At 45.1% G+C, this 455,448-nt stretch overlaps 2 protein-coding genes, 1 long non-coding RNA gene and 1 pseudogene across 11 annotated transcripts; 2 read left to right on the top strand and 2 right to left on the bottom strand.

Moving 5' to 3' along the window:
- Nucleotides 1-12,545: 12,545 nt before the first annotated feature.
- On the bottom strand, nt 12,546-14,155 carry LOC118542807 (eukaryotic initiation factor 4A-I pseudogene; annotated as a pseudogene).
- A 6,288-nt stretch (nt 14,156-20,443) lies between these two features.
- Nucleotides 20,444-145,799, top strand: SLC41A2 (solute carrier family 41 member 2). 6 transcript variants are annotated; one of them, XM_036103343.2, is made up of 11 exons: nt 20,444-20,667; nt 47,773-48,494; nt 66,613-66,720; nt 78,182-78,253; nt 81,508-81,652; nt 85,339-85,485; nt 92,043-92,190; nt 97,482-97,561; nt 100,699-100,830; nt 102,316-102,464; nt 145,443-145,799. In XM_036103343.2, the coding sequence occupies exons 2-11, from the start codon at nt 47,940-47,942 to the stop codon at nt 145,479-145,481; spliced, it is 1,575 nt and encodes a 524-aa protein (XP_035959236.1). In that variant the 5' UTR covers nt 20,444-20,667; nt 47,773-47,939; the 3' UTR covers nt 145,482-145,799. The 6 variants fall into 6 exon arrangements, with proteins under 6 accessions (XP_035959236.1, XP_035959207.1, XP_035959178.1 ...); XM_036103314.2 differs by lacking the exon at nt 145,443-145,799 and adding an exon at nt 130,424-133,691 and having other exon boundaries at nt 20,444-20,565; XM_036103285.2 differs by lacking the exon at nt 145,443-145,799 and adding an exon at nt 130,424-133,691.
- Nucleotides 145,800-169,055: 23,256 nt separating this feature from the next.
- CHST11 (carbohydrate sulfotransferase 11) lies at nt 169,056-430,117 on the bottom strand. Of its 4 annotated transcripts, none has more exons than XM_036103384.2 (3): nt 429,474-430,117; nt 302,769-302,854; nt 169,056-170,227 (listed from the first exon to the last, which is right to left on the bottom strand). In XM_036103384.2, the coding sequence occupies exons 1-3, from the start codon at nt 429,589-429,591 to the stop codon at nt 169,373-169,375; spliced, it is 1,059 nt and encodes a 352-aa protein (XP_035959277.1). In that variant the 5' UTR covers nt 429,592-430,117; the 3' UTR covers nt 169,056-169,372. The 4 variants fall into 4 exon arrangements, with proteins under 4 accessions (XP_035959277.1, XP_035959288.1, XP_077932628.1 ...); XM_036103395.2 differs by having other exon boundaries at nt 429,489-430,116; XM_078076502.1 differs by lacking the exon at nt 429,474-430,117 and adding an exon at nt 384,582-384,715.
- Nucleotides 391,113-397,992, top strand: LOC118542857 (uncharacterized). Its single transcript, XR_004920811.2, has 3 exons — nt 391,113-391,316; nt 396,207-396,303; nt 397,864-397,992. It is a non-coding gene; the product is annotated as an uncharacterized LOC118542857 (long non-coding RNA).
- Nucleotides 430,118-455,448: the final 25,331 nt, after the last annotated feature.

Here is a 455,448-nt window from a genome sequence, read left to right as displayed (position 1 = left end):
AATCTTAAAAAAAATAATAATAGCACAGAAGTTGGAAGTAGTAAATCTGTTGTAAGGATCTTATATTTTATGTGAAGTATTTTAATAGGATTTAAAAAATAGTGATAAGTTAAAGATGTATATTATAAATACTAGAGCAACTCCCCCCCCCCAAAAAAAAAAAAACCTAAAAAAGAGGAATAGGTGATCAGCCAATAGTGGAGATAAAACCTGACCTGTAAAGTATAATCAATTAATCCAAAAGAAAACAGGATAAAAGATAAAGAGGAGCAAAGAACAGATGGGATAAATAGAAAACCAATAACAAGATGGTAGACTTAAGCTAAACCCATACCAGTAATTGGACTAGATGTACATTTGTCTAAGATTTAAAAGGCAAAAAGTGTTAGACTGTATAAAACAAGACCCACTGCCTGCTGTCAGCAATAAGTTCACTTTAATTGTAAAGACATACATAGGTTAAAGGTCAAGTGATAAAAGAGATAAACCATGCAAGTATGAAACAAAAATCAAGCTAGAGTAGCTACATGACTATCAGACAAAGTAGATTTCAAAACAGAGAACATTGCCAAGTGTTACGGATTGAATGTTTGTATCCTCCCAAAATCTATATGTTGAAAGCCCTAACCCCTGAATGTGGCTATATTTGGAAATGGGGACTCTAAGGAAGTAATCGTGATTAAATGAGGTTGTATGTGTGGGGTCCTGATCCAATAGGATTAGTGCCCTTATATAAAGAAATACCAGAGTACTACTCTTCCTCTCTCCATACGCACACACACCAAGGAAAGGCCATGTGAATACATGGTAAGAAGACAACCTTGTGCAACCCAAGGGGAGACCTCTCAGCAGACATCAACCCTGCTAGAAACTTGATCTTGGATTTTCCAGCCCCCAGAACCATGAGAAAATTAATTTTTCTTGTTTAAGCCACCTACTTTGTGGTACTTTGCCATAGCAACCTGAGCAGACTAAGTTACCAAGGATAAATCATAATGATAAGGAGATAAATTCATCATGATGATATAACAATAATAATTGTGAATGAGTCTCATAACCAAGCTTTAAAGTAAAAGAAGGAAAATCTAATAGAACTAAAAGTAGAAATAGACAATCCTAATATTATTGTAGGAGATTTGGACATTCCTTTCTCAGTAATTGATAGAATAAGTATACATTAAGAAGTCTTGAGCAAAACTATCAACCAACTTAACTGACTCGCAAAACACCTGACCTTGCAACAGCAGAATATATATTGTTTCAATGGCAACAGAATAGTCAATAAGATTGATCATATATATGCAAGGCCATAAAACAAGTCACAAAAAATTTAAAAGATTGAAGTCATCCGAAGTTTTTTCTCTGATGTCAACAAAACTAACAACCTTATCTAGGTTATCAAAAACAAACTAAAAATCAGTAATAGAAAGGTATCTGGAAAACCTCCAAATATTTGGAAATTAAACCATTCAGTTCTAAATAACCCATGAGTCAAATAAAAAATATAAAAGAAATTATAAAATATTCTGAGCTGAATTAAAATAAACACAGAAAATATCAAAATGTATGCAATGTAGCTGGTGCAGTACAAGGAGGGAAATTTATAGCATTAAGTGCCTATATCTGAAAAGATATAAGGTCTCATTTATCTAAGCTTCCACATTAACTAGAAAAAAAGGAGTAAATTAAACTCAAAGCAAGCAGAAGAAAGAAAATAATAAAGAGTAGAAATCAATAAAATAAAAAATAAACACAATATAAAAAGTAAAAAAAACCAAGCTGATTATTTGCAAAAATCAATAAAATTGATAAGCCTCTATCCAAACTAATCAGAAAATAACTGGAGAAGACACAGATTATTAATATCAGAAATGGAAGAGGAGCATTACCACAGATTCTATAGACATCAAATGGATAAAGGAAATATTCTAAGCAATTATGCCAATACATTTTCTAATTTAGATGAAATGGACAGATTCCATGAAAAACACAAACTACTACCATGTCAGTTCTTGTTTTTGACAAATGTACCATGGTATGTACAATAGTAACAAAGGATGGAAACTGGATAAAAGATATATGAGAACTCTGTGTTATCTTTGAGAATTTTTCATAAAATTAAAATTATTGCAAAATAAAGAATTTATTTTAAAAGTAATTCAAGAAAATTATTCTAAAATGTGTGGAAATTTGAATATACATATCAAAAGACTGTATCATTTACCTAGAAAAATCAGCCCAGACTAGTCACTACCAAAACACACTCTGGTAAAACTCTTGGACTCTAAATATAAGAAAAAGACCATCCAGAGTATTTTGGCAAAAAGACCCAATAAGTCATGAGGAAAGAAAATAAGATTGGCATTTGACATTCTGACAGAAAGATTTTTGCCAAAATGCAATTAAATAGCATATTTAAGATACTCAAAGAAAGAAAATTTAAGCTAAGGACTTAGCTTAACTGCTTTTCTTTCTTTTTTTTTAAACTCATTTTATTTAAATTAAGTTAGTTAACATACAGTGTATCATTAGTTTCAGATGTAGAGTTCAGGGATTCATCAGTTGCTTATAACACCCAATGCTCATTTCTTTTTTTTTTTCTTTTTTTAAATTTTTTTATTGTTATGTTAATCCCCATACATTACATCATTAGTTTTAGATATAGTGTTCCATGATTCATTGTTTGTGCATAACACCCAGTGCTCCATGCAGAACGTGCCCTCCTCAATACCCATCACCAGGCTAACCCATCCTCCCACCCCCCTCCCCTCTAGAACCCTCCCCAATGCTCATTTCTTCAGGTGCCCTCCTCAATGCCCATCACTCAGTTACCCCATCCCCCTACCCACTTCCCCTCCAGCAACCCTCAGTTTGTTTCCTATAGTTAGGAGTCTCTTACGGTTTGTCTCCCTCTCTGATTTCGTCTTATTTTTCCTTCCTTTCCCCTATGATCCTCTGTTTTGTTTCTCAAATTCCACATATGAGTGAAACTATATAATTGTCTTTCTCTGATTGACTTATTTTGCCCAGCATAATACCCTCCAGTTCCAACCATGTCAATGTTACTGGTAAGATTTCATCCTTTTTGATGGCTGAGTAATATTCCACTGTGTATATGTAAATATATCCATATATATATATCCATATCTTTATCCATTTATCTGTTGTTGGACATCTGGGCTCTTTCCATAGTTTGGCTATTGTGGACATTGCTGCTATAGACATTGGGATGCAGGTGCCCCTTTGGATCACAACGTTTGTGCCCTTTGGGTAAATACCTGGTAGTGCAATTGCTGGATCATAGGGTAGCTCTATTTTAAACTTCTTGAGGAACTTCCATACTGTTTTTTTTTAAAGATTTTATTTATTTATTTGACAGAGAGAGACAGCGAGAGAGGGAACACAAGCAGGGGGAGTGGGAGAGGGAGAAGCAGGCTTCCCGCCGAGCAGAGAGCCCGATGTGGGGCTTGATCCCAGGACCCTGGGACCATGACCTGAGCTGAAGGCAGACGCTTAACAACTGAGCCACCCAGGCGCCCCAAGGAACTTCCATACTGTTTTCCAGAATGGAAGCTATACCAGCTTGCATTCCCACTAACACTGTAAGAAGATTCCCTTTTCTCTGCATCCTTGCCAACATTTGTTGTTTCCTGACTTGTTAATTTTAGCCATTCTGATTGGTGTGAGGTGGTACCTCATTGTGGTTTTGATTTGTATTTCCCTGATGCCGATTGATGTTGAGCATTTTTTCATGAGTCTGTTGGCCATTTGTATGTCTTCTTTGGATAAGATGACATGATACTTTATGTGGAAAACCCAAAAGACTCCACCCAAAAATTGCTAGATCTCATACAAGAATTCAGCAACTTGGCAGAATATAAAATCAATACACAGAAATCAGTTGTATTTCTATACACTGAGACAGAAGAAAGAGAAATTAAGGAATCGATCCCATTTACAATTGGACCAAAAACCATAAGATACCTAGGATAAATCTAACCAAAGAGGTAAAGGATCTGTACTCAGAAAACTATAGAACACTCATGAAAGAAATTGAGGAAGACACAAATAAATGGAAAAACATTCCATGTTCATGGATTGGAAGAACAAATATTGTTAAAATGCTATGCTATCCACAGCAATCTACACATTCAATGCAATCCCTATCAAAATACCATCTATTTTTCATAGAGCTGGAACAAATAATCCTAAAATTTGTATGGAACCAGAAAAGACCTCGAATAGCTAGAGGAATGTTGAAAAAGAAAACCAGAGCTGGTGGCATCACAATTCTGGATTTAAGCTCTATTACAAATCTGTAATCATCAAGACAGTATGGTACTGGCACAAAAACAGACATATAGATCAATGGAATGGAATAGAGAACCCAGAAATGGACCTTCAATTTTATGGTCAACTAATCTTCAACAAAGCAGGAAAGAATATCCAATGGAAAAAAGACTGTCTCTTCAACAAATGGTGTTGGGAAAAATGGACAGCCACATGCAGAAGAATGAAACTGGACCATTTTCTTACACCACACACAAAGATAAACTCAAAATGGATGAAAGACCTAAATGTGAGATAGGAATCCATCAAAATCCCCGAGGAGAACACAGGCAGAAACATCTGTGACCTCAGCCACAGCAACTTCTTGCTAGACACGTCTCCAAAGGCAAGGGAAACAAAAGCAAAAATGAATTGGGACTTCACCAAGATAAAAACCTTTTGCACAGCAAAGGAAACAGTCAACAAAATCAAAAGACAACCGGAGATATTTGCAAATGTCTTATCAAATAAAGGGCTAGTATCTGAGATCTATAAAGAATTTATTAAACCCCCAAAACAAATAATCCAGTAAAGAAATGGACAGAAGACATTAACTGCTTTTCAAATATAAAAGTTTTAAAGATGTAGACAGTTAATGAACATGTTAAAGACATAGGAAATATTGCTCCCAGCCTTCTTGAGGTATCTACTAGAGAACAAGGTTCAGAAAATGATTGGACAAATTCAATTTCAGTTTTGGTAGTGAGCATTTTACAGTAGAATTCAGGATAGAATGGTGAGAATAAGGTTAACAGAATAGTATCTATTTTTTATAGATATGATAATATGGATATAATATAAATATAAAAAATGGGGAGAAAGCAGAGATGATAAATGAAGAGAAAAATCTTGCTTTTTGAAAGTTGGGAATAAAAAATAATACTTTTTATTTATTTATTTTAGATTTTTAATTTTTTTTATTTTTAAGTACTCTCCAACCCAACTTGGGGCTCGAAACCACAACCCTGAGATTAAGAGTCACATGCTCTACTGACTGAGCCAGCCAAAAGATAATACTTTAGATATTAGGGATAAAGGAGGAAAGAGAAAGAGGAGGTGACCAGCTAATTACAATACTATTCATAGTAGAAACACAATATCAAAATAAGAGGGGACTGAATCCTGATAATACAAATTAAACCTTCTTCTAAATCACATGAAAATTTCACAAAATTGACATATCAGAGTCTGCAAAGAAAATTTTAATGCATTCTAAAAATGTAAATGATATAAATGGCCTTCTGTGATCACACTCAATTCAATATAAGTAGAAAATAATGAATTTTTAAGTCTCTTCCACCTAAAACTGTAAAAACATACTACCAAGCAATCCTTGCATCAAGAGGAAGCCCTCAAAGCTAAGCATTTAAAAAGTCAGGAAAATAGACAAACTCTAGCTAACTTAAACCAGAAGAGTGGAGGGGAGAAAGGTTTGGAGGTATAAATATATGAAATAAATGATAATGGAATAATGACTATAAAAGCAGAGAAAATATGGAAAAATTTATTAAGACTACTTTGTACAACTCTATGCAAATTTGAAAACCCATAGGAAACCACTTGAAATGGATAATGTTCCAGAAATATGTAAAAACATATACCAGTAGGAGAAAAGATCCATGAATTTGACTGTATCAGAATTCAAAAAGAACTTTTACCTGAGAAAAATCAGCATAAGTAATGTAAAAAGGCAAATAAACTTAAAAACAAGGTTTCCAACTTATATTACTGGAAAGTTTTAACACCCATAACGTAAAGAGCTTCTAAAACCTGAGAAGAAAACGACCAAATAACTCCATGAAAAAACAGGTTAGAGAAATGAACAGATAATTCACAGAAGTAGAAATAAAAATGGTGTTTAAACATATAACGAAGATGTTCTAGCTTGTTCATATTAAAAAAATGCATGCAAAAGAAAATGACACTGAGGAACTATTTCTCATCTACCAAATTGGTACTAATAAAAAATTACAACATACCTGTTGGCAAAGTTGTGGGGAACCAGACATTGTCATACATTTATGTTGGGAATGCAAAATGGTAGTGTTGCTATGGAAAAGAACTGTCATTATCAAATAAAATCACCTATACATTTACTCTCTTATAAAAAAGATTTATTATTTATATTAGAGAGAGTGCATGAGCGGGCAAGGGGGGATGTAGGGGCAGAGGGAAAGAGAGAGGGGAAGCAGATTCCCCACTGAGTGGGGAGCCTGACTAGGGGCTTGATCTCAGGACCCTCAGATCATGACCTGAGCCAAAACCAAGAGTCGGATGCTTAACCAACTGAGCCACTCAGGAACCCCTGTACATTTACCCTTTTACTGAGAAATTTCTAACAATATTCAGAAGCGGGAAGGGGGAGTGGATACACTATTTTTTTAAAGAGCATGTTTTATTTTATTTTTTATAGACTTTATTTATTTGAGAGAGAGAGAGAGTGCAAGAGAGAGCGCACAAGCAGAGGGAGCAGCAGAGGGAGAGGGAGAAGCAGACTTCCCACTGAGCAGGAGCCCAATGTAGGACTCAATCTCAGGACCCTGAGATCATGACCTGAGCCAAAGGCGGCCGCTTAACCAACTGAGTACCCAGGCGCCCCTGTGGATACACTATTTGTAATAGTGAAAAACTAAAATAACCCAGACGTCCATCAATAGGGATCTGGTTGAATAAACACACAATGGAGTACCATGCAGTTTGAAAAGGAATGAGGAAAATCTGTATACCCTGGTATGGAGTGACCTTCTGGATATATTGGTAAGTGAATAAAGCAGTTTGCAAAACAGCTTTTATGGTATGCTACCTTTCGTGTGATAAAGAGAGGAAAATACCTATGTATGTGTATACATGCACACGCATGTTCGTGCACATATGCTTCTATTTTCAAAAAGAGACAATGGAGGATAAGCCAAAACTGAATAAAATAGTTAGAAGGGAAAGCAAGGAACAGTAAAGGACATTAGACTTCACGGAATATACTGGGTTTTATAGTTTCACTTTGGAATCATGTAAATACTTTGCCTACTTAAAAACAAAAAGACAAAAGGAAAGAAAATCCCCCCCCAATACAAACTGCAATAACTGAATTTAATTATATGTCAAGTTTATAGCATAACAACACAGAAAAGAACGATTTTAGGTGACTTTAAAACACAATATTTGGACGGTACATCCTTAGTAAGATATAGCTTAAGGGCAATGACAATCACTACACACCGACATAGAAATTTTAAAATGTATCCAATCCTCTTAATTTTTAGTAGCACTATTAGTACGGTTATTTTTGAAACTGCTATAAGCATATTCTTGGATAAAGCAAATAAGTAATTATATTAATATCATTTGCAGCTCAGGTTTTTTGTTCCAAGAAAAGAAATAAAAGTAAAATCCTCCTGTAATTTTAAATTTGAATTGGTAATATCTATATTAATTCATGATTTCTTTTTCTCTTTCTGAAAAACCACTTATTCCTGAACTTGATCCACTGGAAGGTCTAGGAATAATAACAAGCCACCATAACAAGCTTCCCTGAGCTGGATCATGCCTGCTAAATACCTTTCCTCACTAAGAGGAATAGAGCGTCTTATACAAATGGCTGATGTCAAGTCTGGGTCAGGAGGTATAAACTTGGGACATCTGTGGTGCCAGGAAGCAAGGAGGCTCCCAAAGACAAGTGGGGTCGTAGCAAAAGGAATCTGGAGCTAACTCTGAGATTCCCACTATGCAAAGTTGGCAAAATCTGGCTCTTCTGCTAGTCATTCTGACATCTCTGAAAGTATGACCAATACACAGATTTTGTGTGCCCCTAATTTAATGCATTAGGAAGTGCACAGTGCCACCTAATAAGTTTTCTTGTAAACAAAACAAGATAAAAAGAAAAAAAAAAAAAAAAAAAAGGAAAGGAAAAAAGAAAGAAACCTTTTCCTAAATCAAGCCCCCAGTTCTAACTACTGTTTTACAGGAAATACGAGGAAGAGAAGGATAAGTGAAACCACTCAAGGAAGCAATCAGGCAAATCTAGAATGTGGGAAATCCTGCAAGATAAATATCTATTTTATTCAACAGGAAAATGATATGAAAAGAAGGTGAACTGTTTTCAATTTTAAGATACTTAGAAGGCATATAAATATAAGAAACTCTGGTTGACTTCCGTATATGTGATGGTTGTTATAATGAGCAAGCTCCAATCATGATGGAACCTAAGCAGCACCCTATTGCTGATTGGGTGTTACAATGTAACTTCCCCCAAGAAATTGGAAATAAGATTGGCAACTAAAAGTTAAAATGTAAATAAAGCTAACTAACTTGGGTCATGGGCCCACTTTTGACTAGCTGAAACAAGGGGAATGGGATTATCCTGATTGGTTTAGGCCAGTCAGGGCCACTCCTCTAGCTGGGGGTGGGGAGTGGGGCATGGGGTGGGGCGGGTGAATATCATCCAGATGACAGAGCTTCTGTGGTAGGGAGAGGCGGCCAAGAAAATTAGGGGGACACCCACACTGTCTACTACAGTCAATAATACTTGGGATATATTATTTTGAGGTTTTTCTAAAAGGTAATTTTTATTCTTCCAGGCTTACTTTTCATCTTCAGCAGACTAACCAAACTGATCATTTCTGCTGGTAACTTTTTAAATTGCTATTACCTGGTTCCCAGGCCCTTAGGAACAATTATCTACTTAATTTAATTACCCAGTTTGGTAAATCAAAACTATTTTATCTCTAGAGGCATACAGATTTAATGTTGAAAATTATGGTGTAATTATATTGCAAATAATTCATTTTGGTTAGGCTCTTAGTTAATATACTTTAATCCTATGGATACAATTAAATGTGTCAAAGAAATGCTTTATTTTCTAGCAGCGTAAAATGTTTACTCGGGGGTTGGGGGTAAGGGGAGAGCAGAATTTTATTTCTAGTAGACTAGTATTCTGAAGAGTAGTCACCTTAAACTGGAGTTAACTTGTTTCTCTGCCTCATCTGCTGGAATTTTTAAATTATTTTTTTAGGGGTTGAATTTTGTATATAGTGCAAGGCATCATTTCTCCTTCAAAATTCCATCCATAAATGGCATGGCATAAATAAGACCTGTGCTAAATTCTGCTAAATATCAATAAATCAGGAGTAACATCATAGTATTTTAATAAACGGTGAAAATGTGCATACAGGTGGGGGCGGGGAGCCATTTCATTTTATATAATTCATTAGTTTTTGGTGAAAAGTATTTTTACATTTTATTTTATTTTATTTTGTTTTTAAAGATTTTATTTATTTATTTGAGAGAGAGAATGAGAGAGAGAGAGCACATGAGAGGGGGGAGGGTCAGAGGGAGAAGCAGACTCCCTGCTGAGCGGGGAGCCCGATGCGGGACTCAATCCTGGGACTCCAGGATCATGACCTGAGCCGAAGGCAGTCACTTAACCAACTGAGCCACCCAGGCGCCCCTATTTTTACATTTTAACCAGTTTTATTTTCATAACTAAATTCTTTTAATTCTTTAATTCTTTTAATTCTCCTTGGTCATGTTTCTAGGATCTTGGAAACATGGATCTTGCTCTAACAAGAGCAGGATCTTGTTCTAGCAAAACAGAGTGTCTAGGACTAGGTTGCTGGCATCTCCCCAAAAGTATTTAAAAGGTCTACACAGGGAGCCTGAGTGGTTCAGTCAGTTAAGTGTCTGCCTTCAGCTCAGGTCACGATCCCAGGGTCCTGGGATAGAGCCCCGCATCGGGCTCCCTGCTCAGTGGGGGTCTGCTTCTCCCTCTACCCCACCCCCCTGCAAGTAGTCTGTCTCTCACTCTCTCTCTGTCAAGTAAATAAATAAAATATTTTTTTTTAAAAAGATCTAAACATAATGAGGTCAATAACTAAGCATTCTAATGATACTATTTCACAGGATAATAGGCATACAATCTGGTAGATACAATCAGAAGGACTACGTACAAACAAGAGTTAAATCATGGGAGAGGCCTTGAAGGAAAACTTTTTTTTTTTTTTTAACATTGCTAAATTGTGTACAGTTTGCACTGTTCCCCTTTTCTCATCCTACACTACCTACCTCTCTTATCTATCTCATGTTAGGAACATTTTGCAAGTTTATACATTCTGATTACAAACTGTTACAGGGCTCCGAACTGTTATTCGGAACAGAGAAGTCTCTATTAGTTTAAAACGAATACTTTCAAGTTCACAAAAGCTGTCTTCCTTTGAAGCTGCCAAACTGACCACCTACACACTGGCTGTAAGTCCTTTATTTCCTTCGCAAGGAATACAGGAGAGAGGTGACTACAGAGACTCAAAGCAGAACCAGCATATTTTTGTATGGCTTTTCCCTCTGCACTGGTGGGATGCTGCCAAAGTAGCTTCCTATGTCCCTGTTCCCCCATCTCCATCTTTTGTCACTTTTTATTTTGATAGCATTTCGGATTTATGGACAAGTGGCAACAGTAGTATAACTCCTATATACCTTTTACCCAGATTCAAAAATGGATACATTTTGCTCCATTTTCTTTTTGCTTTATCTTAGTCTTTTCTCTCTCCCCACACCACACACCCACACGATTCTTTTTTAATAATCTGAGAGCCAAATTGCAGCCTTTGTGTCTGTTTATCCATCAATACTTGAGTGTATACATCCTCAGTACAAGAATATTTTTTGACATAACCAGAGGACAATGAACAAAATCAGAAAATTTGACATGAATATAGTACTATTATGTAATCTACTGTTTGTATTCAAATTTTAACTGTCTCAATAATGTCCTTTATAATTTTTCCTTCCGGTCCAGGACCTCAAACAGGATCATGCCCTGCATTCAGTCCTCCCAAATCAATCTGTGAGTTTCTCTGTCATCTTTTGTCTTTCATGACTTTGACAGCTTTGAAGAAGATAGGCCAGAGATTTTGTAGAATGGCCCTCAATTTGGGTCTCCCTTCTGTTTCCCCGTGATTAGATTCAGATTGTGTATTTTTGGCAAATATACCACAGAAGTGATATTAGGTCCTGCTCAGTGATATCTGGAGGCACATGATGTGAATTTGTCCCATTACTGGTAACGTTAACTTTGATCACTTGGTGAAGGCGGTGTCTGTCAAACTTCCTCACTGCAAAATTACTAGTTATGTCTTTTCAGTTAACTAGTATTTGTGGGGAGATATATAAACATACTGTCTCGTTAAACTTTCACTCCTTGATTTTCTAATTATTTCATTCGTATCCTATGTGTTAGTTGGTATTGTACTTTGAGAAAGAGCTTTCTCTTCTCCTGTTTACTTATTTATGTCAGTTTTGACTCATGGGTTTTTATGCTGTTTAATGGGTTTTAATCCATTACTGTATCATTTATTTTGATACTAAAATGGTCCCCAGTGGGAGCCCTTTCAATCTGCAAACCTCTCCTTTTTATATGTTACCATCTTTCTTTGAGTATTTCTTTAATTTCTGGTCCAGCTGTTTCAGGCTCCTTTTGTACTTTTCCTGCCCGAGTCATGGAATTAGCCTTTTCTCCAAGGAGCACAGGTTCCTGTTAATGTTGAGAATGGTATTTAGAGAGTAAGATCCAGATGTTAGGTGTGCTAATTGCTACGGATGTGCTCTAACTTTTAGGCTCTGTCATTGTAGAGGGCAAGGAAACACACATGTATACACTCATATCCTCATGTGAATATTTATTTCTATATTTGTATTTTAAAACATCAAGAATGAGAAACTTGCAGCAGTATGCTGGAACCAGGTTGAACCAGTTCACAAGGGCTGATTACTAAATAATTGTAATTTTGTGAGCTGATATTAGCTTGAAATCAGCCATCAGAGTATTTATACCATAGCAATTGGCAAATGCTACAGATCAAGTTTGTGCACCACCGGAAATCTGCCTTCCATTATCCTCAATTTTTTGTTCAGAATACTTAGGTTACATGGCAAAGGGAATTAAGGTTGTTAATTGGCTGGACACCTTGATCTTAGTTCAACTCATATTGGACTTTAATCTACAGAACTGTAAGATAACCAATGTTTTCTTTAACCCACTACGTTTGTGGTAATTTGTTACAGCAGCAACGGAAAATGAATATTCATAGCATGTATGTTTCTTCTGTCAGGGAGTTTTCTCTCAGCGTAATGTCAGTGAGATTCATCCCCTTTGTTGAGTCCATAATCTGTTTCATATTATGGCAGAGTAGTGTTGTATTATGAAATCCCAAAATTAGTTTTGCCATTCTCATATTGACGAACGTCTGCTTATTTCCAGTTATTAGAATACTGTGATAAAGCTGCTATGAACAGGTTTGTTTTTGTTGTTGTTGTTTGCCTCGAAATGTGACATTTATTCAAAGAAAAAGAAAAGGAAAAAAAAGACAAGATGTCCATCCCTTGGCTCCCTTCCCTCCCCCCTACTGCTCCTCTTCTGTCCCCCGAGGACTGGTCCTTGGCTAGGGCTAGGTAGCAGGACAGCTCCTCTCAGGTGAGGTCAGCAACACTGAGGGGCACCTCCTCAGTGGAGGTGTTGAGGAAGGTCTCGATGTTTCAAAGAGTCCTCTTGGCTTCTCTGTCACCCTGTTAAAAGCCACACCCTTACAGCCAAACCATCCACCAGGACCAATTCTGTGGCTATAGTTTTCCCCGTCGGTGGGAAGGTCCTAGTTGCTGACTACAGAAACCTGCTGCACATTAGCACCTCTGGCCACCAGGTCAGTGGTAATCAGTACTCTGCTAGACCAGAGCAAAACTCTCTCATGATTACATTTCATGCCTTGTGGTCCACATCTCTATGCATGGCAGACACAGTGAAGTCTCCGGCACGCATCTTCTCAGCGAGCCAACCAACCTTCCCGTGTTGACTATGACTACCTGCGTGATGCTCAGGGTATCATACAAGTCACACGGTGTGTCCAGCTTCCACTCCTCTCACACTGATGTAGAACTAGTGGATACCCTCCAGGGTCAACTCCTCCTTCTGGACCAGAATCCCAGTGGGGTCCCTCATGAACTTCTTGGTCACCTCCAGGACATCAGAAGGCACTGCAGCTGACAGCAAACCCCCCTGGGTGTTGTTGTTGAGCTTTTGAAATATGTCCTTGAGTCCATGGCTTAACATTTCATCAGCTTCATCCAGTACAAACATTTTGATGTATTTGAGAGATAGGTATTTCTAGTTAATCAAACACACGACCTGGGGTACCCACGATGATATGGGGAGCTTCCATTTGCAGCTTCTGCACCTCAGCATGCACGTTGGTTCCACCAATGCAGGTGTGGCAGGGGGCACCCTTGTAATGTCCTAATGGCACGATTACCTTCTGCATCTGCTGAGCCAACTCTAGTGGGTGTCAGGACCAAGTCTTGCATAGCATTTAGATCCAGTTCAGTCTGCTGCATAATCCACATGGCGAAAGTGACTGTTTTCCCAGTCCTAGACTGGGCTTGAGCAATCACAAAATAACCCTCGATACAAGGAAGAATGGCTTACTGCTGGATGGCAGAAGGCTTCTTAAAACCATTTGTGTGATGTCACAAAGAAGGGACGCAGAGAGGTTCGTGTCACCAAAGCTGTAAAAAATCTCATTTTAGTTACTCTCGATGACACCTTTGGGCTCCATCTCACCAGGGCCATTGTCTCTGGATTAGAAATCCTGACTCACAGATATGATCCTTAGAAACTAGACTATGAGCAGTTTTCTATACTCTTTTTTTGAGGGGGAGGATATCGAGCATCCATTCAAGAGAATGGTTACAAATACTGAGTTTTGCTTGGTTCTTAAACCAGACAATATTAGCAAGGCCACATCTTCATCCCTAGAAGAATGGTCAATGCGCAGATGTCCCTGAAAAAGAGCTCAGCCACCAGCATCCCAGTATTGCACAAAGCCTATCTGCTAGCAAAAATCCAACAAGGTCAGGTTAAAGAAGCTAGAACAATGCAATATATAATAAAAATTTTAAAATAAATTAATAATTCTGTTGAGAGTGGAACCAGAACAGAAAGTCAAAAAGCTGGTAGCAGCACCACCAAAAGTAAAGGGGGGTAAATCAAAATGTATCCATTCATTCATTTTAGGAAGAAAATAATTGAGCATCCATTCAGGGCTGACAACATTGTGCCAGCCTGGGTTATAAAGACTCTGCTGACAACCTAGTAGGGACACGGACAGATAAGTCAACAGTATCTGTCCATAACTTATCTTTTAAGTTCTATGATCATGCTCTTCACTGGGTGTCATGGAAGCAGAGACATGCTTAAGTCCTGGGTATGGACCCAGGAAGGTGTACAGGAGACTGGAGTGTCCTCGTTAATGAGAACAGGAAGTTCAAAGCCCACAGGCAGGAACTTATGGGCACAGTTGAGGAACAACAAGAACCTGATAGTAGTCAAGGACAGCAGACCTCTGCTTCCTCAGGGGTACGTTCTAAAGACACCAGAGAGGGGCACCTGGGTGGCTCAGTCATTAAGCGTCTGCCTTCGGCTCAGGTCATGGTCCCAGGGTCCTGGGATCGAGCCCCGCATCGGGCTCCCTGCTCAGCAGGAAGCCTGCTTCTCCCTCTCCCACTCCCCCTACTTGTGTTCCCTCTCTCCCTGTCTCTCTCTCTGTCAAATAAGTAAATAAAATCTTAAAAAAAAAAAAAAAGATACCAGAGATAGGGAACCCTTGAAACATTACCATGTTTGTGGAGAGAAACTCCCAACAGGGACCAATGAACAAGGTGCTTTAAAAGAAATATAAACATCATACTGAACTTCTTTCAATTCCTCAAAATCCCCTGCCCACCTTTTTTGTTAAAGTAGCTAGGACTAACCTCTACCTGGAATACTCTCTCCTTTTCCTATCCCCCCTCCTAAAATTTCTATTAGCATGGCTAGTGATCCTTTAGATTGCAGCTAAAATCACTTCCTCTTTGGGGCACCTGGGTGTCTCAGTCGTTAAGTGTCTGCCTTCGGCTCAGGTCATGATCCTAGAGTCCTGGGATTGAGCCCCACATCAGGCTCCCAGCTTAGCAGGAAGCCTGCTTCTCCCTCTCCCACTCCCCCTGCTTGTGTTCCCTCTCTCGCTGTCTCTCTGTCAAATAAATAAATTAAAATTAAAATTAAAAATTAAACATTAAAAAATAAATAAAATAAAATCACTTCCTCTTATAAGTCTTCCCTGACCCCCACTGTCTCCCTGGCCCCCAAACTTTGGAAGATGCTTCTGCTTTGTACAGCTACAGCGTCCTCAGACTTTCCCTATCATAGCTCTAGATTTTGTGGTCACTGTTTATATAGTCGTCTGCCTTCCCTGATAGACAATGCAGTGGTAGCCACTGGAGTATTATCACCATTCACAGCAGTACATCGTAGAGCAGTATCTCAATTCCTCGTCTATAAAACAGGCATAACCAGGATGCCTTAGAGAGTTGTTGTGAGCACTGAATGAGTTCATACAGACCAGGCGCTTAGAACAGTAGACCCTCACAGAGGTTCTCATACCAGCTCCTGACTCTTGTCATCATCCGCCATTTCGGCAAATGGCAACTCCAGTCTTCTGACTGCTTGAGCCAAAAACCTTCGGAGGCATTCTTAACCACCTTTCTCTTTCTCTTTTTCTCTTACCCCTCATTCAATCCATCAGCAAATTCTGCCTGTCAACTCTCCTCTCAAATGATCCAGAGTGCAGCACCTTCTTACCACTTCCTCTATGACCCCCTCTGGTCTGGGCCGCCATCTCTCTCACCTGGATTTTTTTTTTTTTTTAAGATTTTATTTATTTATTTGTCAGAGAGAGAGACAAGCACACAAGCAGGGGGAGTAGCAGTCAGAGGGAGAAGCAGGCTCCCTGCTGAGCAAGGAGCCCAATGGCAGGACTCCATCTCAGGACCCTTGGATCAAGACCTGAGCCAAATGCAGACGCTTAACTGACTGAGCCACCCAGGCAACCCCCTCTCACTTGCATTATTGAAATAGCATCCTTACTGGTCTTCCTGCTTCCACCCTTGCCCCTTCACTCAGCTCTCCATAGTCATCCCTTTGAAACCTAGGTCAGAGTGGGACACTTCTCTGCCGAGACCCTTTCAGTGGTTCCTGTCTCACTCAGAGTGAAAGCCAAAGGTCTTACGATGGCCTACAAGCCTCATGACTTGCCTCTAGCTACTTCTCATTCCAGCCACATAGGACTCCTTGCTGTTTTTTTTTTAAGATTTTATTTATTTATTTGACAGAGAGATAGAGAGAGAGCACAAGTAGGCAGAGTGGCCGGCAGAGGGAGAGGGAGAAGCAGGCTCTCCGCTGAGCAGGGAGCCAGACGTGGGGCTCAATCCCAGGACCCCAGGATCATGACCTGAGCCAAAGGCAGCCACTTAACCGACTGAGCCACCCAAGCGCCCCTCCTTGCTGTTTCTTGAACACTTCATACACACTTCTGCCTCAGGACCCTTGTGCTTGCTGTACCTCTTCCAGACAGCATAGTTGTTCCCTCACTCCTTTCTGCTCAAACCAGCAAGACCTCTGTGGATTACCCTGTATAAAACCATCTCCCCTTCTCTCTATACCCCGAACTCTCCAACTCTTTTTCCTGTTTTATTTATATTCATAGTAGTTATTGCCATGTGGAATATATACATCTATCTACATATATACCTGTATATAGATATCTGTATTCATATACATGTACATGTCTGACTGTTTGCCTTTCCCCACCTGAATGTAAACTCTGTAAGGCAGGCATCTGTTTATTTTGTTCACGGCTATATTCCCAGAGCATGAAACAGCATGGCGTTTAGCAAGTGCTCAATAAATATTTGTAAATAAATTAATGACTACTGTTATTTCGTACACAGTAGTAGGTCCACCATAACTACTTACTGCATGAATGAACAAATGAACATTCCAGAGTTTCCCAGGAAAGGCATTGATAATGGGGGGGGGGGGCTCAGGTGAAAGAAACAGGGACATGTATCCACAAACATCTGCTGCATGGGCTGCATGTTTTTGGAATCATGGTTTCTTTTTAATCATTGTTTAAAATGAGTGTTTTATATGATTTGTGTGACCACTTAAGTTTCTAAACCTCAGTGATCATCAGAATTATCCACAGAAATTGTGCAAGACTGTTGAATCTCAGATCTGTACCTCTGAAACAAATAATGCAATATATGTTAAGAAAGAAAAAAAAGAAGAAGAATGTAGCAGGAGGGGAAGAATGAAGGGGGGGAAATCGGAGGGGTAGACGAACCATGAGAGACGATGGACTCTGAAAAACAAACTGAGGGTTCTAGAGGGGAGGGGGGTGGGAGGATGGGTTAGCCTGGTGATGGATATTGAGGAGGGCACGTTCTGCATGGAGCACTGGGTGTTATGCACAAACAATGAATCATGGAACACTATATCTAAAACTAATGATGTAATGTATGGGGATTAACATAACAATAAAAAAATTAAAAAAAAAAGAATTATCCACAGAGATTCGCATTCAATCAGTCTTATTTAATTGGGAATTTAAGTAAGTTTGACCAAGAATTTAACCCTGTGTTTCCTTATATGAAAAATGGGATTATAATACCATCCACATAGGGTGTAAAGGATAAAATAAAAATATTGTCTGTGGGGTATCTCACACATAGTATTAGGTACCCTTTGCTTCTGCTCATTTTTTCCTAAAGTTTAGAGGTTAAGTTCTTAAAAGCAAGTCATATTCCTTGCTCTCTAAAAATTTAGGTTTGATTTCATCTTCAGTCCAGATCTCTACTTTGAGTTCCAGATTTATTTTGCAAATATATGCTCGGCATCTTCACTTGGATGTCTCATAGATAGAGACATCGAACTCAACATACTTAAAGGAACTCAGACTTGTCTCTTTGAGACCTCTCCCTCCAGGTTCCCCATCTCAAGGAATGGGATGAGCTCATGCTAGAAACCTGAGAGTCATTTTTGGACACTTTTCTTTCCCTCACCTTTCACATGCAGCCAATGATCAGGTGCTTACAGATCTAATTCTGATCGATTTCCTTGATCCACCATCTTCTACTCTCCATTGCCTGCAGACTGGTCTTCACACACCCTCTGCTGCTCCTTTCTTGCTCAGTCTCCGCACTGCAGCCAGAAATGTCGTTTACAAATACGAATTGGATCGTGTGCAGATGGATCCTCTCCAAATCTTCAGTGGCTTCCTTTTGTCCTTAGGATTAAATCCAAAGTTTTCAATATGGCCCTCAAGTCCTGTATCCATGTCTCCTTCAGCACTAGCTGCCTCATTCTAGCCACAGGTGGAGCCCCGTCCTACCCAAGAGCCTTCAAACCTGCAGTTTCCACAGCAACAAGTGTACTCCCCACCCCACCCCCTTCCCTTTGTTGTCAGACCTACTCTTCCTTATTCTTCAAGGCTCAGATTAAATGTCACTTCCTCAAAGAGATCTTTTTTACCCCTAGAGCCAACAGACCGGTCCCTTTGTTAAACACTCTCATAACTCCCGGGCTTTCTTCTAGCAATCATCACAGCAGTGATTAATACAGATCTTCAATTCTAAGCCACTTGCTTCACATTTTAAGTTGCCAGCTATCAGGCAGAAGAGGAAGTAATGTGATCACTGTTGCCCATACACATTAGGATCTAATTTTTCAGAAAGGGTTGTCTCTTGACTCAATTCTACCCTGAGCTATTTTCAGAGTTGAAATTTAATTTGAATTTGGATTCCAACTTAAAGTTTAAAATATCTAAAAAAACACAAAACACACACACTATCTTGTGGCATACAGAATGAGAGCACCCCATAAATAGAAGGTTGCCCACCACACACCAACTAATGAAATTTAGGGCAGCTGAAACTACAGGCTCCATATCAATCAGAAAAAAATGGTGGTAGATTTTCAAAGCTGGGAGAGGGTGGTTTCTCCGATTCAAACTTCATGCAGAGGTCTTGAAAGACTGCAACGACCCCAGGGAGGAAGACTTATCTGGTTGGAATTTTACTTCTGGCAAACTTCTAAGAACAGCTATTTACCTTCAAGTGATACGTGATTCAGAACACTAAGAACAAAACCCACTTGGAAATACAGTCAGAACCGTTTTTCCATATTCTTTGCAATTATCCTTTCATTCTTAAATGTTTAGGTTGTGAAGAACACCTGCATTCACCATTATAAAAAGCATTCTGCAGATGGTCAAGACTGATACATAAACACGCTTCACCCAGAAGGTTAAGGTCAAAACTCAATCTGATTGCAAAGCACAAAAACAAACAAGAAAAAACTGGATAAATGTATGCTGTCGTGTCCCTTAGCACCTGAAAAGCTGCTACTAAATCACCGCTGCGACGGAGTTGGTGGAAGCTCTGCTCTGAGGAATGGAGTGCCACTAACTGTGTAATTTTTAAAATGACTATCTTTTGGAATAAGTGCCTGAGGACTGACACCTTTGTTTTGGTCACTGGACTATCCCGCAGGCATAGGTCATTATCTGAGTCATACCAAAGGTGCTCAATAGTTAAGAGTTGGAGGTTTTACGCTGCAAACTTGGGTCACTTTTACCTAGATCGTGGCGAACTTGAAAAGTATTGGCATCCCAGCCATCTCTCCACTGCGCGCACGCACTTTGCTTCTACACCTCTCTCCCCGCCTGGGAAGGTGCTGGGAGCGGCCCTCAATCCCATCCCCTTACTGGTCCACCCGCTTCTCTCTCCGACCAGCTAGGCACGGCTCCTTCAGCGCTGCTCTGCGCAAGGGCAGGCACAGAGTTACACACGCCTTGGTTTTCATTCCAGTCTGCGAGAAGGAAACACGAATCCAGCCACCAGGAGGCCCCTGGTCTGAGCACAGAAATCATGAGTCATAGATTTGGGGGTTCGGACCTAGGAGCAGCTGGCGATGTGGATGGGCGTGGGTCTGCGGGGATGGAGGGGGCTGCCGAAAGGCCACAGCCCCTCCTCCCGGGTACGGTTCCCTGAAGACTCCCGCCGTGCTCTCTTCCATCCCGCCGCTTCCCCCCCACCCCCCAGCCCGCGGCTTTCAGGGTGCGGCCGGGGGTCGGGGAGGGGCGGCGCTCGCGCTCCAGGTCGCCGCCCCCGCGGCCACATCACCAGGCGCTCGCTTCCCCTCGGGCGGCGGCGCGGCTGCGCGTGCGCGGGACAGCCGCGCGGGGGCGGGGAGCGGCGGGCCGCGGGCGCCGGCTCCCGGGCTGTCAGCGCGCGGCCGCGAGGGCGCGAGGAGGCGCGCGAGCAGGAAGGAGCCGCGGCCGGGGGGCAGCCGCCGCCGCCGCCGCCGCGGGGGACTAGGTGAATGCTCCTTCCATCCCCCGCCCCGGGTGCCTAGGTCGCGTGTGAAGAGGCGGGGTCCCCTCTCCTCACACCGGCCGGCGCGCCCGCGCGCCGGAGCAGGTGATAATGGAGGGGAAGTCTGGGCTTTGGCCGTGACGCGGGGTTCGGGCGCATCCCAGGTACTGGAGGGAGGTGGGGCGGGCCCGGACTGGGACCCTGCGGCCGGGGCGCGGGAGGGCCGGGGCTGTGGGGAGTGGCCGCGCTCCCCTCCCGAGCCGCCGTGCCCCCCTCCCCGCCGGGCCCCCGCGCCTGCCCCACCTCGCGCGGGACGGCAGTCTGGCCCTGGACGCCCGCCGCGGAGCCGGGCAGCTGCGGGTGGTCGGCCCCGGGCCCGGGACGCTGGGCCCCGCAGCCGGGGGGAGGTGGGGGGGTGGCTGAGTGACGGGTGGAAGGTGAGCTCGGATGGAGACGCCGCCAGCTCCATCGCTTCGGGGCTCGGCAGTTGCTCCGTGTCGCCGCCTCTTTCATTCTTTTCTTTATGTAAGTGAAATGTATCTCAATTAAAAAAAAAAAAAAAACCCAAACGTCCATCTACATTAAGAGATTACGTTTTCGTATGTAATTACGTATATTACCTTTACAAGTCTATTACACATATATGTCATCTTTCTGTAAATGAACACTTGTTTGTTTTTTAATTGAGATATACTGCACCTACCATAAAATTCATCCTTTTAAAGTGTGGCTTTTACTATAGTCACAAAGTTTTGCAACTGTGACCACTATCCTGAACATTTTCATCACCTCAAAATGAAACCCTGTACCCATTAGCAGTTATTTCTCATTTCTCCCTTACCCCACCCTCTGGCAAACGCTAATCTTCTTTCTCTATGGATTTGCCTAGTCTGGAAATTTCATATAAAAGGAATCCTACAATATGTGGCTTTTTGTGTCTGGCTTCTTTCACATAGCAAAATGTTTTCAAGGTTCATCCATGTTGTAGGGTGTATCAGTACTTTGTGTTGGTGTTCCATAATATCACATATTGTTTATCCATTCATCACTTGATGGACATTCAGAATGTTTCCACTTTTTGGCCCTTGTGAATAATGCTGCCATGAACATTTGTTGCAAGTTTTTATGTGGGCATATGCTTTCATTTCTCTTGGGCGTCTGCGTGTTTAACTTTTTGTGAAACTGCCAAACTTTTGCATAGTAGCAGCATCCTTTTACATTCCGGCCAAACACTGTATGAGGGTTCCGGTTTCTCCACATATTCACCAACACTTGTGATTATCTATTGGCTAGTTTTTTTATAGCCATTCTAGTGGGTGTGAAGTGGTATTGATTTGCATTTACCTAAGGAGTAATCATGTTGAGCATCTTCTCATGTGCTTATTGACTATTTGTATAGCTTCTTTGGAGAAATGTCTATTCAAATAATTTGCACATTTTTTAATTGGATTATTTGTCTTTTTTTCCCCTTACATGTTGGGTATTTTTTTTATTGTTGTATTATGTTGTTCATTTATGGGAAAAAAAATTAGGTTTGGGGGCTATTACTGACTAAAAAAGCCAACCAACCTGATAGCAAGCAACATAATGCTTCTACTTGGGGAAAATTGAGTAAGGGCCATTAATGTTTTTCAGAATACCCTACCTGTCAATTCTTGGGCATCTTACCTCCTGTTTCCCTTTCTTATATCTTGAGAAAAGCCACAAAAGGTATGCTATGACCAGATTCAAGAGAGACCACACACAGTTGGTGTTTCCGTATATTCATTGCTTGGTTTGAAAAAAGTCCCAGTTACCACTTTAATTACAAATAATTTATTTTGATGGCTGGCTAAACAAACTACTAAAAAATGGCAAACACCAATTATTCAATTAAAATTTCATTTCCTTAACTTCTCAGGCAAAGTGGAAGATCTTGTTTTCCTAAGTTTTTGTAGTCTTTTATTACAGTTAGACTCATCTGTGGGTGGCAAGTAAATATTTTTGATGGTGCTGAAGTTAAGAGCCACGTACAGCTGAATGAATGCAGCTATGCTTATTTAGTGGTTAATTTATGAGTACACACAAATACAGCATTAGCCTTAGCTCTTTTATAGCAAAAACCACCGAAAAAGACATGACACCTGCCTCTCAGGAGTTCAAGCTCATTTTCCTATTACTCTAATGTTACTGTTCAAAAATACACTTCCAAACTTCAGAAATGTTATAGAAAATAAAATTAAAGATTTCCAAGTGGAATTAATGGATAAGCTACTGATTAAAAGTGTGAAGATCAGTCCAATCCTGCTTTTCAACTACTAAATTATAAAACAATGGAAATGTTATTTAACCCATTTATGCCTCAATGACTTTCTTAGTAGAATGAATAATTTCAGTATATAACCTGAGTGTATGTTTTTCTTTTAGCTAATGGAGTGATTATCAAATATATTGAAAAAAATAACCTATCCAACCTAATAGTGATTGTTACTGACTCATCCAATAGATATAAAAGTGTCCCATAGCTATAAATGTTTTCCATGTTGGCTTTCTTCACATCCTGGAGTTTTTAGGACTTATTGAGGACTGAAAGTCGAGGGCAATGTAAAATGGGAACAATATGGGGGACATGACCCCTAGGAAATGGTGGTCAGAGCAGATCTGCCTCCTTTATGGTGAACTTCTAGGCACCTCTCATCTTTTCTCTGAGATTACTGTAGTTACATTTCTGTAGCTTAAGAATAATGTGTGTGTGTTTTAAAATATATATAAAAAATAATAAAACATAGGTATCTCCAGTAGGGTTCAAAGGTTAGGACTGTCAGTCAGTTATTCTATCGTAATGTGAATGGATTTAATCAGATTGCTTTCCACCTGATCAGCTACACTGAGGAAATGGGAATTTTGACTTGAGGAAGGATAGGAGAGGTAGGTAGTATGGGATCATGTAACATTTTGGAGGTTTGACAAAACTTGTAGTATTTCCAAAAGTGTGGGTGTTGAAAATGGAGATCTTTGGAGAGCATAAAGGGTCTGGAAGAAGAGAAAAGAAAAGCAAGATTGAGAATTTGGAAAGGATTGTAAGATATTAAGATAGATTCAATTTATTTAGACATTTTTGCCCAATAGAAATTCTAAATAGGAAAAGGTGGAAGAACCTTCTTCTTCATTCCCTTCCTCTTCTCCTTTTCCCCACCTTGCTTCTCCATGCTACTCTTCTCCTAGGACCCAGAAGTCAGATTGCAATGACTATTGTTCATGGGTAATAAGCTTTTCAGTGTGCTAATTAACACCTCCTCTATCTCCAGATTCTGGTCAAATTGAGATCAGAGTCAAGAAACCAGATGAAGATTAGAATACTGTTAAAATACAGTTTCATTGCTATTTCTGGTAAAGCTGGATTGGAGAATTTAGTTTAGATCTGTGCTTACTCTGTTCCTTCTTAATTTACCTACCCAGAGGAAACTGTAGCGCCTAAAAAGCTGCGGGTCAGGTCTCCCCTGCCAGGAGGGAAAAGTTCTGAATCAGGCAGTTGTCCTCCCAGGAGTTGGAATGGAGGGGAAAACTTTCCTTGAAGGCGTCCAAGTGGGAGAGAGCCAGTGAGAGTTCGGGGGTGGGGCCTGTCTGGAATATTGACCTTTATCCCTTTCTTAACCCTTAGGTCAGTCACTTTTTCCAGGAATTGCTGATGGGGTAAAGAGAAAGAAAAGTGTCCCTTTAATACCGTTTTCTCCTACTTAGGGGAGTGAAAGTCCTGTTGTCTTTGTAGAGAGGGAAATTAGCAGGTCCTCTTATCAGTTTGAGTGTGTTGTGGTGATTTTGTAGGCTAACCCAGGAATTTAATAATTTACAGAATAGGAACTGAGAATTTGTTTTCCTTGGAAGTAGCTAAACCTCTGAACAGTTTTTAAGTGGATGATCGTTTCATTGTGTGGATAAATATATAGATTATTAAGTCTATATCCTAACTTTTTTACTCCTCAAATATTTACTGAGTGTCTAATACGTAATAGGCACTAGTCTAGGCCCTTGGGATTCAGCAGTGAACGAGAATGGGTCCTTGCCTTTATGGAGTTTACAGCCTAAAAGACAACTAGTGCAAGAACAATCACAATAAAGTATAATAAATGTTAGAAAGTTCAGGGTACTTTGGGACCACAGAGGAGGGGGAACTCATCTGGGAGGGTCAGGGGAAGTGATGGTTAAGAGCTAAGGTCACAGGGACGCCTGTGGCTCAGGTCATGATCCCAGAGTCCTGGGATCAAATCCCGCATGGGCTCCTTGCTCAGTGGGGAGTCTGTTTCTCTCTCTGCCTGCTGTTCCCCCTGCTTGTTCTCTCTCTGACAAATAAATAAAATATTAAAAAAAAAAAAAAAAAGCTAAGGTCACAAAGTAGAATAGGAAGTAGCCAGGTAAAAGGGAAGAGTGAGGATGAGCAAGAGTTTCAGGAAAAAAAGAACATATGGAAAGGCCAAGAAGTGAGAGAGGGTGGTATACTAAAGTAGTATTTTTCTTTTTTATTTTATTTTATTTTGTTTTATTTTTTTATTTTATTTTATTTTATTATGTTATGTTAATCACCATACATTACATCATTAGTTTTTGATGTAGTGTTCCATGATTCATTGTTTGCGTATAACACCCAGTGCTCCATGCAGTACATGCCCTCTTTAATATCCATCACCAGGCTAACCCATCCCCCCACCCCCCTCCCCTCTAGAACCCTCAGTTTGTTTCTCAGAGTCCATAGTCTCTCATGGTTCATCTCCCGCTCCGATCTCCCCCCCTTCATTTTTCCCTTCCTGCTATCTTTTTTTTTTTTTAAACATATAATGTATTATTTGTTTCAGAGATACAGGTCTGCGATTCAACGGTCTCACACAATTCACAGCGCTCACCATAGCACATACCCTCCGCAGCGTCTCTCACCCAGCCACCCCATCCCTCCCACCCCCCACCACTCCAGCAACCCTCAGTTTGTTTCCTGAGATTAAGAATTCCTCATATCAGTGAGATCATATGATACATGTCTTTCTCTGATTGACTTATTTCACTCAGCATAATACCCTCCAGCTCCATTCACGGCGTTGCAAATGGCAAGATTTCATTCCTTTTGATGGCTGCATAATATTCCATTTGTGTGTGTGTGTGTGTGTGTGTGTGTGTGTGTGTGTGTGTACACACACACACCACATCTTCTTTATCCATTCATCTGTTGATGGACATCTTGGCTCTTCCCATAGTTTGGCTATTGTGGACATTGCTGCTATAAACATTGGGGTGCACGTACCCTTTCGGATCCCTACATTTGTATCTTTGGAGTAAATGCCCAGTAGTGCAATTGCTGGGTTGTAGGGTAGCTCTATTTTCAACTTTTTGAGGAACCTCCCTACTGTTTTCCAGAGTGGCTGCACCAGCTTGCATTCCCACCAACAGTGTAGGAGGGTTCCCCTTTCTCCACATCCCCGCCAACATCTGTCATTTCCTGGCTTGTTAATTTTAGCCATTCTGACTGGTGTGAGGTGGTATCTCATTGCGGTTTTGATTTGGATTTCCCTGATGCTGAGTGATGTTGAGCACTTTTTCACGTGTCTGTTGGCCATTTGGATGTCTTCTTGGAAAAAAAATGTCTGTTCATGTCTGCGCATTTCTTGATTGGATTATTTGTTCTTTGGGTGTTGACTTTGAGAAGTTCTTTATAGATTTTGGATACTAGCCCTTTATCTGATATGTCATTTGCAAATACCTTCTCCCATCCTGTCGGTTGTCTTTTGGTTTTGTTGACTAGTTTTTTTGCTGTGCAAAAGCTTTTTATCTTGATGAAGTCCCAATAGTTCATTTTTGCCCTTGCTTCCCTTGCCTTTGGCGATGTTTCTAGGAAGAAGTTGCTGTGGCTGAGGTCGAAGAGGTTGCTGCCTGTGTTCTCCTTTAGGATTTTGATGGACTCCTGTCTCACATTTGGGTCTTTCATCCATTTTGAGTCTATTTTTGTGTGTGGTGTAAGGAAATGGTCCAGTTTCATTCTTCTGCATGTCACTGTCCAATGTTCCCAACACCATTTGTTGAAGATTGTCTTTTTTCCATTGGACATTCTTTCCTGCTTTGTTGGAAGATTAGTTGACCATAGAGTTGAGGGTCCATTTCTGGGCTCTTTATTCTGTTCCATTGATCTATCTGGCTGTTTTTGTGCCAGTACCATACTGTCTTGATGATGACAGCTTTATAATAGAGCTTGAAGTCCGGAATTGTGATGCCACCAGCTTTGCTTTTCTTTTTCAACATTCCTCTGACTATTCGGGGTCTTTTCTTGTTCCATACAAATTTTAGGATTGTTTGTTCCATTTCTTTGAAAAAAGTTGATGGTATTTTGATAGGTATTGCATTGAATGTGTAGATTGCTCTAGGTAGCATTGACATCTTCACGATATTTGTTCTTCCAATCCATGACCATGGAACGTTTTTCCATTTCTTTGTGTCTTCCTCAATTTCTTTCATGAGTATTTTATAGTTTTCTGAGTACAGATCCTTTGCCTCTTTGGTTAGATTTATTCCTAGGTATCTTATGGTTTTGGGTGCAGTCATAAATGGGATCGACTCCTTAATTTCTCTTTCTTCTGTCTTGTTGTTGGTGTATAGGAATGCCACTGATTTCTGTGCATTGATTTTATATCCTGCCACTTTACTGAATTCCTGTATGAGTTCTAGCAGTTTTGGGGTGGAGTCTTTGGGGTTTTCCACATAAAGTATCATATCATCTGCAAAGAGTGAGAGTTTGACTTCTTCTTTGCCGATTCAGATACCTCTTATTTCCTTTTGTTGTCTGATTGCTGTGGCTAGGACTTCTAGTACTGTTGAATAGCAGTGGTGATAGTGGACATCCCTGCCCTGTTCCTGACCTTAGAGGGAAAGCTCTCAGTTTTTCCCCATTGAGAATGATATTCGCTGTGGGTTTTTCATAGATGGCTTTTATGATATTGAGGTATGTACCTTCTATCCCTATACTCTGAAGAGTTCTTATCAAGAAAGGATGATGTACTTTGTCAAATGCTTTTTCTGCATCTATTGAGAGGATCATATGGTTCTTGTTCTTTCCTTTATTAATATATTGTATCACATTGATTGATTTGCGGATGTTGAACCAACCTTGCAGCCCAGGGATAAATCCCACTTGGTCATGGTGAATAATCCTTTTAATGTACTGTTGGATCCTATTGGCTAGTATTTTGGTGAGAATTTTTGCATCGATGTTCATCAGGGATATTGGTCTGTAATTCTCCTTTTTGATGGGGTCTTTGTCTGGTTTTGGGATCAAGGTAATGGTGGCCTCATAAAACAAGTTTGGAAGTTTTCCTTCCATTTCTATTTTTTGGAACAGTTTCAGAAGAATAGGTATTAATTCTTCTTGAAATGTTTGTTAGAATTCCCCTGGGAAGCCATCTGGCCCTGGGCTTTTGTTTTTTGGGAGATTTTGATTACTGCTTCAATTTCCTTAGTGGTTATAGGTCTGTTCAGGCTTTCTATTTCTTCCTGGTTCAGTTTGGGTAGTTGATACATCTCTAGGAATGCATCCATTTCTTCCAGATTATCTAATTTGCTGGCATAGAGTTGCTTGTAATATGTTCTTATAATTGTTTGTATTTCTTTGGTGTTGGTTGTGATCTCTCCTCTTTCATTCATGATTTTATTTATTTGGGTCATTTCTCTTTTCTTTTTGATTAGTCTGGCCAGGGGTTTATCAATCTTGTTAATTCTTTCAAAGAACCAGCTCCTAGTTTTGTTGATCTGTTCTACTGTTCTATTTCATTGATTTCTGCTCTGATCTTTATTATTTCTCTTCTCTTGCTGGGTTTAGGCTTTATTTGGTATTCTTTCTCCAGCACCTTTAGGTGTAGGGTTAGGTTGTGTATTTGAGACCTTCCTTTTTTCTTGAGAAAGGCTTGTATTGCTATCTACTTTCCTCTTAGGACTGCCTTTGCTGCATCCCAAAGATTTTGAACAGTTGTGTTTTCATTCTCATTTGTTTCCATGAATTTTTTAAATTCTTCTTTAATTTCCTGGTTGACCCATTCATTCTTTAGTAGGATGCTCTTTAGCCTCCATGTATTTGAGTTCTTTCCGACTTTCCTCTTGTGATTGAGTTCTAATTTCAAAGCATTGTGGTCCGAAAATATGCAGGGCATGATCCCAATCTTTTGGTACCAGTTGAGACCTGATTTGTGACCTAGGATGTGATCTATTCTGGAGAATGTTCCATGGGCACTAGAGAAGAATGTATATTCTGTTGCTTTGGGATGGAATGTTCTGAATATATCTGTGAAGTCCATTTGGTCCAGTGTCTCATTTAAAGTCTTTATTTCCTTATTGATCTTTTGCTTAGATGATCTGTCCATTTCAGTGAGGGGGGTGCTAAAGTCCCCACTATTATTGTATTGTTGTTGATGTGTTTCTTTGATTTTGTTATTAATTGGCTTATATAATTGGCTGCTCCCATGTTAGGGGCATAGATATTTACAATTATTAGATCTTCTTGTTGGATAGACCCTTTAAGTATGATGTAGTGTCCTTCCTCATCTCTTATTATAGTCTTTGGTTTAAAATATAATTTGTCTGATATAAGGATTGCCACCCCAGCTTTCTTTTGATGTCCATTAGCGTGGTAAATGGTTTTCCACCCCCTCACTTTCAATCTGGGGGTGTCTTTGGGTCTAAAATGAGTCTCTTGCAGACAGCATATTGATGGGTCTTGTTTTTTTTTATCCAGTCTGATACCCTGTGTCTTTTGATTGGAGCGTTTAGCCCATTTACATTCAGGGTAACTATTGAAAGATATGAATTTAGTGCCATTGTATTGCCTGTAAGATGACTGTTACTGTATATTGTCTGTGTTCCTTTCTGGTCTATGTTACTTTTAGGCTCTCTCTTTGCTTAGAGGACCCCTTTCAATATTTCTGGTAGGGCTGACTAGTTTCGTGTTTGCAAATTCCTTTAGTTTTTGTTTGTCCTGGAAGCTTTTTATCTCTCCTTCTATTTTCAGTGACAGCCTAGCTGGATATAGTATTGTTGGCTGCATATTTTTCTCATTTAGTGCTCTGAATATATCCTGCCAGTCCTTTCTGGCCTGCCGGGTCTCTGTGGATAGGTCTGTTGCCAATCTAATGTTTCTACCATTGTAGGTTACAGATCTCTTATCCCGAGCTGCTTTCACAATTTTCTCTTTGTCTCTGAGACTTGTAAGTTTTACTATTAGATGTCAGGGTGTGGACCTATTTTTATTGATTTCGAGGGAGGTTCTCTGTGCCTTCTGGATTTTGATGCCTGTTTCCTTCCCCAGATTAGGGAAGTTCTCTGCTATAATTTGCTCCAATATACCTTCTGCCCCTCTCTCTCTTTCTTCTTCTTTTGGGATTCCAATTATTCTAATATTGTTTTGTCTTATGGTATCGCTTATCTCTCGAATTCTGCCCTCGTGATCCAGTAGTTGTTTATCTCTCTTTTTCACAGCTTCTTTATTTTCCATCATTTGGTCTTCTATATCACTAATTCTCTCTTCTGCCTCATTTATCCTAGCAGTTAGGGCCTCCATTTTTGATTGCATCTCATTAATAGCCTTTTTGATTTCGACTTGGTTAGATTTTAGTTCTTTTATTTCTCCAGAAAGGGTTTCTCTAATATCTTCTGTACTTTTTTCAAGCCCAGCTAGTATCTTTAAAATTGTCATTCTGAACTCTAGTTTCGACATCTTACGAATGTCCGTATTGATTAGGTCCCTGGCAGTCGGTACTGCTTCTTGTTCTTTTTTTTGAGGTGAGTTTTTCCGTGTTGTCATTTTGTCCAGAGGAGAATAGATGAATGAGAGAACAAAATGCTAACAGGGTAACAATGACCCTAGAAAAATAGATACTAAACAAATCAGAAGAGACCTTCCAGAAGGTGGTCGCTTTTCTGTTCAGAGAGTTGCTGCTATTCTTTTCTTTGATCTTCTGTTGAGTTCGTAGGTGTTCAGAATGGTTTTGATCCCTATCTAGCTGAATTCCTGGGACCAGACGAAATTTAGGTCTCCTACTCCTCAGCCATCTTGCTCCTCCTCCTGTATTAACCCTAAAGTAGTATTTTTCAAACTGCAGGTACTTAGGCACTCACAAGTAGATTATAAATTTAGTTTAGTGGGTTGTGACCTGCATGTTTTAAAAAAGAAATCAAATAGAAAGAAGAACGTGTCACACATATTTACTAGATTGTGATATGTAAAGTTTGAAAATCTGCAATAGAGGAAGCAGAGAAAAAGCCTAGTGTGAAAACAGCCAGAGGTCTTAGGTGGGTGGCAATGATGATGATGCAGGATTTAGTTAGCCTTATTAAAGAATTTGCATTTATCTTAGAGGAAATGAGAAGCCACTGAAAGTTTCAATAGGAGCTGATTAGATTAATATTTTCTAAAGATCCTTTTGAGTGTCCACTGTTTCTCTATTTGAATATAAACTACAAATTCTTTGGCCCAATGTTACAGGTATTCCAAAGTTTGTTCTAATCTATTTTTTCTAAAAAATCTTTCCACCGTTTTTGGTACTGGAACCTCCCATTTCATAAAGATGTATAGTCTGCCTAAATGCCTTTGCACTGACAGAAAGGTCTGTTTAAGAGTAGATCTTGCTTCTGTCTTACTCATGTTGAACCTCTGGTATTTAGCTTAGTGCTTGGTACCTAGTAGGGATTAAGCAAATCTTTGTTGATAGAGTCTAAACATTCTTAATTTTAGCACTGTTACATAGTAGTAGAAATGACCTTGGCATTTCTAATAATACTTGCTTTTGGAAAAAGGAAAAAGTTTTATTAGAAATTCTTCTTTTGGGCGACTGGGTGGCTCAGTCATTAAGCATCTGCCTTTGGCTCAGGTCATGATTCCAGAGTCCTGGGATCGAGTCCCACATCGGGCTCCCCGCTCAGCGGGAAGCCTGCTTCTCCCTCTCCCACTCCCCCTGCTTGTGGTTCCTCTCTCGCTGTGTCTCTCTCTGTCAAATAAATAAATAAGATCTTTAAAAAAAAAAAAAAAAAGAAATTCTCCTTTTCTCAGTTGGAATCATGTTAGTGACAGAATCATACTGATTTATTTAAAAGATAATTTAACAAAAAGCACTCTTATGATATATTAAAACAGAGAGAAGAAAAAGAACAACAGATTTTCTGATTAGGGAGTTTTTCTTCCCAAGGAGTACAGAGCAATGACAGATCATTCATGAGAGGAGGCAATCCAGCAGTCATTTATATTTTGTTTGGATAGGCATTTTTCTGAGCACTCACCAAAAGACAGTTTTATAAAGATGGCTAGGAAGAAAGAGAATAAATTAGATTAAAATGTATCAATCATATGAGCTTAATGGAGAGGCAACAGAAAATAATTTTGGTCTTAGAAGAAGTAAAAATAGAATATCCATATACCCCAAAGAACTTACCAGTAAGAATCTAATGATGTCAGTTTGTTGCCAGAGAATGATTGTACTCTCACAGTACTGTGACTTCACAGAATTAGATTGTGAAACCCAACTGTGAAGGAAAAATTCTTTATGTGTATGGTTTCGATAAGTGGCAAGGGAAGTTATGAAAAATTCATGAAAGGTAGAGAGATTTCAAGTTCTGATTCAAATTTCTCTTTAATATACTTTTGAGATGTGGAAACTTGGCTAATTAGTTTTGTAAATTAGATTTTATGCAGCTTAAACATGTGTGTTAGAATCTAATTTTGCTAATATGGGATGGCTTTTTAAAAATACGTACTGAATTTTATATTTTTATGTTGTACAGAGTCCTATTTTAAGCAATGCATCGTAGAACCTAAACTGAAACTGCTAACTTGTATAAATTTATCCCAAGGAAATAATTCTAAGTATGGGAAATTATTATGCACAAAGATGTTCATTTTCATTACAGTGTAGTTTAGTAAAGAAAATGTCCTGCTATAGGGAAATGATTCATTAAAATGTGGCAGTGAGCTTGAAATTTAACCATTAAAAGTGCTATTTTAGAGCAATGGTTTCTTATTTATTACTTTTAAATTGAAAAATAAAAAGTGCTCAATATAAACAAAAATCCAAATATAAAAATATGCAAGATTTAAAAAGTGAAAATGGTATTTCAAGTCCTTCCTTACCCTACACCGCCCCACCCCCCCACCCCCCAACCTAGGCCAACCTAGTTCTTTAGAAGTAAGTACTCTGAGCACTTTAGTATCTGTCCTTCCAGACCTTTTTCTAGCCCAGTGGTTTTTTAACTGTGCTCCCATGAGGGGGCTTCTGGTTCTTCTCAAGTTGGGTAGGTGAAGACTGAGTGGGTGGGAACCAGGGTGCTAAACCCTGTACTGCTTTGTTTGTTCCTATTTTATATACAGGGATTTCACATAGGGTTTAATTTAAACAAATAATTGCTCTGCATTAAAAAAAAAAATGTTTAAAAACTATGGACCTAATTTAGAAAATGAAGTCCTAAGCCCCCTAGGGGATTCCAGATCAGGATTCCAGATCTTACCCAGTTTACCATTTTGCTACATGATGACAGGAATGTTCTACAGACCTGTCTATTGATTTCCCCAGTAGTCTTCTGGCTGCTAACCAGTGACCTTGTTAGAATGCACTCCCCCTTCACCCCCCACCCCACCACCCCTGCCTTTTTTTCCCATCTCTCTAAATCTTACCTGTTAAAAGGTTCTGCTCACCATTGTTTTGTTCATTCCTTCTTTCAACATATTTTTAGTGAACACCCACATTTTGACTAATACTGAATGGGAAATATGTAGAATTTTGTATCAAAAGCTCATAAATTAGTAAAGGATGACCTTCATGTAAATAAGGGCAATAATGTTTTTTGCAAAGTAAGCGCATTGTGGGGGTGGGCAGGTATTAAAAATAGAAGTGGTCTCTTCCTTCTACAGATTTATGTGGCACTTATAAAAAAAAGGGCAATTTATGATACAGCTAAATTTCTGGGTCTTCAGTAAATACTTGCTCATTTATTAGTTGAGTGATAGAAGAAAATGCCCAGAATTCACCTGTGAATTAGGGTTGAGACTTAAGAAGGAGCGATCTTCATTCTTGAGCCATCAACTGTGTTAAAAAATAACTTGAATCCAATTTACTGGATTCCATTGTTGGGCATGAGCAGAGCTGAGAACGAGCCTTGGAAGGACCTTGGTTGTGTCATTCTCATCCCCCAGGGCCACTTACCTGGTGTGGAAGGATCATACCATAAAATGCCAATAGTGTCTTCCTTATCACTAGCCGGTTAGTCAGGAAGTCGTGAATTCAAGATCCTGCATCTTCATCTTACTGACTACAACTTGGGCAGATTCCTTAACGTCTTCGAGACTCAGTTTCCTAAACTGCAATGTGTGAACATGTGTGTCTCCCAGGTTTTCAAAAAAGATTATGTGAGAGTCCAGAGCATGGGCTGCTCTTTTTTTCATGATATCTGCCACTTTCCTCTATGTTTTTAGATAAACAATTAGTAAAGAATTTTTATAGTAACATTTGAATTTGCTTTTTTAATAAAAGTCAGAAAACTCTTGTCCTCTGGCCTTTCCTGATTATAAGGCTTCAGAATAACCCCAGCCAAACTCATGATGGATTCCATCTTTCCAAGTGCTTCATGTTCTGGTTGAGTAGACTTAGTTCTTCGGTCCAGAATAGACCTTACAGTAGTGGTTTAAGGCAGTCTGTTTTATTTGTAGATTGTAAAAATGTTATTTAGATCTCTTTTTAAAATGAAAAAAATACATTAGATATGATATGTAAACAGTGGTATTAGAGCTACTTCCTATTCCAGCTTTCATTTTCTTTTTTTCTTTTAAAACACTGTGGTTTCCTGAAGACCTCTATTCAGTATATGTAAGTACTATGTAGTGTATGTACATACTGGTCAGTATATATATGCAACAGTTTATAGCTTGCTGGTAGTTTAATTAATTAAAAGTAGGATGGGATAGAGGCACCTGGGTGCTGTAGTCAGTTAAGTGTCCAACTCTAGGTTTCAGCTCAGGTCATCATCTCAGGGTCATGAGAGCAAACCCTACTTTGGGCTCTGTGCTGAACACAGAGTCTGCTAAAGTTTCTCTCTCCCTCTCCCCCTCCCCGCCTCGGTCGCTGTCTCTCTCTCAAATAAATAATCTTAAAAAAAAAAAGTAGGATGGGATAAATTATATAAAAGGTAAATATTAAACCTCAGTTGATTTTTTAAAGAAAATTGTAACAAAACAGTGGATCTGAAAATTATAAGCCGGGGTTCAATACAGCAATGTACAATATTTTTGTGATCATACGGTATTGTATATTCCTTAGTAAGGGGCAAAAGAGATGGGAAATTAGGTTTTGAACCTTTTATAAAAATGTATAAAAAGAATGATGACTAATGATAATAATTAACATTTTTTGAGGGCTCAATACACTGATCTATGCACTTTACATGTATTAAGTAATTTAATATTCACAAAACCCAATGAGGGAGGTATTTTTTCATGAGGAAACTGAGGTATAGAGGCATAGGTCCCACAGCTAGTGAAAGTCAGTATTTAAGCCAAAGCAGTTTGACTTTGGAGCCCAAGCCCTGAACTACTCTCAATATCATTAGTATATTGATACTTCTTGACATTGAATTTTTTGAAAGAAAATCATGTCTCTTAATTGAAGTGTGGAGATTTGCTGAATAAGTCACTTGGAATTTCCCCATAAAATCACCCAATGCAAGTCCTGTTACTGATTAATTCATTTAATAAAAGGATAGCAAATAGCTCAGTAAGCTTTGTACAGTTTCAAACATAGCGTAAAGCATTTGCCAGTGGTTCCACATCAGTAATACAACTTGGAACAGGCAGGTAATATTCTCTCCTTTTCAAAATGTACTTGCCTGAACAATGGATCGTGGATCACCACATCAAAAACTAATGATGTATTGTATGGTGACTAACATAACATAATAAAATTAAAAACAAAAAAATGTGCCTGGGTCACAACTCCAACAGCACAGAAAAAAAAAAAATGTACTTGCCTGAAATCTATATACTCAGGTATGGGATTTTGTGCATAGATTTTATAATCTGATTTTAAAATCATGTTACTCTTGAATCACTAAGTTCTACACCTGAAACTAATATTACACTGTATTAGTGTAATTACACTAACTGAAATTTAAATACAAACTTGAGGAAAAAATTAAATCCTATTACTCTTTAGGACAAAATCTAGCCCTTTCTTAGTCCCTAGGGGCAGTGCTACGTAGGCAATCTACGCATGCATTTCAAACACCAAAAGAGAGAGAAAATCATTAATGTTTTGTAATTTTTAAAGAAACAATGAGGTAGTCTTTCTGGGAAGAATCATACCTTTTTGTGACTCTTAATTTGTTTGGAGTTATTATCATTTTGAAATAATATGTGATGGATTGTGGGGGGAGACACACCATAGACTCGGTGGTAATCTGGCCCTGCTTTGGAGCGTGGTAGGGCAGATGCAGTAACTTGTTCGCAATTATCTAACAAATATAAATGAAATCATGGCTATGAAAATGGAAAAATGAATACAGAATGCCAGCTATCTGGCAGTGTTTAGGATGTGTCCATTAAATGAAGGCCTTTTAGTTGTGCTGTTCTTACTGGGGAATGAGTGGAGAGGGAGAAGTAGGAAAGAAAGTGGCCATTTGGGAGCTCCTAGGAGTTTTAGAAAGAGGAAATTGTAAGTAACCATTAAAAGTAACTTTGTAGAATATTATTGATAAGGAAATTTGGGGGATGTTTTACGAAATGCAAAAAGCAGGATACAAAATAATATGTACAATATGAGCCTATTTTTGTTTTAAACATATACAGAGAAAAAGTATAGTAAAAAAAGAGTTCTATATACCAATATGTCATCAGTGATTATCTCTGAATAATGGGTTTCCAGAATAAATAATTTCTATGTATCCTTGCTTTTTTTTTTTTTCCGCTGAAGACCTATTGCTTCTGTGAGAAAAAGAAAAATAATTAAAAAAAAACCCCTATGTTAGTGGACATCAGAAGCACAATTTCAAATGAGCTGGGAAAGAAGGAAGGGTAGTCGGGACATTTTTTGAGCAAAAACCATCATGACAACTAAGTTGGTTTTTAGGTGGCTTTGGTAGAGCTTCCCCCCTCCCTTTTTTTAAACTGATATTTGAATAAAAACGTGCACAGCCCTGACCAAAGGGTAGAGGAGAGACTTGATTGCAGGGAGTAAAGATACTGAGTTAGGCCATTGTTTCACTTCGCTGCCAAGGTAATTGAGTAACATAACACTGTGTACTTGTCGCTTACCTAATCTGCATGGGGTCTCTTGTACTGAGTCCGTGCACTTGAACTGACTTCACAGCACTGTGTACCAGGGAGCACTCTTAAGGGAAAGTGCAGTTTGGGCAGGTAGAAGATCAGTTTCATCTCCCTCGGTGATGCTGGTGCCCTTGTGAGGGTGGCCCAGCCAGAGAAGGTGATGTTAGGCTCCCACCTGAGGAACACCTCAGGGAAGGAGCTGTCCTGTTTGATCACTCTGGAAGGTAATGTGATTTAGCGTGGCCTGTGCATCAGGGTGCTGCTTCACCTCTGAGATAGGGAAGAGGGTGGGCCGGTGGATGGATAGACGTGGTTTGAGTAAATAGTTGAAGTGAGATACCATGAAAATTATGGGACACTCCAGGTCTTAAAATATAGAAGAAAAATGCTAACTTTACATGGGACAAATCATGTTTTCCTTTTCCTTTTCTTAAAAACAAACTTTTATTTTTCTTTTAAACTTTGACATGTTAGCTTCCTTTCTTCCTTTCTCTGTTCTTAAAAATAGGATTTTCTTTTTCTTTTAAACTTTGGCACCTTGGCATCCTTTCTGCACCTTAAAATTCTGGAAGTTTTCATTTTCAGTTTTCAGTTTAATTATACAGAGAGCTAAGTGTATATTTTATGTTGGTCCAGAAGTGGGTTTGCATTTTTAGAGTTGAATTCTCTCTAAAAATATAAGGATGTGTTATGGGGGAAAGTATGAAAGTATACTTTTGTATGAATTCTGAATAATAATTTTTACTCATTTGAAATGCTGATGAACTCATAACTTACTTTCTAAATTTAGGTAGTTCAGATTCACAAGTGCCAGAGAAAACTGGTAAGGAAATGTATTTATGTTTTATTCTTATGTACACTATGTTTTACACGGAAGTGTTGAGTCAGTTTATAAAAAACAACAGCTATAAGAAATGTTGGTTTTAAAAAAAAAATTACAAAACTAGTACCAGAGAAAATAAAACTATAAATTGATCATAGGCTTGAATTTCTGATATACCTGTAAGTTTCCTCACTGCTGAAGTAAAAAAAAAAAAAAGGTGGCTCAATATTTATTAAAGAAATGTAAAAATACTAGTTTTCAGTAGCAAGGCTATCTGCAGCTATTATTTCTGAATAAAGTTTCATATGACTTTATACATGAATGATTGATGAGAAGGGGATGTTCTCAGCAGTAGTTCTCAGTAAATTAATGAGCATCAATTGCTTATCAATTAAAGGAGAGTCATTAAGTGGTAGTTTTTAATAAGATACATGTAAAAACTGTTTAAGATAGAGTAAGAGAAATATACTTTGTTTTATTATTGAAAAGCAGTTTCTCAACTTCAAAACGGGGTTCTCTGATTGAACTCCTTGACTATCCAACTATTCCTCAAGTTTTTTCAAACAGTAGCACTAACTGATATTTCTGGTAATAGTTGGCTTCCTGTGTTATAAAAAGAATTTGTGTATTGCTGTGAATTTAATCAGAATATCTAGTTAAATGATTGAATTTTTTCCCCCATTTTTTAGTTGGTTGGTTTGATAGGGACTAGATATAATTTAACTGATGGCACTTGGTAGGATAAATTGTACTTTGTTTATGCAATACACTTAGTTCTTTGGACACACATATTTATTCTGTCAACATTTTCTCAATAAATAGAAACGGCTTAACTGCGAATTGTGTTTTAGTTGATTCATTAGCTTGTTTTGGCGTATCCTTCTAAATCATTCTTCCAAAAATTAATTAATTAATTAGTGGAATTGAGGGTTGTGATTCTGAAAACAAAGTCAGTTGCTGTGAATCTGGTTTTCTTTGAAAAATTATTTGAGATGTGTTGAGGATTTATTATACAGAAGATTTATTATACCCACTGATTTTTTCTCTGGGCTTAAATTCTTTACAAATGTTTGGTTGTCTTTTAGGCATATAGAAAGAATTGATAAATTTTATGACATTACTCTTTTCTGTCAGTGGGCAATCTTGGAAATGAGTGATTGTTTTATGCAGTCAGCTAGTTTTTGGATATCAGTAGCTGAATTATGTCCATTAAGTAGACTTCTCAAGCTTTTGTGTTTGTTAGGGAATTATCAGGACCACCAGTTTTACAGCAATTCAGTGTTACTAAAATGGCAGTTAATTGTCCTTTTACTTCTCCCAGTTTTTCCTAACTTGCCAAGAAAGATTGATATCACTACCTCCTACCTAAATAAAACTTATGTGAGTGCTTAGATTCGATTTAAGTCAAAGAAGTCAAGATTTTTAAAAGAAGCTAATTATGTATTTTAGCCAAAAAAGAAAAAAAAAAGGCAGGGCGATACTTTCATTGTACTTTGGAGGTGAGCCTTTTAACCAGGGAGGACAGTATTTGTGAGGTAGTCTGTCTTATATTCCACTTTGTAAGTACTTTTTAAAAAAAGATTTTATTTATTTATTAGAGAGTGAAAGAGTGCATGTGCATCGGTGCAGGGGGAAGGGCAGAGGGAGAGGGAGAGAGAATCCCAATCCTACTTGGCTCCCAGTACAGAGCTGAACATGGGGCTTGATCCCAGGACCCTGAGATCATGACCTGAGCCGAAAGCAAGAGTCGGATGCTTAACTGACTGAGCCACCCAGACGCCCCTCAGTTTCTAAGCACTTTTAAAGGAGCTGAAGAATGATAAAAATTTATAAGATATGTAAATTACTATAACTAAGCTGTTGTTTGGACCAATTTGAGACTTATACTTTATAAAGTCTGTGGGACAGTTATTGAGTGGGCTCACTTTCATTCCTTAGAATTGTTACCGTGGGTAGTTCCTATTCCTTGTTTAGATACAGGACATGAGCAGAAGACATTCATACACTTTTTCTAGTTATACATTCTTAACTGGATACCATGAATTATATACCTCTGCCAAGCAGCGATAGTGCATTCGGAATTCTTGAGATTTCTTTTACATCACCATTTTAGATTTCTCTTGAGGGCCAAGTGATACATTAAAATATCACAGGAAATGCAACATGTCATTTCTTTCATGTGGGAATTGGCACTGGACAACCAAATGGATACCTTTCATTTTAAAAAAAAATTCTCTTTTTTAAACTGTAAGTGATAGGAAGATTGCTAACTGTATTTTTGGCATTTAATTTTGACTGTTCTTTCCTCTCTGTACCCTTAGTTTTACATTAATTTGGGTAGATTTCTTTGAGGTTGGATACTTTTATCATTGCCTTTAGTTTTACATTAATTTGGGTAGATTTCTTTGAGGTTGGATATTTTTATCATTGAATGAGGTGAAAGTTCCTAGGTGTTAGGAACAATTGGGTAGAGAGTATAGAAGTGGAAAAGGTGAATAAAAGAAATTGGATTGAATAAAGGAAATTTAGAATAATTTACCTGGTTTAGGTAATCTAGTAGAAGGCACTGAGTCAGTGTGAAACATTAGGAACCCCAAATAAGCGATGTAGGGAGCCCAGTGGATGAGAATGATGAAATCAAAGGGCTAAAAATGAGAAATGATTTTAGTAATAGCTGTAGGGCTAGCTTGAGTGGAGAAGAGAGTTTTTGAGTATGACTCAGTAGTCAAGCAGTCAAGGTCTCTGATCTCCATAAATGGGACTAGGGTGTCCTCCTGGGTTCTGATGAGCACCGAAGGGAGGCGGGTTTGGCATGAGGTCATGGCAGAATGGCAGAGAGTGGTGTTGGGGTGAACATGAGAAAACCAGAAGGGTGTGTTTAGGAGCTGTTTGGGGTATGTGCTGATTTGATGGTAAATTCTTCAGGAAAAGATAATTGTGGATAAGAAATGGAGAAGCTGAGGTTCAGGTAATGAAACTGATACCTAAAAGGCTTTTAAACATCATTTTCGCTTAAATGGAAGGAGTTAATCATTGAGAGAAATTGGTGAAGATTTAAGTTTACACAGGTTTAGAGCTTAAAATGAAAATAGTTAAAGAAAACTGAACAGCCATAAAGTCGGCCTGCTGTTTGGGTGCTGCAAAAAGCAAATTAAATAGACATAATCCTTCTTTATGAACCAATTATATGATTAAACAGTTAAGTACTTAACTGAGTATTATTCAAAAGAATGAACCAATATTTTTTATGAAACGAGGAAATAATTTGCATATCAGCTGACTCTGGGTTTGTTTGCCATAACCTTTCTGAAAGCTAATTTAACTGACCACGTAATACATCCTGTTTGGTTACTACCTACTTTTGAATAACAGAAACACAGAAGAGATATACTCAAAGAGGAAATGAAAGGAGCAGAGTGTACACAATTTATACAAATATATACAATTTATGCAAATATATTTATACAAATATAAAATAACCAGCTGATGGACAGGTTTTGAGATTTTTGACTAAATGTGATAATACTGGTAACAGAGTAACTCAAAACATTTTTGTTATGGGACTATAACAAAGTATTAAGCTCTCATTTAATGCCTTTCTTAGTAATTAGGCATGATAGGCCTGCTAACTCATAGCTCTGCCGGATTTTTCAAGTGTATTATTTAACCTTTGCAATGAAATGGCATGCTTCCTCCAGCACAGGAGGGGATTTTCTCCGAGATGATGGTTTAGTAAATCAACACACATACAATACACTGCTTTTTTCTAACTTTTAAAAACAAACAATTTGAACATTAATGTTTTTCATTTTTGTAACTGAAGTTGAATTCATAAGGGGTGTAAGGTATTAGTTTATATTCCTTTAAGTCAATCGGTCCCTGATATGACTCTGTAGACCAGGGCTCTCATATGATAAAACTGTCATAGGGAACATGGAGTGAGTTCTTCATAAATCTAAATGTGTTCAGTGGGAAGGCTGTCTTTTAGTCTGAGATTTTGCCCCTTCTACATTCTTTTTTTTTAATTTTATTTTTTTAAGTTTTAATTCATTCATTTTAAGTAATCTCTTCCTCCAATGTGGGGCTCGAACTCACGACCCTGAGATCAAGTGTCGCATGCTGTTCCTCCCTAGTCATCCAGGCGCCCCTCCTCTTCTACATTCTTGGTGTTAAAATGTACACTTATTTTTTAGAAAAAGATCATTTTAAAAAATTTTAGATTTTGTGTGTATATATATATATATATATATTTTTTTTTTTTCCAGTTTTATTGAGGTATAATTGACATACATCACTGTGTGAGTTTCAGGTTTACAGCATAAAGGTTTGACTTATGTATATTGTGAAATAATTACAACAATAAGTTTAGTTAACATCCATCATGCCATATAGATAGAATAAAAAACAAACAAACCTTTTTTCTCCTTGTGGGGAGAACTGCAACTTTTATATATCCTACAGCAGTGGTAACAATAGTCATCATGTTGCACATTACATCCCTAATACTTGTGTATCTTATAACAGGAAGTTTGTACTCTTTGAGGTCTTTCCTCAAATTCCCCCATCTGTTCCACCCCCCCCCCCGCCCCCATCTCTGGTAACCGCAAGTCTGATCTTTTTTCTTTGAGTTTGGGGTTTTTTTCTTTCTTGTGTTTTCTCTTTCCTTTTTTTTTTTTTTTTTTTTTTTAAGATTGTACATATAAATTAGATCATATGGTATGCCCATTTCTCTTTTTGACTTACTTCATTTCACTTCATAATGCCCTCAGGGTCCATCCATGTTGTCGCAAATGGCAGGATTTCCTTGTTTTTTTTTTTTTTTTTTTTTAATGGCTGAATAATATTCCATTATGTGTTTATGTATATATATACACCACAACTTCTTTGTCCACTTACCTGTCAGTGGACACTTAGGTTGTTTCCTTGTTTTGGTTATTGTAAATAATGGTGCTCTGAACACAGGAGTGCAGATATCTTTTCAAGTCAGTGTCTTTGTTTCCTTTGGATATGTTCCCAGAAGTGAAATTGCTAGGTCATATGGTAGTTCTATTTTTAATTTTTTGAGGATCCTCCATATTGCTTTCCATAATGGCTGTACCAATTTAGAATCCCGCGAGCAGTGTGTAAAGTTCCCTTTTCTTCACATTAATCCTCTCATAGTCCCTTCAACTAAGGTGGCAACAGGTGGAGATAATTCTCTTACAGGAGGGCAGCAATAATGGGAGGAAAATAAAATCTACAATATCATGCATACTGAAACACTCATGTAGTGTATATAAATAAAGGACAATAATAAACAGGTGTCCACTATCAAGCTGAAAAAATATAACCAATACCTCTGAAGCCCCCTATCTGCTTTTATACCACTTAGCCAAATATAACCATTCTCTTGAAATTTGTGTTTATCATACCTTTCATATATTCCAGTGTGTGAATCATCCCACAATTTAGGTTTTCTCTTGAGTTAATTCCAGTTTTTTGCTAGTATGAAAATGCTGCTGAGGACATGCCTTTATGTGTCTTCTGGTGTACAGTGCAGGAGTCTCTTCAGGGTATGAACTTAGGGTGGAATTGCTGGAATGTGGGGCAGATACATCTTTAATTTTAGTAGATAATGCCCATTGGTTTCCAAGGCGCTATAACGTTTACTGTTGCACTAGTAGTGTTTTATGTATTACCAGTGTTCATGTCCTTGTTCATATTTGAAAGTCTGACAACATCTCATTTTTAGTGTGTTGAATATAAATCAGATTCTTTTTTGAATGTACAGAGAGGTGCTCCTCCAACTTTCATGTGCGCACAAATCACTTGGAGATGCTATTAAAAGTGCAGGTTTTGATTCATAGATTGGAGTAGCAATGGGAGCTGAGATCCTGCATTTCTAACAAGCTCCCAGGTGATGCCAGTGCTGTTGGACCATAAACTGTAGTTTGAGTAACAAGAGTCTAAGGCACTAAAGTAAAGTTGCCCCCGTGTTGGCTGTCCGTAGCACCTAAAGAGTCTTTGGAACAGAACTGCTAAATAATAGTATTTGATACAGCCACTCAATCTAGGGTTTTTGAATCAGGCCATATATTTTACTGACACTAGATGAGTAGTATAGATAAATAATTTTTTTTCATTTAGGAATTTTGGAAAACAAAAAGTCCCAAGACACAGTTTTAACCAATTCTACTTGCACTCTACTGCTGCAGGCTTGTTTTTTTTTGTTTTTTGTTTTTTGTTTTTTAATTTGCAACTTCTGTTTTGTGCAAATATTGGCCATTAGCGAGCAGAGTAGCAGATTCTTTGTTCTTAGAGATTTGTTTCTTTGTAACCGACACACGGAATTCGGATTTTAAACCAAGTCCACTCTATTAAAGTTCTAAAGACACTGTTTCTTCTGTTAGGTTGGTACTAGATTAATATAACATACTAAGTAGCTGAGGAGTGACCCATAAATATCTCCATTAGCATTCTTTAACTTAAGTACCTTAAATCTAGGGGAAACTTTGCCAAATTCTGTTTAGTTATTTTTAAAATTATTACTGGTTTTTACTCATGCATGGGTAAATAATATAGAGCAACCAATTGTTGGTTGCTCATGTACATTACTCATTTTAAATCCATCACAAAGTATTTTGATTGTAATCCATTACTCAGTGAGTTCCTAGGTGGTTTCTTTAAAAGAAGAAAGTTTAAGGAGTCTTTAAGGGAGCTAATGGAACTTGTCAGTAAGCAAGCATTAGGCTAACTGATCATCACACACTAACTGGATGAAATGAAGGATAGAATAAAAATAAACACATATTTCTCAGCGCAAAATGGTGATATGTGGTCTATGGCATGCACATGTTAACAAGGTAATAATCCCTACTAATTCCAAATTGCATTATTAAAAAACTGTTAGGACAGAAACACCACTCAGACTAGCTTATACAGTGAAGAGTTATTGGCCCATATAATTGGGAACAACAGGGCTGGAATGAGCTTTACATAAATGAAATAGAGGTTCTAATTATTATGAGACCCTCTCATCTCCTGGCTTTGATTCTTTTTCTGTGGATCCTCTTCTAATGTAGATGGGCTTCCCTTCAAGTGGTAGTGATGTTGTTGGTGGTGATAGAGGGGACTTTTTGAGGTGGAAGATAAAGTGGCAGCTTCAGGATGATGTCACATCAAAGAGAAGTGAGAAAACTCTTCCAGAGGCCTTCCACTCTAAAGTAGCCCTGTAACTTATTCATTCTTCATTAAATCAGCTGTTTCCTTTATAGCCTTTATCACAAATTATCTCATTTGTTTGCTCACCTGGTTGTTTATCAACCAGGTTGTTTATCCTCCCCACTACAAGTTAAAATCCATTAGAAGCAGGAATGGTGCCTATTTTGTTAATTTGGTGTACCCCCAGCATCTAGTAGGCGCTCGGGCAATAGTAAGAAAACAAATATATAAAAAGGGGAGAACTCAGGTCCTGCTTGAGCCACTTGTCATTATGGGTCTGGAGGGTACGATACCGTTGATTGATAGACCTATCAGAATTGCATGGAATGGAGAAAGAACGGTTTCATCTGGAAATGGAAATTTGTATAAATTTTAAAAGAGAGTGCCTTCCAGAGAAAGGCAGTCCCATGAATGGAGCCTTGGGCTGGATTTCAGCCCTACCTAATGGTCTGTGTGCACAGAGGCCCTGGTTGAGTATCCATCTTCCATCTTACCTTCTGAATTGCTTATGCTGAAGTGAGGATATTAGGAGCAAAAGTATGAGCTGGATGTGTCTTTGCATTTGGATCCTGCTTGGCCAACTCTGTGTTGGCTATGGGCTTAGCCATGTCCTGTAAATATTCTAACAGAGATGACTTGTCTTGGGAAATTCCTCTTTTTTTCCCCCCTTCCCTCCCCTTCATTTTTCTGTCTAGTGTTAGTTGGTCATATTTCCCCAGTTCTCTGCATTCCCATTTTAATCAACTGGATAATTCTGCTTCAAAAGAAGAAGAAACTGCCTGTATCCATCACAGGCCCTTCAGTAGTATAGACTTGTCTTAAAGCTCAATCCCTTTGAGGTTTGTTTTATATTTTATTTAATTGAAGATCTCCTTGAGGCAGTGAAATGCTCACTCCTTAAAAAGACACAAATGGGTTGAAGAAACAGAAACCCTCTCAATCTACTCACATAAGGCTGCTGGGAATCTCGTAAGTTCCAGAAGTACAGCGGAGCCTCTCAATACCTGGAAGGTTCTCAGGCAGCTATTCTGGCTGTCTCTCTCTTTCTGGGACTACTTGGTTTCTCCTTGGCTTTACTCTGGACACTGGTTCCATTCATCTTATTTTCTTTAAACGCTGCCTTTCTCTGGTATACTGATCAACCTGCAGGTGGCAAAAAAATGGCAACTAGTACTTAATCTACTCATTGGATTCTCAGGGCAAGTCCATAAGAAGTCTGCACCATAATCCCTTGGGGAGTTTAAAAAGAAAGATGTACAGGCCTCAAACATAGATATTCCAAGTCAGTAGGTCTGGGGTCCTAGAATCTATTTTAAAATGTTTCCCAGTAGGAATTCCAAGACTCCTCCACAATCACAAGAAGAAGGGAAGGAAAGTGAGTGAATGATGAGGTAGATGAGACAGGCCCTAGCACCTGCTACATACCTCTGTTTGCCATTCCTTTCTATTGATCTTCCTATCCAAGGAGTGGAGATGGACATTCTAAGGAATTGGCAGCAAACATTGAAGGATATAATAATTTTTATTAAAAGCAGCAGTACTGACAGCAATAATTCTTAGTCTCACTTGGTGGGTGAGCAGTGCAGTTGGGCAGTGGGGTCATCTGCCCATTATCAAATAAGTGCCAATTTCTTGATCTCGGATGCCCTTGGATGTACAAGGCAGGCCTGGGTGTTCCTGACCTGAGACCTTTAGACCCATTGCAGTAGATTGCTTTGAAAACCTCTGTAGCTTAGCTTCCGAGACCAGACGAGATGCGCTGCCATCAGGCTGCTAGGGCCATAGGCCTTTGAAAACCTCTGTAGCTATGGTAGCAGCTGTCCAAATAGTCAGGCAGCCTCAGTGTCCATCACTGTCGAACTAGCTACAGTGTGTGTCTGTGTCTCTTAGTTCAGTCTTTAGAGAGAATTTGGTCACTGGCCAGCCACTCAGGGGCCTACTCTGGGGTTGGGGGTCAGAGCAGCCTTTGAGAAGAGCATAAGTAGTAAGTGCATTATAAGCTTTCTTTTGGTTGGCTTGCAAAGTAGAGCATTTAGTGAGTATCTGTAATCCCTTTTCATTTTGGTTATTTGGTAGATAATAGAGATTGTTTTCCTAAGTCAATTATAATGAATTGTATGAATATGACTCCAACCTATTTTTATATGTGAAATAAATGCCCTGACCAGTATTCAGAATATTTACCAAGTATTTTTATGGCAAGCATTATCATTGTCTCCTCATATTTTAATAAAAATAATACTTTGATAAAATATATATTACATTAAGTTGTAAATAAAGTAACCATTTAATATTTAAAATATAATGCCATATACTTTACCTCTTATTATGTACTGACATGTGTGAAGAGTTGTAACAATTTGATTCTGAGACCTCCCTATAGTAATAGAAGCCATCACTTTAAATATTTATTTATTTGAGGTGGGGGGGGCAGAGGGAGAGAATCTTCAAGCAGACTCCCTGCTGCGTGCAGAGCCCACACCAGGGCTTGATCTCCCAGCCCATGAAATCATGACCTGAGCCTAAACCAAGAAGTCAGTCACTTAACCGGCTGAGCCACCCAGGCCCCCCAGAAGCCATCACTTTATTTAATGAATTTGTCTACTGTAGAACTTCAGGGACTTGATGGCTTTACATAGGTATCAATTAAGTAAAGTATGCAAAGATAAGAAACACTTTTCACAAAGATTGAGCACAATAGCTCTGTAGTAGATTTCTGTTTACAGAGTAGCTGTGTGGCTCAAAACAGTTATGTGTTTAAGCCCACAAAGTATAGTGTCATTACCTTTGGGTTGGTTTAAGAACATGTGTGTTTTATTGAGAATCTTAAGTATCAAGATTGTTAATCTGATTTTTAAAAATTATTCTATTTTCTTCTTTTCAGATCCAATCCCTCTGTGGAACTTCTAAACACCTTTTATTAGAAACATTATTTCCTACAAAATGAAGTCAACATCTTAATTTAAACCAGCATTTGTGTGGTTCTGATTTACCTACAATGGTCCATGAATCTTGAGATCTAAGGAGTACAGGGTCTTTTGCGATGACAATATGACTAATAGCAAGGGAAGATCTATTACTAATAACACAAGTAGTGGTCCAAGTAGTGGAGGAGGTTTAGTAGACTGGACTTTAAGCTTAAATACAATTCAATCTGATAAGTTTTTAAACTTGTTGTTGAGTATGGTTCCAGTAATTTATCAGAAAAACCAGGAAGAAAGGCACAAGAAAGCAAACGGTATTTGGCAAGATGGATTATCAACAGCAGCACAGACTTTTAGCAGCCGATCTGAGCAGCACATGGAGTTTCACAATTTCTCAGAGCAGTCTTTTCATGGCAATAATGGGCACGCACCAGCAAGCTGTAGCCCCAAGTATGATGACTATGCCAACTACAATTACTGTGATGGAAAGGGCACTGCAGAAGCTGCCGCCATGTTACAGAATGAAGATGCATCTAGTGATGGGGATGAAGACGCCATTGTGGAAGCAAACCAGAAATCACCAAAGGAATCCAGTGGTGTCATGGCATTGCAAATACTGGTGCCATTTTTGCTAGCTGGTTTTGGAACAGTTTCAGCCGGCATGGTTTTGGATATAGTCCAGGTGGGTTTGTCTCTTTATCTTCACTGTCTTTGTTGTTGAAAGTGCTTTGTGTAGGTTACTAATCTCAAACATTTACTTTAGATTTAATTTATCCCTTAGTGAAATGAAGGGATGCTGACTCAAGCAGAGAATCTGCTGTTTCTAGGTGTTTTTTGTTCATTTGTTTTCCTTTAGAGGTTCTAAGAGAATAGTCTCATTCTGTCAAGTGACTCTTCATAAAGGATTACAATGGTGAAATAACCCCAAAATGGGTACAGTGCAAAACCCAATAAATGTTATATTTAAATACTTCTTCATTTTGTAAAATAAAAACATATACTTGTTAAAATGAATTCAAACAATGCAGAGTATTAAATAAGAAGATAAAAAATCTTCCCTCTTCCTCCTCTTCAAACCAAACTCTCTTCCCCTGCAGAGATTATCATCATTAAGGGTTTGTGTTTACATGCAGACATTTTTCTATGCTTTCATATATGCCTATGTGCAGAGTTTCTTTTTCAGAAAAAAATGAAGTGCTATATATATTTTTCTACAACTTATTTTCATTGCTTAATAATATATCTTAGACATTTTTCCAAACTAATAACAAAGAAGTTCTGCGTTTTAAAATGAGAGCTTCATATTCCATTGTATGTACATACTAAAATTTACTTATTCACTCTCCCATGCTAATGCTATAATGAATACCCTTATAAATATATCATTATATACTTACACTAATATTTTCATAGGATAGATTTTAAAAATGGGATTGCTGGGGATTAGGGTAAGTGTATGTGTTTAAAATTTTATAGAGACCATCAGATTGACTTTCAGAAAGATTACACCAAATATTTATACTCTTACCATCAATGTAGATATACTTTTATTTTTCCATGTCCTTATGAGGGTTGAATATTCTTGATCATTTTCATTTTTGGTAATTGATAGGGAAATATTTTCATATTTTAATTAACATTCTTTAATTATTATTAATGTTCAGCATGTTTTTATATGCCTATTGGCCATTCTTAGTTCTTCTATGAATATTTCTTATATGAATTACTTTTTTGTATCTATTACCCATTTTAAAAATATGTATGTGCTACTTATTGATTTGTAGGAATTCTTAATGTAGTATGGTTATAGAATTACCTATTATATAATTATCTTTCTAAAGTAGTAAGTGTTAAAATGTGGCATTCTGTTATTATGAGTTTTCATTCATCAATCAGAGAAAGATTGGCTTTGGGAAAGTGTTAAATAGAATAACATTTGTTGCCCTTGTCTTTCATTGCTTGCTCCCTAAAAGAAATCTCAGGTCATTTGTGACACCAAAAATTTTTTTAACAGATAGCATTTTTATCTAAATGGAAAACATACATAAATAGAAACAATTTTTCCACCATCAGTTGGAGAAAGGATATGAAAAGAACTGTCTTAAGATGTATATTGGATTTTTACAGCAATCAGACAAGAAAAGAGAAATAAAGGGCATCCAAATTGGTAAGGAAGAAGTAAAACATTCACTATTTGCAGATGACATGAGACTATATATAGAAAACCCTTAGGACTCCACCAAAACTACTACTGTTGATAAATGAATTCAGTACAGTCACAGGATACAAAATTAATAAAAGAAATCTATTGCATTTCTATACACTAATAATGAAATTGCAGAAAGAGAAATGAAGAAAACAATCCCATTTACAATTGTGCCAAAAATACTAAATACCTATTATTAAACAACCAAGGAGGTGAAAGACTTGTACTCTGAAAACTATAAAACACTGATGAAAGAAACTGAAGATGATCCTTTTAATGTATTGTTGGATCCTATTAGCTAGGATTTTGTTGAGAATTTTGGGAATCCATATTCATCAGGGATATTGGTCTGAAATTCTCCTTTTTGATGGGGTCTTTGCCTGGTTTGGGGATTAAGGTAATGCTGGCCTCATAGAATGAGTCTGAAAGCTTTCCTTCTGTTTCTATTTTTTGAAGCAGAGAAAGTCAATTATCATACGGTTTCACTTATTTGTGGAACATAAGGAATAGCATGGAGGACATTAGGAGAAGGAAGGGAAAAATGAAGGGGGGGAAATTGGAGGCGGAGACAAACCATGAGAGACTATGGACTCCGAGAAACAAATTGAGGGTTTTAGAGGGGAGGTGGGTGGGGGGATGGGTATTAGGGAAGGCACGTATTGCATGGAGCACTGGGTGTTATACGAAAACAATGAATCATGGAACACTACATCAAAAACTAATGATGTACTGTATGGTGACTAACATAACATAATAAAATTAAATTAAAAAAAAAAAGAAATTGAGGATGACACAAACAAATGGAAAGCTATCCCATGCTCAGGGATTGGAAGAACCAATATTATTAAAGTGTCCATACTACCCCAAAGCAATCTACAGATATAATGCAATCCCTATCAAAATACCAACAGCATTTTTCAGAGAACTAGAACAAATAGTACTAAAGTTTGTATGGAAACACAAAGACACTGAATAGCCACAGCAGCCTTGAAAAAGAACAAAGCTGGTAGGTGTCACAATCCCCAGATTTTAAGATATACTACAAAGCTCTAGTAATAAAAACGGGGTGCCTGGCTGGCTCAGTCAGTAGAGCATGTGACTCTTGATCTCAGGGTCATGAGTTCAAGCCCCACATTGGGTATAGGGTTTACTTAAGAAAAAAAAAAAAAGAATGGTATTGGCATAAAAATAGACACATAGATCAATGGAACAGTATAGAGAGCCCAGAAACAAACCCATGCTTATACAGTCAATTAATCTATGACAAAGGAGGCAAGAACATACAATGGGGAAAATATGGTTTCTTCAACAAAAGGTGATGTGAAAACTGAACAGCTACATGCAGAAGAGTGAGACTGGACCACTTTCTCACACCATACAGAAAAATAAGCTCAAAATGGATTAACCTAAATGCGAGACCTGAAACCATAAAACTCCTAGAAGAGAGCACAAGCAGTAATTTCTCTGACATTGGCCAGAGAAACATTTTTCTAGATATGTCTCCTCAGACAAGGGAAACAAAAGCAAACTTAAACTATTGGGACTACACCAAAATAAAGAGGTTTTGCACAGTGAGGGAAATCATCAACAAAACAAAAAGACAACTGAATGGGAGGAGATATTTGCAAATGATATGTCCAGTACGAGGTTAATATCCAAACTATATGAAGAACTTACACAACTCAACACCAAAACTCACAAATAATCTGATTAAAAATGAGCACATTTTTTTCTGAAGAAGACATACAGATGGCCAACAGACACATGAAAACATGTTCAACATCAGTAATCATCAAGGAAATGCAAATCAAAACCACAGTGAGATATCACCTTAGACCTGGCAGAATGGCTAAAATCAAATACACAAGAAATAACAAGTATTGGTGAGGTTTTGGGGAAAAAGGAACTCTGGTGCACTACTGGTGGGAATGCAAACTGGTGCAGCCATTGTGGAAAGAGTGTGGTGATTCCTTAAAAAATTAAAAAATAGAAATACCATATGATCCAGTAATTCCATTATGATATTTACCTAAAGAAAATGAAAACAGTAATTTGAAAAGCTATATGCGCCCCTATGTTTATTGTACCATTATTTACAATAGCCGAGATGTGGAAGCAACCCAAGTGTCCATTGGTGGGTGAATGGTTAAATAAAAAGTGGTATATATACAATGGAATCTTATTCAGCCATGAAAAAGAATGAGATCTTGCCATTTACAACAACATGGATGGACCTAGAGGGTATAATGCTAAGTGAAATAAGTCAGAGAATGACAAATACTATATGATTTCACTCATATGTGGAATTTAAGAAACAAAATGTAAAAAAAAAGGAGACAAAAACAGACTCTTAAATATAGAGAACAAACTGATGTTACCAGATGGAAGGTGGGTGGGGAGATTAGGTAAAATAGGTAAAGGGGATTAAGAGTACACTTATCCTTTTTTTTTTTTCAAAGATTTTATTTATTTATTTGAGAGAGAGAGAGTGCACAAGAGGGGGGAGCGGGAGAGGGAGAAGCAGACTCCCTGCTGAGCAGGGAGCCCGATGCGGGACTCGATCCCGGGACTCCAGGATCATGACCTGAGCCGAAGGCAGTCGCTTAACCAACTGAGCCACCCAGGCGCCCCAAGGGTACACTTATCTTGATGAACACTGAGTGATGTATAGAATTGTGGAATCATATTATTGTACACTTGAAACTAATATAACATTGTGTGTTAATTATCCATCAGTAAAAAGTGTTGGGGAAAATAGAAACTTTGCAGATGTAATTAATTTAAAGATATTGAGATGGGGAGAGTTTGTGGATTTTCCAGGTGGGATTTAATAAGAGGGAGACAGGAGGTTAGAGTGAGGGAGGTGGAAAGTATATTGAATTTTTGAATGGACTGTAAAACTAACAGAGGACCAAATCTACCTGTCCCCTTGAAATATTTCAAGTTATTACAATAGTATCACAACAGCTAAAATGAATAAGCTGTTTCAGGTTGACATTTTTTTCTTGATATACCAATAACTCTGAAGAAACACTCAACATTTAATCTAGAATGATAGTAACATCTATAAGATTAATATGTTAGAGTATAGATTATTAGAATATTTATATAGCTTATGTACCTTCCTCTGGTGTAATGTTTACTTATTTCTTGATACTATTTGAGATAATAACATGTGTATAATTGATTTATAATATTAAACTTTAGTGTTAAAAATTATAAAAACAAATGTTTTGAAAAATTTCATTTAAATATGCTTTTAAAAACTTTTAATTGTGAAAATTAACACATATAGAGTATAAAAACCAAAAATGTACAGCTCAGTGAATTTTCATGACACAAGCAACCATATAACAATCGGGTCAAGAAACAGAATCTTAGCAGTACTTCATTAGTCTTCTTTGTGTCCCTTGTGATTGCTACCCTTTATTCCCCATCACCAAAGATAATCAATAATCAGATTTTATGAACCGTACTTATTTGTCTTTATAAATGTGCATCATTAAACACCATTGTTTGGTTTTACTTAATTTTTCTAAAACTTTATACAATGAAGTGTAGAATACATATTCCTCTGTGTCTGACTTTTTTTGTTCAACATTATGTAAGTTTTATGAAACTGTAGTTCATTTATTTTTATTGCTATATATTAATCCAGTTATCAATAGATCACAGTATATTCTCTTTGCTATCGATGGGCATTGAGTTCATTGGTGTTTTTCCAGATTCTGGGTGCACATGTGCATGCATTTCTGTTGTATATACATGTAGAAATGGAATTTCTGGGTCTTAGGATATACAGGTATTTAAATTTAGTATATGTCAAATGGTTGTACCAATTTACAGATTAACTAGCTGTGTATGGGAGGTCTCATCACTCTGTGTTCTTATTTATACAAGGTATCAGCAGTCTTTAAGTTGAGAAATTCTGGCATATGTGTGGTGGTTTTAATGGGGATTTCCCTCATGACTAATGATGTTTACTGACCATTTATTTGGACATGACTGGTAAAGTTTTTTTTTTTATTCATTTTCTTATTTGTTAGATTTTTTCTTACTGATTTGTAAGAGTTATCTGTGTATTCTGGATACAAGTCCTTTAGTTATATGTATTAAAATATCTTTCTCTCTTCTATGGCTTTTTCACTCTCTCAATGAGTTTTAATGAGCAGAAATTCTTAATTTTGATATAGTGCCTTTTTTCCTACTTTTCCATGGTTTGTACTTTTTGATTCCTGCTTAAGAAATCTTTCCATACTTTCTTACCTTCTTAAAGTTTTGTTGTTTTGCCTTTACATTTTGCCTTCTACATTTAGATCATTCTCTCCCTGGAATAATTTTTTATAGAGAGTTTGAAGTAGGGATTGTGTTTTGTTTTGTTTTGTTTTTCTTTCCACATGGATTTCCAGTTGTGTCTGCACTGTTATATAACCAAAATCTTTGTTATAAATCAAGTACACATTTATGTGCAGATGTGTTTCTGGGCTCTCTGTTCTACTCCTTTGGTGTATTTATGTTGCTTGGCATGAATACTACGCTATCTTAGTATCTAGTAGAGAATGTTCTGTCCATGTTCTTCCTCAAAGTGCTTTGGTTATTCTTTTTCCTTTGCACTTTCATGTACTTTTAGTTTAAAAGCTTGTCAGTTTCCACAAAAAAAGTTAAAATTGTGATTCTGATTGCATTGAATCTACAGATAATTAGGAGGAGAATTTACTCTTTACAATGCTGACTCTTCTGATACATGTACATGGAATAGCCCTCTCCATTTATTTAGGTCATCTTTAATTTCCCTCTCTGATGTTTTCTAGTTTCTAAACACACGTCTTTTACATTTTTGTTAGGCTCTTTCCTAGTTATTTCATACTTTTTATGCTATTGTAAATGGTATAGTTCTTTAAAAAATTCACTTTCTGTTTGTGTGTATGTATTGACCCTGTATCTAGCAACTTTGCTAAAATCACTAATATTAATAACTCATGTGTAAATTATTTTAGAATTACTTCATCATAACCATATTATCTGTGAATAATGGCAGTATTTCTTTCTTTCTAAACCATTTATTTGTTTGTTTATATGTTTATTTATTTTGGTGCCATTCTGTACTGGCTAGGACCTCCAAAGCATTATAAAATAGAAGTGATGAAAGCAGGCTTGTCTTGTTCCACATTTCAAAGAGAAAGCTTTCAACAGTTCCTCATGAAGTATGGGGTTTGCTACTGATTTTTGTAATATTCTTTATCATATTAAGGACGTTTCTTTTTTTAACTTACTGAGGTTTGTATTAAAAATCATGAATGGATGTTGAATTTTATCAAATATTTCTATTTATTGTTAACACTCTATGATTTTTCCCCTTTATTTGTTGCTGTGTTGAATTATATTGATTAAACCAATCTTATATTTCTGGGATAAGATAACCTGGTCATGATTTATTGTTCTTTTTATACAATTCTGATTAATTTTGCTAGTATTTTGGTGAGAATTTTTGCATCTATATTCATATGTAAGATTAGCCCATAATTGTCCTTCTCATAATGTCATTAACAGTTTTCATTAAGGTAGTACTAGTCTCACGAGTGAATTTGAAAATGTTCTCTTTTTCCTTCCTATTCTTTGTTAAGGTTTATGTCACTTTGTCATTATTTCGTCCCTAAGTATTTGGTATAATTCCCTGATGAAGGCATCTGGGTCTGCCGTTTTCTGTGGGGGAATGTTTTTATTTACAGCTTGAGTTTCTTTAGAAGTCACAGGGCTAATCAAAATTTTCTATTTCTTCTTGTGTTTATTTTCGTAAGTTTTTAAAAAAATTTTCACCATTACATCCCTAGCAGATTGAGTAGATTCTCAGTAAATGTTTGTTGAATAAATGTTGAACAGTCACCGTTTATTGAAGTTTGCTGTAGGCACTGCCCGAAGCTCGTTACATACATGATCTATTTTAATCCCTACAAGAAAACTGTAGGGAAGGTGCTATTGTCTTTGTTTTATAAAAAAACAAACAAACAAAAAACAACTTTGTTATTAGGTGTTAGAGCTGAGGATTGGATCTTGATCCAAATTCAATATCTATGCTCTTAACCACTACACATTATACAAACTTAATGCATGTGAAAGCTTTTGTAATCCTTTAAGGGCTACATACCTCTTTTTTTTTTTTTTAAGGTTTTATTTATTTATTTGACAGAGAGATCACACACAAGCAGGGGGAGTGGGAGAGGGAGAAGCAGGCTCCCCACTGAGCAGGGAGCCCCATGCGGGGCTCGATCCCATGACCCTGGGATCATGACCTGAGTCAAAGGCAGACTTAACCGACTGAGCCACCCAGGCCCCCAAGGGCTACATACCTTTAATGTGATAGAGTTCAGGGCCAGTTTTAAACAACTAAAAAACTAAAGTTTGTCTTCGGTACTATCTTAGTCTGCTTGGACTGCTATAATGAAATACTACAGACTGGGTGGCTTAAACATTAGACACTTATTTCTCACAGTTCTGGAGGCTGGGAAGTCTAAGATCAAGGTCCCAGTCTATCCTGTTCCTGGTGAGAGCTCCTTTTCTGGTTTGCAGAGAGCTGCCTTCTCTCTGCGTCCTCACATGCTGGAGAGAGCAATGGCTGGTGCTTCCTACTCTTAAAAAGGCACCAGCCCTATCAGATTCGGGCCTTACTCTTATGACTTCATGTAACCTTTATCACCACCTCATGGGCCCTATCTCCAAATACAGTCACATTGGGGATTAGGGCTTCAACATAGAAATTGTGAAGGTGACACAATTCAGTCCCTAGCAGGTGTTGTTACATGTGCTGCCTCAGCGGGATTATCAAATTCAGGATAAGGGGTTAAACGGCCATTAGTGTCTTAAGGCAGTACTTTAATATGTGGCCGTCGGCAAATTAGGGTAGATTGCTTGGCCATTATCTGCTTTCTATTTATTAGGACATCTATTCCCTGTTTTATGTAAGACCTGCTCTGGCCCTGCCTCTCTGCTTTTACTTTTATTATTTAATTGTCAATCAGCTTGGAGTGGTTAATTGATGTTTGCTGAGAAAATTTGCCAAGATCACCTGTTTTGGGTGAGAGTAATAATTCAAAGTTTGAGTTTTATAGATATTTCCTCACTTTACAAATGAGGGATATGAGTGAGGCTCAGAGAGCTCCCTCAGCTAGCAAATACAGGGTATGAATTCAAATTTAGAATTTTTACCCCAAAGTTGATGCCTTTTTATAGTAGTGGGAAATACGAATACTTAGATTATAAATACTAAAGTGTATGACTGAACACTTAAGTACCTTTAGAAATAAGAAGGTTGCTGTAGGACTTCTACTGAAGTACCAGAAAGACCTATAGAGATACGGAATGTTCTTTTTACATGTTCAGGCTTACCCCAGGGAGTAAGCGTTTGTCCCAGTCTAAACTACCTTTGTGTGCTTGTGCCTTACAACATCACTTTACTCATCCTGGGCCCTAAATTAAAGAACTTAGTACAGGAGCCTGTGAAGCACAATTATAGTACCTGGGAGATCAATGTTCAGTAAGTGGTGTGATATTAACAGGTATCATTCATTGAATGTTCTTTGTCAGTACATTGTGTGAGTTATCTCACCTGATGTTTACGAAGACTCTGAGGTAGGTAGTGTTATTTCCATTTTATGTAGAAGGCTTAGATATTAAGTTATTTGCCTAAGGTCACTTAACTGGTAAGTGGCTGAATTAAACCCAAGTAGGCTCTTTAACTACTTACTGTACTATCTCCTTGCTTATAGGGGACATATCTTATCTTTGGATCACCTTCTATGGTCAGAACTTTTCTGTTGTAAGAAATTAAAACCCAACTAACCAGTTAATTTAAGCAATAATAATAATGAAGAATGCATTGTCTTTTGTAACTGGGAAGAATAGGTGTACAGCCTACCTCAGATATAACTAGATCAGGGACTTAATTTTATGATTATCTTCTCTCTGTCTCTCATTTCAATTTCCATTTTGTTTGTTGCCCACATTCTCTCCTATTGCACATAGCTCCTGACAGTTGTGGGGTCATATCCTTTTAGTTTCTTCTACAAAGGGAAAGAATGAGCTATCCTCTGTCTTTAGTTTGGAAGATTCTAAGGAAGAACTCTTCAGTTGGCTTGTCTTTGGTCACATGCTTACCCCTGGGGGACCAGTCAATGTGATTAGGGAGATAAAATAATATGATTAGCCCTGTTTGAGTTACACTTCTATCTCAGGGGACAGATGACCACTCAGATCAGCAATTTCACTAGAAGCACAAAGAATAGGAATTTAACTGCTTCTCAAGTGGAAGGGAGTGGATATTGTTTCAAGGAAAATGGAGATGGAAAAGTATGCACAGGAGGTAAGAACAGCACCTTTAGTGTAGTGACCCCTCACATACAAGACTTGGCTCCTCCATGGTCTTTTTGTTTATCTGAGACCGTGGTTCTCAAAGTGTGCTCCCTGAACCAGTAGCGTCAGCATCATCTGGGAACTTAGATGCACAAATTCTCAGACTCTATCCCAGCTCTACTGAATCAGATACCTGGGGTGAGGTCCAGCAAACTATTTTTACAAGCTTTATTATTTCTGGTGATTTTGATGTGGGCTCCAGTTTGAGAACTATGAATCTCAAGTAATGTAAGTTCCCTTACTACTGGTAAATGGAGTTGGGTGGGATAGTTAGTCCACATAGTCTTTGGTCCCACTTAAGTAGGGCCCAGTCCAAAAAACCAGCCTAATGCCTTACACAGAGCAGACATTCAATAATTCCTTGTTCAATGAATGAATGAAATGAAATAAACTCTACTTTGTTACAAATATTCCTGAATTTTGATAATCAAACTTAGAGTTTTAAATGATAGGGTTCAGAATTGGAAATATCCTGGTCCAAGCTCTTTGTCTTTTCTTCCCTCACTAAAAATAAGCAAATTGTTTTAAATGATTAGCCCAAGAACGTACAGCTTGGCAGTGGCAGAGCCCTGTCTTGTGGATAAATCCTGTGCTCTGTATAACGTGTTGTATGCATATCTTGGATTGTCCATAGACCTAATCTATTATAAGATTCTGTAAAATGAGATTACTGTTAGCTACCCATCCATCTAAAAGAAATGTACGTAAATTGAGCTAATACCTTTGGAACTTCCAGTAATTCCTAGGTAAATTTATACTGATCATTAGAATATTATTGAAAACTGATGTCTGCCAAACCCTGAGATCCTATTATGTTTTATGAAGACAGTATCGTTGCAGTGCTGAAAATATTCCTTTGAAATAGAGGATAGTATAGCTCTCAAATATTCCTTTGTTTATTACTATACTGCTGTGTGTGTTTTGGAATTCAGATGGAATGATGCAATACCTAAGCCGTATTTCTAACCATGGAACTCTGAGTGAGGGCTATTTTTCTGATACGGAAAGTAGAGCGGTCAGAGAGAAAACGGATACTTTATTGAAGTTTTGTGGACAAAATGCCAGTGTTTTAAAAGTGCAAAGAGAAGGGAAGAGGGCAGTATCAATGTTAGACTAATTTTTGTCATCAGTTTCTCAATTCACAAAATTAGGAAGTCATTAGCATGTTTGTCTCTCCTTATAAAGCATAGCTATCGTTTTAGAGTTTGTATTAAAGAGAAAATATCTCTTTTAACATAGCTGTGATCTCAGGAAGGCACTAGCATTCCCTCTGATGTAATGGATCTGGATTTTATTTAAAAAATAATACATGCACTTTGACTTCTGGGAAGCTGTAGTAAATGTACGTTTACCTATCCTGCCCATTAAGTACAACAACAAAACAAAACAAAACCCTGGAAATTTTATATAAATCAAACATACGAAGACTCTGTGAAAGGTGGAAAGAAGATAGTCTGGCTAGGCTCTTTTTGCTTCATATATCCCGATTTGGAGTTAAAGAAGCCAGCAACCTGGGAATACCAACAGATGCAAACAACAACAACAAAAAACCTGCTCTCTCTAGCTAAAGGACTAGGAAAGGGGCAATCTAGTGAGACAGAAACCTTGTAGACAAGAATTGTTCTACTCTAGCCAACCATGACAGAAAAGACTGTGGTCTCATCCACACACCCAGAGCCGCAAAGCCTCAGTTTGGGGCTGTAATGAACAACATGGATATATGTGGAGGGCATTATGCTAAGTAAAATATGCCAGATGGAGAAGGACAGCTACTGCATGGTATCACTTACATGTGGAATCTTAAAAAAAAAAAGTCAAACTCAAAGAAACAGAGTAAAATGGTACTTGCTGGGGGATGGGGGAAATAGGGAGAGGTTGGTTAAAAGGTACAAACTTTCAGTTATAAGATGAATAAATTCTGAGGATTTAGTGTATAGCATGGTGACTATAGTTGATAATACTGAACTGTATAATTCTTACTTGCTAAATAAGACAGTAGGTCTTAAGCATTTTCACCAAAGAAAAAGGTAACAATGTGAGTTAACGGATATGTGAATTAACTCAGTGGTGGGACTCCTTTCACAATGTGTGTGTATATCAAATCATCATGTTATACACTTTACATACATTACACTTTTTTCAGTTATACCTCAATAAATCTGGGGAGGAAGAGGCTGTAGTGAGGTACCCCAATACTTCAGGGTGATATCAGAGAAGGGCATGTAGGGTGCTAGGATTTTCATTTTTGTTGGCTAATAATGAGAGCCCCCAATAGAACTGAAAGGAGAAATAGAAAAATCCACAATTATAGTTAGAGTCTTCAACACCCTTCTCTCAACAATTGATAGAACAAATAGAAAATCAGCAAGGATATAGAAGGACTCAACAGCACCACCAGCCAAACAAGATCTAATTGACATTTACAGAACACCCCTCCCCCCAAACAGCAGCATACACATGCTGTTCAAACTGTCATAGATCATACACCAAGGTGGGCCATATCCTGGGCCATAAACCAAACCTCAAGTTTAAAATATTGAAATCATTCAGAGTATGTTCTCCAATTACAATGTAATCAAACTAGAAATCGGTAACAGAAAGAAAACAGAAAAATTTCCAAATACCTGGAAATAACATACCTTTAGATAATCCATGTTCAAAGGGGAAGTCTCAAAAAAGTAAAAAACAAAACATTGAATGAAAATGAAAATGTAACATCAAAATTTGTGAGTCACAGGTAAAGCAATACATAGATGGACATTTATAGAATTAAATGCGTACGTTAGAATGAGGGAAAAAAATCTTGGGACACCTGGGTGGCTCAGTCGTTAAGCATCTGCCTTCGGCTCAGTTCGTGATCCCAGGGTTCTGGGATCGAGCCCCGCATCGGGCTCCCTGCTCGGTGGGAAGCCTGTTCTCCCTCTCCCACTCTCCCTGCTTGTATTCCCTCTCTTACTGTCTCTCTCTCTGTCAAATAAATAACTAAAATCTTTTAAAAAAAAAATCAACAGTTGAAGCTCTCATCTCAAACTCAGAAAAAGATGAACAAAATAAACCCAAAGCAAGCAGAATTAAAGCAAAAATTTCAATTGAAAGCAAGACAACAATAGAGAAAACTGATGAAACATATAGTTGGTTCTTTGAAAAGATCAGTAAAACTGACAATCTGGAGCAATACCGCCAAAAAAAAAAAAAAAAAAAGACCTAAATTACCGTATCAGGATGAAATGGGGGATATCACTATAGATCCTATAGACATCGAAAGAATAATAAAGGAATACTATAGACAACTCTGAACACATATATTTTCCAACTTACACAAAGTTGGACTGCTTCCTTGAAGAACATAACTACCACAAGGAACCCAACATGAAATAGATCATTTGAATAGCTCTGTACCCACTAAGGAAATTGAATGTGTAATTTAAAAAAATCTCCTAAAAAAGAAACCTTCAGACCCAGGTAGTTTCACCTGAAAATTCTATCAAATGTTTTAAGCAGAATTAACACTAATTCTATATAAGCTCATTTGGAAAATTGAAGAGGAGGGAACAATTTTCAATTCATTTTAAGAAGCTAGTATTACCCAGATACCAAAACCAGAGACAATGCAATTTTCTTTAAAGCTACAGATTAATCTCCTGTATATAAACAAACAAAAATCCTTAACAAAACACTGGCTAATAGAGTTCAGCAATATATAAAATGAATTATACACAATGAACAAGTGAGGGAAGCAAGTCTGGCTCAACATTTGAAAATTAATCAATGTAATTTACCATATTAACAGGCTAAAGAAGAAAATCACATGATAATACAACTGATGCAGAAAAAGCATTTGACAAAATTCACTCGTTCATGATAAAAACTCAGATAATTAGGAATAGAGTGGAATTTCCTCAGCATTATACTTAATGGTGAAATATGAATGTCTTTTCCTTAAGACCAGGGACAAGGCAAGGATGTCTGCACTCATTACCTTTATTGAACACAGTGCAGTAAGGCAAGGGGGAAAAAAAGGCATACAGATTTATAAGGAAAACTAAAACTTGATATTTGCAGATGATGTGATTGCCTACTTTGAAAATCCCAAGAAATCTACAAAGAAAGCTCCTAGAACTGACACATGAGTTCAGCAAAGTCACAGGATACACAATACATAGGAAAAATAAATTCTATTTCTATGCACTACAATGAATAAGTGGACATTGAAATTAAAGGTACAATAACATTTTTCAAAGAATAAATACCTATATATAAATCTAACAAAATATGTACAGGACTTGTATGCTGAAAGCTATAAAACCCTTATGAAAGTAATCAAAGATCTAAATAAATGGAGAGTCATGCCATATTCATGGCTTGGAAGACTCAACATAATAAAGATGTCAGTTTTCCCCAAACTGATATATGGTTTAACAGAACTTTTTAAACTCCAGATTTTTTGTAGATAATATTCTAAAATTTATATGCAAAGGAAAAGAGAATAGCTTTAACAGGTTTGAAAAATAAAGGGGGAAGGATGAATTTACCTGATGTCAAGCTGATTAACATGGCTACAGTAGTCAAGACTCTGTGGTATTGGTGGAGGGACAGATATGTAGATCAGTGCAACTGAATAGACAGCCCAGAGATGGACCCACACAAATATGTTCAGCTAATTTTTGAGACAGGTGCAATGGAGGAAAAAAATAGCCCTTTTAGCAAATGGTGCTAAAGCAATTAGACATCCATAGGCAAAGAAATAAACCTCAACCTAAGTCTTTACTGAAAAATAAACTAAAAAAAAAAAAAAGAACTCAACATGGATCACACATTTAAATATGAAATGTAAAACTAGAAAACTTTTAGAAAAATATAGTAGAAAATTCTCAGTATCTAGGGCTAGGCAAAGATTTCTTAGACTTGACACCAAAAGCAGGATCCATAAAAGGAAAAATGGATAAATTGGACTTCATCAAATAAAATTTTGTTCTGTGAATGACCTTATTAAAAGGATAAAAAGCCAAGCTGCCGAGTGGAAGAAAATATTTGCAAAGCACATACCTGACAAAAGACTAGAATATATAAAGGACTCTCAAAACTCAGCAGTTAAAAAAATGAGAAAATTGGCAAAGAGACATAGAGACATTTCACCAAAGAGTGTGTACAGATGGCAAATAAACATGAGATGTTCAATATCTTTAGCCATTAGAGAAATGCAAATGAAAATCACTATGAGATATCACTACACACCTATCAGAATAGCTATAATAAAAATAGTAAAACTTTGAAATGCTGTTAAGCATGTGGAGAAATGGTATCACTCATACATTGCTGATGGGAATTTAAAACAGAACAGCTACTCTGGAAAACACCTTGACAGTTTCCTTTTTTTTTTTTTTTTAAGATTTTAAAAAAATTATTATTTAGAGAGTGCGCACGCATGCATGCATGAGTTGGAGGAGCAGAGGGGGAGGGACAGGCAGACTCCATGTGGAGTGCGGAGCCTTGGGGGGTGGGGAGTCCATCTCATGACCCTGGGATCATGACCTGAGCTGAAACCAAGAGTCTGATGCGCTTAACCGACTGAGCCACCCAGGCACCCCTTGACAGTTTCTTAAAAACAAACACACACACAAACAAAAACTAAAACTAGGTACTATCATGTAACCTAGCAATTGCATTCCTGGGCATTTATGCCAGAGAATGAAGACTTATGTTCACACAAATCCTGTACATGAATGTTTATAGCTGCTTTATTCATAATAGCCAAGAACTGGATACAACCCAGGTAACCTTCAACAGTTGAATGGTTAAATAAACTTTGGTAAATCACACAAGTCACACAGTAAAAGTAGTAAGAGTCAGAATTCCAACCTAGGTAATCTGACCCTGAAGCCCTTCTCTTTGAGTTAAGTACTGTATTGCTTCTCACTACTCTCAAATATCCCAAATGCTGTCTCTGGACACTCCAGGATTGCTGTGGGATTTTTAAAAAATTTTGAAGGAAGCACAGTGATATTTCTTGGACACTCTACAGACTCAAGGTGGTTCAATACTTCCACATTGCATCACACATTTCTCTTGATGACTAGATTTTCAGTGGTGCTGTGAAAAAAAGCAAGTGTCACACAAAAACCAATATAGAACAAAAAATGAAGGTGGCAGTGTCCAGTTCCAAGGTTTGAGAAGTTGTGCAGTGACCAACAGGTACACACACCCCATTAATAAGTAATTATGGTGATATGACATAAAATATTTTTTTCAGTGTATTTGTATTATTTCTACAAATGGCTACTAAATTGTTAGGAAATAAATAACTTGTTAGTTGTTTGGACCAACTCCTTAATAAATAGGACCTTTAGGTGTTTCTTTTAGCCTAGAGGTGTCATGAAAACTGAGAAAGTTTGGGAACTTCTAGAAGCACACCTCTGCAGGTGTAGGGAAAAGAATATAGAATTTATTTGGTATGAGATAGGAAAACAATAATGGAGAGTTCTTATTAAAGCAATGCTAAGGTAATAGTGACTTCACAGTAATTCTTATGGGAGTATTTGATTTGAATTGAACTTGGAAAGGATGGGAGTAACCAAAAGGAGTTCATCCAAACAGATCCAAAGTGTGATGACATGTAGGAGCTAGACTGATAGAGATATTTGCATATTATTCTCGTGTTTCTAAAATTAAGTCAAATAGCTAGGTATCTTAAAATGATGACCTAGGTAAAATGTATTCTTGAATTCCTGAATTGTTAAAAATAATACCTATCTCATAGGTTTGTTGTGAAGCTTAGATGAGTAAAACGAAAGAAAACAGTGCCTGGCATATACCAAGCAATCAGTGGATGTTGAATATTGTTAATATTTGTTAGTAGTATTATCTTTTTCATCATCATCATTATCACCACCACCACTCACATCTCTGAAGGAGGCATATCCCACTAGCATAGCAGAATTCTTAACCCATCGTAAAACATGGAAAGATTATTTCTTAGTTTTTTAGGAGATTAAGAAATCTGGGATCAGCTAGGCCCCCAGTGCTTTTTTTAGGCTCATCCTTAATTGGCTTGAACCCTGGAGGGATTCCTTTGCATATCCTTTGAATCAGGATTTTACCACCAAAGACTGATCTGATAAACATTTCCTAATCTCTTTAGGTCCTAGTTCTATATCTATTTGAAACAACCTCTAAGGCAACTTTGGGGACGAATTGAATTTTTCTTTCATTTATCTGATGGATTTAAGTTTTACTTCTCTCATCTGTTTTGGTAGTAATGACAAAGCTGCATTCTTGATATTTTTTGGCGTAAATCAATATGTTGGTCCATAAAGTCTGTTACTGGGACAATCACTTCTTAATAGCATTAGTAAAGTAGCAGATTGTGTTATTAAGTGATTTGTGTGGGTTATTTTCACTTTATTAAGTACTTTAACATGTTATTTTCATTATCATGGTAGTTTCCCAAGGGCTAGACAGGGCAGACAGTATCTTCATTTCATGGATGAAGAAATGGAGATCCGAAAGTCAGATGACTCATCCAGGATTACGCAGCTAGGTTATGACAGATCCATGCCTAGAATCACAAATTTTCTAATTTCCCATTTAGTGCTTTTTTATTGATCCTGTGCACTGCAGCCTCTTGCCTCACACCCTAAAATGGGAACCAGAGCATGGGATGGCTCAGAACTCCCGAGGTCCATTCTCTGTCCATCTTCTGGCCTTGGGAAAATCATTTAACTTCTCTGAATCTTTATTTCTTCATCTGTGAAATTAAATAATAATATTACTATACTTTTCCTGTGGGGTTGTTATAATTAGTGTTGGAACCAAGATTCAAATCCAGATGGTCTTGTTCTTGAGTCTGTGCTCTTAACTACTAGTTATACTGACTCCTGTCCTCATTAAGGGATAAAGTAAAATTTAAGGGTATCAAAGTTGTGGAGCAAGCTAGAGGTATTTGGGGATGTAGTGAGTGTATCAGCTATCACTCCCAATTTAACTCCATCTTCTAAAGCAACTCAAGGCTTCAGAGCTCTGGAGAATAGAGTTAAGCTGAATGTTCACTGATTAAATGACCTGTGTTGTTATTGCAAAATGTAGATGCAACATTGGGAAAAAAGGCTGAGATTTTTAGAAATGTCTTTTTTCTAAAGTATTTTTTAAAGAGTATCAGAAAATTCTGTTTGTTTTTTTTTTTTCCTTACAGCACTGGGAGGTGTTCAAAAAGGTAACAGAAGTTTTCATTTTAGTTCCTGCACTTCTTGGTCTCAAAGGGAACTTGGAAATGACATTGGCATCCAGATTATCCACTGCAGTAAGTTTTTTCCTACCTCTAAGTATGTATATTACCTTTACTCTTTCTTTCTGGGAAGAAGAACTTGTATCAGTCAAGTTTTTTTCCTCTATCTGACAAATTTCTGGACCTCAGGGATATGCTAAGTAGTAATGCCTGGTAACATACCCTGAAAGTTCTCTAGGTTGGCTAATTTGTGAATTATAGGCCCTCCTTCATCCTGAGAAGTGGTATACTTGCCTATTTTGCATCCGGGGCATTCTGGAAATTATCATCAGTGCTTAAGACATGGGCCAAGTTAGATATTGAGAGTCTGTATGGTTCAATGGTTGGTTGATTGGTATTTAAGCCTTTTGTGGTTATAAGAGTAATACATCCTTATTGCAAAAACTGAAGACAAGGGAAAAAATTACAAAGAAGAAAATTTAAAACCACTCCAAATTCTTCACCTAGACATAATCATATATTAATATTTTGGTATAGATTCTTCTATACTTGGATATCTGTCTGTACTTGGATAACTATACTTATACATAGTTAGGCATAATATAGATATATACTGTATATTTTTAGAAAGAACAGGAATCATATATTCTCTCTTAAAATCTGTGATATCCATTTGAAGATATACCATGATCATCTTTCTATATCAATATAAACCTATGTCATTATTTTTATTGGCTATGTACTTTTCCCTTATATAGCTCTCCTACAGTTTAGTCCATCATCTATTATTGGATATATAGGCTCTTTCTAATGTTTTGCTATTATAAACAATGTTATAATGAATACTTTTATACATGCAGTTTTGCATTCTTTTATTTCTTTTGGGCATATTCTAGGATTGTAACTAAAACTGTTTAGGAAAAAAATGCATTCTTTTTAAGGCTTTAGCTACATATGCTAAATGTTTTAAATGTTGCCGGTTATAGGGTTCTGAGTTATTTTTAGAAGCCCAAAGGACATTATTCTCTCACTGTAACGTTTGTTGGGGGTTCACCATTGTGCAACCAAATTATGTTGGTTAAAATCACGTTGCTAGTGGAGTTCACTTCAGTGAACCATCTACCCATTTAATGTTAGTCAAAAATTAGGCTGTCAGAGGTTATTACTAATTGCAGTACCTTTAGTATATGAAGTTAGGGGTTTTTTTGTTTGCGTAAAGAGGCTACAGCAGATAAGCCCATCTATGAACCTGGGGCAAAAAATTTGCATATCTAAAGGTAATCAAGAAGCTAAACAACTGTGTTGGTGATAGGATACAGATGGAAATTAATTACTTTTTGGCATCGTGGAAGCCAGTTACATTGCTCCATTGTTAAACTTTTAGATCCAAGGTTTAAAGACAAAGTTTTCTCAAGCGATCATGTGAAGCCATTAAGTACATGTAAAAATATTTTTAAAAATATGTTAGGACAGCAATCTTAGACTTATCTGAAAATATTTAGAAAGCATCATCAAGCAATGTACAAAACTTCAGTTTATGGAATTACTTAATGAAATTACATTATCATCATCAACCAAATCTTCAAACCTAAGAATTAAAGAGGAAATATCTTTCATCAATTATTATGAGAGGAAAGAAAGTCCAGTAATTTGGTAACACCATCATTCTTAGAGTATCTAAATTGGCAAAACTAGCCCAAGCCAATCTTGATTCTCTAATGACTTCGTTTTAAAGTGGGCGTCTATATAGTATTACATATAGGAAGTATAGTGACCATATAGGATCGATCTAGTAGCTCTCAGTGCTTAGAAATGATTTCTAAAAAACGTAATACTAAGATGGTAATATAATTTTTAAAAATCTGATTAAATTTCACATTCTAGTATCTCAGAAGTTCATTATATAATGTTGACATTTGGTGTCAACTGAATATTGATTTCACACTTGGTGTTTTGCCAGAATATATGTCCATTTTACCTCTAGCTTTTGTCTTAAAAAACAAAACAAAACCTTTTATGTAGTTTTACCAATGTTTTCGGAGTTAGTGAAATTATATACATGTGTTCCATTTACCATCTTTTTCCCCCAGTGATCTACATTTGCATTATGCTTTAAGAACTGGTGGGGCAGCAAAAAAAAAAAAAAAAAAAAAAAGAACTGGTGGGTCAGCAAGGTAAAACTTGATCCAAGAGTTTATGGCCAGGGAGGGGAATAAAGAAGAGGTGTTGAAAAACAAAACTGACAACATTTAAAGGAAAAGGAAGTTATTGGAATGAGAGTTAAAAGGTAGCTTTAGTTTCATTTTGTTGGAAAATGAACTTTGTTCTGATAAATATAGTTAAGCATACAAGCTTTTAAGCAACTTGATAACTCTGCCCGGAAAACTGAAATTTTGGCCAGCTTATCTCAAAGAAAATATTTCTAAAAGCAACATTCTTGAGCATTTTCCAATATTTGTTTAGATTCAAGTAAGAGATGAAACATGCCACTCCATTTTGAAATAGGCTCTGCTGTAGGGAAGCTGGTTGAAAAGGGAATATGCTACAAATTAATTTGTTTATATTACCATTAACACTGAATAAAGGTGAATTTAATCTTAATCTTTTAATTTGAACTTTCGTTTATTTGTTGTGGCATTTATATTTTATGTTAGATATTTCCATCAAATGTCTGGTTACTTTATTTGTTCATATTTAAGAGAGGGGAACTCCAAAGCTGATTAGAAGCAAAGCCCATGGGAGGAGTTGATCAGCCAATGTCCTCACTGCAAAGTGAACTAGCTGGGCCTTTCTTTGGGAAGGTAGAGGTGGAGTTCATGTCTTCCATAGATCAAGAATTTTGTCACTGATTATAAGATATTTGAGTCATAAACTGAAGAAATTACTTAGTTCTCTAAGCAATGAAGACACCATAAACTAGATGAATATACTATGTTATCATAGCTTGATGCCATGAGTTACTACTTTTCTGTCTACTAATTTGTTTACTTTTATTTTTTGAGGCTATTGAAGATAGGCACAGCTCAGTCAATGTCAAAGGCCAGAGGCAGGACTGCTGTTGATATGTTAGATCAATGATTCTCAAAGTGTGGTCTCTGATAAGCATGGTTAGCAACTTGTTAGAAATGCGAATTCTCAGCACCACCCCAAAGCTACTGAGTCAGAAACTCTGGGGGTGTGGCTCAGCAATCTGTATTGTAACCACAGCAAAGCTTGAGAACCACTGTGTTAAATGAACAACATAGAGGCCAATGGGGTTGGGACCAAGTGAGAGAAAGGGAATGTAACAGGGCATGAGATCACCTTGTGGGCCATTGTAAGGACTTTGCCTGTTGTGGGAAATGGAAAGCCATTGAAAGGTTTTGAACAGAAGAGTGCTGTGATCTGATAGATATTTTTAACAGATTATTTTGACTGTTGTGCTGACACAGAGATAATAGAGGGCCAAAGACTAAAGCAGAGAGACAAGTTAAAAGTCTGTTGCAATAATACAGGCTAGAGGTGATGCTGGCTTGGGTCAAGGTGGTAGCAGTGGATATAGTGAGACATAGTTGGAATCCAGAACTAATTTTCAGAGAGAGATGACAAGACTGGCTGATGGATTAGCTGAAATTAAATACTGGGAGTAGTCACTTGAAAAATCTCAGGATTTGAGAGGGGTAAAAGTAAACAAATTAGGGTGTACCTGGGTGGCTCAGTCGGTTGGGCGACTGCCTTCGGCTCAGGTCATGATCCTGGAGTCCCAGGATCGAGTCCCATATCAGGCTCCCTGCTCTGCAGGGAGTCTGCTTCTCCCTCTGACCCTCCCCCCTCTCGTGCTCTCTCTCTCTCTCGTTCTCTCTAATAAATAAAATAAAATATTTTAAAAAAAAAGTAAAGAAATTAGTAGATGGAAAAGTAGTAACTCATGGCACCAAGCTATGATAACATTCTATATTCATCTAGTTTATAATATTTTCATTGCTTAGAAAACTTGATCTCAAGTTTCCCAGGTGGAGTACTACCATTCTTACAGAGTGCTAGGGAATTGTTGCCAGCTATATTCTAATTCTGATACTCTATCAACTATTAAAGCAACTCTAGGTTAAAGACTTCTCTTTTTTTTTTTTTAGAGGAGGGGAGAGAAAGAGAGGAAGAGAGAGATGGGGAAGGCCAGAGGGAAAGGGAGAGAGAGAATCTCAAGCAGATTCTCCACTGAGTGCAGAGCCCGACTTAGGGCTCGATCCCACAATCCTGAGATCCTAAGATCATGACCTGAGCGGAAATCAAAAAGTCTGATGCTTAACTACCGACTGAGCCACCCAGGCACCCCCTAGGTTAAAGACTTAAAGCAAAATCCCCAGAGCCTCACCTTCAATGGACTCTTCACTGACTGTTCTCTACTTGAAATTTTTTATTACCCTTGACATTGAGACCCCATGCTAAATTCCTTCCACCTCATTCATGACTTCCTCTTAGTCTACTCTTTTGGTTTCTTTTTCTTTGCTTATCTTGATCTGAGGTTCTCCTGAAGTATTAGTACCTTGTTTTCATGTTCTCTGTTAATAATTTCACGTAGTCCAACATTCCTTGCACATTGCTGATTGCTAACTCTTGGATCTGTATTTCCAGCCTCCTTCCTGACCTCCAGAGCTGAATTTTCTTTTTTTTTTTTTTAAAGATTTTATTTATTTATTTGAGAGAGAGAATGAGACAGAGAGAGAGCATGCGATGCGGGAGGATCAGAGGGAGAAGCAGACTCCCTGTCGAGCAGGGAGCCTGATGCGGGACTCGATCCCGGGACTCCAGGATCATGACCTGAGCCGAAGGCAGTCGCTTAACCAACTGAGCCACCCAGGCGCCCTCCAGAGCTGAATTTTCAATTGTCTGTACCACTCACTACATTCAAAACTAAATTCATTACTTTCTCTTACTCTACCTGTGCTTTCTATATTTCTTACCACTCATCCCCTCCCTTCTATCCAGTTAATGTCTAGGCCGTCAGTTCAACCTGTGAAATCCCTCTCCCCTTCCTCTTATGCCCCACCTGCCACTACCTTAATTTAGTTGTCTATTGTCTTTAATTGGGACTGCTGTGGCGGATTCGTACCTGTACTCCCTGGTTCCAGGGAAAAGGGTCAATGAGTATAATTTTTTTTTTTTTTAACTTAAAACAAGTACTATTTGAAAGTTAGCCTTTTCATTTATGGTCAAAAAATAATTCTTTTAAAAATTTTACAACTTTCCTATGTAGTATTTATTTTCACTTGTAAAAGTAGGAGTAAAAATTATTATACCTATAGAAGGCCAGGCTATGATTACTTTAATCTTTTTGCCCCATTAAAGAGTCTTTTCTCATTTGTATGATTGTCTGCAGGAGAATCAGGGTAAATGAGCTTATAGGATTATAAGGAAGGCTTTGGGTAAGTATATAGATAGAGAACTTAAAACATAAGATATCAGATATAGCCTACTCAATCATGGAAGGACAGTTGTCTTTGAAACTTGTTATTCTATAAAGGTAAAGGTTAAATGTTCCAAGATAAAAAGATATTTCAATAAAAAGATTTCCTATTTTAACAAGGAAGATTTAATAATGATGAATTCAAATCAACTTTATCTTGCCCTCTTACTTGAGTCAAAATTTATCTCTAAATTATAATGATTAACTTGAACATTTTTTTCTTGATTTTAATCTTTTCAACAGTAGATATATATTATGGTAGATAATTGTTGTGGATATATAACAGTAGTATATAATTAGAAAATAATCCAAGTAGAGTGAGTCTATAAATTGTTGGGTTTAAGTTCTATTATCTGAGGTCTAAAATTTTCTGTTTCTGGATGCTAGATATAAAAGAGTCAAAAATGGCATCCACTGTCCTAAAGACAACATATTTTTAAAGCCTATAAATCTATTTTCCAGGAGCAAATTGCCTAGCACAGTTTGATTAGCACTTTTCCACTTTAGGCAAAACTGATTTCTGTTGCCTCAGATGTCTTCTCAGAGAACTCTTGATTCTCTGAAATTATTTTGTAACATTCTACCTTTTTAATTCATTAATTCAAAAAATACTTTCAAACCCTTTACAATATACCAAGTGCTATTGTGTGCTAGGGAATCAGCAATAAATAAAACAGAAAATGTTCCTGCCTTCATTGAGCTTACATTCCAGTAGAGGGATGTGAAAAAGTGGGCAAAACCTTTCCCTAATAATTTTAAGTTAGACTTCCAGTTCAAATTGTAAAACTTCTAAAATAAAGAAAAATTAAACCACAAATAATGATATTAATAACTATGGCATAATTTTGATATAGTTACAATCTCAGTATTGTTTCCTAAATTTGGCATATTATCAATTTTGCCAGTTCTTGTCGTAAAACCTGTGTTAGATACAAATGAAACTGCATATTCCCCTTAGTTCATAGAGTATGTTCTTAAGTTATAAATACCAATCTACAGCCATAGCTTTGGGGGAATGGAACTACTTAGGTTTAATCTAAAACTGTTTCAGTCATCTAGATTCCTAACCCCCCCCCCTTCCTTTGAAGGTTTACTGAGGTATAATTGACACAAATCGACTACACAAATTCAAAGTCCACAATTTGATGAGTTTCAATACATAGCATGTACATGTGAAACCTCTACTGCAATCAGGATTATGAGCATAGGCATCACCCCCGCACATTCAGAAAGACATTAGAGTGTGTGTATGCATGTATGTATGTGTGTATTTTGCCATATTACGTTTTATAAAAATATTTCAAGCATGTAAAAAATATATAATAAGGTTTCTAATTCCAGTTAATGGCAAAATGAAGTAACGAGTGAACCTTTCCAGAGATTAACGATTAGAGAACCTAGACAAACTGAAGGCAATAGAAAGTGATCAAAAACAGGTAGAAACTGAGTTCACCCTTAAAAGACCATGTCTACAATGGGTAAGAATTGCAGTTTGTAGCTTTTTTGCCTGAGGGAGTTTCCCCAGTCCTTGGATCTCATGTGGCAGAAAACCCAGTCTTGCCAGTTTGAGGTGACAGAGGTCAGGGAGTCTGACAAAAAATAAAGCCAAAAAACAAAAAAACAAAACAAAAAAACAACTAGACAGAAACATGAGAGGGGCCTATACTTGAAAGACAAATACACTGGCTAAGATTTGTGAGTTTTTTGCTCTTTTTTTTGACCAAATGCCTTTTGTGACTTGTACATAGTTATAGTGGCAGAAAGTGGAAGTTTTATTGTCTTGAATTATTAGATAACAGAGCTTGGAGCTGACAGAACAGGTAGAAATTTATGGAGAAATTCCAACAGTAAGAGAACAGTAGAAAGCATGAGCCCCAAAATCTGGGTATAAGTTCTGCTCAGATCTTTGGCTGACCATTAAACTACATAGGTGCAGGGATGATCCCTAACGGCTAAGCTAAAAAGCAATAGTTGGTAGCTGAAAGAACCAGCTTTGCTAAAAGCAAAGATATGAGCTGCTCTACACTGTCAGAGAGACAAGAGTCTGTAGTTTGAGTCTAGGCAAACTAGACTCAGGGACTAGAAGGGAAATCCAGTAATGCTTAGAAGAACATAACATATCAGAATCATTGTTTTTTTAAAAAATATTTTATTATTTATTTGACAGAGAGAGAGAGATAGCGAGAGCAGGAACACAAGCAGGGGGAGTGGGAGAGGGAGAAACAGGCTTCCCGCAGAGCAGGGACCCCAATGTGGGGCTCCATCCCAGGACCCTGGGATCATGACCTGAACCGAAGACAGACGCTTAATGACTGAGCCACCCAGGTGTCCCCATTATCGGAATCATTGTAACACATTATTACACTGTCTAGTTTTTAACCAAAAATTATTAGACGTAGGAAGAAACACAAAAGTGTGATTCATATTTGGGAAAGTGAGATTCATATTCAGTCAATGGAAAGTGACTCAAAGTAGGCCCAGATGTTGGATTTAGCAGAATCTTTCAAAGCATCTAGTGTAAATATGTTCAAAGAACTAAAGGAAAAAATGTTAAAAGAATTAAACAAATGTATGTATTAATGAGTGACCAGATAGGGAATCTTAAGAAAGAAATCATAGACAAAAAGCTGAGATTATTTCCTTTCCTAGTTGCCAGACTTTTAAATTTACCAATTATGTGTTTTTAAATAAAATTTTTGATTATAGCAGTACATGTTCAGCGATGAATATTTGAAAAATTCACTAATGAACAAAGAAGAAAATAAAAATTATCCACAAGCCCGTCATTTAGAAATAACAATGGTTAACATTCAGGTTTATTTTTTATATACCTTTTTTGGGGGAGCACATATTTAATATATATATATTTTTAAATATTTTATTTATTAGAGAGAGAGCACAAGCAGAGGGGGAGGGGCAGAGGGAGAGGGAGAAGCAGACTGCCTGCTGAGCAGGGAGCCCAATGCAGGCTTATCCCAGGACCCTGGGATCATGACCCGAGCCAAAGGCAGACGCTTAAGCAACTGAGCCACCCAGGTGCCTATATATATATATTTTAAGACTAATACTTCAATGGAGACTTTCAGTAGCCTTGTTTCAACTATTTACATATTAAATGTATTTTTCCAAAATCAATTATAGTATTTATAAATCTGTAATTTCAGGGTCATTCCAACCCACTTCTATCTTTAGTCCCAATATATCTTAAAGCCTATCCATAACTCAGGTACTTCAGGGTCAGATAAGTAACATATACATCTATGAAGAAGAGGGGTGTAGAGATTATAAAAAGTAGAGACTACAGACTCAACCTAAGACATTTAGATTTAAAAAATTAAAACCACTGCATTGGCCAAAACAACACATCTTCAGGCTCTGACCACCTCAGCTCTACTCTTTCCTTTAAAACTAGCTAGTGTGTGGGGCACCTGGGTGGCTCAGATGGTTAAGTGTCTGCCTTCGGCTCAGGTCATGATCCCAGGGTCCTGGAATCAAGCCCCACATCGGGCTCCTGGCTCAGCGGGGAGCCTGCTTCTCCCTCTCTGTCTGCCTCTCCCCCTGCTCATGCTCTCTCTTTCTGTCTGTATCTCTGTGTCTCAAATGAATAAATAAAATCTTTAAAAAAAAAAATTGCTAGTGTCTTTGCAAAAATATTGGTCTATTTTTCTAGTACTTTAAAATAAATTAATTAATCTGGGTTATGTAGAAGTCTTTATCAGGTCATATCCCACTATACTTTGTCACCTTCCAAGTTCTTAGTTTTTCCTAACTGAGTACCATCAGGTCAGTTAATCTAATAAAAGTAGGTTTAGCAAAGGTCTTTAGGCAGAACACTCATTCTTCTTCTTCTCTACTCTGGAAAAATTTAGATGGTTCATCATAATCCTAGGCCACTGGACAATATAGTAGGTCAGCCCAATTTTTGGTTCAGTTTTTACAATATGAAGGCAACTAAGGTCAGTTTTCTGTATCCTGCAAAATTCCCACTTCCACCCCCAATGCCCCGCCTATACCATAAGTATTTTCCCTAAGTAGTTAAATTTGGATCAACACTTCTCTTCTTTTTAAAATCCTTGCTCTTAAAATCTTTGCTTTATTTTAAAAAAGTGATTATTATTTGTGAATATACTCCACTTTGTGTTTATTTCACATAATACATTGTGATTTCACACCATAAATTATATTTCATAAATATGAAATATGTTTTATTTCACATCATACATTAACTTGCTCTTTATTATTCATGCTAGACTAAAAGGACTCTAGATTCAGAGACTTAGAGATCTGGAAGGGACTTAGAAATTGTGATCATCATCAATTATTAAACAGATTCATTGAATAGTGTGACATTGTTCTATCAGTATGGGTTTGGTCACTAGAACTGCCATGGTATATATTGTGGCAATAAGGAATTTAATAGAACAATTTGGGCTTACACAAATGTGGGAAAAGTAACGATCTGTGATGGGGGGGTCGGAGAAATAGCCTGAAGCACTGGAGCAGGGGAAGAGAGCCATGGGTGCATTGCAGTGTAGACCTCTGGATGCCTACTATGTCTGACTACCAAGACCTTACAGAAATAATGGCCTCTCCTTCGCTTCTGCCTTCCAAATCTTAGGCAAGTTCCTGTCACTGGCAGACTGTAACCTGCAGCTCTAAGGAGGAGAATTTTGAAGAAGGTAGTTCCAGGATTTAGAAGGGACTGGTGGCGATGGTACCAAGTGAATCTGGCACCATAGCATACCTAACACATAGCATCCATTCATTCTGTGACTCACCTTTCTTGACCTTCTTCTAGACCTTAGTATATGTGTGATCCACCTCTACTGATCATCAAGCAAGTCTGGAGTCTTGACATCTTTTACTTTTTCATGGAATCATGTCAGATTGCTTCCTATAGCTATAGACCTCTTTCTAAAAGTTATTAAAGATAACACTAATTTCTGTCATGCCTATTTCTTGAACACTAAACCTGAAGTAGATGCACTCTTTAAACATTGCTTGTACCTTATTACTCACTGAAGCAAAGACCGAGGTTGTTAGAGCTACAAACACAAATTTCATGAAAAATGTAGATTTCTAGGCTTAGGGAAGAAATCTGCAAATAAAACCAGCATGAATAATTATACTGAGAAACTGAGAAATCTTAATATTTGCATTGCTGGGTACTTTGAGACTAGAGCCCAGAGGGAGGTTTGAGAATTCTGTTTTCCAAACTGATAGTAGAAATGTTGAAGTAGCACTTAATCTGCTGGCCTGAAGCCAGTGAGCTAAACTCTAGTCTGTCCATAAACTACCCACAAATAACAACCCTTATGTATCTCCCACTTTACCCATTCACCTATCTTCCATGACCAAGCAGATGATGAATAATTGAAACCCAGCTCAGTATGTTTTTTATTAATAAAGATCGTTCACTGCTTTCCAAATGATTGCATTAGAAAAATGACAGATTTGGATATACATGTTTTGAATCCTAAATGGTGGAAAAGTAAGGATTTTCCTTATAGAGCAATTGAATAATAATTTTTCAGAGAGTATTCTTCCATTTAGCAGAAAGATATATAAATTTTAATAGTGAGATACATGATCAAACTTTATGTGAACTGAATGAATTTTTTATTGCTAACAGTTTTAGTCTTGACTCAAATATAAATTATGTACATATAAATGATTTGTTTAATCCTGGGTTTTCTGGTCACTAATTCTTCAAATTACATTAGTTTCATAATATGGAATAGAATGCTAGCTGCTCAAAATTATGTAATTTTTTATATTGGGCCTCAGTACACAAAATTTGGCATGTTAGGATAACATTTGATGATGTTAATTGGAAACAGTGTACTAATTTGTCCACTAGTTCTTGTGAGCTAGTAATTAAATTAAAATATATATTTTTCTAAACATCTTGGGCAAGATAAATGTGAGATACAAGACTGGTAGTGAATTCAGGATTATATTTAAAGTACAATGTGAGTTCATCAGATTTACTAAAGAATTATCTTTGGCTTTAAGACTTCATCTGCTTGTTTAAACAGAGTTAAAGCATATAGATTAGTCAGTAATAGATGATGAAAGTATCTATTTTAACAGGTAAATATTGGGAAGATGGATTCACCCATTGAAAAGTGGAACCTCATAATTGGCAACTTGGCTTTAAAGCAGGTGAGTGCACATGAACAGACACTTCTCAAAAGAAGACACACAAATGGCTAACAGACACATGAAAAAATGTTCATCATCATTAGCTATCAGGGAAATTCAAATCAAAAACACACTGAGATATCACCTTACGCCAGTTAGAATGGCAAAAATTGACAAGGCAAGAAACAACAAATATTGGAGAGGTTGTGGAGAAAGGGGAACCCTCTTACACTGTTGGTGGGAATGCAAGTTGGTACAGCCATTTTGGAAAACAGTGTGGAGGTTCCTCAAAAAATTAAAAATAGAGCTACCCTATGACCCAGCAATTGTACTCCTGGGTATTTACCCCAAAGACACAGATGTAGTGAAAAGAAGGGCCATATGCACCCCAATGTTCATAGCAGCAATGTCCACAATGGCCAGACTGTGGAAAGAGCCAAGATGCCCTTCAGCAGATGAATGGATAAAGAAGATGTGGTCCATATATACAATGGAATATTACTCAGCCATCAGAAAGGATGAATACCCAACTTTTACATCAACATGGATGGGACTGGAGGAGATAATGCTAAGTGAACTAAGTCAAGCAGAGAAATTCAGTTATCATATGGTTTCACTTATTTGTGGAACATAAGGAATAGCATGGAGGACATTAGGAGAAGGAAGGGAAAAATGAAGGGGGGAGATTGGAGGGGGAGACGAACCATGAGAGACTATGGACTCCAAGAAACAAACTGAGAGTTTTAGAGGGGAGGAGGGTGCGGGCATGGGTTAGCTCGGTGATGGGGGCATGTACTGCATGGAGCACTGGGTGTTATACGAAAACAATGAATCATGGATCACTACATCAAAAACTAATGATGTATGGTGACTAACATAACATAATAAAATAAAATTAAATAAAAGTAAAGCAGGTGAGTGATGCACATATTTGTTTACAGATCTTGGGTTTATACATCTTGGGTTTTACCTGTAAGAGTGGAATAAATTTTAGTGCTATTAAGTTTACCAGTTTATTATTTCAGGGGACCCAAAACAATAATTTAGTACCATGAAGGAGTGATAGAATAAATGGATACTCATGACCTCTAAAAAGTTTTCTTTCTCTAGAAATTGATCAGTTTCTTCCAAATATGAAAAATATATAATAAAATATAGAAAAATATATAAATTTTTTATCGTGTGTTATAGAGCTAGAATTTGAGTATTTGAGTTAATATCTATGCAAATAAATAGTAGCACTTCATTGCTTAGGTTCTATTTCTCTACTTTAATTTTTTAAAGTAAATCTTCTTTGAACTTTTATATATTATAGTCATACGTTTATTTAAACTGAGTTTTTCTTAATATGTTAATGTTACTAGTGTTCATATAAATGAGCACGTTAGATTGTCAGTTACATATATACTAAATCATGGATCATATATAGATTATCTACAGCTCCTTCTGAGCTCAGGTGAATGTCTCTTCGTCCCTAACTACTTCCTACTAGGCGCAAGACACAGGACTGTAGCCCCCTAGGAACTCTGTAGCAAGTGGGCTTAAGGAACACTCACTAATTTTAATGTTAGCTCAATTAGGACATCATATTGAGAAACATGGTTGCAGAAAAGTAATTTCATATATTGCATTTCAAAGACATAGAAATAAAAGAATTTTTGGAATATGGGCTTTAAAAAAATATCTGTGCAGCTGCTTCTAAGATCACGGGGTTAGAAATAAGAAAGTCTGGGATTTTATGTCAGCTCTGACATTAACCAGCTGTATAAACTTTGTTAATTTACTTAACTTTTCTGGGCTTCTTCGCCCCCTTCTATTAAATCACAGTATTGCATTAGAGATGTCAATGTTCCTTTCCAGCTTGAAATTGTAGGAACCTACTCAGGGGTAATAAAATATTTAACAACAAGTAGGTTACTATAAATTCATATATAAATTAAAATTTGAAAATATATTCCATTTTCTTCTTTAAATATTCTAAACTCTTAACCAAATAATACAAGTGGTGGTGTAAATTATTCATCACATCATTCTAAGACCTTCCAGCCCAGCTTTTAATTTTTCCTTCCACTCTTCGTCTGCACCCTTCCCTTGTCATCCTCCCTCCCTGCAGATGTTGGTCAGGATGGGAGCCAGAGATGCCTCTGGATTCTACCACATGGATTGGCTCCAGAGAGTCTGTGAGCACCTAGAAATTCTTCTCAAATCTTGAGTGCATCTGTGTTTTCATAAAGAAAAGAATCTTTACATATTTTTTGCCAGACTGTCAAAGGAGTCCAGGACACAAGCACAATTAGGAATCTGTGAATTAGATTCCCATAGGGCTTCTTTAGTTCTCACATTCTACTTAATAGAATTCTAAGAGTTCCCAGTGTTACTTTCTTTAGTTGCTGGGTTGCTTTGTGCCAGCACTGTGGGAAGCATTTTTATATTTATGTAACTCATTTAAATCTCAATTTTCAAATTCGGTATTACTGTTGTCACTTTACAAATCATGATTGTGGTTATTCGTGAGGTTACTTTTTAATGTCTGTCCCACCCACCCACCAAGAGCTGGGGGAGAACAGGGGATAAATCTATTTTGACCACTGTGGGGACCGAGACCAAGTGCCTTGTATAGATTCTAAAGATTTTATTTTTATTTATTTGATAGAGAGGGAGCACAAACAGGGGGAGCGGCAGGCAGAGGGAGAAGCAGGCTCCCCGCCGAGCAAGGAGCCTGATGCGGGACTTGATCCCAGGACCTTGGGATCACGACCTGAGCCAAAGGCAGACGCTTAACTGACTGAGCCACCCAGGCGCCCCTAGATTCTCAATAAATACTTGTTGAATGAACGAATTTAAATAACTTGCCACAAGATTGGGTGATGTAGCCAGGAGGTAAACTCATCATTAGACCATAAAATCAGTCTCTTACCAGCACTCCCTCTGGAGTCAAACTTCAGTTATAAGGGTTGGGTACCTTTCAGTCTTAAGGTTGGTATCCTCTTAGATGATCTGCGGATTACACCGTCAAAGTCACTCGGGGTGCTTGATAAAAACAGATTCCTGGACCCCATTCCATAACCACTGGCACCAGATTATGGCAGTTTGAGAACTCACCGCCTTAGGGAATATTAAAACTAGATTAGAGTGGTTTCTTCAAAAGGTAATGATGTAGCTCAATGACCATATGCAATACTTTCTTCTGACTTTTGGTATGCATATTTACATAATCAAGTAAAAACTGTTTTTGAAATGAATAATTCAGTTGGATTTTCTGAAACAACTTTTAGGTTCAGGCGACAGTGGTTGGTTTTCTAGCGGCTGTGGCAGCAGTTATACTGGGCTGGATTCCAGAGGGGAAGTACTATCTTGACCATTCCGTACTTCTGTGCTCTAGCAGTGTGGCAACGGCTTTCATTGCATCTCTTCTGCAAGGTAAGTAAACCTATAAATGTCTCCCCTACAGTCTTTCACTTTCAAATGATTAATTTTCCATGTTGACTCTTTTTATAAAAATGCTACTTGTTCATTATAAGATCAACAGGGACAATTTTTAAGTTTTTATTTAAATTCCAGTTAGTTGACATCAGTGTAATATTAGTTTCAGGTGTACAATACAGTGATCCAACACGTCCACATATGACTCAGTGCTCATCAAGATAAGTGTCCTCTTAATCCCCTTCGCCTGTTTCACCCATTTCCCTCCATGTACCTCCATTCTGGTAACTACTAGTTTGTTCTCTACGCTTAAGAGTCTGTTTCTTGGTTTGCCTCTCTCTCTTTTTTCCCTATGCTCATTTGTTTGTCTCTTAAATTCCCCATATGAGTGAAGTCATATGGTATTTGTCTTTCTCTGACTTAGTTCTCTTAGTATAATACTCTCCATCCATGTCGTTGGAAATGGCAAGATTTCATTCTTTTTATGGCTTAGTAATATTCCATTGTATATATATATATACCACATCTTCTTTGTCTGTTCATCAGTTGATGAACACTTGGTCTATTTCCATAGTTTGGCTATTGTAGATAATGCTGCTATAAACATTGGGGTGCAGGTGCCCCTTCAGATCACTACATTTGCATTCTTTGGGTCAATAACCTAGCAGTGCAATTGCTGGATTGTAGGGTATTTCTATTTTTAACTTTTTGAGGAAACTCCATACTGTTTTCCAGAGTGGCCACACACCAGCCTGCATTCCCACCAAGAGTGCAAGAGAAAGAGAAAATTTATTTACACTCTTTTAAAATGTCTTATTTCAGATACACCTACATATGTTATATATAAGCCTTAGTATAGAACAGGCTTTCTGAGGTTGTCTCCTGGCCTTAGGGACTCTGGTAGAGTTCCCAGTGAGATCAGGAAAATAATCTAGGTATTCATTAGTTTCTATAAATTAAATTAATTGAGAAACTCCTTTCTGGAAATCATGCAGAGGATTTACTGGCTTGTCATTTGAGTAACAAGGATTCTAGGAATTCTGAATTTCAAAAGCAGTCCCTCTGTTAAAATTTTTTAAAGTTTCAGATTTCAAAAAAATTTCTTCACTATTTCTGTGGCAATACAAATATAACCATATGCTCGACACAGTATATTGCTGGCTATAGACTTTTAAAGAGCCAGGAGATTTTAAAAATTAACTACATTAGAATTTTTCAGTCGGGATATCATTCTTTGTACTTATTTATTAAGAACTTAACACTGGAGAACTAGCTTATTATGAAATCATAATCATAAAGACTTGGTTCTTTTTATTCTATAATTGCCATCTTTTTACCCTTATATCATCAGCCAGGTAAAAAATAGAAAATTCTCATGTCAGGTAATTATACAGGTGTTAAACTAACTTTTTTGGTTAGGTTCTGGGAATTTAGAGAATCTTATTAAAATTAAGACTTAACTTCCAAAATATTTTCAACCATTTTGTTTTAGTACTTAAATTATATTAGGGGGTAGTTTCTTGTCCATATATAGAATTACCAGAACTCAGCGCTGGCCAAAGCAAGGTGAAGTTAAGCTACTGGGAAGTTAATTTCTGGTAAGAAACAAAAACAAACAAACAAACAAAAAAACCCCGAAAGCATTAGCTTCTTTTTCTTTAAGTTCATTTACTTCTGTTTTCTTTCTAATCTTGTTTCATTTAGAAAGAATTGTTTAAAAGTTTTCAGTAAAACCTATTTTATTGCCTAGGTTTTTCAAAATCATAAGAATTCAGACTTTTAAAATACATATCCTTAAGGTTTCTTACTTTGAAAAATGTGTATTCTAATTTTATGATAGCTTGACCTTTATGTAGAACAGATACTATTAACCACCTTTTGTCGGTGAGAAAACTGACCCAGGTAAGGTGACTTGTCCAATTTCATCAGCTTGTTTGCAGAATTACAGCCTGTTTCCTGACTCCCAGCTCTTTCCACTGGTCCATGCTGGCAAAATATTTGTTTTCAGGGCGCCTGGGTGGCTCAGTTGGTTAAGCGACTGCCTTCGGCTCGGGTCATGATCCTGGAGTCCCGGGATCGAGTCCCGCATCGGGGTCCCTGCTCGGCGGGGAGTCTGCTTCGTCCTCTGACCCTAACCCCTCTCATGTGTTCTCTCTCTCTCAAATAAATAAATAAAATCTTTGAAAAAAAAAAAAAAAAATTTGTTTTCAGCTGAAAAGATACGGATGGCATTCTGTCCTAGGAGAACTTTCCATATCAATCTTTAAATGTGCTGACTTTGAAAAAAGAATTCTATATGATTACATCTTGATTATTACTTAATGCATTTTAAAAACTTTTCTGCTATTGCTTTTTTTTTTTTTTTATAACAATATTATGGGAAAGGTGAGTCTATACATTGAAAATGTCTCCAGAATATAAGAAGTGAGACATTATTCAAAGCAAGACAAAAATTCTACTTTTAATAATTTTGGCTTTATGGGGTGGTAGAAAACACTGGACTAGAGTTACAAGTTCTGTGACCTTAAGCAGGAACTTAAAACCTAGTCCCAGGGCCTCAATTTTATTATCTATAAAATGAGTATGCTAGAATAAAATCATTTTGAGTCATTGTCAGTCTAAAAATGCAGTAAGATTCTGTTGATTTTTTTCCTATAGCCACATTTAGGCTTCCATACTGGTTTATGGTTAGCACATAAGTGCACTAATCTTAAATATTCTCTGCACTGCATCCTCTAAATTTTGGCATGAGAAAATGTGTACCAGTGGGTATGGATATAAATGTTATCATCCTCCCTCACCATTTCTGTGATTCAAGAAAATAAATATTTAGGAGTACAAGTACACAGTCATATTTTCATCTTTTATTCTCTAGTTGGAAGTTCGTAGATAGAAACTTTGGCTTTAAAGGATATCCTTAGGGGTACCTTGGTGACACAGTTGGTTAAGTGTCCAACTCTAGGTTTCAGCTCAGGTCATGATCTCGGGGTTGTATGACTGAGCCCCGCGTCAGCCTCCGCGCTCAGCAGGAAGTCTGCTTGAGATTCTTTCTCCTTTCTCCCTCTGCCCCTCCCTCTTGTGCTCTCTCTCTCTCAAAATAAATAAATAAATCTTAAAAAAAAAAAAAAAGAATATCCTTTAGAGACTGCTTTTTGTGTTTTGACCTTCAGTGTTCAAATTTTAATTATTTCCCTCCTCTTAATGCTTCATCACTTTTAAATAAAATGAAGCAAGCATTCTGGCTACCACCATGTAGACAAATCTGTTTTTTTGGTCTTCTTCCCAATTGCTGTGCATATAAATATGACTCACCTTTCTTTGACATTTTCATACTTTGAAAGTTAAAATAAAATCTTCAGGTTTGATACACACAAATATATTACATCTGAGACGTACATGTTATTAAATTTGAAACTTTAGCTTTAATTTTATCTTACAGTAGCTTTTCAGGTCTCTAAATGCAACACTGAACTTCTCAAATCTTCTATGATCCCTACTTGGAATTTGTTGAAAGGCGTTTTGCCAAAGCATTAGAGTAAAATGTTTTGTTTGCTTTAGTCAGCTTATCTAAGCAGTCTAACTGGAACTGACGTGCTGTTTGTCTAGCCTTTATATTTAAGTATTTAGGGGATTGATTTTCTCTAAATCATAGCATAAAAAGTAATGAGTTTTCTTTCTTCCAGGAATAATAATGGTTGGGGTTATTGTTGGTTCAAAGAAGACTGGCATAAACCCTGATAACGTTGCTACCCCCATTGCCGCTAGTTTCGGCGACCTCATAACTCTTGCCATATTAGCCTGGATAAGTCAGGGTTTGTACTCCTGTCTTGGTAAGTTAACTTGAAATGAAATATAATGTGCTATTCAGAGTCTCTTTAAATAAATATTGTTGCAACAATGCCATGAATTCCTGGTGGCCTTCCTCTATAGTACAACTGTGGTTGAGACTGATTAGAACAGTAACTGCCATTTGTTGTTTACCTACTATATGTTGTGGTTCTCCTATATTTTTTTCTCACATTTTTTTTTCTTCTTATGGAGTTTAAAACGGTATAAGATAAGGATTATCAGCTCTAATTTCAGATGAGAAAACTGAGTCTCATAGAGGTTATGTATGTTACCCACTGCTGCTGGGAAGGTTGAACACAGGTCTAATATCCTATGAATTCTGCCCTTTTGCTAAGTGTGTAGGCAGTGAGGAGTCAACCCACAGTGTTCTGATATATGCATTGTACTACTGTCCCAGAACATAAGGTTATAGCAGTGCTTGAAATTTAGTGATTGTCCGCCTGTCAGAAACCAACATGGCAATTAACAGCAACAAAAAAGTTACCATGAAAATTAGCCTGAATGTTGTGTAAAGTTGGAGACATCATATATTCATGTATACATACATATATTATATATATAATTATAATATTATATATTAATTATATAATTCCTGATAATAGTGACAGATTGTAATTATGATGTCAATAATATTATATAATAATTATATAGATATAATTCCTGATAATTGTGATAGATTATATATAGAATCTAATGAATTGTTTTAATACAAGTTATTATCAATGTAAATGAATATGATTTATGAGCATTGGTTTAGTGCTAGAAGTTGGCTATGGTTTTATTTTTTTAGATGCCAAATGAAAAAAGAAAGAAAGAAAGAAAACAGAAACCCACAGAATACTACAAGGAAAAAAAGATAGTTTATAAGCCAAGCCAGAAGCAAACATTTATTCATATATCCTCATATATTCTGTGGGTTCTATACAGATTTATGGTATACTTTAAAATAAGCCTAAAGTACATTTGGTTTGAAGAAGTAAGTCTCAGATATATGTTTTTGAACTAAAGAAAGGGCTTTAACCTAACAAAGGCAATCAGTCATTTATTAAGGGAAGCTTCATATAGTATATAAAATTACCTTAAAATATGGCTAGTATTAGAGAATGTGACTTAATATTCTTCTCCTACTGTATTATTTTACTCATTTACCCACTCATAGGCAGGCAGCTCCCCACAGAAATGGGCTGCCTACTGTGTTGGGAAAGGGAGACTGTCATCAATAGGCTGGATCCCAAAAGACAAGTTAGTGCCCCTTTCCTTAGTCTTACCAGTTAGACAAGTCTCTCCCCTGTGAGGAGGAGTGGGGAGGAGAAAGGATGGGGAAAGCAGAAGTGGGTGAAGGGTTTCTACCTATTATTATTCTATGGGTCTTGCCAGGAACATTGAGGGTGGGTGGGGATGGGACTGGAAGGTTGGCAGTGTTTCTGGGATGGGTTGCCTTATATACATAAACAAAAAAGGTATATTATTTGTAGACTTGGGTGCTCAAATTACCATGAAGTCATTTGTAACACATTTCTCAGCTGCTGGTTGAATACCAGGGTGTCTCCTCAGTTGAAGTCTGAGTAGGAAGAAAGAAAGAGAATGCCATTGAAGAATGTTATCCTAATAAGTATGACAATTGTTATAATGATACAGACTCAGTATTATGAGATTTCAGAAGATAAATAAACTTTTGGGGAAAATAATGTGTGCTGATTTTTTAAATTTTTATTTTATTTTTTTTTAATTATAGTTGATTTAACCATGAAGGGTTTTTCTGGGGTCAGTGTTGGATTATAATGTGTCTACATTATGAGCACTAGGGGGCCTCATAAGATCAGCACAGTGTTAGTGGTATTCTGAATATAAAGGTTAGGAATAGTCACGTTTAAATTCTGAGACCCTATTCATCCTGCTGTGCTGCCTAGTTCTTGGAAACAAAGTTTAATTCCTGAACTATGTTGGAAACACTTAGCAGTCTTTAGAGATAAGAGGATTTCATGGCAGCTATAGGCTTTTGTTACAAATAGAGGCTGTGTATTACATGGCTCCCAAAGAACTGGACATTGAGAAAAGTCTTAAGTCCCCACATAGAATTTTGGATACTTAGAATGACTTGGAACAGCTCCCCTCTTGTCTTGTTAGTTTCGATGCATGTACTGAAGCTCATTCTACATCTATTCAATGTGTTACTTTTCTTTCCGCCCTGATAAAATTTGCTGATTTCTGATATCTGAAGTAAATACAGGATTTTTCCTCTTTTCACCTGGCCAGTTCTCCACAAAAAGGACAAAATAAGCCCAGAGCTTTGTTTATTCCTATTGACTTTATTTTGTATAGTCATTTAAGTCTTTGTTGCTCAGTTAACAAAGTTAAAGTTTTAGCCTTGTGTTAAACCTCTGGGAGTTGGCAGAAATGTATCTTCCAATGCCCTCCCTGCTCCAGCCAGATTCACCCAGTTACTGATTCTCATACATCAGCCATGATTTTTCTCTTTTCTTTCTTCTCTCATTCCCTTCCCCTTCATTAAGGCCAGTCAGAGGCCTCATTTTCAATGCTAAATTCACAGGTTTCTCTAATGTTAATTGATCTTTTCCTCCTCTGAATTCCTGTAGTCCTTCACTGATACATCTCTTGTAACGTTCTTTACATTTTACTGGTCATTATAGCTTTTTGTGTAAATGTAGTACCTTCCTTTATGAGGGTATAAGCTTCTGAGGACAAAATTGTATGTTTTTTTTTTTAAATCTATCAGCATCCCATAGGGCCATATACATAAATGGATATTAAGTAAATAACACTTGGTGAAATGCTTTATTTCTTTTGAAAGCTATCCAGTTAATGTGAGTAGAAGCTATTCAGGAAGTGGTACACACATGGAAATAGAAGATAGATATCTTTCTGAATGATGTTGCTATATTCTTTGTCCAATAACAGAATAGATTGTAACCAAAAAAATGACCCTTTCAGTGAGGACATAGTATTAGGGAAATATTGGAAGAGTATCTTGCCTTAGCAGAAAGTATCAGGGGATTAGTATCCCTACAGAAAAGTTAAAATGGCAGCATATGGCTAGGAAATATCTTGAAATAGAACCAAAAATTGAAAGTTAGTTTAGAAGGTAATCTAACCTCTGGACTATGATATGCTTTGGTATGACTTGCCAAGAAGATATAAAGGCATTCATTCATATGGTAATGTTTAAACAATAGTAATTTTTAAAAAGCTATTAAAAGGAAGAAGTTAGGCCAGGAACCAAAATACCTGTACACAATGATTGCTGCCCTTTCTTTCTTCTTGTTTGCATACTTTTAAGAGGATTTTAAAAACTCTTTTTCAATTATTTATAACTACATGGCTATCTAATTCTGGGATGTACATGATGTTATTGATTTGAAAAACTGTCAGCTTTTCTCTTTTTAGGCAAGATCTGAGAAGCAGAACGTTGATTGATTTCTCATTCTTCGAGGTTAAAAAGATGGCTTAGTTGAAGCCATAAGAGCAGAGTCAGGGTCAGCCTCAGGTTGCTTCAGTCTGTGGAAACTAACAGGGATGCCAGCTGGTTATTTACCGGGCCTTCTAGAATATCACTGCCTGGATGTGAGTGGTGATATGAGTAGAATCTAAATCTATCTTGCATGTCAGTCTTCTTCAGAGATTTTCAGCACTCACCATCTTAGTTTAGAGTGATTCCTGGAAGGTCAATTTAGTGAGAACATTCTGATAGTTACAAGGGAGGGCACTTAAAAAAAATTGATAACTTACCACGGCCCTTGCTTTGTTGCTCACACACAAACAGCTGACATATAAGAGTCACTCATAGCAGCTACATATTTCAAAAGAATTTAGGGTAAGAATAATGAATATTGTTAATGAAATTATGTAAAGTTGTTGCAAAACGCCACCCACAATCTAATAAAAGGTACAAGCCATGAATTAGAAAGGTGGCTATTATGTTTGGCAGTTAAGTGGAATCACAGCAATTTGAACCACTTTAGCTCTTCCATCCTTACTTTTCTGAGTTTCTAGCTGGTTCAAACATTTTTAGTCATAGTTTCCACTATGACTTATCCTATCTCCCGGGAAACTTGTACTTTTAATATCTACATTTGCTACATGATTAGAAGCTCCTTTAAATATCTTAAGATGAGGAAATACAAAGTTCAATCAAAGATAAGATTCTGGATAAAGATTGAAGAATTTTGTGAGGTGCCAGAAAAATTTGGTAACACCTTGATCAGCTAAAATGATATTACCAAAAATGTTTTGGAATGGTGTTACTCTTTCAAGAAGGGGTAGGCAGATTTTATTCCTGGGGATATTTAGAATTAAGTATAAAAATATTTGAGGATCATATTCATGGTATTAATGGTTTTATGCTAAAGAGGCAAAACATATATTTTTAAATATACTTGTAACTTAGCCCATCAGAGAAACATGTCAGTCTTCTATCTTAAATTTGTAATTAAGTAATTGACTTATTCTCATGACTTTTAAATATAAATATTCCAAAATTGTATGCATTATATGAATATTTATGAAAACTTAAAGACTTGCCATATTTGTACATTTAATTTATTAGCTTTATAAAGATTATCTTAAGTACTTGGAAACTTTTGAGAGACATGAGAAATGTCTATGGTCAATAGAATGTCTTAGGGTATTTAACTAAGTTTGTAAATGTGACTAAATATTATTCCAAACACTTCAAAATAATTTTTGGTTGGATGCTAGACATTGTGAATGTAATAACAGTAAGTGCTCAATTGTTTTATTTTTCTTTACAACGTGTTTGACTTTGTTCTTGTAGGCAGTTAATTGTAGATTAGCTTGAGCCTTACAAGTCTTGGTTTCAAGCTTTATGGAGCCAATCTTGAGTAGACTTTACACTAGGGCTGGTCCTACTACTAAGATGTGACTCTTCTCAGGTCTTTAATGAATGTTCTCAATGTTTGAAGAGGCCTCTCCTCTCTACAGGATTGGCTCTTGAATGACTTCCAGTCCTCTGTAAACTCTGGGAATTTTTCAGCTTACAACTACACAATTATTCTTGACCTAGCCTTGTGGAGTTCACCCTATGCATGCATGGCTTAGTATTCAGTTCACAAGCTCTGTCTCTGAGAGCTTCCTCTTCTGCAGTATTTTATCCTATAAATTCCTGCTGCGCTAGCCTTACTCTGCTGGAGTTTTCCCTTCCTGCACTGTGGTCTGGGACATGCCTTTAGTCAAAAAGATGAGGCTGTCGTAGGGCTTATCTCATTTCTTTCCCTTCTCTCAAGGATCACAGTCTTGCAGTGCTTGTTGTCTAGTGTCTGAAGACTGCTAATATCTACCCATATATCTCTATCTATTCTAGTCATTTCTGAAAGCACTTAAAATTTTGTTCAGAGGTGACATACAGCATGTCTACAAAGCAAGACAAATAGCTAAGCCCAAAGTCAATGAGGCAGAGAAATATATTCACGCTATAGGGAAACATAACAAGAATGGAGAGAGAATGAATAATTGTGATCAAGTAAGACAGTTTACCACAAAGGGGTTATAACAAAGTCCTGGCAATCTGCTATCTCAGTGTGTTCCAAATAGCAAGATGTTAATGATAATGGCAATGGCAATTATGATGATAGTAAGTGTTTGATGAATGTTAGCTAGCTGCCTGGATACTCTTCTACTTACATGTACTCATTATTTTAAGACTCACAATAACTCCATGAAATAGGTACTGTTATTATTGCCATTTTATACATAAGGAAATTGAAGTTTATAGAAGTGAAATTTCTTGTCCAAGGTAGGTTATAACACCGTGATGTGGAAACTAGGTGGTCTGGCCAAACTATGGTTAACACATTGTACTGTGTTCTATCTTAGCTTATGAAGGGTTCTGAGAAGTTCAGCAGTGAAGAGAGGTGTTTACCTTTATTAAACTTAGTTTTTCTATTTTATTTTAGAGCTTGGAACACTCTTTAGTATTGGGGGGATATCTATTATCAATTGATTGGCCAATATTCCTTGGAATGCTTGTACTATAAAGATCCTTGTGGGTAAAAATAATATCCCATTTGACTCTGGAGTTAAGAGTTACTAACTTTGGTGTCAGATGCTGTCTTCTCCTGACTCTTGCTATTCTTAGCCATATTCTTAAGCTCCTAAGCTTCAGTTTCTCCATAAAATAGAAATGGCTGTATCTACCTCATACTTGTGAGGACGGTCACATGAGATGATGCCTAAAAAGCATTTAGCACAGTACTTGGTAAATAATAGCCAAATAAATGTTGGCTTTTTTACTGTTGTTGCCCTTACTGTTATTAGTGCAATTCTCATCCAGCTCAGATAGCTATTTCAATAAACGTTTATTGAATTAATGTACTCGTTTTCAGTTACAGTATTTAATATTTTTACCTTATCTATAGTTTTAAATTTGTGTGAAGTTAAGAGAAAATATATAGCCTGTGAATATGTTGGATAATATCCTATCTCCCGGGAAACTTGTACTTTTAATATCTACATTTGCTACATGATTAGAAGAGAGATTGAAATGTCTCTTTTTTAATTTTAGACAACTATTACTACATTTCTCCGTTAGTTGGTGTCTTTTTCTTGGCTCTAACTCCTATCTGGATTATAATAGCTGCCAAACATCCAGCCACAAGGACAGTTCTCCACTCAGGCTGGGAGCCTGTCATAACAGCTATGATTATAAGTAGGTTAGTATTAAAATGTGTGTGTGTGCGTGTGTTCTATATGCCCGTATCTGTGTATATACTAAAACATCAGCAGCCTGTTTTTATTTCTTGGTTCAATCATCTTATATAGCCAGGCCTTTATTATCACAGATAATAGGGATATTAGTCCCAGGAGTTATTGAAATCAGTAGACCAGTTTCAAACTTTTTTCCAATCAAATCCTTACCAGATTGATGAGTAAGGTTTAGTGGTGTCTCTCTCTGTGTGTGTGTTTATGTGTTAACCTGACTTTACTTATTTTTAATAGTAAGTTATTCACATAAGTATCAGAAAGCCTTAGAAATGGACATACCATTTGACTACTTCCACTCCAACAGGACACAGGATATAATTAAGGATATTTGCAAAAGATCAAGTTTTAAGGATCCTCATCACAGTGGGATTTTTAACAACAAAAAAGAAAGAGAACACCTTAGAGGTCTAGCAACCAGGTATCGATCAAATAAATTGTAGTGTAGTCACAAAATGGAATATTAGCCACTAAAAATAACATTGCAACATTTTTATTGACATGGAAAGATGTTCACTGTACATTTGGTGAGAAGAGCAAGCTAGAAGAGAGTATGAATTTCCTGTTAAACATGGTATATTGACACACATTTATCTTCTTCCTTCCTGAAACTACTAAAATGACAGTAATAGAACAGAAAAGCTATAAACCACAAAGACAGAAGGGGAGCAGAGAGGCCAGCAGGTGCGAGATTCGACAGAATTAGTAAAATAGGAATTGGATGATTTTTTTTTTTTTAAGATTTTATTTATTTGACAGAGAGAGAGAGAGAGACAGCACGAGAGGGAACAGAAGCAGGGGGAGTGGGAGAGGGAGAAGCAGGCTTCCTGCTAAGCTGGGAGCCCGATGCGGGGCTCGATCCCAGGACCCTGGGATCATGACCTGAGCCGAAGGCAGACGCTTAATGACTGAGCCACCCAGGTGCCCCAGGAATCGGATGATTTTTAACTGAACTAGCAAAATGGAAAAAGCTAAAACCTAACCTCCTGCAGGGCCAGAAGACACGCATAAGGAGCAGGCGGATCTGAGATCTGAGCCTCAGAAACCCAAAAAGGAGGAGGAAATAGAGGCACTAAGTACTTCTCAGAGCCAAAATGAAGAAGGTGTTGAAAGCTTATGTAAGAAGCAATTAGATCCTAAAAGCCCTTCTGCAGCTTGACCACCCAGGTGACCGCCCCCTCCCACCTTGGCAGAAGACAAGAATTAACTCGGAAACTGAATCAGAGAGGCTGTGGACTTGGAAACACCTGCACACGTGAGGCGTGGGTTACACACTGTAGGAGAAATAAGATTAAGTGAAAATCTAGATGCTGAACAGTGAAAACCCCTATCCCACTTCCTTTTCTTTGCTCCTGGAATGCTGGCAGTCAGGCCTCTACCCCCAGGCAAAAAAATTAGAATAATTCTTTTCTGGGGAAACTCATCAGCACAAAAGAAAAACTTGTGGATATTGACCCTTGTGGGTCCTTTAGTGAGTGAGCTGCTTGGCCACCTGATGCTTCTTCAGAAGGCCTACCTGCTGACGAGCTCTGCCTCTGTACACAGAGAGCTCCAAGTGTGCTCTGCAGTGCCCCTTCCAGGAGAGTGGACAGCAAAAGGATCCCCAGACATTTGATTAAGGCTTCTAACATGAAAGACAGAAAGCAGAAAAATGGTATTCAAAGAAAGTGCAGGGGTAGTTGAAAGACCTCAAAAAACTCATCAGTGTCCTCAGAGCAGTAGGAGAATCTATGGCATCCATAATGCAAGAACAGAATGCTCTAATAAGGAGGATTTGAAAAATAGGAAGAGCTCTTGGGAATGAAGACTATATAGGGGCACCTGAGTGGCTCAGTCAGTTAAGCAACGGACTTGATTTTGGCTAAGGTCGTGATCTCAGGGTCCTGGGATCGAGCCCCACGTTGGACTCTGTGCTCAGCAAGAAGTCTGCTTGTCACTCTCCCTCTGCTCCTCCTGCTCACTCTCTCTCAAATAAATAAATAAAATCTTCTAAGAGATTGTTATCTATTTGAGAGGGAGAGAGAGAGCGAGCAAGCATGAGCCCAAGGGCAAGGACAGAGGGAGAGGGAGAAACAGGGAGCCCAATGTGGGGCTCGATCCCAGGACCCCGGGATCATGACCTGAGTGGAAGGCAGATGCTTAACTGACTGAGCCACCCAGGCGCCCCTAAATAAATAGAATCTTAAAAAAAAAAAAAGAATATATATAAATAGCAGAAACAAAAGATTCAGAAAAGTTAGAAGATAGAGCTGAGGAACTGTTCTGGAAAATAGAACAGAAAACAGAGGTGGGCACCTGGAGGCAAACAATAAGGAGAAGAAATTATTGAAGAAATAATATAAGAAAATTCCCCAGGACTGAAGACCATGGGCTTCCAGATTGAAAGGGCCCACTGAGTACCTAGCACAGTGAATAGCAGGAGAGACCCAAATCAAAGGACATTACTACAAATCCCAAAATATTCTAGAGAAAAAAGATGAGTTATATATAAAGCATTGGGAATCTGAATGATGTCCAATAGCAACATCTAAAGTTATTCCTTCAAAATTTTCAAGGGAGAGTATTTTGAACATAAGGTGTGGTTGTAGTGTCAACCAAATGTAAGGGTGGAATCAAGAAATTTTCAGACATGCAGGATCTCAGAAAGTTTGCTTCCCATATGCCCTTTCCTATAAATGCTGGTAGAAGATATGGTCTATCAAAAGGAAGAAATAAATCAAGAAAGAATGTGACAAAGGAATGAGGAAACCCATTCCATGAGAGCATGTGATTCATTTTTCTATGATGTAGATTGCTTTTTCCTACAAGATTCAGGCAATAGGGTCCTATGAAATGTTGGGACTTGGTCATGGCACACAGACCAAAACCCAGTGTGGGAGACTGAAAGGGAAGGTGTAGGGTGACAGCCATGTAGTAGGCCTAGAGGCCACCATCCAGGTTGGCAGGAGGACAGAGGACTTAAGGAGGAATGTCTCTAAGAAACAAAAGTGGAATTGATCAGTTACCTGATGAGTTTGACTGTATTCAGAGGCATTTCACTAACTTTGTTAGAAAGTTGAAACCAAATTAGTAATAAGTACCCCCAAAATTAGGAAAAATATGGGCCAAAGCAACAAGTAAAAGTGAAGAAATCTAATAATACACTTGGTGGCTCAGTTGTGAATAACGATTCCATTGTTATAATAAAGTAAATCCTAAATCTTTTTCACCCAAAATTATATAACCCAAGTTGGCAGGATAAGGGGAGGAAGAGAATTATGAAGGATCCAAAGTGGCGAGGGGAAGGGCAAGTGAGATTAAATCCTCATCTGTCACAGTGGAGGTCATTAGGTTAATGTCTAAAATTAAAATCAAGAAATCACAGTATAAACATGTTACTTAGAAATACAGCATTAAACACCAGAATAAACAGCTAAAGAAGTTGAAAAGAATTGATAGTGGAGAACAGGTGCTGGGGGTGGGGGCTGGGGACTATTAAACTTTGTGGTACTTTCACTTTTTAAATAATGTACATATGTTTATTCGATAAAAATAAAATTTAATAAAAGTGAAGAGAGAACTACTTTTACAATGTGAGTTTTTATTTTTAAAAATCTACGTGTTTAAAATGTCTGGGAGGCTATATACCAAGATGCTAACGGTATAACGCTGAGTGATAGCACTGAGGTTGATTCTTATTTTCTTCTTTTTGTTTGTCTTTTCTAATTTTTCTATAATATTTTATTACCTGGGTCATAAAAACATTTTAAGATGTGTTTTAGCAAGTGTCATGTTATGGTCACGGCATGAACCTATGTGTTCTGGCATAGAAATTTATTCTTTGACACATAACTAGTTTTGTTCTATGAAATATATATATTTTTAAAATTAGAGCTTAAATATTAAATATTAAAATACTGCTAAGGATGACTACTTTGGGACTTTACAATGTAACTTTTAATGGGACATCCTAGTAATTTAGGCATAGTAAGCCACAATTCATTTATTTTACTAAAAAATTAAAATAATATTTAATAAGTTCCTAATGTTAACTATCAGGTAGTGGTAGAACATTTGATCTGATATTTCAACCCCATTCTCTGATAACATGGGGTTTATTTTTCTGTAATGTAGATTGCATTTTCCTAGAAGATTTAGGCAACAGGATCCCATGGAGTATAGGGACTGACAGTGTTTTATAGGACTTAGACCAAGAAGCTGAAGTTTACCAATTGGTATTGGTCTTGGACACTTAAAAAATCTCCAAGCTCCATCAAGACATTCAGAGTATATGGCTTGCTACTATGTAACTCTATATTATTTTTCCAGACCTCCGTCCTCAAAATCAGCTCTTTCTATGGCTACAACTCATTATTTTAATTTTCCAGTGATAAGATGCTACACCTATCTAGTTTTCACACAATAAAAATGATCCCTCTGATGCCTTGCTGATTTCAAATATGAAGAAATACTCTTTTAAAAACTATTTTTTAGGGGCGCCTGGGTGGCTCAGTTGGTTAAGCGACTGCCTTCGGCTCAGGTCATGATCCTGGAGTCCCTGGATCGAGTCCCGCATCAGGCTCCCTGCTTGGCAGGGAGCCTGCTTCTCCCTCTGACCCTCCCCCCTCTCATGTGCTCTCTCTCTCTCTCTCATTCTGTCTCAAATAAATAAATAAAATCTTTAAAAAAAAAAAAAAAACAAAAAACTATTTTTTAGGGGCACCTGGCTGGCTCAAGTCGGTAGAGAATGAGATTCTTGATCTTGGGCTCAGAGTTGTGAGTTCAAGCCCCATGTTGGGTGTAGAGCTTGCTTAAAAAAAAAAATAACAAACTATTTTTTAAATTGTAAGAGCAATAAATGCACATGGTTTTAAAAAATTAGTAAATACAGAAGGATATAAAATAATCGTCAGTCTTCTGTCAGTCCCTCCACCCAGAGATAGACATTGTTAATAATTTCTTATATATCCTTCCAGACATTTTAATGCACCTAAAGCATATTCTTTTCCTTTTTATAAGGAACATATCTTGGAGATCAGAAAGAGAGCCCTAACATGTAGGGCTATAGCTTATTCCATGTTTTATTTTCAACATTTCACTGTTGACATTGATTTTTACTTGAAGTATTTTTCCTTTTTATTCTATTTTTTAAATGTCTAAAAAAAATTTTTTTTTAGAGTAGAAGTGTTTGTATGTAAAGAGCAGCTTAAAATTAGTACATTTCTTTCCTCTTCCCTAAATTATATGATTTTCTATCTTTCAGCATTGGAGGCCTTATTCTGGACACAACTGTATCTGATCCAAACTTGGTTGGGATTGTAGTTTACACACCAGTTATTAATGGTAAGAATTAGATATACTTTTCACAATGGTATCAAATCATTATATGTACTCTTAGTTGGGAACAGGAATTTTAGGGTTCAGATTTTAAGAGGTGTATCTCCCCCTCCCTTCCATTCTCCCGCCACCCCCAGGTTGGTGTTCATGGTAGAAATGACATTCCCTGTTCTCAGTATGTACAACCTAGTTTTGAAAAGAACTATTTCTTACTCTTACTACTTCATATTGGTTTGAGAGTCAAGCACACTTGATTTTTAAGATTAGTGTGGCAAAATATGGTATTTCAGTTCTGGATTATCATTTACTTTGGGTTTATCTGCTATCTCATGGTTTGCTGCTGCCCCTGTCAATTTTTGTGGATCAATTAGAGTTAGCTAGGTTTAAGCATTGCTTAAGTCAATTCAGTTCATTAAAATCTATCACTCCTCTGTGGATCCCTTTAAGATCTGCCTTCTATTTTTTTCTTACCTATAAAATGGGAATTATAATATTTAGGTTCACAGGGTTTTTTGGTATGAATTCCATTTAGTAAGATCATTTTAATCTAGTCATACTGACTTTTGGGCTGGCTGTCATTATATTGGATTTTAGTACAGCTTACACCAATATAATTTAAAAAGTAATTCTACCTGAGGGAAAACATGTCACAGGATGTGCTACACATTTATATAAGTTGCTTTTGTATATTTATATGTAATAAAATATATGAAGGCAAGTTCCCCAAAATCTAACTTCATACCTAAAATTTCAATTGAACATTTACATTTTTGTGTAGCTATAAAATGTCCATGAAGAAATTTCCCCTCTAGATCCCCTTTCCAATTTTCCTGGTGCCACTGTCCCCCCATCATCCACCCTTAAAATCATGGAACTATCAACCCAGCGCTTCATCCTCTCTGAATAGACAATGACCAAACCTCATCGATTTGTCCATTAACATAATTCACTTGTTCACTTATTTGTATAAGAATGTCTCAGCATTATAGTCTGCTAATGTCTTACTTAAGCCATCATTGAAGTAATAAAGTAGCTTTCCTGACCCACTCCCTGTTCAATGTCAATTAACTGTCACCAGCAGGCTAGTCTTCCCTTAAACATTGTTTTTATTACTTCAGTCTTAAGATGATGAACTTATCAGTGATTTCCTCCTGCCTGTCATATCAAGTTTGAATTCTTCTGATTTGCTTTCAAAGCCCTCTATATGCTCTTGGATGTGTACAACTTTTTCCTTTATCTTTCTAACCAGATTCCTATTTCGTGGCCCGACAAAGTCCTAATTTTCATTGCCTGGAATGATTACTGCTTTTCTTCCACCTGTTCAAATCCTCTTCAGTGAATATTAGTTGATGAAGTCACCAGCATAAATACCACCACCAATACTGTTAGAGCTATATTGTCCAACATTTCAGTGAAAAATTTAAATTGTAACAACCCCATCATTAGTAAGGTTTGAATCAGTGTTTCTGTTATTTCACGTTACGTAAGAAACAATTCTAGAGCTTCCCTGGAGTGCTCTTCTTGGAAGCCATGGTATTCATGGTAGTAAAATCTTCTTTGTATCTCAGTAAGTGAGTCTCCTAGTTGAGTATCACAGTGAGCTCACTTTATGTTAAATTCCACTCATTAAAAACATTGATAGAGAAGATTCATTCCATGGTTCTCAAAAAAGGTGGAACTTTTGAGAATTGAATTTCATTTTAAATGTGCTAGAGGATGTACGATTTAAAGGGTCCCTAATTAACACACCATCATCACCACCATCATTTGATAATTAGTGAGTACCTACTGTGTGCTAGATAACGTGCAGGTCTTTTATGCATGTTATATCATTTCATCCTCACAATAAGAAAGTAATGTGTCCAACATCTCACATCTAGTAAGTGGTAACTCAGCATTTAAATCCAGATCTGCTTGATTCCAAAGCCTGTGCTTCCCCCCCCATAACTGCTAATTTATCTGTTTTATTAGTTACAAAAATACACATTTTATTTAAAGTAAGGCATATCAGTGTTGATACTGTGACAAGGATATCTTTTAACACTTATTAACATCTCAGAACTAGTAGCATTTTCTGAAATAGATTTCACAAGAATACTAGTTCTGTGAGATTAATAGTATACCTTGAGAAGTGAATTTTGTGGTCAATTAAGTTTGGGAAACATTAGGTCAAATAGATTTCTTTACTACAGGATTTCTTAAAGCCTTTATCATGCTAATATGCACTGTGAAGCTCTCCTTCTGGGACTTCTGGTTAGGATTTCTAGAACTAACCTTCCTTCAGACCCCAGACCATACTTTGGGAACTACTGATCTAGGGCTTTTAATATATCTTTATCACAGTATACTTTCAAATAATAATCTAGTCTGTTTACATAAAGGGTAAGGACCTTACATCAGTATACTTGGATTTTCACTTCTCTTTCTTATGTGCTCTTTTTGTCATACATTTTACTTTGTTATAAGCCCTATATACATTGTTATTATTTTTGCTTTAAATGGCCAGTTTTTGTTTTAAAGAGATTAAAAATGAGAAAATTATATCTTTTTTATTTTCTGATTTATTTTACATTTCTAGCACCCTTCTTTCCTTTGAGTAGTTCCAGATTTCCATCTGGTTTTATGTTCTTTTTGCCAAGAGAAATTCCTTTCCTGTCTCTCGTAGGGCAGGTCTGTAAAGTATTTTAGAGGATAGTCGAGGTTGAAAGATGACTTTCTTGAGTATTTTTCAGTCCCTGATACCAATTTCTTTAGTAACCTGAGAAGAGAAATATCAAGCCTTCTCTATTTGAAAAAAATCAAGCTTATTTTTCATCTCATTAAGGTGGTAAGCATTAAACATCTTGCTACCTAGCTTTATATCTTGGCTGTGGTAGTAATTAAAAAAAAAATTATTTAGTCTGGTCTGCTTTCAGTCAGTGAGTCAGATTTGAAAAAATAATGCATGAGTCTTTCATAACAATGACTTTATGTCTTTGGAATACCTACCTCAACATCAAATAAGTCAACATTTCAGAAGAATTCTTTTTTGTTTGTTTGTTTTATTGGCCCAGGCTATAACATGAAGAGCTTTGCCTTTGGTTGAATTTATGCAAGTTGTTTAAAATATAAGGATAACTGCTTTGTTTTTCCTTATGTTTCAGGTATTGGTGGTAATTTGGTGGCCATTCAGGCTAGCAGGATTTCTACCTACCTCCATTTACATAGCATTCCAGGAGAATTGCCTGATGAACCCAAAGGTTGTTACTACCCATTTAGAACTTTTTTTGGTCCAGGTATGTGCTTGTGGATTTTTACATATTGTATATCAGGAATAATTCTCTGAGAATAGAGATGGGCAACATTTGCTGAACACATATTTTGTCAGTTTGACATGACTTTTTTATTCCTGAGACCTGAGTAGATTTTAAATAGAATAGACTATGTTCATTAAATCTCAGTGAAAGAAAGTCATGTGTATCAATTGTGCAGTTGCTGAGGAACTTTGTATACTTTTTCTGTTTCATCCTTTTCTCTGGGATGTCTTGTTCATGAGTCCAGGAAGGAGGAACCTTATATACATAGGAAAGCATTGCTAGGTGATTTAGAGAGACAGATATACTGTCTTTCCTATATTAATCCTTTTGGCTTTTCTGAATGTAGGCATTTGATCCCAAACAAACAGGAGGAGAGGGAAAACCTCTGTAACAAGGAATAGTGTCCTGTCTGTGTCACCCAGGCAGTGACTACCAAAAAACTGTGACCGCAGTATTAAACCTCACAATTCTTGTCACTTCTTTTCTGATGAAAATAAAGGTTATTATTGACTTTTTAAAAAATTTTAATTCAGTTAATTAGCATAAAGTGTAGTATTAGTTTCAGAGGTAGAGGTCAGTGATTCGTCAGTCTTATATAACACCCAGTGCTCATTACATCAAGTGCCCTCCTTAATACCCGTCATCCAGTTACTCCATCCCCCCACCCCCCTCCCCTCCAGCAACCCTCAGTTTGTTTCCTATGATTAAGAGTCTCTCTTGGTTTGTCTCCTTCTCTGATGCTGTCTTGTTTTATTTTTCCCTCCCTTCCCCTATGCTCCTCTGTTTTGTTTCATAATTCCACATACGAGTGAAATCATGATAATTGTCTTTCTCTGATTGACTTATTTCACTTAGCATAATACCCTCTAGTTCCACCCACCTTGTTGAAAATGGCAAGATTTCATTTTTTTCTGATGGCTGAGTAGTATTCCATTGTATATACATACCACATCTTGTTTATCCATTCATCTGTCACTGGATATCTGGGCTCTTTCCATAGTTTGGCTATTACGGACATTGCTGCTATAAACATTGGGGTGCAGGTGCTCCTTCGGATCACTACATTTGTTACTATTGACTTCTGAATAAGGATCAGAAATGCCCAGTGAAATATCAGTGAAAGAACTCTGAAAGAAAAGTAAAATTAGAACATTCCTGTGCTTTAAGAACTTTATGTTTTTTCTTTTGTCTTCCTTCTATTATTATGATAGATATTAAAGTCTGACCAGTGTTCTTCATAGCAAGTTTTTATCAACTTCCTGCCATTCAATTAGCATATGACATATAATGAGAATTTCAAAGAATTAAGTAAACTATGAGTGGTTGAAATGTATTGTTAGCAACAGAATTTTATGTGATGCTATACAGTATAGTAATGAGAAAGTAATCCTTAAATTTTAACAACTGTGACCTATTAGTAACCCAAACAGGATTTTGTTTTAACTTTTACGTTTTCTACTACAGGAGTGAATAATAAGTCTGCTCAGGTTCTACTGCTTCTTGTGATTCCTGGACATTTAATTTTCCTCTACACTATTCATTTGATGAAAAGTGGTCACACTTCTTTAACTGTGATCTTCATAGTGGTGTACTTACTTGCCGCTGTGCTGCAGGTAAGAGTTAAAACCTCTTGTAATCTCTTTTATCCTCAGACTGCTGTAAAAGCAAAACTCTGTAAATCTAAGAGCACGTGAACTATTTTAACATTTTCAAAAAGCAAATGTATGCCTGTGTGGATTTCATCTTCCTAAAACCAAGAAACTCATAATCACTCTTAATATCATCTGATAAATAGAAACCTTTGGATTTCCTGTTTCCTGAATTCCATGTCCCCCCCCCCCCTTTTTTTTTTTGGTTGGTTCTCTTGTTTCATGTGAACACATTTTCTCATAGATTCCTGAGAGTGCATGAAAGCCTTTGCATGTTGTAAAGTGCTTTTACATGAATAGGTTGACTGGATATGAAATCGTTTCTTTTAGAATTTTCAAGGCTTTGCTTCATTTGCCTTTTAACTCCTTTAACCATCGAGAAGACTGCTGATCTCATTGTACTTAACTTCTTTTTATCTCCCTAGAAGCTTGCAAGATCTCTTTTTTTCCTCTTGTTATTAAATTTCACGTTGATATGCCCTGGTTTGGATATACTTTGTCTGTTTTGTTGGACATTGTTTGACCCTTTCGGTCTAAAAATTCATGTTCTTCAGTTCTAGGAAAAGTTTTTGAATTATTTCTTTGATTTTTTTTTTTCCTCCATTTTCTCCCTTCTTTCTCCCTGGAGTCTTATTATTTGATTCCCAAAACTCTTGCATTAAATTTCTGATCTTATTGTCTTCTTTCTGGGAGATTTCTGTGCCTTTCTACATCTTTTCTCTGGTATGTCACTGAGAGTTCTGGAGAGAGTAGAGTAGAACATATACACTCAACTTGCCATCTTTATGTGGGAGGCTATTAATTTTAAAATTTAAGAAAATTGACTTTATTTTAAAAATCTGATTGGTATAATACATATACAAAATTTTAAAATTAAATAGTAAACTGTGAATGGTTGTGGGAGGCTATTAATTTAAAATTTTTTTAATTTAAGAAAGTGTTCTACCTTTCCAGTCACATTCCTCAGAGATCATCACTGAAATATTTTAGCTGTTTCTTCTGATATGTATCTGCAAGTTTTAAATTAAGTAACATGCCTAAACTTTAGCCTTTTGCTAATAAAAACTGAAGATTTGAGGGGCTGTGTTAACACCCCATCTTTTCCATATACTTATATCACAATTTTTGGTTAAATTTGCAGCCAGTGTTTGTGTGATTGGGCCTATGTAAACATCATGTACTATAGAGCCAGATAATATAGTATGATTATATTTCCTTTTTGTACACTTTATTTTTCTTGGGGTTAATAATTACATCTTTTTTCCTTTGCGTCATTTTCCATAAACCCAGTCTTTCCAAGTTTCCACTTTATTTTGGCTTCTTAGGCTTGGCTTCTTGCTAAACTCTATAGGATTAGCGCCTCCTACAGTGAGAAATCCCAACCTCATAAGAGATGTATTCAAATAATTCTTTGAAGAGTTAACATTTAAATTTGGCCTTCATGACCAGCACTGTTCTAAGTGCATTAAATGTATTGATTCACTTAATTCTCACAAAAACTCTATGAGGTTTGTTCCTTTCATGTAAATCAATGATTTTCAAAGTGAAGTATATCCAAAGCAATCCACTGTGTACAGGAAGAAAAAATTAAAACATCTGTTTATGTATTTTTTCCTCATTTGCTTGAAATGTCTTTTTTCTTCTATTTTTATGATTGTTTTATAATAAACATATTAGCACAGTGTTAAATAAGTAGGCTCAGGTATTTTATACTAGGGCTAAATAATCTAAAACTTTTGGAGATTACTGACTTAAAGCATAGAGATGAAGTACAGAGCTTGTGTCAGAAGGAGAAAGTAATTCATACCCAGGATATAACTAGGAGGAGGGAGTAGATGAGAGAAGGCTAAGAAGGTAGATTAGGGCCATGTAGAAAGGCCTTAAATGCCAGGCAAAGGAGACTGGAATCTACTCTTAAAATAGCAAACACCCTATGACTTCATTGATATTTTAAACTTTCCTATAATACTTTGTAGTGCCTGAGATTTTATTAAAAGTCACCTATCAAATCATTCATTTATTCATCCAATAAACCTTCATTCTACTAGATGCAGAGATGGTTTTAAATCCCAGGATGAATACATTCAGACCCTATCTTCCAGGACTCATGGTTTGGAGGGAAGACTACTACATAAACAGATAATTACATTATATTGCAATATATAGATGCTGGGGATAGCTACATATAAGGTGCTTTCAGAGCTTGGAAGAAAAAGCAACTAACTCTACCTAGGGACTAATATTTTTCTACTACTCAGTAGGGACAAAAGTTATTTCAAATGCTTTTCACCACTGGCTTCCTTTATTGCTTGTATATGATACGGTCATTTATCTCTGTGTAAGTATTATGAAAAAGATGCATTCTTCAGTCCCATGGGAAATATTCAGAAATTGTTCTTTGGTCTGTTGATAAACATGCCATTTTTAGAGCATGTTTCTATTTGCAACTCTACCTCTTAGCCTCCTGGACTGATTTTACATTTATGTTAATGGCTCTGAGCCAACACACTATCACACATCATTTCACTTGAGTCAGTGAAGGATATAAGTAATTTTTCTGAACTTACAAAAATATTAGATTTCAGCCTCTACTCCGAGAAATCCTACATGTCTTTTTTTAACCTCTGACTTAAATTCTGACAAGTAAAGATTTAAAAACTGGAGGTGAAGAAAGAATAATATTAATCTCTCTGTATCTCAGTTACCTCCTGTATAAGATGGGAGGAATAAGAGTATCTACCTCATAACTCATTTTGAAGATTAAATGAGTTAATTATATAAAGCTTGCCACATAGTAGATGCTATTTAAGTGTTAGCTGATGCTGTCGTTGCTATTAAAATTAGAATTATAAGTGGTGAGGCACTGATCTCTGATGACAATTGGAAAATATTTTTTTAATTTTGTAATGTTGATTGAATTTTCTTACGTATCTTTTACAACTTTCATTTTTATGAATTTTAGTTTTTACTTTCTCCCCGAGAATCAAATACCTGCCAGAGTAGATCTTTGCATGCACTTGACATTGTGTATTATTCCAATGGAATAGCTTAGAGTCCAAATGCAAATGCTCGAATCAAACCATCATGTTCTGACACTAACATACATGACACACGTAAACACATGTACAGACAACTCTTTGGAAACTGAGGTTTAGATAAAAGACCTTCCCCTGCCTGCTTCAATCAATTCAGAGATGGACAGAATGAAGAAATACTTTTTAAAGACAAAGCCTCCTTGACCACTTAAGACTCATTTTATTATTACTTACTCAATTAGCTTCCCTTTCTGATCTGGGGTAAATTTATATCCGAAATGTTGGTTTAAGTCCCAGCTCTTACCCAAATATTTTAGTCCACTCTTCCCATCCCTAAACTCTATTTTGATTGAATATTCTATGATAAAGGTTTTCTGATGCATGTTTAATTTCTTCCCACTTAGGTTCCTACCTTCTTGAGGCTAGAGACCAAGCCCTTTTCCCTGTGGTATTCCTCACAAGATATTATATAGTGGTTATTTTTAAATTCTTGGTGTTTTGCTTTCTTCCTAATATTCTTTGATGAATTCCCCCTCCCAACCCCCACCACCCAGTTCCCTAACCAACTAAATGAAGGAAATCTGTTTAAAAGAAACTTCATATTGGACTTATTATAATAACATAGTAATAATCATTTGCAGTATTTTTGCATTCAGATCTCTCTTCCTGGAAGCCTTGTTTGAATACCTAATTTGGTCTGAGTGCCCTTATTCTGTTCCCATAGTACCCTGTGGATATCATTATTCTAGCTTTCCCACATTTTATCGACATTATCTGTTTATGTGTGTCTCACTCATTCTAGAGAAGGGATCTTTGACTTATTCATTTTTATTCATTTTACCTCATCCTATCCCTAGTGCTCAGTTAATGTTTGTTAAACTGAACGACTATCTCTCTCTCTCTCTCTCTCTTTTTTTTTTTTTTTGGCTTGAGGGCCATTTCTTGCTGGAGCTTGGGATCACAGTTGTGTTTGGGGGTTGGCCCAGGCTCGCTGGAGGTCTTAGCATCCTTGTAAAGGAGCAGGCTGAGCGGGCCAGAGCCTAGGAGGTTGGAGCAGCTGGGGATAGGGGCCAGGGGGCTGCCCCCGAATAACTGTATCTTGCCAGCCACGTCTCTTCCTTCACTGGAGGGAGGAGAAAAGTTTACAACTGTATTTAGGCCCTAGATATGCCAGAAAAACTGAAAAATCTAAATTTTCTTCTCCTTGCTTTCAATAAACACCAGCTTTCTCTCTTTCAGTGACATAGGTATTGAAAATAAGAGGCAATGAGAAATAAAACACACCCCCCCCAAATTCTATGACCATTCAGCCAGAATTATAAGGTTTTTCTGAAACGTTCAGAGATGAAATGACTTGGTATCTAGAGAAAACAAAAGGTAGGGGTATATAGATAAAGCAGTATTCGTCATGATTGATCGTTGGTGAAGCTGAGTGATGGTGCATGAGAATGGTATGGGTTAATTTGTACTGTTCTTTTCTGTTTATGTTTGAACTCTTTCATAATGGGTTTTTAAAATTAAGGTTTTATTTCAGATGTTAACACAAGAGTTTTTTTGTTTGTTTTAGAGAGAGGGAAAGGGAGAGAGTCTTAAGCAGGCTCCACGCCCAGTGTGGAGCTCCATGCAGGACTCGATCCTACAACCCTGAGATCATGACGTGAGCCAAAATCAAGAGTCCCACGCTTAACTGACTGAGCTGCTTAGGCGCCTCTAACACAAGAGTTTTTTCAGAGCATGTTAGCTTCCTAATTTTGTCCTATAGCTATGTCTTACATCAAGTGAAAAGTAAAAAGTCAACTTGGAATTTGAAATTGTTTGGGACTTGGAATGGTCAAGTATCTTGTATCTTATTTTGCCCTTGGCACACACTAGCTACATTTTTTGAAACTAAGTTTAAAAATCCACTTACATGTCACAAATTACATTGTTTAAGAATTTATTATGTGTCTTGCAATGAGAAGGAACCTAACAAATGTGTTTTTGTTATGTGCAGGAAGGCCACCAAACCACAGTCAGCAGCTGTGATGGATTGTACGGTTACAAATGTTCTTGCCCAGGGCCCAAGAGCAAGCAGGATTAGTTGGAATATGTCAAGGCCAGAGTAATGTGTGAAAGCCATTTGTATTTGGTACACCAGTGGTCACACTACATTTTGAGGGTTTTTTTCCAGCAGTAAGGATGGGTTGGCGCCGAGCTAACCATCCTGGACTACTCATTATACCTCTGTGTCATCAGCCAGCATTTATAAGACTGCTGGCTGTGGCTAATGGTATAGTTGTTGGCTTTATTATTTTTTTTTTTAAAGATTTTATTTATTTATTTGACAGCAAGAGAGGGAACACAAGCAGGGGGGGAGTGGGAGAGGGAGAAGCAGGCTTCCCGCAGAGCAGGGAGCCCGATGCGGGGCTCGATCCCAGGACCCTGGGACCATGACCTGAGCCGAAGGCAGACGCCCAACAACTGAGCCACCCAGGCGCCCCAGTTGCTGGCTTTAGAACATAATTTTTTTCATCTGTGTCACATTAGCCCATTGAAACCACAACCTTGATTTTATAGAATCAGAGTGTACTTTCTTCCAAAAACTTAGAGATGATTGGGGTCTTTCTCTCTAAGCGATGATTTCCTCTGCTTCACATCTTACTGATTCAGATGCTTCATTAACTGCGCAAAGACTGTTAATTTGTGAAATCAAAAGCATAATATGGAATTCCAGGCTGTGATGAATCTAGTTGGCCTTTCTTCTAAGATCTACCGAAGGGAATCCTGATATCTTCTTCAGGGTTTTTTGTCTCTAATTCATTTGGTTGCCTTATTCTCTATAGTCTTTTTCAAGGATGTAGTATTTGACAGCATAATAAACTCAAGAAGGAACAAAAGTAACTATCAATCAAATAAGCAGACTGGCAATTTCTTGAGCAAAGAAGGAATAGAGTACATTGTGGCTCATTTCTGTATTTAATTTAAAGTCTCTACTAGTTTCCCTTTGTGTTTTGAAATCCTAACTGTGCTTCCTTTGTCTGTGAAAAGGCAAAAGCATAAAGCTTGGATGACAAACCCTACATGAGGCAAAAAGATAAGCACATATAGAGCATATTAATACTTTTTTGCTATAAAATATTTTAATGGAAAAAAAAGCGACTTTTCTAGTTCTAGATACCTATTGAATCCCAACAAAGTGCTTGCTAATATAATTGGTAAACTATGAATCAGAACCATTGCTAAATGAAATTTTTAATTCCCTATTTTAGGCACTGATTGTTTCATGCAGAAAATTAGGTTATTAAGAACGCTACTAAAATTCCAGCAGCACCGCATTCCATGAGAAATTCATTGTGAAAGTTGGTTGTAGAAAATCTTTGCTTCTGGCTATATCTGTGGTTTCATGTGGGAGAGACAAAATATTTCCTTTAAATGGTATAATGACAACAAGTTCTCAATATGTAAAATTGAGAATTGTACATGCCAGGATTTTATCAAATCCATAATAGTCTTCCAAGCACTGTGCTAGTCGCTGTACAAAAGAAATAGAAGAAATTGTCCCTGGCCTTTACGATCTTTTCTCAGTTGTGGGAGATTGGACTTCTATGCATGAAACAGAGAAGAGCCTAAGACTTCCCTCCCTATGACAATAGAGTCTTCCTCTATAACTTCGGAATCAAACTTTTTTTTGCCAGTGTCTGGCTTTCATTCTTTAAAAGTGCTTCAGTAGATTTTTTTTTTTTAAGGGGATGATCAGAGTATATATTATAGCTGATGATAACTTCAGTTAATATCCATAAAGATGAAATTGTTCTCAGCAAGATAGTTAATTCTTATACTTTTTAAAATATGATTTTAAAAACAGGGCGCTCCTTAGTTTTTGTTACTACCTTTCAGTAGACAATATTTGGTTTTGAATTTTATACTCATGTGCAAATTGCACAGGTTCATATTCTCAGAAGAATTGTTCTTAGCAAATCTCAAGCCCACCTTAAATGCGCAAATGTATGCCCCTCATAATAAAATGTATAATTAGGATATCAATTAATGAATTTCCTGATAATGGTTTCTGTCTTATAAATAACAGTTCATGGTCATTTTGAAACCTGTGTTTGTTATATGACCCCGGCCACAGCACAAAGAGTGTAAAGAGCAAACATCCTCCATTTCTTATCTAGTAGAACATGCGTGGGGCAGAAATACGGTTTGTATACTTACTAAAAGAAACACTGACCACATCTTAGTTCTGAAGTCATGTTCACATGATTTAGTACCATTTTAACTGTGAATAGAGACATAAAATTAATCTTCCCACAGAAGAAAAATAGTTATAAGCCAGGCTACCTGTAATCACAAATGTCACATATGAAGGACAAAGGAAAGAAGAGAGAAGATGAGATCCCAATATGCAGAATATTATAGAAAGATCAGAGCTCCTTTGAGTCAGACATGAGTTGGAATCTCTGCTCTGCTACTTATTTTGTGACTTGAATCAAGTTTTGTAACCTTATTTTTTTCCCCAACTCAGAGGATAGTAATGAGGGCTAAGCTAATGTGTGTAAATTACTTGATGGAATTCCCGGGGCATAGTAAGTTTCCAATAATGGTAGTGGCTGCAGTTTATCATCATTATTGTGAGAGCCATCATTCCTTCCTTCCCCTCATTATTGGAGCTGGTTATTCAATGCCCTGAGGCCTTTTTTTTTTTTTTTTTTTAACCTCCTCACCATTCACCTTCCTTTTGACCCCTGTTCTTTACTGCAGATCTCTCTTCTTGCTCTTTTGATGAGTGCCCTAAGCTTTAGATAGCACCCTTTCATTGCTTACCCTCAAATTGATATCTCCAGTCTGGACTCCTTTTCTACGTCTCCAGTTATATGTTGGAAGACATCTCAAATGTGACATGTCCAAACTAAATTCCTCGTTCTCCCCATAATCTTACCCATAGCTGGACAAGAAGCCACAAGGGGGTACAGTGAAAAGGGCAGTAGGCCAGGCTTAGGGCATACAAACAAAGATCCCCTAAACTTCTCCGGCCTTAGCTCCTGACACTGTCGAGTCCCTCTGGGATGGAGAGAGCCTTACTCGCATAGACTTTATGCCAGGTGCACTGCTGGTGCCCCAGATCCTAGCCATCACTGTCATCACCATTATCCTGCTACCTGTGGGACAGGAAGACTCCCAGACTAAGGAATAAGTATTTCTGGTCCCTTCCTAACTCACTGACTTTGGCTAAGTCACAGCACTGTTAGGTGGCTTAGATTCCTCACTTGTAACGTAAGAGTGAAGATACTAACGCTAAGGTGACCATATCAGTTTAGTCCAAACCAGGACACTTTTGAGAGTAAAAGGGAGCTGTTGATAATTAGAATGACGAGCATAAACCATTACTACCCTGGGCAAATGAGGAAGCCCAGTGACCCTAGCTATTACTCAGATCCCCTCCTGCATTCATGATGTTTGATTTTGTGAATTCCTACTTCTACAGTAAAGATGATTTGTAACAAATCATTGTTGTACACACTGAGTAATATATATGCTAATATTAAAATGAGCTGGTAACTGCAACAGTCTATTAATATGAAAATCAATAATTACTGCTAAAGTAATACTAAGTTAAATTGGCTTTTATGTGTTGGCCAGAAACCCAGGCAATACATAACATGTTGTTTTCCTGAAAAATTGTATTCCATGTCCAAACAGCTGATTTTTTTCAAACAGCTAATTTTTCATGGGTCTGTTTTTACCCAAAAGTCTGTGTTCACCTCTCTATGCCATATTTTGACTTATATTGTAATGTTCAGTCATATCTCCTTTTGACCTTGTGAGAGGAAAAGAGTACTGGTCTCCTTATCATCTAAACTGTTCATTCTGAACATTTCCCATCTCTAACAGTTCTCTTCCCCTTCTTGAGGTTTGGTAATATCAGCCACTTTTTCAATATATGTAAAAGTTTCAAAAACAATAAAAGCAAATATTTGTATTACATTTATTATTATTATTATTATTATTATGAGCCATTCACTGTTACGCACTTTACATATAGGAATTCACTGAGTACTCACCACAATTCCGTGAGCTAAGTTATGGTATTCCTATTCTCAGGTGAGGCAGTTGATACAGAAAGAAATTGAGTGACTTGTCCGAGTCCACACAGCAAGATGGAGTCTACAGTCTACCTTCCTAACCACTGTGTTTTACAAGAATAAGTTTGACACTTTGTTGTGCTCTTAGAGGTCATAGTCCTTAGGATGGCAATTTCTGAAGACGTAAAGCTGTCTTTTTTTTCTGGTTTCATTAGCTCTTCATATTTCTTCCAGCCAGGCATTTTGCCTCAGAAGGGCATTCATTCCACAGAGTTTACACAGAATCTATGTCTTTTGAAGTCAAGTAGGAATCCAGTCAAGAACACAAATATGTCCTGAGTGTCCCGAGAGAAGGACAAAGTGCTATGGAATTTCAGTAGTGGGAACGTTTTTCCCTATGTGGGGAGGAAGATTTATAATGGATAAAATTTTGTTTTTTGGAATCCATAGAAAATGCCATTTCAGCAAAAGGAAGTAAACTTGGGGGTATTTACAGAATATAGTAAGAAAACTTCTGGAAAATAAGGTTGAAAATTACCGATTGTGGCAAGATCATGAAGGATCTTGAGGACCAGACTGAAGAGTTTATTGTGTTTTATAAAATGATGATTTTCAAAATTAGTTCCACTTGCAACAAACTTGAGAGATCTGATCCTTTCATCTGATGGAGTGGAGTCTGTAGTGTGTAAGGTCTTGGGCTCTGGTTTCCACCACTCACGCTTGTGTCAGCTTCGGCAACGTAACCTCTCAGGGGCTGTGTTTTCTCATCTGTAAAAAGTGGCTAGAATAGATGCACTGTGTGGGTTGTTTTAAGGATGAAATGAGGTAATCCATGTAAGATGCTATTACTGTCTCACTGTTTTCATATCATCATCTTCATCTTCAGCAGCTGTGGATTATTGGAGTAATGAGTCTCTTAGGGGATCAGTGAGGGGATCAGAACCTATGGAATCTAGCATCAAGAGTCTCTACTGTGATTCCAATGCCCCACTAATTCCTTGGAGTCATTCTTCTCAATAAGAATGGTGGCAGCACGACCTAACTGGAATCCCAGGATAACCAGCCACTAACTGAGAGTTCACTGGCTTAACCTTAGGCAAGTTACTTAATTCCTTGGGGGTCTTATTGTTCTTGCCTGTAAAATGAGGATAATGGTTCCTTTTGCACAGTAGCAATAATGTTTAAATGTGTGGCACGTAGTAGGCCTTATTAAATGGTGCGCTCATATATTTTTTTATTACCACACTAACTCAACTCCTATTCACAGATGGCATCTCAGAGGAAAGAGCTAAGCAACCAGGGGATTTTATTTCATTTTACTTTACTTTATTTTATTTATTTAAGATTTTATTTATTTGTCCGAGAGAGAGAAAGAGAGAAGAGGGCATAAGCAGGGGGAGGGAGAAGCAGGCTCCCTGCTGAGCAAGGTGCCCAGTGTGGGGCTCGATCCCAGGACCCTGGGATCATGACCTGAGCTGAAGGCAGACACTTAACCGACTGAGCCACCCAGGTGTTCCTTATTTATTTCTTTTTAAGTAGGCTCCATGCCCAGTGTGGAGCCCAGTGTGGGATTTGAACTCATGACTCTGAGAATAAGACCTGAGCTGAGACCAAGAGTCGGACTCTTAACCGACTGAGCCACCCAGGCGCCCCAACCAGGGGATTTTAACAGGTTGGCTGACCTCATTCACATTCTTTTCTCTCTCCTAAAGATTTAAATTCACCAGATTTCAAATGGAAAGTAAGGATCTCTTTACTTCTGTGTTACTATTCTGCCTCTGTCTCTTAATTGGTTTCTGTCCATTTGGGCTGAAGGAAAAGTCGGAAGAGAATGACAAAGGGAATGTGAGGGGAAGATCAACAGTTCCAAGAATTTTTTTTTCCTCTCATTTTAAAAATATCTATTTTAGCTTTGGGAGTTGATGAATATGGTTACCTTAAGGCGGGCAGTTGAAACAGGTGAATTTTTGAGATTCCTTTTTCGCCTTGTGATTGCATTTTTGTGGTACGATAGTGTGATGATGTTATTGTAGCTTAGGTTGTAAGGTCTGAAAATGGAGACACTTCCCTACATCCATATTTATGATTAATTCTCTAAACAAGTATGCTTGGGCTGCAGGCCGGTCAGGCACGGAAGATGAAATGACTGTCTGCCTCATTGGAGGCAGAGCGTGCTGCATCCTGGGTAGCAAGGCATTGAGAAAGGGAACTCTTTTCAGGCTTGTCGACCCTGATGAAGATGAAGGTAGGGCCAAAGAAGCTGAGCCATCTTTTTCTAGTGTTCTGGTTAGGATGTAACCAGCCGTGCTCTGAATCCTGCTGAGATTGCAGACATGACTTAGAGGACTTTTCACATCACCGACAAAAAATCTTATAACACAGTTCTGTGAAAGCACTTAATTGAAAAACACAAAAACCATTACTCAAGAAATTTGCCAGAATACAATCTTGGTTGGTTGTGATCCCAGAATATTCACCGTAGAAATACTGACCTGATTGATTTTATCATTAAACATTTTTAGCTTATTTTAAAAAATAAATATTTAGTATCATACCAGTTTTTTTATTTTAAAGCTAAATGTCCGTGTTAGTTCTATTAAAAGGAATGTTGGGGTGCCTGGGTGGCTCAGTCGGTTAAGTGTCTGCATTTGGCTCAAGTCATGATCCCAGGGTCCTGGGATCGAGCCCTGCATCTGGCTCCCTGCGCAGGAGAGCCTGCTTCTCCCTCTGCCTGCAGCTCCCCCTGCTTGTGCATTCTCTCTCTCTCTCTGACAAATAAATAAGATATTTAAAAATAAACAAAAGGAATGTTTAAAGGATGTCAGAGGAGGATGAGACCTTCATTCGGTATCTAAAAAAGAGAGACAAAGTGGAATTCATTGCTCACTGTTGTAAGGGAGCTATGCTGGGATCAGGCAGAATCTCTCCAGCCCAGCAAACTACCGATCTTACATGGGATTTTAGGGAAGTGTGGAGCTGAGGGATTGGCAGATGTTCAAAGGCACGAGTGGGTTGATGCCATCTGTAGAAGTATGGTTACTTGGGTGTGACTAGTTAGTGTTGTTTGGTTGGCCCCAAGCCGTATATGTATTGGACTGAATTTGTTCCTCATTGGCTACTTCAGAAGTAAGGACTGTCATTGATTGGCTGGCTTTTAAAGTGTGTTCAATAATGTAATTTGTTTGTTGACTGAATGAATTCAAAACCATTTCTGATGACTTTTGGTTACACGGCTAAAGAATCATCAGTGTTTTCCTGAGAGTGTGTGAACTTTCTAAATTCTCAGTCTCTGTTTTTGTTTTTCACTCAGTCAAAGCTGCAGGAGATCATTAGGGATCGTCCAGACCTTCACCTATGTTGCTGATTCTTCTTGAAGATGGGGTTTCATTTGTGAAGATATGATTTTCAGTTTATATCAATCAGCAGAATGTCATTTTTTTTCTTTGAGTCATTTGCTGAAACATCTGCTGGCACAGTGGCTGTCGAAGAATTTGAGGCACTAGACAATAAACATCAAAGGACTGTGAGACAAACAAGAATAATGAGAAGTATTAGAAGAAGGGACTAGAATATATGTCACTAGCATAACCTAAGATTTTTCAGGCGTGACCCAGAAAACAAGTCTGAAGCATTCCCTAGGTAGCCAGATTGCCTTTTCGTTTAGCTTAGATATAGATTGCTTTATTTCTTTTCTTTTTCTTTTCCTTTTTTAAAAAGATTTTATTTATGGGGCGCTTGGGTGGTTCAGTCATTAAAATGTCTGCCTTTGGCTCAGGTCATGATCCCAGGGTTCTGGGATTGAACCCCGCCCGAATTGGGCTCCCTGCTCAGCGGAAAGCCTGCCTCACCCTCTCCCACTCCCCCTGCTTGTGTTCCCTCTCTCACTGTGTCTCTCTCTGTCAAATAAATAAATAAGGTTTTATTTATTTATTTGACAGAGAGATAGAGAGAGAGCACAAGTAGGCAAAGTGGCAGGCAGAGGGAGGGGGAGAAGCAGGCTGTCTGCTGAGCAGGGAGCCCAATGCAGGGCTCCATCCCAGGACCTGAGATCATGACCTGAGCCGAAGGCAGCCGCTTAACCGACTGAGCCACCCAGGCGCCCCCAGGTTGCTTTATTTCATCTGTAATGTTGGTCAGGTATAAATAACATGAATGTTAGTGGTGGTTTTGGTTGGCCAAAAGAAAGTCCAAAACCATTCTATTAGCTATAGCTGGAACTATTATTTTGATAGTCTTATGTGGAAGCTGTCTACTTGTATGGTCATCTCTGTTCCGAGAATCTTGTGTTAATAGTCAGTTTTCCACGAATCATCTGTTTCTGGAAGTGCTCTGGAGAACCTGTTTTAGGTTCTTGACTGGTATTACCTTCCAGCTCTGCTAAAGTCCCTTCCACTTTTTTTTCCAGAGGATGTTGTTAGTTTAGTCTTATCCAGGGATTATGTTTTGTTTTGTTTTGTTTTTAGTTGAATAATGAGCATTCCTTTCAGACAGGGTTGTACCTGAATGTAGACAGAAAGACCAGGGATGATTTTATTCATCATCATAGACTCAGCACCAGCCCCTGTCTGTTACAGTAAATAATTATCAAATAAGTATCCAGCTTTATAGTATTTTTAGATTATTTTAGGCATTTCAGTCATGTTTCTTCATGCAGATTCTGATCTCACTGAAAGCAGTAACTATGTTGTATTCTTTTCTGAATGAAGCTTATCACAGTGTTTTCTGTGTTAGGTATAAATAAATATTTGTTAAATTGGATTCAAGATATATCGAGTGTACTTTGAGTATTTGGGCAAATACTGACACAGTTCCTTATTGTTTGAGTAGAAGAAGCCAGACCCCAAAAGAATACATAACATATTGTTACATTTATTTTCAGCACAGATAAAGGCATAAACAAAAACAACAAAAGTAAGTGAAGTTTAATAACTAACTTGTATCAGATAAGAACTGTCTGGTGAGTGATCTGGATCGTTCTTCTTTTCTCGCCCATATTTGATGAGCCACTGTTCTTGGATACCTTACTTACAAGAAGAGTAAGAACTAATATTTATTAAGTACCTATTAACTGTCAGACATTTTTTTTTAAAGATTTTATTTATTTATTTGACAGAGAGATAGAGAGCACAAGTAGGCAGAGTGGCAGGCAGAGGGAGAGGGAGAAGCAGGCTCTCCGTCGAGCAGGGAGCCGGACTTGGGGCTCAATCCCAGGACCCCAGGATCATGACCTGAGCCGAAGGCAACCGCTTAACCGACTGAGCCACCCAGGCGCCCGTCAGACATTTTTTATTGACCTCGTTTCACGTAATCTTTTTAGCAGTCCTCAGAGATGTGCATAGTCTTCCCTACTTTCCAAGTGACAAATCTTAGAGACTGAAAGCTTAAAAAATTTACCCGGAGTCACAGAGGTCTTTAAGTAATAGATAAAGCTTGAACTTAGATCTGGGTTACTCCAAAGTCTTATTTGTTCTCTCTACTCCATCACAAGATAAGTAAAAGGACTGAGAATTTAACCAGGTAATCTCATTATTTATTAGTGGAGGATGACAGAAAGAGGTCCTCTACTCTAGGGCAGGGATCAGCAAACTTTTTCTGTAAAAGGCCAGATAGTCAACATTTTAGGCCTTGCAGGCCACATGGTCTCTGTCGCAAATACTCAGCTCTGCTCTAACAACACAGCAGCCTTAGACACTGTGTAAATAAATGAGCATGGCTGTGTCCCAGCAAAGCTCTACTATGGACATTGGAAATTAAATTTCCTATCATGTTGATGTGTCACAAAATACTGTTCTTCCTTTGATTATTTTCACCCATTTAAAAATATCAAAACCAGGGGCGCCTGGGTGGCTCAGTCGGTTGGGCAGCTGCCTTCAGCTCGGGTCATGATCCCAGGGTCCTGGGATCGAGCCCCGCATCGGGCTCCCTGCTCAGCAGAGAGCCTGCTTCTCCCCCTCCCCCTCCCTCTGCCTGCCTGCCACTCTCCCTGCCTGTGCTCTCTCTCTCTCTCTCTCTCTCTCTCTCTGTGTCAGATAAATAAATAAAATCTTAAAAATAAAAATAAAAATATCAAAACCATTCTTAGCCTGGGCCATACAGGTGGTGGGCCAGATTTGACCTGTAGGCTGTAGTTTGCTGACCCCTGCTGTAGGCTGTTGCTGCAAAGAAAACTCAGAGTCCTTCTATATTTTTTTTAATTTATTAGTTTTTTAATTAGTTTCAGAGGCAGAATTTAGTGATTCATCTGTTCATATAATATGCAGTGCTCAGTACATCAAGTGCCCTCCTGAATGCCCATCACCCAGTTGTCCCATCCCCCCACCCACCTCCCCTCCAGCAACCCTCAGTTTGTTTCCTAGAGTTCAGCATCTGTTATGGTTTGCCTCCCTCTCAATTTTCATCTTATTTTATTTTTCCTCCCCTTCCCCTGTATTCATATGTTGTGTTTCTTAAATTCCACATATGAGTGAAATCATATGGTATTTGTCTTTATCTGACTGACTTATTTTGCTTAGCATAATACCCTCTAGTTCCATCCACATTGTTGCAAATGGCAAGATTTCATTCTTTTTGATGGCTGAGTAGTGGTCTATTTTGTGTGTGTATATATATATATATATATATATATATATATATATATATACACACATACATACATATACACACACATACACACACATACACACACAACACACCACATCTTCTTTATCCATTCATCTGTCAGTGGACATCTGGGCTCTTTCCATAGTTTGGCTATTGTGGGCATTGCTGCTATAAACATTGGGGTGTAGGTGTCCCTTCAAATCACTATGTTTGTATCCTTTGGATAAATACCTAGTAGTGCAATTTCTGGGTCATAGGGTAGCTCTGTTTTTAACTTTTTGAAGAAATTCCATGCTGTTTTCCAGAGTGGCTGCACCAATTTGCATTTCCCCCAACAGTGTAAGAGGGTTCCCCTTTCTCCGCATCCTCACCAACACCTGTCATTTCCTGACTTGTTAATTTTAGCCATTTTGACAGGTGTGAGGTGGTATCTCATTGTGGTTTTGGTTCGTATTTCCCTACTGCTGAGTGATGCTGAACATTTTTTCATGTGTCTGTTGGCCATTTGTATGTCTTCTTTGGAAAAATGTCTGTTTATGTCTTCTGCCCATTTCTTGACTGGATTTTTTGTTTTTTGGTTGTTGAGTTTGATAAGTTCTTTATAGATTTTGGATACAGCCCTTTATCTGATAAGACATTTGCAAATATCTTCTCCCATTCCATAGGTTGCCTTTTAGTTTTCTTGACTGTTTCTTTGCTGTGCAAAAGCTTTTTGTCTTGATGAAGTCCCAATAGTTCATTTTTGCTTTTGTTTCTCTTGCCTCTGGAGACCTGTCTAGCAAGACGTTGCTATAGCCAAGGTCAAAGAGGTTGCTGCCTGTGTTCTCCTCTAGGATTTTGATGGATTCCTATCTCATATTTAGGTCTTTCATCCATTTTGAGTTTATTTTTCTATATGGTGTAAGAAAATGGTCCAGTTCAAATCTTACGTCCATTTTTAAAGTGGGTTGACTAATGGGGTTGTAAGAGTTCTTTATATATTCTGGGTACAAATCCTTTGTTATATACATGTATTGAAAATATTATCTACCAATCTATACATTGTTTCTTCATTTTCTTAACCATGTATTTTAACAGCAGAAGTTTCAATTTTAATAAAGTCAGTTTATCAATTTTTTTATTATGGCTAGTGCTTTTCTTTGTCCTAAGAAACCATTGCCTATGACTGGCTTGTGAAGGGTTTTTCCTGTTTTCTTTTAGGAATTTTCTGGTTTTAGCCTTTTTTTGGTGTCTTTGATCCATTTTGAGTTACTTTTTGTGAATTACAGATTAAAGTTCATATTTTTCCTTATGAATACCCAGTTGTTCCAGCAACATTTATTGGGAAAACTACCCTTACCCGCCTTGAATGACCCTAGTGTCTTTGTCAGAAATCATTTTATGTATATGTGGGTCTATTTTTAAATTTTATTCCGTTCCACTGATGTATATGTCTATTCTTATGCAACTGTTTTCTTTTGAGCCTTCACATGTTTTTTGTACATTTTAGTGTCAAAAGAAATCATTTGTCATTCTTCTTAATTGCAAGCTATCTTCTTTATGTGGGTCTCAGTTCATTTATAGGAGTATTTGTATTTTTACAGCTACGGAGGTGCCAAATAACCAAAACTAATGTAGATGTTTTTCTATGTGATCCCTGCCAAATCAATATCCTTTTATTCTCTGCTCTTAACATAGAGTTCTCAGTGTGCTAGCATTTCAACAGCAGCAGTAATTATATTTATGAGTCCTTATGTGATACTCTATCTCAAACCTTATGGAAGTCCAAGTGGATTATGTCTTGGTTTTCATGCTTGTCACTTCTCATGGCTGCTTTTTTCTAAGATGTAGATTATTTCTTTGTCCCTTCCTTTTATTTCCTCCCGTTAAAATGAGTTGTCTTCTTTTCAGGGTTTACCTTTCTTATGTCAAAGAAGTTCAGAACTGTACTTCTGATACTTTTCATTTTACCTGCACCTTTTTTTCCCCCTTACCTGCCTTTAAAATGTTTTCCGGGTAGTTCCATATTCTAGCAATATTTGTTACTCAGTTCCTATAGATTTCAAAATTATCCTTTTAAATCTGTTTTCTGAGACCATATGTCACCTAGTAAAGTGAAAAAACAGATTTCTGTACTGAGCTTAGGCAAGGAAGGGGGTTTTGGTCATCGTTTCATGGGCTTTTTTGTTTGTTTAAGTTTGAGCTTTGTTTCATATCATAAAGCAACATATACTCATCATGGTAAAATTGCTGATAATCTCCACACTCAAAGACCACCACCACAAATATTTTGGTATGCTATTAAAAAAATATTTTTAAAAAGATTATTTCTCAAATTTACAATACATATATTGGAAAGGCATACAATAAATGGTTTTAAATGAATGAATATTCTTTTTCTTTTCTTTAGTGAAATGTTTTGCTAGGCAACCTGCAGAAAGGCCTCCTACCTGAAAGGGAGATGGTATAGAAGCAGGGCGATCTCTGGGCTCTGGGCAGAGGGAGAAGGGGGGGCACCTAAGTTGCTCAGGGCCTGGTCTCCACCACCTGCATCTTTCCCTAATATTCTATAGATACTAGCAGCGTTAAAGTAATTTAACTCAGTAGGAGAAAATCAATAAATGTTCATTTCCTATAGCTATTTACATATGTTTTATTTCTATCTTTATTCCCCTTCTTATTAGAAACTAAGAAACATCTTATTTTGCTTGACTTTTTTTATTTAAATTTCAGGTTGTCATTTCCTAATGTTAAGTGACATTAATTATCACTGGCTCTTTGCATGATTGGAACAGAATGACATGGTCAGACGAGGGAGCGATCAATGGCGGGATTAACTGGGCCAGGGTTAATGAACACCCAGCCAAAAATTATGTTTTTTAAAAATTTTAATTATATATTAAATATTGAATAGATTGAACAATGACACACACAAGGTATGAAGAATAATAATTCAGTGAACACCAGACACTCATTAGTCAGCTTAAGAAATAGAACACTACCAGTATCTTAGTATCTGTACCTTTTAAAGCTACACATTCTAAAAGTTTCTTTTGGACAGAAGGTCTTTTTTTTTTTTTTTTAAAGATTTTATTTATTTATTTGACACAGAGAGAGAGAGAACGTGCACAAGCAGGGGGAGCGGGAGAGGGAGGAGCAGGCTTCCCGCTGAGCAGGGAGCCCGATGCGGGGCTCGATCCCAGGACCCTGGGCTCATGACCTGAGCCAAAGGCAGACGCTTAACTGACTGAGCCACTCAGACGCCCCCGGACAGAAGGTCTTCACCATTTTTGTGCCATGGACTCCTTAGGAATGTTATGGGCTCCTTCTCAAAATAAGGTTTATTCATTTCCCACCTTCCTCCACCTGCCACCTTACAAAAATAGTTCAGACCAAAGAAAAGTTGCTTTTATTTAAATATCAGGAGTAGATTGAATTCCTGTTGACTGATAATCCTAAACTCTTCTGAGCAAACATTTATATATTCGATTTTAATGAGGAGGGTTTCTAGTCTGGAAACTGGATTAGGGAAGCATATTTTTATAGGGGAAATAAATTCAGCCTTTGTAAGTTAGGAGTTTGGAAGAACTGTACTAATTTGCTACTCCTGGTGTTTATTTGCATCATATTTCTAAGCCTTCCTTCCCTGAAGAATCGTCTTTTTTACACAATACACAAGGCCATGACTGGCATTCAGGGCACTGAGGGAATGCTAGTACACAGGAATGTTGATTCTAGCTCTAAGAAGGAGCTGACCAAGAGAACCAGTATCGCCCAAAGCAAATATATATTTTTGTACTTTGGATATTTATTTAAATTCCAAGCATTACATCTAGAACATGCAGAACAGGCTACCAAAGTTGCCTTTTCAGAAGGTGTATTTACCTAAAGAATTTATGCATATTTCATTAAAACCAAACCGACGATGTAAAAACACGATCTACCCTTGGTTTGATTTCAATGTGTTTTTGCAGTGAAAAGCATGCATTCCTTAAATAATCATTTAGTTTTTTTAAAAATAAAACATGTTGCATTAAGAAGTATCTGATATTTATTGTGATTTTACTAATTCATTACTCTATGTTCCAAAGAAACACTGAAATCCTTTGTTAACTTGCAAAAAAAATAATAAATTGAAACCTGAGTGAACTTTAAGTCATCCTAATACCTTTAAAAAGAAATTGCATGGGAAGGGAGCTTAAATCCAATTAATGGAGTAAGAATGTGGGAGGGGGTGGGAGAAGACATGCAAGAGTGAGGCAAGTAATCGCTACGTAGTTCATGGCAACAAATTTCTTACCTTTGTACTCCAGAGCTAGAAAAGACTATGAAGACATAAATTCATCTATTTTAAAGAAGCCTCAACTAAGGATCAGAGAGAAAAGTCACGTTGGTTAGTGAGTGTTAGAAACCAGTGTTCACACTTCCATTCCAACCTTTTTTTCTTTTTTTTTTAAGATTTTATTTGAGAGAAAGGGGAAGAAAGAGGGAGCGAGCATGAGTGGGGGGAGAAGCAGAGGGAGAAGGAGACTCCCAAACAGACTCCCCTCTGAGCAAAGAGCCCCACATGGGGCTCCATCCCAGGACCCTGAGATCATGACCTGCGCTGAAGCCAAGAGCCAGCCGCTCAACCAACTGAGCCACCCAGGTGCCCCCAATAACCTTTTTTTTTTTTTTTTTTTTTAGATTTTATTTATTTATTTGACAGAGAGAGAGAGAGACAGCGAGAGAGGGAACACAAGCAGCGGGAGTGGGAGAGGGAGAAGCAGGCTTCCTGCTGAGCAGGGAGCCCGATGCGGGGCTCGATCCCAGCACCCCGGGATCATGACCTGAGCTGAAGGCAGACGCTTAACGACTGAGCCACCCAGGCGCCCCCCCCAATAACCTTTTAAATAAAGATCATAGATTCAGCATAATAACGGATGAACAATGAGGGTGGCATTAATATTTATTGAGTCCCGACTGTGTACAGATACCTGCTTAACCGTTTACATATATAATTTAATTTCTGCAACCCGCAGGTAAGTAATGGATATCTCATTGTGAAGATAAGGAAGACTTGAGGGTTTATTCACTTGTTGACAGTAACACAGTCATTCAGTGGTAGAGCCCATTCAGCAACACACATTTGTTTCAGGCTTATCATGGATAAGTGTTTTGCTAGAAACGAAGAGATAAGTAGAAAGATGACATCGCTTTCTCCTTCCAGAGATTTCTACGTGAGATCCCTGGAACCTAACATGTCAGATGTACATGTTAGATCAGTAGCTTTCAAATGTTCTTTTTTTTTTTTTTTTTTAAAGATTTTATTTATTTATTTGAGAGAGAGAGAATGAGAGACAGAGAGCATGAGAGGGAGGAGGGTCAGAGGGAGAAGCAGACTCCCTGCCGAGCAGGGAGCCCGATGCGGGACTCGATTCCGGGACTCCAGGATCATGACCTGAGCCGAAGGCAGTTGCTTAACCAACTGAGCCACCCAGGCGCCCTAGCTTTCAAATGTTCTTGACCACAGCACTCAGTAAGAAATATGTTTAGGGGTGCCTGGGTGGCTCAGTCAATTAATCCGACTCTTGATTTCAGCTCAGGTCATGATCTCAGAGATGTGAGAGGGAGTGAGCCCCGTGTTGGGCTCCACACTGGGCATGGAGCCTGCTTAATTTTCTCTCTCCCCCCTCCCCTCCCTTCTCTAAAAAAAAAAGAAGAAGAAGAAGAAAAGAAATATGTTTATACTGAAACTAATGCACACATATATAAATAAAATATATAAATATGTGTAATTTCATAGCTGAAACAAAAGTTGTATGAAATATCCTTATTAGCATGCTAATACTTTCTATTCTAACCCTGTTGTATTCTGTTTCATTTTTTAAAAGACTAGTTATGTTAAATTGATTTGATAGCTCATTCATGGGTCACATATTGAAAAAAGATACGTTATATATATGTTTTAAAAAGTTCTTTTATGTGTGTGTATAAAAAACTAGATACTACTGTTCCTCCAGGGCAACTCTAGCTGCTTCTATTATTTTATCTCTATGTTGTACTTGGATTGCTAATTTTGCTTTCTTAATTTAAGAAATTATCTATGGACTGTTAGTTATGGTAGATGAGGATCTAGCCATCTTACCCCATGCCTCATTTCCCCAACTTTCTTCCTCCTAATATAGGAAGTCTCAATTTTTATTTAATGAATCAGTATTGTTTATATTCTATGACTATAAATATCATTTATCACAGAGCCAAGTCATGCATTATAATTATATTTTCTTTCTTTTTTTAATTTATTTTCTTTCTTTTTCTCTCTCTCTGGTTTTTGTTTTTTTTTTCCTGGAGATAATTGCCCTGTTTTTTCACTGGCATAGTTTCCTATATAACAATCCTTAATTTTTTCCCAAGCGCTCCATCACAGCTGTCATACATCTATACTTAGTTTTTTGCCCCTAAACTCTGTTATATCAGATAATTTGCCATTTGCCTTGATCGTGGAGATCAAGTTTCATTTCCAGTGTTCTCCATCCACCTGCTGTGTCTAGACTCTGGCTCCCCAGCCCACTGCACGGCTCTCATCCCAGAGCCTTCTTCCCTCACTGCTCTCTTTGGTTGACTCCTCTATTTCTCCATCCCCATTCCTTCTCTCTCTCGGTTCTCCCCTCATTTTGCATCAACACATTTTCAAGAAAGTTCCAAAGAAAGAGAACGTGGGAGAAAACTTCCTGAGTGCATGTGTGTCTTAAAATGCTATAGTTTTACCCTCAACACTTGGGTGATAAATTGACTGGGCACAGGATTAGGGATTAGAAATACCTTTCTCTCAGGATTTTGAAGGCGTTGCTTCTTTGGCTCCCAGTGCTGCTATTGGGAAAGTCAAGTACTTGTTCCTTAATGTAGGACCTGTTATTTATTTATTAATTTTTTTTATTTGAGAGAGAGAGAAAGAGAAAGAGAGGGAGCACAAGTGTGGGGAGGGGCAGAGGGAAAAGCTGACTCCCTGCTGGTCAGGAAGCCTGATGTGGGCTCCATCCCAGGACTGTGGGATCACGACCTGAGCCATCCAAGCGCCCCTATTTTTTTTAATCATAGCAAATATTTATTATGTTCATTCTATGTGGCGGGTACTGTTGTAAGTATTCTGCACTATTTCATCTATGAGATAGGGATTATTTCCTCTATTTTACAAGGAGGAGATTGAGGCGTGGAGAGTGTGGGTAGCTTGGAGTAGAGAAGGCTGTTGACAGTACTCTCCTATCGGAGGATCGGGGGATAGGCTACTTAACTGGGAACCCTCCAAATTTGAATCTGATGTCCTCTCTAGGGGGTTATACTCCTGCCTTCCACTGTTCTTGGAACAAAGCAATGGTCTAAAGGAATCCCATTGTTAACTACGCAGACTTCCAATTAATCCTCATTCTTCAAACTTCATAGTTTCTAGTATTTTTGAGTCCTGTGACTTTCCCCTTCAGTTTCTCCAGAAAACATCTCTTGATTTTCCGAGCTGGGGAGGACAGTTGCAAGAATAATGAAAGAATTAGACCTTTGCTCACTCCACACACAGACACTTAAATACCCCTTTGGCGTTAGCCCCAGCACCACTTGGTGCTAACAAGTCCAAACCTTTCATGGACTCGGCAGGGCACACTGACTTCCTCTCTGGGGTGTCCCCCTGGGTAGGTATTCTAAGAGGTAGCTCGGGCAGCCCTGGTCAGTGACTTACCACTGCCCTGGCTGCTCACATTTTTTTAATTATAAAATACTAATGTACAGCAAGTTATAGGAAATAAAATAGCCTTGTATTTACTACGCGGCTTTATCAACCCTTAACAAATTATTTAAGCAACTACTTCAAAATGATCAATAGAAACATATCATGTATATGGCTGGTCCCTCCTGTGTATCACTTCCTGGTCTCCTTTGATTCCCTCCTGAGCAGTTATCTAAATTGGTATGTATCACTGCCAAGCATGTTTCTATACGACTGCTATGGAATGAATCTATAAACAACACATTGTATTGTTTTTCACATTTATGAGCCTTATCATAAGGAGTCATACTTTATGTAGTCTCCTGTTGATTCATGGAGCTCTTTTTCATTCGTTTTAGCTTCTCTATAGTGTTCAGTTGTGTGACCTAAGAGTTAATTTACTCATTCCTTTGTCAGTAGTCTTTTGAGGTTATCTCCAACTTTGGACTTTGATGACAGCGGTGCAGTGAATGTTCTTACACATTTCCGTGAGCGTGCCTGTCAGAGTTTCCCGCAGAGCTTCTGCAAGTACCCCAAGATATTGGTCCTCTCAGTCCTTGGGGTAACCACTTGGGACTGGGATCAGTAAAGCCCCCAGGCCAGTCTCCTTCAGCCACCAACAGTTTTATCCTTTTACCCACATTGCAGAAGAAAAAGGGGGAAAAAAATCATGTTTCTACGTGGAATTGCTGAATTGAGGAGATGCCCATCTTCTAATCTAACAGAGATTGCCGAGTTGGTCTGCAGAGGAGTTGTGCCAGTTTATGCTCCTGTTGCCAATGCAGAGTTCTTTTTACCGAAACAGTGCTGTACTGCCGTTTGATAACGTGGCCTTTAGTGTTAGACTCTAAAGTGGGGTGGAGCCCGTCTCCACCCACGAGCTGTGTGATCTCTGTGTGATCTCTGGCAGGCTTCCTACACTTCGCATATGCCTTCATGCCCTTTTATGTCAAAAAGGGGTAATCATAGTCCGTAGTATATTCTAGAGGTACTTCGAGGATTAAATCAGTTGATGTGAACCTCTTTGAATACCACATGTCGCTGTAAAAGGCCACTTTAAAAAACAATGTTTGCTATTACTGTTGCTTAAAAATTGATTTTTACCACTCAGATGGGTATGAAATGGAGTTTAATGTGGTTTAATTTGCATTCCCGTATTATTAGTGAGGTTGAGCATCTTTTCTTTTTTTTTTTTTTTAAAGATTTTATTTATTTATTTGACAAAGAGACACAGCGAGGGAACACAAGCAGGGGGAGTGGGAGAGGGAGAAACAGGCTTCCCGCCGAGCAGGGAGCCCAATGCGGGGCTCGATCCCAGGACCCTGGGATCATGACCTGAGCCGAAGGCAGATGCTTAACGACTGAGCCACCCAGGCACCCTGGTTGAGCATCTTTTCAAATGTTTACTAACACTTGGATTTCCTTTTCTGTTCTGTTGGGTTGTTTCTTTTTCTTGTGAACTGTAGGAGTTCTCTGTATATTCTCTTTAAATATTCTGAATGCTAATTCTTTGTCAGTTATATACAATGCAGACCCTTTTATTTCCAAACTTGGGGCATGATTTCTAACTTTATTTATGGTGTTTATTGAACCATGGAAATCTTTAATATAAACTAATATGTTATGCATTTTACTTACGAAATCATTCTCCACATCAAGGTCGTAAGACACTGTCTTATAAAATTTCTCAAGTATTGCTTTTTGTACTTGAGTCTTACCTAGAATTTATTTTGGGATATGAGGTACGGATGCTGTTTTATTTCTTTCTGTATGAATAAGCGTTTGTCTCCTGAGTAGGGGTCAGCACACCTTCTTCTGTAAAGGGCCGGAGAGTAAGTATCTTGGGTTTTGTGGACCATATGGTCTTTGTCACAACTACATGGTTCTGTCATTGTAGTGCCAAGCACGTCACTTAACCTCTCTGACTTGACTGCTCCAAATGAACATTGGGGATAATAAGAGTGCCTATTTCATGAGAATGTTGTGAGGATTAAATTATAGACTAAATAGACAGGAAGTAAATGAATGGGTAGAGTGGAGTTCCAATAAAATTTTAGTTATAAAAAAAGGCAGCAGGTTGAATTTGGCCCATGGCCTGTAGTTTACCAACTCCTGTTCTAGATGAATCTAACCCATTCAATGCAGATGTTAAACAAGGAATTCATAAATTGTATACATATCATATATGTATGATAGATACTATATATTACGTGAATTTATGTATGTAAATATATATGAACTGTACCCTGTATAAATATATAATAATACATATATAATATAGATTTATTTCTATTTCTTGCCAATCCCATAGAAATTAGCTACCTTATTCTCTTCAAAACTATTGTTTCCTCCTGTACACATTACTCACTCATCAGCATGTTTTTTTATTGAACCTCCATATGTTCCAGGAATATAGAGTTTACTGCAGAACTTGTTCTATTTATAGGCAACCCCAATTTTTTTTTTGAAAACAGTTCTGTCTCTTGGTAACTTTTCTCCCACAGCCTAAAACTACCCTCTGAAACTGCGTGTTATAAACTAATGTCTCCTTCTTAATGCCATAACCTTCTTAAGTTTACATCCCCCGCCCTCCCTGCACAGGACAAACAGTTCTTGTTCTCATGGGATACTCTTTGAGTCCCACTGATTCTCATGGATTCAGTCAAATAGCGAGTGCCTGCTTTGTGAGCCAGTCACTTTGCTAGACACTGAAGATGCAGGGGGGAACGAGTTCCTATGGAAATAAGGCATCTGGAACAGAACACACTACCCGGATGTGGACTGGCCCACCCAGGGCCCAGTGGATGACTCTCTTTCGTAGTCTGTACATTATGCTTTTATTGATGTAACCTGAGTCCATGCTGCTTTATTACCTTTCTCTTTCTGCCTCCAGACCGAGGCTCTTATGAATTATCTCAAAGTCAGTATGGCAGACATGAGGCCCTCTTGGGTTTTCTTCAAATGAGAGAATTTAGGCTCAGAGTTGGAAGAAGCTTGCCCAAAGTCATATAGCTGATAAATGGAAATCAAATCCACATCTTACCATTATTATTACAATTATTTCTAATATTGCATGCTTCTTCACATAACACAGGTTGTCCCGATGGAACTTTCTTTGATCCCAAAACAGTCTTTGCCAGGGAAACACTAAAAAGAAACAGACTCACGCAAAGGAAAATGGGGCTTAAGACACAGCTTCTCTCTCTGACAGATGTCCAAAGACATCTAAAGTTCACTCCTTTGGCATGGATACATGTCTGTCTCTCTGTTTAGACAAGTCAGTCTCCTCTCTGGTGAAGGTGTCAGAGCTAAACCATAGCACACAGAAGTTTAGAACTCGAGGCAGACACCTCACCTCCATGGCCAACGTGTCAGAACAACAAAAGATAACAGCCCGTTGGCGTAGACCCTGGACCGGGGGTGGGCTTCCTCCTGCACACGCCAAGTGCTCTCACTGCCTGGGGGGCCACAAACTGTCACGACAATGATGCTCTTAAGATCTACTAGTAGCAGACGTCCGGTGAAAGCTTATGGTGTGGTAGTGACTGATGATTTAGTCTATTATTTTATCCTCGCGACATTCTCATGAAGTAGGTGCCATTATTATCTTTAATGTTCACTCAGAGAAACAGAATCTGAGAGGTTAAGTGACTTGCCTGCAGTCGGCGAGTAGGTGATGGAGAAGTGCTCACAGCCACGCCGCTCTTCCTACCACCTTGTCCAAAACCAGGGAACGTTGACCTCTCTAATCCCAAATCCCTTTTTAATACTAAAGGAGTTTGGAAATTAAGATGATCAAAGAAAAAATATTAGAGGATTCAAAGAAAAATATTTATCTGATCCCCAAATTCAAAAGCATTACGACGGTCTTCATATTCCTGATAGCCTAGAAAATACTTACATCTATCACCTTAGTATTTGAATCGCCCTTTAAAATATTTTGACTCTATATCTGTGCATCTGTGGAGATAGGTCATTCCTCATTGCACCTCCCTTCTGGTTATTGTTCTTACCATTGACTGACATGTCCCTTGACAGGCCACCCATGGCCTTATAATTAGTAAGTGAATGGTCGGTTCCCCATCTTTATTTCATTTGATACAACTGCAATAGGTGAATGTTACTCCTTATTTTAATTTTTATTTCCTTCTTTATATGTCTTCCTTCTTCACAGGTTTATCATATAGAAAGAAGTTGAAACAAACTGGTTTGGCAACTGTACAATATAAGGCTTATTGGGATTTGGGGGAAGCTTGAAGAAAATGAGACAGTATATGTAAAAAGTTGAAGAAAAACATTATTAATTGCGGAGATACATGGCATTTTTTCTTGTGAGAAGAAAAGGTTCCTGCCAGTTAAATATTTCTTCTTTTCAAGCATGGTTCTTGACTTTGACACGTGCTCTTCCTTTCAGAAAGCTGTGGCATAGACTTATGGCCCAGTGGGCCTTATGTTTACTGGGCTAGGAGTGTCCAAGCCCCAGAAGTAATCTCTGGTGTTTTCTAGGTGTTTACCTTGCTGTGGATTGCTGACTGGATGGTCCATCACTTCTGGAGGAAAGGGAAGGACCCGGATAGCTTCTCCATCCCCTATCTGACGGCATTGGGTGACCTGCTTGGGACAGCTCTGTTAGCCTTAAGTTTTCATTTTCTTTGGCTTATTGGAGATCGAGATGGGGACGTTGGAGACTAATAAATCCTACAAACTGTTCTCAAGTCCCAAGGAGGAAAACACAAGACAACCACTTATGACTCTTTTTCAAAAATCTTAAATCAGTAGTTTGACTTCTACCAGGGTAATCTTCAGTTGGCCCTGATTCAATTAAATGGCCTTAACATTTTTGTAAGGAATTTGTGTTAAAACCAGAATGAACAGTATTTGTGCTGCTTTTCGTAGAATAAATGGTAATTTGACATAGATGTAGACACAGGCTCAAGCTCTGAAATTGATTAAATAGGGAAGAATATAGGATGTTTACAGTGAATAATTTAAAAACCACTGATGTAGCAGAAATGTACTTTATTATTGTTTAACTTATAATGCCAGGTTCGAGAAAACCAAGTTCTACTTTAGCCTGTCTTATCTCAGAGATGTATTGTCCTGCAAATCCTACTATAAAATGAAAGGGACCAAAACCAAGCCTTTAATAGTTTTAACTATGCCCACCTCTCTGCTAGCTGAGGATAAATGATCAGCGACTAGCTCCCAACCTGACTTAAATATGTTCTGCTGAGCATAAGATAAACTTACCTTTCCCTGTGCCAGTGCGAATTTAATTTCAGCTCTGGAAGGTCTTGGCAGGCTACCCTTTAAACACAGAACGACCTCGAGAGATCTTTAAAGAAAGCAGTGGGTCATTTTTGATCATTGATTTGTTGAAAGAATTTTGATCTTTTTAAGAAGACTGAGTAGTCAAAACCAGAAGATAAGCTGGGCTGCATTTGTAGGGACAAGATGGTGTGAGAAATTGTGTGTGTTTGTGTGTGTGTGTGAGAGAGAGAAGAACAGAGAGAAGGCAGAGAGAGAAGTGTTGGATGGAGAGGTAAATCTTGGATTGTTGATAGCAAAGATCATAGTGCTATTGAAATATTAGCATTATATAGTTATTCTTAAACACATTTTACTGATATGTTTTTGTCATTTGGTCCACATTTTGCTACTCTCCAGGATTTACTATTTATTACCTGTATTATAATGAATGTTTTTTTCTTATGAAAAAAACTACCATTTAATATCACCATGATTATATTATGAGATTTCGAATGAACAAGTGATTCATTTGCTCTTTTGAAGAAGTCTATTGGAACTTTTAGGCTTACCATTTTAAAAGAGAAGTTGGTGGGTTACTTCAATGATTGGTCATGTCTGTGCATATCACCTATTTGCACAGGCTTATTTCTACATGGGACTCTATCATATACACTGCTATGTTTCCTATATATTTTTCTAAAACTCTGACCTATATTCCAAAACTTGACCAATGCTTTAGTTATTCAATAGTTAAGCATTTTTATATCACGTATAGTTCATTAAAAAATGGAGTAGAATCTCTCAAGATCATCACATATCTAATAATCGAACTGTAAGGGGAAAAATGTACATTAAGGTTGATCATTATGGTGTAAGTTGTGAGTTAGTGTTAACATTCTATAAATAGTACATTGTTTATAAACATATTGGGGAAGTATTCCTCTTACACTCTTTAAAATAAGGGGACTGTGGTGTAGAGTTATATATTTTTGCTTATTTTAAAACTTTAATTATTCCACTCTTCTGCCTTATAATGAATCTTCCAAGGCAGAGAACTGAACTAATTATAGACTTTCTCCTTTGGAGAGTTATAATGTCAAATAGTGAACATTCTTTTAAAAGAAAGAATGATTAAGTCAATGAATATTTAGCTGCAAAGATTTTTTTATTTAAAAAAATCCATAAATAATTTCTTTAATTTTATTATAAAGCATTTGTAAATTACTTATTTAAATTTGGGCTGTATGATTCATAAGCATTTCTATTTGCCGATAGATTTCTATCTTGATTTATAACATAAAAAAGTGCCCAGCAAACTACATTTTTAAAGCATTTACCGTCATCTTTAGTGCATTACATATTCTGAAACACACTCAAATACACTCTATTATATAGTACTCACAACAGTACCTGTGAAATAGATCAGGGAGATATTCTTATCTGTATTTTGCAGCAGAAGAAACTGAATCACAGAGAAGTTACACTTCTAACATTGCCTGGGTGTGAAGTGCCCAAATCGTGACTAAAATCTGGGTCTCTGGTCTCCTGAGCCAGTTACTCTTTCTAGGACCCCCCGGTGTATCAAGAGTACCTAACTAATTAACTGACAGGAAATAGGCTGGAGCATCAGGGTTTTCTAAAGTAGAATAGAATATTGCTACATCTTTTAGGGTTCAGACAGGGAAACCTCCATCTAACCTATCTTAACGGTAAGTATAGCCAACTCTGAATTATTCATGTTCTAAGACCAAGGAAAACACAGATAAATGAAGACTTCAGAATAAAGAATAATGCCTGATTTCATTGAACATTTAGTGGCCACCACCTTCCCCGATTTAATATTTTCCATAGATGCTAATAAGTAACTAGCATGGCCGATTTGAGTTCTGTCTCCTTTCTCTTTTGCTACCCAACCTTGGTTACAGCAACAAAATGTCTAAAAGGCATGTCATAGGGAAAAATAAAAACATGGAAAAATCAGTTACCAATTAGCTCAATTAATTTATAAAAGGGATATATATTCCTTTAAAAAATTTTTTTTACTGGTTTTCTGAAAGCCTTTACATAAGTATGCAACTAATAAGATGACTTATTTACCCACAACATAATTTATTATCCGTCTTATATAATGTAAATTGACAGTATTTATTTTTATACAACATAAAAACTCCTCTCCAAACTTCTTCCTTTCACTAATTTATCAGACACTTTATTTATATAGAGATCATCTTTTTAAAAACGTATTTTTATTCTTGCTCACTAACCATTTTTTTTCCTTTAAAAAATACAGTTTAGAAGCTGATAAAATGGAGACTATGGTAATGTCTCTTCTGGGAGACATCAAAAGTTCCTCATCATGCACTATCAGTGATGTAGCCAAATGAAATACATTTTAAGAAGTCTTTCAGTAATTGGGCTTCCTTGCCTTATAATGTATCTATGGTATTGTATACCCATTTATAATGGGCATCTGCTATCTTCAAATTGTTGTAAGCTCAAATAAGAATAAAATGTAAGAAATACAGCCTTGTTGTACTTCTTGATAAACTAGGTGGGCATCAAGCCTGTGTGGAACTCACGTAGAAGAGAATGGAATGATCTATGGATATTTGTTGTATTGATGAGTATAATAAACCAGGCTCTGACCATACCTCCACCTCTAAACCATTGCTTTAGCACTTCTTCACTGTTGAGCACTCCTCTCATTTTCAGCTTCGATTCCTAGGTCCATCAGTCCACGCATCCTCAGCTGCCTCCTTCAGACTCACCGGAGAGCTCTGGTTAAACACAGCCCCTGCCTTGCTGGTGCTTGAGCAGCTAAATATGGCTCACGAAAGACACAGGACTGCTCAGACAGATCTTTGAATTTATCACCTCAGGCATCAGGTTAACCCCCACTGCCCAGCAGCCTACTGTATTTCTCTTAATCACTTCACTCTCTGGAGATCAGGCCTTTGTCTCTAACACTGTACTGAAAGTATATTTGTCAAGGTCACCAAGAGTCTCTGTGTTGCCAAATCCAGTGATCAGTTGTCAGAATTCTTACCTTATTCAGTCTCTACAAGTATTTGAAGGTCTCCTTTCTCCTTGAAATGCTTTCTTCATTTAGCTTCCCAAAAAACCCCCTTTGCCTTTTGCTTTCTTTTCTGCATCACCGAAAGCCCCGTGTCTGTCTTACTGGTTTGTCTGTCTTGCTGGTGGTTCCTCCTCAATCTCTACATTTCGGAATGGCCTATAGCTCAGTTTTGATGACCTCTTTCTCTATCTACTCTTTCTAGGTGACCACACCCACCCATTGTTTCAAATGCCATCTGTAGCGATTATTCCCAAATGTATTTCTCCAGCCCAGGCCCCTCACCTGCGTTCCAGACCTCTATGTCCACATGCCTGCTGAACAACCCCACTTGAACCACTCTGAGGTATCTCAGATAATCTGAACAACACTACCAACCACTTAACCTGACTGACGCATATAGACCACCGTATCAAACAACCACAGAATAAACGTTAAGGGCTAATCTCCTTAATATATGTAAAGAGCTTCTATAAACCAGAAGAAAGAGACCAACAATCCAATAGTAAAATAGCCAAAGACATAATTCATTAAGAAACCAAATAGATGCTCAATATCAAACTAAAAGAAATGCTAATTAAAATCATACTGAGAGGTGCGTGGGTGGCTCAGTTGGTTGAGCTACCAACTCTTGAATTCGTGATCCCAGGGCCCTGGGATGGAGCCCGGCATCAGGCTCCACGCTCAGCAGGGAGTCTGCTTGAGGATTCTCTCCCTTTGCCCTGCCTCTTGCTCTCTTTCTTTCTCTCTCTCTCTCAAATAATAAATCTTAAAACCACACACTGAGATAGCATTTCTCACCTATCAAATTGACAAAAATTCAAAATCTAATAAAACATTCTCTTGGCTAGGTTGTAGTAAATCCTGGTGGTAAATGATAAATTTACCATGACAAATTGATAACAGCTCTGTAGAGTGGAATCTGGCCCATATCTACCAAAATTACAGACACACTTATCATTTGATCCTGTAGTCCCACTATTACCATCATTAGACCCAGGCAAGTGAGGCCCCTGCCCTGGGCCCTCCGCCACATACAGTGGTTGGGAAACTGGCCAGCAGGCCACATCCAAGTCACTGCCTGTTTTTATAAATAAAGTTTTATTAGAACGTAGCCATGCCCATTTGTTTACATACTGTGTCTGGCTGCTTTCCCTCTACAGCAGCAGAATTGAGTAGCTATGAATGAGACCATATAGCCTGCAAAGCCTAAAGTATTTACTCTCTGACCTTTTATACACAAAAAAAAGTTGACCCACCCTGCGTTAGAGTGCATTCCTCAAATTTTATTTCTAAGTCTCCCTCAGGTACCTGGGACGAGCCAGGATCAGCTATGTCATCCAGGCAGAGCAGCCCAACCTGAAACTAGTCCTATATGGGCTCTAGTTGCCAGAAGCACCTCACAGCTTTGTAAATCACTGCCCAATGCCTGGGATCAACAAGGGATGAGAATGCGCCCCAGTTCCCATTTCTTCTGTTCAGGGAGAGCCCCTTATATGGGGTCAACTAGATGCCCCCAGGAAGTCAGACAATCTACTTATGGGGTAGTCCCAAGGCTCTAGGGCTAGCCCCAGTTCCAAGAAGGCAATGTGGTGGGCCAATCACTCTCACTGGCCAGAATGACAGTGGGCTGCAGGAATGGTGCTGACATATTGATTTGGAGCGACTGACACATCAGACAGAGGACAAGTTCAGAGCCCTGGGCCACTGACAATTGGCTGACAGCTAACCCTTAGACTTGAACCTCAGATCTCTTGTCAGCATTCTGACCATGGCATCACCTCTGGCCTAGAACATTGAAGGGTGACAGGGTGGTGGCAGGTGTCATTTACCCTGTGTGCCCTCACTGCTTGCACCCAGGAAAGTCTCCCCAACTTCTTGCAGGCTCTGTGCCACTTGTCACGCAGCCCTCTAGGGGTGGCTGCTCCTTTCTCCGCTGATGGCTTTCAAGACCACTGCCCCACAACTGACCCTTCCAATTGATGTCCTGTCTTGCCTCCAGTTGATGATGCCATGCTCTCCCAGGTCAGTCTTAAATTGTGCTGGACAAGGAACAGCCATTCATCATGTGGATGGTACCATTCTTCTCAACCTGCTTCTGGACCCTCACCTAGCCTTCCCACTGGTCACAGTGTGGGGAAGGCAGGCACTGTTAAAGAAATATTCAATGACACTTGTTAATGATGGTAAGGCTAACCTTATTCAGGGACCTGCCATGGGATATTATAGTGGGGGAGAGAGATGGGGCTCAACTCTGAAAACAACATGGGCAAGTGGGGGTCAGTGGATGGAAAATTACTGAGAGGAAACATCAGGGGTGAGGGGCATTCTGTCTTAGTGAACCTAACAGGATTTTTGTGGAAGGGAGACGGAGATGATCAGACATCATCACCTGGGGTGTGGTGGAGGACCAGGGGCCCAATCAGATATCAAGGTTTGATCAGATATCAAAGGTGGAGGGTTCTGGTTAAACTGACTTAGCAGGGTTCTTGCTAAAACCGGATTTGATAAGGAAGTGCACAGATTGACCTCGGAGAAGTTTCAGGAGCCTGACCAGAGTTTGAATCTTTGGGTGTGGTCAACACGGAGAGAAATCACATCTCAAATGCAATAACTACAGTCTAAAAGCTCAAGAGAAGACATGGTTGAAAGATGTGTTCTACATTTATGCTCTAAAATTCCAAATGGTAAATTTAACGTGAGAACACATTATTGCTCATATTTTCCCATGCACCTGCGATGAGACTAGTGTCCGGGGCTACCATCAAAGCCCAGTAACAACCTTTGAGAAAGTCGTTGGAAGCCAGTACCTCCGGGGGACAAGATGATGTGGCAAAAGGGGAAGAGCTGTCCACAGCATTAAGTCACGGGTATGAGGGGACAGAGGCCACAACACCTGTACCGTGCACCTCAGAGGCCCTGCAGGTTGGGTTCAGGACCACAGCAATAAAGCAAATATTGCAATAAAGCGAGTCAAATGAGGTTTTTTGTTTCTAGTGTCTATAGAAGTTATGTTTACACTATACTATACCCTATTAAGTCTGCAATAGCATTATGTCTTAAAAAAAATGTATAGGGGCGCCTGGGTGGCTCAGTTGGTTAAGCGTACAACTCTTGGTTTCGGCTCAGGTCATGATCTCAGGGTAGTGAGATCCAATACCTTGTCGGGCTCCACACTGGCCATGGGGTCCGCTTGTCCCTCTCCCTCTGCTCCTCCCCCCCCTGCTGTCTCTCTCTCTCTCAAATAATTTTTTTAAAAAAGCAATGTATATACCTTAATTGAAAAATATTTTATTGCCAAAAAGCGATAACCAACATCTGAGCTTTCAGCAATTCTTAATCTTTTTGCTGGTGGAGGATCTTGCCTCCACATTGATGACTGCTGACTGGGCAGAGTGCTGGCTGCTGAAGGTGGGGGTGGCTGTGGCAATCTCTTAAAAATAAGACAACAATGACATTTGTCACATCGACTGACTCTTCCATTTACAAATGATTTCTCTGTAGCGGTACTGTTTGATAGCATTTTACCCACAGTAGGACTTCTTTCAAAATTGGAGTCAAGCCTCTCAAACCTGCCAATGCTTCGTCAACTACATTTAGGTAATATTCTCCATCCTGTGTTGTCATTTCAATGGTCTACAGCATCTTCACCGGGAATAGACTCCATCTCAAGCAGCCACTTTCTTTGCTCATCCATAAGATGCAACTCCTCATCTGTTAAAAGTTTATCATGAGATTGCAGGCATTGAAATATAATAATAATTTAAAAGTTTGAAATATGACAAGAATTACCAAAATGTGACAGAGGGGCAGGAAGTGAGTGAATGCCGTGGGAAAAATGGTGCCGGTAGTCTCACTCGACCCCGGGCGCCACAGACCTTCAATTTGTAAAAACACACAATATCTGTGAAGCTCAAAAAAAACGAAGCGCACTAAAGGTATGCCTATAAATGGGTTCAATCTACATTTTGGTTAAGTTAATCTGTATCCCATGAACGACTCTGAGCCCAGGGTTGGGCAGAAAGTTAAGTCGCACCTGGGTTGAACCTGCCTCATTGTGATGGTAAAACTAAAGGCTTTAAAGGTGATTTCCAGAAGTTTTTCTCTCCCAAAGGCAGTAGTCGGGTAGCTGTGGTGTGGACATGGGTCTCCTTCGTCTTGGTTCTACTTTTCTTGGTAATCAACAGTTGATTCTCATATTAGCTGAGAGCATTACCCTCGTCATGCACGCAGTGTGAGTGTGTGCGCGTGCACGTGTGAGTGCACCTGTGTGCGCGTGCACGTGTGTGCAGTTCAGACCCGATCGTCAAATCTGGACCTGACACTATGATTTGCATTCGGTGGTGGACGTGATCCAGGAGCACCAGGAAGGTAGCTTACGCCTACCACTGCCTAGGATTTGTTAAACAGTTTCTCTTGAAAGGACATCATTTGAATAGAGGACTTCCTTGCTGTCGCTATGAATATTCATGATACATTCATTGCAAAGCGGTTTTAAAAAATTACTTGTGTTTGATTCTCTAGTGCCTTAATGGTTTCTGCTAATAGCATGTCAGAAGTTGAATATAACAAAACGTGAGATGCCTGTTTATAGAGTGAATAGCTCATGATAGCTGCTAATTGGGTTTCGCATAATCTTGTGATTTCATATAGCTTAATATTAAAGAGAGAGGTTTTCTAGGCCCCAGTGAAAGCTGATCTAGACGGCGAGTGAAGTTAACGAGTTTTTATTAAGTGCCAGATGCGAAGGCCCTTCTGCTCTCAGTGCCGAGGAGAATCCAACAGATGAAATGAGGCTCTTGTGGTGTATGGCAGATGATCCGTGAGAGCGCCGAGAGTTTACATATGAGGAAACTCAGCAGGTTTTGATAACAATGAAAACTGCAAACTAAATGTCCACCAACAGAGGAATAGTTAAAAAAAATTATGGTACACAGTTTGCAAAATATATGTAAAATACATATATTTTATGTATAAATACGATCATATTTTCCAAAAACATTTAATGACACGGGGAAAATTCTCACAACGTAAGTGAAAAAGATCAGGACATATGCAGGTTGATCTCATTTATCGTGGACTGCCTTCCACCACCCCTCACCCAGGGACTGGGGAGAAACAAACAAAAAGCCACTTGGGTTTATCAATTTTCCTGCTCACTTAATGCAAGGAAATGAATACAACGCGGGCAAAGAGAAGTCCGTACCTCGGGAAGGAAACGAATCCTCACAAAGATCAGTTTTATAATTTCAGGCCTTATTTTAGGAAAACAAATCAGAACTCCACTGTAACCCCCAGGGTCTCCATCTCAGCCCCCACCAGCTGGCACCAGCCACCCCTGAGCCCCGTGCTCACTGCTGCCCCTGATGGAGCCAACACAAACTGCAAGGAGAACAGCACCGGGAAGGGAGCGCGCAAGCTGTGAAATTTGCAAGAGGGGCAGGACTTAGCGGGTTATTTCTCCGGGGATGAGAGGCAGTGGGCTCCAGGGAAAAGGAGGAGGCTGGAGAAACCAAGGGGAGAAGGGAGAAGTGGGAAGAATTCGGTGAGTGAAGTCCACGTGGCACAGCCCGGAAGACCTTGCCAGGACTTCTCACTGCGGCACGTTCCAGTCACCCCAGTGCCTCTACCCCCACCCTATTTAGCGAGTCAGCTGTGGGGCCTGGGCACCTCACGGCCCTAGTGCAGAAGTCGAGAGTGATAAAGCACAAGTATAGGAAGCCAGGCATGCTGCTAATCAGCTTCCCCCTCTCTGCCCAATTAAGTATGACTTTGTAGCAACTGTTGAATCCTTTATTAAAGGACTTCCAATCTTCTCTGGGGGAGGGTATACCTGCTTCAGGGAAAGGGTCACTGGAGAGGCTAGCCTCCTGTCCTCCCTGGAGTGAACCATGGCAGCCCCCTCACTGTGGACTGCTGAACATCAGGAAGCATCAGGGGAAGGCCCCAACTTGATGGGACATGGGGAGGCACAGGCTTTGGGGACAGAAATGCAAAAGGGCTACCACAAGGACTCACAGTGCCTTTGAGCGGGAGAACTATGGGGGTGGGGAAGAAAGGTAAGAAATATATGTGTGATGTGTAACTGTACATTTTTAAGAAATCGGAAGGAGGGGCGCCTGGGTGGCTCAGTCGTTAAGCGTCTGCCTTCGGCTCAGGTCATGATCCCAGGGTCCTGGGATCGAGCCCCACATCGGGCTCCCTGCTCAGCGGGAAGCCTGCTTCTCCCTCTCCGTCTCCCCCTGCTTGTGTTCCCTCTCTTGCTGTGTCTCTCTCTGTCAAATAAATAAATAAAATCTTTAAAAAAAAAAAAAAGAAATCGGAAGGAAACACCAAAATAATAACATTGGTTATCTTATGGTGAGCTTTTAGATGATTTTCTTTTCTATTCGTGCTTCTCTATATTTCTAAAATTTTCTGCAGCTAACATGTATTGTTGTTGTTGTTGTTTAAAGCTATATGTCCTATCAGAAAAGCAATCTTGACCTTCCAAAAGTATATTCTAAATGGGTTTTTAAAAAGATTTTATTAATTTATTTGAGAGAGAGAGAGAGCATGAGCAGGGGGAGGGGTGCAGAGGGAGAAGCAGGCTCCCCACTGAGCAGGGAACCCGATGTGGGGCTCGATCCTAGGACCCTGAGATCATGACCTGAGCCAAAGACAGATGCTTAATCGACTGAGCCACCCAGGCACCTGTAAATGGGGTTTTCAAGTGAAATTTGCTGGTGCAGTATTCACTTGGCTGTGACGGGGGTGTCCTTACGCTGATTCTCAACACGCAGGCTACCAGCTGTTACTATCATTAGTGCTAACATTATGTTGACTGTCATTGTCGCAGGGTAGTGACTTAAGGATTTTCTGCACCCTTTTAAGGTGAGCAAGTGATATGGCCAGGAACACAAAGGACAAGAGCTCTTCACTTTCTAGACTTCCAAAACCTCTATCAGACATATATTGGGCAAAATCTATTCTAACTTGTTCTATGAGTGTTACATATCCTGGTATCTCCTGAAGCCCTGGTGTGCAACAAAATATATTAAATACAACTTCAGTTGCTTTGTTGCCTCCTACTCCCCATCGGATTACTGGAGTATGCTGCCTTTGATCCAACCCTATCAATCACCTCCATTGGAATGCACCATCAGAGGTAACATGGGGCCTCAAGTCTATTAACAATAGGTGGCCACAAAAGTAAAGGGTTAAAAATATGGACATGTGGGGCCCATTTAGTCTGGTAAATGGAGATGACTTGATTAGCTGGAGGAGATCTTGGCTTCTGAAGCTACTAGCTCAAATAACAAATGTCCTCCTTCAGTCACCTTTGGAATGGAGACACACGGGTAGAGTTGATTTTGAGTTTTAATTCAAAGATATTATGAAGCATTTCACATGAGGAAGAAATTTGGACTTCTTGGTCATTTATCCAGAAGGCTGAATAATTTCAGGGCAGAGGAAAATGTGGTCAGTGGCCTCAGAGTAATCAGCACATTAACCATCCTGCAGAAATGTAAAACTCTTCTGTGTGGGTTAATGGGTACAATTAACACCAAAATTAGATACCATATGTAAGTAATTGAGGTTATTTAACATAGCGATTGACTATATACATCTCTGGACTGTGCAGCAGGCAGTCTCGGAATTCATTAGAGAGTGTAATTAGCAAGACTTTATTGGATTTCATTACTGGCTCCAGAGCAGATTTGTATGTGAAACACCTCGGTAGGTAGTTGTCTGAGAAAGCCTGAGTGGCCCTCATTTCCACGTTCCGATCGAAGTGGGTAAAGATGTATTTTCAGATGCAGACTCAGTTCATCAAACTAAATTTAATCTCATCATATCCTCTCTCTCTCCAATCCCCTCCACCTCTCTCCAGCTCCTCTATCCTCTACCCTCAAATGAACTTGTCTGCCCAGCCATCAGGGACCTTCCTAATTCTCCCTATCACTCATTTCACTTGGACACAAGTGTTTGCTGGGGTCAGGGCTGGCCTCTTCCTTCTCCACTTTATCAGCTGAGCTCACTTCTAATCTTCCTCCATGGCTGACTCCCATCCATCCCTGGGCAAAAAAACTCTCATTTATTGAGATAAAGGGAGCCAGAAGGAGGTAAGCCCATGGTAGACAGAAGAAAAGGGGATGAATATTTGACTCTGGGAGGAGGGCAGTCGTGGTAAAAGGCTTTCCTGAAATCTAACCAGATTGAACTTTTGAGCAAAGGTTTCCAATGCTAGTTGACCATTTAGAATCACCTGGGAAGCCTTTATAAACCACTGCCACCTGGTCCCACACCCGGAGATTCTGATTGAATTGCGTTGGGGGAGGGGAGCAGGGATCCAAACGTTTTCAGAGCATCCGGGGATTCTAAAAGGACAGGCAGGTTTAGAACTCCTCAAGAGCAGGGCTTCTCATACTTCCATGTGCAGGTCAGCCACGGCGGTGGGGAGCCGGGGCAGGGGTTTTGTTGCAGTGAAGATTCTGATTCAGTAGGTTTGGGGTGAGGCCTGACATCTCGCCTTCCTAAAAAGTTCCCAGGGGCTGCTGATGCTGCTGGTCGCTGGATGACACGGCAGGAAAACAGCTTGTACCCCCAAAGAAACTGAGATAAAGCCCAGGTGCTGTTAGACTGAGTCTGTGCAGGAGAGGAGGAGGAGGATGATGATAATGATCGTTTGGATGCGGGGTAAATATACTTCACCAGCCTGTGAGCACAAGTAAGGTCTCAGGCTGACAGTGTGTTTACAGCACCTACTCAAAAGGCTCCTGCTCATCCCTCCATTTGCATATCGGCACCTCCAGCTCCCTCCTTAAGTCTCATCCAGTGATTTCCAGGGGTCCCTGGGGGGGTCTCTCACTCCACTTCAACCACAGCCTCTCGGCATCGCCTGGTTCATGCTCCAAGCTCGGGACACCTCTTGGGGAGGGCTGTTACAGCTGCTGGTGCCAGGCCCTGCTCGGGCCACCCGGGCCGCTCGGAAGGCCCTGCAGAACCTCCGTCCAGGGCGGCGCGGGTTCGGGTAGTGTCTACACAGCAGCGGGAGATTGCGGCACAGGTGCCTCGGCCTGTAGCTCGCTTCCGCGTCTCTTTGGAAACGGCAGATTTTCCCTGCAGCTCCTCTCCAGGCCTGATCCACGGGCTGGCAAAGACGCAGGTATCATCTCCGGCTTGGCAAAGAGGAAGAACGTAAACTGGCTCCAAACGGAAAAACCTGCCTCCGGGAACTGAATTCCTTGCCCAAAGAAATTTTGGAAGTGGGAGCAGGATGGCCAGCGCTGCTGAACGCGGTGGGCCGGGGGTGCCGAACTGCCCCGGTTTCTTGAGTGGGACCATCACCCCTTTTGGACTGTTTCGGGATGCACGTGGAAAGTCAGACAGTTCAGCAATGCGACATTGAAACAATGTTGAGTGAAACCATTAAAATTCAAACAATGTGGAGATAGTCTCGCTGCCCATCCCCAGCGCCCCTGCTCATAGGTAAGCCCCTGGGACTCCCACCTGGGACTCCAAGTACGTGCATATACACCATTCGGTTCTAAACTACGGCTTGGGCTCTAAACTACGCTTCTACCTCGCCTTCACGATTTCTTGGTTTTAAGCAATTATTTACTAATAACCAACGTGAAAAATGTACAGTTTGAGTCACTTCCGTCACCTCCCTCTCCAACCCCCTCCTCCTGATTTTGTTGGGTTTTTTACTAACTGGTTCTTATTTGTTACTTTTAAAACTTAAGTATTATGCTTAAACTGCTGTTTCTTGATCCGTAATCTTTAGATACTGGTTTTTCACTTACCAATGTGTATGCACCCCTGCATATTTCTGCACATCTCCCTCTTTCTTCAAGTACTGTTAACTGGGTTATTTTGTCAAATTTGTCTAAATGGGGGTGCCTGGGTGGCTCAGTCGTTAAGCCTGTGCCTTCTGCTCAGGTCATGATCCCAGGGTCCTGGGATCAAGCCCCGCATCGGGCTCCCTGCTCGGCGGGAAGCCTGCTTCTCCCTCTCCCACTCCCCCTGCTTGTGTTCCCTCTCTCGCTGTGTCTCTCTCTGTCAAATAAATGAATAAAATCTTTAAACAAAAAAAAAAAAAGTTTGTCTAAACAGCATCAAAGGTTTAGAAATAGCCAAAGTAAAACTGGTGAATCACTGATGTAGTAATTAGTAAAAATGTATTGTGTACAGAGCTAAAAAGACAGTTTGCAAACCGGGAGCACACACACCAAAACACAGAATGAGGCTCGGGGGGTAATACGGTTATAAAGCAGCTCATCTAATGAGAAAGCAGTGACTGTTCATTCTTCACAGTGATTGTTTGCAATATTAGAATTCTCCCAAATGATAGGGAATTGGCCAGTGGTTAGCTCATACCAACCTAGGAGAGCAGTTAAAGTTTTGCTTATGATTTCCAGAGGCATAGGCAATAAATAACCCAGGTCAAGTTAGCCTTGCAAAATAAGCCAAATTAAGCTTTGCCTGTATGACTAAACTGGTTTCATCTGCTCAGGGAATTTTCAAGGCTGGTCTCTGTTTGTTTTTTATTTTAACAAGGGAAAACAGAGTTTAGAAAGTTATGTTTAAATAAACAGTGTTTAGTGAAGAACCAGGGCAGGCTGACTGGATGCACAGAATAGGAAATCTGTCATATGGCAGGCATGCCTCTCCGAGGGGAGATTCCAAGAGTCAAGGGCAAATCAATTCTCTTCCCTTAAATGCCATCAAATACTGAACCGTTTATGTCGCTGAAACATTGAGTGTCACTGAAAAGGAACTCTGAATATGTTTAGTTTGTTTTACTTTGGGAATGAATACTCTTGTGCAGTTTTCCCTCCCTGGTGTTTCAAAATTATCTTCTTCCTTGATGATAGAGAAAAAAAAAATTACTCCATCGTCCATATCTTCCAGCAGTTTAATACATTTTGAGTACGTGCATATACACCGACTTCTTTCTAGGACGATTTGCATAAAAGTTATCCTGGGATTAACTTTTCCTTACTTTTAGTTTCCCAGTGCTTGGGGGCTTATGCATTGTCTTTCTTCAATTTATTTTTCCTTTTGCTGCAGTGGATCCCTAAATTACTTTTTCAAAAAAAAAAAGTCTAGAGGTGTTTGCATGTCTGAAAATGAGTTTTTGCATGTCTGAAAATGTATTTTGCTCCCCTAATATCTGATTAATGTTTTAATTCTACATTTAAAATCCTTTCCCTCCAGAACTTTGAAGACCTTTCTCTACTGCCATCTAGAATTTAAGCATCACTGAACAGAAAACAGCAGTTCACAGTACGGAGCCAGACTGCTGGCTTGAAGTCTTGGTCTGCCACCTGCTCGCTGTGCGGCCAGGGTAAGTTTCTCAGTATTTTCATCCAAAAAATGATGGTGATGATGATATATTAGTTAGCTAATATGTATAAAGTGAAGCAGCTGCTCACACATAGTATGGAAGTGTTAGCGCCTTTTAAAAAATCAATTTCATCATCGTCATTGTCTTGCATGTATCCTGGGTGTTCTGAAGTATCATGATACCATAGCTGTGTGAGTCTTTTTTGCTTCATAAACTTGGTACTTAGAAGACCCTTTCAAGTATCTTCCTTTAGTTCTGGGAAATAAAAAAAACTTTTTAAAAATAATTTTATGCCTTCCACTTTCTCTCTTTTCTCTTTCTCAGATGTCTTGGTTAAATGTAGGCTCTTTTGGATCAAGATGATGTGTTTCTTGTCTTTTTTTTTTTTTTTCTTCTTCTCAGATTTTCCATTTTTCTGTCTTTTCTATATTCCGGAAGATTTTCTCATCTATTTCTTCCACCTGATTTATTACATTCTAAATTTCTGCATTCATGTCTTTAATTATCACAAATGGTTTCTTGTTCTGTGCTTCTTTTGGTTCACTTTGGAGTTTTTAATGGATGTAATAACTATCCATATCTCTTTGTGGCACTTAGATTTTTTTTTGATCTACAATTTCTGCTAAATTATCTCCATTCCTCCCAGAATGTGATGGACCATAGTCCTTTATAGATGCCTCACTTTTTTTTTTTTTTAACATTTTAAAAATTTATTTGAGAGAGAGAGCATGAGCAGGGGGCAGGGGCAGAGGGAGAAGGAGAGGGACAAGCAGACTCTGCTCTGAGTGGGGAGCCCACAGTGGGGCTCAATCCCAGGACCCCGAGATCATGACCTGAGCCGAAGTCAGAAGCTTAACCAACTGAGCCACCCAGGCGCCCCGATGCCTCACTTCTTTTGAACAATCTTCTTATATTTTAATCCTTTTCCATGATATTAATTGCACCCTCCCATAATTGACATTTTAAGAGAATCACATTTTGCTACTCCCTGTAACTAGGACATAGACTTTGCTTCTGCCAATCAGAACATGCTCCTTTGAGAAGTTTGATTCTAAAGTGAGTTACAGGAGGAAACGGCCAGGACACCTGGCATCTATTTTGTACTGCAGGAAACAGAGGCAACATTTCTCTGGGATCTGCAGCAGGGGCCACAGTGGCTCCCTTACCAGACTAGGTCTACATTCTGGAAGATGTTCCTGGGGACTCAGCCCAGAGTTGATTCCGCCAGTCCTTTTAAAGTTTGTCTAAGATGCGTAACACCCAAAATAAGTACTTCCCTGATAATGGCTTTCTAGCTGGATTTACCCCCATATTCCAGATTTTTTCTTTTTCAAACTGCTCATATGGCCTTGCCACATGGACATTCAATGAACCCCACCTCTTGGTATTCATGTCCTTGTGTTATCCTCTTTCACTGAGTGTGGGCAGGCTGGCCATATTGGCTCACTTCTAATCATTACAATATGGCAGACGTAAGGGGATGTCACCTCTCAGATTACATAATAAAAAGAGCATAGCTTCCATTTTGGGTGCCCACTCTCTCTGGCTCATTCATGGATCATTCACCCTGGGAAAAACCAACTGCCATGTACTAAAACAGCCGTGTGGAGAGGCCTAGGTGGCAAGATCCTAAGGCCTACCAAATCCATGTGAGTGAGCTTGGAAACTAGGTCCCCTCACTCTCAGTTGAGCTTTTGAATGAGACCACAGCCCCAGCCAGTAGCCTGACAGCAGCGTCGTGAGAAAGCTTAGCTACAGGCACCCAGCTAAACAGCACCCGGTATCTGACTCACAGAAACTGTGAGATAATAAATGTCTGGTGTTTGACAGCGTTTTGCACAGAACTAGAACAAATAACCCTAAAATTTGTATGGAACCACAAGAGACCCTGAGTAGCCAAAGCAATCTTGAAAAAGAACAAAACTGGAGGCATCACAATCCCATGTTTCAAAATATACTATAAAACTATAGTAATCAAAACAGTATGGTACTGCACAAACAGAGACCCATAGAACAGAATAGGGAGCCCAGGAACACACCCACAATTACATGTTTAATTAATCTATGACAAACGAGGCCAGAATATGCAATGCGAAAAAGACCGTCTCTTCAACAAATGGTGTTGGGAAAACTGGACAGCTACATGCAAAAGAATGAAACTGGACCACTTTCTCCCACCATACACAAAAATAAACTCAACATGGATGAAAGACCTAAATGTGAGACCTGAAACCATAAAAATCCTAGAAGAGAGCACAGGCAGTAACTTCTCTGACATCAGCCATAACAACTTTTTTCTAGATATGTCTCCTGAGGCAAGGGAAACCAAAGCAAAAATAAACTATTGGGACTACAGCAAAATAAAAAGCTCTGAACAGCAAAGGAAACAGACAACAAAACAAAAACACAACTTACTGAATGGGAGAAGATATTTGCAAATTATATATCCGATAAGGGGTTAATATCCAAAATATATGAAGAACTTATACAATGCAACACCAAAAAAACCCCAAATAATCCAAAAGACATAACCAGACATTTCTCCAAAGAAGACCTACAGATGGCCAACAGACACATGAAAAGATGCTCAGCATCACTCATCATCAGGGAAATGCAAATCAAAACAACAGTGACCTATCACCTCATACCTGTCAGTGGCTAAAATCAACAACACAAGAAACAACAGGTGTTGGTGAGGATGCAGACAAAAGAAATCCTCAGGCACTGTTGGGAATGCAAACTGGTGCAGCCACTATGGAAAACAGTATGGAAGTTATTAAGAAAATTAAAAACAATTAGCATATGATCCAGTGATTTCTCTACTGGGTATTTACCCAAAGAATATGAAAACACTAATTTAAAAAGATATGTGCACCTCTGTGTTTATTGCAGCATTGTTTACAATAGCCAAGATACGGAAGCAACCTAAATGTCCATCAATAGATGAACGGATAAAGAAAATGTGTTGTGTGTGTATATATGTATTCCACACAATGGAATATTTCAAGGATGAAATCTTGCCATTTGCAACAACACGGTTGGATCTAGTGGGTAGAATGCTAAGCAAAATAAGTCAGTCAGAGAAAGACAAATACCATATGATTTCACCCATGTGGAATTTAAGAAACAAGCGAACACAAAGAGAAAATTATTTTAGGAGACAAACCAAGAAACAGACTCGTCTACCAAAATCTATGTGAGTGAGCTTGGAAACTAGGTCCCCTCACTCTCATTTGAGCTTTTCAATGAGACCACAGCCCCACCTGTCTGATTGAATATGGTTCAATGGTTACTGGAGGGCAGGTGGGTGGGGAGATGGGGGAAATAGGTGAAGGGGATTAAGAGTACACTTGTTGTGATGAGCTGAGTAATGTATAGAATTGTTGATCACTATATTATACACCTGAAATATAACACTGTTGATTTTTAAAAATTATTTAATGAATTAAAAAAGTGTGTGGTGTTTTTCAGCCACTAAGTTTGGGGGTAATTTGTTAGGTAGCAATAGCTAAATAGTACATTCATCGCAAATTTAACTTGTCTAAAACCAGACTTCTGATCTTTACTCCTGCCCCCAACGTGCTCCTCCTCTCAGACTCCCTCATCTCTGTGAATGACTGCCCTATCCTTCCAGTGGCTGAGACCAAAAGCTTGGAATCACCCTTGGCTTCTCCTTCTCTCTCTTGACTGATAACCAAGCCATCAGCAATCCCTGTCAGATCTACCTTCACGGTATTTCTAAAATCTGCCCCTTTCTGCTCATCTCTGCTGTACTCGCCCTGGATGAAACCACTGTCCTCTGATATGGATGATTGTGCTAGTGTCTTCACGGGTCTCCCTCCCTCCATTTTTATCCCTCTACAGTCTCTTTCCAACACAAAGCCAAAGTGACCCATTTAAAGGTAAAATCATTTTTCTCCTTGGCTCAAAGCTCTCTAATGGTTCTGCATCTGGCTAGTGAAGATGGTCTTTAGAATGACTTGAAAGGCCTGTGTGGTCTGACCTTCTCTCCAAGCTCTCTTCCCTTTCCCAAGCCATCCTGGAGCCCATCTCAGGGCCTTTGCACTTGCTGTTCTTCGGCCAGAAGGCCTGGACACACCTGACGGTAAGGAAGGGATTGTCTCCTTTGTCCGTTGCCATACTCCCCATACCAAGCGCTCTGCCCAGTTTAGAGTAGGTCTTTAAATATCCATTGATCACATGTATACACTCAGAGTGGATGCGGTGCTCCGCAGCTAAAAGCCCTGAGCGATACACAGCATCCATTGTTTGATCTGTTTGTCCTTTGTGCAGGAGCTTTGCTCTGCATGCCTAAGACTGTTACCTCTTTGTATTTAATTGTGAAACACTGGTTCATTCATGTAGGTAGTTAACATGATTTTCTCTGTCTTTAGTGGCCTCTTTCCTGAATGAGAGGGCTGACTATACGGTGTGCGTGCGGCACGTGCGTGCACGCGTATTTTGGGTGGGGGTTACTGGGCATATCCAATGGCAGCCTTCACTAAAATCTTTCACTAAAGCATATTCATGTTAGGAACAGGCAGATACATTGGGTTTCTTCCCCAAAAATGTCCAAATGAGGCTGGCTTTCTCTACTTTGAGGGCTCAACCACCCTGTATTGTCCTGGTCCAATTTTTGGAGCATTTTCCTCCGGTTTCAGTCCAGGGGCAAATCCCACCATCACTGGTAGGGGTGAGGGATGCCGCTACTTGAGGTTTTTCTATCATTTCCATCAATGTCTGCTCTTCATCCCATGTTTGTCCCCAGAGGCACCCAGATGCAAGAACTCTGCTGTGTGTCTTGGTAGGGGGGCTCCTTCCCTGTTTTTTTGGTGTGTTCCCCCTTCTACCTCCCATATTCCTGGTATTCACCATTTAAGACTGCAGATGCCCGCTCCCCTGCTCCCTTTTCAATTCTAAGCAATTCTATGAGTTTATTCTCGTTACTTCTTTTTTTTGCTCCTCTCATGTCAGTGAGTTTTCAGGAAAATGAGGTGGTAAACTCAAATGCACACTATGTCATATTCAATCAGATATGCACGATATTGTAATTTTTGCTTCTTGCCACCCTCCTTAGATGCTAGTTTTATTTTTCCACTCACCTTCATTTTCTTTTACCAGAAGCTTTTGTTCCTGGTGTTATGAAATTTTACAATGATATGCCTCTTGGTGGAGGCGTTTTTTTATTCATTGTACTGAACAGAGTCCCTCCCTTGCTTCTGGAAAAATTTCCCCTATTTTTGATAGTTTTCTACTCACTACTTTATCTTCCTAGAATTCCTATTTGTTAGAAGTTTTACCTCCTGGATAGATTAGCCATCTCTCTCATCTTTTTTTTTTGTCTTCTTCTTGTGAGCTTTCCTCATCTCCTCCTCCTTCAGCTGAATTTATTTTGGCTATCCTGCTTTTAATTTCCAAGAGCTCTTTTTATTCTCTATTTGTTCCTTGTTTTTGGCCTTTCTTGTTTTATGAATACAATATCCTCTCTTACCTCCTGGAAGATCAGAGCCCTGTTTTTGTTTGTTTTAATCTATTTCCTCTGGATTTACTTCTTCTCTTTGCTTTGGATGGCTTTCCCGAATATTTGGAGATTCCTAACTGTATGCTCTGTTACATAGATAAACTGAGGCATATAAAGAATTTTAAGAGTTTCAGCAACAATCTTTTGAATTGGGTAAGACCAGACTGAACACGGTGAAGATTAGCTTGGCTGGCAGGAGACCCGGGAAGGCTTAGAGCAAGTGTGGAAGCAAACAGACGAAATGATCTGATGGGCTGTGGCTTAGTTGGCTGTTTGTGATTGGTTGTCCGTAGCCTTTTGATTTCATAACCCGGAGGCATTTATAGGCTTAGATTTTGGTTTGCTTATGTAGGCCACCATGACATTAGAGACACTTCAGGCCGATGGGGTGTGTAATTAATTAAACAGCTATATTCAAGAGTAAGACCAGGCGTGAGTTTCATTTGTTCATTTTAGAATAATTTGGACCATTGGGCATTTGTATGGAGGTCATTTCTCTGGGATCCTGAGTGGTGTGTATATCGCAGGACGCTTATTCCCACATTGGGTGGCAGGAATAATAGTCACAGACTGGCAAACATCAGCAATTAAGTGTCATTGTCTAAACATGATTACCCCACCCCCCACCCCCGGGAGGATACTAAGCTATGCCGTTACCATATTTTACTGTTATTATCCTGTCATCTGTGACCAACTTGAGGACCTGTACTGTTATTTACTTTTACCTTGATGTTCCTTGAGGTCTCAATAAATGCATGTGGAATGATGAATGGATAAGCTCAGCCCGGCAGGGATTTGCTCCTGGCCTTGCCCCGCACCTCAAATAACACGAGCCTAACAATGCTGTGACCAGCTGATGACTGTGTCCAGGTCCCTGCCCGGGGCCCTGAGTGATCCATTCCCGGTGAGGCCGCTCAGCCCTCGTGTGACCAATACAGGGTGCGCATGCGCCCAGGGCCCGGAGGGTGGACACTCACCTCTGCTGTGTCCTGTCGCTGCAATTAACAGCGACGCTGAGTGTACGGCTGCATCCTTTTTGCCAAAACTGAACATAGAGCTAATGGCTTCCAGCAATACGGTAATCTCAAGCTACCCTCATGTCTGTTCACTCTGGGTATTTTCCCCTTTCATATTTTCCATATTAAAGAGCGATCAGCGTCATATCAGCCCTGCCATTTTGCCATTTCACTAACTTGGAGAGCCACTTGTCATCTGAAAATGTGCCCTCTTTGAGACCAGTGGAGAACACGGTATTCTTTTCCATCTAGAAAAAGGAGCACGATCCCTATTCTCATTTCCCTCTTTAAGTCCCTTTGTGTCAGATTTGTCCCGATGCCAAGATTGTTAATATTTTAAACAGGCTTTCTTAAGATTTTTAAAAAGTACAAATGGATGATGCTTTCCTATTTAAGCACATGTTACTCACTTGCCTCACACTAGGTCCGATGAGGGATGAAGAAAAAAAAAATTCAGAGTTTCACAATCTAGTGGAGGAAAAACACACAAACATAACTAAGTTTGGCAAATGTTGTATTATCATTAACAACTCAGAAACAGTATTTCGTGGATAGAGAATAAACTCATGGTCTCTCTGTGACCCCAGCTGGGTATCCACGAATGACTCTCAAATATGTAAGTAAAATTTAAAATCAGGAAAATTACCTTGTGCTTTGCTTTTATCATTTCCACTTAAGATTTGTAAATTAACAAATGGAAATCCAAAGTGACAGGCAGGTGTGAAAGAGAACTCAAAGAAACAGCTGCTTTAAGGAATAATATTGAAAATGTATAAAAGCTGTTAATAAATAAAAAGAAGCCCATATGTGTATTTTTAAAATCCCAAACATTTCTTTCCTGGCTCCTTCACAATCCCAAAGTATAAATAGCTTTTTTTTTTTTTTTTTTAAATCAAATCTGCCCAGATTTCTGCAGACCCTCAAGGAAGCATAAAGAATAAGACATGAGTCGATGTGAAAGATTACGTTAGAAATGGTGGTTGTTAAAAAGGAAAGTGGAGCAAAGCATGAAACACCGAGCTCAGGCTCAGGAATGTGTCTGGGGAACTAGTCGGGGGGGAGGCACGTTTGACACAAGAGCAGCTTGATTAAAACCCTCAGTGGAGCCCTTGGACTGTCAGAGATCTCGTGGGGGTGCAGAGGTTGGGAAGGCTCCAGACCTCCTCAGTCCCCTTCCACCAACCACCAACAAAGACCAAAGCAGCTCTGCGCGTGTCTCTCTCTCTCTCTCTCTTTTTTTTAAGATTTTATTTATTTATTTGATAGAGAGAGCACAAGCAGGGGGAGTGGGAGAAGGAGAAGCAGGCTCCCCTCTCAGCAGGGAGCCTGATGCGGGGCTCGATCCCAGCACCCTGAGATCATGACCTGAGCCGAAGGCAGACGCTTAACTGACTGAGCCACCCAGGCGCCCCCGGGCATGCCTCTTTTTTAGACTGGACTTCTGCGTGGGGTTCTATTTGGACCCAGGGTTGGGCAGTTCCACAAAGTTTAATGAGGGTTATTGCATCAGCACAGAGAACCGCTCCGGAGAGCGGAAGGTGCCACCTGCACAGCGGCCCTAAATCAAAACTGAATCATGAAGGCGAGCAAGACAGACAGACCTCGGGAATCCTGGCACGTGCTTGATAAAGTAAGTAGAACCAGTCAATCCCAACAGTGTCTAGGGCTCCGGAGGAAAGGCCAGGGCAATCAGAAATCATTAAAGCTCGATATCATGAGCTGAATGGCCATCTCAGGTCATTGCGAGGGAACGACCTAGAAATCCACCTAGGGGCAATGCTCCAAGATGGTGGGTGAAGATTTTAAACATCAGAATTACAGACAGGCTTTTCCAAGGATTTAGGAAGAACGAAAACATTGAGGGATGGAAGAACAAGATAAATTTGGAGTTTACCCCTTCACACATGGCGACTAGCAAAGGAAGCCTTGGAGAAAATGTGCAGGAAGCTGGGAGCTAGGGGGTGGTCCGTGTTCCTGCGGGATGACCAGCTTGAACTTTCAAGGTCGCTTGACCTTTCACCTGACCTTTAACATAGACCACATTGACCGTTCTTTTAGAAACCCAACAGGGGTTTGTAAGAGGTACAGAAACGCTCTGTCAACCCCAAATCCCACAGCTGTGAGGACTCTCCTGAGGAGCACTATTGATCTGAATTACGTGGGGGTTTTTCTGAAAGAGCAGTTGCCTCGGACCTTCCCAGAGGGCGTGGTTCGTGACAGAACATCAAGGTCTGTACGTCAGACCACAAAAATAGGGGAAGCACAAGATATAAACTCGACTCTTACAAAGATTTCAGATTTCTGGGTTCATCCACACACCTGGCCTCCATTGCACTCAACGTAGGATCCCAATAATTCCGTTTTAAATGAATAAATCAGCGTGTCAGGCACTGAGGCCGACACTAGGAATACAGGGGTAAGAATTTACCACTGTAAATTGCGGAATTTTTTAAAGACTTTATTTGTTTATTTGAGAGAGCGAGAGATTGAGCATGAGAGAGCGAGCACAAGCGGGTGGGGGGCAGAGGCAGAGGGAGAAGCAGGCTCCCCGCTGAGCAGGGCTCGATCCCAGGACCCCAGGATCATGACCTGAGCTGAAGGCATATGCTTCACCGACTGAGCCACCCAGGCGCCCCAAGACTTGTGGAATTTAAAGCCCTGTAGCTTGAAAGCAGAATGAAGAGAAATCAAGACATTACAATTTACTGCAGCAGCATGCAAGTAAAATGAGAAAGCAAGTCACTGTAATAATTAAAAACATATTTAGAATCTAGTGGTGAAAAAAATCTAAATGTATCACTTATGTTTAAGTTGAACAGATGAAATCCTCTGGGTAAAGAGCCACTGACAGAATTACGAGCAAAATGTAATTATCTGCTACTTACAGAGACACACAACGGAAAGTCCTATGTAAACTGAAAGCTATGTGAAAGCACAGCTGCAAATAGCCTGCTCTCCTACAAGATGTAATGAGGTCCTACGAGGTACAACATACCCTAATTCCTCCTGCTGCCTCGTCAAGGCTGATGAACACATAGCGAATACATGAGAAAATTCGGATATTGGATTATGTGATGGAAAAATGCACAATTTTCCTAGCAGTATAAGAAAAAAATAATAGGGGCGCCTGGGTGGCTCAGTCAGTTAAGCATCTGCCTTCGGCTCAGGTCATGATCCCAGGGTCCTGGGATCGAGCCCCGCATCGGGCTCCCTGCTCCGCGGGAAGCCTGCTTCTCCCTCTCCCATTCCCCCTGCTTGTGTTCCCTCTCTTGCTGTCTGTCAAATAAATAAATAAAATCTTAAAAAAAAAATAAATTGAGCCACCTTCTAGGCACCATTAATCATGGTTCCAACTCACAAAAATAAAGTGATAAATTCCATTGCTGGCGATCAGGAGAAATATGTATTCGTACTACATTGCCTAGTGACACTGTAAATGGGATTCATCTGTCTGGGGACAGTAAGGAAATATTGCAACAAAAACTATGAAATTGCTCAAGTCCTTTGTTCTGGTATCACTGCTGAATCTCAAGGAAATATCCTGGGGGAAAAAAAAGAGTTGTTTTTATTTTTTAAAACAATGTTCATATTGGCACTGTTTATAATTTCTTTAAAAATTAGAGAAATGCTCCAAATTCTCAGCATGAAGGGATTAGCTAAATAAGCCATGGGACCTTGTCTTAGCTGCAGCTATTGGAACAACAAGCAGACATCTGCATTGGCCCACGAGGGATGAACACCATCCAGAATTACCTCCCCCCTTCAAACTAGAAAAATGGACAAAATCTAGGAATCAATCTATTTTCAGACATTGGACAGCGGGCAGAACGTGACCGGGATCCCTGAGAAAAGGGAACAGTTGAGCTGAGGCCTACCTTGGCCAAAGCTTTCTGTCTGGAGGGAATTCCCAAAGCGCGGCTCCTGGAGGAGAATCCCAGACTCTGTCCACCAGTCCCTCTGAGTTGAGGAGATGGACTGACGCTCTGACAGGCCAACGTTTCTAGAACTGGCAGAGTAGGGTGCCCCAGGGAGGAGAAACATGTTGAGGAAGAGGCTCAGACATTTAGATAGGGGTCCTCTTGAGTCTTTGACTAAATGCCAGTGAGTGCACGTGTGGAGAAGAATCCCACAAGGCCAGCCAAGAACAACTCCCAAAGACAGAACAATAATCCCAGAGGTTACACCGTGCCAGGCAGGAGTTGCGTCTCCTCTAACCAGAGAGACAGGTCTCACTGAGTATTCAGGGCACTAACGAGGATCCTTAGAAAGGCCACAGCTTACAAATGGGGTTTCATTAGTTCTAGGAAAAAAACTAGCCTAAAAAGCACCTTCCATGACTTTTTACTACTAAAACCCAGTCAGGAAAAGTTACATAGCTTAATGAGCCATACATCTATTAAGTAAAATGAATTTATAATTAAAGGTCTTCCCACAGTGAAAATTCCAGGTTCAGTTGGCTTCACAGGTGAATTCCACTTAACAGGAAGAAATATGACCATTTCTGCACAGATTCTTCCAGAAAATAGGAGAAGGAGCCCTTCTTAAGTCATGTTATGAGATCAGCATTCTCCCGACATCAAAACCAGATGAACACATTACAAGAAAAGGAAACTACAGGCTAGTGTTTCCCATGAACATAGATGCATAATAGCAAAGTGGCTGCCTCAGTTTGCTGATAATGGGCATCTGCAGAAGATCTCTAGCTGGCATCAATCTTTATATTCAAAAACAAATGCTTTCCTCCCAACCACTTCTATTAAACCTTATGTTGGAGTTTGGAGCCAGTGCAATTAAAAAAAAAAAAAAAGCATGCTGAAGGAAATGACACTACATGATTTCAAGACTTACTATGAAACTCTAGTAATTACAACAGTATGATGTCAGTGGAACAGAGTAGAATCCAGACAGATACCCACATATGTGTGGGTGGTCACTTGCTTTTTGACACAATACCAAGGTGAGAAAAGCACACTTTTTTCAACAAATGGCATTCAAAAAACCAAATATCTATATGGTCTTAACTCTGACCCTTCATACCATATACAAAATTAACTCTAAATGGATACAGTCTTAAATGTGGGGGCTAAGACTTTAACACCTCTGTAAGAAAGTCCCGGAGAAAATCTTGGCGACTTTATTGAGGGCAAAGATTTCTTACGTAGGGCACAACCTGCCACAAAATAAAAATTGAGAAATTGGACTTCATCAAAATTGAAACGTTTTCATCTTTGAAAGATGCTATTAAGAAATTGAAGAGGCAAGCCACAGACTGGAAGAAAAGATTTGCCAAACACGTTTCTGATAATGGACTTCAATGCAAAATTTATAAAGAAAGCTTACAACTTGATACCAGGAAGAAAAAGCCAATTTTTAAAATCGGCAAAAGATTTGAATGAATACTTCTCCGGAGAAGATATGTAAATGTGTATATAAAATAATACAAAGTGGTACATAAAGACACAAAAATGTCTAATTCATGTGTAGACAATGGAAAGAATCAGAAATGAATCCGAAAATGATTTTCTGTAATCACTGAAATCCTTTTAAATAAGGTTTTTTTAAAAAAAATTTTATTTATTTTTTTTAGAGATTTTATTCATTTATTTGACAGAGAGCACAAGCAGGGGAAGCGGCAGACAGAGGGAGAAACAGACTCCCTGCCGAGCAGGGAGCCTGATGCGGGGCTCGATCCCAGGACCTTGGGATCATGACCTGAGCCGAAGGCAGATGCTTAACCGACTGAGCTACCCAGGTGCCCCAATAAGAGGTTTTTTTTTTTAAAACAAACATTTTTATTAAAAAGCTTAAGTTCAAAATAGAGAATGGATAATCATTGATTAGGATGACAAGATGCCAAATTTCCAACATTTACCTTGTGGCAACAGCCCAACATGTAAGCTCAAAGGTGAGGAATACAGATCCCAGAATGCCACAGAAATGTAATTTTAGAGTTTGCAGAATTTCAGAGAGGATGCTACACCGACTCTTATCTGGCTAATAATTTATAGCTCCAGCTTCATTTCTGGGAGGAGAATAAAGTCAGCTCTTTGTTGAAGGAGCAGAGGAATCAGGAGCGGCCCCTGGTTCGGAAGAGATGACAGGCGCTGTGTTCTCCAAAGCAAGCAAATGCCTTTTCAAGAAGGAATTGGCATTGGGATCCTGCGGCTGCTGCTGAGACCTCCATGTGCAGAATAAGAATAGCGCAGCAGAATGTGGTCCCTGCTGTTCCGCTCGTGTTTGTATCGTATCAATCACACATCCAACGAGAATTCACTTGCTTTCATTCTTTTTGCAAAATTGCGGGCATTCTCTGTGCCTGCCCGTTAAGGTTGAAGTTGACGGACGGACATGTCCAGCATGGGGTGCTTGGCTTTGGGCTAAGTGCTGTCGGAACACCTGGGGGCTTGTGTGGAAATGTGCCGCTCAAGGGCAGGGACTGGCGATCTGTCAGGAGAGCCCCGAACGAAACAGATCCTCGCGTCTCTTACCCACGCTTCTGTCGGAAAATACACATTACCGGTGAGAGAAGGGCCTGGGCTGTGTACCGATCAGTGTCCTACTCAGTAAGCTTCTCGGAATTAGCGTGATGCAGAAAGAGCAGGAGGTTCGGACCTTGGCTCCCTGGTGTTGTACTTAACCTCTCTGAGCCTTAGTTTCCCCATCCGTAAAATTAGGGTCCAAGTCGACAGTTCTTGGCAACCCTTGGACCAGATGTGTTTTAGAATTCAGAAATTTTCAAATTGTAGAAAAATAATGCTGTGCCAATAGCCTGCATTACCCGATATTCTGGGAGGGTGCAGGGCTGGATACTGTAATAACACACATTAATACTTCTGTAGGGAAATGTATGAATATTCACAGTAAGTGGGATAAATAAAGACTATAATTAGTCTCATGTTAGTTAAGGTGAGGTTTTGCTGCCAAGTGAGCTGTAAATCTATAAAAAGATTTTTGGTTTTCAAGGTTTATAGATTTCAAAACTGCCGATGAGGGGATGTGGAAGTGTTATATTCAGGGCCGCTGCTAGGCCACAGGGCTTTTCTGTGAGGAGAACAAGATGACCATTATACCACGGAAACCACCAGCTTTTGTGTAAATTAGAACAGTACCCCTTCTGGACGATCACAGCCCCTATGCCCATAACTTGGCAAGTACAGTAAGAGGAATGCATCGTTTCCTTTCACAGTACGTGTCAGTTGTCAGCCTCATCCTTAACTAGGCACCTTTGTGTAGTGCACAACCCGTACAACCAGACCCTGTACAACCAGTGGCCCTGATCATACCCACATCTCCGTGTTGCTGGAGGAATAAGCAGTAATGTAGGATATTCCCTCTCCCCCACAGCTACAGCTCTACCTCAGACTGTCTCTTGTGCTCTAGATAAATGCTTTTCAAATGTGAATGTGCACATGAATCACCTGGCTTCTCAAAATGCAGGAGGGCTACGTGAAACACTGTTTCTAGCAAGCTCGCAAGTCACATGCTGCTCGTCCACAAACCACACTGAGTAGTAAGGTTCTAGACCCACTTATCCATCTTCCTCTGGATGTCCCTCATGAACTTAATTAAGCATGTCCCGTACTAAAGTCATGGCCTTTTCAGAAACCTGTTTCTGCTCCTGATTATCTGACCCACATTCATGGACCCAGTCTCCAGGTATTGTGTCTCCCAAGCAGGGAAAGTGCCAGTTCTCCCTGCTTCCTCAGTTCCTCTTCCTCACCCACATATCAATTAGTTGCTAAAAGCCACAGATTCTACCTTCTTTGTATTTCTCCCATTCAGGCATTTTTGAGCTGGACAATTCTTTATTGTAGAGATCTGTCCACTGGGGGCAGAATCACCCCTGGTGGAGAGACGCCGCTCCAGTCCCTTGCCTTCTCTCCATTTCTCCCGCTACTGACTTGGATCGCTTCTTTCCTGGGGATAGTGTGGTGTTTCATCTTTGTGTATATTTTAATTATCCTATAACAATCTGTTGACATTTCTGTGTTCTCCACTTGAGTATGAGTCCTAAGAATTCCCACGCTCTTGGCATCTTGCACAGAGTCTGACATAGGCAATGCTTAACACATTTGAATGAATGAATGAACGAATGAACAAATGAATGAATGATTCAATCCCCTCATAGCTGCAGGTTCCTAGAAGGAGTGAGGAAGCTCAGGGCTCCGCTCACAGGAGATCCACCCCAGGGTTAGAGTACCACCCGTGCGTGTCTGGAGAGAGCCTGATGGGTGCAGAAGGAGCTGTGAGAAGCGGACGACATCCAAAGTGGTTTCTGCCCCAAGATACTCCCGCCTGCCCTTCGGCCTCTCTCTCTCTTAACCTGTTTGCGCCTGGCCTCTCTACACTGCTCAGAAAGGTCGTTCATTCCACTGCTGCTCAACCCAGGGTGCACTGGGCGGTGTTGCTCTGGGAGCAGCTGCTTGAACACGCTCTCTTCGTCCTGAATGGCTGCCCTTGAAACCTGGTTCAGGGCTTACGTTTGAAACCCAGGTTGGCTTGTTCTGTGCAGACCATGAGAATACGTGTGGCTCAGGCACTGCATTTCGGTAGACGCACAGCCTCCTCTGAGGCCCCCGGTTTGAATTTCACTTTTGCCATTGGCTTTTAGTTGACGTCCAACCTTTAGGAATCGTTTGTCCAAATTTGCTGATAACCGGTCCAGCTGTTTTCATAAGATAACTGTAATAGACAAGTGTAAGATAATAGAAGAAAACCTATCTTGGTCCCTGCCCTGGTTCCTGGCCAGAGCTCCTAAAACCCTTGTATTTCCCTGAGGGATCAGAGCACACAGAGCATCTGTTGTACTATTTGGTCTTGACCCGGTTCTAGACACAGAGCTCCCACATCCCTTGGACTTTTCTGGGTGATAGCAATGTTCTTTGCTCTACTGAGGTGATGCTTGGTGGGCTCCTGGCCAGGGCTAGTCACCAGAAAGACCATGCCATGATTAGAAGGTTGGAATTTTCAGCCCCGCCCCCCATCCTCCAGAGTGGGGAGAGGAGCTAGAAATGGAGTTATTGGTCCATCATGCCTACATGAGGAAGCCTCCATAGAGATCCCAAAAGTCTGGGGCTCAGAGGGCTTCCGGGCTGGTGAACACTTGGGGGTGCTGGGAGAGAGAGAGCCTGGAAGCTCCGTGCCCCCTCACTGTACCTTGTCCTGTGCGTCTCTTCCATCCCCATGCTCATCTGTATCCTTCAACCTATTCTTTTATAATAAACTGATAAGCAGTTAGGAAAGTGTTTCCCTGAGTTCTGTGAGCCCCTCTAGCAAATGAATCACACCTGAGGAGGGGGTGGTGGGAACCTCTGACCTATAGCTGGTTGGTCAAGAGCCCAGGTGACATCTGGGCTTGTGACTGGCATCTGAGGTGTGTGTGTGTGGGGGGGGGGTTGGTGTAGTCTTGTAGGACTGAGCCCTTCACCTGTGGGACCTGTTTCCAGGTAGAGAGTGTCAGAATTGCATTGAATTTTAGGACACCCAGCTGGTGTGGCAGAGAACTGCTTGTTGTGGGGAAAACACCCCCTCCAATCTGGTGTCAGGAGGGTGGGGTGTGGCTGCGGTGTGGGGGTAAAGGGGACACAGAGGAGGGGAGCTAGTTTTTCCTATCTCAACAACACAGGCCGAAACTTAATAGATTGTCTAGTTGTCTGCGACTATTTTAGTCTGAACTTGACCCTTTTTGTCTTCCAGCCCCTTCTTTGTCTCCTTAGTGTCTTTCAGTTGTATTTAATCAGCTTTTGCCACTTGGGCTAAAGTTTTAATCTCTTCCCATGTCTGTCTGCAGGACCCTCATCCCCCCCGGTCTGTACTTCTATCTGCCTCCTGTCTTGGCCCACCAGTGAGGCCAATTCCAATGGGCCAGGAATCAACCCGACCTGGGCTTGAATTCTGGCTCTGCCACTTATTAGATGAGTGATTTAGTGGAAGCTGTTTATTCCAATCTTCTGCTTCCTTACCTGCAAAAAAGGGTACAGGCCTCTCCCTTGTTGGTTGGTGTGAGGATGAAGAGTTAATAAAAGTTAGCCACTTTTACGGTCAACTTTCTTTATGAAACTATGTATTTTTGGAAAAGACCATATTAAGAGCAAACATTTCCGAGCCTCCTAGAGTTGGGTCTGTGCTCATTGTGCAAGGAAGCTCAGCATACAGCTGTCACTCCTTTAGACAGAGCTCCTTCTTTCTTCCTTCATTTCTTCTTCAGGCGTTTCTCCTTCATCCTGTTGCCAGTTTGGTTCTAGGCACGAAGTTGTTCCTGGCTTGATCTATCAGATAATGATCCCAGACTGGATGCAGCCATAAAACAAAAAAAAATCTTGTCTAGCTGGTGGCTGGTCCAAACCGACGTGAACGCCAAGCCTTTGCTGTTCTTCCACAATGGCACTTTCTATTATTTTTAAAAACAAACACTGAAAATTAAAAAGCAGATTAATACAGAGACTGGTTTTCATTGCAGTCTCTCGTATTTCAAATTAATGGGGTTTTGTAGGAATTTGGAGGCTGCATTTCCTTGGCATGGGAGCCTAACTTTGGTTCCCACCTCGAATCTGAGCTCTTTCCTGCATCTCTGCCTTTTCCTTTGTACTTTCCTTTTTCCTTATTTCTTTTCTCCCGTCTTCATCTTGTTCTAATGCTGTTCTCTGAGCATCCCTTCTTGAAGCCATTGATACTTCTGTGGAATCCTCTAACTGCTAATCAACCTCTTTGGCATAAAGAGCCACAGAAAAGGATTTGGGTAGATCATTAGAGAAATGTCAAAGCTGGAAAGGCTCAGAGGTCACCTAACTTAAGGTTTTCAAACTGTGTTCCCTACAACCCGAGGGGTCCATGGAGGTTCACGGGAACTTTCTGGGGAAAAGAGGCTCAGGTGGTCCTCAGACTATTCAATCACAGCATCTCTGCTTCATCTATTGTACGTTCAACATACAAAAAAAATTTAAGAGGCTCATTTTTCTTCTTAATTGAAAACCACAGACCTAGCTCAATTCTTACATTTTAAAGGTGAGGGAACTGAGGCCCCAACAGGAAGTAATTACCTCCAGGTGACACACCGCTCCTTGGTGGATGAAGTAGGACTAGCAACCTCAACTGAGATAAACAATTCAGATATTATTATTTTCCCCATTTTTGAAGAAGCAGTATGTTTGTGAACAGTTCTCAGCCAGCTCTGGGTTTGGAATCAGGCTGTTTCCATTCTGACTGTTCTGTCTAGAGGTTGTTATGATGTGGGGAGTCTGTTGGTGCTGGGAGAGGATTGTAAAATGGGGGACAGGTTGTTCGTTTCTCGTGTCAGTCTTGCTAGAATCTCCCTTATCGTATCATATTGGAAACACTAGACCCGAGATATGAGATAGACTCTGCGGTGAATGTAGACCGGACTCGTCTTCCCACTTCCTGTAAGTCATCCGGGACCCCAGGGGGCCACAGCCATTGGCCACAATGTGCCAGCAGGAATGTGGGTACCAGCAATGCAAAGCTCAGAATCGCACTTCGAGAGGGATTCCCCCAGAGATTTGTGCTCCACTAAGCCCTCAGGGTCCGGCCCCCCTCAAATGTCTTCTTGGCCAATGGTTCCTAGTCTTTTTGGATATTGTGACTTTTTGAGAAAATGTTTGAAAAGGCTTTGGGGGCTGCCATGGAATTGCCAATATCTTTCTTATTTTCTTAATCAGTGTCTACTATCATAAAAGTTATGTGATTACCAGTTATGTCTCAAGGAAAGACACAACTTGAGAAAGGAGAGCTCTTCCCAAGAAAGGACACTTTGGCACTGGATACTAAGGATTCTGCCTGGTGCTACTGTTGTTCACTTGGAGGTGGATCAAAAATGAGCGCACCCTGGCCCTCCAGGGGCCAGAAGTTTCTGTAGCTTCTTCAGTGTCAGCCAGAGGGCACCAGTGGTGCCATCAGAAATAGTGACCCTTTAGCTGGCCACTGACAAGAGGGCATTTCCGTCTTACTCCGAGAATAAACGAACACTGGGGATGTCCTCATTCATGCTTGCTTCCCAATGACATTTTCCACTGTCCTGGATGAGACAGGGACAGGCCCTGACCAAGTGATGTGACTTACTACATTAAAAAGAAGTACATTTTCCATTAATTGAAGACAACTGAGCTCCACAGTCTGGACATTACCCAAGCAGAAGGGACCTCAGCAAGGACAGTAGTGACACCAGGAATGGGTGGGAGCCAGCCACTGGTGGGCAGACAGCTACTAACCCTACCTGGCATGGTTGAAAATGGGATACGTTTTTAAATCTAATCCTCTCATGTGAAATGTTTAGATAACACATTTAAAGAAATTAGAATAGAATAAACAACTTTGAGTATGTTTCCTTTGGCACAATAGAAATAAGTAAATCATTTCTAGCACTAAAGCTAAAAAATGTCCATCAAGGGAGCAGCAATGGGGCATCTGAAAAGGAATGGGTCCGGATTTGGAAAATTGGGGCTCACAGGGCAGGTCTGCAACTTCTGGATGGTGGACAGCTGCTTAAAGGCATGTCGTTTAGTGGGAGAGTGTGGGGTTCTGAAGGCACATCAACCCACGCTGGAATACCGGCTCTGTCCCCAAAACCATTTAACCCTCCAGAGACTGTCTCCTTATTTTTCCCATGGATGGTGGGACTACATGATCATGGTGGGCCTCCTAAAGTATCACCCAACAGAATTTGTAGGTAAGACAGGAATGCGGAAAGCTCCCATTCATCCACTAAACAGGAAGGGTTCAGATCAGTGGTGGCCTTTACCGTGGCCAAGACTGGCAGTGGGGTTCGCATCTGTTTCTCCCTCTCCATCCTTTGGTGCACACGAGCAGGGCCCCCCACACACTAAGGCACACAGCCCACCCAACCCGTACAGCCTTTTGTCAATGAGCCATGAATAAACCATACACAGAGAGAAGCTTCTTTTTTTTTCTTCAATTTAATTGAAGTTACTTAGAAAAATAATCAGGCTTGAATGGCTTTTCCTGGAGGAAGGTTCATGAACATTTCACGCTTTTGTTGGCAATGTGGAATTCAGCTTTCTCGAACAGTACAGTAGGAGACGGAGAGTTTTTTAAAACAAGCCCTCTACTGCATACAAATAGGTAAGGAAAAAAAATCACACTCCACAAAGATGTTAAGTTATATGTGCATATACCATACTGAGCATGCTCATAGGAAAACAGTACGGGCAGCCCCTTCTGTACCCGACAGAGTAGCAAATCGAAATTCGCCTGTGAATAGCCAAGGGGCAAGCTGGTTATCGTAGGTCCTGTTGCCTGTTCATAGGGTCCGGTCAGCTGATGAGAAAAGGCTGGAAGAAATAAATGCTGGTTTTCAGAAATTGGGGGAGCCATGAGGTCAGTCCCGCTGACATAGGAGGGGGCTGGGAAGGGATTCTGGTCACCAGGATTGCACAGAAGGGGGCAGCTCATTTTGTGTGTGTTGGTGTGGGGGGGGGGGGGAGAGGCAGTCTGCAGAGGACATGGTCTGACACCACCCACCGGGGACAGAGTCCCTTGGCTTCTTGCCAGGTTCGAACAGGGACTTCTACTTGTTCTACCTGAGTAATCACTACCTCAGCAGTGGGCCAGACCCCACCAGCTAAGTGCACCAGGGACTTGCTTTTTTTTTTTTTTTTTCTTCCCCTGGGAACTTTCTACCAGCAGGAATTAGCCCCTTGTGCCTCCACACCTTTGCTCTCAGGAGGGTGGACCTCACCTGGTGGACAGGGAGGAAGGAAGGTCCCCTCTGAGACACCAGAGGTCAACAGACTGCTTTTCTTCCCAGACCAGCTGGGGAGGCAGAGAGGGGGACGGGGAGGGTGGTCCAGAGAAGCTGCAGGAATTCAAACCCTGTGGCTGATATTCTAGAATTTTCCAACCACAGAGATAGGTTAAGCAGGAATGTCCTTGTAAATACTACCCTAACTGTACCTGGTTTTGAAAACACAGCAGCACCTTTGAAAAGTGGCTTGGAGGTGGGACACCTGCCTGTACTTTTCTCCAGCGAAGCATGCAATGAAAAGCGTTTTCAAACAGTTTTCTTAAAAAAAAAAAAAAACAAAAACAAAAACACAAGGTTTTGCTTCCCAGGCACATTTTTACCCATAGATTCTCTTATACCAAGGACACAGAATACTTTCTACATTCTGCAGAACAGTTGATTCAGTTTTTTTTTTTTTTAATTTTTATGCCACTAGAAAACAAAATGTGAACACAAAACAAACACAAGGAGAAAGTCCCTCGTTGCAGACTACACTGATGTCTTGTCCCCTGAAGGACAGTCTTTCTCGCTTGAGAGAAGATGGATGAAAGGCGGTACTCTGCACACGGCCCGAGTGAGCTCACCCAATCCAACAAAGACAATGGCGGGAACACAGAGTTGGGGAAATCTATGGGAATTTCCATTGAAAAACAAAAGCACATGGTGAACAATCCCAAACTCTGGAACTAAAGAAGCACTCCTGAAGGGTTGAGCTCCCTCTGCGTGCTTTGAGCAACCTAAGGCTTGAGGAGTAGGGGAGACTATTCTGTGGCCTCATGTCCCCTCCCCTTCCTCTGTCCACACCACTCAACACCATCCCCTGCTCCCTTTGGGAGGGATGGAATCATTGCCCAGGGTAGTATCCAGGATTAAAACCATTGCACTTAAGTAAAAGTTTAATTGATTTGATAAAGTACCTCTGTTACTATAAACCAGATAGAGATGGATTGGTCCTGTTTTATTGTTTTGTTTTGTTTTGTTTTGGAGAAGGGTCAGGGAAGTCGTTTTATCCTTGACGACCTCAGATATGCGAAATTGACCTAACCGAAGTATATTCTGTGGAACATTTCTGTGAGATCTGCAAAATAGAGTATCCTGGTCACATAAGTTCAGGAAATGCTACCAACTCAATGATGCTTTTGGGGGTTCATAATGCACAGCGTACATCCAAGGCTCTGAAAAGTCCTGTAGAAAGGAAATTGACTTAACTTTGTTTCCCAAAGATATTTGACCTCAAAATGCTTTTTTTTCTTTCTCTTTCTCCTTTTCTTTTCTTTCTTTCTTTCTTTCTTTTTTTTTTTTTTTTTGCATCACACTAACTTCACATCTCCTAGAACCTTTTTGTTCTGTGGAGCACATATCAGGAAATGCTGGACAATGTTTCATTAGCAGAAGCCCTATTTTGGAGGACAGTGTCCCCTGCCTGGAAACAGGGCCCAGACTCCCAATTCCAGGGACAGCTGAGGTCTGTCGCTCTATTCAGTAAAACACATGGCATACATCTCTGTCCATGGAGGGCACAGTCGCTGTGCCCTTCACAAAGGGGAGAGAGCTTGGACGAAGGGACACAACATTTTATAAAAAGCTTTGGCCGCCCCCTCCCCAGTGCACACCTCACTCACATTCAATAAGATCATGTCCTCAGTGAGATTCAGCAGCTGCTGCTGAGCTGGCTATGAGCTTTCCAATACAATTCTAATAGTTTCTGTGAATAAATTATTCATTTCTGTTTGTTTAGAATATTCTCACCCCTTTGCTATATAATGCATCAAAAACAAAACAAAAAGCAAAACTTACCCACACCCCATCCCACCCCACCCCCTGTTATTACAACTATAATTATTATTATATACAGGATTTGCTACCAACTCATTCACTAGTTGTAAGAGGGATGTGGCCAAATTTCAACCGAGGCATCGAAATGGCTGGAAAATGAGAAGCATGTGTAGATGGTAATTAGCAAGGAACAGGAAGTAGAATGTTTCCGACCTTCCGGAGGAAAAGGGGCATGGATTACAGTCATGGAAGGCTGTCCTTGCTGCTCATGCATGGTGCTCGCCAAGGTGTGGATGGTCTCGGCCTCTGGAGGACTTGGGAGGGGTATGTGCGTGCGTATGTGTACAGGGGGTCCACCTCTGACCTTCACCAGGGGAGAAATGCCAGACCACTCCAGATCCCAAATGTACGAGGTCTGCCACAGCTTCTCACTCTTGCACATGGCAAAGAGGAGAGAACACTTCCACGCGGAGGCGTGGGTGCCGGGGCTGACGGGACAGGAAGAGGCATTAGCGAATGATCCCCGTCCCTCCCCGCCAAGGCAGACATCACTAATCAGTGACAGCCCCCCTCCATGCTGTGCCTGGCGAATCTGTTCTGGGGCTTAAAGGCGGACACTACCAATCCATTGGAGTGGACACATGATGGGAAACACTTTTGTCTTCTCTTGTGTTGGGTGATGAGCCTGGATTACTCACTAAGTGGCCTGTTCTAAGTGTGTGGTTTTCAAATTTGGGCCAGAGAAAAACGCAAATCTGTAGGGGTCATGGGCCTTCTGGGGTTGTTCAAAATGGTCCAAACCTCATGTAACGTCCATGAATATGAGGGGTTTGCTAATTGTCGAGCTGGAAACTGTGTCCACATAAAGCTTCTTGAGGGCCGAGACCATTGGTTTTGTTCCATGCTCTATCCACAGGGCCTACAATTGGGCCCAGCACATAGTAGTTGCTCAATAAATACTTGTTGACTATAAAGTAACAGCCACTTCACTATTACAACTGGCACTGCCAGTTAAAAATTTCTGTAGAAAAGCCTATTTTATCAGACTGCTAATTCTGGTGGAAAAGAAAAAAAAAAAAAGCTACACTCAGCTCTTCTCCTTGGGTTAAAAAAAAAAAAAAATCACATTTTTTTTTTTTCTTAGTGCAAGGGACTCTTGGGTTGCTTGGAATCTGTTTGGAATCAGTCCCTTGCAAAGGTGCCTTTTTCTGTTTATTTCTCACCGATTTCCAAGAAGGGTGGTATCAAAAGACATCACAAGGGTTATCACACAGTTAACTCTGTGAGCGGTTAGTGAGGAGAACATTCATGCCCCAGAATGAGCTTGTAGCAAGCACAGAACAAAAACACACATTTCTTCTGCAAAGACATTAGGATCTTGCTGCCACAGAAAGAAATCTACACAGAGACCATGTTTAAATAACGATAAATAATATTAATTAGAATTTCTGGGATGCACAATCCGTGGAATTCACCAGGGCACAAGGAAACCTCTGGGGCAGTGTTGCAGGTATTCACGTCTAAGCACAAGGACACCCATCCTATTCCCCTGCAAAGACAGCCGTCCTTCCCTACTAAGGATTTTAAATAATTCTCAACCATGCTGCTCGCAGCATCATTCCCCAAAGAAATATTACTTTACAAAATAACCCAATATCCATATAATTTCTTTTGACAAATAAAAATCTTAAATTAAAAAGCACGATTCTCTCCCCTCTCCCCACGCCCCCTTTATTCCAACTTCAGGTAGCTTGGCACTGAGTAATTGAACATTAAAAAATCGAGTTTGTAGACTTCGTACAGCTGCGTTTGGTGCTCCGAGCTGATGTTCTGGAAGAACTCTGTGGTCATCTCGTCAGTAGTTCTCGTAGACTTGGCGTAGGTGGGGAACTTCAGGTAGCTGCCCACGCCCGCCAGCCGCAGGACGTAGTTGGAGTCCTCCTCCAGCGTCTCGTACTTGCCCACGAGGTCGTAGTGGATGTGGCACGGGTGGCAGAGCGAGTGCACGGTCTGCCAGTGCTCGTTGAAGGGCTCCTCGCGCTGCGTGTGCGGGTCGACGAGATAGGCCACGAACTCCTCGAAGCGCACGTCGTCACCCCTGCGCAGCGCCTCCTGCGTGGCGTTCTTGCGCTGCCGCCGGATGATCTTGGTGCCGTAGCGCTTGTGGAAGGACGTGTTGTACTTCTGCGTGAACTTGTTGCGGTAGGCCGACACCAGGCGCTCGAAGGGCTCGCGCACGAACAGGAACTTCATGTAGCTTTTCAAGCGGTGGTTGATTTCTGGGATGCTGTACTGGTTCAGGGTCTTGAGGTTGGCCGCCACGTGCGCCTCGCTGGCTGGGATCTCCATGGGGTCGCTGTACTTGCCCCGCCCGGTGAGCACCATCATGAGCCGCTTCCAGTTGGTGCACGCCACCTTGGGCACGTAGCAGTAGATGAGCTCGTGGTCCTCGTCCACCACCAGGTGCTTCAGGTCGCTGGGGGTGAGCACCCGCCGCTTGCGGCTCAGGGCGCTGTTGGCGCGACAGGTGTCCGTGACCTGGTCGCGCCTCATCTGGTGCAGGACAGCGGTGTTCGAGAGCTCCAGCTGCAGAGGGGACACAAGAGGAACACGAATTCAGTGCGGGCGCGGGAGATGGGCCCTTGGGCCGCGTCCACAACCACGACGGCCAGCGCGGTGCCCCCCACCCCCACCCTGGGCACAGCCAGCCCACGACCGAAATGGCCGGTCCTCCCTCCTAGTTCTCCACTCCAGCTGCCTCGACTCTTTGGGTTCTTTGTTCCACCACGTTTCCGTTGTGGAGCAATAGTAATGATCAAGTCTGTAGCTTACGCATCACCCTCTACCTGCCTGGCATTTTACTAGTGGGCTTCGCGTTGGCTGTTTTTCTTCTCCCTGTACAACCACCTAGAAACGGGGTTGATTTAACAGTATCAAGGACCCGCCCCCGTTGCCAGGAAGCCTGCTGCCAGGCACTGGGGATGCGGCCATAAAAAATACAAGGAGGTAACTGCCCTTATGGAGCTGACCGGCTAGCTGTTAAGAAAGAGGGAACTGAGGCTCAGAGAGGTTAAGTCACCAGCTTGAGATCACACAGTGAGCAACCGACTCCGTATTCAAACTCGGGTCCTCCTGGTAACCAAGGCCGCCCACTTTGCACTCTACCCTGAGGTCCAGCACTCCCATCTTCTTGATTGAAGGATGGGGACTCTGGCATTTGATCGATCTACTTTAAAGCAAGGGGATCCAATTTCTCTACAAGCCTATCACTGTGAACATCTGTTGCCTTGTGCGTCTTCTGGGGCCAGCGCCTTGATGTTCCCCTGGGAACTCACTTTCTTCCATTCCCAGTTAGTTCCTTTTCCCTCTCAAGCAGCTGTGCTGTGAGAATGGCAGCCTGGAGCTTGGGGACAGGGAGGAAGGCCACCATGCAGGGAGAGCTAGACTGGGAAGGGAGGGTACAAAGAGATGAGAAGACAGAGGGATGTACTCCCCATGACGTCACCTCAATACCTGGGTCCACACATTGCTGAGACCAGACCCCTCAACTCCTGGACTTTTGTGACCTCAGTCGGTACATTTGCTTTGGTGCATAAAGCAGTGTGAGTCTGGATTCTATCGTTTCAAACCCAAATATATGGGTATTGGCATTTACTATCCTTTTATTACCCTCAAGCTTTTCTTCTCTGCCATATTCATCCACTGATGCATCCATTCAAACATCTGTCCAGACCTCACAGTGTACAGCACTCAGCTCAGCACCCTTGGGAGACAGAACATTCTCCTAAAGGGCTTACAGTCAAGGAGGCATCAGACCAGAGAGAGCTGGCGGCCTCAAAAGGGCCCAAAGGGAAGATGTGTGTGTGCTCCTCTAAATTCTAGAAACAAAAGTTTCTTCTCACAGGCCATATACTGGGAGCCAGTCCTTAGAGTCCACCTAGAGTAGGAAACAGAACACCTCACCGCCCTGGTGTGCTGACAACCCTATTGTTGTTGCTTAAGGCCGTGCCTCCATCTACCCTCCTGAATGCGCAAAGTGGCTCTTCCTTTAAATATCAAGGACATTGATATTAATTATGGTTAAAGCTATAGAGAAACTGGCGCACCACAGCTATGGAATAGCCGGTCTGGGGCTGCAGAGGACATGGTGTCCTGGTTGCCTTCCTGCCCCAAGAACACGGAGCCCATCCATGCTCTTGTCTTTGACGTCCTCCATAGTCCCGCACCAACCTACCTTTCCAGTCCCGTTCCTACTCTTCCCCGTTCAGAACTAAAGGGAGCTCCAGAGAAATCAATGATTCACTCTTTTCCCTTAGTTTTTTAATTAAAAAAAATTTAAATCCCAATATATAACATACCGTGGTATATTACAATATATATATATATACCGTGGTGTATACAATATACCTCGTGCCTCATCTGGTGCAGGATATACAATATATTGATTTGTTTCAGACACACAATATATTGATTCAGTAATTCTATACATTACTCAGTGGTCATCATAAGTGTACCCTTGATCCCCTTCACCTATTTCGCTCCCCACACCTCCTCCCCTCTGGTAACCACCAGTTCTCTATATTTAGGAGTGTGTTCGCCTCTTTCTTGTTTTGTTTCTTAAATCCCACATATGGGTGAAATCATATGGTATTTGTCTTTCTCTGACTTCTTTCACTTAGCATAATACCCGGTAGATCCAGCCGTGTTGTTGCAAATGGCAAGATTTTATCCTTGAAAAATTCCATTGTGCGTGCATGTGTGTGTGTGTATCAAACACATCTTTATCCATTCATCTATCTTTAGACACTTAGGCTGTTTCCATATCTTGGCTATTGTAAATAATGCTGCAATAAACATAGGGGTGCATGTATCTTTTTGAACTAGTGTTTTCATATTCTTTGGGTAAATACCCAGTAGTGCAATTACCAGATCATATGGTAACTCTGTTTTTAATATTTTGAGTGACTTCCATACTGTTTTCCACGGTGGCTGCACCACTTTGCATTCCCACCAACAGTGCACGAGGGTTCCTTTTTCTCCACATCCTCGCCAACACTTGTTTCTTGTGATTTTAGCAACTGACAGGTGTGAGGTGATACGTCACTGTGGTTTTGATTTGCATTTCCCAGATGGTGAATGATGTTGAGCGTCTTTTCAAATGTCTGTTGGCCATCTGTTTGTCTTCTTTGGAGAAATGTCTGTTCATGTCTCCTGTCCATTTTTAAGTGGATTATTTGGTTTTTGTGGTGGTGTTTTATAGAAATTCTTCATGTATTTTGGATATTAACCCCTTATCGGATGTATCATTTGCAAATATCTTCTCCCATTCAGTAGGTTGTCTTTTAGTTTTGTTCTTTCCTTTGCTTACATAGCTTTTTTTTTTTTAATTTTATTTTATTTTGTTAGTTGCCGTACAATACATCACCAGTTTTCGATGCTGTGATCCACGATTCATTGTTTTCGTATAATACCCAGTGCTCCATGCAGTATGTGTCCTCCTTAATCCCCATCACCGGGCTAACCCATCCCCCCACCCCCCTCCCCTCTAAAACCCTCAGTTTTTTTCTGAGTCCGTAGTCTCTCATGGTTCATCTCTTCTTCCGATTTCCGCCCCCTTCATTTTTCCCTTCCTTCTCCTAATGTCCTCCATGCTATTCCTTATGTTCCACAAATAAATGAAACCATATGATAATTGACTTTCTCTGCTTGACTTATTTCACTTAGCATAATCTCCTCCAGTCCCATCCATGTTGATGTAAAGTTGGGTATTTATTTCTGATGGCTGAGTAATATTCCATTGTATATATGGACCACATCTTGTTTATCCATTCATCTGTTGGAGAGCATCTCGGCTCTTTCCACAGTTTGGCTATTGTGGACATTACTGCTATGAACATTGGGGTGCATGTGGCCCTTCTTTTCACTACATCTGTGTCAGAGCTTTTTCTTTCTTCCTTTTTTTTTTTTTCTTTTTTGCTGTAGTCCCAAAAGTATATTTTTGCTTTGTTTTCCTTTGCCTGAGGAGACATATCTAGAAAAAAAGTTGGCACAGCTGATGTCAGAGAAATTACTGCCTGTGCTCTCTTCTAGGATTGTTATGGTTTCAGGTCTCACATTTAGGTCTTTCATCCATGTTGAGTTTATTTTTGTGTATGGTGGGAGAAAGTGGTCCGGTTTCATTCTTTTGCATGTAGCTGTCCAGTTTTCCCAACACCATTTGTTGAAGAGACTATCCTTCCCATTGCATATTCTGGCCTCCTTTGTCATAGACTAATTGAGCATATAATCATGGGCTCTCTATGTGTCTATTTTTGTGCCAGCTTTGATTATTACAGCTTTGTAGTATATCTTGAAATCTGGGATTCTGAAGCCTCCAGTTTTGTTCTTTTTCAAGATTGCTTTGGCTACTCAGGGTCTTTTGCGGTTCCATACACGCTTTAGGATTGTTTGTTCTAGTTCTGTGAAAAAGTCTGTTGGTATTTTGATAGGGATTGTATGGAATCTGTAGATTGCTTTGGGTAGTATGGACATTAACAATATCTGTTCTCCTAATCCCCAAGCATGAAATATCTTTCCAGTTGTTTGTCATCTTTAATTTCTTTCATCAGTGTTTTATAGTTTTCAGAGTACAAGTCTTTCACTTCTTTGGTTAGGTTTATTCCTAGGTATTTTACTCTTTTTGGTGCAGTAGTAATTAGGATTGTTGTCTTAATTTCTCTTTCTGCTGCTTCATTATTAGCGTATAGAAATGCAACAGATTTCTGTATATTGATTTTATATCCTAAAACTTTACTGAATTTGTCTATCAGTTCCAGTAGTTTTTTGGTGGAGTCTTAAGGGTTTTCTATATATAGTATAATGTCATCTGCAAATAGTGAAAGGTTTACTACTTCTTTACTAATGTGGATGCCTTTTATTTCCTTCTCTTGTCTGATTGCTGTGGCTGACACTTCCAGTAGTATGTTGAATCAAAGTGGTGAGAGTGGGCATCCTTGTCTTGTTCCTGATCTTAGGGGAAAAGCTCTGAGTTTTTCACCATTGAGTATGTTAGCTGTGGGTTTGTCATATACGGCCTTTAGTATGTTGAGATATGTTCCTTCTAAACCTACTTTGTTGGGGTTTTTATCATGAATCGATGTTGTACTTTGTCAAATGCTTTTTCTGCATCTATGGAAATGATCATATATGGTTCTTATCCTTTCTATTAAATTGATGTGATGTATTATGTTGATTGATTTGCAAATATTGAATCACCCTTGCATCCTGGGAATAAATCCCATTTGATTGTGGTGAATTATTTTTTTAATGTATTGTTGGATTTGGTTTGTTAGTATTTTGTTGAGGATTTTTGCATCTACGTTCATCAGAGATATTGGCCTATAGTTCTCTTTTTGTGCGTGTGTCTTTTTCTGGTTTTGATTCAAAGAATCCCCTTTAACATTTCTTGTAAGGCTGGTTTAGTGGTGATGAATTTCTTTAACTTTTGTTTGGGAAACTCTTTACCTCTCCCTCTATTCTCATGATAACCTTGCTGGGTAGAGTGTTCTTGGATGCAGTTTTTTCTTTCAGCATGTTGAATATATCATGTGACTCCCTTCTGGCCTGCAAAGTTTCTGCTGAAAAAAAAAAAAATCAGCCTTATGGGGTTTTCCTTCTCTGTAACTGCTTTCTTTTCTCTTGCTGCTTTGAACATTCTCTCTTTATCACTACTTTTTGCCATTTTAATTACTATGTGTCTTGGTGTGGACCTCCTTGGGTTGATTTTGTTGAGATGGATCTCTGTGCCTCTTGAATCTGGATATCTGTTTCCTTCCCCAGATTAGGGAAGTTTTCAGCTATTATTTCTTCAGATAAATTTTCTGACCCCCCTTTTCCCTCTTCTGGGATTCCTATAATGCAAATATTATGCTGGATTGTATCACTGAGTTCCCTTAACCCATTCTCACTTTCTATTCTTTTCTCTTTCTCCTGTTCAGCTTGACTGCTTTCCCTTACTCTGTCCTCCAGCTTGCTGATCCGTTCTTCTGCATCCTCTAGTCTACATTTATTCCCTCTAGTGTATTTTTAATCTTAGTCATTGTATTCTTCATTTTCTCTTTGTTGAGAGTCTGAGATCCTCCACTCTTTTCTCAAGTCCAGTGAGTTTCTTTATGACCATTACTTTAAATTCTCTACCAGCCATATGGCTGATCTCCATTTTGTTTAGCTCTCTTCCTGTGATTTTTGTCCTGTTCTTTCATGTGGGACACATTCCTCTGTCTCCTCATTTTGTCTAACTCTCTGTGGCTGTTTCTATGGATTAGGAAAATCTCTTGCTCTCGAGAGTAGTGACCTAATGAAGAAGAGGTCCTGTAGTGCCCTGCAGTGCAATGCTCCCTGTTCACCAGAACCTGGCACTTCAGGCGGGGGTGAGGGGGTCTCCTGTGTGTACTGCACATGCCTTACTATTGTGGCTGAGCCACTTTTGCCTCCAGTGCATTCATCTGCAATGGCTCTCTTGATCTGCTGTGGGCAGGGTTTGGTCCCTGTGGTGTTAGTGGGCCAGTCTGGGGCTGCCTTGGGCTTGAGCTGGGTCAGACCAGGCATTTGCCAGAGTTCCAGTAGCACCAAACTGCAGGGACTCTCCTTATGTTGTCCCTTGAGAAGCGTTCGTTGGTGGGCAAAGCCTGCGGACCAATGTTGCCCCCCCCAGCCCATTGCTGGGGCTGCAGTCAGACTGGCACGTGTGGTTATCATCTCCTCGCCACAGGGAAGGAGGCACTTTGGAGCGATGCTTGTTCCTGTCGGGGCTGCTTGCACACTGCCAGGCTTGTGGCATCACTGTGGATGGACTCCTGCTGATGCTTGGTTGGACAGGACAGGCCAGCAGGAGAACGTGGGGCTGGGGCACTGTTAGCAAGCTACGTCGAGAGTGTTCATGCTACGCTGGTTCCTGCAGATGTCCATGCATCTAAGCCAGGGGGCAGGGAGGGAAATAGTGCCCGCCAGCTCTTTTGTGTTTGGAGAAGTCTCCTAAAGATCCCTGCCTCTCCAACACACACCCTGAGATTACTAAACATATTTGTATATTTACTGCCTTCCTGTATACCCCAGGCATTTTTTTAAGCTGCTGGTTCTATGCTATATCTCAGCAAGGTTGTTTGTTATATGTCTCTTTAAGGGGGCTGGGGAGGCCTCAGTTTCTTATCACCCTCTGGCTCTCCTAGAGCTGAGCCTGCTAATTTTTAAAGTTCTAAGTGTTAAGCCCCAATGATTGTAAGAACTCATGGAGCTAAGTCCCTCTGGTTTTCAAAGTCAAATGTTATTGGGGTTTGTCTTCCCAATGCAGGTCCCCTGTGCCTGGGGAGCCCGTGTGGGGGTCTGCTCCTCTCCCTTTTCTGTGTTGGCAGTGTCCTTCCCTCCCATGGACAGTGTCCCAGATCAGTTTGGTTCCTGACCATATCTCCGCCCTTCCCACCATTTTTGATGTGGCCTCTTTTCTACCTTTAGCTGTGGGGAGTCTGTTCTGCCAGTCTTTGGGTCATTTTCTGGGTTATTTACACTGACTGTGGGTGTCATCTAGGTATATCCGTGGGACAAGGTGAGCCTAAGATCCTCCTACTCCGCCATCTTCCCCAGAAGTCCTATTTTTTTTTCCCTTTGTGCCCATTCTCATTTGGGATTCTCCCCTTTCCATTTTTGCTGGTATAAACCTGACAATCCTTCAAGTTCCAGTGTATTCCCTTGCCACACAAGTGGAAGAATCATTCTCTCCTCTGGACACCCACTGCATTAAGCATCCTTTACCCCTTGCCCCCCACCATCTAGTTCATGCTTGGTTTTCTCAAGACTGGTGGCCACTTGCTTCACAGAGACTCCAAGCCCCAGAACCACTGCCCCACTCCAGGCCAGGCTATGGGTGGCCTGAGTCCTGAGAATGCAGAGGGATTAGTGAACACCCCACCCTACCCCCCAACCACCTGGACAGCCAAGTCAGTAAAACCATGAACCTGGGTATGACCCAAGAGGCTGGCCCTGAGTTTCCAATGAAGCACAATCTCTACAGTTAATCCTAAAACATTCACAGGGAAACTGGGATGGGACTAAATTAGGAAATTTGCTGAGTTTACTGGAGACCTGAGGGATGACCTGGTGGCCACCAGAGGAAATCATTACATCCCGCATTAAGAGCTCTGTATCTGCCTCCTCTCATGGTCTCCAGGACAGTGGTGATCATCAGACAGCATGAGTCAACAACAGATAGTAGGGGGAGCTACTCTAAGGCTCCTTCACAGGTTATTTTAATATATCATCTCTAATCTTCCTAGTAATTCTCTGAATTAGATGCTATCACCACTGGAAATTTCCACACTCAAGGGAACGAAGCAAACCAAGACCATGCTAATTCTAATGAGAATTCCATGTGTGAAGAGTAAGGAGATTCTCTCACTACTTTTAGCCTCACAAACTACCAGAAAGAGCAGAGGGATCATTAGTGCTCTCCTGATAGACATTCCCCTTTGCGATGCTACACTGTCACTCTTCCCATTAAGAAGCAGAGTCTCCTTCTCCAGCTCCATGACTCCACCCCACTGGGAGTTGCTGACTAGTCGAATGTGGTGGAAGCAATGATGAGCAAGGTCTGGGGCCAGGTATGAAACTTTGTAGTTCCTACACTTTGTTCTCCTGAAGGGCTGCCTTTCATACCACAATGGCATAAGGTTCTCCCTGTCCAACAGAAGTGCCATTTAGTGTGGACTTTGTCTTCCCATGGCTGTGTCTTCAGTGCTTAAAAAAGTGCCAGTCACATAGCAGATGCTCAATAAATATTGGATGTGATGACTGAATCAGTTAATAATCTCTTTAGGGAAATGTGATATGAAAGCAGGAAGGTCCCTGTGTAGCAAATGAAACTTCCCAAATGTTCATGGATGCCAGAACATTCCTTAATAAAGGTTGTACTAGGATGAATACTGTCCCCCCCCCCAAATTCATGTCCATCTGGAACCTCAGAATGGGACCTTACTTGGAAATAGGTATTTTACAGATGCAATTAGTTGAGGTCATATATTAGGGTGGGCTCTAATCCAAAGATTGGTGTCCTAATTAGAAGAGAAAACAGAGACTCCGAGACAATCAGAGAGAAGGCCATGTGATGACAGAGGTAGAGGTTGGAGTGATGCATCTACCAACTACACGATGCCAAAGACTGTCAGCACCATCCAAAAGCCAGCAAGAGGCAAGAAGGGTCTACCCGGTAGCCCTAGGAAATGAATACAAGAGCCAAGGCTTCAGTCAATAACTTTGAGCAAATTGATATAGAGTATTAATGTATAAGAGAAGATTAGCATTATGTAAGAGGGTAGTTTTACATAGCAAAATAAGGAAAGGGCCTTAGAGCACTAGTAAGAGAGAGGATGAGATTTGAAAACAGACGATCTGGGCTTGATCTCCTTTGGGCAAGACCATTAACCTTCTGAGCCTCTGTTCTCTAGGCTGCAAAATGGGGATACTACCACCTCCTCTGCAGGGATGTCAATTAAATCAAATCAGGTATGGGTTCAGCATTTGGAAAATAAGATCAAGTCTAGTGCAGAATTTGGACAAGGTATGGTACGAGGCAGGCAGTTAATATGTAGGCGTTTTTTTTTTTTTTCATGAAAGAAAAAAAAGAAACCCAAAAGAGAGGGCCAGGAATCCCAAAGACAATTTTCACCAGCCCTATAATTTTGTTGCAGGCAGTTCTAAGTCATGGAAGTCAATTAATATTTTGAAAAGTTCTGACTTGCATTTCCTGACTTTTAAAAAAAATTTTTATTTAAGTTCAATTTAGTTAACATATAGTGTATTATTAGTTTCAGAGGTAGAATTTAGTGATTCGTCAGTTGCATGTAACACCCAGTGCTCATCACATCATGTGCCCTCCTTAATGCCCATCATCCGGTTACCCCAACCACCTCCCCTCCAGCAACCCTCGGTTTGTTTCCCATTTCCTAACTTCTTAGCAGATAGTATTCATCACCTTAAGAGGAGCATTCATACCATTCAAATAACAACAACAACAACAAACTATCCAAAAGGAAATGGAAGGACTAGGAAGGAGAAAAGACCCATCAGTTTTGCCTGTTCAAATCTCTTTAGACTATTTTGAAGGCAATAAATCACTAAATGAGCAGAGAAACCAAGGGATCTCCCCCAGTTTTTTTTTTCCCCTAGCTCTTTTCAGTTGTAGACAATTCTCTGGCCCCCTGAATCTCCAGGGAGGTAGCATGTCAGTTAATATCGCATTCAGGACCACAAAGCCATGAGAAATGGAAACGATACCAAGGTGTCATTTTACGTCCAGTTGCAGAGACAAAATTAACTCAATGGGGCTTTGAAATGTGGTATTTGAGGTTTCTTTCTCTTTCCATTTCCTTCTCCTCCATGACAGTTTAGGTGACAAATGGTGCACTTGCTGCAACGAGGTATGGCCAGTTCCCCTCGGGAGGGTTTTGGGGCACAGGTCAAGAGACTAAGCACATTCTCAAATGTGAGTCATATCCAGTTTCCCTTGCAGGGGAAGAAATTCACCTGGCCCTCTAGTGTTCAATTTTTTCACAAAATTGTTTGTTTTTTTACCTTACAATAATTTTAGGGGCCCCTGGGTGGCTCAGTCGGTTAAGCATCTGACTCTTGATTTCAGCTCAGGTCATGACCTCAGGGTGGTGAGATCCAGCCTTGCGTCCCTGGGCTCTGTGCTCAGTGGGGAGTCTGCTTCTCTCCTTCTCCCTCTCCCTCTGCCCCATCGTGGCCAAGATGATGCAGGAGAGATTCCTGATGGCAGCCCGGCCAGTTCCAGATCTCTCCATGCTTGTTATTAGGACCAACAGCATGTGAGAAATTGTGATCAGGTAGATGGTGACTTCTAACCTTAAAAAATGCAAATCTGGTCATGTCACTTCCACACTTGCCTCCAAGCAGGGGGCAGCTAACAGGTTCCCTGAGTATCAGTTAAGGAACTCTCCAAGGGGAAGACAAGGGACTGACGAGGACTCACTGATGAACAGTTTGGTCCTTTGTCACTGAAAGAGAACATCTGTCTTTATCGGGGGATCTGATAATTGTCTGAGCTGGGAGACCAGTCTCTTTCCTCTTTCACTCCCTTTCTCTCTCCACTTCTTTTTTTCTTTCTCAAAGGTATTTGAAGAGAACACAACAAAGGACAACATTGAAAGAGGAAAAAGCAAATATGCTAACTATGAGGGCCATGATTAAGAACCTCATTTAGTTGTGGGCTTCCTAGTAGCAGGGACAAAACGGAAATGTGATTAAATCTCCTTGCTTTTGTTCTGAGTCATTCCAATTACTTGGAGTGGAAAATGTACCAGATTTTAAAGGACTCGAATTTCAGTGGAGGAGGGAGATTCTTGGATTCAGTTGGCTCATGCTGGAGTATTCGGAGGGCCACTTTCTTCTACTGACAGAATGCTAGTATTACCACTCTACACCTTAGAATAAGCCCTCCTCTGACCTCATTTATACTTTTGGGAGATCAAAGGAAGAGGAAGGGAGTCTGGGCTGAGAGCGGAGGTGGGTCTAGGAGCACCTCATGCCTATCAACAGCTTCAGAATTTACAGGACACTTTAACGTACACCATCCCATTTAAAGAACACACTGGAACTTCTCTAGAGCCTAGTAAAAGGTTTATATTTTGGCAGACTAGCTGTACTTCCAATCACGTGACATCTTTTTGGGGGCTACCACCGCGTATTGAGAATACTTATGTTAGTGGTTCCCAACCTTTAGCATGCATGGGAGTCACCTGGAGGGCCTGTTAAAACACAGTTTGCTGGGTTGCACCTCCAGTTTCTGATTCAGTAGATCAGGGACAGGGCCTGGGACTGCATTTCTAGCAAGTTCCCAGGCATGTTAGTTTGCTCGGGCTGCCACAACAAAATACCCCAGACTGGGTGGCTTAATTAAGAAATTAATTAAGAAAATTTCTCACAGTTTTGGGAGGCAGGGTTGATTTCCTCTGAGGTCTCCCTTCTTGGCTTGCAGATATCTGCCTTCTCGCTGCCTCCTCACGTGGATGCCCTCTGTGCGCGTTTGCCTCTGGTGTCCCTTCCTCGTCTTGTGAGGACACCAGTTCTATTGGATTAGAACCCACCCTAATGGCCTCATTTTAATATAATCACCTCTTTAAAGGCCCTCGCTTCAAACATGGTTACATTCTGATTTCAACATGTGAATTTGGGGTCGGGTGGGGGACACCAGCCCATAACACAGGTGCTGCTGATGCTGCTGGTCCAGGGACCACACTTTGAGAACCATAGGGTTCTATTATGAGGAACTCACCAACTCACAGCTACCCTCAAACTCAGGACACAGAACCCAGTTTCCTCGTCTGCTGCCAAGAGGCTCCTGGACCCACCTCCGCTCTCAGCCCAAACTGCCTTCATCTTCCTTTGATCTCCCAAAAGTATAAATTAGGTCAGAGGAGGGCTGATTCTAAGAAGTCGTGAACATGGCTAGCGGCTCTGGGCTGTGTCCTGCGTTCTCATTTAGATGTCTATTTTTAATGTGGACGGTTAAAAAAGGCATCTATAATTAGTTTAAGTACCAAATTGAGGGACTGTTTGAAAAAGTCTTTAAAACTTCACGATGTTTCATCTTAAAAGGAAGGAAAACTGGTTTCTTTTAAATTAAAACATCTTCCGTGGTGTTTACAATTTCTTTCAGACATAAGAACCCAACGGGAAGGAGCAGCTGTTCCGTTTTGCTGCCCTGGTAGGGAAGACGCAGAGAAATGGAAACCCAGAGGAAAAGGTAAATTTGGAGGCCTCAAGTGAGTGGGGTCTGGTGCAATCCGCCATTAACAACTGTTAGCTTGGGCCCGGGCTCAGTTTCTCCACTTGAAAATCCTAATACCAGACCCCTCCCAACAACTCAGCTGCACCTGCCATCATCCTGCTGAGTTGAGAACCGGAGGAGAGAGAAACCCGATGATCTGGTTCCCTGTGATTCTACCACATTTCTTTCTGGCAGAGAAATTCCTGAACGTTTGCTCACAAAAAGGGCTCGTCTGCAGGGATCACTGAAGGATCCACATCCACAGTGAACGAGGGGTGCACACAGATCCTAGTGACCATTTGTGGAGCATTTACTATGTGCCATGCACCGTTAATCCTCACGTTCTAGCAGATAGGTGTCCTCCTAGTCCCAACTTATGGATGGAGGAAACTGAGGCACAGGGGGAATAAGTCACTTGCTCAAGATCAGGGAGCTAGGAACTGGGGCTGTGCTCTGAGACTTTGCACTGTGTGGCCTCCCAGGGTCCACACATCCCCCATTGGAGTTACCATCTCAAGGGTAGAGATGCTGGAGCTAAGGGCCTCTCCCCTGACAGCTCACTGGGATCACAGCAGGGGTTCTAAACACCTCTGAGTCCTGCCCCCCCCCACCCCGAGATCTGATGTAATTGCTCTGAGTGCGGCCAGCTCCCAGGGCATTCTAAAGCTGCCCGGGGCTGGGGGGTGGGGGGGACCATTGCCCTGTAGGCTCCAATGCCACCAGCTATAAATTAATGCACGTACGGGACCCAAGCAATGCCTGAGCGTGATCCTGGGCAAAATACATTTTCCTAGTCCTCGGTTTTAAGGTTAAGGGGCTTACTGTTCATTCAGCAGGGCCAGAGGTCAAAGGTCTAGAAGGCCACAGTTCTCAGACATGTTTGGATGCATCCTTAGGGATCCACTAGGAATTATACAATGCTTAAACGCTTTTATGTTTAGAAAAGAAAGGAGAGAAATACTCAACCTCTAAAGAAACAATCTGGTCTGAATCGCAAAACCTAAAGCGTTTAACGGTGCCAGGAAATCGGTTGCTTAGGATTTGTCCTTGTCACTGAGGAAGCAAGGGCTTTTTGATTACAAAGACTCAAGGTCTGTAGGAGATTTTCCTACCTTTCCGATGCAGAAGGAAGACGCGCACAGATGGGAAGCCTTCTGAGCTCTGGCAGATAAGGTAGAGGTGCAGGAGACCCTGGGTGCCCGAGGGCCCAGTCCTCACCTCCAGAAGCAGAAGCCCAGCCAGGCTCAGTTGACAAGGCCACAGGGAGCTAAGGGCTCTGAGGGGATTTTAACCTCCAGGGCTTGGTGGGCAGAAACAAGCAGAGGTTTCAGGCTAATGGTTAAATTACTTGTTTTGTAGGCAGGGTTTAAATTTGTGACCCGGATTAGGGTCACAAACTCAAAATGCCCTCCAGAGCCAGCCAGAAGTCCCTGGGCCGCTGAAAGTAAGTGATGCCTCTTAAATCTGGCTCCTGTTGCCAGGAGGGAATGGGAACCTGGTCTTTCAAGATGTTTCCATTTCTCAAGAGGAGCCAGAAAACCAGATTTTATGTGAAATCTTGGCATTCTTAAATGTTAGCTACAATTAAAAAAATTCTCTTAATACGTGGGCCAAACCATGCTTGTTTGGGCTGGGTTTGTTATGGGCCACCAGCTGGCGCCCTCAACCAGGCATCTGGGGACACTAGGGCTCGTAAGGAGGTGAGGTGCCCTGCAGGCTGTTCGAGGCAGCAGCCCCCTTGCCCCAGCGGCTCCAGCTCAGTTAACGGAACCTGGAAGCAGGTGAGGTGGGGGAGAAAGCCCAGGTGGAAGCGGCCGGACTGCAGGCGTCCCAGAGAGCAATTAGGAAAGTTCCCAATCAGCAAGAGTTGTTAAGAGAAACCACTGGAACCCTCAGCTCTCCCGTCCCCTTTCCCGGTTAGTGCTCACCCACCTCCTTCTGATGCTCTTATCCCAGGGTACTTACTCGGTGTGGCTCTCCCTTCCAGAAGGCAAGCTCTGGGAGGCCAGGTAGCTTTCACTTTTTTTGTTTACTCCTGTATCCCCAGGCGCCTGGCCCGTACCGGACACTCAAAGCTGTGTCGAATGAATGACGTGGGGATGGCAGGGACGTTAAAGGCCACAGAATGGCTGCTGCAGCTGCAGGGGCTTCCTGGTGCCTAAACCTGCAGCCCCTCCTCATCTTCCCACAGAGGTTTCTGGCACAGACCCTGCAGCTACAGCACCGGGACTCTGGGCGCCGGCTGGGAACACTCTGGAGAGCTGCGACAGCCTTTGCGAGTGGCACCTTCCACCCATCTGGTGAGGCCAGGAAGCAGGACGAGGGAAATCGTGCCAGAGGGTGCTGGAGCCAAGGGCTGCCCTGGGAAGGCCTGGCCTGGGGCGCGTGCTGCTAGGGCCCCCTTTCAGCCAGGCCAGGTGCGGCTGCAGGGGCTGCATTTCCGGTTTAGATCAGCTGTTTGGGCTTCCGGAGGCCCGGGCAGGGTGCGGGAGGGGCGCAGGAATAGGGATGGGGCTGCTGCCAAGCTGGACCGGCTTCCCATAAATCATAGCCAGGAACAGGGACAATGGTGAAGGGACATGGCCCCCACCCTGCTTGGGAGGCTGGGTTTCCTGGGAAATCAGAAGTCAGCGGGCACGTGTAATGTGCACCTGCCAACGGACGCTTTGGGGCCCTCGGAAGTCACTGCTGGCCGGGGGGAGCAGGGAGGAAGTTTCCAAGGCACAGCTTCGAATGGCTCAAACGGTCTCCCAGCCAAGCTGCTGACAGCACCCCTCCCGGAGGGGCCTCCCAGAGGGCGACGTTCTTCCAGGGCAGGGGCCTGTGAAGCCCCTGCTTCTCTTTCTGGTCTCTCCCTCCTTGGACCAACTGGCTTCATTGGTTCCCTTCCTAGACTCACCAGAATGTTCAACTACTCCTGTTTTGCCCAAATCACTCGATTCCTTCAGGTCCTGGTTTTCCCATCTATAAAACGGGGACAATCGTGGCTACGTCTCAGAGTTGTTCTAAGGATTCAGTGAGTGCCCACACAGAAAGCACATGGCATGGGGCCACGCACAGAGCAGGCCCTCGGTCAACAGCCCTGTGCTTTATCATTAGAACATACCCTATCACAGAGGGTTGCTTCCTAAGTGGCCGGCAGGACGGCGAGCCTATCACTCTAACAGCAGCTCTCAATCCTTAGTGTACGTAAGGGCCATGGGGGGGGGGGGGTCCGCGGTGGTCCTGAGAGATTCTGACTCAGAGGGTAGGGCTGTCCTGGTGTGCCTGCCCTTGACCGTCGTCCTGTGGGAATTCGATAAGCCGAATCCAAGGACGGCGGTCCTGCGTTCCGTTTTGAGCACGGCCGACCGAGCGTTGCTTTTATGCGAGCGGGTTCCACAGTCAATGTCCCACACATTTGTCATCTGAGCAAAAGAGTGGGCTCACGGCCGTTCAGTGTCGCGGACACAGGACCCGGACAGCCGCCGATGGAGGCAACTTGGGTTGGCAGCTGGTAAGCAAACTGCAGGTCTGAAGAGGAATTTCCTCGCTAGACAGAGATCCCCCGTCAGTACGTACTAACAGACTCTACAGTATGCTGGGGATTGCAGAGGAACGGAACTCTGGACTGACAGACACCCAACAAGGTTGATGCATTTCCTAATCAAGTAGCATGGTTCAACAATATCCCAATTCCTCGTTGTGGAAAAGGTATGCACGAGCCACTCAGTGGGCCTTCATGTCTGCATGTTGTCTGTCTCCCAGAGACGGGAAGGCTGGCCTTTCCCAAAGTGGGGAGGTTGGGCCAGCGCTGCAGAGGGGCCCCCAGAGCCCTCCTCCCCTCCACAGGCACCAACAGACCTGGGGCCCCCGAGGAGCTGCTTCCATCACCCTCACCTGGTCCCCTTAGCTTCAAGCTGCTCTGTCCTCATCACAGTCACAGTGCCCCGAACGACGGGAGTTCAACTTCGCCCCCTCCCAGGGCGCTGGCACAGCCCCTGGCTAACTGGGTATCCCAAGTGCCACTCAGTGCCCACCACGTGCAGGACTTAGAGATGGTGAGTTTTGTGCCAACACCTTAAAGCCTTTCCAGTACTAAGATTTTCTGTCACTTCACTGCCTCTCCCTCTTTTAAGGATGGCCCATTTGGGGTCATGGAAGTGTAACAGGGAGGCCGTCACACAGCGCCACAGGGACAGACATGTCTACGTTCACTAGCTGTGTGCCAAGAAGCCTACACACCTGGGCTGCTTTTTAGGTCGTGTCTGGGAACACACACATAACAGAGCCACACAGGACAGCAGGGATCTTGACCCGGGCCCGCAGGTGAATAAGACATCCTCAAGTTAATGACCTCAGAGGTACGAACAGCCTTCTGTTTGGAGAGCTTTGGAGTGATTTCACACCCCCAGAGTCCCGGGGACACAGAGCTTCAGAGCTGGAAAATACCTTGGTGAACAACTGATACCACGTTCTGATTTTCAGACAGCAACACTGAGGCCCAGAGATGGGAACTCATCAACCCCCTCCCAGGGGGTGGCGGAGCTAAGACGCCAGAGAAAAGAGGCTTCTTCTCATTCCATCCACCCACAGCCCTTGCTGGTGGCACAGGGACGGATTCGGAGACACAGAGAGGGGTGGGCCAGCCCAAGGGCCATCTCCGAGGTGCTAAAACATCTCCGTGAGGCGTGAAAAGTATCCCTGCTACCTTCCCCCAACCTAAGAGGAGGATATTATTCCACGTGGGGTCATGATCAGTGGCAATCCAGAAACCAAATAGGAGTCAGTGACCTCTTATTACCCGAGATAGGAAACATGGCAAAGGCTTCCCCCCCTGGGCCGGCTTGATTTGGGAAATCGTTAAAGAAAAGCAAAAGCAACAGGCGGGCGAAGTCTTGACCATCACAACACAAAAAGCAATGACTCTGCGCCAGTGGAAGGAAATGAATGGATCAATTTCAGGACAGGATTTTTATAGAAAAATCAGTGCCTCCCTGATCCCATTACATGAGCACCAAGCAAATATCGAGAGCATTTGGTTTCTCACCCTGCACAGAAAGTCTGGGATTCTGCGAAGCTGACCTGACACAGGGGTTGAGTCAGGCAGACACATCTGGACACGAATCCTGGCAAGGCCCCTGTCTAGCCACATGACCTGGGGGCAGGCCTTTCTACCCCTCCCAGCCTTGGTTTCCTTATCTGTAAAGTGGGGGTTGATAGATGCATCTACCCAACAGTCTGTTGTGAACTTTAAAGGGATAAAGTTTGCAAAGAACTATCAGCAGCCTCTCAGCTGCTCTAAATGTGCATGCAGTTAATATTCAAAGTTAAAAGGTCTTCTCCATGAAAAAACCCCCACAGAGGTCTTCTTGACGTTGTAGCTGTTTCTGTGGAGTGGCAGCATGGTTCAGAACACAGATTCTACCTCCAGACAGCCTAGAGTGAAAATCTGGCCCCACCACCCACTGGCTGTGGAACTTGGGCCTCCGTATTCTCATCTGTAAAATGGGGCTTATGACAGCACCGACCTTCTAAGATTGTAAGTGATGGTGGTAATAGCTTCCTGAACGCAGAACGTCCTGGAGGTACACAGGTGACTGTCCCTGAGGCCTCACTTGTCTTGTGACCTCGTACATGAAACGAGGAGGAAATAGCCCATACTCACCTTCCCTGACTAGAGCTCTGCCTGGATGTGCCAACAAGGAGGGAGAATGGCTGATGTCCCTTGTCATTCCCTTTCCCTATCTCCCACAGGTGAAGGCCCAATAGTGGTGAGGTCAGGGCAGAGGAGGACAGAAGGCTCAGGCCTGCATGTGCCCACACTGCTGGCCCGGACTCCTGAGCGGTGTGGGAAAGGGCCCTGATGCCCTGACCGCCGGCAGGCACGTGGTGGCTTCCCTAGCCCGCAGCAGACCCAGCCGACACCCTGCAGGTCCCGCCTGGCCCATCACTGGGCTCTGGATCGGCCAGCTCACCCCCTGCCACTGCCCAGCAGGTCGCTGACCTCCTGGCCCTACTCTCCATCCCCTGGAGGGACACCTCAACCTGGCAGCCACCCCATACTTGCCTCAGCCCATCAGCTGGCCCCGGGTAAACCACCAGGCCCCGGGCTGCAGCTCTGGAGGGGGCCCGCTGGGAAGCAAGATAAGGTTTGTCTTCAGGGACGAATCTCATATTCTAACAGGGCACACAGACGAGGAAAGGAAAAAATCCTAATGCCGCGTGGCAGCTGACAAGAACTACCCCAGGGATGAGGAGTATGCTGGTGTCAGACGCCCGGATCTAGCACCTACTACCTGGAGGCCTGAGGCTTCCCAAGCCTCTGTTTCCCCAGCTGTGAAATGGGCTCAACAGCAGCCCCTGCCTCAAAGGTCAGAGAAAAGACCAGACGCGGAGTTACGTCTGCCTCGGCCCATAAATGCTCAGGAACGAGACGTCTCACAAGGCGGGTGTGGGGATGAAGGGGCATAGACAGCGCAGGCAGTGCCCTTTCCTTGGCAGAGAATGGTGTCCCTGAGGAAGGAATGTTCCCGAGAGGCTGGAGAGATAAGAAGCTGAGAGCTGGGCCAAAGGAAGGCCTTGTAGGCGGGGGGCGGGGTGGGGACCGAGGCCGGGCCCCTCTGCTCTGGGTCCTGGAAGCCGGAGGCTCCGTCCCGCTCCACTGCTGTCCCTGCATGGGCTGGGGGCCTGCAAGGATGGGGACCGGTCAACCCACTGAAGCTGGACGAGCCTGTGGGGCCCACGGGAGGCTGCGGTGCACCCCTCCCCCCACCCCAGGCCTTCCAGAAAGGAAGCTCCACAGACATAACGGCCCTGCCGGAGTGAGGGGGCCACTGGGAATCTTTTTATACACTAAGTGTTATTCTCTGAGCCAAGGCAACGAACAGATGCAGAAGAGCAAGTGGGGTCAGGGTCTGAGGGGGGCTGACTTCCATGAATGAATCTACTTCCTGTGGCGGGGAACCCTTCAGCTCCAGGAACAAAGTAACCTGGTGACAGCTGGGGACACCCAGGAGGACCACAGGGCCTTCACTGGAGAGAGCCCATGCACTCCCCTCCCGCGGGGCCCCTTTCACTTCCCCTGCTCAGCGCATCCTCCTGGCCTGGCCCTGGGGGCACAAGCACTTGGCCAGGAGACCACCCTCCTCTATTTCTGTTTTCTTTAGAAAGACATAAAAACTATAGTCGCTCAAAAGAGGCAGGAATACCTCCGCCCTTGTGTTTTTCTGGACTGGCCTGAGGAAAGTGCTGGGCAAAGGGTCAGTGTGGGGTCTGGAGTGACCCAGAATGACCCAGAAAACTACAAATTCACCTGCAGGCTCAGGTGGGAGGAGGAAGCAAAGCAGATGTTGCGTTTATGGAGGGCAACACAGAGGGAGTGCAGGTCACGTGGCAGCCGAGGTGCTGGGCCCAGTGAGGGGGTCAGACATGGCGGCAGGAGAGGGGCAGACCGGGAAGGCCCAGGCCGGGAGAAGAGGGCCCTCTGTGGCGGTGGACTCCCTCTTCTTCCCTGGGGACACGGGGACCTCTCCATCTTTCAATGAGGTCACGGATACTCAGCCACCCCGGGTCTGGGAATTGCTCAAAGTATAGCCTGTGTGGGCTTCCTCTGAGCGCCCTCCACCGGAAGCCGGGTGCTCCATGACTGGAGCGTGGCTGCTGCCTGGGGGCCACACGGGGAGCGCCGGTGGGAGCTCAGCAATGGGACGGGGGTGCCTCTGAGTGCCAGGCATCCTGCTGAGCAGCTGGTAGCCACCATCTGTTAAACCCCACGATAACCTGAGAAGCGTCACCCACTTTACAGATGAGTAAACTGAGGTTCAGACTTCTTAAACACCTCTCAACCTTGTAAGTGGCAGGGCACAGAGTTGACCCTGGCAGTCCAAGTCTGGAGCATGGGTCTGCAGCCCAAGCCAGTGACCCCCACGCAGACTGCCTCTGTGACCTCAGCCACTCCCACTGGGAACGGCCAGGAGCACCCAGGCCGACCCACAGCCCAGATCTACCTCGAAGGGGCAGGCACGGCTTCCGGGTGCAGCAAAGATGCTCAGGCGATGAGTATTGAACTAAACAAACCCTCAGGAAGGAAGCTCTGATTGAACGGTGTCCCCAGGCTGCGAAGAAAGTAGATCTTAAAAGTTCTCACCACCAGGGGAAGAAAATGTCTAACTGTGTGCTGAGGGGTGTTAAGTCGACTTAGGATGGTGATCACTTCTCAATCTATGCAAGTGTCGAATCAGGCTGTCTATCCGAAACGAATGTTCTATGTCCATTATAGCTCAACTAAAACAATAAATTCCCTTCCTGAAGTTCCGATGGAGGTTTAACTGGTTCGTCAGCATAGCCCATAAAGATCATCTGTAAGTGCTGTTAGGGGAAATGAAATTTTCTTCTCAACGATACCACTCGTTTCGATTCTCGGAGCCCAGGGCATGGTTTTGCCTTCTTGTCCCTGAAGCCATGTTCTGTTTCCATCAAGATCTGTGAGGATACCTCACGGCGGAGGGACGCATTTCTCCTTGGCTTTCATGAATTGGATTTTCCGGGTGGTTTACACTGCCTTCTAGCACATCTACAGGTCTGTTTGGGGGCCTTGAAGGGGCCCAAAGGACCCGTGTCTTCCACGGGTACCTGGGAGGAGCTCAGAACTGAACCAGCATCTCAAAGGGCTGCTCGCTGAAGCCCCCACTCAGCCAGCTGAGGGCAAAGCGAAGCCTTCGCTGGGCGCACGGCAGTCCACACGGGCTTCCCGAGACGCCCTCGCCGCGGGGCCTGGCCGCCTGCCCACCCTTCTTCTCTAGGCTCTGCCACAGCTCAGTCAGCCTGAGTGCTCCTCAATCAGGCCAGGATCCAGAAGGGCGGGGCATTTTCTCAGAGTTTTATAGAAACTTCTAACCAGAAACATCTGGAAATACATGGGACAGAGTTGGATGCCTCAGGGCTGAGCTCCAGCTCGGCCAGGCTGGGCATTCGCCCTAGAAGCTTGAGTCACTGGCCTCTTTCCCAGCAGCCTCCTCTGTAAAACGGCCCTCCCTCCTCCTCTCCCACTGAACACGGCACACTCATTTCATTCTCGAGGTGGTTGAATTTCCTGTCCCTTCCTTGGTCATCAGCCTGTAAGGTCCCAGAGGAATCTCAAACTTAAAATATCTGAAAATGAGCTGTCAGCCATCTCTTTCCATGTCCTCACTTCTGGGAATGGCACCGCTGTGTGCCCAGGTCACCCCTCCCCACAAGCCACATAGGCTCTAGTCTGGCCTGCTCCTGGGGTTTCCAGGCCCGGGTCCCCTCCAGAGCAGACAGTCCCTCTACACACAACTTTGACTCCATTGTTCCTATGCTTTTAGCCCCCAGTGAGTCTCCGCTGCCTTCTGCGGGGTTTCAGACTCCTGAGCCTGAACTCAAGACCTGCATGCCCGGCCCCATCTTAGCAGCCCTGGCCCCAGAGGAGGCATGCCGGGCCACAGCGGTTTCTCCAGGAGTGCTGGTTTTCTGGCTTCGGCGGCAGGGGGGCGGGGGGGTTCAGTCCTGCTAGGTGGGCAGGCTCAGGTGTGCAGGACTGGGCACCACGGAGCTCACCGGGTTTGAAGATGCCCCCACCATCAGGTAAGGCCCCTTCTTGACATCCATAGTCCCGGTGTTACTTCCTCCCACAAAGGCTTTATAAACTTTCCCTTCCTTTCATTCCATGGGGAAATCTCAGGTTTGGAGATCTTTTCCCTGGGGGATCTGGACATCTTCCATCAAGCAAAAATCAACGTCTGGCCTCCTGCCCTCTACACGATGTGTAGGATGCTTCTCACCAACACTGTCTTCCAGTTAAAGAGCCCAATGGCAGCACAGCATTGTGGAAAGGGCATACTTTCTGGAGCCGAGGGGCACGGGTTGGGTGGGCATCTCAGCTCTGTGACTTTGGACAAGTCCCTTAACTGGCCTGGGCCTCGGTTCACTCATCTCTAATGGGGCTGGTAACACCTACCACACAAAAGTGCACAGTGAGGATTCAACTAGATGATCCACGTCAAGTTCAAAGCACAAGGCTGATGCCTTCTTTGTGGATTGTGTCCAGAAACAAGTGCTTAAAAAATACTTGAGATGCTTAGCTCCAGAGCGAAAGAAAGATTCTAATTCCTTTTGTCGCTGCTAAATAAATCACCATGTGTCTTGCCATCTGGTCTCATAAGTGATCAGCAAGCTGGGAAGGAGGGTCCCAACGAGACCCCGGAGGCTGAGGGTATTGATAGATGACATCACCTGCCCCGATTCAGCAAATGACCCAGCGACACCTGTATGAGTGGGCTTGAAATGGCTGAGCTCAGGTTTTGATCCAGCCACTGTGACCTGAGGGACACTGGGACCAGGCAATTTCAGCTGCTAAATACCAACAGGTACTTTATCATCTAGTCCTGTGAGTGACGGCACTCTTGCATCACCCACCCTGGAGTCTTTCCCATCCCTGACCCCTGGGAGGGGGGCTGGAGAAGGGAAAAGAGACCAGGGAAGACTCAGAGATCAGGCAAGAAGCTTGATTTCACATGTGAGAGCTGGGTTTTTGAAAAGTAAGTGAAAGTCCAATGATTTGGTTTCCAGGCCACACACAAGTGCCCCTGGGGTTGAAACAGCCATTAAAACATGCCAGGACCTGGTTACGTGCTGGGGAGGTACTTAAGAGTTACCATAGCTTTCCACCTTTCCACAGTGGTCATGTGTATAGAAAAGCCCAGCCGGCTTCTGGCACAGGGGCCAGATCAGGACATGCTTCTGGAGCAGCCTGGTCCACACTGCTGGGACTCACGGACACCGGGGACACAGCCCAGTCCACACCACTAGGGCTCAAGGACGCCGGGGACACAGCCCGGTCCACACCGCTGGGACTCACGGACGCCAGGGACACAGCCCAGTCCACACCGCTGGGACTCACGGACGCCGGGGACACAGCCCAGTCCACACCACTAGGGCTCACGGACGCCGGGGACACAGCCCGGTCCACACTGCTGGGACTCACAGATGCCAGGGAGGCCACACAGGACATGGATGTAACCCACCACCCCTCCTGCCCCTGAGCCCAGTTCTACCTTCTCCTGCCCTAGGCCAGGGTGGGGAATGGCGAGGCAGACCCACCATCCCTCAAACCCCCAACAAAAGCTGGAGTAATCGTCAGGCTGTAAGACCACCGGGGAGGCTCCACATCTGTCTCCACAGCTGTATCCTTGAGGATTTCGCCTAGCGCCAGGCACTCACAACGACGTGGTGAATGAACGCTCCTTGGGGAAGGCTACGGTTTCATTCAAAACCACATTCTGGCATCATCACGCTCAGGGACATCATCCCGGGAAAGCGTGGGGAAGAGAACTAACATTCTGGAAACCTTCACGTGGTGCAAGAAACCTGACATGTTAGTTCCCGAATCGTCTTAACCCTGAGAGGTGGGTAAGCTCATCTCTGACTTACAGATGGCGACGCTGAGACTCCGAGAGGTCCGGGTCCTGGTCCTGAGGCTGTGGGCCGCCAGGGAGGCGGGCCGGGCTGACACGCACTTTGCTTGTGCTTCTGTTATAAAATGGTCTCAGAGCCACCGTTGGGAAGCTCGTTTACAGGACAGGAGGTACCAGATTCTCCCCTTCCATAGGCCCCCAAAATAAAGAAAACCAGGAGAAGCCCCCTTTCAGGTCTGTTTTCTTTATACTTTTAACCCAGGCAGGACTTACTCTCCAAAGTCTGTCATTGAGAGCTACCTCCCTGAACACGCTGGAAAATAGTTAAATCTCTGGCGCACTCCTTTGGGCTTTGGTTTGCCTATGGCTTCAACTTCCTGTTTTTCCTGGGGGAATGGGGTGGTCAGCCAAGTCTGGGTTGCGGATACGCCCACCCTCCACTCCCCCAAAGCCTGCGTGAGCAGTGAACCAGCCGTCCAAGGAAGGTTCCAGCCAGTTTGTGTTCTTTGGCTTGGAAGGCCAGAGGAGACCGCTCATGTCAAGGCACACGTATAAACAGGATGAAAAGGGGTGCACGGCAAAAACTGGCCTCAGGGAGACAGCTCGAGCAGAGAGCAGAGGGCCACGTTCAGAAGGATGTAGAAGAGCTGCTGCAAGTCGGTGAAGGAGAGAAGATGCTCGTCCCCACACCGGCATTGACACTGGGGAGCTGCAAGGTGCTTCTTGTGAGAGTCCCCTCCCCCACAGCTGGGACAGCGGGCCATCTCCTGAGCTGGGACTCTTACGGCAGCTGCAGCCCAGGAGCCAGGAGAGCCCTTCTGGGGAACTGGTGCACCTTCCCTCTGCTCCAGGGCAGTTCTGGATTCATCTTTTAGCCTCCCATAGAGAGAGAGGGTGGGAAACCCAGAGGACGCCTGTCCCCATTTCTTTCCAAAGCAGAGCCTGAGTGAGGCCGTCACACCGTAGATGGACTTCTCACAGCTCCACAGTCCACCTGCAAGCCCCACCCCCCTCGCCCCTCTGCCTCCTCTTATTTCAAGGCCCAACCAAATGTCGCCTCCTCTGAGCCAATCAGTGAGGCAGCCATTCGGTGTTCTGGGCCCCCTGGGTCCTGGACACACCGCTCTCATCACACTATGTCGCAGGAAGCTGTTTCACACCTGCTTGGGCCCCAGATCCCGAGCTCCTTGTTTCTAGCGCCTTCTCTGTACTTAGCAGGGTCGGTGTTCAGTAAATGGCCGCTGGGTGAAGGATGGATCGTTGTTATCCGTAGCTAATAATGATCGCGCCCTGGCTCTGGGCCCCGCCCCGCCGCAAGGTTTTGTGTGGCTTACCTCCGTGACTGTCCCTCTGACAACCCTCTGTGGCAGGCACCATCCTTCTCCCCGTTTGATACAAGAGGCCAAGTGAGCAGAGAGGTTAAGTAACTGGTCTCAGGCCACACAGTGAGTGAGTGGCAGAGACAGGATTCTGACCCAGGCAGGGGGCTCCTGGGCGTGCAGGCCGCTGGCCAAGCTGCCCCTTCAGTCACGAGTGGAGCGTCTGTACCCGCTGCTATGTGTCTGGGGGGGCTTTGCCGTCATCTGACACCAGCCAGCCACCAACAGTTTAGGGGACCGGGTTCCGGTCTGCTCAACCATCTAGTGCTACTTAGAGCCCCCGGTCATGAAAGCAGGTGGAGATCAGGGAACAGAGTGCAAAATCACCGACCCAGGCTGCCCGACACACAGCCCGGGAGGGAGGCCAGGAGAGGGGCTGGTCTAAGCCCCTGCCTCCCAGGCACTGCCCAGCCAGACACCTCAGGCCTCCCCTCCTCTTAGTCATTCTGAGTCCAGCCTGCCCTTCATAGACCCCCTTCCCCGGCTTCACCCAGCTCCTGGTGAACTCACCAGCACACATAGCAGCTGACATTGAACCACCACTCACACTGTATGGTTCTGCACCTCCCTTTCTCACGTTCGAGATGCCTGGATCTCAAACTTTAATGAACACAGGAATCCACAAGGCAGGTAAAGGGCATGTGCCTGCTCGTTAAAATGCAGATTCTGGGGCCCAGCTCCCAGAGATCCAATCTGTGCCACAGGCCCAGAAATCTGCATTCTTAACCACTCACCCAGGTGACTCACAGTTTCAAACCTCCAGTGGCTAATTACTGGATGACAGCAAACCTTCACGGGTATACGGTTTCTCCTAATTTGCTAGGTCCCCTTACTTCTCACTGGAGCCTCACAACAACTGATAAAATGCTCTGGACAGGAGACACAGGCAGACTGCACCGACGAGGAAGGTGAAGTTCAAAGAGCGGCAGGCTCAAGGTGCCGGAGCAAGTCAGACAGGAGGCCAGATCACACGGCCCGCTCTGTCATTCCAGCCGGGTGTCTGCCTCTCTGCCAACTTATCTAGGCCTCTTTGTCTCTGCCTCTGCCTGTCTTTTCTTCTTTCTTGCCGTAAGTCTCAAAACAATTCTAGAAACTCAAGGTACTAATCAGGGATAAACCGTAAGAGGAAAACAAAAATCGCCCAAACTCCCATTGACCAGAGATAATTATTAATGTTTCAGTGTATTCTTCCAGCTTTGTCCTTATGCTCTAATTACCACGGCACTGTTTTGTACGCCACGTTTTCCTTCCGACAATTAACCGGGATCAAGGCCAGTACTGCTTCACCAGGCACTTGCAAGGAGGGAAAGACGCTGGCTATCTACCTCGTCCCTTTCAGGCCATGGCCCTCCCCCGTGGCCACTGCCCCTTCGTGCTCCCCCCCCCCCCCCAGCCATTATAAGAGCAGATGGGATCCGGAAGGCGCCTTCCTGGGCAGGGGTGGGGCCTCTGGATGTTCCAGGGGTCGAGGACAGGACTTTAGGAAACTTCAGGGGTCTCCACTGGTTTCCTGAGCTGAACCGGGGGGGCAAAAGCACACTGAAGCTAGTACTTTCCACGGGGACACAGCAAACTGCTGTGAGGAACTGGGGCCTCAAACTCCATCATTACCTCAGACGGAGGGAGGGGGAGGCTGGCGTCTGAGGGGCCCGGTTCAGCCCCACCTCCCGACTCCTTGCTTCTGAAAGACAACAAACTCCCTGGTGATGCAAAGTGACCTGTACTTTTCTTTCTTTCTTTTTTCTTTTCTCTCTCCTTCCTTCCTTCCTTCCTTTTCTCTTTCTCTCTCTTCCTCCCTCCCTCCCTCCCTCTTTCCTTCCCTTTCTTTTTTTTTTTTTAAGAGGAGCTGAGAGTTGAAGACAGTTTAATTATTCCGCCATGGTAATTATTCCAGATGCTTCTGAAATGGCAAGACACTTATGGATGTCTGACTTCCTCTTTTCTTTTACTCTGAAATCCAGCATAGATCCCCAGGGCTTTGACGTAGGAGTAGTCACAGCTTTGGGGAGATTTTAAGGCCAACCCTGAAGAGACTTGCAAATTAGTTCCTGCAAGACTTCTGAATAGTGACTGATTACAATCTCTAATTATTTCTAAAGGAACTACTTACTCAATTAGAGTGACAGCCCATGAATGGGATGTGAAAATTCTTTTGATGGAGAGCAGCGAGAAATCATAGCCATTATTATTTCTATTATTATTATTGTTTTCTAAAATCATGTGATGTCTAGGGGCCATCCACTTGTTCAATACTGGATTTTGCAGCAACACATTCCAGAAGGAATGTGCTCTGTGCCTGGATCCGCTTCTCCCCTTCTTCTACTTGCTGACTCCTGCAATGTCAGGCCTCTATAAATTCTTCCTGGGGGAATTTCCTGGGCCCTGTACTCCTCCTTCCCAGCGCTTCTATGATTCTGTGACCATCTGCTTGTTCTCTCAACCACTCCAGAAGCTCTGTGTACATTGTGTTCGCTGCTGTGTCCTCAGCATCTAGAATGTCACCTGGCACACAGGAGATGCTCACCAAACACCTACTGAAGAAGACTGAATAAAGGGACTGGAGAATGTAGTATTTCCTCCTTGGGTTCTGAGTGTGGATTTCTGTCTAAACTTGGTTATAAAAGGGCACAGACTGACTAATGGACGGATTGATTCATTCATTCATTCAATAAACATTTAGGCATCTATAGCACGTTGGGTGGCAGTCTGGTTGGTCCAGTCTCATCATCTCCAATCCATTACCATCCAAGATACCACTCCAAGGTTTGTGGAGAAGCTGCTCCCCAGGGCTCTGCACTCCCAGGGCCCGCCCACTCCCACTGGCCATTCTGATGGCTCCATGGCTCTCCAACGTTGGGCTCTGAGGAGTGGATTTCTGTTTGGGTTGGTATAACTTCAGTCACCTGGGCACTTGCACCACTTTCCTGGCTCTGATGTCCGCTCTTGGCTAGGTTCATACCTCTACTGCTCCTTAAAGGGTTGAATGGGATGAGCCAGGAGCAAGGTTATGACCTTAAAGGATCCTGAATGTAAGACCCTGAAGGGTATAACACAGAATTTGAAGTTGAGATCTTAGGAACCCCCAAAGCTTGGCGGGGGGCCAGGAGGAGGCACCATTCCTTCTAGAAGGTTCTAAACAATGTAATATTTCATTGCTATGTCTATGTCATCACTTGTGGGGGGAGAGGTGTGGCCAAATAAATGCCTGTTTCCTTCTAAATCCCTAGAGACCTAACTGTTCATAATTACACTGGTCACCTAAGGTAACTTGGTGGATCTAACAAAACTGCAAAGTGGGTAAAACTGTCCTTCTTAATTGCAGTAACCATCTGACATGTCCTAGATTTGTTCCTATTATCTTCCCCATTCCACCCACCAAAATTTATCTGCCCCACACCCTACTCTTTCAGGGCCCTGAGTTCTGCTAGGCAGATAAAAGAGATTGTTGAGCAACAGAGAACCTTGCTAGCAGTATGCACTTCGCCAGGCGGCTTCTTCTACTCCTACATAGCTAAGCCCAGTTCAAACACACATGATGAGAACATTCTTGAGAAATTACACTCTGATATTCCAGCGGGTTTACAGCAGCCTTTAATGCCCCCCAATCCTAGGCCTATCCACCGATACACTGGGAGCGCTCTTCCTAGAAAGTCCCATCTGGAGCGGGGCTGCTGAGCTCCTTTGTCTGGGGGGCAGCGCGGAGTGTGAGGAGACGGGAAGGTGGATGCATGCTGCCCCTCTCCCGTCCCACTCCCAGTGGCCTGCCATCGCTGGGATTCTCCGGCTTGCTTTGCGGAAATGGCCCACTTTCAGTTTGCTATAGCAAGTCCTTATCCCAGGCCTCTGGTTTATACCACTGCGTTCTAATTACAAGCCCCGTAGGCTTCCATTTTAGCCCAGCTGCCTTGCTTTTTCTCTTAGAACACACTGAGGGGCAGGTCCCGCGTCTACCTCGAGCTTGGACTCTACATCCGGGGGACATACAATATGGTCTCCGCTGGTCACAGAGACCACCCAGAACCCAACTTCTAAATGGTCTGTCAGATAATGAAAAGGACAAAAACTCCTTTGAACTCTGAAGCTGGACCTAAAACAAAGGACGAAACAGTTGCTGGTTATGTAGTTTGCTAAGGATTTCAGATGAGACACTAAGCACTCCTCATGAAATAGGCAGTTATTTCTCTCTGCTGTGAGGGGAGGGGGCCGATCTGTTTTCTGTCCCGTCCTCCGGGTGATGGAGGCCTAGCTAAGAATGCCTTTACCGCAGGCACTGTTCTTGCCAACCTTACTTCATTACGGGATGGACAACGAGGGATTGATGGCTTAAAGAAGGAAGAGGCCTCTGTTGCCCAGTCACATCTTGATTACTGAAGATGGCAGGGGCAATGTGGTGAGGAAGATATTCCATGCACCGTTCCCATCGGCCTGTGGGAACCATGCCGACGGCCCCACCTAGATTTGCTTGGGTCTGGTGAGCAGTGAACCTGCCCTGGGGATAATCCAGCCGGGGAGACTTGACCCGGGACCACGGCTGTGGAACCCCCACTCGCCCCCTACCACACCTTCAGAGAAATCAATCCCTGGTGTGGACAGCACGGTAAGAACGGGCTTACAGGAAGACCAGGGTAGCAAGTCAGGTTCTGCCACAAAATGGCTGGGTGACCCTGCGTGAGGGACTTAGCTCTTCTGAGTCCTGCGAGTCACTAGCCAAGTGGGGGAAAAGAACACCTACTGCTCACGGTTTTGAGCATTAGGTGAGAAAACCCACCGGAGAGTCTCGTGCGGTGCTGGGAGACTCAGGGGAGGCACACTTTGGAATGAAAAAACATTATTAGTAACAGCATTATCGGGGTATAATTTACACCTCGGAACTGTCGGATCCCTTCTAGAGCTGAGGAAACGGAGACCCAGGGAGATGCACTGATTCGCCCAGCGTCACAAACAGCGTGTGATGGCAAGCCTGGGATGAAGAGCCAGGTCTTCACACCGTTTTCCTGTTTGAGCCTCGCAACCTGAAGCTCATTAAGTACATGGTTATCTTTAATTCATAAAGGAAAGAAAATACCAAGAATAACTGGAAAAGAGTTGCCTCTGATTGAACCCACACTGTGCTAAGGGTTTCACAGGTGTTACCGTTTCAATCCTTTCCCACTTCATGAGGAAGACGCTACTATCATCCATATTTTTAAGAGGCAGACCTGAAGCTCAGAGCGCTGAGGAACTTGCCCAAGGTCACCCTGGTATCCAAGGAGTCTGACACCAGAACCTCTGTCCCTCATGCCAACACCCTGCCACCACCTCAGCTTCTGAAGTGCTAAGACATTGGGAACAAGACCCCGGGTCACCTCAAACGGAGGCTTGCCAGATTTAGCAATGAAAATACAAAACACTATTGAAACCGGAATTTCAGATAATTTTAGTATGAGTATGTCCCAACTATTGCATGAGACATACTTACACCAACACATTATTCACTGTTGATCTGAAATTCAACTTTGGGCGTCTTGTATTTATCTGTCAGCCCTACAGTGACATGACGTGTTCCTTGAGGCAAGGCGCGTGGCCTCTTCCGGTCTCCATTTCTCCCCAGTAGAAGGACAGGATGGACCACAGCCCAGCCCAAAGGCTCTGTGACCGAATCGCCAGGGGGAGGGAGGAACGGAAGCAGTTCTCTAGGGACTGTTCTGAAACATGAACGGAGGCCTCGGAGGTGCAGGACGAGGCCTGAGGGCGCGTGCCTGGCTCCTAAAACCCTTCTAGATCCTCCCTGACCCTTCGGGACAAATGCTTCCAGAAGGCGCGAGCTCCCTGGGCAGTGATGTGAGCAGAGAACCACCCAGAGTTCTTCCTTGGTTTTGTTTTCAAACTGCGGTACGGTACACACCCCACAAAGCCAGCCGTCTGCAGTTTTTAAGCGTATGGTTCACACAGTGGCGTGACCACTGCCGCCACCCAGCTCCAGAAATGTTTCATCTTCCCAAACTGGAACTCTGTCTCCAGGGAACACTAAGCCCCCGTTCCCTCTCCCCCAGCCCCTGGCAACCTTGCCCCTCTATTCTCTGTCTTTATGAACAGGACCCCTCCAGGGCCTTCACATGGTGGAATCACACAGTATCTGTCCGTTCGTGTCTGCCTTATGCACTGAGCAGAATGTCCTCAAGGCTCAGCCATGTTGTATTATGTGCCAGAATTGCCTTCCTTCTTAAGGCTGAACAGTTTATTTTATGTAACTTCTCCTCTCCGGGAAGAGGTGCAGAAAACACCCTGATATACTCCGTCCTCTGGGCTCTGAGGATGAAGCCCCTTTGCCAGGGAGGGCTGCTGAGGTCGCATCCATCAGGGGCTCTCAGGGGCGGGGTGGCCGAGACAGCCCCCTCCCCAGAATCTAGCCTGGACCCCCACGGGCTTATAGGACTCACCACCTCCCGGGGGCGCTTCTCTCCATGCCAAAGGCCATCTGACAATAAGCCAGAGGCAGATATATGAGGCGCTCCAAGGAGGTTTTATTTCTGCTCTAACAATACAACCGAAATAGGGAGTGATTTATTGAGGGCGCGCATCGGGGAGGGAGCAGAGCAAATCCCACTTGGCACCAGGCCACAGGCCCAGTGAGCCCGCGCAGTCAAGGGCAGTGTGGGCACTCGGGACAGCCTGTCCGGCCTCGGTGGTACCAGCAGTAATGGGACCCACAGGGAGCACCCAGAGGGCGGGGGTGAGTCGCCCGCATACAGTAGGTACCCAGGAGGGACGGCTGTTTTCCGGAAGGTGGGGTACGGTGGTGGTGCTCAGAAGACAAAAGCCCCAATTGGATGGGTGTGTCGGGAAGTCTGTTAATGGGATTCAGGGGACAGGATTATTCACGTAGATTAAAAAGAGGACTGATTTTGCAAAAATCAATTGACTAAAAAGCCCCTGCCTCGGGTTGTTTGGGCTGGTGAGATGCCTACAGGCTACTCTCTGAGCCAGCGGGCTGTCTGCGCTCCTCCCCGGAGATGTGCGAGTGCTCTCCGGGGGAAACCGCTCCCCAGGTTCCAAGGGTCTGAGCCCCCAGTGTTTGGCTGGGGATGGGCAGTGCATTTTTGGGTTTTTTAAACAAAGCACAGGTGTCTCCAAGCGCGAAGTGGCTGCCTCAGAAGGAAGAGAGGCAAGCCGCGTGAGCCCCAGCTCAGGTGGAGACGCTCACAGCTCCCTCCAGCCGCAAGCCATCCCTCATGCAGTCAGCGCTTTCGCAGAACAAAGTGAAGAGCGGGGGAGTGGGAGGGGGTCCGAGAGAGAGGGACAAGGGGAGGCGTTACTCCACACTGAAGACAGGCTGCTGGTCGCCCAGTCCCTGGGGCAGGGAAGGGCAACGACGCGCCCTGAGCACCCACGGCATGCCCCGGGCCTGTGCCTTCCATTCAGCTTGGGGTCCTGCCTCCGCTGCAGACTTGCTGTGTGACCCTGGGCAAGTTGTTAACCTCTCTGTTTTCTCACTGGCTATTGTCAGCTGCCTTATCCTTGTTACTCATACTGCTGGCTGCTACCGCAGCTCCTGAGGGAGGTGATACTACCCTCACATTACACAGAAGGAAACTGAGGCTCGTGGAGTTCGTGCAGGGCTGGAGTGGGGACTCAGGATCACGTGGTGGGATGTGTGCCCCAGCAAGGGTCTGACCAGGCACCTCAGCATCGCAGCCCTGAGAACTGAGGGCCAAGGGCCAAGAAAGTCATCAGCCTCCGCCCAGGCACACACGGGCCCTTCCCATAACACACTTTGGTTTGTAGGTGGCAGCTTTAAAACCCTTGGGGGCTGATGTGATTAGAGTTCTGGAAAGACGTTCTTTCCACCTCAGCCTCAAAAAGGTCTTGGCTAACTTTTGACAATGTGTCCCTGCCAGGGTGTCTGAGGAAACCCCCAGATACCAGAGGGGGGCAGACAGAGGGACCCTCTTTCCTTCCGAAAGTGGTGGGCGAAGAGCCCGCACAGCCAGGCTGAGGAAGAGACCCAGAAGGCCGGAAGGCAGAGGGGCCGGCCTGTAGCCACGAGAGCACATCCTCCCCTGTGAGCAGACACAGGGATGCTCTAGAGGCCAAACGCATCTCCACCATTTTTAAAGGCACTGGGAAGTCATGATTCATCCATTCGATGCAGGTGCTCTTACGCTGTGCTTTATAAAAGCCAATCCACCTTACCCAAGTCCTGCGGCTGACTGCAATATGAGAAATAGACGAACAGCCATGCTTAGGAGAGGGCTTAGCTTGAGCTTCCCAGCAGCCACGGCATAAAGGGAAATATGGGTCACGAGACCTTCCACCTCTGACGGAGTTGAAAACACACAGATTAGAGTTGACACTGGACTGAGTGTAGGCTCTGCAACTTGCAGACCTTGTGACCTCAGGCAATACTCAAATCTCTCAATCCCTCCGATCCCTCATTAGTGGGCAGTCTTAATAACACCTCAGTATATTCGGGGAAATATCCTGTCATTCCTGTCAAATAAGACACGTATGTGGGAGTGCTTTGAAAATTATCAAGTATCTTACACAACTCTTACTTATCGTGAAGTATTTATATCAGTTCTTCAGAACCAACACCCTTTTGTTCAATGCCCGTTGCTTCTGAGGTAGTTTGGAAAACATTCCATCACCCGGCTCCTCATACAAGAGCCACCGAATACAGAAAGGAGAGCAGCAATAAGCCCCACTTTTGAGCACTGATGATGTACCAGGCAGTTACAGCCGTGTGAGTTTAAAGGAGTTAAGCAACGCAACTTAACCTCATTTCGCCTTCACAGAAATTCTAGATAGGGGTACTATTAGCATTTCTATTTTTATAGAAATGGAGACACTGAGACATGGACCAGTCATGTTCTCTCCCCATGAATGTGGCACCGAAGATCAGAGGGACAGGGTGAGCCGGCAGTGGGACTGGACCCACATGGAAATGAAGGCTCTGGAAAGGCTCTGGACTAAAGGCACCACTTCGAGGTGGCCTGTGTGTGTGTGAGAGAGACAGAGAGAGAGAGAGGTGGGGGAGAAGACGAGAGGAGGGGGGAGGGAGGGAGACAGATGCAGACACAGAAATAAGCAGCAGTAGAGACTCAAGGGCCCAGAGAGAGCCCTGTGGAGTCACAGCCGTCCTGAAGGGGTGGGGACAGGGATGGGGTGGGGGCAAGGGGCAGGCACAAACCCAAACACCTTTTCTGCCTCAGGGTCTGCCCTTCCAAGACATTCCCTTTCTGCTTTAGCGGGACAAGATGGATTCCTGTCCTTTACAAGCAAGCATTTCCCATGGATGGATGGAAACCAAGGAAGTAAGAGTAGCCGGAGAGCCCGCAGGGGAGGGGCAGAGCAAGGGTGCACAAGATGGCACTTCTCCCCGTCCCTTATGCACGGCCACTGAGCCCTGCCCCTCGACCCCCAGAATGCTGCGCCCAAGAAGCCAGGCTCACTAAGGGAGGCAGGAAGAGACACACACCCAGTCTAGAGGATGCAGGGTCATTTTAAAAAGCCCCAAAGCGAAGCGGCATCTGACCAGCTAACAGCACACCACACTTCCTGTTTGTGTGAACTTGTTCTGTTTTTTCCCAATTAGATTTCTACTCACTAAGCCTCTCCAATTTTTTTTTCTTTTTTAATTGAATAGCAAATCAAAAGAAAAGGCAAGGAAAGCTCACAGTGTTCTCCTCCCTCAAAGGCCAAGCGTCTGCTGGCCCTGTTCAGTGCTGGCTGCCGACTACGGCATCGCATACCGTTTGAGATTAATACCCGCGACAGTGCATCTTCATGGGAGATGCGTGTGAGCTGTGAGGTGGCCGTGGTCCCAGGGAGCCCCTGGGGTGAGTGTGGCTGCAGCCCAGGCCCCGGCCCCCGCGTCCTGCTGGATGGGGCAAGTGCCACGCAGAACAAGGGTCTGGAAAGGGAGGCTACACTGCAGCCCACAAGGTGTTCCTTCCTTGGTGGTTCCCTCCTGAACCTTCCTCGGTGCCATCTTTCTCATCGGTGACAGGAGAAAGTCATGGCACCCACCGCATGGGGCTGTGGGGAGAATAAAATCAGAACGTGTGGCTAAAATGCCCAGCACACAGTAGGCCCACAGGGATCAGGAGCTGGTGTTCGACCTTCTGAGCACCACCCTGCCTGCTCTGGGGAGGAAGCATGCTTCCTGGGGCCCTGCGCGCCTCCAGCAATGTTTACCGAGCCAGAAGAGTCTAGCTACCCGATTTACAGAAAGCAGCGTGTTTACCAGCCACTGTAGCTGCAGACCCAAATGTGCAGAAAAGCCGGGAAGGCGGCAAAGCTCTGCGGAGATGGGTTTATTCTCAGACGCCATGAAGCAGGGACCAATTCCTACACCGTTTTTACTTTTACTCCAGGAAATGGGTGCAAGGCAAAGAAAGCTGTGACCCGGGACAGCCATGCAGGAAGTGGCTCTGGTCCCAGGGCTCGTGGGGCTCCTAGATGAAGGGCAGCCTATCAGCAACACCCCCCTGCCCCCTGCCCCCCGCCCGCTGCTCTGGCCAGCTCATCGATGCTCTGTGCCACCTCCCCGGGCCTGCTGGCCACTCGGCAACTCTTCATTCTGAACAACACTTGAGACGAGGAGTCCCAGCTAAAAGGGGGTGTTTATAAGTCGAAAAGTGCTGATATGCCAACTAGTCATTTGCCCTGAAGTAGGCATTAGCTGGAGCAGCATTTCTTGGAATTAAAAAGAACTATGAATAGACTTTTATGCTGTGTCTGCAGTCAGGGGCCTCCAATTAATGGCAGGAAGCCTGTATTCCGGTCGGACCGCAGCCAGCATTGCGTGCGCGTGTGCGTGTGTGTGAGAGACAGACAGACAGAGAGAGGAGGGGGCGGAAGAGTGAATAATGGTGGGCAAGGGGACAGTGGATGGATGTATTCGAATGTACAGTAAAAATAAGGGCTGGCCTTTTGACTTCCAGAACCAATGCAGCGGGCCACTCTGCCTCGGGGTCATCCCCCCGAGATGCAGCGGAAGGCCTGGAAGACCATGCATCAGGGCGGTGGTCTGGCATCAGCGGTCTGGTTCCCTCATTTGGAAGCCACTCTAGCCAAGTCCCAGTCCTGGGGCCAGGCCTGCAGCCCAGCCCCCACTGAGGCCGGCAGAGACGGCCACGGTCACAGCCACACCCATTCTGCACCTGCGACCTCAGTGGATGAGGATTCTGTGACCATATTTAGCATTTGCTTTCACACACACGCTCTCAAAATCAGCCCCCAGAGCCAGCGTCGGACACCTGCTTTAAAGGGGGACTTGCCATCCTCTGGGCCAGAGGGACACCTTGGGGGCCACAGTCACACCTACCTCTTCTCTGGGACGTTCCCCATTCCCTGTCATTGTGGATGCAGCATAGAACAGTGTCGAAAAGCCTGCCTGCATTCCAAATCTGGTCCACTCCCGCTCAGCTGTGAGACTTTGGGCAGGTCACCCAAACACTCTGCCTTAGTTCCCTCATCTGTAAAATGGGAATGACAACGGGTGCCCCACCACCTCCTTCATGAGTACTTGTGAGGGTCAATGAGTTGATAGATGTTAAGGGGCTGGCATAGGGCCTTATTTCTATTCTAAGTTTCTATTATCATTCTCCATAAGTATCTGGTAAGGATCAGCATCCACTCTTGTCTCCGAGCTCCCCGAGGGCAGAGGCCCCACCTGTCCCACTCACTGCTGTGTCCCCAACACCCACTGCTGGCTCTGACATGCGACAAGTTCTCAGAAAGCGTTTGCTGGAAGGGTGAGCAAAGGTAAACATTACTGCTCCAAACGTGATGGAGGTGGGAGACCGTGGTCTCTGGATGCCACTGAGCCCTTTAGGGGTTCAAGACCCAGAAGTTACCTTGGAAGGAAACATCGGGGACTGGACCAGTTTCCTATGGCCACCGTCACAAATTACTACACATTTTGTGGCTTAAAGCAACACAAATTTATATTTTACAATTCTGGAGATCAGAAGTCTGACTGGGGTCCCACTTGGCTAAAATCAAGGGGGTTTTTAGCTTCTAGGAGCCACCTGCATTTCCTGGCTCATCGTCTCTTGCCATCTTCAGAAACTCTTCCTTCTTCCCCACTTAAAGAACCTTTGTGATTATACAACACCCCCTGTCCCCTAGTCCCTTTCAGGACTGTGGGCTGTTTTTAATAACCTCCCCCCACCCCCAAAGGTAAGCAATCACTGCTACTTAGGAGGACAAATGGAAGGTGTCTCCTGCCTCCCACCCAGGGCCTCGGTTCAGCAGGCTGCCTGCAGACTGCAACCAACAGGCCGAGGAGACGCCTGGAGAGTAAATGTAGCTGGTCTCCCAGGATCTCCTTAATGAAAAATTTCAATCCTGTGGATGAACGTGGAATCACAGCCCTCATCACCACCCCCGTCTAAATTAAACAAGACAAGGGAGGCTCTTGAGAAAAAAAGGCACAAGTTACTGAAAGCTTGGAGAAGAAAGCTGTAGGACGTATGCTCATGTCAGGGAAGCCCTCGGACTTTCTGGGGGTGCAGAGAACCCCAAGCACCACCAGAGCCGCTGGAGCCAGGGCCTGGGGGCCGCACCTTTCTCTCAGCTTGGCAGGGACCCCAGGCCTGAGCCCAAGTGGGGCTGAGCCAGCCGACAGTCAACAGGCCTTTATTGACAGTTCATTCTCAGTGAGCACAAGGCTGTCCATTTACGCGCTGATCCAATATCGCTGTACGTTGGGTAAGCTCATCGAGAATTCATAGGGTGATGTTCACTCAGCAAGAGACAGGCACGCCACACACGAACTCATTTATTCCAGCAGCACCGCCATCCCAGACCCATTCATCCCCAGGCGATATTCCCTGGGATTCGGGGCGGGGGGCTGGCCAGGCTTCCTGTTGGCGGGGGGAGTGCAGGAGCGCGAGTGAGAGTCGGGAGGGGCAGCCGAGGGGCCAAGGTTTCCACACCTAAAAGTCAGGAACCCTAATAGTACCCGCCTGCTGGAGTCAGGGAGGACGGAGTGCGTGAGACAGTATGAAGTGTTTTGCTTGGTGCCTGGCATCTAATGACTGCGAACTTCGCGTGAGTGTGATGATGTCGTGCAGTCTTATATAATCTCTGGCAATGACTGACAATGCGGCCGCTCCTGGCTCTATCTTACAGATGAGGACTCCAAGGTCCCCAGAGGAGCCAGAACTTGTCCACGGATTTCTGGCAAGTCAAGGGCCTGGGCAGGACTCGCACCCAGGGCTCAAGACCGGGCTCTTCCCACAGCTCTGCCTCTATGTCAGAGACTCCGAGTGTGCACCGGCTCTGGATTTGAACAGGAGGTCTCAAGTTCCAGCCTGTGGCCTTAGAAACCAAGAAGACTACGAGGGAGGTACGGTTCTCATCCCCATTTCACAGATGAGGAAACTGAGGCACAGAGCTGGGTGGTAGGGGACCCAGATTTGCAACCACGGCAGTCTTTCATTCATCATGCTCTGCTGTATCTAAAATACATGCTCTGCTACGCTCTGACCCATACCGGGGTAGTGCTCCCCTCCACCGCCAAAGGGAGTCCCTGGACACGGGGCCGGGGTCGGGTGTGAAACCACACGGGTGTCTGGTGGAGCTCATCATCACGTGTCACCACTGTCACCACAGCAAGCCCAATTCCTGACCATCATCCAGCATCTTTTCTATTTTAAAGCCCTTTACCATCCGTCCGCTGGCTCCCCTGCCCTCACTCAGCCCTGACAGGTACGAAGGCAGGGCAAACAAGCCCAGTGCGCAGAGGGGGACCCGCCCGAGGCCCCACTGCTCCCGAGGGGCCTCTCCCCCCGGGCCTCAATCTGCTCGTCCTCTGGCATTTGTGGGAGAGGTGACAGGAGGCCTCCAAAATGGGGGCCCTCAGAGATGGGGACTTGGGTCAGTTTGCTCACAGAACGGGACTCCCCTCAGCCGGTCTCTCCCTGCGCCCCTTCTTCATGTGCTTTGGCCTTTCAGAATATATATACACATCCGTGTATACAACCCTACAATGTCGGACTTGAAATGATCAAAATCGTAATGTTCCAAGCCATGCCGGGGTGGGGGCGGGGTGGGGGGCAGGGGGTCACTTTGCTGCCCACGAAGTATGTTGATAGATGTTGCGGTGGGGGCTCCCCAGGGAGCAGCAGAGAGTCTGTGGAGCGAGAGAAGCTCTGGCTAACCAGGATTCCTCTTGGCCGCTAGTCCTGAGGGTTAATAGCCCTCAGTGTAGACTCACCCAGGTCTCCTCTTCACAACATGGTTTTTCCCACAGGCCTCTGCAATTCAGTGGCTCCAAGAGAGGGCGGCTGCTTGGGCTCTGGAACCAGACAGACCTGGACTTTTATCTCAGCTCCATTACCTTCTAGCTGTGTGACCTTGGACATATTACCTAACCCCTCTGGGTCCTAATTTCCGCATCTGTAAAGAGGGAGCAGGGCTAAGAGGTGAGGTTGCTGTGAGGAACTTTATATCAGGCACATGGTAAATGCACAATCAAAGTGAATTCTCTCTTCCTTTGGCCTCTTGCCACGAAGACGAGGAGTCAAAGAGAGGCTCCGAAGTCCGACTCCAGCACTTGATTTACCCCTCAGCTGGTCGTGGACCTTGGGGGAGGTCATGCTGCTCCGTGCCTCCTTTTCCTCAGGTGTACAATGAGAATAATATGGTTCCCACCTCAGAGAAACCAAATGGCAAAATCTGATAAAATGGGGGCACAATGCCTTAACCACGGTGAATGCTGGGTACGTGGTAGCTCCCAGTGGGACCGTCCCAGCCTCACAACTCAGTCTGACCCTGCCCCGCCCAACTCTGACCTTGGCCCAACCAACACCCAGCGTCAGCTGTTTGAGAAGGTTCCTTTCCCACCTGTATCCTGCGCCCACCGGCCCGCCTCTCCCATACAGGGAATTCTCTGGGGTCAGGGAAAGCACGTGGTGCTTCCAGGAAGATTTTTGTCTGCGCCAGCTTCTTATTCTTCCTTGCTGGGAGCGAGACAGGGCAACCTTTTGAGACACGGAGCCTGAAGTGGACTTAGAACCAAGCCATGTAAGACGCATCCAGGTCCTGTGTTTTTGTTATTTCCTTTCAGAGTTGTTTTATTTATTTATTTATTTATTTATTTATTTATTTATTTATTTATTTATTTAAGTTTCCCAAAGCATCCTTCATCTTCAAAGAGTCTGGCTGCCAACTCGACTTTGCCCTCTGAAGGTCTCTTTCCACTCACCCTTGCAGACAGTGTTTAAAAAAAACGCCACTGCACATGGCCGAGGAGAGAATGAGCCCTCACTTCCCACTCTCCTCCCCCCCGCCCCAGTTTGGATTTAATTATAAATTGGCTGACATTGTCCTTGGGTCCTTCCCAAGATTAATCAGAAAACCAACATTAAGGACATTTGTAAAAAGTAAGCCTAGCTATTTATTCAGAGGAAGGAAAGGGGGGATAATTTCTAGTGTTATTTTCTTCCATCTTCTTGTGACATCCCCACCAGAGGCTCCAGGATGAATGTGCCAGCAAACAGATCAAAACTCCAGTGAACTCTGTGGTGTCAACTTTTTTCCCCCTATTTTTAAAAAAGCACTTCTTATTTATTTGGATTTATAACCTAGTCAAATGATGTCTCGGCGGGGCAGGAAAACACGGGGACCTCCTACAAAAGGAAGCTCATCTATAAACCAGAGCAAAAATCAAATCCATCTGGGTACTGCAGGCACTGTTTTAAAAGAGAGATTTTTAAAAAGCATTCTCGGGTTATCAGGCAATATATTCAATGGACAAGCCCATCTTGGCATGAATCCTGTTTTCCTGAACACAACACAGCTGCCCTAGGGAAGATGGGGGAATATGAAGCCCCCCGCAACACTTGGTCATTGTGTCAGACGTTAACATAGAAGTTTTCGCTGAGGCACCAAGCTACCTGATATGGGAGATGTCTCCATGCAAAGCGGCTGTTAGACTATGGGCAGAGGAGGTACGAAGAAGGGAGTCACCCGATTCTGGACCCTGCCCCAGAGTCTCCGTCAACCCTGCCCACATCAACACCAAGGGTGGGGTCTGAGGAAACGGAGAAGAGGTTTTAGGAAGGTTTCCGGGAGAGAGCTGTTGAAGGACCACAAATCCCACCTGCACCCAAGGGAGAAGGCTGGGAGGTTTCTCCTTTCGTCTTAAATTGAGAAAGAGGCTTTGAAACCACTGACAAGTTTAATATACGCGCCTCCACCGTCTGAGGCAACACATTTACCCACCGTGTGAAGCTCGAACCTACAATTTAGCAGCCACTTTGGTCACAAGTAAGGACTCTCTGAGCTGGGAGAGCAGCACCCCACCCCCCCGCCCCGTCTCAGACCCTGTCAAGGAAGGCATGGATGTGGCTTCTCCAGGACCAGGCAGGGCTGCCTACAGGGGTAACAGGGATTCATTCCCCAGTCTCTGGGTTGCAGAAGGAGCTGAGATGCAGGGCACAAGCCACAAGTGGATATAGAACCTCCTGAAGGACAGCAAAGGCGAGAATCCCCAGGGACTGAGAAGTCTCCCAAGAACCTGAAAAGTACTGCGAAAGAAAAGAGCCTGCTGGAAGCATCTGCCTGGTCTAGGGGGAGCCCACACCAACTCAAGACTGTGTCAGCCATGCCAGAATTTTCCTGCATCTTTTCCGCCCCCTCCTGCCCTCCTCCCAGCAGAGCCGGAGGCAGAGAGACAGAGAGTGAGAGAGCGAGAGCAAGCACAGATGCTGATCCAGCTGCTCCCCAGCTGCAGGGAAAGGCCAGCCGAGAGAGGGGGAGCGGGCCCGGCTGCAAATGAAAAACTGGGGGACAGCTTTCTCGGGATATAATTCACATGCCACTCAATTCACCCATTTGAAGCATACTATTTACTGGTTTCCAGTATATTCACCGAGTTGGACACCACTCATCACAATTAATTTTAGACCATTTCCATGACCTCAAAAAGAAACCCTGTACCTATGACCCCCCCTTAGCTCTCACCTCCCCCCCCCCATGCTGGTCCCCCCAGTCCTAAGAAATCATTAATCTGCTTTCTGTCTCTATGGATCTGCCTGTCTGGACCTTTCACAGAAATGCAATCCTACAATGTGTGGCTGCCTGTGACCGGCTTCTAAATGAAAGAACCGCCAGTGTTGACCGGACATCCTGGCTCTGCCACTTTCTAGGCTTAGGTTCTCGGGCAGGCCGGAGCAAGCAGTCCCTTCCTCAAAGGGAAACGATGGGGATTAAATATGTCCCCAGTTCACCGCTTCATTTGAGTGAATTCACCCAACTCCCCAGCTGGGCTCCAGCTGGCAGTGAAACGCATCTCCTCGCTCACCCGCCTCACAGCACGCTTGGCAGTGGGGGTGTCGTGATTTGGGTAATGTCTGTCCTTGCACCAGAGGAAAACTTCTGCCTACTTCACTTTCCTGTCCCCAAAGGCGCCTCGCGCGCGCCTGGCACATCTCCGAGCCTCAGTAAACATTTATTTGCTGGCTGACGATGGAGGGCAGCCGAGAAGGGAGAGGGAAGGCGCGCTGGAGTGCAGGGGGGTGTGGGGGTGAGTCCCCGGGCAGAGCAGCTCAGGGGGCTCCCGCATGTCCACGCCCGCTCGGGAGCGCCAGGAGGCAGCACCAGATGGCAGGCAAACTCTACTGCTTTGCATTGTTCTAGAGGCGAAGCGTAAAGTAGACAATGTGTCTGGGAAGCTTTGTTCCTTCCCATCCCCAGGGGGTCCTGTTTGGACTTGCCCTTGGACCCAGGACCACCGGCCCCCACTCCCCCACACCTCAGTGAGCTTTCTCTTTCCTGCATTCTCGTTCCTCCTCACCTCCTCCCTTAAAGCCAAGATGCCGTGAAACTAAGAAGATGAAGATGACACAGTCTTCTCAGCTCATGTGCATTCGTGCTCCCCAGAGGTCTCCGCCTCACTGCAGGGATCACGGGATCATTACACCCGAGCCTCCTAGAGATGGGGAAGCCCATCCTCATAACATAGGAGGAAGAGCGTATCCATCCAAGAAATCACAGATGTCATTTCCACGTGGCTGAGAGTGGTTTTTCAGGGAGAGCCCAGCCTGGCTTCCACGGAGCCCCAGAATTGGTGAGGACAGCATGGGGCGGGGTGGGCTAGGAGGGGGTGCACGGGGCAAGATGCAGCCTTGGGGGCAGAGCGCGTGCCAGGCACTCCCACAGATCTCGGTGTTTCCTCACAGCCCTTCTGTCTGCTAGAGACGTGCTCTCCCCATCTCACAAAAGAGGCCCAGGGAGCGGGCGCCGTCACAGAGCTAGGGAGAGACACGAGTGGGTCCCCTGGTGCTCCAGCTCGCCCTGACCCCCGCCCGCCCCCTGTGAAGGAGGCGGGACCTTCATCGACCCCAGTTCCAGGCCAGGAATCCGGCTCCACGAGACAGAGGTCACTCAGCCAGTCCATGGAAATTCAAACCCCAGTCTGGCTAGCTGCAAAGCCTGTGGACTTTCGGGGCCCAACCGCCCCACTGATGGCTCCCTGGGGGGCTGCAGATCTGAGAATGGCCTGGGGTCTCTCGGGGGAGGCAAGAAGATGGAAGAAATGAGGATGTTCTTGTGTGGACGTGTGTGTGTGTGTGTGCACGCATGTGTGGATCCATAACTGTGTCTGTGTTATGTGTCTGTGTATATATAAGTGTGTATGTCCATGTGTATTTGCGTCTGTGTCCATGTGTATTTGAATGTGTAGATGCATATTATTACCGCGTGTTTGCATCCGTGTGTGTGTGTGTATAGAATGTGGGTGCGTCTGTGTGCATGTGAGCATGTGTCCATGTAAGCTTGTATGTTGGTAGGTGTATGAGCATATCAGTGTATCTGTGTGTGTTTGTGTATGTTTGTACACGAGTGTGTAAATAACCCCATACATGTTGGGGGAGACTCAGGAGATCGGGCCCCCTCTACGGTGGAAAGTTATTCATTTTTTTCAGTTAATAGGAAACAAAGGAATCTTTTCTTCAAGTTCTGCTTCGGGGCCCCAGAATGTAAACTTTATGCGACTAGGTTTACAGTCTCTGAGGGAAGAATGTCCTTTGAAGATCAAGCCTGAGAAAACTTAGAACTCACTGCTGCATTTCAAACTTTTTTGACGACTCCACAGTGAGAAATAAAGTATGTCATTACACATACATTGAATATGTCTATATATGTATATATATTTCTTAAAACAATACTTGCCCTTACCATGTGTAATATGCTATGATATTTTAAATTTTTTTCTATTTCTTTTTTTTTTAAAGATTATTTATTTATTTGAAAGACAGGGAATGAGCAGGGAGAGCAGCAGAGGGAGAGGGAGCAGACTCCCCACCGAGCAAGGAGCCCGATGCGGGACTCGATCCTAGGACCCTGGGATCATGACCTGAGCGGAAGGCAGATGCTTAACCGACTGAGACACCCAGGTGCCCCAATTTTTTTCTATTTCTTTTTAAAAAATACCAGCTGTGAGCCACTAAACTGATGTCACAACTAATGGGGCAGAGTCTACAGTTTGAAGAACACTGGCCTAGGGTGACACTTCCCTGGCTCTATATGAAAAGATTTCATCCATCCATTTAACAGATAAACACTGGGCAGTTGCTATGGGCCAACTACTTTTCCAGGTTCTTTGGAAACAAGTTTCCTGCCCTTCTGGCATTTTGGTTCTAAAGGAGAAAATGAACCATGAACCCAGAAACACTTAAATAATAAGATCATTTCAGGTGGCAGCGAGCTCTACGAAGGTATTTCAGTGGGCTGGTCAGGGAGGACTTCTCTGAGGAGGTGACATTTCTGCTGAGACCCCCATGATAAGAAGGAGTTGGCCAAGGCAAGAGGTGGGGGAGAAAGGCTGCTCTGTATTTCGTGTCCTGTCTCTACCATCAAAGGTTAGAAACTGACCCTGATTGGGACCCACTGGCAGGGATCCTGTCCCGCCCTCCCCAGCTCTCTCGTCCTCTCCCCTTTCAGCTACATTTTTCTCTGAAACTCCACGTTAGAATTTGGCGGCCCTGCAATGGCACATATTCATTCTTTCCCTGGAACATACAAAATAACATTTGGTCCAATTAATTCCATTATTAAGGCAAACTCCTGAAGACACAGCTGAGTTTGTGGAGGGTGGTTCCATCGGTCAACAAAGCTCAGCGATGAGGAGGCAGAGGACAGGCAGTGGGGCTCAGACAGCCATGTGTTGGAAAGCCCATCTGGGCGATGGGCAAGCCTCCCCTTCTAGGCTGTTCCATGGCCAGGCACAGCTTCTCCAGAGGTGTGTGTAGGGCCGGCAACCTTGCTGCCTTCAGTTCTCGCTCAAATGCCATCTTCTCTGCAAGCCTCCCTTGCCCACACTATTTAGGCCCCAGCCGTCCCTCCTGACTTGTTATCTGGCTATTGTCTGGCTCCTCATCAAGAATGTTAACCCCACAAGGGCGCGGATTTTTGCCTGTGTTATGCCGAACCTTGTACACAGCTGATGCTCAATAAATAGCTATTGCACGGGCCAGTGAATAAAAGCTTCCATTTATAGAGCACCTACTATGTGCTGGGCTCTTTACATCCATGGTCTCTAGTCCTCATAGAAATCCTGCGGGTGGTTGTTTTTATCCCCATTTTACAGATGAGAACATGAATGCCCCGAGAGCCAGAGAGGGCAAGTGAATGCAATGAGTAAGTGATGGATACAGATATGAACCGGGGTCTCTCTGACTGCAAACCCACCAGGCCACAATGCATCCACCCACATAACAATAATGTTGTATAAACCAGATGACCCAAACCAAGATCCTTCCAGAAGCAAGCACCGTAGGCACAGAGTGCTCCTTTTTTGTTTTGCCTGAAGAAGGGCAAAGGGTGTGTGTTGTTAATCGGGAGAGATGCCTCTCTGCCAAATGGCTGGGTCATCCCCACCGAGTGGAAGGAAAGTTTCATGTTGTATTGTTCTTCATAAGAAATTTCCATGCTTTTTGTTTTTCAGCACACTGAACATTTAGGCAGAAACTCAGGCCACTAAATACCTCCCCTGGAGCGCCCTGAAGTTGAAGCCGGTTGTGCTCCTGTGAGCGCCACTGGGGGCATTCCTAGGGACCCAGGTGGCCCAGCGAGGCGGGACCACCAACCTCCCATTCCCTGTTGAATTAACCAGGGAAGACCCTGGAGGCTGGGGTTCTGGGACAGCAACAGAGGGATCTTGCTTGGGGACAGCAGCTGCTTCAAATTATGAACTACTCCAAACAGAGCGCACATTAACAAGTTTTTCAGCCCTGGAAGGAGACCAAGGGACTCGGGGCACAGCCTCCTTCAGACTCCTCTGGGGGAAAGCCTACAGCTGAGAGGCCCAGGAAGGAAAGGCCAGGCGCAGTGACAGCGGAGACAGAAGGTCCTGACCCGCTTCCCTGACCAGCGGCCACCCGGGATGCTTGCGCAGAGCCTGAGCACCGAGGGGAGGGGAGGCCGCGCCGTCCCACGTCACCCTCTCCCTCTCCCCACCCCCAGCCGCCCCATAAGCCTGGTCAGGAGCTCCTTTCCCGCCAGCAGACTTCATCCCTAACTGTCCCGAAATCCCCGAGCTTGGAGCCAGGAAGTAAGGGTCCCGGGCAGGGGTACTTCCCAGGGCTGGTGGGGCAGTGGAGGCAGGCGGGAGAGTCCTGCGCAGGGCTCGGCCCATCTCTCCATCTTCAGCTCGACAAGGTTCTAAGTTCCTGCGTGGTGCCAGGCATCAGGCCAGGCCCCGGACACATAACCCATTCACCAACCTTACTGTCTGCCCTGGCCCCAAGGACCCCTCGTAAGCCTACAGTAAGAACGAACAGCTCTGGAGCCAGGCACTGTCCTAAATGCTTTTCACATGTTAACTCATGAATCCTCAAAACATCAGAAGTGATTTCTAGGCGGAGACCTGAAGTGAGGAAGCCAGTCGGGAGCCTATCTGGGGAAGGAAGCCAGCGGCGGAGTGAGGCGCGTGCGTGGCGCGTGGCCTGGCAGGTGCGAGGACCCACGGCGAGCCTGGGATGCGGCGGGAGGCCCCGGGCCCTCACTGTGCGGGGGAGGGTGCTGCAGGACCGCCAGGCCCCGACTTGGGTTCCACGACAGCTCTGAGGCAGCGTTAGAATGTTCTTTGGCGGGAAGAGGGGTAGAGGCTGGGATAAGGCAGGGCAGGCTGGAGGAGAGCTGCAGTGGGGGCGCAGGGAGAAGCCCTTGAATCCCGGATCCATTCTGAAGGTAGAACTGAGAGGATTTGCGTGCGGGCTGAGCACATGCATGGAAAAACGGGGTGTCCAGGAAGGACCCTGAGGGTTTTTTGCCCCAAGCAGCTAGAAAGAGGGGGCTGCCGTCTGCCAGGGTGGGAGACGGGAGATGAGCAGCTTTCCCCAACTCCAGGCGGGTTCATGAAGATGTCCAGGAAGCTGATGGGGAGAGGTGTCTGGGGTCCGGGGGCCCGGTGTGTTAGTGGAGCAATACCAGGCCTATGACTGCTTCATTCAGTAAAACCTCTCGTACGCCTCCCCCGGGCCGGCACTGTTGCAGCGGGTGCGGCAGGGAACGCTCGTCCTCGGGAGTTGATCCGATCCAGCAGGCCCAGGAGGACGAGATGGCCAGGGAAGAGGCCGGGAGAGCCGGAGGGGCCAGCGTTGGTGGTTATTAGTCCCAGAGGGGTGTGGGTGTGGGGCTGCGGGGCCGGGAGGTCAGCCGTGACCCCCCGCACCGCGGAGCCTCCAGGCCGCGACGGAGCCCAGGCCCTTCCCGGGAGGCCACACCCAGCAGCTGCCGATGCACAAGGGGGACTCGAAGGCCAGGCTTGCATTAGATCTGAGCAGTGTCCAATTTGCTGGAACCCATTATGGACTCTCGCTGACCCGCTGTCTGGCCTCGGAGAAATGTCTAAAGTGTAGTGTCGGAGCCAACACTAGCTAAGACGAATAGCAGGGGACGCATTACTGTTTCCAGTGTGTGTAAGACACTGCTGGGGGCAGGGTGGAATCTGGGAAGGAGCCCGGGGAGCAGGGAGGGAGAGATGACCTGCTGCAGCGGGCTGGGGGCCGTTCCACCACCGGAGACAAAGGGCTGTCTGTTCCCTCCCTGAAGTTTCTTCCTAAGGCACCCTGAGGATCCCCCGAAGCCCCACAGGCCTCGTCTTCATGGCTACGTCCAGAGCATAGGTTTGGGACTGCCCCCAGTTTGCCAGCCCTGCTAGCTGGGCCACTCTGGGCAAGGGACTCACCTGCTCTATGCCTCAGTTTCCACATCCGTACATCTCACAGGATTACTAAAGGATTCAATGAAATAGCAGAGCATGAACTAGAATAGCATCTGTCATGCAGTAAGAACTCACTAATTGTTCCTGACGATTATTATTTACTGAGCATCTAGAATGTGCTGGCATGAGGGACGCCTTGCCATCTTACAACTTGTCCATTGCCCATTTCAAAGAAATCCCTAATGCCAGCACATTCTAAATGAGTTACCCAAGATGGAGAAACTCTCTCCAAGGATCTCTGAAAATGGAAGGGAGCAAAATTTCTCAGCCTGCTTGTTGAATGAATAAACGATGGGCTTTTAGAATCCACAGTGATTCTGTGGCCATGTGACCACATGCTTGGAGCAGGAGGTGAACCTGTGGGTCCTGCCCACCCCAGCCCAACCTGGCTACCAGGAGTGTGTGCCTACTGAGTCCACCGTGCCCCCCAACCCAGATGATCTTGGACTAGAAAAATATTGGGAACCCATGACTGGGGAAGAGGGATGGAGGACCGTCTGTGGCCAGGATCACACTATGCTTCTGCCACGTTCCAGCACCCAAGAGGGCATCAGGCTCCATCCTTCCTGCCCAGTCCCACTGACCAGCCTCGGAGTGGCCCAGGTCTCGGCTTCCCAGGTAATTCCCTGACTCCGTTCCCGACTTCCCTTCCTGAAGTCTCACCTGGAGGACCACACTGGTCTGCTCGAGGCTGAACATCCCTGACTGCTGTGTCTTTAATGTCTGCTTGGCTCCCACAGGGAGACGGAGCTCCGCACAGCCCAGGCAGCCCGGCCCACCACCCCTCCTATAATCATCTCCAGGCCCCTCTTATAGACTTTGAGAACAGCCCACCCACAGTGTGCCTGAGGGGTACACTTCACAGAAAGCAGGGATCTTCTGGTTTTAACCTCAGTGATTCCATAATGTTGGGGATGAAAATGTCTCATTATAAGATTTTCAGACACATCAAAAGGATTGATTGACCCTATCACTTTCATAGAGAGAATTACAAGCTGGTAGAAAGAGTAGAGGCCTGATGGGTACAAAGACTTGAGTCTGAATACAGTGAGGTCTCTCAGGAGCTGGCTCCCCTTGGACTCACCCCCTCTGAGACTCAGCTTCTCCATCTGGGGCAGATGGGGTGGTTACAAAGAAGAAGTGAGACCATGGATGTAATGAATGGGTAGTGGGACTGGACTGTGGCAGGGGATTGGCATTATTTTTTTTTTAATTAATTTTTTTTCTTGAGAGACAGAGCAAGTGGGTGGGGAGGGGGGGAGAGAGAGAGAGAGAGAGAGGGAGAGAGAGAGAGAATCTTAAGTAGACTCCACCATGGGGCTTGATCTCACGACTCTGAGATCATGACCTGAGCCGAGATCAAGAGTTGGATGCTTAACCGACTGAGCCACCCAGGCGCCCCCAGCATTATTATAATTGTTATCGCTACTGTTATTTTTTGCCTGTCCAGTTCCTGTGACTTTTCCTTTCTGAATCTTATGGCTGCTTACACCCTTAAACTTCTCACTAGGCCATTTTCCCTAAAAGCTGCTGCAATGGGGGGGGGGGGAGACCTCACTTCTTTGGGATATTGGATGATATCCCAATAATGCTGGCATTGCATGGGTACACAGTAAAGGCTTTGGAAACTGCCATCAATAACACAGTTCATAGTAATACTACTATATTGCCAGGTACCAGGTGACGTGCTAATTGCTTTATAAACATTATTGTCATGTAACCGTCTCCACCTTACATAGGAGTTTACTGCTAATGTTACCCCCATTTTACAGACCAGGAAACTGAGGTACTGTGTTAATTCGCCCAAAGTCACATAACTAGTAAGATGTGGGGATGAGACTTAAACCCAGATGATTTAACTTTGGAATCTGCCCTTCTGACCCACCATACCGCCTCACGAATGCGTAATTTTCAGAGCAAATGCAGGAGGGGAAAAAAAGCCCACTGATGTTTCATCTGGGATTTCTAGAGTTGAGTCACGAATTATGGGTGACAGGATAAAATGAACAATAAATTCCAGAAGTTTGTGTGGGGACAGCTGTAAGATGGGCACCACAGCTTACGAGGGTGGTCAGGAGTGATCCTGGGTCTAAGTGAAACCGAGAGGAGATCAGGGGAAGGATGAAACAGAAGATGAAATTATCCAGGCTTCCCAGGGAGGCTTCTGACCTCACCACTCAGCAGGCTGGGGACAGCATCATTTCCTGTCCCCGCTGAGCGATGCTCTGCGGCCGCTGCAAGAGACACAGCAGAGCCTTTCCCAGAGTCACTGCAGAGATCCAACCGCAAGCGGACAACTGCACTCCCGTTACCCCGCTCATTTTGCTGATGAGACTATCGAGGCCCGGGGCAGTGAAACCACTTGTTTAAGGTCCCACGGTAGGTAAGCGGAAGCCACGTGTTACTGATCATCCTCATTCATTCGTCCAACAGACACACAACGAATACCAACCCTCTGAGATTCCCCAGGAGACAAGCACCATGTTCTCAGGGACTCGACTGTGAAGACCAGCCCTGTCCCACAGAGACAGAGTGTGAGCCACACTTACCACTTAAAGTGTTCTCACAGCCACATTTACAAAGTAAATGGGTGAAATTTATCTTAAATCAGCATCTCCAAAGTTTCGTTTTAACAGGTCATCAATAGTTGGCAATATTACTGAGATATTTTTTGGGGGGGGTATAAGGCTTTGAAATCCAGTGGGTATTTTACAGAGAAGTGCATCTCAATTTGGACTGAATACATTTCAAGTGCTCCATGGCCACATGTGGCCAGTGGCCACTTTACTGGACAGCGCAGATCTAGATCCGTGGTTCTCAACCTCAGGATGTGTTAGAGTCACATGGAGAGCTTGTTAAAACTACAGATTTCCAGGTCCCACCTGGAGATTCTGGAGATGGAAGGCAAGACCTGGGAATCTGTATTTTAACCAGCATTCCAGGCGATTCTGATACAACTGGTTATTCTGGAACCACTGAGCTGATAAAATGAAATGCAGCCCCATCATTTGTCGTACCTAATAGAGAATGGCCATTTAGCGAGTGAACACTCTTCCTTAATTCATATTGATTAGGGAAAGCTTGATCTTAATGAGCAAAATCTGAATTAAAGACAACATTGGGTTACATTCAGCTGAATTACTTTTAAGACTCAAAAGAGTCTTCAAGTAGAGGGTGTTTGTTTAGGTGAGACTTCCTGATTAAAAATAAAGAATATTCATCCGCACACTTTGTTAAACTCTTGAAAAGCTAATTAAGTCTCTTAAGATGAAACAAACCTTCTGTCTGGTCTCCAGCACTAATTTGCAGAACAGAAAGTGTCCTTAGCAGACAATGGACGGTTAGTTGGATGGTCGGTTGGATGGTCGGGGTGCCTATGCTCAACTGGGAAAGGCAGGATTGAGGGAGTGAGGAGCTACTCATCACAAACTTTAATTATGCACTTTCTGTATGCCAGACGCAGTCTTCAGCCCTGAAGCTCCAGGGGTGGATGAGGACGGGTCATGCTCGGGAAGGGGTCTGCATAGTAGCTAGTGGGACAGAGGAGGATGTGCAAAGTTGTGGGGCAGCACAGAAAGGAACACGTCAGTTCTACCCTGGAGCATGGGAAGGCTCCTCAGGTAAGAATGGAGCTGAGTGTTGGGCGCCCACAAAGTGTTTCATAGGTAGAGACTGCGGACACTGGCAGAGAAAGTGAGCACCTTGTCCCTGAGTGTTTGGAGAAGTGCAGGCAAGGAGATGAGATGCCAGGGGGGAGAAGACTGAGGGGATTCTGGGGAGGTGAGCTGGAGTGGGGAGGGTCAAATGGCTTGACGGCCAGGCCGAGACCGTACGATTTAGTCCAGCAGGTGATGAGGGGCCGTAACTGTGGTTATAGGGATGCACACAGCAGGCTTCCATCGACAACGGATGAATGAACGGACTGATAAATGACAGACTGAATGGGAACACTGAAGCCAGGAGGCCCGCGAGGCGGAGGGGCAGCTGTCCAGGTGAGAGGGTGTAATGAGACCTGGACCAAGCACTGACAGCGGATGGCAGAGGTTTTCAAATGACCCAGGCTAAGAAAGTCTGTGCTAGGGAGTCACCCTCCACGTGGCGAAGCCCGAAATGCGATGCTGTGCAGGAGGCTAAAAGCCCCAGGAAAGCAAGGAAGAGGCTCATGAAGCCAGAATCTCCAAGAGCCCCGAGGAAGGAAGAGGCCGAAGCCTGGGTTTTCCACAGCATTCCTTTTCACAGGCATGCTTAGGTACTTCAGTGCAAGATCCTCATCTAAGAAAAAAAAAGATTTTTTTTTTTTATAGGAAGATCATCGATTTGGTCAGAAATGCAAAACAGCTGCCAAAACCCAGTGGCTGGGAGGATCCAGGGGAGCAGGAGCCCTCAACCACCGCTGGTGGGTGTCCTGACATACACACCGTAGGGAAACTCCTGCGCGGAGGTAGGCGCGCACCAGAACGTTCGAATCCAGGTTGTCTGCCCAAACAAAACCCTGGAAGCAGCCTACGTGGCTACCTACAGGGAGACGGATAAATAAAACGAGGTATAGTTATATGCTGGGAAACGATATTACAATTAAAACCAACTGAGGGCTGGACCTCAAAATACAAAGTTGAGGGGAACAAGCATGTTGAAGAATAATATTCCCAGGATGACAGCACCTACGCTGGCCCGGACCGCATGCTGTATGTGGTTACTCAGAGGGGACGTAAAAGCATAAACATGTAGGCTGGTATTTATGGGAAATCCACAACAGGAGATTGACAGGAGGGTGGTGAAGAGGAGACTCCAAAGAGATCTCTCCCTTCCTGATGAATTATTTCTACCATATATGCAGACCTACTCGAGAGCTGAAACAAATATGCCAAAATGGTTTGTTAATTCGGGATGGTGAGGAAAAGAGGGTTTATTATATTATTTGCTACACTTTCAAAAATTTCCCAAACTGGGGTGGGGGGGGGTGGAAATGGTAGAGTAGGAGGTAGCCAAACAGAAGGCTTGGAAATTACCCAGCCCTACCAACTGGCCTCGCCCCCAGCAAAGGAGTGGGCAGATGGTTACTGAATGTACCTGGAAGGTGCCCGCTGGGGTCTAATGTCGCATTGTATACACTCAGATGACTCCTGGGGCAAAGGCGAAATAAACACACTTTCTGTGCTTCCCTTTCTCAGCCCTGCACCCAGGCCAAAGTAAGGTTGCGGCTGTCACATCATTTATTGACACAAGGACGTCTTCATCTGCATGCCTTTAGTAACAGTATGCATCTGGTTGGCTCCTCTTGGGGGCCACCTCCCCCCATTCCCAGCAGACCAGGAACAGGACCTCACTGTGCAAGTGCCACACCCCTAAGTCACCTCTGAGTGCGGCGACGCCAAACGTGCATGAGAAAGAACTCTGATGGGGGGCAAACTAGGGCCCCTGCATCGTGGGGCTCCTCCCCTATTTCTGGCAAAGAGCTCTGTGGGCACAGAATTTAAAAAAAAAAATTAATAGTAAGTTGAAGCACATAACGTGTGGAATTGAGAGCAAGGAAGCATTCTTATCACTATTTTTGAAGCCAGATAAAAATATCTGTCTGGAGCGCCTTCCTTGCAGCCAGGAACCGTGCCTTAGTCATCTTCATGTCTCCAGGGCTTTGCACAGAGTAGGTGTTCAGGAAATGCTTGCTCAATAAGCGGAACCACAAGGACACACACACACACACACACATTTTTGAGAACTATGTTTTTGCTTTTGCGAGTTTCATTTGTCTTCATGGGGCAGGACCACCCAAATGCTTAAGGATGTAGATTCTGGAATCAAATTGCTTAAGTTCTTGGAAGAGACACGGGCTCTCTCTTTGCCCTGTACCTTCCCCTCACGGCATCTTGAGGAGGGCAAGACGAGGCCCTTCGCATCACAGCTGGTACAAAAGATGCACCCACTACACGTCAGTAATTTTCACCAGTTAGTCCTCATGGCAAGCCGGGTAGACGGGCAATACCACGTCCATTTTACAGATGGGAAAGCTGAGGTTCATAGAAGTCCTGTGACTTGTTGGAGGCCACACAATTTACTGGTGACAATGCCAGGATCTGAAGGCAGCTCCTCTAGCTCCCAAGAACTCCCCCAAGGCTGTTGCCTTTTCCCATTAGCTGACTCAAGGACCAACTTCCAGAGTCTTCTCCAGCTGCTTTGTTTTCCACCTAGCAAAGGGTCTGGTGGGAACTCCCTCAGCCAACTGGAAGCTCCCGATTTCTGCAGCACCAGGCCAGGAATCTGACTCAGGCCCAGAGGACTCTAATTCCCACATCGAAGCTGAGAGCTCCACGTGGCTCTGGCTAAGTACAGAGAAGGCAGAAAGTTCTAAAGCAAGAAGACAATGGAGACTCCCGATGGGCTTTAATCACTCCCCACTCTCCCCAGGACTGACGCCCAGAGATGAACAGTTCCAGCGAAGCCTGGCCTTTCTATTCCATGAGTTAGAGAATTTGGATCCTCCAGGCTCAGAAAAGCTCCCACCCGCTTCTGCCACGTTCATGCTTCATGAACTGAGGTAAACATGATCCCGGGGAGAATGCCTGGCAGGGGACTCAGGTGAAGGCACACTCTACCTCAAGTGCTACCAAAGCAGTGTTGGGACAGGGGCTCATGCTCCTGACTGCGGGGCCGCGTTTTTCATGGAAATGACCACCACAAGCACATTCAAAAATGAACTGTGAATGGTGTCCTGGCCACCAGACAGAACTTTGAACTCCTAGGGCCTGGCGCAGTGCCCGGCATAGCATCAGTGAGGAGGACAGATTAACAGGTAGACTAACAAGGGGGCTCTCACTAGGTCTTTCCAGCATCCCTGAGAAGGAAGCAGCATTATCCATACTTTACAGATCGCAGAAAGTGAGATTTGAGGAGGTTAAGTGGCTTGTCGGGGCCCCCCTGCTGCGGAGGGGCAGAAGTGGGTTTGAACACAAATCTGCTGGGCTTTTGGACTTTTGAGCTGTGTATGTCCCCGATACTGTCTCCCTGCTGTCATCCAACACACGGCAAAGCTTTCTGATCAACAGATATGTCACCGAAGCCAGGGCAAGACTGAAACCTCTAGTATAAACCCAAGGGCCAGATCTAATCAGCTGCCTGGGTTTTTTTTTTTTTTTTTTTTTTTGGTCCTTGAGCTAAGAATGATTTTCATAGTTTTACATGGTTACATAGTCCTGTATATTCCCACATAATATCCTCAATTTTGCCTCTTGGCCCACAAAGCCTAAAATATTTACTACCGGGCCCTTTAAGAAAAAGTCTGCAGACCCCTAATATAAGTAAGCTATATCTTATTTTATTTGAGGTCCCAGAGAGTAGGGGTGTGCCTGAAGCCAGAAACCTCCTCTTTAGACTCAGCCCTTGGTCCCCCTCTAACGTCAGCTCTCACCACCACCCACCTGCTCTGTCAGACTAATGCCTACCTACCTACCCATCAGTCTCAGCTTGGTCGTCCGTTCCTCCAGGAAGCCCTCTCTGATTCCCAGAGACCAAACCAAACAGGGGCCCTTTCCTGTGTTCTCATTTTCTCACAGACCCCTGAAACCCCCACTTCCTGCTACTTTCTCGTCTCCCACCTGATGGACTGCAGATACTATGAGGGCAGGCACCGTTCTGTCAGGGGCGAGAAGCAGTATAACGTGGGTGACCACATGTCCTGGTTTGCCAGACAGCCCCTACTTGTGCCTGTGGACCCGTGTGAGTATTAACAACATTCCCATCATTCTCAAAAGAGTCCCGTTGTAGAGTCTAAATCATATTGCCATCCTATGAACTGAACAGTAGCTTAAGAATATGGGCTCTGTGTTCGAATCTCACTTCTTCCATTTTCCAGTGGTGTGACAGTGGGTAAAGTAGCTAACTTCTCTGTGCCTCAATTTCCTCCTCTACAAAATGGAACTAGTAATAGTGTTTACATCATAGGTTTGCTGTAAGGATTCAATGAGTTCCTATACATCAAACACCTAGGACAGTACCTGGCAAATGGCAAAGGCTATGGAAGGGTCAGCCCTTATTGCTAACAGGTCACATGGAATCCGCGATGCCTAATGAGGGGTCTTGTCCATGGCCGACAGTCATACACACTTCCTGGACCAACAGAGGAGAGGCAAGGCCAGCCCCAAAGCTCTGCCTGTCAGAGCTGGTCAGAGAGCAGCTGAGTTCATGGGCTTCCTGCCCCAGGACCCGAGGCCTGAGGATCGCTCCATGGGTTTAAGTGCTCAGCGCTTAATTCCTGGTCTCGTCTCTACCTTTCTAGATGGAGCACTGATTTCAGTTTGATACAAGTCCTCCCAGACTATTTTCTATATGTTCATAGGCCTCTATCATAAGTGCATCCCTAGAAAATGTGCTGTATAGTTTCTTAAGATATATGGTATTGTACTGAGAGTATCTTTTAGCTACTTGCTTTTTTCTTCAACAGTAGAATATGAATTTATTAGGCTGAGAGCTACCTTATTCTTGCTAATTGTTGCATAGTATTTCATAGTTTGGATATAATACAATTTATTTGGCTATCCAAACCACTTGCTATTATAAACATCAGTGCCATAATGAGTATCTTGATTGGGCCTCTTTAAGCTCTGGAGAAATCTTCCAAGATGTTCACATCTCTTTTTTTAAAGTAGACTGTTGGGACGCCTGGGTGGCTCAGTTGGTTAAGCATCTGCCTTCGGCTCAGGTCATGATCCCAGGGTCCTGGGATCGAGTCCCGCATTGGGCTCCCTGCTCGGCTGGTTACCTGCTTCTCCCTCTGCCTGCCGCTCCCCCTGCTTGTGCTCGCTTTTTCTCTCTCTGACAAATAGATAAATAAAACCTTTAAAAAAAAAATAAAAAAGGGGTGCCTGGGTGGCTCAGATGGTTAAGTGTCTGCCTTCGGCTCAGGTCATGATCTCCAGGTCCTAGGATTGAGCCCCACGTCGAGTATGCTTCTCTCTCTTCCTCTGCCTCTCCCCACTGCTCTCTCTCTCTCTCTGTCTCAAATGAATAAATAAAAAAAATTCTTTAAAAAAAATAAATAAATAAAGTAGACTGCTGCTCACTGTTTCCTCTCGGATTAGCCAAAGGAAGGCCTCAGACGCTGGTCATATTTCTTCTATGAGCCAGAATCACAAATCAACTTCTATTCCTATCCATGAAGGAAACAACGAAGTGAACAACAACAACAAAAATTAACAATTGTTTTAGCTAATAGAAAAAAGAAATACAAATGAAGTGACCCAACCCTCCAAACGCACAGAAGATGCTGGGATAGGAAGGAACGTCGACATTGTCAAGGTACCCCACACAGAGTCTCCGGAATGCAATGCTCCCTGTCAATTCCCCTTGAATACAAAGCTATTAACCGGATTCTCACCTTATTTATAGGTACCCTGTCATTTTAATGAAAACTAAATCTTGCTTGCTCTGTCTTTTCAATCCTGTCTCCGCTCAATTGCTTCCCTGTGGCTACATGGAAATAATTTATATTTAAATCTTCACCTTAGTCACAAGAGTTTTAGCTCACCTGAATGGAGAGGCAATTGCCACTAGACAAATTAAAAATACTCTCGAGAACTTCATGCAAACTCATCCAGCTCTCCAGGCTGAATCGACCCAGCTTTGACCTAAATGGGGATTTCTGCACAGTGATTTTTAAATAAAAAAATATACACTTGCATTATCTGAAAGAGGAGTGTGTGGGTTGGGGGGTGGGGGGGACAGTAAAGAGAAGAAGGGGAGAGACGTCCTCAGGAGAGGGGGTTAGGGGAGCTGCTGCAGGGAGCAGAGCTGGGAGAAGAGACAGAAAGATGGATTTTTCTCCCATGTTAAGCCGATGGTGCCTTCACTGGCCTCGATTTTCCCGAAGATGGTCTTCCTGGGGCTTCGCCTCTCCCAGGGTCAGCCCAACCTCTCCCCTGGATGAACGGTGCCTCCCCGACCCAGTCTCTAGCCCTGGGCAGGTACCCAGTACGACAGCACCTAACACAGTGCCTGGCACGGAAAGCGTCAAATAAATGTAGCTACTACTATGAATCCTATTATTATAGTAAGTGCTCAATAAATGGTTGCTGAATCACTACATGAAAGAAATGCCTGAATGGACTATCCCCACCTTTCCTCAGCTTCACGTGCTAGAGGTGAGTCTCGCCACTGCCTCCTTCACGTCATAGCACAGATATGAGGGTCTCCCGTGTCTGCGTGATGTGGGACAGGACAGTCATTGGACCCCACCCTCGGCAACGGAAAGAGATTCCAATGCAGTTTGATCAGAACAAAGCACATTCCCTGCTGGCAATTTGTGGCCCTGAGGTGGCAGGTTGGGTAGGAAGGGATTTGGGCTGGGACCAAATCGGGCCAGGACAAGAGCTCCAGGGATTTTTTGGAACCTGCCTGCCTCACAGCAAACTTTTCAGGCACATTAAAACCCGGCAGAATTACGGTTGCCCGAATGCTGCATCTCATCTGCAAAATGGAAGGACGGGACCAGCGGGTCTCTAAGCTTCTCCTCTACTGTACAGCCTTAAAGTATACACTCAGCCCCCAACTTACAGACACAGAAGTAACCACATCGTTGTGTTTTCTGAGAATTACAGGGCCACCTGATGCCATGCGGGGAAGTGACACACAGAAAGCATGACCACAGTATTGCTAAATTCAAGTGTGAACTCTTACCCCTCCACACACTGAGAGCAGGAAATATAGAGTGACAAGCACCACCCCCCACCCAATGGCATGGGACAGTGTGAAACGGAGGTGTGGTAGGAGAACAGGGCCTAGTGTAGCAGAGGATGGCATCTGGACCATTTCTCCATAGGAAGAGTTACTCAAATCTAAAGTTGTGGAAAAAATGTTTCTGTGGAGCTCTCTGGAATATGGGTAAGGCTGGACAAAAAGGCCATTTCTTTAAAAGGAACTGTGAGCTCAATTGACCTTGGCATCTGTCCTCCCATCTCAACTGGTAGCACCTGTTCACCTCCCAGAAGTTGCCTAAAGAGCACCCTGGGACTGAGTCCTTGCCCTGCTTCCTAGCTGTGATGGTCGGCAAGTTCTTAAGCTCTTGGGCCTCAGTTTCCTCATCTGTGAAATGGGGATTATCATGGCATCTATTTAATGGGGTAGTTGGAAGGTGAAGTGAGATAAACCAAGTAAACCACTCAGCATGGTGCATGGCACACAGTAAGTGCTCAATAAATGCAAGCCATTATTATTAATCGTTATTACTGCTGTGCTAAGATTTATATACATTTGCTTAGTATCTCTAATGTGCAAGGTGCTTTTGAGAATTCAGCTGACAACCATAGGCTTGAACACCCAAATGAGAAGACAAGGTATAAAAGCACCTGGATGCTAAATTGATGGACCCAGAAATGCTGGTCCCTGGCATGGGCCCTTGCTGACTTCCCAGAGCAACTCCTGAACCCTATGCCCTACCACAGCCCCTCTTAACACCTGGCAACATCGGAGGGGTTGCTGTGGTAACCATAGGTCTGCAGCGTCTACATGGGAGAAGAACCATGTGCCCTGCAAAACCACCTCCTACAGAGAGCCAAAGGATTGACAATATAAAGACTTAAAACAAAGCCAAGGTCGGGGCGCCCGGGTGGCTCAGTCGTTAAGCGTCTGCCTTCGGCTCAGGTCGCGGTCCCAGGGTCCTGAGATCGAGCCCCGCATCAGGCTCCCTGCTCGGCGGGAAGCCTGCTTCTCCCTCTCCCACTCCCCCTGCTTGTGTGCCCTCTCTCGCTGTGCCTCTCTCTCTGTCAAATAAATAAATAAAATCTTTAAAAAAAAAAGGAAAAAACAAAGCAAAGGTCAACAATAACAAAAAACCCAAAAGGTTCTACTTAGCAGCAGGCTCCTTTCGATAGAGTAGTATCCATACTTCCAAGCCTTGTCCAGGAGACCTAAAAGTCTAGAAAGTGACACATAGGAGCTCAATTTGGGTGGGCCTAGTAGAAGAATCAAGTTTCCTGCATTTTGACAGCGATCGTCAGCCAGCCACCTGGTCTTCTGTGTCTCTGGCAGCTGGGTGACAAGGGAAACACAGAGGACAGTCTCTTAGGAGCATGCTGGTCCCACGGTCTGGCAACCAGGAACAGTCAGCCAAACCCTGGAGCATGCTTCCATCTGACTTTTAGGAAAAGTCAGGTCAACCCTGTGAATCACTGTGTAGCAATGTTTTGAATGACTTTCTGGAACCATCAGAAAAGACCAGAGTGTCTGCCCAAGAAATCCCCAAAATAGCACAAGAGTAATGGTGCAGATCGGTTCACGTCTCAGGGGTGCACAGGCAGAGAGGGGGCGCTCAGCACCAGCAGTGCCCGGAGCTGAGATTTTGATCTAACTTGCTCTAAATGAAAGCCCAGCCCAATCCTTCACACCAGCCCCTTCATCAGCTCAACCACAGCAACAGCGCTACCTACCAGCACTGACTAAGCGCTAGGATATGCTAGACGCTCCAAATACATTATCACATTTACTTCTTGAAGCAATTCTGCAAACAGGTGTTCGCTAACGCTAACGTGGTGAAATGGAGCTCAGCGAGGGCCCACAGACTTGCCTGAGGTCACACAGCTAATTAGTATTGGAATCCCTGCTCGCTGACTCACAACGTTATGCCTTAATGATTAATGTTTAAAAATGAAAAAAAAGGCATTCAAAATTTATCACTGGATGATAAATCACGGCTCAATTTTTCTCAGCACAAAGCAACTCTAAGTAACTTGCGACAAGCATATGTATTAAGTCATAAAATAAGTTTAGGTTTTTTATACCAAACAAACTCATTTGCTTATATATAAATATCAAGGACTAGAAAAGCAGAATTTCAAGCCAAATTGAATAAAAAGTGTGCAGTAACATCACCCCTCAGCCCTTTCAGGAGGCTATATATTAAGATTTTCTTTTTTTAAAGGCCTTCTACCTAATGCTTCTAGAGAAATAAGACAGATGAGGTTTTACAGATTTATTTCAACATAAATTAATGCTAACCATCTGGATGGATAAGATAACCAAATAGCCATAAAATCTTGGCAACCTCCGGCATAAGAAAAATTGCTTGGGAACAGGGAGGAGAAAAAAAAAATCCGCACAGAGTTTGTTGGAGGAATTCCAAAGTGATCACAGAGTTTACTAAGATTTTGACTTACTTGTGCACTTTAATCATAATATATTTGCAGCATGGGGGACTACGGGCAGTCTTCAAAGGGACAAGGTTACACAGATAATAATTCCTTATGGTGGTGAAGCACCTTGACTCAACAAAGGTGTCTGGCTTTAATTTTGAGATTTCTGATGGCCCTTGGAGCTAGGGAGGAGAAGGGTCTATCGTTCTCTGCAGATGCTAGAACTGCACTCAGAGAGGGAACAGACGGTTGGCTCTGCCACTCAAGACCGATGCCCTTTTCGCTATCCAGTGCTGAAGCCCATGCACCCAACCCTCCATCCATCCAGCCACCCACACATCCACCCAGCCATCTGTTCATCTGTATTTCCTACCAAGTCCTATGTATTCTGTAATCCTTTAAGAAAGAAAAGAAAAGAAAAGGGCGCCTTTGGGGTGGGGCCACCCCCATGTGTCTGGGCACAGTTTTGCTTGGGGATTTGGAGCCCCGCCCTCCTTCCTGGTTCTGCTGTGTCTCCCTGCCCCTCCCTCATTTCAGTTCACCTCTCTGCCCTTGTGCGAACCTACCGGACTGGTAGGACTCCTGCCTCAACCAGGCTGCCTCTCCTCCAGCTTGGGACACACGGCAGACAAACAGGAGCATGATGGAACGGAATCCAGGGACGACCATCCAGTAGTGGTGAATTTCCCCACAGATGTAAGTGCATACCCGTGTCTACCCACACATTCATTCATTCGCTCACTATTCCTTCCTTCACTCAACAAAGAGCTCCGAAGCCCAAGGGACAGAGCAATGAATAAGATTCAAATGTCAACTAAAACTGGTCAAGGAGTTTTAAACCATTCTCCCTTGGGGGTGATAGTCTGGTGTTGGAAAATCAAGGACAGATCCCTGCTGAAGTCTGGGAGTGGGTGGTCAGGGGGATCTCACCATATCTTACTGTGTCCTGAGGAAAACTGGTCTACACCACCTGCGCTGAACCGTTTATTCTGACCACGGAGTTGCTACGGGCAGTTGAACATGCTCAGTGTAGTCACAGCTGGATGTAGCTCTTGAGAGGCCCTCGGCCCTGACCTAACCACGGGGCGCCTCCAGGGTGGGATTCCAAGTAAAAACAAGGTCAAACCAAGAAGTAACTGTAAGTCTAACCCATTTCTGATTTTTCCCACCCTGATTATGTTGATGATTTTTATAAACATCAGAAATTTCTCTTTTTCTTTTCTTGGGGGTGGGGGGGTGGGGAGCATGTTCCCAGCTTTGCTGAAGCCTGAGTCCTGGTCCTGCCTGTCTGCCGAGTCATCCCTCACCGGGCAGGCTCTGGTCTTCAGCCAGCAGGCAGCAAGCCCTGCTCCCGAGGACATTCTCCTACTCCCCAGGCAACCTCCACTCCTTTTCTGCTTGGGACCCCTCTTCTCCCTCTCCCACTCTCTTCTTTCCTGCCAAAGGCCACTCGCCCCTTTTGAGATACCCAGTCCATCTTCTGAAGCGGATCCACACCTGTCCCGCGAAGACAGGTACGGTTTACGCCCACCCGACAATCTGGAGAAAGAGGGCACAGAGGGCACCGCGCATCTGCCCGGTGGTGCTGGGACAGGGTTGGTACTCAGTGTGGCCCCCGCTGTGGCCACAGTGTCTGGCTGGTTAGGGCCAGGAGCAGCACTCGGGTCCAGAACCCGGTTCTCCGCACTTTCAGCTACTGTATGTCTACGGCTGCCACTGGGATGAAGCGTCTATTGCCACAGGGGCAGCTCTCGTTCCCTGATGAGGTGGCTTCACGTAAGAATCAGCGGAAAGGTGACATCTTCAGACCCCACAGAGGGCACCGTTACTAACGCGAGACTCTCCCTCTGTTAGTCTGTGAAAAACAAGACCGCCAACTCCAGAGAGATGGAAACCGAGACATTACAGGTGTTACCAAAGCTGGGGTCAGCGGGGGTCAACTGAAATCAAGGGCCCACTTGTGTCTGGTGGTCAGCGAGCGTTTCTTGTCACCAAGGATGGAACTAAAATACAACCGTAACAAATGCTGCGGCGGAGATTTTTAAGATTTTATTTATTTATTTGAGAGAGAGAGAGCGTGTGTGCAAGCAAGCACAAGTAGGGGGAGGGCAGAGGGGGAGGGAGAGAGAGAATCTCTCAGGCAGACTCTGAGCTGAGTGCAGAACCTGACTCGGGGCTTGATCCGATGACCTGAGATCATGACTTGAGCCGAAACCAAGAGTCGGATGCCTAACTGACCGAGCCACCCAGGCGCCCCCTAAGCAGAGATCTTTTGCATGCTGCTCCATCTACCTGCATCAGCGGTCAGCCAGAGGAATGTCTGTTGATGCCTCAACTCCATGCTCAGGTGAAACCTCCCTCAGGAAGCCTGCCTGATACTCTTGCTCCCTCACCTGTTCCCACCCAGGTGGAGCCTGCCATTCCCAATGCTGTACAATATCTATACTTCTAGTATGGCCCAATCCCACATCATATTACTTCAACATATGTCAAAATAGTCAGTGATACATCAGTGTCTTTTTTAAAAAAACAAAACAAAAAAATTTAAAATGAAAAAAAAAGGTAGATGAGTGTTTCTAGACTGCTCAGACTGAGAAACAGGCTTATGAAAGTAAACAGGTTTCCTTTCACTGCAGGACTTACCAGAGCCTTTGGTGTGCAAGAGTACTCTTTGAATTTCCAAGGACTATAGGAGGTGGTACTTCTCTTCCAGGAACTCTGGAGGGTGGCAGAATGTCTCACTGGGCTGGTGTGATGACTGATTTTATGTGTCGACTTGACTGGGCCACAGGGTGCCCAGATACTCAGTCAAAGGTTATTCTGGGTGTTTCTGGATGAGTTTAGCACTGGAATGATAGACTGAGTAAAGCAGATTGCCCTCCCCAATGTGAGTGGGTCTCATTGAGCTAGCTGAAGGCCTGAATAGACCAAAAAGTCCGACTCTCCCCATGAGTAAGAGGGAGCTAACTCCTTATGCCCAACTACCCTCAAGCTGGAACATCAACATTTTCCTGCCCTTTGGGCTCAAACTGAAACACGGGCTCTCCTGGGTCTCCAGCTTGTTGGCTGCATATCTTGGGATTTGTCAATTCCCATAACCACATGAGCCAATTCCTTATAATAGATCTCCTACTAAGTATATACACACACATCTTCTAGTGGTTCTGTTTCTCGGCAGAACCCTAATACAGCTAGTATCCTGAGCAACACCCTTTGGTAAGCGTGCCTGTATTTACGGGGCTGCCCTGGAAACTCTTAAGCACAGCCACTGTGCCGACTTCTGGTTCAGCATTTAGGATGGGCAGACACACCGTGGGTTCTCAGCATGTACATCTGAACTGAGGCTACAGAAAGTCAATGTGGAATTAGGGATCATTTCTGTTTTCTGGGATCGTTCGGGGCTTTACTCTGAAAAGGACCAGAAACCCAACCTTCACAAACTGAAGGATTCCTTCGCTGACTTCAGTTTTCCATCTTCTATTCTAATGCCCTAGGAGGGGGGAACTGAGTCAACCCTTACATGGCAATCTTCTCAGATAACAGATGCATTTTTGCATTAACACCTAGGTCTTATTTTTGTATGTTTTATTTTGAAACTGCATTATTCCTGAAAGTAATGAAATGACATCTTTTTAAAGACAGTGAGATACATTTTTTATACCGTAAAATTCACCCACTCTAAATGCACAGTTCAATGGCCATTAGTTTATTTACAGAGTTTTGCCACCATCACCATAATCTAATTCTAGTGTGGATCTGTTGCTCCACAAAGAAACCTTGTACTAACAGTTAGCCTCATCCTCCATTCTGACCCCCCCAGCCCCAGACAGCCACGGATCCACTTTCTCTCTGTGGATTTACCTATTGTGGACGTTTCACGGAAATGAAATGAAATCGTACGCTACGTGGTCTTTTGTGACTTGCGTCTTTCACCTGGCACACTGTTTTTGAGGTTCACCTGTGTTGTAGCACAAATCGGCACCTCATCCCGTTTTATTAATGATCCCTTTTCCTGGGCACGACCATTCAGATGGTAATGCAAACAGGCACATGGCCTGAGCCTGCTCCTTCTCACTCAGGGGCGCGTAGCGAGAGAAGTTCTGGCCCTCTGCTTCCACGTTCTACACGACAGACTGGAAAAAGACACGGACACTGATGAAGCACTTACCTTTGTGCTACAGGATTTCATTTATCATCTCAGTGAACCCTCACAACCACCTTTTCCAGGAGATAAGATCATCTGTCCCCATTGTTACTGAGGTTCAGAGACTGTGAGGGACTTGTCCAAGGTCACACAGCCTTTAAGTGACAAGTTGAGATTCAGTCGTGGACCTGTCCGACCCTAATATCTATTCTCCTCCCCCCTGAATCCGCATCCTCAGCATGAACGTGGAGCTTAGCACTCAGCACGGCAGGCCCGGGGGGTCCAGGTCTCCTCCACTGGAGGAACAGAAGCGTGTGCGGTGTATGTTAAAGGTCAGGGTGACCTGGAAGTTAGTTACGCTGAGCACGAACCAGAGAAGGGAGAGAGCCTCCCTTTCCATCCGCCCTGGGGCAGGTGTGAGAGCCGAACCATGGTCTCGATAAGCAGAAGTAAGTTGTCTACTGAGAGGACATCCCGGGAGGCCCTGCACTTCTGCCCAATAGTCCAAATGATAGTGTTTCCTAGTAAAACATCCTTATTTCTGCAGCCTCACCAGGCTCGATGGACTGGCCCCGGCCCTGCCCACCTGCCCACACCTCCCTCCCTTCTCTCGCATTCCTAAAGTCTAGCCCCACCGTTTGTTTTGGGTTCTTCGAACCACCAGCTTGCTTCTGCTTCTTCCTCTGCCTGATCGTTTCCTCCAAATGCCCCCATGGCTGGCCCCTTCCTCTCCTTCCCATCTCACGCCACTTAGATGTCCCTGCCTTAGTGAGGCCTTCCTTCACCGGCCCCCACACTGTCCAGCCACCTTACCGTCAGGCTTCGTGGTATTCTATTACTGTCTGGTGAGTGAACGGATGCTGAATGAGATTCAGGTCCCTGGGATGAAAGCAGATGGGTCATGGCGCTTTACCAACCGAAGGGCAGTCCGGCAGGTAACCTGGACTCCCGGGGATGCAGGTGGGGCACAAACAACAAAAACCTGCCAGAGGGGTGTGGGCGAGGCCTCTCCCGCTCAGCGAAGCACACTCAGAACTGCCTCGTGCAGGAGCCGGGAATCTGTGATGAGCTCAGTAACCCCAGTGCCACCTTTAATGGGCTGGGGACCTGTTTCATCTGCTTTCATGCTCTGTTGTGAAGGATGCGAAAGAGAAGGTGCCTGTGCTTCCTCCGAGGGCAGGTATCAGGGCGGCCAGGACTCAACGGTCACACTGGTCAAGCCCCAAATCCCATGCAGCGTCCACACAGGCCTGGCCTCACCGTCCACCCAGGGCCCAGTGGCAAATGGCTTTGGTTGGAGGGCTCTCTCCATCCCTGAGCCATGCGTGGCGCAGAGGCCAAAGCAGAACCCCCACTCCCGAGCTCTGCCCAGGGGAGACGGTGGCCCAGCAAGAGACGTGGGCAGCCTCCCGAGGGGTTTACAAACAAACATATATATCCTTGTTCTCCCCTTGCTTGTCTCCTGCTGGGGGATCTTCACTGCAGGGAAGACATTTCGGACCCTGAATCCCACCCCGGGCAGACAGTATTGGCTTGAGGAGTTGCAACTCTCTGGGTTGGAATTTTGCACTCATCTACCCGCCAGGTGACCTTGAACTGAATCTCTTAAGATTCCCATTTCCTCATCTGTAAAGTGAAGACGGTGCTGTTCACCCTCGTAGTTTGAGTGGAATGAAATGAGGCCACTGTCACATTTTTCAGGGCTGTTTGGGTATTTACAAATAAAATGTGCCCAACAGTAGAGATTAAAGCCCACCCCAAAAATTAATTAATTAAAATAAAATAAAATGTCACAGCTGCTCAATGAACATTCACTGCCACTCCCTGAAAATGTAAATCCTCTACTTCCCACCCAACAGAAAAAATGAAAAACCTTGTTCTTTTCATTCCTGGGCACCAAAGACAGCTAACGTGAAGAAAAGGGGTGTCTTGTTACACAGAATTATTGTAGCACTAGATAACAGATATAGTGGCTGAATTAATTCAGCGATACCTCAAATATGGCTGAATAATCTATTCGTTTGATTTCTTTTCCATTTATCAAACTCTGCCTCCATTTCCTCATCTGTAGAAGAGCTGAGCTGGGAGAAATTAAATGAATTAGTGCCCGTACAACATTTAGAACAAGACGCGGCACAAAACGAGCACCAGGTGTTGGCCATTATTACCACGAATGCCTTCTATGTGCTCAGGCCAATGTCCTAGCTCTGGGGTGATGGCCCTAAACAAGAGCCAGGGTCCCTGTTCCCTTAGAGATCGTGTTCCAGAGGTGGTGACAGGGATACCAGGCAGACAAGCAGAAGAGCGAAGTCACTGCTGACGGTGGTAAGCACTGTGAGGACAGCAAAGCTAGGTGACGTCACGCGTAATGGGGAGATTTGGGAAGACGTCTCGGGGGAGCTGAGATTTCATCTGAGATTTGGAGCCAACCACATAGAGATCTATGGGGACGTTGTTCCAAATGCCAAAATCCTACGGTGGGGACAAGTCTGGTGTGTTTGAGGAACACAGGCCAGCCAGTGGGGTGCTATGGATGAGGGTGGCAGGAAGCAAGGGCCCCTCGGCAAACAAAGAATCACCGTTCCCTTTGCCCGTGAATCTCCAACGGCCCCTCTCGGCAGCATGGCACCTAAGGAGACAATGCCCCGTACCCGAAATTCTGTGACTACTCACAGGGACCGGACTTCCCTCCCCCTCTCTGCTCCGCTCCCTTTGAATCTCTACTGGTGTCTCCCACTTCCAAATGGACACCTGGAGAGACTTATACCAAATTCCTCCCGCAAACATCATGTAACCTGTGAAAGGCCGATCAAACAGGGTGGCTATTTAGGCTCTGGGCCCCTATAGGGGCCATAAAATATCTTGTGCCTCCTTTAATATAAACGCTGTTACAAAAGCCTGCCTTGATCTGCAGCTTTCACAATAATATACTGTTTGACAAGCTAATCTCTGCCCCCTTCCTCTTCTCATTCACACCTATCATCTGGTCAGCTGAATAACGCTTTTGTTTCCAACTGAGTCCAGTTCTGGGGCTTGGAACCAAGTTTGGTTGTTTCCTGTATTCCGTAGGCCATTATTAGAGACCCCCCTGACCCATATGCTAAGACCTTTGTTCATTTTTATCAAGACACTGGGCTCTGTTTGTTGTTACAGGAGCATTAAAAATAATTTAGAAGTCATCATTATGAGAATAATGGTTCTCATTTATTTTATTTTATTTTTTAAAGATTTTATTTATTTATTTGACAGAGAGAGAGAGAGTGAGAGAGGGAACACAAGCAGGGGCAGCGGGAGAGGGAGAAGCAGGCTTCCTGCCAAGCAGGTAGCCCGATGCAGAGCTTGATCACAGGACCCTGGGATCATGACCTGAGCCGAAGGCAGACGCCCAACAACTGAGCCACCCAGGTGCCCCAGTGGTTCTCATTTTTGAGGGCCAATTAGGACCAGGCACGTTACCCATATTCCCTCACATTGGGCGCTCAACAGCCCTGCCACCCTGGTAGTGAAGTCTCTCATCTTCAGGTGAGGAAAGCAGAGAGCAAGAGATAATGGAGGCTCACGGGTCAGTGAGGGGAGGGGCTGGGCCTATAGCTGCCACGCCCGAAGCCACCACCACCCAGCACCAGAAGAAACGAGAACAGTCAGCATCAGAGCAAGATGAGAAGGACCACCTGCGGGAGGCAGAATGATGGCCCCCAGAGAGGGCCAGGTCCTAAGCCCCAGAATCTGTGGCTACATGACCTTACACGGCAACTGGAGACTCTGGGATGTGATCAAGTTAAGGGGCTTGGGAGGGGAACATTATTCTCGATTATTTGGGTGATCATCCCAAGGTGCTTACGAGAGGGAAGCAGGAAGGTCAGAGTCAGAGATGGGACAATGGAAACAGAGGCCGAAGCAGTGTAGCCACAAGCCAAGGAATGCAGGCGGCCTCTAGCAGCCGGGAAAGGCAAGAAACAGATCCTCCCCAAGAACCTCCAAAAGGAGCTCAGACCTGCTGACACCTTGAGTTCCGCCCCAGAAGACCCAGATCAGACTTCTGACCTTCAGAATACAATACATTTGCATTGTTTCAATCCCCTGACCTGTGGTAATTTGTTCCAGAAGCAATAGGAAACTAATATGCCATTTACAAACTGAAGGCTGGTCTCTTGCCCCAATGAGATAATGACTGAAAAACGAAACTTCTATAGAAAGGTCATCACTCAGCTGTTTCCATCATGTGCAGCTGGTGCAGGGGAACTGGCTGAGGCATGTCCCGGTGCAGACGGGGAGCCCCACCTCTGCAGTCAGTGCTGGGCTCGAGCTCATGCCTCCCAACCAACGCACGCGTGACCTCGAGCAAACCCCCAGCCTCCCGGAGCCCGAGTTCCTCATGCAAAACACTGGCGGGTACCAGAGAAGTTCTTTAAGGGATTACCAATAATTAACCTGACCAAGTGTTTGCAGCCTGCCAGATAGCTGCTACGTGCTTAATACACATTATATCGTTTAAACCTCAAACAACCCTATAAGAGGATGATGGGATTAATTCCATTCTACAGGTAAGGAAACCAAGGCACAGAAAAGCACACGGCTTAGGGCCGAGAGTCTGACTTCGGAGCTCATGGTTCTTCAACCACTACTGTGAGTAAAGTCCCAACACAGTATCTGGCACTGAGTTAAGCACTCCGCTAGTAACAACTGTTATTGTATTTGTATTATTATTTGCTATTACTATTTCTACTATTACTCTTGGTCCCAGTTACCTACTTGGATCCTGAAGATAGTCATGTATCCTACTGACATTACATAGCTAAGAAAAAAAAAACACAAAAAACCAGAGAAGGAAAACAAAGATTGGAAGGACGGGACTCTATCACTTAGGTAGAAAAGGATGAGGCTACGTCTGAGGTCATTTGCTACCATTTTTCATTGTTGGGGGGGGGGGGGGCGGCGCACACGAGAGTTCACAGCTCCAACCAAAAAGTAAGCACAGGAAAAGCCAAAGTCATTGATGTCTATGATAGTTTCTTAATTAGATCCATTTCAATGATAAATTATTCTGTTTCATCAAAAATGATGCCCATCATCACCCATTTTTGGTTCAACTTTAAAAAGTATTTCTTTATAAACTTTTATTTGGCCAGAATATTTTAATATAAAAACTGATCAGCATGACCTCCACTAAAAACACATGGTGTAACAGAGATACCTACACCAAATTTATCTGAGCAAGCAAAATATAGTAAAAAATAAATAAAAATGTATCTTCAGAGTTATGCAGCAATATTCTTCAGGAAAACACCAAGTATTTTATATTTTACCTTTCAAGTTTCCATGTATTGAGACCTGCTATTGTGCCTGGCACTTTATATACATCAGTATTTAATGTGTTCAACATTATTAACCCCAGAAAACTAAGGCTCAGAGAGGTTATGTGGCTTGTCCTGGTCACACAGCATCTGTGTTTGAGAGAACATCTTTTGATACCTCACACAAGTTAAGAAAACCAGAGCATTATATCCCTGATTGAAAAACCAATAAGAGAAAAATCTGCACTAGTTTCAAGCTGGGGGGTGGGTTGGGGGGGAGTGCAAAGAAAATGTTCTAATCTGCCAGCAAAGACTGAGATTTCTTTTTTTTTTTTAAGATTTTATTTATTTATTTGACAGAGAGAGACACAGCAAGAGAGGGAACACAAGCAGGGGGAGTGGGAGAGGGAGAAGCAGGCTTCCCGCCGAGCAGGGAGCCCGACGTGGGGCTCGATCCCAGGACCCTGGGATCATGACCTGAGCCGAAGGCAGATGCTTAATGACTGAGTCACCCAGGCGCCCCAAGACTGAGATTTCTCAGTTAACAAGAAAAGCCATTCAACATTCAATTATATTGATAATACATTTTTGGAGCTCTGTGTGTCCTAGACATCACTGCAGATATTCAATGAGGGGCAGGCCCCGGGCTCAAACCCCAGCTCTACCACCGATAAACTCGGTGATACCAGGCAAGAAGTTACTGAAACTCTGTGGGCCTTGCTCGTTTTCTCATTCGTAAAACGGGGATTATAACAGGATCTTCCTCATGAGGATTGGGGTGAGGGAGATGAATGTGAAGAGCTTGGAACAGCTGGTGGCCCACAGGAAGCCCCAAGTGAGAGTGGCTACTGTTACAGGAATGGTAGCCACTATAGGATTTATGAGCTGGTTACTGCCCACTATGACAGACGATGCCGCGTCTTCAGGAAAGGTTAGGAGATTTAAGCACTTAAGCAAGCACTTAGAATTGACCTGGAAACCTTTTAACTCCTAGAACTGCGGCTTGATTAGCCAGTACCAAACTTCCTCCCCAAACACGTCAGCAAAAAACTGTTCTGGGAAACAGCAATCTGGAAAGCACGGCCTTATCTGTGCTGGGAACATAAGAGAAATTGGGCTCAGGGGAGGACACGGACTACAGCTAACTGCGAGCCATTCTCTACCTTCTGGGAAGAAACCGAACAGCCGTAAAGACATCGGGAAGAAAGATGCCCCCGGTGCTTCTGGAGAAGCAGCAGACTGCACGCATGCCACTTCCTCACTGTTCAACCAGGTGCCACACGACTGACCGCTTTCGATCTTCTAGCAGCCCTTCCGGGGGACAGTCTACCAGACTCAGAGAGGTTAAGGAACTTGCCCCAAGTCACACAGCAACAAATCCCAAGCTATTTTCACTAAGCCAAGAAGTGGAGGCATAAAAGGCCAGCACTCTAGGAGACTAGACTGAATGTTAAATGAAAGTCTAGTGGAAAATCCCACTGTCTGGTGGTGGGTTCCAGGGGTGATTATGACGCCCTGATGATATCACCGTAAGGATGGCTAATATTTAGACAGTGCTTGTGACGTGACAGCACTCTGCACATTATACTTTGGTCTGTGGGGAGCTCCTATTATTGTTCTCACTTTATAGGTGAAGAAACTGAGGCCCAAAGGGGTTAAGGAACTTGTCCAAGTCAAACACCTGGAATAGATATCCCCAGATGTTTATTCTTGAGAAAATGCTTTAGGCTCACCATAGAAAACCTCCTCCAGTCAGTGTTAACCCATATAACTAACCTTCCCATTAAAATATAGCCCTGGTTAAATATAGCCCCCCAAAGATAGATCCAGTCTAAGTTCGTGGAACCTGTGAGTGATCTTTTGGAAAAAGGGTCCTTGCAAACATGATTAAGGATCTTGAGATGAGGACATCACCCTGGATCCCCAGGGTGGGTCCTAAATCCCATGACAAGTGTCTTTATAAGAAGCAGGAGAGGAAGAGGCCATGTGAAGGTGGAGCAGAGAGATGCAGCCCCAAGTCGAGGAAGCCAGCAGCCACCAGAATCTAGAAGAGGCAAAGAACAAATTCCCCCCCTAAAGCTTCCAGAGGGAGAACAGGCTGCCAACAGCTTGATTTCACACTTCTGCTTCTCGAACTGTGAGAGAATACAGTTCTGTTGTTTTAAGCCACCCGGTTTATGGTCATTTTTCATGGCAGCCTTGGGAAAGTAATGGGGAAGGTATGGCCCAGGATCAGGAGTCGAGGCTAATCTTCAGGCCCAGATGTGTGGGTGGGAGCAGTGGGAAGAAGAGGCGCCTTGCTAGTGGCATGTGAAACCCGGGGGGAGGCTCACTGGCTGGAGGCTGGAGGCTGGAGGAGGAAGACTTGGGAGTCAATATAATGAGCCAGTTTGCCAGCCAGGAGAGCTGCCCAGCATTGTGTAGACTTCTTGTGAAGTACTGAGTTGCCCAGCACGCCGAGTAATCTAGCCCTGTTAGGAGGTTATTCCTCCCTAGGTCTCTTTGGAGGTGGGACTGGCATCGGGAGCCGACCACACTCCCATGTCCTGCTACGACAGGAGCCCAGGGCCAGTCAGGTGGCCAGCGCTCAGAGACACTCACTCCCTGAATCAACGGACACCAGTCACGAGAGAGCTCACACAGTGGTCTTCCTTTACGGTTTTTCTGTAGTATTTTGGCAGGATAGGCTAGGAAGCAGAAAACAACAACGTCTTCAGTCTCCGTTTCTGGAGCTATCTGCTCCTTCCCGCCCCTCTCCGCATGGACACCTGCAGTATGACAGATGGGACATCTGGGACCCCGAGTGCAGTCATACCTGTCACTCATCCCAGCTGTTACTCTGTGTGCCAGAGACGACCTTGGCCATTGTTCCATGATCCCCTTGCCCCTGCAGTTTGCACCCCACTGTGTGGACCAGACAGGCCTCAGGAAGCCTGTAGGCACCATGTGCACGTCCTCTGTTCACTGTGCTTCTAGAAACAACCGTCCTTGTGCTGTGCTGAAATTCTCAGGCATTCTCGGTCAAGGATCAAAAGCCTGGGCTACCCAACTCGTCTCAAACATATAAAGCCTGGGCAGAAATCACAGCATTCTTTCCTCCGGGGCTGATGATTAAAATATTTTCTAACCAGTATGGCGGGTCAGAAGAAGTGCACCCCCATTACAGACAGGAAAGCCCAGAGTCCCTGCCCAGTTTGCTTACTCCAGTGTCCCCACTGCCACACATCTGTAAGGAACGCAGGGGCTTCTGTGGGGCTGGGGAAAGGCTCTCCTCGCTTTACGGAATACGGAGGGAGAAAAAAAACGGAGAGGAAAAAAAAATTAAGCGTGGGCAAGATGGCTGAAAACGTAAGTAAAAGAAAGCCTTTCTGTAAGTAAGCTTTTGCAAACAAAGTATCACCTCACTTGTAACAGTGGCTTTTTCTACATGCCAATTGTTCTCGGGAGTTGAATAAGATACTGTTCTGGCTCTTAATTTACTGCCAGATCCTCCGGGAGAGCAGACAAGTAAAGCACTGATTACAGTCCAGTCCAACAAGTGCGTCAGTGAAGAAACTGGTAAGAGCAGTACTAGTACTGATATGTGGCCAGACGTTCTAAGCACTTTATATGGACCATCTCCCTGAATATTCACGACAACCCTATGAGATGGGGTTTCATACTGGCCCGATGCTGCAAATGAGGAAAGTAAGGCCCAGCACAGGCAAATCACGGTGGGGTCGAGATTTCATTCCAGCAGGCCGGCTCCTATCTGCCCCTCCTATCTGCCCTCTTGGTGAGACTCCCAGGAGCACAAAACTGCTACATGCAGTCAGACTAGAGATCATCCCAAGAGGTTTCCCGGAGGAGGGAACACAGGCCAACAGACGAGATGGAAGCTAAGGGGGAAAGATAATCGGTGTCCCCATCCCATGTTAAGGAGTAAAGATAAACCCGGCCATTGGCCACTATTTTAACTCAAGCCTTCCAATCCGGTGACTAGCTTTTCATCTCCATTCGTATCTTAGGGCTTTCTCATGTGCCCATCGCCTGCAGAAGGCATGTCAGGAAAACCAGGTTTGTTTTTGTTTCATATGGGAAATCAGTCACTGAAAAGGCAGAAGCAGAAACATGAGCTGAGAGTATGTGTGCATGTGAGAGAGAGAAATGGGTGGGGGAGTCCATGAAGGAGGTAGCGTGGGGACATGGGGGGAGGGAAGCAGCTCACAGAGGGCCCTGAATGGAAAAGGAAAGAAGGACCACTCTACCCCAGGGGTGGTGTTGGGCTGACCCTACTTGGAGATTCTGAGCGTGGGGAAGCCCCTGGGTTTTGAGGACGGTCTCTGCTGCTGGCCTCCTAGGGAGGGTCTCCCCGTCCATGACAAGGACAGAGTCAGCAGGCCAGGGACCTTCTGAGGGCCATTCCTGCCAGAGTGCAGTTGGCCAGGGGACACCCTTCTTTCTCCTTCCTCACCCAATTAGGTCAGTAAGATCTTCAGCAAGCTGAGCGGAGAGTACAGCTTCTTCTTGGCAAGCTTCCACCACTGTCCAGCTGTTGGCTTGTTTAGGGTTTACGAAAAGAGGGAGGAGGAGAGTAACTCAGATTTATCAAGTGCCCCTTGCCACAGGAAGAAGTAGGTGTGTGTGTGTGTGTGTGTGTGTGTGTGTGTGTGTGTGTGTGTATTCTCTCTCTCTCTCCACTAACATTGGCTGCATTGAGCACTTTCCATGTGCCAGGCACTAGCACTTTATACATTAACTCAGTTTTCTCAGTACCTTTTAAGGACTTATTGTTACCCCTAACTTAGAAGTTAACTGAGAAAACAGGGAAGCTAAGATCACAGAATGAGAAAGTGGCAAGGCTGGGATTTGAGCCCACATTGCCTAACTTCTAATTTTTTTCTTTTAAAGATTTATTTTTTTATTTTAGAGAGAGAGAGAGAGAGACAATGGAGGGAGGGGCAGAGGGAGAGAGAATCTCAAGCAGACTCCCTGCTGAGTGCAGAATCTGATGCAGGGCTCAATCTCACCAGCCTGAAATCATGACCTGAGCCCAAATCAAGAATCGGATGCTTAACTGACTAAGTCACCCAGGTGCCCCATTTCTTTAAAATTTTTTTAATTTTAGGGGCGCCTGGGTGGCTCAGCTGTTTAGCGTCTGCCTTCGGCTCAGATCATGATCCCAGGGTCCTGGGATCGAGCCCCACATCGGGTTCCTTGCTCAGCAGGGGAGCCTGCTTCTCCCTCTCCCACTCCCCCTGCTTGTGTTCCCTCTCTCGCTGTCTCCCTCTGTCAAAAAATAAAAATCTTTAAAAAAATTTTTTTAATTTTAGAGAGTTTTAAAATTGTTTTAAAGATTTATTTATGCCTAACTTCTAAAGCAAGAAGGAAGGAGCTGTTATCATACCCATTTTACAGATGAAAAACAAAATTCTGGAGAAGCTGAGAAACTGTGCCCAGGGTCCCACAGCTAACTGACAGAGCATGACTTGACCTCGGGGTCAGCCTAGACCCAAAGCCCATGCTCTCTAACCTCCAGTTGGCTGCTCTGTGTGTTGGAAACACTCCCAGTCTGGCGCAGGAAAGACACGAGTCTGACTTGGAACAGGGAGACGCCCAATTCATGTTTGTGGACAGCCTGAATAAAGAATGAACAAAACCTCAGCTAACACACCCGGGTCTGGAGACTAACTTCAGAATCCAGCCTCGGGGGCAGCGGAAGGACCCAGAAGCATCCTTTTCAGAGAAAAAAATAATCATTTGCACCATTTCTGAAAGCTGGAGGAGGAATGGATTGAAAACAAGCAAAGCTCTCCAAATAGCGATAAATACCTTAAATTACCCAGCAAGTTTAAAAGCCTTCATGCTGCTCTTTTTTCCCCAGCACAGAAACAGGCTCCTGATTGTGGCTGGTTTAGAATGGAACATTCAGGAGGGTGTGGAGCCAGCAGGGCAGGAGAAGGGGGGAGGGGTGGGGAGGAAAAGTCTCCGGGCGCCCAGGAACATCCAGCCCAGCTGGCTGGCAGGGGACAGAGCTGGCAATTGTACGGGCTTGGGCCTGCAGAGGAGTGCGTACGTCTGCGGATCGCTGGGGCTGGGGACTTCCTTAGTTCCTGGGGGCAGTTTCCCTTGTCCATAGAAATGGGGAGAGAGAGATGTCAGGGTTGCAATGGCTGCCTGAGGACGCCTTCCTTTCTGGAACTCAGTGTTGCCTGGGGCTTCTCTGGGTTCTTACAGGAAAACAACTGTATCGATTCCAAAGAAGAGAACAGCTGATGGAGGGCTGTAAATTCCCAGCATCCAATTCCCTCCGAAAAGCATGGGTTTAGGGTGAGCTTCTCCCTCTTCCTCCGTGATCTGGGGGCTGCTGCCGTCAGATGAGTATAAATTAGTGCTGTTCACCGGGGCGGCGGGGGGGGTGGTGGTGGCAATAAATGGTCACTGGCAAGAGGGAGGGACCTGGAATGCTGCTTCCCTTCTGCACCACACAGCTGATCTCTAGCCCCAGATAAAATAAACATCATTTCCGGAGAATGTATTCCGTGCCCACTTGTGTGGTCAGCTGCAGCTCATGGACCAGCAATCGTAGCCCAGAGAGCTGGGCAGATTCCACTGACTGCTGATAGCTCATGCTGGCGTGTGTCTCCAGGGAGCAGGTTCAAACACCTGTGACCTTAGAGAAGTTACATAAGTGCCCTCTGTCTTTGTCTCCATATATGTAAAATGTGGATAATGATAGTAACCTACTGTCTAGGGTTGTTATAAAGATTAAATCAGTTAATATGTATTAAGGGCTTACCACTGATTTGCGGGCTTACTCTGTGCCAGGCACTTTATAAAACTTGACACATATTATCTCATTTAATCCCTATATGACCCTATGGAGGTGCTAATGTTGTCCTCATTTTCTTGTTGAGTAAACTGACCTCCAGGGAAGTTAAGGCATTGGCTCAAGGTCAAGGGTAAATTGTTGTAAGGGGGTGGTGGGAGCTGGGATGGGAACTCAGGTATTCTGACTCCAGCTTCTATGGGTTGGCTGTTCTGGCTACACTGTTCTGGCTAAACACACCCCCCTCCCCCACACACCCCCCGAACCGCCCCCCACCCCTCCCCATGAATCCAGTTCCTTTATAATCAGCAGTTTCAACCCTGGCTGAACATACAAATCATCTCTGGGGATTTTAAAAGATATGAATCCCTGGTCCCCCAAGATTCTGATTCAGTAGGTCTGGGCATCTCAGGAATTTGAAAGGCCCTCCCAGTGATTTGGATGTGTGACCACAGTGACCAATATCACCTGGGCCCTCGGGAAGTGCCTCACTCATCCCTCACCGCCTTCTAGCATAGAACCATTGCTGTCCCTGTGTCACAGATGAGCAGGCGGAGTCCCAGGGGAGCTCATAGATGCCCGAGATCAGAAATGAGCAGGAAGCAGAGCCTGGATGAACCCTGGAGTCTCCTGCACCTGCGACACCCTGCTCTGCATGGAAGCACGAAGAAAGGGCCACTCGTCCAAGACTGTCCTCTGTCTCCACTGGGCCCCTTCCCAACAAAGGGCAAAATTCTTCCTCTGGGGCGCCTGGGTGGCTCAGTCAGTTAAGCAACCAACTCTTGATTTCGGCTCAGGTCACAATCTCAGGGTCATGAGCTCGAGCCCCTCATCGGGCTCTGCACCAAATAAGATTCTCTTTCTCCCTCTCCCTCTGCCCCCCACCCCTGCTTGTACCCTCTTAAAAAAAAAAAAAAATTCTGCCTCTGACTGAGATGCAAGATAAGGGCTGATATAAAACTCCCAGAGTCTTCAAGAACATGCGTGTCATTACTACATGGCATTTATCTAGCGCTGGACCCGTGTTCTAGCAAACCCATGGAAGACGCGGCCTCGGCAGGCAGCCTGTGAGCTGGAGGACCCACGTGACAATGAGCACCGAGTCATGCGGGCGGAGGCTGCCTGACCTCCACATCTTATTACACAAATAGTGGTCAGCAAGGGGAACACCTGCGGGCCTTCACGGCGCCGAGATGCTGCTGACCTCTTACGAGAGAGGCTGCCGACAGTCACCAGTTCGGGACAAATGACTGTGAAGAACCAGCGACTCTGCTGGACCAAATTCACTGAACAGAATGATTCTTGGGGACGAGTCAGGCGGGGCCCACTTAACTCTCAAAACAGAGTCACATCATTTAACACGAGTTCTGTAAGGGAACCCCACTATCTTTATTAAGAAACGACCAGAAATTTTATTCGACAAGCATTTTTAAGGCACCTCTTATTGGCCAGGTGCCATGCCAGCCACCGGCAGAAGGGATATGACCAAGAGAGAGTCCTCGCCAGCTACCCAGCAACCGTTGGCACAGTTTTGGAGAAGAGGATGGGGCAACAACTTGCCCATTCTGGCTCTCTGGGTCCCAGCACACACAGTATTATAGAACCATGGCGGAGGGTGGGGGGGCAGTTCTCAGACCTCTCCTTGCCTCTCTGTCCCCCAATCTACTGCTACCCCTTCCCCTTCCTCCTCCCTTCCCAGTCTTTCCTTCTTTGTTTAATCAAGCAACATTTGTTGGCCATCCATTGTATTTCAGAGCAAAATCTGTATTTCAGGCATGTTGAGCCTCGAATACTGAATTTGAATACCAACAGAGCCGGACGCTCATATTATTTCATCCCATTTTATTTGTCCATAATCACACCCTCTAGAATTCAACATACAGACAGATGCAAATGACTTACAGAAATGCAGAGTCCCAAGAACAATAGAAGGAAATTGGATAGTCTTATCTTAATAAAATCTTGCTTTGGCAGGGCAGAATTCAAGGTCAAGGGGGCTGCAAAGGTCCTCATGTTTCACAATCACCCCTGATCTTTCTGTATTTCAGGAAAAAAAAAAAAAAACTACTCCACAAAACCCAAAACTTCCTTTATTAAATTTCTCTATTCTTGCCTCCATCCAAAGTTAAATTGTTTTTGGAAAGATTGAGAAAAACAGTACAGGTGTTTTTCAGGGAGAAAGAACCTATTCTTGGCACAATTTTAAAATGTTAAATATATTTTTAACCCCTACCCAAACAGAACTTGCAATTGGTAGCTATTTAAATAAAGTATCCCTATGCCAATTCTATATATGTTGGTCTAAATATGCTAAGAAAGAAAGAAGGAAGGAGGGAGGGAAAGACACAAGGAAGGGAAGAAGGGAGACATAAAGTGGGTATTTGCTCTGCATCTAGAGAAAATCACTAATTTTTGTTTCCAATTTACATGCAGAGTTTTCAATGGGCGTAAAAAAGTTTAAAATTAGGAAAACTACTATGTATCCTTATTGAATGTATGTAACAGACACTCTGCAAGGCACTTTAGATTGATCATCTAAAGTCATCATCAGAATGACCCCATTGGGTTATTATTATTATTATCCCAAGTTTACAGAGAGGAAATGGAGTCACAGATAAGTCACACAACTTACCCAAAGTGACACATTAGTACCACCAAGATTCACACCCAGGCAGTGTGACCCCAGGACCCGCTCTTGTAACTAACTTCCACACTCAAACGGCACAGTTTGAAGAGAGACTTTCCAGACTCTGATAGACTTTCCAATGTTGCTCAGGTGGTATTACCTTCCTTTGCTTCCCACGCTGTCCCTTGCTCCCCGCCAAAGCTCTATCTTCCCCCACATCCTCAAAGGAGTGTTCTTATCGTGCCTGTCTTTTGCAGATGTAGAAATCAGCCTAAAGTCAGACAGTAACCTAAGCAAGGCCACAGAGCTCACAATAAATGGGGTAGAGAAAGCCGGGCCCCAGATTCAGGCCCTTCGACTCCAAATCTCAAGGCTAATTCCATACATCTGCTATCAACCCCAAAGTGGCCAGACCGCCAGAGAAAAGATGGCAGGGAGGGGCAATGAAGAGGAGCAGGCGCGCGGAGGTCGCACCTGTCATACACCTGACGCCCTCGGGCGTGTCAAGGAACCACTGTCTGTTTCCTTCTGAATAGCACGGGCGTTGGCCACATTCGTCATTTTAATTAAACCTCTGACGTCTGCCTCGGGCTTGGGGTTATTAAAAACAGTTTGGTATCTTTAAAAAGCCACATACAGCGAAGTTCCCTAAATGCAATCAATAAACGGGCCCGAGCTGGTGACATGGAAATGTGTGCATGGAACGGTTCTAGTCATTTCATAAGTGGCACGTGCAAAACTTTAGGATATCACTAAGGCCCCCTGGAAGAATTATTTCCTTATAAATCTATGGCGGTCTTAGGAAGTTGAAATGGCACCATAAAAAGAAACAACCCCACTTCCCTGGAAAAAGCGCAGCCTACTTACTCTGTCTGAGGGGCTGTGGGGGCTGCTCACACTTGTAACGTTTTACAGTAACACCTGCCGGCGTCCATGAGCTACTTCCTCCCACCGCATGCTGCTGCTGGGCTGTGCTCTGCATTACATTTTACTGGCAAAAATAAATCTTACCTTCTTTATACAAAGCCGGGCTTCTCCAGAACCAACCCCGAGGGAGGGGAATGCTGTTCAACCCTCAACAGAATGGCCTTGCTGTCTCTCACAGACCTGAGGAGACTGCACTTAAAATAAAACCTAAAAGATTCAGAGAAGTTTTTTGTCACCATCCTCACTCTTCTTCGATATATGAGCTACGTAATAGTCGTGCTGAGAAACAGCTTTTTAAAAATGTTGCTGCCGCGTCTGGCTCTTAGTTTTGGCTCGGGTTGTGACCTCACGGGGTGTGGGGTCGAGCCCCATGCTCAGCAGCAGTGGGGGGGGGTCTGCTTGAAGGTTCTCTCCCTCTGCCCTTCCCCCCACCTCTCTCTTTCAAATAAAGTAAATAAATCTTTAAAAAATAAAATAAAGTAAAGTAAAATAAAAGTGTTGCTGCCACTTCACCCTCTCGTCTAATATTCACTTCATTTGGTAGTCTTGCCGAGCATTGGGCTATCGGGTTAGTTGGCACTTAGGGATCTAGAGAAGTAATGGAGAGATGCCTCGACTATAAAGGGGGAATCACCTGCCATACCCCCAGTTATCTGCCAGGCAGCTGTCTGGAAGTGCTCAAGTTCATGGTGGAGAACTAAATGGAGGTTACCATCTCATGTCCAGGGCAGATGGAAGTTTTGGATGGAGATGGGTAACTCCAAGGGGCAGGGGCCTACATCATGTATCTGCATCCTTACCACCAAACACAGCCTAGTTGCTGTGACATAAGATATGATGATGATCCCTATGTTAGATGGATGGATGAATGATGGGTGTAAGGGAGGACAGACAGACAATACGTTGGATGGATGGGTTAAATGGATGGATGAATGAATGGACAGAAGGAAGAAATAAGGGAACAAGAATAACACAGTCATCCTTAGGAACTTGTTAAGAATGGTACCTTAAATGGGCTAAGGAAAGGGAGAGGGCCGTCTATGTTACATCAGTGTCCTTGAAATGATATTGGAGCAACCCAAACAGAAATGCACAGCTACAGCTAATCTCATTTCTCTGCAAGGGCATGATGCAGTTAGGGAAACCCTTCCTAGTGAGATATTTTGTTTTTAGGGTCAGCCTGCCCAAGCCCCTCTGAACACCAGCCTAAGCAAGGCTGTTGACGATTAAAGAGAAAAACTGCTTGAAAATGGTAAGTGAATAGAACAGGTTACCAAAAAAATATAGGCTCTGTGTGTCCATTTAAAAAAAAAAAATACAAAGATGTATATCAGAGAAAAAAGTCTGGAAGGATATTTATCAAAACTGTTAACGATGATTATTTCTGGATGATGGATTTACTGGTGATTTCTAGTTCATTCATTCGACTTGTTTTCTGTATTTTCTGTAATAAACAAATATCTCTTTCATATCAGGAAAAAAAATTTAGAAATTCCAAGAAATCTGATTGCGCCAGAGAAGAACAAGTAATAGCAAACAAACCCAGTGCAATAAGCCTTAGCTAAATCTCAGATTCAGTAGACAATCACGAGGTCGAAAGAATTGTTGAGGGTTTCAATCCCAGCTGACTTACGAGGGTAAATCTGCAAAAGTCCCATAGCTGCTCTGAAATGATATGAGGATAAGGGCTCAGTCTTCCCCTCCATTCATGCAGATAAACCTCAGAGAATCACACAGAGGTGAGGGCAGAGTGGATCAGGGCTTGCTTGAACCTCCAGAAGGAAGTCTGCCCTGTTGACCTAACCCAGACCAGCCCCCAGCCCCTACCTGACGTTCTCGAGAGGCCTGGCCCCGATCCCCTGGGCACCTCCCGCTTTGCTGGGGGAACAGTTGGTATCTGTTTTTCTTGGGACTATGGTGAGGAATAGCTGCAGGACGCAAATCACATTAAACAAATTAGTGGCTCCAGAGCGGGTCTATGGCACAATTTCTAATTCATACAATGCCTCCAGTTTTGCTATTTCAACTAAATCATTTATCAATCCCTTCATGGATGTCAGTAAATCTCAGCATCTGGGGACCTGTAAACATTAAAATAAGAAGCTATAAAAAATATTAGTAAACCAATTAAAAGCTTAAGGAGCAATAAACTCTACTTGCATTACACCTAAAAAACAAAAACAGACCCTCCTCTTCTGATATTAAATAAACACTTCTCTATCAGCAGTTTTTCAAAGAGCTTTTTCTTTTTTCTCAAAAGAGCCCCCCGGTCTCCCATCTGGTGCCTTGGTGAGCTGGGGATCGTTTATGGATCAGGCAAAAAGGAAAAAAGGATGAAAGAGAACCTGGGTGTTTGTGCTTCCAAAAAGCAAATGTGATCAATATTTGGTTGCAGGAGTTGAGAAATGGCCGAGAAACTGTATTATTTGAAAAACATCCAGTCTGAATCACAACTGGGAATTGACTAATATTTACCCAAACCAAATAAAAAAGAGGCACAATTATTATCATTAATCACAATAATTAAGAGTGGGGAACCCAGCATGCTGTGGAGTTCTGCCATTCACAGGGCACTTTCTCCAGTTATTCCATCCTCATCATCACCACACGAAGTGGGGAGAGTTGTGATTCCTACTTTTTAAGATGAGAAGCCTGGGACTCAGAGATGGAAAGTGGCTGGCTTGAGGACACACCGCTAATGAGTGTACAAGCTAATGCTTGTACCCAGATTTAGGACTCCTAAGTTCTTTTCCCTTCCTCAATGGCGGGCTTTGGCCACCATACCAAAGATAAGGGATCCGCCCACGGAAATCCTACTACGTGCCAGGTGCCATGTTTGCGATGGGTTCCCTGACTTCAGTTAGTAATCCCTGTGACCACTTGAGCTTCTCTTAAAAAGGACTTCCTGCTTTCCTTCTCCTCCACCCATCTGGAGCTCACTGAGTCATCCCCAAATGGGAAATGAGGCTCAGGATGTTTAATTAAAAGTAATATCTCCTCTTTGCCAAGATTCTTTGTTCTAATCCTGACACAAATAGAAAGGACAGGTGGCTTCCGAAAAGCAAGGAGGTGGAAATACTAGTAATCTCCAACTTCCAGCATACTTCATCCAAATTCTGTATCTGCCATGGAAGAGAACTCTTCACCAGATATCACTAGATTGGCCTGAAAATCCTGTGTGAGACCAAGGCAGAGCCCGGCATCCCGGCTCTCACCGGTCAGGGTCAGAGGAAGGAAGCACCTTACCCAGGAGGCAGAGCGGGGCCGGATGGAAAAGCAAACACTTAGGGGCAAGTAGAGAAGGGCTGCTCATGCTTCCCCCATGTCTGCCACATCCTGGGCACTGCCTGTGGCTCTTTACATATTATCTCATTTGACCCCAAGGGCAAGTGAGGCAGGTGCCACTATTTCCATTTTTATTGATGAAGAACCGAGGGCCTGAGAAGTTGTCGCTTGCTCAAAGACACATGACTCGAGTCAAGCTACATCAGGTTTGGGGCGCAGGTGAATCAAAGTTCATAGCAATTCAATGACATCACTTCGACCTTCATCAGAGTGAGTGGGCAAGGCCAAGTCCAGGTGATGGAAACCAGATGGACAGTGAGAAAAAAGAGGGGCAGGTTAGTGAAGCTGTGGACACGGTCATTCGGATCATGCCTCCTGCATGCTGGGCCCTTACCGGTAGAAGAGATGTCACAGGAAGGGTAAGGACAACAGAAATCCAAGACCTCAGAGGCTGGACCAGGGACCTCTCTAAGACCTATCCAGCCCCAGCGTTCCTTGACTGAAATTCCTCCTCAGGTGCTCTACTCGGTGGCCTCAAATCATGGGATTTGTCAGGACTGCGGGGGGAGCTAGTCCATGTCCAAAGACCTAAGGTCAAAAAAAAGGTCAGCTCTACACCCCCTTACGAGGGCTAGGTTTGGGGTTTGCTTTGGGGACGAAGGGGATGTGGAAGGGGGATGGAGGTAGAAGGATTAAGTTTTTTATCTTCACAAAGCTCAATCTGAGAAGCAAGTGCAGAAGAGGACCTCGAACTTGGTGGAAATTTCCTTCAGGCCTTTCTCTCCCACTCAACGTGCACAGTGATCTCTTTCATGGGTCTCCTTTGGCCTACAAAGCGAGCTTTCACGTCCTCTGTGCAAAACTGGTTTCCCTAACATGCTGAAAATAGAAGAGATGTCCACAGCCATGTTTTCCCTCTGGCTGCATAGCGAGACTACCTCAGGAGAAGCAGAGGCCCGGCCATCAAACCCAGCTACGGGTGGGAGGCTGGCCTGGGCCAAGCCCAAGGGTAACAACGCCAGAGACCCGGGGGGCTGGAAACTCCAGTCTGTGGGCTTTCCCTGAGCTTTCGGAACCAAGGGCTTTCCCCGGATCCTGGCTTGGTACCCAACAGAACTTTCTGGGTTTAAGAACAATCAAACCCACATCAACAATGATTTTTTTTTTTAGTGCCTCCAATGGGGCCAGGATCTGAGTGAGGTGCTGGGGTACAAAACAAAACAGATATGGTCCCTGGAGCTTATAGTCTACAGTCTCGACTGGTACCATCCAGCAGAAGTATATTGTGAGCAATACAAGCCATCTTTTTGAACCCAAGAAACACGTTTGGGAAAATCCTCCAGATTTTCTAGAGGCTGCATTAAAAAAAAAGTAAAAAAGAAACAAATGAAATTAACTTTAATAATATATTTTGTTTAATCCAATATATCTAAACCTTTATCACTTCAATATATAATCAACATAAAAATTATTGAGACAATTTATTTTGGGGGCACTAAACCTTCAAAATATGGTATGTATGTAATTAATCCTGACAGCACATCTCAGCTCACACAAGTCGTATTTCAAGTGCTCAGTAGCCATGTGGGCTTGGAGCACCCCACTGAGCAATACAGCTCTGGACCATGAAGATAGAGGATTAAGCGGGGACAGTGATGGCTGACAGCTCTTGGAGGCAAGTGGCGAAATAAAATTACCACCAATAATATTTATCAAGCACTTACCGTGTGCCAGTCACTCATGTGATCTTCCCTAAACAACCCTAAAAGACTGTCATCCCCACTTTACAGTTGAGGTAAGTGAGGCACAGAGAGGTTACACCTCTTGCCCAAAGTCACAAAGGGGGTAATCAAGGGCACATAGATGCGGAATCCAGAGCTTGTGCTCGTACCCAGAGCATCCTCCCAAGACTTGAGCATGGAGCCAGAGGACTCCATGTTAGAACCCATCCTCCTCAGCCTCTCCAGTGTTGCCCTTTGTGATGAAGATCAAGCAGGAGAACATATCTGGAGCCCTTGGTAAGCTGTGAAGGGCTTCATGTCAAATACTGAGTCCTAGTAAGTGATGTGGAAGTGGTTTATAATGTACCCTCTGCAGCCAGATGGCCTGGGTTCAAATCTCAGCCACACCACGTACGAGCTGTGTACCTCGGACAAGTGACTTAACCTCCCTATGCCTCAGTCTCCTTGTTTAAACAATGGGACTAATAAGGGTCACCGTGAGGATTACATGAGTTAATATAAATAAAGTGCCTACTAAGCACCTTGCTTGGTATTGAAGGAGCCAACAGTAAGGAACAGCTCTAAATATTTTGATATAAGCAGGGCTTAGACGCTGTGGGGTCCGAAAGGTATGTCTTTCAGGAAGAGGACGAAAGCAGAAGGCAGAGAGAAGGGCCAATCATCAATCCACTGTAAAGTCCCAGTGTTAGGGACCCCAACTCCCCTCCAGGGCCACTTCCTCATCTCCGGATGAACAAGATGGAACACAAGGTACACACTATTGTGGGTTGAATTGCGTCCCTCCAAAATTCCTACGTTGGAGTCCTAAGCCCCAGCCCCTCAGAACGTGATCATATTCGGAGATGGGGCCTTTACAGAGGTAAGCACATGAAAATGAGGTCATTAGGGTGGGCCCTCATCCAGTGCAACTGGTGCCATATAGACAGAAGAACTTTGGATGCCGCGGTACAGGGAGAACGCGTGTGAGTGTGAAGAAGGCCATGGTCAAGCCAAGGAGAGAGCCTGGAGCAGCTCCTTCCAAGCCCACACCTGGATTTTGGCCTTCTGGCCTCCGAACTGGGAGACCACAAACTTCTGCTGTTGAAGCCCCGAGTGTGCGGGACTCTGTTCCAGGAGCCCTACCACACTAACACACACGGGGACACACGCCTCCCTGACCCCTGACCCCATGGCGCTGCAGAAGGGCCTGGGGGGCAGCCCCCAGCCCCGTCCCCGCGGCGTGCTCAGAAAACTCTCCGTCTCCCTGGCCAGCTTGCTTGGGCGGACCTGCTGCAGTGGAAAACTATCCAGGAAGGTGGGCTGTGTCCTCGAACACTGCTCACTCTGTTTCCCCCCTGTTACCTTCAAAATCCCCCTCTGTCAACCGGAGGGGAAATAAAGCGTGTCTTTATTCGGGCCCAGGCTGCCTTGGACACCACGCTCTGGCCGGAGCCAAGACCGACACAGTGGCTCATTGAGCACGGTCCTCCCTCCGTGTGTTCCGGACACATTACACCGGAGCCCCTGGACCCTCCCAAATGCACACGCGTCCATCGAGTCTCCCAAGCCGCAAAGGAGGGTGAAGGCGCAGAAGACCCTCCGGTCGCCCGCCGTCATGACTCCCTGTTCATTCAAACACGTGGGGCGCGGGGACCTTTATTTCTCCTCTTCCTTCCAAGATCCCCACCGTTGGGGACAGTTGTTGCTCATTCTCGGCGCGGTGAGATTGGACGTGCAGGAATTGTCACCCGCCGCGCGCAGGCGGAACCCGGGGGAGGGGGGCGGCCGGCCAGTGATTTCCGAGGGGTTTTTCTCATCTGCCTCCGGAGAAAGAAGGCACTGTGGCTCCCAGATCAATTCTGCACTCTTACATGCTGCGGCGGGAGAGACGGCTTCCTGGAAGACCTCACTCCCTTCTCCACAAACAGCCTCTTAGGTTCTAATCAATCATGCCTCTCACCCAGGAGAATTAGCGAAACATAGCAAGTCTTGTATTCTAGAACTCGGAGCACGGGCAGGACAAATGGCCCTTTAAGGGGAGAGGGCGTGGAACCTTTAAAGTGTATCCTTTTTGTTTCCCCTCCCAGAGATAAGACCTGCAACGGTGACCTCAAGACGCTGCCTGGAACAGAGACGAGGACTCAGCTTGATTGTTCTGTAACCTGAAAAACAAACTGGTGCGCTGGGGGGAAGCCGAGAAAGGGCTCCACTGCTTATGAGCTTTGTGGCCTTACGTAACTCAGCTTCCCCGAGTCACACTTCCTTTCTTGATCAATTTTTTTAAAAAAAGCAAAGATGAAGTTCCAGTTGGGCAATGTCTAATGATTTTTGCCAGCACGTTGTCCTTTCGCAGAGAATAGACCACATATCAGAAACACTGAACTTTCTGGGTACGGCCAGAGGCAGGGATGTGGGCCGGGTCAGCCCCGGAGCCTCAGTGACTAGAAGGGGTCAATAAATGCTTGCTGAGTGGAAATAAAGACTGACTAGGCCCTTCTTTGTTCCTCCAAGGTCTCCCCCTCCTGCCCAAGAGAGCCCCACTGGTTGCGAAGACGGTTTGTGGATGTGCTTTACTCTGCAACCCGTGGGCTGAGGGTGACATTCCAAAGTCCCATGAGCGAAGCGGGCAGGGGCCACCTGTGCATCAGTTAGGCCAATCACAGTTAGGCTGCGGCTGAGGATGTCATGGGGTTCAGATGCCACAGAGGCCAATCGGGGGGTCGCCGCATGCACCCTGACCTCCGCTAGCACACCACAGTTGGCCCCGTAGGGACGCAAGATGGCAGAGTTGGTTTAACATGGCTACAGGACACCCCCACTACACTCTGGAACTTCCTAACCCAAACGTGCTTCTTGGGTTCAAAATGATTACATTTCCGCTCTCCTTTTTACCCAAATCTCTTACCCATTTCCTGGAACGCTGTCTCTCTGTTAGGCTGGCTCTCCAGCGTATTCTGTCTGACCAACAAGGAGTAAGACAACGCAGCCTGACGTCTGCTAGGGACCTCTGGCTGTGAAACACCAAGGAGGCCCCTGCCTCCCACATACCTTCCCCAGCCTCCTGAGGGTTCCTGCTCCCCAAATGCACATCGTCTGAGGTGTCACAAACCAGAAGGCAGTTCTCCCTCCTCTCCCACCACCTGCTCGGCCCCTCCAGCCTGGGGCTTCTGGACAGAAGCCTGACAGATCTTCAGGGAATGAGGACAGAGAAGGAATCCATCCTTCGCCATCCTGCTGAGGCTAGAGGGGCAGAGCTGCCTCCACATGGGAATCTCTTAAATCAATCAGGAATGAATTAAAAGAAATGGCATGAAGTGGAACATTCCTGCCCACAACTCCAGCTCCAAGGTCAGGGGGATTTGTACTGAGCAGCTAGAAGCGTCTCTGAGCTCTGCAAAGCCGCTCACCCCACCACTACCCAAAGCAGGGCATGCAGAAGAAAGCTTCCCCGTCAAATCCACAGAGCCCCCCCCCCCATTTCCATCAGCTGTTGTTACTGGGCATGAATGCAATGCTCCCCTTCCCCCAAAATTCTCAGCATTCCCCAGATTTTGATGAAGGGATAAGACAGAGAGGGACAGAGACCCAAAACACACAAGCCAGCAGCCAAAGGACGAGAGAAATGAGAGCTAACGACATGTTCCTTATTTGCTAAACACTGTGCCAGATGCTTTGCATATGTTTCCTTCAGTCCTTACGGTGCAGATGCCGTGATCATCTCAGTTCTGAAGATGGAGGGGCTGGGGGTCTGATAAGCTCCACGTTCTAGGGGAAGGTGGCAGTGGAGATTAATAGGAAATAGGGATGAGGGGCTGCAGGGTGATCCTGGCTCATTTTGCAGAAGACCAGACACTCACATCGGTCTGGAAGTGACCTTGCACCCACCCCCTTGAGCAAAGGGATGGGGCTGTCTAGCCCCAATTCCTTGCTCCTGGTGACTGGACAGGCCAAAGTCTCCAGAGCCTTGGGCTGGGGACAGGGGGTGCACAGGAGGTACAAACCCCCAAAGGAAAGGAGAAGGAAGCTTCCCCACAAGGTACACCCCTCCTCTGTGCTCGCCCTTGGTGCAGGGCGTCCTTCCCACGGGGGGACCAGGGAAGCTGCACCCTCCACCAGGAGCACCCGGGGTTAACTGCCACGTTCAGCCCTCTCCACACACATCCATGTCCTTGGCCATTTCCCGCAGTCCGTGGGTGTCTCTCTGTTGATCTCATCACCAGCAGCTTCTCCCACATCCCTAGGCCTTTTTAGAAAACTCTAGGTGAGGAGCTGATGCAAAAGTCTTTGGGTTCCACCAAGTGCTAGGATAAGCCCAGAGGATTCTGAATTCCGAATACCTGCTGACTGTGGGCAGCCAGGAAGGCCCCCCACGCCCCACCTTATATCCATGGCTGTGGTCTTCAAAAAGCTCCCTCCATGGAGTCAGGGTCTTGCTAGATCACCTTCGCAACCCCAGCACCTGGCACGTTAGATGCTCAATAAACTCTTGAAACGAATGTCTTACACTGGGCAACCCCTTCCTTCTCATATGAGGACGGTGAAAGGCCACGTAGGTGCGCAGCACGCTAGGCCCCCCCTGGCCTCACACAGCACCCCATTACGTTCTGCCAACTGGGGAACTAGCTACACATCCATGATTTGCTCCAGAGGCATTCAACCGCCTTGGGAACAGCATTGGGCCCCCTGCAGGTGCAAAGGACCCTGACGTGCAAACACAGCACCCTCCTGAGGTTTTTTAGCTGGTCCCTCCAGCTCTTTTTGGGGAACAGGGGTGGGGATAAGGGTCTGGAGTTATCATTCATCAAGGCTGGACAGGAGAATTGTCAGGGAAGCTTTTTCAGGCTGCTCCTCAGTGCCTGGGTCTGACTCCACAGTCTCACTGGGCAACTACTGCTTAGGAGCTGCAGGCCCAGCGCCCGACAGCCCGGGTTCTAATCCTGCTCCACCATTACCTGCTATATGCACACGGACCGTCCCTTCACCTCTCGGACTCGGTTTCCTCGCTGAGAGAACGGTAGCAGCCCCTACTTTATGGGGTGACGGATACGGTTCCAGGAGATCATGTACAATGACGATGTGAATACAGACCTCAGACCAGTGCCCGGCCCATGGTAGGGACTCGGTATTATGGGGCTGCAGCTGTGTGGTCTAGACCGCCCTCCCACTCAAGGGGAGGTGGCGTCTTCTTTCTTCTCGGGTACTCGGACACACTGCCCGTCCCACTCGGACGCCTCTGGGCCCCACTGGGAGTGGCAAGTTACCTCCCATGTAGTAGGCGCTCAGAAATATCAGCTGACGGATGAATGAAGAAAATGAAGTATTTCCATACAATGGAATATTCTTCAGCCTTGGGAAGAAAGGAATCCTGACACACACCACAGCGTGAATGAACCTTGAGGACAGGAGGCTACGTCACGTAAGCCAGTCACCAAAAGATAAATGCCATACGATTCCACTTATATACAGGAGGCATGTGAAGTAATCGAACTCAGAGAAACAGAAGAAGAGTGGTTGCCGGGGGCAGGGCGGAGGGGGAAATGCGGAGTTGATCAGGGGGTACAGAGTTTCTGTTGGGCAAGATGAAAAAGTTCTAGAGAACTATTGCACAACAATGTGAATATTCTTGACACCACCGAACTGCAGACTTAGAAATGGTTAGGATGGCACATTTTTTGTTATGTGTTGTCTACCACAATTTTATAAAAAAGGTAAATGCTTCTATAGACAAAATGGGAAAGTCTCTAGGCCCAGGGAAGAGAGCAGGCCGGCCCAGAGTGTGGGCGGGGAGCACCGTCAGAGAGCAGGGCTGCAGCCCCAGGCCCTTTGGACCTGCTTCCAGGGGGGACATAGCTCAAGATCAAAACCGACAAGACTCAACAATTCACAGCCTCATTTCAGCCTGCGAGCTGCATCAGGGCTTCCAAGACGGAGTGGGTGGCTCTTCCAGACCGGGTTTAGAAATGACACGTTCCATCTCGGGCCTTAGGAATTTAGGACATGGCAAGTTAACGGTAAACATAGCAGTCGTAGAATATTTTCTAAATTACCCACCCTGCCATGCACCCTCTGCTCTCCAGAGGCGACCGGCCGGACACACACCAGGGATCACTTGCTGGCTGGTTGTAGCTACATTGTGTGGTGGCCGCGGCGCCCCTCCCCTGCCCCCACCTGGTCTGGTACCTTCCTCTCTTCTTGCAGCTACCCAGGACGTGGGACCCCATCAGCTGCCGCCTGCAGGGCTGACAGGCGCGGCTCCCGGGCGAGCAGCTTTCCTTTGTGTAATTAGATCAATTATCCTGCTGCCGACAATTACTCTCATTGCCTGGTGCCACTTTTAGTTTATTTGGCGGTTATTCTTCTCCTCTCAATAAAACTGCAAGTAGGATTACCCCGAACATGTAAATGACTGTTAAAAAAACACTCAGAACTCTCTGCACTTTTCACGAAAGCTCTAAGAAGTGAGGGGAAGAATGGGACGGAACGTGGGTTGGGGACCTCGGGACATGGGTTGGGCTCAGTTGCACCTGCTTTATGCTTTACAGCCCCGCTATATGGGTCTACTTATCCCTTCCCTACCCTACCCTGTCACCCTCCTTGTCTAGTGTCACCAGGGGTCTTGCTCCTGCAGAGACAGAGAACTCTGTATGAGGTGAGGACTAGGGCCAGGGGTGATACCCCCCAGAAAACACCTACTGAGAGTTTCTGGAAGCAAGATCCGTGATAAGAAAATAGGTCAGGTTAGCAAGAGTTGGGATTGGAAGGAGCTGAGGGCAGTAGAAAGAACAAATTAAAAAAAAAAAATTTCTTTAATTAGGAATAAAGTGCTATAAAGACTTAGGGTGAAAAGTGAGGGGAGGGGACTGGACGGCCATGCGGTCTGGCTTCGTTTCATCAAAACCTCCCAGAATGTCCTTGGGTTGGTCACTTCTGCTCAGTGCTCCCACCAGCACAAGAAGCAGTGACCAGGGAGGGGCCCAGCCAGGGAATCCCAGGTAGGACCGGCCTGCAGGTGAAGGCTGAGCAGAGGGGTGAGGGGCTTCTCCCACTCCCACTCCAAAATGGAAACACTCTCTTCCATCTGGGGTTCCAAGTTAATATTTTGTTTACAGTGTTTTTCTTCTCAAAAACATTGGCGGGGTGTGGGGGGGCGCTGTTGAGATGTGTAGTGATGAACAGAACAGTGCCTTGAACAGAGCAGGCATTCGATAAATGTTAATTAAATTATATGCACTCAAACATCTCTCATTTCAAAACGAACAATCCAGGTGTCATATTCTTGGCTCACGTTAAACCTTTTCGGTGCAAACCCACAGATCATTTTCACATGAACAGACGCCAAATTGTAAATCAGGGCTCTTACATCCGGTATTAATTTTTTAATGCAAATAAGAATTGAACATAAAGCTTTAGATTAATTTAGAAATTAATCCAATGGTATTATGCTGGATGGCTTTGAACCAGGAGAGGAACTGGCACCTGGGTGCTGATAAAATCCAGGTATTAGAGACTATTTGAGCTATCTTGAAATGGGGCTAAAAATTAGGAATAATAATGATAATAATTAATAAATAGTTATGTGTTAAACTCGCCCCAAGAATCAAATCATTTAATCCTTGTAACAACCCCATGAGGTAGGGCCATTATTATCTGTGACTTGCCCACGATCACAGAGAATGGATGTAACCCCAGGCCATCCGGCTCCTGAGGTTCTGTTCTTCACCGCCCCATCACCGCCCCACACTTGCCAGGCCCTCAGCAATGCTGCCTGAGGGACCGCCTACTGTGTGCAGGACCCCGGGGCAAAGTTCACCAAGCACTACTGTGCCTCCTACATTTGAGGCAGAAATCCAGTCTGATTTCAAATTCCAGCCCATATGGAATTGTCCCGCTGGGTGGGAATCTGGTTCCCGCTTTTCTGCCCTGGAGACTCTGTGAACACATGCGCTGCCCCCCCTCCTCCCCCAATATCATCTCCTCCGGCAGCGCCCTCCTACCTCTAGCCCTGGGCCTGCATCTCCAAAGTGCATAAGCAGATGTGTGGGGGACCCTTTCACAGACTTGGCTTCCAATTAGTGAGATTACCTGGGCAAATGTCCACATACCCCAGGGTGGATGAGGTATTTTGATCGTGGCACCTAGAGTTTAAAGCATAAACAGAAGATTCTCTACCTGGGAGAGAAATGCAAAACACACCCCCCCCCCCCAACTCACTAGGTTCTGGCTACAGCTGCAGGAGACCCTGAGGAAGAGTCAGACCACGGTCCTCCGAAGGGCTCTGCTCTGGCCCCTCCTCCTTCTGGGTGACCTTCCCAGCAGTGTCATCAAGCCCACTTCTCCCTCGCCGGAAGAATCTGAAGGATGTCGATGAAAACAAACCAGGGAAGTTCCTCAATTTTTTTGACCACATGCCCGGCACTGAAGCCAGAGTGGGTAGTTTTCATTATTGCAAAATGCTGAGCACAGAGTAATGCCATTCCCTTGCATCTCTCCTCCCTCCCCGCCTCTACTTCTCTCCCATCCTCCTCACACCCATCCGTTGGCCCTGGGGGGGGCGGGGGAGGGCAGGCTGTGCAGGGAAGGCGTTCTTCTAGAACCAAGTGATTGACAGAGTGCCTCCTGAGTGCCCAGGGCTGCCGGGACACTGTTTTCGGGGGCTGCCAGCATGCCTCGTCCACCAGCAGCAGCCTCTGCATGGTCATTTACGAAGGTCTCAAGGGCGACCTCCATTACGGCAGGTCACCACGCCGAGCACCGCGTTCCCCATTCCATTATTCCAAGGGGTGTCTTTTTTTTTTTTTTCCTCCTCGCCTACTTTGTATGCACTGGCACAAAACTCACCAGCTGTCAAACACACAATACTCGAACTCCTGGGCAAATCTGTGTCCAGAGAGTTGGTATGTGAAAGATTTTTTTTTTAATTGCTCCATTGTGGAAGCAGCCCTTGAAGGCTTCGTACAGAAACCACATCCCCCCCCGCCCCCCCGCCTGCCTAGGCTGCACTTGGAGGGGAGAGGAAAACAGACTTGCATCCAATCCTAGCTCTGCTGCTAATTGCGTAACCTCAGGCAGGATCTTGAGACTCTCCGAACCCACTTCTCCTTGCCTGAGAGGGGCTCATTATTGCATGTGTCTAACGGATTGGCTATAAAGAGGAGCAACAGTATGTGTAGAATGCCCTGTCACGGAACACCTTGCCCTGTACGTGGAAAATGCTTAACACAAGCTAGGGAATGCTGCTGTTAATGATTATGGGTAATAGCAAAATCAGCCCACATCTGTTACATGGCAAGGGTTAGTGACCTCGGTTCTGGTCCATTGTTCTGTGCTTCCCAGCAGCGTCATCATCAAGGCACATCTCCCTTGCCGGAAGAACCTGAAGGACGTCAGTGAAACTACTAACTGACAGTGTGCTGGCTAGTCTCCATTTGCCCTCCTTTCTGTCCTCGCATTCGTTCTCTACCCTTCTCTCTTCCCCAGGACGCTGACCGCATGGACCACATCCACGGGGCTCCTGGCTGGCTGTTGGCTGACCTGTTTCAGTTTGGCCAATAGGAGGAACCAGGAGAAGGGAAGAGAGGGAGGGAGGGAAGGAGAGAGAGAGAAAGGGGGACAGGGAGAGGAGAGTGGGGTGTATCTCCCCTGCTTCCACTGTAGTTCCGTGGCCCCAACCCTTCAGGCATCAAGGTGGCAATGGCTCATCCCTGTTGCCAGTCTCAGGGCACCCCAAATCTTGCTGGTTTCCTCGTTCTGGCTCAGGTCTCTGCACGTGGTTCCTTCATTAGAGAGTCTCAGAGTTGAATTCCGCTTCCTGCTGGACCCAGCTAACCCACTGAAGTACTATGGCCGTCCCCTCATGGGGCATGGTGATGATTAAAGGGAGTGGTCCAGAGGGAGCCCAGCTTTGGGTATGGCCCCAGATGACCTTGCTCCTAGGATGTAACTCTGAAACCCTGGCTGGACTAAAGTGAAACCAAAAGCAGACCAGGCACCTGTACCATTCCAGATGCCTAAGGCTTTCAGGAATGTACGTTCCAGGGGCGCCTGGGTGGCTCAGTGGGTGAAGCATCTGCCTTCAGCTCAGGTCATGATCCCAGCATCCTGAGATTGAGCCCCGTGTCAGGCTCCCTGCTCATCAGGGAGTCTGCTTCTCCCTCTGCCCCCCCCCCCCACTGGTGCTCTCTCTCTAATAAATAAAATCTTTAAAAAATTTTTTAAAAAGAGGAATGTACATTCCATATAATAGCAAAAACATGGAAACAATATAAATGCTCAACAACGAGGGACTGGTTAAGTGGGGGGGGGGGGGTAACAGAAACAGGATGGTGTGGGAGTCAGCCTCCATGGTGGCTCCAAAGGACCCTCCCTCCTGGTATTCATGTCCTCCAACACTAAACAGGGGTGACCTGCGTGACAAATAGAATACTACCCAAGTGGTCGTGTGTGACCCTCAAGGCCAGGTCATAGAAAAGACACAGCTTCCGCCTGGCTGCCTCCCCCTGGGATCCTTCACTCTAGGGGAAGCCAGCTGCCATGTTGTGAGGACACTGAGGTAGGCCGCCATTTGCCAGCCGTGGGAGTGAACCACCTCGGAGGTAGGTCCTCAGGTCCAGCCAATAGCTGAGTGCAGCCCAAACCAGAAGGGCCCAACCAAGCCACTCTCAAATTCCTGACCCACAGAAATTGTGAGAGATAATGATTGTTTCAGCCACTAAATGTTGGGGTGATTTATTATTTTAACAGAGAACATGTAAATGGAAACATCATACAGTAGGTAGAAATCTTAATTTGGAACAATATTTCATGAAGTGGAAAATGTTCACAATCTCTTAAGTCAAAAGAACAAGGTACAAGATGTGATCTCATTTGTTTTAAATTTATATTTTTATATATTCCTCAAAAAAAGACTGGGAGAAAATAAATTTAAATGTTTACAATGATTACCTTTGGGTAGAAGAATTAAAGTCCCTCTAATTTTCTTTATGTCTTCCTGTGTTTTCCAAAGTGATCACTTTTTATACTCTGAAAAACATGTACTTCAAAAAAAAAAAAAAAAATAGCTTTCCTGGTATATTTTTTTTAAAAAAATGGTAATTTACTTTACATAAAGTGAAAATATTTTTTCAAGAGAAGCCTGTTGACTTCCACCAGGAAAACACAAAGACAATGTCTACCTTGCACGCTGCCCCCGGCTCCTTCCTGATCTCATCTTGCTTCCTTCCCGTAGGCCTAGCCTGGCAGCTAAACGACATATTCCAGCCCACAGTGTCCTTTCAGGGAAGCTTGGATGCGACTGGGACCTTCAGAAGGCTCCACTTCAGCCTTGTGACAATGAGTTGCCCAGGCTCTTCTTGAATACTTCCTGTGATGGGGAGCTCACCTCCATGAGGCGGCCCCATCATGTGACAAGCAACCCTCATTGTTAGAAACGTCTCATTGAGATGAATGGCTTGTTCCTCTTAAGGTTGGTCGCTTATTTAGCAAACAGGAAAGAGTGGCTGGTCTGGAAGCACCACGACAGCGAGCACTTTGCTCTGTTCATTGCTGTGCCCTCTTTACCCAGCACAGTACCCAATACAAAGCAGGTACTCAAGAAATATTTCTTTTTTTTTTTTTAAGATTTTATTTATTTGACAGAGAGAGACAGCGAGAGAGGGAACACAAGCAGGGGGAGTGGGAGAGGGAGAAGCAGGCTTCCCGCGGAGCAGGGAGACCAATGCGGGGCTCAATCACAGGACCCTGGGACCATGACCTGAGCTGAAGGCAGACACTTAACGATTGAGCCACCCAGGCACCCGTCAAGAAATATTTCTTGCATGAATGATTGGGTAGGTGAATGGATGAATGGATCATATTTCCCAGGCACTTAAGGCTCTGGGTGCTCAGTATTGAGGCGAACACATCCCATCCTGGCCTTCTTGGAGTTTAGAGTCTGGCAAGGGAGATGGGCATCAAAGAATAACTAGTAACTAAATAACTAATTGACGAGTGCAGTGGGCGAGCACTTCAAGAGCCCAAGCAACCCGGTTTAAGGAGGTCCCAGGGAAGCTTCCCTGAGAAAGCGACATTTAAGACAAGGTCTGAAGAAGAGGCAGGAGTTGGCCAAGCAAAGAGGGGGTGGGGAGGAAGAGGAGTGTTGCAAGCAGGAGAGAACACAAGTGGGGGCCATCAGAAGCTCAAGGCAATCGAGAAACAGAAGAGCGACAGTGGGAGGGGTGCCCAGGAGGGGTGGTGAGGATAAAGGGATGAGGCCTTGGGACGCAGGACAGAGGGGTGTGAAATGTTGTTTTCCCCCAGGAGGGTGGAGACATGTGCAAACCATTCCCTGCGTCCACCCCCCCCAGGGAGCAGCATTCTGCACATGAGACGCAGGAAGGGGCTGAGGAGGGACTGACACGGCAACATGATGGCGAGTACGGCCCCCCAGTGACGAGAGAACCACGTCTGCTGCGACCACCATGAAGACCAGCTCGGCCCTTGACGGTGAGGACAACAGGTTGATGGCCGCCTGCTGGAAGGTGTTCACCCCCGTAGGATCTGTGCTCTGTAAACTCATCTGCTTTGCTGCTGTTGTGTTTTCTCATTTCGGATTTGTTTATCCTTTCATTTCCTAGTTTAATTTCCTTTTAATAAAGCCCTAATCTTGTCTTGGCTCACCTAATGGGAAAAGGGATTAGTCTACAGCCAACCCAGGAGGAGGGTGGAGGGGACGGCTGTGGGTCCCTTGGAAGCCAGGCCCAGTGAGGGGGAAAAGCAGGGGTCGGAGATGTCCCTCCACAGCCCAGGCAGACAGACAGCAAACTCAGGAGAGGCCAACATAAAAACCACCACGGTGTCCACCCTGCCGGTGGGTCACTCCTCCCCGGACTCGGGCCAAACTTCCAACACAAAATGTCTCTTCCGAAGCCGGAGCATGGAGGCCTGAGCTGCAGTCCTGGCCCACCTCCTGGCCCTGTGCTGGGCAAGTTCTTAAACCCCTGAACCTCCATTTCCACACTTGTGTGACAGACTGATAATCAGAGTTCCTGCCGCAGAGGCTTCTTGCAAGTACCCCGCACAGAGTGAGTGCACTCAAACCACAGTAACTAGTCCTATTCACTTGAAAGGTGGATGAGCCCTGCCGTGGGGATCGGTCCTGAGCGACTGATGCAGCTAAGCCAGGGGCCTACTCCAGGACCCCTCCCAGCTCTGACCAGACCCTCCCAGCCTCAGGCACCAAAGAGGTCTAAGTTCAACCTCACTTTCGAGGGACAGACCTGTGTTGCGGATGCCAATATTCGTCTCCTACCTGTACTGGCCAGCCCGGCCGCCTTACTCCCTTACCCTGAGACCAAACCGCCGGGTCAGGAGTTTGCAAGCCAAGGCCCCACAGCTCGCTGTAAACGGGAGGTCCGTGACTCAAACCCAGACTCCGAGCCCCGGGCTCTTTCCTCTGCCCCCGATGCTGCTCCCGAGGCCCTAAAACACAGAGCAGGAAGACAGCTCAGGAAGGAAGGCAGACTGGCTTGCCGGGACGCCTGGGAAGCGCCGGCCAGCGCGCACAGGTGTGCCTTTTCGGCAGGTGCATCAAGTCGCTCTGCCTTTGAAGGGAGGAGACTGGCCACATGTTGGACACTGGAGGCAGGAAACAGAATGTGGCCTTGATGAAGGATGGAACCGAGAAGCCACTTAAAAGGTGACTGAGGAAAGACACTGGCAGGAGGGTGATCTCTGAGGAGGCTGTTCCTTGTCATTTTAAGCAGGGAGAGTCAAAAGGCAACCTGAGATGAAATGCATCGGGAGGATGTGGGAGCCCGCCCCAGTGCCTGAAAGGTGGGGAGCAAACCATTGTAGGGATGTCTGGAAACTTCTCTGAGCGGAGAGATATTCAGGAGTGTGTGTTCTGGGTGTGTTGGGAGGAGGCTGCGGGGCACGTCCAGCCTCCACGCAGCAGTAAGGACCGTGATTAGCACGGGGAAGCCTCTCTCAATTTGAAACAGTTCTCCTGCTCATGAGTCATTTCAAATTATACCAGACAGCTCCCTGGGAGAAACCCTTCAAGAAAACCAGCCTCCAGCAGCAGATGGCCACGTTGAGAACACCGAAGAGATCCCCTTCCTGGCTAACTGCACCCCTGAACTCTTGGTACCAAAGGAATAAAGTATAACTGTCTGGTTACGAGAGGACCATGGGGGGACATTCTGATGTGCCCTGTTATCACCCTGGGTCGAAACAGTGAAGGCTGTGCTCTATGGGAGCCAATGAACACCCTCCTGAGATTCAGACCAGACTCTCCGACACAACTGACATTTCCACCCCTGATCTAGGACGAGCTGTTCCAGACAAAGCAATTTTCCAGAGAAATCGCTCTAAATGCAAACAGACAAAAATAATGAAACTTTTCTCGTGTATGTGAATAAAAGTCATCAGAGTGTTCTCTAAATTCTCAAAATGGGACTCCCCTAAACATGTCAGGGTCATGTAAGAGACAAAATGAGGAAAATCAGACCCCTCACTGATAATCTCACATGGGCAGATTCCCGCGCCCTCTGGCAGACAGGCCCTCCCGTGTTTTGCAGGAAAGCTACAGGGCTTAGATTTGGAAACCATGGGACATCATCTGAATGACTGCTGTTGACTCAAGCACTCTCAGAGCTTCGGCTTCCGTGTCTATACAATGGGTGTCGAGTAACTCAATAGGATTGTTTTTTTGTTTTTGATAAGTTAAATGAGACCAGCTGGCTTAAAACCGGGCACACCATTAGTATGGTAGTGGATTCCTTAAAATACTTCCGAACGTAACTAAGAGTTGCAAATGAACCCTAAAACCTCAGCAACCTTCACTTGACTACATATCCAGGGGCATAATTATTTAATTTCAAAAAACATATTTTTGTTTTTATTGTTTTAGTGATAAAAGTAATACATGTTGATTGTAAAAAAAATACTCTAAATATAAAGAAATAATTTGAAAGGGTAGATTTTACGAGGTAAAAAGTAATTTTAAAAGTCTCTTGAACATGCTTCCCAGCTCTTGTAAAGAAAACACCCGGACACAGGCTTGAGATTTTGTCAGGTATCTTCCCAGGCGTTTTAAGAAATGCACAGACGCTCTCTGTCTTCCCAATGATAGAATTATTCTATGCATGTTGCTTTGTAATCTTTTCTCATTTACAGTGTCTCATAAACATTCTTTCATATTAAAAATCACAGCTCTGTACTGTCATCCTAAAGGCTGCTCGGGATTCTGCAGTAGGGTTGTACCATCCTTTATTTAACTAATCTCCGCTGAATGATTTTTGGTGATTTCTAATTTTTCACTGCTATGAACAACACTGAGATGAATATCTATGTCCCTGCACACTTTCCCAATTGGGTTTCTCAGCAGCGGTGCTTGTGATAGGCAGGACTAGAGAACTCTCTATGGTGGGGACTGGCCTGGGCCCTGGAGGATGTCTAGAGCACCCCTGGCCTCTCCCCACGAGACACCAGGAGCAGCTCACCAGTTGCGACAACCAAAATGGCCAGACATTGCCAAATATTCCCCTACCAGGGTGGGGGCGGGGAGTGGGGGGCAGGGCACAAAACGCTCCCTGGCTGAGAACCACTGCTTTAGGATAAACTCCCCAGACCAGAATTCCATTACTTTTCATTTTGTTACTCATTGCGAAAATGCCCTCCAGAGGTTAAGTGTCCATCCTCCCTTCTATTTTTTGCTAGTGTAACGGTAAGTAGGGTCAGTCCACTGTTTTGTTTTGTTTTTTAATTAAGTTAATAGACTTTTTTCTATTTTGAGCATTTTAAGTTCACAGAAAAACTGAATGGAAAATACAGAGTTTTCATTTAGCTACTCATCTCCAGTTTCCATTATCCACATCTTCCATTGGTGTGAAGCCTTTGCTAGTTGATGAGCCCTTATTGATACATTACTTTTAACTAATGTCTGTAGTTTATATTAGGGTTCACTCCTTGTGCAGTGACATGTATTTACCATTATGATATCATACAGAACCGTTTCAGCACCCTAAAAATCCCTGTGCTCGTCCTATTTATCCGTCCCTCATCCCTAACCCCTGGAAAACACTGATCATTTTACTGCCCCCATGGTTTTATCTTTTCCAGAATGTCATATAGCTGGAATCAAACAGTATGTAGCGTTGGTAATATGCATTTAAGTTTCCTCCGTATCTTTTAAGAGCTCATTTCTTCATAGTGCTAAACAACATTCCATTGAATGGACGTACCATAGTTTATTTATCCATGCACCTCCTGAAGGACATCTTGGTTGCTTCTAAGTTTTGGCAATTATGAATAAAGCAGTTATAAACATCCCTGTGCAAGTACTGTATGGATGTAAATTTTCAACTCATTTGGGTAAATACCTAGGAGTACAATCACTGGGTTGTATGGTAAGACTATGTTTAGCTTTGTAAGAAACTGCCAAACTGTCTTTCAAAGTGGCTGCATCATTTTGCATTCCCATCAGCAATGAATGAGAATTCCAGTTGCTCCACATCCTCACCAACATTTGGTGGCATCAGTGTTTTGGATTTCAGCCATTCTAATAAGTACACTTATCTGTCATTATTGTTTTAATTTGCAATTCCCTAGTGACATGATGCTGAGCATCTTTTCATGTGCTTATTTGCCATCTGTGTATATTTTTTGGTCAAGTATTCAGGTCTTTGGCCTATTTTTAATTCAGTTCCATTCTTATTGTTGAAGTCTAAGAGCTCTTTGTATATGTTGGACACCAGTTTTTTTTTATCAGATATGTTTAGCAAATATTTTCTCCCAGTCTGTGGCTTATCTTTCCAATCTCTTTTTTTTTTAATAATTTTTTAAAAGATTTTATTTATTTATTTGTCAGAGAGATAGAGATAGAGAGAGAGAGAGAGCACAAGCAGGGGAAGTGGCAGGCAAAGGGAAAGGGAGAAGCAGGCTCCTCACTGAGCAGGGAGCCTGATTCGGGACTCGATCCCAGGACACTGAGATCATGACCTGAACCGAAGGCAGACGCTTAACCATCTAAGCCACCCAGGCATCCCTTATCTTTCCAATCTCTTAAGTGTCTTTTGAAGAGCAGAAATTTTTAATGAGATCCAACTTACAAATTTTTTCTTTCATGGATTGTGCTTTTGCTGTTTTATCTCAAAAGTCATCACCAAACCCACGGCCACCTAGATTTCCCCCAATGTTATCTCCTAGGAGTTATTTTCTACAGTTCTGCATCTAACATTTAGGTCTACGATCCAGTTTGAGTTAATTTTTGTGAAAGAGGTAAGGTCTGTGTCTGAATTCACTGTTTAACTTCCCCCTTAGTGAGGCTGGGCATTTGTATTCTCTCCTGAACTGCCTGGGTGTGTTCTTTGCCCAAATTTTCGGTTGTGTTCGTCCAGCTCTATTTATATTTGCCATTTAAATATCGCTTTTACATACAGTGAGTTTTACCCATCTTAAGCGTACCGCTTGATGAGTTTCTATAGATGTAAAGTCCACTAACAACTGTAACTACCACCGCCTCCAAATCTTACGATCCTTCCATCACCCCAAAAGGTTCCCCCATGCCCCCTGTAACACTCTCTCACCCCAGCCCCAGGCAACAGCTGATCTGCTCTCACCCTAACTTGGCTTTTTCTAGAATTTCATATAAACGGGATTAGACAAGTTTGTAGTTTTCGGAGCCTGGCTCCCTTCACTTAGCACCCTTTGCTGAGATTCACCCTCACTGCTGCACGTCCTGGGGCTTGTTCCCCCTTGTTCCTGAGCAGTAAGTACTCTATGCATGGGCTCTACCACATGGCACGTACCCATTTGCAAGTCTGTAGACATTTGGGTTGTGTCCAGTTTAGGGCCTTTAGGAAAACTCCTATGAGCATTCATGTACAGTCTTTGTGCTGTGACCAGTTGCTTTAAAATATTTTGTCCTGTTCATCCTCCACCCATAATATACAAGCATGTCCTTCTTCCAGACCAAACCGTGTCACGGATACCAATAAAGGGCAGTGCAGCCTAGGGGACTCCAGACCTAGATTTCAAAGCTCAGAACTGGAAGTTACTGCCAACGCCCCCGCGACTGGAGGATGGCATAAAATTCTAACGAAAGGTCAATGCAGAGCCAGATTTAACTCTGAGAACGCCAATCCCTGAAAGCCGCCCAACAAACCAAGGTGCGTCGAGAGTATCAGGACCAGGAAATGCACTTTACACTGACATTTGCAAGCTTAGCACTCCCCATCTGACATTTCTAGAAAAGACATTCTCCGCTGGAACGCCAGGAGAAAAGGCATGAGCGCAGCACTCCGGCTCTGTGCCCGCTGCTGGTATTTGGGGTCTGTGAAACTCAAAGCCGCTGCTCTTTAAAGATTGCCGGTGCCTTTCTGGTTTTAGGAAGAAGGAGGGGAAAAGCTAGAAACTCAAATTACAGCCAACAAAAGGAGTTGTAAGACCTGGACCCGTTCAGATAGAGAAACTTCCTTCCCCTATTCCAGGGAGATTTCCACCAAAGTGACACAGGAAGGGGAACAGGAGACAAATGCCCCACAGCTCCTTCTCTTCAAAGTGCCCAGGCCAAAAGAAGGGGGATCCCTGGTGGACACATAAGCTGGTTTTCTGTGTTACCCCAACATTAACTTTGCACCACGTGTACCCACCCTATCCCCCCTCCCCAAGCCCCAAGCGTTCCCTTTATCATGAGAGTGGTGGGTATTAAACGCCCTTTCCCATCCCATCTTGGTTAGGGAGGGCAGGAGTTCAGGTCAGGACACACGGTTGACCCTTACTCCATACCCCCACTGCTAATAGCATCATTTTACACATGAAGAAACTGAGGCACAGAGAGCTTAATGGCTTGCCCAAGGTCACACAGCTGCTAAGTGGCAGAGCCAAGATTCAAGTCCACACTCTTAAATACCACACAATGCCACTAAATAAGTAAGTGGCACAAAACTCAAGTGTTAGAAAAGTAAAGAGGGCGCTCCTTCTTGCTTCTTTACCTGAGCTGGCCATGAAAGGTACCGCAGGGATGGAGGGTCCCGGAGCACGCCTAGAAAGCCAAAGACTTTTTAGGGGAGCATCGCAGGCTTGCAGAGAGAACACAGAGAACAAAGGGCGGAGACCCAGGATGTGGCTCTGGCTCAGCCTCCCCTCTTCAGGCCTCCTCTGTCCTTCTCTGTGAAGCAAGGAGTGGCTCATGATGTTTCTTCAAGTCAGACAGTAACTCGGTCTGGCCAGAGTACAAGGTGGTATGATTGGGTGGAGAAGTGGGGTGGGATCCCTGAAAACCATGAACAGCGCAGAAATGAGGATATGGGATGGCCAACCACCTGGATCTGGATCTGGATCTGGACGGCACTGCTCTACCATACCACCCTGGATCAGTCCCTGGAACTCAGTGACTCCATCTGTAAAATGGGATGATCGTGGCTACAACCCAAAGTGGAACCTCATACAAAGAAGTATCGCTCTTAGCACATAATACATACTCAGTAAGTGCTCGCTCTCTTGTCATCATCATTACAAAACTGTGCTTTAGTAGGGGTAGTATTATAAAACTGTATTTGAGCCAGCCCACCCTGCCTAGAATGAAAAACCACACGGGGGCCCAGCAAGAACGATGTTCCCTGGTAGCTGCCGAACACAAAGACGGCCTGATGAGCGCAGCTCGGCTGCTTCTGGGCTGTGTGATCGCCAAGCCACACCTGCGGCCCCTGGGCCCCGACCCACTGCCTCAGATGCAGCTCATACTCCTCCCCCCACAGCGAGGCGCGTCCCGTGGCTCTGTCAACCCACCACATGTCCGTAAACTGGAGCTGCCAACGCAATCATTTCTCGTCTTGTTCAACGACATCATCCGGCTGAAGTGGCTCTGCCAGGCGTTCATGCTGCCGGATGCCTCCTGCACGCGCCCCCCGATCCCCGGGGACCGGACGGTGGTTCGTAAGGTAACTGGCAGTTTTGGCCCTTTTAAGACTCTGGGCATATTTAAAGGATTAGAAGCCATGGACACGTGCCACCAACTGACCCGGTAGCATTCGTGATGGGAGGGGCCTGGAAATGCTCATGCAAGTGTCAAAATGTACTTTCCTTCCCGAAAACGTGGATTCTGCCCCCCTCCCCCACCACCATGGTGTCTTTCGCAGAATTTTGCTACCTACAGAGCACAGACCTGGGGGCAGGGGTGTTGAGCACCCTCGGTGTGTTACCCTGGACTCCCAGCTGGAGGTCAGATATCACCTAATGAAAGGCTTTTGTGATCCATCAAATTTAAAAGAGGAGTGGAGTTGGCTACAGAGGCAGGGCAGGTCTTCAGTGCATTTTTGCTCCCAAGGGAAAGGCCTTCGGGCCATCATTCACGCCACATACTTTTCCTTGTCTCTCCTGACCTCCTTGCTGCACTTGATTATGAATGAATGAATGAATGAATGAATGAGCCGTCAAATGAACGACCTCAGGAGATAAATGGAGAGAACACATCTTGTTGAGGGGGTGATGATTTGTTTTTTTTCAACAGAGGGTTTCTAGGGGGTTAACGCCCGTTCTGAAGACAGACGAGCAGGAAGCAGCCAGGTCTGGGTTAAAAACACACGTGGTGAAACAGTCACCCAACCAGTCTCCAAACACAGGGGAGACCTGTCTTGACACCTGAATGAGGTGGCCTCGGGGCTGGTAAAGGGCCCCGTTACAATCGCCCAGCAAGTATGTATTTGACACATAAATAAAATGACCCCAAGAAGTTGCAGGAGTGAAAACACAGTGAAGCAGAATGGAGGAGAGATCCTTAGGGAGAGATCTGGAAATGGGACAAGATGTACAAGGGGCATCGCAGGGGATGGACGAGGAGTATCTCCAGTCCCCAGGGGAGACCCCGGCGGTTCTGGGAGACCGGGGGCTGGACCAGCGCCTCTTCCCTCACCTTCCCTCGCTCGGGCTGTAATCCAGTCCTGAGAACCTAATTCCACATGATGAAATCTGGGTGAATCTCAATGAATTTGGAACCCAAGCTCCAGGAAGACAAGGATTTGTGTCTGTTTTGTTCGAGGATATGTCGCAAGTGCCTAGAACAGCGCCTGCCACAGAGCAGGTGCTCGGTAAAGCTACGCTGAATGAATGAAGTGCTAGAAAAGAAAAGCGAAGGGTGTGGTAAGAGCACATGATGAGGGGACCTAAGCTAGTTGGGGCAAAAGGGAAGGCTTTCCCGAGGAAGCCACCTGAAGGGAATAAGAGACTGCGGAGGCACTACGGGGTGAAGGAAAGTGAGCTGGGGGAGGGGACGGGAGTGTCGGAGGGACTGAGAAGCCTCCCCTCGGGTGTGGACAGGGGCAGGCAGGGGCCAGATGGTGCAGAGCCACAGTCTGGGATGATTGGGAAGCCTGCCCACCCCCACCCAAAAAGAAATCCAAATTAAGACAGTAGAGGGAGAGAGGAAATGTGACACACCCCCCTCACTGTGCTCTTCCCCTCCCAAGGCCACTAAGTAATTAAAAATCATTTGATGATATATATCCGTAGAATAATGTGTGCTTTAATTGTTTAATAGAAGGCAGTGAAGAAAGCATGAATTACTGCCCCAAATGGGATATTTGTCAAGAAGAAGGACGAGCCATGACCGGTCGGGGCTCACATCGAACTCAGGGAGCAGCAAAATATTTCAAGCTTTGGAAAGAGAAAGCGACACAAAACAGAAGACGGCCCCCTCCTCCCGCTTCCTGGCAGAGCCCAGAGGCTTTCGTGGCATCTATGCGCTTATTCCCGGACGGAAGAGGGAAGAGCGCTCATCCTCCCCGCCAGTGGCCACGCCATGGAAAATGAGGGATGGCCTCTGCCTGACAAAGCCGATGATAGAGAAGGGTTTCCCCGGGTCCCAGAGAACAGGGTTTCAACACCCCTGGGCTCACTGGAGGCCCACAGCCGGCGGCGCCTACACTTCCCGGCTTGATGTCACCTACTGCTTCAGCGTGCTGGGAAACGGGTGGGGTGTTCGTGGGCTCCCCGGAGAGGGGCGAGGAAGAGTGCGTGCTGTCTGCACAGCACCGTCACTGCCCAGCTCAAGAGGCGGCCGCAGGGTGACCGAGGGACCCGGGGTCCTTTCAGAGCAGAGCCCCCACAAACTTGGAAGAGGACTGAACAATTTCATCTGAGCAAACTGGCAGGCTAGGGGACCAAACGGAGCAGACCACGGGGTGGTTTCCAGACGTCCTCCCTCTCCCCCCAAACAGTCAACTCCAACCCCTGGTCAATTTCTGACATTCCCCCATCAGGGACTCCTTTCTCTGCGGTGCGGTTTTGGGGCCCCTCACACCAAACAGTACATTCTTGGAAGACCAGACTCCCTCTTATATTCAGCACTTCCTCTCACCTCCTTCAGCGCAGTGCTCCCCTTGCACAGAATTCCACCTGAGCTGGGTGGAAGCCTCTCTGGAGAGCAACTTGGGGGCAAGGACTTGGTTGTTTGCCACACGGTGGGCACCTGCTAAAGCAGCAGAAGCCTCACCCCGGTAACTCTGCTCACACTGTGTCCCCCCTTCCATCTCCCATCATCACCCCCAAGGTTCTCTGTCCTGCACTTGGGGCACACACCACGTTCCCAGGGCGGAAGAAAGAAAGAAGCTGGAACCGGGAGCCCTTGCAAGCTCCCGGACACACCTCCCCCCCGCCACACCTCTCACTGTGGGCACCTCCGGGAGTGGGTTTCAATGCACGGTCTGCTGTGTGACATAATGACCTGGGCCTGCATCTGTCCTCTCTTAGCTCCATCTTAGAACCCATCCAGACAAGACAAGAATTCTGTGCAAGGGACTTGCATAAGGGATGCTCCCGGGTAGGCAGGGGTGCGACGTGAGAAGTCACCCTTGGTGCAATGCTCTGCTGTCACCACCTTGAGACTCTTGATTCCTAATAATATTTTAACCAGAGGCCCCGCAAATAATGTAGCCGGTCCTGGGAAGAAGACAGGAGAAACGAAGAAGCCCAGAAAGGATATAATTTCAGGCTTAATGCCGGTCTTGTTGCACCCGATCCCGTGGGGAGCTCAGGAGCATGACTTTACTCCTCTGAGCTTGTGTGACTTGAGGTTAAGGGCTGCCCAGGAAGAGGTAAGTTCCTCAATTCTTCTCCATCTCCGTGCAGGGGAGAAGCAACTCCAGTAGCCCAAATGCAGCCTCTGAAGCAAGTGACAGGTGTGGCCATAAAACCCAAGCACATAGAAGCTGGAGGATGGGCGCCCAGACAACGGAAGGGGACCGGAGGGGGACTGGGCAGAGTGCCAAAAGTGTCCACTAACGCTGTCAATAAGATTACTTGAGTTGAATTATCAGATGCAAATTGTGAGGTCTAAAGAAGAGCGGATGACTTGCCCTAGGTGACCAGACCGAAAGGGATTTCAGTGAAGCCACTCCCTTCCAAAGACAGAAGCTGTCATCTTTCTCTCCCCGCCAGCCAGGGCTCATAAATACACCACCGTGAACTCGCTTCCCCACCTCACCTCGCTGCATCTTCCCACATTCGGTTAACAGCATCCCAGATTAAGCAACAAATTGGTTCTTAACACTCTCCAGCAATCTGCACACATCACGTAGCAAATTTCCACGAATGCCTCCTGCTAGCCATGCTGCACAACTACGGGTTCACACAACTGTGGGTCTCCCTGGGGTCACGAGGGACCCTTCTTTCTAAACTGAACCCAACCAGGATCCCATTTCAGGAGACAGCGTTCTTTAGGGCAGACCTAAATTGTGGGGTGCAACTGCTTACGTAAGTTGCCTAACTATCCAGTTGGGTCCATTCCTCCATATTTGCGATGTCAGTCTTGATTAAAATTCCTGATCTAAGGGATGTCTAAGCTTTTCAGGGAGACAAGAACATCACTCTTTGCCTTGAGATGTTTTAGGGAAAGAAACTAAAATGGGGGGCACATGCACCCACTTTATCCAATTTGCTTTAGTAACTTGATACAGCTTTCCATCTGCTTTGCCCATTTTTGCCCCAAGGAGAAGAAGCTGTCAGCTTCCCTTTTAGAGAGGTAATTTACCAAGCTCGTTGATATTCTCCTGTCTCTTCTTTCCCCTTTAGCCTGGCTTCTCAGATTTCATTTCCAGCCAGTTGGTGGATTGTATTTCTAAGCTGAGATGCCGCTCTAAGCTGAGAGCGCTCGGGTGGGGATTATCATCATTTTTATGGTTGTAACAGCTAACATTTACTGAATACTCACCCCCTGCCAGGAATTTTTTTATGCATTTAACATAAATTAATTCATTTAATCTTCACAGCAAACCCTATGAAGTGGGTACTGCCATTATTCCTACTTTATAGATGAGGTAACAGTTGCACAAAGAGGCCACACAGCTAGAGGAGTGGTCAGAAATCCAAGATGGTCCCTGTTGATCCTTGTCCACCCTGGTATGCATGTCCTGTGTAATCCTCTCCCTTTGATGTGCACAGGACCTGGGCATATGATGGACTATCACTCCCGTGGTTACATTACATTAGAAGGCAAGGGCAAAGGGATTCTGCAGATGTACTTAAGATCCCTAATCAGTTGACTGTGTGTTAATCAAAAGAGATGCTATCCTGGGTGGGCCTGACCTAATCTGGTATGCTTTTTTTTTTTTAAGATTTTATTTATTTATTTGACAGAGAGAGACACAGCGAGAGAGGGAACACAAGCAGGGGAGTGGGAGAGGGAGAAGCAGACTCCCAGCTGAACAGGGAGCCCGATGCGGGGCTCAATACCAGGACCCCAGGATCATGACCTGAGCCAAAGGCAGATGCCTAACGACTGAGCTACCCAAGCGCCCCAGGTATGCATTTTAAAGAGGGCTTATACTTTCTCTGAACTCAGACAGACTCTCCTGCTGGCCTGGAAAAACCAAGTTGCTACGATTTCTACAGCTACAAGGAAATGAATTCTACCAAGAACCACGAGAGCTTGGGAGGAGACCTGAGCCGAGCCTCACAGGGGACCCCAGTCCTAGAGGACACCTGGATTGCTGCCTGAGCCGAGGACCCAGCTAGGCCTGCCCAGACTCCTGAACCATGAAAACTGTGGGATATGCAACGTGAATTGTCATAAACTGCTAAGTTGGTGGTGACGTGCTACGCAGAACAAATATACCTAGTAAGGGGCAAGGCTGGGCTACAAACCCACATAGCCTGGCTCTAGAGTTCTCACTTGTAACTACTTTTCTGTTTGCCACTCTAGATCTGGGACCTGGGGTGGGTGGGAAAGGAGTTACTGAGTAGATTGGTCAGAACACTCTGCTCTTGTGAAGCTGGGGGTGTCTCATTCTCACTCCATCTATCCAGCACCCATCACATTTCAGGAACTACAGGAGGCATAAAGCAGCCACAGGGGCGGCCAGCATGGGCCCTGGCACCCAGTGGGGAAGAGGCACTCAACAAATAACAACAACAATTACAATAAGCAAAGGGCTACAGAGAAGTAAAGGTGCTAAGGGAATGTGTAACAGGTCCTAGGGAACACCCTGGCCTGTGTCTGAGCAGGAATCAATCAAGCAGAGGTGAGGAGAGGGGGAAGAGCTTTCTAGGCAGAGGGAAGAGCATGTACAAAGGCCCAGTGGTAGGAAAATGCAAGTACGGGGGAGGAACTAAACCAGGTCCCAAGTGGCTGGTAGGGAAAGAGGGTCCTGAGATGGCTAAAGAGGGAGGCAGGGGCCAGCTCTGTTGGAATGATACTGCTCATTACAGCCGACACTGACCGTCTTCCACAAGAGCAATTCAATGCCACATTACCCCGGACAACGGGAGCACTGGTGGCCCAAAGTCAAAAGCACTGCTTTCTGAGAAGGGAACTAGAAATGCTTTCAGACTCAACAAGCCCTGATAGGCTCATGTTGAGATCCTGGGAGCTGAAAATAGAAATCCTTTGCCCTCTGTCTTTTCTTGCGTGTGAAAACACAGAGCTGGTCTCAACATGTGCGGTCAGTGGGCTGTGAGAGGTGGGGAGCTACCTGTCAGCACGTGTCAAGCTGGAGATAAGGCCCCTCGAGGAAACGCAGGAAGAAGGGGACCTTGGGGATTAAGCAAAAGAACTGCAGTCTCCTGTCTCCTGACCTCGGGCTTACTGGCAAATGTTGGGGGGCCTGACCTGCACTGCTTCCAGCCCTGAGTCACTGTAAGGGAAGCAGCCATGTCCCAGGAGTCTTAAGGGCCTCGGCAGACGGAGACTGAGAGCACTGTGCCAGGCGGCAGTGAAGGGAGTAAGGGCATGAGATTGGGGGGGCCGGGGGGTCATCTCCTGTTGCTGTCACTTGCCAGGTGTGACCTAAGGCAAGTTATTAACCTCTCGGAGCCTTGGCATCATCATCTGTCACGTGGAGTTTCTACGTTACAGGGTTGTGATGATTCAAATAAAGTATAGAAAGCCCCAGAATTGTATCTGGAACAGAGAAAGCGTGCAAGGAGAGGTTAACAACTAGAAACACTGCTGTTAGGACCACCACTGTGGTGTCATCACCACCATCACCAGCATCGTCATGGTCATGACCACCAGCAGCAGCAGCATATTCTACCAAGTACAGAACTGGCTTTATGAATAAGTTTATAAGCTTTAATCTTCCACAATCCGAGAAATTGGAGTTAAGGATGCATTAAATACTCGGGAAGGAGACAGAAGCCCCCCTTCCCCCCGGGCCCCAAATACTGGGAGTATTCCATTCTTGGTGGCCACGGCTGTGGCAGAGAATTCAAGTCCCAAGGTCAAGGAAACACACTGCAATTTTGTCCACCTCACCAGTGCACTGAACCTGGGTTCACTAAATAATCTGTTGATTGCAGTCTGGTGCCCTAATTGGCCTGACTCCAGAGAGAGGACGTGCTGATGTGCTAATGAGAATATTCCAGTCCTTGTGGCAGTTACAGTTTGATTTAAATTAATAAATTGGCTTCTCGTTTATTTTTTAAAATCGCAGGGGAAAAAAGCCTATTCCCTGGGGCGTCTCCACGGAAATGTTGCATTTGCATCCACAAATATATTTTGACCACTCTTTGGGGGCTCCCCAGGCCAGAGACGGTAATTAAGAAAAACACAAAGCATTCATGTATGCTTCCCCAATGCACAGAACGCTTTCACACCCATTTTTTTCATTTGCTCTGCCTCGATCTTATAAAGTATTACACTTCTCCTTATTTCTCAGGGGTTCGGGGTGAATGCTGCTTTTAAGGTTAACATGAATAGACAAAAGTTCTGGTCTTTTAAAAAGAAGTTGTTAGTGACATAATTGTAAGAGGGGGTGTTGGTTAGAATGAATTGTACAGAAGGCTTTATGAGGTTTTAAAAAAAGCTTTTCTTATTAAATAACTATAAAACCTCACCAAAATAGCTCAAACTAACTTGGGAGAAGGCCAGTCATAATTAGTGAAAACTTAAAATGCAGAATATTTTTTTAAATGCACTTTTAATACGTGAAGTCCACATAGTAAAAAGAACCCACAGCTAATAAAGCGCCTGTGTCTTTCACAAACAAACAGGACTCCATGAGCTGGGCTGGTGTCCTTAACGAGGGTAAATAGTCCCACTCTGTGAGCTTGGAGGAGCCTCGAACACTCACTGGGCCTCGACTTCATTTGAAAAGAAATCAGCCACCAAGGGAAAGGACTGGATCATCTCCAGGTACCTTCCAGCTCTACAAGACTCGTCTTTTCTAATTATGTCACACTATTAATTTGCTCCTCAAATTCCTTCTTCACGGTGAAGGTGGAGGAAAGGCTACATATTCTAAATTAGCAGGGTTCAAATTAATGAGCTTTTACCATCTTCCAGGTAGATTTGGAGATGAACAAAAATAGAAAAAGAAATGAGATCTAGTAGTACTTACTCGGACACAGAATCGTGGGTTCACCTGGTTGATTTCTGCTCGCAGGGCGTCTGTTTAATGGAAGCCTGAGATGGGCAGTTCAGGTGTTTTGCTTTTATTTCAGAAAAAAAGGCATTAGTCAGCTGCCCATTTGTCCAACAGTGGAGAGTAAAAGGATGACCACTGGGGTCTTTGAAGAGCATGGAGACAGGCACCCCCGGGTGGAAGGACAGATGTTGTTGGAAGTTCAACCAATTTTCCAGAACGTTTGGGCATCTCTGGTTTCTCATCCCGGGAAAAGGTTATTGCCGCGGTTTCAAAGATTTTGTGTCACTGCTTAGAGCAAGGTTGGGCCTGGTAACTATAAAAGCAAAGGCTGATTCTTTACTGGGTGTTACGGACAGAACTGCATCCTCCCCAAATCTGTATGCTGAAGCCCTAAGCCCCAGTGGGACTGTATCTGCAGACGGGCTTTACGGAGGTAATCGAGTTTAAAAGAAGCCATAAGAACGGGGCCCTCATCCGATAGGAACTGGTGTCCTTAGAAGAAGAGACACCAGATCTCTTTCTCCCCTCTCTCCACTCGCACGGAGAAAAGGCCACAAGAGGCGGGCGGCTGTCTGGACGCCACGAAGAGGCCTCACCAGACCTGGACCCTGCTAGCGCCGCAATCTTGGACTTCGAGCCTCCAGCAGACACGTCTCTCACATGAGGCCGCTCCGTGCAGTGTGTTGTGACGGCAGCCCTCGCTGACTAATCCCCTGGGGAACACGGAGTAACAGGACTCGCTGAAATCGAGCACCTGCTAGTACCAGGCCCCGGGGGGAGGATTCTAGGTGCGTCATCCCATTTAATTCTCACGCCAGCCATATGAAGGAGGTGCTATCGTGATCCTCGCTTTACGTGAATTAGTTGGCTTTATCAGTTTGCTCATTTGTTTCCTCGGCCCCTTCACTCACTTACTCGACAGACATATGGCAAGCACCACACCTGCAACTTCCTACAGAATAAACGGCTTTGATTCCAAAGAAGGCCTACAAAGGACACCAAACGCACGGTCCACGTGGCCTGGATGTGACTCGGAGACCACACACACTCGGTCTCGAGTGATCGGGGTGTGTGCCTCTTACCGTCCCATCTTCCTTGCTGCAACAGCCTTTTCATACCTATTGTTTTAAACCACCTCCCTCCTTTTTCTTCTCCTGCCAATTATGTGCTGACCCCCTTTCAGACCTCAAAATTGAGGTTTGCACATAATTGCTCTGACAATTCCCTTCGTATAGAGGCCGAGACTGAAGTGCATCTTAATGACATGCATAACTGCTTAGCACAATGCTTTTTCTTCACTAACCATTCTGTGATTCAGCTCGGCAATTCATTTACCACCCATCTTCCCTCAATAAAGGCTTCAGGTTCCCCTTCTCCAGCCTGAGACTTTGAGAGCGAGCATTGTGCTTCTCTGGAGCCCCCATTCATCACAGTCATTTTGCTCATTTGCAATTTCCAGAATGGAGATCCGTTCACGCTACACCGAAAGCATCGTTGCTCAAGACACATCTTAGGTCAGCGAAGGGGAGCTTTGACAGGCTGGTGCTTTTCTCCTATCCCAAAACAAGATGAACGTAACTGAAATTAAATACGCCTTTCCCGACTTCATCATGCATCTGCAGACAGGAGAGCTGGTGGCCTGCACACAGCATCTGACGCCAGGTGCACGGTAATCTACGAGCAGCGGCCTGGGCCATGACCGCGCACCAGCAGCAAAGTGTTAATAACCACATTGGGCTCGGTGCTGTAGTTTACACACTGCCCCCATCGGCCGCACCATCGCCTGAGACAGATTATTCCCATCTTTCAAGGGGACAGACCTGAGCCCTGGGAGCCTGCATGACTTGCTCAAGAACACCCTTGTGGCGTGGTGAAGCTGGGACTCGAACGCGGGGCTTCTGGCTCTCTGCCTTGTCCAAAGGCCACCTGTGGACCAAATCCAGGCGTCCACTCGGTCTCGAGGCCTTCGCGCTGCAACGTCATAGCTGATCTGTCACTGCAGAGACCTACGACGCTCACCATCTAGGAAACAGGTGTGGACCTGGTCTAGAACTTGAGGAACCAACTTGGTTTAGCTCTTTAGAATGCTCCAGCAGAACGAGGAGGTTCTGGGGCGCCTTAGCTCTTAGTACGTGGGCAAGCAGGGAGTGAGCGCTGAACTAGGAGTCAGCGGACCCTGCCTATGGTTGGGGCGGCTACTGGTGATCGTATACACTAACACCCCCCCCACTAGGTGCCTGGCCTTGTTCCAGGCATTTTACTGCTGTATCTTCATTTAGTCCTTGCAACAAACCCCTGAGGCACAGACTAGGATTATCCCTATGTTGACAGATGAGGAAACTGAGGCACAGAGAGGTTGAGTCCCCCAGTGAGTCCTGGCAGGGCTGTCTGCTCTACACCAGCACGCTTTACCCCCTCCTCTAGCCTCGGCTTCAAGGTGGGGCCTCATCTCAGTTTGTTAAGAGCTTGCTCGAGGGGACTGAGTATCCAGAGCTTCCTTCTCTTTGCATCTACAGGGCGTGATCTTCCGTGAGGCCAGGCTTTAGGACCATACTAGAACACTGGAAGCAGTATGTTACCATGAAGGAAAATCTTGACAAATGGAACACCATTAAGTCCAAATATGCATTCAGTCCTTTTCTTTAATGTACTAACTAAACATAGCGGGAGGCCCTCCCATCCACAGGACCCCGTCAACGAAACGGTGCTCTGCTGGAAATTTCAGGTGGTGCGGATGGCTGTCGAAGAGACGCTTACAAATGTAAGCATTTGGGCTCCATCCCGGCCTAGTCCCTGGAGGGGAGGAGGGAGCCACAAGGAGCCCGCGCCTCGGCCAGCAGGGTGGCGGGCTCACAACTTAGATTTGTTACCTATTTCCACAGTACTTTATGCTCGGAGCAATCTCTGGACGGGGCAACATTGCCTCCAGCAGCACTATTCCCACTTCTCTCCCCCAGCAGCCCGCTGCTAGATTCCGCTTTCCTGATGTCACCACCCCAGCATCTTGCAGTCCTCGCTCAAACCCTGGACGGGGGAGTTCGGGGATTAGTCTCCTACTGGCTGCTGCAACAACCCATTGCCGCAAAATCGGCAGCTGAAGCCAACACAAGTGTCTTCTCCCACAGTTCTGGGGGCCCCAGGCCCCGGGGTCAAGGTGTGGGCAGTTCCTTCTGGAGGCCACTTCCTTTCCTTGGCTCAGGGCTTGGGCCTCACATTACGCTGACCCCTGCTTCCATCCGTCACCCCATCTCCGTCTCTTACCTCCCTTGTCATTACCCGGAACCCAACTACAATAACCTTCCCTACTTAAAATCCCTGACTTAACCACACCTGCCAAGTCCCTTTTGCCATGTGAGGTAACATATCCACAGGCTCCAGAAATTAGGATGTGGACACCTTTTGTGGGGCCGTTCTGCCTACCACAGTTTAGGGGGCAAGTAACTCCAGCCCTTGGGCTGTGAATGCCCCTGGATCAAGGGCAAAGTCAAGGACAGCACCAGAGTGGAAGAGCGGATGTCTGCTCTGGTTCCCTTAACTGGGTTCAGCAGCCGCTGAGGTACACGTTCACCTTTGAGGCTGGCTTGACTTTTATCCCCCAAACAGATCCTTTCCCCAGGCCACGATTAAGGTGGCCCCCAAACTGGTGGCTGTAATCTGTGGACTTTCCCAGGATCCCACTGTATAAAGCCTGAGATCAGAAGCACAGCTACCTTCCAAGATTTGCACTGGATTTGGACACCGCTATTTAGCAAGTTAAATTTGAACATCCAAACTGATAAAGACAAGCAGGGTTTCTTAGGCTCAAGAAAGCCTGCACCCGGTTCACTAATTGGATAAAGAATGGCAACAATTTGCCAGGGGCTGTTTTTGGCAAGGACTTATCTTCACAAGATGCTTATCACTTCTTCCCCTCCGACTGAGTTACACCGCGTACCCTGGGGAAGGAGACTCTGTTATCAATTGCAATTGCCTCTCATTCTCCTAGCTCCTGGTTCTTATTTCAAGATTACCCAGGCTTGAATCCCATATTTTTTTCTTTTAAACAAAAAGAAAATTGCAATGTTATATGTTCTTCTCTGATAAGACAATGAACAAACCCAACCAACACAATAAGCTCATTTTGCCACTTGCTCAAGAAAAATGGCAATTTGCTCTAAGGCGGGGTCGGGGGGGGGGCAGAAATCAGTTCCTCTAGATCCTTCTCATTAAGAAAGAAGTTGGCAAATTATTTCTCCTGTACTGATCTCTTAAGATCTCAGTTTTGAAGAGAGCGATGAATCAGCCCATTTTTTGGCACTGGTTAGAAGCATGTTGGAAGAGAAGGCTATTGATTAACAAGAGGTTTGGAGATTATCTGTGGATTTCTATTTCTTACTCAATCCCTTTCCCCCAGGACCATGAATAATTGGATGTCAGCTGCTTCTGAACTCCCCTAGTATCTGCCAATTCCTTTAAAAAGTCACATTTCTTTTCAGACACCAGCTCATTTATCCTGTAAACTGGAGGAAAACCTACCGAGAGACGAGGCTGAGGTTCTCAACAGAGATTAACCACTCTATGAACAAGAGAGCCCCAGTGCAGAGAGCAGAAAGTGGAGGTGCTGTTTGTGAGCCAGTCTAAGTGGTGACAAAAGACTTTTGAGGGACATGTCCCATGACAGCCTCCTTATTGCCAAATGTCACTCTAACATGCCATTTCCCTATAAAATGAGATAAGACTTTCAAGCTGCTCTGTGAGTCCTGGAATGAAGGTGCTCTGAGAATGATAATTACAGAATTACAAGGCTGTGGATGGCTGGGCTCACTTATTAGCTGAGGGACGGGCTTTCTTGGATTCAGATTTGTCCCTCCGTAAAGATTACAAGTTGTCCCTCGTTAATGGACTTCCAGGTTGCTCTTGAAAAGTGGAACCCAGACTGTTCCACCTGCAAAACCCAAGAGCTCACTCAGTGTGAGTTTAATTCCTTAGCCTTGGTGATAAATGAGTTTGGGGGGCGAGTTAACCCTTTCGTACAATTCCCTCTATTAGCGACTCCTGGTTAAACAGGTCCCTCCCGAAAAGAAGAATGAACTGGGGAGAAAATTGCAGATGGTCACTGTGCCTCAGCAGGGAAGTGCTCAGAAAAGGAACATCCCAAAGCAGCCTCCCAACTCTCAAACCCACGGAAGTACTCCCCTGCAGTTTCCCTATCTCGGGCACCATCTCTGGCCTGAGCAATCTTGTTCCTGGTTCAAGGATACTCTGTTGACTCATAAGGGGCCTGTGTGAGTTTCTGCGAGAGGTCTCGAAGCTTGGAAGCAGAGAAAAGTCGCAGGCTCTGGCTGCAGGTGCACAGAGCCCCCATCATCCTTCCTCCGAGCGCTGCCTCCTGTCCTGGACCCAGCTTCCCCCAGCTGTGCCTAGAGCACCTGCAGACTTCACCACATTGAGTCCCCGCTGACCAGCGACCGAGGGCAGGCACACAGCCAGCTCATTTACGGACTCTCACTCAGGGAGTGGGTTTCACCTCTACTTCAGGACCAGTGAACTGAGAAGCAAAGGAGTTCGGGTGACCTGTGTAGGCAAAAAACCTCTCTCTCCACCAATTGAGCTGGTAGAGGGGGCCTGCTTTCCGGAGCCAGGGGCTTCAGAGCTGGTTTGAATCGTGGCTCTGCAACTCCTCAACTCGTCCGGAGGGCCCTGCACAGGTGACTTTAAAGGACAACACCACCTTTCTGCGCCTCAATCCCCTCGGTTGCAAACTGAGGAACGATGCGTTTGAAGAGCAGTAACAGGTGGTTCGGATGTGAGGGACTGTAAAAGTCACAGGGCAAGAGAAGCTTCTCATCAGTCAGTGACTGGGACCCAGGCTACGATGATCGTTGGTTTTGAAGGAAGAATAGTAGGGAATTTTAAAGATGAAAACATAAAGGCAAAAAAACATAATGCTTGCTGGCACGTCTGACCGCGTCAGTGCTGGCTACTGTCCTAGCCCTTGACACAAGTCAACTCATTAAATTCTCGTAACAGTTCAAAGAGGCAGGTACTGCTGTTCTCCCCATTATGCAGATAAAGACACTGAGGCATTCAGCATTTAGGAATCGACCCAAGATGCCTCTGCCAGTAAGTATGGCTTTAAACCGAGGCAGCCTGATTGGGAGAATGCCCGGTTTTCACTGCTGTACTATGTGGCCTCTTTAGCTAAAGGTAAATAAATTATTCCCACATTCCTGGTGAGGTGATTGAAGCCCCAGGACGTTGAAATATTTGCCCAAGATCCCACTGCTGATAAGTGAAAAAAGGCAGAATTTCAACTCAGGACTTAGGGCTCTAAATTCCCTTCTCTTCCCATTAAACCACATTGTTTGAGATCTGTTGCATGTGGGGGTGAGGGCGATAGGGGAGGAAGATACCTTAAAAAGGTCATTTGCAAATAAATGCCGGAATGAGGGGGTCAGGGTTTGTAGGACGCATCTTTGGCTCCTCCTGCCTGTTTTTTAACAAAGTGAGGTCAGGAACAGCCCAACCCAAGAAGAGAATAAACTTGGACTCTGGCCACCCAAGGGAGCCCGGCTCCGCTCCAAGCCCTACAAATCCCCTTCACCCCAGGGACACAGCATCCAGGAAGGATGGGGCTGCCTTTTAAAGGCACCGCAGTGGCCCTCCCTTCCAGGGCGCTTGATCAAAGCCCCGTTTCACTTCTCCCTGAGTTGAGCGCGTTAGGAATATTTAATGCCCCCAGAGGAACCTCAAGGCTGGCCATCTAGCTAGCCCACCATGGGACTCCAGGTCCCTGCCACGACAAGCACCCCATGCTGCACAAACACAGCTTCTATTTCCTAAGTTTTCAGAAAGCAAAAGTGTGCCAGGCTCTGGGAGAGGTAAAGACCTCTTCCGGTTTCCCTATCTCCAAAACCCATGCATTTGTCCCTTGTTATCCAATGCGCGGGACCCATGCTGCTTCTAGGAGCCCCAGGGAGTGGGCTATTTGCTCAGGAGCCTTCCCCGGTTCCATTCAGCAGGCTAAGGTGGGGTCAAAGGCTCTGCATTTCTAACAAGCTTCCAGGGGATGCCAAGACTGCTGGTCCTTGGACCCGGCTTTGAGTAGTAAAAGCCCAGAGCCTGAGCTTTGGGATTAGTTCAATTTCCTTTTGTGATGCTCAAGTGCAGCCAAAGCGGAGAACCCAAGCTTTAAAGATGGAGTTCCCTTTTCACAGGCAGAAGATGATCCAGCTAAACGGAGCTCTGTCTTCCAAGTGATCTGAACTTGGGACTTGCTCATGTGTCCCCAGGGATCATGTGCGCCTTTCTGGCTTTTGTGTCTGAATAATAATAACAGTAACAAACAGCAAACACTTGTGTTGGCCTCACTGAGTGCCAGTCACCTTAGCAAACACTTCATGTGTCTGGATCCATTTAATCCTCACAAGAAGCCTAGGAGGCAGGGGCCAATATTATCCTCATTTTGCACGTGAGGAGACGGGCATGGAGAAGGTCAGAAGCTTTCCCAAGTCCCAGAGCTGGCAAGTGGTGGCCCCAGGATTCCAGCCCAGGTGGGCCAGTTCCAAGGCCCGAGCTCCTAACCACTTCTAGGCTGTGTGGCCTCAGACACTCCCCTTTTTCTCAGAGCTTTTCCCCAAACACTGGGGCAGGACGCGAGGCTAGGATCCAAGCAAGCACTGAACTTGCCCAGCTCTCAAAAACGGAACTCTGCCCTGGCAGGACGTCATTATATCCATGGCTAGATCTGTGGATATTCCTGTAGGGAACATGCTGGAGATGGAACAGATGGTCAGAGCCGTTTCTCCAATACTCGGAATGACTGCCAGACAGCATATTGGCTGTTTTGCGGCTTTAAAGCCCTGATTTAAGAAGAAGAAAAAGAAATGTTGCAAAAGGCCATTTTAGGCAGCACCAGAGTCTGCCCGAGCGTCACCCCCCTGTGGTATATTCCAGAATGGCCAGCTTCTTTCCAGGGCTGCTCAACACCTGCCAAGGCTGGGACGAGGCCAACCTGGGAGCGCCTCCCAGCGTGGTAATGTAGATATCGAACAGCAGATCACCTGGAGGCACTGGAGCTGCCGACCTTTCTAGAAATCAGGAGCCACGAAGGACCCTGGTTTTTACAAACCCTTGGCCTCTCTGTCCTCACCAGAGGGGCATGGGAGGATCGGCTGCCTGCCCAGGAGGGACAATGCTTTTAGTCCCTTGAAAGTTAGCACATCCTTTCCCCTTTGTGGGCTTGTTAAGTGTGCAGGGAGGGGGGAGCCAGTGGTCTCTCTGTGGGCCACCTCTCCTGCGCCCTGGATCAGGCTGTGCACACACACAAGCACACGTGTGTACTCACACCTAGTCGAGGTTAATGATCTGATCCATCATCTACGCTACTCCAGCATCGGGCACTGAACTGAAATAGGATCTCATTCTGTAACGGTCAGTTTACTGGCGACGCACCTGCCAGAGTATATACTAACAGAGGGCAAGGGTCTTTGTCCTGAGTCCCAGGTTCTAGCAAAGTGCTATGCACAGAGCAGGTGTTACAGACTGCATTCTGTCCCCCACCACACACACACACATTCGTATGCTGGAACCTAACCCTGGTACCTGTAAATGTGACTTTATTTGGAAATAGGGTCATTGCAGATGTAATTAATTAAGATGAAGTCCTACTGGAGTAGGTGGCCCCTGATCCAATAGGATTCAAGTCCTTTTAAGAAAAGGAAATTTGGGCGCACACACACAGAACACCACATGAGGGGGAAAGACGGAGACCGAGGGGACACTTCCATAAGCCACAGACAGAGGCTGCCAACAAACACCAGAAGCCAGGCAAGGGGCATGGCACAGGTTCTTCCTCGCGCTCTCAGAAAGAACCAACCCTGCCAACACCTTGATCTTGGACTTCTGGCCTCCAGCGCCGTGGGACAAGAAGTTTTGGTTCTGTCAGCCGCCCAGTCTGGTGCCCTGTGTCACAGCAACCTGAGCAAACTACCGGAGTAGGTTCGCAGAGGGAGGACATCAAGGAATTTCAGCTCCATTTCAATCAATGCATATTTACCAGGTTCCTGCTTGTGCCATAGGCCATGGAAGAAGGAGGGAAGGAGGGAGGACAAGAGGGAAGAAAGAAACAGGGCTGGATGTGGGCTCAGTATTGAGGGAAGGTGAGGTCTGGCTTGAGCAATCCCCCCACCCCACCCTGCATTCCTTTCAGGCTGTGGCCCGCTTTCCCCGGTTCCTTCAAGCACCGGACCCCTGAGCCTATTCTCTCCAACCTCCCACACTGACACATGCTGGTCTCCAGAAAGATTCTTACCAGATGTAAGTTGAGATGGAAATGATCGATACCTTTTCTAAGCATCAGCCCTTCCATGGTACTTGTATACAAAAATGGTTTCAGGGGAGACACCAGGCATCAGCTTGGCTTGGAGACGTATTCTCTGGACCAGGGACATCACTTGGCCCCAGGAGACCTCCTGCCTTGATGGTTGAAGCGCCCGTCACCTTCTCAGCATCAATGCCCACCCACCAGGCTTGCTCAAAGCACAGGCAAACCACTCCCTTCGCTGCCCAAACACCTGCTGAGCCCCTCTTCTGTAGCTGGCCCGAAATAGCTACCAGGTGAACAAGACACGGCCCCTGCCCTCAAGGGGCTCAAGGTGTAGTAACATCATTTCAGATGCACAGGCACGAACGAGGGAAATGTGGGCATGGAGGTGCAGTGAGGGGGCATATTAGAAGCCCGCACGGTCCAGTATGGCAGTCACCAGCCACATGTGGCTACTGAGCAGGTGACACTCAGCCAGTCCGAGCTGAGATGTGCTGTGTCAAATATACAACAGACTTCAAAGACTTAGTACAAAAACAGAAACGTAAAATATCTTTTTTTTTTTAATCTTTAAGTAGGCTCCACGTCCCACGTGGGGCTTGAACTCATGACCCTGAGATCAAGAGTCACGTGCTCTACTGACTGAGCCAGCCAGGTGCCCCAAGAACATAAAATATCCTAATAATTTTATATTGACTACATGTAGAAATGATCACATTTTGGATGTACTGGGTTAAATAAAATATGTTATTAAAATGAACCTCGCCTGTCGTAACTTTTCAAAATGCGGCCACTAGAAAATTTCAAATTATATATGTGAGTCACGTTTATTGCTGGTAGGCAACACTATTCTGGGAGGACATTTAACCTGAGGTTGGGGAGGAAAAAAAAAAAAAAATCAGGGAGAGCTTCCCAAAAGAGGTTTCATCTGAGCTAATTAAAAAAAAACAAAAAACAAAAAAACCCAGCATTGATTAAATAGCTTCCCATGTGCCCAGAACTTTTCATATACTCTTTTTTAAAGATTTTATTTATTTGAGAGAGAGCGACAGAGAGAACATGAGCAGGGGGAGGGGCAAAGGGAGAGGGAGAAGCAGACTCCCCGCTCAGCAGGGAGATCAAAGCAGAACTTGATCCTAGGACCCTGAGATCATGACCTGAGCTGAAGTCAAAGGCTTAACTGACTGAGCCACCCAGGTGCCCCTTTTCACAATCTTTCTAATTTAATCTTTGATAACTGAACTGTTGTTATTTTGTTCCTTTTTTTTTTTTAATTTATTTATGGGGGGGCAGAAGGAGAGGGAGAGAGAAACTTAAGCAGACCCCACACTGAGCGCAGAGCTTTGCATGGGGCTGGACCCGGGGCTCAATCTCATGCCCCTGAGATCATGACCTGAGCCGAAACCAAGAGTCGGACACTTGACCGACTGCACCACCCAGACGCCCCTTTGTTCCTTCTTTATAAACGAGGTCTCCAGTGCTAGAAAACTTCAACTGTTTGCTGTGATTTCACAGTAATTAGTGGTGAAGATGGGGTGGAAAGCCTGCTCCCCACCAGATCCGCAGGCCAACTTCACCATCGGGAAGTGGGGGGCTAGAGAGGGCAGGAGACAATGCCCACCCCCACCCAGGTCTCTCCTACAGAGAATCTGAGAACAAGCCAAGGCTTAGTTTCAGCCCTATGCATCCAACAAGGTTCAAATCCAATTGGCTGAGAAGCTACTTGAGTTGTGTAATTTACAGAAAAATCAAATTATGTATAAGCCTCTTATAATTGAGGGTAATTTAGGAAATAACTTTCCAAAAATGGCAGATTTTACAGCTGTGTTACCATTTGGAAATTGCCGAGGTCATTTTGTCACTCGGATGCCCTTCTCTGGCTGAAAGAGGCCAGGTTATAGTCACACAGACTGACACAGAAAAATCCCATTAAGGCACTGAGCTCATTACATAGATTTGAATTTACTGGGTCAAACCAAGCTTCCTGAAACAGAGCAACTGCCTATAAAGATGGGCTGAATGAAATGTGGATGAAGCCACGTGCTTGATGGCATCATCACATTTCCATCACACAGAGAGGGGGTCTTACTCAACAATTATTACTGAAGCACTTCGCTAGGGACTGGGGTTATGACAAACATTAAAGGAGAGTTTTAAACTCAATGGCTCTGTCTGCCATGTTCCAGGCTATGGGTTGAGTGTACAGGTGCTCACACTCACACATCACACACACACACACATCACACTCACACACACATCACACACACACATCACACACACTCACACATCACACTCACACATCACACACACACACACACGTCACACTCACATCACACTCACACACACATCACACACACACATCACACACACTCACACATCACACTCACACATCACACACACACGTCACACTCACACACACCACACTCACACACACATCACACTCACACACATAACACACACACATCACTCACACATCACACACATATCACACACACACATCACACACACATCACACACTCACACATCACACTCACACATCACACTCACACAGGCACCCATGGTCTTATCGATCAGCATGTCCAGCTTAATAACAGAGTCAACCAGACACATAACATAAATCAAAATTTTTAGGAAGTGCTCACGATGAACAGCTAGTAGCTTCCAAGCAAGAGGAAATCATTCTATCTTCTTATTCAACAAAACTCCAAGTGTGCACCTGCAAAGTGTCTGAGCCTGTAGTGCAGGGGCCCAACGTGGCCCAGACCCTCTAAGAGAAGTCCCACGTCACCTAACTCAACTCAGACCCTTGTTGGCTACTGATTAACACGATTAATACCAATTCTTCCTCGGTACAATCTCAGGTGCTTTTTATACATGATTTCAAAACTCACAAAACTCCAAGACTGTATTGTGTTCCTATTTTACAGTTAAAGGAACCAATGCTTGGGAGGTCAAGTCATCGACCCAAGTCATACACCTAGGCTGGGATCCCCCAGTTCCTTCAAGCATCCAATTCTCTCCTCTGACCCAAATCGTGTCTGACTCTAGAGTCCCCATCTGTCCTGGCTCGATTGGAAATCTGACCAGGGTGCCTTCCCTGGTTCAAAAATAACAGAGCCACTGGCCATGGTGAAAGAGGCGGCCCACTGTCCCTGGGTTTTGCAATGGGCTCACTCATCTATTGTAATTTGCAGTTAATAATGAAGCATTCTCCCAAGCGCTGTGTGTAAGATCAAGTTCATGTACTATTTATCTTTGCCAGCCAGCTGCCTTTCTGCTAGGCTGACAGTAAGTAATATCTTTGCATAAGGAGCCAGTCCACAACTAAATCAATTAATCCCTCTTCGGCTGGTAGACAGCTGTTGGGTCAAAACAAGATAATTAGACGGACGCATCATTTACCAGGTGGTTGGTAATGAAGGGATTAATTGCCCAGAGTTGGAGGCTCTACAATATCTGTTCTTCCTTGCCTTCTCCGGGGTGTCAACCATTAGCAGCAGTCTTCCCAAACGAAAATTCGGAAGGCCGAGAGCCTCTTCTCCTTTCGCACTTATCCAAAAGACTGGAGCTGCTCCTTCTGAAGCGCCCATCTGATGCGTGGCATGGGGCAAGTCTGGGTTCTCCTGCTTACGGGGTCCAGAGCCGCGTGGCTCAAGTGTCCCCGATGCAGGGCCCCTCCCAAAGCCCTGCCTGGGGGCTCGGCCTCTCGGGTCCGACCACACGGCCCCAGTGGAGTCTCCCACGCTGGGGGCCTCGACTCATGAACCCGCCAGTGGAACACGAGAGAGGCTGAGAGCTCAAAACTGCCCCAGGGCCTTCGTAAGAAACGACAGGGAGCGGCCTCGGTGCATACGCTTTGAGGGGCTTTTGAGAATCAAAGAGTTTTGAACTGGAGGGACCCCTACGGACCCGCCAATCCAGTGCTTCTGAGCTCGGCCGCCGCTCAGAATCACCGGGCAGTTCTGAAGAACACCGATGCCCCCGCCCCTAACCCAGACCCACCAACAAAAGCAGAATCTCTGGGTGAGGCCTGGGCACTGCCACTGTGTCAAAGCTTCCTGAGTGGTCCTCATGGGCAGCCAGGGATGAGAACGCCAGGTCTCGGTCATTTTGTGGAAGAGGCCGCCGCGGCAAGGAGGGGGCAGGCTCTGCCTTAGAGAAGCCCCACAGTTAATAAGCGGCTTGACTCAGAAGCAGCCCTGACTCATGAGCTGTACGCTCTCTCCTCTGGGCTCCTTGTGACCACCGATCCCGCCTGCGAGTAAAGACTACACCCTCCGCAAGGGTGGACGAGCCTGGTCCAGCGGGCACCACCCTGCCCTTGCTGCCTTCTCTCCAATCAGCTCCCTGCAGGCTCCTCACTCCGGCCACAAAGCCCTCACCATTCTCTGAACGTGCCATGGCCTATCCCACCTGGGGCCCACGCTCCTGCTATTCCTCCCCTCCCTGATGCTGTTCCCTCTTCTCTGTCAGGGGAAGCCTGATGGGTCTTCAAAGGCCTAACTCAAATGCCACCCCCTCTACAAAGCCTCCCACTCGCCCTGTACCTTAAAGGGCTGATTACTTACTCCTGATTCTCCCATAACTGAAAGGCTTCTATTGTGCACCATTTATCATGTCCTACGACCTACGTGCCTCTCCTCCCCGCGTCTTTTCCCTCTGCTTAGCCTATAAATGCGTGCAGAAGAAACAAAGTTCGGCAAGCATTGCTAAGAAAGCTATTTAGGTTGTGCTAGAAGAGCCCCCACCCCAACCCCTTTGGACAATTCCAGGTTTTATCAATCTAAATAAAAAACCCCGACTTCCCAATTTCACCAAGGTAAGCTATCCCACAGCAGAGTTCTTCAGGGTGGTTCCTGCTCAGCCTGGCCACAACCAAGAGACAAAGGCCTCTCCAAATATCAGGTTCAGGAAGCAGAAAACAAAACTTCAGTTGTTTAATCCACTGTGCATTCCACATCACTCCACAAGCCTTGGCCCCTGACTTCGGGAATTTTACAACAGTCCTCAGCACATCCGTCTCAGCTTAAGTCACTAGGGAAGAGAACCTCAAGGAAGCATTTATTTTCCACCTGGAAAAGACGAAGTGATAGGCTCTCATCCTCCTACAATCCTACCAGGTCAGATGGGCCTGGCGCTACCATTTCAGAGAGCTACGTGATCTTGGCAAATTGCTCAGTTAACTGAACCTCCTTTAACTTATCTGAAGAATGGGGTTCAACCTTCCTTTTGGGGTTGTTGTGAAGATTCAATGAGATATGTGTAGAAACGCCTCGAACAGCGTGGTCTAGTAGAGTGAAAGTAGATTACACTTTCAGTGAAGAGTAACTTTCCTTCCTTTCTCCCTCTTTTGATCCTTCCTCCTGGAGCCTACCTTACGGAGAGGTAAATCTACTGTGGCATAGTGAAGACTGGACCATTAAGGGGCCACCAAATAATAGATACTTGTTTTTTTCCTCAAAAAAAAAATTTTTTTTTGTTTTTGTTTTTGGCCTCAGTTCACCCAGAATACCACTAGATCCCTCAAACACAGACTGGCCCTCCCAGACCCTTAGGAATGCCCGTCAACAGTTGGACCTAGTACACTCCTGCAAGCCTTCTAGATAGACTCTGTGTTTATGAATTCCTGGTCAGCCCCTGGGCTGTGCAGCTGTCTTCTCGGAACGTGGTAATCACAGAGCAAGGAGAAATGCTAAAGAAAGCACCAGGGAGGGCAGGGCTGAACCGCATGAGTGATGCTGTGAAGATTTCAGGGAACCCACGCGAGGACCAGGAGGTGGGCGAGGCTGAAGGACAAGCTGTCTCACTCCTGCTGGCAACTCTGGGGGCAATTATGCCCTCTTAATGGCTGACGACGGAGCTCTGCCCCGCGAGTCTGAGCTGCAACAGGGCGGCCCACAGATGCGCTGGGGCCGCAAATACGCAGTTGGCAACTCCTGAACTTTCGGTGACTTGACACCAGCTGATCTGATCAGCAATTACATTTTATTTTGGGGCCAGGGAGACAGCAGAGAACCAGGAAAATTATAAGACATCAGAGTACAGTTTTTCTAAGAATATCAACCATAAACTTTTTTTAACCAATTGTTGTTTTAGTGGCTAGGGGATTTGTGAGGCCCTGAAATAAGAAAACCTTGGATACAAAAATCAGATTATAGCCAATTTTCCCCCAAAGGAGCTTTTAAGCCTTTGCCCAATAAAAATCTGGGTGTGATTCTGTTGTTGTTTTGGAGGGGAGACAGGGTAATTTGTGCCAAGAGAACTTTGCTGGTGACAGTGAGCATAGCATAGAGATAAATGGATTTGTAGTCTGTCCTGGGTTTGAATCCTTACTCTGCTTCTTACTAGCTGTGTGGCCCTAGGCAAGCTGTATAACTTTCTTGGCCTCAGCTCTCCCCTTCGTGAAATGGGAGTGGCAGACCTGGTTGGGGGCTTATTCTAAGCATTCCATGATGGGGTGTTTAGAAGCATCTAGATAACAGCTGGTCTAGAGCACCAGTACATGGTAACTAAGATGGTGCCTTCTCGCTCTAACATTGGTTTCTTATCTACAATAAACAGTTCGTGTTTTCACCATCATATATCAAACCCAAATAACCAGTCAGCATAAGACGGGGAAATGGCATCTCTAGGAGCAGTTTGGTTTCTAGTAATTTACAGGGTTTGTCATCTGCCTCTGTGATAACATCCGTCCAGGCTTAGCGGCTTCAACGGCCTTGGCTGGTAGGGAAACACGACAAACCACAACCATGCCCAATCAGGTGCAAAGTTTGTAAATGTCTTGTGGACACAAAATTTAACTCAACAGGGGTGCGTGCTCCCTTCTCTCCTCTAAACGCCCAGCCCACGGCAGCCGAAATGATCACCACGACAGTGTCTCTGAGAAGCACCACTGGCCATATTTGCGTGGGAATGGAACGTAATTGCAGCTTGTAAAGGAAACCAGCCTAAGAAAAAAACATCCCGAGGAAACAGGGAGATCTTCCTGCGGGGACATTTTCCTGGTTGCCAGAGAAGGGGGCCGGACAGCTTGCCCACGACATTCTTGATGGAGGTGACTCACCCACCTACGCCCTCACAAATGGCTCCCAGAGCTGCCTCTCCAGCCCCATTTTCCCTCCCAGGTCCTAGGCTGCTGCTAAATGAGCTTCTCACCCAGAAAACAAAACACCACCAGAAGGAAGAGATGACCTCTACCTACATAGGTTGGACCAAGCTGGGTCTCCCTTTCCAGTCAACTCCCTCACGTCAGCCCTGGGATACCAAGAGGAACCAGACATGGAAGGCTAACCCACATGCCCAGCTCACTCTCTGGTGCCCAGTGCCTGGCATGTGTAATACTGAAGAAATGGATGAGTGAACGAGTGAATGAATCCAGGAATGAACAAACTCCATAGGAGGCACCGAGCAAAGTACTGTTACAAATGAGGGAAGGCAGTCTCAGAGGGATGAAGTATCTTGCCCACACTCACGTAGCTTGGAAATGAAGAAACCAGGCTTTGAACCCACGTCTGACTCGAAGTCAAGGCTTCCAGTATGGAAACCCCCCACATGACCATGATAATGACAAATGTTTACATAGTCCCTGACACATCAGAATGATTTTATCCTCCCAACATTCCAGAGACACGGACTCATCACGTATTCAAGTTGCACAACCAATCGGAGGCGAGGTAGGGGTGTGAACCTAGACTTTCATTCTTTCCATCACAGATATTTGGGGGCACCGTCTATAGACGTGTTAGGGGTTGGGGATACAACAGTAAACAGCACAGACACAGTCCGTGGACTTCCTGTCCAGAGGGGTGTCTACTTCAGAAATAAGCTCCTCCCATGACACTGTATGCTGCCCACAGAATTTCCCCAGGAAAAAGTAGTGTTTCAGCAGCTGTATTTTGAAAGGGAAAATGATCTGAGAACAGAGCATGTCAACAAAAAAATAGGAATAGCTTGCATCTCAGTAGCCTGTGCTGTTCTCAACATGGCTTACCAGAAACCCTATCCTTTGTCGAGGCTAGTTCTACCTCTTCCTAAGGACGGGTATGCGAACATGCTAGGAGACTTGCCTATAATAATCAGATTAATTGGGCGCCAAAAAAACCCCCAAATATCACATTCCCTGCTGAGTCACCAGGGAACCCAATAGGAAGCCTCAGGCAATGTGAGTTTGCAATTACCTGGCTAATCAGGCCTCGCCACACTAGAACTCCAAAGCAGTGGGGCTGACAAGGGAGTGAATTCACCTGGTTAGGCCACCCATGATGCACAAACTCAGGAGTCCATTTTTCCAGAAGGGAGTGCAGGTGAGAGACAGGGAAGACCTGTGGGATCAGAAAGTTCCCTTTGCGAGACTTCAGGGAATGCAGCATTACCATGCATCATCTTCCTCTACCAAGCACCTTAGTCCACAGATATACTAAATTAGGAATTTGATACAAAGTAAAGCTCAGAGACTAAGGCCAAAGAAAAAGATTTTTTTTTCTCAACAGCACTCAAAGGTCAGACAATGGGCCACTAGTTTTCACTTGCCAGTTCCTGGCATCAAGTGCTAATTAATGTTTCCGCAGGAGAACCAGCCTTAGAGTCTCCACATCAAGACCCACACACACCACTGAGGTCATCGCCATGGTGACCAGGCCTCTTCCCTTGGCTCCTAGCTTTCCACAAGGACACATTTCCTTGGTTGGAGCTTATTTCGCTCCAAGAGAAACTCTCCATAATTGAGCTCAATTTACCATGATAGTCACTTAACAAAAAGCACCCCCCAACCCCAGCCCAAGAATTGAGTCTTGGTAACCAGGTACAGTGAGGTGGAATCCTTGGGGCATCTTGGACTTGAATGAACCAACGTGGGACCAGGGTGGCCAGTTCACCCACATGTGAATCTTCTTTCGGGGTGCTAAGGGGGACACTGCCCGGCAGGCTCTATAATTTCAGAGCCCCATTGCTGGCACCTGTGACTATGTGGATCTCAAACCTGAGCAGGTCGGAAAGCTTAGTCCAGCACTACACCAAAGCATTTCTTGAATTCTAAATCCCGCTCGCTAGAATTTCGGAGCCATTATACAGAGAAAGGGTGACCAAGAAAGCCACCACTGAAGGTAAAATGCCAGGCAGTGCAAGGAAGTTTCAAATCCCCCAAGAACCAGATTTTGGAGTCTTTCATTCTCCCCTCCCCTCCAAAATTGATGCATGGAGACCAAGCCGTGAAAGCAAGCAAGTTTCCAGGGCTTACCTGGGTTGGGTTGTAGAGTTCTTGCAGGGGGCTTCGAGACCCCTTCCGGCAGCAGATGTCCACACCAAAGGGGTTCCTCCGCATGACTGAGGAGAGAAAGTGAAGGCTCATCAGAAATGAGCAACAAAGGCTTGTTGTCTGACAAAGAAAAAGGCACAGAGGTAGGTGGGGGAAGAAGAAACAGGTAGGAAAGGAAAGGAGATAAAACCACTTCTAGCAGGGGCGCCTGGGTGGCTCAGTTGGTTAAGCAACTGCCTTCAGCTCAGGTCGTGATCCTGGAGTCCCGGGATCGAGTCCCGCATCGGGCTCCCTGCTCGGCAGGGAGTCTGCTTCTCCCTCTGACCCTCCTCCCTCTCATGCTCTCTGTCTCTCATTCTCTCTCTCTCAAATAAATAAATAAAAAATCTTTAAAAAAAAAAAAAAAAAAAAAAAACCACTTCTAGCAAAGCTGCTGTTCCTTTATCCAATGGCACGTCTTCTCCAGCATTCAGGTATCTCCACGCTCAGAAGGACATAAATAATCTTAAACATTCTTCCCAGCAAATTTTTAAGAAAACAAGACAGGCATCTAAAACTCACTGAAAGGAAGCTACTTACAAAAGACAGTGTAAAGGTTCTTCGGAGAGAGTGAGTTCTACCAGCACCAGGCTTGGTGATGTATTTCAAATCCCACAGCCTCCTTGAGGCCTCAATGATCAATTACAACCTCTTATTCCTGCCTTCCCCGCCCCCCCCCCCACCTGGTTCTGGTCTCCTGAGCACCATGCAGGGCCTCCCCCTGGAGGGCTCTTCCACTGGCTAAGTCAGGCGCCCGGTCACCCCAAAGCCTCTTGTAAATTAGGTTACTTTTAATGAAAATGTCAGGTCAAAGCAGAAAGGACAAGGGCTATGGCTCTAAACAGATAGAGGTAGCACTTACAAGTAATAAAAGAGGGGAAAAGGGCACCTGGGTGGCTCAGTCGGTTAAGCGTCTGACTTTTGATCTCAGCTCAGGTCTTGATCTCGGGGTCGTGAGTTCAAGCCCCACACTGGGCTCCATGCTGGGCACGGAGCCCACATAAAAAAAATTTAAAAATAAAAGAGGGAGAGTTAAGGGAACTCCTCAAAAGCCAAAGGCGTTGGGGACACTCAGCACTACTTTTTTAAAGGTTTTATTTTTAAGTACTCTCTACACCCAACGTGAGGTTCGAACTCACAACCCCAAGATCAAGAGTCACACGCTCCACAAACTGAGCCAGGCAGGCGCTCCCCTCCCCCTCCCCAACGCCCCGAACTATTTTTAAGTGGAAAAGAGTTTTTTTTTTCCCATTCTTCTTGTTCACAAAACACCCTCATTCCGGGCAGTCTCTCCCAGAGCCTGACACGCAGTCACCTGTTGATAATTATTTGTTGAAGGGCGGGCGGCGTGGAGGAGGGAGGAGCAAATGAATGAGCGAACAAGCGTTTTCTTCTCCCACAGGAGGCGATTTTCTTGTGGAATGACTTGGTAGGGGCATGGGCGGGACAAGGAAAGCAGATCCATCCACAAGCCTGAAGAATTCGCCCTTATGTAGCAGCCGCAGAGAGGACCCATGATGTTCCCTGGGTTTGCATTCCGGCTCTACCACATTCCCACTGTGTGATCTTTGGCAAGGCACCTAACCTTGCTGTGCCTGTGCTTCTTCAGCTGTAAGATGGAGTTGGCTGTGAGGATTCAACGAGTTACTCCTATCTGCAGAATGCTTAAACCGGGGTGCTGGCCAAAAAGCGTTTCTTACAAATTTCTGAAGGGCATCAAACTGTACGCTGGATTTGCACAGAACGATTCCTGACCAAAACCCGCCTACCCCCGGGGGGGGGGGGTGGGAAGGTGAGAACTTCTCTACTCGTGAGCCATCCAGCAAGCTGATGGGCAGTCAGCAGACCTCAAAGGCTTCTCTGAACCGAGAGCCACAGAAGGCTGGGGCGGGGGGAGCCCGAGGGGGACACTTAGAAGCCAGCCGTAGGTCCGAAACGTGAGGAAAGCCATCTCCGCAAGGAGCCAATTCCTTCTGGAAGTTCTCCAGGTGAACTGACCCTTTCTCAGGCAGTTCTCCTTTGACCTGTCCCTTGGAGCCACATGGAAACCCTCAGAGTAAATCATCGCTTCCAGGAACCTGGAAGCTGCGTTTTCTGTCCCCTTCTCCGTTGCCTCGGAGAGCGGGGTCATTGCGCTTTTGCTGCGAAGGGCAGGCAGCGCTTTGGCCGTGCCCTCGGGGTCTGGGGCACCGTGTCGGCAGCCACGGATGATCCAGAACCCAACGGGTGTGGCCGCGTGCCATCGCCGCTCCACGCATGGACGCAGAAAGCGAATTCCGTGTCATTTTCACGTGTCGGGAAATAGTCTTCTTCTTTTGATGGGTTTTTTCCAACCGTGTCACAGAAACACGCGCGGGGCCGGATCGGGCCCACGGCTGTCGTTTGCTGACCCCCGCCCTGGAGAACGGTCCCCGGGATTCCTGGGGTCAGCGGAACAAGCCCCAAAAGCACGCTGCGTGCCCCACGGCCCTCTCTGGGGAGGCGACCTGCGGGCAAACGTCCACCCATAAAAGCCGTTCGAATTTGATTAGGCTGTGCGGGGAGGGGGGGAACACTGCCTCTTTGTTCCTCCACAACTGCCTCGAGAAGAAGGGGGAAAAATCCACGTTGTGTTTTTCTTTAATTTATTGCTTCATTTTTCATTTCCACCAAAAACGAGGTAAACTGTTAAATGCACGCCACTTGCCCTCGGTGCACAATGACATAGCAACACTTCGGAGGAGAAAAAACAGCCATAAAACTTGTAAAATTATGCTCACGCCGTGCAAGATTAAACTCTCCCCGTGGCGGCAGACAGGCTCCCGGGGCCGGTGGCTGCAGGACCCGCCACGGTGAAAACCCTACCGTGGAGTCCATTAAAAGTCAGCTTTTATGGGGGGCAGTATTATTTAATTGGTTTATTTTTCAAATACAAGGCCTTTAAAATGCTTTGACCGTGTGGGGCCTGCAACGCGGGCCCTTTCCCAAGGCCGCCCGCCCTCCGTGCCTCCTCCCGCCCTGGCCATGCGCGCTCCGTTGGGCGCCACGTGAACCAGCCTTGGCACCCCAGGCCACAAAAGCCAAAGGGGCCTTGTGCGCTGTTTATGAGAATGACAACAATCTTACTATTTATCGAGCGCTCACTGTGTGCCAGGCACTTGGTTAAGTGTAATCCTTCCCACGGTGAAGGAAGGACCTGCATTTTAGAGGTCTGAGCCTCCCTTAACTTCAGAAACTGGACCAAGGTCAAGACCACGGGAGTGGAAAGTAACCACATGAAGACTCAGACCTGACTGCTATAGGTGCTTCACATCCAAACAAGGACAGTGAGGACCTACTGCGTGCCTGGAAGCCAAAGGACGGGCTGGCAATTATGCACGTAAGTACTAAGTACGTTGGTCCCGTGTGCGTCTTCGGAAAAGTGGCATCAGAGAAGGTTGAGTGACTGACACACACAGATGGTGGCGGGTACAGTTTAGAGAGCGCTCACGGTGCGCCCAGCAGCTCACGCATTTCATCTGCACAGCAGCCGTATGGGGTGGGTACCACCACTGTCCCCACTTTATGGATAGGAATACTGAGGCACAGCAGGGGAAGGTAACTTGCCCGGGTCTCATGACTAAGAGATGAGGCATGGACTCCAACACAGGCAGCCCGTGCTCTCAGCTGCCATGCTGGGCCAAGGGTCAGGTGCCAAGTCCACCACGCATCTTTCTAGTTGGGCCCCAGACTGGGTTGGCTGGCCACTTCTAGGACAGAAGATCTAAAATGAACTCCAGTGTCCTAGGAGTCACTAAAGTGATGTGATGTGACAGCCAGACTAATAACTAAGTTATCGCACTCCATTCAATGAACTTTTCTCAAGCACCCACGGTATGCCGGGCATGGGCATGGGGGTATAGACCCTCCCCATCTTATTCACATTTTCCCCTGGTGCTTGGCACAAGTCAGTCCTCAAGAAAGGCTGTGAATGAGCTAGGATTTCAGGGTTCCTTCACAAGCGTTGGACAGGCTGTTTTCTACTATATAAGGAAGAAACCGCCTGTAGCATCCAACAGCTGGTTTTTTTTTTCCTTTGAAAAATAAAAGGTCTGGTGATCAAAAGCCCTAAGAAATGAATCCCTGAGGACATTTAACAGTGGCCTTCTACCGTCCACCCGCCACCACGAGTTTTATTTAGCTGCAACACTTGCTTTTTTTTTTCCTTTCTAAACCCCAGTCAACGAAACTCAAGACCGTTTGGTAAGAATCGAATTGGCTCAACTTACAGCACAATTTCTTGGACCCAGGCACATTTCTGCATATTCCAAGGTACATGAATGAAGCCAGCCCCTGTGTTTGTTTTATGATGACAAAGAGCACATTGTCCTTAAGTGGGTCCTCTGCTCACAGTCAACGGACAGCAGGGGACACAAAGTGGGCTCCCAGCAAAGGAGCGGAGCCCACCTCACCCTCTGAGTGACTCCCCGTGACCTCGCCTTGTGCTTCTGGACTGGACGGGAGCTGCTGGATGGCTAATTCGGGTCTGAGGACGTAAAACGGAAAGGCCTTGGGGCCCTGGGTGGGAACTCACCTTTGATGCGTTTTAGAAAACTACAGGCATATGGGATGCTCGGGGATTATAGTCCAGCTCCACAGCCTCTGTGCTCTCACTTCCCTGGACATCCAAAGGGAGGCACTGCTTACTCAATCACCCGGGTCCAAATGCGTCTCCACCTCCCACCCACCCCCACCCTGCCGGCAAAACCACTCTAATACTGCACTGACTTCAGACACTTTCCGAATCTGATTTTGCTAACAGCCTGGGCATGATTCCTCATCAACACCACACTCTGCGGGTGCAGAGCAAAAATGCAATCAAGGAGATGTCTTCTCCAAAGGCACCAATTCACGCTGTGCCCTGGTGCAGTACCGTCCAGACCATGTGTCTAAAGGATGTTGGAATGGGACCGTGTCTAGGTCAACATCATCAAGTGAGGAGAAGTGAGAGGGCTAACCAGCTCCCTCAGAGGGGGCCGTTCCTGGAAAGACGGGCCATCTGCTTTGCAACAGCAGGGTGCAGAGCCTCCCTTAAAAGGCCACTATGTCACAGCTGTCCCCTCTCCTGTGGAGGTCACCCCGTAGTTCCGACCATCCTGGCTTGCCTGGGACAGAAGAGATTCCTGGAACTCCGGACTGTTTCCATGCTAAAACCAGCAAAGTCCCAAGCACCGAGCCACACCCTTCGGATTCAAATCCTGGCTTCACTATTAACCAGCCTTGGGATCTTCGCTCAACGTCTTCATCTCTGAAATGCAACTATAAAGCACAATAATAATGCCTACATCCTAGGATGGTTTTGGGAATTAAATGAAAATGTAAAATAGCCTGGTACATAGCATCCAGGACTGTCCGTGTGAAAAGTCACAGGCCTGGATCCTACACCTCGCTTTGTCACCAAAGAGCCTCGCTTTGAACCAGGTACCCCCGGGGCCTCAGATTTCTCCTTGGTCAGCTGCAGAGATAAAACCAGGTGATCTCTAAGTTCCCGATGTCTAAGCACAGGGCAGCGGGAAGTTTCCCTGGAGAACCACGGGTTCAGTAAGTCCTGGAGAGGGCCTGGGGGTGGGGCAGTCAGGGGGAAGGGGCAGGAGGTGTAGACAGAGGACCCGGTGGCAGTTAGTAACAGAAAAGCAGGAGAGAAGAGTGTGGGCCCAGAAGACGTTGGGAAAGAAAAAGCGGTATTTGGCTGTGAGACAGACTTCTCCTCAATTTCTAACCAGTTTACAAATTCACGACCAAAGGCTGGCATCCTGGTTGAAATGAAGAGGTTTTTCAAATGAAAAAATGCCATCAACAAAGAAAAATTAATAATAATACAAAAATAGGACCCCCCCCAAATCTTATACAGAAGCAGAACTAGTGGTCTCTAGCTCGGGTGGGGCAGTTGTTGGAACAAAACCCTCTTGTCTTAGTAACCCAGGACCTGAAATTCCACACCGGGAGGGACTCAGAGTGGAAAGAACCCAACCCTCAACCAGAAGCGCCCGTGAGCCTGGCCTTCCGGGAGCCCTCTTGTTCTTTAGAGTTCAGCATCTCCTTTGGACCACCACTCTCCTTTTAAAACACAAAGGAAGAAATCCCCTTTGAGTCGCTCACTAACATCAGAACGTATTAGTTGTTCTGCCCAGGTTTCTGGAAGAAATATTCAGGACTAGAGGAAAGAGGAGGGAGAGAGAAGAAAACAAAGATGGCGGGGGGGGGCGGCGCCGGGCGGATAAGGTGCTGAAGCTCCCAGGGTTCTCGGACATCACCAGTTGGCTTAGAATTGGCTCAATCCCAAGCAGTTCCCGTAAAGCAGAGAGGGAAACAGAGGTACGTAAGTCTTCACAAATACCACATCTGTAGCTAATATATTAAAATTTTCTCCTGGTGCCGCCACTCTGGAAAGCAGCATGGAGTTTCCTCAAAAAGTTAAAAATACAGCTACCCTACGACCCAGCAATTGCACTACTAGGTATTTATCCAAAGGATACATAGTGATTTGAAGGGGCACCTGCACCCCAACGTTTATAGCAGCAATGTCCACAATAGCCAAACTATGGAAAGAGCCCAGATGTCCATTGCCAGATGAATGGATAAAGAAGATATGGTATATATATAATCGAATATTACTCAGCCATCAAAAAGAATGAGCTCTTGCCATTTGCAACAATGTGGATGGAACTAGAGTATATTATGCTAAGCGAAATAAGTCTGTCAGAGAAAGACAAATACCATATAGTTTCACTCATGTGGAATTTAAGAAAGAAAACTGATGAACTTAGGGGAAGGGAGGGAAAAATAAAATAAGATAAAAACAGAGAGGGAGACAAACCGTAAGAGACTCGTAACTCTAGGGAACAAACTGAGGGTTGCAGGAGGGGAGGTGGGTGGGGAGATGGGCTTTAAGGAGGGCACTTGATGTAATGAGCACTGGGTGTTACATGCAACTGATGAATCACTAAATTTTACCCCTGAAACTAATACTACACTAGGGTTAATTTTAAAAAAATTAAAATAAAAAAAAAAAGATGTTCTGTATCTCTGTGAGATTTAGTTTTATCTCAAGGAATCTGAGGCTCTTTGAATCCATGTGTGCTCAGCACATCTGCATGCCCAGATGGGTTCAGGTTTTTGCATTCCGTTTTCTCCTGTCAAAGAGTTAAGAATCAAAACTCATGTTCGGAGCCTGAAGGGTTCTTAGCTCCCATCTGACCACTCCCGCTTATTTTCAGAGAAGAAAACGTGACCCAGTGCGGGCACAGGATAGCCAAAGTTCCCACAGCAGGGCTGGGAAAGAAGGGCCAAGCCTGCCCTGTCCTAGGCCAGCTCAACCCTCCACCTCTGAGTCCCTGGCAGCCCAGTCCCATGGCTCTCTTGTTGGCTCCCCTCCACATGCCCTCTGCCCAACTAAGTGCTTAGTGCATGATAGGTACTCAGCATGTTTGTGTCAAGTGAATGAGATAAAACAGCAAGTCAAGCGATGGGAGGGTTTAACCAAAGACGTTTTTTCTGTTAAAGGGTTATCAGGCCAAACCACTTAGCAAAAGAACAAAGAAGAGAAGTTCAAAGTTGGTTAGCTAACAAAACATCCTCAAAATTACTTAGTTGGCTTTCTTAGTCAAAGAAATGAAAACAAACAAAAACATAAGGCAAAATTAATATGATCCATTCTTGTGGAACTGTGATGTGCCCTAAATGAATTCTACAAACACTCAATAAACGTTCGCTTTTATTATGTCTCTCCTCTACTCCTCACCACCACCCTGGAGGTAGGTGGCATTACGCCCCTTTTAAAGACAAGAAAACTGAGGTTCAGAGAAGGTGAAGAATTTACCCGCTGACACAGCTAGTGAGCAGCAGAGCTGGGATTCCAACCCAGATTTCTGTGGATGCAAACCCTGCACGCTCTCCCCCACTCGTCTGAAATGAGACTTGTTATAGCTTATAGAGGTTGGAACTGGGAGAGGCCAGGCAAAAAGACAGTCCTGAGTATTGACCCAGTGTCCTCCAACTACCCAGACTTTGGGAGCTTTATAAAACATTCAGCACACTTGTATTTGCAGGTGACTTTTCAAGAGCCCAAAAACACTGAGGGTGGGAGGCCCAGGGTGCTGGGGTTCAACCTAAACTATCATTAATACGATTATCAAACTTAAGTTTTTCAACTTTCTAGTCTTTCCTTCTCAGTCCCTACAACAACCCAGAGCTAATCAATACCATTTCCAGATCTGTTTTTCCTTATTGGAGATCCTACTAGCAACCACTAAAGACCACTGAGGAATTTGGGTTTTATTCGATTTGGAAATGATCAGAGCCCTTCTGATAGCTAATTCCCAGGTCCGTGTCCTTTCCCTACCATAGGCTCCACAAAGCTCCTGCCGCCCGGCCTGTGAAGGTGGTGGCAGAACTAAAGGGAATTAAACTTTTGGCAGACCAAGGTCAAGGGTATAAATCCCAGAATTAGGTGAAAGCACTTGACGTAACTCTGGAAAAGAAAAGTCACAGCTTCATCTGAGGGCCAGGAGATTTACGGTCATAGAAACCTTCCATGGAGAGACTGTGATACTCAGTTTTGAAGAATATACCACATACACTACAACACTGACCTGCCAGGAGAAGCAGAAATATGCTGTCAAACGTAATTTACCCAAACCAATGGCCTCTGCCATCATGCACCCCCTCTTTTAGATGATTCTGGCCCATCTGCAAAAATGTCCCCAGAGCAGAGGCTTGTGCCCACTTCCACAAAGCACAAGGTCCCTGCCCAAGTGCAAACCAGCTGTCAACCTGACAGGTTAATGGAGAATCAGGCACATCTAGGACAAGAAGGGCCTTTAGAGGCCATCTGGCCTAATGGCTTTCTCACAAGCAAAGGGAATGGGTATTTATGATCAGAGAAATGTACCCTCAGAATTGGTTCTGAGTGAGCAGGACCAATGGCAGGATGCAAAGCTCAAAAATGACCTTCCTGGACAGTCGTGTTTGCAGTCCACCCCAAGAAAGCATGGAAGAGGTGAACGGCACTGAAAGGTTAAGAAACCCCAATCCAGTGGAACCTACCGCATCCCGAGCCCCATTTTACAGGTGGAGAAATGGACATCCAGGAGCGTAAGTGAGTCATCTAAGGTCACAAAGCTAGAGATCTCCTGTCTCCTGTCCTTTCACACCCAGTTTAGGTGTGATGAACTGATACTTTCTATTCTCTTCTTTTTTTTTTTAGTACTTGTCCCAATTCATGAGGCTCCGGGCGCTCACTGTTCCATCCCCTGTGATACTCTTCCCTCTGCGTTTGCTCACATTACCGCCCCCACCACCACACTAGCTCACACAACCTGCCCCCTCTTTCTCACTGTCTCCCCTCTGCTTTGTTTTTTATCCTTCTTCAAGGCACCTGTTGTCTTTTGACTTTTTATTGTAAATGCTTTATTGTCCACTGCCCATTGCTGCCATAAGATTATAAGCTCCATGAGAGAGGGACTTGGATCGTCTTCTCCACCCTGATCTCCTCAGTCCCTAAAAGAGTGCTTAAATTCAGCGCCTGGGTGAATGAATGAACAAATGAATGAATGAATTTGAGTTCTTTTCCCAAAAGATAAGAAAGTAGACCATTTCTAAAACACAGTTACCCTCATCCAGTGTCTTCAAAACCTGTCTGATAAGAGTCTTCTGAGGTCCTCGTAAAAAAGACATATCCGCAGCCCCTCTGAATCAGGCTCCCCCAGAAAGGGGTCCTGGGAAGCAAGGAGGTGAATGAGCACCCCATAGGATTCATGTCTCAGAAGGGTTTGGGGATGCCGGACCAGCCAGATAGGAGACACGGCCCAAAGGGCACGCAGACGCTGCACCTGCAGGACAATCTGGAGAAGAGGAGGGGGAAGCTCATTCCAGCTGCGGCCAGTGAGTTCAGGGGCCGGGGCAGAAGGTGTCACAGCGAATGTCCTTCCCAGGACAGGGGGGAGCCTCGCTGTGAAGGGTGTGTTGGCTAGGCTGAGGCATCTTCCTTGATTTGTACCTAACTCATTCCGAAAATATCAGGCCAGACTGGGAAAACATTCCTTTGATTCTGTAGTCAAGATGGAGCCCTCGAATACGATTTTCGAGGTGGAGAATCACACCAAAGGGGTTTTGCCGATTTTTAAAAAATTGTGGTCAAATATACATAACAGAAAATGTTATGTATGCCAACACCTTGATTTCAGGCTTCCAGAAAATGTACCAGTTTAACCATTTTTAGGTGTACGGTTCAGTAGCATTAAGTACATTCACCCTGCTACGTAACCATCACCACCAACCGTCTCCAGAACTTTATCATCCCAAACTGAAACTCTGTACCTATTAAACACTAACTCCCCATCCCCCTCTGCTTCCAACCCCTGGCAACCCCTTTTCTATGTTCTGTCCCTGAATTTAACTATTCTAGGTACTTCACATTAGTGGACTCATACAGTATTTGATGGTTGGCTTGTTTCACTTAGGAGAAGGTCTTCAAGGCTCATCCATATTATAGAATAAGTTAGAATCTCCTTTTTAAGGCTGGATAATATTTCCTTGTGTGCATATACCATATTTTACATATCTAGTCATCCGTTGATAGACACCTGGTTTGTTTCCACCTTTTGGCTACTGGGAATAATGCTGCCATGAACACGGGTGTACCTAAGCAGTCCCGCTCGCATGCGGAATGTGAACCTGAGGGGGCCCGGAGGCTTCTGGGTGAGCGTGCTGGCTGGTGGCCTCTGAGCAGGCGCTGTGAGGAACGGCAGGTGGGCACAGGAGCCTGGCTGATGAGCGCAAGGTCAGAACCATGGCCTCGGAGCCAGCCGCCGCCATGAGAGTCTGCCCGCAGCTCACACTTTAACCCACTCTCAGAGCAGTGAGCCGGGGGACAGGTGAGGAATCGGAGTGGCATGAAGCCACCTGCTGGGGTTTGGTCTTCTGCAGGGACTTGAGTCTGGGTCTTGGGTTACAAGAGCCCCCCCCACACACACACACACACACAGACTGGGTCGCTCAGCTCTCCCTCATGAAGAAATTCCAGGCCACTGAGGCAGTAACACAAAAAACTGCTGGAGAAAATGACCCCAAAATTGAGAGAGCAAAACTGTTCCCTTAAAAACCCAGCATGATTTCAAATTAAATACAGAAAATGTCCCAAACAGGCCAATATGTAGACATAGAAAGTTGATTTTCTACTATTTGTTGCCTAAGGGCAGGATGGTGAAGCACAGTAAACAGACATAAAGGTTCTTTTTAGGGTGATGGAAATGTTCTAAACTTAGATTGTGGGGATGGTTGTGTAACTCTGTAAACATACCAAAATTCACTAAGTTCTACCCTCAAAATAGGTGAATTTTATATGTAAATTATATCAGCAATAAGGCTTTTTAAAAAATAAGTACAGAAACGTTTAAGAAGGAAACCCGTAAAATTAATATTTTCAAGATTTTGACCTATGTGAGTAGGAGATCTACCTCACAATCCCAACACGGAAGATTTAATTGAACAATTTATTTGGCTTGAGATTTTAAGTTGAAATCTTGTTCACATATACTATTGGATCTTTTTAAAAACTTACTAGTCACCATATTTCTAAGCTTGAGGTATGAGATTTGTATTATATCCAAGTGCTCGTTTGTTAATCAGGCAATTGAAGTACTCAAAAGGGACATTAAATATATTAAATTTTAAATGCAACTGAAAATGTTAAAAGCAGGTTAAGTTTGTTAAAGGATCAAATATTAATCAAAGGCTACTGAATGTAGCCATGAACATTTACTAGACTTCTGGGAAGAGTCAGATTCTTATAGGCTAGCATCCCAGACTTGTAGCTTTAGTTTTGTAGCTTTAGTTTTTCTAGAAGCTTCTTTTGGACAGAGCCATCACCTTGAATGACACACAGTAACAGAATTAACAAGAACTGGCACTTTCAGGCTGGTTGAAGGTGGGGAATCAGAGTGTCTGGGGTAAGGGAGAACCAGCCCCCAGCCCAAATTCTGTTCCCGAAAACCTGACAGCAGTGGACGAATTTTATTGTTGAGAAACATAAGACCCTGTGGAAAAACCGAGTTCAAGGAATTGAAATTGGCAGTTAACCTAGGAAAGCCCTTATAAATGACATTTTATGTTCCTTTAAATAAAACAAGAGAGACAGCCCTGGCAGAATAGATCATATTAATTACATTCTATACCTTGAATAAGTAATTATGGGTATCGTACAGTTAATTTTCATTTACCCTTCCTTGCGTGCTGGAGAATTTCTATACTCTCCCCTGCAGTTTCCGTGGAATGCTTATAGATTTATTTTGCAGTGATGCAGATAATATGCCAAAATACTTTCTTCCCTGTGGCTGGTGCTCCAAGTCTGATTTTACGACTTGGAGACACTGATGTCTGCCTCTGGGGTCCTCCCCCACGCCCCCCCCAGCTTCAGAGACAGGGAATAACGCAGCTGCTTGAGAAGGGACATATTCCAGGTAACCTTTATGCAAGCTACTCAAGCATGGCGTGGTGTTAACCCCAAACCTCGTCTCTCCCTTCAGGTGCAGAAAGCTGTTGGGCTCCGTGCAGGACAATTTCACTCTAATGTAGCTGGCCTGTGCTGGGCACCCCACCTCTCACATAAGCCTCTGCTCCCCTTGGCCACACAGGGATTGCCACCCATCCTTTGTCTCTCTCAAGGCCACCTGGGCAAAACTTGAGCATGCCCTGGCTTTCGCTTTCTTTCCCTTTTCTCCACCCTGTCCTAGAAGGCGGAATGGGGTTCTGGCTAAGATCATGGTGTAGTGGATTGAATAGTAGCCCCCCCACCGAAATCATGCCCACTTAGAACCCCTCGGAACAGGACCTTATTTGGAAATACGGTCTTTGCAGGTGTAATTAGTTAAATGAAGATGAGGTCATACTGGACTGGGATGGGCCCTAAATCCAATGACCACTGTTCTTATAAGAGAGGAAGGGACACGGAGATGCACACACACAGGAAGAAGGCCCTGCACACAGGGAGACAGAGAGCAGAGGGGCGCAGCTACCAGCCAAGGAGTACCAAGGATCCCTGGGAGCCACCGGAAACTAGGATGAGGCAAAGGATTCTACCCTAGAGCCTTCAGCCCTGCCAGCACCTAGATTTCAGGTTTCCAGCCCCCAGAGCTGGGAGGGAACAGAGAAAGTTTGCGGCACGTTGTTTTGGCGGCCCTAAGAAACTAATACACATGGGCTCATGTCCTATACGACCTTGACGATACACTCAATCTCTTGGCCTCAGTTACCTCTCTGTAAAATGGGGATAACAATATGACCTACCTAGTAGGAATGTTGTGAGGCCTCCATAAACTAATCCACGTCAGGCATTTGCAAGGGCTCAGGAAGCTATAATTGGCTACCGTTCCTGGTGTCCAGTATCTTCTAACTATTCCCCAAGAGAGCACCTCAAAACCCTCTTCTATTCCAACCAGAAATCTCACTGTTATGGACATGATATATACACATTCATCTGTGGACACTAGATCCTTCCACAGAGGGAGAGGGGAGTTGGTGATGTACGGTGGAGGTCCAACCATCTTGGCTTTGCTCCAGACTAGTGTGAGGCAGCTGTGGGGTGCCAAAAGGGGGCTGTTGAACAGACACTGTGTGTACCTTTGCAGCAGAAGCAAGAGACAGCTAGAAAGAAACTATCCCCCACAACGAACCACATGCCCACAGTAGTGAAGGGCAGCCAGCCACCCATCCACCCAAACCCGTATTTTCATTCCCGTATGTCTAGATGAGTTAAGGATGGGAATTTATCGTTTTAATTGTTCATCTGTGTTATCTTCTTCTGATGTTCTTCTGGCATAAGATGCTAATACTAATTTTTAAAATATCCCCACATGTACTACCTCCCTGGAGCCTCGAAGATGTTTGCAGCCTTCAACTCCAGAAATTTCCCTCTTGGGAAATGACACCAAGGGAATAATCCAACAGAAGCTAACGAATTTATGCATGAAGATGTTTACTATATTTCCCTTCCAATGGTCAAAAACTGTAACCACTGTAAAATGTCCATGATTAGAGGAATCATTTCATAAATCATAGTTCACTTAGGTACAGCATTAATAAATCACAGTATATTAACTACTCAAAAATGATACTAAAAGTAATAATGTGAAGAGCTGGGGAAAGGGCTTAAGTTAAAGCAGTGGATTTCAAAATATTATGAGGATCAGGATCTCAGCTATGTAAATATATACACACACAAATGACAACGTATAAACATGAAAACGCGTTCTTCCGCGTTATCATTTTTCCCCACTTAAAAATGATGACGTCAATAGCATGCCAGATCCAAAGCAACTCTGAGTGTTACAGACGCCCCTGAAAGGCAGGGAAGTGCTAAACAAAGTGTTGGATTTCTCCCAAAGAGGAAGAAAAACTTACCCGTAGCCGCTGATGGGGCTATTTTCCCCCCAACAGATCTTTGACAAATGAGGGCTCAATGAGTGTGCTTCACGTCCACATGTCTCAGGACTACAAGCTGCCTGAGTATAACTTGAGGTGCTGTTACCAAGCAGTGGTATAGGGGTGGACAGATAATAGCAGGCACTGAAGAAGATCCAAAAGTGGGTGGAAGGACGTGGGGAGCGGGGTAGAGAAGGCATATCCATGTTTTGAGGACAGCTATGCCCTACTTCAAATGTTACTCTTCTTGAAATGCGGTCAGAAGGGAAAGACCACTGCAGCTGTAGCCTATTAAACATGCCCATGCTCCCCATCTCCCTCCCTCTCTCCCTCCATCCCTTCTACTGAGTCCAAGATGCAAGGCTGAACCTCACTTGAAGACATGCAGTGGGAAGGGAATGAACCCAAGGGGGGAGGGGATGGATGGAGCAAGAGGACCAAAGCTTCTACAGTGATTTTCCCTAGGGAAATATTTAGCATTTTGAGACTTCTTTTTTCCTTAAATACATAGGTAGATAGATAGATGATAGATAGGTAGGTAGATAGATAGATAGATAGATAGATAGATAGATAGATAAATAGATAGATAGATAGATAGATGATAGATAAAAGATAATAGATACATAGAAAATAGATAGATAAAAAGCTTTGTGACCACATGGAGGGACAGAGTCCCATCTCTGTCCAAAAGTATGAACGTTGTGCCCAGTATCCTTGTTGCCACGATGAGCAGGAAGGCATGGCCTCTCGGGGTGCAGCATGAGTTTAGATATTAAAGTTATTTTCAAGGTCAGCCAGGCAGGATCTATGGGTGCAAACAAATTAAAAAGCTGTAAACCAATAAGAGGGTGTTTGCAAATGGTTGTAGCTACAAGAGGGTCCGATGAGAAGTGGCCAGGTGGGTTAGAAAGGGCTCTGGTTCTGAGCTTGCTGCCACCAACTGTGTGGGTGGCCCAGAGAAGAGGGGACAAAAATAAGCAGAACATATCTGGCGTTCCTACGATATGCCATGCTGAATGCTAAGCACTTTAGGAAACATGGTTTAACCTCTCCGTCCTTGGGACCATCCTGAAACGTGTCATCATTTCCATTTTACAGATGAGAAAACAAATTCAGGTAGGTATTTGCCAAAGTCACACAGCTAGTGTCTGATGGATTCTGTAGATTGACAGAGCAGGGAAATGTTTATTATCTGAGTGTTATCAATAGAGATCTACCTGATTTAGGAGAGGAGGGAAGCAGAGCAGACACAAAACACACAGAAAACAGCATTTCACAAAGCTGGGCCCATCCCTTAGTAAGAGTAATAACGTGAAAACATGGAAACAGGGTTGAAGTCACTTAGTAATAGGAATGGAGCAGAATCACCACATTACAGCTTTTTGTTTGCACCCATAGATCCTGCCTGGCTGACCTTGAAAATAACTTTAATATCTATCTGACTCAGCTGGGTCATAATGTTGACAAGAACGTGTTCAAACACACACATGCAACAACGCAAACTTTGTAGAGCAAAGTGGCTACGGCTAAGCCCCAAGGGGACTGGAGGTCCTGCGAGTGTCTTCACCCCTCTGTGCCCCAGTCTTCTCACCGATAAGATGAAAACAACAAGAGAACGTGCCTTGTGGGTTAGTAAGGGGGTAAAGGGGGTGAGAGCACCAAGTACACCAGCAGCCATGACTCCAAGCGCACATATTCTCATGGTTTGTAACTTCTCTGAGATCACGATGCAGCCTTCTTCCACTTGATAAAGCAGGAGACGATGAGGGTGACGGTGAGGAGCATCCCTGACTCCCTTCCCAGATCCGTGCCCCCCCATCCTCAACCCTCGACTTCCAGCTCAACCCCCCGCAAGGAGCGTGTTCCCTCTACTTTTCTTTCCTTCTTTCTCCCTCTTTTCCTCCCTCCCCCTCCTGTCTCAATCTCCCGCAAGTTTGATGCTTTGTGATAGACAGATAAAAAGCTTTGTGACCACATGGAGGGACAGAGTCCCATCTCTGTCCAAAAGTATGAACGTTGTGCCCAGTATCCTTGTTGCCACGATGAGCAGGAAGGCATGGCCTCTCGGGGTGCAGCATGAGTTTAGATATTAAAGTTATTTTCAAGGTCAGCCAGGCAGGATCTATGGGTGCAAACAAATTAAAAAGCTGTAAACCAATAAGAGGGTGTTTGCAAATGGTTGTAGCTACAAGAGGGTCCGATGAGAAGTGGCCAGGTGGGTTAGAAAGGGCTCTGGTTCTGAGCTTGCTGCCACCAACTGTGTGGGTGGCCCAGAGAAGAGGGGACAAAAATAAGCAGAACATATCTGGCGTTCCTACGATATGCCATGCTGAATGCTAAGCACTTTAGGAAACATGGTTTAACCTCTCCGTCCTTGGGACCATCCTGAAACGTGTCATCATTTCCATTTTACAGATGAGAAAACAAATTCAGGTAGGTATTTGCCAAAGTCACACAGCTAGTGTCTGATGGATTCTGTAGATTGACAGAGCAGGGAAATGTTTATTATCTGAGTGTTATCAATAGAGATCTACCTGATTTAGGAGAGGAGGGAAGCAGAGCAGACACAAAACACACAGAAAACAGCATTTCACAAAGCTGGGCCCATCCCTTAGTAAGAGTAATAACGTGAAAACATGGAAACAGGGTTGAAGTCACTTAGTAATAGGAATGGAGCAGAATCACCACATTACAGCTTTTTGTTTGCACCCATAGATCCTGCCTGGCTGACCTTGAAAATAACTTTAATATCTATCTGACTCAGCTGGGTCATAATGTTGACAAGAACGTGTTCAAACACACACATGCAACAACGCAAACTTTGTAGAGCAAAGTGGCTACGGCTAAGCCCCAAGGGGACTGGAGGTCCTGCGAGTGTCTTCACCCCTCTGTGCCCCAGTCTTCTCACCGATAAGATGAAAACAACAAGAGAACGTGCCTTGTGGGTTAGTAAGGGGGTAAAGGGGGTGAGAGCACCAAGTACACCAGCAGCCATGACTCCAAGCGCACATATTCTCATGGTTTGTAACTTCTCTGAGATCACGATGCAGCCTTCTTCCACTTGATAAAGCAGGAGACGATGAGGGTGACGGTGAGGAGCATCCCTGACTCCCTTCCCAGATCCGTGCCCCCCCATCCTCAACCCTCGACTTCCAGCTCAACCCCCCGCAAGGAGCGTGTTCCCTCTACTTTTCTTTCCTTCTTTCTCCCTCTTTTCCTCCCTCCCCCTCCTGTCTCAATCTCCCGCAAGTTTGATGCTTTGTGATAGACAGATAAAAAGCTTTGTGACCACATGGAGGGACAGAGTCCCATCTCTGTCCAAAAGTATGAACGTTGTGCCCAGTATCCTTGTTGCCACGATGAGCAGGAAGGCATGGCCTCTCGGGGTGCAGCATGAGTTTAGATATTAAAGTTATTTTCAAGGTCAGCCAGGCAGGATCTATGGGTGCAAACAAATTAAAAAGCTGTAAACCAATAAGAGGGTGTTTGCAAATGGTTGTAGCTACAAGAGGGTCCGATGAGAAGTGGCCAGGTGGGTTAGAAAGGGCTCTGGTTCTGAGCTTGCTGCCACCAACTGTGTGGGTGGCCCAGAGAAGAGGGGACAAAAATAAGCAGAACATATCTGGCGTTCCTACGATATGCCATGCTGAATGCTAAGCACTTTAGGAAACATGGTTTAACCTCTCCGTCCTTGGGACCATCCTGAAACGTGTCATCATTTCCATTTTACAGATGAGAAAACAAATTCAGGTAGGTATTTGCCAAAGTCACACAGCTAGTGTCTGATGGATTCTGTAGATTGACAGAGCAGGGAAATGTTTATTATCTGAGTGTTATCAATAGAGATCTACCTGATTTAGGAGAGGAGGGAAGCAGGGCAGACACAAAACACACAGAAAACAGCATTTCACAAAGCTGGGCCCATCCCTTAGTAAGAGTAATAACGTGAAAACATGGAAACAGGGTTGAAGTCACTTAGTAATAGGAATGGAGCAGAATCACCACATTACAGCTTTTTGTTTGCACCCATAGATCCTGCCTGGCTGACCTTGAAAATAACTTTAATATCTATCTGACTCAGCTGGGTCATAATGTTGACAAGAACGTGTTCAAACACACACATGCAACAACGCAAACTTTGTAGAGCAAAGTGGCTACGGCTAAGCCCCAAGGGGACTGGAGGTCCTGCGAGTGTCTTCACCCCTCTGTGCCCCAGTCTTCTCACCGATAAGATGAAAACAACAAGAGAACGTGCCTTGTGGGTTAGTAAGGGGGTAAAGGGGGTGAGAGCACCAAGTACACCAGCAGCCATGACTCCAAGCGCACATATTCTCATGGTTTGTAACTTCTCTGAGATCACGATGCAGCCTTCTTCCACTTGATAAAGCAGGAGACGATGAGGGTGACGGTGAGGAGCATCCCTGACTCCCTTCCCAGATCCGTGCCCCCCCATCCTCAACCCTCGACTTCCAGCTCAACCCCCCGCAAGGAGCGTGTTCCCTCTACTTTTCTTTCCTTCTTTCTCCCTCTTTTCCTCCCTCCCTCTCCTGTCTCAATCTCCCGCAAGTTTGATGCTTTGTGATAGACAGATAAAAAGCTTTGTGACCACATGGAGGGACAGAGTCCCATCTCTGTCCAAAAGTATGAACGTTGTGCCCAGTATCCTTGTTGCCACGATGAGCAGGAAGGCATGGCCTCTCGGGGTGCAGCATGAGTTTAGATATTAAAGTTATTTTCAAGGTCAGCCAGGCAGGATCTATGGGTGCAAACAAATTAAAAAGCTGTAAACCAATAAGAGGGTGTTTGCAAATGGTTGTAGCTACAAGAGGGTCCGATGAGAAGTGGCCAGGTGGGTTAGAAAGGGCTCTGGTTCTGAGCTTGCTGCCACCAACTGTGTGGGTGGCCCAGAGAAGAGGGGACAAAAATAAGCAGAACATATCTGGCGTTCCTACGATATGCCATGCTGAATGCTAAGCACTTTAGGAAACATGGTTTAACCTCTCCGTCCTTGGGACCATCCTGAAACGTGTCATCATTTCCATTTTACAGATGAGAAAACAAATTCAGGTAGGTATTTGCCAAAGTCACACAGCTAGTGTCTGATGGATTCTGTAGATTGACAGAGCAGGGAAATGTTTATTATCTGAGTGTTATCAATAGAGATCTACCTGATTTAGGAGAGGAGGGAAGCAGGGCAGACACAAAACACACAGAAAACAGCATTTCACAAAGCTGGGCCCATCCCTTAGTAAGAGTAATAACGTGAAAACATGGAAACAGGGTTGAAGTCACTTAGTAATAGGAATGGAGCAGAATCACCACATTACAGCTTTTTGTTTGCACCCATAGATCCTGCCTGGCTGACCTTGAAAATAACTTTAATATCTATCTGACTCAGCTGGGTCATAATGTTGACAAGAACGTGTTCAAACACACACATGCAACAACGCAAACTTTGTAGAGCAAAGTGGCTACGGCTAAGCCCCAAGGGGACTGGAGGTCCTGCGAGTGTCTTCACCCCTCTGTGCCCCAGTCTTCTCACTGATAAGATGAAAACAACAAGAGAACGTGCCTTGTGGGTTAGTAAGGGGGTAAAGGGGGTGAGAGCACCAAGTACACCAGCAGCCATGACTCCAAGCGCACATATTCTCATGGTTTGTAACTTCTCTGAGATCACGATGCAGCCTTCTTCCACTTGATAAAGCAGGAGACGATGAGGGTGACGGTGAGGAGCATCCCTGACTCCCTTCCCAGATCCGTGCCCCCCCATCCTCAACCCTCGACTTCCAGCTCAACCCCCCGCAAGGAGCGTGTTCCCTCTACTTTTCTTTCCTTCTTTCTCCCTCTTTTCCTCCCTCCCTCTCCTGTCTCAATCTCCCGCAAGTTTGATGCTTTGTGATAGACAGATAAAAAGCTTTGTGACCACATGGAGGGACAGAGTCCCATCTCTGTCCAAAAGTATGAACGTTGTGCCCAGTATCCTTGTTGCCACGATGAGCAGGAAGGCATGGCCTCTCGGGGTGCAGCATGAGTTTAGATATTAAAGTTATTTTCAAGGTCAGCCAGGCAGGATCTATGGGTGCAAACAAATTAAAAAGCTGTAAACCAATAAGAGGGTGTTTGCAAATGGTTGTAGCTACAAGAGGGTCCGATGAGAAGTGGCCAGGTGGGTTAGAAAGGGCTCTGGTTCTGAGCTTGCTGCCACCAACTGTGTGGGTGGCCCAGAGAAGAGGGGACAAAAATAAGCAGAACATATCTGGCGTTCCTACGATATGCCATGCTGAATGCTAAGCACTTTAGGAAACATGGTTTAACCTCTCCGTCCTTGGGACCATCCTGAAACGTGTCATCATTTCCATTTTACAGATGAGAAAACAAATTCAGGTAGGTATTTGCCAAAGTCACACAGCTAGTGTCTGATGGATTCTGTAGATTGACAGAGCAGGGAAATGTTTATTATCTGAGTGTTATCAATAGAGATCTACCTGATTTAGGAGAGGAGGGAAGCAGGGCAGACACAAAACACACAGAAAACAGCATTTCACAAAGCTGGGCCCATCCCTTAGTAAGAGTAATAACGTGAAAACATGGAAACAGGGTTGAAGTCACTTAGTAATAGGAATGGAGCAGAATCACCACATTACAGCTTTTTGTTTGCACCCATAGATCCTGCCTGGCTGACCTTGAAAATAACTTTAATATCTATCTGACTCAGCTGGGTCATAATGTTGACAAGAACGTGTTCAAACACACACATGCAACAACGCAAACTTTGTAGAGCAAAGTGGCTACGGCTAAGCCCCAAGGGGACTGGAGGTCCTGCGAGTGTCTTCACCCCTCTGTGCCCCAGTCTTCTCACCGATAAGATGAAAACAACAAGAGAACGTGCCTTGTGGGTTAGTAAGGGGGTAAAGGGGGTGAGAGCACCAAGTACACCAGCAGCCATGACTCCAAGCGCACATATTCTCATGGTTTGTAACTTCTCTGAGATCACGATGCAGCCTTCTTCCACTTGATAAAGCAGGAGACGATGAGGGTGACGGTGAGGAGCATCCCTGACTCCCTTCCCAGATCCGTGCCCCCCCATCCTCAACCCTCGACTTCCAGCTCAACCCCCCGCAAGGAGCGTGTTCCCTCTACTTTTCTTTCCTTCTTTCTCCCTCTTTTCCTCCCTCCCCCTCCTGTCTCAATCTCCCGCAAGTTTGATGCTTTGTGATAGACAGATAAAAAGCTTTGTGACCACATGGAGGGACAGAGTCCCATCTCTGTCCAAAAGTATGAACGTTGTGCCCAGTATCCTTGTTGCCACGATGAGCAGGAAGGCATGGCCTCTCGGGGTGCAGCATGAGTTTAGATATTAAAGTTATTTTCAAGGTCAGCCAGGCAGGATCTATGGGTGCAAACAAATTAAAAAGCTGTAAACCAATAAGAGGGTGTTTGCAAATGGTTGTAGCTACAAGAGGGTCCGATGAGAAGTGGCCAGGTGGGTTAGAAAGGGCTCTGGTTCTGAGCTTGCTGCCACCAACTGTGTGGGTGGCCCAGAGAAGAGGGGACAAAAATAAGCAGAACATATCTGGCGTTCCTACGACATGCCATGCTGAATGCTAAGCACTTTAGGAAACATGGTTTAACCTCTCCGTCCTTGGGACCATCCTGAAACGTGTCATCATTTCCATTTTACAGATGAGAAAACAAATTCAGGTAGGTATTTGCCAAAGTCACACAGCTAGTGTCTGATGGATTCTGTAGATTGACAGAGCAGGGAAATGTTTATTATCTGAGTGTTATCAATAGAGATCTACCTGATTTAGGAGAGGAGGGAAGCAGGGCAGACACAAAACACACAGAAAACAGCATTTCACAAAGCTGGGCCCATCCCTTAGTAAGAGTAATAACGTGAAAACATGGAAACAGGGTTGAAGTCACTTAGTAATAGGAATGGAGCAGAATCACCACATTACAGCTTTTTGTTTGCACCCATAGATCCTGCCTGGCTGACCTTGAAAATAACTTTAATATCTATCTGACTCAGCTGGGTCATAATGTTGACAAGAACGTGTTCAAACACACACATGCAACAACGCAAACTTTGTAGAGCAAAGTGGCTACGGCTAAGCCCCAAGGGGACTGGAGGTCCTGCGAGTGTCTTCACCCCTCTGTGCCCCAGTCTTCTCACCGATAAGATGAAAACAACAAGAGAACGTGCCTTGTGGGTTAGTAAGGGGGTAAAGGGGGTGAGAGCACCAAGTACACCAGCAGCCATGACTCCAAGCGCACATATTCTCATGGTTTGTAACTTCTCTGAGATCACGATGCAGCCTTCTTCCACTTGATAAAGCAGGAGACGATGAGGGTGACGGTGAGGAGCATCCCTGACTCCCTTCCCAGATCCGTGCCCCCCCATCCTCAACCCTCGACTTCCAGCTCAACCCCCCGCAAGGAGCGTGTTCCCTCTACTTTTCTTTCCTTCTTTCTCCCTCTTTTCCTCCCTCCCCCTCCTGTCTCAATCTCCCGCAAGTTTGATGCTTTGTTTTCCAAGCCAAGACAAATGTCCCCAAGTCCAAATGGCAAAGTGCTGCAGCATGCAATGTCCTGGCCCCTCGGAGGGTGAAGCCAGAGCGAGGGCTCACTCAGGTGCAGGCAGGCAACTCCAGGATAACAAGCCCCCCCGAGACAGCACCGTTGCAGGGCAGAGGACACTTGCCTCAGCGCCCCGAATGGCAGGCAGACCGGGGTAATGGGTCTTCAGCAATATCAAGAAAAACCCTCTTGTCATAAGAAGCAACCCTCCTCCACATAACTGCCCCAGCTCTTGCTGAGGCCAGAAATCCAGGGTTCTTTAGAGCAATGGTTTCGAGTAACTTTCCAATGTTTTGCCACTTAAATAATAGCCAGCTTCCTCAAAGTTTGAAAAGCCACAACATCTAAAACAAACAGGGTAGAATTTTCCCAATCATCAAGCTTTTTTCCCACAAAACTTTGTTAAACCGTTAACCCAGTTATGCTTAAATCATACATAGATTGATACACATAGGTATCAAAAGTATTAATATCTGAAAAATATTAATATATCTCCATGACCTCCAGATGATCCGCCAACTGACCAAGTTTGAGGTTATTCCACCAATAGAAGGTAAAGGAGGTCAGCATCCCAGGGATCAGGGCCCAATGTCCAGAAGGGTGAGGATGCAGGAAGCATGAGTTCATAAGAGGTTCTATACAGAAAAGCCTGATGGAGAAATCCTTCCTGGATGTCCAAAGTCAAGGGTGAGGATTTGGCAGAGAGAAGAGTCAGAACAGAACGGGGACAACCAGAAATAGCAGGGGAGGCACCTTTGCCTTTCACTTCCTTCTGACCTCAGTCAATGTCAGCACTCAAGACTTCCCCTGCTTTTTCACAATGAGTGCGCTGGAACCCTAAAATTCTAAGTTGTTTGCTCAAGCAAGTCCCCCTAAGAAATACGAAAATTTCACTTCCTTCCAAGTGAAGTAGGGAGCTTCAGAGGACTGAGCACCTATGTCTTGACAAAAATCTTCCTGGCTCCCAGGCCAGCTATATCATAGAAGCAGAACAGAACACGTGCAGGGAAAAAAAGAATTGGGTTCTCTGCGCTGCCAGGAAGCTCTTTGTGGGGCCCAATTTTAGCCCTGGCGTAGAGATGGAAGGCTCAGTTACATACTTACCTACCATTCTCTGATCGAATCTGACACACTGAATATTCATCCAGCCTTCTCTTACTTTATCCAAATCTGTATGTCTGCGGGGCACTGAGGGTTTAAAACTCCAACTGAAGGGGAGGTGGGGGGGGGGGGGAGGGTGAAATACATGAAGGGGATTAAGAGTACACTTATCTTGATGAGTACTAAGTAATGTTTGGAAGTGTTTGAATCACTACATTGTACACTTGAAACGAATATAACACTGTATGTTAACTACACTGGAATTTAAAATTTTTTTTTAAAATAGTAAAATAAAATAACACTGAAAATAAGAAATCAAGTCTCATGGTATTTGGAAACAGGCAGGATAACGTCCCACCTAACTAACCTAATTAACCCTTTTTTTTTTTTTAACGTACTGAACTTTATTATACCAGCCTGTGCATATAGTCAAAGCTTTTGGCTTTCCTGTGACTCAACGATACTAGAAACGTTAGTCAAATCCAAAAACCAATCTTTAGTTTCAATTTTCTTTTATGTTCTGGCTTAAGCCTGGAATCTTCCCGCTTGTTAACAGAAACCACAAGGGATATTTTATCCACCAAACTTATAATGCATGGGGGAGAAGTCACAAATAACTTCTGGCTTCGATCCCCTAATGAAGTAACTGAAAGGCCTCAAAAGCAAAAAGCAAATGGTTTTATTCAAAGTTCAGGCCTTATTCTTCAAATGTCCATCAGAAATAAAACGGACTCGTTACTCAGGGCTGAGCTTATGTGACCATTGTCTGTGGACTTCAATTGCAAATAATGGTTCTGTGTACCTCGAGTACCCCCTGGACTATCAATGCTGGTGAGAATGTGATGAGCCAGAACATTCAGAACCAGCAGGTGATCCAAAGCCTCGCTTCTGGTCAGCTGGGTCCTGCAACGGGATCCTTCAACATTTAGCTTTTCTCTCCAGGGATGTTGGGCCTGCAGAGTTATTCAAGCATGGCTGGCCGGAGAGTCAGGAGCAGAGTTGGGGCTGGGGGTCCGAAGGGCGCAGCCCAGGGGACGCATCCACATACTGGCCATCAGAAGTTACCCATGCTGGAACATATTTATGCTCCTTAAAACTGCATTTAAGATAAAGGGATAAAATCGCCCATTCCTGACACAGGAGTGATAATAACGTTTAGCTGTCTGCCTGTTCCAACGGGCCCTCCACACGCATCCCCATGCCTCTCATCGTAAAGATGAGACATCCGAGGTCAGGAAGATTACGTGATGCACCCATGGCCACAAGATGAATCACCGCATCTCCATTCCATCGATGAGGAAATGGTGGCTCAGGGACATGAGTGACTTGTCCAAGGGCACAGAGCCAAGCGGTGGAGCAGAGACTCCAACTCAGGTAAGTAAGACCCGAGTTCAGTCTCCCTCCCTCTACACAATAGCTGCCTCCCGTATGAAAGTTTTTTTTAGAACAGGTGAGGGGGTGGTGTGCACTGAAGAAACTGTCCTCTGAGCGTCCACACTGTCCAGGCAGCACGGAGGTGACCAGGACAGACGTAGCCCTCACTGAGCTTCAAGGGCCGGCAACGCCCTCATTCTTCTCTAGCTTCTTTCTTGGATTCTTTAAGGACAACAGGGAAACAGAGGCACGTAACTAAGCCCCTTCCTAGGTGCCTGGGCACCACCTCAGAGGCCGAGTTAAATTCCTTCTTGTACCTCCTGTGGCGGGGGGGGGGGGGCGGCACAAACTAAGTCCTCAACAAACATTCAGTGTTCAGCCAATTAACTAATCTGCCTTTGTAGCGGGGACAATGGTGAATCCTAAGAGCCCAGAACATTCCTAGTTTTCACTCAGGAATGTGAGGGGTCTGGTCTATCTCCAGGTAATAGAGCCAGCTCCCCACTGCCTCCTCTAGAATGCCCATCACAGAGAGCTCTACGGACTTCTTTCCAGAGCTTACATCTGAATTCCTTCCCAGACTGAAAGGACAAGGACTATCAGACGGGACTTCAGAATTCTGGGAAAGGAGAGGCCACATCAGGAGGCTGAGAGCCAGAAAGCTTTCTTTCTTTCTTTTTTTAAGATTTTATTTATTTATTTGAGAGAGAGAGAATGAGAGAGAGAGAGCACACGAGACGGGGGAGGGTCAGAGGGAGAAGCAGACTCCCTGCCGAGCAGGGAGCCTGACGCGGGACTCGATCCCGGGACTCCAGGATCGTGAGCTGAGCCAAAGGCAGTCACTTAACCAACTGAGCCACCCAGGCGCCCCCAGAAAGCTTTCAATCAGCTGTGCTGCCATCCTGGCCAGAGGGCCCACGTACCCAGGGCTCTCCTCAGAACAGAGGCAGGGGGTTCCAAAACACCATCAGCAAGATCAAGACCTTAGGAAAGAAACTCAAATAGAAAGGTCTGCTCAGAAGCAAAGCTTGATTCTACCTCAACCCACAAAAAGAAACACAGAGAAGGCACAAAATATATATTTGAATTTGGAAAGACCTCTCGATTCAGGAAAACTTATCTTTAGGTTTATTATACTGCAAGCCATCTAGCTGACGGAAGCCAGAGTTCGAGGACAAGGAATGTGTGCTGTAGTGGGAAGTCGGTGGGCTGGAGACCAGGAAGCCAGGGTTGGGCTGAGTTCCTAACTAAGGGTGTGTGACCTTGGTAACACCCCCCCTCTTTCTGGGTCTCAATATCCCCATCTTTATTTATTTATTTTTTTAAGATTTTATTTATTTATTTGACAGAGAGAGACACAGTGAGAGAGGGAACACAAGCAGGGGGAGTGGGAGAGGGAGAAGCAGGCTCTCCGCCGAGCAGGGAGCCCGATGCGGGGCTTGATCCCAGGACCCTGGGATCATGACCTGAGCCGAAGGCAGATGCTTAATGACTGAGCCACCCAGGCACCCCATTATCCCCATTTAATTAGGGGTTTACTTTATATAAGATCCCTTCCAGCTGCAAAATTCAGTACTTCTGCGACTCTCGGCCCACTGTGCCTCCCCTCCACCACCGTGAGGCTCACCAAAATCCCACCGGCAATGCGTTCCACCACTGAAGAGGCCAGTTCTTGAGGCCTCCTCTGAGCATGGTAACCACAGAAATAAACACAAATGCACCAAAAAATGTAAATGGGTCGTAAGCACTCTCACATTTATGAAGTCAGCAGTGTGAAATGTATAACAAGATTGTCCACAGATCTTTTGTTGACACACAGTTAAAAAAAAAAAAAGTCTCTTAAATATAAAAAGGCCCATTTGTTTGGTTCTCGACCAGATGGGTCTTGAGCCGGCCGCATCTGAAAACTTTAGTCCCAGTCATGGCCACGGGTTGCCTCTTACCAACGCACACACATAGGAGGGAAACTGGGATTTTTCACAGAGGTATCCTCTATTCAGCTGGGGTAGCTGGGGGAGGCAGGGGAAGTTGCCCTTGGCATTGACCAGACAATGAACTCATCATCCTGCCTGGCTCAGAAATAGAAATTGAGCGTTAAACATAGCTCACCAGCGTCTCCTTGACCAGCATCTCAGACCGAAGTTAGTTGGTTCATAAGAAAGTCAGGAGCGGGGATGCCTACCCAATGTGTAATGATTTACCTATCACCCCAATAATCCCCGCCACTCCACAGTCCCCGGAAAGCAGGTATTGAGCACCTCACATGGGCCGAGCCCTGTCTCCCTACAAGTCCTCCAGATGGGGCTGCATGCCCAACAATGTGAATGTACTTAATGCCACTGAACTGGGCACCTAAAAATGGTTTCAAAAGGTAAATTTTATCTTATGTGCATTTTACCACAATGTTTTTTAAAAGATACCAAAAAAAAGTCTAGGCTGCAGCCCCAGACACACCTAATCACACTGATGCAAAATAGAAACGCTCAGCCAGTGAGCTATTTCTAGCATGTCCCCAAAATGTCTGGGTCTGATGGTAATAGCCTCTGCCCTGGCCAAAGTAACCACGGTCCTTTGTTCAAGCATCAGGCCTGGAACCTTAGAGTGAATCCACGGCCACTTCCATCACTCTCCGGGTCTCCGGACTGAGGCCTGGACGGGTGGTTCTCCAATCTGACCACTCCTCAGGACCACCTGGGGTGAGGCCAATGCAGATTCTAGGACATCCCCCTTCCCTGCCCCCCAATCAAGAACCTGATTCAATAAGCCTATCTCAAGACCCAAAGGTCTGCCCTTTTAAAAGCATCCTAGGTGACTTGGGGGGATTTGAGGTGCATGAAAGGGTCCAGGAGCAATGAGAAGGGGGTAGCGAACCCTTGCAGGGGCTCTGGAAACACCCAGAGGCATGTGGCCACAGGGACTGCTGTGCTCTTTCTCGGTTTCAAGGAGGCCCCCGACTTTGAGTCCTTGAACAAGTCAGGGCAAGGCACACAGGGCACTGTTCTCCTGTCTTTCCCACTGCCAGTGGACGGACCATCAGCCAGAACCAGAACGCCCAGATCCCAGGGCCAACTCTCTCCGCACACAGCCTCTTCATCATCAAACCTCAGACTTCAGCTCTGTAAAATGAGCCGGATAATACCCGCCTTGGCGGCCGCCTCGGGCTCTTAGGCAGGGATTCCAGCCCCGCTTCTCCCAACCGTGTGACCACGGGCTCTTCACATTTCGCCTCTCTAGACCTCAGCTTCCACATCTTTAAAATGGGAACAAACACAGTATCCGGTTCACAGAGTTCTCACCTGCACTACACGGGCAATGCAAACAAAGTGCTCAACCAGCAAGACGCACACACAGAGTTCTTCAGAAGTGTTAACTGTTACTGTATTTATGAACGTGTTGCTTGTGGATGTGCTTGGGAGGGAACAAATCTAAGAGATGACAGCTTTCACCCTTGTGTTATTGAAACACATACACACACACCCCCTACGCACTCAATACCACCCACCCTGTGATTACAAATCAAGGCCCTTTGGCGTAGAGGTGACAAGAATGAATTTGAGAAGCCAACCTTTTTATTTCAGATGTGAGTCTCTCCACTCTCTAGGCAAGAGGCCAAGGGATACTTCCATCAATAATTATTGAGCACTGCTGAAGGAGGGAAGGACAAGAGGGCCTTCTGACGAAGAAGGGGCCCCAACCCTGCTGCTTACAGAGCAGACTCGCTCAGAAGGAAGGGAGTCACATGGTGGCTGGGTGGCTCAGACAGGAAGGCCTGCAGACTGTGCTCCACCTCACTCCACTGAATGCCACACAGAGCGACTCACGGATCTCAGGACACATCCAGGAATTTCTATTCCTTCCCATCGTCAAGCCGTTCCCACTTACAGAACTTTCTTTGCTTTCTCAGTTGCCTCAGCCATGAGACCCTCTTCACGCACATTCTACTCGGGCTGTAGCTCAAGCGTCCCTGCCTGAAGGAGGCTTTCTCCAGCACCCCTCTACCCCATTATCCTGTGTGGTTTTCCTCCGAGCACCAGCCCCCTCTCCTTAAGCGTTAAGCTCATGGGTCCCCCTGTCCTCCTCACTGTGACAACAGTGTCTGGCCCATAGCAGATGCTCAGAAAATACTTGCTGACTGAATCCACTTTGGGGGAACATGGAACCCAGGCACCCTGGGCTCATCCCACGTTATGCTCGTGGTCCTGGAGTCCTTTTCATAGCTGCCCCTTTTAGTCCACCGAGTGGCTGGGTCTGATGCTAAAGCCTGCACTGCTGTGAGTCCAGGGGTTAGAAGCCCCAAGTTCTAGAATCAGACAAACTTTGGTGTCAGTCTCAAGCCATCCCTTCCTACCACGTGATCCTCAGTGAGCCATGACCTCCTGCCAAAACCAGCCTTGTAGCATTTCAGAGAACTGAACGACTCCAAGCAAGCATTTGCTCTGTGGGCACACAGTAGGGATTCCATAAATAATGTCTGTCTCTGCAGACAGACTACCGAGTCCACCACCCATGAGCTGTGTGTCCTTGGCCTACTTACCTTTCCTCCCTGCCATTCTCTCATCCCTCAAATGAATGGAAGATAACATCCTAAGCTCACAGGGTATTGCTCACAGGATGAGATAAGGTCATTGGGGGGGGGGCGGGGGGGGCAGAGTGCCCAGGGCAGTGCCTGAGCCCTGAACACACAGTGGCCATCAGTAACATCCACACTGTCATCTTTCCTCCTAAATGCGTGACCTCCTTAAGGGCAAGGACCCACACATTGCCAGTCTCTATCCCTAACACTGAATGCCCGGCACATTTTTCTGGAAGGAAGGAAAGAAGTGGGCTTCTCTCTGAGGTGCTCCCATGCCCATCACCAGCCAGCTTGGTTCCCACTGTGAAAGAGAGTGTGGATGAGACACAGAGAAGGCGTGTGGCTTCGGGTCGGCTGCACAGCGCTGCAAAGGCAGGAAGAGACTTTGCTGGGAGTGTGGAGGGTTCACAGATGGTAAAAAAATCCCCAGCTGCTCACACACCGACTAGTGGGAGGGAGAAAGCTTGTTGAATGTTAAAAATGAGTCAACTTTCTCTTAGACAACAAGAACAACAAAGACAGTGATGGCGAGAGGAATAAACAGGGCGTGGGTGAAGGAGAGAAAGAGGCACCTCCGCTGGACTCTTGTGAAACTTAACCCTCTATGAGTGGTGCTGGGGTGTGTGGGGGGAGGAGAGGTGGAAAGCAGCCATGTGGGGGGAGGGGAGGGAGCCACGGATTCAAGTGAGATCCTCCCCAACAGGCTGGAGCACAGCCTCGCGCACAGATGCTCATTTCTACTCCTCTGACACCACCGGGGGGAGCAAACTCAGGGTGTGTCAGTTCTGTAGGCTGTCAGATATGTCAAGGCCATTAACCGTTGCTGAGTTTAGCAATTTGGCAGAATGTGGAGTGGAGCTGCTCAGATGGCCAAGCGCTGCCTGCAAAGAGAGTTTCTTTCGCAACCTCGTCCTTTCCGCCAACTGTAAAACGAGATTATGAAACAGAACCAAGAGTGCAGCACTGAGCGGTGGACCTAGGCAGAGAAAGCCGGGCACCGGGGGCTCCCAGCACAGGGCATACCTGCCCCGCCATCCCCTTCAGTGCTCGCGGCCCCAGGAGCTGCGGCAGGTGGATGGCTCATCTCCCCATTTCATGATCTGCTGATCCCAGGCATGAGAGTTCAATTTCCAATCAATCCAGTACATCTGCTGTGACCCAACAGCCCAGGCTGTGTTCCACTTGGAGCTCCGTGTCAGGAAGAAATGGAATCAGACAGCCTTTGAGCTCTTCTCTCAGTTTTAAAGCTAACTGCTCAAAATGGAAAACTCTGAGAATGTCAGGGAGACCAGTCTGTGAGGGTACTGTCCACAAACCCTGATGACTGTTCCTTGAAATAAATTCAACAGGTTGTCTTTGCCCTTGTCTTTCATTCAGCATATAAAACATTCTGGGGGCGCCTGGGTGGCTCAGTCGGTTAAGCGTCTGCCTTCGGCTCAGGTCATGATCCCAGGGTTCTGGGATCGAGCCCCGCATCGGGCTCCCTGCTCAGCGGGGAAGCCTGCTTCTCCCTCTCCCACTCCCCCTGCTTGTGTTCCTGCTCTCGCTGTCTCTGTCTCTGTCAAATAAATAAATAAAATCTTTAAAAAAAAAAAAAAAAAAAAACATTCTGAAACCCTCAGGAGCCCCATGAATTGAGCTCTACTCTCTAATGAGGTAACTCCAGGAGGGTCTCTATCCCTAGAATTTCTTCCCCCCAGAATAACCAAGTAGACAAGCTCGTTGTGCTTAGATTTATAAACTAGTAGTTTTATTTACGTGTGTGGAATATGGAACCAGACTAGTGGGTTCCAATCCCAGCCCTGTCACTGGGACCACGGTTACTGAGCCTCCCATTCCCTCAGTTTCTTCATCTGTGTGGGAATAATAGTAATGCTTCCTTCTCGGGGCTGTTGGGGGGATGAAGGAGCTTTCTAAGAGCACTTAAAAGAGTGTGTGGTACCCTTGTAAGTACTTATTAAGGAAATACTTAATAAATGTAGCTACATACATAACACAGCACCGCCTTAAAGATCTACTGACCCACTTTCATTTTAAAGATCTCCAAGGGTGGATTTCAACTTTTATTTTAGAAGAAGAAAGGCAGTATAGAATACTGGTTAAGAACACAAACTGTAAAACCCCATTGCCTGAGACTGACACCCAGCTCTGCCTCTTACTTCCTGTGTGACCTTGGGCAAGTTACTTAACCTCTCTGAGATTCAGTCAGTTTATCTGTAAAATGGAGCTCATACTGCCTTCAGCCTTAAGTGAGTTAACAAATGTGAAACACATAGAAAGTAAGAGCAAAGTGTGACAGTTTGCTGCTATCGTTGTATCTCTAGGGGAGGTCCCATCACCAATTCCCACCACGGGAACATTCGTCAAATGTCAAGATGACATTTGAAGTGCTGGGAAGCAACTAGGTAGCCAGCCACGGGCCACTCTTGCCCCATCCTTGATCTGTCCAAAGTTGCTGACTTATAGCTCATCAGGGAAGGTGTAGCAAGCAGAATTACAACCGGCCCAGCTTGCTGTTCTAGTCCCCTCTGTCCCCAGCCCGTAGCAGGGCTGAGAGCTAAGGGGACAGACAGAAGGACTGATGCACATATAGTGGGGTTCCTCTGGCTGACCCATGGCGACGGTCAGTGGAGCACCAGCAAGCCACAGAGACAGAGAGCCTGGCTCCTCCCCTAGTCAAAGCACCCAAGCATCCACAAGGTGGGAAGGCAAGGAGACCCCAGCCCCGAAGAGCAGCCATCCAGCCCACCCCTCTGAATCCTGGTGTGGAAAGGCAACAGACAGACTGGTCCTTCCCCATGGTGACCTGCCCTGGGAAGTCTCTACACCTTCCACCCGGCTCCTGGTGAAGCCCCATGCAGACCGGAACCCCGCTCAACACCTCTAGGAGGGACCCAAGGAGAGCTTTGACACGTCTCACTGGGGACAGAACGACACAACATAAGACAATATATTTCAACAGGAGTTGAACTAGAAGAGAGGTGCTGGGCGCACTCCACAGAGGGAGAGTTTCCTGCAGGAGGGAGCTAGGTCTTGAAGAATACAAGAAAATGGAAAAGGAGGCAGGGAAGGAGGAGTGGTGACCTGCCCTGCACACCCAGGGAACACCTTTCTATCCCAAGAGAAGCCAATCACTGAAAACAAACCTTTCTCTGCCTTCTAAGAAAGGACTGGATTTTCTGCCAGATCTGATTGAATCTCCAAGGGATTCTGTAATTGCACTTCCCTGCCTACCTAAAAATGTCCCAGCTTGTCGGTCACCCTCAATCTTGGGTACATTTTGCCTGTTCCAGGTGACGTGACCAGTCTGACCCATGTGCCTCAGTTTCCCAAAGGCTCCTGCAGCTTTAATGTGACTGGCTGAAGTGGCTACAATCTCTTATCAGTGTGATAGTACACTTCATTCTTTAGAGATAGCAGCAAATTTTGTCTCTGGAGAATTGGTCCTGATGGAGATCCTCAGATTTAAAGGCATGGGGAGAAAAGTTAATATACATATAGGAACCTGTGTGTATACATGTGTACATGTATGTTTAGCCCACCTAATGAGAAGAGCTGCCTTGAGCTGGATACTTAAGACTCTGGGTCTCAGTTCTGTAACTGCAAAGGTATAGGGTTTCTCAAGCTTGGGGTACCGTGGGGCATGGATTCTAAGACTCCATTCTGGTTCAGCACAGAGAAAGGTACTGGGGCCCACTGGTGATGTCTGAGGGGTCACACTCAGGAGAGATGGGAGGTATGTTTGCTGGTTTCTGGATCAGCCCAAAGGACCCCCCTGACAGTTCTCAGATCCTGAATAATCATCTGAGTCCCAAACAGGGTGGGGGTATTTGAAAATCCCTAAAGGCCTATTAGTTCAAACATTCTGAGCACTGAATTATATAAAGGCCACACTCATGGGTTCAAAGTTGTCCCTTTGCAGCCCCGGTGGCACAGCGGTGAGCCTAGCTGCCTCCCAAAGCAGTCTTTTTGTGGCAATTAGAGAAAAAAACGCTGTTTGTGTTGAGAAGAACCCCACTGAACCCAGTCCCATAAGCTCCCCGCACACCCGTGCAACAGGCCCCAGGTTACGAGGGCTCTCCTCGGTGGGGCAGGGGGGTTGGGGACAGAGAAATGGTTCCCCAGAAATTTGGCAGACCCGTTGAGTCACTTATAACTTCTGTCAGAGTCTAAAATCATTTCCATTACATGAGGCTTTCACTTTATAGACAGACTCCCCTCAATGCAACTTAAAAAGGAAAAGAGAAAGGGGAATTTTACACTAGTGAAATAATGACTTCTGTGGAATTTAAGATAGTGCTTAGGAGAGGGAACCAAGAAAGGAGTGGTATATGAGGACCACCAAGCCTCAAGACCTGTCTGTGAGAACATTCTAGATTCCCATTACGGCAGTGACATTCAGGCTCAGAGTCATGACATTAATGTCACAGGAAGGTCACAGAAACAGTGAATGGCTTCTGAGCCCTGTTTTTTCTTTCTTTTTTAGATTTATTTATTTGAGAGAGAGAGAGAATCTCAAACACACTCCGCACTGAGCGTGGAGCCCAACATGGGGCTCGATCCCAGGACCCTGAGATCATGACCTAAGCTGAAACCAATAGTCAGACGCTTAACCCACTGAGCCACCCAGGTGCCCCCAAGTCCTGTTCTTCCCATGCTGCAGCAATGCCAACTGGACAGACCATGGTAGGCGGGGTGGGGCAGGGTTGGAGGATCTGGAATGTGGACAGGCCCTAGACAGTGAAGTCAAAAGAAGAGGCACAAGCGAACAAGAATGTGGTCTCCACGCTGCCCATCCCAGTCCTCCAAGAAATTCGGTCCACACGGGTCTAGCTGTTTCTATCTGGACTTCTCGGCAACCATTCCCATCCCCAGCCCCCCCCCCCAAATTGCACAGCTGGGGGATGGGCTACTGCTGCTCAAGGAGAGAATGATATGCTGTGCTCCTTGGGTCTCTCAGAGATCACCTGGGGAGCTGCCCAATCATAAGGGACTGCCGGGAAGAACAACAGATCACCAACTGTAGAGCGCCTTCATTAGCCATTCCCCTGGGCCGTGGCATCCTCACGCATTCACTCTGCCTCCCCACCCCAGTCCCTGCTGCCTGCAGATCCCTCCGATGCTGGGGGCAGGGAGTCTTGCGTTCTGAGCCTCAGGCAACACACAGTAGGTAATTTACTGAAGTCCTATACAGGGCAGTCTGTAGAGTCCCTTCCAGGATGGGAGCTCAGAGGCATCCACAGCTGGTTCTGACCACTGCCACTACTTGCCACCAGGAAGCCCAAGTCCCCACCATCAGAGGCCCTCCAGGGGTGAAAGACAAACATCTTATTGGGGGGAAAATAATACATTGGCAAAGGGATAACTGATTCCCATCCTGCACAGTCCCATCCTTAGGCAGACTTGGAGAGAAAATGGGTAACATTTGATGGGGCTTAACCCAAAAGGCTTGAGCAGTCAGGGGTGACAGGAACAACATCATAAAAATAACAGTTAAATCTTTTGCACACCTGCTATTCACTGGGCACTGTGATTCTGACTTCTGAAGTATTATCTCGCTGAATCCCCTCAACAACACTAGGAAGTAAGTACTATTGCCTCTATTTTATAGATAAGAAACTGAGGCACTGGGAGAGTCAGTGACTTGGCCAAAGCAACACACTGTTCATTCCTTCCTTCAAGGTATATTTATTTCACATGTGGCTCCAGGCACCGTACCAGATCGGGAGCCATAGGGTGGCTGAGTGCTGGGATGTTAGGTGTTAACACCCCAGATGGGCCAATCTGCAAAGGGAAACACTGTGTCAGCTGAACCATGAGGACACACAGAGGAGGCTCCCCAGGGGAACCAGGCCTAGCCTGCATTGAGGTGTGCTACTCGTTGGAGCTCCAGGAAAGAGGGGAGGCTGGAGGGAGATCTGGTCCCGCTGGACAGCATTCCTGGAAGATGGGACACCTTCTTCTTGTCTAAGTCAGCCTCGCCTTGAATGCCGCCTCAGTGTCTCCACGTAGTTGGATCTCAGATGACGGTTCTGAGAACTTACTCCACCCACACCTCAGTAGAGGCCCCCTGAGTCCCTCCTGCATCGGGCAACCAGGCGCCCATTTGAGAGCACTCTACAAGCTACATTCACCCGCCCCCTGCACGCCCCAGGGTCTGGCAGAGCCTACACTGTGTCCTTCTTGACCCCCAATGCAACACAGCCACCAGAGAGCCCCCTTCCCACGTGCTAACACCCACCAAGAACAAACATCTGCAGTACTGCCACCAGATCCAGAACCAGAACACCATTTTCACTGGGCCACACAGAGCCTAAGACAGGTGGGCTTATTTGTGGCCAATTAATCACGGAGAAAGTCAAGTTCTGGGTGGTGGAACAAGCTGGAATTAAACGTGTGGAAGAAGAGAGTATTACTAGTGAATAATACATGCATAAAGCAATGGAGATAATCAAGGTGCATGGAAAGAGGTTTTTAAGCTTGTGATGTGACTTGGGGACTACAAATGCCGGAGAAAGACAAAGACCCCTGAGCTTTTTTAGGAGCACACAGTCCCATGAGGGAGTGTGAAAAGGGTTATAATGGAAGAGACAGTAACTAACGCTTTGAGTGTCTAGTTCATGCTAGATATGGTCTAAATAAATGCTATCAACCCATTTAAACTACACAGCCACCCTCTACAAGGTGGGTTCTCTTACTATGGTGGCCATTTTACAGATGGGGAAACTGAGGCACCAAACTGTTAAGCAAATACACAGTAGAGAGCTAGAAATGCCTCCTGAGCCCATGCTGTGCTTCAAGAAGGTGCCAGGAAGCAGACAAATGTTCAACCATCATGAGTTATCATTTCTCTTCTAATGGAGGTGTGAGAATTCACAAAGCAATGTCCCTTCTCATGCTCACACAGGATGTCCAAAGATGGAGCCCTGACATGACTTAGCTGTGTGACCCTGGGTAGGCCAGGTAACCTCTCCGGTCTTCTAGCATCTTCCTCTGTGAGATAAAGCTTGGACTAAATAATGCCCAAAGTCCCCTTGAGCTCTAAAATTCTACAACTAAACCAGGACACAGTAACCTTCCACTGGGTAATTAATTTGATATCATTGAGAAATATGCAAATGTATCTGAATTCTGAACACACTAAACGTGACCAACTTGCCAAATCATAAGAAAACACAGTTGCTTCAGCCAGAGCAGACTCTTAAAGCTCTGCTCTGGAGGCAGACCCAGACAGGCCAAGAGAAGGCTCTGGCCCCTTTGTGGATCCTGCACCGCCTCTTGTCAGAATGACCGAAGAGCAGGGGGAAGATGGCCTCATTCTCCCGTTTTTACGGTGCTGCAGGCGACCCCAAGGGATTTGGAGCCTGAATCCCATGCTGATTTGTTACTTCCAAATGACATCCATCCACCTGAAGCCAGTTCTCCTCGTCCCGCCCACTCTGCCTACCCCCCCAACTGGTGTCCCTCTCAAGCCACCCAAGGGGCCACCCTGCAAAGCCCATGCCCGTTGCTCGCTGCCAATGGATTCCATTCTGTGTAGATGACAACACAGAGGACTGCCAGGAATACCCCCAGGGCCATGCTCCGTATCAACAGACTTCCTGGGAATGAGGCTCCGAGCAGGGAGGGGAGAAGAAGCACCAGAGACCGAGTGGTATGAGGTACTGAGAGTACATGCTCTAGAGTCCCGCAGATGCGAGTTCAAATCCTCCTGACCTCAGCCTCAGTCTCCCCATCTCAAAAATGGGCCTTAAAATGGGACATACCTCATAAGACTACTATGAGGATTAATTGGAAATTGTGTGTGTGACACACAGTGTCTGGCACCAAGCAAACATTTAACAACAAGAAAACAGAAAATTTGGGGCATTGTTTCTGTCAGATTCCAGCACAGTAAAATCATTTCCAATTCAAGCTGCTAGTGACCTGTGAATCATTTCTATTTCAAGGTTTAGAAGTCTTTCATTGTGCCGTGGCAGAGACTTGACTTGTCCCCCCCAAAATCTGATCTCACTTTCTTCCACAGGATTAGAAATGAATTAGGGTACTCGGGCATCTACAAGAAAGACCAGAGTTCTCGCCTTCCCTTGCAGGGGTAGGTCACATGACCCAGTTCCAGCCAATGGCATGTGGAGAGCCATCTTGGACCACATAAATAAGGTTAGCACTCTAGGGGCTGCAGAGCAACAACAAAGAAGGAATCTAGGCCTCAGACACCCTGAAGCTACCACAGTAGCCCATGGCAGGGCTGTTGCGAGAGATGAACTTCCATCTTTTGTAAGCCACTGTTATTTGAGAAACCAGTAACAGCAATCAGAAGTGTAACCTAATACACTCGTGTTTTCTCATCCAAACCTCCCAAGTACCAGGTGAGGTTGGTAACATTCTCTTACTCAGCTCATAGATGGGGAAAAGGACCACAGAGAAGCTAAGTGATCTGTTTGAAGCCACAGAGCCCCAAAGTGTCTCAGCTCCAATTCTAGGAGTCTTTTTCCAGGTTATAGGATACTTCTATTCCAGGCTCTGTCCCCAAGGAACACGGCTGACCACAGCAGAATTCAATTTGCAGAAAATTCAAAGAGTGCCTCCTAGTACCCTGGCATTCGGCTAAGTCTGAGAGACACAGGATGTATAAACTGTGGCCCCTGACTTCAGGGAACTCACGATCTAATAGAAAAATTACTATAAAGGGTCAACACCTTCCTTTAGAATAGTGGTGACAGTTTATGAAAGGTTTCCTTGTTCATTACGGAGTGGCAGAACAAGGACACCAGCTGCAGAAACTAAGCTTGTAGAGGTTAAATAACTCACCCAAGATCACTCAGTAAGTGGGAGAACTGGAACTAAAATCCTTACTTTCCTCTAAATTCAAGTCTGGTGTCTCTTCTGTTACCCAACTATAAAGCACCATAAATTACTGGTGTTGCCTGCTGAGGCGTCCCGACCAACCCCTATTTCAAGATGCATTCTTGGTACTGATCCTCGTTTAAGTTTTAATTCACCCCACACAAGGCAGAATTCATAGAAGGCACCATAAGCCGCCCCAATGGCTCAACAATTGCTCCGCCATGTTGAATTCCTAGATTAACTCTAACAGCTATGCCTTTCTAGGTATGAACAGGGGATAAATTGCAGAGTTGAGTAAAACAACGTTAATACAACTGCCCTCTTTTTCCAATAGTAGTTCAGTTTTCTATAGGGCCTTGATGTGCATCCAGATCATTGCTAACCTGGATTATAAACCATTAAACACCCAATCTTGACCTTTAAGACTCTGCTTGACAACTACCCCTTACCTGCCTCTCCCACTCCATCCTCGACATACCATTCCTCTAACATGCCAAGCTCATTCCTACTTCTGGGCCTTTATCCTTGGTGGCCCTTAGGACTTCACATGGCTTATCCCTTCACATCCCTTAAGTGTCTGCTAAAAAGTCTCTTCTTCAGGGAAGCCTTCCTCAACCATCCCTTCCAAAATTGCTTTCCCAATCTTTGTTCCCTAACCTTGGTTTAATCGTTTTCTTCATTACCCAAAATCATGTTTTTCCCAGGCATGTGTTTATTTACTGACAATCTGTCCCATCAGAATGGAAGTCCCATGAAAGCAAGGACTCTGTTTAGTTCATAGCTGTATCTCTAGCGTCTGGAACAGAGCCTAGCACATAGTGAGTACTCAATAAGTATCGGAAAAATAAGTGAATAAATTAATTTGTTCAACACTTACTATGGGCCAAGTACTGTGCGAGGCTCTGAAAACACAGAGATTTAAAAACAAACCAACAAGCCAAGATAATGTTCCTAGCTGTGAGTTCACAGCTGAGAGAGGGAGATGCCTACAGAAGTAGCCAAGGCCAAGAGTGTTGGAAGAGAGAACGCTCACGGTGTCCTGGAAGCACAGAAGAGGGAGCGCCGCCCCACCCCCACCCTACTACTTGACACTGAGGAACCACAAGCCCTGCCCTGCGGGAGACAAGGGTTCCACACTGACACCAGATGGAGAACTTAATCGCATCATTTCTTTATGCTGGGTATGTGACTCTTCTGCTCAGGGAGCAGTCAGAACCCACACAGAAGCTTAAAACCATTAAAAAATATTTCTTCCATTTTTAAATTGAGATGTAATTGACATATAACATTATGTTAGTTTCAGTCATACAACATAACGACTCAGTATTTGTAGATGTAGTGAAATGAGCACCGCAATAAGTCTGGTTAACATCCGGAGCGCCTGGGGGGCTCAGTTGGTTAAACGTCTGCCTTTGCCTCAGGTCATGATCCTGGGGTCCTGGGATCGAGCCCCACATCGGGCTCCCTGCTCAGCGGGGAGCCTGCTTCTCCCTCTCCCTCTGCTTGCCGCTCTGCCTACTTGTGCTCTCTCTCTCTCTCTCTCTGTCGAATACTGAAATAAAATCTTAAAAAAAAAAAAAAGTCTGGTTAACATCCATCACCACAAAGAGCTACAAGTCTTTTTTCTTGTGATGAGAACTTTTAGGATCTACTCTCTTAGCAACTTCCAAACCCACAATACAGTATTATTAACTATAGTCGCCATGTTGTGCGTGAGATGCCCAAGACTTGTTTTTTATCTGCAAGTCTGCACCTTTTAACCACCTTCCCGCATTGCGCCCACCCCCTACCCCACCTCCAGCAACCACTTAGAACAATTTCTGAAAAGTCTCTGTTAGAGATGCTCCTGGTGCCTGAGGACTCGGAATGAAGAGTTTCTGTGCAAAGAAAGGATGACAGCACAATGGGATTAATTTTACATACTTTAGGAAGGGAATGGGGGCAGAGAGGGACGGGCATGACAGCCCCCAATTTGCAGGTGGAGGGATTGGGTGCTTTGTTTCCAGAGGCCTCGCTCAGATGCAAAGGCTTCAGGAGCCCTGGCGGCCCCAGTCTGGCAGGCCCACCAGCTGCAACATGTCAGTCCTTCCCTTTATTTACTGAGGCTGCCGAGAAAGACTAAAAGGCGGAGGGAGATGCTTTGTGAAAGCTGAGACTGAAATATTGATGAGGGACAGTAATTGCACATCCCCGTGACAGGACAGGAGCCGTGGCTGCCGCTGCCGGGGAAGGTTCTCTCGGCACGTCGATGCTGGTCCTTCCCTGGCTTCAGATGGAAGTGCGTGCGGAGCCAGCTCCGGGCCTGTGCACAGGCGGTCCCACCCCGGAAACACCCTCCCTACTCTCTTGCCCTTCCACCTGTCCCCCCCACCCCAAGTCGACGCCACCTCCCCCATGGAGCCTTCTCTGACTGCCACAGCCTGCGCTGGCTTGGAACCACAGAAAACCTGCAATGTGAGAGCCAGCAGGAAGTTTCGAGATCAAGCAGTCCAGTTCCCACGTTCTCTGGGAGACAAACCCGACGTCCATGAGGCGGAGTGACCTGGCTTCCATGTCCCTCTCACACAGCTTTCCTCCCACTGTGCTCACTGCTCCTTCTAGGGAAAGGTCCACCCTGCCTCCCTATTGGCTGCTTCAGTTCACTCAGAGAACATTGCTTCCTCAGCGAGCTTCCTTCAAGGTTGAGCTCTGCCCCCTCGACCATCTTATCCCTACAAATCCTCCTCCTCCCAATGCTCGCCATGCCGGCCTGATCACCCACATCCCCGCTTCAAATCCTTCAACAGCCCCCCACTCCTAGTCTGGGACCGAGTCCAAAGTCCTCAGCAGGGCCATAAGCCTTCCATGAGCTGGCTAGTCCAGCCTCAGGGGTCTCTGCTGTGCGTGAGCCCCACCCCCCTCTCTGCCCACTCCTGCCTTACAGCTGTCTCCCCTATTGTGGGTGACCTTGCGTTCCCCAAAAAGATATGTTCAAGTCCTAACTGCTGGGGGCCCATTAACGTGACCTTATTCGGAAAGAAGGTCTTTACAAATGTAATCAAGTTCAGAGGAGGTCATACAGGAGTAGGGTGGGCCCTAATCCCTTGACTGGCATTCTTATAAGAGAGAAATTTGGATGCAAGACATGCAGAGAAGGAACACACAAGGAGAATGTCACGTGAAGACAGAGGCAGAGATTGGAGGGATGCATCTACAAGCCAAGGAATGCCAAGGATTGCCAGCAATTGGCAGAAACTAGGAAAGAGGCAGTGGAAAGATTCTCCCCTAGAGCCTCCAGAAGGAATGGACCCTCGATTTCAGACTTCTAGCCTCCAGAACTGTGACAGAATAAATTTCTGTTGTGTCAAGCCATCTAGTTTGTGGAAATCTGTTCCGGCAGCCCTAGGAAACTAACCTTCCCAACACCCGAACTCTAGGACCTTGGAGAACCCTCCTTCTAGCTGTCGTATAATCTCTCAGCTGGAGCGATGGAAAAGAGAGGCTTTGGAAGCGACCCTGGCTTCTAATCTTAGCTCCGGTGCTTCCCGGCTGAGTCACCTGGAATAGGATCCTTGAGGTCTGTGAGCCTTGGTTTCCCCTCTGTGAAATGGGGCACCATGCTATCTTGGGTAATATGGATAATACACTTAACTAATTTGCATAGAATAGAAGATAAATAAGCATCGCTGCTATTACTATGACTCCTCTTTCTGGGAGGTCTTTCTCGTCCTTCCAAGGCTCATCCCAGGAATGTCCTCCACACGCTGCACCTCTGAGATCCCAATGAGTGGAGCCACCCCTGCCAAGTGTTCCAGGATCTGCCTTCCCCCTCCGGGTCCCAGTAATCCCTTCTCCCTGGGGCAGGGCTTCTTTCTGCCCAGCAGGCTCCCCCTGCCCAGAGAGCAGCAGGGAGATTGGACCTCCCCAGAGACCTCCTTTGTGTGCCTACTAGCCCCCAACCTGTTGCTTTTAAGGCCAGGCCCCTTGCCAGCTCCATCTGCCTCGGGGACAAGCTGTTTAATGGAGCGAGAGTTGGCTCCAGGGAAGACAATGAATTTTAATGCTTCCGGACACAGCAGTCAGACAGAACCCAGCCTTCCAGGCATGGTCCTGAGGGGCTTAGACATTGTGGGGCCCGACTGGGCCTCCACACCTGAGCTCCAGGTGGCTGGGTGACTTGTCCAAGGTCCCACAGCTGGCTAGTGGCAGTTAATTCCAAAACTAGGAGCAGCTGTCACTCTGACAAAGGACAGCATCATCGATAAAACTTCAAAATACGCAGAGAGGAAGACAGGAAGTGAGAGGGAAGGAGGACAAGGGAGAGGTGTGTACCACCAGTCTAGAAAGTGAGCAAAAGATTTCTTTCTGGGTCATTCCAGATTAGTGGAATTCAACCCTTAAGTCTAAAAAGTGAAAACCCTATTACAGAAATATATTTCCCTCTCCTAGGGGTCAAGTCCTCCTTACCCTACTAATCTTCACTCCCCATTCTTCCACAGATACTCCTTTCCATGGGGTCCCCTAAAAGACAGGGACAATGACCCTAATGTAGTGATATCAAAGGAACAGCTTCAAAAAAAAAAAAAAAGGAACAGCTTCCCCACCCTCCTCCTGAGAGTAAGCCACAAGGTGAGCAGAACCTTGATTATGACCTGCCTCCCTAACGTGGCTGGGATTGGAGTTTCCTACCCCAAATGCTTAGCATGAACAAAACACATTGGCTGGGAACCTGAGACAGCCCCATGATGACACTGAACACTATGTGCCTAACACAACATTGAATGAACAAACACTGTAGCTGAGCCCCGAAAAAGAAGAAGACAGCCAAGCAAAGACCCAGGGGAAGCACGGGGCGGATGGGACAGGAAGGCCCTGGGGCAGGGACAAACTCAGTGTTCACATCTTTTTTTTTTTTTAAGATTTTTTTATTTATTTGACAGAGAAAGAGAGCGAGAGAGGGAACACAAGCAGGGGAGAGGGAGAAGCAGGCTTCCCGCCGAGCAGGGAAACTGATTCGAGGCTCAATCCCAGGACCCTAGGATTATGACCCAAGCCAAAGGCAGACGCTTAATGACTGAGCCACCCAGGTGCCCTTCAGTGTTCACATCTTGTCTCACCAAAACGGCATCTAGTCTTAGGCCTGGTGAGCCAGGGTATGGTCCCTGGACCACCAGCATTGGCATCAATCAGGAGCTTTTCAGAAATGCAGAATCTCAGCCCAGCCCCAGCCCCACTCAATCTGGTTCTGCATTTTAATGAGATTACCTGCTGATTTGTATACACCTGGAAGTTCGAGAAACTAGTCTACAGCATTCGAAAAATGCTTGTCAAATGAATGAATGAACGAAATCCCTGCTTTCAAATTTCCACCTTCAACTGCACCCCTCCCAGCACCCAGACAGCCTCCCCATCCCTGGCAGGGGGTAGGGTGTCAATTTCACACCCTGTAAAGCAGGCTAACTGAGGACTGTCCCACAACGTGAGAGTGGACCACCAGCCCACTTCAGGGTCAAATCACCCAACAGCTGTTCCACATTGAGTCTTTCACAGCCCCAATCTGCCTCCGCTCCACCCCGCCCCCCCCACCAGCCTCACATAGAGCTCGGGATTCCATGACTGGTTCCCAAATGGCTATCAAACCCACACAGCTTAGCTAAAAATACCCTTCACACTTGTTGTGAAATCACCTCGAGGAATCTGACAGCTGTAATTAACAAAATATGTAAATCCAGCCTTCCCTTAGACAGGGTGCCCAGTGAGGTTATGTTGGCACAGCGCAGGCCAGGAAAGGAGGGGTGAGTCATGTCCCTTCTTCCTGCAAGACCTCAAAGGGACTGAAAGTGGGTAATTCCAGGAACACGAGCAAGGCTTTCGTGGCGTGGGGCTGAACGACTTCTAACAATCTACAACCAGCACATGCTTACAAAAGTAAGTAGACACTAGATAGGTGTCCTCCCTCCTCCCAGCCCCGTGGAATCCCGCTGTCAGCCTTTGGAGAGGTTAACGCCTACACGTGGGTCTAGGAGGTGTCGGTCTGACCCCGCCCCTCCTCTGGGTCTCAATGTGACAATACCTTGGTGCAGCATGCAATTGCGCGTTACTCTTTCCCGCTGAAAGTCTGTCGGGAAATCACATTTGTAAAACTAGGAACTGTTTTCCTTTCTTAAGAGAGCTCTTGCAGTCCGGGAGGAAATGCTAGTGAATCCCAACCCACACTTCAAGGTAGTAGAGTAGGTCGCCTTTGAAATAAGGCCAAAGCCTGAAAATTGCTGAAAACTAAGCTGTCACAGGTCTCAAATGGGGGTTGTCGGCACTCACCTATTTTCCTCTTTATCCAGACTATTAGAAGGATGGAGGAAATAACAGAAGGAAAGCTTTAGCAAAGTCCGGGGGCGGGGGTTCGTAGTTAACCTGTGGCCGGCCAGCCAGCCAACACAGGTCATGCCAACACCATGTCGATAGGAGCTCCAGGGGCTGCACCATCCAGGCAAGAGCAGTGACGTCATTAAAGTGGCCCGAAGACATTCTCTGCCTCCTTCATCCTTTGATTCCCCCCCGCATATTCACCCCACATCACCACCAATGCGATGAGGGGGTCTGATGTCCCCCTTTTGCTCCCTACTCTAATTTCAGGTGGGGAAAGGTCTGGTAGCATAACAGTGCTATGCATTATCACCCACGTTGGCAAGCAAGAGGTTTCTATTCCATTTCTGACCCCTTATGACAGCGACTGGCAAACAAAGGCCTACGGGCCCAATCCTCCCCACCGCCTGCTTTTGTGAACAGTTTGACTGGAAGACAGCCACACCCATTCATGCACTTTTCACCTGTGGATGCATTTGCTCTACAACTGACAGCATATGCCCCCCTAAAGCCCTAAGATGTTTCCTACTTGGCCCTTTAAGAAAAAGTCTGCCAATCCTGCCTTAGAAGAACCAGGCGATGCTCACAGCAGAGTAAAAGTACAACGTCTTTTCCATTCTGCTTAAAGAAAGATCAAAATATTTGGCTAGTGACCGACCCTCCAGATCTTGATCTCTAACTTAAAGCACGTCTGACTTTCTAACACCAAAGGACGGACCAAGTGGGATGATGCCAGCTTACCCAGGAAAGAACACAACAAATAACAAAGAACAAGCCCTGCCCCTCTGCTGTGGGCTGCAAGTTCTAGCTAAGAAAAGCCCGAAGGAACTAGGACTTCCACCAATGTTCCCTTGGGTATCGGCTCAGAACCGCTGAGGGGGTGCCAAAGAGTCGGTTTCCCAAAGAGTCCGAAGGGGTCAGGGAGGGATCAACTCTGACTCCCGGTGTGCACTATGCAGCCTGCTGAGAGATTATGGCCTCTTCACTGTCTCAGCTCTTCCAGGCATTTCTTCTAGCGGAGGGGAGTCCTCATTTCAAAACACAGTCTGGGGGCACCTGGGTGGCCCAGTCGGTTGAGCATCTGCCTTCAGCTCGGGTCATGATCCCAGGGTCCTGGGATTGAGTCCGCATCGGGCTCCCTGCTCAGCGGGGAGTCTGCTTCTCCTTCTCCCTCTCTCTGTCCTTTCCCTGACTCGTGCTCTCTCTCTCTCTCTCTCTCTCTCTCAAATAAATAAATAAAATCTTAAAAAAAAAACAAAACCCACAGTCTAGGGCATTCAGCTCTTCATCACTCTCTCCGTCAACTGGATAGACAGAGGAGCTTAGGCTTCTCCATCACAGGGAGTCCTCAGAACAGAATCATTCATCTCCTCACATCTATTCCTCCTCTGCCTTTGCTTTTCCTCTCTGGACCTCTGATGAAGTGGAACTGGATAAATCACTTACGATCTTTTTTTATTTTTTTAAAGAAACTGACACCTGGATATAAAATCTGCAAAAATTCTAAAGATGATACAGAAATATCCCCCCAAACAGTTCTTGCCTTCTGTCCCCGACAATGGCCCCAATTTTGGCATCTTCCTTTATTATGTATTTTCCACCTGCCAGAGGAGTATGATAAGTCTGGATGGCAGTGTGAGCAATTTGCCTGGGGAGTATGTAAAGAAGGAAACTGACCTCGTAAGGAAGGAATTTTGCAGTAGACATCCCAGTCACCCCATCCTCCCCACCTCGCTCACCACAGCCAGTCCTCACCCCGAGCCCACACGGGACTTCACAGCCCAAATGAAGTGCAGTGAATCTGCACATTGGGAGCACTTGTTTTCTCTTTTGGATGCTTTATCGCAATCATGTTTTGATTTCTTTCTTCCCACCTCATTTATCACTGTGGTTGGTATCTGTTTGGTTAAGAAAACCAACCGTTCTACTGAGAAAGACAAGGTCAGTTTATGATGTCTGGAGTGTAGGGCCGACACGAAGGAAGGCAGTTGGAAGAACTGCATAATTTTGATGATAGTGGGGCTAGTTAACTTGGCTGTAAAGGCAGTTTGGGTGTCTGAAAAATAACTCATTCTACTTGGAAAGTCTTGCCCTTTTGGACACTCTTGGTTGCCCATCCAACAGCCATCCCTCATCACTGACAGCTGCCTGACTGTGTTCAGAGACACAGAGGGCGCAGCTCTAAAGAATGACACACGACTGGTCTACGCCAGTTCCAACATGTTCACCACGTGCCCCACCCCCTTGTTCACTCCCCCACCTCTCCTGCAGCTAGAAAAAGCCAATGTGACCCAGTTCTGCACCAGGAGGTGTGAGAAGACCCCTGGGAAGGATCTGGGGCAGAACCTGGCACAGAGTAAGCCCTCAATAAACTTTAAGTATTATTATTGCTATTATCATCATTACTACAATTCATTTTAATAGAACCTTTCCTTTCCTTTTCTCTCTCCTTTTTTCCCTGCATCCCTCTGGTGGTGAGCCAACGCTGGTTTAGATTCATTCATAAGAGTTGATTGTCTGGGCGCCTGGGCGGCTCAGTCCATTAAGCGTCTGCCTTCGGTTCAGGTCATTATCTCCAGGTCCTAGGATAGATGCCCCACATCAGGCTCTCTGCTCAGCGGGGAGCCTGCTTCTCCCTCTCCCTCTGCCTGCCGCCCTGCCTACTTGTGCTCACTCTCTCTATCAAATAAAGAAATAAAATCTTTAAAAAAAAAAAAAGAGTTGATTGTATGTGTCTCTTCCCAACAATGAATTCAGTGATATCACGTAGGTAACTCGAAATCAGCCACGATGGGGATATTTACACCACAGAAATTGGCAAATGCTACAAATCAGGACTTTTTTTCCCCCCAGAGAGCTAATAGTTAAATATTCACCAGCATGCTATTTCTACATGCCTCCCCCCCAACCTTCCCCTCCTTCCAACCATCCATCTCCCTATTATAACCAGTGAGTACCTATTGTATGCAGGGCATTATGTTGGGTTCTCCTTGAGAACTCCAAGGTGAGTAAATCATTGCACAACCTTCAATGAGTTCATAGTCTAGCAATAAATTTGTATCTGTGAAGATACATTTGGCTGCAGGTAACAGAAAACCCAACCAGCAATGTTCACTTAAGAAGGTCTGGAGGGAGGCATCCGTCTGGCCACCTGGCAGAGTCAAGGATCCCAATCATTCTTGTCAACCACTCTTTGCAGATTGACTTTTCTCCTCATGCTCATCATCCCATGTGTACAAGAGAGCTGCTATAGTTCTAGGTATCAAGACTGCATTCAAAAGCAAGAAGCAGGGGCAAGGCCTTTTTCTTCTTATTGAGGAAGAAAATCATTTAATCCTCCTAACAAATTCATGAGGTAGCTCCTAGAGCGATTCTCATTTTACAAACAGGGACATTGAGGCCCAAAAAGATTCAATAATGTGCTCAAGGCCACACAGCCAGAATATAAATCCAAGCATTCTCCAGAGCCTGTGCACTGTGCCAGATAGATCATAACTAGAGATGCGCGCTCTGGGGAACAAAACCACACCATCGACTGCTTCATTACACGGCCTTGTACTACCCTCCACTGTCACGCGCACCCACCTTCCAGCCCAAGAGGTTTTGTTGCTCAGGAATGGAAATCCCGTTTCCTCATTCTTCTATGACCCCCACCCCCAATCATGAACAAAATATCAGGTGCTTGGACTTGTTAACTGACACACACCTATCGCAGCCCTAAGACTATCCAACCTGAACAGAAAACCCTACGAGTCCTGGCGCCAGCAAGTCTGCGTTGGGCACCTTCCTGTTCCAATTACCCACTCGAAAACCTGGAGACTCAGGTTCCAGTCCACTTGGCAAGCAGACCATCTTCTTGGACTATCTGCCTACAACTGCTCACCCCCCCCCTTTCTGGGGCTGCTTTCCTTTGTACTGTGCTTGCTGCTTGGGAAGATCTTATGATCTGTACCCTCTCAATTGTTCCCCCATCACAGAAAGTTCCAACCCCAACTGGCATCCCCACCATAAACTGCCGGTATTCCTCCCCAGATGCATCAAGAGGAAAAACGTTAGTATTTGGTAGAGTGAGCCAAAAGACTTTTGATTACACTATTATTAATAATTTTTTTTTAAACAGAAAAAGTAAAGTCTCTACTTGGTTCTCTGGTGTCTCTATGACATAGGCCAGAATCAGAAATCCTGCTCTGCAAAGAAAGTCATCTGGTTTGGAAATCTAAGTACCACTTAACTAGTGCTTTGGAGGACATGGTTGCAAAAGGCACAGCCTGGGGCTGTATCTGTCACGGCAAGTCTGGGCTCACACCGAGCAGGTGCCAACTACCCAAAGGGAACACGGCTGGTCCTACCACCGCTTCTGTCTTGACTTTTGCTTTTGGACTTTTTGTTTTCCTTTGTTTTGTTCTGTCCTAAAGAGAAAAGAGATAGAAAGACCGAAGTAGCTGCAGGAACCTACAGGAGCCTGACATGATGGAACTTTTCCTTCCACCCTGGAAAGAAAGATCACCAGGGGCTGCACACACCCCTTTCTGGGGGCTCCACTTCAATTCCGTTTTCAATATGTGTTGAATCAAATCCCAGAGCTTTCTAAATGGGCACTCTGGATTGCTCAGAGTGCTCCTCATATGCGAGCTAAGAACTTGGGAAGGAAAGCTAAACCTCTTAGGGTCCCTGAAAAATGGGAACTATTGAGAAATAATACTGACCACTTAGGGTTCCACGAGCTCCAGCAAGTCACACCACAGCTCCCCATCTCTGGTGCAACAGGTACATGCATGCTTGGGCTCTGGAGCCAGAACAGCCGGCTTGGAATCCTGCCTCTGTCACTTACTAAGTATGATCTTGGGTGACTTTCTTAACTTTTATGTGTCTCAGCATCCTGAGTTCTTCTATCCCCCTTCAGAGCACCAGTAAGAGGAATAAATCCATAAATTTTACACACAAGATACTCAGAAGAGAACTGACACAGTTCTGTTTGTAATTAGGGTTACTCTATTATTGCTATTATCTGCCTCACCAGATCTTGCATGAACTATGGAAAATAACAAATTTAGGACATAGAGTTTCCATTCAATAAATATTAGTTTACCTCTCAAAAAAAAAAGAAGTTAAAAGATTAATGATCAAGTATCTTCATATCCATTTCGTTCTATAGTTAAGGGTGCTCAGCCAGGATTTGTGCCCCATTCTGGGGGATTCTTGCCTTCCACAGAGATGATCCAAGCAAAAAAGACCACTGCGTATCCCTCCTGGGGGCCTCCCACTTCTCAGAACAAGGATACCACACCTGCTGGATCTCAGAGCAACACCTCCCCATTTTTCAGCTTCAGGCAAAATGACAGTACACGGCTAAACCACACAGTTGCTGTGGGAAGACCAATAACCACCCAATAGAAATTTACTGTAAGTGATTAAAATGGGGGTGAGTAGAAATGACCTCATGATTATTTTAAGAAACCAAAAAGAAAAGCAACTGATCCGTTACCTCCAGAGAAGGATTCTGACCACCACAGTTCATTATTTCCAGCTCAAACTTACGGTTTCGACAACACCAAAAGAAATTGTGTCCCTTACCCTCGCTTCTCCCTACCAATCTGTTAATCTCTCTGCGTTGACATGGGGCACAGTCCCTCTGGTTTAACGAGGCTCGTTATTTTCGGAGAAACCTGCCCAGGGAGGCTAGCTGGCCAGCACCTTCTTTAGAACCAGGAAGGTTCTCTTCAGAAATCCTACTTGCGGACGTTAATCAATTCTTCTCATACTTCTCAACTGGTGCCAGAAGTAACTAAAGGAAGAATATCGATAACCAGCCCCTTGGGTGGAATCTGTCGGTTACCGGGGTGGGGGAAGGGAGGCCGGGGAGGAGGTGGGAGGGGGCAGGGAAAAGTATAAAGTGACTTCAGTGATTGTCACTCTGTGCTTCAGGATGCCACTGACAGATCAAGTACATCAGGCAGGGCTCAGCCAAATGTGTTCATTTCCCCTGACTCAGACTTCCAGGCTCCTGTAAGACTGAGCCAACTCCAGGCTAGGGAGGAGCAAAGGGGGTGGGGGGCCTTGCCATATCCTCAGAAGAACACATTTTAAAGGCATTTAAGGTTAGAAAAGATCACCACTCCCGGGGTACCTGGGTGGCTCTGTCGGTTAAGTGTCCGACTCTTGGTTTCGGTGCAGGTCATGATCTCAGGGTCCTGGGATCCGAGCCCCGAATGGGGCCCACGATCAGCGCAGAGTCTGCTTGTCCCTCTCACTCCCCCTCTGCCCCCCCCAACTTGCATGCACTCTCTCTCTCTAAAATAAATAAATGAATGAATCTAGAAGGAAGGAAGGAAGGAAGGAAGGAAGGAAGGAAGGAAGGAAGGAAGAAGGAAAGGACAAACGAACCACCATTCTTCTTCTCCCATTCACACACAAAACTCACAAAATAGGACATGTTGACAAAATACCTGTCCTGCTCATGTAAAAGCTCGGAACCCACCTCGTGTTCCTCCCCTACCCAGCCAACCCCTCTTTGTCCATGAGGACCTCTCAGAGACAATGCCAAACTCAACTTTCTGCAGGGCAACAACCCTCTGTGCTCCCAGAATGTTCTCAAGGGAACTTAGGTCTCCTCTTACCCCCTTCCCTGCCATTGGATCTGAAGAGTTGAATTTATTTTTTGAATAGGTGATGAAGCCATACAGTACCCTCCCCAAGGCCCCCCAAAGGCATGAAAGGTTACATACAATGAAAATATGCCTTCCGTTCTCCCCCACAGCTTCGCAAGGCAGCCGCAGTCTCTCCACAGATGCTCACAGAACATACACTGGGCGCTGGAAGCCCGCTGCCAGCCCTGGGCTGCAAACCTTCTCGCTGATACCAGCTCCCGTGTGTCCCTCCCAGAACGGTCTGGGCTTACAGGCCTGTGGTGCATGTGTTGGCTATGTGGATTACCTCTGTCTATATTGTGGTAAAACAGACCTAACACAAATTTGACCATTTTAACCATTTTTAAGCATATGGTTCAGAGCCTTAAATATTCACCTCGCTGCTAGAATATTCACCTTGCTGTGCAACCATCACCACCATCCATCTCCAGAACGTTTTCACCTTCCCTAAACTAAAACTCCATACCCATTAAACACTAATTCCCCCTTCCCTCCCCCCCACGCCCTGGCAAGCACCGCTCTCCCTGCTGTCTCGAGGAAGTTGACCCCCGCCCCCAGGTACCGCACATAAGGGGAAGCATACAGTATTTGTCCTTTTGTGCCTGAGGTTTCATTTATCATAACGTCTTCACGGCTCATCCATGCTGTAGCCTGTGTCCCAATTTCCTTCCTTTTGGGGGCACCCGGCTGGCTCAGTCAGTAGAACACGCGACTCTTGATCTCGGGGTTATAGATTCTAGCCCCATGTTGGGTGTAGAGATGACTTAAAAATAACATCTTTAAAAAAAAAAAAAGAATTTCCTTCCTTTTTAAGGCTGGATAATATCCCACTGTATGTATATACCACCTTTTGTTTATCCGGTCATTTCTTGACGGACATATGGGCTGTTGCTACTTTTTGGCTATTGGGAATAATGCTGCTATGAACATGAACATATAAATATTTGTTCGGGTCCCTACTTGCCATTTTTGGGGGTTAACATACCCAGAAGTGGAACTGCTGGATCATATGATAATTCCACACTGACGTTTTGAGGACCCGTCATACTGTTTTCCACGGCAGCCGCACGTGGGTTATTTTTAAAACAAATGTTAGCATATTCTCCACAACGTTCTACACTACCATTTCAAAAGCACTTCACACTTTTCTCAGTTAAGGAAAGATGAAGTTACTTGTTAATCCCAGCTTGATCCCTCACATCCAAGATGTTGCAAACAGAATAACAGACATGAAAGTTGCTAGAAAGGAAAACGCAGTGATATTATTATCCAGTTATTATTTACGGTATACCCACAGGGCGTCTGATCATCTTTACTCCCAAAATAGCTCTTCCCCCTCCAGATTAGCTGTCCTGAAATAACTTTTGCTGCCCTTTCCTCAACTGTCTTCCCCTGTCCCCCATGAAATGGAGCAAGGAACAAACGTGTCTCTAAAACGTTTGCAGACGAATGCACGCTGAATAAATATCCCACCCTCAAAAGGGGGATTTGAAAGCAAGAGGCGATGGCCAAAATTCTATTTCAGCACATCCACTGGGCCACCCTGGAAATTTTTAGAATGTTAGAACCACTTCATAAATGTCAGACAGGGAGGTTTAAAGAAATCAAAAAGAGAACACTCGTTATTTTTGTTTTAGTGAAAAGAAAGAACTAAAGAGAGCCTACATGCAGGCTGAACACAGAGCACTTTTAAAGAAAAGGGTCTTATGGGCACCGAGAAGAAACTCTCCAAAAGGGATGTGAAGGGAGATTGTCATTTAAGACATGAACTTCTCAGACATGTGATGAATCACCCTGTAGGCTGACACAACTTCATGTAGGTCACCTTCAAGGATATTAGCATCTCCGGAGCAAAGCCGAAGACTGCCAATTCATCACCAAAGGAGGACAGAAAGACCAGAGCAGGTGAAAACTGTGTGCGTGTGCGTGTGTGTGTGTGTGTGTGTGCCTGTGTCTGTGTTTAAAACAAACAACAAGGGGCGCCTGGGTGGCTCAGTCATTGGGCGTCTGCCTTCGGCTCGGGTCATGATCCCGGGGTCCTGGGATCGAGCCCCGCATCGGGCTTCCTGCTCGGCCGGGAAGCCTGCTTCTCCCTCTCTCACTCCCCCTCCTTGTGTTCCCTCTCTCGCTGTGTCTCTCTGTGAAATAAATAAAATAAAATCTTTTAAAAAAATAAAAATAAAAACAAATAAATAAATAAAACAAACAACAAACAAAAAGGGTTGCTGGAGATCATCCCAGAGATGAAGAAGTAATTTTCTGACTTGATCTCAACCTTAAGCCCAGGGAGCAAAATCTTAGAGGAAAAGTTCAATTTCTACTCCACTTCTTCAATTCAACCCACACATGTGATTCAATAACACCATGCTTCCAGAATGAAAACGTGTGCCATTTTAGGGCTTCAAAATTCTTGCTGGCTTACCGCGGGCCACCTGGAGCCCTTGTCGCCAATGCTCATTAGTTTTGTAATTAGAGGGGATGGAATCTCCACGTTCCCAGACGGATCGCTGCGGTTTTAGCCATTTGCAACTTCCCCCATAGGCCCTTGACATGCGTCAATCACTTCTGATTTTGCTGAGGCATGAATCTGAGTCCAGAGCATCCAGGCAAGAGAAGGGGAGGTCAGGAGGGTGGCCTCAGGTCACCAGAGACCTGCCCTTATGGCCTGATGGCTTGGGGTTTCTAGCTCCTGCACGCTCACACACTGTCTCATTCTTTCTTTGCAAAAATAAGGCTCTCCCCAAAAAGTTGCCTGCCAGAACTATTGATAGAAGCGAAGCTAAAATAAAAAAGTCTAGGAATTAATGGTTCTTAGCTAAAAAATGGTGACTGAGATGCTACCTATGTTCTTCTTATGGATCCTAAATTATAATAAATTGTAAAACATAGGTCAAATCAGGGGCGCCTGGGTGGCTCAGTCGGTTGGGCGTCTGCCTTCAACTCAGGTCATGGTCCTGGAGTCCTGGGATCGAGCCCCACAGTGGGCTCCCTGCTCAGCGGGGAATCTGCTTCTCCCTCTCCCTCTGCCCCTTCTCCCGCTCATGCTCTCTCTCTCTCTCTCCCTCTCTCAAATAAATAAAATCTTAAAAAAAAAAAAATAGGTCAATTCAATGGCACACTTTATTTATTCATGTTATTTAGGATTCTTATTCCCATATTTAGGTAACTGTTAAAAGTCTGAAAAGATTACTGAAGTCTCTCAAACTATGCTTTGCTATATATTCCGCCATTGTGACTGACAGTTTGGGGGTTCCTGAGCAACAAGGTCCTGCCTTGTCCTGCCTTTCTCAGTCCCTTACACTTCCATCTTCTTCCTGAGCATCTTATAATTCCACTGTGCAGCCATCCCACTTTTAGGAGACAAGCCCTATTTTAAATATTTCATCTTACAGTCCCCATCCTGACACACAGGTTTTCATCCACATGCCCCTACTTTTAATTCAGAAAGTATAGCAGTTGCATCTGTAATATATGATAAATACTAGGTTTGATGCATTATCTTCTCAAAACCTCTCAGGGAGGTACAAGTATTATTATCCATATTTTTACGGATGCAGAGACAGAGAAGGGAAATAAGTTGCCCAAGGTCACACAGCGGGTAGGTGCTGGAGCCAGGAATAAACACAGGGCTATTGTGTGGCCAAGCCTGGATTCTCTGCTATCACAGGAAGAAAGTGATAAGTGGAATTATCAGTTAGCGCGGGTAGCAGGGGGTTAGCAAATATACAGATAACTTTTTGCTTTCTAAATTCTACTGCCCAGCTCTGCAATTGACTAGCTGTGTAACTTTGGGTAACACTTCCCTGTGCACTGCAATTCTCTGTGCTTCAGTTTCTTCATCCGTAAAATGAGCATAATAGCAGCACCTGCCTTATAGAATTCCCATGTGGATGAAACATGTTTAGTGCTAACACTGCGTCTGGCACGTGAGAAGTGCGTGTGTGTAGTAGTGAGCTTTTTGTTATTGGTACTTGAACTTCCTAGGTCTTAATTACTCAAAACTCAGCACTGCTCAAAATATGCACAGGGAATGCTTCCCAATGATGAATGACGGAATACTGAATTAGGATATGGATTGGAAATTGGGGCGCTGATCCCAAATGTCAAATAATTTGGCCAACTGACCTACAATGTTCACACAAATAAGCCAGGAAGAAAACAATCCAGTGGTGGAAAGAAATGGAGTGGATTTGGGGGAGCCTGGCTGGCTCAGTCGGTGGAGCATGAGACTCTTGATCTCGGGGTCGTGAGTTTGAGCCCCATGATGGGTGTAGAGATTACTTTTAAAAAAAGGAAATGGAGGGACACCTGGGTGGCTCAGTTGTTAAGCGTCTGCCTTCAGCTCAGGTCATGATCCCAGGGTCCTGGGATCAAGCCCCCGCATCAGGCTCCCTGCTCGGCGGGAGGCCTGCTTCTCCCTCTCCCTCTCCCACTCCCTCTGCTTGTGTCCCCTCTCTCACTGTGTCTCTCTCTGTCAAGTAAATAAATAAAATCTTTAAAAAAAAAAAAAAAAAGGAAATGGAGTGGATATATGATGCCGGGTGTAGAAAGTGCTGAATAATGGTATGGGCAAAAATTTTTTTTAATTTTCTTGAACACCTAACTGTAGACTACAGATAATGACTTCTTCCCAAAGCACACAGTGTGTGTGTGTGGGTGGGGGGACAATTTTACAATGGAGAAATGACAAACACCACCTCAGCCAGTGATCAAGGCCACATCAACAGTGATAAGTCTTGTTGTAAGTAGGTACCCTTGACTCTTGATGTGATGGGACACCAATGGCACTTGACCGTGGTCTTCCTCCTCAAATCCCAAAACCCCAGTCAATTCATGAGAAAAACATCAGATAAATCCCAATTGAGGAATAGTCTATAAGAAAACATAACCAGCACTCCTCAAAATAGTCATGATCACCAAAAACAAGAAATGTCTGAAGATCTATCACAGCCACATGCCTAAGGAGACATGACAACTAAGTAATGTGGTGTGCTGGGTGGGATCCTGGGCCAGGAAAAGAACACGAGGTTAAAAACTAAAGAAATCTAAATAAAATGTGGACTTGAGCTAGTAATAATGGACCAGTATCAGTTCACTGGTTATGATAAATGTACCATGCTAGTGTAAGACGTTACAGGGAAGCAGGGTACACGGGAACTCTGTACGAGCTCCACTATCAGTACTAACATTTCCCGAAATCTAAAGCTATTCTAGAATCTAGAAAGCAGTAAAGAGATTATTTAAATTTCTACTGAATAGCCAACTCAAAAACCTCGGGGACCAGGCCAGGCAGAAATCCATCTACAGTTTCCTCATGAGCAGTGTGATTCGGTGAGGTTCACCTGTGATCCGGCTGCTAGAAGACACAGCCAAGATTTCCACCCAGGCTGGACCTCAGAGCCCACCCAGGCAATTGGTTGGCCTTGCTGCCCCCTTACAGGATGGAAAACCCGTGTGGTCTCTCAAGACCAATGGCAGGGGCGCCTGGGTGGCTCAGTCGTTAAACAACTGCCTTCGGCTCAGGTCATGGTCCCAGGGTCCTGGGATCGAGCCCCGCATCAGGCTCCCTGCTCCACAGGAAGCCCGCTTCTCCCTCTCCCACTCCCCCTGCTGTGTTTCCTCTCTCACTGTGTCTCTCTCTGTCAAATAAATAAATAAAATCTTAAAAAAAAAAAAAAGACCAAAAGCACCCAGGCATGTGGTTAAAGCGCCCCCCCCCCGCCCATTGGCTGTGTCCATGGACAAGCGCAGCCCACGGCCCTAGGATTTGCTGTTTTAGATCTTCTGGGTCTCACAACCACACTCCAATCCAAGATGACATCTTCCCAAGCTGGGGCACAATTTAAACCAATTTAAAATGTATTTGAGGACGCCTAGATGGCTCAGTCAGTTGAGCTTCTGACTCCTAGTTTTGGCTCAGGTTGTGATCTCATGGGTCCTGAGATCAAGCCCTAAGGCGGGATCCCCGCTAGGCAGGGAGCCTGCTTGAAGATTCTCTCCCTCTGCCCCTCCTCCCACTCACGTGCTCACGCATGCTCTCTTTCTCTCTAAAATAAATGAATAGGGGCACCTGGGTGGCTCAGTCGTTAAGCGTCTGCCTTCGGCTCAGGTCATGATCCCAGGGTCCTGGGATCTAGTCCCACATCGGGCTCCCTCCTCAGGGGGAAGCCTGCTTCTCCCTCTCCCACTCCTGCTGCTTGTGTTCCTGCTCTCGCTATCTCTGTCTCTGTCAAATAAATAAATAAAATCTTTAAAAAATAAATAAATAAAATAAAATAAAATAAATGAATAAATCTTTAAAATAAATAAATAAATACATAAATAAATAAAATGTATCTGAGCTCTTCATTCTCTGTCTCATTCCAAAATGACATGATGATGGAAGCTGTGAGCTGGCGTTCTCCCAGCAACTACTCCTTCCCACCCCACACACCTGTGCGCAATGTGGTGTGTAGCCCAAGAGCAGTCTGGACTTGCCTGGACCTGACAGCCAAGCAGCGCTCTCCTAATAGACTTCTAGAACACTTCCCTGTGGAGCTAAGGTTCTTCGGACTGCTGCCTCTGACTCAAACTGAATTTTCCAAAGATCAAGGATTTGAAGCTACAGACACTAGTGCTGGACAGCAAGTCCCTCAGCCATCAACCACATTCTGGGCACCGAGAAGGGGCGGGGGTTGGAAGAGAGCAAAGACGAACCAGACTGGAAGCCTCTGTCAAAGGCACGCACAATCAGCAGAGACATGACACAAGCATCGTCACCATCACACTAAATACCCACCAGATACTGTTGGCTTGGCTCTTGGATGAGTATTTTAGAAATATTCTCTTACTTAATGCTTGAAAAATCTCTGGGAGGTGGTTGCTGTTTATCTCTACTTTACAGATGAAGAGAGCAAGGGGTAGAGGCGCAGAGTTAACTTGTAAGCAGAGCCGAGATGAACGCGGTTGGGGGCGCCTCAGTGGCTAAGGCCGTTGAGCGACCCACTCTTGATTTCAGCTCAGGTCCTGATCTCAGTGTCCTGGGATCGAGGCCCTCGTCGGGCTCCCCACTCAGCAGGGAGTCTGCTTGAGGATTTCTCTCCCTCTCCCTCTGCCCCACCCCCATGCCAAATAAATAAATTAATTAATTTAAAAAAGAAAAAAGATGAGTGCATTTGACACGATCCAGAACCCGAGCTCCCCCCTACCCAAGGAAGAAGGTGATACGTGGTATCATGGGCTATTGTAGGTGACCGGAAGAACAGTGAAGCAAGGGCAAGGGCAGTTTATGTAAGGATATTTCCTGGGCAGGCGAGGCCTAAGATTCTGCATTTCTAAACTCTAACGATGGTAATGCTGATGCCACTGGTCCTCGGGCACACACTGAGCAGGAGCCCTTACCGAGCAACAAAGACCATAAACTCAGAGTCAGTTCTATCTGAAGGGGAGGCTGGCCTCATTGGACTTACATCCTGGGTTTATGGACACCAACACCAGACTTAAATTAAGTGGTCTTAGTCTGTCCTAAAAGGGTATGAGAAAGTACTATCATTTTTCATCAACTCCAAGACACCATTTCTCAGCCTTTCTGAACCCATGTCCCTAAGATGCTTTCTCGGTCCGTCATGTCCCTGGTTAGGCAAGAAGACTTGGCCAGCTTTACTCTCAGCATTTTATATATAGAAAAAGAAAATAACCGATTGAATAGATATGCTTTATCAAATTACAGTCTCTCCCCCCTTCTAATGCACATCCCCTCTATACGTTGCTGACCCGCCATGGAAGATAGCTGAACTAATAGATATCATAAAGGAAAAGTTAATGTAATATAATAAAAAGGACTGTCTTCACAATCTAACTGTATACAGGATTCTAGAATGAATCTGCTCATCATTTACATTGAACCCAGAGCTATGATCGCTTTCATGCGTCTATGTGTAAACACATCTTTAAATTAAATTTTCTAAAGCACCACAAATGAATCCACGATCCTGTTTTAGGAAATAATGCCCTGGTTTATAACTCTGAGGTTACCTCTGGTTAAATGAATGTCATCACAGACACATAAGGCAGTGTGCTCCACGTTCCCCCCAGCCCTCCCCATCTGCTCGGTGTACCCATATGGATTTAATTTTAGTAGACATTGAGCCACCTTGGCAATAGCAGAGGAGAAGATGTTTTCAAATGCCTCCATTCCACAATGTAAGGTTTATGCTCCTTGAGGTAAGCAACATTCCACATTGCTTCTGGAATGCAGCACAAGGAGTCAGTGTGAGATCTGGCCCTGAGGTTTAAGGACATGGAGACCTCATCGCGACGAACAGATCAGAACACCCAGACATTAAGACCCTAGTACGCTACAACAGTCTGCAGTGTAGACCCAGTGCATGGTGACCCACGGGGCGCCAAGGACAGACACCCCCAAAGACGGCTGCTACCGACTGAACAGGACACAGTGTCAGGCTTTGTTGGCTTTAGGCTCCTCTGTCATTCCACACAGAAATGCAGGTGAAGGGGGTCGCCACGGGGATGTCAGGGATGGAGCCCCGGAACTACGACTCGGCCCACAGACTCCTAAGGGCAGGGGATCAGAAGGAATAATGTAACATCTTTTCGCACGTCCAAGTTTTCTTACAAGAAGAAACAGCTCCCTCCAGGACTGACTTTTTACAACCCAACATGTAGTCTTCCGGCCCAGAATCCTTGCCGCCGCACTTTTACAGAAATGCAAATGTGTCAGTTCTTACCATAATGAGTTCCTTTTTAAAAAATGTATAATTCCCCTCTTAAATTGCCTAATGAAGACGGGGTGGTGCAGCTAATCAGAAACTTGGCTTCTGCAAACTAAAAATAGTCATGCTCCTTAATAAAATAAAACTTAAAAAAATGTTAGCCCTTATGTTTTCTGGTGCTTCCTAAACCGGGATGCAAACAGAAATAATCAAAACAACAAAGCTCCTAAGAAATCAGTCTACACGCACACGACGGTCCTCAACCTGGCCGACTGGAGATTTCACAGAGCTTCGGGGCCCCCTCACCTCTCACAGCAGGAACCACACGAGGCCAACACGGGATGACCCACCAAATCCTTCCTTCCTGGAAGGAAACATTCAGGAGACAGCGGCTTCTCTCACTTCCTCCACGGGATCGGCTGAAATCCATCCACGTGGCAACCTTCCGATCTGTGCTTCTCATGTTATACAAATGAATTTAGAAGTCCCTTGGTGCTAAGGGAAGCATCCAAGGAAATGGAAATAGCTACATAGGAACCATGAGGGGCAAGAGGCTAACTCCGCCGCGTTAGAACACCCTGGTTCTTGCTCTATCCCCCTGGCTCTGAGAAAAGAGTTGAGAAGCCACATTTTGAGAGCAGCTGGGGAACCACAGACAGCCCCAGGGCCGGTGTCTCCATACGTGGTGTCTCTTACACCATCAAAGAAAAGTGACCCAGAGCACCGGTCTTTGGCATTCATTTTGCCGCCCTTCTTCCTTAATAAAATATTCTGAACTGAGACACCGAATGTGTCACAGAAATATTTAGTACGTTGGTTTGAGGAATAAGTTTACCCCTAAAACTTCTATCAGCGGGACATGAATTATCTTGAAGGAAAAAAAGAGCTCAGTCACTTCAAAATGAACTCTGCCAAGAAAACCACATTTTAATTTTCCTTTTCTATTAAAAAGAAGGAAAGAAAGAAAAAGAAAAAAGCTAGCATCTCTACTAACCCAAGACCTTCCTTTCATGATGAGGTAACTTAATTCTTATTTAGAAGAGGGGGAGGGGTGGAAGTTTAGTTTCTCTGGGAAGAAATGCCTTCACATTGCCAGCTTCAGGCCAATCCAGTGAAGACACAAACAGGACATGAGTGATACCCGAAAAGACTTATTCTGGAAAAGCTGCATGTGACTCACTCTGAACATGCATTGACTAGAAGGTGTGCTTTCTTTTCATTGCTTATTGATTGATCTGCATTTGCTACGGGCTGCCCGAGCCTTAACGATCCACAAACCACCACTTACATGTCTCAGGGGAGCACAATTTGGAAGGAAATGTGTTGAGAAGTATCCTTTTGTAATGCCAATAACCCTCCCACGTATTCTGTTTTTGTTGGAAAGTCCGGATTCAAGGGGCCCTGGGACACACACAACCATCCAAATGAGACTTCATGAAAAGTGCTCTAAATTTTAATAATCCTCCCTGCCTAATATCTTGCCAGTGGTCATTTTTTTTTTTCCAGAATCAGAGAAAACTAAATTGACAGTTAAACTAACCTGACACCTTCCCCCTAGTACTTCACAGAATACCCACACTTTGGTCCTTGGTGCCAAGACAAAGTGCAACCGAGTGCAAAACACCAAATGAATCTATGATGCTGGGAGAGCTTGATCATGTTCATAAGTGTATTAAACTTTTTGCAGTTCTCCCGAACTCAGGGCTCCTCAGCTTCCTCAATTCCTGGTCTGCAATCCAAGGAGGCTGACAATGAAATCGATAGCCACCATGGCAGGATGTGATGAGTAGAGTAATGGAGGCAGGTTCAAAATATGATGGGAACTCAGGAAAGTATGATCGAATGTGTTGGGGGTAGAGGGGTTCCAGAGATGTGGGACTGGTCAAGGAAAAAGATATGACCAGGAGAGTCGATGACACACAACAACCATTATTGGGAGTCTGGGGGTGGGGTGGGGGTGGGGGGACACTTAGACAGGGCTTCATGAGACGGGGAAGTCCCTCACTGCAAGAGACCATCCAGGGGCTTCGCTCAGGGTCCACCATTCAGAAGGGGACAAGGACTAGGGAACTCCCTGCAGGGAAAGCAGATAGGAGAGGAGGTTTACGAATCTAAGTGACATTACTCAGCAGCATCGGGGAGTCTTTGAGTCTCAGAGCTCCAAAGGGCAGGAGCAGCTTGGGGTCTTATAACCACAGGGCTCTATCTTATCAATGACCAACAGATGCTGGGTATAGTTTCGCGGGATATGCAAAGCAGGCAGGCCCTTACGGCGAAAAAATCTGTATGTTTGGGCTATTTTTAAAACATTGGATGCATAAAAAACTGAGTCTGGTGCCAGGTTTTTGAGCTACAGGGTCCTAGCCTGCACTGAAGAAATAAAAAGCTAGGAGCCAATACAGTGGCCATCTTTTGCACATTTATGTAACAGGAGGCAGAAGGGAGAATCTTCAGAGAGGAGGCTGTGAACTAGACCTTGCGATAAACTTTGCCAGTCAAAAAAGCAAGGGATAACTAGACTCCTCGTGGTGATCACTGTAATGTCTATAAATGCTGTATCGCCATGCTGTACACTTGCAACTAGTACTGTATGTCAACTGTACTTCAATTTAAAAAAAAAAAAAGACAAGAGAAAGCAGTCTTGGCAGAGGAACTGCAAAAAGGGACAGGCACAGAGACATGGCAGCTTCCAGGCCTGGCTGTTCAAGGCAACAAGACGGGCCATGGGGGATTGGTGGGGCTGGAAGCCAGGGCGTGAGGGAAGGAGGTGGCCAGAGAAAAGGCTAGAAAGAAATGAGCCCAACACATGACATGGCGCCTGAGAGCACGAGTCCAATTCCGATTTCACTACTTTTTCTCAGGTCCCATTAGGTAGGTTACTTACTCTCTCTAGCTTCCATGCCTTCAGCTATCAAAGAGGGTTCTAAATGGCCAGCTATTCCACCTGTTATCAATATGTCAGCAGACAACCATAGTAATGACCTGGCCTTGGACCCCATGCCAAGGAAGGCTAACTCCATGCCACTGATTGCAACGCCAAAGGACTACCTATCTATAAACCAAGACAGTTGACCAGACCAGATCTGTGCTGGGAGAACCTGCATTGGACAGGGGAGAGGCAGGAGGCAGGGAAACCAGGAGACTACTGCACCAGTCCTGGCGACGGATGCTGAGGGCCTCAACTAGAACAATAACAGAAGGATTGACATGAAGGAGAGGAATCCCCAAGACATTTCTCATACAGTGTGTCCACAGGGGTTGAGAGGAAGAAAGGATGAGGGAGAGGGAAAAAAATGAAGATTTCAAGGATGCTTTCTGGGGATTTCCGAATCCCTTCTCTCCATGGCCCTTAATCTTGAAAGGAAAGGGCTTTGGCGGAAAGAAGCAAGGCCATAATCTTGGAACAATTCTTCCTAGGAGAAAAAGTCAGTTTCTGACACAGTACTTTAAAAAAAGGGAAAGGAGGGGCACCTGGGTGGCTCGGTTGGTTAAGCCTCTGCCTTCGGCTCAGGTCATGATCCCAGGGTCCTGGGATCGAGCCCCGCGTCAGGCTCCCTGCTCAGCGGGAAGCCTGCTTCTCCCTCTCCCACTCCCCCTGCTTGTGTTCCCTCCCTGGATGTCTCTCTCTCTGTCGAATAAATAAAAAAAATCTTTAAAAATAAAATTAAATAAATAAATAAAGGGAAAGGAAGGGGCGCTTGGGTGGCTCAGTTCGTTAAGCATCTGACTCTTGATTTCAGCTAAGGTCACAATCTCAGGGTCATGAGATCCAGCCCCACATGGGGCTCGTGCTGAGCATGGAGCATGCTTAAGATTCTCTCTCTCTCCCTCTCCCTCTGCCCCTCCCCCTCCCATAAAGTAAATAAATAAATAATAAAAAGGAGAAGGAAGATAAATGTGGGGTAAGTGTGACTCACAGAGAACGTGAAGGCTAGCTAGAGCTCCATTACATTGGCCTCACTGGGGTTTACAACAAGAGAGCGGCATCTGTCTTCCTCAAGACTTTAATGAGTCCTGAGTCCATGCGATTTCTCAACAAACCACCTCCACCACGAAAGACTCCTGCAGAGCATTTAAGTCATGAATAAGGGTCTACAGAACAAATCTCTTCATTTATTCAAAAGGCTTCTGAAGTAGAAAAAACTCAGCTTCCACATCCTCCCAGAGCTAAGGATTTTGAACCCATCGTGTTTTGGAAACTCCAGAGGTGAGTCAGGAGGCTCGATACCCAGACAATACTTTGAGAAGACCCTCATGGAGATTCAAGGCATCTTCATTTGAGGCTTGTAACCACATGAATGGAAGCAGCAAAATAAAACCTAACAAATTCTTAACCTACATTCAAAGGTAGAGGGGCGCCTGGGTGGCTCAGTCAGTTAAGCATCTGCCTTCGACTCAGGTCATGATCCCAGGGTCCTGGGATTGAGCCCCACGTCGGGCTCCCTGCTCGACGGAGAGCCTGCTTCTCCCGCTCCCTCTGCCTCTCCTCACTGCATGTGCTTGCTCTCTCTCTCTCTCAAATAAAATCTTTAAAAAAAAAAAAATGGTAGGTAAAGTTTTTTCTTCCTTTCATCAACTTTTCCTGCAACATTATAATTAAGCTGCCAAATGGATTATGAAGGGTTTTTTTTTTAAAGAGATTTTATTTTTTATTTATTTGACAGAGAGAGAGACAGCCAGAGAGGGAACACAAGCAGGGGGAGCAGGAGAGGGAGAAGCAGGCTTCCCACAGAGCCGGGATCCCGATGTGGCGCTCGATCCCAGGACCCTGGGATCATGACCTGAGCCGAAGGCAGACGCTTAACGACTGAGCCACCCAGGCGCCCCTGGATTATGAAGGTTTTATGCTCTTCTCTCTCTTACTCCTTAACTGTCAATGTGCTTGCCAGCCTTAATGTCCATTTCTGTCACACAGGGCATTGTAGGCTGTAGTCACTCTGCCACCCTCTAGGTAAGAAAAGGTGCCCAAAGTACATGGACATTGAGCAAACTGTGCAATGGAATAAAGCAGGAGCTAAAATGGTCAAAAATGGAAAATAAGAGGGCAAATTAGGAAGTAAGGACATGGAGGAAGTTATAGGCTAAGATCAGAAATGATGATCATGATGATCATGATGATGGGGTGATGGCAGTGATGGTGGTGGGGGTGGTAACTACTGAGCAATTACCTCTTGAACAAGTACTACCGGTTGTCCCCTAATATCCAATCTCTCCTTCTTACATGGTAATCGAGTTCTTAGTGAGATACCAACTAAAGCCTAAAATTTCCCTAACTCACTTTTGAATAATGTGGTCATATGACTACGTTCTAGTCAATGGGATGAAACAGAGACATGGCAACTTTCAGGCCATATACCTTCCACTTCCCTTTTCCACTTCCTGGCTGGAATGTAGAAATGATGGCAGGAACTAAAGCCTTGGACCACGAGATGAAAGGCACATATTAAGGATGGCAACACAACAAAGAAAGTTGGGTACTTGGTCATTGTGGAACTTCCATAACCAGCCCTAGGCCCTCTACTCTGGTCATACATCAGAGAGCAATGAACTTTGACTTTTTGAAGGCACTATTAGTTTGAGCCTCTCAGAACAGCTAACCTGATAAAACTCTGTACCAGGTACAATGCTGTACACATTACATGCATTATCTCATTTAATCCATACGCAACTCTCTAAGGTAGATACTATGGTTATCTTCATTTTGCCATGGAGGACACAGGGACCCAGGAGGAAAGTCACTTGTCTAAGCTTTCCCAGTGAAGCAAATGGCCAGGGCTTTAGTTCAACAAGGCAGCCAGATTCCAGGGTTTGGAATATGACACCTCCTTGCCACACAACCAGTTGACTTGAACCAAGAAAGGAATCTGACCAACTTCCAAAAATGTAAACCTGGCTTAACAATCTCCCCAGCCAAGGGTGAACGGGCACAATTCCTCGGCTGTTCTTAACGAGTCCAGTCTCCAGGTGATCAGTCGGCCCTTCATCTCCTCCCCCAGAGTCAGGCAGGCTCAGGGAGAGACTCTACTACCTCCATGCTGGTCTCCTCGCGGCCACGGGGCTGTCTGAGCGTGGCAGGGTGCGGGCACAGCTGCTTCCTGTCATCAGTGGCTCCCTCCACCCTAGACTGAGGTCCTGTGAGCCCGGGGACAGGCTGACCACATCTCTTCTCGCCTCCCTTCCAGAAGGTACGGTCCCCCTCGGGGGCTCCTGCGGAGTGGCACAGTTCAGAGAGAATGGTGAAGTCGGACACAGCCGCACCAGGAAATGCTGGCACTGCTTTGAAAACAGCCAGGACGCCGCTCTTTCTTCACAAGCTGTCAAATCACGAATAACTAAGAAGCCCCCCGGAGCACCCGGAGTGAGGAAGGAGTGTAAAATTCTATCTGGACGCCCAAGGACAGCAGTACAGAGTATACTCACTGACCTTTCTCACGACCTCAGAAATTTCTCCCGGACTCAGTCTCCCCTTCCAAGGAGGGGCATGCGGAAGAAGAGCCACAGGCGCCCCAGCTCCCAGGTTGCGGGGCGCTAAAAGCAATGGCTGCCCACATTTTCAAATGAAGAGTGAGTTCATGTTTCCTTTCCTCAGCAGTTTCATTGAAATTTTACCGTGCAAGGGCGCCAGGGTGGCTCAGGCGGTTAAGCAGCTGCCTTCGGCTCAGGTCATGATCCCAGGGTCCTGGGATCGAGTCCTGCATCGGGATCCCTGCTCAGCGGGAAGACTGCTTCTTCCTCTCCCCCTGCTGCTCCCCCCTGCTCGTGCTCTCTCTCGCTCTCAAATAAATAAAATAGTTAAAAAAAAAAAAGAAGAAGAAAAAAAAAGAAAGAAATTTTACTATGCGATTGGGCGTCTTAAGAAATATCTGCATTGGGGGGTCAAGGCCTGCCAGAAAGGACACGGAGATCAAGAAGCCTTCAGCTTTCAGATTTCCTTGCCTACGGCTAAGGCCATGCTACCTCCCAGGGAAAGGTGGCTCAGGTTTGAAGACATGCCTACCTGAAAGGGTGCTGCGATGAGCAGACAAGGCGCATGCTCATTTGGCATACACAACGTGCTCCATAAACACTCACTAGAGTTCCTGGTTTCATTGTTCTCACCTGGGGACACACCTGTTGGCACCATTAATACCCCGTGGAGAACCAAGCTTTATCACTTCCTCTAATATTAGAGCACAAAGGTAAGAGAGGGGAGGCTTCCTAAGGAAACGGAACAGTAAAAGGGAAGTCTTAACTGATTCAATAAGCCTTGACAAGCTACCGGGCTCAGAGCTAGGTGCTAGGGAGCCAAGGCAAACAAAATCCCTACCCTCAAGGTTCTCAGAGTCTAAGGTGGGAAAGGGATCAAAGAACAGACAATAGCAGAATGATTCAGAAAGCTGTGACTGAGGTGAGATCCAGCACTGCAGGAGTATCCTAGGAAGCTCCAAGTCTGTGGGGAGGAGAAGGAAGGGGGCCAGAGCGGCGTGGTCCAGGAGGGCCTCACAGAGCAGGTGGCCCTTGAACTTAGCCTTGAAGGAGCTGTAGCTCATCGGGCAGGGGAGGAGATTTCCGCTCAAAGTGGGAAAGGCAGACAGAAGCCAGGAAACAAAGCACCCCTTGTGACATTCGTTGGGGTTGGAAATTCATCCCCTAGGGTGAGTAGCCCCATGTATGAATCTGCTGGGGCGCCCTAACGAAACGCCACAGACCAGGTGGCTTAAACAACAGACAGGGATCGTCTGGCGGTCCCGGAAGTCCAGGCTCTAAGTGTGAGCAGGGCTGGTTTCCCCTGAGGCCTCTCTTAGCCTTAGATGGCTGCCTTCACACTGTGTCCTCCCATGGCCTGACCTCTGTGCACACACACCTCTGGGCTCTCATCTCCTTGCCTTAAAGGACACCCAGCAGCTTGGATTAGGGCCCACCCACATGACCTCCTGTGATCTCCATCACCTCTTTAAAGACCCCCTCCTCCCCAGGGGCACCCGGCTGGCTCAGGCAGGAGAACACATGACTCTGGATCTCGGGGTCGTGAGTTTAAGCCCCACGGTGGGCATGGAGCCACGCTCAAAAAGTAAGAAAAATAAAGACTCCCTGTCCAAATGCAGTCACATTCTGAAGCTACGGGCATGAGGACTCCAGCAGATGAATTTGGGGAGGTCACAATTCAGCCTGTAACACCGTGAAAGGATGTGGGGGAGAGTGACAGGAGCAGGTGTCACGTTAGAAAGAGCACTCAGAGGGCGGGGAGGAGAATGGAAATTGGAAAGGAAGCGCCTTGGGGCAGGCAGGCCACCAAGGAGGTAATGCACTCACCACATGGGGCTCGTGTTTAAGTGGAGCCTGCATGTTCTTGCTCAAGACTTGTACAAGCTCCTGTCGCCCGGTGCAAATCTCTGCCATTCCGGGCTGCAAGGAGTGTACTTGTCCACGTGCACTCTCTGAACTCCTGTTCCAGCATGATCCCAGGCTGGGCCCGATCACCCACCACCGATACCTGCTAGGCTCTGGGAACCCCCAGAAGCTAAACAAACAGTGGCCTGGGGAGCAGGAATAAAAACACCGCTGTGCATTCCAAACACAAGTCGGGGGTCCAGGACCCAAGGCCTGAGCTGCGAGCCTTCAGCAGTGGAAGAACAAGAGCTCTGGTGTCCCTCCAACCAGCCCCCTCACAAATAAAGCCCCAGCAGGAAGCCCATTAACACCTCACAGGGGCAAACCTCAGGCCCCCGTAGGAGAAACTTCAAAAGACATCCCAGTAACACAAAATGCCAGAAAATCATCAATCAAGTACACCATCCCAGGAAGTAGCCAGCTGAATTTGGTGAAGGAGTCTCGCACATAAATTAAATGTCCCTGAGCCCCCATATGGCTCTCGATTTATTAGCATGGAGGCCAACTGTGCTCCTTAAGTTTAAAAAGGATCAAGGCCTCTATAAACAGTATATAGCACTACCTTCATAGTTAATGGAAAAAAAAGGGAAAAAAAAAAAAAAAAAAAAAAAAACAAGAGAAACGCTCCCTCCTTTTTGTTAAGAAAATGATCCTTTTGTGAAAATAATTCCCACTACACTGAACTCTTTGCCTCGAGTGTTGTTATAAAATCCAACTTGCCAGTCAGCCCTTTAAAATGTATAATGTCAGCTGTAATTACCAATTGCCTTTTTGATTTGTGGAAATTCATTTCAGAATTGGATTTTCTCCTGAGTAGGTGAACTGCCTGAATGATATGCTAACACTCAGGCGTGTTAGTGGAAAATCCATGACAGTGCTTATAGGCTTAAACTCCTTCTCCTCCCATCTCTGTACATATGCAAACACTCTCCAACCTTTCGCTGCAAAAACAGCTAAAGCTCACTATTCATCCTTGTCACAGCAAAGATGCAAAAAAGAAGGGCCATCTGAGAAGCATTAATATTCCCCAGGGATTATCAGTTCTGTAATACCAAAAGGCATCATCCATCTCATTTCCATACTAAAACCGCAAGTTGCCAAGATTTCTTTCTTTTTTTGAACCATCCAGGACCTTTGCTCCCCATAATCATCAGAACAGCTAGTCCTTACAGTGCATTTAGTCCGTGCCAGGCTCACTTCATCCTCAGGTGAGTACTGTTGCTATTCCCGGTTCAGAAAGAAACAGGCTCAGAGAGGTTAAGTAACTTAACCAGGGTCACACCGATAGTGGCAAAATGGAGATCCCAACCCAAGCTTGCAAGATCCCAAACCCAGGCTCTAAACCGCTCCTTATAAGGCCTGTTCCTGGGCTAATCTGAAAGACAGAAAGCTCTGCCTCCCAACCGGCCTTCTAGTATAATAGACTTAGAAGGTGTTTTGCACTTAAATTTACCCAAGGCTCAAAAAGCAATATACACTATGAGGCTTTGAAAAAGCTTTTAAGAATTCCGATGGATACCTTCATACGTAAGATTTGGTCTTTTCTTTTGGATTATGATTTCTTCCATCTTCTCTGTTTAATCAAGCACTTACACCATGCTTAGAGTTATACAAAACATGAAATCCAACTCTGGGACATGGGTTTATCAAAACTAGTGGAAACATCACAACGGTTACACGCCGTGCTTTGTTCAAGAGATGGAAACCAAAACAAAACAATGATCGGTATGTGTCAAGTAAGAATTTGACTTAAAATTTAGGAAAACATCCTATACCCTAGACTGCTGGTTCCTTGAGGACAGGGATCCTGTCTTATGTGACTTTTTATCCCCAGGGCCTAGCAAAAAACTGGCACATAGTAGGTGCTTAATAAGGATTTGCCAAAATGGAGGACAGATAGATGAATGGATGGATGGATGGACGGACGGACAGATGGGTGGATGGATGGAGGGACGGGTAGATGGATGGATGGATGGATGGACGGACAGACGGGTGGATGGATGGAGGGATGGGTAGATGGATGGATGGATGGATGGACGGACAGATGGGTGGATGGATGGAGGGACGGGTAGATGGATGGATGGATGGGTAGACAGATGGCTGATGGATGAGGAAATAAATGTTCAGATGAAGGGATGCTTCTACCAATGGTTAAATGCTGAAAGTATCTGTAAGGAACTTACTCTCTCTGTTTCTATGTCTACAATTTTCTCCTCGCCAGATGTCTATTTTTCCACAGTCCATCCTGGATTCAGACAAATGGAAGACCTAGATGCAGAGCCCACTAGCGCGGTGACGACGGGACCAAATGTGGGCTGCTACTGAACCATGACCTTTCGCCAGGACAGGCAGACACATACCCGCAACTGTGTGCTCAATCACTGCCCATTTAACAAACACATGCCGAGTGCAAATAATTTGTCTGAGAGGCAGCCCCATTTGTTGGCACCAAAAAGTACTTGTGATCTCTGTGTGTCCTTCCCATTCTTGAGTCACCAGAGTGGGGAGCAACATTTATTCAAAGAAAGACACTTTGGGTTCAAAACCACTCCAGAAGATAAGTCGTGCAGTGCCATTCCATCCTGACGGAGGAGCAAGGAACAAGAATAAATTCTCTGGCTTCCGTGACCACTGCAGCAATAAGGCTGCGGGGCAGAGCGGCCTCACACGGGCGTCTTGTCTTCCCACTCTAGCAACACAGCGCTTGAGACCAACTTAGAAAGATAGCCATGTTCCCATAGCACCAAAAAAGGAAAAAAAAAAAAGAAGGAAGGAAGGAAGGAAGGAAAGAAGGAAAGAAAGAAGGAAAGAAAGAAAGAAAAGAAAAGAAAAGAAAAGAAAGAAAGAAAGAAAGAAAGAAAGAAAGAAAGAAAGAAAAAGAAAGAAAGAAAGAAAGGAAAGAAAGAAAGAAAGAAAGAAAGAAAGAAAGAAAGAAAGAAAGAAAGAAAGAAAGAAAGAAAGAAAGAAAAAGAAAGAAAGTTACATACAAATAATTTGCCATGTTAAGCATGGAGGAAAGGGGCGCCTGGGTGGCTCAGTCGTTAAGCGTCTGCCTTCGGCTCAGGTCATGGTCCCAGGGTCCTGGGATCGAGTCCCACATCGGGCTCCCTGCTCTGCGGGGAGCCTGCTTCTCCCTCTCCCACTTCCCCCTGCTTGTGTTCCCTCTCTCGCTGTCTCTCTAAGTAAATAAATAAAATCTTTAAAAAACAAAAAACAGGGGGCACCTGGGTGGCTTAGTGGGTTAAGCGTCTGCCTTGGCTCAGGTCGTGATCTCAGTGTCCTGGGATTGAACCCCATGTCAGTCCCCATGTCGAGCCCCACGTTGGGCTCCCTGCTCAGTGGAGTCTGCTTCTCCCTTTCTCTCTCCCTCTGCCTTTCACCCTGCTCGTGCTCGCTTGTGCGCTCTCTCTCTCAAATAAATAAATATCTTTAAAAAAATAAAAAAAAAAATAAAAAAAAATAAAAAATAAAAAACAAAACAAAAAAAGCATGGAGGAAAAATAATAGGTAAACAACCAGCAAAAGTCCTGAGCAAATGCCAGTGTTCTAACAGGCAATGAAATATTCCTTATATAATAAGGTGACACAGCTCTTTGGTTTTACACAGCATTTCTACACAAAATATTCATTTGGGAAAGCTCAGGAAAGCAGTGTGAACACCCCGTTTAACCAGTAAGGGAAGCAAGGCTCGCTCTATGAAGGTTCAATGACTTGTTCCAGGTCATAGAAGCAGGAAGCAGAAAGGGGCACATTTTGCATCCTGCTCTGATGTATTTCTCATTGCTCAACAGAAACACTTGTGGCCTCACACCGTGAACCAGGTTGTACCCAGGTAAGTTGCAAGCGAAGAATGGTTCCTGTCCTTGTAAAATTTCCAGGCATTTGAGGGTTGCAGCCAGAAACTTAAGCTGGCTTCCCTGACTCCACAAGCACAGGGTCCTCCAGGAACTCTTACCAAGAGTTCTCCCGGGAACTAGCCAGCCAGAGGAGGTGGGAGGGAAGGCGGCAGGGAGAAGCAGAGAGAGAAGAAACCCCACCCACACATCTGAAATAGGGAACTGAATGCAAGCTGACTCTCATCTGTCCATCTGAAAGCTAGCTTGGAGATCAATTTCTGTATCTTGGAAATGAACCCATTGGCCCCTGAATAGAGAGAATCCAGTTGTCTTTCATCCCACAAAGAAGGCCTTTTTAAGGAGCAGATTGTCTATTTCTAATTAATCAAGCATCATAGCTTCTCCTAGTAGACATTTTTTTATAATCGTCCTATTTTTCCACCCCACCCATCCCAACACACAGAAATAACTTACTGTGAAAACAGAGCCCAAATCAAGCATGAAAAAAATGGTCAGAATATTTAAATCCTCAAATCGTTTACACCACCCTACCATTTTGTCTTGAACAAAGATGATTATAGAGAAAATAAATAAAGCCTATCCTATAGAGGTTCCCAAACAGAGCTGGGGATCAGAAGAAGTACCAGGGAACCTTTTTTCAATGATGCAATGCTGGGCCCACTGCTGGAGATTTCAATGAGTGGGTATTCTAGAGGGGCCGGCAGTGTCTGTGTTTTAAAGCACCCCTCCGGTAATTCCGATCATCAGCCGGCTTGAGAACCTTGCAGTACACCTACAGAGATCATCCTGGAACAAAGGCTGGCTGGACACCACGGACCAAGCACTGAGGGCGGCCTATTCCACATATACCAGAATCGCACGTCATCCTTAACAACATCTTTAAGGTTGGCACAACTGCACCCATTTACAGATAAGAGAACTGGGGCTCAGTGAGATATACTGATTTGCTCAGGAGGCATGAATTCCCAGGCTTTCCTGAGAAAGCCTGCTCTATACTCCTCTACTGCACAGAAAACCCACCACTGAGGGAAAGAGCCAGAGTGAGCCCTAGAACATACATACCACAAAAGCAACTGAGTGGCTGGCGCTCCTTCAAGGAATGCCTTGATTTAATTTCCTATTACTGGTTAATATAACTGGGAAAGAAATGCTAGTGGACACAGACACCCCAGTGTTACAAGCTCCAGTAAATCACACCTGCCAGGCATAAGGAGGGTGCTGGGATCCTGTCCGGGATGCCACCACCAGGCAGGAACTAGGCAGATCAAGCTCATGAGCCCGAGCTCTGCCGGCCACAGCATGGGAGCCCCATCCCGCAGCCAGGAAGGGATAAAGGCAGAAAATGCCCACCGGCAGGGAAACAGGAAACACTTCTCCAGTCTGAGGAGGGAGAGGGCCATTTTAATCAGATAGTGAAGCAGACCCAAATCTAGTTTTCTCTCAGTGACCGAGGACTCAAGGCATCACCCCGGGATCCCCCAGGGGCCAGAGTGAGGTATTCTGACGTTCTAATGTAGGACATATCCATCTAGAATAGCATCTCTGCCCAGGACACATGGGGTAGAAGTCACAGCCTGTTTTCCTGGAAATAGGCCAGAGCTAAGAGGAGTCAGGAGATGAAGGTTTCTACCTGGTCACCCCACTAACTCTCTGCGTTCTTGGGTAAGTCACTTCACTTTGTGCCTGAGCTTCCAAAATACAGAGGTGGAAGGAGCCCATTTTTGGATCCCCTGCCAGCCCTGACCCCAGACCCACAATAGTGACCAGGTTGGCAGGACAAAAGTGCAGAGAGATTTCCCAAGATGCTGTCCACAGGACGGAGGGCAGCCAACCTGCTTGGAACCGTATTTGCCCGACCTCGTCTGTGGTGGACATACACTGCAGAAATGCACACAGATCAGAAGGAAGTGGTTATGGGGGGAAGGAAAGGGTAGAGACCCAGAGAAAAAGAATGTCTGTCTCAAAGGTCCCCCCAGACTTGAATCTGATGGTAACCTCCAAATCTTCCCCCGTAGACCTCGAGTCATTCATCCACTCACTGAATAAATACATACAAGAAACTGCACTGGGAGCCAGGGGCACTGAGGCCAACTATTATTAGTAGTAGTATTATCATTACTATTATATAATTAAAGCAGTTGGGAAATAAAGACATCTCTAAGTGATGCTGGGTTAACGGGCAAAAAAAGTGCCTTAACAGAGGAAAGAAGTCCACCAGCAAGATTCAAAATATGTCCAATTCTTTCCCCCTCGACTCACATATTCCAAAGGAATATCAGGCAGTCAACTTCAAAACAGAAAGCCCACAGCCTCCAAGGCCAGACCAGACCAAAGGGTAGATGCATGCACCACAGGGGCCATGGATTGTCTGGCTTCCTGAGCAGAGACAAGCAAAGGTCAAGGGCTCTCAAGGGAATTCAAAACCGCCCCTCTGATGCTCAGAGCCCAGGACAGATTTGGTTCCACCCACAGAACCCTGCTGCAAGGGCTCCATGCACAGAGCTCAGCCTGTGCCTTGCCAGGGTCGTGCCCCAGGAGGAAGATCCTATCACTGAACACATCCTAAGAATCTCCTTCAGCAAGTGTTCTGAAATTTCAGGCAGTAGACCCATCTATCCTATAGTATACTCAGGGTAAAAAAACAAAACAAAAAAACCACCCACAGCCGGCTGTTGCAGCAGGGGTGGTATTCATTTTCCTAACCACTACCCGTGTACTGACTAGTCTTTCTTACTACTAACTACAGCTGCAAGTACACTGCTAACTTATCACTAACCGTTAGGCTAAACTGCCTCTCACGGAATGAACCCACATCTATTCCTCTATGGTTTATAAAGCATATACTTGGGGCACCTGGGTGGCTCAGCTGGTTAAGCGTCTGTCTTCGGCTCAGGTCAGGACCCCAGGGTCCTGGGATGGAGCCCCGCATCGGGCTCCTTGCTTGGTGGGGAGCCGGCTTCTCCCTCTCCCTCTGCCTGCCGCTCCCCCTGCTTGTGTTGTCATGAGCTCTCTCTCTGTGTCAAATAAATAAATAAAATCTTTAAAAAAAAAAATAAAGCATATCCTTGTTGATGATCTTACAGGATACATAAGAGCAAGTGAGATCCGCAGAGCAGGTATTATTAGACCGATTTGACAGATGAAGATACTGAGGCTCGGCAGTTCAGAGACTCTGCTGAGGGCTCACAGCCCATAAGCAGTAAGATGCTTCTGGCTGCCTCATCCCTCACTGCCTGCAGCACAGCTGTGCAGAGAGACAAGTGACCCCAATGACAGCCGTGCACCCTCGTTCAGTTCTGCAGCTGGCAGCTTGGGATGACAGCCACAGCAGAAGCTCCTACACCCCGATGGAGTCCCCTTCTCTCCTACATACAGCTGGGCCTCCTAAACTACTCTCTCCCTCTCTCTCTTTCTCTCTGCAAGTGACTTCCCAAGAAAACCCGATCGTCGCCCTTCACAACCAACCCTGCCCCTGCAGGAGAACCTTCAAGGCCCCGGATGGCGAAGGCTTTGCTCAAACGGCTCTCGGAACGGCTGGCCCGGCCCTGCTGCAGTGCAGGGAATAATCTTCGCATCCCCGGCAAACCCCCACCGCAACCGTGTTTCTGCGAGGCAGCCTCAGATGAATGGAAATAATCAATTTATGCCCAGCAGATCCAACAGGCTATCACGCAAAGTGCTGGTGTCAAATCAGACCTCGTAACCAGTAATTATCCATCAAGCCGGGGCTGTAATAACAGGCTCCTTGGGGTCACTCCCCTGGGAGGCGGGGAGGTGGTTACTAAAGAGAGAGTTGGAATTGGACGAGCGTGATGACAGCCTTAAGAGAAAGGGGCTCCGCTCACTCTTCTACAGCTACCCCCACCCCGATGCCTGGAAACACAAACCTCTCCCCTGAGGTCAAAGCCCATCGCGTGGCTGCCCTGAGCGCGGGAGACTTCCAGCGTGCTCGGGCACATTGCAAGCTACGAAGCTGTGCCCCTGAATTTTAAAGGAAGTTCGGCTTTAGATAATGGTCTGAAAGGGGCTTTCTTTCAAAACTACTGTAATTAAACTAGAAAAACATTAATTTGTACCCTCGTGGTTAAGAGGGTTTCCTGGAAATTCCTTAAAGGAAATCTATCATCGATAGAGTGGCTAAAGGTCCTACACGCAGCACAAAAACCCAATCGAGTACAGTCTGTGGAGGCTCAAATCCCCTGCTAGAGAAACAGCACTCTGTCCACCAAAAGTGCTGTGCCACACCTCTGTTTAGGCCTGGTTCCGTGACAAAGACACACGCATGCGCATGCACGCACACACACACACACACACACACACACACACACACAGAAACTCAAGATTTGCAGTGCTGGGCCTCAAAGCTCCTTACCGTATTAGCTCCAACTCTATAATTTGATTGAAGAGAGAAGAAAGCATTAAAAAAAAAAATTTTTTTATGGAAAACAATAGTTTCTATTAAAATGCGTAACACCATCTTTCAATAGATGAAAGGACTCAGTAGAAACACCATAAACCTCAGAATTACAGAGTAAATTGCTTCTTTTGTTTAAGGCAAATTAATATCAGATCACAGATAAAAAATAAACCCTCCCCACGTCCCCACTGGGATGCTACACCATGATGCAGCTTGGGAGGCTACGTGTTGACTGCTGGGCAGAGGGTTGGCTAAAATCACCTTCCCACTCAAATCTTCAGATCCTGTCTCATTACCTGGACTGTTCTTCCTACAAGTGACATACAGATGATTTTCTAGTCTCCACCTGCTTTGCATAAGCCGCCATATGCAGAGCCCGGAGTGTATGGACTGCGACAGCACATCTGTCCGGGGTCCCTCCTAAGTGCCTCCCGGAACCAGATGCACAGACAGCACAGGGTCTGCGAGCGAAGGCCTTGCCAGGGGCTTCAAGAGAATCAGAGTCCATCTGGCACAGAGGCATCGAACCAACCTCCTAAATATCCCTTCCTGGGCCTCCAAGAAGCGGACTCCCTCACAACCACATAACTAATGAAGGAAATACTGCATGAAAATGTGTGTGAAGCCAAATCTTCCCTCTTACCCACAGGCTCCTGGCATGCAAAGGAACGACAGGCTTGCGGCCCCGAAGACAGTTTTTGACTCAAATGAGTTGTACGTCTCACCACCAAGGGGACCGTGGGTCGAAAGCAACCTAGCATGCTACTCAGTGGGGAAGAAAGGGCTGGCACATAGTAGGTGCTCAGGAAATGTTAGCCACGCCATGAAAAAAAAGGGGCCAATTTATTTATAATTTTTAAAAATTATAATACATTTATAAAACATCTGGCTTCATTTCACCGAGTTTATCAGCAGTCAGCTTACATGACACCGTATCACACGGACGCCACACTCCCCCAAAGGATGGAATTCTTCCTAGGGCCTGGTTCCTGAGTCTCTCCGGGGGCAAAACTCTTCTTCCAAGAATTCAGTTCAGCCTCAGAAGTGGCAGAGAGGGCACCGTCATCTATCACCAACTCCAGTGTGATCAGTGGGACCTCAGCATCACCTTGGAACGTACTGGAAATGCAGACTCAGGGCCCAGGCCAGGCCTCCCAGGGAATCACAGTCTGTCTTGAACCAGAGCCCAGATGGATTCCCCCACATTCCAAGTGTGCTCTATGAAGCCTAACTACAGCTATAAAACTGACAAGCTTCAGAAAGAACAGACACTGATGGACAGAAGGAAGAGGACAGGATGAGACTGTTTTTGAAAATGACTCCCGAGAAGGATGTCAACCCATCGCTGGTGCAGACAGACTGGGATTAACCCTGCTTCAAGAAACTCATCCACACTAATGGTGAGAAGTGGAGCCCTGTGGGAGGAGCCCAGGGACCCCACCAGAGGGCTGATCTTTGGAGCGCAATTTTAATTTCTTAGCAAAATCCTCAGCCTCCCCTTATGCTGCATCCAAGATTTTGTAAAAGAAACAGATTATGGGAGTCAAATTCCAGTTTCCCCAAAGGACTGAACTACCCGGCCCAGGAGGGAACTCACTACAGCCCTGGCCGGGAGGATTGGGAAGCGAAACAAAATAATGCATAGAAAATGCCTCCAGCACATCACAAGTGCTCAATAAACATCAGCTATTGCCCCTTTAACTCGAGAAGGAAGAGCCCACGGGAACATTTCGTCCCATGACCAGCTTAGGCACAAGACTAGGGGACGTAGGGGACGAAATGAAGCCAAATGAGTGCTCCCAACATGCCCCTTCTCGGTGCCCTGAGTGGACTGGGGAGGCCAGGCTTTCCCCAACGCCTGCCAATTCCTTCCAGTTGCCATTCCTCTTTACAGCAGGTGTCCCTCTCATCCAGTGTTGTGGCCCATGGTGACACTGGGTGTCAAGTGTGCTTCTGGGGGCTCCCCGGGGCAAAGCAGCCTTTGTAAGCAGGGCAGCTGCAGAGGACAGTGGAAAAGCTTCTCTCCTGTATTCAACTGCTCTACAAGCCTCCTCTCTCACACCTCATTATCTGGGCTGCCCCCCACAGCCCAACATCTGCTGGCTCTGAGCTCCCCATCCTGGGGGTTCTGAGTGGCGGGGGGCTTTTGGGGACCCCAGGTGTGTTTCTTAAACTCTGAGGTCCTTCACTTCCAACCATCCCGAAAAACTGGAAGGAGTGATGTCCACCTGATTGCTGCACAGGTCAGTTTGAAAATGGCAGCCGCCCACGAGGGATGATGATGAATAGAGGGGAAAAAAAGCAAAAGATGGCCATTTTGAGAGCTTGTACTTTAACACGAGGATCTGAGCCCATCATAAAAATTATATAAATACACTTCTCACCATGACATAAATAGACACTGCTCTCAGTGGAGGAACAAGGTGAGTGAAAGGAAAAGAAGAGCCAGGGTCTCCGCTCTCCCAGCTAACATTTGTCAAGTGCTTGGGCCATACCAAGACCCACGCTGAGTGCTGACTGCATTCCACCCCCATAATCCTCTCAACAGCCCTCGGATGGTAGGTCAAGGTAATACTTCACTCTGTAGATGATAAAACTGGGGCCCAGAGAGGTTAAGTACCTTGCCTAAAGTCACACAGTTAACAAGCAGCCTGATCCCAGAGCAGTAGTCCTCAATGAAGGGCATTTTGCCCTGAGGAGACATTTGACATCATTTGAGACATTTCTGGTTGTCATAACTGGGGGATTATTACTCGGATCGCGTGGGTAGAAGCCAGGAATACTGCTAAACATTTTCCAGTGCACAGGGCTGCCCGGCACAACAAAGACTTATTCAGCCCTAAATGTCCATGGTGCAGAGGTTGAGAAAGTTTGCCATAGAACTTCTTTTTTTTTTTTTTGCCCCAGAAATTCTAGTCTTACCCACTGCACTACAATGTCTCTGCTCTTGTTTTCTCATGTGCCTGAAAAAGGGCAATAAATATTTTTTTTATTTATTTATTTTAAGATTTTATTTATTTGACAGAGAGAGCACAAGCAGAGGGAGAGAGAGGGAGAAGCAGGCTCCCTGCTGAGCAAGGAGCCCGATGTGGGTCTCGATCCCAGGACCCTGGGATCATGACCTGGGCCAAAGGCAGCCGCTTAACCGACTGAGCCACCCAGGCGTCCCAATAAATATTTTTTTTTAATGACCATAAATCAGAGTGCCACAGCCCCATAACCAATGCTGAAAATTAAAAATACGATCATGGCTTGCCCTTGCTTCCCTTGACTTTCTCCAGTGCTTCTACCCCAAGGCTTTTGAGCTTGCTTCTCCAAACTCTGCCTGAGCACTTCTCTCCCCCTCCCCACCAAATCCATCACGTATGTTTGGGGCTCACACCTCACCTCCTTCACACCAACCACCCCCTTCTTAGTAATAAAACATATCTGTTTATTTGGATATTATCTAGTTCCTCCCATTAGATTGTAAGCTCCCTGACGGCAGGGATCTGTTTCTGTGTTGCTTACTGCTTTCTCCTCAACACCCAAAAAACTGTCTGGCACATAGCAGGAACTCAGTAGACATGTGGTGAAGCAATAATGACTGACTGACAGAGTGAATGAATGAGTCAAGTGTGAATGAACTAGGGGTGCCTGGGTGGCTCAGTTGTTAAGCATCTACCTTCGGTCATGATCCCAGGGTCCTGGGATCAAGCCCTGCATCGGGCTCCCTGCTTGGTGGGAGGCCTACTTCTCCCTCCCCCATTCCCCCTGCTTGTGTTCCCTCTCTCGCTGTGTGTCTCTCTCTGTCAAATAAATAAATAAAATCTTCAAAAAAAAAAAAAAAAGAGTGAATGAGCTAGCTGAGATTCCTTCCCCAGGAATTTAAGAGCTTTAGCTTTCCCAAAGCTTTAGCATCATCAGGGAAAAAGAGCTGTGTGGAACCTGGTTCATCTTGCTTCAGTAACCATTAGTCTAGATCGGGTTGGCACACCTTTTCTTGGAAAGAGCCAGATAAGTATTTTTGGCTTTGTAGGCTGTTCTGTCTCTGGAGCAATGACTCAACTCTGCCACTGTAGCACAAAAGGCAGCCCCAGAAGATACATAAACGAGTAAGCCTGGCTGAGTTCCAGTGGTACTTTATTTAAGAACACTGATAGGGGCGCCTGGGTGGCTCAGTTGTTAAGCGTCTGCCTTCGGCTCAGGTCATGATCCCAGGGCCCTGGGATCGAGCCCCGCATCGGGCTCCCTGCTCCGCGGGAAGCCTGCTTCTCCCTCTCCCACGCCCCCTGCTTGTGTTCCCTCTCTCGCCGTCTCTCTCTCTGTCAAATAAATAAATAAAATCTTAAAAAAAAAAAAAAAGAACACTGATAAGTTGAACTTCATGGAATTTTTCATGTGTGGGAAATAGTCTTCTTCTTTGATTTTTTTTCCAACCATTTGAAAATGTAAAGACGACTCTCAGCTCACAGGCTACACAGAACCAGGAGACGGACTAGTGGGGCCATAGTTTGCTCACCTTTGTTCTAGATCTTCACGAATTTTGGTGATTTATTCAAAAAGGACGGCCCGGAGTCCTTGTGCAATTGTTATCTTCTTCATAGCATCCCCAGGAGGGTGGTCCTTCATGTCCTTCTCTGCCTCAGTTTACCCCTGAAGACACAGAGGCCTGATATGACTTATCTGAGGTTGCAGAGCCCTGGCCTCTGACTCTAACACTAGAATTCTTTCTGCACTTAAAAGATTGTCACAAAGCCTTGTCCGAAATGGATACAAGGCCCTCAATTAATCCATTATTCATTTCAGAGAGTGAGCAGGGAGAATCCCAGTGAAGTGAGCATTGGAATCAGCAAAGATTTTTGAATTAAAATACAAACACCAGATCGACAAGAGGGCAGCTGTGCGTTCACCCCCCCAGCCCAGATGGCTGTTCCACTTGCCTTGGAGAAAGACAGTGTGGATACCGGTAGCCTCCTGCCCTCCAGTGTTACAGGAAGAAGTTAACAACACACAAAATCGGTTGTGCTGCCCAGGATGGCAAATAGGAACTCGAAAGGTGAAGCCTTCATAATAAACACGCAGGGCTTATATTTTAATACCTAAGCCAGGCGTGACCCTTTTTCCACCTTCATTTCACAGACAGTCCCCAAATGGTAATTAAGACTCTCAAAACCAAAGGTAAACACTTGGGGAAAAATTCACATCCAAAATCCAAGAAATCTGAGCTGCATTCTTCATAATTACTGTCTTAGAAATAACCTCTGATGGGTGCCTGGGTGGCTCAGTCAGTTTAGCATCTGCCTTTGGCTCAGGTCATGATCCCGGGGTCCTGGGATCGAGCCCTGCGTCAGGTTCCCCTGCGCAGCGGGGAGTCTGCTTCTCCCTCTCACACTCCGCCTGCTTGTGTTCCCTCTCTCACTGTGTCTCTCTCTGTCAAATAAATAAATAAAATCTTAAAAAAGAAAGAAAGAAAGAAAGAACCTCTGAATAGATGTACATTAACACCTTAAAATGCTCCCCAAATCTATTGCAACCAATGTTCTCTCAGTATGCACAAGACAAAAAAGCAAGCAAAGCCCCCCCCATTTCAAGCACTATGTTGGGGAAGGGCTAACTACCCTGCTCTCCCCCACCCCCAAGGAATCAGGTTATTACGAAGCACTAGTGGAATTGCAAAAGCCCTGAGCTTCACCCCTCAGGACCTGTACACCTAGATCCAGAAAGAAAATGACCATAGAAACCAGAGTAATGACCTAGTTCAGCATCTGAAGCAGTAGACCCCTCTCTTGCTCCTTACTCCCCAAATCCTTTTGCTAGGGAATTCTAAGGCAAAGATTTAAGCCTAATAGGATCTCAATGAAAACATGTGGGATGGGCTAATGGATGAATCCTAAACAAGAAAGCCTGGACACCTCAGGCTGGCTCTTCACACTCTGGAATTCAAGATGGTATCTCCAGCTGGGTTTCTGTCACTGACACTGGTGGTGTTTGCCTTGGTCTGTCTCCAAAATGCCTTCCCCTCTGCCTCCTCCTCTCTGGTCCTACAGCTAACCATCTAGCCAGGATTCAACTTGCTGAGGAACAGTTTTCATTGTGCTCCGTCCTGTTCAGAGAGCTTAAATAGTCCTTTTCTCAAGAAACTCCTTCTGCCTCAATCATTGACTATATTGGTGACCATAAAATTGATTTCCCAAACCGGGACACTTCTGAAATGAAAGGGGCACTATTAATAATTATGCCAGGACCACGGCAATAAACCAGGACTGTCCAGGGCAAACCAGGGCACAAGGTCACTCTAACTATAAGACGGTGGAGGAAGCACTCTGTATTATCATGTTCACTCTGCCCAACCTTTTTAACCAAATAGCTCCACGCATAGTGTCTGAACCGTCATCACAGGCACTTGATAATAAATATTTATGAAACTGATTCTGTAAATTATAGGAGCCCTACAGGGTACCACAGGTACTAGCTGCTCTGGATTTGCTTCCACAAAGGATGCTGCAAATGATTACAAAATAAAATCCTTCTAGAAAATCACTGCTTCTGATAGTCCATATCATTTTATTTATTTTAAAGTCTCTCACCAATAGTGATTTTATATACAATAATAATTAATAGTAGTTACCACATACTGAGTCCTCTGTATGTTCATTACAGTCAAGAAACCTCAGACACATCCTCCCCAAAACCCTAATAAGGAAGCATTAGCACACCTAGTCTCTTAGAGAAGAAAATGAGGCTCAACAAGGCTAAATAATTCAAGGTTACAGATTCTGGCCAAGGTCATTCTCTTCTACTGACTAGAAAACTTATCAGCCAGAACATCTCTGTTCCCAAAATGTTATTTTTCAAAACCATTTCATGATCAAGACAAGGTGACATCACATTCAACTAACTATCCAAAAGCCAAGAAATTGGCCATACGAGGTCCAGCTGTCCACCGACCGTCCACTGCACTTACTACTACATTCTGTAGCTTCAAACTAAATGAAAAAAGAGAAGACCTGGGAGAACGTCAGGAAGACACTATGACAACATACAGCTCAACCCTTCTTTGAGAGACAGCAAGAAGGCAGAAATGGGCATCCTGATTTCCAAGTTCCAAGTAAGTTTTGTAGGGCAGCCCCACAAATAGAGGACGCGAAACAGAATTTCCTAAGTGATGGAAGGAAGTGAGCCCCTGTGCTCCAGAAGGGAAGTGAAGGGAACACCGGCACAGGGGAGAAGACATTCTATTAGTAACAAGACCAACAAAAATTGCTTTTGAAGAGGGGAGGGAATTTAGGCTGTAAACTCCATAAGGTGAAGGCTGATTCACCCCAGGGTTGCCCCAAACTGCTCCAGCATTTTGTCCAACTTCTTTCTCTCGGTGAAATTCCACAAGTCTAAAATATTCATCTCCCCTGATGCTGGGATTTATGGTAGTTTCACATCTAACACAAGAGGTTGAAAGCCCCCTGTCAACCTCACCCATTGAAAAGTATGTACAAATTCCCCAAAGCTATGAAACGAGGCACTCTCATGGGTACATTCCTCAAATTGCAAGCTACCAAAATACTTGACAATAACACACTGGGTTGTTGACTCCTCTCTTAAAAAAAAATCAAGAACCTCACATATCAACTTGCAAGAATCACAAACTGACTTCTCATAAATACACTCCCAGGAAATTAGCTGAGCAGCTCAGTCCCAACAAAGGGAAAGCATTGTCTGCCAAACAAGAGATTCTCTTCATTAATGTCTCTCTTGTATTGATTATGGGCGACATGCTGTATAAACAGTGTTTCCACAATGAGAAGAAAGGAGCAAAGTTTTGCTGTAGTCACTGAATTCAATAGTTGCCAACTCCCTGCAGATTCCATTCTGCTCCTGAAAGCCTATTTGGCCATCCCTCAACTCAAAGGTTCTAAACCAGCAAGATGGGTGCTGTGTACTCTGCAGCTGCCAGCCAACAACCATATAAACTTTTAGCCTAAAAATTAACTGGGTTCTGGTGCACCTAGCTGGCTCAGTTGGTAAACCACACAACTCTTGATCTCAGGCTTGTGAGTTCCAGCCCCACTTTGGGAATAGAGATTACTTAAAAAAATAATAATAATAATTAACTGGTTCTAGGAAGAACATAGAACAACACTCTTATCTTCACCATGCATAAACTATAAACGGCAACGCAGTCTCCAACCACACCTTCCTGATTCGAAGATCCCCATTTTATTACAGAGCTGCAGACTAGGACCCAAGGTTGCATGAAATGTAAGTAAGACTTGGTTAAGACTGGCTTTAAAATGAAAAATCAGATAGAGGTGTTACAAAAAAAAAAAAAGGAGAAGAAGAATGCTACATATCTCTTGCATAAACACTGTTGTGAGGGGTCTTGCTAAACAGAAAATGAATGTATAGCTAAATACATTTCTCTGCCCCACTGAGACCAAGCTCTGGCCAGCAGAATGAAAGGAGAAGTGGTAGGACCCAATTCCAGGCCCAATTCAGCTGCCTAAAAGAGCAGATGACCTTCAGCGTGACCTTGGGAGTGCTACGTTTTAAAGGGCAGATCAACAAGATGGAAGAAGTCTGGGGCCCTGAAACACCAAATGGATGACAGGTGCCCAACGAGAACACCTATGCTAGACTGTTGCATAAGTGAGAAATAAGCTTGTGTTCATTCTCAGGATTTGGGGATGTAGGTTACAGAAGCTAGTGTTAACACAGGCAATCATGAAGAGTCCATCATAAGTATCTAAGTTAGAGTCCCTCTGGGTCTGGATCCATGGAATCCAGTGTCCTGTGCCACTTGTGAAGGTGACTTTTATTATGCACCCCTGAACCCCTAGCAGTCTGGGGGGCTTCTCCCACAGTCTTTGGTCTTAGAACGAGGGTATCACAAGAGTGGGGTAAAACTCCCCTGTCCATAGTCCCCAACAGGTACCGAGTACCCACTCTAAGCTAGGTTCTTCTCTAGACACTCCGGCACAGAGACATGTTTCCTGCCCCCTTTGAGAGGGGCGAAGAGGAGACCCATCAGCAAACAGCGTACGTCAACCACAGCACGACGTCACAGAATCCCGGGCGAGCTACGAAACAGTGGAGTGCTGCTCCTTCCTTGAGGGAAGCTGGTTAGGGAAGTCATCATGAAGAATATGATCTGGCCAAGTCTGAAGGATGATTCTAATTCTGGCTGTGCTGACGGTGGTGGGAGAGGCAGCTGTGGCGGTGACAGGAGTGCTGGGAGCGGTCACGGTGGTCCCAGCGGTGAGGAATGGTGGTGATGGGGGCAGTGTCGGCCGTAATGACGGCTCAGCCATTAGAAGGACTGTCCCACCACACAAGTAATCACAAGAGACTTATTTACCCACCACCGTCTCTTCTCACAAGATCAGCATATCCACAAAAAACCAATCATGTCATCCTACATCCTAAGAACGATAATTGGGTGGGTGAGGGTTTGCTTGTATATGAAACTGTGAGGCTAGTAATTGTGGTAAATTACAAAAATGGCCCCATTTCTTCACTCCTCCCTGATGTGCTCCTTTGGCCTTGGAACTTGGCATGTCCTCCTGGGCAGGGCATTGTGCCCCACGTTCCGAGCTCGGCCATGTGACTTGCTCTGGTCAACGGGTCGTCAGCAAACATCCTGCAGTGGATTTAAAAGCGTGGCTTGCTGCGTGGCTTCCTGGCCACGGCACCTTTGCTGCACCCGTGAGAACTTGCCTGGGCTACCCTGCCCGTGGATGAGTGGCCTGTAGAACACAGTCGAACCACCTCGGTCATGCCGGCCAAGGCCATTCTGGATCAGTGAGCCTCAGACGTATGAGCAAAGCTAGGCAAGAGCACCCAGATATGTGAACAATCAACAATCATCCTGTGCTGCTGAGGCTTAGTGGTTGCTTGCTTGCTAGGCAGCCCTATTGTGGCAATAACTGATAGAGCACTATCGTCCTCGTTCCCCTTTTACAGACAGAGAAACCGAGGCACAGAGAGGTAAAGTGAATTCATCAAGGTTACACAGCTGGTACCTGGCAAAGCTGGAACTGGAAAGCAGGCAGGGGCTCTATGGCCTTCGCTCTTATCCATCTCAACTTCTCTCAATAAAGCAGTAAGAGTTGATTCTTTTTTTTTTTTTTTAAGCTTTTATTTATTTGACAGAGAGAGTACCAGAGAGCGCAAGCAGGGGAAACAGTAGAGGGAGCAGGAGAAGCAGGCTCCCCCTGAGCAAGGAGCCCGATGCGGGGCTCGATCCCAGGACCCTGGGACCTTGACTTGAGCCGAAGGCAGATGCTTAACCGACTGAGCCACCCAGGCGCCCCAGAGTTGACTCTTTATCAGTAGGAGGCAAAGCACTCTGCCCAGGCTCCCCAGCGGGGCCCTCCGGGCTGGGAGAAGGGATCCTCGGTACCCTGCTAACTGGCGGCACCCACCCTCCTCTAGCCATTGAGTTCGCACTGACAGCCGTGGAGGCTGTCTGCTCTCCCAGGAGCTGTGCACCAAGCGGAGGGAGCCTGCACACCGAGCTCGGCCTGCCCTTCCCGGCACTACACTGGCACCTCCAAAGAGGCCTCCTCAGGGCCAGCACCTGGAGCACGCAGGGGTTTCCTCTCCACCACTCCCCGCCCCACGCTCACCCCTGCCAGGCTTTCCAGCTTGGCAGCAGCAGCGTCTTTTCACACTCACCAGGAAATCTGCAGGAGTAGTGCCTGTGGCACCGGCCTCGCGCTCAGCTCCCTCGCCTCCACTTCCGGCTTCCGCCCGGCTTCCGCCCGGCTTCCGCCCGGCTTCCAGCTTACCCCCATGTGCAGGGCAGCTGTTGTGACAGCCGGCTGTGTATGTTCCCTCTCCTGTCCCCCCCCGCTCCGCCCCCCAACACCTCTAAGTAACGAACGACGACGATGACTTGGCAAGGAGAGCATGAGCCTCTGCCAAAGTAAGAGGTCCGTCAGGCCGACTCTCGGAGTTACTGTGTCCTCTACCCCTCGGCCCAGCCAGGTCGCGGGCGCGTTTCCCGACCTCGCCGATCGCCACGGGACGGAAGGCGACCACTCTAACCTGGGGCGCTCGTCCGCAAGGCAGCCCGAATGAATTAGCCTACCTGAGGGAAGCCTACAAGCTCTGTCCACGGTAAGCCTCCCGCGGGGCTGAACGCACGGACACTTGAACACAGCCTTCCCAGGGACAACCCTAAGCGGCGGGACGGGGGCAACACTGGCCCGCAGTTAGCAAGGCACGTACATCCGCCTCTCTGCAGCTCCACAAGCAGGTACGACTTTTCTGCCATTTTAGAGATGGGAAAACAGAGGCTTTGCATTATTAAATAACTCCCAGGCCATGTGGCTAATGCGAAGCACTGCGGGGCTTTGAACAAAGATCCACCCCATCTTCTGAGCCTGCTCTGAAATACTCCTATGCAAGATGACATTCAGAGTTCCGAGTGCCCGCGACACTGGATGTCTATGCATCTCTGTGATCCCTAAAGCCATGATCAGAATGAGAACACCTGACTCTTAGGAAATTCTCTCCATAGTCACTTATGGTGAGTGAGTGTAGTGCCCGCGCGGTGTTTTGGGGATGGGAAGGACAGAGCCGACGTCACATCTCTTATCCAACCTCAATTCCCACCCAGTGCCCGAGGGTGGGGCGAATGGGGAGTAAAAATGACATTAGTTACCTGTAAAATTCACCATCACAGAGATAATCCTTCATATCTCCTCCCAACTGGTCCTATTTTAGCAAAGCATTAGGCACAAAGTAGGTAAATAATGCACCGGTGGACAAAGCTGAGTGGCTAAGCAGATAATAATAGTAATGACAGTAACAGCTACGCTTATCGAGGGCTCGCGAAAGCCGAGAAGTGCCAAGCTCTTTCCAGATGTTATCTGACTCCAAGGAATATTATCCCCATTTTACAGATAAAGAAATTGCAGTTTACAGAGGTTAAGTAATTTGCCCAAGGTCACACAGCCAGCTCAGTAGGAGAGCTGTGACTCCAGCCCACACCCCAGTCACTGTGAAATCCATTCCTCTAAAAATCCACTCCTCTAAAAACCCCTGCTATGCAGTGTGGTCCCCAGAAGCATCCACATCACCAGGAGCTTGTTAGAAATGCAGAATCTCAGGCCTATGAAGTCAGGAGCGGGTGCCCTGTTAAATCTGCAAAGCATTCACCCAGACCAGGGTTTCTCAGCCTCAGCACTACTGGCTTTCGGGGCTGGATGCTTCTTTGCTCTGGGGACTGTCCTGTGCAGGGCAGGACGTTTAGCTGCATCCCTGGTTTCCACCCACTAGACGCCAGTAGTAACTCTCCTTCCTCCCCAAGTCATGAGGACCAGAAATACTTCCAGCAGTGCCCAGTGTCCCCAGAGAGAACAGAACAGTCCCCAGCTGAGAGCCCTGGTTAGACTAGAGCACGCTTCTGCGGGGCTAAATTTCTGGCACAGACCAGCGGTTTGTATGCAAAAATTACAGAGGCCTGTCTCATTGGCGTCTGCACGCCAAAAAAAAGAAACTCTGAGTTCCAAGGACGGTGTTTGGCTCTAGATCGGTCACTGACTGCCCCGTGAAACAGAAGGTGACAATCACAGATTTGCTCCTCTGTGTCCAGCCCCAGCACCAAGAAGGCTGGACTAGCGCGGGGCTTTGCCCAACCTCACGGCACACGAGAATCACCTGGGAATTGTGCCCGACCCAACCATTCCAGATCTACTAAGAACCTCCAAATGGGGCCCTGGAATCTGCTTTTTAAAAAAGCTCCTCAAGAGATCCTAATGTACCTCATCCATGAGTTGGCTTTTAGGAAGTTATTAGACTAGAACATTCCAAAGCATCCTAAATTCGAGTGACTCAGGCCTCCTCCCCACCCAGCCATGTGACTGACAGCCGACTCGAAGAAACCAGATCACCCCGAGAGTCGTCAGGCTGCCACAAGCTGTGATCCAACCTGCATGAACCGCGCACACACACACGCACACACACACCACACACACCCCCCCCCCAGGCAGGTGCTTTGGGCACGCTGAGGTGGCCTCCGCAGGGATGGCACTCAGCGGTACCAAAGGCAGCACCGTGGTGTCTGATTTTTTTAAGCACACGTGCCATTGCTGCCTAACTCCGCTAATTACATTAACACAGCTGGATCGAGTTGGGGGTGGGGGGCGGGCAGGGCTGCTCCAGCCAAGTGCGGTCATGGGGAATGAGGCACAGACACAAGACTTTTCTGCAGCTGCAAAGCTGCATGAGGTACCAACGTGGCCCGGAGGGGCAAGTCCTTTGCAATCATCAACTATCCTCACAGCAAGACGATGATTACAAGGATGCTGCCCTGGGGGTAGGAGGTACATCCCCCCCCCCCCCCCCCCGCCCCGGTAAGACAGCCAGAGAGCCCAGAGCCATCTTCCTGATTGGGGCAAACTCAGTGGAAGGATCTCTGCAGAGCCAGAAAGAAAAGCTGACATTTACCAGGTACATTGAACGTGTGAGGCACTTCCTTCGTCGCTTCAGGGAGGCTGGCCACATCTGTTACAGATGAGGAGAAACTGAGGCTCAGAGCCCAAAAGCAGTTCATTCCAGGACCCCCAGAATCCATGGTGGGAAGAGATCTGGGCTCTTTCTTTTTTTTTTTTTTTTTTTAAGATTTTATTTATTTGACAGAGAGAGACACAGTGAGAGAGGGAACACAAGCAGGGGGAGTGGGAGAGGGAGAAGCAGGCTTCCCGCTGAGCAGGGAGCCCGATGCGGGGCTCCATCCCAGGACCCTGGGATCATGACCTGAGCCAAAGGCAGATGCTTAATGACTGAGCCACCCAGGCACCCCTGGCCTCTTTCTTAAGACAGCCCCATCTTGTTGCTTTCTTTTGTCTGCTGTGTCTGAAGGGACCTTTAGGCACCAGCTCTCCAATTCAGCCAACACTCCAAAGGTGTGCGCAGAAGCCCCCTCTGCCACACCGCCTGGCCCCGGGAACTGAGCTGCAATCCCCAGAGTTCAATGCCAAGTTACGATGCTCAAGGCCTTGGCCCACAGCAAAACAACTGAGGGACTGTCTGAGCCCAAAGCACTTCACCATTTTTCATTCAAGAATCCACCCAATGACTTCTTTTTCCTCTCCCCACAAGAATTTTCTCCCCTCCCCCACCCTTTAAATCCTCATCCATTCAGTTACAGCCCGTCCTTGGCTTTTCTGGTCAGTTCCTGAAGCAATCTCTGGCCACAGAGAAAGGGAACAAGTCCTAATGGGTGCTGGGTGCCAAGAGCGGTCACCGCTGGTGGCCGGGATTCCCAGGAAGGGTCAAGGCAGCCCTGCCATGAACCAGGTCCCCAGTCCTGCTGTGCCTGCTAGAGACCCAGGGCCCGCAGTCTCACTGGTCAGGCCCCGTCAAGTCGAGGCGCGCCCAGGTGAGAGAATGGAAAGACTTAGCTCTTGGCTGCTCTGTATGGGCCTGGAGCTGTTCTAACCAGTTACAGGGGCTTGCTCTTTTATTCCCAAACATACACACTTCTGAAGGTGGGTAGTAATTACCTACCCCAGTTTGCAGGTGGGCAACAAGGCTCTGGCAGGGTTAATGACTTGCCCCAGTTTTATGGTCTGGATTTTGGGGTCCCCCTCCCCCCGCCCAAATTCATATGTTGAAATCCTAACTCCCAAAGATGATGGTATTAGTTGGTGGGGCCTTTGGGAGGTGCTTCAGTCATGTGGGGGGAGCCCTCCAGAATGGGATGAGTGCCCTTACAAAAGAGGTTCCAGGGAGATGTCTAGCCCCTTCTATCAGGTACAGACACAGCTAGAAGGAATCGGCTATGAACCAGAAAGAAGGCCCTCACCCAACCATACTGGCACCATGATCTCAGACGTCCGGCCCCCAGACTGTGAGAAACAAACTTCTGTGGTTCATAAGCCCCTCCTTCTGGATTCTGTTATAGCAGCCGGAGCAGACTATGACACCAAAGTTACACACCTAGGAAGTGGCAACGGTGGGGTTTGCACACAGGCTAGCCAGGGCCACTCACCACCCTGAGAATGTTTGGAAAGGCATATTAGTCCCATATGCCAACAGCTCCTTCTCCCTTGTAGCTTGGACCTTGTATTACCTTATCTAAATCTATGGCTAGTACCTAATCTGTTAACACCTCACTACCCCAAGGGTACACCTCAGACCGGCAGCATCACCTGGGAGCTTGTTAGAAAGGCAGACTCCTAGCCACTGCCCCAGACTTGCTGACTGCAGCGTGAGAAGCTCTGATCAGATACTTTTTGCACTTGATCGCTGAAGTGCCAAACGTCTGTCGCTACCCAATTTAGCACCCAGAGCTGTCTCCCAGCTAGCTTACTTGTTAGTTGTTTCACACACGCAGGGGGTGGGGGTGAAAAGTTAAGGCTGGTTGCAGGGGCGATGGAAATAAATTATCACGCACAAATTATCTCCACCCTATTAAATTACCAGCAGTCTAAAGGGAAGACCTGAGCTGTTGTGTTTTGGGGCCGGTATTTTTTGCCCCACAGCAACCAACAGGTACTTATTACAACAAGTGGATGTCTTCGTTAATTGAAGTATCTGGTCAACCCGGTCTGTTCTAAAAACGAGGCACGCAGAGGGGCTAAGAGAAGAGAAGCAGGGAGCAGGGGTGTGCTGAGCTGGAGCTAGGAGCCTCTGCCTGCCCACATGCTGGCAGAGAAGAGGGAAAGTTATGCTGTTTGCTCAGAGCCGTGCCCTACCCTAAAATCAGCAGCAGCCAGCCATGTGGCTGATTCCCCGATGGCTCCCAGGCAGCAGGCTTTATGGTTAAGGACACAAAATCTGCAAACAACAGAACTGGGCTCATGGCCCAGCTGTGAACACCAGGAGGGTGGTCCTATCTGAACAACTCTGTACTCCGTCCCCAGACCCATGTTTTACCTCTCATTCCAGAATGCTCTGGAAAGCTGTTCAGCTTTTATGCCTGTCCCCCTGAGGCTGAGGAACTCAGCCCCTCCGATCCTCAAGGACTCTGAGGGAAATGAAGTGCCCTTAACATCAGGTCCTGGGCCCTAGGGAGCAAACCTACCTTCCCACCCAGGACCCTACAGATATGGGAGCCTGAGGAACCTCCTCTCAACGTATTCCCTAAAGTCAGCAGACTAATCGGCCAGCCTGATGCAACCATTCTTATTTCTTTCAGAGGATCCGATGCATTGAAAGCCAAAACCCTGTGGAGGAATCCCACACCAACCCAGGGCCAAAGCTGCCTGCTCTGCTACCCAACGGAAACCCCCCAGGTAAGGAACTGGTAATCCCTCTACTAAATGGGTTTTGGGGGGAAAGCATATCCCTCGCTTTCCTGTTGATGGATGGCTCCTTTCTTAGCTCACATAATCTTTTCTACCCACTTCAGAGAGAAACACCTAGCTAAAAACAAATTGGTCTCATATTGGTCACAAGCCAAAGAGCAGAAGATGTCACAAGTTCATGTGCCTTCTTCCTTGCTCATTCATTTCTAGTATCCTTGGTTCATTTTACCCCTGATTAGCCACGTGGCTTAGAGCAAACCATTTAAAATTCCCCGTGCTGCTTATCCCTAGGCTGGGACTGATACCTCCCAATGTAAAAAATGAGAGGCCAATAAACCCTTTGCAAGCTGCATCCTCCAAAGGGGAGGCACTATTGTACGTTAAGGAAATAAAAGGCGAACTCAGATAAGCTGCCAGGTATTAATGCAAAGTAATAAGCCAGGAAAAGGCCCAACAGCAACGTTTTATGGAGACAAAGCAAGAACTTCTCCCAAGGAGGGGGGAGGCCAGGAACTGAGCTTCTAATCTAATAAATCAAAGCGGAAAAAAACAAACCATTAACAAGGCCCAGCAAATGTATCTCAGAAGACAGCTGCAGGGAAAAATAAAAGGAGCTTACAGGTCACCTGGGGTGCCAGATTAAAAATCCACACTCAAATACTGCAAAGCTGTATGAATCTTATTTAGTGCCATCAAAACATAGTTTATAGAGCACTTCCCCGCTGGGCCCCGGGCTGGCGGCACGGGGACAGGGGCTCCGAGGATGCCCTAGACCCACTGGGGGCAGCATCATGGCCACGGGGGGCCAAGGGAAGACAGCAAGAGAGAAAGGGGATCAGAATGAGAGGACCCCAGCAGTGGCAGGAGGCAGAGGCCCCGGAGAACCCACCCCTGTTTTTGATGATTCCCTTTCCTGTCTTTTTTTTTGGGGGGGGGGGGCTGAACTCTCCAGCATCGAGCTACCTGCAGTCCAGAGCTAAGTGTCTATTTGATTTACATAATAATGCCTTCTCCATACTCATGAAGCTCTCATGAACCACCACCATGGATCTGGAGCCATTTGTCAGGGCACGTTTTCTCCATGTCTTCCTCCTCGGTGTTTTCTTGCAGAAGCCAAGGTTAAAAAATGTACAGTTGGTCCCAGGACTGCATAAAGTTAATAACCCAACAAGCAACTGCTGCTCCAGGCTTGGGGGTGGGTGGGGGAGGGCGGGGCAGAGTACAGCCCAGGCATCTGGCCATGGGGTCCCCCAATTCATCCCTTCCCACCCTCACTCAGACCAGAAGGAGGGTACAGCATTGCCACCTCAACTGTTGGGGATCCAATGGTGGGTCACAGGCCTCACCCCAAAAACCCCAACCCCTCACCCCCATCCCCACACACCTTGGCCTCTACAGAAAGCCCAGGCACAGAAGAGTAAATCAAAACTAACTGCCTGCTTCTCTAACAGCCTGTAAGAAATGAATGAAAAACCTAACACTCCTTCCTTCCCCTGAAGAAAAGACCAATCAATACATCCTTGCTGAGTGCTTGCTCTATTCTTTCAGATCCAGGTGAATTAAAAACAAGAACCATGGACCAGACAGGGAGACCTACATTAAACTAGCTCTGGGAGGAAAAGAAGACAGGCTGGCAATAGTGAGCCACTGAAGTTTATAGAGTGGGAGAGTGGTGGCCATGTTGAAAAGGAGTTAAAAGGATCAAGAAATGATGAGAAGATATTCAAAACTGAATCACCTCTCTCTCTCTCTCTCTTCCTATTGCTGGGAAAGGATATAAAACAAAAAGAACTCCTCCCTCCAGCCACCTGCAAACCATTATATTAAAAGTTTCCTAAAAGAAACCCCCCAACAATGTTATCAGCTGTGAAAGACTATTAAAATCAATGGCTAACTCAAGTACCCCAGCTCTTTGAACTGAATCCTTCCCACATCTGCCGGAATGGACTTTCTTGGAAATCATTAAGAGCTGCACAAACAACCAAGACCCCTTGCCGACAAGTCAGATCACCCAGAAGTGAAATTGGCTAAAATCTTCAATGGAAAGGGTCTCTTAGGGAAGTTTCCAATAAAAGCATCTTTGAAGAATTGGCTCTCCTGTGAACCGAACTCCACAGTAGATTATTCCGGTCAGGAGACATTAACACCATCCCCATCCTTCATGCCCACATCCCTTTGTTCTTCTGGTTTTTCATGGGGTTGAAGTTAATCCCACCCTGGTGGTTTAAGATCCCCCTAAAACCTAGTCACTTCCCATTCTATCTGCCTGTTTCTCACTATAGGTTGGCAGTAAAGCCTTTAAAATAAAATGGACCCAGATGCTTGGGGAAGTGGGGAAGCGTACATTGGACCCACACACAGACCAGGAGGGAGCGGAGACCCCCCCAAAGATGGGCGCTGTGATTAAGAAGAAACATGAGGCCCAACATCCCTGAAGCCACAGGATCGAACAAAGCAGGGGACAAAAAGATGGACCTGGACGATTGCCAACAGCAGCAGACGCAGGGCAAGGTGGGGCCCTGGGCCAGGTGCCCAGGTCCGCATGCAAACAGCTGATGAGGGGGCAGCAGGCTTCATCACGCTTGGCCCGATGACCCTCCTCTTCTTCACCCCACCTCGGCCACCATCGCTGACCCAGCTCCTCGGAAAGGGTGGGAGGGGTTAGCGGAGACCAAGAGACTTCAGCCCCTCACAGAAAAACCCAGAAAATGACTGTAACAGGAACTTCCCAAGAAACTACTTGTTGAGTACTACTTGTCTATCCCGTGTGAGTGTGTGTATCCAAACTGCCTCTTACAAAGACACCAGTCAGACTGGGTTAGGGCCCACCCATGGGACTTCATTTTAACTTAATCACTTCTTTAAAGACCCAACTTCCAAATACTGTCCCATTCTGAAGTCACGGGGGTTAGGGCTTCAACATAGGAATTTGAGGGGGGAGGTCGGGGGAGGGACACACAATTCAGCCGCCAACAAATGATAATGGCAGTAACTGACCTGTTAAGTGACGATCATATTACGCCGGGCACTCGACGTTCCTCAGCTCATTGAACCTTTACAAGTGTTCTCATTTCTAAGTCCCAGATGACAGCTCCAGGTGCCATGCGGTTCAAATACCCACAAGCCTAGCCATAGAGGTAGGTCTGAGCCCGGGAGAGGGATAGATGGTGATTGGGCTGTTTCTGGATGGCAAGTTCTTTCACACTCCCCCATTCAATGAGCCCCTGCACACGCCCTATAACTCATCCTTCAAACTGTCTAGGATTTTGTGGCAGGAAATGACACATCATATTTTCTTTGTCTCGTATAAAAAAAAGAAAAAAAGTTTCAGAGGATTAGTCTCTGAGTCAACTTCTTAATGGAGACTTCGTTTTATGGTGCCAAAATCAGAAATATGTAAACAAAACCTATCAGAGAGTGGAGGAGTGGCCCCACAGATTTAATTGGCGCTGCTGGAATGACCCTGTGCCATTATTTACTGATAGGATTAGCAGATGGGAGCGTGCAACCACTCCTCTGACTTGACATAACGTAATGTATTTTTCCTAATATAATTTGAAGTGTTAGTTAATACAATAATCCAACACAAACAGTAGAGCTGATATGGGGAATTATGGCCACCAATCACAGCAACAGTGCCTAAAGGAAACGGGGCTAATATGATACCTAATCAAAAAACAAAATTAAACAGGATAAAGATTAACAAAAATTAAGCCAAATATTTGACATTTATTCCACAGCTTCCACAGCTTTCCAGAAAATTTGGGGGCTCGAAGAATGAACCCTGTAATGTAATACTAACTCATTAATTCAACATTCCCCCCCACACACACACAGATTAGAAACCAAATTCAGGAGTTGAACAATGTCAATGAAAAATGTTCAAAATGAATTGTGTCTCTTTCTTCACTTCCTCTGTTATTTACTCAAGAGTTATGGGAACTGAAACCAAAAAAGTATAAAGTCCTTCACAAGCCAAGGGCTTAAGAGACTTGGCTACTGTTCATGGCGTCCCAGCTTTGGGCTGCTACATAAGGCTTCCGTGATGACTGAGACATGGGTCTTATTCCGGAATCTTAACGACTCCTGAGCCCACCAAGGAACTCCATTCTCCAGGAAAGATCTCATTACCTACTACCTACTACCCTGATACGGGTCAGCTCTGGATGTGGATTTTCTATAGCTTAGGGAGGAAGAAAGAGAGAATTCCATGAAAGCCAGGCTCAAACTCAGATGCAGGCCCTCACCAGCTGTGCGACCATGGGTAAATTACTTAAATTCTCTAAGTTTCAATTTCCTCATCCGTAAAATGGGGTAAAAATGGAACCCTCCTCACAGAGTCGTGGTGAGAATTTAGTCACACAAAGTGCTTAGAAGACCTATCAGTCAATACTAAATTATGCATTGATGACAACACGAAGTAACAATCAGATACCACCTTACGCCCATTAGGATGACTGTTACCAAAAACACAGAAATCAAGTGTTGGCAAGGATGTGGAGCAATTGGAACCCTTATGCACATGTCAGTGCGAATGTAAAATGGCACAGCTGCTACAGAAAACAGTATGGAGGTTCCTCAAAGAATTACAAATGGAATTACCCCATGATTCGGCGATCCCACTTCTGGCTACTTATCCAAAAGAACTGAAAGCAGGATCTCAAGGAGAGATTTGCAGACCCATGTTCATAACACCACTATTCACAATAACCACGAGGCAGAAGCAACCCATGTGTCCATCGATGGATGAATGGATGAGCTAAATGGGGTAGATACATACACCGGAATATCAGCCTTAAAAAGGAAGGGAATTCTGACACTTGCTACGACATGGATGAACCTTCAGGACATTGTGCTAAGAGAAATAAGCCAGTCACAGCAAGACAAATACAGTCAGATTCCACTTTAGGAGGTGGTATTCAAGTAGTCGAAGTCATGGGATGGGAAAGTCGAATGGGGTGGGGGAGAAGGGGTTATAGGGCATCATTCAGCAGATACAGTTTTGCAGGCTGACAAGAGTTCTGGAGATCTATCGCACAACCACGTGAATATACTTCACACTGCTGAATTGCACACTTAAAAATGGAAGATAGAAATGTAAATGAAAATGGAAATTTTATGTGATGTGCTTTTCTACCACCATTTAAAAAAATTTTTTTTAATTACGGTTTTAAATCTCTCCACGCAGTTGAGAGAAAAACAACACGCAGTTGTTTCTGTGTTTTAGAACATGAACTCTAGACGCATCCAAGTCAGCCAGCTAGCCCCCCACCCCTCCCTCAGTGTGAGGGTTCTGAATCCGTGGTGGCACAGAACTAACGCCCACAGATTGCTCAGAGAAGGGGTGCGGCTCAGCATCAGGAGTCAGCTGCTAACGAGATCAGGCTCGGAGGAGTTTTGAGAAGTTAACTTGAAAAGAAGTATTGTGCCTTAAAACGGATTCTATTTTAAGACTTCGAGACAAAAATCCTTCCCCTGGGAAACTGCCTCCAACTCAATGATCACATCCTCAGGAGCGGAGACCCTATTTTTCATTTTGGAGGTGTTAGCACTGAGCCGTTCCAAGAGGAGCAATGACAAGGAACATTAATGCGTGATGTGTGGTTCCAAGGCAGCGAGGCCTGTGGGCACCAGGGAGGCCCCGGCCAGAGGAGCCAGCCAGCAAGCTCTCAAGTTCCAGGGTCCATCTTTCAGCTCCACGGCAGCCCTGCAGAGGGGACCCTGTTGGAGATTTGGGGAAATCGGCCCAATTCTATCCACCAGGCTGTAGCCCCAAGTCCTAATACCGCGGCTGGGTCACGAATAACAAACAGCTCGTTTCTGCACACATACACCCCCCGGGGAGCCTCACACCAATTGGCTTGAAACGCTTTGGAAGGGACTGCCTTTCGCAGACCTTAACCACGTCTTCCTACGTCCAGGTTCCTCCCCACCAGCCTAAGTCCCGATGAGCATCTGCCTGAGCAAGAAGGAGGGAAGCTTTGCTGACTCCTCGAACCCTCAGGCCTTCAATCACCCCTCCACAGCCAACCTGAAGCCTGCTCTCCTCCCATGTCTCCCAGGGAATTAAATCCCGCCTTTCCCACTTAGGAAGCATCCGACACATCTGCAGAGGCTACTCCCCCTCTCTCATATGGACATTCCAAAGCCACTAGACTTCAAACCAGCATGTCTTACTCACCTGTACACCCCCAGCAGCACTGCATCTATCAGGTACTCAGTAAACGTGTGCTGGAGAAACCACACTCAAGAGCCCATTACACAGCCCCCGGCTACCTGGTTCCAGGCAAAAAGCTCTTTTCCCCAAGCACCTCTGATGAACAAGCAATCAAGATCTTGTCCCACCGCTAGACACGGGTTCCGAAGCACACCCAGAGCAGAGGCTCCCCCCATGAATGGGATGGCCAAGGCTTCCACGGGCTGCTGGCGAAGCACAGAGCTCGACCACACCATTTCCAAGACAGGCTCGTTTCACTTTCTGATCTTCTGTTGGTCAAGAAAATCTAACTTGGCTGAGAGAAGGAAAGAGAGTTATAGGTAGGCATATATATGATTTCAACTTGAAAGTTTCCTCTGCTTTATCTTGGATTCTTGTGAATAAAACCTTAATCTGTTCAACTGATGTCGTGCCCCATGGTGGTATCTCCAAGCTGAATCTCGTTCCAGAAGCCTCGTTCAATAGCCAGAAGTATAACTTTAAGAGGAATTCCATTCTTTACTCATAGCTTCCAAAGGGCATTATCAGGGATTTACTCACGCAATGAGTCAACAATAATGTTTATCATGTTCTTACTTTGGAGCAGACGCTGGAGTGTGTGCCAGGGATATACAGGGAGAAAAAACAAAGGCTCTGCCCTCAGTCAGCCTCTATTCTAATTGGGGAAATGGGTGATAACAAGGAAAAAGAAGAAAGCTAATTTCAGAAAGTGATACTTGCTCTGGAGAAAATTAAAGAGAGCAATGTAATAAGGGAGAATTCTTTAGACCAAATGGTCAGGGGAAGTCTCTGTAAGCGTGTAACCTCAGAAGCTGAGACTGAATGATGGAATCAGAAAGTCTTTAGGAAGAACAGCATTCCAGGTGGTGGGAACAGCAAATGCAAAGGCCCTGAGGCAGTTCTTGAGGCGGAGAGACCTGGAGCACGGCAAGTGAGACCAAGAGTTGTAGAAGACAGTCATGAAGGTGGGCAAAGGCTGGGTCTGCAGACCCTAGTAAGTGATAAGAATTTCATTCCAGGTGCAATGGGAAGCTCTGAAGGATTTTGAGGGGACTAAGGTAAACTATGGTACAGATCTATTCTAAAGAATAGATCATGAGGGTGGGGACAACTCTTCATTATGTAGATTTTACTTGTATGCTTTGGCTAACTTCTCCTGTCCATTCTATCCCAGGTCACTCTCAGAAAAGTCTAGATCAAATGAGGTGAGTATGGTGGATTGTCTCTGATGGTCCTGAAGGGCGGTATCTGGGGGAAATCTAACAGGTTACTCATTTCATATGTACACAATGAGAGAATACTTGCAGAGAGCTTAAGACCATACCTAAATGCAACAGGCTCTCAGAAATATTTGCTGGATAAACAAGTAAGTGATTAAAAACACTGTCTCCACTTAGCTTGATGCCAAGACAGATCAAAAAAGTCAAGGGACACCCTGATAGCACAGCACCTGGTCCATAGTGGGGGCTCTCAACAAGTTAGAGAAATGAGTGAAATGTAAGCAAAATGACAGGTTATGCTTAAGATTGCCCTGTACTTTTCTCTTTGAACGACAGTCAATATTTTATTATTTCTCAAACCTGACTCTAGAATTCTGGCTATAGTTCAAAAGCAGGCATTCCTGAGATCTAAATGTTTTCTCTTCAGACCCATCGTACATACTAAAACATTTTTTCGGAATGTCAGTTCTTGTTGTGATGAATCCACCCTCTCTTTTCAAAGGGTGAAAGCTGCCCAGTGTCTACTCCTCAAATTCCCCTGACCAATGTTTACCAAAAAAAGTTTCAAGACTTCACCTATAACAAAAATGCAGCATCAAACCCAATACCTCTCTTGATTTTGTTGAACTTTTCAAAAATGTAAATCACTGTGCTTATACTACTTCATCTGGGAATAGCACAGGCTCAAGACAAAACACTTACATGGTAACGTGTTCTGACAAAATCTCATATTGTCTGCAATTTACCTCAAAACACTCCGGCACAACTGTGTGACATAGCGTACGTCCGTGTTAATGGCGGTGTAGTCAGGTAACATCTAAGGTCCCTAAAGAGGAAACACACACTGCCAGTGATGGTTAGTATTTGCAAACTAACAATCAGACGCTCACTGCCCATTGGCCGTCCAGTAGCGTATCCGCCATCTTTATCTCCCACATGCACCAGAAGGTGGGAAACTTAGCATAATGAATACTGGAAATAACTCCACACTGGAAAAGAGAGGGGTGTTCAAGATGTGTGGTTTGGCTAGACTTGTCTGCTTTTTGTCAACAAATTTGAGGCCAAAACCTACATCTTTCAGAGTACACCCTGGCCCAGAGTCCCCCCTGGTCTAGGAGCAGACATTTTCAGAGGATTCTGTGGCCTGACCCAGCTAGAAAGTTAGCTGAATGCTTCCCCAGAACTTTCTCATCTGCCCTGAGGGAAACTTCCATGCGAGGTACAGAGAACCTGAGAGGACAGACAACTGGGACTTCATCAGGCTCCGAGCACAAAATATAACAAAGGCTTATGGGACTCCTTGCCGGAAAATGTGCATGAGGCAGGGTTTGGTCTAAGGCTTGCTTTCTTCATAACATTCCCACAATCGATTCTATGGGAAGCCCAATGGCCCTCGGCTCCCTTGAAATGCCAGAGACACAGATCTCTGCCAAAATTAGGCATAATAGTTGTTATGGGCTGAATTGGGTCTCCCTAAAATTCCTATGTTGAGGTCCTAATCCCCCAGTACCTCAGAATGTGACTATAATTGGAGATGAGCCCTTTAAAGAGGTGATAAAGCTAAAGTCAGGCCGTTAGGGTGGGTGCTAATCCAGATCTGACTGGTGTCCTTAAAAGAGGAAATTTAGACACAAAAAGAGACACCTGGGGTGCGTGCACACAAAGGAGAGACCACGTGAAGAACTCGGCGACGGGGCAGCCATCTGCAAGCTGAGGAGACAGGCCTCAGGAGAAACCAGCCTGCCGACACATGAATCTTGGACTGCCACCTCCAGAACCCTGAGGAAATACATTTCTGTTGTTGAAGCCCCTCGGTCTGTGGTATTTAATACACGGCAGGGCGGTCCGAGTGGACAGCAAACAGGCTTCGGTACACACACACACACCCCTACACACACACACACCTCCACACACACACACCCCTCCACACACACACACCCCTCCACACACACACACCCCTCCACACACACACACCCCTCCACACACACACACACCCCTCCACACACACACACCTCCACACACACACACACCTCCACACACACACACACACACCCCTCCACACACACACACCCCTCCACACACACACACACCCCTCCACACACACACACACACACCTCCACACACACACACACACACCTCCACACACACACCCCTCCACACACACACACACACCCCTCCACACACACACCCCTCCACACACACACACCCCTCCACACACACACACACACCCCTACACACACACACACACCCCTCCACACACACACACCCCTCCACACACACACACACACACACACACCCTCCACCTGCAGGTGCCCCGGTATGCCCTAGCTGGCAGAGCAAATCCTCACTCTCCATGGTGCCTTGACCTGGCCTGCCTCCCTGGACAGGACAAGCCCCTGTCTCCTCCTCCCTCAGACACTGGTCCCCCTGCCCAGAAGTCCTGGCTCCCTGACTAGCTAGCTTAATTAAAAAAAAAAAAAAAAATCCACATAAAAAATTAAGTTGTCAGATAACATGTCTTTTTGAAACTTTAAACAGCATTTTAAACATGCAAAGAATATATACAAATAATAAAACGATCCATAACCCAACCTCCCACTTCTTAGATTTACTTTTTACTTGTTGTTGCTGTTGTGGAACATTGTTGCCTGAGCCTCTTAACAGTGTTCTTAACCTGAAGGAGCCGCGATCTCTGTTCAACGGGTGACCTTGAAAGACATTCGGCTGCCTCTCCAAGTTCAACTTCCTCTTCTGTAAAATAGGGACAATGAGAACCGCTCCAAAGCTGCTGCTTAAACAAGATATTATTTCTAAGCCCCTGTATAGAGGTGGCGGGCACTCATGAAGAGGCGCCGCTGTTATTAGTCTAGTAATTATTGCTAACAACAGGGTCGTCGTTGTGAGCCAGAATTTCTGACGGAGTCGTGGGGTGGGGAGAAGGCTATTTTTAAGCAGACCTAAACCTAAACTCATCCACGGCTGGGTTCTTCATTTATTCGGTGGGCGGGGGGGGGGGGGGGGTCTACTGTGTCCACCAATGGATTCAACAAAAGCAAGGTGAGACACGAAAATATCTCACACCAGAAACGTGGCTTGCTGTTGCTTATCCGTAACTGTATTCAGCTATGCCTCTCCATGGGATTGCTAAATTGGACTATCGTGTATTTGTACGACAAAAATGGAAACTAGCAAGACCCCAGTGCTTTTAAAACACGCTCCCTCATCAGAAATACCATTTCGGCTGCAATGGGAGTGTAGCAGGGCCCCAAGCTGGGGTCTCCCTAGTCCTCAGGAGGAGGACTCTTCCCTCCAATTTGCTTCGGGCCCTTTCCAGCTCTACACTCCGTGGTTCCATGCTTTGGTTTATCCTAGGAAACGGCCCTGGCAATTGGGGCCTTTCATGGGTGTTCATTATAAATAGGCACCACAGTGAGGCCTGACAGAGAAGTTCCAGGAACACACCCTCCAGACAGTGTCTGCATCCAGAGGAACGAACCAGAACACACAGCTCATGAACCCCGGGCTGGCTCTCTCAAACGCTCACGCTCGCACGGGCCATGAGGCCCAGGATTAAGCTTGGGCTAATTAACCCCACAGTCCAGCCCAGCAACAGGCAGCAGCCAAGAGGCACAAAGCCAGACCCCCAAAAAGCTGAAGTCATCATTTTCAAGAGCCAGGCGCACAGCGGGTCGTTCTCAGGCTCCCGACCCAACAGCCAGTAGCCGCAGAGTGGTCCTCTGCTAATATTCATTTCCATATTATTAAGAAAAATCCACGCTGACTTTAAAATACTTTTTTCCCATGGATGCAAAGGGAGGCAGGAAGACAGTGTGTGACTCAATTACATCTGCTCGAGAATATAGACTAATAATGATCATATTTTCCCTAAAGACAAAAATCTAAAGGTCGAGCAGGAATGACTAGCAGCATCATGCACGGAAAGTAATACAACGAAATGAAACTGAGCCCAGCAGAGAAGGATGTCGGAAGGGAGAAACACACACGCACACATGCACGCGCACACAGAGCTGTGTGATTTACGCTCCAGCTCCAAACCAAGTCAGGCTGTGCCAAGGCTCCCTTCACCTCAGATCGCCCTGCCGCCTAAAAATGGTGTGTCGAGTGTTGCACTCAGAGTGGAGGAGGAAGGCGGGCCAGCGGGAAGTCTGCGGTCAGAGGTCTTTTCATTTTTCCACTATTCCCATTTTCAGCTCAAGCGCTCACGATGAGCCCCACCGATCATGAAAGCACTGTGGCTACCGAACATTAAAGATGCTTTGGGTCTGAATGTAAGGCTCCCCCCCACCACCACCCACCTCCCAGCTCCGACAATGGATGGGAGCATGAAGAGGTGCCCAAATCTGTCCTCTTTTTGCAAGGAAAGTCTAACCTGATGCACTGTACAGCTGTCACCACACAGAACTCTGAAGTCAGGGCTGGCTGTTAGATGTCCAGGCTTCACCTTCTGGGGTGAGGTGGGGGCCGGGATCGGTGGGGCTCCCGATGACCGTGGGCCCTTCTTGGGACCTGCCGGCCCAGGCCACCTGCTGCTGCCGAGTCTGGGCCCCGTGCTGCCCTTGTGACCCACCCCCTAAGCGGCTTTCTAAGATCAGATCAGATACAAATGTCCCTTTAGGTGACCCCTTGTATTCTCCACTGGAATTACCTACCCTTGCGGAGGTCAATCTCCGATTTTGCAGAGCTACCCAACCTGCCAGAGATGTGTTTCTCCAAATGAGGTCAGGGAACGCCCTGAATCAGAATCACCTGGGGGATCTGTCTGCCAAATAGAGTCCCACCTGAAACCTGCTGAATCCAACCCCACATCTGCATTTTGAGCAAGCTCTCCAGGTGATTCAAGAAGCCCATGAATATTTGAGACTCACTGCCCTAGTGCAGCAGTCCCCCCAAAAAATTTCCAAGGGCGGGTTTAAAAGAAACACACATTTCTGGACCCCCACAGCCTGCAAGAGCTCCCTCCCTGAATCCCTGATAGAGACCATCTGGCGTGGGGCCCGGGAATTTAATTCCCCAGAGAGCACCCATGTTTGTGAGCTCCCGACATCAGGCCGTTTCCCCCAAAAAGTGGCCCCCACTCCTTCCCCATCCTTTTCCTAACTCCCACTCACCCATGTCTTAGAGAAAGAAAGCCTTCTATGAGCACCACCACACGCGGGCCGCCAGTACCAGATTCGGTTTCCTTACCACAGCCGCTCAACATCCTGTCCTCTTTCGTATGACTTAGCTCACCTGTTATTAAATACGTACCTGTTTCATACTTGTTTAATGTCTGATCGACCACTAGACTGAGAAGAATGACAGGTATGTATCACTGACCACCTACAGTGTCCCCAGACAGCGACCCCTGTGCTTGCACCTACACGTAGGGCAACGCTGAGAAGCCAGATCCACTGATTCCAGTTGGGAACAATTCCCACCAGCAAGAAATGTGTTCTTCCTGACTCTGTTAGTTTCCCAGGGCTGCTGTAACAAAGTACCACAAACTCAGTGGGCTTAAAACAACAGAAACTTACTCCCTCCCAGTTCCAGAGGCTAGAAGTCCAAACTCAAGGTGTCGGCAGGGCTGTGCTCCCTCCAAGGCCTCTGGGGGAAAATCCGTCCTTGCTTCTTCCCGATTGTGATGGTTCCTGGGGTTCTTGGCTTGTGGCTGCATCTCTCCAGTCTCTGCCTCCCTTGTCACATGGCCTTCCTCCTGCGTGTGTCTCTGTGTCTGTTCTCTTAAAAGGACACCAGTCTTATCAGACTAAGCAACCCCCCCCCCGACTCCAATATGACCTCATCTTAATTAATTACATCTGCACTGACCCTATTTCCAAATAGGGTCATATTCTGAGGTTCCAGGAAGGACATGAATTTTGGAGCAACACCATCCAACCCAGTCCACTGACCAAGCAGAGGTTCATGAAATATACTTGCATTCAACAAGGACTGGGCAGATAACCGTCTGAAGTATAGAACCCTAATGCAGCAGAACGAGTGGTTAACCCCCAATATCCATTCTCTAGCTCTCTTTAGAGCTAAAAGGCCAAAACATTAGCAGAGCACATGACCGCACAGAATGAAGACTACCTCGCCCAGCCTTTCTTGCACACCGCAATGGCTGTGACTCAATGAGACATAAGCAGAAGTAATGGGTGCAAGGACATACCCTCCACCGCACCTCTCTCCCTCTTCCCACTGGCAGGATGCAGACATGGAAGTGAGTCATCTTCAACAAGTGGATGAAGACACAACCTTCGGTAGAGCGATGCAACAAGACGGAAGGCGTGTGAGCCTCCAGCACCACGGAATCACCGCATCCGCCCAGAACTAGTGGCCCAAGGAAAATATGCACTACCAGCTTGTTTGGGCCACAACAGTACTTGTGTCTTCCTAAAACAGGAGGTAAATGGACTCAAAAATTCATGTCACCACTTTAATCCAAACTGGTTTTCCAAGCAGCAAAAATAAAATTCCAAAGAATACTGTCTACTCTAAGAGTGCAAGGTGTCTTTTTAATCCAATTATAGATTTTTCACCTCTTGCCTTTCTTGCCTTGGTTATTCTTCAGAAAAAAAAGAACAGCCTTCAACAGCCCATGGTGACCCTGGACCACAAGCAGCCATGACGCCACATGGAGACCACATCGCCAAGGCCACACTGGAGCATGCCCAGATGCTGTCTTATTTTCCAAAATAGTTTCCAAAGCCAATTCTAAACCTCTTACTTTAGTCACAAGATAAGTCTTAGCCGCTCTTACCTGAGCTCTTCAGTCAAGGCATTGTGAACTTCTAGGATTCCACAAGCTGGCTAGAATTCCTCCTGGCCAAGTGATTAAGCTGGTATCAGTTGTCATTTTGGTTTTGCGAGGTGGCTCCTCCCAAGACTCTCAACATGGGTTTGATGTCATAGGTACAGCTCAGTACAAACACTGTGTGGTTTCTGACCAACGTTCAGTGCCCCATCTTAATGCATCCCCAGTTTTCTTTGGAAACCATTCTCTCCCCATTCTCCCCCATTCTCAGCTCAACTCTTGGACTGGGCATGTGACCCCAGCCACACCAATGATAATCATTCATTCATTCATTCAACACATATTTATTGAACACTTACTATAAGCCAGGCACCGTTCCAAGAGTTGGGGAAAGGACAGTAAACAAAATATAAAAATCCCTGTCCTCATAGAGTTTACAGTTTAGGACTTTTATGGGAACTGCTGTGAATGAGAGGTACTCTTTTTATCGGGATTGCAGAGAGGATGGGATGGTGGCTGGAACTGCTGGCAGCCATCTTGCCACCAAGAGGAGAGAGACAGGGCATTAGACCTGATGCTAGAGTGCCTGTACCCTGCCACACTTTTTCAATTCTCTGTGCCCAGAAAAAAATGGTCCTTTTTTTGCTTAAACCAGTGTGAACAGGGTCAAGGAGAGGGAGACCTACATCTGAAAGTCTCCTGACCAACCAATACCTTAAGCTCCCTAAGAAAGGTGTTTGAGGCAAGTTCGGAAATGCCAAGTAAAAACAGGTAGTTTTTCTGAGAAGGCCCACTCTTGAATATTCCTCACCACCAGGCAGTATTTTAAAGTTTCCTTCCATGTTGTCATTTCCAGTCTTAAAAAGCACCCCACTAGGGGCATCTGGCTGGCTCAGTCAGGAAAGCATGCGACTCTTGATCTCAAGGTTGTCTAAGTTCAAGCCCCACGCTGGGTGGAGAGATTACTTAAAGATAAAAACCTAAAAAAAAAAAAAAAAAAAAAAAAGACATCCCTCTAATCACCTCCTAGAATGGAGGAACCAGTTCATGGCCTCTCCCACTGGGCATTAAGGGCCAAACCATATCAACAGCTCCAAAATGACCAGAAACTAGATGGTTCCAGCCACCTGGCACTCTTGAAACTCCCTTCCATTTCTGATGGCTACAGGTAGCATCACCTTTACCTCCCAAAGGACTAAGTCACAATGGCTATTCTCAAGGTGGTTACTGGGTCCCAGTGCCTCCGATAACTGCTTTCAGCCCTAGGCAGAGATCACCATGTTCCAGGGCCCTCTGTGTGCTTACAGTTAGCAGGAGTGTCTGAACTAGACACAGAAAACCAAGGTTAATTGACCACATCCTATTTAACAGGAAACCTACCAGCCAGCTATTTTAGAGCTATTCTCACTTCCCCTCAACCTCTCCTCCCAAAGTGCAAAGTTGATAGGAAATAAGAGTGTGCAAAAAGACAAAAGGGGGGAGTGACAGTGAGGACTCCAGAATTCTTTTTTTTTCCCAGATTTTATTTATTTATTTGAGAGAGAGAGCACAAGAGAAAGCACAAGAGAGAGAGGGAGAAGCAGACTCCCCACTGAGCAGGGAGCCCGATGCGGGGCTCGATCCCAGGACCCTGGGATCATGACCTGAGCCAAAGGCAGACGCTTAACTGACTGAGCCACCCAGGCGCCCCAGAATTCTGACAGAAAAAGGCTTAGGGGAGTCTCCCTTGTGGAAGAGGCAGGAGGCACTGCATCTGCGAACAGTGCATTTCTCTTCCTGTGTGTTTTGGGCTGATTTGGTGTGGGCTGATGGAAATTGTGGGAGGGTTAACGTTTCCCCTAAGCCATCCCTTGATGCTGCCATTAGAGTGGTTTGCACCCAGTCTTAACTCCAATACCAAGAATAAGTGACTTACCACTCTTATTTCAAAGACACACTATAGAACTCAAAGACTTATGTATAAAAATGTTAATTATAGGGACGCCCGCCTGGCTCAGGTGAAGGAGCATGTGACCCTTGATCTCAGGGTCCTGAGTTTGAGTCCCACATGGCATGTAGACATTACTTAAATAATTTTTTTTAAACTTTAAAAATGTTAATTATAGCATTTTTTTAAAGGGAAAATCTTGTTTTAAAATGTTCAAGAGAATGACTAAATTAAACCCATCAAGGCTTCCCCTCTGGAGGCACAGGCAAGAGAGATGTCACATGGGAACCCCATCTGCCCTGTGTGCGTGCATGTGTGTGCGTGCACGCGTATAACCATCAGCAGTGTCTTTTACTTTTGCAAAAGGAAAGACACAGTCATCAGCTGGATTTGGTTGTGTTTTTCTCTCCCCCCACGCCCCTGCTTCCTGTTTAGGGGAGTCCGTCCCCCCAAACCTGAGAGCATCACCAAGATTCAGCTGCCCAGAGAGGCTTCATTCTCAGACCACCGCTGACCAAGACCCTTCTGGGGGTACAAGGCACTAAAGAATCGCTCCACGGTGCCACGGTATCTTGGTCCCTGTCACTGAATGAACTCCCTCCCATCTGAATTCCTTCCTCCATTAGCTGAGGACCACTGGGTACACAATGCCTCCTAGAGCTATTATTATGTCAACTGTAGAGCAGTTGTCCATTTTCCTTCCCGCTCAGGGAACATCCCGCTATACATTTTTCCTCCTCAGTCACAGAAAGGAGGTTTGCACACAGACACTAACCCCGTGGTTGGCAAACAGAAGTAAGTTCTCAGCAGGGGCGCCCGGCTGGCTCAGTCGGAAGAACATGTGACTCTTGATCTTGGGGTCATGACTTTGAGCCCCACACTGGGCGCAGAGATTACTTAAATAAGTAAATAAACTTTAAAAAGAAAAAAGACGTAAGTTCTCAGTAGAGCATTTGACGTCTGACAGACCCGGGATCCCAGCTCTAGCACTTAGCAGCTATGCGTCTCTGTCCACTCGGGCTACTATAACAGAACAGCAGAGAATGGGTAGCCTATAAACAAGAGAAATGTATTTCTCACAGTTCTGGAGTCTAGAAGCCCAAGATCAGGGTGCCGGCATGCTCAGGTGGGGCTCACATCTGGCACCTTCTCTCTGAGTCCTCACATGCTGGAAGGGGCAAGAGATCTCTCTGGAGCCTCTTTTATGAGGGCACTAATCTCATTCCTGAGGGCTCCACCCTCATGACCCAAGCACCTCCCATGTTCCCAACTCTTTTACTTTTTTAAGAGTTTATTTATTTATTTATTTTGAGAGAGAAAGAACTCAAGTGTGGGGAGGGGCAGAGGGAGGGGGAAGGCAGGAGAATCTCAAGCAGACTCCACACTGACTGTGGAGCTCAACACGGGGCTCGAACTCATGACCCTGAGATCATGAGCTGAGCTGAAACCAAGAGTCAGATGCTTAACTGACTGAGCCACCCAGGCGCTGCTAAAGTTCCCAACTCAACACCATCACCTCTAGGCCTTAGGATTTCAATATATGAACTTGGCAGGGAGAGGGAGAACAAAAATTTAGACCACAGCGCTATGTTACCTTAAGTCAATTACAAGACATGTCTGCCCCCCACCTAAAAACGAGGATGCCAACAGAGCCTCCCTCACCAGGCGGTTGAGAAGACTAAAGCGTTTAACACCAGTGAAACAAGGCACAAAGCAAGGAAGCAGCTAAGATGGATCTTTTAATTGAATTTCAACCCTGAGGATGATCCAGTGGCCTCGCAGACACGCACTGAGATTGTGGAGGTGGCTTTCAGACCAGCGCTGGCTGATGAGTTTCCCTTTCCCTGAAAGTCTACTGCCAAGGTACTTTGGGACAATGAAGGAAGTTCTAGTCTCTTCCCAGCTGTCCAGTGGAACTTCGCCCTGCGCTTCTTGGCTCACTGACTCAGACATGCAAGCACGTACTCAACAAACATCTATTTTATAGCACGTCTGCAACAGGAGAGGCACCAGGGACACAGTCCGTGCTCTTCTGAAGCCTGTCACCTAGTGTGGACCAAAAATGAAGGGAGGGCATCCACGCTGAGTCTGAGGCAGGCTCTGTTGGGCATCTGGCCGACAGCTACATCAAACTGGCTGCAATCAGTAAGACCTACTATTTCATATGCAGCTGGCTGGAGCATAAATGGACACAACCGTCTAGGAAACAATTTGGCTATGCTTATCAAGAGCCTTCACAAATTTATGACCTGTGCATTCCCATTCTGAACATTTATTTCAAAGGAACATTAAGAAACTCAGATAAAAATTCATGTACAAAGAGGTATACCATGGCAATTTTTAAAAAGGGAAAATCTTTCTCGGAAATGTTCAACAAAGGAGAATGACTAAATTCTATCCATATGATGACATATCCATATGATGGAATATTATGACATCCATGATGAAATATTATGGTGTTTTCAAGGAAAATTGGATGACATGAGAAAATACCCATGATTCAGTACTAAATGGTAAAAGCAGATACACTATACTATACACACAAGGCTTTCATCTTTGTAAATATATATATATGTGCACAGAAAAACAAACTCGAGGTTAACAGAGATCCTTCCTAGGTGGCGGGGATCAGGGATGACTTTTTTAGAAGTGGATCTGTTTTTTCAAAATTCTCTATAATACACCTGAATTAAATTGATAGTCAGAATTATATATGTGTACATATTATATATATAAATTATATTATATGTTATACTTATGTTATATATACATTATATTACATATTATACATGTTTATACATATATATAAACATCGCTTTACTCTGACATTGCATGGCAGGGGAAGGGACAAGGGTAGAACAGAGCCAGTGGGGTTGCCAACCCTGCCACTTGATAAATTGTATACCAACAACGTCAGCTCCACTAAGACAGGGATCACTGTCTGTGATTGTCCCCTGCTGCTTCCCTAGCACTTGAAATGGTCCTGGCACACACAGTAGGCATTCAGTAAATGCTTGTTGAATAACTGGATGAATACCTGGAGTCCAGCTCCAATGTTCCTCCTCTGTGAAGTTCCCTGACCTCCCCTAAACTAATTACTCCTTTTTTTCTAGCCACCTATAGCCATTATGACAAAGCTCCACAGCCAACAATTATGGGTCCGCCACCACTTCCTAAATTACAAGCTATCTGAATGCAGGAACTAAGTCTTATTTAGATTTGTCTCTTTAGTCAGATAAATGTTTGGTCAATAAATGTTTGAGTGATGGATGGAGGGGTAGATGGATGTCAGTTTGCTCATACCGTATGAAGTCACTCATTTTAGGGGCACCTGGGTGGCTCAGTCAGTTAAGTGTCTGCCTTCGGTTCAGGTCATGATCCCAGGGTTCTGGGATTGAGTCCTGCATCAGGCTCCCTGCTCAGTGGGGAGTCTGCTTCTCCCTCTCCCTCGGCCCCTTCCCCCCCACACTCGTGCTCAATCTCTCTCTCTCTCTCCCTCTCGCTCTGCTCTCTCTCAAATAAATAAAATCTTAAAAAAAAAGTCAATCATTTTAATGATGATTTCACCCTAACTATAAATGTGTATCAATTTTGAGACCCACTAATAATAAAACAAGATCTGAGTGGGAAGAAATAGTCTTAGAAATAGTCTAAGCAGTAAACTGCAAAGTCTTTGTTCGTTTTAGCCTTGAAACTTTCTTCCGACAAAATTTTACTCAGAACCCCAAAATATAAAAGGGAGAGGCAAGGAACTACTCTGCCAGAACCCTCCTTGACCTTAAGTCATCTGGGGCTTGGACGAGTAGTTTGAAAATTGCCAATGTCTCCATGTATTCATTTATCAGTAACACATGAAAGGGTCCCCAGAAGGGGGGAGAAAGACCAGGATTAGAACCCCAGTGTCCTGACCCTTACCCGGGGCCCTTTCCACTTCCCTGCACAGTCTCCTCCAGTCAAGGTCATCCATGTTTTACCACAGATCAAACACTCGGCAATGACCGCAGAGGCTTACGGGGCTGAGACTGGGTGCTCTGGGGCCACTCCTCGTTTATTTCCCACGAAAATAGAAAAGGAACATCACTGTGACTTCCAATGACAACATCCTTTACGTAGCTTGAATCCCATTTGCAGGAAGGCACTATCAGACCTGTGTCTATTTTTAAAAATCTATTTGTTTTTTACAGACACAGGAAACAAAGTCTGCGTAACTGCAAGAACTCTCTCCCTAGTCCTGCAGGTAAAAGCCCTGAGCCACTCGCCTCCTGAATTAAATGGATTATCCTAAAATGAGCAAGGCCACCGCTACTAGTTAATATCTTTAAGCCCGTAATTATCTTTCATCGAGGGCTCACACCTTCTCAACAAAAGCCGTTTTATCACAAGTGACTAAAAGATTGCCCATTTGGTTTCTGATTTCAAACCTGCGCTTCCATTTTTGAACAGCAAAATTATACAGAAAGCCCTCCGTACATAAAACCTGGACTCATTAAGGGATTTCACTATCTAATTCTTCCGTTTTCAAAATAATCTCCATTCCAGTACTTCTGCACAGACTTCCAATAATAAGCACTGCCTTCATCAGACCTTCCAATCCTTAATCCCTAAATCTGCACAAGTTTGCCAGCGTAAACCCAGAAACCCCTGCCCTTCGCATGGCCGCACACCCCCTTAAACAATGATGCGCATCTACACCATTATCTCACTTTCTTAAAAAATGAAGCCTTTTGGAAAGTTCTGTGCGTTGTTTTAATGGGAAAAGGGGGACCGAGGGGGGTATAAAAAGGGGATCAAACCTCTATGTGGGAACCAGCTCTAGGATATTTATCAATGGCTGTCAAGTACTACAGTCTAGGAGAGAAAATGAAGGGGGCCCTCAGCTTTGTACCAAGCACAATGCCCCCCACAAGTGATTCTGAAAGCCAGGGATGCCTTTTTATGCTGTGTGTGAGCTCTATAATTAACCCGTCCTCTCTCCCACAGCCCAGGAGTGGAGTGGTAAAAAGAGGGGGCCTTTTGATATGAAGATTACATAGGGCAGCATCTCTCAGGGGGACAATGAGATCAGACCCCCCACACAGCCCACAGGGCGAGTCTCCTCGGGGCCCCAAAGCCTGACCTTTGGGCCTTGGTTCCCAGGAGGAAGCAGCTGACTTGGTTCTCCAGTCTACACTGCCCCTCTCCAGGACAGCCCACAGCTGCAGCTGGACCCCAGACACGCCCGGGAGCTCACACTGGAGGAAGAAATTCTCCCTGTGACTATTTACACACTTTTCCTTTCTCCTGCCACTTACTTCTTCCAGAGCCTCTGAGGGTGAACCCAGGGCACCATTAGCAACTGAGAGACTGAAACTTAACCTCCGTGGCCTATCATTTTGGCACAAGCAAAGCAAACAGTGGAGTTTTAAATCCCATCACAGAGTGCTTTTAGCTATTTCTTACTTTGCACTTTAGACATGCATGAATAATCTTCCTACCTCCCATTAAATGATAATAATAGAAACTACTGCAAACTGGCCCCAGTTCATTTGAGAAAGTGAGTTGAAAACTTCTGCCCTTCAAATGAAACAAGAGAGTTTAATTAAATGGAGCTTAAATTTCATCATCTGAAAAACAGGAGACCCTCAACCTTCCATGGCTCCCAGGTCCCAAGAATAAAAGTCAAACCTGAGAGCATTCAGGGCCCTCCAGGTCCACTGTTGACCCCCTCTCTCCCCCCGGAGCCTCCTGTGTTCCAAGACATCACTCTCCTTCCTGCCTCACCCCTGCTCTGGCAGGTGCCCTCCCCTGGAATGTCTTTCCTCTCTTTCTCCCATATTCCCTAGCAATTCTCTACTCATCCTTCTGGGCCCAACAAACATCACCTCTCCCGTGAAGTCCTCCTCAACACCCCCCCCAAATCAAGGATCCCCAGCTCCATCCTTAGCAGTTTGTCTCTCTTTGTAACCCCAACCACATTTAGCCCCATAGACGGTTAATCATGTGTCTTCTGTCCACTCCCACAGAATGAATGTTCCTTGGGCCAGTCTTTGCACTCAAACATTTGTGTTAGAATCATTTTAAACCAAATGTAAGCAATTCCCTGAACCCCTGTGAGTTTCCACTGCCTCATCTGGAAAATGGAGTTGATAACTGTTTCTCTCTCTACGTTACAGAGTTTGTTAGGGTCTCATTAGGAGGGTCGAGCTTCAGATGACAAGAAGACTCTGAAGAGAGTTCAGAGGCTGGAAATTACTTGAACGGCACATACGTGATTTCCACAGCTAACATCTCTTATTTAACACCTACGGTCCCAGACGGTCCACAGTCTTCCCAGAGGGTTCAACTTAGACCCAGGAAATAAAATGTGCCTTAAATTAAGGGGAAAGGGGCAAACAAAATAAACGAGAAGCAAACAAAAAGCCCTAATCCATAAAAAGTTCTCTAACACTTCGGAGCGACACCACCCAATAGGGTAGCCACTAACGTGTGACTGCAGAGCCCATGAAGTGTGGCTGGTCTGAATCGAGATGCGTTGTAAACATAACATACACACTGGAGTTCCAAGACTTCCCACAGAAATGTAAAATCTCAACAATCTGTAATATCCGCCGCCTGTTAAGTGGATATTTTAGATATTAATTTCACCTGTGGTTTTTATCATTTCTTTACTTTTTTTCAATGTGCTTACGGGAAAATTTAAAGTGACACACGCAGCCGACAGTACATCCTGGCTGGACATTGCCGGCCCGAGGACAGTCCTGTTTCAGACCCTCCCATTCCGGGTGAACGAGCAGATCCCCCCCGGGACATACGGGTTCCTCTCGTGGGTACAAGCACCTAACAACCAACCACACCTTCAAAAGCTGTTCAGTTTTTTTGGCTGGGTCTACACCTCGCCATGGTGTTAACTGAGTTCCTCTTTGCCCTCTGATGTGCCAGCTCAGTCACTGCCGAATCAAACTGAAAAGCCAATCGGCAAAGATGATGGCTGACAATTCCACGCTCGCCACCCCAGGAAGTGGGATTTTCTTCTTGGTTGCCCATCAACATCAATGTGCTCACTCTTTCGACTGTTTTCATATTTACCGAGTAGCTATTGCTATGGTCTCAATGTATGTGTGTTCCCCGCCCCCCCCCCAGTATTCATATGTTGGAAGCATACGCCCAAGGTGATGATATTAGGAGGGGAGGCCCTTGGAGGGGATTAGGTCATGACGGTGGGGCCCCAGGGAGCTCCTTCACCCCTTCCGCCATGTGGAACTACACCAGGAAATCTGTGCCCCGGAAGAGGTCCCTCACCCAATCATGCTGGCACCCTGATCCGAAACTTCCAGAACCGTGAGAAATCAATTCCAGTTGTTGATAAGCCACCCAGTTTATGGAGCCTGAATGGTGACCAGGACAACTACTACGTACCAGGCTCTGTTCTAGATGTTGAGGTACTGTGGTAAACGAGACCTGGCTGCTCTTAATGACCCAACACACCAGAGTGTGTAATGACAAGTGCGTGCTCACAAACTACCACAGTGTGCCGAGGAAGGACACCCATCCCCTTATTCTGGCTACGTAAGACTGGTTGAAGATTGGACACAGGAAGCAACATAGGAAGTGGACCTTGACCTCAGGACACATCCACGTTGAAGTGAGAAGTGTCATCTGAACGCAGATGACAGTACTGGCCCCCAGAGGGGATGAGCTCACCCAGAGATAGAGTGTAGGGTAAGAAGAGAAGAGGCTATCAGTGAATGTCCCACTTGGAGTCCACAGCTGGGCTTAAGGCCCTTCTAAACAAATTACCTCCTGACCTAATTAGCTGAAAGCGAGAGCACGTACATGGAGCATAACGGTGACGTGAAGAACATAGTCTATGGTGTCAGTCGGACCTGGGCAGGGGTCCTGTTCTAACTCTCCAGGTCTGTGACCTTAGACAAGCTCCTTCACCTCTAAGCCTCAGTTTCCTCACCTGTACAATGGGACTGGTAAATGCTCGCCTCACAAGATTGTGAGGATTAAATGTGTTAATCCAAATACAGCAGGTGGCACATTGCCTATTACATACTAGGTACTCAGGAAGTGAGGAAGGTTGTAGTATTCTTTGTGTGAGTGTATGTGTGTGTTGTTCTTAAAAAAGCATCAGAAAAATAATAGACTCTAAATAAGGGTTTCCCAGCTATTGTTATTCTGGGCTGGATTATTCTTTGTTGGTGGGGAGCAGTGGTGGGCAGGGGACGGGGGGCAGGGAAGGGCAGGTAGGCTGTCCAGGGCACGGAGGATGTTTAACAGCATCTCTGGCTTCTCCCCACTGGACACTAGTAGGACTCCCCCTCCCAGGTGTGATAACCAGATTCCTCCAGACATTGCCAAAGGTTCCCTGCAGTGGCGGAGAGAAGGGAGCAAAATGGTCCCCGGTTGAGAACCACTGGTCTCTATCAGGTGAGGTGGAAAGTTCATCTGGAGGAGGGTCCAGTGCCTAAAAAGAGAGACTTTTTCAGCATGTAAAGAATGCTGAGCACTGACGGACTCCCTCCTTGGCGATCAAGCCCAGCAGGACTCTCTCCAGGAAAGTAAGCAGTAGGCCAGCAAAGAGCACCAAGTACACCTTGGCCTCACCCAGATCAGGATTACACCTTCTAACTGAATCCCAGTACCCGCTCTGGGGACCGTGGTGCAAACGGGCCTCTGCCCCGGCTATGAATGCCATCCACAGAGGCAGCCCCCCAGGCTCCAAGAGTGGGGGGACTGGCTCCTGGGCAGGCAGAAGCCATATGGGCCTCCTCTGCACACAGCAGGTTCAAGTGTGGCGACAAAGGCCAATCAATTCTGTCCTGTGCCATGAGCCACGCAAGCCACCCAACCGCTGCTCACTGAAGGGCTACCATGGAGCAACTGCTATTTTTCTGAAACGACTTCTCATCCTCCTGAGTTCAGCTTCAGAAATGACATCGAGGGGCACCTGGGTGGCTCAAGGTCGGTGAAGCGTCTGCCTTGGGCTCGGGTCATGGCCCCAGGGTCCTGGGATCGAGCCCCGAGTCGGGCTCCCTGCTCAGCAGAGCCTGCTTCTCCTTCTCCCTCTGCCCCTCCCCCTTGCTCATGTTTGTGCGTTCTCTCTCTCTTTCTCTCAAATAAACAATAAAATCTTTAAAAATACAATCAAATTAAATAAATAAATAAAATGCACCACTGAGGCAGAGCTCCGTTTCGGCCACGGCGGGTGGGGGATGGTGGTGCCGGCACAGCTGATAGAAGGCTCGTGCAGACAGAAAGAAGACACAACAGTCTGGACACAGGACCCTCCCAGTAAACGTGACAGGGCACACATACGAAAACAGATAAACCCTGTTGTAAACACGAAGATTAGGATCTCAGGATGAGAAACCACAGTGCTTTTACTCCAACAATCTGTGTGCGCTCCGTCTGCACCCATTTTCAAGGCACTTTCCTTCTCGTTTCTCACTTAATCCTCCCGCCAGCACCACGTTGGAGAGGGAATATTGCTACCCTCACTTGGCAAAGAGGGGACAAAATCTCTGAGGCTGTGACTTCCAACGCAGTCAGTCATTCAATCCATTATTAAGTTGCTACAATCTCCGGGCACCTGCCCAAGTGGTGGGGTGTGACCAGTACTATGCCAGATATTGCTTGAGCCTGGACAGTCTTGAGCTAGTTCCCAAGGAAAAGCATTATTGGCACTTGGGCAAGATGACTCTGACGGGCGGAAAGATCCCATCCTTTGCAGGATGTCTAGCATCCTTGGCCCGGCCAATGAGACTGATGTCATCAATCCTCAGACACAATCAAGAGCATCCCCTACACATTTCCAAACATGGGGAGAGGGGGGAGACCCCAACTGAGAGCCCTTACCAGACGGCCTGGGCAACAGTTCTTAAGTCAGACAGCCGTGGGTCCTCAATCCTCTCCATCTGACCTTAGACAAGTGAGATTCTCTCTGCCTCCGTGTCCCTGCCTTATAAAATGATAATAATCACCATGTGTACCTTGTAAGATTCCTTTGAGAAATAACATATTAAACACCTGGCCCATGTCAACCTTCAGAAATAATACCCAATAAACACCTGTATTATTTCCCCGGCTCATCTCCTGTATGTCCTCGGTAAATTGTATCTTTAAAGCCCCCTTCTGAGAGACGCCTTGTCTGAGCACCCTCCTCCAAACTGCAGTCCCCTGGCTGCTTCCATTTCACCTCCTTCTTCCTTGCTTTATTGTTCTGTCATCATCAAACATGCTCTATGTTTGTTTGTTTGTTTGTTTGAAGGTTTTATTTATTTACTTGAGAGAGAGAGAGCACAGAGGGAGAAGGAGCAGCAGATCTCTGCTGAGCAGGGAGCCCGATGCAGGGCTCCATCTCAGGACCCTGGGATCATGACCTGAGCCAAAGGCAGACGCTTAACTGACTGAGCCTCCCAGGCGCCCCAAACATGCTCTATGTTTTAAACATGCATTTGTTTATTGTGCCTTCCCCAGGAGAATGTACCACGAGGACACGGATTTTTGTCTATTTGGGTCCCTGCAGTATCTCCAGCCCCCAGAGCAGAGCCTAGCTGCTAATAAACATTCAACAAAGACATCTTGAGTGATGTCGACTGGATACAGCAAGCAGCCAAGGTCTGAAAGCCGGTCTCCGGACTACAAATTCCGTGTTCTTTTCTCTACAGTGAACGACCGCGGATCGCATCCTGAACATTTTGTTGAAGAATTTCCCAACACAAGCTCTGTTAAAATTTTTCGTAAATCTCTCTTACTGAGTGGTAGTCTAGTTTGGGGGTGGCGGAGTGAGAAGAAATGGCATCTCCACGGTGACCACTTTACCAAAGTGCACGACCAGCTGCCCAAAGATAAACGCGAAGCTACAAGTAAGAAGCATCCTCACTTCCCATCCAGCCTGCCCCAGACTCCTCTCAGACCCTCCAGGGCCTCCCATCCCAAATCTCTCTCCACCCCACTCTCTTTAGCTGCTCCCTCTCTCTGCCTTGTGCTGTGAACAATCTGTGGCTTGCCCTGCTCAGCCCCACCTCAAGGACAGGCCTTGGGCTGCTCTATGCCTGGAACATTCTTCCTGGGATGGACACACGGATGGTTCCTTCCCTTCCTTGAGGTCTCTGCTCTCCAAGGTCATCTTACCAATGACAGTCCCTAATCACCACCTATATTAAATTGCAACCCCTGCCTCCCATCCATCTCCCCCTGCTTTGTTTTTCTGTCTTCACACCATCTGACAAGCCATCTATTTTACTTCTGCACTCACTTAAAGTCTGGCTATCCCACTAGAACGTAAGTACCCCGGGGGCAAAAATCCACATTGATTCCCCAAGTGCTAGGACAATCCCTAGTGCCTAGCACGGAGTAGAAGAGGAAGAGAGACAGAGACAGACTCGTAAATTTTGATCGATCATATTTGATCTGAGATGTGTCAAATTACAGTTTCCAGGAATTTTTAACTGACAGATCAAACTATTCAGTGACCTCCTAGCAAGATGTGCCTTCCTCTTCACTTGTCATAAAGATGGGGTCTCAAAACTCAAGAGAAACTGAAAGGGAAAAAAAAAAAAACGAGTAAGCAAAACAACTTCTGGTTTTTCTAGGAATTTGAACGCACATGCCTGTTGGCAATGACCTTCCTGAGGCCTTTTTCACCTACCCTCCCCAGATTAAGAAGAGGTTGTCCAGTTGGTGGGTTGAAGGGGGGGAAAGGGTGGAGCCTGTGCTTGTAAGCTTTTGATTTCCTGTTTTTAAATGGCTGTGCCGATAGAGCTGGTCATAAGCAAGATGACTTTCCAACCAGATAAATATAAACCACAGCCACCTCTGCTGCAGGCCGGATCCCCCCCGCCCAGACCTCACAGAAATCTCCCGCCACCCTTCCCCTGGTGCCTGACCACCACTTTTATTCCCGAAAGCAATGACTCATGGACTCCCGAGCAGTGGCTAGAACTGTCGGAGGAAACTGCCTAAGTGCATCAGTCTCGTCTTAATGCAGCTAGGAAAATGCCCCACTGAGGTGCAAACATTCCAACCACCAAAGGGAGACCCCATACTGGACAAGTCCTAACCTTCAGTTATTTCATGCTACTTTCGGGATCCATAACAGTCTCACATTTGAGACCCTCCTGATGTCTTTCCAAAGGAAGTTTCAGATAGATGACCTAACAACAGCCCCTACAAATTGCTTTGACTCCAAACTCATTTCATGTCTAAGCAAAAAGATTCTTTAATGTAAAATTAAATGTGTGCAGGGGCGCCTGGGTGACTCAAGTCGGTTGAGCGTCCGACTCCTGATCTCTGGTCTTGGTCTCAGGGTTGTGAGTTCAAGCTCTGTTGTGGGCATGGAGCCTACTTTTAAAAAATAAATAATTAATTAGATTAAATTAAAAAATAAAATTAAACATGTGCAGCAAAAAAGGAAAAAAAATTGGACTGACATCCTACAAAGAGGGGGAGGGGAGGGGACGCATATGCAAGTCTATAAAGTAAAAAGGCTGTGATTAAATTTTGTCTTTAAACTTAATAACTAGTCACCATAACGATGAATTTGTCTAAAATACATCAAAACAGGTACAAAAGTCATACTGTGACCTCAACTATTTTTTTAATCTATATATTCTATAATTTATAGAACAAAGCACCTGTTGCCTCTGGGTGCCGGAATAATAAACGATTATTTCTCTTCTATACTTCCTAAATTTTCTAAAAAGAGCACATATTATGTTTATAATTAGACTGAAATCATAACACAAAAGCACTGTGCTTTCAATCTAATCAAGTAAAACTACAAAGGGGTAACTCAAGAAGTCTTTAAATAAAGGGTATAATCTTTCAATACATGCAACCAAGGCAAAGAAATCCCAGGCAACAGCGAAAGTAAACATATGGCAAAGGAAAAAAGAGGACGAGAAAGAGACGAAAGGCTTTCTCCTCCGCAGGCTTCTCTTCTTTGAGCACAAGCTTTCAAACAAAACCACAACCCTATGGAGTGACACAAAAGGAAGGTTCAGAGAATCTGTCTTCACACTCTCGGCACAAATGCAGCCCGGGGGCCTCTCAGCTTCGCCTTGCACAACACAGCTCCATCAAAGCCCGGCCGACCCGGGCAGGTATGCGAGACACCGAACCGTCCGGGATGCACTTTTAGAGGATGCATTCACCGAGGGTCTACACATGTGCAGAAACCACTACAGCATGCGGTTCCTTTCTCACCAACTTCAGGGGCAGCTCCCAGCCACAAAAGGTTTTCGTCCTGGGGATGGGTTTCTTCAAGTCAGTAGCTAAACAAGGCCAAGGTTCCCCGGTACCCAGGACACGGAGCAGTGCCCCCAGCTGCATCATACCTCAGGGCAGCAAATCTAGGCCTTGGGGAATGCTCCTGTCTGGTGCATGATGACTTAAACCAAATTCATGTCTGTGGGGGCGGGGGGGGGGGTCTCAGAGACCAGGAAGGCAAGAAACGGTCCCCACCAGACAGACCCAGACTCACTGACGGGGCATTCTTGGCAAGGCTTGACAACCTTCCTAAAAACCGGAGAAGTGGGTCTTCTAGGGTTGAGCCACTTCATGCTTTCAACCAGCAAATATTTTACTGAGAGCCTACTGTGGGTCAGGCACTGTGCAAAACACTGGAACTAGAATGGGGCCTAAACCCTGATCCCGGGGCACCTGGCTGGCTCAGCCGGTGGACCATGCAACTCTTGACCTCAGGGGTGTGAGTCCAAGCCCCACGCTGGGTGTAGAGATTACTTAAAACTAAAATTAAAAAAAAAAAAAAAAAAAAAAAACCCTGATCTAAACAAAAACTATTAAATCAGAGTGTCACAGATCTAAAGAAAGCTGCCTTCCTGACAAGGCCCACTTCTGCCGAACGCTCCAAACAAATGAAAGATCAGCTACTCGAGTTTAGGAACTGCTTCAGTTTATGAATTAGAAAAGTACAAAAGACAATGGGCCCCAGATTAGACTCAGAGGGAGAGACAGCCAGCCCTCCCCATCACCAGTCTCCTTTCTTCTTTCTCTCCCTCGTCTCACACTCCAGGTGTTCTCTAGCCACCAAAGAAGCCGGGAATCCATTTCTTTTGGAATACTATTTTTCTATATCAGATACAGGTATGTGAAACTCCTGCCAGAGGGCTCCAAATTTTTAGCAACCCAATCTAAGCCATGCTGCAGTCCCTTCTGCCTCTCCCCGGGTGATCTGGAAAGACTGAAACTGCAGAGCCCAGCCAAAGGATCATCCCACCATTACCCTAAATTGAAGAAGCAAAGATCACCTCATTTTTAAAGAAATTCAAAGCAGTAGAAAAGATGGAGCATCAGCTCCGTGATGTTTAATGTCAGTAAAGTTGAATAAAATGGAAAAAATAGAAAGGGAAATGTTTAATATTGATTTCAAAACATATTTTTACACCCCGTGTTATAATGAACCATTGGCATGAAGTTTTCACGGAACCATATGTAATTCAAATTAAGGAAGACCTTTCGATTGAACCATCTTCAGGTCTGTATTGAAGAGAAGGTACTGAAAGTACTACTTGCTAAGGACGGGGTGGGGGGTAGTCAGAAAAGCATACTCATAGAGATATGAATAATAAACAAATGCTATTTCTTAGGTGGCATGGGGCTAGGAAGGAAAGCAAAGGTTGAGAACATAAGGTCAAGGACAGAGGATCCTTATTAGGACACCCTTAGAGAAAGTTCTGTCCCTGATTCCCAAAGGTTAGACCAAGAAAAGTCCAGTGCCACTTTCAAGCCAACGTTGAAAACCGGGGCTGGAAATTTTAGCAAAGTGCCAATTACAAGTTGGAAATTTCTTCCTGGTGTCTCTGGTTAGAAAGTTATTTCCTAATTCTCGGACAAGAAAAGCAAAGCCCAAGCTACATGAAAAGCATGGATAGCGGTGGTATAGTTAATTTACATAGTTACATATATAGTTTTATATATATATATATATATATATATATATATATATATATATATACACACACACACACATAGTTACATATATAGTTATATATAGTTATATTTCCCTGGACCACTAACAGGTACAGTGAAGTTCAAGTGCATTCCCGATGGAGTCTAAGATCCATCCCTGTTCCAGGCATTTCTGCAAAGAGCTACCTGGCACGTTCCATCCAGGCAAAATTTTAAGTGACCTAAACACATGTCTAGAGTCTAGACCAAATCATTTGGCCCTTTGTTTAAACTGGTGAGCCCCAGTGTACTTGCACACCACCCAGTCCCCCAGTCCCTGGGGCGGAGTCTGGTCTGGCCTCTAGGATGCCTCTGTCTGTCTGGCCCAGCGCGCTGCAACCACCGCCCGCCGCCCAGAACACCAGCGAGGTCCATTTTTAAATTGCCTTAGAAGTTTCCCAACCACCGGTTTGGGTGAGGAGACAAACACGGCTGCAGTTTGCTGACATGGAACTAAAAATACCCAACTGCAAACAAAAGCCATCTTTTACAAGGCTGGCTCGGATGTCCTGAGGTTCCGTGTGGTAGTGTCAGACCATATCCTTGGCCGTGTGGCCGCTTTAACAACTGCTCCGGCCGAGCGGGGAGCCGGGCCCACCGGCCCGGCCGACCCCGCGCTGTCAAGGAAGCTCCCAACGGCAGCCCCGGCCTGATTGATGGAAAGAACAGCTTTATTCCTCTGCCACCCACCCAAATGCAGGCTAGAAGAATTCGGGGCTGCGTCTGCTCAAAGTGTTAGATACACACTGAAAGGAGAACGCAGGGGGACGGGGGGGGGGGGGCAAAAAGAAAAACACCAACCCCATTTCCCTGGAAGGAAATGTGCTTCCATCTCCCTCCTTGCAATTATAAAAGCAAATTATTGCTGTGGCTATACTGAGAAAGGCAACTCGGAGGCGTAAAAAAAATGGATTTCGGAGCCAATGTGGCCCAGCGGGGGCCTGCCGGGGTTGAGGTGGGGTGTGGATACCACGGCTCCCCGGGGAGATCCGCGTCGCCCCGAAGCCTCCTCGGAAGGTTTTTACCTGTTGGGCTTGGGGGCCCGAGCTGCGAACCCCCGGCCGCCGCGCTCGAAGGCGCCCCTCCCTCCCCAGGTCCCAAACTTTCCTTAGCGCCCCTTGGAAGGGGCGAGCCTCGATCCTCCCCCAGTCCACATTTCAGATGTGGAACTTGTAGAAGCTCCCGAGGGCTGCGGGGGAGGGGGCTCGTTGCCACAAGCCCCGGGGCCCTCTGGGGGACTTCGGATGCTCGGAACCCAGGAGTGGGGTAAGCAACCTGACGGTCAGCCCAGGATCCAGCCAAAGTTTCCTCCAAAACTGCTGCGGTCAAGGCGTGACCCGGGGACCGTGACCAGCGCAGGGTCGGGAGAACCGTTGGGGTGGGGGCACATGGTGAAGCAAGCCCCAGGGCACCAGCCGCAAGGTCACTGAGGAGCCAGACCCCGGGGGGCAATTAGCGGGCGCCCGGCCCCTTCCCCAGCCTGGTGGAGGGGCAGCGCCAGGCACCCAACCTCTCCCCACACCTCCGCGCGGCGCCGAGCCCGGGACACGTGGGAGCCTAAGCCTCGGGCTCCCCAGCTCGCGGCGGGGACTGGCGACCTCGCCGGGGCGCTCAGCCTTCGCCCCCGGGCCCCCCACCCAGGAAAAGGCAGCGCGCCCGGGCGCAGGGCGGCAGGCTCCCGGCGCCTCTTTCATCCTCAGATCGCCGCATCAGCGGGGAGTTGCGTTCTCTTCAAACCGGTCCCCCACCACCAGGAGCTGCCCACAACCTCTCTACCTTGCTCTGCTACCTCGCAGACAGACAGACAAGAGACACAAAGAAAAAAGGGGGGGGGGGGAACTACCGCCCCTCCTGCTCCCATCCTCCAGCCTGGAGCCGGGAGGAAGAGGAAGGTGAGCACGTCTTCCCTCCTCCTCTCCATCCCGACTCGGCGACCCGGGCAGACCGGGGACCAAGGAGCCCCGAGGTGGCTGAGAGGGAAGAGGTAAGGTTGGAAGAGGCAGAAACCCGGCGCCAGTGAGCGAGCGAGAGCGCGAGAGAGAAAAAAAAAAAAATCCAACAAAACCACGCTAACGCGCCCCCTACCTGGGTGCAACATACTTTGGAAATAGAAGATGACCAGGATAAAGGATCCCAAGCAAGTGGCCAGCACCATCCGGCAAATTCTGTTCATCCTCATCACTTCCAGCAGCGCCGGCTTCATGGCTTTGTCCTGGTTGCGGGGACCGGGGTGTCCGGGAGGCGCGCCCGGGGCGCAGGAGCCGGGACCCTGCCGCGCGGAGCGGAGCCCGGGAGGCGCAGGGCAGGGCTGGGCAGGGCTCGGGGTGGGGGAACGATCGGGAGGGCTTCGCGGCCGCTCTCGGAGCCCCCAGCCCCGGGCAGGGGTATGGAAGGCGCCGGAGTTGCTCTGGAAGTGCGGAGATGCGTGGACCCGCCGGCTGCGCGCCCCTGCTCCTCCTGCTGCTCCTCTCCACCTCCCCGCCGCCGCCTCCGCTCCCGCCGGCGGCCGCCGCGCTGCCTCCTCGCGGGCCGGGCGGCTGGGGTGCGAGCGCGGATGGTGCCGCCGCTGCGCTGGCCGCTGGGGCTGTCGGACGGGCCCCCTCCCTCCTCTCCAAAGGCTACTTCATTGCGCTCCAGTGATCTATATATTCCGGGCTGGGTTTTACCAAATGCAACTCGCAGCCCCCGGCGAGGGGAGGGCGCCCGCGGAGAGCCGGGAGGAGGGAGGGACCCGAGCGCCGGGGCGGAGCGTCGCGCTCCCCCCGCCCCTACCCGGGAATTGGTCGCGTCCAGCTGTTTCCCGGGGAGTGCGGAGTGCGCGCCGCGCTCCCGCAGGGTCCCAAAAGCCCTCAGTCCCCGGCCGGGCTCGGCCGCCGTCTGGAGGTTGTGTCAGCGTTTCCATGACAAAACCCGGAGGAAAAAAAACGCGAATAAAATCGCCCCGGTGCTGCCACCCACTCCTGCCGGCGTTTGTGGAGGGAAGTGGCAGCGAGCGAGTTGGGCACGAGAGCGGAAAGGGGTCTGGTGGTCCGCGATCATCTCAGATCCCTGGGCCGGGTGGTCGAGAAGTTGCTCCTAGCCCCCAGGGAGCGAGTGCCCTTTTGCGGACGCCCAAAACGGGCGGTTTCGTTTTTCTTTCAAACCACAGCCAGGCTGGTGCGATGTTTTGGAAAGGAGTTAAAAACGGCTGACTTTGGGTCAAGGTTAGGGAAACTGCACTACCCGCAGGGGTCAGGCGACAACTGAGCTTCCTCGGGGCTTTACGCAGAGTCTCTCCGTCGACAAGGCAAAAAGGGCTTGCTTGCGGATTTTGAAACTCTGGCTTCCCAACGGGCAGAGCTCCCTCCAAATTCTCCCAAGTACACTCGAGTCCCAGCAGGGGGGGAAGTGAGAGGTTGCCCCCACGAATTAACTGTCCTCCGAATCCAAACAACTGATGGAAAAACCCAGCCGGCCTTAGCGTTGGCAGGTAAATGGAAAGATGACGTTGCTTTCTTGTATTGTGGGAAGTAACTTAAAATTTCCAATGCCATGCATGGAAGTGGTTCAACAATCAATAAAGCGGATGCAGGCAAATAGCGGGAGATCCCTGGCTCACCTACCCTGTTCTAACTTTCGAAAATCGGCTACTACAGTCCACTTACCTACCACCCGGAACTGAAGCTCTTGTTCTTCTGCCCTCTGTGGTTTCTGTAAGCAAAGAGATAGGAGCTGCCATGGCTTTTTATTTTCTTTAATAAGTTTACATCGGGTTTGTAAAACCTAAAGGATTATTTAAATTCCAACAATAATATCTACCGGGGGGAAAATGTTATTGTAAAGACTAACTTTTGTGTCATATTATCAAATTGTTCCTACTATTAACTCAATTCATAACGAACTAAGATAACAGGTCTTTCAATGCCTCTCACATAATAGGCATTTGATAAATACTTATTGAATCTGAATGTAAGGGGTCTTACCCCCTTCTCAATACATGAGACACAGCTCACAAACAGACCCATGCAGCAAAACCCACCTCTACCACCTCAGTTCCCTTCCCCCAGAGTTGCAAGGTAGGGGAAGTAACACAGTCAGCAGCCTTGCCTTTGATTACAGAAGACAATCAATTACAGCACAATATTTATGTAACTGGTATGTACTGTATTAATTTGTACTCACTTGTGAATGAGTTGCTTGCTAAAGGCTGCAGAGCTGAACAACCCAGAACAAAGCCATTCTTCAGTGATTCTCCCCACAGGAGATTGGGGATGGGAGTTGAACACATGGCCACCCACCCCAATCAAGGCAGGGATTCTTTGCACAGAGCATGGTTAGATGAGCACTTCCAACACTTTGCCTAGAATGTCAGGCTCTCGTTTTAATTCCTGGTTTTACAGAGCAGGCAGGGTTCACCCAACTGGGCTCTCACCATCCAGAGCAGAGACCTCACTGTACCTGGACAAAAGTCTGGACATGCATAAGGCAGTCTGAGAAGTCACAGGGCTGAGAAGTGTAATTTCTGGTGGGTCACGGAGGGTTGAGTTGGCCCAAATGGTGGAGAAGGTGGTGAGCCACGCCCAACATCCATTTTCGTATTTCCCACATCAGTCGGGAATTGGCCCAAACATACAAACATACAGTGAGGGGTAAGGCTCCCATAGGTAAACTACCACCTCTTCCAAGACGCCTTCCCTGATTTCTCATCTGAAGTAGCTTCTTTCCTTCTCGGTGCTCTGAGCACTAGGTCCAAACCCCTCTTGGGTCACTGTACCCATTAGACTGGGTTTCATTCACCTCTGTCTCTAGTGCTCAGCTTCATGACTGGCATTGGGTAGGTACAGCTAAGTCAGAGATGGAGAAGTAATGCCTTCTTGGACTACAAAGTTAAGTCAGATCACCTCTAAAGTTTACCGTAATGGTCACCGGTAATGGCCTGGGATTCTGTTGTTCTACCCACATTAGGGGTGAGGGAAAAGATTCCATTTCTTGTCTCCTCTGTCACACTGCAAACTTCCCAACCTCAAATGGACTCATTGCTTTCTGTACATTTCTAACAAAACTTTTTTTTACCTCTTTTACTCACGCTACATGATAAATATTGACCAGATAAAGCACAGTGTTGCCTGAGAAGACTGAGGAAAAGTGAGAAGATTTGGTATTTTGAACTTTGAAGAGAGGATAAGGAAGGCCGGCCTCTCAGGTCAGGGTTTCTGTGTTCCTGATGTAGCAGTCAGGAGAGGCCAAGTTATGCTGTACTAACAAACAAGCCCCAATTTCAGTGGCTACAACCAGGGCTTACATCTCACTCCACCACATCTGTGGTGGGCCAGAAGAGGGGCTGTCCACATGGCATTTTTCAAGGATGAGGCCGAAGCAGCCCCTACCTAGAACAATGATGGTTGCCAGGCCTGAGGAGAGGAAGTCTCCGGCAGGCCTCGCGTGAACGATTCAGTGATCCAGCCCAGAAGGAACACGCGTCACTTCTGTTCATCATTCATCAGTCAGAATTACTCACAGACGGCTCTACGTCATACCAAGGCCAGGAATTCAGAGCCTAAAGCATTTGGGGAACAGTCTTCCCGACTGCAACCCCCAGTTGCTCTTCAGATCTTATTTTTCCCTTATTTTTCTAATTCCCTTTAACCCCGAGAGTTCTGGCAAACCAGCACTGTGCTCATCCTGGGACCTGGCTAAAGCTTGCTTGATTGTTAGGCTGGAAATGTCTTCTCCGAACTAAACGACATGCAAATAAAACTGGGGCCGCCCGTTTCAAAGCCTGGTGTGGTCCGGGAAAACGTGTTAAGGGGAAAGTTCTATGCATATGGATGACTGTGGAAAACTCACAGGCAAGGAAGAAATAGATGCGAAATCAGAATCCCAGCTCGTGCACACCATCAGCAGTGAGCCCACAGATATTTACCAAGACCTCCCATACCTGCAGGCCAGGCTCGGCCTCGTTCCCGTGGACTTACGCCTTCAATGTACAGTCTTGTTGAGACCTCGCAGGACTGGCAGCCATGCCCCTTTCTGCACTCGGCTCAAGAGGGAAGTGGGCCCAGGGCACTGGGAGACAGAGAGCCCTTTAGCATCCTTGGGAAAGGAGGGCTTGTCTTCTGCCAACATCAGCCAGGGGCCCCCGACTGGCTCCTCCAAGGACTGGCCTTGCCCATTTGCATCTCTCTGGCACCTCTAGCACAAAGTACGCTCAGTTAACCAGAGCACAGTAGATATTTGTGGAGTGGAATCAGAAGCCATTCGCCCACAGCATGTGGTGATCTTAGGTACAGATTTTTCTACAGGTAGGTAAACCGCAAGTACACAAGTGGGTTACTCATGACATAGCTCGGAGCGCAGACTCTTCTTCACAGGCTTTTTGGAACAAGGTGGGGATGAAAAAAAGGAAGACAGAGGGGGAGAGGAGAAGGGGAAGAGGCAGAGAAGGACAAAAGGAGAGAGGAAGGAAAAGATGAGGGAGACAAAGGAGGAGGGAAGAAATACCCACCGTTATTCTGTTCATTTTCTGATGCCCCCTCTGGCCAGTTTAGGCCCCAGAGGCTCCTCTCCTTGCCTTCCGGAGGAGAGAGGGCTGTTGGACCCTAGGGCTCGACCCCACTCCAGACATCCCCTGCGTGGCCTCACCCACCCTTCCCGTCCACGCGCAGCTTAGAAATCAGCTCCCCAGCTGCTCCCCACTGCAGCGGGCCCTGGCCAGCTCCCCAACTCCCGTCCAGATGACCCGGAGGGAAGCTCTCCAGCTCCGATCCAATGACCTGGCTGCCTCTGGCCACCCCACGCCCGGCTCAGGCATGGTGCCAGGGGCCCATGTTCTAGGCCACGTTTGATGTGCTTCCCCTCCCCACCCGCTTCCAGGTGGGGGCCTCTACCATCCTTGTGTTACAGAGGAGAAAACTGAGGCAGGGAACGGTGACCTAACCTACCCAGGGTCACACAGCGGTGTTGGCAGATTCCAGGTCACACAGCCAGACGGTAGGCAGCAGCAGTGGTTCCCGAGTCCCCTCTCTTCTTGCTTGACTGCCAGTCGGGCTGAGGGCTCGGACGGCCCACGTGTACCTGTGTGACCTGAGGCAGGTCGCGTCCCCCTCTGAGCCCTACAGGCGCAGCTGCCCCGATGGGCAGGATGCCAGAGAGATGACATGGCACACGATGACTGTTGGGTGCCTTCACGGCCCGTCTCCCTTTGCACCCCTGCCAGCCCCTGTGCGTGCTCCTGTGACCCATCCTTCCAGGACCCCCACCTCCTGCCGCTCTTCGGTTCGGACATTAGCATCGCTGACGCACACTTCGACATCCATGGCCCAGTAATTTATTGAAATATTCACTTGTGTTTGTTCTCCTGTATCTTTCACTGCTCCACGACCCCTCCCTTTCAAGCAGCTTCTTGCTACCTGCCTGAGGGATTGGATGAAGACTTTCTTGGAGACAAATGTAAAACTATGGGAGGGAGAATGCCAGGGAGAAAAGGTGGGGGGAGGGGGCTGTGGGGGGATTTCAGAAGGGAGGTGTGAGTGCCTCCCACCCTGTGCCCTGGGAGGCAGAGGACATCTGTAGTCACCAGAGGAGGCAGGAACCCGGCACGGTGGCCCCCGTGTCACCAGAGACTCTGGGGCCCCAAGCCTGGCATGAAAGTCACAGAGCTTGGAGGACAAGAGCAGTAGATGCCTTGGAGGTGACCGGTGTCCCCAACGCATGACCAAAAGGGCCTCCGATGCTGTGCTGCCGGGGGCCAGATGAAGACACTGAGAACCTCAAACTGAAAACCTTACAATTGCTCACTCCCACGTGTGATTCAAAATAGAAATCATACCAAAGCGGGAAATACATAAGAAGAGAGGCAAGAAAGTTCAATTTTTTTCTGATGTTTCTTTTTTCCTCCCAGCTTTAATACATAAATAAAACCTATTAACTCTAGGTGTACAGTTTACTGAGTTTAGGCGATTGTAAACAGTATAAACCTCCATGACTGCAATCGAGATACAGAATATTTCCACTGTCTAGACAGTTCCCTCTTGCCCCCTCTGCCGTCCATCTCCTGCCCAGACCCTGGCTCCTCCAGGCAGCCACTGATCATCTTTCTTTCACTACGGTTTTGCCTTTCCTACATTTTTTTTTTTTTTAAGTAGGCTCCACGCCCAGTGTGGAGCCCAATGCAGGGCTTGAACTCACAACCCTGAGCTCGAGACCTGGGCGGAAGAATCAGACACTTAACCGACTGAACCACCCACGTGCCCCTGCCTTTTCTACAGTTCTATGGAAATGGAATCATGCTCTATGTAGCCTGCCATGGCTGGCTCCTTCCACTTAACAAAATTATTTTGAAATTCATTCACCTTAATATGGAATTCCTTTTTTATTGCTGAGCAGTATTCCACAGTGTGGATTTACCACAATCTGTTCATCCATCCATCCATCAGTTGACGGACATTTGCACGGTTTCCAGTTTTTAGCTAATATGAATAGCACTGCAAAGCACATTTGCATGCAAGTCTGTGTATGAACGAATGTTTTCATTAATCTTGGGCAAATACCTAGGACACATTATAGAACACGGCCTACCTCTCCAAAGTGACTTTTGTACCCTTTTGCATCACTACCAGCAAAGGAGGAGACTCTCATATCCTTTTCAATACCTAGTGTTGTCAGTCTTTTTAATCTTAGCCGTTCTACTGAATGTTTAATGATCTGTCACATTCATCTTAACTGCATGTCCGTGATGATGAGTGATGCTGAGCATCTTTTCATGTGTGTTTTTTTTTTTAAGATTTTATTTATTTATTCGACAGAGAGAGAGACACTGAGAGCAGGAACAGAAGCAGGAGGAGTGGGAGAGGGAGAAGTAGGCCCCCTGATGAGCAGGGAGCCCGATGCGGGGCTTGATCCCAGGACCCTGGGATCATGACCTGAGCCGAAGGCAGATGCTTAACGACTGAGCCACCCAGGCGCCCCTCTTTTCATGTGTTTCTTAATTATTCAAAAATCTTCTGTTGTGCAGCGTCTGTTCAAATTTTTAACCATTATTTCTTATGATCGGTTGTGATATTTCTAAATTCTTCAAATTTTCTGGATACAAGCTCATACATGTTTTGCATATATCTGCTCTCAGTCTGCTCTCCTTTTTGTTTTCTTAACCATGCCTTTTGAAGAGCAAAGGTTTTCAAAACTGAAGTCCATTTTAGTAAGTGTTTCTTTGATGGTTCGTGTTTCTGTGTTCTGTTAAAGAAATCTTGGCCTAACTCAACGCCACACAGATTTTCTCCCGTATTCTCTTGCTGAAGCATAAAGGTTCTAGCACTTATGTTGAAGTCTTTGATCTATGTCGAGTGAAATTTGGCTGTCTGGTGTAAGGTAAGCATGGAGGTTCTCTCTCTCTCTCTTTTTTTTTAAATACAGATATCCAGTTATTCCAGCACCATTTTATATAATTATTATTTTATCCCATGTTGTGCAATTAAAGTATGCCACATCAGGATATAATCCCCACGGGCATGATGCAGTCCTCAAGACATTAATAATAAATAAGATTCCAAGGATGTTATAGAAATGAGGCCAGAAAAGCCTAACTGATTTCATCTTTTTCCCCTAGAAAATCCCTCGGGATGTTCTGTAGTGTTGTCCCTTCATCTGTATCATTTCATGAGTTAACAGAGGCAAAAGAGAGCAGCCATCTCCTTGGTCCACTGACAAACATGAAGTTACATCACCATAAAACCTAAGGACCTGACTGGATAATCTAAGAAAGGCAAATGATAACAGCCCTCCTCGCACATTAATGTCTCTGCTTAATTAATGTCTCTCAATCCTGTAGATCTTTGAACTCTGTGAGGGGACGCCTGGGGCCCTGTCTCTATCATGCCTAGCATGATAGTGTTAACATAGGGCGGTCTAGAAATACATATTAAAGGAGTGATATCATTTTTGCCTGCAGCCTGGCAGAAATTATAAAATATTGACAAGACCCAGTGCTGGGAATGGTGTGGGGAAAAGAGAATCCTTATGTACTGATGGTGGAAGTGAATGTAAATCAATACAACTTCTATAACATTTCTGGAAAGTGATCCAACAATAATTTGACTAAAATCACTAAGCTATTGATGGAAAGAATTTGAATATTCACATACTTAGCTGTGCCAAAATCACCTAAGGGTCTAGCAATTCGGGTTTGTTTGTTTAAGATTTTATTTATTTATTTGACAGAGAGAGACAGCAAGAGAGGGAACACAAGCAGGGGGCAGTGGGAGAGGAAGAGGCAGGCTCCCCGTGGGGCAGGGAGCCCGATGCGGGGCTCGATGTGGGGCTCGATCCCAGGACCCCGGGATCATGACCTGAGCTGAAGGCAAACGCTTAACGACTGAGCCACCCAGGCACCCCCCGGGTTTGGTTTAAAAAAGTATAAAACCTCCATATGATGAAATACTCCAGCCACTACAAAGGAAATGACTGAATCAGTTAAAGACATTACCACACAGTATGTATATATCCTCTTGTTTTTGTATAAATACATAAGCAAATCTAATTATTTGTATCCAAATATATACATTTTATATAAACATTAATGGTAGGTATTCCTGGGTGTTGAGATCTTTAAAATCCATTTACTGCATTGTCTAAGTATTTTTTAAAGAGTACATATTATTTTTAAAAAGGAAAAACATATAGCTATTTTCATTTTCAGAGGGAAAAAATGTCCCAATAGAAGGAGAAAATGTTTCTTAAATCATCAAAACCCAACTCAAGGCCCTACCTCCTCTAGGAAGCTTTCCCTAATACTTCAGCCTACAGACGTATCTCGCTTCTCGTAAGACGCAAAGCCCTTCCTCTATAATTCAGCACTTCTACACTGTCAGATGGTTGCAGAGTCATTTCTTAAGCTGTGCCCTGGCTCCTGGGTGGCACCTTGTAAATTCATAAAGGTTGATTTGGGGGACCAGTTGCCACTGACCTGATGCAATGCTGGGCACACAGCAGATGACCCGCAAGTTCTTGCCCGTTACTTTCCTGATGCATTAGAATGGGCTTCTGCTGCGTACTTAACCACATGCCAGACGGCTAAGCACATGTCGTGCACACCCCTAATCCTCATGTCAATCACACAAGGCCAGCACGAGTATCCCATTACACAGACGACAAGACTGAGCCTCAGGCAGATTAAGGGACTTGCTCCCATTTGCACAGCTCGTAAGTGCCACATTACATGGCTCCAAGACTCTTGCTTCAGTGTACCAACCATGTCCCTATGTTCTCCAGATGTCTAACAGTGCATCGTCTAGACTTCCTATCAAGATCATGCTTTATCAAGATCAACCCTCAAAGATCATGCTTTATCAAGATCAACCCTCAGAGGAGCTTGGGGGCGCAGGTCAAGGTGGGGTGGGCAATAAGGAGTTAAAGGAGAGGTTTTCAGGCCGTCAGCAGGCCCTGCACTCACAGACATGCCCACTTTCAGAGCCTTTCCTTCCTGCAGGTCAAACCTCCGTGAATTTTAAACACGGGTTTTAGCGTTCCCCAAGCCACAGTTGTTTAGATGGGGGGACGAGAGGAGTCTGTGTCAATGACCAGAGCAAACAATACTCACCTTTGTCTTTTTTTTCCTTTGCCCCAGGGTGTAGTGAAAAACCGTGCCTCTCAGAGTTGTTTATGACCCTCTCTCTGGAGATGAAAGGACTCCTATAAGCCTATTGACCCAGAAGTATTGTGAGGTGGCAGGGCATGAAAAAGAGGAATTCTCGAAGTATTCAGGGTTAGAGATGTCTCCCCCTGAAACAGTCCCTTGTGTTAAGCAGGCAGCCTGAAAAATAATTGTTAAATATTTGACCCTAAAGTGCAAAGCTCCTGTTTGTCAAAGGAAAATGAATAAAGTTAAACAGGAAATAAAAATATGGTGAAAATACTCATTGGGAAAAAAGAGAGAGAAAGAAAGAGTTAAACTTCTTTGCTATATGTAAAGAGCTCATGTGAACAAACAACTAAGATAAAACCACCGAGACCCCAGTAGACACATGAACAAAAAACAGGGATGGGATTTTTCACACATACGAAAAAGAAATATAAGTGGATAATAGAATATGGGGAAATGTTCAACATCAACAGTTAAAGCAAAGAAGCAAACCAAAACAAGAAGACACTGTTTTAGTCCATCAAATTAGCAAGGCTTTGTGATAAATGATACACTTCCCCTGACGCTGGGAAGGGTGGAGTGAGAGGAGGACACACTTACATTACCGGCAGGAGCAACCAGAATGACCCCTTTGGAAGCACACGTGTCCTTTATCCAGCAATGGGGCTGAGGCACCAGCTGGGGTTACTGGGAGCATGGGCTTGGGAGTCAGGCTGACTTAAACCTGCCATTGGCAAGTCACATAACATCTTTGGGTCTCAGTTTCCTCATCTGTAAAATGGGAACGATAATATGTATTTTTAGAATTGTTGTGAGGACTACACAGATCTAAGTCTGACTGATCAGAGGCACCCACTATAGTACACTGAGCCAGGAGCTGCTGATGTAGAAAAGCAGGGACAGCAGAGAATCCGCTGTAGTGGCAGGACCACAAAATCCTGTGGCATTGGCAGCGGTAGCCTCTCTGGACTGACTGTGCACTGGGATTGTGGCGTTCCACCTCCCTTCTTCCTGCTGACTTTTTAGCCATTTCCAGGCCCTCTTAGCATTTCTCTGAGTCACCCAACAATCCTCCAATAAATTCCTACTCCACCTAAGCCACAGTTGGTTTCTGTTGTTTGCCACTAAGAACTATGAATACACAGACTGCAAGGTGTGTGTGGAGACACAGAACCTACGGCCCCGCCACCAACGTCCTAGGGTAATTGGCCGATCTCCTCCCCTCCCCTGCCCCCTTCCTGCCAGGCAATAAGGTAAAATGGTGCCAGAAGCCGTCACCCTTGCTTTTTCTAGATACATGGTGACCAGCATGCCCAAATCTGATGGGGGATGAGCTAAGAGATGGATTCAGATCCACGAGCGTGCACAGAGCTCAGCACACCCCAACCACTGTGTAACTGTGCTGGACTGGATTGTCCTCCAAAATTCATGTGGAGATGCATAATGCCCAGTGTGGCTGTTGGACGTGAGGCCTTTAAAAGGGTTATTAAGGTTGGGGCACCTGGGCGGCAGGCAGTTAAGTGTCCAACTCTTGATTTCAGCCAGGTCATGATCTCAGGGTCATGAGATCGAGCCCTGTGTCAAGCTCCACGTTCAGCGGGGAGTCTGCTTGGGATTCTCTCTCTCTCTCTGCCCCTCCCCCCCATGCTCTCTCTCTCTCTCAAATAAATACATAAATCTTTACTTTTTAAAATTTTATTTATTTTCTGGGCGCCTGGGTGGCTCAGTTGGTTAAGCGACTGCCTTCGGCTCAGGTCATGATCCTGGAGTCCCGGGATCGAGTCCCGCATCGGGCTCCCTGCTCGGCAGGGGGTCTGCTTCTCCCTCTGCCCCTCCCCCCTCTCATGTGCTCTCTCTCTCTCTCATTCTCTCTGTCTCAAATAAATAAATAAAATCTTTAAAATAAATAAATAAATAAATAAATAAAATTTTATTTATTTTTTGAGAGAGAGAGCACACGAGTGGGGGTGAGGGGTAGAGGGAGAGGGAAAAGCAGACTCCCCACCGAGCAGGGAGCATAACACAGGGCTCAATCTCAGGACCCTGAGCCAAAGGCAGACGCTTAACCAACTGAGCCACCGAGGCACCCCATAAATAAATCTTTAAAACAAAAGGGTTATTAAGGTTAAATGAAACCATAAGCGTGCAGCCCTAATCCAATAGGACAGGTGTCCTGATAAGAAGAGGCAGAAACCCCAGAGCTCGCTCTCTCTGGCACACTCACAGAGGACAAGCCCTGGGAGGACACCATGAGAAGGCTGCTGTCTCCAAGCCAAGGAGAGAGACCTCCCAGAATTCAACCCTGCCAGAATCTCAGTCTTGGACTTCTGGTCTCCAGAACTGTGGGACAATAAATGTCTATTATTTAAGCCACAGAGTCTGTCATAGCAACCCAAGTAGACTAATAATACAGTGACTTTGGCTGAGCCCCTTTGGAGAGGATGCTTGTCATATTTACAGCCACCCAGCATCTTTGAGCATTGCAAATCCCTCCCATTCCAGGGAGGGGCCAGAAAGTATACTGGCTCCCAGCATGCCTTGCAGCTAAAATGCAGCAAGGGACCTCGGCTCTGCCCATCAGACGTAAGTGCTGTGTGGCAAAGGCAGAGCCCAAGGGTCTGGTTCTTTGGAGGAGCTGTGAGTTCACAGGACCCCATCCCACATGCTTCCCTAGGAACCTTGGTGTCGATGCCAAGTGACAGTGTATTCATTTTCTGTGGCACCCAAAACAAATCACCACACATTTGGTGGCTTCAAACCACAGAAATTTATTCTCTCACAGTTTTGGAGTCCTATAGTCCAAAATCAGGGCATCGGCAGGGCTGAGCTCCTTCTGAACACTCCAGAGTAGTTGCCTTCAATGGAAGACTCTGATTGACACATACTTGACTTTCCAGCCTCCCTTTTCCAGCTGGAAAATGCAAAGAATGATGTATATTTCTATGTGAAAGAAGCCAATCTGAAAAGACTGCACGCTGTATGATTCCAACTACATGACATTCTGGAAAAGGCAAAACTATGGAGGCAGTAAAATGATCAACAGTTGCCAGGGCTTAGCAAGGAAGAAGGGATGAATAGGCAGAACACAGAGGATTTTTAGGGCAGTGAAAACGCTCCGTATGATACCATAATGATGAATATATGTCATTCAACATTTGTCCAAACCCACAGGATGTACACCACCAAGAGTGAACCCGGATGTAAACTATGGATTTGGTGATAGTATGTCGCATGTAGCTTCATCGATTGTAATAAAAGTCCCATGCTGCTGGGGAATGTTGATAATGGGGAGGCTGTGCGTGTCTGGGGCCAGGGATATATGGGAAATCTCTATCTTCCCCTCAATTTTGCTGTGAACCTTAAAGTGTTCTAAAAAAATAAAGTCTTCATTTTAAAAGGACATCTTTAAATTGTAGAAAACAATTTTCATTGAACAAACAAATACAAAGATTGGACAAGTATGCTTTAAGATCCCTTCCTGTCCTGACTCTGGGGCGACTCTAGGATCGTCAGATGAGCTTGGTTCCTGTAGGCGGACGTGTCAGACCAGTGCCACCATTATTAGGAACTCAAATGGAGATCCTTTGAGACGTGACCTCTACGGGGAGGGGATGCGTGCATGTCTTGCCCTCAAAGTGATGTTTCTCAAAAAAGGTTGAATGATGGGTGCAGGTAAACAACAATAACCTTGGAACCCAAACCTTATTCTGTGGAGTCAAATTGTTAATATTCAGGATGTTAAATAATCTCGTTATGATCATGATAAACCTAGGGCTCCGAAAACAAAATTGAGAATGCTGATCAGCAAGGGAGAGCGGCGAGGACTAATTGCACACAGCAGGGTGTGAATTTCCAGAGCCATGAAAGTGGGAGGGAGGGAGCGCGCTCCCACTCGCTGGGGAGCTGGGGAAAGCACGCGGCACCACGAGTCAGAGGCAGTTCTGATCCCAGCTCCGCCACCAGCTGACCATGTGGCTGGAAGCAAGTCATTCCCCTTCCCGGTCTCTCCATAGCCACGTGTGACAAAGCCTCAGAAAAGCAACGTCCCAACAGAGAACTGTTAGGATCTGTTATGAGAAAGGGCTCATATTTTCTCCTGGGTTTTAATTATAAAGTCAGTGCCATTTGGACAAGAACATGCCTCCTCTTGAGTAGTCCCATCTAGATTAATGCTCAACAGCATTAAACTTCAACAAAATTAATCATCAAATAATATCACTCAGGTGACTCCTGACCAGTAATTATATTAGGAACATCTGGGCTCAGAAATCTGACTCCCAACCAGCATGAACAAAAAGGGACTTGGAAGCCTGTAATTGGGATCTTCAAGGGGCAAAGGTGGCTTTAGGCATGCCTGGATTTAAGGTGTCAAGCCATGTCTTCAGGACGATGTCTCTCTCCGGCCCACTACTCTGCTGTCCTTTGTGTTTTCATTCTCAGATGGCCGCTCCCTACTCCAGGTTTACCTGCTTCAGCTCCATGTTCACTGTGGAAAATGCATGCCTCCTTCCTGACTGCCCCAACAAGAGTCTAGTGCTTCAGCCCGATGCGCCCAGCTGTGGTCACCTGCTCATCCCTCACCAGGGACAGAGACTGTGCTGTTCTCATTGGCCAGGCCCCAATAACATGCTCCATCCCGGAGCCAGAAGTGGGATCAGCCCCACCCACCGCACAAGGACAGGAAGAATGGGCAGGGTGGTTCCCCAGGAGGCCAAGATGGATTCTTTTATAAGAAGGGATACTGAATATACTCATTCCCTGTTGCTTCTGTAACAAATTACACAAACTTAGTGGCTTAAAATGACAGAAATTTATCATCTTACATCTCTGGAGGTCAGAAGTCCAAAGTCAATCTTACTGGGCTGAAATCAAGGTTGTTAGCAGGGCCGTGTCACTTCTGGAGGCTCCAGGAAGAATCTGTTTCCTTGTCTTTTTTAGCTGCCTCTGGAGGTCACCTGTATTCCTTAGCTGGTGGTCCCATCCTCCATTCTCAAGGTCACAGCATAGCATCTTCCAATCTCTCTCTCTCTCTCTTTCTCTGTCTCCAAAACCCTCCTGCCTCCCTCTTACCAAGACCCTTGTGATTACATAGGGTCCACCTAGATCATCAGAATCATCTCCCTATCTCAAAATCCCTGACTTGGTCACATCTGCAAAGTTCCTTTTGCCATATAAGGTCACATATTTACAGGTTCCATAGGTTAAGACGTGGACATCTTTGGGTTATTATTCAGATATTATTCAGCCCATCCCACTGGATGAGAAAAACAGATTTTTTTTTAACCACATCTTCATCTGTCCAGAGAATACAAAAGTCAACAAAGATTTATTGCTAACAATGAATATCATATAGTAAGAAGTTTATTGGACACCAAGGTCAAAAGACATAAGTTTGAGTCCAAGCTCTACTATTAACTGGCCTCTTTCTGTCTCTGTTTTTTTTAACCTGTACAACGAATATGCTTTTTTTAACCTGTACAATGAATATCACTGAGTTACTGCGACATGTTCGTAAGAGCACATTTCCATTGCAAAGCATCATACAAATGGAAATTACATCTCTGGAATGAAATGTGTGGATATTAAATTTCACCCACCTTTTGAGCCATCCATGCCAAGCATAGGCTGTGAGGTTTCTCTCCCCACTGGAAGAAAGTTCCCATCTAGAGCAAAAAAGTAATTCGTCCATGTTGAATCTCCAAGCAGCATTGGAAGCCAACATTTGCCAAGAGAGGAAAGGACTGTCTATGTTTCTCTAGCTCTCATGAATACATTAACAGCAGCTAGGACTGGCTGCCCAGATGCCCAAGTCTATTCTGAGTATGATGTTGTGGCTTTGAAGGCATGGGAAGCCACCTGTCCCCAGCTCAGTGGCCTGGGGGAAGGAGAAAAGAAAAGAAGGCAGAGAAAGCAGTTCAAATGCTAGGGTCCTGCACTGCCTTCCCACCTCCTGCCTTGGGACCAAGCTATGGACAGATGATCAGACCCAAGGGGCAGATAGGATACTAAGGGGGATAAGGGTCATGCCATACTTTCCCATAAGGAATTGGGCGGGGGGGAAGGATGGAAAGAAGTCCCAGTGAGGCCACCTCTGGCACAGGATGGTAGCACTGGTGGAAGGCTGTGTCTGGCTGGGTCGATGGCCTGCCCCACCACATGTAGCTTCCTGTGGCCAGCTCAGGATATGCAGGACTTTGGAAAGCACATGACCCCCGGCAGAAGCTAGAACCCACGGTGATGTGGTGATCACGGATCCAGCTATGGAGAAGGCACAAAGGGATCCAAGGCCCCTTGCAGAAAAGAGTTAACATAGCCAGCTCCGGACTATTTGCAAGGTTGGCTGGCCTCTGGGAACTCGGATTCAGGCAGGGCTGTCACCGTTCCCAGAACTGACGAGAGTGGCTTTTTGTGCCCAAAATCTTGGTACAAACAATATGGTTTATGCTGAACACCTGCCTTCCTCTGGAAGTCTGGAATTTTGGTACATGCGAGGCAAAGGGTGCCCACGTGACTGAGCCCCAGTGAAGTCCCTGGCCTTCTAGGCTCCATCTATCTTTCCTGACAGACAGCATTTCACACGTGTTGTCACAACCGGTTGCTAATGAATTAAGTGCATCCCTGTGTGACCGCTGGGAGAAGGGAGAAGAGTCTTAAAACTTGCACCTGGTTTCCTCTAGACGTTGCCCCATGCGCCCTCACCCTTAGCTCATTTTGCTCTGTGCCCATTCTCTATAATAAATCACAGCCATGAGTATAATGACATGACGAGTCTTGCGAGTCCCCTGGGGAGTCTTCAAAGTCAGTGGTGATTCCCGACCCAGTCCCCCTCTCCCCTGCCTCCCAATGTCGCCTGAGCTCCCCTCCATACACCCAGCTGACGTCTTACAGAGAAGCAGGTAGGGGGTGGAATCTGAAAGACTGAGCATTTGATGTTGAGTGACCCATCACTTCAAGAGGTTGTATAAATCATTTATGGGACCACACGTTGATTTCTCCCCTTCTTACCATCCATTCCATTTCCGCTGTACACTTAGGAGCGCTCAAGCCCATGTGATTATCAGAAACCGCCCCCTTCCCCACCGGTCTCATTTGTCATCTCTCCCGTCCACTGAGTGGGTGACTCAGCATTCACTGGACAATCTGGTGCCCACCCCCCACATCTGCCCAGCTCCTACAACTACCCAGCACCCACCCCATGCTCACATCCAACTCCTCTCAACACCAGCCTTATCTCTTCCAAATATATATCTATGTATGTATGTATATATGTATCTACACATATATATGTTTGGTTAACATACGTATTTGTTTAACATATGTCTATGTTTGGTGGCCTCAGTTTCCTTATTTGTCAAATGAGAGTTGGAAGGATACACTATCTGAATTCTTGATCACTGCTCAGTAAAACTGCATAATTACCTATGAGGGTGCCTGTCTCTCAGCACAGACAAATATGTACCAGGCATATTGTCTTTATTCAGGTTGTTATCATAAAAACACCATCGCCTGGGTGGCTTACAGTGCAAACATTTATTTCTCACAGTTCCAGAGTCTGGCCGTGAGGGAATGAGAGCCTACTTCCTGGCTGTAGACAGCCACCTTCTTGCCGTATCCACACAGGGCAGAGAGCAGAGAGAGGGGAAGCAAGCTCTCTCTCTCAGTGACTTCTTATAGGGGCACGAATCCCATCGTGGGGGCTCCATCCTCATGACCTAATTGTCACCCAAAGGCCCCACCTCCAAATACCATCACAGTGGGGATTAGGGTTTCAGCATAAGAATTTGGGGAGGGGGGGAACTAATCATTCAGTCCATAGCACATATATTCTTCAGTAGAGTTAGGAATTTATTAAGCTTCCTTTTAAATTCATTATCCTTAATAAAACCTCACAAATCCTCAATAGGAAATTATACTTATATATGGATTCATTAAAAATTCTGAGTTTTGGGGGGCACCGGGGTAGCTCAGTCGGTTAAGAGCTGTGCTTAGAACCCCAGTTTTCTGAGCATTGGCCAGAATGCCAATTGACTCTTGGTTTCGGCTCAGGTCATGATCTCAGGGCCATGATGTCGGGGTCGTGGTATCGGGCCCTGTGTCAGGCTCTGTGCTTGATGTGGAGTCTGCTTGAGATTCTCTCTCCCTCTCCCTGTGTCCCTCCACCCACTCTCTCTCTCTCTCTCTAAAATAAATGGATAAATTTTTTTAAAAATTCCCAGTTTTGACTTGACCATGGAGAATAAAGTTTGGGTTTGTCCATTGCTGTCTGGGTGAGTCAAAAGTAAATACCTTCAGCACTGAAAGTTTTGTAAGTAGGAAAAAATTCCCTAAAACCCAGTGCCATTCCATAAGTCAGCACCTGGGAAACATTGGCCTACTAGACCTCAGAAGTCCCTGCCAGCCCTAATGTGCTGTGATTTCTCACATGGAACCCACTCCAGGCAGGTGTCTGGATCAGAAAGTTCTTTTCCAATGCTATAGTTCCATGTCTCTTAGATTGTCTGAATCCCCCTGTAACACTCTCACTTTTACTTTCCGTTTTTAAAATAACGTTTTAAATTCTTATTTCTTATTTTAGGAAAGAAGATGCAAGAAGGAAATGCTTGAGGATAAATCAAAATACCAAAATGTGGACAAACTAAACAGGATCAAAGAAGAAAAAGTGACAGAAAGAAACTTGGTCTTCCAATAATAATAATTTACAAAGGACTTTTTGAAATGGCAAGTTTGTCCAGTATGTGTATAATGGAATTTGATTTACCAAAATTCAATCCTTATCTAAGAATCTACAGTATAAAGTGAAGCTTACCCATAACAGGGAAGGCAAAGCCATTTCCCCCTTGGAAGACTGAATGCTGCGGGGGCCTCTCTGAGAAGTCGCAACCCATTATGATGGCTTCCAAATTTGTACCTTCAGTTCTGCCTCCCACTCAAGCCTCGAGGCTTATGTTGAAATATCCAGCTGCTTGTTTGTCTATAGCTCCTCGTGGATGTATAATATGCATCTCAGTTTGGACGTAAACAAGAGAGAACTCTTGAATCGCACCTGACTTGTTGGTTTGTTTTCCCTACTTCACCATCTCCTTAAATGGCAACATCTACCCAGTTACTCAAGCCACAAACATAGGAGTCACCCATAATCTTTATAGTGGATATCAATCGCAAAGGCAGCTTTTGTTCAGGTGAAGATAAGAGAGACCCCAAATAAAAGTGGTCGAAACAAAAGAGAATTTTATTTTGTTCCTTTCTTCCTCCTGTATGTAGAGAAGGGAGGAAGGCAGTCCAGACTTGCTACCTAGACTCCACTCATGGAGTCCCCAGGGATGCAAGCTCCTGACATCATTGTTCCACCATCCCTGGGTGGGATCCACCTCTTCATGGTACAATCTGGCTGCTAGGTTGCCGGTCATTGCATCAGGGGTCCCAGCAGCAGGATGGAAGGACAACAGAAGTTCTATCTAAGTTGTACTGACACTTGACTGGGCACCGAGCCCCGCAGTTGGCACCAGGATGCCAGGGTGCAGGAAATCCAGAGGCTTACGGGTGATGGGGAGACATGAGCTCCCCAGCATTTCCGTGAACAGTGGTCAGTGCTCTGCCAGGGGCCATGGAGCCTTCCCAGAGGAAAGGACATCAGACGTGAGTCTAGATTGAATAAGGAGGCAATCACTAGGTAAAAATGTGGGGTGGGGGAGAGGAAGAAGGGAAGAGCACCTCCCACTGGAGGGACAAAGGCACCGAACAACATAGGGATCTTTGTGTGGTTCCCTGTTGGAGTTAGAATGATGCCTGGCACATGGTAGGTGCTCAAGAAATACTTGCTGACTGACTAGGAAACTAAGGTAAGTTAGGCATTATTCCTTCCAGAGGAAAATGAGGCTCAGAGAGGCTGAGTAATTTTCCCGTGGTTCACAGAGCCAGCAAGTCTGTATCCAAGACTTGAATCCATCGCTCTCAACTGTCAGTTGAATGTGAACATAGAGTAACACATGTTCAAGACTGGGTGAATATAATATGGCACAAGAGTTTTTGGCTTGGTGTAAGCCAAACGGTGAAAATCTTCACCGCCAACCTGTTAGCCCGGATGAGCAGACTATTTCAGTGTAGAATGTAACCTGAGGGTCTAGAAGAGCACCAGACGACAATGCTGGAGGTAGAGGTCAGAGGCAAAGGCCTGGAAGGAAGGGCCCCAGGACTTCTCAGCCCCGTCGCCCTGGCCTCCACGCCATCAGGGGCCCTGATGGGCCATGCCTGTGCTCCCTATAGCTTGACTCCGGGTAATAGCAACACGAATACTAGCTCCCACCCGCTTAGCACTAAGCACAAAGTCAAGCAGAATTTAGAGTCAGCCAGATCTGAGTTCACATGCTCTACTTACTAACTGAGTAGGCTTGAGCAAATTACTTGATTTCTCTCTGAGCCTCAGCTTCCTCATCTGTAAAATGGGGATAAATAACACCTACTCTCTGGGGCTCTTAGGAAGATCAAATGATATGACAGAGAAGGAGAAAGGAGGGGGAAGATAGGGGAATGTTAAGTATTGATACACACACCCCCCAAAAAACCCAGACAAACCCATAGGCCAAGCAGAACGGTTTGTTGGACTTAAGGGAGAGCATCACTGTGACAACGTCTGAGGGATGTCTCAGACGGAGGGTGTCTGGGAGGACAGTGACAGGGTTTAGAGCTAGAGATGATGGTTTGAAGTGAGCCTTGCAAAGCTGGGAACTGCCTGGGGTTGGGCAAATATAATATGATACAATAGCTTCTGGCGGGGTGCTAGCCAAGGTGTGGGAGTCTTCCCAACCAAGCTGTTAGTTTTGATGAGCAAACTATTTTAGTTGGTTTACGGTCTTATAGTCCAGGGATAATTTTTTTTTCCTTTTTGCCAGTATGAAGACAGGGACAGGGAAATGTTGGTTCGGTGCTGAGCATGTCATGGAGCTTGTCAGAGGAATTACCTTCTCTGCTCTCACAGCCATCCCTGGAGGAGTCAAGGAGGGGCCTTATCTGACCCTTCGCTGCAGTCCTGGGAGATAGATCTTGTTCATTCCGACTTGAGAGGTGAGGAAACAGACATCAGGCAGGCATGGTTATTACTCCCAGAGAGAAACGCAACTCAGGCTAAGGAATTTCCCCAAAGGCCACAGAGCTAGGGAGGAATCCATCTGAGATTTGAATCTAGCACTTAAGACTGTGAGTTGAACAGGGACATATAATCAGACTTCCTTAAACCAAACAATAAAAAGTAGAGCTACCTAAGCATATTTGTAATAGCCCAAATCAGAAAAAAATAAAACAATCTATCACGAGCAGAAGGGCTAGATAAAATTCAGTGGAGTCTCCCGTGGAATCCCCTACAGCGACTTCACGTCTGCGCCCTGCTACATGCAACCACATGGCCAATTCCCACGAGCACAATGTCAAGGGAAAGAAACCAGACACAAAAATACCACCTCCTGTGTGCTTCAATCGGCAGAAAGTGTATAAATAGGCGAACCTAACCCACGCATCGGAGGACGGGATGGCAATTCCCTTTGGAAAGTGGGCAGGGAGCAGTGGGTAGGCAGGACCGTGGGCGGGGGGGGGAGGTGCTCCTGGGAACTGGGGCAGCTCCATTTCTTCCCCTGGCTGCTGCTTACACAGGTGTGCCCACCTGGGCTGACTCACTGGGGTGCGCACTTCTGGTTGGTGCCTTTTCCTCTATATTTGTATTTAAAAGTTTTGGTTTAAGCAGGGATATCTGCACTTCGCTTTAAATGTTAATTTCAGGATCAGTATTCCAGAAGATGTCTGTGATCATGCAAGTCGAAGCTGAATGAGCTAATGCCCCAGAAGCACTTAGCGTGGTGTCTGGAACGGAGACCTATGTTCAATAAATGCTAGCAAGTGTTATTAGTATATTATTATGTCTGTGACTTTCCGAACGGTGGTGGAGAATTTCTGAAAAGCACACCACGTCTAATCCCCAACTCCAGTACCAGGAGTTCACGTAAAGAGAGGCGGTGGGGGGGTGGGGGCAGTACTGAACAAGGTGACATCCCCCACCGCCCGGGCAGGTTATGAGTGTGGCCACGGGCCATGGGCCACGGGCCACGGGCAGGCCGGCAGCGGGGCCGTGAGCGCCTCGGGAGGGCCCGCTGCCTGCCAAGCTCTAGCCCAGATCCCTTCCCTGGTCCAGGTGGTTTTCTTTGCCCATTTTCCATGACCCACACAAGACACCTTTTTATAACGTGAGGCTTCTGGGCCCTGCCAAAGCACAGGCGCATGTGTTCGTAGGAAAAGCAAAGCAGCGGCCGGGCGCCGCCGGCCACCAGTGCCAGCAACACGGCCGTGGACTTCGCCGCGACCCACACAGAAGCCCTTCTCCTCCTCCTCCCGGGGCACCTACAAGCCCCCCGCGTGCGCCTCCACCCCACTGCCGCCCAACTCTGCGGCCCACCCCGGGTCTCGTCCCTCCCCCTCTCACGGGCACCGTGCTGTGTTCACACTTACTCACCCACACTCACACGGTCATGTGTTCACACTGACGTGCTCACTCATATATGCTCGCACGCCGGCAGTCCCACGCTCACACTCACACGTTCCCTGCGCACACACCACACACACATGCTCCCACACGCTCCCGCACATTCTCATACACACGCACACTTTGACTCACCAAGAACAACTTGTGACAAAGAAATGCCCTCTGTTCACCAGGAGAGCCTTGTGAGCCCAGGGCAGAGTTTCTCCAAGCACGGGCCCCCCGACGTCTTCCGTCACAATCATCTCCACCTAAACATTCCCACCCTCCTCAGTCAGACCCCAGAGCTACTGGGGCAGACTCATCATGGCCCAGGAATCTGCATTGTAACAAGACGCACAGGTGCTTTTTATTCACAGAAAACCCGGGAGCCAGGGTTTTCCAGAGGAATGGCAGAGAAGTCATGACGGGTGCAGCAAAACTGATTCCAAGGCAGGGATGCAGAGGGGAGTGGGAGTCCACACCTCTGACCCACCGCCCCCTGCCCTGAGCACCACGAAGGTGGGTCTGGCTGAACGTGGAGGGGGCTGGGCTGGGCCGCAGGGCCAGGGAGGAAGGCAGAGGTTGAGTGACTTCTCTCACAATTCTGTGGGCTGACCAGCTGGGTCATTTCTGCTGGTGTCACTTGACGTCTCTCACGTGGCTTCAGGAAGATGGAGACTGGAACATTCAAAATGGCTTCCCTGATAGAGCTACCTTACAACCCGGCAATCGCACTACTGGGTATTTACCCCAAAGATACAAATCTAGGGATCCAAAGGGGTACATGCACCCCAATGTTTATCGCAGCAGTGTCCACAATAGCCAAACTATGGAAAGAGCCAAGATGTCCATCGACAGATGAATGGATAAAGAAGATGTGGTGTATATATACTATGGAATATTATGCAGCCATCAAAAGGAATGAAATCTTGCCATTTGCAACGACGTGGATGGAACTGGAGGGTGTTATGCTGAGCGAAATAAGTCAATCAGAGAAAGACAAGTATCATATGATCTCACTGATATGAAGAATTTGAGAAACAAGGCAGAGGAACATAGGGGAAGGGAGGGAAAAATGAAACAAGATGAAACCAGAGAGGGAGACAAACCATAAGAGACTCTTAATCTCAGGAAACAAACTGAGGGTTGCTGGAGTGGTGGGGGGTGGGAGGGATGGGGTGGCTGGGTGATGGACATTGGGGAGGGTATGTGCTATGGTGAGTGCTGTGAATTGTGTAAGACTGATGAATCACAGACCTGTACCCCCGAAACAAATAATACATTATATGTTAATAAAAAAATTAAAAATAAAAATAAATAAGTAAATAAATAAACAAACAAAATGGTTTCCCTTACGTGTCTGGCACCCCAGCCAGGATGGCTAGAAGGTCAGGCATGTCTCTCTCTCTCTCTCTCTCTCTCTAGGGCTTCCTTACATGGCAGCTGGATCTCAAGAGTGAGAGTTCCCGGAGGAAAAAAGTCCTTCTTCCTCACCTCAGATTTTCATGTAGTTGTTAAATAATCTTGAATAAATTCATCTTTGTTTAATAAAGTTAATTCATTTTGTATCACCAACTAGCATTTCCTCAGTTCATCACCAAGAGTTTTTGATAACATCAGATCTCAAGGAAGAAAACAGGATGACAGTATCCATATTTTCTGTTTTATAAGAGAGGCAAAACCTTTCCTGGAGTCAACGACGGATGGGACACCTTCCCTACAGATGTCAAAGAATTCCTCCAAGTCAGACCATTTGTTTTCAGATATGAAAATCCAGCATGAAGTATATTAAATTTCTAGACAAAGACACTAGAAAAAAAAAAATCCTAATGACCTTGGGTTTAGCAGATTTCTTACATAGAATACAAAAAAGAAAAAACTCAGTAAATTGGGCTTCACCAGAATTCAAAATTTTTGCTCTTCAAAAGACAGCCATGATGGACAGAAAATATCTGCAAAACACAGAGCTGACAAAGGGCTTGTATCTAGAATATAAAGAGTACTTACAACTCAGTAAGAAGAAGATAAACCTAATTTAAAAAAATGGGCAAAATATTTAAACAAATACTTCACCAAAGAAATGATACAGATGGCCAAATATGCACATGGAAAGATGTTCAACATTACTGGTCATTAAGGAAATACGAATTAAAACCACATGAGATAACACCACACACCACTAGAATGGCTAAATTAAAAAGACTGGGGGGTGCCTGAGTGGCTCAGTCAGTTAAGCGTCTGCCTTCGGCTTGGGTCATGACCCCAGGGTCCTGGGATCGAGCCCCGCATCGTGCTCCCTGTTCAGTGGGGAGTCTGCTTCTCCCTCTCTCTCTGCCCCCTCTCCCTGCTCATGCTCTTTCTCTTTCTCTCAAATGTATAAATAAAATTTTCTTAAAAATTAATTAATTAATTAAAAAGACTGATCGTATCAGGTATTGCTAAAGATGCCAAGCAACTCTCAAAGTCTGCAAGCGGTCTATATAATGTGGTACAACCGCTTTGTAAAATAGTTTGGCAGTTTCTTATAAAGTGAAACACATCCCTAACGTGTGACCCAGCCCTTCCACTTCTAGATACTTACCCACGGGAAATGAAAGCGTATGTCCACACAAAGACGGGTACATGGATGTTCATAACAGATTCATCTGCCAGTTAAGAACTAGAAACAAACCAAATGTCTATCAACAGGTGAACGGTTAAACTGTGGCCTATCCATACAATGGAATGTGACTCAGCCACGAAAAGAAACAAATTATGGATACACAACAGGATGTTTCCATTGTGTCTCAAAATAATGATGCTGAGTGAAAGAAGTAGACACCGTATGATTCCCTTATATTAAGTTCTGGAAAATGCAAACTAGTCTGTAGTGGCAGAAGGCAGATGGATGTTTTCCCCTGGGCACAAGGATGGGGAGCAGAGAGAAACAGATTACACAAAGCCACAGGGAAGATTTTAGGGATGATGCGTGTATTCATTATCTTGATTGTGGTGGTGGTTTCACAAGTGTACAAATCTGTCAAAACTCATCAAATTATGCAGTTTGTTGCATGTCAATTATACCTCAACAAAGTTATAATGAAAAACATATATATATATATATATATATATATATATATATATATATATATATTGGCCTTTACTTATTTAGGGCAACTCTTTGTAGCAGGAAAACTACTCTTGGATTTCATCATTTATAAATCTTATAAATGCTACACCATGACACATATTGGTGAAATATATTGACATATCCACCTGGATGAAGAAGCTATTTTTAGCTTCTTATGTAAACCTCTTCAGCATCGGGGGGGTCGTGTCATCAGTACATTGACTTGATTGTATTCTTTGAGGATGGAACCGTCCCGATTCCTCATACTGCATCTTATCTTGGCATTTTACTCGCTAAAATTTTACTGGCTTTATTAGGTTTGCACCAACTGGGTGGCCTTTCCTCTTCTGGGCATTAAGCTCTGCTGCTAGGTCATTTGCTTCCTGTGCCTGAGTGACTTTTTCTCAAAAGCTTTACACTGCTTGTGATTGCAATAACCATTTAAATGACCAGCTCTTTTCTTATCAAGTGGCCATGGCTGTGGCTCTGTGTCTTTTCGGTGGGCCAAGCCACCGCTGCATCTGCAAGTTGTGTGCCACACGAGAAGGCCACGGGCCAGGACCCTGTGGATCGCCGGGCTGCGTCAAGCCCGTGGACGTGTGTGGCTTCCATCGTAAGGAACAGCGTCTCTTTTGTGTCCCTCGTCAATGTCTCGGAAGACCGTAATTCCTCGTCGGTCGGTGACTTCCGGTTTCAGATCGCACCCGCGATGCCCCATCCCTAACCTCATCAGGACTGTCCACAGCCTGGACCTGGAGCTCTCCTACACGTCATCCCTCACCTTCGAAACTCACCACCCCACTCTCAAAAGCGTTTGTAAAACACTAACATT

Source organism: Halichoerus grypus, chromosome 6, assembly GCF_964656455.1.
Source record: "Halichoerus grypus chromosome 6, mHalGry1.hap1.1, whole genome shotgun sequence".
In the NCBI taxonomy this organism is placed as follows: Eukaryota; Metazoa; Chordata; class Mammalia; order Carnivora; family Phocidae; genus Halichoerus; species Halichoerus grypus.
This window is presented reverse-complemented; position numbering and strand designations above follow the sequence as displayed.

Bases quoted from the DNA above. Each gene is read 5' to 3' on its own strand.
- SLC41A2 (XM_036103314.2), top strand. From the start codon at position 47,940: ATGACTAATAGCAAGGGAAGATCTATTACTAATAACACAAGTAGTGGT. The intron at 66,721-78,181 runs GTAAGTTTTTTC...CTATTTTAACAG, and splicing joins CATCCAGATTATCCACTGCA to GTAAATATTGGGAAGATGGA. The intron at 81,653-85,338 runs GTAAGTAAACCT...TCTTTCTTCCAG, and splicing joins CATTGCATCTCTTCTGCAAG to GAATAATAATGGTTGGGGTT.
- CHST11 (XM_036103384.2), bottom strand. From the start codon at position 429,591: ATGAAGCCGGCGCTGCTGGAAGTGATGAGGATGAACAGAATTTGCCGG. The intron at 302,855-429,473 runs GTAGGGGGCGCG...TTCTCTCCTCAG, and splicing joins CCAAAGTATGTTGCACCCAG to TCATGCGGAGGAACCCCTTT. The intron at 170,228-302,768 runs GTAAGCCCTGGA...TCCCCTCTGCAG, and splicing joins AACTCTACAACCCAACCCAG to CTGGAGCTCTCGAACACCGC.